This window comes from Rhizophagus irregularis, chromosome 2, assembly GCF_026210795.1.
Source record: "Rhizophagus irregularis chromosome 2, complete sequence".
Lineage (NCBI taxonomy): Eukaryota > Fungi > Glomeromycota > Glomeromycetes > Glomerales > Glomeraceae > Rhizophagus > Rhizophagus irregularis.
In genome coordinates, this window is record NC_089430.1 from 2754084 (window position 1) to 3264607 (window position 510524).

A 510524-nucleotide genomic window follows, 5' to 3' on the forward strand; every position below is an offset into this window, starting at 1 on the left:
ATATTAATTAAATCTCATGCGGATATGGATTATCTAAATATAAATATCATGATTCTAAATATAAATATAAATCACTTAATTTATTTTAATTTTTTTTAAAAAAAAAATCTTAGTTTGATTTCAATTAAAAATAATTAAAAATCATGTACATGTTTTGGTTATTTAAATATAAATATCAATATATTATATTTAAAAATAAACCAATTTATTATTAGCACATTCTATTGAATTTTAAAAAAATCAATTTTTTTTTTAAAAAAAAATCACATATTTAAAAATAAAACAATTATATTCTGATTAAATATTTTGCGTACATTTCTTAAAAAAAATCATAAAAAAAAATCTTGTACGTCGTACATGCAATTACTAAATATCATCCCCTTGTGATAAATAAAAAATTACGCAACACAAATTCAACACAAACTCAACACAAATTTATCAAATTTAACGAAATTTGGCTAAAATTAATAATTTTTTACCAGAATTATCAACACAAATTGAACACAAATTGAACACAAATTTCAGTCACGATTTATTTATGTCACACCCGCTATACGATGTACATGATTTCTGGCCAATCAAAATTAGGCTGATCCTTGCATCATTTAATCATTTAATCATGCACGCGTTTTTGTCTTATTTATTTTTGTTTCTTATTTCTTTATTCTTTTGTTCAATATTTTTAATTTTTTTGTCTCTTCTTTCTATTATTTCTTTAATTATATACAATATATTTACATATATTTCATAATTTATTGCTTTGCAGGTATAGAAATATTTGTTTATTAATACTAATTATTTTCATTTTTTTTTACCTCTTTGTTATTTTGTATCGTAATACTAACAATAATATCCATGTTTCCTTTATTCCTTTTTACTTGTACTTTAATACTAACGATACTAACAATACTAACAACATGTTTATTTTTTCCTTTCTCTTTATTTCTTTATTCTTTTGTTCAATTACTTTGCAGGTATAGAAATATTTATTTATTAATACTAATTATTTTAATATTAACGCGTTTTTTTTTACCTCTTTGTTACTTTATGTCGTAATACTAACAATACTATCTACGTTTCCTTTATTTCTTTTTACTTGTACTTTAATACTAACGATAATATCCATGTTTCTTTTACTCCTTTTACTGTTTCTTTAACTCTTTTTACCTTAATACTAACAATAATAACAATATTTCTTTTATCTTTATATCTAATACTAACGTTACTATAGCTGTTTCTCTTCTTTTTACGTCTAATAATATTGTTACTCTACTCTTTCTCTTTTTTACTTTTATGTATTCTGTATATATTAATAAATACTTGTAATTTTTTATGATTATATCTAATAAAACATACATTATATAAACTTATAGTACAGAAAATGAAGTATTATTTATCGAAATATTTTGAAATATTACGAAATATTAAGTTGTGTAAATCACAGAATATTACGAATCGTCAAATTATGGAACATTACGCATCATAGAATTTCGAAATATTTTAAAAAGTTGCGAAGTATTACGCAGTAAAATTACAGAATATTACGAATCGTAAAATTACGAAGCCTTGCATACAGTAATATTTCGAAATATTTTAAAAAGTTACAAAATATTACGCTTACGCAAACTTGCGGCGGGTCTGAAAACTTACGAAATATTATGTAAAATTACGAAATATTGCGAACCGCAAAATTACGGAATATTACAAATCGTAAAATTATGAAGCTTTGCATATCGTAATATTTCGAAATATTTTAAAAAGTTACGAAATATTACGCTTACGCAAACTTGCGGCAGGTCTGGAAGCTTACGAAATATTATGATGTGTAAACTTGCGCAACTTTTCGCACTATATAATTTCCTGATGTAAGTATCGCTAATCAATATTAATTTCTTCAAGGTTCTATTACTTTTTGTGTGATTTCTTAATTTCAATGGATCTTTCAGCTTCCACCACCGCTGTAGACTTTCTTTTATGGGTTATCTGTGAGGAATTAATTGATTATTGATTTTATTAGATTTTTTGGGTTTCATTGTTGCAGATTTTCTTTTACAAGTTGAGTTGCAAATAGTTGGTTTGTTAATTTTTTTTGCCAAAAGAATCGGATGCCTACAAAAAAAAGGATAAAATTTTTTAATAAAAAAACAAATTAAAAATATTATAAATATTATTAGATAAGTTTATAATAGAAACTTATCATATCAGCATGTCCAAGTTAGAGATTGGAATTGATTCTCAAAATGAGAATTGATTTAAGAATTGATTAATCGTGATTAATTAAATTTCAAGATTCGATTCTAAGATTTGATTTTCAATTTCAATTAAATTGATTCTAATCGATTTTATAAAAAAAAATTTGATTATTATTCGTAATTAAATTTGTGATGCAACAATTTTAATAGGCAAAAATCTATTTTTTTTACAGTAATTTTGCTTATTTTATATGGGCATTACTAAATCTCACCGCTGGCTTAATTTTGGCCAGAATTATAATTTGGCCAGAGTTAATTGTGTAACCTAATAAAAACTTTTTCACAAATGGGTCTGAAAGATGCCCGTTTATAAGCAAATATTCAGTTAAATCTTGTGTAACTTCACTGCATAAATCACTTATTTCGTAATGGTTAAAAGTGGTCTAAATAACCCCAAAAGTGGTAAGTTTAGTATACTTAATTGATGGATATTTGATCACTTTTAGGGTCATTTAGATCACTTTTAACCATTAATTAAAAAAACTTTTTTTTTAGGTTAAATGATTAACTCCGGCCAAATTATAATTCCGGCTGAAATTAAGCGGTGAATTAAAGTAATTTACTGTGCAATAATTAAATGAAAATAATTAATTTATATAAAATAATAAAAAATAAATAAATTAATTAAAACCTATTTCAATAAAATATTAAATGCTAAAAAAAAAAATCGAATTACTGCGCCACAATAATAAATTCAATTTTTTAATTTGATTTTCGATTAATCGATTTAGATTCGATTTTCAATTAATTCAATTTTGCTAGAATCGATTCCATTCTACTAAAGCCAAAGAACTGATACCTACAAAAAAAAGAGAGATTAAAAAAAATAAATTAAAAAACGTTTCAAATTTTCGAATTAAAACTTACCGGACTCAAGTCCCAAAGCCGACCCTCCAAAAAAAAATTAAAAAAAAATTTTTTAAGAAAAAATTTTGAACCATTGAGCCCATGTGTTGAAGAACTAGCAGCCTACAAAAAGAAGAAAACCGGAATGTAATATATTTCATTGAAAGTATTATTTACAAAAAGTCAAAAACTTCCTTATTGAATTTCCTTCCTTATAATCCAAGCTGGCATTTTACAAAAAAATATAAAAAGAGATGTTAGTTTGTTCTGATATTTAAATAAAAACCATCTTCCTCCTTCCCCCTTTCCCTATTTTTTACCTTAAAGTCCAGTTTGTATCCAAGCCAGTGTCCTATAAATAAAAACAACGAAAAAGAAATGTTAGTTCATTTCTTAAATTCAAAATAAAAAATTCCTCCTTCCTCTTTCCCATTTCTTACCTTAAAGTCCGGTTTCATATTCAAGCCAACGCCCTACAAAAAAAAATAATGAAAGAAATATTAAAACATTTCTTAAATTAAAAAAGATCAAAAAAGTCCAACTCTTTCTTACCTTAAAGTCCGGTCCATTCTGGCTGGCAATTCCTACAAAAAAAAAGAAATTTTAGTAAAACATTTTTACAAAGTTAAATTTTAAAAAAAGCCCTTGCCTTCAAAGCCAAAATGAAGCCAAAGGAGCTTATCTATGTACTTAAAGACTGAAGCAGAAACAAATAAAATGCCATTTGCGAAAATTTTTTTTTTAAAAAAAATAAAATCATATATTTATTTGTTTTTATTCAAGAGAAATCAAAGTCAAAAGGATCCTAAAAAAGTCTAAAAAAAGGGTTAAATATTAACTTTTTTGACTATTTTTGGATGAATGGCTGAATATTCCTTTTTTGACTAGTAAATAAAAAACTAACTTTATTTATTAATATTGCGTCAATAAAATTTCAGGTATAAATTAATACTGTAAATTAACTTTATTAATTCATATTGCAATTGCGTCATTACATATAAACAGATTAATAAGAATATTAAATAAAATCTTTGATCCCTATATTAGGAAATATTAACAATAGAGGAGGTGATTGAATGACGCAAGTCTTTTTTAGAAGAAATTTTAATTTAATTTATTTATTTATTTTTTGTATAAGCTTTTTATTTCATTTGTATTTACGTTAATATCAAATTCTATAAAATAGTAATAAAGATGTCTAAGCGAAAATTTGGTAAGTAAAAAAATCATAAAAAATTTCCATTCATTTGCTTTATATATTTTTATCGATAGAATTAGTTGTTCCAAAAGAATTATCCATCAAAAGTATGTTACATAAATTCACTAACATTTGGTTCTGCAAAAAATATTAAAATTTTAACCAGTTCTATTATTTTACTCATATTGTTTTTTTAGATTCTTCAAGCAATAAAATTACAACAAAAAAAAATCATTACTGGTGCGCAAACTATTAATGTGTTAAGGTATGAAACACTTGGAAAAAGTAAAGATGGGAAAATTAGTTGTATTAGTTGTATGAGCTAATCACCAGCAGATAAGTGAATGAATCATCATTATTTCGCAATGATGAACCTTAAAAGGAACCAACTTTTAAGGTTAAGTAATTCATTATCTTAATTGTGTGTGGCTATTCAGTTCATGAAAATATTTTATATACAGATACGAGACCCCAGACCCCATCTTAAATTTATAAAGATGAAGAATGGTCATATAAATAGTTGCATTATCAATTATTGTACAAATTGTGAAAATATGTCAGTTATTGTATAATTTTGTAGACAGAATGGTTTTTACTTTGCATGAAGTTTGCACAATATTAGTTATTGTTCACTTATTGTACATATAAATGATCAATTATCATACAATTTCAATTTTTATAACCAATAATATACAATCGCAAAAATTTGTTTATTTTATTGTACATTTTCTGAATATATTCAATATGATTTGCGTACAAACTGTTTTTATAGGGCATGTTTTATAGTAGAAAATCCAAACATTAAAGAAAACCCGATGTCAATTCATTATAAAACAAACTGTCATATATCTTATAGGCATGATTTTTATTAATAATGAAAGACATTAAAACTCATCTTAAAAATTTATCAAACAAATCATTTTTACAACTAGTTCAATCATTATTTTTTGCAATAGTATCGGATCACGCTTTGGACTTTTTTATTTAGGAGTTCTAGTAATTCTAACAAATCTTGATCACGTATTGCATCTATTCCTTGATCATACTAATAGCGCACGGTTATATAACGTTATGGCAGTTTTTATTCCTATTGATTGCATATTTCATAATTTAGGATTTAATAAATCTATAATGATGAAAAAACTTAATAAGTTAATGTATTATCACGTTATAAAAAGCATGATTTTTTAAGTATAATATATAAATAAACTTATTTAAATAAATAAAAATAAAAAAATAAGAAAAAAAAATATAAAACATTGCTTTAAAATCTTAACCAATTAGCTGAATTATCTATAAAATAACCACACAAATATTAAATCCGTATGAATTCAAGAAGTAGAAGATTTCTCCATTTAATGTATTTAATGGAGGACAATCTCTATTTCTCAATGGCGTCACGATATTTGATTTGAGTTTTCTTAAGAAAATAATACTTAAAATAATAAAACTAACGATTTTAAATTTAATGGTTCTATAACACACTAGTACTACTCATCCGTTGTATAACCTTAATAATGTTAGCTAGGGAAGCATCACAAAAAACCATATTCACGTGAATGTTGTCATAAATTAAATTATAAGAATTTACTTATCTAATTCTAATCTATTTAAAATCCTTAATAAGTTCCTCTTGGTCTTTAGGCGAATTAAGATCTATAATAAAAGATAATATTTATTAAGCATATCCATTATTAATATAAATAATATAATATTATTTTGAATATATACTTACTATTATTAGGTATCTCGAAATCGTAAGGTTTGCTATGAAATGCTATAAAGAAATTATTTAAAAGTTACTACCATACTATATGAGGAGACATAAAAATACAAATCATAATTATTATTTACCTTCTTGTTCTTCTGTTGATATTAATATAAAAATAATAACATAGTGATTTTTGAATAATTATTTATTTAAAAATAATAAAAAGGCTTTTTTATATTAATATCTTACCTTCAGTTGCATTTCTTGGTTCTGGTAAATTTTCAAATTGATGAAGTTTACTAGTTGATAATGAATGTAGCTTGGAACTTGAACTTAAATTCGAACTTGAACTTGAAATTTGAGATGAATTATTATATTCTAAAGTATTAAATTCATTTGCATTATCATTATTGTAAGAATCTTTTGTCATTTTTCGAATTTCTTTAACAATAGTACCTGCATCAGGTCTTTTTAATGGGTCAGCATCCCAACATTGTTTCATTAGTTCTTTATATTTTGATGGAATTTCTGTTCTAATTTTTGGTCTCATACCATTAACTATTCTCATTGCAAGATCATAATCATGTTCGTAATTATTAAAGGGGGTTTGCCCTGATGAAATTTCCCACATAAGTATACCAAAACTATAAATATCAGATGCGAAAGTATATTCTTTTCCAATTATAACATCAGGTGCTATATAAGGAAGATTTCCATATATACTTTTTGATGGTTTATCAGCGGGCCCACAAAATCCAAAATCACTTATATACCAACAATCCTTATATTGTGAATATAAAATATTTCCGGAATGTAAATCTCGATGTACCGCTCCATAAAAATGAATGCTATATAGTGCTCTAATAATCCCAAAAACTATATTTATTTTTCCTTTCCATGTATGTTGATGCTGCATATATTTTCTTAAATCTGTATCCATTAAATGCATTACAAGCATATAATCCCCATTTGTTGAATCTTGAGTTAAACCATAACATCTGGCAAGGCGATTATATTTATTACCTAATGTTAAATGTGATTTTGCCTAAAAAATTTTTAAAAACAATATTTGTTACATATTTTTAAAATTTATAAAATTAAAATTATATTTAAATTATTACTTCATCAAACCAACTTCTATTAGCATTTTCAACATTTTCTAATTTTTTAAGTATTACTTTAAAAGTTTTTGATCTTTTTAATTGTTGTTCCTTAGAATTCCATTCAATATAATATCCATCAATCCAATTTGCTGAATAAATCTCAGAACATCCACCTTTAGTTATATATTTAATATTTCGTAAATTATTGTATGGTATCCATTCAATTATTTTATCTGGGCGAAATGTATCTATTTGACATTCTTGTATTAAATAATCAACATTGTTATTTCCAGATGTCCAGTTTGAAAAATTATTTTTTAAATAGGTTCGAACACAATGTTCACAATATAGTGTAGCCAAACACTCTAAAGCACAATTTTCACATAGTCTTTTTGTTCCTTCATTATATAAAACTTTAAAATAATCATAGTCTTCTGTTATTATTTTTATTGCTTCCCATTTTTCATCCTTTGTAAGAGATTCATCGTCAAGAATTGTTTGTTTTATAAATTCATATTGTTTTGTTACGTCATTGTGAATGTAAGAATCTGTTAATGCTTCAGCTCTTTGAATTGCAGCATAAACAAGTTCATCATTTCTACTAATATTAGTATTAGCCATAATAAATTATATAAATTTGCAAAGAAAAATATATATTAACTTTGAAATTGCAAAGAGAAAAAATAATAAGATAACGGAATTTTTATATTATTAACCCTTAAAGTGTTTTGCAGCTAAATTTGGCTGCGATTTACCACTACTCATGTGCCGATCTAAACTGTAATACAATGAAATTCCATGGAATCCTCTGCAGAAATCCTGAAAATTCCGCGGAATTTAGAACAATAGCTATCATTTAAGGGATAGGAGTATAAACTCCGAGATTCTCCCACACCAATTGCCAATCAGTTTGTCATGTCTGTCGTACAAGTTATAACTTATTTCAGGCGAAGATTTTTTTTTTTAATTTTGACCGAAAATAAATTTAGGATCAGGAAAATAGTATTTTTTATAAAATTGACATACAAAAAAGGCTTGAATATAATATAACGTAATTAAAATTATTAATTTTACATCCAAGCAAGTAGCCTGCACCACAATTATTATTATTTATGTACTACTATGTATAAAATTATGAATATTTTTATTTATTTTTTTAAAAAATTGTTTAATAAGATCGGTTCAAATTTAAATGTTTGCATATAATGTACTGTACATGCTATTAAATCTGTCAAATTCAGTCAACATGCAAAACACGTTCGTAAAATATATTTGTTTAAAAATAAAAAAAAGAGACAACGTGGATTTAGAACGTGACTCGTGGCGTTAACAAATCACATTTGTAACATAAAAAACGCAACGAATTGCATCGTTTTCTTCACCTTTTCAAGAAACCAATAGAGCCCAACTTTGTTCTCTTATAGGGAATTTTAAATAATGAAATTAAAGTACACAATCTTACATATTTAAACGTCAATATTTTCCGGTGGGTCATAATAACGAAAAGTAAAATACCGATTGATGAATATATTGTATACTATATAATTATATAATTGGTAAAAAAAAAATGTAGATGGAATATTTGCCAAAAGTGAATTGGATAACAGATTAAAAAGTTTAATTAATTTAAACTATTTATATAACTGGTAAGTAAAAATCATACATAATTAACTGCACGAATAGGACAACCAAAAATTTTTTTATGGTTAGGTAATTTATTTTCATTATATTCAAATTTATATAATTAAATTTATAACGTAAATCTCTAAATTTCGGATTTGAACTGTAAATAGTAAATTTTTTAAAGAAAAATCTCAGATATTTAATAAAAACTATGAATCAACCTTTGCGGCTTTGCCTTTTTGATTATAATTGACGTTTGTTTATAAGCGATAAGCTGTTTTAATAGTAACTAATAATTATCAAAACGTATTGACAGTAATTTTGATTTTTGTAATTTAATGTTCATGAATCATGACGCGTTATAAAATAATTCACGTAAATGTGATGATTCATAGTAAAATGAAATTCACGTAAATGTGATGATTCATAGTAAAATGAATCAAATTAATTGTAATAAAATAGTTTTTACTGTATTTAATTATGATATAAAATATGATAACGATTTTCAAAATTTAAAGATATAATTCTATATATCATGTTTTATAGTAGAAAATCAAACATTAAAGAAAACCCGATGTCAATTTATTATAAAACAAGCAGTTATATACAGTATCTTACAGGAATGATTTTTATTAATAATGAAAGGTATTAAACTCATCTTATAAATTAATCAAACAAATCATTTTTACTACTAGTACAATCATTATTTTTTGCAATAGTATCGGATCACGCTTTGACCTTTTTATTTAGGGGTTCTAGTAATTTCAACAAATCTTGATCACGTATTGCATCTATTCCTTGATCATAGTATACTAATAGCGCACGGTTATATAACGTTATGGCAGTTTTTATTCGCTATTGATTGCATATTTCATAATTTAGGATTTAATAAATCTATAATGATGAAAAAAGCTTAATAAGTTAATGTATTATCACGTTATAAAAAGAATGATTTGTTAAGTATAATATATATAAATAAATTTATTTAAATAAATAAAAATAAAAAAAATAAGTTATTACACGCAAAAAAATATAAAAAAAAATATAAAACATTGCTTAAAATCTCGACCAATTAACTGAATTATCTATAAAATAACCTCACAAATATTAAATCCGTATGAATTCAAGAAGTAGAAGATTTCTCCATCAATCTCTATTTCTCAATGGCGTCACGATATTGATGAACTTAACAAATAAAATTCTCAAAAAATAATACACAAAATAATAAAACTAACGATTTTAAACATGATATTTAATGGTTCTATAACATACTAGTACTACTCATCCGTTGTATAACCTTAATAATGTTGCTAGGGAAGCATCACAAAAAACCATATTCACGTGAATGTTGTCATAAATTAAGAATTTACTTATCTAATTCTAATCTATTTAGATCCTTAATAAGTTCCTCTTGTTCTTTAGACGAATTGAGATCTTCAACTAATATAATAAAAGATAATAATTATTAAGCATATCCATTATTAATATAAATAATATAATGTTATTTTAAATATCATATACTTACTATTATTAGGTATCTCGAAATCGTAAGGTTGGCTATGAAATGCTATAAAGAAATTATTTAAAGTTACTACCATACTATGTGAGGAGACATAAAAATACAAATCATAATTATTATTTACCTTCTTGTTCTTCTGTTGATATTAATATAAAAATAATAAACATAGTAATTTTTGAATAATTATTTATTTAAAAATAATAAAAAGGCTTTTTTATATTAATATCTTACCTTCAGTTGCATTTCTTGGTTCTGGTAGATTTTCAAATTGATGCAGTTTACTAGTTGATAATGAATATAGTAGCTTGGAACTTGAACTTAAATTCGAACTTGAACTAGAAATTTGAGATGAATTATTATATTCTAAAGTATTAAATTCATTTGCATTATCATTACTGTAAATATCTTTCATCATTTTTTCAATTTCATCACAAAGAGTATCTGCATTAGGTCTTTTTAATGGGTCGGCATCCCAACATTGTTTCATTAGTTCTTTATATTTTGATGGAATTTCTGTTCTAATTTTTGGTCTCATACCATTAACAATTTTCATTGCAAGATCATAATCATGTTCATAATTATTAAAGGGTGTTTGTCCTGATGAAATTTCCCACATAAGTATACCTAAACTATAAATATCAGATGCGAAAGTATATTCTTTTCCAATTATAACTTCAGGTGCTATATAAGGAAGATTTCCATATATACTTTTTAATGGTTTATCTGCGGGTCCACAAAATCCAAAATCACTTATATACCAAGAATCATTAGACTTCGAATGTAAAATATTTCCAGAATGTAAATCTCGATGTACCGCTCCATAAAAATGAATGTTATAAAGTGCAAAAATAATCTTATCAACTATATTTATTTTTTCTTTCCATGTATGTTGTTGCTGCATATATTTTCTTAAATCTGTATCCATTAAACGCATTACAAGCATATAATCTCCGTTTATTGAATCTTGAGTTAAACCATAACATTTGGTAAAGATAGCTTGTTTATTACTTAATGTTAAATGTGATTTTGCCTACAAATATTTTTAAAAACAATATTTGTTACATATTTTAAAATTTATAAAATTAAAATTATATTTAAATTATTACCTCATCAAACCAACTTCTATTAGCATTTTCAACATTTTCCAATTTTTTAAGTATTACTTTAAAAGTTCCTGATGATCTTTTTAATTGTTGCTCCTTAGAATTCCATTCAATATAACGTCCATCAATCCAAATTGCTGAATAAATCTCAGAACATCCACCTTTAGTTATATATTTAATATCTTGTAAATTATTATATGGTATCCATTCAATTACACGATCTGGGCTAAATGTTTCCATTTGACATTCTTGTATTAAATTATCAATATTACTATTTCCAGACGTCCAGTTTGAAAAATTATTTTTTAAATAGGTTCGAACACAATGTTCACAATATAATGTAGCTAAACACTCTAAAGCACAATTTTCACATAGTCTTTTTGTTCCTTCATTAGTTTTAACTTTAATATAATCATAATCATTTGTTATTATTTTTATTGCTTCCCATTTTTCATTTTTTGTAAGAGATTCATCATCAAGAATTGTTTGTTTTACAAATTCAAAACGTTTTGTTACGTCATAATTGCGAATGTAAGGATCTGTTAATGCATCAGCTCTTTGAATTGCATCATTAACAAATTCTCGTCTAATAGTGGCCATAATAAATTATATAAATTTCCTCAAAGAAAAATATATTAACTTTGAAATTGCAAAAAGAGAAAATAATGAGATAACGGAATTTTTATATTATTACAGGAGTATAAACTCCGAAATTCTCCCACGCCAAATTGCCAATCAGTTTGTCATGTCTGTCGTACAAGTTATAACTTTATTTCAGACGAAGATTTTTTTTTAATTTTGGCCGAAAATAAATTTAAGATCAGGAAAATAATATTTTTTTAAATTGACATACAAAAAAGGCTTGAATACAACATAACGTAATTAAAATCATTAATTTTACATCCAAGCAAGTAGCCTGCACCACAATTATTATGTATGTATTTATGTATAAAATTATGAATATTTTTATTTATTTTTTTTTAAAAAAAAATTGTTTAATAAGATCGTTTCAAATTTAAATATATATTGCATATAATATGTTTGCATATAATGTACATACTATTATTAAATCTGTCAAATTCAGTCAACATGCAAAACACGTTCGTAAAATATATTTGTTTAAAAATAAAAAAAAAAAGAGTCAAACGTGGATTTAGAACGTGACTCGTGGCGTTAACAAATCACATTTGTGACACAAAAAACGCAACGAATGCATTGATTGCATCGTTTTCTTCACCTTTTCAAGAAACCAATAGAGGCTATATAGCCCAACTTTGTTCTCTTATAGGGAATTTTAAATAATAAAATTAAAGTACGCAATCTTACATATTTAAACGTCAATATTTTCCGGTGGGTCATAATAACGAAAAGTATAATACCGAATGATGAATATATTGTATACTGTATATATAATTATATAATTATATAATTATATAATTGGTAAAAAAAAAAATGCAGGTAGAATATTTGCCAAAAGTGAATTGGATAACAAGATTTAAAAAGTTTAATTAATTTAAACTATTTTTTTTATGTAGGTAGTAAATCATATAAAGTAAGTAATTTGATTGTCTCGGATGTACGAAATATTTGGTTAATTTGCCCAACCGAACCGAATTATTATTATTATTTTTCTTTTGGAAACTTGATAAATTAACTAAAAAAAAAAAAATTATATTTAAATTATTATTTTTAATTAGTATTTTATATCCGAATCTTTCAATCAATTAAATTTATCTTTAAAAAAAATTTCGGGATTGAACTGAAATAATTTTTTTTTTTTTTAATGGAAAATCTCGGAAATCATTATTACTAATATTGTTTGTATGCATCAAATTTAATTCGCGTTTTAAAAATTAATCACCTTATTGTAATAGAATGTTATTAAAATGTTAATATCTGAAACATATGAAACAAAAAACACTGAATATTCAAAAAACTAAACCAAAACATTTCAAAAATGTTTCGATCGATATATGAAACTGGGAATGAATATTACAACAAAACACATTATAAAAAAAAAAAGTTTTAAACCAAATAAAGAATTTAATATTTTTAAACGACATTTTTGTACTAGTTCCTTATTATTTTTACTAAAATATAAGCAAAAGAATATAAAAAAAAAAATATTTAATAAAACTTTCTAATTTAACCGTTTTAATTAAATAAATAATTAGGAATACAAAGAAAAAAAAACAAGAGTTAAAATGGGATATTCTTAGTTTACCAAATAAGTATAAATTATAATTCATCAATAAGTCGCATGTTTTTTTTTTATTTTCCCATCATCCCATGTGCTGGTAAATCATTAATCTTTTTTAGGAAAAACCCTTAAAAATTTTTTTTGTTATTTGATGAGTAAAATATCATGAGATAATTTTATAAATATTTTTGGGAAAATATGTAATAAACCTTTTTCATTTTCACAATGTAAATTAGAAAAAATATTTCCTTAAAAAGTAAAGATTATTGGTCAAGGTCCTTAAAAGAACCAATCAAAATGTCGAATAATATTAATGCAATGTTGCTGCGGTTGCGTAATATTTAAGTTCATGAAAACCAATCGTAACATTACCCTTCCCATAAGAAAAAAAGGTCTTTTTTTAACGTACAAATAAAAGAAATGCACTATATTTATATTTTTGACAAATCGAAGGTATTTTTCTCTTTAAAATCCTTATTCATTTGTACTATTACGTATTTTATTTATTTTATTATTTATGTTTTTCTTTATTATGTTTATAAGGAACTTACAATATTTATAGAAATTATTCATGTTTGCGTATTTGCGGTCGGTTGTGAGGATCTGGAAAATCATCCACATTTTTACGCTTATCTTGCATTGATGAGAGCATAACGATAATATTCTTTTTTTTTAGAGACTTTTGTGGATCCGTCATTCCGCCTGCAAAAAAAAGGATCAGCTTTAAAACCTTAACTGTAACGAATTTAAACTTCTGTGCGAAAAAAGATACTTTAAAAAAAGTTTTAAAAAATCGGAAGCCAATCGGTTAATTTTTAATGCGAGGTAAAAAAAAAATAAAAATGTATATATCGTTTTAATTTCTCTCTCAATTGGTGAATGACAAACTTAGTTAAAACATCTGCTTATACTGCGTATATCAGCTTACTTTACTAGTAACTTAGTGCATAAGATACATAATTAACCTAATTCGAATTTATTGAAAAATACAAAATTAAAATAAGTTACCGTTACATAAATTGTTAAGAAATATTAAGGTTCATCGGGGGTCAAGTTAAAAAAAGGTGGATTTACATACATAATATTTTTTTTCGAATTTTTATTATTTAATTCGAATCATGATTCTTTTATTCTTTTTTTTTAAAAAAAATTTAAAAAAAAAAATCTTTTTTTAGATGAAACAACATATTGAAACATGCATAATCTTTTTTCTTTCTGAAACTCCGAAAAGTTTAAAAAAAAATAACCTTCTTCATTTGAGAAAAACTATAAAATGTCTTACCTAAAAAAATTGGTAAATGAATTTCAAAGATAGAAATACATTATTATTATTAAGTAAACATTAGTAAACATTAAACACCTGATAATTTTGTAACAAGATTATGTATGTTTTTTTTCTTGAGAACAATAATTTTAATAATAGAATTGCATCAATAAAGAAAATTTTATCCTTGTATTTTTTGTATTTTTAATTGATGTAATCTCGAACAAAAATAATAAAAAAAAAAATAAGGGAAAAAATTTATAAAGAATAAATTGTAATGATTGGCGCGTAACTTGAACCGTAATTTGTAATTTGATGACGTTAGAAACTTTTTTAATAAATCTCCGAAAAATTGAACAAAGAAAAAAAATTTTACGTCACATTAAAAAAGAAGTACACAAAAAAAGTGACATGATTGAGTGACATTTAATGCCTAAATGAACCATCATATTGATACGTGGATTATAATTTCCAGTAAAATTAGATGAAATTTAATTCGTTCAATAATTTTATATCTAATTTATCTTAATCTAATAAGGAAATTCGTTTAGAATATGCTATCTATTAAAAAGGATAACATGTGAACATGTGACAAGAATAAATTTAAACGGTTCATTAAAAAAGTACAAATTAGAAAAGTAACAGTTTAACCCATTCTCATTGTTCTTTTCTTTTTTACTTATATGGTCGATTGTTATTTAACATTGTTCTAAATGATATGATGAATTAAGATATTCGTAATACTCTTTTTATAATTTTACTTTTTTTATATGATGTCGTAAAACCATAATAAATATTATAAACTCATGCAGGTTTTAATTTTTAAATATTTAATAACAAACTTTCTTTCTATTGAAAGTTCGATACTTATTATACAGGTAATTATGAATAATTTTAGAAATCCTAAATTACCCGGTGTCCTAATAAATAAAATATTACAGAATTGTTTTAAAATAAATATGCGTGATATTATGCGTATTGCAACTATTTGCTTAGAGACTGGCATAACTTTAATAAACAATATTTCCCATTTTGAAAAAATTATGCTATGTATTTTGTAATACCAAATGGTTCGCATAAACATTTGCACATATGCAAATTATGCAAACTATGCCCAAATTCTAAATATAGGTTTTTTTTTAGGTGTTTATCAAATTATAAATTATCGAAAAAATCTAAGTTAATTTTAAATGATTATAAAATGAAATAATACTATTGTTGCAAACTAATGGTTAAAGTTTCAGCCGTTTTTATATATATCCTTCAAAAGATTTTTAGTTTTGAATAACATATGATTATTCACAAATTACGCAAATTACGTAAATTACATGATTTTAATAAGAAATCACGATTATTCCGTATCTCCCCCCCATGTACCCCTGTACAATGAAATCTTTTTTTTTTTATTCAAAACTGTCAAATAATATTTATTCATGCATATTATTTCACGATCATTTAATCATTTCATCATATTCAACCACATAATTTTTTTTTTTAACTCTAAACTGATTCCGGTTAATTAATTCAACCAAAAAAATTAGGAAATCTTTCGTCATATTCAATGTATGCAGGGGTGTGGCTTAGCTTAGCTTGGCGTCAATGAATGATAGTTATTTTTTATTTACATAAAAATATACTAATTTCATTCGTTTATACAGTATAATGTTTTTCTTATTATCGTCTAGGACAAGGTTTTTTCAATTTGTTTTGACGATCAAAATAAACAAATTTTTTTTTTTTAAATCAAATTCATTTTTTTTTTCTTATCGTACCGAAATCGATAAAAATTGAGATCTGTGAAATTCAATTTTTAGTAATAATATTGTTACATGATAATAAATATAACAAATCCTTATTCAAATTTAAATATTAAAGTTCAGGAAAAAAAAAAAATTAAAAATTTAAAAAGAATCATCAAATCCAAAATAACAATCATATTTATTATAATACGAAAAAAAAAAAATTTATATTTTCTAGTATTGGTGCCACAAGAATGAGGGGGGTGGGATTTGATTATTCATCGGGATCAAAAATTCTTGATGGTGTTATCAAACGATTTCAATATAATGTAGTTTTGATTAATGTATTATTTATTGTTATTTATTGAACCCGGGAATTCTGCATCCCATGCACAAAAAAAAATTCAGCCCGTATTACATTACACAATGAAATATTCGAGAAATGACCCGAACGAATTGATGGATTTTTTGATCGGTTATGAAGATCTTTGTTTCTCAACAGTTGTTTGATGTTTTCCATCTTTGTCCCAATTCAAAAATACATAAAAAAAAAAATAATAATAATAAATAAAATCTGACCATAGGGAGAAGAGCGACTAGACTATTAATTTTTTTTAAACTAAATCGGGAATTTAATAATATTACCAAAAATTGCCTAAAATAAAATCTAATAAATTTTTATACGGTCTATAGCGACCAATCAGGAAATTTAATTATCTTCATGATTATATGAATAATTCCGAACGAAATTCCGATTTTTTCATCGAATAATATCAATCATCATCAAATAATCGAAGAAAGAAAAAAATAAAATAAATAAAATATTTTTCTTTTATATTTTTCAAACAATTAAGAATTTTTTTTGGAATTAAATAAGAATATTTAAAACTCTCATGTTTCCAAATTAAATAACTTGATTATTAACGGGTAATTTTTTTTTTCTTATTCAGGTAAATTTAGTAAATAATATTACAAAAAAAAAAATAATACCGAAGAAATTCCTTATTCGTTGATATAAAACGCGATATTGTGACATTAAAGATAAATATGTTTGTTACATTGTTACACTCCCAAAAGAATCAAAACTGGTGTAACTAAACTTCTCATAATACTAATTAGGTCCTTATTTTTGACATTTATTTACGTTAATTATTTAATTGTATAATAATAATAATTATTATTATTATTATTTTCTTTGAGATCACAATAAATAATAAATAAATAAAAAAAACACGCAAAAAAATATCCACGTATTTTATCCATCTGTTGATTTGGCTGATTCTACTTATGAATGAATGAACAAAGATTATTTCAAATCCAGGAATTAAACACTAGCCATAATCGTATTAAACAGTCACAAGTTGGCTAATTATGTTTCAAATTTTCATTTCGTCCAATTGAGCCAGTTGAGCCATTATGGCCTTACATTATTGTTACATTATAAAACGTTCATTAAATATGTCTCACATAATAAAAAAAAATAAAGAAAAGAAGAAAATTTTTTTTTCAATTAGGGGAAATACATGAATATACTAATTTTGTTATAATTATAATACGAAACAAGGTGAGGTTGAGATTTTTAAGTTATTTATAATTTCGGAGAATGCGGAGACAATATTTCTACCCAAATTTATTAAAAAAAATTTGGGGAAACAAAATGATTTCAACAAAGATAAGAAGGAAAGATTAAAGTTTTACAATGTTCTTATCTCAATTGTTGTGTTGATCACTTATTAAACAAGTTTTTTTTTTCTTTTTAATATAAAAAATTTTTTTTTTTTTTATTACATCTATTAATTATATAATATACAGTATTTATAATTGAGAATATATATATATATATAATGTTCAAAATAAGCTGTTTGTTTCACTTTCTTCAGGGGTATACAGTTTTAATTTCTTTTTTTATTATAAACTTATTGTTTCTATTTGCTTATCGCATGCGAGTAAAAAATTTTTTTTTTCGTGTAAAAAAAAAAAAAAAAATTTCACTACTCTTTTTCCATTGCAAAAAAAATATACGTAAAAAAAAAAAGTAAAAATTTATAGATGTACATATATATATATATATATATTTGAATACACTATAATATATTTATGATTAAATTAAAGTGACAAATGTGATATGGTGATCAACATATTTGGTTAGTATGAACTTAAAACGGTATTACAACATGTACAACATGAACAATTTTTTTTGTGATCTAATTTTAAAGGTATTTTATTTTTTTTGAAACATTTTATTTAGTCTCGAATTAGGCAATGATCAACCTATTAATTAAAGTTATTAAGTGCAAATTTTTTTTATATTTTTATAATTCAAATATTGATTCCAATCAAGGATCTACCGTATTCGTTGAATAAATGTTGTGCCAACATTTATAAAAAAACAAAGAATATTGTAATATAAAAAAAAAATTTTTTTTTTATTACCCACAAAAATATTTCAATTGGAAAATTTTTTCAATACCAATCATAATTGATACTAAAATGTTAATTTAAAAAAAAAACAGTATAAATTCATCGAGGATCAGGAAAAAAAAAAATTCTCTCGCTTTGACCTCTTTCTCTCTTTCATTATAATAAATTTTTTTTTTTTTGGTCTATTCTTTTTTTTATTATTATTATTATTAATATTTTTGAAATATATATATTATTTTGTTTTTTTAGAAATAAATATAAAACATATATATATATAATTTATATATATATATATATACTGTATACATTTTTTTTTAGAATTTTTATTATATTTAATTTATACAAATGTTGCGCGGCGCGAAACATTCGTTGAAAAAAAAGAATAGTACTTCTAAAAATGAAAAGAAACCAAGTTTACGTAAGACCATGTCCACAAAGAAAGAAGTTAGACGTGATGTGGCTCAAAACATCACTTTAGAAGAGGTTCATTTGATTATAAAAAGATGTTCTGATGAAATAAGATTACGAGGTTTACGTGAGGTTGATATTTTTAAACCTTTAAACATAGGTGATAGTATGGATGAAGTCAGAAAACTTTTAAAATATTTATTAAAAGATAGTCGTACGGAATATGAGGATATAATAAGATCTTATAATATTCATGCCGTAGTTTCAGCAATGAAATGGGCTTTAAGACGTAGTGATACCGTATTAGTACCATATCAATATTATGAAGAATTTGTTAAATATGAACAAGGTATTTATTTATTTTATTTTTATTAAAAAAATATTTTTTTTTCATTTTTTTTTGCGCAGCATTAGACCTTTTTTTCTCCCCCTCCTCCCCAAAATCCTTATTTTGTCAATAATTTTAATTTAATTTTTATTAAAAGTAAAAAAATCCCTTGTTTATTTTTTTACGTACGAAACAAATTCAAATAATACATGCAGTTAATTTTTTATTTGATATACAAATAATAATAATAATAATATACATGTAAATAATATTAGTCTTTATGCAGAAATTATTTTTAATCCTAGCATCACAAAAATGCTGGTAATTTTTTTAACTGCGCAATTTGATTGAGTCACGTGAAATCCTTTTTTTTTTAACAAAACAATTTATTTATTTATTTTTTTTCTTTTTTAATAGAATGGGATTATGATCCGAGTAAAGGTTCTTTCAAGAAATTTTTAGATTATTTACCAAAACAAAATAGAGATATTTTATGTGAATTATTCGATATTTGCGCTGATGTAACGGCTGAATCTCATATAAATAAAATGTCGGCTGAAAGAATCGTTAAAACAATAGCGCTTTGTATTCTTGGTAATAAAGATAGAGGTTATTCAAATTTTGATACTGCTTATGATGATTGGACAAAATATTCTGCTGCTTGTCATCACTTATTTTTGGCTTATTTACGTGAAAAATCTGTTTCAACTGAATTAAATCCTCGTTTAACAAAATTATTGGATAATTATGTTGAATATAGAAAGACTGTAACTTCTGCTTTCTTTCAATTCCCTGATTCAAATTCTGATTCTAAAAAACAAAATAGACCTCGTAAACAATCTATTGTTACTTTTGCTGAAACTACTGAAATTAAAACAACTGCAACTACAACTACTGCAACTACTTCTTCAAGTACAATAAGACCTGTTAGTATTTTAAGAGTAACAAGACAAGTTCCAACGACAAATTCTAATTCTAATAATAGACAAACGAAAACTTTAACAACTTTTTTACCTGATGTGATGGATAGTATGAAACGTAAAACAATAATTCGTCCAAGTACTATGATGACTGCTGATGAAAAAAAATCTGCTGAAGATATGTGGGATGAATTTCAAACAAATGGTGTTACTGCTATGTCTGATGATTTTTTGAAATTATTTTTCTCACTTGAAGATAGAGCTAAAAATGTAAAAATTAGTGATACTGTTAGTGAAAAACAATGGACTCAATTTTCAAGAAAAGGTTTTAAAAGTATTTATTTAGATCCTTTACCTGATAAATTAGATGATATTATAGAAACTTCTGAAAGTGGTATAACAAGTGAAGGAAATAATTCAAGTTTATCAGATTCTACTAGTAAAGAAAAAAGTTCTAATCAAGAAATTTCTTTATCAAGAAATGATTCCGGTGTTTCCGGTGTTACATTACGTCAAACTATGGTTTGGGATGATTTTTCAAAAAAAGGTTTTCGTAATTCCGTTGATAATGTATCAAATAGTTTAACTCTCACTTCAGCTGATTCAATAAGAAATTCAATAAGAGATGATGAGAATAGTAAAAATAATAGTAGTTTACAAAGTGAAGTAGAAGAGAAAGAAAGGTCAATGAGTCAAGTTATTTCTCTTATTAAAAAGAAATCAATAAGTGGTAGTAGAAAAATTGTTAAATTCAGTTCATTAAGAAAACCTCGAAGGGCTAGATCTTTTGAATCTACTCAATCTTCTCCAGATTTTTCTAATGATAAAGAAGAAGATTGGGAAGATTGGGATATTATTGACCGAGCTCAAGATTTACCTATTACAACTCATTTGGCTATTGAAACCGTTGATGAGATTTTCCCTTACGTATGGATGGAAACTACTGCCGCAGCTGATGGTGATAAATGGGGTGATTGGGTATTTATTGAACCAAAAAAAGGTTTAATAAATGAATGTGAATGGGTAATGATTGAAGAAGAATCTCAAGTATTTTCTGAATGGGATGTTGCTACTACAAAAACTATTACTCGAAGAAGAAAAATGAGCGCTTTTAGTACATTTAGTATACCTTGGGTTAGAGGAAATTCAAAATCAAGACCTGTTAGTAAAGTTACTTCAAGAATGTCAAGAGTATCAAAATATTCGATGGCTTCAAGTGTTATGCCAACTCTTCCAGCTGTTTGGGCAATGTTTGATCGTTCAAGACCTGATGATAATAGTGTTCCAACGAATTATAAATTCAAAAATAAGCCAAAAGATCCAAAAAGTTTTGCATATCAAGCAGCACAAGTTCGAGCATCAATCATGCAAACTGGTTTTGATGATGGTGCTGAAGCAACGTTACAATATGAAGAACAATATGTTGAAGGTGAATACGAATATGATGATGCAGATTATGATTATGAAACTGATCCAACAGGAGAAAATGGTTATTACGGTTATTCATCTGATCCAGGTTATTATGGTCATTATAATGAATATGATGAATATCAAGAAGAAGAAGAATATTATGGTGATGAATATTATGATCAAGATTATAACGAACAAGATTATAATGATCAACAATATAATGAACAACAATATAATGGTTATAATGAAGATGATTATTATTATCAAGATCAAGGAGAAGGATATTCTGAATATTCCGGATACGAATATGCTGAAGAAGTTGAAGAAGTAGTTGAAGAACAATATACAATTCCAACACCAGGAAGTTTTGTAGCGCAACGTCAAATGGTGTTACAAGGAGAATTACCAGCTTTAAAATCTTTACCAAAAAGGACTTTCCAAGGACTTTCTCATGAAAGCAAATACAACAATAGCAAATTATTCCCCATGCAATCATCCGAACGATTAACATATCAAAGACCCTCGATAAGTCCAAAAGTCACTCAAATCAAAGCATAATTTAATTATATTCTCCTATTTATATGTGACGATGCGACGTTATTATTATGTTATTATTCATGTATAAATAATTTTTTTTTTAAAAAAAAACCTTGTATTTACACTTTCACTATTTTATTTGGCATTCAATTATTATTATTATTATATTAATAAATTTATCATTATATATATTACATTTTATTCATAATTATTCTCTTTTCTTATTTCATAACGAAATTTATTATTTTTTTTTTCTTTTTAATATTGCATATTATATAAACCTCCTCTTTTATAATCATTTTATATTCGTCATATTGTATTATTTACATCAAAAATCCTATCTTTTAAAATTTTATTCCATTTTTTTATGCCCCCTTTTTTTTATATATCTTTACACATATGTTTAATTTTTTTAAGGTGTGGTTTTTTTTATAGCTGTGCTTTTTAAAAAACCAAAAGAAAAAAAAAAAATTTTTTTTTGAGACATGACAACCGATGAATTTGATGAATTTGAGAAATATTTCTTTTTTGCTTACTTAAAAAAAAACAAAAGAAATAATAAAAAAAAAAAAATCAAATTTATCTTTTATAACAAAAGTATCTTTAATTATTATTATATATTTTTTTATTAATTTGTTAGCAAAGATTTTTTTTTTATTTTTCTTTTTTCTTTTTTTTATAATATATATATATTTTTTTTAAAAAAATATATAATAATAATAAATAAAATAAAATTAAAATAAAAAAAATAAAGGGATTGTGAATTTTTCACAATTTTTAATATAAATATAAATAAATATCTTGTTTTTTTATAATTTTTATTTTTTAAAAAAATGTTGAGAAAATGAGAAAATAATCGAAAAATATTTTTTTTTTATTTTTTTATTTTTTTATATATTTTATACGTGGGTACGCGGGTACAAAAAATGTCAATTTTCTTTTTTGATCATTTTTATCAAGATCTCGATCGATCATAAGAAATCTTAAAATTTAAAATATTTAAAATTTAAACGAGTGCATTATCTTTAATTTAATACCGGGTATGAATTTTAATATTAAATGCTGATTATATTAAATAGATCATGTCAAACTTGTCAATTTTTTGTCAATTTATCATTACGAAAATAAAATATATTTTTAAAATATAATAAAACAAAATATTATTTATTCATAGATATCACCAAAAAAAAATCTGATATATATAATATATATACATACAAAATATATAAAATATAAAATATATATATATATAAATAAAACATAAAAATTATATATATATATAGTAAAATTCCTTACGTACGTGAAACTATCAAAATCTGTAAAAATCTGTAAACGAACATTTCAAAAAAAAAAAAACATTTACTTTTTGAAATTCAAAATGATTAAACGCTCCTAAATCTTTTCCTTCCAACTTGAGAATTATCAAAAATCATCTTTAAACTATAATTAAAAGAAAGTTGAATTGAAATAAATTGGTCATTATCATTCCTTTCACTTCTCCAAACAATATTTAATTCAGGAAAAGTTGAATATAAATGTTGAGCAATTTCATTTTCAACTTCTTTTAACATACGATAAGCCGTAGAATTAAATGCTCTTAAAATAATAGGGTCAATCTCAGGTTCACTTCTTGCTCTATTAACTGAAATTAATTCTTGACTCGCGTTAATAAAGATACTTTTTCCTAATTGAGATACATGCTTTAAAATTAATGATTCTAAAGCTCGAACAAATTTATCCAATATATTTGAAGCTGATGCCAAAGCAACATCAACCCTAGTATCTCTTGGCTTAATCTGAAAATAATCAAGCTCTTCTTCTAATTCCTTCCTGGTCACGTTGGTACCGTTTCTTGCTCCAAGAACAGTTCGAGTATCCCAAAGAATTTGACCTGTACGATAATATTCCATGATGTAATGAAATGCTTTACTATTCCTGTCAAAAAAATATTCCCCATTTTCATTGGGATTTCGGAGACTACGATTACGTTCTTGAAACATGGTTCCGAGTAAAGTATCGGGATGTGCAATCAATGTTGATCGATAAGTTTCATACTATGTACGTAAAAAAATACGTATACATATTTATTTATATACATTTTTATTAATTCTATATAATGAATATAATAAGCGCATCAAAAAGAAAAAAAAAATAATAATAATATGATAAACATAATACTTTTATACCGCCAACATTTAAAATTATACGCTCTTCGGGTAAAATTCGTGAAGACATTGTTATCTTTAGAAAAATCAAATGAATTAGAAAATATGTGGACTTAATATTTTTTATCCCTTATTTTTTTTATTTTTTTTGGTAATATTCTGGTGATAAATATCATGATTTATTGTAAAAATTGGATTCATTTCTCGTGAATTAAATCCAAAAATGAAATAGTCATACCCAAATTGAGTCGATAAGATAAGACCCCTAAATTATTAAAAGTATTTACAATGGAAACAATGAAAAAGATCAAAGATGATTTAATTGACTTGAAGTAATTTATATGATTTCAAAGTTTGTTTTCATATCATAACTTCATAATTATAGTTAATTATAGTTAATTATTAGGATTATTGATTTTGATTTTGAGATAATAAGTGTTTCTCTCGATTTAATTTTATAATAATATTTCCTTTATCACGTGATTTCGTCTCGAGAACTTTCCTTCATGATCACTAAAATAATTCAAGCGATATAAAAAGCTATAAAATTGATGATAAGATTTAAATCATTTTCTTTATTATACTGAAACATCCTTTTCACTTTATACAAGAATATTTCTTTTCAACTATCATTACGTAAAAAAAATGGTAATTCTTTCTCTTATTGATCTGAAGAAAATATTTAAAAGAACTCCAATATAAACAAGAGAAATTTTAACTAATTTCTTAATCTTTTCCTACTAATAAGAGAATTGTCTACATCTAATTTAATATTATATATAAATAACCACTTCACCCCTTAAATTTTTGCATAACTTACGGATAACATCCAAATCAAGGAAAATTGATTATTGGTTGAGCGACTTCACATATTGATTAGTTGAAATCATGAATGACCAACCAATATTTCCAAATCTTTGTAAATAAAATTCATCAATCAATGCTTCATCATGCTCGAAACAAACATTAATAGCTTCTAGAAGATGTAATAACAATAACATTCCGTCATTCCGTCCAAAAATTAGTAGATGCATTATGGTCAAACCTATCAAATTTTAACAAATTCGTTAATATCATGGTTGTTCAACGTTCTTCCAATCCAAAATACCCTTCACCAAATTACTTTTTACCTTTTATTTGTATCTGAAATAATCAATTTTTAATTCTAGTTCCTGCCTAGTTGCCGGAAGTTCTCCATCAAATTCTTGCAAATTATTAGGATCCTGACCTCACCATTACGATAAAGTCCATGATGCAATGAAATGCCCTTCCATTTTTATCTAAAAAAAGATTCCCTCTTGTCATTAGAAACTGTATAAGGGTTTATTATATCTTTCGTGAAACATCGTCCCAAGTAAAGTTTCAGGATAGACGATCAATATGGAACGAACCGTTTCGTATTTATTAACAAAGAGATTTAATCTTTATTTTTAATTCTCAAAAGGTCCTTGCTCATAAAAAGAAACTAAAAACTTACGTAACTTAATTTACTAACATTTAATATAATAAACAATTCAGAAAATAAAATTTATAAGCTTGAAGTTTCAATCATATTTTTTTTCTTATATATATGTTTACGAATAGAAGAGTCATCCCTGAAAGAAAAAAAAATATTATTTCCCACGATATTATTATTAAATTGCACGTGGTATTTATACTCGTGAAGTTTTTATTGTAGATCTTCATGTGACTTCTGGACAAATAAGATAATACCGTATTTTCAATTTCACTCGGACGGTAGCGTATGTCTCCTATTCCGCAGAATTTTTTTTTTCTGAAGGGTGGGTCGTGTTTTGGATAGGTATTATAGCTCAATTTTTAATAGTCAGTATAGTCGGACTTGTGCCGTTCCTGTATCTGTGAAATAGATTGACTAGAATAACCGCTCTTCTTAAAATAAAATAAAATAAAATAAATGTCAAATGAAACTTTTTCACTTGAACAACTGACTACCTTAAACCGGGCGGGCTTAAAGGTAACAGCTTCTACTGTTCAATATTGAGAAGATTCGTATGATTATGTAAAACATAAAAAGACTGGTCAATTGGAATCGTCAATTGGAATTTGATAAACTCAAATTAAATAATACATACTCAATAATGATTCTTTGTACTTGATAGAAGAATGTCTCAATGTCTCAACCAGGCAAAGATCGAGAAGGATATACATTGGAGCGTTATCCGGACAGCATCAAGAAACATACAAAACATAAAGAAAGCTATATTACTTGCCATCGGAATTAATTACGGCATATGAAGCCTATATCGTAATATATTAATTCGCCGTAATGTCGTAATTATTTAATGTCAAAAATACAAAAATTACACAAAGTAAATATTCTGGTTATGCCGTAGATAATTCGTAATTCGTAAATCTTATAATGCTGGTCTCGATGATTTGTTAAATATTTTTAAAATGGTAAAATCCATATTTTGTGATGCCGTAATTTCAATTCGGCAATTCCGACGGCACCTATACAGAAAGCTCTAAATAGAATTATAGAGAAAAAGTATTTAAAGTATTTGTGAAACTATATTTAATATTTGACAATTGTTAACGATGCTTTCGAGATTACGATGTTTGCCATTTTTCAAATGACCTTAGGAAATATCTTTTTTCTTTATAGCTATTTATCTCAGTGTCGTTATATAACAATGTCGACTTGTCAACGTATATTGCAATATAATTTCTATTGTAATTTAATTTCTATTGTGATGATTTTTTTTTTGTTTTTTTCAGTCTAAATTTGGATATTCAAAATGGTATCAGGACATTTTGCCGAAAGCCATTTTGCCGAAGCCATTTCGCCGAAAGGACGTTTTGCCGAAACCTTGGGAAATCTGCGTTTCTTACATAAGTAAATTTTTACTTATTTTATTCAAGTATTAATTGTAACATTTGTAAATCTTACAATTTCACAAATAATTCTTAAAAGTTGATAATTGGAAAAATTGGAAAAATTTTTATTTTTTTATATTATTTTTTTTTAAAAAAATCCATTATGTTAAAATGTATATAAATATAAATTTTGAGCCTTCTGATTCACACTTTATTAATAAAATTAACAATTATTTTTCCAGAATTATGAATATCCAGAAGTCCACTTGCAATTTGTTGTAATTTATCAATTTTTGAATAATAATCGATCTAATTTTTTATTCATATAGTAATTTCTCAAATTTCCATCTTCACAGAATTGTAAAACCATCATATAATCTTACATGAATTACGAATTAAGGTTCATGATGAGATTAATAAATAAATAAAAAAATTTTTTATTTTTATGATTACACGATTAATAATTTTATAAAATTGATATTTCTCATTTCGGAGAAATGGCTTCGGCGAAATGGGTTTCGGCGAAACGTCCTCGGCAAAATGGATGATTCGTCGAAACGGCTTCGGTGAAACATCCCTTCGGCGAAACGTCTCTTCGGCGAAACGTCTCTTCGGCGAAACATCTTTTCGGCAAAACATCCCTTCGGCGAAATGGCTTCGGCAAAACGTACCGTAACCATTCAAAATTAATATTTGTTATATCTAGATTGTACAGTCAACTCTTCATACCCTATAAAAACGAAATGTGCTAAATTTGTTTTATATTTGTGCTCATGTGTAATAAATGTCTAAAAAAGCACCATTTTGTTTAATTTTGTTTATTTGTAATAAGACATAAATCGGATAAAATGGTGCTTTTTTAGACATTTATTACACATGAACACGAATTTAAAATAAATTTAACACATTTCGTTTTTATAGGGGCATAAATGCACCCTCCATAAATGAACCTTCCATAAATGAATGATTAGCTCCACGTTTATACTTTAACTCTTCAAGTCTTTTTTTATTTTCAATAAGAAAAGACAATAAAGCTTTAGTAGTTTTTTCACCTTTTGCAGCATTTTTATTTTTATGAGTTTGTTCCATTTTTATTAAGAAAGAAGTTTACTGTATTTTGTTTAAAGGAAATGACAAAAAAGTTCGCGTCTAGTAAGTGTTTCGCGTTTAATAAATATGCCGGCATACATTTTATTGAAGATTGAAATATGCGGTATTTTTGTTAAAAAATGAAAAGTGCGGTAAGGAAGTTAAAACCTTATTCTAATCTTTAATCAATTAATCTCAATCACGTTTTTGTGAAACCAGATTAACCACTAATCTCAATCTCAATCTCAATCACGTTCTCTGTGAAGACGCCCATTATTAATATTTTCATTATGAAAGTCTTTATGAAACACTTTGATCTATGATGTGCATCTTAATCATGTAAAATTTGTTTTATCTTTCCATAAATAAAATTAATATTATTTGAAAAGACACCTCTTAGAAATTCTTTAATTTTTGGATCCTCATCATTTCATAAAACTTTAAAGAAGTCAGAATTGTTCGAATAAAGATCAAATGTACTTTATTACTCTTTATTAGTCTATTATTTAGTAAAGTAATTAATAAAATGATTTTAAATAGTGATAAATATTTATACATCTGTACCTCGCCCAAATAATCAGCTGATATATTTTGTGATCCATTTAACTTTTAAAGCAACCTTTGTAGGTTTGTTAACAGACAACTCCGCAGCAAAGGGAATTTACATACCAAGAAATCGAAATTATTAATTTAGTGAGCATGTATTACTAACTTTTCCTACCTTTAATCTAAAAGATAACAACCGTCTATCGAGTATTGGTTATAATAGGAGATCATATATAATATTTAGATTAATAGTATTCACTTTTGGAATGGTGAAGGATTTTAATAAATATTCATTATTATATTATTACTATTTTAATATCAAGATGTCGCCTCATATGGAAATTCCCTGTAGACTTCTATTCCTTGAGGTAAATTTCAAGTTTTGTGTTTTGTGTATGGTTTTATTATTAGCACTTTTCTTTAGTTTAGTATTATCGGATGAAACACAATATACAATAAGTTAACAATATTTTCATTATATGATGAAGTTAAAAACAGACTAATTGGAAACAATGTTATTAAAATGGAACGAAAGATAAAAATAACTGAAATTAAAACATGAAAAGACAAAAAAACTATAAATATTTCGGTCTTTTATGGCTATAAAGTTCGTCTTTTGAAATATAGGACCAAGAGAACCGCAACCTTTTAGGGCTGGTGGTTTTCAAATTCTTCTTATTGTCCTAAAGAAAATATTCTTATTGTCAAAATAGATTAAATGCGCTCCTCTGGCAACGGCGTAGAAATGATTCTATAGGATTCTTTTAAGTAATAATGTGTAGTTCATTCCTTTTTTGGCGTAATTTTGGGGCCTTGGTCGATCTCTTGTTACCTATTTCTGGCTACTCAGGTGAAACATACATTTAGGTATTCATATAATAAATGACAGAAATAATCATTTTAGGTAAACAAAAGTTATCATTGAATGAATGTTCATGAATATAAAGATTTGATCATTAAACATTATGTTATTCACTTTTTTATAAATAGTCCCTAAAATTTTGTAAAGAAATACTTATAAAAAATCGCAAATGATATGGGCGAAATTGTTTTTCCCATACAGAATAAATTATCCCTACGTTCGTGCAACATAATGTTTGTAAAAAAAAATATACAATTCTACAATTCTACCGTTAAAACCCTACGCTCGCTCGTGCAACATGATGTTTTCATCATTAACTGCTAAATAAAGATAATAATCAATAGTTTATTCGTGTACAATATTGAATATCGATAGTACAATGATAGTTTCGAAAATTTTGTCAAACATGCATATATCTAAATTTGCAGCGTAGCGATAAATTCGGTCGTTATACTACAAAAAGATTTAAGTTTTATGAAAATATGTTTTACACTTTACATTCTTTAATTTTCACTTGAATTAAAATTTTAATTACATGTCATTTTTTTTTCAAAATATTTATTATACAATACGCTTGAATGAATTTTTTCCCATCAGATATATTTTGTATTTTCAATCACGTTACCAAATTAGGTTGATTTATATAAATCACCATTACCCTTTTATTCTTTCAAACTTTTACCATATATCTTAAATATTGATGGGTTAACGTTAAATTATAGTACATATAACGTTAAGATTAGAAATCAAAAAAATACTGACGTCAATTGTATTTTTCATTTTTTAATTTAATAATTTAATCATTTACAAAAATAAATTATTTTTTAATTATTTAATTAATGGAGTGCTAGCGATATAAAATTTTTAATATGTGTTTTTTAGTGTTAATATTATGTATGTTTTTGAGCAATTTTGTAGTGTACAGTATGTTTCTCTAGTATGTAATAAAATAAAAATAAATGAATTAAATAATTTGGGTTTCAAAACATATTAATTTCAACCCTTGTCACATGTATATTAGGTTTCAAATTTTTGGTACGAGTTTAATGCCTGGATTGATCTTTCTTTTAAGGTTTGGTTTTGAGGAATGGACTCAAATTTCAAACCGTCCTGATGACTAGCAAAAAACAAAGTATCGCCTTATTTCCATCCCTCTCTTTAATAATCTTCCACGTCCTAACCTGTGAAAGACATCAACTTTAGTGAGATCATTAAAGCAGTTTGAACTTCGGGAGCTTTTGCTTGATATCTTTCTTATTAATTACAGGGATACCAATGGGTATAAAAATATCTCAAAGCTTATACGTTCAATTTATGAACGAAATCGTTAATTCTTCTCATACTCACTTACCTCGGAACCTACTATATATATCCTCCATAAAATGCACCCTTTAGTCCGGTCCCAAGCTTATACTGTATGTTTATAATTAATTGCTCTTTTTAATGCACACCCTTTTTAGCTAGGTGCATTATTTTGAAAATTATGTATACAGTTCCGGGGGCGCATTTATGTATATTTATTTATTTAGAATAAAATTATACTTATTTCTGTTTTTTATTGATTATAATTTACGGTACATTTCGTCGAAACCCCATTTGGCCGAAGGGATGTTTCGCCAAAAGGACATTTCACCGAAAATGGTAGCAATTAACATTTTATGAAAGATATTCATCGCGCAATGAAAATAAAAAAATAAATTATTTTTAGAGATCATTTTTTTTCCAGGATATTATCACTTTATTTAACATTCAAGTAACTGATATTAATTACTAAGCAATAAATAAATAACTTTATAATCCTGAAAACATTTATTCACGAAAAATAAGTAAAAAAAAGATTAATTGCCGATTCGTCTAAAATCGGCACATAAAATTCGTGGATAATAAAGATAATAAAAAAATGTGTTTTTCACATCTCACGCGCGGAATAGATTTTCACCCATTTCACAAACACTTGGTTCTAATAATAAAAATATTTCAAAAAAGTAACGCAATATAGCAAAATAAAATATTGAAATTTCCTATATTTTAAGGTGTAAATCTGACACGCGTACATAGTAAATTCATTATTTTGCATATGAACGTATAATTTTTTTTTGCAAATTATTTTTTTTTCAACAGTATATCATATGACTTTTACTTATAGTTAATACACTAGACAGTCTTTATTGAAGATAATCGCTAGAATAAAATATTTAGTTATTGTTTTTGGAAATATACGAAACAAGATTAGTCATTGAATAGTCCAAAAAATAATTTATTTTCTCGTTATAAAACAAGATTGTTAATTCGCTGCATACTGATGGGCTAGTAATTTGCCCCATATATAAAACGACTATATAAGGAAAGTATCGTCCATTTTTTAGTAGAAAATATTCCTTATTATATTGACAATCCCCTTAATTAATCACACTTATTATGAAGGATTAACCTAATAGAAAAGAGAGACAATATATAGTATGATACCTCACTAAGGAAAATACAATATTCTTAAGAACGGAAATCAACTGGCAATTTTTCTATATATATAAAGTCATTTTCCCCATATTTTTTAACTGTGTTAATATTCGAAACATATATTACTCTATAAAAAAGAAAAGTTATTATAACATACTCTTTCAAATTTTCTTTTTTACAATATTAAAATAATCATGAAATTTCTTTTGCTTACTGTTGTAATTTGCCTTATCTACGCTCTTGTTAGTGTGGCTGCTTCGCCATTAATTAATGAAGGTAATTATATCTTTAGAATTTTTTTTTTATTTCGTTTTCAATAATACCAAAACATTTAATAATTATTCTTTTCATTAATAGCTCGAAGGACAAGATGCGCTACAGTTGGTACAAGCTGTACCTACATACCATGCTGCCAGGGACTTAGATGTGCCAAAACTCCGCAATTATTATGTATTTCTGGGTAAATTGCTTTAAAAAGCATCTATTTTAAATGCTTGTTAATTAAGTTTCAACAGACCTCTTGTTTGATAAGCACTGTTATAGAAATACTTAGCCAATGTTACGCTTCAAATCAACACAATATAGGTCTTATTTATTGTGTTCTATTTTTTTTATTCTATTATTATTATTATTATTTTATTTTATATTTTTTTTTTAGTAAGTCTTGAAATGAAATAATAAATGTGATAAATACAAATTTGTATTTTACATACAATATATAAATTAATATGCGTAACATCTATTGTATTGCTTTATAGTTTATACTTTAAAATGTGTTGTACTGCATGTTTTTAATGGTGTTGGCATTGTTTTACACAAAAAGTGTTGTACCAATATGTTTTAAATGGTGTTAATTGTAAGGTTAATTGCTCGACACTTTTTGATGTTGAATATTTCAAAATTGTAATAAATTTTTGATTTAAAGATGAATTAGAAAGAAGACTATTTTTCGGGTTTACCACAAAATCCAGACAACCATAAAATTGACAGTCTACAATCCCGACACCAAGATCCCGACAAACCCAAATCCCGTTGAAATAAAATCCCGGTAGTCACAAATTCCGACAGTTAAAAATCTTGACAATCAAAATTCACTAAGTTTTTTTTTTAAATATAATTTTAAAAATGCAATGACGCAGTAACGGGTTAATATATTGTAAATTTTATTAATACCAATGTAAATTGTTTGCAAATTTTATTAATATTAATGCAAATTAACTAACGTTACCATATTATTAATGAAATTAAAAGAAAAAAAATTTTATCTTAGTTAAAAGGATTATGTACAGTATATTACTAGATTACTAAACTATTCCTTATCTTCTACAATTGAATTAAAAAAATTAACTAATCTCAAATTCATCTGATCGAATCTCAGCCAGGATTTTGGCTGTCAAAATTTTAGATCATCGGGATTCTGTGACTGTCAGGATTTTGATTCAATCGGGATTTGCGGATTATAGACTGTCGATATTATAGGTGTCAGGATTTTTGGGTGATCCCACTAATATGACTATATTATAATACCATTTTTTAAAGCGAACTTACTATTATCGGGTATGTCAAAATCATAAGGTGTGCTATGAAATGCCATTAAGAATTATATTTAATTATTAAAGTTATTATATTAATAAAAATAATTGTCATACTGTAATTATTATTTGCCTTCTTGTTCTTCTGTTTATTTAATTAACAAAGAAATGAACATTATTAAGTAGTCAATTTATTTATTTTTATATAAATAAACCGTTTTATATTTATAACTTACCTTCAATTGCCCAAAAAATAACTCCGAAAATTTGCAAGAAAGAAAAATAGCAAAAATAATTAATAATCATTATGACTATTAAGCAACTATTAAAAGTTTAATATAAATCCCAAGATTCTTCCACGCTTATTTTCCCAATGATCATTTAATATCTTATTTGCGCAGTAGATACGCAATTTGCGATATCACTACATTCAAAATATTGGATACTTTATTATAATTCATTAATTGTCGGTGCCTAAAAGTAAGTTTTTTTTTTACATTTATAAGAATAAATTTTTAATATCAAGATCTCTAACCATTTTGCACCATTTGTGATTTATTCGGAGTTACTGCTGACAGTATCTATAAATTTATAATTCTTAAAGAGAAATATAAGAAATAATATAATTAAAAGAATTTATATTCTTACAGTAATGTACAAAGTTAGGCTTATCTCGTGCAAAGGAACCGGCAGAAGAAAATGAAATTGAAGATAAATTTTAGAATATTATTACTAATATTGATTCAAATATCTAATAACCTTGTTCTAATTATAGTTGTAAAATAATGTTACATTAATGACCAGTAAGTATTCTTATTTTAGCAGCAGTAGAAGTAAGTACTGTAAGATAGTAGTAATATTCATAATTACTATACTATCCGTTCAGGTAACTCCAATTGATATTTTCGAAGTGACTTTACTGCAGAAACCTCAATAAATTTGCATCCAAAAGATTTTGTTACATACATAGTATCAATGTTGATTTAAAATGCTTAATTACTTTATAGATTAATTTTACTGATTCACCATGACTATGCTCACCAAAATTTTTACGTATTCATCTGAAAGTTTTTACGATAGTGGGTCATTCTTTATACTACACAGGTATCTTAAAAGAAAAATACAAATAAAATAAATTAATTCAAAGATAATAAAATGTAATATGGTAGCACTATTCCATTTCAATACACGACTCTCCACAATTTCTTCTGAAGGATCAAATTTCACACTTACGGATATAATATATAATATATATTATATATATTATTTAAGAATAATTTTTATTTTTTTTTGTATTGTATAAATAAAAAAAGATCCAAATTTAGGAAAACTTTAACTCATATCAATACAGTAAATAAAGATTAATATCGAAACCTAAAAAATATTTTTATCGTTAAATTGATCGAGATTAAAAAATTTCATTTACAGCAAATGAAATGCTGCAATCCTTAACCACGAAATGGATCTCGACCGTTATAATTCTATATGTAAGCGAGGAAGGATGGAAGAGATACTTTGATTACGAGACAATCAAACACATGTTTGGCTCGGTCGTTGAAAAACGACTCGACTGACTTTTGTTCTGTCATTCTGTCATGAAGTCCCACAGTAAATGTCCTACGAAGTTCCGATAATCAGAATACTTACAAAGAGAATTAAATGAATCACATCACGGATGACGGCTGTTATTCGTGACGCAGCAATCTACGAAGTAAGCTTTGCTCCTAAATTTCAATTTCGTTACAGTGACGGTATGCAATAATACAAATATTCGATCTTTGAAATGGATGCAGATAAACAATATTATCTTTAAACTTTTTTTTTCTTTTTTCTTTTAGATTTAATATATGCTATTTTGAAGTTAGCAGATTTACAATTGTTCAAATTTCAGTTTTGGATACATTTTCTTTTATTTATATACTGTACATATAAATTTATTCACTACGTGTCATTTGTGCAAAAACATTATCATCTCTAGTAATAATATTATTCATATACTTTTTCATTAGCCTCACTTGAAGCACTAATATATCGCGGAAATACTTTTGCAAGTGTATATATTTTTGCATCTGAAGAATTCAACTTAGTTCCAATGAGAGGAAAGTAGCATATATCTACGCGTAATTTATCAATTTCATCATCATTCCATGCTCCTTTCATCAAATTTGGATTAATCATATCATTTTCAAAAAATTCACATTCTAATTTTGGTTCTTGAACATTTATGCGAAACCACAACAATTTAAAAATATCTTGAATAAGTTTTGGTGCCATTGCATCAACTTGTTTTTTTCTATTAAGATCATTGATTTTACGATAATTATTCATCATTTTATTGAGTTCGTTGCTAACATGAGCTATAAAGTCATGCATTCGCATATTTCCATCATTATCGATTATATTGTTAAATCCACGATTACCAAGAATTCCATAAACTTGTTGACGTATTTTTATTATTGATGCACCAGTAACCTCATCAGTACCGGCACGAGTTGTTAAGAATAGCTTGATTAATTCTAATAATTCTGTTGCTTTTGATTCGACATCTGATTCAAGTTTAGAGTTTCCACATTGGAATTTAAAAAACTCATGAGAAAACTCGCATATTAAATCTAACACCTTACGTTGTAAAATAGCTTTAATAAAGATCTTATTTGAATTGTTTGCGGTAATTTCATTTAAACAACCATATTCTTGTGCAAGTTCTTGTACTTTTTTAATATTAATATTCATATTAGGTTTCAAATGAGTTACGTAATTTTCCAATATGTTCTGCAATTTTAAGATATCATTTTTTAATTTAACCGAATGATTTAGATCGCCATCACTAAGGAAAATATTTGTTGCAACACCAAGTGCTGATTGATATTTAGATGCCTCTTCTTTAAGTCTGGCATTTTCGTCTTCTAGATCGCGTGAACCATTTCCTTTCTCATCTAAATTTTGTCTTATATAGTTAATATTCTTCTTGTATTTTTCATGTGCTTGCTTAAATTCTTGCTGAAATTTTATTCTTTGATCTCTTAATTGCTGTTCTAAATTTTTGATACAACTTTCCATATATCTTTCCGTATTTTTTTTTGACGATTCTAACTCATTATAACGACCATTTAATTGATTTATATCTCGTTGATAATTTTCTTCTAAAATTTTTAATTTTGAGTCGAGTTCTTGTTTTTCTTTCTGATTTTTTTCAATTATAAAATTATTTTTTTTTCTTTCCTGCAACAAATCATCTTCAAGTTTTTGAACCTTTACTTCTAACTCATAATTGTTTTCTTTCATCCTATTAAATTTTACTGTTATTTCAGATAGTTCTTTTTCACATTTTGTTAGTTCTTGTTTGTAAACATCGCTATAATCATTCAAACTTGATTGAGAAGGATATTCGTCATCTTCAGCTTGATTATTTCGAACGTTATGTTTTATTTTTTGATGTTTGTTTCGGTAAAAATTCATTTTAATGAAAACTAGACTAATTATAATTTTTTTTTTTAACAGATAATGTTATTCATTTTACGGTGTGACAAAAAAAACCGGAAAATTTCTCACATGACATAAATTTGTTTGCATACTCACGTGCGTTTACGACGTCCCATAAATAGAATTTTTGTACGAAATATTGTCGATTAACAAGTAATTTTCTTTTTCTTCAAAATATTAATAGCAGAACTTCCTATTTTACCACAAATAAATTCAATAAACCCATTCGTTGAGTTATTTCACTTATTAATTTGTCGTTGTCTAATAATTCTCGCGTTTTTGGATCTACTGTGCCACCACTACATGAAAATAAAAAAATAAATTTTTTGATTACATATGAATATATGAATTGCAATATAAAAATCATATTAACTTCTCGAATTCAATCAATAATCTCTCCAGCTTCAGCTTTAAATTAAGTATTGGGAGCATTATTATTATCGACAATTTGATTCTGACCCGAAGTAAAATAGGTCGATTTGACTGGTTACTAACGTCCTTAAATTCTTAATATTTTCCCTTTCGATCAAATTTGCAATAATAACGCACTCACTCATTATTATCGTAATCTTATTATTATCGAATTTAGTAGGAACATTTAAAAGAAAAATAAAGAAAAATAAGAATTAAATTACTAAATAATTTTTTGTTAACTAATTTTTTTTTAAAAAAAAAGTATCTTTTTTTACCGTAATTACAATCATAACTGCTACACTACATCATACAAGTGACTATTTATTCCTTTTTAAATATCTTCACCTAATTCATCTTTTGATGCACCTTGTAAAACGTGGCTTACTTCCTAAGAAATGTAATTTAAACAATTCAATTGGGTTTGACAAAGGTCACAAAGATCTTCCTCTTAGTTTTGCTGCTAGTGCCGATAATTCCCATGATATTACTCTTGTGTAGGGAACTAGGAGACATTATAATGACAGTTGGTGTCTTTAAAGATGTTCAGCCGTTCTTCGTTCTTTCGGTCTTATTCGGTCTTTATAGAAAAATCTCTCTGAAATTTTTATGCCGCAGCGGGATTGGCAAAGTCCGATAACTGGCAAAATTGGCCTCTATTCTGCTTTTTTTAAAGCTAGCAGAGACCAAATTAGCTAAAGATCGAAAAAAAATAGATTTTGGTCATAAAAACTAATCTAGTCTTGAATTGGCTGATTGGATTAAACCCAAATTTTGCCACTTTTCAGTCCTTAACCAATTCTACTGCGCCCAAAAATTTAGAGGCGCAACTTCGTTACTTTTTCAAAAAAATTTCCAAAGACCGGCCAGGACCGTTTAAGACCGCAGGACCGAGTCATTTATCAGGCAATTAAAATATCTTGTTAAATAGTAAATATTATTACGGAATAACATAACGTAAGTGTGAATTTTTTTTTGCCACATTTTTTTGCACCAATGTCAACTTTAGAAACTTACTCATAGACAACACAATTAACAAAAAAAAAATTTTAGTTCCATTGATAAGCCATCACTTTATTATTTTGTTATTGTATAAATAAAAAATGAGCGTAAATTTACGTATTATCAACCATATCAATGAATTGATTATAAACCATTATGGGTAAAATTTTATGATTGTGACTAACTTAAAATATTCGTTATTGTTTCTATATACGATTGCCAAATCCAAAGTGGCAATTAATCAAATAATAATTTGTATAAAACAAGTTTATTCCTGTCAACTATGGTTTTTATCATAGATTGTACGATTTTTAATCATTTTAATCCTTTTAGCCCTTTAAATGAAGTTTCTCTTTTAATTTTTGAATGAAGGTTCAATGATGTATGAATGAATATGTGATATAATCAATTGACGAAAAAGTGTTGGTGATTATTGCAAAAGTTCTGCTTGATTATTTAAGGAAAAAACTCGATGATCATTATGGACAATAAATATATGGTTGAAGAATTTTTATCAAAACCAATTTACAAGAGACGATTCCACTAAAATGGCTCTTATATACAATACGTGATATGAGATGTTTGATCCGGTCGTAAAAGAAAAAAATATTACATGATTTGTGTTCAATTTGATAATTGTTATGAAAAAGGTCCTACAGTAAATGTCCTACAATGTTATTAATCGGAGATTTCAATGAATTTTTGATCATCACGAAGATCACTATGACAGCTGTTTTTCGTGACGCAAAGTAAAATTTGCTTGAGACCTGGAGATGCTTTTATTTTGTCAGAAGAGCAAAGAAAGAAACAGTTAAAATTGGCAAAGTATTTAAATTTTTCGAATATTTGAAATAGGTTTACGCCTTTTTAGACTGCATTTAGCAATAAATAAAGTTGTGAATCGATACAAATAAACATTATTATCTTTATTTCATTTTCATCTTAAATTCAATAGAATTTTATTTCATTTTACATACTGTACGTATATACTATATTTATTCATTACATAAAAATAAAATTTACCTTTTGCGCAAAAATGTTATCATCTCTAGTAACAATATTGTTCGTATGCTTATTCACCAGATCTCTCGCGGAAATACTTTTGCAGGTGTATATATTCTTGCGTCTGAAGAATCAAAATCTCGTCCAACCAGAGGAAAGTAGCATATGTCTACGCGTAATTTATTGATTTCATCATCATCATTCCACGTTCCTTTCATCATATTTGGATCAATTATACAGTTACTTTTAAAATATTCAATTTTTATTTCTGGCTCTTGAACATTTGTGCGAAACCAAAATAATTTGAAAATATCTTGAATAAGTTTTGGCGCCATTGCATCAATTTGTTTTTTTCTATTAATATCGTTGATTTCACGATATTGATTCATCATTTTATTGAGTTCGTTGCTAAAATGAGCTATAAAGTCATGCATTCGCATATTTCCATCATTATCGATTATATTGTTAAATCCACGATTACCAAGAATTCCATAAACTTGTTGACGTATTTTTACTATCGAAGCATCAATGACCCCATCAGTTCCTGCACGAGTTGTTGAGAATAACTTGATTAGATTCAATAATTCTTTTGCTTTTGAATCGATATCAGATTCGAGTTTATAGTTTCCATCTCGGAATTTAACAAATTCATTAGAAAACTCGCATACTAAGTCTAACACCTTACGTTGTAAAACAGCTTTAATGAAAAGCTTATTTGGATTTTTTGCAGTAATTTCATTTATACAACCATATTCTCGCGCAAGTTCTTGTACTTTTTTAATATTAATTTTCATATTAGGTTTCAAATGAGTTACGTAATTTTCCAATGTGGTTTGCAATTTTAAGATATCTTGTTTTAATTTAACCGAATGATTTTGATCACCATCGCCAAGACGAATATTTGTTGCAACACCAAGCGCCGATTGATATTTAGATGCTTCTTCTTTCAGTTTTAAATTTTTTTCTTCTAATTCACGCAAACCATTTCCCTTCTCATCTAATTTTTGTCTTATATCACTAATATTTTTCTTATGTTTTTCGTTCGCTTGCTTAAACTGTAGTTTAAAATTTTTTTCTTGATCTCTTAATTGTTGATCTAAATTAATGATATTACTTTCCATATTTGTTTCCATATTTTTTTTTGCTAGTTGTAACTCATCATAACGTTCCTTTAACTGATTGAAATTTTGTTGATACCATTTTTCTGTTTCTTCTACATTTTTTTTTAATTTTAAGTCGAATTTTCGCCTTTCTTCATCCAGTTGTCTTTCGTATTCTCTCTTAATTGTTCCTTTTGAGCTTTGAATATTTCGTTTCTCCTTAGATAATTCACCTTCAAGATTTTGGACTTTTGCTTCTAATGCTTTTATTTGTGAGTTGGATTTTCGCCTTTCTTCTTCCAATCGTCTTTCGTATTCTCTCTTAATTGTTTCTCTTGAATTTTGAATATTTCGTTTTTCCTTATTAGACAATTCACGTTCAAGATTTTTGACTTTTGATTCTAAGTTTTTTGATTTTAAGTCAAATTTTTGTTTTTCTTCTTTTAATTGTTCCTCGTATTCTTTAACTTTTTCTTCTAGCTTACGTTTCATTTTATTAAATTCTACTTTTGTTTCATTTAGTTCATTTTGACTTTTTGTTAATTCTTGTTTGTAAAATTTGCTATAATCTGATTGAGAATTATGTTCGTTGATTTTTTCTTTATGTTTTCCATAGCAACTCATTTTTAACGAAAAATATTCGTCTAATTAATTATAAATTTTCAACTTTTATTTTTTATGAAATTTTTTTTTTAAAAAAAAAGAATAATCATTCACTCATATATAAAGTAATGTGATAATTAAAATTATATCACTAATTCAACAGGTCAAATAACAGGTTTGATTTTTTTTTGATTTTGTCATTCATACATAATTCATATACCGTGTGAAAATGATCCTGAATTAACAGGTTTTGTTTCATTACACTTTTACTCCTCCCCTTATTCCATTTTAAATATAGCCTTATCCAATTTCATCAATCATAAAAAAAGTGTACAAAAAAAAAATTTCATTACGTGCATGTTATATAAACGCACTTTCCTTGATATCTATTGTTTTGTACAGTTTTCAAGAAGTAATATTTCAATAGGTTTTTAATTTCTATTTTAATTGATTATTTTACTGAATTTCTCGTTAAACGTATTGTCATTTCTATGGTTTAATAGATCAAATATTATTCGAAGAAAATTATATTGTACATCAAACGCTCAAATGGACGTTGACCTTTGCTTCGTTATGGACTGCACCGGTTCTATGGGAAGCTACATTGAAGGTGTCAAGAATTCTATCAAAAAAGTGGTAGATTACATGGCAAATATGGAACCAGCAATTAGAATTCGGATCGGTTTCTGTGGCTACCGTGATCATTGTGATGGCTCAAATCGCTTGCAGATTTTTGACTTCACCAATTCTCCCGAAAATTTCAAAAATAGCTTATCGGGTGTTTCAGCTTCAGGCGGTGGAGATACTCCAGAAGATGTCTTAGGCGGTCTTGACGCAGCCGTATCTAGAATGACATGGAGAAATGATATTCGCGTCCTTTTACATATCGGTGACTGTCCGCCACATGGCCGTCGTTTCACTTATACAGATGATAATTATCCGGATGGAGACCCAAATGGTCTAACTGCAGAAGGTGTACTAGGAGAAATGCAGTCGGCAAAAATTTCTTACTTTTTCGGGGAGATTACGGGATTAACCAAAACGATGATTAGTGAATTTAAAAACATAATTGGAGAGTTTAATGTGTTTGATTTCAGGAGCACTCCAGACACGGAGGGATTAGTAGAAAAATTTTTTGATGCTACTTGTTCGGCTATCAATACTGCTATCACATTAAGAGAATAATAGTGTTTGTTTTACCAATAATTCAAATTTTTTATACAAAGTTTAATTTTATTAAAATTATTATTTTATATGAAATGAGAGATTAATTGAGTATTGCTAAATATCACCACTGGTGATTGTCACCTTACCAGAATTAGAGTATAATTTCGGGTAGAATTAAAAATATCATGAAACTCCGCCCACTAATATTCGCTGGTGCGGTGATGATCATCTCGCGGTAATTTTTTGACATTTTCTAATTATATTAAAAAATTTTTTGACGAAATTTTTTTAATTCATCAAAATTAAATTTATCGCGGCATATGAAATGTCTATCCATAATTGCTTTATAAAATGAACTGATTTAGAATACTACACTTAAGACAGTTTAAAGAGTGAAATATATGAAATTTTAGGATTGAAGAAAAAAATGTTTCGCATAATAATCGCGCTTTCATAGTTTTTGCTGATCCCGACTATATAATAATAATAGCTAGAGATTCTGTATTAGATGCTATAATTATCATAAATAAATAAAAATTGAAAATATAATAACACAAAATTTTCACACACATAAATTATTCCATAAATAAAAAATATGAAAGAAATTAAAAAAAAATTACTAACATTTGCTAAGTAACATCACAAGGTTTATTTATCCAATTTTAATACTATTATCTTTAACTTCATTATTTTTATTTTCAGTTTCGTTACTTTTATCTCCTTAATATCTACAGAAAATCCAAGTTCAACTTGATCGCTTGACAACAAACTATCGACTAAATTAAAATATTAGAATAAATAACGTAACTTTTTTTTAAGAATATGAACATATTATAATACCATTTATATAGTAAGTATACTTACTATTATCGGGTATATTAAAATCATAAGGTTTGCTATGAAATGCTATTAAAAATAAATTAATTTTAAAGTTTAACTGCTAATTAAAAAAGTTATAAACAGTAATTATACTGTAATAATCATATATTTACCTTCTTGTTCTTCTATTTATTTAAATCGGTATTAATAATAAAGAATTAATATTTATTTTACAGCAAATAAGCTATCCTGAATTCATAACTTACCCTCAGTCGCATTTCTTGGTTCTGGTAAATTTCCGAACTGATAAAGTTTACTAGTTGATAATAAATGTAGATTAGAACTTGAATTTGAATTGACTTGAGAAATTTGAGAAGAATTATATTCTAAAGTATTAAATTCATTTGCATTATCATTATTGTATGAATCTTCCCGCATTTTTTGAATTTCATCGAAAAGAGTAGCCGCATCAGGTCTTTTTGATGGATTGGCGTCCCAGCATTGTTTCATTATTTCTTTATATTTTGATGGGACTCCTGATCCAATTTTTGGTCTCATACCATTAACTATTTTCATTGCAAGATCATAATTATGTTCGTAAGTATTAAAAGGTGATTGTCCTGATGAAATTTCCCACATAAGTATACCAAAACTATAAACATCAGATGCAAAAGTATATTCTTTTCCAAATATAACCTCGGGTGCTATATAAGGAAGATTTCCATATATACTTTTTAATGGTTTATCAGCAGGTCCACAAAATCCAAAATCACCTATATACCAAAAATCATTATATTGTGAACATAAAATATTTCCAGAATGTAAATCTCGATGAACCGCTCCATCATAATGAATTCTATAAAGTGCATAAATTATACCATAAGCTACATTTATTTTTTCTTTCCATGTACGTTGATACTCTAAATATTTTCTTAAATCTATATCCATTAAACGCATTACAAGCATATAAACTTTATTTATTGGATCTTGAGTTAAACCATAACATCTGACAAATTCTCCATATTTGTTACTTAATGTTAAATGTGATTTTGCCTATAAAAAATTTTAAAAACAATGAAAACAATGTATTACACATTTAAAATTTATAAATTAGAATTTTATTAAAGTTATTACCTCTTCAAACCAGCTTCTATTAGCATTTTCAATATTTTCCAATTTTTTAAGTATTACTTCAAATGTTCCTGTTCTTTTTAATTGTTGTTTTTTGGAGTTCCATTTAATGTATTTTCCATCGATCCAATTTGCTGAATAAATTTCTGAGCATCCACCTCTGGCCCTATATTTAATATTTTGTAAATTATTGTATGGTATCCATTCAATTATGTTATTTGGGCGAAATGATTCAATTTGACATTTTTGTATTAAATAATCAACATTATTATTTCCAGATGTCCAATTTGAAAAATTATTTTTTAAATAAGTTCGGACGCAATGTTCACAATATAATGTAGCCAAGCATTCCAAAGAACAATTTTCGCATAATCTTTTTGTTCCTTTATTACTTAAAACTTTAAAATAATCATAATCTTTTGTTATAAATTTTATTGCTTTTGCTTTTTCATCTATTGTAAGTGATTCATCATCAAGAATTGTTTGTTTTACAAATTCATATCGTTTTATTACGTCATTGCGAATGTAAGAATCTGTTAATGCATCAGCTCTTTGAATTGCAGCAAAAACAAATTCTTGTCTTATATTAGTCATGATAAAATTTAAATTTTAAAATTTTAAGGTAAGAAGTTTTTAATTTTAAAGTAAATAACGTATGGTTACGCTATTATAAATTTGTTATACAAAAGATAAAATAAAACATAACGTTAATCATAACGTATCTGAGTGATAGCCGATACCAAACAGTTACGCATCCATTAATTTTGTACATATAATAAATACTTGTTATTCCATAGATAACTAAATATTTACCGATACCTTAGAGACCCCCAAGGGGGGGGGCATCGGTATATATATAAGTATTTCTTCAGAGCTAGAATTATAATAATACTGGCTACTTTCTAAAAAGGAAATAAATTACTGGTATTATCTAAAAAAAAAACTGGTTTTTGAATTTTTAAATTTGGCTGAATTTGCTCTTTCTCTATTAGTAAAGTATAACTTGTTTTAGATGTGTCTGGGATACTTGTAAAATAGTATCTGACTAAGTAAGTTAAAAAAAGAGTAATGTCAGCTACCATGAAAAATGCATTATATGGTTTAGATGGTTAATTATAGTTAATATTATAAAAATTTTTGCATCTCTACAATTATCTCTCATATATTAAAGCAATAGTAACTAATAAAATATTATAAACATTATCCTATTGGTATATATTACACACAATGAGATAAGCCTAATAAAAGCTTTATATATATTATATATATATAATAGTTTATTATAAATTTACCATTTTATCTTCTTTTCTCTTGCTAAACTTAACAACTAATCAAATTATAATATTTATAACTCATGATTTTATTAATTATAATTTAAAATTTTATTTTTTTTGCTGTCTATTATTTAGAAAAAAAAAATAGAAAGAATAAATATACAAATAAAATTAATAACTTAATTTTAAAGAAATTAGAAGGAGTTATTTGAAACAAGTAATTTAATTGCTTTTTATTTTAGTTTTAAAATTAAAATAAATAAATAAAAAATTATTTATGCTATTTTAGTAATTTTCAGTAAATTTAAATTTATTTTTTATTTTAAATGAATAATACTATTTTTTGCCTTAAATTTTGATTGGTTAATTATTAATATTATATAAAAAATTTATTTATATTTATATTTCATTTTAATTAGAAAAAAAAAATCTTACTTAATATAGACATTTACTGATCAAGTGAAATGCCTTTTTATTGAATACAAACCTATTATAAAGAATATCACTTATATTGAAGGTAAATTTTTTTAAAAAAAACTTAATAAATAATTAAAAATTAATTTTTTTTATTTCTATTTATTTTACAATTAGTTATAGATTTCTAACAATGAAAACTTAATTTATAAAAATTATTAATTAAAATTAAGAAATATATTTTAATAACAAATAAAAGGAATAGAAAAAATAAGGAATATAAATATAATAAATAAACAAAATAAAATAATAATTGCCAAAAAAAATTATTAATATAACAAATAATAAAATATAAAAAAATAAATCTCACTTTTCAGTTAACTATCAAAGCATATCAGAACTCTAGAAAATTTTCAGATAAATAAAAAAAAATTATGTATCTTTTCTTTTTAGTTAGACTAATAATATATATTATATAATTATTAATTAAAATCTTATATTCCACTTAATAAAATCACATAATTTATAAATATTATATTATTAAATCCAATAAGCAGTTAACTTTATAATAAATCTACAATTATATAACATATATTACTTTTTTTAATTTTAGTTAGTAATTGTCCAGAACGAAACGAAGGAAGATCAGCATGCATTTTAGTAATCCGGGTCCAAATAAAATTAATCTTGTAGCCCAATGTAAGCGTTTCATAATTCCAGGTGTAAACGATAATTTATAAATTATCATGCTAATGTAGTAACATGTTGTATTTAGCTATCCCAAATTGATGTGATGTATGCAATCAACCATTTGCATCAAAGAAACCCTTTAGAACATAGTGTTCATACCAGAAGGCTAAATCGTGAAAGGAATGCTAAAAAAGCCATCTTCTAATCCCGGATCTGATTTCGAGGACTTATATGACTATGACGAAGGAAATAAAGTTAGCTCCAGCCATTAATTACAAACGATTTAAAAGCCCTTAGTGAGGGGTTTGAGAACTTGTGGCGATGAAGATGGTAGTGTGCGGGGGCTGATACTCCTTAGCATAAATAGAAATATTCTATCATGTAGCCGTGCGTTTTATGTGGTTATTGATCTAATCGCAAGAAATAACGCGATTGTAGCATGTCAAAGAGGGTTGCTAAAACAAACGATTCCGATTTGTACTTATTTTCATTAATAAAGCGAGGCTTTACATTTGCAAATATTTGAATAATTCCATTGTGTGAAACGTGCATACCAAAATGCTAATATATTTTTTCGATTTGATGGAACTTTAATAAATGTGCAGTATCAATCGCCATGTATCACGGGAACAAGTCAGCTTTTTGCATGTATTAATAATAAAAAAAACCCTTTGTTGATCCAGGGACACGATCCCATGATTTTAAGGAGTATCTGTTGATCTGATTTTTGTGATAAATCATATAAAACGTAATTTCCCCCAAAGATTTATTCTAAAAATCGATCCTTAAACGCACTACAAATCTTATAAAAAGGTGAGGACTTATTTGGTGAATCCTTTTATCCGCCTTGTGTAAGTAAAGCAAAAAAGGATCAAAAGAAATATTCAAACTTACCACTATTAACATCAACAATATCAACAATCAATCAAATGAGTATATTCCGCAAAGTAATAGCGAAGTTGGTTTGTTTGATTTCTTGACTTGATTCTAGAAAATCGCCATCACAATGCTAATCATTTTCCCGGTTCTATAGATGCTCAAAGATAAGTCGGTATTACCTTTCTTGATTCTTTCCGCACATTTGATATTCGCCGAGAAATTGGGATCATTGTCATGTGTTTAATCAGCGCAGTATTATTTCTATCATCAAATTTTCGTCACATGACATGCAGAGATACAGTGTGTAGTATATCGAATAAAAACTTCCCAGTATCACCGTAGAAAAATCCTTTCGCATCCATACAGATTATTGGTGTCGTTTACGAGATTATGGGTGTCATTTGTATCAGCCTATTTAATGAATTAGCTTTTATGAACGATAAGCACATTATATACACAAATTGAAACATACCCGTATATCTAATCTTTCGAAAAACGTGGCGATGTCTTTACGTTTGAATGTAGCCTTGGCGCTTTTAATCAACTTAGTAGCTTTGTTCCTTACTCTTTGGAGCTGCCCATGGACTTGAGCTTATCGAACGAAGTTGGACTTAATAATTTCATCAAGGTCTTCTGATCTTAGACGTTCACACACTTTTGCTAATTATTTTAAGCAATCAATGAAAGCCCAATTATCAAAATTCGCTCTATAAAAGTATGAAGAAAGTCCGTCTGGAATATTCATCTATAGAAAGTCAGAGTAATCGTTAACATAATGAAAAAATAAGGTAACGAATCACTGCTTAATTCTAATTAAACATGTTCTTGATTTAAAACATAACAAAAAACACAAAAATGGCATTGGCACCATGGGATTCTGGAAAGAGCATGTCATACGAATTTACTAGAAGGTTTACAGCGTAAGTCCTAGTAGGCGTGCAAGGCTCTCTTCCCAAGCATTGGTCGCGGGGTCTCACATAAGTGGACAGGTCCACACGAACATAGGAATCCCACAGTGCCCAATACACTGGAAAAAGTATGTCACACGGATTTAATAGAAGGTTTACAAGTAAGTCCTAGTAGGCGTGCAAGGCCCTCTTTCCAAACATCGGCTGTAGGGGTCCCACACAAACATACAGACGTAGGGTATTGTATAATGCCCAAAAACATGATCGAAAAGAAACGGTACTAAACTTTAATATCTTCAGCATCCTCAACTTTAATCCTTTACTAGGAGACTCTATATAATGGAAGCAAATGGTATAAGTCGCTATCAACGTTCGCAGTATATGTTTGGAAGGTGCTTACCCTCATTATCTTTGAGTTCATTAATCAAGTCTACAATGGCTAATTGCTTTCGGTCAACTTAAAAAAAGCGCGACCGGTGACTTTTTTATCGCGAATAATATTCAAGTCGTCATCGTCAAGTTCCAAGTTTTCTTTTAATAAGTCGACAAGATCGTTCGTGTTATGTTTTTAATCTCTTCAGTGAGTGAACGAGAATTATTTTGTTAAATTACAAACAGTCATGATTTTCTACGTCGAAATTAGAACTGACACGTGATTTGTGAAATGAGGGAGTTATGATTATCGAGCATCCTTAACCTATGTAGACCTTTAACCTAAACTGATAAGATTTGGTATATAATAAGATGATTATTATGTTTTTCGATTCATATGTTCTAGTTCTGTTTGCTCTGTAGCTTCGTTTAAAGGGCTTGCTAACTAAGGCATCACCTTTTTATATGATTTGCAGTGTGTCTAAGAATTGATTTTGGAACGTTAATATGACCGCATTACGAAAATCAGATCAACTCGGCTCATAACAAGATGCTACCTATCAACAAGAGAACATCAGTTTAATCCATGCAATAATCTCAAGCCAAACTTTTGATCGATTATTCAATACTGCATACTGCGATCGTCATCCAATAAAATCGGATTCGCAAATGTTTCCGTTTCTTAATATACGTATACTTGTTATGTATGAATCTTTTCTAGGATCACTAGGATCATTATAATCGCTTAAAGCAACAGTTTGTGATAAAAGACGAACGATAAAGATATAATAAAAGTAGCTGATTAATAAATAATTTATTAAAATAATTTTCTATATAAATAACGTAGCGAAGTCAAATTATCGTCAACTGTGACTTGTAAGTCCCACATTAACGAAAATGAATAAAATTATTTTTCTAAATAAATAATTTGCAAAATATATCATAACATATATACCGTCATGGATCTTTGTATAGATTAGCGATCAGATGAATGATTTGAAGAGAATAGTAAAAAAAAAAAAATGAATTATCGGTGTTATGCTATACAGGAAGAGGTTATAAATTCAAAAACAGAGGGACGGAGCGTATGTAAATGAATTGTTCTATTAGGTCATTAAAAGCTAAGGAGAATACATTATAAAGATTCTAAAAAAAAATTGCTATAATAATTATTAAATACAAGTTGTCATTAAAAAAAAAAGGAAAGGGGATTACGATGATTTATATGGAAGTTTTGCAATTATTGTATTAATCATTTGTTAGAATCGGCTTGCTTTGCACACTATAAAGTTGTGTCGTTTCCACGTGAACTAAAAAAAAATAATAATTAGATAAACCTTTTATTGATTAATTATTAAATAGGAATTTAAATACCTGTAACAGTCGAATTATTACTATGTCGTTTTGTAATTTCTCTATATGAATGAAACATAAATTAAGTTAAAGCATTTTTTTTTTAATATAAATCTTTTAATTTATCGTTATATTTTATACTCACAATAATATCATAACAATATGTAAAACGATCGTAAAAGTTGGAAATATTACATAAGTTAAAATACAAAGTATTAAATTCAAAGTGAACATTGTACGAGTTTTATCAGGAAAAAAGAAAAATACAATAGATATTGCAATTAATAAAAAATTGATTCCACAAAAAAAATTAAATAACATCATCTAAAAAAACAAGTATTCATTACGTTAGTAATAATAATAATAATAATAAATGAAGAAGACAAATCAAATTACCTTTCGAAGATATTTCTTAAGCTTTAATTTATTTTGTTGAAATACAAAAGAAAGATGATTTCTATCATTTTCGAAATTGTCTTCTTCAGATAAGATAAAACTATTTTTCGTTAAAGTAATTAAAATTACTCCATAATATAAAAATAAAAAGCTAATAAATAAACTGCTAACTAATAATGGAACTTCTAAAATTGGGTATGATTTTTTCTCCTGATTATAAAAATAACTTTTTAATAATGAAAAAATCAACATGATAAATACGGTAAATACTGAAACAGACCAAAAAGTAAGGTTTACGCTTTGATCTTCTGGAATCCAAATTTTTTTCGTGGGTTTTTTGTTATGTGAACAATTATTTGTAAATTGGTCAAATGTTAAACGCGGCATGAGATGAAACATTCCCTTAATGTATAATAAAATTGCAATTATACCAGGACTCCACGAAAGATCGTATATCATAATAACTATGAATATTTTATCAGTGAATAATCCTAATAATACGACAAGACTTGCAAAAGAACGTACTGAAAGAAGTTTATTTATCAGATTTTAATATATAAAGATAGATTAAATCAAGAGTATAAAATACTTACATAAATAATATAATATAAACCATAAAAAGAATAAGTTCATAGGAAGCCACGCTTCTTTAGACCAAAACTTTACATTTAAACGAAGTTTAAGTTTCCAACAAATTAATGATGCTGAGATCAGGATGAATATACAATTTAAACATGTGTTTAATATAAGAAGTATTTGATAAGTTTTTTCATCATTTTTACAATCAATGATATCATATCTCCATCTGTGATTTAAATACTATGTCATTAAACTTCAAAATTTTTTATAATGATAGCAGAATTTGAAGAACAATACTTACTCGCACCTATGTTCATCGGAGGTATCCATCTCAGTTCGTACGCTACGATATAAAATTAGGGAAATAAATTCAAAAAAAAAAAAATTTCTTTTTTCAAAAAAAATATTTTTATTATTTTACATATCATATTTATTATAAACAAAAACAATTTACAATTAATATAATTAATATATCAATTAAGGAACAATAATGATTCCTTTTTAACTTGTCTATATGTTAACTGTATTGGTTTATCCTTCTCAATTGATTTGCGTCGTTGAGATGTTCAAAATATTTGTTGGTTAATAAATTTTGTGATATGTCTGAATTTCTGGATTAAACCTTCCATCCATATACTCATTTTTAAAATTAGAAACTTATCTGCATATAATTTGTTTACAAATCTACAAATCCCAAATAGTAAAACAAAACAATCGTAAGTTTACATTATATTCGTGAAATCAAAATGCGTATTGGCTGTCTTTCGTTCTTAGAAACAAATTTGGTGTCACATTATCTAGCCCTAATTAACAAACTAGTTTATTTGTTAGTATAAACAAAATAATGATACTATGCAACATGATCTACCATATTTGTACTCGATAATGTTTCACCCAACAAATTAATCCTGGAATGAATTAAAAGAAATCGTAAAATCTTTGGAACATACCAATTTTTTATTGGTTCTATTTTTAATTGAAGATTCTATATCGGTTCTATACTGATTTATTACGATATGTTCGATATGTTGATATTCTTCTTTTTTTTTTGCGGGTTGTTTTTTAAATGCAAATACAAATTCTGAATGCTGATTGGTCTGAATTTTTTTCAAATTCTCTGTGACCTGAATGCTAAATGTGGAAATTATATCATATGGCAATATAGAATGTATTTTCGATGAACTTCTGTTGAAAATCGAATTTTTCATATTGACTAACATTACTTACATATCTCTTCAGGGAGTGAACTATATAATGTCGTTTGTATTTTCCAAAAAGAAGTTTTATTTTCATGTGTATAACCTTATGGCAATGAAATATGTAGATATTACAATTATGAAAGCCGTAGTGATGTACTTAAATGACCTAATAATACATACATGCCATGTGTAAAGCAAATTTCAATATTTAACGATTTGAATTTGGATGATTTTATCACCTTTTCTCTAAATCAAAGAAGTTTTTAATCGAATCAATTTTATAGGTGAATTTCGTTCAAATAAAGTCCGTGCATATGTACTAAATTGGTTCTCGGTTTTGAAATCATGGCTATGATCTACGAAGTCTGATTTGCGGACATAAGTATTTTTTAACTAAAATCTTATGCAGGTGTTTTACGTATTTTTAGTACAATTTTGGTGGATCATATATAATATTATTATATTATAAATATGTTACATATACTGGAAGAGTAACTCATTAACTTGTTTCTAGTATTTTTTTTATCATATTGGATCAACTAATGTATTATTGAAAAAAATACATATCGCTAGGTGATGGAAAGAAGTATTATTTTGACTATTTTGGCCGAAAGGATTATTTGAGATCATAATTGTTTAACTATAAAAATGCAAATAGTACGACGAAGTATTTAGTAATTTAAGAAAATCTTTCCACTGTCTTGGCAATATACAGTAAATAACCTAAGCCACAACGATATATGAATTAATCTACTAATACTATTATAAACATATTCCACTTTTCGAAGCCAGAGTAATAATAATTTGATGTGTCTATATCTTGACACAAAGGAAAATGTTTCGTTCAAATTTATGGTATAGCATGAGGTTTAAATATTGACATCAAAATAAAACCGCTGATAAATGTCAAACAATCTAGATGGATGAGAAGCGAGTGGCTGTAATTAAATATTGACGCTGTATGGATGCATACCAGGAACCACTGAAATTGTAAACGTTGATCAATCTGGTTATTGCCATTATATAGTAAGAGCCAAAAATCGTTACTTAATAGGTATTCATTCAATCATTCCCAACAGCTTGAATTAAAATTGCACTCTTAAAAAAAAAATAAATGCAACAAGTTTTTTCAGATTGGTAAAATCCATCATTATTATATTATAATATTGATAAATCCGAAAACTTTAATAAATCTTGGAGAAAAGATCCATGCAATTATCAAGAGGATCACTGCAATCCACCTCTTCTTTGTACGAAACTCGTTCATGCAAAGTTCATCGTAAGTATGAGAGATTTAATTAAATTTGGACTAAACAAGAAAAAAAAAATCGATGTGAATAATCCAGCTTGTGTCGTTAAACAGCTAAATACTTTCTCTAGTTATCTCATAAATCTCGTAATCCTCGTAAATCCCGTAAATACTGAAAATACCATATTTGCTGAATCTCATATAAATCGTTTTTATATATATAATAAAATAGCTTTGGATAACCTTATTGCAAAAGAATATAATTAAATAGATACCAACATGTGAAGAATAAATAAAAATTCATGACATGCAGCGAACTAAAAAAGAATAATTCGGCCCTCTAAAAGTATACATAAAGTTATCATTGAACTCATTATTGTAATTCCTATCTCTTATTTATCGGGTTATTGCTTATTTGTGTAACTATAATGGCCATTGCAACTTCAGGGGTTAAATCTCCTCAAAAATCATTAAATAGCTTGTAGTTTGTCATCATTATTTTCGCAAAAAAACAACGAGAAAACATTTTTGTGAAAAATGAGAGAACTTATTTGTCGTATAATTGTCATAGGCGGGCGGCCAATATTGTGCATTTGTGCTTCGCATCATATTATATGAAAATTATGCCTCGCATAAACTGAATTTGTAAATTTAAATAAAAAATATGCTCCACACAAACTCAATTTATCAATTTTAAATGAAAGTTGTGCTTCGCACATCAATTTAAGTGCTGGTCTTGATATAATCAGTTCAAATTATGCAGATCTGGGGGTGAATTAAAAAAGGAAACTTCAAATGAAGATAAACATTATAAAGTTTCTGATTCGTTCAATAAAACTAACCTTTTTATAATACAAAACGCACTTCTGGTTTGGTAGTTGATTTTACTATAAAAAGAATATTATCATATTTAAGTACATCCCCAAAATAAGCACTATGAAAATCCTTTGTATAAATTTTAATCAATAATTGTAGAAGTACAGTATTACTATCACTAATTACTTTTGTCATTAGTTTCACTTATTACCAATTTCTTTCTTATCTTATTTGTCCAGTTCACGCTTGCTTTAACCTAATGTCTGATCATAAAAACATTAAGATTAAAGTTCATCATCTCAAAATTAATAAAGCTGTACAACAATTCAGATGATCATCAGATAGTATTTGGCGCAGCTTGATAAAAAAAGACAAATATTTTACGCTCGAAAATAAGTAGTAAAGAAAGGTTGCTTATTTTCAATAAATATGGTATTAGTAAATTGCTATTTCTAAAATTTATTACAAACTCATTAATATTCTGTATTTCTTGAAAATTCTACTTCTTCTAAAGTACAAAGTAAAGCTTTAAAAGTTCTAGTGTAATTGCAATTCAATTTTAAATAGTATTAGCTTTGAAATTGAAATTTTTTTCAAAAAAAGTTTGTAAATAAAATAGATATATATCTGATCATTTGATGCAGAACATTTGTTATTTTTAAAAAAAATTTTTTGTCAATTTGGTCCTCTTTTTCCAGCATTCAGTCCAAATATTTCTTTTTTTTTTTTGTCAATATTTCCATTCAAAAGTATGATTTTTATTAGTTCTTTAATTTCTGGTTTTTATCCTTTTTATCATTTCTTGATAATTTATTGTTTGCTTTTCTTTTAATATGCCATTTACAAAAAAAAAATATTATTTCTATAAAAGAATAAATATAAATTAACAAATGACAAAAAGCTACAAAACAATATTATAAAATTTATATATATTATTGTATTTTATATATTTTAATTATATTCCAATTATTAAATTGATTAATATATTTATATTACAAATAAAGGAATTATTAAATTTATTATTTTTAATAGGAGTTTACTATTTATTACTATTGTAAACTATATTTTATTATATTTATTATTTTATAATAAAGTTATTAAATAATTAAAAATTATAAATTCTACCTTCAAATTTAACTAAAAATTTAAAATTTACTAAAAATTTATTCTTTATTTTATACCTATAAAATTCTATTAATCACTTTAAATCTTAATATTTTTTTTTTTTTTGCAAAGTAGTGCAATTTGTGAGTTTATTAATTATATAAAATACAGAAAATTCTGTTACATGTATAATTAATTTGCTTAAAACTCCAAACCAGTCCTTCATCTATAAGATTGCTCCTGTGCCCTACTATCACCTTATGAAATTCTCATAGTAGCTATCAGATTATATAGAATCATCATAATCATATGGTTTTAGTAAATGTTTTTACTACTCTCTAAACAAAAGGAAGTATTATGTTTGTATTTATACAATTTGATATTATTATATACCTTTCAAATTACTCTATTTCCTTCTTTAACAAATTAATTTATATATTGTTTTGTTTTTTCTAAAGCAACTGACACTGTTCATTACGCTTGAAAATTTTTCTTCCTTTCAGGTCATACACACCACCTTCTATTTGCTAAGTTGGAATTCTCTCATATACAATATATTGTTGTGCTGATATTTTTTTCTTTAGGTCTTGCTTTTTGATTCCTTTTGTATGTTCCTGGTTCAGGACAGGACCTGGAAATAGTTTGCTAATTTTATTTTTGACAACCATGTCTATTTGTGGAACTGCAAGGTCTGTGTCACTACGAGAGCTTCCGACAGAGTTAATACAGTTTATTCTAAAACATTTTGCGATACAGGATCTTAAAAAATGTCACAGTATAAATAATATATGGGGAGATGAAGTGATTCAAGAAATTCGCAGAAGATTGTACATTTATTGATTTTAAAGAAACTGTTAAAGCACAAACTGTTAAAGCACTGATCAATTCCCGATCTCTGTATAGCAGTATTAGCAAAGCACTTGCCAAAAAAATAGACTTATATATTTGTAGGGAATTTGGTTCAAGATATCCCACAGTAAAAGAACTTGCCATTGGCACACCAAATGCTGATAAGAAAGTGATGATAAGAGGATGGATTAAAAGAGAAAAAGTTGCCGTCACTTTGCCAAATATATTTGATGGGTTAAAACCACCTTCGTATTTGGGAATAGATACAAAAACTTTCGTAGTTGTTGACAAGCCTGAATATGATTTGGTTTAGGTAATAATTGGCTAGTAAGATTAGGATATAGGATTGATGAACGCGATGCAAGATATTGGGAAGATAATGAAGAGAAAAGACTTTATTATGTAATAAATAACATTGATATACTATCTCCTTCATTATATACATTCTACGAATAGTTGTTTTCTGATTTTACCGCATTCAATTCAAATGGGGAGGTCATAATAACCAAGTTTTTCAAACATTATACGGCTATGGACAACCTTGATCTAAGTGAGTATTATGATTTGGAATACTCTGAAACAGACTCTGAATATTGAAACAGACTCTGAATATTCTAGCTCTGGCTCCAAAACCGAATCAGAGGATGAAGATATCTATAGTAATAATGTGTCTCCTCCGATAATTATGGGTACAGCTGAATAATTATCTTAGACAAGCAGATAGTGCACAGAATATTATTTCTGCGTTTCTTAGTCGAGTTAACATTACCCTTACCTTTACTGGAACCGGTAAGCTTCTACCGACCTAACTAGCCCAGTGCGGTGATCACCAGCTCGGAAGAATTTTGCTGAGCGACAAATTGTACGACAGAATAAATGGAAGGTCCGTGCCGACCGTGCGACATCAGTATTAATTTTCGCAAATAAAATACAACCACAAACGCGAGAGGAATGTGAAAATGCTTTGTTGCAATACAGGGCTAACCTATAAGTTAATATTAACGTCAAAAGCATATGTTACGAAGGGCGGAAGACTTTGCAATTCTGAGATCGTCAGGCGCAAAGCTACTTAGAGTCTTGCGAGAAAGATAGCTAAATTAAAAGGAATCAAGATTCCGATTTCATGTACCTTCTTGGTTTTTTTGGCATCATACGACAATGTTAATCATATACCTGCTGGCTTTTTATTATTCCGCTGATAACAGTAAAGAGATATAAAGCGTGAAAGAACAGGCAGAAGTTCAACTAACCCTCCCGCGAAAAATTAAGGTGCGTATATGCAAGTGTTTTCATGCAAATAATCTCATTAAGGATCAGGAATCCAGTATGACTGATATTACTCTCAACTGCTGTATTGTTTCTAATGATCTTCTATGTGATAGAACAATTACAATTGATAGGGGACAAATAGTTAGCGCTCTTGAAACCGCAATTCAAAACAATCTAGGGGCATCTTTTAATAACATTCCTCTAAATTCATCCTAGCAGTGTTGATGAAAGACGTATGCAATCGCAGGCTTTAATTTAATGACCAACCTCATACAGACTACGTTCATATCAAAGCATATCCCGTATTACCAGAAAAAGAATAATTTTTTGTATTATGCAGTACGATATATTCACATTTTTATATACTGTTAGCCAGTTTCCGGCAATGATTTATTATTACATGTATAACGGGCTACGCCCTGACTCTTTTATTAATAAAATTTGATTACATTTGTCATGTAACATTGAATATTTTTGCCCTGCATGTAAAATTATTAACCATGACATGACAGTTAATGATACTGCAGTTAACCTATCTGAGCTTGATTTATTAAGACAGCGCAACGCTGAGCTGAAGGCCGAGCTTGAGGCAGAGCGTGAAGAAAAGAGAATAAGTGCTTTTTCATTTATGGAAGAAATTGACAAGCTTAAAAAGAAGAATGCTGACCTCTTTACTGAGAATTTCGATCTTAAGGTAGCGAATTTCAGGAAGTAAGGTTGCTTGCCGAAACCTAGGGGTTTAGGCAAGATGGCGTTTCGCCGAAAAGCGAAATTCTGCTAAAACTATATTAAAATTATATTAAAAAACTGGCGAAACTTTGGAGAATGGCGAAACTGCCGAAACTTATTATAAATGCTGAAACTGCTGAAACTCTGCCGAAACTATAATAAATCTATAGTAAAATTTTGACGAAACTAATCGTAGGATTTTGAAGAGGTTTAGACAAGCAACCTTATCAGGAAGGAACAAGAACTAAAAAATATGGAACTTGAGAATAGACTCGTGAAGGTAGAACAGAGCTCTTCGGTGGATGAACAACCACGGGACCAGTCCAACAATGCCAGCAGTTCTGCAGAGAATGAACAAGGTTCTCCAGTGGATGCTTGCTCCGCTTTCTTAATCGAGGAGCATAAGAAAGGTATTAGTGAAGAGATAAGGCAGAGGAATAGGGAGAAGAAACTCCAGCGTGAATCAGCTGGCCAGGATAGCTCTTCCTCAGAATTATCTCACGAAACAGAGATTATTGAAGGTATTGCGAATTCTGCTGTGGATTCGAACACCATTAGCGATCGGAGTGCTTCGGAAAAAATAGGGAAAACTGTATCCCAAGGATACGATCAGAGTGCTTCAGAAAATTTGGAAGAAATCGGGAAAACCGTATCCTTGGGATACGATCAGGTGGCTTCAGAAAGTTTGGAAGAAATTGAGAGCAAAGCTGACTATCAAGATAAATCGGTGGTAGGACCGAGCATAGTAACCGAATTCGTACAAGGTTTGTTGGAAGAGCTACTCTCATCTGACAATCAACTTCTGAAAGATGTAAAGTTTTCTTCTCCCAAAACTATAATTTCCGGATCGATAAGTATTAAGAGACTTGCCAATTCATTCTGCCAAGCAAATGGTGCAAGAAATAGATCGATCACAACAAAGCGATCAGAAATTACAACCTGGCGTTTATTCTCAGAAAGATTTGAAAACAAGGTCCTGGAACCTAGGGCTGAAAATAAGAAACTTGCGGATAGAACTGCAAAAACACAAATTTATTCTGAAATGAAACCATACCTTACAGATATTTCAGATGAATATTTATGTGTGAAGGCCTTTAAGGCGAGAAAATTAACAAGTTATTTGGGTTTGAATATGATCCTGTAACTCTGAAAAAGATTGATGGTATACCAGGGTATATGGTTAATCGGGTCACCTATAGTGCTGACAGAATTTCAAAACTCACTAATCCTCAAATCGAATACATCATAGAACAGGTCAAAGAAGACAACCACTAGTCCTGTAAACGAAATCTCTGAGAGTGTGGCGGTTACTTCAGCTTATGATTCTAACTCAGATGACTGCCTAGCTGGAATTACGGAGGAGGTCACTGGGGTGGTAAGGTGCCTCCGAATTCAGAATCTGACTCCAATTACGACAAATCTATGGAGCGAATCTATGATGAACTCACACACAAAGAAGTAGCGAGGTTAGAAGCACTAGAGGCAATTAAGTCACAGCCTAACATTGACTTCGTTCTCGATGATGAAAAAATGGACGATAAACCTGAAGATATTAATATATTCGATGACATAGACTTTGATCTCGACGAGGAAATAATGGACGATAAACCTGTCGACTCGAATTACCCGATCAACGCTCGAACAGAAGGAGTTTTGACAGGCATAATCTGGTCGAATACCTGCGGAATATCTTAGAATGTATTAGTTTTTTTATGTGTCTATTATGATTAAATAAAGTACCATTTTTGCATATAATCCATTGCTCGTTCATGTGACTAACCGCAGCTGCAGTGCTTGTTTTGTCCTCACGGTCATTTTTTGAATCATGTGAGAAAAGTCACAAAATCATACCGCAGTAAACGTCATCGATATCATATGTAAAATATGCCGCAGTATAGTGTTAAAAAACAAGTCATACCTGTAAAAAATACTGACCAATAAAATCGTTTTCCTGAAAGTTCTGGCATAAATTTTTGCGTATCGCAGCTAAAAAAATACGTATATAATTCTATCCCTAAAAGAGACCACAAGGACCAAGTGATGCCGTCGAGGTGATCAAAGTAACTCATCTACCGCATCGATCGGCTGCATTAACAATAAAAATGGGCATTATTTTTGCACATCCCATTAATAATCCACCATGAAATAATAGCTTGCGTATTTGTTTGCATTAATCAATCCAGATTACGCATATAGTTTACTACCAAATTAGGATAAGTTTGCGTAACTCAATTCATTATTTCATGAATAGCAATTTTTCGCGCAGTATAAATAGTCTTGCCTTCAGCAGATAAAGACCTTTAACTGTTACTATCTAAAAAGTTCCAAATAAACCTGCATACTGCTTTTTTGAAACAATTTACAAACTACAGATAACATGAACAGACGTAACATTTTTTTGATTTCACTCTTCATTTCCGTTGTTGCATTACATGAGATGCTTACCCGAGGCATCTTAACAATGGACATGATCCAGAATGTTTTTTCGGGGAACGTAATTATATATGCAGTTGTAGCAGTTACATTATCTTTTTTTCATCAGCCTGAGACAAATAATGAACTTGAAAGAACAGTCCTGGCACTAAATAATGAAATCCAAAGAAATACGCACTGAAAACGAATGGAAGAATGACGCAATATCACAAGGTAAGCCTATCATGCCGCAGTCTGCAGTCTGCATGTGATTCATGCCCGTGACGATACATAATATGCGTTTCATTTCTTTTAGTTGGATCAAATCGATTCTCTTCCATAAGTCGTTTATCCGCACGTACTGAATATGACGACGAAACAGAAATGTATTGGGTCAAATTCACTGCCATTTTCGATCAGAGAAGAAAAAAGGGGAATCGCTCTCCTACACAAATGTACAATATATTATCTGATGAGATCGGACTTAGTCCTGGCACATTAGCCAGCTTCTATCATTTATTTCATGAGGAGTTGGGAACATTAGGGTTTTTTTCCCAATCACAGAACGAATCCAAGAAAGACTACGATAGATAAAATAACTCCATGGATAGAAAGGGAGGGAAAAAGAGTAGTTAGTAAAGGATAGCTAGAAGGAACTGCCATTATTGCACTTAATGGCGGGTAGGTATATTTTATGCTTTATTCCTCCCTTGAAACATCCGCTATCTGTTTTATTTTTTTGTTTTGCATAGCAACCGGTTCTTTTCCTATATATTTATGAAAAATAAAATCCATTTCTTTGTCATAAAAACGTTGTGTGCGTGTTTCGTGTAATATTGGTAAAAGTAAATTTTTTAATAATACAATTAAAAAATAAATATAATGATGGCCTATTATACAGATGAAGGTAAATGTTCGGGGCTTTGCGACTAATTTTCTATGCTGACCTATCTACTGTATCTGATTTTTCCGTAAGATTACCTGATGACCTATGCTTTTTTATCTCCTTCGATTGCTTAACACTTTGTGAATTGTCCACAGGCTTCTGCGCAGCAACCATACAATATGACCGAGGACCTTTTCCACCTTGATTTGCATATTCTCATTATTATACTCAACATCACCAGTTCCGATAACTTAAACGAGGGCTTTCTCTCAGGTATACATTCCATAAGATACCATTTTTCTGCATCAGTTACGATCCCCATACTTTATCCATGTCATATTCGATCTCATCAACTTTACGTTTATGACATGTTATGGTTGATTCCATCTGCACAGTAGCTTGCAAAACCCTGTCTAAAGTCATCTCTTATGACCTCAACTAATCCCGCTATCCATCCTCCCCGTTGAACAACATTCTATCGCAAAATCGAGGTTTCCTTGCCCGTTATGCCCTACTACAAGCTTTTCAGGTATGATTTTGAAATCATTCTCGTATAATGATACACCGCTGCTAAGTAACAGTGTGAATAGATAGATTTCGTCGTCTCATATGCTAATGGCAATAAGGTCATCTTTTTACTAAAGTTCAGTTCGGCTATTAGAAGATTAACCACCACAGTTTTGGACTTATCGCTACTTAGGTCAGCAAAACCACATGAAAAAAATCAATGTCGGGATTAGGGTCATCGCTACTAAGACCGTAGAGTTGATACACTTTCAGAAAGGTTCAATTGTCAAATGATTTGAGGGAGTCCCAATAATTACAGTGAACTTAAGGGTCTGGTAGCAGGTCTTTTTTGTAACTAGTGATCGTAATATCTCTCAGAATGAAGCATTGTTCCTGGGTGAATATCTCCCTCCATTATCCATATGTTGAACACCGCTCCATCATTTTCAAGTTGGTTCATCGCACGTATGTATTATTTGAGGTCTCTTGCTCGATATTAACCACCCATTTGTACCTTTACAATGAAGAGCTTAGATAAGTGATGATTCGCGAATAAAGTGGAGAAGTTTCTTTACTTTCTGGAATCTGAATATTTTTCCACTACCCATGTTTGCGATCAGACCTTTTCAGAGCAAGAAAAAGTATTGATAAATAATATTTCCGAATCTAGAAAGATAGGAAACATATCTGTTTGGTATCGGGTGATGAAGGCACGGGTTTTCTAGTTCTCCATAATTTACACATGAATATACCTCTTAGGTAGTTTCCCAGCCCAGTAGTCTCCTATTCCTCTTGTTGCAAGGAGTCCTGAAGTGAGATAGTGCTCAAGAGATCGCGATCATCAGGGATTTCTTTCTCCTATAACTTGAGCTTGTCTGCAGGAAAATTATCGTACTTTTTTTCGTCTTAATAGCATTCTGACAAAGAACTACCCTAGCGTTCCTAAGAAAAAAAAGCAATTTGGTGGCCGGTATTATGCAGAATTATGCACTGTCACGTGAACAGTGCAGGGACTGATTTTACATGGTCACTTAATGCGAAAAAAGCCATATTGGTATAACTGTGAATGAGGAAACTTTTATATGAAAGTTGCGTAAATTCTCTTTAATAAGTTTAATTAGCCTAATCTATTTTTAGAAACGGGTAGACTAAGATCAGTCATCCTGCCCAGGGACGATGATTTTATGCGGTAATAAATCATGAATTATGTATGCAACAAAAGCCAAATATGCATTTTAAGGAATGCGTATTTTTTACAATTATGCATAAATTATGCGCCAAAATTTGTAATTATGTAAAATTATGCGCAGTTTTATTATAGTAAAAACTGAAAATAAATCGTGTAAATTAAGTTATTATAAATAAAAATATTAGTAAATTGAATTAAAATTTCATTTATTTTATTTAAAAGTGATATTGCATAAATCTAAATTCCCGTTCCCTAAGTCTTAATTCCTAAATTTTAACACCATTAAAATATATCATATTTAATCTTTTAAGAGAATCTTGAGACAAGTTTTGACGATCACTGTCTAATAGAGAATTATACATAGAAAAGCTTCGTTCAATGGTACAACTTGAAATCGGCAACCAGATGTAATCCATTGCGATATTAGAAAGGATTGGCAGTTGTGTTGCCTTATCTACCCAATATTGATCCAATTCCATTTCGCCCAAAAGTTCATTGTCTAATCCACAATAAATTCCCCATTCTCGTATTAATTCATCTGATGGATTATCAAATTCTTTAATTTTGTTATATTGCCGAATATTTTTTCGTAAAACATCTCCAGAATGAATAAATTTGGGGTCAAATACTTGGCATGCATGGAAAAGTGGCCGAGCTGGGTGATTAGGAATGTGTGCAGCAAACTTGGCATAAGCTGCCTCAAATGCTGCTCGAAAAATGGAATAGAATTCATGTGTATTAAATCGGAGACTATTAATCAAGTTTTCTAAAGAAAGACCAAAATCATCTGAATTCCTATATGTTTCAATATATGCAGTAAGCTGTTGAAGGCGTAATTCTACAAAAGGAAAAACTGGTTTTTTTAATTGTTGGAAAAAAATCAAGATCCTGAACAAATTCTTTAGCATAGGAAGTAATGAAATTAAGGTAGATTGTGATTATTCCTAATTCTTGTTCATTTTCCAAGCAAGAATTAATAGCAGCCAAAGTGTTGTGTTTTTTATCATTATTGAATTCTTCTTTAAAAAAAGAGGGCCAATAGACAATATGATCCTTTGCATATGAAACCATCCGAAACCAAGAGTTCCATCGTGTTTTGTTATACAAAGGAATTTTGCATGGTGAGAAAATTCCATGCATTTTCAAATAAGCCAAATATCTACCTCTTCGGGCAGGAGAATTAACGAAAACCTCTTTAATTTTATCCAAAAAAGACTTTAAAATATTAAACTGAGGTAATGTTCTCCACATATCCCTTTAATTTTTAATATATAGTAGAGGAAAACCAATTTGTTTTTATTAATTAAAACTTTTTCATATTAGATTATATAAATACTTGGAACATGAAAATTAAAATACAAAATAATTGAAAAAAGAAAAAAAAAATACAAAAATATTAAATGCTATGCCGTGAAATTTGCCCCCTCTTTATAAATAGAAATAAATTATACATACCCGATAAGATTTATAATATGTGCACAACATGGCACATGCGTTAATTGAGGCATTAGTGGAGATAGGACTTTACGATGGCATTTTTTCATGTATGCTGCTGAGTCCGTAAGAAATAGGCGAGGCAAGTTGAAGGATATATTAAAATGAGCAAGAATAGTAGTGAGAAGCTTTGCCCCATTGTGGTATTATTCGCACGTTCAAGAAAGTCAACCGAAACTAGTTTTGTTTCATTGCGATAACAAAAAATGGTGTTGACAACACTTCGAGCACAGTCATCAGTGGTTTCATCCATAATTATAGCCACTGGTTTTGAATCAAAAAGTAGTTTAAGTGACTGAAAGTGTTTGTCAAAAACGTTAGGCAAATAATTTTGTCTAAGGGTAGGAGCTTGAGGAATAGACCCTCCGTTTTTAATGTATTTTTTAAAAAATGAAAGTAAAGAATTGACCTTTTCAAGAGGAATGTCTGCTGTTGCAAATGCCTCTATAAGGTCTTCAATAAGTTGCTTTTTTGCTTCAGCAGCTGCCTGAGTAGATGAAAGAGTAAGTTGTGTATTATTTTGGGTTTTTTCTTGACTTTTTACGTTAGAAATGTGTTTCTGGCTTTTACAATGATTATCTACAGTAGATTTACGCTTCCAATCTACAGAAATGTTGCAATAATTGCAAAAAAGAATGCTGTCATCAACTCGGAAAATATCTTTATATTCATTACATCTGGTATGAACTGATGCAGTTTTTGGTTTTTTTGACATTGCGAAAGAAAAAAAAGATCGAATTATCGAAATGATAATCCGTAGTAAATTTTATACTGCGGATAACTGCGGATTATGCATTCTGATATGTGATAAATTAAATTATGTGATTTTATGACGCGATCAACTTAAATTATGCATTTATTGCATAATTATGCGTTTAATGTGATATTATGTGATAGCATAAAATCATCGTCCCTGATCCTGCCCCCGCTTTTAAAAATAGATTTTATTTGTCACCACCATCAACACCCTTCGCGTTTCCGTAATCTATAAGTATCTGGAGGACTTAGTTTTTTTCGTTATTAGTCAAAATCCTATTTGTCACACTCTTAGTCATCACTGTGTTGTTTCCACGGTCACGTGTTGAGACGTGTTAGGACGTGTTTAAATAGTAAAATCTATTTTTAGAAGCAGGGGCGGGATGACTGCTCGTAGACTAATAGTCTAATCAGACTTTGCTATACCTTATAAAGGATAATGCGGATATTCATATGATATTTAATGAGGTGGAAATCTGTGGAATGTAATAATAATGTAATTATTCCCATTATAAGAAGTATTTATTTGTCATGCTTTCATGCTTTTTTTAGTTATATTAAAAATATTAAAAATAGTTATGGAAGTACTTGAAACTCCTGTCGGAAAGAGGACAATTGTTAAGAATATTATACAAGACATTCCTAGAACCTTACAGGTATAGTTCATATAGTATGCCATTTTTAAGCAAATACGCATTTAAATTTTCTGGCACTCCAGATACCACAGGCAGACCTTTTTACAAAAGGCCAGAAAACCGAATTATTTGACGATAACTTTAGATGGAGCGAAAATTGCACTGAGCACAGTCTGGGATGCCCTCTGTCTGTATTACACGATCAATATCGAACCAATTATAAGAACTTTGAGATTCCTCGAGGAACAGATAAATTTTCTCTTTCAATACCAGAAACAATTAGCGAAATGGGTAGTACTCTTGGAGACAGAATCTCATCGAACGCCATATGTGATCAATGTGATGTGGAAGTCCAAGCAGCAGAAGATCATCAATTATTCATTTGGGGTGTCACTAATAGGTTACTTCAAATCCAAACAAGCTTTAGCAGAGATGCAACAAAACTTCGACCTAGAGCACAAACATCTTCTCCCACGGGACGAGGAAAAGAATGTGATTCAGAAAAAAGAGGGCTAGGACTTCGGCAATTGTGCCGAGAACAACCCATTGGCACATTTAGCACACTGAAAACAAAACTTACCAATCTGACTTCATTCGATTTCAACGAAAGAGCAGAAAGTCAAGCCACCTTGCGCAAATTGTCTTGTGACCTTGAAGCACAATACTCTCACGATGTTCCCTCACTTCTTAATATATTAAAAAGTTTTTATCCTTTTAATGAAACAAGCGGTGATGTCTTAGAGGATTATGAAATTAATGATTTCTTCAAGCTATATGATATTTCTAATGTTCGTCCCATCCTTGCAAGTAATGATAATTATGTCTTTTGGTTAGAAGATCCTGCTGGTATTATCTATATGTGGTCTCGTGTAGAATGGTCCATGTCATATTTAGGACGTGAATTAAGAGAAGCTTTAGTAAACTACCTTTTTCACCAAGATAATATTTGTTATGTCGTTGAGTTCACTCATGAAATTATACCAAAGAATGAAATCAAACAACAAGCTAAAGAATTAGCAGATTCATGCGAGCCTATCGATATTGACGATATTGAGTGGAAAGTAACTAGAGAGTCTCTTAATCCAATAAAAAGAAATGAAAAAAAGGAATAAAGAAGGGAAAGAATAAGGGAAAAAAGAAGAAAAAAAAGCACTAGCACTTTTGCTAGGCATCCGAATTTCATTCTATTCAATGAAAATTTTTTTCTTCGGGTCAAGCAGAATGTGTAAATAATTTCTTTTATGTAATTTCGCTTTTAACATCAATTATTCTATAATTGTACAATATCTATCTTTGTCATTTAATATCCAATTAGTTTATGCATATGTATATTTGTAATAACAAAATTTTATAATAATAAAAACATGAACATTTAACTGCAAATTTAATTTAACGATCAATGAACATGTCCTTTTTATTTCTTCGTCTATAAATTCTCCCATCCACTTTCCACTCGAGAGCCTTCTAATCCAGACCCTTCTACCCATTTTCCTATCTTTTAAAAATGCTATATTTTATGGTTCATGAGCAGGTGAGGGGAAATGAACACATTCTCTGATAAGGAAGACTGAAAACTTACAGTCGATTAATATATGACATGTTTATCGACCGTTAAAAATATTAGTGTAAATATTTACTCAGTTAATATATGTAAGGAATTGTTCAATGTTCAAAGAATTTTCAGAAGGAAAAATGCCGAGAAAATTTTTATTAATACAGGCAGGAGGGTAAAAAATAAATACAATGGTTCGGGACGCATCCCATTATATAGGTGATGGAAGTGAAACGAGTAAGAAATAAAATAAATACAAATTCTCAAGACTTTGCCCGTAATACATGATTAATTTTCTATCCTAAGACTTAACGACAGTATCTGATTTTTCCTTAAGGTTCCCCGATGACCTAAACTTTTTTATTGCCCTCTCTTCACTTTGTGAAGCTGAATCTGGCTTTTGTACCTCCATGCAATATGTTCGAGAACTCTTTCAACATTACCTCCCATGTTTTCACTATCATATACAACGGTTACCGGCTTCAATAGTTTGAATCTTAGCCTGTCCTGATCATCGAGCAAACATTTCATAAAATACCATTCTTTTGCGTCTGTGATCCCAAAAGTCCTACTCGTAAACACACTTTCCTCCTCCATCTCGTTTGCCTTACGTTTGCGGTTCGATAATGCGGACTCGAACTGTATAGCATTCTGGGCAATACCCTTGAAAATATCTTTGTCCTTTACTTTTGTTACGCCAAAGTTTTCGCAGCTTGGAGTAAGTTTATTGCGAAATCAGCTGATCTGTGTCTATTGGGTCCGGTGATGTTTTTTTCTGGTTGAAGCTCGAACTTTCCCTCGTATAGATTTATCCCAGAAACAAGGTATGAACAAACATATTGTGATTTTGATGCTTCATTCCCGCTGATTGGAATAGCCTTGAGACGGGCGTTCAACTTCGCAGTAAGATGTTTAAGTATTGCCTTGGAAGAATCCTCTTTCAGTTCTTTATACTCGCAAGTGAAAGGCGGGAACACTGATAACGAAGGATCATCTGACTCGCCAAGACTATAAAGCTGGCATACCTTCGGAAATGACTAATCTGAAAATGGTTTTGATGGCGTCTCAATAAATACGGTGAACTTGAGGTTGTTCTTTGACACGAATACGTGGAGCATCTCACAAAGACCCTGATCGTTTCAAGGAGAGAATTTTCCACCATCATTTAACATGCTAAGTTCTGCTCCACCATTATCAAGTGCTGGCGTCTTGCGCACTCCACGTATATGTTCTTTGAGGCCATCAAGGGTCACGTGTTTGATATTTACGGTCCACTTGAAGCACTTCATCCATTTCAGACTAACTAAGACATCGAACGCTGTAATGCGATAACCGGGTTAGTAAAATTTTCTGGGATGAGGCGTCTCAGAGATTTCTTGGCAGAATCTTACAGACTTGTTGAGTAGTGCATGTAATGCACTGAGTTCGTCGAGTAATTCCTGTTCGCAGCTCTCGAGGTAGGTAGTTTGACTAGGACGTAAATATGTTTCTTGGGTGGCTTTTTGGTCCAGTAGTCTCCAATTTCGTTTATTGCGGACAGCTCATCACTGCCATTGAGTTTGAGATTCTTCAACTGATTGTTAAGGTGATCACCACCAATTTCTACCTTCCATAGCTGAATGTCCTTGGCGTCAACGCTAGCAAAAGTTTGCGGGTTATCTGCCTTTATAGCCTTCTTAAGGTTCCCAACAAGCTGGTATGGACAGGGAAAGCGTTCACGAGTGTCTTTTCTTGGGTACGACGGAAACATGTCATGTATAGAAGCCTATGTATGTCTGTATAGTGATCAACGTATGGTATGTATGGTCATTTTTACCATACTGTAGAGTGGGGTGGTGTATACTGTAGGGTGATGTATACCGGACATTGCCATACATTGACCACTATACGTACATACATAGCTCACCGTACGCTACATGTTTTCTATATAATCTGTTTTCTTTGACGAGACAGAGTAACGTGACTGACATTTTTGAGTTTTATACTGTTTTTGCGAAATGTTATTGGTTAAACGGCCATATACGAGGATAAGTGTGAAAAAATTTTATTGTGAAAAAGTATGACGCATTATTATGAGATGATCTTACCACTCCACCTCGAATGCAGATCATTTTGATCGGCATTCTGAATTTCCTTTTATGTTATACTTTCCGAGCACTATTTCTAGATATTGAACAATATACATCAATTATACAGAAAAAAATATAACTGATAAAAAAAAAAAACTAGAAAAAAAAAAATAATAAAAATATTAATTTTATTACAATTTTTTTAAAGACTGCACTTTTTATTAACAAAAGCAATACAAGATTTTGACAAAGACTTAGTATATACAACTATTATTAAAATGTTTTGTTAGAATCTTTACGCTGCTGTTTTTTAAAAGGTGAAATTGGACATAAATCACCAGTATTTTCTATTTTCCTTTTATTTCTAGTTCCATTTTTTTCTTTCCAACCGTTAAAAGCAATATTCTTTTATTCAACTAAGTTTAGTTGGTTTAATAACGTAGTTATTTCTTCAGCTATATTCTCTGTATCAGAATCAACCTCAGTTGGTCTATTATGAGTAAGTCTATTCATGCTTTTTTCAACTGTAGCTAAGTCATTCAAAATTCAAATCAGCAAGAAGATTTGATATTGAAGTAATATATTCTTGCTTTCAAATAGATATTGAATGTTTTGTATTTAAATCAAGAGGAGTAAGAGGAGTAGTTTCAGTTGATAAAGGTGTAGTTTCAATAGAAGTAGCTGTTTTGTCTCTGTTATTAGAAGTTATATTATCTGTAAATTGATATTTTTAATTAATTAAATAAATGATTGATGAATTTATAATAAATAATAATTAAAACTAATTCACCTTCTAATGTATTATTATCATCTCTATGTACATCTTGTAATTTTTGTTCAAATAATAGTAATTCTTTTGTTTGATCTTTATCTTTATTTAAAAGTCTAAGGGCTTCTTCTTGTGATGGAAGTGTAATTAATGGTAGTTGGTTGTACTGTAAATTAGAATAATATGTATTTTGAGAAAGCTGTGATCTAAGCCAATTAATCCATATTGTAGCAGTATGAATAGCACCACTTCTAGATAAAAAATCAAGACATTAACAATAAATATTAGGTAATAAAGTTACTATATAAATTTGCTGTTCAATCTGATTTGATCCACTTGATTTAATCCATAATGCTGTAATGATAATAAATCTTTTGAATACTCAATATTAATTATTTTTTTTTCTTTTATAATAACTTGAGCTTTTTGATCATGTAATTTGTCTGGTATAAATAAGCTACTTGTTTAAATACTTGTAAATTTTGATCAGATTTTTTTGATTTGAAAGTGTAATAGGTAAATCTTGTATCTAGCGCTATATCTAATCTTTTATAAGATCTATATGTAATAAAAGATTTGGCGTAATACATTTGATAAGTAATACACTCAAAATATCCAGTCTTAGTAAATTCCTTCCATTTTTAAATCTATCTAACTGATGAGTTTTTAACTGATTATTAAAAGCTTCAAAATAATTATTTGGAATAGAATCAACAGTCATGTTTAAAATATTTGCAGCAATTAATTTATCATAATATGTTCAGCCAAGTTCTATATTACCAATCCAATGTTCTTTAAAATACTTGATAAATTCCAAAGCACCATTAATAATAGATATAATTTTAGAATTTGCATTATTATGGTATTATTGTTGTAAAGTGTTCTATTAAATAAATGGATAAATTATTATTATATATATGAAAAAAAAAATTAATTTTAAAAAATATATTCATACTAACAAGTACTGCTCCATATAAGAAAGAATATTAGTTATTTCATTATAATTTTGTGCAATTTTAATTTTAAGAGCAATTAATTAAATTATAATATAATTAGAAATTATAAAGTTGAATTTTCATTAATTACTACTGTAATTGCTAAATCTGTGATCCAAAAGTACATACCTTTTAATATTATTATATAAATATTCTTTCATGTCTTTTTGATAAGAAACAATATCATAACCACTATGACTACCTAAAACTTGTTTTATTTTATTTTCCCAGCATTGAATAATATGAAATTCACATAATAAAAAGTAAATATGTGGCCAAATTTCCAGTAATGCTAATCTTTTTTTATGGTCAGTATCAGTTATAACTATCTAATTAATATAAATTTAATTAATATTACAAATAAATAACAAAAAAATACAGCAAATAATACTTACTTTTGGAAGAAATTTTCAATAGATATTTTGTCTTTATATTGCTTTAATAATTCTTTTAAAATTGCATAATTATAAGAACTACTAGCTTTTTGTACTCCACTAGCTGCAGAAAATAACAAATATCTTATTGGAATTCCTTTATTATTTTGATTTACTACTAAAAGTACAAATAATAAAACTTTTTTATTAGAAAATCCAAAAGTTCTATCAAAGTGTATAATACCATTATAACCATATTTCCAAGTTAATTTTCTTTGTTCTGGAGTTGCTAAAACTAATATTAATCTGTCATTATTAGATTGTTTAGGTTTATAATAAACAGCATCAGGAAATTTGTTTAGGCGTAATTTAGTGTAATATTTCGGAGGTGGTGTAAAATTTCAAAATATTACACTAAAAACGTAATATTACAAAAGTTTACGCTTTTAAATTTGAATAATTATAGTAATTTAAGAATATCTTGCTATCTACTGATCCAATCAAGACGATCTATAGCTCATTAGAATCAGCTCATCAAAACGAATCGAATGGTAGTAAATTCGCATTTCTACAGTTGACAGAACGCTCTATAGTATGCAATAAAGTTTTAAATTAATAGACAGTCATCTATCAAATGTAAAAATACGATTTTACTACCATTCGATTCGTCTTAATGAGCTGATTCCAATGAGCTATAGATCGTCTTGATTGGATCAGTAGATAGCAAGATATTCTTAAATTACTATAATTATTCAAATTTAAGAACGTAAACTTTTGTAATATTACATTTTTAGTGTAATATTTTGAAATTTTACACTACCTCCGAAATATTACACTAAATTACACCTAAACAAATTTCCTGATGAGTAGAAGCTTTAATTACTTCATCATCATTAACTTCAAAAATTTGATGAATATTTTTCTCAACACTATTTCTAATATCTATATTCAAAACATCTTTTGTTATTGAATTCCTAAAGTTGATAATATCTTGATTAGTTAATAAAAATCTTTCATTATCTATTAAAACATTTTCCTCCTAAATTTAATTCTATAAACTTCATATTGTAATTAAAAAATGTTGGATTTGACATTTTTTCATTAAAAGAAATAAAAAAACATTTCTTTAATTAAAAAATGTCAGGTTCAGCATTTTTTCATTAAAAGAAATAAAAGAAACGTTTCTTTAATTAAAAAATGTTAGGTTTAGCATTTCTTTATTAAAAGAAATAAAAAAACATTTCTTTAATTAAAAAACGTTAAACCTAATGTTTTTTATTAAAAGAAATAAAAAAAAATCGTTTCTTTAATTTAAAAATGTTGAATCTGAGTACCTGACATTTTTCATTAAAAAAAATAAAAAAATGGTTTTTTTTAAAAAATCAACAAGTCAAATCAGATACCCGACCTGACCTAATATAAAAAACGGTTTGGCATAATAAAAAGTGCTGAAACATACTTTTTCATAAAATAATTGTAAAAAAAAAATGTTCAGCGTTTTTTTCTTATAATTTGATATATAAATAACACTGAAATGTTTTTTTAACCCAAAATATATCAGGTCAACAGATTAGATCAGATACCCGAACTGACCTGTAATATTTGGATCAGGTTACCAAATTCATGACTTGTCTCAGATCAGGTCAAGTCAATTATCTGACCCATTCAGAGCTCTAATTGTATACATGTTCCTAAATATAATTCATTTAGATTTTAGAGAAAGTATGAAATCTGAGTCTATTGGTAAAGTTCTAAAGCTAATAGCAAAATCATATTCTAATTTGAACTATCTCAATATATCCGCTTTATGTAGTAGTTTTGCAGAAAATAATAAAGGCCTATGTGCAATTGTAAATTCATACCATAAATTAGAATGTCTAAATATTTCTAAATGCATAGAGTTTTCTGAAACATCAATTTGTAATATTATTCACTTTTGCTTAAGGCTTCAGCATCTCAGCCTTAGCTTTTGTAAAATTACCAATATAACTATTAAAGAAATTGCTGGTTCATGTTTTAATTTAAAGTATTTCAATTTGGAAGGATGTAGTAATATCAGTAAAAAAGCCGTAGATCAGCTTATTTCTTTCAATTCAAATATCTATGTCAAAAATTTATGCTAATTCAGGTATCTTCCTAAATAATAGAGTTTTAAATATGATTCATGAACTCGCAAGACATCTGGAAATACCACATAAAGTCATATCATGAAAATATTTCATTCTAAACTTTGAAATCTGATAAAATCTCTAAGATAGATTCATTTTCTCCAGATAGGGGTATAGTAGCTATATTTGAAGATATATGTACTGATCCAAAGAAAGTGCAAGAGAAAATTATTTCTTATTTCGTTAAAGAACACCATTACAATACTATTACAATGTTAGTTTGATATATGTATCACAGAGTTACTTCAACTGTCCAAAAATAATATAAAAAAATCTCACACATGTCTGCCTATTTAATGGGTCTTGTACTACAGATGAGCTGAGCAGAATCATACATCAATATGCTAATAACTGGTATAGAGCTTGAATTCGAGTCAGGTTGAATCAACTCGAGTAAAACGAGTCAAGAATTTTTTTGACTCGAAGAGTACTCGAGTCCAAGACTCAAGTCAGGACTCAAGTTAACTAGAATTAATTTGAGTCAAAGTTAAAGTGCAGGCCAAAAAACTTATCCATAATTTTACCCGTTATAGTCATAGTGCTGGTAGGAATTACAAATAGGATTCAACCAGCACTATCAACCACATGATCCCGGTTGACTTGAGTCAAGAAATTTCTGACTCGAGTGCAAGTTCAACTCAAGTCAACTCAAGTTACATAAGTGCAAGTCTAAGCTCTAAACTGGTGTAGTATAGTTAAGATTATTAACAAGGTGTTATATGAGCAAAAATTTGATCAACAGATTAAGGGAGGATCATCAGAACTATTTTGAAAAATGGTATATATTTAGGGGATAGAAGCATGAATGTAAGATTTATAAGGAATGCGATCATCACTCACATCTGTATTGCAAAAGGTGTAAAAAAGTCACAGAAGAAATTTATAAGTGATGTGAAGGTTCTCAAGTAATTTGATCAATAAAGCAATAGTGCAAATTTATTAGACATTTTATATTTTTTTTCGCATGGAATGAGTGACGGGATTATGTAAAGCAAAGTGTGTACAGTCGCCACTGGATATAACGAACCAGCCGTTCTAAGAGATTTGGTTCAGTATATAACGAATTCAATATATAATATTTATGTTATATATCAAACTGTTCGGTATATAAATTTTATCCAATAGTTTTAGTTGCACATAACCATTATATTTAAATTAAAGTTAATAAAATGCGTGATGTACTACAATATTATTTTATTAATGACTATAAGTATTAACTAGCTATTTAAACATTATTATATACATGCTATCCAAATTATTTTGGGATGCCATAATTATAATTTGGGATGCCATAATTTATTTAGTTTATATATAATTTACTATGTAAAGTGCTAAAATAATTTGGGATGTCATAATTGAATTTGGGATTTTACTTATAATTACGGCAGTTCAAAATAATTTGGGTGGCATGTATACATTATTATTATATTGGAAGTAATGAAGATTAAGCTGTTTAAGATTATTTACAACTAAAAGTTTTACTTTTTTATATAATTTTCTTAAAACCTTTAACTCTTCATTTACATCACCAAATTCTGGTCCCTGTTCATACAAAAATTTTATAGTTTTATCTATAGCTTTTTCTGCATCTGTTGGACTCACTTTTTCTGATATAGGTGTAAATTCGGTCTCATCCATCATATCTTCCTCTTCCTTATCTGCATTTCGTATAGTATTAACTATTTCAAAATCTGTAAGCCCACCTTCCGGCATCTCATCCTCAACATGAAGGTATTCATATGCATTAAGATCACTATTTGGAAGCTGAAAAATTAACGCTTCAAGTTCATCAATATCTATATCAAATTAAGAAAAATAGAAATTAATGTTAATTTTAAAAAAATTATATTATATAATTTTGCATATCTATCATCAGAAAATGCTGAATAATTATCAGGAAATTCTCCAGTTTTGTTAATACTTGGTGGAAGAATACCTGTCTTCTTCTAACAGTTTGAAATTGTTTAAGAAGATACTATTGATCATGCTTAGGCATGTTAATGGTCCAGTCCAGTCTGTCCTGGTCCAGTTTTCATCGGTTTACAGTCTGGGATTAGATTAAGGACCAGGACTGATCAGTCTTATAGGACCGTGGTCTGGATCACAGTCCCATAAAAAAAATTTAGTATTAGTTTGTTACTTTGCATAATTTCTACCAGAATTAACAAAATTTCTTTTTTTAAAATTTTATGTAACCTTGTGCAACAACACACTTCAATTTTCGCGAAAAATAAAATTTTCCTTTTTTGGAATTGTGTAATGTTAAACTGCCATAATTTGGGCCAGCACTATGAATTTTGATTAAAAAAATTTCTTATATAGTACAGAACCTTTATACTCAACTACTTATGTTGTGACACGCCGCCCATAGGATATTAAATAAAATATCGTATATTGCCACCGATGTGTTGAGTTCAAATAATATCTATGCTTGGTTTAAAATAAAAATTAGTTACAAAAATTACAAAAACATTATTTTCTTACTTAAATATTAATTTTGCGATAATTTCTATTAAAGGCGAACTAAAATTTTTATTATTATTTTTTTTTAAAAATTGAACTTCCAAACTCGAACTGTGAAATTTCTAACGAAATCCACTTGTATTTATACATTTTAAGAAAATCATTTCTAATATGACTATCTTTTTTCTAATAAAAATTTAAGAAAATAAAAGATCTATTATCATATGACTATCTCATTACACTAAACTAAACTATAAATATAATTTTATCGGTTAATCATTTACCCATCGGCTAATTATTTACCCTTATTTTATTTTATTGTATTTTCGGTTATTACAATGTATAGTAACAATTAATTGATTATAAATTCCTAAAAAAAAATTTTTTTATATTAAAGTAAAAAATTTAACCGATAATTTTTATAGATATGACCATTAGCTTTAAAAATTATCAGTTATTTTTTTTTCTAAATTAAATTTTGGCTGAGTTTTAGCTGTTTAAAAATCTGTAATTTAAATATATTGATTAAATTTAGTCAAAATTGAGACTAGTTTAAATTTTTATATTACAGGTTTTTTTAGCCACATTTAATGTACAGATTTTTTTTTTAATATGCCAAGAAGAAAAAAAATTTTAAAACTGCAAAAAAAGATTTAATGAATAAGGTCAGTTGTTTAAATATAGGTCAATTTAATGTTATAGATGATAATTATATACCATCAAGTAAATATTTAAAAGACAGTTCAGATGAATTTATAAATGAAAGAATTCAAAAACTAAGTAATTTTACTTTAATTTGGTCAAAAAATACATATAATAAAATACAAATCTCATCATCGTATACCTGATTCATCAGTTTATAATGAAATACAATAAATAAATATATTACTATATAAATTTTATATTATATAACTTATAAAATCCTAATTTCTGATTGGTTAATATATGTATCATGTGACGCTTACATAATCTGAAAAATTGAAACTTTTTTTTTATTTTTATAAATCAATTCCTTTTAATAAATAGAGTTTAATTTTTTTTATAAAATTAAAATCCAATCATAAAATCAAATTTTATTTAAATTTTTTTAAGTTCCTATTATAGAGGTTTTGTACCGTAAGACCATCTATCATAGGACTAACGATCCTATCAGTCCAGTCCTAATGCAGTCTAGTCCAAAATCGGTCCTTAGGACTGGACCATGGTCTGGTCAGTCCAGATCAGACCGTTAACATCCCTAACCATGCTTCAGCCGCATTCTGTAAAGAATCATAAATGGTATAATCTGCAAGTTCTTTCACAATACCATCCTACACATTATCATATGCATCAATCCTATTCTGAATGAAAAGGCATTTATAATGACACTTAAATGAATGAATAATTCCCACATTACAAGGCTGAAGTTTAGTGGTAGTATTTGGTAAAAGAAATTTCACATCTATACTATCCAACTTTTCTTGAGTTTCATCTAAAATAAGATGTACTGGTGCATCCCTATAAAAAGTATTTATATTTAAAATATAATTAAAAACTTTTTAAAATATATTTAAAATATACTTAAAATATATTTAATTTAAAAATTGCGAAATACTTATAATATACTTAAAATGTATTTAAAATTATCTTAAAATATATTTCTAATATATTTAATTTTTGCCCAAATACTTAAAATATACTTAAATTATATTTAAATTAAAATTTAAGTATATTATAGATATATTTTTTACATATTTAAAATATACTTAAAATATATTATGTAATATATTTTAAGTATATTTTAAGTATGTAAAAAATATACTTATAATAATCTTATAATATACTTAAATTTTAATTTAAATATAATTTAAATATATTTTAAGTATATGGGCAAAAATTAAATATATTAAACATATATTTTAAGATAATTTTAAGTATATTTTAGATATATTAAAAATATATTATAAGTATTTTGCAATTTTTAAATTAAGTATATTTTAAATATATTTTAAGTATATTTTAAGTATAATACTTTTTATAGGGCATTATCAATTAAAAAAAATATTTTTCATCTTTTTCGTCTCATTATTTCATTGAGTTTAAAAGAATTTCATTAAAAATGCCAACTTGCATCCATGCTTTTTTATTTCAAAAGTAATAAACTGGAAGGTTTTTATAATTAATGTTTTTTATAACACAAGGAGTTTTGTATTTGTGAATAAATGTTAGCGTTATTTTCTCACTGCCAGTTGCATTTATTGCACAAAATATTGTAACACAGGATTTCTCTTTTTTATGCCCTGATAAAGAATTACATGCCAAAACTCTAGAAGGTTCCATCTTTCAGAATAGGCCAGTTTCATCACCATTCCAAATATCTTCAGGGTTGTAAGATGCAAGGAGCTGTTGTAAAGTAAAATGATCTTTTTCTATTGATTCAGCTAAAGGAGCACTTTCAGTTTCACCTTGCTTTTTAAATTGATGCAAACCATGCCATTTTTTAAAACCACCTAACCAACCCTCTGAATGATGAAAATCTTCTATTGAAAACTGTTCGGCAAAATAGCTTGCCTTTACCTTTAAGATATTACCATCAATATCTTGTTTAGTATTAAGTGCGTTATCAACCCATAAACCAAGTGCACCTTCCAGTTGTAGCCATTTTGATCTGTGAAATTTTTTAGTATTCTCTTGACTTTCTGTAATTGTAAGCCAATGGTCACTTTCTCTTAAAATGTCGGTAATTGTAGACTTCCTAACATTATATTTTTGCGCAAGTTCTACATTTTGGAGTGTTGGGACTTTCTCTTTTATTTCACAGATTTCGTACTTTTGTTTAGCAGAAAGACTAACTCTTTTTCTTTTTGTCAGCATTATCGGAACTTTTGAAGAAATTTATCTGATTCAAACTAACGGAAATTGGAAAAAGTATTTACGTGTAATGTCATCTTTTATATTAGCCATATAAATCACATGACAGTTCGGTATACTAAAAACTTCCAGCGTAATCATCAAAAAAAGCTCGGGCATGTGATTCATGTGATTTGACTGCGGCTAAGTGTGGCTATAGAAATTGCAATACGCAGTTATTGCTAAATTAATTTTCTAAAGTCAACACTAACTCCAAAAGTAAAAGTTTCAGCCTAAACTAATCTTTCTTACCTAACCCTAAGATACTCCAATGTTTACGTTATTTTCAAGGATAAGTATTTCTGTCTAAAACAACTTTCCTTACCCTAACCTAACTCTAAGAAACTCCAACATCTACGTTATCTTCAAGAATATGTATTTCCATCTAAAACAACTTTCCTTATTCTAACCCTAAGATACTTCAACGTCAATGTTATCTTCAAAGATAAGTATTTTAGCCTAAAGTAACTTTTCTTACTCTAAGATACTCTACTTCAAAGATGATTGCTTGAGAATATAATAAAATTTTATAGATGTTAATTCATAAGAGTAAAACAAATTCTTTTAAATTAATAAATTATTGTAATTATTTTATTTAATATTAATTTGACAATAAAATTTTTCAATTTTAATTTATTAAAATACATTAATTTAAAATAAATTATTTTAAATAATGAGTGCTATCAATATGCCTTCCATGTTAATGGCATAGTTCACTTATTTTGCCTTACTTATTTTTGATGCAGACTAGTTTTGCTTTTCTAGAAGAGAAGGTAGCATTAATTAGGCTGTCAAATAACAGTTGCAAATTAGTTTGTTGAACTGGTATTATTGCTTACTTGGTGATTTCCAAGATATTAGGTTTATTCTACAGGTTTCATATATTTCTGCAAGTAGCTATTGTAAATAAAATAAGCCAACTTTTTTTTTAAAAAATAAAAATTTGTATTCTTTGGTATTGGTAATGTAGACGCGAAAAGAAAAGAAAGCTTAAATAATAGCTTAAATAATACACGATAAATATTTAAATAGATCAGTTGCCACAAACTGCACCATATGTAACAAAATCACATGCTTAAAAATCACATGCCCAAGCTTTTTTTGATGGTGTTACTAGGAAGATGTATACTAAATATGCAGCTACTATATTTGGGCTAGCTATAATGAGTTCGGATGCAATATATAGCAATTTATTATGTGATTTCGTTATATCCTAAAACCCTAGTCATGGCGAAAAAAAAGTGGCAGACACGTGACTGCATTTTATTCATCACAACCATCATACCTACCGCGTTTCCACTTTTTATATTTATATTAGGGACTTAGTTTTTTTTGAGTAGGTAAAAACTTATGTTTATTTTCACGTGTTAGTGCATAACGCCGTAATGCGGGCCAAAAGTCACGTATCTGCCACTTTTTTTTCGCCATGACTAGGGTTTTAATCAATACACCTATGATGCAATATAGCTGATCACGTAGCAGGTCTCTTATGTGACAGTTAAATTTCTCACATATACTAGGCCTATATTTTTGATTATATAGAAAAAATGTTATGTATAGACACCTATGTACGTAGCGTACGGTGATATGCACTATACATGTGACGGTTTTATTCTATACATGTACGTTTAATCAGTAAATTGATATTCTGTATAGACGTACAGAAAAAAAAACTCAATATTTTTAATTCTTTAATTCTTTTAAACTTTTTGACGTACTTTATATATTGCAATAAAGTACATTAGAAACAAAAACAAATAAATACAAACTAATATTTTTGAAGAAAAGTACGGCAAAAAAAAATACCCAGATAAACAAAACAGATTAACTGAGCGCGTAAGGTTAACAATCTTGAAAAAAATTAACTGAAAACAGAAATCAAAAGGCTATTAGATGTTGCTAAGAAGTAGAAATTAAATAATTAAGTTTTGGTATCTATAAACAAACCTAACTGAAGGTATGCACGTAATTTTATAGATTTTTTTGTTATATGAAAATTTATTTTATGCGATGCATTTTTTTTTAATTTTTCTATTAATCATTTTAGCGTCTCATTGAGTTTATCCCATTATATACCTACTATCACGTATGTGAATACTAAATTTTTTCATATTTTCAAAAAGATTTTTTCTTTAATCAATTGACTACAACTCATACTTTTTAACACATTTTCCAGATATTATAATGAAAAAATAAAAACTAGTTATAGAATAAATATAATTTTTGTTTATAGAATTATAAATTAAGAAAATATATTGTAATTAAGATAATTAAAGACAATAATTTTTTTTACAAAAAATCGATATACGTTCTATTTTTTAATATGCTAAATCAAGTTAAATCAATTGATAATGTGATATATTGTACATCTGATTTTATATATTGTATAATATCACACCATATAAATAGCCGAAATTTCTAAAAAATTTGCAAAAAGATCGGGAAAAAGGTATTTTACAGTAATTTTCAAGTTGAATAGGAGTGTGAGAATTTATTATTTGATAGGTATTTCCTAAAGCAAATTTTATGCCATGGTTGGGAAGGTTATTAATTATTTATTTACCAAATTAAGTGAATGTGAATATTAATTTATAATTACATAATTTTTTAGATTACCGATCTATACTTAAATCACGAACAATTATATTGCTATAATATTGGAATTTTTTCCATGAATCACCGTAAAATATTGGAATTTATTTATTAGGGATTATTTTAAATAAAATCATAATTTTTAATGTCTAAAATGGTAAGAAGTAGCAATTTGATTTTATTTTTAAATCAAGATTTAATTACAATATTACCAAAATAATTAACAATTTTACATTCTTATATTCATATAAATCAATTATCCAGCTTGACTTTAAATTAATATAGTTAGGTAGTTGTTAACTTATTTTTGACCACAAATCAAAAACGTGTACTCAATAATGTAACGCGTAAAATTTTTTTTTTAAAAAATCAATTTTTCGAATTTTATATTTTTCAAAAATTAATTTTTAATTACAAATTATAATGTCCTCTATTATTGAACTTTCAGATATTAAAGAATATAATGCAAAAGATTTTACAGATCCTGTAGAAATAGTTGATAAAGATAAGGTAAATAATGTGTAGGATAGGATAATTTTTTATTATTTCTAATAAATAAACCAAATAGGATAAAGATGATACTAATGAAGATAAAAGTGGAGATGAAGAAAATGATAGAACATTTACTTTCTTTACTCCTAAACTACAAGTTCAAAAAGTAATCTACACAACTGTTCCTGTGGAGTATCCAGACATCTCACTAGAAGGAGTTGCGACGATATTTAATGTTACTGGTTGGAAGAACCATATGGATGCTTTTTCAGATGTAAGTATATGTTAAATTTAATTTAATGGCAAATATATATTAAACTAAAATTCTTTAATTATAAAAAATCCAATATTCAACAAATGGTTCAGGTGGTTCTTCAAATATTAAAGAATGTCCCTTTTTTGGTGGAATATCAGTTAAAAAGGATAAAAGAAAGTGCCAAGGCATTAAATTTTGTCAGTTTTCTGATCAAGAATTTGTCAACCAAGAGTATTGTAGTGTTGATTTTAATTCAAAAACTTTTAAAACATATACACAACAGTAAGATAATAACTCCAAAGAAGCTAAAACATACACGTAAGTTTTTTAACAATTATTCCTTTAATTTAATTATTATTTTAAACTAATAATTTGAAAATTTAATTAGTTTGTTTTTGGCAGTAAAAAAATCTTCTTGTCCTTTTAAAAAAGAGAATGTACCTTGTGATGGAGGAGCTCATATTGGAAAAATTACTAATTATAAGACTCAAATAGTTACATATTTTATTGAATGTGATAAATTTAAACAAAATGAAAAATGGCATCGATTTATTAAAATTAAACCAGAAGAAATAGATATTTCACTTCTTCAAAATCTATTTTCTGGTACTGTATCTGTAAGTAATACTTTTTAATTTAGATTTTTATATATTTATTTTTTGAAAACTAAATACTAAGTTAATTATTTAGACACAAGAAGTAGCACAATGTAACATGATAGTTCCTAGAAATTGTAGATGCAAAAAATGTGGTAATATATTTAATTTTTTGTTTTATATTGTATACCAGATATATGTATAATATGCAATATCTAATTTTTTTAAAATTTAAGATATTCCTCACTTAAATAATGGAACTGCTGTTTGTGGTGACATAATTGAAAAATCTTGTTCAGTACAATTTATTAAAATTATTCCTCATAACATTACTGAATATCCATTTGTTGCTCTTATTTGTATTGGTGTTCACAATCATCCTCCACCTCTACCAGAAAGAACACCTGCTGAAATTAAAAATAATTTGCAACTTCTAATTGAACAGGCAATTCATCAGGATGATACTATTACTTCAAGATCTTTATTATCAGGTAAATGTTAAATTTTAATGGAAATTTTACATTATTATATTATTAATAATATACTATATTAATTAATAGGGAATTTGATCAATGCATATTTTAACAAAGAAATCTTAGCAGAGGTGCATGTATCATTGAATAATATTGATAAATTGCGTTATTTAATAGGAAAAGCATATAAAAATTTGCATCCATTTGGGCAAGGAGTTATGGGTGTATATCATAATGCATTAACTGCAAATTCCAATTTGGCTAATTATATTCGTAAAATTGGTAAGTTTTTAAATCCAATTTACATCCATAATTAATTATATATTAATAATAATTATTTTTTAGATCTTTTTACAAATAATGGTCAAGTAATTATTATATGCATGCTTGCTGAACAAGCCAAAAAGTTGATTGCACTTGAGTGGTTTCAAATTGATGTTAGTTTCAAACGAGTGAAAGGAGAAATTAATAAATTTGAAATAAATACATATGATTCTAATCATCATTTAAGTAAGTGAATTTTTTTAAATTCAATTTAATATACATATAAAAGGAAATATGTATTAAATATATAACTTTTATTTTAGTATTATCATTTTGTAGAATTTTTACAAATGTTTTTACAGCTGAAAAATATCATAGATTATTTTTATCCTTATTTCAAGTAATTTATGAAGTAAGTGGACAACATATTAAGTTTTAACACATTCATAAAGATGGTATCAGATGCATTCTAGCTGATTTGGATAGCGCACAAGCCAAGGGCTTAGGATCAGCTTTACATGATCTGGATTGTGAAAGAGATTGGGAGACCCATTTGACCTTTATTTTTAAGTCTTGTCTTGTGCATTTTGAACGGTATTTATATATTTATTTTTCATTATTTATTACTTTTTATAAATCTTTAAATGTTTAATTTATTTTTTTTTCTTAAGAAATTTGCATCACAAAACATTTGAAAAAAATACAAAAAAGTTAATAAGACAGATTCCTAATGCATCTAGTAAAGAAGAAGTAAATATTCTATTACAACAAATAAAAGATACAAATGATGATGGAATAGAAGATATATATTAATTATTAATATTTTAAATTAAGTAATTATATTATTTTAACAAATTATTATTTTTTTTTTTTGTAGATTGGTTAAAATATTACTAACAACCATATGTATTGTCTTCTTTAAATCAATTTATTTCAAATATTAATCATGAAACTTAGCGCAAAAGTGGAACAAATACTAATAATGCAGAGGCAGCTCATTCTATGGTAAATAGAGAGGGAAAGCAATTAAAATTACTATCAGCCATTTTAAGGTTAGTTATTTATGTTTACTTGATATTTTTATTATACATAATTTTTAAAAATATTTTTTATTTTATAGAGGGAAAAAATATGATGAACGGTGTTACAAAACAATTGAAATTCATAACAATACAGGTGTTCCTTATACACATCGGGATAAAAGTGAAATTAAGCGAACAAGTGAATCAATAATACGCAAAGGTAGTAATAATATTTATGAAAATAATTATCAGTTATTAATTTCATGTAAAAGCTAACTTTTTTAATTAAATATAGGATTTTCGTAATCAAAAAAATAAAGAACCAGTTATTGATTTAACAAATGATCATTTATCCAATAAACCCTCTTTAAAAAGAAAACTTTCTCCCTCTACTAATAGAAAATCATCAAAAAAAAGTAAAGAGGAGCCATTGGAAAATGAGAAAACAGAGATACTTGAATTAGAAATTGAAGAGAAAAAAATAGCATTAAGAGAGCGTGCTATTAAAGCACGAATTGCTGAAGCTGAAGTTAGAAAACTAGAAGCTGAAGCTGAGGCATTAGAAATAGCTAATCAACAACAAAGACTGAAGATTTAGTCGTATTTCTAGATTGAAAAAAGTTTGGTTTTATGAAATTTCAATAAAGATTATAAAGATTATATGTTACTAGTATAAAAAATTTTTTAAAAAATAAAATTTAAATTGGTTTTTAAAGTAAAATTTGTGTTCGTAAAAAAAATATTTTTTTTTTAAAGTAAAATTTGTGTAAAAAAAAATAATGTATGGTCACGTGATTTTAGATATTGTATATACCGTACGTACGTACATTTTTATTGTATAAAGTAATAATCGGTAGTGGTAGTAGTGCAGGTCTTTTATTTTTCAAGAAGTTCGGGTTGGGCTCCAGCTTGTCTGGAATTCGATGGTAGGAATCGTTTAGGTCGTGCTAGTTATAGTCCATCCTTTGCTTACTTTCTCTACCGGCTTCACATAAAATAAATAAAATAAATAAATTGTATAAAGTAATAATATAATAAATACGTATGTACGTATAGTAAAAAAATACAACCATACGTACAAAGAAAAAGATCACCGTACGTGACATACAAAGGGTTGTATACATAACATGTTTTCTACATACCGAGTATTTTTTCGCAAATAAAATTCTTTGTCCTCACATACCGCACTTTGAGCCAATAACATTCCGCAAAAAAAATAATATAAAAGCTGTCATGTCTATCACGTTATTCTGATCTCGTTAAAGGAAATACAACCGCGAACGCCTTCGAAGTTGATATTGAGAAGGACAAGTTTATTAGCAAGCTCAAGGAGGCTATAAAGGCAAAAAAACAAAATGACTTTGCTGGTATAGACGCAGACAATCTCTGACGATCATGTCGATCCCTTAAGCAATCTTTCATTCGAGGACAGTTAGCTATAAGAAAGATTTCGAAATACTTCCCTGTCTCACCTCTCGAGGAACATATTTATGTCTTAGTCGAACCACCAGAGACCACCGCCACTTCGAGCCGTGAACAGGAATTGCTTGACCGCATCGCATCGTTGGAGAAATCGCTTAACAAGTCAACTCATGGTATGTATTTTTTTTCCTGAGCAGAGGTCAGTGAAAAATTACTAACTGGCTGTTATATTACAGCGTTTGATGTCGTCGTTAGGCCGAAACAGAAGGCAAATAAGTGGACTGTAAATATCGAGCAAGCAACCCTCAAAGACCTCACGTGAATTGTATAAGCCACCAGCGCTTGAAAATGATGGAGCAGTACTGAACTTCATGAACGATGGGGATAGATATTATCCTAGGAACGATGAATCATTTCGAGAGATGTTGCGGACGCTAGTATCAAAGAAAAATCTCAAGTTTACCGTGTTCATAGAGACTCCCTCAAAACCATTCAACTCCTGGACCTTCCCTAAAGTGTGTGAGCTCTATGAGCTTAGCGACGACCCGAATCCTAGTATTGATGTATATCCCGTTTTTCATTGTGGATCTGCTAACCTAAGTAGCAAAAAGTCTGAAGACGTGATTAAGCATCTAATGGCTGAATTAAAACTTCGCCAAGATGTTACTCCTCTCGACAAGGCATATGAGGCAACGAAGACAATTTATTCTTACTGCTATCTGGCTTCCGGGGTCTCGTTTTACAAAGATAATTTCAAGCTCATACCGGAAAAACTTATCGAGGGTCGAAACCTCGATTATGCAGTAGAGTGTCGTTCGACCGGTAGAGTCCTTGGTGTAATCGAAGTTAAGAAGGAAGATTTTATGAAGGGATTTGCCCAGGCGTCCGTGCAGATGGAGTCAACTTTGTCACGTAAACGCAAGGCAGATGAAATCGATAATGGACAGGATGTAGATAGGGTATTTGGGATTGTTACCGATGCATCTGAATGGTATTTTATGGAATGTTCGCTAGATAATGAGGGGAAACCATCGTTTAAGCTATCGGAACCAGTGACCGTTGTGTGCAAAGATGAGAATTTGCAAGCTAAAGTAGAAAAGATCCTCGGGCATATTGTATGGTTATTGGAAGAGGCACAGAAGCCGGTGGAAGCTTCGCAAAGTGGTGTAAAAAGGGTAAAGTCATTGAGCAACATCGCAGAAAAATCGAATTAGAATTTAGGAACAGATAGGGCTTAGCATAGAAAAAATAATATGTATCACGGGTACAGTCCCAGTCATTTGTATTTGTTTTCGCATGTATTAATAAAGCGGTTTTTCATTTGCCATGTAACATTGAATAATTCTTTCGTATATGAAATATTATCTATCATGTTATCTGAGCTTGAAGTATTGATCATTGAGCTTGAGGCTAAGGAGAAAGCTAGGCGTGCTGAGCTTGAGGCTAGAATTTTAAAACTAGAGCAGGATCAGGCAGAAAGAGAAACTAGGTAAGAAAAATCGCAAATTTCAGACTAGATGCATCCAGATAGCTAAGGAAATTCTTAATGAGGAACCTATTATCGAATATCGCCCTCCTTTCCTGGATGGATTAGAGCTTGATGCTTTCTTCCAAAAATATCGAATCGCATTAGAGGTGCAAGGGGCTCAGCATCGGTTTCATAGTACTAGCTGGTATAAAGATGTTAAGAAACTCGAAGATGTTGTTAATAGTGATCGGCAAAAAAGATGCATTTGTCTGGATAGTGGAATTTTCCTTATTGAAGTATGGTATGATCAAAACCCGAAAATTGTTATTCCAGAAAGGATACGAAAAATTAAGGAGTTTGTTTGTCTAGTATCCAAAAATTTTGATACAATAGTCTTATAATATATGTAACTCTACGTACGTTTAACCTAAGCGATGCAAAAATATCTATTTATTTTTTTTTTATCAGCTTATCGCTCGTATTAAACATCATCTGTTAATCTGTTATGTATATCTAGATCAGTGATCACGATCTCAAAACGCGTAAACGCGCACGTGGTTTAATAATCAATATAAATAATACCATAGGTTCTTAATCAGTAAGACTAAAACTCTTACTTGTTAGTTATTCCACCTATTCCACCATGAGTTCCATGAGTTTGAATACTGAAGACAGCAAAAACAGTGTAAACACTGTAAAAAAACTTGCAAAAATGTTTTCCTTAGGTGAGTATTAAATGATACAAATAAATGAAAAGTTCAGAAATTCATCTTAACAATCTTTTCATTACCATTTAGGTTTAAGAGATATTCCCGATGTTATAAAAGAGAACGCAGACAAGGTCCTCGAAGTTATTGAAAATATGTGTATTGATGATCCTATCGTCATCATTAAATGGACAGTTCCCTTTCCCAGAAATGTTAGAGGCCAAACGGAGGTATTTTTACATTGTTTGTTATTCATTGTTTGTTAATTTAAACTAATATGTACAAAATTGTTTAGCGTTCGTTAATTAACCACATTGTGACAAATGGAGGCACCAATGAATTTAATTCTAACGTAATTTTCTCCTTCAGAAGTGGACGACAGCTTACTAACTGTGTAAATGGTCTACCACTTTGGTTGGTGTTAAGTTTTATTATTATTATTTCTAGAAATATTTGCAATGTTTTTAACTTTTTCAAATATAGGTGCAGGCATGATCGAGTTAATCCAAATGTGCCCGATGTTGGGTATTGCTACCGTGCCACCAGAGTTAGTGAACGTTCAGCGGATCTAGAAGTATATTCTCTCGTTTTTAATATCTAGCTTCGTATACTATAAATATCTTTAAAAAAAATTACCTAATTATTTTATGCTAATATTTTTATGATATAACTCGAATTTTTAGCTTTATAAATGTATTATCATGAAACATATATTTTAATGCAAGAATAAAAAATTATTGCTTAAATATACTATTATATAATTTTTTGTGTATGTCCACGTTTTTCATAGAGATTAACCAAGGTGATTTATTACATGGATGAAGTCAGGGATAAAATCTAGTCAGCAGGAAATCTAAGATAGGTATAATACAAGATAACTTGCACAAGAAACTCTTAGAACTAGAAACATCTCGTGTTATTTGGGAAAAATAGGTTGAGATAGACAAAATCAAGCTGGTTTCATATAGCACAACTGAGATTTCGAAACTGACTAATGCACAAATCCGAAATGTAATAGATCAGGTAATCTTGAAAACTAATCAGACTAATTTAACGGATGCACAAGTGAATCCCTTGGTTTCAACTGAGGAGGACCTTTTGATGAAAGAGATCATGGAAGGTATTGAGAGGGTAGAGAAAGAGAAATGTCAATCAAAGGTAGTAACTGCAACTAAAATCCATATTGAATATGATGATGTCTACTTTGATGGGGAGGATTTAAAGGAGGAAGCGAACGAAGTTAAGTCAGATGATGAAAACGTTTCTAGTGATTCTGAAGAAGAGAGGCGTGATTTGGATGATGGATATAATGGATATGGTCATACAGTGGATATGATGAATATGGTGGATGCGATAGAGGTTATTATTATCGTGATGGAGATATGAAAGGAAAGTCTCACCAATGATGAGTCCTATTATCTCTCCGGTAACTGCCTAGAAGAATTATTGGACGAACAATTATTCGCATTGATTGAATTATGCAAAATCGTATTTCTTTTTTTCGAATCACGTGGGTGGCTAGATATTATGCACAGTAAGTACGTCATCATTAAACTTCTTTGCAGTAACTACGTCACTATATCCGCAGTCATTTATTCCATTTATTTTTCTTCAAAAATTTGAATTCACTCTTTTAGAGTCAAGAGTAGAGTTCCGAACAGGTTGACCAAATTCAGGTAACCTGACAGGTTGACCTGAATTTATCAGGTCAGGTTTAGCAATTACAATTCAGCATTATGACATCAATATAACCTGAATGACTGTTGACCTGAAAATATGATTTTATATAATATAAGTGATAGTATTATAACTCACTTTTTATATTGATTTTATATATAAAAAGTGAATCGCAGTATCGGAATTCACTTTTTTATATTGATTTTAAATAAAAAAAGTTGGTTGCGGTATTATGATTCACCTTTTTATACGATTTTAATATAAAAAAGTGAATCGCAATATTTTCAAAAAAAATGTTTTGCGCCATTTTTTTTGATATTTTAATAAAAATCCTGAAAATTTTCAGGTTTCAGTTCAGGTCAGGTCAAACAGATAACCTGACCTGACCTGACCTGAAAAAAAATTTCAGGTCAGATTTATCAATTAACCTGACCTGATCTGATCCATTCAGAACTCTAGTCAAGAGTAAGTATGGTTTGTAAAAAGAATAAAAGAATTTAAAGATGCTTCCTGAAACTATTTTTCAGTTTCCGAAACTGAAATTGAAACCAAAACTAAATCCGAAACTTGTCCGAAACTCTGAAACTAGCCCAAAACTCCCGAAACTAGCCCAAAACTCCCATAAAATTTGGCCGAAATTATGACATTTTATCCCGTGATGTTATACCAATTTCCTAAAAAGGAAATTATATTTCCCAGTAAAATTGGAAAAATTAGTTATACAATGGTTACACAAAATCCAAAAAAAGAAATTTTAATGTCAATCATTTCTTGGCCAGAATTACGTCCTAAAAATGGCTAAAATTATATCAATAATTTCAGTCAAATTTTGAACTTTCAGTAATAATTTTGGCATTATAAATTTTGGGATTAGTTTTACTAGTTTCAGATTAGTTTTACCAATTTCAGTTAGTTTTACCAGTTTCAGATTAATTTTACCAGTTTTGGATTAGTTTTACCAGTTTTACCAGTTTTGGAAAATAAGAAAATTTCAGAAATAGTTTTACCAAATTTCGGTTTTAACAGTTTCAGAAATTACTAAATTTCAGGCAGTATCTTTATAAAAGATGTATTCAATCCACACAATTCGCAACTCCAGTATCAGCTGAGGAGATCCAATCTGAAAGCCTTATAGTAATGGCTATAGAACTACAAGAATTTGTACATCAAGTATAGTTAATGAAGTTCATAAAGTACTAGAATATGATCGAAAAAATATGCCTTGGATTGATAATGTTACCAAAATTTTTGCTTAAGATAGAATTAATTAAAGATTATTGTTAGGGTTACCTATGAGAATAGTTGAAGATCGAACAAGTCACATGATGTAGTACGCAGAAATCCTATGATTATGGCTGAGTTATTACAATATGAAACATTTATATATTTTAGTTTTATTAGTTATTTACATTAATTAATCACTTTTAGTATTATTAGTACTTTTGACTCATAAGTATTCAATTATAAGTATCAGTTTAATTATTATAACCTTAAAAAATTGCTTTATTAGTTTAGCTAGAGAAGTTTCTTGAATTTTACATAGTTGATGAATCATATAGACACATAGAACTTATAGGAAATGGTAATGAAAAGGTTTTTGCAGATAATTGCAATGAAAAAGGACAATTGATTGATTAATCATATTAGTATAATAGGATAATATTGATAAGTTCAAACTGTCATGTGTGCAAATGTAAACATATATAGAGCAATATTTTCTTTTGAATAAAAATTGTTAACACCTGGGTAATCTAATAGTGAGTTTAGATTGTGTTATCTAAAGTATTGTGTTTTTGTATGATTTGTTTATTAGTTTTTCTTTGTAGTAAACTTTTTTGCATGTTTTATTTGTTTTACCTTTGTGTTTGTTATTATTTGTTTGATAGATTTCTATCTTTAAGAAACTCTTACATTGTTTACCGTCATTATTAATTTTCTATTGAGAATTATTAGTGATACTCTTATATTTCGTTACAATATTATCAAAACACTTATCATTTTATTACTTGACTTTTATCATGACTGTTCAATTTAACATCTCTGATGTTAGTTATCACTCCAAACCAAATCGGTGATAACAATAACTTTATTCGTGCTTTAATGGAGCTTGAAAATCAATGCAATGATCCATGAAAAAAAGCATATAACAGTCCACTTCAGTGAACAAATTCTTTGGTATGAAGGCATTTCGTGAAATATCCATTCAAACTAATCTTATTTCTAAGGTACAAGATTTTGGAAATAAAATAGTTAATCACATAACTGATTTCATAACTCAAGTGGAAAAAGGCAAAAAAGGATAGTTAAGCTGTGGATCAGTTGCAACATTATGTCAGATGATAATTATGGAAAGAGTGGTAGATCCACTTAATAATGCTGAAAATAAAGGTCTTAAAACTTGTGGATAAATAATCATTTTCTAAAAAGATATATTCTTTCAAAAACACATGAAAGAGACGTCTCTTAATTCCAATAATATATCACTGGATCATATAAATCCACAGAATATATTATGCACAGTAATACATCACTGACATCTGCAGTCATCATTTTTGCTGAAGGCACTAAGGCACAAGATCTATTAATAAACTTGGTCAAGAAAATTATTTTTGTGTTGCTATACTGATGAACTTTCCTAAGAGTTCTAGTATCATCAGGAAGTCACAGAAAAAATGTTTATCAAATGTATATCAACCACTTGATATACATTATAAAGAAATGTTAAACATCAGACCCTGTAATGTACTACTGATGTCACAATACCAAATCCATTAACAATATACATTATTTTTATTATAACAGTATTTTATTATTGATATTTAAATGTTATTGAATAATAAATTATTTTATTAAATTATTAAATTACATTATAACAATCTATATTAATCCAATTAATCCAAAATATTAGCTAAATGTTTCTATAAAAAAATGAAAATAAGTTTTGTAATAGGCGTTGCAAAACTTAACATCATATGGGCTGATTTGTCTACCTTTAATTAAAATATTGATTTTATTACATTTTTATTATACAAAATACTATATAATATACAGTAAATTGGAGATGAGTATTAAAAAATTTTTATTTAATGTTACTATAAATTGGTAAATATTTCTTTTAAATTAATATATTTACCATATATGTTAAAATTTTGTATCTTAACTTTAAACGTAAATATCTCCAGATCCAATGATCCAATCGGCAAGCTCTTTTTTCGTTCATATAGACCAGATCAAGGGCTTTCCAAAGAGCCTAAATTTATAAAAAATGGATCAGTGGATCCCAAAATATTTGCATTTAAGCATGTTAAAAAATTCATACCTCAACTTTAAACATAAATATCTCTGGATCTAATGAGTCAATTGACGAGCTCTTTTTTCGCCTATAAAGTCCAGAACAAGGGCTTTTCAATAAGCCTAAAATTATAGAAAACAGATCAGTGAATCTTGATATATTTGCGTTTAAAGATGGTAATACAAACTCTGACACAAAATAATTATTTTTATTGTTTGAAAATATCTATCATGATACCATCTTTTATATGATATTTTTATTATACTTTTATAAACATTTATAGCTACTAAGACTATATAAATTTTTATTTTACTTTATATTTTATTAAAATATACTTACTTTTTAATAATATATATTAAAAATTCCATATATATGAGAAATGGGTTTTTTATTAGTAAAATGGGTTTTTTCACAGCTTTTTACATTTAATAATTTAAGTTTCGCAATTGTAAATTTTTGCTCAACTTATTATTTAGTCAAGTGATCATCAATCAGATGATTTTTTGGTATTACAAAACAATTTTGAGTAACAAAAATTGTGAAGATCAATTCAATAACTCTTTTTAATGCAGAGCAAACAAATCAGCCCATATGGATGATAAAAGCTTTCTTTTCCAAAAATTTTAAAAACATAACAATTCCACAGTAAAATTTTATTTTGCTTAGTTTTTAAAAAAAAATGGAAGATAAACGAAATATACAAATAGCTGAAAATAAGTTTCCACTTATTGAAGGCACAGAACAACAAAATTTTTTACGAACCACATATATAAATTACTTAAATTTTAGTGAAGGTCTTGCCGCTCAGTTTTTTACCGGAAGAAATATAGAAGTTCAATGTAATATACTACGAAATAATTTCAGTTTAACAGACGAAGACATAAATAGTTGGAGATCAAGGGCCTCTCGTTATCAAATGACTCCAGAAAGTTTTGCTTTTTTTTTACACACTGCTATATATTCTGCCGTAGAGAGTTATGCCGCAGTAAAGCGTTTAACAGCTGATAGAAGAAATATGTTGGCAACATCAATAGCAGAACATGTGACTTCTATGGATTTGAAACAGCAAAAAATAGAAAAAGAGATCCAAAAAGCAAAAAAGCATTATTCAGAGCGATCTCCTAAAAAGGAAAAATCTAAGACGGGAATAAAGCACAGGTCTAAAAAAGATAAGAAAAAAAAGAAAAAAGCCCAACGCCATGATTCTGATTCAGATTTCACTTACCAATATGGGAGTGATTCTGATGATCTATTAGATTAAACAATTAATGAACTGATGGAGAAAGCCACTGATGAGATGATCTCAATTGACCAACCAATTGTAGATCCAATGAAGATGATCAAATCTGGAATTAATCTTGATAATAGCCCAAATGTTGATCAATCATCAAAAATGGAAATCATCACAGATACACCAGTTATAAAATAGATTGAAAATACGCCCTTGCTGCAAACAGTTCCTCAATCACAGAACATCATAACGGATTTGACAAAATCTTTGAATAAAAAGAAAAAGTTGAATAAACATTTAGTTCAACAAGCTATTACAGGTCATATACCAACTAATGAGGATACATTGCGAGTCAGAGACATTTTAGTATATGATATTCTGGTATCCTGGATGCCAGAGGAAATTCTAAAACAATTAACTCTATGGGGAAAAACTATTAGTATGCAAACGAAATGACAAAGAAAATACCAGACAGTTCATTTGTCAATAGAATTGAGTACCTTCCGTTTAGCCTAAGAATGATGCTGCAATTATTTTTTTAAATTTGCAGTATTGCGGATTTTTGAAGTGAATTGCATATAATAATTCGCAATTCTGCAATTATTACATAATTCCGCAATTCTTCCGCAATTCCGCAATTATTCTGCAATTCCACAATTATTCAGTAGTACCGCAATTCTTCTGCAATTCCACAATTATTCAGTAGTACTGCAATTCTTCCGCAATTTCGCAATTATTCGGTAGTACCGCAATTCTTCTGCAATTTCGCAATTATTCGGTAGTACTGCAATTCTTCCGCAATTCTGCAATTATTCGGTAGTACCGCAATTCTTCTGCAATTCCGCAATTATTCGGTAGTACCACAATTCTTTCGCAATTCCGCAATTATCCGGTAGTATCGCAATTCTTTTACAATTACGCAATTTTATCACAATTCTTTCGCAATTCTGTAATTGTAAATTCATTATTTATTGCATTCTTATTAATATTTCTAAAGCAAATAATAAATACCTTTCAATTTATTATTAGTACATTTCTTTTAAAAATTCTCATATATATACACTTCATACCAAAAAGTTTAAGACCATATGTGATTTCTTAAAAAATAAATTTTTTTTTATCATTAATTTTTATTGGACTCTAATAAATGTATATAATATTTTTATTCCTTAATGAATACTTTTCAGCGTTTTATATATAGAATTTAACCAGAAATTATAATATATTGCATTTTTTAAGTATCGTTTTAGAAAAGTATTTACGAACGTTATACTTAAAATGATATTAAAAGAATTTTTTAAAAACATGAAATAATTCTGAGATCACTATTAAGTCACAATTAGAAATTTGACGAAAATCTTATTTTTACAAAAAAAAAGAGAAAATTATTAATCGCGTAATTACTATGTAATTTAATCATTAAATTACCCGATGATCGCTATCTTTTACCTTGTTATTTTATAATTTAATTTCAGTCCCAAGTTGATATAATTTCGGCCCAATAAATAATCCTATCTATAGCTAGTATATAAATTATATAAGTAAAACTTTTCTTAAAAGAACTTAATTACCAAATCAATTTTTTATTTATATTTATCTATATAAAATTTTAATTAAAATTTTTGCTAATACTTAGTTGGAAAGCCACGTGCCTTTAAAACTGCTTTTACTCAGTTTTCCATACTGCTAACCGTTTACTATTGCTTCTCGAACTGGAAGACCTTAAAAATTAAATGAACGTGATAAGCGGCATCTAAAGCTTATTATCAATAAAGAAAGGTGTGAACCAGCAAAAAAAATTTGGGAAATTTTTGTAAAATCAACTGGTAAAAAAATGTGTATATAAATAACCCTTTATGAAATGGGTTATAGTTGAGTTGCTCTCAGAAAGCCCTATATAAGTGAAACAAACAGACGTTTTCGATTAAAATGGTCTTGAGAAAGGCGATTATACTTCTGATAACCTCACTAGAAAGTTGTGACCATAATTCTTGTAAAAATCTCTCTAATTTGATTATATTTTTGAATTTTCTTTTCTTGATCAGATGTTACGTTCGAGTTCATCCCACAAGTGTTCGATAGGATTAAGGTCGGACTTTGTCCCAGCCATAGTAAAAGAGTTATTGCATTTTCTTAGATGAAAATCTTCTATGTTTCTGTTATATCAATCTGACCATTGATCCTTACCAACAGATCTAATCCATACCATGAAAAACATCCCCACATCATAATACCCACTATGCTTTACCGTTGGAAGGCAATTAATATCATATTTTTCCTTTGGGAAGTGCCAAACGTGAATTTTTCCAATTTTGATATTGTACCATAGACAGCTGTTTTTGAACAACCTGTTTTTTGGATATGGTTCTTTCAGAGTCTCCTGATTGGTAAAAACCAATAATTACGTCACGTTCGAATTCTGTAAGCTGTTTTTTTTAGCCATAGATAAAGAAAGTGTAAAGAAAAATGTTGGAAAAGAAAATAAACGGAAATGAGTATAACGTGAATTATGTAGTAATTGTGGAGTAAGTAGAGAGAGTAACAAAATCAGGATTCGTGCGATGTGTGTTAGTAGAACATTTCCTTCAAAAGTAAAATTTCTTATTTCTTTCAAAATGTTGTGAGTTTTCTCCTATTATTCTTTATACAATTTGGCACGTGAGGACCAGATGTGATCTTTAATGTCATTCATAATGAGGTTCATAAAAGTTATAAAACTCTTGAAATGTAAAGCTTTCTTAAGGATATAATTGCAGAAAATGTCAGTAAGGGCACATGGTATCAAACCATGTATTAAAAAGTAAAATGAGTGAGTTTTTGGTAATGTATAATCAAAAGTAGCGTTAAAAAAAGAGGACGAGTCTATAGTGTCCTAAAGGTGTCTAGGAAAATTGAATATTAGCGGTAGGGTATAAGAAATTACTTTTTTTTATGCGTGAACTTTGTAATTTCGATAATTTAATGCTTGTAATCGTATCATAAGGATTATGATTCATTCATTCTTTAGTGAAAGTCCAATCTATGTCACCTTATTTGATGAGATCGTGAATAAGGAATAATGAAGAATTATTAATTAATGAATGTTATTGCTCCATCTTCTAATGTTGCGGTCTACTACCGCGATATTATTCCAATTAATGTATCCTAGACTTGTTTGTTGAAAAATGTATGATTAATAATAATAGGATTTCTGATTTCAGATCCTACGTTAGCTAAAGAATCTGCCAAATCATTTTCTGCATTGTTAGAGTGAGCTAAGGTATATAATGATCTCTAATTATCAAATCTTAATAAATGATATGTAAGTGTCACGTGATCACAAATGAACAAATCACTAAACCATGTTTTAAACGCGCAATACAATTTCTCAACTAAAGTTATTTATTTTATTAATAAAACTATATAATATTGTTATATATGAAATTATGCGAATTATTATGATTATTATAACAAACAAAATAAGAAAAAATTATATTTCATCAGGATTCCAATCCTCGTCATCTTCATCATTACTATTACATCTACGACGCGTAATAATAGGAAGTGTTGTATTATCAATAAGTACCTATGGGCCCAAATCTACTACATTTTCAATATTTAATATTTCATTAACGTCACTTGTTTCCACTTCATTACCTTCATTTGGAATTAATTCATCATCATCATCACTTTCATTAAACAAATCTCCTTCTTCAAACATATTATTTAACATTTGTTGAACATCATTATTTGATATTAAATCAGCATGATTTAAAGATTTTTGACCTTTTGTACTAAGGTTATAACGATAGATTTTTGCTATTGATTCAATTGTTTGGGCACTTAAATTCGTTCTTTTCTTTCCAAACATCCAACCAAGAGATGAAAAAAGACGCTCGCAACTAGCGGAATGAGGCGTAATTGAAAAAATAACTTTGCTAAGACGTGATAAAGAAGAGAATTTTCTATCAATAATTGAATTCCACCATAAATAAGGCACATCGTGTTCAGGCAAATATTATGCATCATAGGGTTTAGCATTATCAAAATATGAATGAATCTGAGAATGTAATTCTAAACCAAATGCTTTTTTATGCCCAAGAGCTTTCCAAAGCCTAAGTGCGGCTTTTTGAATACGATCAAAATGTTGATTACGAACACCTAATCCTTAATAAACAAGCAATAAATAAATGTTAAATAAATTTTTTATTATATGGATTACAAACCATCTTCCTTTAAATTTAAATTAATTATTAATTATTAATTACCTTTATAGTAAGGGTGAAGAAAAAATGCCAGAAGATAAATATCTTCATCGTATTCTGCAAATCTATTGAAAATATAATAAATATATTATTTGTTTCAATTTTTTATAATTAAATTATAACTTACCTTTTATTAAAAATTCTAATGCAAGAGTTTTTCAAAGTCTTATAATCATCAATAGGCATTGATTTAACGTTAGCAGCTATTTTAAGAAATTGCAGATAACAATCTGCTAAATTTGTCTTTGTACCCTCCAACACTAGAATCGATTCTTTTATTGGTTTTAAAATATCAGATAATACACGCATATCGTCAAAAAAACCTCGTTTTTTTAAGATAGACTTGATATTATCACTTGAAATTTCGTGATTATCTAAAACCTAATTAAAATTTAAAAAATTGTATTGTTAATGATTAAAATAATTTAACTATTCGAAACAATAATTATCTTAAAAAAAATACATGTTGTAGAGCATCTTTCAATCGCCATATGGAACTTGTACATTCAAATACCGTGGTTCATCTGGTTTTCACGTAAGTTTTTAGGCCGCCGCCTTGAATATTTTTTGTTTTAATGGCTTCTTCTAACCAGAATGCGGCAAGAGTTGAATATTTGAAAAATTTTGTAATAATGTTAGCGCGTCTAACAAGGTCTTTAACCTGTGGTATTTTTATGATATCAGAACTAATAAGATTAATGCAATGCGTGATGCACCAAACATTGATGATATTTGGATATTTTTTAGTGATGATTCAATAGGCCGAAGCAACGTTAGACCCATGATCAGAAACTATAGCGACAAAATTTTCATTTTCAACTTTTTTAATAACCTCATCGATGACGTTCGCTATGTGTTGACTAAGGTTGCTTGTCTAAAACTCTTCAAAATCCTACGATTAGTTTCGTCAAAATTTTACTATAGATTTATTATAGTTTTGGCAGAGTTTCAGCAGTTTCGGCATTTATAATAAGTTTCGGCAGTTTCGCCTTTCTCCAAAGTTTCGCCAGTTTTTTAATATAACTTTAATATAGTTTCAGCAGAATTTCGCTTTTTGGCGAAACGCCATCTTGCCTAAACCCCTAGGTTTCGGCAAGCAACTTTAGTGTTGACCTGTATGTTTAGTACTTGAAAGATCTTCAAGACTCCAAATAGTGTTCCAAAAAAAATCTGATCCGATTCATATCCGTGGATCTGATCTGAAATAGATCAGATCAGATCAGATTTTTTATGATCTGTGATCTGATCTGAATCAAAAAAATTTGATCTATTACGGATTGAATCATATCGGATCAGTTATTCGTTCAAATTGAATCAGATTGAATCAGATTTGAACGGATTCAGATCAGATTCGGATCGGATCTGAATAAAAAATGTTTCACGCAACGTTTTTATTAAGACAATTAAAAACCATTGCGAAACAGATTTTTTTATTAAATTAAAATAAAAAACGTTTTGCAACATTTTTTATTGTCTTAATAAAAAACATTGCACAAACCAGTTTTTTTTAGTTATATAAACCATTTCGCAACGGTTTATATTAAAATCGTTAAAAAACCGTTGCAAAACAGTTTTTTTAACGGTTTATATTAAAATCTTTAAAAAAACTGTTGCGAAACGGTTTTTTTAGTTAGATAAACTGTTTCGCAACGGTTTATATTAAAATCTTTAAAAACCCGTTGCAAAACAGTTTTTTAGTTAGATAAACCATTTCGCAACAGTTTATATTAAAATCTTTAAAAAAATCATTGCAAAACGGTTTTTTTTAGTTAGATAAACCATTTCGCAACGATTTATATTAAAATCTTTAAAAAAACCATTGCGAAACAGTTTTTTTTAGTTAGATAAACCATTTCGCAACGGTTTATATTAAAATCTTTAAAAAAACCGTTGCAAAACGGTTTTTTTTAGTTAGATAAACTATTTCGCAACAGTTTATATTAAAATCTTTAAAAAAACTGTTGTGAAATGGTCTTTTTTAGTTAGATAAACCGTTTTGCAACAGTTTATATTAAAATCTTTAAAAAAACCGTTGCAAAACGGTCTTTTTTTAGTTAGATAAACTGTTTCGCAACAGTTTATATTAATATCTTTAAAAAAACTGCTGCAAAATGGTCTTTTTTAGTTAGATAAACCATTTCGCAATGATTTATATTAATATCTTAAAAAAACTGTTGCGAAACGGTCTTTTTTAGTTAGATAAACCATTTCGCAACAGTTTTTTTTAGTTAGATAAACCGTTTTGCAATGGTTTTTTTTCATTTAAATTGAAATAAAATCTCTAAAAAAACGTTGCGAACCGTTTTTTTAATTTCTGATTTGGATTAGATTCGGATCAGATCGGTTTTATCTGAATTGGATTCAGACCGAATCAAGTTCATTTCTGATTCAAATTTGATCGGATCCAATTATTTTTGATCTGAATTCGGATCAGATCAAATCCAATTTTTTTTGATCCGAATTCGGATCGGATCGGATTCATCTCAAATCCGATCTGATTCGATCCGTTCAGAACACTAACTCTAAAGGTACTCTTTTCTTGAACCTGTCAACAACATGAACGCCCAAAGACTATTTCTGTGTGAGTCAGACCACCCGTCTAGCACTAGTAAATTGAATTTAATAAAAAATATAATTATTTAAACAATAATAATATAAAAAATCTTACCAATTGTAAGATTGGATTCATTATTTAACTCATTTACAATTCGTATATTCACGTGAGACAATACTGCCTTCAAATAGGTGCCACTTAAAGTTTGTTTTGAAGGAAGATCATACCCAGGTTGTAATGTTTTCATTAAATCGACGAACCACAGGTTTTCAATAGTACTGAATGGAATATTACACATAATAAACGCTTTGTTATTGAACGATCAATGCTATTAGAATATCTTTTTTCCAACTTTTTTGTTTTGTAAAAATTTGAGAGAGATGTTTAATTACTGTATTTTTGCTTTTTTTTAGGTACTTCTGAGTCGGAATTACTATCATTTTCGTCATCTTCATCTTCTTTCATTTTTTTACCAACAATCCTAGCAAAATATAGCGCAACATCTTGCGGGCAGTTTTTACAATGATTAGCAAGATGTTGTCGAAGAACACAAGGTTTTCCATATTTCCATGTACAGTTACAATATGTACAAGTTGCGGTATAATGTCCTCTTGATTGTTGCTGGCCTTTTATCATGTATTCCCACACATCTGAAAATGGACGACCTCTATCTGGATTAGACATAATTAAGGTAGCAAGAAACTGAAGAAATAATAAGTAAGAAACAAAAAAATAAATTTTGAAAGTCAAAAAAAAAATAACGAGAAAAGGGGAAAAGAAATGTTGAAGTTTATCAAAAATCTACAGCCTGTGTAATCGATCAGCTGAAATTCCGAATGTCACTATCCTATTTCTAATTACGTAGCAAATTTTTTTTATTTCGGTTTTTTAAATCAATTTTTAAAATATTTTTATCTTTTTTTCAAATTTTTCTAATCATTTTTTTGTTTTTTTTTTATTTTTATTTTTGTTTTTTTATATTTTTTGTTTAATAGCGCCTCCAGGAATTCATTTTATTAGGTTTGCTGCTAAAACTTATTTACTTGGACATTCTGGAGCAGTAATTATAAAAAAAGGGAATTGGAAATTTTTGATTTACTGATTTACTGATATCGATAATCTACATGTAGTGATGTAGGGTTCTTAATTGAGTCAATGTTCAGTAATTCAATTATGATCGATCACACGTAAGGTTGCTTGCCGAAACCTAAGGGTTTAGGCAAGATGGCGTTTTGCCAAAAAGCGAAATTCTGCCGAAACTATATTAAAGTTATATTAAAAAACTGGCGAAACTTTGGAGAAAGGCGAAACTGCCGAAACTTATTATAAATGCCGAAACTGCCGAAACTCTGCCGAAACTATAATAAATCTATAGTAAAATTTTGACGAAATTAATCGTAGGATTTTGAGGAGGTTTAGACAAGCAACCTTAATCACACGTGATCAATAATTCAATTTTTATATTTGTGAATAAATGGAATATTGCCATAATACAGTGATCGATTTGACTATTTTCAACTTTTTCTCCAATTAAAGACATCATTTAAAAGACAAAATAGATTGGACCTTCACCAAAGAATGGATTAATTATAATTCTCTTGACGTCATCACCAGCGAAAAACTATCGAAAATCCAGGGAACACGTATTAAAAAATGCAACTTTATCTACCCAACGGCGGACATACAACAGCGAAATTACCCTAAGTTATATCCTCCGAACATACTCCCGTATACACAATGTCAACTACTTCCCGACGATAATGAACACATAGGCCTCTGTAGAGTACACAGAGATTTTTGTCGTAATTTATTGATCAAATACAAACACATATTGTATGACACCATCAAAGATATTAATGACGCTCCTTTGCCTTCTATAATGGAAACAATCGATAACTCACCTATGTTTTCGACTAATTTGAATACTACTCTTTCCAAAAATCACCCACTTTATTTGTTAATACACCATTTAACTCCAAAAGACCTATCTTGTATATTTATAAATTTTGTGCGAAAGAAAAAGCTCGTTATCAGGCTTTTCACTCTTTCATGAACTGTATCACATCAGAGATAGATATTCATATATGGAATAATAGACGCCAACATTTCAAAGAATGGGAAAAACTATCGGGATCTCCATGAGAAAAAAGAAAACTTACTGCAAGCGATACTCCCAGCACGTCCCTATTCAAAGTGGATCTGATGGTTCTGCTTCTCAAGTAAAAACAAGAGCTGTTCATTACGCTAACGTTAACCACCATCCTCCATCTCTCCTGTACGACCATTTGGGGTACTACATAACCCTACGGCACACATCAGATGGACATCAAGTAACTTTTTACATTCGGGATCATGGGAATCCCATAGGGATAACTTTTTTTTCGATAATATAGATTTATTTTCTTTTTTTAATTATTCTATTTTAATCACGAGACCCATCATTTAGATAGTTTAATTTTTAAGTCACTCCTATTGTATAATCTTTCCCAGCTTTAGGCTGACTAGTTCCGCAGGCTGCTCCCATTTCTCTTCATCTTCAAGACCAGGTATAAAAATAAAAATAAAATATTTTTATTTGTAAAACTAGTTTTATTACTTTCGTAACGTGAAATATTAAGTTTTAATAATTAATAAATTATTTTTTTTAAGACAAAAGCTTAATTACTATTAAGCAAAAAAGCTGGAGAATTTAATGGTATGTTTTGAATTTAAATGAAATACTGTATATATTTATTATATTTTTAACTGACTATTATTTTATAGGTACGATTCCAGTTTTGGATTAAATTTCATTTTCGTGATCCTTGATCTCAAATTCCAATTTATGAAGAATTTTCTTATGACGTGGTTACTAAAAAATTATAACCGATCAGCGGCTCATAGCCAACGAACATTATTGTTCCATGATACAAAAATTAGTTGTAATCCTTAACGATTTATTGGAAATAGTAATTTTTGTTTATTTAGTTGTGGTATGTGTGGTATAATTAAGGTTGCTTGCCGAAACCTAGGGGTTTAGGCAAGATGGCGTTTCACCGAAAAGCGAAATTCTGCCGAAACTATATTAAAGTTATATTAAAAAACTGGCGAAACTTTGGAGAAAGGCGAAACTGCCAAAACTTATTATAAATGCCAAAACTCTGCCGAAACTATAATAAATCTATAGTAAAATTTTGACGAAACTAATCGTAGGATTTTGAAGAGGTTTAGACAAGCAACCTTAGGTATAATACAAAATGGTAATCAAGGAAAATATAGTAGATTTAACGGAAGTAAGTACTGATTTTTTTTAAATAGAGAGAGTGGAATTGAAAGTCTTTTTTAGAAAAAAATTAATTATTATTTATTATTTTTTATTTTAGAAATGTGGTTTGCTAATAATTCCGCCATATCATTGGGTTATTGTGGTTTATCAACTTCTAGAACTATATTTAATTGTACTCCTTTTTCTTCTAAAAATTCTTACTCATCTGTATATAGAATGATTTAGCCATAATTAGTAAGTCTTTTTAAGTATAAAATAAAATAATATAAATTATAAATCATATATTAAATAAAATCAAGATTAAAAACGTTCAACTATTGCACAATTGGTACAAACTTTAGAAGGAAAATGGTAAATTTGAAATTTTTTAATAGAAAGGTTAAAATTTAAATTTCTGGATTAGGAAGATTAGGAGGACTTGGAGGATTGCTCGAGTAATTCTTTATAGGAATTGCTTCAACTAACGCATTAAATTCATAACCATCTATTTTAAAATTTGTTTGTAGTGATAATAAGAGAATTTCCTAACAATAAAAATTTGTCTCAATTAGGGATGATATTTAATACATAAATCCATTTGTATAAATTACCGTATATAGCTTCGTTATGTTGTTATAATAATAAAAAAAATTTGCGAATATAAACTATATGGAGATATATTAATTAATTAACCAGTAAAATCTCAAATTTTAATGTCAACTACACGGTTTTATTAAATTTTAGCGAAAAAAATTTTTTGTGATAAAAAATTAAATTATTTAATTGATCGATAATTCTTTTCCAATTAATTGATCGATAAAAGATTAATTGACAAATCTACAAATTTAAATTCCCTATCTACATGTATCATATGATATAAATAGTGGAATATTTGCAGAAATTGTGAAATATTTGCGGAATTGCGAAATACTTGCGGAATTGCTGATAATTGCTAATTACAGAATTGCAGATAATTCAACTTCAAAATTCGCAATATTCCACAATACCGTAAATCGCAATTATTCTGCAATTACCTATTTGCGGCACCATCCTTAGTCTAGCCCAATTCGAAGTTAATGAAAACCCTGTGTGGACTACAGATTTAGGGGGGATACCTGTACAGTGATTTCCAGCTAAGTGGACTCTTAAAGAAAGAAAACAACGTGAGAAGTTCCAAGCTACGATTAGAAACATTTCAGATTCTATGACGTTAGCAGCTTTATGGAAAGATAGCCGCTCACATTCATTCCTTTCTGCCGTAAAAGGTTTGAAAAGTTTTAAAATTATACAAACAGCTAAGGGGGATCGTAAGTTTATTGGTTATTTTGAAAAGTGGGTTGATATGCGAACAGCATTAGATAATCAATATACTTGGGAACAAGTGAACCTGTCTTGAAATCGACACGTACCTCCAAAGCAACCAACAAGGTCATAAGGTAATAATACCAACAAGAATCAAAGAACTTCAGGAAGTCAACAGACCCAGAAAAAATAGCAGAATTCTTCGAAGAATTCTAAGAAGAAACCACAAGAGACAAAGTCTGATAAAAAATCCAAGAAGGATAAAAAAGACAAGTCCTGTAAAGCATCAAGATTAAAGATCTTAGTGGAAATTATAAATGTTTTGCGTAAATTAATTTAGTTTAGATTAATTTAGATTTCACAAATTTATTATTTTATTTTACTTAGTGCAATAAATAAAAAACTAATTTTATCCTAGTCAGGTTTTTAGGGCAAAGGAAATAGGTCATTTTCCCAAATTGAGGATTATGACACTATAGTGTAGGTATTAAATAGAACTTATATAGAAACTAGTTGGATAGTTTTCGTTTTAGTTCATCATATTGCCTGCTTTCATATGTATAAGTTATTAGACTTCTCATATGTATTGATCTTTAACATTTATCGCTAATAAAAAAATAAAAAAAATAAAAAAACAAATCAGCCCATATGTTTTCATTACCAGTAGTATCACTACTTTCACAACCGATGTTAATAAACATTTTCTTTAAAAATCTTCTCAAATTCATCTTAATAGAATTTGTGATTTAGGTTTACAGTCAGACCTCTATGTACCGATATTGTTATTTTAGGAAAAATATATCGGTATATCAAATTATCGTTATATAACCGTCATCAGTGAATCATAATGCGGGCTAAAATCCAATTCTTGCCAGCATTATTATGTAAACTCTGGATAGCTAATATATTAAAATGTCATGTAATTTGGATGGAACCTTTATGTTAACTTCGATTAAATTCATGATGTTGACGAATTAATACTTAAATTACTTTTAAAGTATTAGTACATCGTTACTTTTTATGTATTAATTATAAAGGGCAAAGAAAAGTATCAGTACATATTACATCGTGAAACTATATATAATATCGGTACAATGAGATTTTTTTATTAATTGTGAAACGGAACATAAAAAATTTATCAGTACAGGCAATTATCGGTACATAGGATATTGGTATATAGAGGTCTGACTGTATTTACCAACATCAATAACAATACGCATCAATCCTATACAAATAAACATTCAGCCACATGACAGGTTATCTTTAACTTCTTTATGTCTATCAAGATATATAGTCCTAATCCAACTCCTCACTCTGTAAGTGGAAAAGGTTTTGCAATATCGCTAAATAGAAGAAATACTATTATAAACATCGTCACCACTCTGCTAAACATAACCAATATCAACATAACAATATAACAGTTTCACATTCATCCTCATTATCATGTCCTCCTGTACCTTTTCCATCATTACTGAAGTTACCATTACCGACGTGCAGTCTGAACGCTTTACTGATCCTATTATAGAGCTGACACCTATATAAAAATATGAGAAAAATTAAAAAAAATAAATTAAAAAAAATAAATTAAAAAAATAAAATATGAAAAATCAAAAAAAAAATAAATTAAAAATATAAATTTCGAATTTTAAATCAAAACTTACCAGATCAAAGTTCTAAAGTTGAAGGAGGTAACACCTATAAAAAATATGAGAAATTAAAAAAAAAAATAAATTAAAAAAAATAAAAGTTTCAAATTTCAAATTGAAACTTACCAGATCAAAGTTTCAAAGCCAAAGGAGGTGACACCTATTAAGAAAAATTAAAAAAAAAATAAATTAAAAAATAATGTTTTGAATTTTCAAATTAAAACTTACCATATTAGTATATTCAAGTCCAAAGTCGAAAACTAATATCTACAAAAAAAAAAAAATTAAAAAAAATCAAAAAGAAAAAAAATATATATGTAAGTTTTGCTTCAAACTTACCAATTCGAAGAAGCTGATATTTAAAAAAAAAATAAAGTTAAATTGAATTTTTTTTCAAAAAAAAAATTTACTAAAAAAAATTTTAAAGGAAACTTACCAATTCAAAGCCCAGAGACAAGATGATATCTACAAAAATAAGTTTTGAAGGCGAAGAGCAAAGTCTAAGATTGCTGGAGAAACTAGGAGGTTTTGGCAAGTTGGTGAAATGCCGAAATAGCGAAACTTTGCCGAAACTATATGAAAGTCTTATTAAAAAGTTGGCAAAACTCTGGAGAAAAGTGAAACCTGACGAAACTTATTATAAATGCTGAAACTGCTGAAACCTTGCCAAACCTATAATAAAACTATAGTAAAATTTTGGAAAAACTAATTGTAGAATTTTGGAGAAGTTTAGGCAGGCGGACACGCAAAGTCAAAGCTGATATATACTAAAAAAAAGAAAAAAAAATTAGTTTAAAAAAAAAATAAAGTTTTAAAAGAAATAAAACTTATAAAACTTTACCAATTTAAAGTGTAATGTCAAAGCTAATAAATAAGGATCCCAAAATATACATAAAAGGGTCAAGTCAGAGTTTGCATATAATGAGTCAAAAAAATTATGTAGATCATTCCTTTTATGAATAATCCCAGCCAAAATAATATTTTCTAATTTAGATAATGGCTGAAATTATCATAATTCTGGTCCCGAAAGAATACGTATTTTGGACCACTTCTGGACCTCGACCTCTACATATATATTTCGGGTCCCGATAAATACCTAAAAAAAAAATTAGTTTTAAAAAAAAATAAAGTTCTGAAAGAAACTTTTAAAACTTTACCAATTCAATACCTAAAAAAAGAAAGAATAATTTTTTTAGAAAGAAAAAAAAAGTTTATTTTTTTTAAACTTTACAATAAAAAGATTATTTTTCAGTACACAAACCATAATTGGACTAGTCTGATCAGCCAGTTTCAATTTTTTATTTTAGTCATGGTCTAATTTTGATCGAAGTTTAACATTCGCCAGCCAAAATTAAGTCAAAATATAGTCATTTTATCACATAACCAAATTTTTTTAGCTTTTTTTTTAGTCTTTATAATTTGTACTATGACTTATATATGAAATAAAAATAAAAACTTTAATGTACATTGAATATTTATTATTAAATGCTGCACATCATGATAAAAATTGCATTGATGATGCTCATTAATATTAAATATTACTTGTACATTAAAAATAATGAATATTGCACGTATAAGATTTGCGTATAGTACATATAATGTACATTTTTTTCATAATTTCCTGATGATAAGTTGTGATTGTATAATACCTGTGCATCATATTTTAGGTAGATTTATACCAGTAAGTTACAAAACCTCAAATTGGCAAAATGCAAGAAAGTATTTAGCTGTAAATTCAATTAGTAGAAAATACCAATTATAAACTTATAAGTTTTAGACATAAATTTATAATAAATTGAGTAATTGACTATAAATTTAGTGTTGATTTTTTCTGAATTTCTGAATTTTAATGACAAATCATATTTTTCAAAAGTTAATTTTGATGACTTTTTTATATCAATTAACCATCAATCAAATATGATGATTTTTTGCTGAATTTTTATTGAATTTTTATTGAATTGTCAATTTTCTATAAATCTGAAATACATTTGAATATTGGTAAATTTTAGGTTGATTTGCCATTTGTCTATTTTTTTTTTTGATTTCAACTAGCATCAATTAGCTGTTAATCAAATATAATGATTTTTTGCTAAATTTTTATCGAATTGTCTGATTGGCATCAATTAGATATGCTGATTTGTAATGTTAGTCAATTTTGGTCTGATTTTTAGCCAATTTTCCATATGTCTAATTTTTTTGATTTTGATCAGTGATTTCATGGTAGTATCCCACTAATACTAAAAAACTTTAGATTTGAAATACATTAAATTAAATTAAGAAAATGAAATTACTGGTAAAATACTAACTAAAAAACAGATTATTACTATTTTTAAAGAAAATAATTTAATAAAAGTATTGAAAAATAAAATCTTATTATAAATAATATTTAAAAAAAACTCAAATTTTAAATATATTAAATTAAATTAAAAAAATGAAATTACTAGTAAAATACTAATTAAAAAACATATTATTACTATTTTTAAAGAAAATAATTTAATAAAAGTATTGAAAAATAAAATCTTATTATAAATAATATTAAAAAAAAACTCAAATTTTAAATATATTAAATTAAATTAAGAAAATGAAATTACTAGTAAAATACTAATTAAAAAACAGATTATTACTATTTTTAAAGAAAATAATTTAACAAAAGTATTGAAAAATAAAATCTTATTATAAATAATACTAAAAAAACTTTAGATCTGAAATACATTAAATTAAATTAAAAAAATAAAATTACTAGTAAAATACTAATTAAAAAACAGATTATTACTATTTTTAAATAAAATCTTATCATAAATAATACTAAAAACTCAGATTTGAAATACATTAGATTAAATTAAGAAAATGAAATTATTAGTAAAATACCAATTAAAAAACAGATTATTACTATTTTTAAAGAAAATAATTTAATAAAAGTATTGAAAAATAAAACTTTATCATAAATAATACTAAAAAAAAAAAACTCAGATCCTGATTTTATTAAATTTATCAAATTTATTAAACAATAAAAAAAATTTGAATAATTTTTTTATACATTTCTTTTTACATGTGTTGCTTCTATTATTAATGGAAGATGATGTTTAAAACTTATATAATCATATATATAACATCTGGAATGGTTCATTATATTTATAATGGTAAGTATATATATCAAACCACGTGACCTCATACATGTCACGGAGATAATTTCTTGGATGCTAGCCTGTTTTTCTGTATTTTGAATCATGACAAAATTTTCTTGAAACCGTTCATATTATTACTATTAATTTTTTTTTTTAAAAAAAAAAAATCAATACAACTATCACACAGCATAATACAATTTGGATTCATATGAATTCAGTTATATATTTTTTTACAATTAATTTGTATAGTAACCCTGCTGTACATAGGGGAATACATTTACGGAAATATATAAATAAATATATATATATTTTTTATTTACCATTTTAACAATTTTTATTGCATTCAGATCTTTTCCAACTATAACTTCAGGTTACTTAAATGCAAGGAAAATTTTCATATGTAATTTTAAGGACTGATCTATACATACATATATAATAATCTATACGTAAATTGGGTTAAATTGACACGATCTTTTCAGGCCAGAATTATGTAATGCTAGGACGATATTATCTAAAAAAAAATAAGGAATATATAATAAGGAAGATATTTTAGTCATTCTACATATTTTTATGCATTTACTTAACTTTTTTTATGCATATTTTTATCTATCAGTTAAGGGTCTGATAACAAATTTGTAACAATATATATATTTAAATATGATCACTTGATGGAGTCGTATGATTTTTGCCTTAAAAAAAAAAAAAAAACTATTAAGGAATGAATATAAAGAAATTTTATTAAATATTTCTGTAACACTCGATGCATTTCCCTTTTGTGTTTCGAATGTTTCGAATCAAACATAACCAATTTTGTTAAATAAATTATCAGAACATCCGATCTTTTTTTTTATTAATCAAATATCGATAAATATTTCTTTTTAGAAAAAAAAAAATTATTCTAATAAGGACGAAAATAGATCATTCCGATATATATATATATATATATATAAATTGTTTTATATTGTATATTCCATACTTAATAATAAGGACGAAAATAGATCAGTCCGAAAAAAAAATTTTGTTCGGATGCAAAAGAAAAAAAAATAAATAATTTTATTTTAGTCGATAATTCCGACTCCGTTTTTTCATTTATTGTAAGAAAAAAAAAACTTTAATCATCAAAAGAATTGTTTATTAAGTTCATATTGTTTGTTTTATCATTGTGAATATTTATTTAGTTCTCTATCTATTAAGGTCTCTATTAAGTACGGCATAAACTTGTACAAAAAAGGGGGTGTCGGGAGTTTATCTTCTTTAAAGTTACCGGCTTTAAACAGAAAATTTTCCTAAAAAGAATTCATTGTTTTAACATATATATGGATATTTAATGCAACCCTACAAGGTTACACCGCATAAATCTCCTTAGATTTCTGGACTTTGGATTCGAATATTTTTATTATGATCCTTCGGATTCCAATCCGGTTTCCCGATTCGGTATTTTATATATCCTGATTTAAAAGAAACCGGATTTATTTCTTGATTAAAAAAACCTGTATTATACCAACGCATTGGTGTGACAATTGATAAACAGATCCCCCTTGCGAATCACGCAATAAAGACCGACAAAATAATTATGTTTGATGATGAATGAAAATGCTACGAGTGATTTTTTTATTTAAAATTTTTGCCATGAAAGGAAAAAAACGTATGATAAGTAAAAAAAATAATAAAAAAAGAAGAAAAAATGCAAAAAAATATACAATTAATGAAAAAAATTATGAAGAGAGAAAAAAAAAATCTATATACATATTACATATAGAAAAAAGTCAGAATATGATTAAATAATAAGAATTTTTTTTTTTAAGAAAAATAATAATAATAATAATAATTATTATAATAATTGTTGTAATAAAATAAAAAAATTAATAGTTGTTATTATATGATTAAATAAATTAAGAAAAACATGACATTTTCTTAAATATTTTTGATATTTTTGATTTAAATTTTTTAATTCCTTTTGATTTTTCGATTTCTTTATTGATTTTTGCTAATGTTTTTGGTGATATTGGTTCACTATAAAATATATATACAAAAAAAAATTAGTACATTAAATTTTTTTTACAGATCGACCGTAAAAAGATTATTTGTATTTACCTTAAATTGGCATCTTGATATTTAGGTTCCGGAGGTACTAATGATAATGGTTTCTCATTGTCATTTTGACTGTGTGATGATTGTAATTGTGATGATGATAATGAAGGTGGGTGAAGGTTATCATGAGATTTCCTTGATTCTTCAGATGAAGCTCTTATGTCTAAAAAATAAATAAATAAATAAATAAATCAATCTTGAACAATTAGGTGTTATATATAAATTTGAATGATAATTACCAGCAATAACAATACTATTACTTAAAGATTTCCCAGTGATAACGGGTTCATCATATAAGAAACCTTCTATTTGTTCACAAACTTGTTCAATACTTGGTCTCATGTCTGGTTCATGATCCCAACATTGTTGATATAATTGAACATATTCTTCAGGAGTATTTGGTACAGGTTGTTCACGAGTTTTTCTAACCATTATAGCCATTGTAAGTAAAACTTGATTTCCATTACCAAACGGAGTATCATGAAATGGTGATTTACAACTTGATAATTCCCACATTAGTACACCAAAACTGTAAATATCTGAACGTTTATCAGGTTTATGTTTCATATCTCCCATAACTTGTGGGTCAACAAATGGTATCGTTGAAAGCACATCACTATTTAAAGTTGAAGAAGAAGATGTTTCGTCATCATCAAAACCAAATAATCTTGGATCCCTTATAAGTGCTTTACCATCTTCAATAAAAACATTTAATTCATGCTACAAGATAAAATTTAATTTGATTAGGGACATGGGACAAGCTATGCAATAAAAAATGAAACCTTCATGGGAAAGATACTAACCAAATCTCCATGAGCAATTCCTGCTTTATGTAAATGTCTTATTCCATATGCAATATCTTTAGCTAAATTAAATTTCTTTGGCCAATCCAAATCTTTATGTTGTGACAAATATTCTTTTAAAGTACCATCTTTAGGATGTTGTATTACAAGAACGGCATTTTTTTCTGATGAATCTATATAGATAATAATAATTAATTTATAATGTTTAAGGAATTACGCTTCGTTGAAGATAAAACTTTTGATTTGTACCTTCGGTTACTCCAAGTAATTGTATTATATTCTCACAATTCATGTTCGATTTAGAGCGACGAATCTAATATATTAGTTAACAATGGTCAATATATATGTATTTAATCATTAAGAAAGTTAATTAAGTTAGTTTAGTTACCTCTTCAGTTAATTTCTTATGATGGTCTTCAATACTATAACCAGGAACAGATCTTAAAATAACAGGTCTTGAATTTTTTTTCCAGGTAGCCTTTCTTACATTATCACCATATAAATCACTTCTAAATTCGTGAATATCACTAAATTCGTTGAAATTAACGAATTCTATATCCATTTTGTTTGCAATTTCTTCAATCGCTTTAGAATGTGATTGTTGTGATTTTAATAATAAATCGTTGTGTTTCATTAATAATAAACTTGAGATATTTGAGGATGCATTGATTACTTCCGTCATTTTTAATGAATCAAAAAAAAAAATTTTGGTTGTTTATAAAAAGGTTTTTTATTTTTTTCAGAAAATTTCAGGATTTCTTTTTTTAAATAGAATTTTTTCTTTTTTTTAAAAAAAAAATAAAAAATGAATAAATATTTTGGAAAAAAATTGAGGAATCAACAAAAAAAAAGGAGTATATTTTTTTTTTTTTTTTAGGAGGATTTATAAAATCTTTTCCAGTTTATATAAAAAAAATTTAATTAAAAAAAATGGCGATTAACAAGAAAAGATCCCCTTTTTATTAATATCAAAAGTAATACAAGAAATATTTACATCACACAATACAAGTTTTTATTGTAAATGATAATATATAACGAGTATACAACAAGATTATAAACTTGATGGTATTACATATTACATCAAATTATACATGTGACTCAAACTATTTTTAAAGTCACTTAAACAACTAATTTAATTCAATATCAATTAATTTAAATTACTCCGGGAATCTTCACTTTGTTTATGATGGTTTGTATAAATTATTTTTGATTTTCTAATATTAATGCATATAATGATGATGCATAACATGTACTGTATATAAACAGATAATTGACAGGTGAGATATATAAAAAGTTCTAACCAACTAAATTAATTACCTGATTGAAACAAGAAATTGGTAAGACTTACCGGATTTTACATTTTATTCCGCACTATCATTTGAAAATACCGTTTGTACTTACCCGAAGCTTCCATTATTTCATATTTCGATTGTTTTATTAAAGAAAAAACTTGATTTCAAAGAAACTTTAATGGATTCTTCACGGGATAATGATTATAATCTTTTGGGAATAATCAAGAGGAAGAAAATATATTATCCTTCAGCCTTCTTTAATAGAATTCTCTGATGCTAACTTTATTTTTATCCAAGTTGATCAAATTTCTTTAGTTACTGTATAATTTTCAATATTTTTTTTTTTTTTGATTTTCACTTGCATACATTTACATAATTATATGTTTAATTGTTTTGATTATGAAGTCTTATTATTTGTTTGTGAATAATTTTCTCCAGAATTTTTTATTTCTCCGCAAAATTATCATTTTTTATCTTTTTGGTAATTTTTTGTAATTCTCAATTTTTTTTTTTTAAATTACAAGTTTCCTTTTTTTTAAAAAAAACAAAATCAGGAGATTTTTTTTTTATAAAAAACATCTTAGAAAAGAAATTTCTCTTTTTTTTCAGTAGATCTTTCATTATAATAAATATTATAATATCGTTTTTTTTTTTTTGAATAAAAATCAATAAGGTAAATTAGATGATTTCATTTTTCTAAAACTTTCTTTAATTAATTAGAAAAAAAAAAAAAAAATTTTTTTTTTTTTTTTCTTGAATAATAAGTTTGATTGTTTCGATAATCCTGTTCTCACTTTTTTTTTTCACATTATTAAGACAAATATAGTGAAATTGATTGTCGCTCGAGGTTTAATACTATAAATTATTTTTTTTTAAGTAATCTAAAATGAATGAATTTAAATTTGTAAATCATCTCATGACAATGCATATTATAATAAGAAGAAACAAAGAATATCAAAAAAAAAAAGTTCGAAGATGTGTGAAACGTGAGATGGAGAAGAGGGACAATGTATTATGTGGGGAGTATTTTTGTTTGTGTGGAGTTCAAAGCACGTTCAGTATGCAAAAATAGAGTGGAGTCTGATGCCTATGCGTTTACAACATTAAAAAAAATAACATTAAAAAAAAAAATTTTTTTTTAAGGTTGGTGACTTATCACAATAATCACAATCTCTAAAAGATTTTTAAAAAAATGGTTTATATTGTTTAAAATCATAAACAAAGAAAAAAAAAATTAAAAAAAAAAACTTTAATTAAATAAATCCAAATTGAAACAAGTTAATGATAAAAAAGATTTTTTTTTGATTTTTTTTTTGATTTTGATTTTAATAGATTTTAATAGATTTTAATAGATTTTTGATTTAAAATGAAAATAATACTATTATTATTATTATTATTAAACTGATAATAAATGATAAAATGAATCATCCTCTCTAATTCATATATTTCCTCCGTACATTAAAAATAATGCAGGTTATTGTGTAACTAACTTACGTTATAGGTTTATCAAACCGTCCGTAAAGTAAAAAAATATGTTTATTCAAATACGTTCTGAATTTTGATTGGTTTTTGTTTTTCTTCAATTAATCAATCAACGGATAATTTTTTTTTCCTTTTTCCTTTTTTCTTATTTGAAGTACGGTTAATAAATTTCCGAAATCTGTTCATGAAATATATACATATATTTTTTACAATAAAATAAGTATTGATTTTTTTTTTTGAAACCATTTTTTTAATAATGAAATGAAATAATTAATTACAATACAAATATTTAATGTAACTTTTTAATACAAAATATATCAGAAATGTTTTTTTTCAATAAAAATAAAATGAAAATATGTCAAATGTTTTTTTTTAAAATAAAAATAAAATGAAAATATATCAGAAATGTTTTTTTAAAAAATAAAAATAAAATGAAATGAAATTTAATAATAATTACAAAATATTTTTTTAAAAAAAATGAATGTTCATACCACGCAACTAATGATATAAATTATTTATTCATAGAAAGAAGATCAAAAATATAAACGAACATTCTTTTATACCAAATTCCCAATCTCTCCATATAAAAATTTTAACCTTTAACCGTAAAAGTAATTCTCCTCCCATATGAAATCATCGACCCGCGATATATTTATTATAATGTAATAATCATACTATTTCCGATCATCGTCAAAACCTTTGGATCGTTATTAATTTCACCATTAAACGCTTCATTTCCTAAATCCCATAAACATCCTCCAACAAAATAAACAGTAACAACGGTTAAACAAAAAGCCCATAGGATATTAAAAATTAAAAATAAACCTGCCAAAAAGAAATTGAAATTTAAATGTTTGATTGATGTTGATAATACCAAAAACAAATTCATTTTAAAATGAAAATTTATATCGAATGGGTAAAAAAAAGTTATTCGTATAATATATATATAATTATTATATATATTATATATTATATATTATATTACATATATAATTATATATATTATTATATATATTATTATTATTATTATTTAAATAATAAATAATAAATTTTTTTGCGTTTTTAAATAAAATTTAAATTTGATTCTTTTTCTTTCTTTTCGTTCCTTTTTATTTCATTTCTAGAAATCAGAATATAAAAGGATCATTCTTATATTAAATTATTTTCATAATTATCTGAACATATTATATTAAAATTTTGGTTCATTGAAGACAAAAGTAGAATGAAAAATAAGAAGAAACCAAAAAAAATGAATTTTATCGGTTAAAACGGATAATACCCTTAAATAATAAATTTTAATTTAAATTTTAAATTTCTTTAAGAACCAAAAAATGTAACAAATAATAAAAACCTTATAAATCACAAGACCACTTTGGTAATTTATCACCGCATAATTCATATTCTTTCAATTTATTATAATTCATAATTTATATTATGCAAATATGTGACAAATAATATATGAGGTTTAATTTTTTTTCCTTATCGATTAAAGTGATAATAATAATAATAATTATTATTATTACGGAAATCACTTATTTTGATTGATTTTGATTGATTTTTAGTCAACAAAGGATTATTGAATGAATTGATTTATTATGTAAAAAAAATATGAACGAATAGAATCAATTTTATAATCAATAAATATTATGACAAATCCATTTTTTTTTTATCGGTATATATTTTTTTCGAACATCGAATAATCGGTTGAAATGAATAATTTGGTTGAAATTCATAAAAATAATATATATTTATTTAGTCAAAGTATACCACTTTTACTTTTTTTGAAACTGCAACACAGTGAGAAAAAATATTCCATTGTTTTTGAATGTGTTCCCAAAACATTCAAAATTTTATCTTAATATTTGGAAATTGTTATCCTTAATTTGGGTTTAAACTTTTGGTGCCCATTTTTTTCTTATTCGGAAATTGGTTCTAAATCTTAAAAATATTTTTGGATGTTGTTATCACTTTTAAGAAATATATCAAAATTTTTTGGTAATTTTCTCACCCATGAACATTTTTTTTTTAATCATCAGTTACCATCGGTTAAACGACGACCCTGTCCTGAAATCATTTATAATCACAATGAACCGGTAAAATATATTTACCTATGAAAATAAATAATGACTTAATGAATTAAATAATGACTTTCAAAGTATAATATAATACCCGATTTTTACGTTGTACTGCAACTGGCTCAATTTTGTTTAACGATGCAATTATTATAATAATTAAATAATACTGTATGCTGATACTTATCCAATCATTAATAATAACTCTATAAATACTTACCTTTTATATTATTACATACATTTCATGTAATAATGACTGATGTTATCTATCGAATAAAATTATTTGGAAAATATTTGCGTTATTTTTGCGTTATTTTTGAGTTATTTAGAATGGGGTTTTTTCATATTTTTTCATATTTTATTCGGGAATTACTATTTTAATATTTTAACAATGGAAATTTTTTAAGCTCAAATTTAGGTGCATATTTAGGTGAAGAAGAAATGGTACAACTGTGTCGCTTATGCTGAGATATCATTTATTGTCCCTCATACTTTGAAAAGGAGAACTCGACGGGCATTTGGTCTGTGATGTTATAGAGACTTTCCTTATGGCTTGTTTTAATAAGTGGGTACGTCATGAAATCACATGTCATTATTTATCATTTTCTCTTTACATTTCATTTTCGATGATACAATTGAGAAGCAATAGAAAATAATAACAAGAGAGGGTTTTCATTTTAAAATTTTAAATAATGAAGGAACAAAAAGACTAATTGAAAATTGTTTTTTTTTTAGAATGTTTGGCTACATTGACAATCGATGATTTAAGTCAAATGGAATCAATTCATCCAATTAAATATATACCATACAATAATTTACGAATATTAAATATATGACTAAAGGTGGATTTAGCAAAATTCTTAAGAAAGAACTACGATCATTTGATAAAAACAATAAAAGGATAAGGGGATCAAATTATGTGATACTTAAAAATTGGAAATGCTGTAAGTGATAGTAGAATTTGTTTCGAAGAGGTACACGTGTACATATTTTTAAATTCAATATACGGTATTAATTAATTAATAAATATAGTGTAAAATATTTGCGGGCAAAATCACACTAAACTTTGTCATTTAACTCAAAATAGTATTAGTTTAAGTTGTACAAAAAAAGTCTAGACACATTAAATTCAACTCTTTGAATATCTTTAACGCAAAAAGACAATCGATATGTCGGACGAACTGCTAGCTTTACGGCATTATACAAAGGTCAGACAATTTGAAGAGCGAACCATTTAGATTATACATAACTTTAGAACTAGTGTTATAGTAAGATAAAATGAGATGTCTTTGCATTGCCTATGCAAATAAAATTATAATAATGCAACCCTACCTCAAATATTTGTCACATGATTAATACGATTTGCCAACCTTGTTAAAAGAATGATTATTATATAGTTAAAAAATGGGTCTATAATAAAAGATAGTTTCAGCCTAAGATTCGTCACTAGTTTCGGACTGAGTTTCACATTCGGCCATATGGTTTCTGCTACTTTACTTTCGGACTTGGTTTCAGATTCGGCCACATGGTGGTTTCGGCTACAAGTATATTGCATACCTTTATAATTAGTATAATTTCCAATCGTACCATTAACCATTGATTACCAAATATTTGAAGGATTGTTAAGACGTGAACCTCTAATAACTCAACTAAACATACATTAGTTAACTTCTGCCAAGATGCTTGGACAATAAAATTACATTCGGCCGGTTCCAAGTCTGCAAATATGCATCAAATAGTATCTGACTTGCAGTGTAGTACCTTAACAAATAGGGATTTAGGATTGGCACTAACATTTCGGCTAAATTAAGTGGGTTAGCCATTATACCATTTCGGCTAATTAAAGTGGATTAGCCATTTCGGCTAAATTAAGTGGATTAACCATTATAACTTTTTAAAAATTTCAAAACTATTAATATTTGCAAATATGGTTTCGCCGACACTGAAACCAATTTCGCCGGGACATGGGACATTTTACCGAATCCTTTTCTCTGAATTATCCACTTCACCAAAATCTACTTTACCTAATTCCAATTTCGCCGAAGCCATTTTGCCGGGTACCTTGGAGACTTTGAGCAAATTACACGGGTAGATACTATATATAATAGTGATGTAAGAATTTATATAGCGTAATATATTTAACATTATAGTTTCTGGTATTATACTCACTCCAGTATTAATCAAAAATTTCCGTGTTACAGGTATTTTAAAATTCAGGAAAAATTTTTTGACTAGTAATCTCCTCAGATAATACATTATAACATTTGTGTAGAAGAATTTTGATCAAAAATGGCTGTGAACTACTGAACTTGGTAGTAGATCACTTTATACCAAAAATCACTTGATCGAAATGCCATTTTGCCGAAATCCAAGGGATATTTTACTGAGATACCATTTTGCTTCCTGTATAATATACAGTATACATAGATTTATTTAATTTATTATCATTATTTTTTTTTACACTTTGTAATCTTTTATTTAACTTGTTTATGAGGACAAAAATTAAGCCTTTAAATTTTATGGACACTTTGTAGTTCGTGTCACGCATAAATGCCAAAGGAAAACGACGATTAATTTTTTTGTTATATGAGCATGTCTTCGAGAAGACGCCCTGGACGAGAATCGTCTCCCAAGAACTTATCTAGTAATTTTAAATTATTTCACTTGTCTTTTAAGCTTAATAATAACTGTACCGAATATCATATCTGTTCCAGCATTAGAGTTGCAGTTTAGTGACGGGAATCAAAGCAACTTAAAATAGAAATGGGAGTAGTTCGGTTAACTATACTTTTGAGGAATTGTATATGTTGTCGCATTATATATTATATAAACATTCTGAAGAGCTACCATTAAACCCGCAATTCGAAGTTGGGGAACGTGAACTTTGCTCGTGGCAAACTGAGTTCACTTCCTCCAGACGTTCCATGTGCGGCCCGAATTGGCGGTGGAGAGCCTCGCCTTTTTATATGATTTGTAGTGGGTCTAATCGATTTTGGAAGGGAAAATTACGTTAACTTGATCTCATCCCGAAAAATCTGTCGCTCAAAATTATAACAAAAAAAAAACTTTACGAGTTATTTATTAATACATGAGTTCCTGTGATATAATGACGTATCACGAAATATTATTACTCATGCAAAATACACTGCCAAAAACGGAATAAAAGATTTGCTACTCAACAATGAGTAAATGACTTGATATTGATATTTATTTGATTTATAATTTTATATATGGTAATGACATTTTGACTAGAAAAGTCTCTTCACGAAAAAAATGGGACAGACACATCCAAAGCCAGAAACACATTCCAAACCCAATAGTGATAAATCTAAAAATTATTTGTTCACTGATCTGCCACCAGTTCCACGAACGTATACTGATGATTTTTGGAGAAATGGAAACGATGCTTTCAGGTTTAGTGAACATGATATTGAGGCACTTAACCAATTTCGTCAGCTTGACCTTGAATCACTAGAGTCAGATGATGAAAAGGAATCAAAAATTGAAAAACTTTGTGCGAAGTATCCTTATGCTTATATTCCATTAGATGTTGATAAAGATGGTTACGCGCGAGGATTTAATCTCTTTGAATCAATAACAACTGGTAATTATGGGGAAGTGTTTAAAGAATATGGGGAGACCTTAATTCTTTGCATTGGTATAGAAGACTCTAATGCAATGATATACTTGGGTGGTAGTGGTAAATTGTAGTTATGAACCGCTAAAATTTTTGTATAATTACAAAGATACAAGCGCAATAAGCTCTGATGTGCTTCAAAATTACTGAAATATGTTTTGAAACATATAATTTTGTTTCTTATCAATACTGTATAAATACAGAGTAGAATTAGATCAATTAGATCATAATTGTATCTCAAAAGTATAATCCAATTTTTAAAAGTAGAGACTAGTAAGACATAATGCTGATTTTTTTTCTTATTATCTTTCAAAAAGCATGATTCTTTTCTTTTTCATGAATTATTAATTGCTTCTGATTCTTTCATTTTAAATAAATACTAAGTTTCACTTGTTACAGTATTTTTATGTTTTGTGATGCTCTAACTATAAATACCATCTTTATTAAAAATTAATATTGCTATTATAACAATTGTAGTACGAAGTGAGTTGATTTCTTTTTCGTTTCGTTTTTTATCGCCGTTTTCAAAATGGTGCGATCTTCAAGTATGTGGCATCGTATAAAATATGCACTTTAATAAACTTTTTGAAATATGATTGATAAAAAAAAAAGTAATCCAATAATTTGAAAGAGAAGAACTCAAAAGTATAATTTTATTAGTTTTACATTTTCAATTATCATATAATTTTTAACAAATAAATTGGCTTTTCAATCATTATACATATATTCTTTGCTACATTATTTAATAAAATATAAACTTAATTTTACCTAGTGATGACGACTCAACTGAAATCAAATGTTAAATTGTTTTAACATTTTATTATTATAGTTTAGCTAGTCTTTACAATTGTTAAAAAAGCTTATGTAATAAAAGTTTAAACGACCTATGTTTAGTTAAACATTAAAAAATTTAACTTTTTGTATACAATACTCATTCGAATTTAATCAAAGGAAATCTCGATAAAATTTAAATAATTTTGGGATAATACATTTGCGAAAATTAAAAAATTGAATAATCAAAATATTAATTATAGACGAGAAATTAATAAAAGTTTTATTTTTAATTTAGTTATAAATATATTTAATAAAGTGAACAAATCGTTAATATTTGTTGCTGACTTAGCCAAGTTTTTTAAAAAACTTGTTGTCACCTGATCACGAGGGAAAAGGAAGAAAAAAAAGGGAAAGAGCGAGGGAAAGGGGAAAGGAAAAGGGAAGAATGAGAGAGGGAAAGAGAGTCTGATGGGAAAGGGAAAAGAGCGAGGGAATAAGGGAAAGGGAAAAGGGCGAGTGAGTAAGGAAAGGAAGGAAAGGGGAAAGGGAAGAGGGAGGGAAAGGGAAGGGAAAGAGGGGAAACGAGATAGGAAAGAGGGAAAACGAGAGAGAGCGACCACCACCCATACACAACACTCCTAACCTACATACCTAAAAGAAGATGTAAAAAGGGAACCGAAGAGATCTAAAGAAAAGAGAAAACCTATCGGGTGCGTGAAGGTATTCTTGGTTTATTAGCTTCATCTGATGAGTTACTTATCGAAGAATTATTCAACCATGTTCAAGATTATAATCGAAGACTAAAGAATTTATTGGCTTCATCTGATGAGTTACTTATCGAAGAATTATTCAACCATGTTCAAGATTATAATCGAAGACTAAAGAAAAAAAAGGAGACCTAAAAAAAAGAGAAGAGAAGAGAAGACAGAAGGCAGGCTCCAGAAAGACGCCTAAAAAAAAGAAGGAAAACAAACCCTTACAACCCTAACCTTTAAAATTGAAATTTTTTCTTTTTCAAATGAAATTTGAAAAAAAAAATTAAGGTATTGGGGCATATTTATATTATTTATATAATTATTTGCATGAGTAATTTTATTTCAACTTTTATTCATGACTGATATGAGTAATAATATATTTATCGCCGATAACTTATGACAACCTATATATCAAGTAATTTTTATTACTAATTTTGGAATAATCTTTATCGACTCAGGCAAAGAAACTTTCACATCCTAGTTTCTACTAAATATTTCACCAAGAATCTTTGAGAATTTACATGTTCCACCCATCTTGTTTTAAATTGATCCAATGATAATATAAAAAGTCAAAGTCTTCTAATATTAGGACCATTGATTAAAATCATTAAATATCTAATCAAATTTTTTAAAGAAAACTTATGTCAATTTTTGTTTTAATTAAATTTTGGTATGAACTTCCAAACCCATAATTTGAACATTTTATTTAAATATAGATGGAATTCAGTAGTCGATCCTTGTCTTCCGTACATCGCCACAGATTTCGTATGGTTGGCTTCGGCCTTCAAGTTACGTGCCTTTTAGGATTCTCTGGTGATTTACTGAAGTCACCATTTAATAGCGGGTTGGGAGTGACGAAAAAAAATATATTTTCGCTAATGTATTTAGTACATCTGATAATGTAGTTATCAATATGATAAATCTATATTAAAAATATACCTACAAATAAATTTTATCAAAATTATAAATTTTTTATTGGATAATTTCAAATTACACAAATAATTACATGGTGCACTTACATGGCAAAGTTTGCGAATATTGGTATAAAGCAAACTTCTCCGCTTATGAAGCAAAATTTGCGTCATATCATATATGCGACATACGCTGAGCGCACATCATCTTTCGAATAATATGCGCGGCAACGTTTCGTCTACTATGCCGATCAGGCATTTCAGATTACTAATAAAAATCAAAAAGATCTTTATTAACTCAGTTTTACAATATTATTTTTTAAGATTGACATTCAAATAATAATTATAAAATAGGTAAATTTTAAAAGTGATTACTGGTCCTACCTAACCTATTTCAATACAATAGATATTATAAATAATTGTCAAAAAAAAGCATACATAATGACCAACTTTCAAAAATGTACATCTTATCAAAATATATTCGGATATTCTCGTATCAAACTTATTGTATGTAAGCAATCGTTTTTTTATATTCTTTAAATTTATTATATGTACATGTATACTATCGTTTCTTTTACTATTAAAAACTTGTTATCATAGTATCATAGTAGGATATCAAAATATCAACACTCAATACTTAAAAAAATTGATCAATCTAAATCGGCAAAATAATTTTTGCTGAACCGTTTCGATTAAAGTTCTCAAAATTTCCCGGTCCTAGGATACACTTATGTATAATCATTTCTAACAATTGTAGAACCATAAGGTTTAAGAACAACAAAGCGATAAATATTTCATTCATATGATATTAATTATCCCCTGATTACACGATTATGCAAATGTAGTTACACCTACTGGGTAGCAAATTTTATATGTATTGTTTCTAGGAAATTTTGCGGTAAAAATTAACTATTGATTATACTATAATGGACTGATTTGAAAATTTGAGTAATTCGGAAAGATTTGCATTTTCCAAATGGGAAAATGTAAGCTCAATATTATTTTTCAAGTGTAATAGTAATAATTCCGAAGCTTTTTAAAATTTAAAAAATTTAATTATTTTTTTAAAATCTTTTAAATGGAAAAAAACCAAGCGAAAGAAAAATAAGATTCAACAATAAATATACTATATTATATTCACGATATACTATAAAACACTTACTATTGTGTAAATGGCAGGGGATAAATCAATTATCTCCTGGCTAATTGGAATAGTAAAATTTTACTTAGAATCGGAACATGATCGGGCCGATCGTTTATCCAATCCTAGTAAAATTTTACTTATTCCTAGATAAGTAATACTTACATAATAATGGTATTTCTTTAATGCATTATCAAAGATAAGATTATCTTTTATAAAATCATATAATAGCATTTAAAACTGTATTTATAATATTAAAAATTCAATTAAATATTTGAGAACCCATTCGTTAATCGGACTATATCCTACGAACTAATTAAAAAACGCCAATTAATCATTCTAACCATATTTGAAAGGTTGTAAACAAAAGAATGAAAAGAATTTAATTAAGAAACAAATATTCGCTTACGTTATACATAATTTTTCCTTATCGTACTCATAACATTCGAATCTGACTGCGACCAGAGTATTCTCAGATCATGCATAATTCTATTTTTGAATTGTGGGTTTTTTTTTTGATAACAACGATAAAAAAGATTTTTTACCTAAAAAAGGAATTTATAAAGGTAAATGTCGATCAAATGAGTCATATTGTCTAATAATTTATCTCCTTTTTTTTTTGTTTATTTATTTGAATCTTAAAAAAATATTGTGTAAAAAACATAATACTTAAAAACATAATACATAAAACATTAAACATTACTCATTTACTATTTTTTTTCTCTTTCTTAAAAAAGGACATACTAATTCCTTAATAACAATTCCGTAGTAAAGGTATTAATTAATAAATAATTTTTAATTAATTAATTTGTCTATAAATTAATTACTAATTAAAAGTGATTACTGTAATTCATATATAAAAATAAATTGTTTGCCGTTGTTATTAAATATTGATCTTGTAACGATCAATTTAAAAATTCCGATACTATCCTATAGAATAACCCGAGTTTATTTTTAAAGTTTAAAACTGTTCCCATAATAGTTTAATGCTCCAATCAATTTCAATTCGATCTTATTAATTTAATTTCACAAACGTGAAAACTTTTTTAAAATGTAACCAAACCGAAAAATATCATGAGTCAACGAATATTTACGAATATTTATTGAATCAATGGAATCTAAAAATCATTGTCTTTGATTCCCTTTTTCTTTTGATCTGAAAGATAAAAAAAAAACGAAAAAAATTATTTAAGAAACAAAAAAATTGATATCCTCAGTCGTTGCATTGATTAAAAAAACTTTTTTTTCTCTTTCACTGCTTAAAAAAGGTTCTTAATCATGACCGATAAAGAAAAGAATAATTCTTCAATATCAATAAATAATGACGATCAACAACAACAAAATGATAACCTTGAAGAGAATAAAAAAACGTTAGTTGTTGATATTGACGAAAATAATTCGATTAATTCAAAAAAGTTAACTCAAGAATTAACAACCACTAAAGAAAATGAAGATGATCCTTTCCTTTGGCCTAAAAAGAAAAAATGGATTATATTGTCTGTACTTTCTTGCGGTGCTATTATTGCTCCAATTTCAAGCACGTAAGTTTTAATTCGATAATTTGCTATAATTTGATTAATTCCTACTCATACTACTCATAAGCAAGAATCCTTTTTTTTTAAAAGAAACGCGCATTCATAAAAAGTGCATCGCGTTCTTATGTTGTTGAGACTTTTTAAAATGAGATTTTTTTTTTCATAATAGTATATTTTATCCCGCGTTTTTAACTGTTCAAGAGCAACTGCATACGAGTGACATACTAGTAACCACATCAGGTAAATAATATAGTACAATAATTAAAGAGATATTTAACTTCAAAAATAAAATTTAAAAAAGGGAATTAATTCTATACTTTTATTCATTTTAAAACAAAAGCCGCGGTCTTTCTTATTTTTCAAGGCATAGGAGTAAGTAATTCTCATTTCAATGGTCAAAACTTTTCAATTTTAATCATATACAATTATTAATGTTAACCAAATATATAAATTTAGCCATTAGGATGGGCAACTTATTCTGATTTAAAACATACTCGTAGAAATGTTTATCTCGCTTCATTAGTTCTTTTTATTATAGCATCAATTATATGTGCTGTATCAAATAACATTTGGTTATTGATTGTAGTTAGATGTTTACAAGCATGTGGTTCAAATGCTTTACATGCAATTGGACCTTGTACAATAAGTGATATGTTTGTTCCTGAAGGTAAATCTTTTTGCGAAAACTGCGTGCAATATGGACGTATATAACAACGTATACTGAACCATCTACTTTACTATATAAATATATAAAGTCATATCACATTCACTTACTTTGTGACGCAAAACTTAAAAAAAATTTTATCTTTAGAACGTGGAAATGCATTCGGAATTTTTTATTTATTCCCACTTATTGGACCTTTATTTGGTCCAACTTTTGGAGGTTATATCACACAATATCTTGGCTGGAGATGGTAAAATATTATATTTTTTTACGCGTATATTTTATAAACTTTAAAACCGTTTAAAAATTTTTTTTTTTTCCTTTAGGATATTTTGGTTAATAGCGATATTAGCATTTATAGTATTAATATTTATATTCCTTTTTGTTCCTGAAACGTATCGTAAACATAAAAATCTTTCTCCTCCTTCATCAGATTCATCTCCTCCTACTAAAAGAAAATTTATAAATCCTTTAGCTTCTTTGATTCTTTTTAGATATCCAAATTTATCTATAGTATTATCTTACATATCACTTTTTCTTTCATTGATTTATATTCAAGCGGCATTAATACCAAGAGAATTTAATAGGATTTATCATTTATCTTCTTCACACACTGGTTTGGTATTTTTATCTCCAGCTGCTGGTTATATGTTTGGTAGTGTTTTGGGAGGTAGATATTCTGATTATATTATTAGAGATGCCAAAAGAATTGCTTTAATTGCTCTACAAAAAAAGACTGAAAATCAAAAAGAGAATGATAATATGGAAGGAGTAGTAGTAATAAAAGATGAAATTATTGAAATTTCTAAGGAAGATGATATAATTAATTTATCATTGATTAAAATTGAACCTGAAAGAAGGATTCATGGAACTTGGTTAGGGGCAATTATCATACCTATATGTTACCTTGCGTATGGATGGTTATTAGAACATAAAGTTCCCGTAATATTTCCAATAATCGTCATGTTTTTTGGTAATATTTTTTTCGCGTATTTTTTTATTTTTTTATTTTTTTGAAAAAGTAATTGATTAATTCCTTTTTCTTTTTTAGGTGGATTCGGTCAATTACTTGCATTTAATCCAATATATACTTACTTGGTAGATTCATTTCCAACAAAATCAGTTTGGGTAAACGCAAATTTAACATTTTTAAGACAAATGATTGCTGGTATAATGTCAATATTATCAGTACCTATGGAAGATAGTTTGGGTACAGGTTGGACTTTTAGTGTGATTGTTTTCTTATATATTATAATAACTTTACCGGTTATTTCTGTTTTATTTAAAGGTAAACAATGGAGATCAAAATTTAGAAATGATTTTAATATTGAAGATGATAATATTTATATTTAAAAAGGAAGTGTATTAGCGTTAGTTATCGTTTAGTATCGATTAAGTTATATTTTACTGTTGTGTTGAAATAATATTTAAAAAAGTAAAATAAATTTAAATTTTTTATTGTATGTAATGACAATAAATTTTTGTTAAAGTAAAATAAAGTCGTATCATATTCACTTTATGAAAATTTACGTAAAAAACGCATTCGTTTTGACATTTATAATTATTAATGATTATATACCTTTTTGTTATAGAAAAGTATTATAAACATTTATAAATCCTTTAGCTTTAATTCTTTTCAATATCCAAATTTTATTTATAATATAAGTAATGGAGATGGGAGGATAAAGTATGCTAATCAATAATTACTTGATATAGTACAGCTAATATTAGAACTTAATAATTTCAAATTAATAAAGTAATGTTAGTTTTAACTTCTGAATTTTCTCTATTTTCTTTCAATCAAATTCATAAACCCATTAGAAGGCTCACTAATTTTTTTTTTTCTGAGGATTTATTCCACCATACGCAAAATATCCATACGCAAATTGTATAATCCTCACCTTGTAACAAATTTTTTTTATTTTTTCTAGGCGGATTCAATTACTTGCATTTATCCAATATATAACCCAATAGAGTTTGCGACTTTGTATAAAACAAATAATAACTTTTATCGGTTATTATTTTTACAATTGAAATTAAAATATTAAAAGGAGTTAATAGATTTTATGTTTAGTGTTATTTATATAGTTTATTTATTATACTTTTTATTAGTCTTTTTGATCGAAATTCAATTCACACATAATCAATCACCCAGAATTATTTCCTTTATTTAAAAAGGAAAATAATCTAAAAAAAAATTGTATATATTTTCTTTTCGTTATTTTTTTTTTTTTAATTTAATATGCTCGAAACGTTAGATTTCGTAAACTGCAAAAATTTGATAACAAGATTTGACCTGCAAATGTGCACATTAAATATAAATCTATCCATCTATCAAATAAATATCTAAACTAATACCTAAACTAAATAACCCATTAAATAACATAGTAAACAATTAAAAATCCTTCGTCCGGCACGTTTCCCCTCTCAATGATCTTCTACGAAATCCCTGTAGTCCTTCGTTCATTCGTTCATTAGGTTACTTGCGAATGTAGCTAACTTTTCTTTTCGTTAAATTTCTAAAATCTTAAAATAATCATAAATAATGGTACCCCATTGCAACCACCCGCGGTAGGCGGGTTATCTCTCACATAAATTATAAATCGGTCGAAGTAATCGGGGTCCCCTCCGTCGGATGGCAATTGCGCTTCACCATAATGATCCAGTAATGAGAAGAGATTAGGTTCCTCGTCACCCGACATCCGTCGTCCGGGCTTCCAATTTTCGTAAGGAAGCAATAAATTATAAGCTAAATAACAATACTAATTTTTCTTTCTAAAAAGAAAAAAAAACTTATGGATCGAAATAGTATTTAAGTGCTGAAATGTCATGTCAATGTCATGTCTTAATGTTCGATATAAATCATTTACTTTTTTATACCATCTGCTAGCAATCAAAAGATATATCAAAAATAGCCTTCTCTGAAATTCTTAATCCCCTAAAAAAAATGGCAGCAAATTAAAACACGTGAAATAATCCAAAGGCATGTACACATATATGATCTATCATTAAGAATAGCAAGGATTTACCTTCACGGATACCATATGTTACATGCCAAATTTCAAGAATATTTGAAAATCCAATATTTTTTTTAAGATCAATGCATTTATGATCATCGTTGCTTGATTCTAACAAATCATTGCTTAAATTGCAAAGATTCTATTAAAAACAAGTCAACAAATAAAACTTCAGTTTTAGCTGCCTGCACTTTGTGCAACTGTACACATATATATTGATTTTTAGCATCATGCATAGACCTATCTTGAATCTGTTGTTGTTAATAATGTAAGCAATTCTGGTGATAAAATTTATCAATACTTGGGAAGAATCTATGAATTGTTGATGCTAAAATATTATTAGAAGGAAACTGTAATCATGCCAATTGCTATAATCATCTTTAATTGTCTCCGCTTTAATTCTTTTTCCATTATCATGAAACAATCCACAAAGAGTATTATGATGATCCATTACACGCTATGTTGTTTGAATTCCAGCATTAAAACATGATTAATGTAACGCTTTTCCCATGTCGTATGCATTGGATATAAGTTATCAGTAAGATATTGCCTTGCAACATCATGTTTGTTAAGTAAATCTCCATTCAACTTGAAACTGTTGAATATTTAGTGTATTACATAAATTATCAAATGCAATAAGAAACTCTTGAAATTAATTACCAAGTTTACTACGTAGGTGTATCTTGATATTTTGTTTTAATGAACATGAACTATGTTTTCGAGAAAATTTCCCTTAATCACATTATGCATTGCAAACCAGCATCTGAAAATATAACAAGAGGAGTAATATTATTGTAGCTTTTTCAGACCATCCAAAACCCAACATAAGTGACATATCGTATTTATTGGCACCAAATGTAGTATCACAGATGATAACATCTGAATACAGCAATAAATTGATTTGCTTAGGTGTCATCCACATAATTCTTGTGAGATTATTATTAGCAGTAAATGAATCAATAAACCAAAGTGGATCATCATCTTGTTTTAAAGAGATTATTTTCTTTAATAAATTTGAAGCATCATTATCTGGTTCATTACCAGGTATTGATCATGCTATTATTTTGGCTTATTGAATGGCATTGGACAAATCTCGAAAAAAAAATTTATCTGGATATCTTGCTTCAAGTAATTGACGTTGTACAGCAGCATCAATATTCGCTACAATTGTATAAAATTGAACCTCATCAAACGTTTCCTTAAGCTGATGTGAACCGATCTGTATCTACATGGAGAACATGATTATGTTCTGTTACAAAAGTGAAAACATGTGGATGTTGACGCTTTGCTGGCCAATAAATAATAATATGTCATTAACAGTTGCACTTTTTGCTCCCTTTATTTCTCTGTTTAATATATCAGCAACCTTTTTAGGCTTATAAATTCCAGATCGATCACAGGCAAATGAAACACTAGTTGTACGATCTTTACTGATTACTTTTCGTATTTTGATCCACACAAACTCTATTTGTTGTGTACAATGGATTAATTCCATATCAACATTGTTCCAAGACTCAAATTCCAAACCAATTCTTAAACTAGTTGGTGAATGGGTATTATTCACTTCGTCCAAACTTTGAATTTCAGATTAAAGAAATTGATCCATGATTGTTTCAATTTTGTAATCAAGTGCAAGAGAATTACGAGGATTATAATGTTGTTCATTTTGATAACCTAGTACCTTCCCGTTCAATATAGTTGTGAAAAGCTGTTAAACAAAAAAGAAACATAAATTTGATTTAAACCGCAAAAAAAAAATAAAAGAAATAACAAAAACTTACCTGGAAAGTCATAAGAGTAACTCGTTTCCATTGTGAAATTCAACACGAAAACCATAGGAAAGAAAGAGATCGGAGCTATAGAGTATGTAAAAGTATCACGTTATTAAAAATTGTCTACAATAAATCTATGTACCGTATTTTTCCAAATTTAGTCCCCCCGAAATTGGGCACCCCTACCAACTTTGATCAAAAGATTAATATATAAAATACTAGTAAAAAAAACTTCCAAAATTAAGCACCTCCCCAAGTTTTTTAACCAAAATCCTTGTAAAAAAGGGGTGACTAATTTTGGAAAAATACGTTATATGGCGGCATATTACTTTATACTGTAGTAACTGTACTGTATATTCTTATTTATTTCTAATAATGAAGCGAAGAAAAATTTTTTTGACTTTTTTTTTAAAAATATCTTAAAAGAAAGTCTCGATCATAAAACAATTCGTAATTTTCACAAAAAATATGGTGATATTCATTTTTCTTTCCTAAGAAGGAAAATCAGTATGTTCCGTATCATCCTATGTTACAAATATTAATTTTATTTCAACGTTGAAAAATTATAATCACCATCGCTCTAAAAAAGAGTTACCGATTCACACGCGAAAAAGGTTTCTAAGCCATTTTTTATATTAAATGTTTTTTTTGGAACATACATAAAATGTTGGTTATTTATTTATTTTTTTATTTTTTTATGTTTGTAACATTATTATTTACTAATTGTTTACTAAATTTACCTGAATAAAAAAAAATTACTCATTATAATCGCTAAATTACAAAAAAAAAAAAAAAATCTTTTTTTCTTTCTTCGATTCTTTACTTCTTTCTCCATATGGTCAGATCATCAAATGCTGTAGATTTATTGTACTTTTTTTTATGCATGGGATCCAGATATGATAACATCATCAGGAATATTTGTAATCACTCATTCTTGTATATATATAAATTTTTTGTTTTATTTAAATCATCATGAAAAAAAGAAAAAAATTAATAATATAATTTGTTTTTCACATTGGATTTGATTCTTTTACTTTTTTTCATGAACTTTAATATTAAATTTGAAACGAGATTTGTTATGTACAGTACAGTATTATTATTTCGATTTTGGTAAATAAATGAGGTTAAAAAAAGTATATTTTGATCGTCAAAACAAATTGAATACCCATGATTGCATGATTTGTATCTCTTGACTGATCTACATTTAGCCAAAAATCATTTAGCCGAAAATCCGTGTATGCTGAGAACTCGTGTGATTTTTATGAATATAAAAGAATTCAACTTCAGTTCCCACAGAGTCTTAGTACATAATAACAGATACAACAGCAATCAGAACTTTTCCATAGAAATCAATTTATAAACTCTATTATAAATGGATAATAATTATAATAATTCAAACTTTATTGATGAAGATGATTTACGACTGTCAACAACTAATTCTCATCCAAATGTTAATTGCAGTGCTCCTTGCAATTACAATAATAATAATGACTGTCCCATGATGAATATCAATACATCTGGTAGCGTTACTACGTCTTCGCAATCTTACCCTACTACATCATCAGATCCCCCGCATCCCTTACCGCAATATATTCAACAAATTCAACCTGTTTATCAACAAAATATTGAAAATAACATTCAACAACACACTACTCAGCCTATTACCCAGAACGTACCGCAAAATAATTACAATACTTCTCGTTATACTCACTTCCCCTCCAATGATTAATTCCTCTCAAACGAATCATTCTGAAATCTTTACATTTGATATTCCCGGATCCAAAGTTATCATTATCCCACTTTCTTCTCAATGATTAATTCCTTTAAATGAACCTTTCTGAAATCTTTAACTTATTCATTTGATTTGAACTCTCTTACTCTCAAAATATATTGTACGCACTGTTATTTTCATAGTTTTATTCTTTATTATTCTTTTAATTTCATTTTTTATTATCTCCTATTTGTAAAATTATATCTAAATTTCAAATAAAGTATTTGTAAAATCACATTTAATATTAATAAGATACCCGTCAAAGCGTCAAATACTATTACACAGTTGTATGATAAGTACGTTTGATTGAACTATTCGCCATTCATTTGATTGTTTTTTGTAAAAGATTCAAAAGTCGATCATAGCAAAAGTATCACTTTGCTTTGAATTTCAGACTTGTCATGGGAAATTTCATGTCCATTATGCTCAAAGAAATTGATCCATGATTGTAATCAAGTGCAAGAGGATTACAGTAGGAAAGAAAGAGATCGGAGCTATAAAAGTATGTAAAGTTTTTATTCGTGCGACGTAAAAAAAATGTATCCCGGGAATCAATTTTATTGGTTTAAATAGATCATCACGTGTTCCGATGTTTTTGCAGGGGTTAGATAAATTAACGGGGGACACTCTAATAACCAGAACTGTCGCCACCATAAATTGGTTACACAATCGAAATCTACTATAAAATTGCGCAAATTTTTCGACGCGTACGCATAGAAAAGCAGCCGATCTCAGAAGTCAAGGTTATATATGCTAGCTCTATACAGGCGAAGTTTTTTTATTAAAATTAGATCACTGGTTGCTTTGTTCTTAATTTTATATGTTTTTTGCTCTTTTATGATAGAAAGTTAAAATTACATCCTTTTTTTTCGAGATTTCAATAAGTATATACTAAATATTTTTATGTAAAACGTTTTAAAATAGCCTTTTCTTCTTTTATTATGGATTATTTTCAAGTGTGTAATAAAATTTTATATGTTTTTGAGGTATTTCAAACAGCCGATCCAAAATTTTAAAAAATATAGACAGAATATTTCGAATATTTTCGTGTAGTTTCACATTTCGTCATCACCGATTTATCATTTTTTTTCATTGATTATCGGCAGATCTTTCACTTTAAATATGGGGTACCGTTGTATTTTACTATTAACTCATAGTAATTTACATATGGAGACAGTCAGACAGTTTTGGTGATCATTTGACCAGTCTGGTTAGCCTGTGTAATATATGTGTTGGCCCCCCGCCCCCCGTTAATTTATCAACTACCCATCAAAAAATTTTCGGTAACGTGACTTGACGAGTTTTATTGGTCAGATTTAGAACATTTGTCTTAAAAATACTTGTAAAAAAACGTTTAATTTAAATATTTCCTATCAGTTATAGTCCTTTTCACTTCATAAATTTACTGTTGGTTTTTTTTTATTAAAATAAGTTATTATTTTAGAATTTAACAGTAAATCTTCGTGTTATTTATATAATTTAATAATAGTAATAAAAAGATAACTTGATAGTTCACCTTCATACTCCTAAGGTTGTAAATAAATTTAAATTTTGTATTTAATATAAAAAAGCGCTTTTATTTTCACAACACAATAAGATTAAGAAAATAGAATAGAATAAACTATAATAAAAAAGAATAATATACATTTCAAGGTGAATTACTGGAAAAAACACGCAAATACAAAACAGTTGGGATAAGTAAACTGAATGTGAAAAATACTTTCATTGATATATCTACTATTTTTAGATTAGTAATACAAAGTCACGTTACCGAAATTTTTTTTGGTGGTGTTCTTGGGGTAGTTGATTTTGCGTTAAAATCTAATTTGGATATATTGGACAAGTTTAAAATCGTGACAAATATCATTGTAAATGTATTCTATAATATTTGCCTTTTACAAAAAATTCCGACAGTGCTATGTATTATGTAATTTGCGTTTTTTTACATATAACTGATTTGACGTGTTTCCTATTCTTAACTAGTATATGGCGACAATTATTACATATTACTATATACTGTATATTCTTATTTATTTCTAAAAAAAAAATCAAAATACTAATAAAAAAAAATTATTATAATGAGAAGCGAGATAAAATTTTTTTTTTTTTTTTGATTAACAATCAAAAAATCTAGAAAGTCCGATCATAAAAACAAACAACGTAATTGGCACAAAAAATACGGTGATATTCATTATAATTATTATTAGAAAATGTTCCATTTTTTCTAAGAAGGAAATTAGTCATCTATGTTCCACATAAAATGTTGTAATGTCCAAAGTGATTTAATTTGTTAAACGATATACAGTCAAAGCTCATTATAGTAAACCCTTGGTTCCAGTCATTTAGTCATTTTTATTTACTATAACGAATATTTACAATAGCGAAAAATCTCTTTATAGCAAACTTAATATAAAAATAAATAAAATTTCTTATTAGTCCGTGGTGGTACAAAATATCCCGTTGTCCGTCCGCTTGTTCTTTGAGTCGACGTTTAATTGGTTCATATATTACACGCGATCGGTTAATTGAGCATGTGGTTAGGGAGCTTACACATATTATGTAATTATCAAAGGGGGGGAGGGAAGTAACCAAAATCTTACGTTACACTTAATAAAATTATATGATTTATAAATATTATAATTTGATTGAATTTGATTGGTTATTAAATCTGACAAGGGGGGGAGCCGGGGAGGGGAGTAAGTTTATATTAAACTGAATATTACGTAATATGTGTAACTCCCCTTATCTTATAAGCTCCGGACTACGTAACGGTTTACCGTTTCCCTAGTAATGAATGTTTTTGATGTACTGTATATACACATGCAATTACATATTTTAAGTATTTAATCTAAAACAAATCTAATGTAATTTGTTTTGTATTATCTGGAGTTCACCTATTAATTTTTGATCTTAAAGTATTAAGGGTCTTTAATTCTGTATAATTTGTTGTAATATTATCAGGCAAATTTTTAAAATATTTAATCACCTTTTCTAAACTCTTCAACGCTTCTCTATTAGTAATAACGTCTATTTCTTCTGGTGTTTCATCATCTTCTGCATCATCATTTTCAGCAGTTGGAATTACCGCAGCTAAAATATCTTCATCTGATAATTGTTCAATTGGTATTTCATCATCAATATGAATAAAATCTTCTTTTTCTTTACCTTTTCTACTTGGCGGAACAACGAAAAAAAAAGTTGTATTATGATAAATGGCGTTTTATTGATTAAAAAAAAAGGAAATATATTACCAAAATGATTTACATTTTATTTATGATTTACATGTGTGAAATTTATTATTGATTGGATTGGGGGAATAAAAAAAGTTTAATATAAGCAAAATTTACTATAACGAACTTATAACGAGCAGTATAGTTTTTATCTATACAGTATAATTTTTTATCTATACAGTATATTTTTATCTATACAGTATAGTTTTTTTATACTATACTATACAACATCGGCCTTTTATTTATTTATTTATGTTTGTAATATTATTTACTAAATTTACCCGAATAAAAAAAATTACTCATTACAATCAAGTTACTTCATTGAAACAAGAGGCTTAAAACAATATTTCTTGCTAAATTTAAAAAAAAAAGAAAAAAAATATCTTTTTTTTCTTTCTTCGGTTATTTTGATGATGCATTGATATTATTAATGAAAAACGGAACTTCGTTCAAATAATCATAAATTTCCTGATAATATTATCAAATTCCCGATTCGAGTATAAAAAAAGTAGTTCTTTGACTTCTTTCTCCATACTTATTCAAACCGCTGTAGATACTTTTTTTTGTGCATGGGATGCGGAATTTCCGCTCATTCAACAGTACAAATATATATATATAAATTTTTTTTATTTAAATCATCATGAAAAAAAGAAAAAAATTAATAATATAATTTGGTTTCACACTGGATTTGATTCTTTTTACTTTTTTTTCCTGAACTTTAATATTAAATCTGAAACGAGGATTGTTATGTGCAGTATTTATATTTTATATTATGAAATAATAAAAGTTTATTTTGATCGTCAAAACAAAATTGATCAAATATACCAAATATACCCAATAGACCGAGAAGAAGAAATTTTTAACTGAAATTAGCCGATAATTCCATTTTATTATTTTTCACTAACCGATTGGTACCAATCAATGCAAAAAATAAATTAGTCACGTGATTTCATAACTAAACGTAAAATGTGAGTAAAGTGTAAAATGTGAGTAAAATGTAAAATATGTAACTATAAACAAAATAAAATGTGAGTAAAATGTAAAATGTGTAACTATAAACAAAAATTAATCCATAAATGCAAAATGTTAAATGTAACTAAACAAATCTATAACTTTTTAAATGTAATTCCCAAGAACTCGTTAAAAATAAGATGATACAAAATGAATATAAAAGAGTTCAACTTCTTCACTTCCCAGTTCCCACAGAGTCTTAATACATAAACGGAAACCGTTTAAGTCCTTAACTCGCAATTCATTTATTTATTTGGCATATTTCAGGGTCAAATAGGTAGTGTTACATAAATCGTGATACATATTCAAAACTAGTTCAGGATAAGTGAATAGTCCTCGCTAACTTCAACAATAACAGATACAACAGATACAACAGCAATCAGAACTTTTCCATAGAATTCAATTTATAAACTCTATTAATAATGGATAATAATTATAATAATCTAAACTTTAATGATGAAGGTGATTTACGATCGTCAACAACTGATTCTTATTCAAATGTTAATTGCAGTGCTCCTTGCAATTACAATAATAATAATGACTGTCCCATAATGAATACCAATACATCTGGTAGCGTTACTACATCTTCGCAATCTTACTCTACTACATCATCAGATCCCCCGCATCCCTTACCACAATATACTCAACAAATTCAACAAACTCAACAACCCGTTTATCAACAAAATCTTGAAAATAACATTCAACAATACACTACTCAGCCTATTACCCAGAACGTACCGCAAAATAATTACAATACTTCTCAAACTAATCATTTTGAAGTCTTTACGTTTGAAATTCCCGGGATCAAAATTATCGTTATACTCACCTCCCCTCCAATGATTAATTCCTCTCAAACGAATCAGTCTGAAATCTTTACATTTGATATTCCCGGATCCAAAGTTATCATTATCCCACTTTCTTTTCAATGATTAATTCCTTTAAATGAATCTTTCTGGAATCTTTAACTTATTCATTTGATTTGAACTCTCTTACTCTCAAAATATATTATACGCATTGTTATTTTCATAGTTTTATTCTTTATTATTCTTTTAATTTCATTGTTTTATTATCTCCTATTTGTAAAATTATATCTAAATTTCAAATAAAGTATTTGTAAAATCACATTTAATATTAATAAGATACCCGTCAAAGTGTCAAATACTATTACACGTTTGATTGAACTATTCACCATTCATTTTGATTGTTTTTTATGTAAAACATGTAAAACATACAATTCCATATCACTTTGCTTTTCAAAAATCAAATCTAAATTAGGCAACTAAGATTTCATAATGTTACACAAAAATTCGCGCCACGATTTTAGTTTAAAAAAGGCCTATAATAAAATAAAATAAAATAACATCTATTTTAAGTTTACTTCTCATAATGTTATTTATTTTGGTGCCATAAAAAAAAATGATGTCAATTATGCAGTGTCGTGTCGCACAATTTCAAATGCATATTATATTTTATTTTTATTCACTGTATGCAACAAGTCAAAAATTTTTATACCAATTCTTATGAATGGGTATTATTCACTTTGTCCAAACTTTGAATTTCAGATTTTTTATGAGAAATTCCATGTCCATTATACTCAAAGAAATTGATCCATGATTGTTTCGTTTTTGTAATCAAGTGCAAGAAGATTAAGAGGATTATAATGTTGTTTATTTTGATAACCTAGTATCTTCCCGTTCAATATAGTTGTGAAAAGCTGTTAAATGAAAAAAAAGAAACATAAATTTGATTTAACCCGCAAAAAACAAAAGAAAATAACTGGTAATACAAAAATTGTCCAAGTGGCCCAGGCACAGTTGCCTTATTTCGAACTGCGTATAACATGTAATGAAGTGACATAATAGAGATCAGGCTACATAATAAAAAACGTAAACATGTCAGCACGTAACCATGTGACAAAATCATCACAGGGTAGTGTCCTCTATAACATGTAGTACAAGAATGTAGTATAGTATAACTTATCCTCTGTGGTGGTGATGACACAAAAATCAAAAATCGAAAACGAATTTTTTATAAACGCATTAAATTTTGATATGTTCTACTCTCTGTTACTACGCAATCGGTGACAACAAAACTCAAAAGTAAGTCTTGTGTTGGCGGAGGAGATTAAGGAAAACAATACATTATCATGTTGAGTTTTCACGTAAAGAGACTTCAGGACCGAATTTCAAGGTGACATGGGAGGAGTGAGACTTGATTTAAAACCGTGAAATGAGTTTGAAGACTTAAATCCCCTGGTAATGAGATGGTTAGAACAGAGAGATTCCGACCAAAAAAATAATAATAATTTAGCCCGTGTGGCTCCCTTAGTATAGAAATTTTCTACATATCTATATGTTGCGACATGTGAGCTTTTCTCAGTATCCCTATTGAATTAAATTGTTCCACAAAATTAATTATTTTATTAGTGTGATTTCGCATCTTTTCATTCGGATCATATTTTTTTGGTAACTACGGAGAAGTTAATTGGAATAAAACATAATATTTCTCACGTTAATGGATCTGATCATGATTGGTAAGTTGTTACTGTATGTCAATAGATGGGCACGATGTATATTTAAAAATATGGTTTTAACGAGTTTCAATCAAATTTTGTTTTTGTAATACACTGAGTAGTTTTGATAACGATTGCTACGAGTTACCACGAGTTATACATACAAACTTTTATATAGTGTAGTAGACAGATCAAAAAAAAAATGTGCCAATCTTCACAACAGACAATACTATGTATAGTCGTTATTTTAATTAAAGATATTTGTATTTTGTTCTGGTTTGTGTTCCGATTGTATTTGATAAAAAAAACGTGTTGTTCATATTACATCACAACACCCTCAGGCATTTTTTTCATCTCCAAAAATTCTCCTATAGTATGGAATATTGTAGAGTTATTTAATGTAAACATTTCTCTTGATTAACGATGAAGATTTGGTAAATATGATCTGACCTATTCAGAGCGGTCATCACGTTTCTTTTTTTTCGAAGATTCCAGAAATCGAACGATTAATGTATCTTAGCAATTAGTATGAAATTAAGGATCATTCTTATGGCATATTCAGAGAAATGTGCATTCATCATGATCTCATCAATCATGATAATTACAATTTCTACTATATCTGAATGATACGTGATCACAAGGATCATATAAGATATTGTTTCCGAAAATTGATAACTAACGATAAAAGAAATTCTTTGATAAAATACGTATAACTGTGTTTTTGATTCCGAACGAAATCATTTAAAATACAAACACAAACAGCAAATGATATAATTATCTGCTTCCCAATTAATAATATTGGTCACACCGGAATCTCCGTTGCATTTCTTATTAAAAAAAATCACGAGTACTTCAGTTTTTGTCAGTTTGTTGGTCTAGAGTCCAACATCTTCGACTTTCTATAGGACGATCACAATTATCATATGAGCAAGAGCAAAAGCAAAAACTTCCGACTCTCTGCTAGGCATTGATCATCATGAATAAAGTTCTATATGTTACATCACTAAAATAAAACATACTTTAATAGTGGAAATAGTGGAACAAAATAGAATCAGAAATATTTATTCTTTTTTTTAGTGTTTACCTTTAGTCTCAAATCATCTATCATATTTTCAGTGAAGATTTGATTCTGCCGATTTTTATTAAGCATACTTTTACAATCATATGATTAAATTTTAATCAATAAAAATTAAATATTATATTAATCATGTGATTTCAAAATGATTTATCGCGTCCCCAATTATACAATGTTCTTTTTCTATTTGGGAACGACACTTTGTAATCTTTTATTTAACTTGTTTGTGAGGACAAAATTAAGCCTTTAATTTTATGGACACTTTGTAGTTCGTGTCACGCATAAATGCCAAAGGAAAACGACGATTAATTTTTTGTTATATGAACATGTCTTCGAGAAGACGCCCTGGACGAGAATCGTCTCCCAAGAACTTATCTAGTAATTTTAAATTATTCCACTTGTCTTTTAAACTTAATAATAACTGTACTGAATATCATATCTGTTCCAGCATTAGAGTTGCAGTTTAGTGACGGGAATCAAAGCAACTTTAAATAGAAATGGAAGTAGTTCGGTTGACTATACTTTTGAGGAATTGTATATGTTGTCGCATTATATATTATAGAAGCATGCTGAAGAGCTATCATTAAACCCGCAATTCGAAGTTGTTGGTGAAGAGAGTGGACTACACAAATTGGGGAACGTGAACTTTGCTCGTGGCAAACTGAGTTCACTTCCTCCAGACGTTCCATGTGCGGCCGAATTGGCGGTGGAGACCTCGCCTTTTTATATGGTTTGTAGTGGGTCTAATCGATTTTGGAAGGGAAAATTACGTTAACTTGATCTCATCCCGAAAAATCTGTCGCTCAAAATTATAACAAAAAAAAACTTTACGAGTTATTTATTAATACATGAGTTCCTGTGATATAATGATGTATCACGAAATATTATTACTCATGCAAAATACACTGCCAAAAACGGAATAAAAGATTTGCTACTCAACAATGAGTAAATGACTTGATATTGATATTTATTTGATTTATAATTTTATATATGGTAATGACATTTTGACTAGAAAAGTCTCTTCACGAAAAAAATGGGACAGACACATCCAAAGCCAGAAACACATTCCAAACCCAATAGTGATAAATCTAAAAATTATTTGTCACTGATCTGCCACCAGTTCGACGAACGTATACTGATGATTTTTGGAGAAAAGGAAACGATGCTTTCAGGTTTAGTGAACATGATATTGAGGCACTTAACCAATTTCGTCAGCTTGACCTTGAATCACTAGAGTCAGATGATGAAAAGGAATCAAAAATTGAAAAACTTTGTGTGAAGTATCCTTATGCTTATATTCCATTAGATGTTGATAAAGATGGTTACGCGCGAGGATTTAATCTCTTTGAATCAATAACAACTGGTAATTATGGGGAAGTGTTTAAAGAATATGGTGAGACCTTAATTCTTTGCATTGGTATAGAAGACTCTAATGCAATGATATACTTGGGTGGTAGTGGTAAATTGTAGTTATGAACCGCTAAAATTTTTGTATAATTACAAAGATACAGGCGCAATAAGCTCTGATGTGCTTCAAAATTACTGAAATATGTTTTTAAACATATAATTTTGCTTCTTATCAATACTGTATAAATACAGAGTAGAATTAGATCATAATTGTATCTCAAAAGTATAATCCACTTTTTAAAAGTAGAGACTAGTAAGACATAATGCTTATTGTTTTTTTCTTATTATCTTTCAAAAAGCATGATTCTTTTCTTTTTCATGAATTATTAATTGCTTCTGATTCTTTCATTTTAAATAAATACTAAGTTTCACTTGTTACAGTATTTTTATGTTTTGTGATGCTTTAACTATAAATACCATCTTTATTAAAAGTTAATATTGCTATTAATAACAATTGTAGTATAAGCGAAGTGGGTTGATTTCTTTTTCGTTTCTTTTTTATTGCTGTTTCAAAATGATGCGATCTTCAACCATGTGACATCATATAAAAAATTAAAAATATGCTAACTTTGAACTTTAATAACTTTTGAAATATGTAATAATTTTATTACTTTACATTCAATTATCATATAATTTTAACAAGTAGTTAGCTTTTCAAAATCATTAATATTATTTGATGAATATAGAAACCCTTTTTAGATGATTGATTAAAAAGAAAATTGGACAGATGTTCTAGTTATTCTAAATATTCTAGAAAAAATTGAGCTTTATTACTCCTTTTTTCTACTTTTTTTTTCTGGTAATATTGCTTTACTTGCATGATTGTAAACTGAGTTTGATAAGAAAAAGTTATTTTTTTCTTAGAATTTCTTAGAATTCTATTTAACTAGAACAATTAGAACAAATAATAAAAAAAATAGCTTAAAGTGGGTCAGCAAAAGCAAGAAACTATCCTAGTTCATGTTTAATTCATTTAAATCATCTTAAAATATACTTCAAACTAATTTAGTAAACAAGACTTTGGTAACTTTTAAATTACCAAATAGGAAATATTTGAATTTTTCAAATTTTATGTTAATAGCAAGCTGTAATATAAATATGAAAATAGCATAACTAAATATCACTTAAATTTTTAAATTCAGACTCTAGCAAGATAATGAATAATAATTACTAATATTGGAATTTATACTTGTTATTCCATGGATATCTGAAAATAATTAAATTATTCACTAATATATCCTTCCTTTTGGAAGGTCTCATATTTAATGGATATTGTACGATATTGTATTTATATTGGTTAACGTCACAAAGTGACGTTAACCAATATAAATACCACCGTACAATATCTATGTTATCGTACGGCTAATGCAGATCATGTTCGAATAAACTATTAATATTCGATATTGTACGCAAATAAACTATCGATATTTAATATTGTACGCAAATAAACTATTGATATCAATATTGTACGATAATAAAAATATCAGACAAATAAAATCAGCATGATCCTATAGGGCCGTGTGATAACAGTGAATACTAAGTTATTCTAAACTTTCATATAATAACAGGTTTATTTCATTATATATGATATATATATTAATATTTAATAGATTTTTTTTACTATATTTAAGTTTTTTTTTTGTTTTTTTTTTATTTTTTTACATTTTATTTTCTTACTCCCTTTTTATTTTTTCTTTTTTATATATATTTTTGCCACTTTTAAATAATCCTATGATGATATCTATTTTTACAAATATATCAAATTCAACAACTTTCAAAAGTAAAAAATACAGACAAATGTATTGCAAAATGGCTTCATATAGTTAATAGATTTAATTATATAATAAAAAAAATTGATCAATATATTATTTATATAGAATTTGAAGAAATTTTATGCAAGTTCATTATATGGTTTAAAAAACAAAATAATGAAAACTATAAAGCAGAATCTGTATATAATTGTTATGCATCATTAATAAAATATTTAAAAGAAAAGTCAGTTATTAAATCATATAAAATCTGGAATCAATATTCCATTTTTTTAGCAATTAAAAGTTAAAACCTTAAATAGTAAAATGAAATAGCTTCAACTTCAAGAACTTTACAAGCAGATTTATTAATTAAACAAAAAATTTAACAAATATTGGATTATTTATCAATAAATGATGAAAACAATAAGTTCTTAATAAGAAAAGTATTTTTTAAAATTTTTTATTATGTGGTTTGCAAAATAAAAATACTTACAAAATTAAAGATCAGTCAGTAATTAACATAAAGAAAAAATAGTGAAATTAAACTTAAAAATATTTATTAAAAAAAATAATCAAAGAGATATAAAAAATAAAAATAAATATAATAAATTTATATTATATAAAATTTTAATTTTACCAGATTTTAAAGGAAATAATTATTAGCTTAATATTAATAAATTGAAATATAAATTAATATAACTTTCAGATATACAGTCTCCTCTCGATATAACGAACCCTGTATTATATATAGCCAATCAGGCCTTCGTTAAAGCAACTTCATTAATACTACAATGAATTATTCAGTATAATATAGCGAATTCTTCATTGTAATATATAACTATGTTACACTGATAGTTTTTGGCATTATACAAATTTTGAAAATACTAATATGCCGTAATTTTAACCTGTCGAATTAATTATAGTTTTTTATTTTTATATTTTACTTAATTTCTTATCAAGTATTAATTTTAAAAATGTGATTTTACTACCATTAAATTTGTCTTATTAAAATGATTCCAATGAACTATATTTCATTCTTTTCTGATCACTGGATCAAAAGTTAACAAACTACCTGATTGGTAATGATATTTGGTGAAAATGCTAATCAGTCACCAATTAGTTACCAATCAGCTACCTGATTAGTGACCGATTAGTGACTAATTGATGCCTGATTTTTTACTTTTCGACCTGTGTTTGCTTGATCAAAAAATACTTTATATTTTATATAAATATTAAAGAATTATTTTTTAAAATTTTATTAGTTTGTTAAATAATTACGTCTAAATATAAAATTAATTAATTAATTACATCAAGCAAATTAATATAATTATAAATTTTTATTAATAGAATTATTTGATTATATTAATAAAATTATCAAGATTGATTTGCTTTGTAAAACAAAAACATTCTCTCAAAGCTTCTTTTTTAATTTTTTTATAAATTTAATATTCTCATTATTTGAACCATAATTTTTTTCCTGATATTGTAAATATAAGATCACTTTATCGTAACATTTAATAACTTCATTATGAGTTATTGTTAGTAAAGGTTTCTCCTCAAATTTTTCTTTTTCTTAATTGTTAGATTAAACTGCTTTTAAAATTTCATCATCAGAAATCATTTCGGTTGTTACCTCAAAATCATCATAAAGAACAAATTCTTCAGCTGTGAAAGAATCTTTAAAATCAAGTTTATTTATTAAGACTTGAACTTCTTTCAACTCCTTTAGGCATTTAAGTTCAAGTTGTATATCAATATTATTTTCATAAGCTTCACAGTTGACATTTTTATCATTACTTGGCTTATCATATTCAGGTATAATACCTGCTTTTAGCCAACAATTTTTGATTGTATTATTCGTAATATTATCTTACGCATATACAATATATTTAATACATTTTTTAATATCAATTTCACCAAGTTCGGTGCTATGTTCATTAAAATTATCAAAAGCTTTAACCTGATTATGCAAATACAACTTTCTATATTATATTTAAAATAAAAATTTTAACATTAAATTTGAAACAATTATAGTAAACAAATAAAGTTTACTTCTTACTTTGAAACTATTGATGATTTCTTGATCGCAGAATTGAAGGTGAGATGTAATATTTAGAGGAAAATATTTAATGACAATATTTGTAAGAGTTGTATTTTCAGATAAAGCATGTGTTGAAACATTGTCAACAAGTAGAATTATGTGCCTATTTTATACTTTCATATAAGAATCTAATTTTTTAAGATAATCGTTTCAGATAGACATTTGCATCCAACTTTTTTTATTCCAATAGTAATTGATCAGAAGGAATATTTTTAAGTACTCTGGAATTTTCATATTTATATATAAATAGGAAGCACAATTTTTCAATTCCGGTTAAATTGCAGATAAATAAAATAGTTACACGATCCTTTGATTGCTTAGTTCCAGTTATAGGACTATTAGATATTATATGATTCAATTTCATTTTTTAGAAGAGACCCGTCTCATCACAATTAAAAATATTTTTTGGATCATAATCTCTTAATATTTGACAAAATTTTTCTTTCATTGAATCAAAATCTTGAATTGATGTACTATCCCCTTTCAGCCTTCCTTATAAATATTATATTGCTTAAGATTATGTCTTTTTTTAAAATTATCAAGCCACCCATTTGATACTTTGAATTTTTTTTCATTACATAATAAGGCAAAATCTAATGTCTTTATTGCCAGAATACTTTCAGTAAGAATAAGTCCAGCTTAAAGTGCTTTATCTATCCAGACATTAAATGCTTCTTCAATAATAGGAAACTGAATTTTTTTTTCACATTTTAAATTGGCTTAATATGAATCATTATCTATTGTAAGCCATTGGTCTTTTTCTTTCAGAATATCACTCACCATTCCTTCATTAATATTATATTCTTTTGTTAAGTCCTTTTGTTTTAAAAAGGAGTGAATATTTTTTTTAAGCAAATCTCCTTTTTTTGGGCTAATATGAATAATTTACACTTTCTAGAAGTTTCTTTTGGCATATTATTAATATTAAAAAAAGGAATAATAAAAGTAATGATAAGTATCATCATGAAGTTTAAACAAATAGAAGTTTTATATTTATCAAATGGCAGTATTTGATAAGTATTAAAAATTTGCATTTATTAAGTAATAAAAAAATAAAATACTTAAATACTATAATATTTTATTATTTATTAATTATTTAATTTTTTAAGCATTTTTTTAATACTTTAATTTAACATTTATAGATACTTTTCAATGCATCTTATATTCAATAAGTGCTATTTATGAATATTTAGTAAATACTTTAATAAACATTATGATAATAGTGTAAAAATCTATTTTTATATAAATAATTACTATATTTAACAAAATAGCAAGGGGTAAATTATCTTATATAGAAAATTACAAAAAATTTACAGTATTACTACTAAAGAATGTTTAATTAAAAACTGCAAAAATTTTTTGTTATAATAAAAAAAATTTGTTGTAAAAAAATCTGTTATATCAAATGGCATATTTATATAAGTAATTTATACACTTTACTTCATACTACGTTATATAGTAAATAAATAGTAAACTTTGTTATACCAAGGTTTTTTTATATTTAAAATTGGTACTACATTAAATGATCTATTATATCATATTATTTGTTTATATCGAGGTTTGTTGTAGAGAGAAGTGATTTATATCCATCATTTTTTTTAAAAAAAACTACAAAATCAAAAGCAAGTAAATAAATATATTAATACTTTTAATTTATTAATAATAAATAACAATATTAAGAAAATATTTATTTTTTTTAAATTTTAATAAAGGAATATAGTATAAAAAAAAGAGAATGAAATAAAATAAATTAGAATAAATATTGCATCAAATTACTACTTTGCTAATAAGTATTAAATTATGTAGAACAGCAATACAAATGCTAAAAGATGAAGATATTCCAGAAGATGAAATTATGGAATTTCTGATCACAGCAGATCATGAGAAAAATATAAAGCAGAATTCTGCCTACTTCTAAAATAAGTCACCTTTAAACTTAATGTAAAGTTTATATATGAAACTGAAATTGGTTAATTTTGACCTCTGAAATGGTCAAAATAGTCAAAATGATTTCGACTTGAGCCCCTCCAAAAGTTGAAATAGTCAAAATTATGTCATAGTCATATGATTTTATAGTAAACAATAATATTAAAATTCAAAGTTAACGAACTCCGCATCCAGTAATTCGATTTTTATGATCTTTACACGGTTGGATTCAGCTCATCGAGAGGATTCCAATGATATGTAGTTCATATTTGTAGCATCAATATTGACGGAGTTATTCACATTTAAAATTTGGTATTATAATTTTTGTAGTAAACAATAATTTTAAAATTCAAAGTTAACGAACTCCGCATCCAGTAATTCGATTTTTATGATCTTTACACGGTTGGATTCAGCTCATCGAGAGGATTCCAATGATATGTAGTTCATATTTGTAGCATCAATATTGACGGAGTTATTCACATTTAAAATTTGGTATTATAATTTTTGTAGTAAACAATAATTTTAAAATTCAAAGTTAACGAACTCCACATCCAGTAATTTGATTTTTATAATCTTTACACGGTTGATGTTTGCTTTAGTACTAAATGTAACAGAATTTCTAACTGAATAAGTATTAAGAAATTTAAATTGTTTGGTCGATCTTTATAAATTATTAATTTCCATATGATACAAAAAAAAAGATATGATGATTTAAAAAAACTGTTGATTTATGTATAATAAATACTAAAAAATTGTTTATTGTAATTTACAATACAATAGTTGATTATTTTTTATAATTAAATAAATGTATTTCATATTTGTAGCATTAATATTGACAGAGTTATTTACGTTTAAAATTTGGTATTAAATAGTCTTATAATTTTTATAGTAAACAATAATTTTAAAATTCAAAGTTAATGATCTCTACATCCAGTGATTCAATTTTTATGATCTTTACGCAGTTGGATTCAGCTCATAGAGAAGATTCCAATGATATGTATTTTATATCTGTAGCATCAATATTGACGGAGTTATTTACGTTTAAAATTTTATATTAAATTATAATTATAAAAATCACATAACTATAATGTAATTTCAACCATTTTGACTTTAATTTCAACTTTTAACCTTTCTAAGTCGAAATATTTCTACTTTTGGGCTTTAATTTTGATTTCATGCATAGTAAGGTTTATATATAAAATTTATTAAAAATTCTACTATAAAAAGAAATTTATTATTATAATTTTTTTCCTTTTTAGCTAATTAATTAATAGAATTTAAGCAAATCCTAAAATAAGATTTCATATAAAAGTTAAAATTTTTTACAGTGATATTTATTAGTAGTAAACAAAATCCTATTAAAGTATAAATAAAGCAAAAAAAATTAAAAATGTTGTTAATTTGATATCATTATGGTCATAATATATATTAATTAATATTTTAGAAAATGAAAACTAGTTAAGCAAAATTTTATATAATATAAAATTAAATATTTTTATTGGTTAAAATTAGTATTATATATATATAATTGAATATTATTGGTTTAAAAAAAATCTTATTTAAAAGTAGGGGGATAAAACAGGACCCCGCTTACTTATAATAAAGGTCACTGTAGAAAATTAGCCCTTTACTAATAGTTTTTACCTTACTTTTTTCTTAAATTCTATTGGTTAATTAGCTAAAAAAGAAAAAAATCATAACAATATAACATAAAATTTCCTTTTATAGTAAGATCTGCAAAGAATTTTATATATGATTTTTACCTTAGACCTGGGGGTGACCTATCTTATAAGTAAGCGGGTCCTGATTAAAGTTGCTTGTCTAAATCTCTTCAAAATCCTACGATTAGTTTCGTCAAAATTTTACTATAGATTTATTATAGTTTCGGCAGAGTTTCGGCAGTTTCAGCATTTATAATAAGTTTCGGCAGTTTCACCTTTCTCCAAAGTTTCGCCAGTTTTTTAATATAACTTTAATATAGTTTCAGCAGAATTTCGCTTTTTAGCAAAACGCCATCTTGCCTAAACCCCTAGGTTTCAGCAAGCAACCTTAATCCTGATAAAACTTATAAAATCAATATTAATTAATATATATATGTTTACTACTCTAAACTTTAAGAATATTAAAGTAGAAGAATTTGAATATTTTTCACAAATGATAATAAGAGTAATTTGGAATTTTCAGATAATAGATTTTTTGATAATTCCAATAAATAATAGGTAATAATATTAATTATATATCAAACAAAGAATAAAAAAATTTATATAATGAAGAGAATTTAGGCAAAGTTGAGTATAATTTAAGTTTAAGCAAAGTAAATTCTAATAAAAATTCCAATGAAAATTGTGATTTGATACAAAAAAATAATAAAGGTATTATTTATTTATTATTTTAATTTTCATAGTATTTAATTTTAAGATTTTTTAAATTAGCTAAAAAATGATAAATATTAAAGAATATTAATACTATTATTTGTAATATTACATAAAAATAATAAAGGTGGTTAATTTAATTAATTATTGATTATTTTAATTCTCATATTTAATTTTAAGATTTTTTAAATAAATTAGCTAAAAAATGACAAATATTAAAAAATATTAATACTGATATTTGTAATATTATATAAAAAATAATAAAGGTAGTTAATTTAATTAATTATTTATTATTTTAACACAGGTCAAAAAGTGAAAAATCAGGCATCAATCAGTCACCAATCGGTCACCAATCAGGTAGTTGATTGGTGACTGATTGGTGACTGATTGGTGACTGATTGATGCTCGATTTTTTACTTTTCAACCTGTGTGATTTTTATATTTAATTTTAAGATTTTTAAATTAACTAAAAAACAACAAATATTAAAGAATACTAATACTGATGTTTATAATATTATATAAAGAAAAAGAAAATATAAATAAAATACAGTCAAAATTTTTAAAAATAATTATTTCTATAAATACAGTTAAAAATATGCATTTTTATATTTTAATATTATTAAATAATTTGAAGTATAAAAAAAGTTAAAAAAATATATTAAACACATATTTTATTATAAAAAATTAGTGTTTTACATGAAGTCTGATTTTTACAATCTTTTATTTATTTTAATTAGAGCAATAAGAACTATTGATTAAAAAAAGATTATTGAAATTAAATTATTAGATTCAGAAATATATTTTTTGAAGATTGAATTGAATTTGAATTAAATCTGAATTGAATTGAATTTTAAAGGAAAAATTGCATTTAAACATTTTGCATACACTTTAATAAGATTATATGACTAAAAATAAGATGTGCTATTTTAACTGTCACTGTTTATGTAATTGTTACATTTGTATTGTTTATATTTATCTTAATGACTTAGTTTTTTTTGAGTAATCTGATACTTATTTGTCACTCTCCTGTAAGTATATGTAAATTATTTGAATGCGAAAAAATTTGATTCATGCAAAATACTATAAAAAATATATTAAATTACATTATAAATAAATATTTTATTATTATTTAAAAATATTAGCCGTAATTCAAAAAAGTGCTGTAATATAAAATTTTTATATGCCATAATTAATTAAGGCTATAAAAATCTTATAACTGTAATTCAAAATTTTTAAAAAATAATTAAAGCTAATATAATAGAAAAAAATATTGATTCTGTAAATTTATTTTCTTTTATTTTAAAATTTATCAAAGCAATTATTAATGCACTAAAAAATCAATTTTTGGATTCAAAAATTTTTAATACATTAAGTTTTTGATTCCAAATTTTTATTTCAAAGAGAAAGTGATATTATATATTATAGCATTAGTACCATATTTTATGGTAAGTAAGCATCTCCAAAAATAAGCATCTCTAACCAAAATTATGGACATTTTGGGCAGAATTATGAGGATTTTGGCCAGCATCAAGTGCAAAAAAGGAGTGCTTATATACCACAAAATACAGTAATAGTAAAATTAATTAGCAGAATATTTTGAAATAATTGTTTTCAACTACTAGTAAAAAATTCTTTATATACTTTAATAAAACAAAATTATTAATGATTTTAAAGTTTCATTTTGTAATTTTATAAAATTCATATTAAAAATGAAACATATAGAAAAAAAATTTTATAACACTAATGAATTTTATATTTTTATATAATAATAGTTATTATTTATTAAATAATTAAATAAATTATAATAAGGAAATATCTATTTGTAACTATACAGTGATACTTAATAAGTATATAGATTCTATAGTAAAATTTAAGTTATATTAGATTAGTATTAGTATCAGGGTTATATTAGGGTTATATCAGGGTTATATCAGGATTAGATCAGGGTTAGAATTGGAGTTAGGATTATGGTATAATGGATTATTTATTAACTAAATAACTATAATTATTTATTACTATACAGTAATGAATAGCAGAATTTTTATTATAAAAGATAAATAATTAAATAGTAATTGATAAGCAATTAATATAATTAATATTATATTAAAATATATAAATATGAGTAGTTTTAGCCTTTAATTCAATTAGCTAATAGTTAATTAATTTAATAATTATTTTTTAATAGTTTATCATATATATTATTATTATATTGTTTTATAATATTTAACTATTTGAATCAAATATGAAATAAGATAAATTTTTTCTACTATAAAATTATGGTAAACTTAAAAATTGTATTTTAAAAGAACTTTGACTAATAGTTTGAAATTTGATTTGTAATGACTTATACAGTTATACTAATATTAGTTAAAATTGAAAGTTGCTAAATAATACAAATACAATAAAATAGAAATTATAATATTGGTAAAAATGATATTTAATATTTAAAATCTTGAAATTTTGGACAATTTGTTATTCTTTCAAATAAAGTAGCAGTATATCTTTTATCTTTTTATTATATAAAACTAATATTTTTTTAAAATTTATTTATACATAATGTGATCTAAATAAATCCTTATAGTAAAATATTTACTGATTGATATTTTCACATATAATAATAATTTAATATGAGGAATTTAAAATCAATTTAATGTTACTAATGTAATTCACGAAAAAAAAAGAGGCTGAATTTTTTTGGACCAACCAAAACTCTTTATCGCCTTACATTTATTGATTTTACTTGATTTACACAACATAACAACATAAGGAACTATTGGGAATAATGATATTTAAGCTATCAATATAAGCTATTAATATAACGTACATACATGTACTTGTTATATACTTTTTTTAACTTTCCGTAAGTGAACAATAAATTCGTCATGGACTCATAGTCAAATTTCCTTTTCGCGACGGGGAAAAAATTAGTTACACTACATTTATTTACATTCTCAAATTTGGTTAGATAAAAAAAAGAAGCTTTTTTGCGAGACCCACATTCTTGATTTTCAACGGGATAAATTTTAACAAATTTAGTCAAAAATAATTTAAATAATTATTGTACGATATAATAAGAAATTTTATAGGTATTTCAATTACCGGTTAAAAAAAATACAAGTAAGGTTACAGTTCTTCAAATCTCTAAATTGTATTTTTTTTTTAATAATATTACAAAATGTACATAATAATAATAATAATAACTTTAATATTATGACCTATATTAATGTCTTGCAAAAAGTTCCCTTGCATTCATTGCTTTTTCGCGTGTTACATAACTGTAAATAAGCTTATATTTTGAACAATACCTTTTTTTTTTCATTATTATATTAATTACATTTTTTGGTAAAATTCTTTAAAATACAAAAATGAATGATTTATAAACCATATTGAGTGAATCTCATGTTTTTGTTGTAACCCGATCAAAAAAATGTGGTCGATTACGTAACACGTAACATCATGATGTCATGTGATCTCATAGTTGAGCAACTTTGCACGAAAAAAATAATATTGTATCAAGTTAGTACCCCCGTATTTGGGTGGGCTTATTGGGCTATCATTTAATATGAGATTTACAAGATTACAAGATTTTTAGAATTTTCTCTCTTGTAATTCTTTTTTCCATAAATCTAAATTCACCGATTGGAACAGATGCTACTTGTCCTATCAAAGTAAAAACCAATAACCTGATTTTTTTTAGAAATAAATTTATTATTTATTAATTAGCCAATATTAGAGCTTGAATTTCATTTAATCTTTTTTTCATCTTGGGAACTTTCTTTTTTTTTTCGTGGGCATATTTGTTATTATAATGCAATATGATCATCAAATAAAAATATGTTACATTCAAAAAAAAAAAATATGGCTGAAAATTAATTTGTAACGCAAAAAAAAATTGATCTCGATTTTGGTTAGATTGTGTGTACTTTTTTTTTTTTTTAAAAAAAAAATTATTTTATTTTATTTATTTTATTTTTATTATTTACTTTACTTTCTTTAAATATTTCGATGTTTAATTTTATTGATCCACGAGATAGTGACGAACGATACTTGATTCGATTATATCATAAAGCAGGAAGCAGGTCTCATCAAGAATTTTTAAAGCAGGCTAAGAATTTAGTAAATATTTTTTGTTATAAATGATTACCTTTAATTGGCTAAAATTAAAAATCATTTTTTTTTTGGGGATTTTTTTTTTATTTTAATACTAATTTAGCGTTTTCATTAAAAAAGAGGGCTTATTATTATTATTATTATTTTTTTCGTTCATCGCGTTTTTAAAAATAAATAACAATCAGAATTACAACGTGTTGATGAAACAATAATAACGTATAAATGATATAAAATGATATAAATGATTTTATTTTTATTTTTATTTTTGGGCGTCAAAATTAGAGAAAAAATTTTTTTCCCATTTTTCCAAAAATTTACCAAATATGAAAATGATTTTATTTATGGTAATAATAATATAAGGTAAATTTTTTTTTTTTTTATTTATAAATAAAAATTTATTTTTTTTAGGGAAAAAAAAAAATCTTTTCCATTTACCAAAGAAACAAAGAAAAAAAAAATTTTTTTTTTTCGCAGAAAAAAAATTTTTTTGTGGGAAATAGGAAATTTAACTTTATTTTTAATTCCACATGCTTAAAATATACATTTTAAAAATACTAAATATACACTTACTTTATACTACTAATACTACTAAATATACTTTCAAAAATATACTATATACTACTAAATATACTTTTTCAATATATACTATATACTACTAAATATACTTTCAAAATATACTTTTATACCTTATATACTCTAAATATACTTTTATTTACTAACTATATATATTCTTACTAATAATTAACCTATTTTATGTATGATTTCACTTTAATGTGCAGTGATAAAATATCTATTTTGTAAGTATATCTATATCTATCTATCTATATCATAAAAAAAAAAACTTTAAATTTAAAATTTATTTTATTTATTTATTTTTAGACTTTTAAATAATTATAATAATAATTTTTTTTTTTCTAAACGATACCCCACTCGTCTTCTATTTTAATTAATTCAAAACTACATAGCCTCCTTTTTTTTTCTTCTCCTTGTCTCATTATAATTCATTAATAATTCGATTATAATTCGATTATAATTCAATTATAATTCAATTATATAATGACATCTAAAAATTCAAACGACATAGATCAAACAACATCAAATAATAACAATAACAATAATAACAATAATGATAATAATGATGATCAAGAACATCCAACTCTCGAACCATTCACATCTCCAGAAATTCCAGATAATCCGAATAAAAAACTTTTACCTTTAGCAGCTTTAGGAGGATTTTTTGTCGAAATTGGTAAAAAGATAATTAATATTACCAATCGAAAATGATGATAAGATATCATTGAACATTGAATTTAGCATAAATTAAATGTAATGTATTATTATACCATACTTACAGATACAACTGATACAAAACTAGGTTCAAATTTATTTGGTAAACCAAGCACTGATTTTTGTTAAAAAAAAGCACAAAAATAAAACATTATTTCTTTTTGGTGAAAAAATGAAAAAAAAAATTTTTTTTTTCTTTAAATAAAATATAGTTAACAAGAGGCGTCTCTTAAATGCATATTTAACACAATAGAAAGATTTTTAGGTTAAAATTGTTTCAAAAAAAAAAACTTGAAAGGTGGAAAACTGCGGTAAATCGAAGTTATTGATGTATTTTAAGTAAGTAATATGTATGATATGTATTGGTATGTTATGTTATGTTTATGTATGAATGTTATGTATGTTATGCATGCAACAAACAAATTGAATGGCCTCGAAATAGATAATAATAAATGATATCATAAAATATATTAAAATGTGTTTAGTGTCGGCTATTTCGGCTGTATAATATGCCTTTCATTACTTATCAATTAAATTTAAAGTTTTAATAATATTTTAATACTTTTTTAAATAATCGTTCAATTTTTACCAATAAAATATCATCGTTCTCATTATAATTAATATTATTGGTCAGTTTTAACCTTTCTTAATACATGAGCATACAGAATAAATGAATAGGGATGTTGGTTGTAGCGTGTTCATCCCAGTTTATCTTTATTATAATATAGTACACACTTCATTCTTATAGTTTTACCAGATTTATCAAGTGACAATAATCCTAAAACTTGACAATAATCCCAAAATTCCCGACTTTGATCATACGTGTAAACCTAAAATTTATTTTAGAAAATAATGATGTACCTTTCAATTTACCATTGCATAAAAAACTAACCACTTTTTATAAAAGAAAAAAAAAAATTCATGGTGGTAATACTTTCAAATGTTTGGGCTCATCATGTACATACATTCATTACAGCCTTATATCCTTATACAAGGCATACCCGCCGAAATGAAACCTACATTAGTACATTTAACAAATGATAATTCACAGCAATAATCTCTTTTTTAACGGAACACGATGTAAGATTTGTATCTTTACATCTTTACTTTTTCATGAAAAATTGAAAAAGGTAAATTAATTTAAAATGCCGAATCTAAGCATAATGATAACGTAAAATACGCAAGATTGTCATCAGACACGGGGGATAACGTTTCGAATAATATAAAAATATAATATATATTTATATATATATGATAGTTATATATATAGTTGTATATATAAATTATATAATTATGTACAATATATATAGTATATATAGTATATATATTCAGTTATATTATTCTGTACAGCATATACAAATATATATCCATATATAATATATTATAATAATATGACAATATTATAATATTATAATCTCCCCCCGTTTAAAAATTCATTATTTATGTTACACACACTAAACGAATAATTCGCATAGACCCTTACTAATTACCGCATTGTGATTTGATCAGACACTTGCATATGCGGGACTATCCCGCAATTTTCGAAACCGAAATATTTTTTTTTTTTTCAAAAAAAACTTTTTATGATTGACGTAAATAATTGCTTGTTATTTTTTAGTACATCCAATTTCTTTAATGATTCTGTGTATCCTCATATTTGAAAGCATGGTTGTACCGATCAAAACAAACATTATTTTTAACTGAGGAACATAAAAATTTGTATAAATATTTGTATGATATATAAAAATGTATAAATGTTCCCCAAATTTAACAATTAGAGAAACTGTCGCGAGAAAAAACTTGACCAAATTTAGATTATAACAAAATAAAACAATTATTCCTGTATTATTTCCTGTCAAAAAAATTTTTACATATTTACCAAATTTATCAATATTGTTTTAAAAAAATTTGTCATAAAAAAAAAACAATTTTTTTTTAATCGTTTTTTACGATCTTTTACGATCTAAAAAAAAAAAATATTATGATAATTGCTTTTTTGTGTTATCTTTTTTATTTTTAATTGATTAAACCAATCAGAATGTATAATTGTAAAACAACACATGTCATTTTTATTTATCTGCAAAATAATGCAAGGAAAAAAAAGATCATTATTTAAAGAGAGAGGACAAAAAAAAATTTTTTTTTTCTTTCTTTTCGTTTCTTTCTTTTTGAATGAGAAAATGGATATAAATTTGTCACTCTTATCAATTTCCATATGTACATATAAAATTTGAATATAGTATGAAATTAATCTGATAATATAGATAAATTTGATCATAACGCGTCTTTCATAAAAAAATTAAATTGTATGTTACGCAAAAAAAAAATGGCTGTTACACCGCGTGTGTTACCCTTTGATACCCTGGTATTGAAATCTGTTGTGTAATTGCATTAATATGTAAAATGTTGTCACTTTAATCTAATTAGGTATATCAATTATTCTTAAAACAGAAAAGAGAAATAAAGTTGACCAAAGACTACAATTTGAATTAAAATTTCCCGGAGAATCATACAAAAAAAAAACAAATACCTTGCTCACGACATGTGATAGAATTAAAGTAAAATGGAAATGATTACGGTTAATTAGAAACGCACGCAGCGTAATTTTTATTCATAATGCTTTTGCTTGCTGAATTTCAAAGGGGGTTGAAAACGAAACGGAATTTAAAAAAATTTAAACCAATATTTTCTTTCTTTTACGCCAAAATTTATTTGTGTTACATAACATGGGTTTAAATTGGAATTTTGGCTTAGTCCAGTCACATCATCGCGAAAAAAAACAAAAACTTGTTTGTTACTTGTTTTTCAATGTGTTTATAATATGTTGTTAATGTTTATTTGTGTATCATATCATACTACTTAAACAAATTATTGTATATTACAAGGGTAAACTTTGTTACTCTAACCTAATCAAGGATGCTCAACTTTTTTTAATAAGGGATCACAAATAACACTTTATCCTATCGTCATCTTTAACCTTAGCCTATTTCCATCCTCCATTGTTCTTACTCCGGTCCAGCTTCTTAATAGTAATGTTGTACGATTGCTACATACAGTCAAATTATTTATGTATAAATAGCAATCACCTGTTATGTTAGATGATATAAATAAATCGTTCATTATATATTATTTTTTTTTTTCATGCATGCAAATTCTTTATTATTTTTTTTTTTTTTTTTTATAGACATGCAAATCATTTTGAATTCTTCTTCTGATTTCTTCGCTTTTTTTTTCTCGTTCCACATTTTATTAATTTTAATAATCATTTCAATTCGTTCCTCTCGAGTTCATCAATTACTGAGTTTATTTTTGTATAATAAAATACTTGTATAATAATATTATTATTTATCCCATTATTAGATTATTATTTCATCCCTTCTTGCATAAAATACAATAAATATATACATAAATATATACATTTTAAAATTATTCTTTATTATTATATATATATATATATACTAATTAATAATGAATAAACTATCCCGAACGTCTCGAACCTTTTGAATAAATATATATTTAACTATTCGAAACAAACAAAAGAAATTTATTTAAACCGGAATATTTCATAAGCACACCGTTTGTATTTGTCCCTTTTGTCATCATTTACATGTATAAAAAAAACTATTTAAATAACACCATTAATATATAAAGAGCTTACAAAGAAAAAAAAATATTTTTTTTTAAAAAAAAATAAATTTCTTAAATTTCTCTTCCCTTTTAAATTATTTAATAAAATAAAAAATCCTTTCGTATAGTTAAGTTAGGTTTCTCACTTTTAAACTTCCTTGGCAAAAAGAAAACCCGGGAAAAGAACAAATTACGTGACCTCTATTTATTTATTAAATTATAACAATAATTAATACTAGAAGAAAAAAAAAAAAGATTCACAACGCGTGAATCGATACACAAATTTTTTTGTCATCAAGTAATTATATTACATTTATTTATTTTTTTTTTTTATTTTCATTCATTATAAATATTTATTTCATTCTAATCCTTTAATCCCTTTATCATTTATATATTATTCATAGAAATCTTTGTGCATTATTTATTTGAATATCTTTTAGACTTATTTTATACCACACATTAATCTATATAATCTGTCCCCGAAATACTTATTTGTTGTGGTTCGGTTTGGTTTCGTTATATTTTGTTCAAAATTTTAATTATCCGAACTATCAACAAAAAAAATTTCCCAAAATTATTTTCCCAAAAAAAAATTTTTTTTTCTTTTTTTTTTTTTATATTATATTACTTTAATCTTTTTAATCTAGATACTTTCACAAACTTAATTAAAAAATCTTTATTTAACCTTAAAAAAAAATAAGATTTTATTCTTCTTTTTTCGTTTCACAAAATTAAATTATTTAAATACTCAACTTTCGTTTTTTTTTAAAAAAAAAAACTTTGTCCCTTAAAAAAAAAAATTATTATTATTTTAAAAGAAAAAAACATAACTTATTTTATTTATTTATTTATTTATTTTTTTTTTTAAAAAAAAAATTATTTTAACGTGAAAAATAATCATTAATAATTTCTCTATTCTTAAACGATAAGCAAAAAAAAAATTTATTTTATTTTATTTTATTTATTTATTTTTTTTTTCCTTATCATAAATCTTAAATCTTTTAACCGAAAAAAAAAAAAGAATTCTATTATTTTTAAGAAAAGAAATTTCTTTTTTCGATCAAGAAAAATTTCTGCAAGCACTTAATTTTTTTTTTTTTTCGAAAGGAAAGAAAAAAAAAATTTTTTTCCTGCACAAATTTAATTTTCCTTCAATCCCAAACACGTAAGTAAAATCACGTTATTTTTTTCTATTAATAGAGACAAATAAAATTGTTTCTTTTAAATTTTTTAATCAAATATCTTAATAATAATATTTATTTATTTATTTTTTATTATTTTATTTATCCGAACAAATTTTTATTTTATTTTTTTTTTAATTGTCTTAAAAAAGAAATCTTTATATTTTTAATAATTCCCATCCCCGCTGCATGACCTGTTACTATAAACATCAATACGGTTATCGTTATTCAGCCTTTTTTGTCACGATACTTGTCATAAAACCTGTATACTTATAAATTTTATATATATTCCTCATCAGCCAGTCGTATTCAAAAAAAAAAAAAAAATTTATTAATCATTCCAACCTTTCAATTTGAAAGTTGGTTCATCATCATTACCCAAACATCTTTTTATCATTAGATAATTTTTTTTTTTTCGTTTTGTTTCTCGTACAAAAAAGAGAAACAAAACAAAAAAAAAATAACCTTCCTTTTAAATTTTTCATAAATCAAATATTCATTACTTGGAACGAAAAAAATGACGCGTTCTACTTACAAATTTGGTCCTCCTTGGTCAACTAAGGCTGTTTCATTTCCAAAACCGCGAAGAATATTTCAAAATTCTGGAGCAAGTCGACGTGGAAGTGTTGTTGTAGGAAATGTTTTTTCTCACCTTTTTACAAATAGTTTGTCAAGTAGAAATAGTAGAATAGAATTTCCTTTTACTGTAACTGATCAAGAAAATTTGAGAATAGCTGTTCAGGAACAGACAAAACAACAAACTAGTTCTATTCCTACTACTGCAACAACTGAAAGTACTGTTACTGTTACCTCAACAGATACAAGTCTCGTGTCACCTTCTCTACGAAAAAAGGAAAGCAAAAAATTTATACTAAGTTTTAGTAATATAAGTAACAGCAGTAAAAGTTCAAATCCAACTACACGTAAGAAGTCAAAATCTAATACTCCAACAGTAAGTATTGTATTATTATTATATCACACCAATAAAAGATTTATTATAATAAACTATAAACGACGAATAAGGGTTTATTTTTTTTTCCAATGTGGATTGATTGGGAAGTGAGGGGGTAACGCAACTGAACGTTACACTAATGTTTGTTGCTAATTATGTTATTATAATCGACTAGATTTTTTATCACGTGATTTCTCATTATCATAATAAAACAAAATTTATTATATGCATAATGATAATCTTTCGGGATATAATTTATTCGAGAACGAATCAAATTCTTTATTATTTATTTGTTAATTTTTAATCATATTTTTTAATGTGATAATTATTATATTATTATAGGTTTTCCTAATAACGATTGAAGATAAACATCAAATCTTGAGTATCACAAGACAAATAACTGATTTTATTGAATTCGATCAACAGGTTATTATATATTATTATTATTATTATTATTATTATTTTGGTTACAACTTTGGATTCTTACTTTTTTTTTTATAATGTTAGCTCCGACAAGAATTTCCTAAATTTCGTCCAACTTTACCTTCATTGAGTGATCGTCGACGAGCTTTTCTCTTACCCAAACAATTCTTTTTTCGTAAATCTACCGCGGAAAAACTTGAAAGTTATCTAAGAAAAGTCTTATCTGACATTAAATTAAAGTCTTCGGCCGTACTTAGAGATTTTCTAAGTGTAAAAAATGAAAAGGATAATTTAAAATGGAAGGATCCTTCAATGAAATCTGAAAATTCATTGGCATTGAGCAGATCAAAATCAAAAGTTTTACGAACAACACAATCATATCAACCTTATCATAAAGCGACAATCGAAGATTACGATTTAATAAAAGTTCTAGGTAAAGGATGTATGGGCAAGGTAAATAAATAAACCTACTTTAAGAAATTATGTGTAATGAAAATTGTAGACATTAATAACAAATCATCTTTTTTCTTTTCTTTTTTTTTTTAGGTATTTCTATCCCGAGAAAGGCATTCCAACAAATTATACGCACTCAAGGCTATTTCTAAGGAATGGGTTGTGTTTCGTCATGAAGTTGAACACACTAAAACAGAGAGAGATATTCTCGCTTCAATTTCAACCATATCACATCCGTTTTTGATCAGATTACGCGAAGCGTATCAGGATATTAATCAACTTTTCCTTGTATTGGATTATTATCCTGGAGGTGACATCGCAACTCAATTGGCAAAGTGGCACAAGTTTGATGATGCAAGATGTCTATTTTATGCCACTGAAATTATTTTAGGGATAGAAGAATTACATCGTTTAGGAATAGTATACCGGTATGTAAAAATTCATATGAATTTTTGTTTCGTTATATGTTATATCGTATGCTCACGTGATATGTGTTACCTTTATTAAAGTGATCTTAAACCTGAAAATATTCTTATCGGACGAGATGGACATATTGTTCTCACAGATTTTGGTCTATCAAAACAATTCAGACCAAATTGGCAAAAAACAAATACGTTCTGTGGAACAGCCGAATATTTGGTAAGTATTTAACTTTACAATATGGGGACATAAGGAAATATCTAAAGTTTTTTTTTTTAATATAGGCACCAGAAATAATACGAGGTGAAGAATATAGTTATCCAGTTGATTGGTGGAGCCTCGGAACTTTGCTTTATGAGATGATGACCGGAGTCGTAAGTGTTGATTCAATATGTCAATATGCTGATAAAAGTTATAAAGTTTTTTATATAATTAATTTTGAATGTTGAAAATTCTTATATAGACGCCATACTGGGATTCAGATCAAAACAAAATGTATCGACGTGTATTAGAAGATAAGCTTGCATTTCCAGAGGATATGATGTTTGAAGCCATGGATTTGTTACGTGGTGTGAGTAGAGTACAAAAATCATTGTCTAAAATTTAACTGACTAAAATTTAACCTATTATAAATAACTTTTATTAATTTATCTTCATTTTTATTTCATATAAAGTTATTACAACGTGATCCAACTCTTCGTCTTGGATGCGGACCTTCAGGAACTATGGAAATCAGAGGACATATGTATTTTGAATATGTTAATTGGGATGATGTTTATCATAAACGTACACGTCCTACTTATATCCCAACAATTGATCATGAAACGGATCTTCAAAATTTCGATGATACGTTCGTTAGCATGACACCAAAATTGTCAATACCAAAACAAGATTTAGATAGTGGCGTACAACAATATTTTATTGGTTATTCATTCTCAGAAAGATTACCTACAAGATCTCCATCATCGTCACAATTTAGATCCGAACTAAGTAGAAGAAGCATAACTAGTTCACTTGCTGGCATACCCTCTCATGGAAGTCGATCTTCTATAACTTTACCCGGTTTTGAACGGGAAGATTATGAATATAATGATGTTATATTTAGTGGAATTTCATGTTCAAACACAATACAAACTATTCCGTCTGATGATATTAGCGAATATGAATTAGATCAACATCACCATTATTCTAAGCGTCATACCATGATGTTGGGTGATAACAATATGAAATATCGAAATCATTATTATCAAAATTCAAGGTTATCATCACAATTCATGGATGAAGATCAATATGGTGGAAGTGGAAGCAATAATTCATCTTCATCCGTATTAGATCGTAGAGGAAATTATACATCCGTATTCCCTACTTAAGAACTTAAGAAATTAAGATTCTCATCCCTACACGATTTTCATTCATTCATTCAAAAAAAAAAGACTTTTTTTATATTAGGATAAAAAAAGGGTAGCAATAGGAATAAGTGAAATTCATGCAGGTCTTTGTTTCGTTTAATTCATTTTTTGCTACCTTTTTTTTAAAAAAAAAATTGTTGCATATTATTTTGTAATTTGTTTGGGTCTCTGTGTTTACATATTATAGTTTGGGTTGGTCTTAATTATGGGTCACAAAAGTGTAGTTTCTTTTTTGTAAATTTCACACTAAAAAAAATTTTTTTTTTTTTTTAAAAAAAATTTTTTTACATTTTAGAAATGCTTTCATAGAAAAAATTCCATTTCATTTTTTTTGTATAATAATTCTATTAATCACATTATTATTCCACACTCACAATTAAACATATTTTCTTTTGCACTAAAAAATTAAGTACTTTCGTTTTTTGTGAAATAAAATTCTTTGCGAAGAAAATGAAAGAAAAAAGAAAAAAGAAAGTATAATCTTTTTTTTTTCTTTGTAAATATATAGAAAAGAAAAATATTATAATAATAATTTCAATTCAACTTTTTTCACTATATTTTTTTTTCAACATTTTTATATTTATATTTATATATATATTATATATATAATTATTTATTTTTATGATTATTTTTATAACATATATTATTACTTTCATTTTTTTTTTTTAAGTATTTTTTTTATATATAATTTATGATATTGATATACAGTTATTAATTTATACCTAAGTTATTTATATCATTTATATCCATAAGCTTTTTTTTTCTTTCTCCCTTTAGAAGGAAAAATTAGTATTATTATTTTAACCTCATTATACTACCCTTATTATATATATCATTATTCATTTATTATTTTATGATTTATCTTTTTTAGAAAAATTTTAAAGAAAATTTTATATATACAACTTTTTTTTTTTAGATTAGATAAAAAGAAATAATTCTGGAAATTTCGATCAAAAAAAAATAAAATTAATAAAAGATCGAATATATTTACAATATACAGTATATAATTTTTTTTTTTCCCAAAGAATTTATTATTTTATTTTATTTTACCTTTTTTTTTCAAACATTTTAAACATAAGAATTAAATATAACAAAATTATTAAATATAACAAATATCAAAATAATAAATAAAATATATATATATATAAGACATATATAAAAAATCTATATCAGTTTTAATTGACCGACAAAAAGTTATTATATTGTATAAGAGTTTATTTTACGCGGTTTATGGTTTATACAATTTGAGAATAGATAATTTGCGTATAGATAATTCGTATGGACTGATAATGGATATCGGTATCGGGACATTTCACCGAAAGCCATTTCGCCGAAAAATAATCTCTTGCCTGAGTTATTTATAATTCTGCATAATGTTGGCCCTATTTTTCGGCGAAACGTCCTTTCGGCGAAATGGCTTTCGGCGAAATGTACCGTAACCTGGATGGATATCAGATATGGATAATTATTTTACCTTAATTTGAAGTAGCTATTAAATTGTCATATAAAATATATAATCTTCTGTCGCACTGTGCTCATGATCACCTTCATACTAATTTTAAAAATTGCGAGTGATTAGCTGAGTTTATAAATGACCGGGAATCTTTGTTTACTTATTTCCCGGCCTCATATAGATATCCGGAAAATTGCTAATTTAAGTTTAAAATAATTGTTAATATTTAATGAGTGACAGGCTCCAGGGATTACCCATTTACTTCATGGGAAGGGGAGAATTAAGGTTTTTTTTCCTTCGGGAAAAAACCCTATTATTCCCATTTCCCAACTCCTCATGAAATGAATAATACTTATTTTAGTAGTTTTTGTGGTGATAACAACGAATGTACAATATTAAATAATATTATTATGTTCATAGAAAATCAAAATCATATTGTAATTGATTTTCCGAATGTTATTACCGAAACAAATTTTGTGTGATTAGAAACTTAGAAATTAATAATTATTATTTCGGAATGAACTAAAATTTTTTTTTTAAAGAAAATCTCGGAAATCATTATTACTAATATTGTTTGTATGCATCTCGCGTTTCAAAAATTATTGTAATAATAAAAAGTTATATCTGAAACATCTGAAATAAAATAAATAAAATAAATCAAAAAAATGTTTCAAAAATGTGATCGTCCTTGATGATAATGCGGAAAATGATTTAACCCCTTTGAATCATATGCTCGCCGATGTCATTAAATAGCTCAGTACCACTTCTTTTTTTCTTCCGAAGTAAATCATCGTTAACTGAGTCGGGAACTGTTTTCGAACTTCTTTATCGACCAATTCCTGAGCCGTTCGCTTAGAATTGCTTTTTATGGAATAGCTCAAGCGCAGAGCCGCAGGCAAATCACGTGTCGCACAATTCAAGATTATTTTATACGGGCTATTTCAAAACGGTACAAATTTTTTAATTGGAGATTCAGTCGGACTGGAATGACATGAGCTAGTAATTGACCTGCTGTTCAGCCATGGTAATTAGAAGAGCACTCTATATTATTTTTTATTATTATATAAAATATCATCAATTATAACAAAAATAAAAGAATATATTTCCCGTCTACTAATTGATCACTCGTGAAACTACATGTCGAGGAGTTTAATTCACTAGGAAAATACCAATATTATGTAATACCAGGATATCATTTGAAATTCGTACCTCAAATTATTTACCAATTTACTTGGAATTTACATTATTGCAATTATAAGTATTAAGTATTTTTATACCAAATAAGCTATAAAAAGTAAATAAATAAATAAATAAATGTATATATATATTTTTTAATCATTAATCACGGGTGATGAATATATTAGTTATTTCACAGGGAACTGTGGATATCATGGCGCTATTAACTGTACTTACATCACTTCATTTATGCTGACAATTTAGGTATCATTGAGTGACCCTCTAGTTAAAGAATTAAAGAATAGATTATTTAATTACCATGAATTGGACCTTATCAGTTATTAAATTGTTTGTTTTAGCTTGCAAGAAAACAGAGTTGAAAATTTTTTTTTTAAAGCAAATAATATGAATACTTTATCAACTTTCCAACTAGATCATCTTATATCAGCTTTTAAACAACAACAGATTGCCTTTCGGAGAAGTACAGCAAGTGATTTTAACAATTTATCAAAAATACAAAAAAATGTTTTCTTAGCACTTCAAGGAATTGACAATTTCATAGTAACAGGACCTTCCACTATGACATTTAAAGAGTCTCAGCAAGTCTATGCTGAAATACTGTTTATATCGCAGTATTTAGGCATAAGACGTGTCATGGAAACCAATATAATTGGATTTGCTGATCGATGCAAAAGCCTTAATCTTGAATTTATGTTGAAAGATTTCATAGATGCTGGTTTATTAGAATTCCTTTATTCGCAATTTTCTTCCACTTCCAGATGTTTATTAAGTAAATTAATTCGATGGAAAATTTGTAATTCCATGATTGGAAAAGAAGTAAATTTATGTAAAATCATAAATTCCATAAAAGAGTCAATTGGCAGTTTTTTACCGTTAGAATGTCCTTTATGGCCAAAAGTGATCTGTATAATTTCTGATAATCAACAAAAATTATTAGATATTACAACTAGCCCAGGTGTATATTCTGAATACAGCCGATTTTTTAATATACAGAGAATTATCAAAGCACCTCAAATATATGTTGATCGTGAATTTTCATATTTTCCATTTCGTAATAAACAAAATTTAACTGATCAAGCTACGTTTCATCAATTTTCTGTATCTGCTAAAAAAATCAATTGTGTGGCTATTTCTTTAGAAAAATCATTAGTACAAACACAGAACTTCCATTCTAAAGTAAATATAGATAATAGTAATTACATCAGCTACCACTATTTGAGAATAGCAGACTCAGTAGATTTCACAGATAATTTTCAAAATATAACAGACCGGCAATCTATATTAATAATTGCTAAAATTAAACCTTGTAAATGATGTAAACATGTATATGATTTTAACTATGAAAAAATTAGTGATGAAACTAAACAAATGACCGATTATTATATCATGTGCAATTGTGCAGAAAGTGAAGGTAATATTCACTTAGTAGCTCCACAAATTAAAAGCAAATTTCAGAAATATACAGATCTAATTATAGATCTTTTTGAAAATAGAGAATATTTAATCTTTATTGGAATTAATTTATTCACTAATTTATTTCATAGATTAAGAGATTAGATATGGGAACAGGTAGAGAAAAGCAATAATTACTGCAGTTAACAAAGTTAACAAAAAAAATTGAATCTGATTTATTATATGATATTTTTAAAAATTAATATCATAATAATTAAAAATTTTATTGTGTAATACTCTTTCTCATAAAATATATAACAAATAATCATTAATATAATGACAAATAGTATATCAAGTATTTTTAATGTCAAAAATTGGATGATTATTTTATTCTATACTGGATCATCCTTATTACTTCAAATTATTTACATTTAGATGATCAGAATTATCATATAGATAGTCATTTTGATAAACAAAATTTTTATAATAAACATTTTTTTTTTTTTAACATAGATTTTTTTATTATATTATTCAATTCTTATTTTTATCCTTTATTTTTTCATTTTTCTATATTTTTTTGTGTTTTATTTTACATTTTAGTTTTTATAGTTATGTATTTATTATTATTTTCATATTTGTAGATATAGTTTACATTAAATAGTTTAATGGTATATTGGTTTTGTGAAGGATATCAGTGTCTGATTCTAATTTTATGTGCTGTATGTCAGGACATCTGATATTAGATTACATGACGAATACTACATTTTACTATACAACTGTAAATGGGCCTCCTATACGTTTTCTGAAGTTACTGTACTTAGTTTTCTTCCTTTACAGCTGGCCAATCTTAGCCTAAGTGTGCGTGCCTCAGATCCTATGACTTGATTAGAGAGGATGACTGGACTACGATTTCTTTGGATACTTGTAGGAGGAGCGATCTGGTTGGAATATTTCTTTTTTCAAATTCTTAACATATCATTTTTTTTTTTCTTTTCGTAATGTAGTGCGTCCTGCGAATGCCTTGTGAAGAAGAGGGGCATTTATGCTAAGAATGGCCATTTTTAAATGAACTATACCTTTTGAGCAAAAATTTTACCTAACAGTACATATGTAGGGTACTCTTTAGTATGACAAATAGTTTAGTAGTTAATAATATTAGATAGCTAGATTAGGTTATTTCACAATATGTGTATTTTAATTTTATCACTTGATTATTTAATAAACTATCAAATGCATTACAGAAAAAAAAAAAAATTCTTATTTTTATGGTTATGGTATAATTAGTATGTCATCTGATCATATCTAAAATTTAGAGTAAAATATTAGGTAGAATGACTTCTATTCAATTCTTAAAGGGTTGGATTAATTTACATTCACTTGGTGTAGAAATTTTATTGTGTAATAAAAAAATGGTTTCTATTGTTAAAATAAAGATGTGGCGCAGTAATTTTATGTAAGATCAATTTTGTAGATTATTTCATAGATCTCTTGATTTTCTTGATTTATTTGATAAATCTGATAAATCTAATAAATTTGATATATTTGATTTATTTATTTTATTAATTTTATTTGTTATATTTTATTTATTTGATATATTTATTTTATCTTATTTATTTATTTTAGTTATTTTATTTTATTTATTTATTATATTTGTTTTATTTATTTTATCAAATATTCTTAATTTTTATTTTATTATAAATAGTAATAGGATTTTACTAAGTAGAAGGAGTAGTCAGTTAGTGAGTTAAGAATTGTATTGTAGTTTTCGAGTTATATGAAAAGAGTATTATTTCCAGTAGTATAATTCAGGATAGTTAATTTCGCAACAAAGAGATTATCTATATTTTTTTTTATCGTATTTAATATTTTATATTATTTTAATAAAACCTATTTTCTTTAAAACTGAACATCCAACATTATTTTTACGTGATTATTTGTGATCAACTTAAGACTCTCCTATTAAGTTAAACTCCAGTTAACCTGTTAAAGCATTAAAGTTTTTCAGTCAGTTTTAATCATTGACAGGATAACACTATTTCAATATGGGCCGTTGCAAAAAGATTGATACCTCAGATATTGCATCGATAAAAAAAATTTTATTATGTAATTTTCTTTTTTTATTTAATAAATATTATCAGTATATATTGGGAAAGATTTGATATAAATATTACGTTAAATCACGTGATCATCATCGAAACTACTATAAGCATCAAATTCATCATCGGTAAATTGTATGTTTTCGTCAGACTCAAAATATTCCTTAGTATTTTTAATTGCTCTCCTCCAAAGTCCTACAATAACTTTTGAAGAAATTTTTTCTTTAAATGCATTTAGTAGTATTTATTTAACAGATAAAAGGTTTGGATGTGGACTGAACGTGCAACTTCACCCTTCACCAACGACCAAACAACTTCAATAGGTTGCAGTTCGCAATGGTAAGGAAGGGTAAAATTAACTTCCCCGTGTTAAATACTTGCTTCTGCAATTTTAACGCAAGCAAATGGGACCTTTTCTTTGTTCATTCGAACTAGCTCCAAAAGTTCTGGTTTTCTTAATTCATCAGAAAAAGCAATATCATGTGCATGTAACCAATCAATAATTTCTTGCTTTTTTGTATTCGAAGTTGGAGAGTTTTATGTGGTGTAAAAGTATTGTCACCACGACTCTTCCAGTCTGATACCACCCGCCCAACTGTACATTCCCCTATGCCCAACACCTCAGCAACATGCTTGCGTAGTGTGACCTTCTGATGATCCTCCTTTTTAGAGTTAGCCCCCGAAAAATAATTGTAAACCTTAATAACCATCAACTTTTTATTGTCGGTTAATGGTGCACCACTCCCTTTTGTAGAGGAAATATCCATGGTAAAGTAAAATAATGTTAGTAAAAAATGTTTATTCGAAGTCATTTTAATATATATTTTTTTTTCAGCCCACCTTGTTTTGGTCGCACAGTATTTATCTTAGTGTAGATTATTTCCTTTTTGGGTGAGGTATCAATCTTTTTGCAACGGCCCATACTAAGAAATTATCAAATTGGTATCTGTTTTATATACTTAACTAATTGAAATTTATTAACTACCATTGGTATACATATTGCTCAATATATTATTGTACAATATACTAATGATTATTAAAAAAATAAAAAATATTTTAAAAAAACTGAAATTAAAAGTATTTGAAATCCAGTCATATGATCACATAACATAAATCACTAAAGCTGCCAAAAAAGCATTAATTAACCTATCAGAAATAGAAATAAATATTTAAACTTATTTATTAAAATTAATCTAAGGTTTATATAATTTAATCTATTTTTATACTATAACTAATTTACTATTTCTACTTTTACCTTTACCTTTTTCATAAATAAAGTTATCCATCCTTTTCTTTTTTCATCTTAACATTATAATACTCTTAAGTTCTATTAGAATGACTATTTTAGTACTAGATTTCTTTGGCTGTTTTTTTTATTTTATTTTTATTGTCTTCTATTTTTTTTAACCATCTTTTGAAAAATATTTTCATTTTATTACTTTTTTTATTTCCAATTTGTAATGATGTTTAGTCTTTTTTCTTTTTTTGTTTTCAAAAATAATCAATTTTTATGACCGCCTATTCTGAAGGTTATCTAAAGCTGAATTCGATTATATGACTTGACATTTTATAAATAAGCCATTTTTTTATGAACTAAGATTAATGTAAATATGAAAGTTATAAAATAAGTGTATTTTGTCTTGCTTTACAAATTTACTTAATGATAAAAAAGCTGATTTTTAACACTATTTTTGACTTTACATATGAATGAATAATTTTTGCTGATTATATTTAAAAATGAATGACGAAAATGAAAAAATTCAAATAAGTCAAAAACAGTGTTTAAAATCCTATATTATGCATTAAGTAAACTTGTACAACAAGAGGATCCCGCTTACTTATAAGATAGGTCACCTTCAGATCTAAGGTAAAAATCATATATAAAATTTTTTGCAAATACTACTATAAAAGGAAATTTTATGTTACATTGTTATGATTTTTCCTTTTTAGCTAATTAACCAATAATTTAAGAAAAAGTAAGGTAAAAACTATTAGTAAAGGGCCAATTTTCTACTGAACCATAAGTAAGCGGGATCCTACAACGCTAAAATACACATACTATATTAGTATATATATATATAACTTGAAAGTTTTATATATTGGCAAAAGTTTTATTTATAAAAAATAAATTTTTACAAGTCACTCGCATCTGCGAAAATCATATATAAAATTTTTGAAATACTACTATAAATAAATTTTACGTTACATCATATGATTTTTCCTTTTTAGCTAATTAACCAATAGAATTTAAGAAAAAAGTAAGGTAAAAACTATTAGTAAAGGGCCAATTTTCTACGGTAACCTTTATTATAAGTAAGCGGGATCCTACAACAGGCTAAAATACACATACTATATTAGTATATATATATATAACTTGAAAGTTTTATATATTGGCAAAAAGTTTTATTTATAAAAAATAAATTTTTACAAGTCATGTGATTGAATCTAGCTTTAAATGACTTCCTGTAGAGCTTTGCACAAGTTGGATTAAATCAGATTATCTGGTTAATCTGAACCAAAATTTTTTCAGGTCAGGTCAGATCGGTTAAACCGTTCTGATCTGATCCAACCCATTTGATCTAAAAGTATTCACGCCACTTTGAATAATTTGGGTTACCTGAAATTTTATTATTAAATATTGTAAAAAAACAGTTTGTAACATTTTTTACTTTTTGTTTTTATATATAAAACACCAAAACTATTTATTTCGGCATTTTTCCTTTTGATTTTACATGTAAAAATACCAAAACTGATAGTTTCAGAATTTTTTTTTGATTTTACATGTAAAACCACTGGAATCATTAGTTCTAGCATTTTTCTTTTTGATTTTGCATATAAAAATGCTGGAATCATTAGTTCTGGCATTTTTCTTTATAATTTTACATGTAAAAACGTCAAAACTAATAGTTTCAGCATTTTTTTTGACTTTACATGTAAAAATGCCAAAACTAATAGTTTTGGCATTTTTTGATTTTACATGTAAAAACTCCAGAATCATTAATTCCAGCATTTTTCTTTTTTGATTTTACATGTAAAAATACCAAAACTGATAGTTTTAGCGTTTTTTTCAATTGTACATATAAAAATGCTAGAATTATTAGTTCTGGTATTTTTCTTTTTGATTTTACATGTAAAAATGCCAGAATCATTATTAGTTTCAGCATTTTTTAATTTATTTGACTTAAATATATGTCACATCAACAGGTTGGATCAGGTATCGACTAGCACTGACCTGACTCATGTCAGGTCATGAATAATATTGCTTGCCGAAACCTAGGGGTTTAGGCAAGATGGTGTTTACGTGCGAAATTCTGCTGAAACTATATTAAAGTTATATTAAAAAACTGGTGAAACTTTGGAGAAAGACGAAACTGCCAAAACTTAGGCTGTTCCAATTTAATAGTTTGTTTAACATTCTAACTTTATATAAAAATTGAGGGGGAGAAAGGAGTCAAATTAAGTAAATATTTAAAAATAAACATATAAATTAATAACCTTTAGTTTGGCAAAATAAATATATAGTAGTAAATTTTTCTTCAAGCTATCATCTGGCTCTAATAACTCATTTTTTTCCCCATGATAAAAACAAATAATTTCTGTTTTTAAATGATAACATGAATAATATACAGCTTCAATTGGACTACTACAATAGATTTTTTGTCTAACATAAACACTGGTAAAAAAATGGTCTATCCTACACATATCCTACACATATCTTACATATATCGGGTACTCAAAATGTAGAAAATCATACACAAATAATACACATATCATACACATATCGGGTACTTATATATATAGTATACCTATCAGTGCCTGATATATGTATGATATATATATTAAGTACCGATATGTGTATGATATGTGTATTATTTGTGTATGATTTTCTACATTTTGAGTACCCAATATGTGTAAGATATGTGTAGGATAAATCATTTTTTTACCAGTGAAACTTTTTCATAAAGATTGTATTTCAGGAGCTATAGGAGATCCACAAATATAAATCACATTATTTAATAAAATTTTTAAATTAGTTTTTTCTTTATCACTCTGCAATTTTACTAAAAATACATCTTGGTTTATTACAGATAGTGCAATTGATAAGTTTATGTATATTACTATTATTAATTATACCACTAGAAATAAGAAATTTTTTTTTATTTATTTTTATTATGAAGACATAGATCTGGAAGATTCAAAGAAATTCTTTTAAATATTGACAGATCGGTGATATTGTTATAAATCACGTGATATAATATATGTTTGTTTATTTTTAAAAAATTTTCAAAAATGAGGGGGGTGGGGTATGTTAAACAAACTATTAAATTGGAGTAGCCTTATTATAAATGCTGAAATTGCTAAAATTCTGCCGAAACTATAATAAATCTATACAGTAGTAAAATTTTAACGAAACTAATCGTAAGATTTTGAAGAGGTTTAGACAATTAACCTTAGTCATGAATATGATGACCTAACCTGAATATTTTGGGTCAACCTGTCAGATTACCTGATCTGTCAGTTCAGGTTGCAGAACTCTAACCCCCTGTTCTGGTAAAATGTATTATTTTAATAAAGCCAATAGATTTTATAATAGATCTTTATTTAATAAATTCTTTTTAAATTTTCATTTGTAGATAGTATAAATTAGAGTTCCAAATGATTCCAGTTTAAACTAGAAACTAATCTGAAACTGATCAAAAATTCAGTTCAGCTCTCAGTTCAGTTTTAGAACCAGAACTATCTGGTTTAATTCAGTTTTATTTAATTTTAAGAAAAAATGTGAAAAAATGAATACACACGCATCTAGTGATCATACAAAAACGAACTATAGCTCATTGGATTCCTCTCACTGAGATGCGTCGAATAGTGATAAAATCATATTTCTAGCATTGGTAGATTACTCAATAATACATGGTAAGTATTTCTTAAACAATTCATATTAGCAAATGATCCATTAATGCTAGAAACATAAATTTACCACCATTCAACTCATTTCAGTGAGATAAATTTAATGAGCTATAATTTGTCTTTTTATAATCATTGGATAGTAGATAAATTTACGTTTCGCATTTTTTAAATTTTTAAACGTTAAAAATTAAAATGCTGATATGAGCAATTAATAAGGATGGCCCTGAAATTGATTTGGTAAAAATCTGAAATCCAAAATTCTAAATCTGAAATCCGAAATTTTTCCAAAATTAATTCATAATTTCATAATTCCAGCCAAAAATCGTAATTCTGGTAAAAACGGATACATCAATCATTTCTATATTTGACGATAGCCATTCCACAAAAATCGATTTTGGCAGGAACAAATATGGAATCTTGTGTAACATCGATTTCCATTTTAGGAAATTCCATAATTCATGCCGGAATTAAGTGCATAATTCTGGCCAAATTTATATATTTAATTTCAGCATTTCAGCTGGAATTTCAGATTTCGGAATTTCAGATTTAGCTGGAATTACAGTTACAGTTTCAAAATATCGGCAAATCTGAAATATTTCGGATTTGGGGCCATCTTTAGCAATTAAATGCTATTTATTGATCACACAAGGACAAATTTTAGCTTATTAGATTTATCTTACTGAGACGAGTTAAATGGTAGTAAATTTATGCTTTTAGCATCAATAGATCATTTGCTAATACAAATTTTTTAAAAGATACTCACCATGGATTAGTGAGCGATCTATCACCACCATTTGATGCATTTCAGTGTGAGGATTCCAATGGGCTATAGCTCATCTTTATACAATCACTGAATTGCGTTTAATCACTTGTATCAGCATTTTGATTTTTAACGTTTAAAAATTTAGAAAAAAATGCAAAATGTTAATTTATTTACCATCAAGTGATCATAAAAAGACAAATTATAGTTCATTAGATTTATCTCGCTGAGACACATCAAATAATAGCAAATCTATGTCTCTAGCATCAATAGATCATTTGCTAATGCGAATTGTTTAAAATACACTTACTATAAATTATTGAACGATTTATCAATGCTAAAGACATGATTTTACCACCATTCAACACATCTCAGTGAGAGAATTCTAATAAGCTATAGCATAATCACTAAATGTGTGTGTATTCATTTTTTCACATTTTTTCTTAAAATTAAATAGAACTGAACTGAATCGGACAGTTTCGATTCAGTTCCACTTCAGTTTTTGGTTCTACCTAAACCACAAAAAAACTGAACTGAATTGACCTGTTCAGAACTTTAGTATAGATATCGCTATCATTAGACTAGAAAGTATAAATCTTCTTTTATTATCATCTATAGGTGTTCAATATTTTCAATTGAAAGATTTTTTTTCTTCTCATAAATAATCCAAGTTTAGTCTATGTTAGTAGTTATAACATTATCCTCTAATCCAATTGTTTTTTATCTTTAAGGTATAATCTTCTTTAGTTATGTTTTATATATAATTTATATATATTATTTTATAAGCTTTTCATTTACATTTTTTTTTATAGTTTTGACTGTATAAAAACCAAAAAACTAATGAATCTGTATAACTTTTTTTTATTTTCTATATTAATCTCTATTTTCCAAAAACTTTTAATATATTGATCATTATAACATGGTTAATAAATTTATATCAGTATATACTAATTGGTATTTGTAATGTTTTTTAATGGATATATAGTATTTTTTTATTAATTTAATATAAAAAATACATCATATGGGCTGATTTGTTTACCTTTAATTAAAATATTAATTTTATTACATTTTTATTATACAAAATACTATATAATATATAGTAAATTAGAAATGAGTATTAAAAAATTTTTATTTAATGTTATTATACTATAATTTGGTAAATATTTCTTTTAAATTATTGCTGTTTTCTAATTACTGTGATCTAGCATTATTTAATAAAAAAAAAAATTTTTGAAAAAATATGTAAAAATAAAAATTTTATTGTATTTTCAAATAAAGGAGGTATGATTATAAGCTGAAAATTACAATTTTAAGAAAAAATTTTCAATTTTTAAATAAGTTTACTTATAAGTAACTTTTTAAATTTTGTATAACAAATCATTTTTTAAAAAGTTATTTATAAGCAAACTTATTTAAAGATTGAAAATTTTTTCTTAAAATTATAATTTTAGCTTATAATCAAATTTCCTTTATTTGAAAATGCAATAAAATTTTTATTTTCACATATTTTCTCAAAAATTTTTTTTTTTTATTAAATAATGTTAGATCACAGTAATTAGAAAACAGCAATAATATAATTCTTAGCACTTACTATATATGTTAAAAATTTGTATCTCAACTTAAAACGTAAATATCTTCAGATCCAGTGATCCAATTGGCAAGCTCTTTTTTCATTCATATAGACCAGATCAAAGGCTTTTCAAAGAGCCTAAATTTATAAAAAATGGATCAGTGGATCTTAAGATATTTGCATTTAAGCATGTTAAAAAGTTCATACCTCAACTTTAAACGTAAATATCTCCAGATCTAATGATTCAATTGGTGAGCTCTTTTTTCGCCTATAAAGTCCAGAATAGGGGCTTTCCAACGAGCCTAAAATTATAGAAAACGGATCAGTGAATCTTGATATATTTGCATTTAAAGATGGTAATACAAACTCTGACATAAAATAATTATTTTTATTGTTTGAAAATATTTATTTTGATACCATCTTTTATATGATATTTTTATTATACATTTATAAACATTTATAGCTACTAAGGCTATATAAATTTTCGACGTTACTAAACCACACCACTGGTGCCCAACACCACTGGTGTCTGGCACCAGTTTTTTTTTTCAAAATTTATTTTAGTAAGTGCGAAATTTTTTTTTAAATTAAAGTTATGGTGTATTTTATATTTTGGTTAAAATTATTGTAATCATTACGAAAAGTTTTTTTTTTTAGAGAAAATTTTATTTGAAAAATATAAATTTATTAAAGTTTGCAAATAAAACTAAGAATTATAGATTATAATAAGCCGTAGACTTCAGAAATTTTAATTTTTTTTTGGGCAGGTTCGCATATTATGCCCTATTTGATTACAAGTCCCACATCGCCTTGACTTGCTTTTACTACTTTCACCATCTACATTCACGTTTAATTCCTCATCCACTAAACAAAAAAAAGGTTAATAGGATGTGAATTCACAAAATAAATATAAAGACCTAGTATATACCTGTATTAAGTGCTTTTCGAAGCTTTTTATGTGATAATTCTTCAGCAATATTGTTCTCTTTATTATTGGTAGATTCATGTATTTGCTTTCTTTTACCTTTATTCCCACTCATATTTTTAGGCTTTCGGCCTTTTGTTATAATTCTAACAGGATTGCTGATAGTTTGAGCAAATTCTGTATTATGATCACCTTGTACAATTTGAACCATTTCAGATTCCAGTTCCTTAGCAAGATTTTCATGCAATTCATAAAGTTCCTCTATTCTACCTGTTTCAATTGCTAAATCAAGTGTTTTTTTCATTATTCCAAAAGTTTTTCCCCATTGTTGTTTTCGTGTCATTTCTTGGCAAATTTCCTTGGTAAAAATATGGTGTCCACGAATGTTCTCTAAGTGGGAAAGATCCACTTCAACCATATATTCTACCGTACCAAATTCATTGTCTGATATTACTGAAATTGCTGGTGTGTGTAAAAATATCAAATCCATCTCCATAACTTTTGCATTTGTATACCAGCGCCGCGGTATAAGTCCAATATGAAATTTAGAAATTGAAGAAACAAGCATTACTGCAAAAAAATGGCGACATACAAGGCCATGGCTTATTAATGTCAGGCATGTGCACAGATGCATAGTATTGTCATAAAGTACAATAAAATGCTTGCTTTTTTTATTGATGGAAGAAACACGCCAAAGTTCATTTATTCTGGTTAGATCCAAATCTGCAATCAATTGTGCAAGTTCTATAACACATGCATCAAACATGTCTTCAGAAAACATGCCTGTTGGTGATTCAGCAGTTTCCTATAAAAAAACAAAATAATTAAATTTGTATGTCATGGTGAAAATAATAATGAGATAAACATTGATTCATACCTGTTTTTGAAGTTCATTTTCCAAGTTAGCTATATGACATCGGTAATGCATACTGCGGTTCATTTCATGTCTTTGAAGTTTAAGGACTGCTGGCGTTAAGAATTGCTGACACAATACATCAACTTCTTTAAAATAATGATTATGGTAATCTTCTTCTTGGCTTACAGGAAGTTTACCAATAGTTTCATTTAATCTAACATACCGGCTCTCTTTTTCTAATAACCTTTCAATTGTACGCTCAAGTTCTATAAGGGATGATGATCCACTAACATTATTTTTTATAATACCATTGTATGACTCCACACGTTGTGTACTCTGAATTCCAGCATTAAATGCACGATGGGTGAAGCATAATGCCCAGGCTTCTCTGCAAGGATAAAGCTGGCGTTGCAAATAATTTTTTGCATCAGGATATTCATTTAATAATGTAGTCCATCTCTCTTCAAAAATTGATTCAACCCGACTATTACGTGTAGAACAAAAGGTTGCAAAAAATTTCTTCCACTTTTCACCATGATATTTACTTAGAAAATGCTTCTCCAAGTTTTTTCTAATATGAAATAAACAAAAATGATGCTTTGTTGCTGGCCAAGAGCTTCTTGCTGCTGCAATCATCGCGGGATCTGCATCAGTATAAAGTAATGATGGTGCTAATCCTCCTGTTGCTTTGGAAATACTTGCAAATAACCATGAAAAAGTATCTTTTGTTTCATCTGAAACTATGGCAGTTGCAGCAAGACGGGAACGATTGTGATTATCTACCAATATTACAACACACAAAATCATAGAAAAACGGTTAGTTTTTGCTGTCGTATCAAGCAAAATAACATCATGAAAATGAGCCCATAGTTCTTGTTGATTTGGACTCATCCAACAGAGTCCAACAAGATGATTATCATGACCTTCAAAACGTGCATCAACATGAAATGTTGGATTTTCTTGTTGTTGGTTCATAAGTGCAAGATACATTGAACCGGCATCACTTGTAGTCTGATTTTGATGTCGAAGTGTTTGAACCAAATTGTAAATATTACGTGCATGAATATATTTTTCTGGATACTTGTGCTGTAATACTTCAATAATTGTACCAGCACGCACTCCACAGGCAGCAAAAAGTGCAACATCGTCATACATTTCTGGAGTAAGCTTGCGAAAGTGAGGTGTAACCATCCTAATATTATCCACTAAATCATGATTATGTTCGCCATCAATTTTTGTAATATGGATAAGATTGTCTTTTTTTCGGCGATAAGCATTAACATGAAATTTGCAGTCAGTTGTGTGATGTCCTCTATTACGATTTTCATCTGTATGTGCATTTTTTTGCTGATTGTATGATCGGCCTTTTGAACATGCATAAATACGACGCCGAGGAAAACCATCTTCTTTATCTTTATCACTATGAGTAATTGTGAATGCAAAACCCCGTTCCAACCCATGATTTTCAAGGAATCTTAAATGGTAAAATAAAAAAAAATTTTTTTAATATCATATTATTAAAAAGAATAAATGTGCAATGATAACAAAGTACGAAAAATAATTTCCAGTAAACTTACTCGTCAAGTTTTTTCCAGTTTGTGAACGTCATTTCAAGTGTAATAGGATAAAGTGGCTCAAGGTTTTCAATTTCTTCATAGTCATCCTCAAAAAACTCATTTAAAACTTCTTTTTCGCTTGAAATAATTGTTTGTGTATCATCAGAAGTATCTTTTAGAATTTCAAAGTCATTAGTATGGTCATGTACGTTTTCTTCAATATGAAATGGTGTGGAAATATTGTGGGAAGTCATATTAGTTATATTAGAATAACGGATAAAATAAAACCGATAGTCCGACACGGATATCAGGATAAAAAACTACCAAACAAATAAAAATGATGTAACACGATGTAACTGGTCGACAGGTCGTGTCTGATGTAACTGGTGTAACTGGTAAACAAATACTGAAATAAATCACGTGATAATACGATGTGGTGTTGAACACCGCGGTGTGGTTTATAATTTTTGTAAATTTTTATTTTACTTTATATTTTATTAAAATATACTTACTTTTTAATAATATATGTTAAAAATTCCATTTATATGTTGTGCCTTAGATTGATTCTTGCCTCAGATTAAAACTGATCACGTGCATTACATATATGGTAATTTTACTATGTAGATCATCACGTGTATATACATAATTCGTCACATCCTATTGGTAGTTTTAATCTGAGGTAAGAATCAATCTGAGGCACAACATATATGAGAAATGGGTTTTTTATTAGTGAAATAGGTTTTTTTATAGCTCTTTTACATTTAATAATTTAAGTTTTACAAATGTAAATTTTTGGTCAACTTATTATTTAGTCAAGTGATCATTAATCAGATGATTTTTTGGTATTACAAAACAATTTTAAGTAACAAAAATTGTGAAAATCAATCAATAACTCCTTTTAATACAGAGTAGACAAATCAGCCCATATGTTAATATTAATAGTTTATTTCTTTTTTGTATTTTTTGTAAAAATGCCAGCTAGACGAGGACCTGAATAATATTGATACAACTCATATTTGAATTTGCATAGAGTTTATATTAAAATTTTTCAAAAGTTGTATATTATAGGGATATTTTCAAAATTTCGTTATCCTACATACTCCTATTTTTAATATAACCAGTAATTCAATTTTAATATCATTGGATTCGTCTTGATAAGAAGATTCTAATGATAGTAAAATTGCATTTCTAGCTTTAATATTGACAGAGTTATGTCATAAAATATATTTTTATTTCAGTATTTAAAGTTTACTTGTAAGTTATATTAGTATTATTCAGGTCCTGCTAGATGAACTGGATTTTAAAAATGCAATGTCTATAAATACAGTTGTATCTTTAAATGAAATTGTAAATAAAGTATTATTAAAACTGAAAATTAAACAAGAACCAGCTAACAAAAATTTTCAAAATTATACATCTTCAGGTGATGCAATATATACTTATAAACACATATAATTCTTTATAAAAGTAACCACATATTAAACAAGAGCTGTTTAATGAAAATTCTCAGAATTGTGCTTCATTAAATGATGCAAAACCTATAGATGTATTTGTTCCTTCAAATAATATTAAAAATGTGGAACTAGAAATCAAATAAAAATCTGAATATTCTAAAAATTCTAAAGATTTTGAATTAAAAGAAATTTAAAAAGAAAAAAGCAAGTAGAAAAAAATAAAAAATAACTTAATTTCGGCATATTTTTATATGCAAAATTATGTCCAAATTGTAAAAAAAGTTAATTCTTCTTTGATTAAAAAAAAATCATGCATTTTAAATCCTGTTGTAATTTTAAAAAGTATTAGATAGAAGAACAAGAATTGACAATAATAATAAAGGTAGTGGACTATAAATGAAACATTTATTAATATTTATTTATTTTTTTTTATAAGTTTATATAATCATTTTTCATATTTCAAAGGTAAAAGTTCTTTGATTTTTTTTATTTTTTGAATGAAATATTAATAATTAACATTTTATTTTTCTTTTTTAGATTTCAGCCATAGGTTTTTTTGGGATATTTCAAAAGTAAAGTAAATGAGGATTTCAGGTAAGTTTTCTTTACATTTTTTAATGAAATATTTATTAATATTTTATTTTTATTTTGTAGGTTCTTGAATGGCTCTTTACATAAAATTTCATTAGATAACTTTTTTATTTTATTTTATTAATTTTATACATAATTTACATTAGATAGTTACAGTAATAGTGATAAATACAATTTGTAAATACAGTAATTAAATAATATTAATAAAACATAATGCTTTATATAAAATTATATTAATTTATGCATTTTTTTATACTTAAAATATGTTGTTAAATGGTGTTATTTTCATTGCTCAACACTTAAATTGAGTTGTACAACGTATTTTTAAATGGTGTCAATTGAGGTTTGTAATACTTTTTAACCTAATATTTGTTAACACATTCAATGCCCTAAAAAATTTCCTAATATAATCATTTTAAAGTGATATATTTTTAAAATTTAGTTTAAAAACCTGAACAAGTACATGAAAAACAAAAAAATACTTTACTATGTGGTAATCAAACAAATTTTATACTTTGTTTTTCATGTAATAGCCAAATTAACCAAGATGTTAAAATATTATTAATTATTGTAATTTCTCCTCCAGTAACAGGTGATACTTCTTTTCAACAATCACAAATAAATAAAATTTCAATTATGATTATCTATCAAAAAAATAATCAATTATTTCCTTTTATTCTACCAGTAAATGGATTTCTTACATATTCCCACTTTTTAAAAATTCTACAGATTTTGTTAACAGTAGCTTTACTAATATACATCTTTTAGCAAATTCTTTCTGTGTAAAACCTTCAGCCTGACAGTAAATAATTCACCATCTTAAATCTTCACTTAAACTTTTTTCCATTTCAATCTAAAATTATTTTAATAAGTTTTAATGTTAATATAATTTGATTTTGAAAGAATATTCATTATTACTTATTTGAAGGAAAAAACCAGTTTAAAAACTTATATGAAAATTCGCAAATTTTTTATATGGTGAAAATCGCACCATTTTGCAAAACAGCAATAAAAAGAAACCAACCCACTTCACTATACTACAATTGTTATAATAGCAATATCAATTTTTAATAATGATGGTATTTATAGTTAGAGCTTCATAGAAAAATGAAAGAATCAGAAGCAATTAATAATTCATGAAAAAGAAAAGAATCATGCTTTTTGAAAGATAATAAGAAAAAAAAAAATAAGCATTATGTCTTACTAGTCTCTACTTTTAAAAAGTGGATTATACTTTTGAGATACAATTATGATCTACTAATTCTACTTTGAGTATTGATAAGAAGCAAAATTATGTTTCAAAATATATTTCAGTAATTTTGAAACACATCAGAGCTTTTTACGCCTATATCTTTGTAATTATACAAAAATTTTAGCGGTTCATAACGATAAGACATGTACAATTTACCACTACCACCCAAGTATATCATTGCATTAGTGTCTTCTAAACCAATACAAACAATTAAGGTCTCCCCATATTCTTTTAATTCTTCTCCATAAATATAAGTTGATATTGATCCATAGAGATTAAATCCTCGCACATAACCATCTTTATCAACATCTAATGGAATATAAGCATAAGGATACTTCGCACAAAGTTCCTCAATTTTTGATTCCTTTTCATCATCCGACTCTAGTGATTCAAGTTCAAGCTGACGAAATTGGTTAAGTACCTCAATAGTACGTTTACAAAACCTGTCAGCATCGTTTTCTTTTCTCCAAAAATTATCAGTATACGCTCGTGGAGCTGGTGGCAGATCAGTGAACAAATCATTTTTAGATTTATCACTATTGGGCTTGGGATGTGTTTCTGGCTTTGGATGTGTCTGTCCCATTTTTTTCGTGAAGAGACTTTTCTAGTCAAAATGATATTACCGTATAAAATTATAAATATAGTCATTTACTCATTGTTGTCTAAAGTAAGTAGTAAATCTTTTATTCCGTTTTTGGCAGTGTATACTGCATAAGTAATAATATTTCGTGGTACGTCATTATATCACAGGAACAATTGCATATTCTTGTATTAATAACTAACTCGCGTAAAGTTCTTTAAAGATCAAGTTAACGTAATTTTCCCTTCCAAAATCGATTAGACCCACTACAAATCATATAAAAAGGCGAGGCTCTGGTTAGTGAATTCTTTATCTGTTTTGTACAATAAAATAAAAATATATTACATCCATTTTTTTTTACTTTTTTGTTTTTCTGGAAAAGCCAAACGTCCACCGCCAATTCGGTCGCACATGGAACGTCTGAAGGAAGTGAACTCAGTTTGCCACCGCCACTTGGTCTGTACATGAATAGATTTGACGTTCCCAGAAGTTTGCCGCACGAAGCCACCTTGGTGGAGAAAATGACGAAGAAACACGAAGAGACACTCGGGCGGAGCACCAAGGGAAAAAAAAGGAAAAAGGAAATATCACTTTGAAACGTAAAAGTGTAGAATATCAAAAAAGTAAGTCACGTGAGTTCACCGACAATCATAAATCACGAGGTTCAGCATATTCAGCATTAATTTTCTTGACGATCCTGCCAGCTTCACATAAAATAAAATCAGCATTAATTTTCATTAATTTTCATGCAACAAAAATAAACATTTTTATGTCATTTTTTTAATTAACAAGTTACTTCAAAAGTCATACTTTTTCAATATGAAACTCGCAGAAGATTGTGTAATAAATTCGGTTATGGTATACAGTTACTTAACTTCAGATTTATGGAGTTTAAGGCATTACATTGATTGGATTTTTAACGTGATTTTCCATTATGGGAGACATGTTTGACAGCCTTTGCTCACTAGGTTAGATAGTTAAGCAAAAATTGGTATTATAACCTATTTGTGTTATTGCTAACCAGATTGCCAAAAATAAGGAGGTGAATGTCAATAATAAGACACTGCTTTGTCATTTCACCATTTCAGTACAGAATTCCATATAATTCAGCTTTCTGAAACTAAGGTACTTATGGAATGATGTATGAACAAATATTCAATGGAAAATATGGCAAATCCATTTATGAGGTTGGTTGATGCTTATTAAAAAGGTTTAGTTTATATTGATTTATGATCTAGACTCACATATAGAAAAAAAATAGTCTATGTGCAAAAAGAAGAGGAATATTTGCTTTAGTTGCAAAAATACATTCTAAAAACAAAAGGTAATTTACCAGTCTTTATTTTTGACTAAGTAATATTATTCAAGAATACTGAAATTTTCTATTCCTATCCTGTGATCCAAAACAATGGTAATTTAAATAAAGGTAATGATCCATCACTCTTATCAACTTCTATCTATGCTAGCAAAACCAATGTTAAGCAGAAAAAGCAAAACTGCTTAACAATTATAGGAAAGTGAGTATAAATTCTTTTTGTTAGAAAAGTAGGCAGAAAATAATCTTTTGAGATTGTCTAATATTCAAAACTTTGATATTTAAGGTTTTGGATTGACCTAGCAGATAGGAGGTCAAACAAATTATTGCTGATGTATAAAATGTAAAAAATACTAATCAAAGGCATTCTTTATACTAGGGCAATAATTACAGAATTACACGAAAATAGAAAAAAAGGATGGTTTTGCAGACAGATTCATGTGAATTTTACAGAAATTGAAACATTCATAGTGTGATAATTAATGAAACTATTAATGGAACTATTGCAATAGTGATATTTTTGCAGTAAGGAAATTAGGTTATTCCAAATTAATTTTTAGTTTAATGTTCTCCCTCTCTCTCTATTTTTGAAAATTTTAAAATAATTTAAACACAATATGTTTACATGTTTAAAGCACCTTCTCTTTTTTCTGAAATTTGATACTGAATATTTCTAATTTTACTGAAAACTTCTGGAATTTTAATATGTTTAAATATCATGTTTGTTTAAATTAGCATAACAGAAGTCCCATTTTGATCTATTGTTACACAAACTATTTATACAGCGTATACAATAGTATATATATAAGATTTACAATGGTCATATTTGCAACACATGAAGGACGCGACCATATACTCTGAAATTTTATCAGTATATTCTTTAAATACTACTCTAACATAATAACTAATGAGATCTCTAAGATCTCTTAGTTTGCGAAAGTTTACTTAGACAGGACTTTTGCTTATTATTATACCATATGACATTATAGTTGTTTCATACAATTTCACAAAACACAAGCAATAAAATTTAGTAATATCGAACGTATTTGATAATTTACTTGGCAGTTGACATATGATAGGTTTGGTATTATAAATTGTCAATGATTTATTATTTATTATTATATAATACAAAAAGTTTAATTCTTACTACTATTATTACCAGTAATTTATATTATTAATTGCTGCTTCTAATGTAGCAGATACATCTATTTCTTCATCTGCTGTTTCCTCTGATTCTTCCTCTTCCTCTTCATTAATTTCGTCATCTAAATCATCCTGTGTAAGCGTATCTGTTCCTTTTTCAACTCTTTTTAAAAACGAATTTACATTTTCAAAAATACCTTTCTTATAAAAATTTTCACAATAAACACATCTTCTACCGTAACAAACTGGATGATAACCATGACCACAAGCAAAAACTACTCCATTATTGTTCAATGGTAGCCCACAATTATCACATAATCCTGACTTTGGTAAATAGGACGTACTGTATGCTGTTGGTAGGTGACGCAAGTCAACTTCCTTTCCTAAAGTAGCAAGTTTGTATCCTCTTAATTTTTTTTCTTTTTTTCTTGTATTATTGTACAAGGGAGTGCTATTATTTTGGTTATGAAATATATTACGGAAGTAATTAAGTAGGAAGAGACTGGTCTTATCAGACAGGAATTTAAGTGTAGATAGATTGTACGAATAATTGCGAGTTTTGCGAAATGTATCTTTAAAGATAGGATCATGATCCGCTATTTAAATTGTTAGGAATAAGTAACAAATAATATGTAATGAAAAATTAATATTATTATATTTATTATACCAATAACATAAGCCTGTTTTATAATGGTTTCAGCTGTAGCATTTGAAGATGTATTTGCTCTTATTCGGCTATGAGTGTTTTCAACGTAATAGTCATTAAAACATGGTAAATAATTTTTAATTGCATCAGCAAATGGGTGATGGTTATCTTGCCAATAAAATAAATCTGATAAAAATATAAGAGGCGCTTTATTATAATTTTTTCTTTTCCAACGTAAAGCAAATGTCCAAATACGAAACACAGTTTCCACATATTCTTCAAATGAACCTGAGCGAAATAAAACTGCATATACATCAAGTGTAGCTGGAATAAGATTGTCTAATAAGTCAATTACAGTTCGATATTCAACATCTTTGCATGTTGAACCAAATTTTTGCATAACCTCATTTTTAATTTTAACCCAACCACTTCGCGCAAGTTCCAAGAGAAGGTTAATTCTCCAAGGCTTTGGTTTTTTTGCCAGCTTTTTATTTTTGCCAAATACAAAATGAAACATTTGTTCAAAAAAAGAATGATGAATTATCATAACATGTTCTCTACTATTGAGTGAAAGGTGAAGTGGACCTAGCATCGGTATAAAAGATTCAATTTCTTTTGGAATAGCAGATTGTAATCCTAATGCATGCAGATGTGTTAATGCTTTTCTGATAAACAGCTGACCTGGCCAATCTGCAACAATAGGTGCAACATAATTATCCAAATATTCTGTTTTTCTACTTATAGTTAAAATCATTTGTAAAGCATTCAAGTAGTCCTGCATTGAATGTAAATGCTGTTCTTTAAAGCCAATTAATTGAAGATCTTTCATTGATCTTTCATCCTTTCGCTCTGCAATAGCATCATCATAACAATGAATAGTTAAAAGTTCAATACGATCAAAAGTATTAGCGTTTTGATATCCTTGTGAAATCCAATATATCTGACGTTCTGTATATGTGATATCAAAGTTTCCAGTATATTTGTTGCTAAATACCAACAAATTCTTGGTGCTTGAACATTATTTGGATTGTGAACAGATACTCCATTAAATACAATTGGTACTGCAAAGCATTCCATAACAGGTTTTGCTACGCAAGTAGAAAAATGCTTTGCCGTTGATGTTGTCACTGTATCTGGTCTACGCTTTTCATGAATGTCGCTGATAATCATCTATGTTATAAATATGCAGGCAATCTCCCTATTACAAATAAAAAAAATCAATTTTACAATACATAAAGCATAAACCACTTTTTTAATAATGTTTACCTTTTCCAAAAAGTGATCTTCAATCTTGGTTATGTGATTCAATTGAATCTTCTTCTGATAGTCCATAACTGTTTTAGCACAAGCTGAATATCCAATACTTGATAATGTATCAATAGCTTCCCATGTAGCACCTGATGCTACCAAATACAATCCAACTTCTGTCTTGAATTGGTTAACGAATTTGTTACGCAAACCAGCAATTATATAACATAGAGCAACAATTGATTTTTTGGCTTCCTGTTTATTATATTCTGATCGGTCTTTAGGAATAATAGCATTAACCATTGAAGGAAAGAATCCTTTTAATTCGGGATTAGCATCTTCAATCATAAGTTGAAATTGTACTGGATCCAATTCCAAACCAGCAGATTCTCGACGTTATTTGTTGAATAATACAGTTGTTAATATTTTGATATTTGATGCGAAAGTGGGATCTCTATACAAAGCTAAAGAGATATAAGTTAACCATTTAAAAAGAAGTCTTTCAGCTAGTAACAATTATTTTGAGATACCTTCTTCTTCATTTGTGACTTTCTTCCTACTGCATTCTTGGCTTTTTAACCTTCTTTTTTATTTCTATTTCTATTAGATTCCACTATTTTGCAATAATGTAAATGGCAAAGTTGTTTTCCTATTTCAAGATAAGGGTATGTTTCTAATGTATTTTCCTTTTGGCATTTCTGGTATGCAAGTTCTGTAATTAAACGAAAACTAACATTTCTATATGTACAATTATCTACTGAGCAAGGTCCAAAATTTTTTTTCGTTACCATGATTAATAGATTAATAATTAGTCCCGTGACAAGTTAGATAAAACAAGTAATAAAACCTGTTTATAAGTAAAACACGTGAGCACGCGTAAAGCACATTTTGGGATCTAGCCAATCACAGTCTTTACAAAACATTTAAATTGTGGCCAATCAGGGGGAAATTCCGTTATGCTGCTCAGTAGATAATTGTACATATAGAAATGTTAGTTTTCGTTTAATTACAGAACTTGCATACCAGAAATGCCAAAAGGAAAATACATTAGAAACATACCCTTATCTTGAAATAGGAAAACAACTTTGCCATTTACATTATTGCAAAATAGTGGAATCTAATAGAAATAGAAATAAAAAAAGAAGGTTAAAAAAGCCAGAATGCAGTAGGAAGAAAGTCGCAATGAAGAAGAAGGTATCTCAAAATAATTGTTACTAGCTGAAAGACTTCTTTTTAAATGGTTAACTTATATCTCTTTAGCTTTGTATAGAGATCCCACTTTCGCATCAAATATCAAAATATTAACAACTGTATTATTCAACAAATAACGTCGAGAATCTGCTGGTTTGGAATTGGATCCCAAGTACAATTTCAACTTATGATTGAAGATCGCTAATCCGAATTAAAAGGATTCTTTCCTTCAATGGTTAATGCTATTATTCCTAAAGACCGATCAGAATATAATAAACAGGAAGCCAAAAAATCAATTGTTGCCTACGTTATATAATTGCTGGTTTGCGTAACAAATTCGTTAACCAATTCAAGACAGAAGTTGGATTGTATTTGGTAGCATCAGGTGCTACATGGGAAGCTATTGATACGATTATCAAGTATTGGATATTCAGCTTGTGCTAAAACAGTTATGGACTATCAGAAGAAGATTCAATTGAATCACATAACCAAGATTGAAGATCACTTTTTAGAAAAGGTAAACATTATTAAAAAAGTGGTTTATGCTTTATGTATTGTAAAATTGATTTTTTTTATTTGTAATAGGGAGATTGCCTGCATATTTATAACATAGATGATTATCATGACATTCATGAAAAGCGTAGACCAGATACAGCGACAACATCAACGGCAAAGCATTTTTCTACTTGCGTAGCAAAACCTGTTATGGAATGCTTTGCAGTACCAATTGTATTTAATGGAGTATCTGTTCACAATCCAAATAATGTTGAAGCACCAAGAATTTGTTGGTATTTGCTTAACAAATATACTGGAAACTTTGATATCACATATACAGAACGTCAGATATATTGGATTTCACAAGGATATCAAAACGCTAATACTTTTGATCGTATTGAACTTTTAACTATTCATTGTTATGATGATGCTATTGCAGAGCGAAAGGATGAAAGATCAATGAAAGATCTTCAATTAATTGGCTTTAAAGAACAGCATTTACATTCAATGCAGGACTACTTGAATGCTTTACAAATGATTTTAACTATAAGTAGAAAAACAGAATATTTGGATAATTATGTTGCACCTATTTGCTGGTAACATTGGCTGGGTCAGCTGTTTATCAGAAAAGCATTAACACATCTGCATGCATTAGGATTACAATCTGCTATTCCAAAAGAAATTGAATCTTTTATACCGATGCAGGTCCACTTCACCTTTCACTCAATAGTAGAGAACATGTTATGATAATTCATCATTCTTTTTTTGAACAAATGTTTCATTTTGTATTTGGCAAAAATAAAAAGCTGGCAAAAAAACCAAAGCCTTGGAGAATTAACCTTCTCTGGAACTTGCGCGAAGTGGTTGGGTTAAAATTAAAAATGAGGTTATGCAAAAATTTGGTTCAACATGCAAAGATGTTGAATATCGAACTGTAATTGACTTATTAGACAATCTTATTCCAGCTACACTTAATGTATATGCAGTTTTATTTCGCTCAGGTTCATTTGAAAAATATGTGGAAACTGTGTTTCGTATTTGGACATTTGCTTTACGTTGGAAAAGAAAAAATTATAATAAAGCGCCTCTTATATTTTTATCAGATTTATTTTATTGGCAAGATAACCATCACCCATTTGCTGATGCAATTAAAAATTATTTACCATGTTTTAATGACTATTACGTTGAAAACACTCATAGCCGAATAAGAGCAAATACATCTTCAAATGCTACAGCTGAAACCATTATAAAACAGGCTTACGTTATTGGTATAATAAATATAATAATATTAATTTTTCATTACATATTATTTGTTACTTATTCCTAACAATTTAAATAGCGGATCATGATCCTATCTTTAAAGATACATTTCGCAAAACTCGCAATTATTCGTACAATCTATCTACACTTAAATTCCTGTCCGATAAGACCAGTCTCTTCCTACTTAATTACTTCCGTAATATATTTCATAACCAAAATAATAGCACTCCCTTGTACAATAATACAAGAAAAAAAGAAAAAAATTAAGAGGATACAAACTTGCTACTTTATAAAGGGTTAAGTTGACTTGCGTCACCTACCAACAGCATACAGTACGTCCTATTTACCAAAGCCAGGATTATGCGATAATTAAGTGGCTACCATCGAACAATAAATTGTTAGCTTCGCTGCTGGGCCATTTTCGTTATCATCCATTGCTACTTTAGGAAAGGAAGTTGACACGTCAGCCTACCAACGGCATGCAATACGTCACTATTTACCGAAGTCAGGATTATGTGATAATTGTGGGCTACCATTGAACAATAATGGAGTAGTTCTTGCTTGTGGTCATGGTTATCATCCAGTTTGTTACGGTAGAAGATGTGTTTATTGTGAAAATTTTTATAAGAAAGGTATTTTTGAAAATGTAAATTCGTTTTTAAAAAGAGTTGAAAAAGGAACAGATACGCTTACACAGGATGATTTAGATGACGAAATTAATGAAGAGGAAGAGGAAGAATCAGAGGAAACAGCAGATGAAGAAATAGATGTATCTGCTACATTAGAAGCAGCAATTAATAATATAAATTACTGGTAATAATAGTAGTAACAGGTAAGAATTAAACTTTTTGTATTATATAATAATAAATAATAAATCATTGACAATTTATAATACCAAACCTATCATATGTCAACTGCCAAGTAAATTATCAAATACGTTCGATATTACTAAATTTTATTGCTTGTGTTTTGTGAAATTGTATGTAAACAACTATAATGTCATATGGTATAATAATAAGCAAAAGTCCTGTCTAAGTAAACTTTCGCAAACTAAGAGATCTTAGAGATCTCATTAGTTATTATGTTAGAGTAGTATTTAAAGAATATACTGATAAAATTTCAGAGTATATGGTCGCGTCCTTCATGTGTTGCAAATATGACCATTGTAAATCTTATATATATACTATTGTATACGCTGTATAAATAGTTTGTGTAACAATAGATCAAAATGGGACTTCTGTTATGCTCTACTGAGCAAGGTCCAAAATTTTTTTTCGTTACCATGATTAATAGATTAATAATTAGTCCCGTGACAAGTTAGATAAAACAAGTAATAAAACCTGTTTATAAGTAAAACACGTGAGCACGCGTAAAGCACATTTTGGGATCTAGCCAATCACAGTCTTTACAAAACATTTAAATTGTGGCCAATCAGGGGGAAATTCCGTTATGCTGTTTAAATTATTCTCTCTCTCCTTCTCAATTTTTCAGCCAGAAAGTAAGAATGTTTGCCAAAACTATTTTTTTAAAATTTTAGTTTAGTCAAAATTTAATCTAAAACTATTTTTTTAAAATTTTAGTTTAGTCAAAATTTAATCTAAAACTATTTTTTATAATAAATTTAATTGTTAAAACTGTTTTTATGTTTTTCTGAAACTAATTATAATTTAGGAAAGTTTCAGATTTACCAATTTTTTCATTAAAAATAAAGTTTTTGAGTTCAGATTTTTGAATTTTATCGTTAAATAAATTTCAGCAGCAATATTAGTATACATATTGCTCAACACATTGTTATACAGTATACTAATGATTATTAAAAAAAATGGAAAATATTTTAAAAAACTGAAATCAAAAGTATTTAAAACACAGTCATATGATCATATAATATAAATCACAAAATTGCCAAAAAAGCATTAATTATTCTTAGAAATAAAATAGGTATCTAAATTTACTTATTAAAATTAATCTAAGGTTTATATAATTTAATATATTTTTGTACTATAACTAATATCTTTCCCTACAATCTCTATCTTTACCATTTTTAGTACTTCTATCTTTATTTTTTTTATGAAAGTTGTCTATCCTTTCCTTTTTCATCTTAATACTATGATACTTCTTAAGTTCTATTAAAATGACTGTTTTAGTACTAAGTTTCTTTAGCTGTTTTCTCATTTCATTTTGAAAAATATTTCCATCTTATTACTTCTTTCATCCTCAATCTGTAAAAATGTTTAGTCTTTTTTTTTTTTTTGCTTTCAAAAATAATTAATTTTTATAACTACCTATTCTGGTAAAGTGTATTATTTTAATGAAGTCAATAGATTTTGTAATAGATCTTTATTTAGTAAATTTTCTTTAAATTTTTGTCTGTAGATAACAGGACAAATATCTTTATATCATCTTACTAATCATTTGCTAATCTTATAGTAAATTAGGTAATATTAGACTTTAAAGTTTTAGTCGAAGTTACAGAAGTTTATTAGCTGAAGCTTGAAACTTTTATGGATCATAGTTTAACTGATTTAAAATCAATAGCCAAAGTAATTATTTCTAATTTTAGGTAATTAAGAAGTTATGGTTAAATTTATATTTGCAATTATATTTGTTATAATCTATATAATAAATAAAAATTTTCAAAATGCAATTTCTCAATCAATTTGACGTAAAAAATTTATGAAATTTTTATTAAAATATTTGTCTTGACAAGATGAATCTAAAAAGCTATAAAGCATTTAAAAATTTTAATCACTGGTTGTCACAATATCATTAAAATAATTTAATTTTTTAATTATTATTAAAATTCAGCCCATTTTTGGGTTTTAGTGATTTGAAAATATTAATTTTCAGGCTTTAGATAAATTTTAATAACAAATAAAATTTATATAATTAAATTTGCAAAAAAATGGTATTTTTTATAAAATAATATTAAAATAGATGATTGGCAAAATAATTGGCAATAATATAACAATATAAGGATGTCTATCCTGTTTCTGTAGATGGTATAGACTATAGATATTGCTATTATTAGGCCAGAAAGTATGGATCTCCTCTTATTATCATTTATGGATATCCAATATTCTTGATCAGAATATTTCTTTTCTTCCCATAAATAATCCAAGTTTAGTTTACGTTAATTATAGTATTGTCCTTTCTGATAGCTACATCTAATTGTTCTTTATCTTTAATATATTAAGACTATTTTTTTTTTTAAAATATACCATTTTTCATACTTAAAAATATAATCTTCTTTAATTATATTTTATATATAATTTATATGGATTCTTTGCAATAGAAAGGAAGAAAATTACCAAAAAAATTAAATTTATATTTATATATTAAAAATGTTTCAAATATTATAATTTATTCAGAATTAATATTAACTAAAAAAGTTTTTTTTTAGCAGTTTCCTTTCTTTCTATTGAAGAACCCATATATATTATTTTATAAGTCTTTTATTTACATTTTTTTTTTTATAGCTTTGGCTGTATAAAAACTAAAAAACCAATGAATTTGTATAACTTTTTTATTTTTTTCATTATTTCCTATATTAATGTCTATTTTTCAAGAACTTTTAATATATTGATCATTATAATATGATTAATAAATTTATATTAGTGTATACTAATTGGTATTTGTGATGTTTTTTAATGAACATATAGTTTTTTTTATTAATTTAATATAAAAAATACATTAATATTAATAGTTTATTTTTTTTGTATTTTTTGTAGAAATGCCGGTTAGATGAACTGTATTTTAAGAACGCAATGCCTATAGATACAGTTGTATTTTCAAATGAAATTGTAAATGAAGTATTATCAAAACTGGAGATTGAATAAAAACCAGTTGACAAAAATTTTCAAAATTATACATCTTCAGGTAATGCAATACTTATAAACACATATAACTTTTTATAAATAAATCAGATATTAAATAAGAGCTCTTTAATAAAGATTCTCAGAATTGTGCTTCATCAGATGATATAAAGCCCATAGATACATTTGTCCCTTCAAATGAAATTGAAAATGTGGAATTAAAAATCAAATATTAAGAATCTGAAAATTCTGAAAATTCTGAAGATTTGAAATTAAAAGAAATTTAAAAAGAAAAAAACAAGTAGAAAAAAATAAAAAATAACTTAATTTCAACATATTTTTATATGCAAAATTATGTTCAAATTGTAAAAAAAGTTAATTTTTCTTTGATCAAAAGAAAATCATGCATTTTAAGTCCTGTTGTAATTTTAAGAAATGTTAGATAGAAGAACGAGAATTGACAATAATGATAGAGGTAGTAAACTATAAATGAAACATTTATTAATATTTGTTTATTTTCTTTTATAAGTTTTGTATGGTCATTTTTCTTTTACATGGGTTTTCAGAAACATTTCAAAGGTAAAAGTCCTTTGATTTTTTTTATTTTTTGAATGAAATATTAATAATTAATATTTCATTCTTCTTTTTTTAGGTTCCAGGCATAGGTTTTTTTGGGACATTTCAAAAGTAAAGTAAATGAGGATTTCAGGCAAGTTTTCTTTGCATTTTTTAATGAAACATTATTTTATTAATATTTCATTTTTATTTTGTAGGTTCTTGGATGACTCTTTACGTAAAATTTCATTGGATAACTTTTTTATTTTATTTTATTAATTTTATACATAGTTTACATTAGATAGTTACAGTAATAGTGATAAATACAATTATACAATTTGTAAATACAGTAATTAAATAATATTAATAAAACGTAATGCTTTATATAAAATTATATTAATTTACACGTTTTTCTATACTTAAAATATGTTGTTAAATAGTGTTGTTGCTATATGCCATTGCTCAACACCTAAATTGAGTTGTACGACGTATTTTTAAATGCCATCAGTTGAGGTTTGTAACACTTTTTGGCCTGATGTCTGTCAACATATTCAACGCCCTAAAATTTCCTGATATAATCATTTTAAAGTGATATATTTTCGAAATTTAGTTTAAAAACCTGAACAAGTACATGAAAAACAAAAAAATACTTTACTATTTAGTAATCAAACAAATTTTACACTTTGTTTTGCATGATTAACTGAGATGTTAAAGCAGCTGAAAAAGAACAAAAAAATATTATTAATTATTGTAATTTCTCCTCTACTAACAGATGATACTTCTTTTCAACAATCACAAATAAATAGAATTTTAATTACGATTATCTATCAAAAAAAAATAATCAATCATTTCCTTTTATTCTACTAGCAAATGGATCTCCTACACATTCCCACTTTTTAAAAATTCTACAGACTTTGTTAACAGTAGCTTCACTAATATACATCTTTTAGCAAATTCTTTCTGTGTAAAACCTTCAGCCTGACAGTAAATAATTCGCCATCTTAATTAAACTTTTTTCCATTTCAATCTAAAATTATTTTAGTAAGTTTTAATGTTAATATAATTTGATTTGAAAGAATATTCGTTATTACTTATTTAAAGGAAAAAAACCAGTCTAAAAACTTATATGAAATTCGCAAATTTTTTATATAGTGAAGATCGCACCATTTTGCAAAACGGCGATAAAAAGAAACGAAAAGAAATCAACCCACTTCACTATACTACAATTGTTATAATAGCAATATTAATTTTTAATAAAGATGGTATTTATAGTTAGAGCTTTATAGAACATAAAAATACTGTCTGTAACAAGAATACTGAAGCTTAGTATTTATTTAAAATGAAAGAATCAGAAGCAATTAATAATTCATGGAAAAGAAAAGAATTATGCTTTAAGAAAAAAAATCAGCATTATGTCTTACTAGCCTCTACTTTTAAAAAGTGGATTATACTTTTGAGATACAATTATGATCTTCTAATTCTACTTTGAGTATTGATAAGAAGCAAAATTATGTTTCAAAATATATTTCAGTAATTTTGAAACACATCAGAGCTTTTTACGCCTATATCTTTGTAATTATACAAAAATTTTAGCGGTTCATAATGATAAGACATGTACAATTTACCACTACCACCCAAGTATATCATTGCATTAGTGTCTTCTAAACCAATACAAACAATTAAGGTCTCCCCATATTCTTTTAACTCTTCTCCATAAATATAAGTTGGTATTGATCCAAAGAGATTAAATCCTCGCACATAACCATCTTTATCAACATCTAATGGAATATAAGCACAAGGATACTTCGCACAAAGTTCCTCAATTTTTGATTCCTTTTCATCATCCGACTCTAGTGATTCAAGTTCAAGCTGACGAAATTGGTTAAGTACCTCAATAGTACGTTTACAAAACCTGTCAGCATCGTTTTCTTTTCTCCAAAAATTATCAGTATACGCTCGTGGAGCTGGTGGCAGATCAGTGAACAAATCATTTTTAGATTTATCACTATTGGGCTTGGGATGTGTTTCTGGCTTTGGATGTGTCTGTCCCATTTTTTTTGTGAAGAGACTTTTCTAGTCAAAATGATATTACCGTTTAAAATTATAAATATAGTCATTTACTCATTGTTGTCTAAAGTAAGTAGTAAATCTTTTATTCCGTTTTTGGCAGTGTATTTTGCATAAGTAATAATATTTCGTGGTACGTCATTATATCACAGGAACATTCTTGAACATAACGATTTTAGATCAAGTTAACGTAATTTTCCCTTCCAAAATCGATTTAGATCCGCTACAAATCATATAAAAAGGTGAGGCTCTGGTTGGTGAATTCTTTATCTATTTTATATAATAAAATAAAAATAGTATTACCTCCATTTTTTTTTTACTTTTTTTTACTTATTTTTTTCTGAAACTAGAGGAAGTAAACTCAATTTGTCACCACCACTTGGTCTGTACATGAATAGATTTGAGAAAAGTTCACTTTTTCAGAGATTAGCCACCACTTGGCTTGGCTGCACGAAGTCTGTCAGGAACTCTTGTAAAAAAATTTAAAGAATATCGATATTTACAGTATATGTCCTTACATATATCAGTATATTTTATTTTTTATTTTTATTTTTCAAAGTTAACAAAGTAACTGTGAAAATTACAAACTCAGTTTGAATGATATCAAAAAGATAAGTCATGTGAGTTCACTGACAATCATAAATCACGAAGTTCAGCTTATTTTTTGCGCATAATTTTCATGCAACAAAAATAAACATTTTCACGTCATTTTTTTAATCAAATAGTTACTCCAAAAGTTATACTTTTTTCAATATGGAACTTACAGACGGTTATACGATATTGAGTATGATATATACTTCTGGTGTTGTGTAGTATAATTGACAAAAATCTATACAGTGTTTTTATCTATACCTTATAATTTTTTATCTATACAGTATAATTTTTATTTATGCAGTATAGTTTTTATCTATACAGTACACTATATTATACAACATCGGAGGTATATTATCACCCAAAGTATGAAAGTTAAATATGGATAATCTTATCATTTTTTTTGCAGATCTAACACGTAACTTTTTGTCTTTCTGTTTTAAATAGATACATAAGTATTTCAAACAAAAATTATCTGAATGGAATATTACTGGGTTCCTCAATGAATGTGACATAAAAGAGTTTAGAAAAAAGATAAAACATTATTATTTCATCATTTGAGAGTATTGCAAATAACAATGAAGAGGAAGAATGAAGACACAACAACTGATTGATAGCTACAGACAGGCAAGTATAAAGTTTTTATGTGATTGGAATGCAGAAAATAAGTGTTGTGATAGGGACCTTTGAGCTCTCCTATCATTCAAGTCTTTGAACTGAGCACAAAGCTAGTATTATGGGCACAAATGACCTTCAAGTTTGCCTGTAATTAAGTTTGGTGGAATGGAAATCAGGCGGAATGAATGAAAATATTATATTTTTAAAGATAATATATATTAATGCTAAATCTTCTATTTAAGGGACCAGATACTGATGTAGCAAAGAATTGGGAGAAGGAGTATCCAACCAGACCTTTGATTTATATCAATCAACTGATATACAATGGAAGGTCTAACAATATGGGATTACTTAGAATTCACCTAAAAGGATTACATTCTACCTTTGATAGCCAAAAATTTGGATGTTGTTTTCTGATCAGAATATTGGTGACATTTATACAAAAAGATATCTAAAAACACAATTGTGGTCAAAAATAAAAAAAAATTAACTGCTATTGAAAAAGTTACATTATGATCTAGTATATTTAGGATAATTGATTTATTTGCACATATGATGAAAAAGTGGTTTTCTGTTGAAAATAGAAAGTTTATATAAGTCTATAATATAAATTTTTGAATTAACCAATAAAGAAAGCTTATTTATTATAATAATGTAAGTATTATTAATTTAAATTTAGCTTATACATATGCATATTAATTAATTAATCATTTTTTTTACAGATAGTAATATACAAATTTTGTATTAAAAAGCATATTGATTCTGATAAAAACAGTTACTTATACAAATATATTTTAAATTATTAGTGATTTATTTTGATTTATATATTAATGATTTTTTACTATAGAAGTAAAAACAGTAATATGTTGGACTTTATATACATACTATAGAAATTGATGTGATTTTAAAACCTGTTCATATATTATTGAAAGGTTAAGGAATAATTTTATAGTATAACAAAAATGGTAGGTATAATAAGATTTGCTTACTTTATAATTCCATTTTTATGAGTTATTCTAAAGTTCAAAAGTTTTATTTATAAAGAGAAATTATTAAATAATGATATATATAAAGGGGTGAATTATTCTATTCATTAAGCAAGAGTGCAGAATATAGAAGATGATGTATATTTTTTAATAATATCAAGAGTTGATATTGAAAAATAGGAGTTTTTTGCAAAACTTACAGAAGTAAAAGCAATTAAGTAGTAATCATTTCCATTTTGCTGAATTAACTAGTTTATTTTTAAATGATTTATTTAATTTTAATTTTACTAATAAATAGATTAAAGAAATCAATGTACCTTTTTTACAGTTTTTTGGTATATTTGATTAGATGTTAGTTGAAAATTTAGTTAAAAGTTTCTATATTATCTTCTCTGAATTAAAATTTGAGTTGCTTATAAAGTTTCAACATATCAAAAAACTGAAGTCTTCTATAATTATTATAAAGTTTATTATAGTAAATTTACAATTCTATTTATTCAACATTAGAAATATTTGATTAATTCATTTTTATATTTTATATAAAATATATACAAGAAAATAAATGAAATCATGAAAACCAAAAAAAGTATTAGTAATGCATTTAACAATATTTTTAATAGTAATGATCTTGATACAAATAAACTTACCAAAATGCATTACAATTTAAAAAAAAAAAAATAATAAATACAAATAAACTCATCTATTATAAATCTGAGCTTATTTATAAATTATAGTAATATTAAAAATTATGAGAGAAATAATCAGTAATATGGTGCAGATATCCTGGTATTTTAGATAGATAAAAAAAAATTATATTTTATTAATTAAGTATAAAAGAATTGTATTTTATAAAAAACATTTATTCTATAAAAAGAATTTTTTTATTATTTTATTTTATTTTTATTTATATTATTATATATTATTTTGATAGTTCTGTTAAAATTTTTATTTTTATTATATAATAGGTAGTATAGTAATATCATATAAAATTTTAAAAGTAAATTTAAAATATGTATATATATATTTCAGAAGGAAAGGATTTTAAGTAATAATTCCTATTAGGAGAATAATTATTTAAATAATTACTATCTATATAAATTAAAGCTCTACATAAGTCAGCTTACGAGTCAAAAGTACTTTAAAAATATATTAGCTTGCAAGCCAACTTGTGAGCCAATATATTTTTAAAGTACTTTCCCTATAAAAAATATTTTTGCTAAAATATACTTAAAATAAACTTAAAATTTTATTTTATACTTAAAATATACTGAAATAGGCAAAAATTAAATATCATTTAAGTATAATTTAAATATATAATAATATACTTAAAATATTCTTATTTTAAATATCCTTAAAATATACTGGAAATGGGTAAAATTTAAATGTAAATTAAATATATTTTAAGTATATATTAAATACAATTTAATTCAAATTTTGTGAAAATTCAATTTTCAGTATATTTTAAGTATAAAATAAAAAAATTAAGTATATTTTGAAGAAAATTAAATATTTTAAATATATTTTAAGTAAAATTTTTTTTTATAAAGTTTTGGCTCGCAAGCTGGCTTATATAAAATTTTAATATAAATGAATAAAAAAATTATTTTTATCTATTCCAATAAATATTTTAAATGTTTGAACTTTTTTTATAATGAAAAGATAAAATAATTATTAGTTTCATGAAATTTTCAAGATTTCTTGTTTGAAAAATAAATAATTTATATAAAGATAAGTAAATAATTTATTATTTCCTGAATGATGAAAGTTTGATGAATAAGTGTATTTTTGATGATTTGATAAAAAGTTTTATATTTATTTTTCCATTAATAGAAAAATATTAATGGAAATTTTAATTTAACTTTATGCAAAATAATATTTTTTTTTTTATAAAATTTATTTTTATTTTGATTTCATGAAATTTATTTAAGTTAAATTTATTGATATTTGAAATTTTACTATGAGTTATTATAGTAAATAAAATTTTCTTCTCTTTAAAAAATTATATACAATTGCTTCAGCTTATTAAGATATTTGCCAATGAGAAGTACTACAGTCAAAGCTCGTTATAGTGAACCCTTGCCTGGGCCTAGACTTTTTGTTTACTATAACGAATATTTACAAAATCGAAAGTTCTCTTTATAGTAAACTTTATATTAGCACAAAAAAAGTTTCTTTTAACAAAAGTTTTTTGAATTTTATTATCAACAATTATGTATTTACATATTTCAAGTATTTAACATAAGTTCATATAACTATCTAATGTAAACTGCTTTACATTATCTTGAATTTTTTTGTTAATTTTTGATTTTAAAATATTAAGAGATTTCAATTCTGTGTAATTAATTGTAATATCATCGGGTGGATTTTTAAAATAAAGAATTACTTTTTCTAAACTATTCAAAGCCTCTTTATTAGTAATAATATTTATTTCGGATTCTTCATCCTCTTCTGTATTATTATTTTCAGGATTTGAAATTACCGCATCTATAATTTCTTTATCTGATAATGATTCTATTGGAATCTCGTCATCAATACAAATAAACTCCTTAGCTGTAATAGGATCTTGTAAATTTAATTCATTAATAATGTCTTGTAATTCTAAAGTAATTTCCTTGATATCGTCATCAATAGTATTTTGGTCAAAATCGTCTTCTAAATTTGGTAAAATACACATTTTTCTCCAGCAATTTTTAATTGTACTTGATTTTACTATTTTCCATGCCTCACTTGCAAATGTTATAGCATCAAGAATATCAATTGGTGTTATATCCGAACTATTTTCTTGAGCCATATCATATGCCTCCACCCTATTTGCGACCAAAAGTTTTCTATACTGGGCCTAAAAAATATTTAGATAATAAGATATTAAATTATAACAAATAATATTAATAATTAGTGTATTTATTCTTACTTTAAAACTGTTGATAATACCAGCATCTAAAGGTTGCAAGTGAGAAGTTGTATTTGGAGGAAGAAAATGTACTTTAATATTCGATAATTGTATAGTTTCATCAATTAAATGTGTGGGTGCATTATCCGCTAATAATAAAATATTGCGATTTTGTCGTCTCATTAATTGATTAAGTTTATTAAGATAATCACGCCATACTGATACTTGCATCCAAGCTGTACGGTTCCAATAATACCAAACGGGTAAATCATCCTTTTTAATTCCCTTTAAAACACGCGAGTCTCGCCACTGCGTATTACTAATGCAGGTAACTTATGACTACCATCAGCATTACAGGTTAAAACAATTGTAATCCGATTTTTTGATTTTTTAGTGCCAGAAATATAATGATCTGAAAGTGTCTTGGATGGTTCTAAATTCCAAAATAAAGCTAAAAAATACAAAATTATTACAATTAATAATGATAATAATAATGATATTTTGTGTAACTCCAATTGTATTTACCTGTTTCATCAACATTATAGACGTTACGAAGATCATATTGTTCAATAATTTCTTGCAAAGCCACACGTTCTTCTTCTAATGTTTCTAATGGTGCACTGTTCGCTTCACCAGCTTTAATAAATTGTTTTATATTATAACGCTTTTTAAACTTTGATAACCACCCATCTGAAGCAGTAAAAGTTGTTGTTTGTAATTGAGTCGCAAAATTTAAAGCTTTAGCCTTTAATATGTCACCTGTAATTGTTAAATTTGAAGCTAATGCTTGCTGCATCCATAAATATAATACAGATTCAATTTCTGGAAATTTTGCACCTCTATCCCTTTTTTGATTACTTAATTCTTTATTTGCAATATCAATACACAGCCATTTTTCCTTTTCTTTTAGTATTCTAGAAACTTGCGGTTTTGATATATCATATTTTTTAGTAAGATCATTTTGATTATATGATGGATTATCCCTTTTCCACTCACATAATTCTTTTTTTTGCACAAACGACAAACTTTTTCTTTTACTAGCTTTTTTTACTTCTTTTCCTTTGCCTTTTCCAACGGGTGGCATTTTCAAGAACAACGAAAAAAAGTTGTATCACAATAATAGGCGTTTATCATTAAAAAAAAAGGAAATTAAACTAACTACATGTGTTTAAAAATGATTCGCAAATGCAAATCTAATGATTTCACGTGATATTTACTATAACGAGAATATATTTATAATATACGTTCTATAGTAAAATTCTAAAAAAGTTTACTATATCTAATATCGAGATTTTATTAGTAAGTTTACTATAACGAACAAGATTTATTAGTAAGTGAACCGGGGGAATAAAAAAAGTTTATTATAAGCCAAATTTACTATAACGAGCTTTACTATAATGAGTGTTGACTGTATATCACATAATATGTACCTATTATGATCCACTTTTATTTAATAAATTATTGAGATATTAAATTTTGTTCATGGAAATAATTATAGAAAAAGAATTTAAATTTATTTTTATTTAGTAAATTATTGAAAAATTAATTTTATTTATAAAGATATTTATTGAAAAGAATTATAGTTCAAAGATTAGATAAAAATTAACTGAAGTTTATAAATATCTATTGAAAGATCATGTTTAATATTAACTCAGTAATATTTAGTTTAGAAATTTATTTTTCAAAATAAGTAAAAATATGGCAGATTTTTATTATATTAAACCAAGCAAGAATTATTGAAGATGCATTAGATCTAAATTGTAAATATTTGTTGTGATTGCATAAGTATACTTTTTATTGCATATTGTGTAGCAAAATTTAAAAAAATTAATAGTTGCAGTTTCGTTTAACTAATTATTTAGCAGTTAGATTAGATAAATTATTATTAAAAATATATTATTAATAAATTAAAATATAATATTATTATTTACAATACATTCTACTTATATTGCAAGAAGCTTTGCAGTTAATTTTAAATTAACTTCATAAGTAACATTATGTGGTTTTGAATATTTTCTGAAATCTGCTGGCTAACTAATAACTTTCACTTTAGGTTTAATTTTAGAACAGATAACTGGTTATAGAATTTAATAATTTATTTGATGTAATATTTGGCCAAACTTTTATCCAATATTATAAAACTAATCGATATTAATTTATTTTTAAACAACTCATAAAGATACTTAATTTCACTGGTCAAAAACTAATATATTAGGTAGCAGATATGTACCTAATATGTGTAGTATTAATGCTGAAAATCGGGTACCTGATATGTGTAAGATATGTGTAAATATATATATCATATACATATCAGATACCGATATGTATATGATATGTAAATGATATGTAGACGATATATATATTTACACATATCTTACACATGTCGGGTATCCGATTTTCAGCATTAATACTACACATATCAGGTACATATCTGATACATATCTGCTACCCGATATATTAGTTTTTGACCAGTATTTCACTTTCAACTATTTTTATACACTTTAAAAGAAGAAGGATAGAAATAAAGTCATTTTTTTGTGAAGATAATTTTCTTTTATTTTTTTCCATTTTACATTTTTTATTTCTTTTTTTAGTATATTTATTAGATTTTATTATATTATGTATTTTTAGAACTTACTTAAGGAGTTTAGAAATTGCTTTTGATTTAAAAAAGCTATTAGTATCTAGTTTTTCTATTTATACATCTGGATATTTAATAGTAAATAATAAGTTTTATTTCAATATACAATCCTTTCACAATAAATAGGGTCTTTTCAATTACAACTTTAGAGATTATTTGTAAATATAAGATCTTCTTCTTTAATAGCTGATTGGTTTTAATTTAATTGTGTATTTATCAGATTTTATAACTTAATTAGAGAAAGTTGTCTGAAACCTGTTCTCTTTAGAAGTTTAGAGGAAAGACAATTTAGATTGATTACAATTTTCTTTTTTTTATCAATTATAAAAATCTTTTTTTTCTTTTTAATACTTTATGTAAAAAGATGGGTATTTGACATTAAAATAAACTATTACAAATGAACTTTACCCTTTTAGCAAAAACTCTATCTGACAATGATTATATGTAGTGCTTTTTGCATGACAAGTGGTTTTGAAGTTAATGGTATTAGATATTAGTTTGAAGTTTTATTTTATTTTTGTATTTTGGCTTTATCAATTTATTTAATAAACTTTCAAATACATTGCAATAAAAAAAAAATTAATATTTTTTGAATTTAGAAAATTTTTTTAATTTTTCTTATTAATATTTTTAAAATGCAAATTTTTCCTTTTAATTATTTTTGAATTTTCAAATCAAATTATTATTTTATATAAAAACTTTGTAAATATATTATATATATAATAAGTAATTTTAGTAAATCTGCTTTACAATTTTTTTAATATATTTTCAAACTTTAATTATAACTTTTATTTTTACTTTTTATAATTTTTATTCTAAACTTATATAAATAATATGGATATTTGAGATTCTTTTTTTTATCTAAATATAAAAGGTAAAAAATATTGTTGTATTTTTTATTTTATATTTAAAGATTCTTTATTATTAATAATAAATAGTAGATAAGTTAATTATTAATATAAAAAAAAATGAACTATATAACTTCAAAAAGTTTTTCATTTCTAATTAAAAGATATTTACTTTTTTTTGAAATATTATTTCAATATTTATTAAAAGTTTATGTTACTTCTTTTAGTATAACTGATATTATTCTACTAAAATACCTTATATTTCTATTTATTTCTATATTATTATTCTATATAGATAAAATCATAAAAATATTAAAAAACTAGATTATAAAAATAAGTATTAAAAATAAAAAATGATAATTTATTTTGAAATATTAGGTAATAATTAATAAAAAGAAATTATAACAGTAATAGATTTTAATAAAAATATAATTTTTAAAGTTTTATGTATTTTAGTTTTTAGGTTATACTTTTAATTATTCAAAAGAATTAATAGTATTTCATTTTTATCTTAAAAGATAATATCAATTAAAAATTAAATTTTCTATTAACCTAGTTATTGATAATTAATTACTAATAGTAAGGTACTACATATAGTAATTTTATTATTAATTAAATTACTAAAAATAATCTTTATTATTAGTTCTTAATTATAAACTTTTGATACAATATTTAGATTACTAATTCTGACTTTTAACAATTAAGATATAATATTTATATGAATAAATATGACTTATAATACTCTTATAATATTTTATTCTTTATTTTAAAATTGTTCTTATTACTAAAATCATATCACTATTCTTATTATTGGTACATTATTATATTACTAATTCTTGGCATTATATTATTAAATCTTTTATATTGTTTATAATGGATTTATTTTAAACAATACTAACTTATTAAATAATAAAAATTATTATTAATATAATTCCTATTATTTATATAATTTTTCATTTTTTCATAATATTTTTTTTTTCTTTTAACTAAAAGATTATTTCTATTATTTTAAATTATTTTAGTTTCTTTAAAAATTGTTTATATAAAAATATGCTATAATTACTAATATCTTTTTTTTTTAATAATAAACAATTAAAATTCCATAATTTTAAAGGAAAAACTCCTTTGATTAAATCTATAAATATTAATATTGCTTTATTTAATTATTAATTATTATTATTTTTTTTATTGAGTAAATGTTTATATCAAATTGTAAAAAAAAAAGACAAATAAAAAGTCATTGATTATAACTCTTTTATAAAAATTCCAATATACCTGTTACAACACATGTAAATCATTTCTTAATTTATAAAATTCTCACGGATTTTTACTATATTTGTCTTAATTACAACCGTTTTTTCGCACCACATACGTGTAAAACTTTCCATTACTAGAAATGTAGAAAATGATAAAAACCAATAGATATCATAAAATCATGCAACGTCATGCTATAAGTGATCACAAGGTATTAATATGGTTGTTACACAAGCTTAATTAGATTCGAGTATTTAAAGAACCGCTTGTTGATAAAATTTTCCCTACCAAAAAGTTGTTATCAATATTGTTAAGGTAAAATAATATTTCAACAATATTATTTGTGTTTTTGGTGTGGGTTTTATAGTTTCTTACTTATTTATTATCATTGGTTTAAACAGTTAGTTAATGGTCTGTAATTCTGAGAAGAGAATAATTTCATAGGGAAAAAGTTTTTTTTGCTATATAAACACGATACGGGTTAAATCAAACCATTGTAATGGCTAAGACTCCGACGCCCCGTCCAAAAAGCGGTAAAGGACTTGGAAAAAGTGCTAAAGTTAGTGCAATGCGGCATAGGGTAAATATTTAAAGTAAATACTAAGTTGATTGGATTGCCTATTCACTTTTTAACTGAAGAATAATTTATTTTATTTTTAGAAATTGCTGCGTGAGAACATCAAAGCGATCACACGACCTGCTATTCGAAGAATGGCACGTCGAGGTGGCGTTAAACGAATATCGGGCGAAATATATGAAATTGCAAGAACTTGTATAAAAGATTTCGTCACGGATGTTCTCAAAGACTGTGTTTCCTATGTAGAATATGAACGAAAAAAAACGGTGGGTGTTATGGAGATGTTGTTGGCCCTCAAAAGACAAGGACGAACTATATATGGGTTCGATCATGAAATCAGAGGACGACACACCCATGCACATTTTCATTATTAATAAGAATATCCGTCCCCAAAAATTTTTGGATTATTTCTTGTATAAAATTGTGACATTGAGAGTTTATCTATAGAGATATAAATAATTCATAAATTATCTGGTCGATACTTGATTCTCATTATTTTTTTCTACCGTTATCGATTTTCTCTCCAATTTAAACACTTGTTAAATATAAATTCTATTCTCTGCAAATAACTATCCGTCACCTCTTATTATAAAAAAAAAAATTAAAATGTATCATAAAAATGAATTTAAAAAAAAATTATGAAAAGATGAGATGTATTTAAATAAATACTTCTCAAACCTAAAAATCATAAATCTATATTTTAAAATATTTATTTTTTAAAGATGTTTAAATCTAGATCAAAATAAATTCGAATTATTAAAATTTATCATATATTCATGATTTCAAATGTAAATACGCAGCAGCTGAACGCAAAAAAATTGAGCATTACCGTTTTCACGAAAATCAAGATCTAAATTTGGTATCATAATATTTAGTCAACATCTCCGTAAAAGTTACACTGCTTTCTATTTGTCCAGTAATCTACTAATTATTTGAACATCTCATTTGAGCGTTTCTTTGATTTAATTCTTCGTATTATATGAGCTTTGGTATAACTAAAGGTATAAACCTTATTATATCACGCAGTTTAATTATAGAAAGAAGAAATATTACGCATATACTACGTCAAATGTCAAATTCGAACGGCAGGACTTTGGATAATTTAACAAAGTCTTTTATTTTTATTAAGCGTTTACCTGTTGATGAAGCAACTTCTTCACCTGAAACCATTCCGATTGAGTCGCAAAGGATCTCACGTACTGTTAAAAAGGCCGCCTTTACTTATGTTGTTCCTGAGCCAGTAAAAGAACCTAAATTACTCGCTATAGCAGAAAAAGTTGCTAAAGAAATATTGGACTTAGAAATAAATAATTGGTCTGAGGAACAAAAAGAGAAATTCTTGGAAATTGTCAGTGGAAATCGAATTGTTGAAGGAACTTTTCCCTGGTCTCACTGTTATGGTGGGCATCAATTTGGATTTTTTGTCGGGCAGTAAGTTTTATCTTGTATTTCAATAAAATATGATTTTTAACTAATCTAACACTATTTGCCTCAAAGACTCGGAGACGGACGCGTAATATCTCTATGTAAGATTAGATTTATTGTTTATCCGACAATATTGAAAATAATCTAATCGATTTATATTTTTTATGTTTGAATTTAGTTGAAACAATTAATTCCAAACAAGAAAGATGGGAATTGCAATTAAAAGGTATTTAATATATTGTCATTTACATTATTACGTTCCAAATTTTTCTAATACGATCTTCGTCACGTTGAAGGCGTTGGAAAGACTCCGTTTTCTAGAGCAGCTGATGGACTTGCTGTTTTGAGATCATCTGTTAGAGAATTTCTCTGCTCGGAAGGTTTGAATCATATGATTTGTTTTTTTTTCTTGTTTTCATTTACTCATAAAATTTAATTTAACAGCGATGGCTGCATTGGGTGTCCCCACATCAAGAGTTCTCTCAATCGTGCACACACCAAAACGCATGGTACAACGTGAAATTCTCGAAACTGGTTCTATTGTATGCAGATTAGCGCCATCGTGGATAAGATTTGGAAGTTTTGAGATATTTTTTTATCGAATGGAAAGAAAACAATCAAGAGCTTTAGCCGATTTTGTTGTTGAAGAAGTTTACGGCTATAAAGCCTTAGAAAATACAGATCAGAAATATGGAAATCGTTATGGTAGATTATTTAATGAAATTTCAAGACGAACGGCAAAGATGGTTGCTTATTGGCAGGCAGTTGGATTTTGTCATGGTGTCATGAATACGGATAACATGTCAATTTTAGGTAATCTTTATTTAATATATTTTATTGTTTTTTTAAATATTATAATTAACAATATGTATATTTTAGGGTTGACAATTGATTATGGACCTTTCGGATTTTTGGATATTTATGATCCAAATTGGATTTGTAACCATTCAGACTATGAGGGTAGATATTCATTCAGAAATCAGCCCACTGCCTGCATTTGGAATCTGCTAAAATTGAGTCATGCTTTTCAAGAATTAATTGGAGCTGAAAATGAAGTAGATAAACAGTGGTTCTTAGATGGGAATTATCCCTTTGACATTGATGAGGATAAACTTTTGAAGAAAAATGAAATTATCCAGAGAGGCAAAGAAGTAATTGATTTGATATTGGGAGAATTTCAAGAAGTATTCTTGGAAGAATATGTGAAGATAATGATAAAAGTAAGCAATGTTGAATTTGGTTTGTGACGTTATGTTTTACATCATGTATGTCGTATCAAATAATTGATATGTATGTGTTTGTTATAGAAATTAGGATTTAAAACATCACAATCAACAGATTTAGAAAATATTATTACTCCACTCCTTAATCTTCTTGCAAAGCATTTAGTTGATTATCATCATTTTTTCCGATCATTATGCTCATTCCGAACTACATCATCAAATTACCCATTAAATTCCATTCAAAATCTCTTTAAAAGATCACATAATTTAGATCAAGCATTGTCAGATTTTAATTCATGGTTCGGAATATATAAACAAAGATTATTATCCGAAGAATCAGATGACATTAGTAGATCAATTAAAATGAAACAAATTAATCCTAAATTTGTGTTGAGAAATTGGGTTGCTGAGGAAGTAATTGAAAGAGTTGAAAAAGGAGATAAAGAAGTATTGAAGAGAGTGTTAAGAATGTGTGAAAACCCTTACAAAGAATGGGGTGCAGATGCTGGTGAATTTCAGAAAGAAGAGGCATATTTTTGTGATGAAGTTCCAAATGTAAGTATTAGTATTTTTTGAATTATATAAAATCAACTTATTACTAATAATGTATATTTCCTTTTAATAGTGGGGTTTAGGAATTCAATGTTCTTGTAGTTCATGAGATTTGTTTTTTTTATGCATACACTCATTTATTATTCATTCATTTATTTATTTAAAACACACTTTAACAAACTAATGTTTTATACTGATAAAATGTATATTAGTATATAAAATAATTAATAATCGATATTATTTAGGCATTAAATTTTAATAAAGTATTAAAAGATGAAAATAATATAAGTAATATAATGTATTAAATGCAATAAATAAATATAAAGTAGACAAATAAAAAAATTTTTTTTTTTTACGTGAGATTTTAGAGTTATTTAAATAACTCCTATAATTAGATAAGAAATAAATTAACCCTTTTTGCTAAACATATTGTGTTTTTGTACTGTGATATTTTGTTTGTTACACTTTTTTTTTATGTGAAATGATATTATTGATAATTTAAATTTTTTCAGAAATAAAAGTTTGTAATATTTGACCATCCTCGAGTGAAATATCATGTAATTTCGTTCTATCATCAAACATACGACCTAAAAAGAAAAATCTAATATTGAACCTTTTAATATCAATATTTTGGTCCGTACATAATTTTACTTTTAAAGTAGCAATAGTATCCAATTTTGGATTATAATTAATTTTAACATCTCTTGTACTTGTTGATAATCTTATTGTAAAAGTGTGTCCTGGACCAACAATTTCTTGTTCAGCAAGTAATTTAGTATCAAGGTTTTCAACACGTTGTGATGTACCTTCATCATAATTATTGTCCGTAATAAGATTTGTCGGATCAACGATACAATATATGGGTATAACATATCTATTTCCAAGTTCATCATAACAACCATCAGATAAATTTCCCGTTGGTATAGTAATATTTGCAGAATCAATAATAGCTTGAGATAAAGTCAAATCTTCTGATTCACATGAACATCGAAGAGCTTGCCAAATTTCCAAACGACCCTTAAAATAAAAAAAAAAATTAAAACTTTTGTCCTAAATTCCATGATATTTCATTATCATTTATCATTCTTACTTCATAACTAGGTGCAGTATCCCAAAACGCGTCACGTTGTCGTTTTAAATTATATATAGTTATTGGAGAATCCGCTGTCCATGTTATGCCTTTTTTAATGAGTGGCCTATTACCTATAATTTAAAAATAAATATTACTCAATAATAAGAATTATAAACAATGTATCTAATCTATGGTTTTTTTGAAAAATAAATAATTTGGAATAATTATAGGTCATTGATAACAATTGAGATAGTATTGATAGGATTCCACAATCAACAAATTTGGGAAAATTTATTTACAAAACATTTATTATTTTAAAGAAGCATCGATTTCTATTCATTCAATTAATAATATCTGTTAAATTTTTTTCTATAAATATTTTTCCTAATATTCAAAACCGATTTTGAGTGGTCACCCCAATATCATCTGATTATTGAGTTGTCCAATTTATCTTTATAATCTCACCTCCTCTAGGAATAGGGTTACCATCGGCCCCTTCTTGCCTGAGAGAATCATCATCATTTCTTGAGGAACAACAACCCATAAGTTTCTAATGGAAATTTTTGATGACTTAATTTGACTAGAATGAAAAGAAAATATAATATATATATTAAATGTCAAAAGTCGCGTAAAAAAAGTATCCGTAACGCGTTCCAAAATGTAAAAATAGATTAAATGTGATAAAGTATTTGTTTATGCTTTGTTTTTTAAAGAAAAACAATTAATAATGGAAAGAACGGCTCTAAATGTGACGCTTTCAAGCAAAAGAACGAATCAAATGGTCAAAAGATAAATTATTCGAACTAAAAAAGAGTTAATAATTTTAAATAATGAAGTAAATTAGTATCAATAAAAGAATAAAATTATTTTTTGTGTTCAAGATTATTTAAAAAAAAAAAGAAAGTAAGAAAGAGAACATTTTCAGTTGAATTTCATAATGCGATACATGTGTCGTGTAACTAATATAATTATATCGATTGGCTAAAAATATAGGAGGTTATTTTTTTTGACGTTTGTCAAATGACGATTATCGATAATAGATCAATTCCCATGAATAGATTTTCGTTTAACCTTGAACTTTAAGTTAATTTTTGCTGATATCAGATATCTCGGTATGTATGTATATATTGCCTGATTTTCTTTTAAAAAAAAAAAATTTTTTCGCGGTAACAATCAACACCTTCGTTCTTCGGACCAAACAAAAAAATTATTGTATTTATTAATTTGTTTATTTTGCCTTTTCTATAAATATAATGGAATAAATTTTGTTTGTTAATTTTGGTTTAAATTCTTTTTTTTTAGCATTTGGTCTTTTCTTTTTTGAATTTAGTATTGTATAGGTAAGAAATGAAAGGGAAGACTATACTCCATATATACAAAGCATTACTTAATGATATTTTAATGAATAGACTTACTATTAGTGTAAAATATATGTTCCCTTTTGAGGCTCAAAATATCTTTTTTCACTCATCAGAAAATGTATAGACTTAATGCTATCACTCGACCAAGAACTTTCTTGAGTAATAATCGAATTGCGGTGCGTGCTGCTAAAATTAGTCCCCCTTTAACATATAAAGGTAAGACTATTTATTACTTAAATATAACAAAATTTTAAAAATTTTTTTTTTTTATAAAATTAACCTTTTTTTAACAATTAGGAGTTCGTCTTTATTCTGATGCTCATGAAAGTGAAACTTTTGAAGAATTTACTGAACGTTATGTTAAATTCTTTGAAGGAGTTGATGATCGTTTTGAATTATCGAGAGGTTTAAACAATTGTTTTGCTCATGATTTAGTACCAGCTCCATCTGTCATTGAAGCTTCACTTAGAGCTGCTAGACGTGTAAATGATTTTTCAACTGCTGTTAGAGTTTTTGAAGGTTTGAAACAAAAAGTTGAAAATGATGGTCAATATAAACAATATTTGGAAGAATTGAAGCCAATTAAAGAAGAATTGGGTATTTTGACCAAAGAAGAATTAGGTCTTTAAAAAAAATATATATATTATATATTTATTTGGTGAGTATTTGAATTCTCTCTCTTTTTTTTTATTTTTTTAATTGTACAAATAATGTGAGAATTTTAATTTAGGATTAAATCTTATGTATATAAAAAAGAAATAAATGATGATATTTATTTTATGATTTTTACAAGTGATTTTTTAATAATTATATTGATTTAACATCCTAAAAGTAGGTTATATCAGAGCATATAATTTTTCATATTAATAAATTATATGTTTCACCAATGATATTGGTTAGTAATAAGTTTGTATGATAAAAATAAAGTTCTTCTTAAGTAGGAAATTAAATTATTAATTATCATAACATAAATATTTTACAACCTATAAAAGGAAGTAGAATTAAATTAGTAAAAAGTTCTTATCGTCGAATTTTAAGAGTTAAGAAAAAAATTTTTTTTTTTCAAATTTCAACTATCTTTATTTTATTATAAATGAACAAAAATCATCATTTTTTTTTTTTGGCATATATGTGTGTTCTTTTCTTTTTAATATACATAATCAATAATTACAATATTATTTTTTTCTGGGCGTTAATGATTAAATAAAGATTGCAAGTTTAAAACAAAAATTAAAAAAAAACCAAAAAGTTCGTTCCTAAAGAAATGATAATAATAATTAAACATCTAATTTTTATTTTAGTCATCTAGTTCATCTTGATCTTTGTTATCAAGTTTACGTTGTTGAACTTTTTTCGCTTTAGTATTAGCTATGACACCAAAAACAAATCTAATATAAAAAATTAAAAATAAATGAATTATTAATTACTTGTGATAAAACAAAAAGCGTAAATGAGAAGACTTACCCAACAAGATTAAAAAATGGTACCCATAACTGTGGAGGCAAGAATCTTTGAGCGAAACCCATTGCCATTGGTGAAACGATCCAACTCATCTTCATAATAGGCCATAAAGACTTTCTAACCGTTTTTCTTATTTGAGCTGGATCATTTATACCTCCGATGACTGCCATGGCAATTAAATATACTGAATAAGAGGAAATTAAATTATCGTGAGTAAATACAAAAACCGATCAAAAGTTATCAATTTATCACATAATAAGAATTGACATAATCGCGAAAAAAAAACATACCTGTATTTTGAATCGGAGTGATGATTAATTGAGATGTAAGAATTTGCATCAATTTGGAACTATCACCGGTACGATTTTTAAATAATTTATTAAGCATCTCAAAAAGTAAATGGTTAAGAGGTCCACTTACCAAGAAACCTAGAATGTTTTTAAATGATCAATCAAAATAATAATAATAATAATAAAATAAAATAAAATAAAATAGTATTTTCTCAATTATATTTAATACTCAATTAAGCAAAAATACACACCATACAAGGCCATTTTTAAGATTTTTTCATCAATAAGATTACTTTGGTCTATTTCTTTGGCTTTTCCCTTTCTTCTCCTACTTGTTCCGCTTAACTCCTGAGCAACAAATTCTTGAAGACCCGATAACACCCCTGAAGTTATTGCTTTTGTTCTTAAAGGGTTTGTATGTAATTGTTGAAGGTAAAGTGCCAACAAATACGATGGAAAAGATTGAGACTTTTCTTTAATAGGAACAGGTTTCGACTGTGCAGTCATATTTATTATTATATATTAAAAAAAAGACGAAAATGAGAAAAAATGAAAGGAATGGCGTTATTATATGATGATGGTCATTTCATCGGCAGATCAACTGATTGTAACACAATTTATGGAGATCATAAACGTTTTTTCTTAAAGATTATTTTTATTATTAATAATGTAAAATAGTAAATAGTATGAATAGTATGAATTTATCGATATCTTTACATCCAATCGATTACGTAATCCTAAAACCAGTTTTAAGATTACTTGCTTTGGATTTTATATAGTACTATACTAAAAAAGTTAAAAAAATCAAATCTCCCATGGTATCATAACCGTAAGGTGTTAAATGAATACCATCAGGTTGATAATACGTTGAGTTATTAGGAATTTTACTTGCTATATCAAACGGTGTTACTTTAGGATCTGTATAGTTTCTATAAAAAAAAGTATATTATTTAAATTATAATAACGATATAAAAATGTAAAAATTTATACACATTGTGTCAATTCTAACCTTATCAAATCATTTATTTGAAGTCTTGTCGGTTCATGCTCATCCTAAACATAATAAATATATACATAAGAAAGTAAAAAGATTAAAGTGTTAAGATACGAACGTTTTTTAAAGATTTTCATAATAATAACTTACATTATTAAAATCTAGAATAGTTAAAGCTAATACATTTGCACCACTACTTTCACAAATAAGATAAAGATTTTTTAATGCAGCAAATATTTTATCAGATTTATAGCGGTTAAAACAATCATTTGTCCCTAAAAATAAGAGGAGAAATTAAAAAAATTTATTATAAAATAGAATTAAATATATTTCAACAAGGCCATAAATGTTATTGTTTTCAGCAAATGTTTGTTCTTTATGCAATGTATTCTAGAAGTGATCCAGTCATCCAGTTACAAAATATTAAATAATGCTGAGTATATAGAATTCAACAAGGCTAAACAAATAACAAAATGTGAAAAAAAAAATTTTCGCGAGAAAAAAAAATCTCGTTACCTCCTAATATGACAACCCAATCGAAAGATTTTCCCTTTGCAGCTTGTTGCTTTAAAGATTCACGAAGACGTCTTTCGAATCTTCCATCTACTACGCGATCTCCTGATTGTCCGTTTACAACTATCTATATTTTTTAGTTTAAGCCAAAGAAAGGTTTATTATGCGAAAAAAAAGACATTTAGACATTTAAAAATTTTTTTATTTTACGTCAGCTTGTATTGAAGCTTTCTCAAAATCTTTCTTCAGTTGAATCGCATAAGGATGATATGTTTGATTGCGCTGAGTATATCCTACTGTCAAAGAATCTCCTAATAAAAGGATTGAAACTTGAGAAACAACAATCGCAACGTTTAACAAAATGAATAATAAAATATACTTAAATGAATTCATTGTGATTTTCTAGATTCACTTTTTTTCTATACAGCATATGTTTATAAATAAAATAATAAAATTGGCTAACTTATGATACTCCCATTTTGGGTTTCTTTCACTTTATTATATCAGTCAACCATTAACTTAAATTCGCGTTTTTATTTTCACTTTATTCTATTAATATGGAAGAATCGGATTAAAAAACCATTAACTTAAATTCGCGTTTTTTTTTAATTTCTTTTCACTTTATTCCATTAATATGAAAAGCATCGGATTAAAAAGGTTCACCAACTATTAACTTAAATTCGCGTTTTTTTAATTCCTTTTCACCTTGCTCCGTTCATATGAAAAGAATAAGGTTCGCCAATCATTAACTTAAATTCGCGTTTTTTTTTTTAGTTAAAAAAAAAATTTTAGCCCCCGTAGCGCCCCGTATTTTTGTATTACATACATTAATCTCAGATTCTCGGATCGAAGATCACATAAAAGTAACTTTATCCGATATGTAAAAAAAAAAAAGTTATATATCCTTAATATTCTTATTTTAATTTTTAAAAGAACTTAAACTTATTTATGATGTCTACAAATATTACTTGGCATGAAGGACAAGTAACTCGTTCAGAACGAGAAAATTTACTTAAACAAAAAGGTTTAACGATTTGGTTTACCGGACTTTCCGCTTCTGGTAAATCAACTTTAGCAAGTGTTCTAGAACAACATTTATTACATTTAGGTATATCTAGTTATAGACTTGATGGTGATAATATTAGATTTGGATTGAATAAAAATTTAGGCTTTGGTCCGGATGATCGTACTGAGAATATTCGTAGAATTGCAGAAGTAAGTTAAATAATATTTTAAATTTCTTTTACAGTCAATGTTAATTACGTAAGTTTAACTAAAATCCAAATAATAAATAATTGGACTTATAAAAAATGCCAACACTGTTTATTAATTTACTTATAAATTCATTATTCTTAATATTGAATTAGGTTGCAAAACTTTTTGCGGATTCTACAACAATTGCGTTGACTTCTTTTATTTCACCATATAAAGCTGATCGTGATTCTGCAAGAAAATTGCATGAAGATAATGGTATCCCATTTATCGAGGTTTTTGTTGATGCACCTCTAGAAGTTGTTGAACAACGTGATCCAAAAGGTTTATATAAAAAAGCAAAAGCCGGGGAAATCAAGGGTATTTATTTTTTATTCATATTTTACATAAAATTCATAAAGTCATTGAATAGGATAAACAATTAAATTGTATTTATAGAATTTACCGGTATTTCTTCTCCATATGAACCACCAACATCTCCTGAGTTACATATTCAAACTGATAAAACTACAATAGAAGAAAGTGTAAAGGTATGGTTCTTTTATATATTTAATATATGCAAAATTAATTAATTAAATAATATTTTTTATTTTTTTATTTTTTTTTAATTTTTTATTAACAGATTTTAGTGAATTATCTAAAGGAAAAAAAATATATTTCTACATTATAAATAATTATGTAAAATGCTAAATCTCAATAAATCAAGTTTTTTTAATGATTTAAAAAGCGTATAACAAATGTTTATATAAAAAAAAGTTCAAAATTTTCAATTGTTAATTTAAAAAATAAATATGATATTTAACGTCTCCATCAAGGAGACGATAATCTTTTTTTACGTCTATATATGAATCTGTCAAATTATTGTAACGAATATTATTTTACATCTTAACTCCAGACATCTTCTTGATATCTTCCTTTGCTTCTTAAATCTTTAACATAATTTGTTGCACTAGTTTCATCCATTCCGCCACATGATTGAGCAAGTTGACCAAGGGCCGTATTAACGTCACGTGCCATATTTTTGGCATCACTGTAGTTAAAAATTAATTTGTATTTAGTAATCAAACTTTTTGATCGCACGAAAAAAAAATTATTATGATATATGATACCATACCCGCATACATAGAAATAACCACCAAGATTATGAATCAAATGCCAAATATGTGAACCATTCTCATGAAATTTATGTTGTACATATACTTTTTGTGACTAATAACAAAAACAAATATAATTTAGTAATCAAGAAGAAAAATTTTTTTAAATATAAATAAAATTCCTTTATTAAAAAATAGCATACCTGTTCTCTTGAGAATGCTGTTATTAATTTTCCACTTTCACCGAGAGTGGCAAATAATTCGGTAAATTCATTTTGATATAAAAAGTCCTCATCCCGTTTTCGACAACCGAAAAACAATACTGTTTCGCCGACTTCCTCTCCTTGAGCCTTAACAAGTGCTCTCTCGATAACGAATCCTCGAAAAGGTGCTACACCAGTGCCAGGGCCAACCATTACAACAGGAAGTTTTGAATTTTTGGGTAATTTGAAATTAGTATGCCTAACATGTAAAGGCATCTTAATCAAGTTGGTTCCCTCATCATAATATTTATTTCTTGGTCCAGAATATAAATAGGATGGTGATGTTTCTGGATGTTGAATATTTCTTAATTTACGATGAACTTGCAGTATATAATTTGTTGCAAGACCGTATACTTTCCTTTGAGGGGTTGTTTTGGGATTATAGGATAATATGGAGGCAGTAACATGAATTGTCTTTGGTGTAGATTTTGAAGAGCTTGAAATTGAATAATATCTGGGCTGTACTCTTGGGAGGATTTCAACAACAAATTCTAGAGGGATAGAATCTAAAGGTTTTCCATTTGGAGAAATAGACTCCAAAAGTTCACCTAAGGAAAGGTGAGCATCAGAGACTTCAATTCTATAAGATTCTTTGTCTGAACCCAAATTAGTGAGCCTAGCTTTGCCTTCTTCCGTTGACACAAAGGTAGCTAGGGTGGCAATAGATTGGCGAGAAATTGGAGCATGAATATCAAGATAATATCTGAAAATAGTAGCATAAGTTGCTGGAACTGGGAATGTATATTTCTTAGTTGTCGATGCTAAAAAGATTTTTTTTTAAAAAAAAAAATCATTATTTAATAAATATTGTAAATACATTAATAATTGCTTTTGAAAAATAACAAATTATAGTTATGTTCATACTTACGATCAATACTTTCAACCGAGACGATAGTGTCTCTCTTTTCCCAAATACCCAATATTTTAAGTAATCTCTCAACATCTTGTTCGGCATTCATGGGCCAAACAGCAACGTGATCACCAGTCTCATATTCAAGACCAGATCCGCTAATGTCAAATTCCATATGAACGCAGTTACGATCTGTCATATTAGTATTGAAGAGCTCATGAGTAGCAACAATTGGAGAGAAATAAGGATTTCTTGCATCATAAGTTGGACGACTAAATAAGGAAAACATTGAATTAGTAAGCAAAATAAATATATATTTACTTAATCAGTTTCATAAATACTTACATTCCATTAACCATCAAAGCTTGTCCACTATATTCACCGTGAAAAATTTTATTGCTGTCACAAGATTCCAATTCGGTAATTTTATAAGCAGCAACATGGTCTCTATAAATGTAATAGTAAAATAAATATGTTATAACAACAGTGAAATTAAATCAAAATTTTTTAAAATGGATTTCTGATTACGTACCCATCTTTAGCTTCACTTTGATCTACTTGCATAGCATCACAAACAGCTTTCCACATATCATCTTTCCAGCCGAGGAAATCTTCTTCTAAACTGCCATCATCATCACCTTCACCACGTTCACCAATTCTAGTAGCACCAAATTCAGTTAATTTATTATCAATCATTCTGCCGACCGCGTTAAAGTGTTCATATGTTTTATTTCCCAAAGCAAACACGACATAACGAAGAGAAGATAAAGGTTTTTCTTCTACTGGTATTCCTGCCGAAAATTCAGGTGATTCAGAAGTGATCAATTCCCAAAAATCAACAGCATCATCGGTAGGTTCACCTTCACCTATTTTATTAGTAAATTATTTCAATTAGTGATTTTTGATCGATAAATAAATCGTATAAAAATCCAATAAATTTGATGTATTACCATATGTAGCCATCAAGAAAAAGGCAACGCAGTCTAATGGAAATTTATCGAGAAGAGCCATGTTACAATCTTCAACGTCAACAGTCATAGTTTTGAGACCAAATTTTTGTTGACCTTCCTTTGCAAGACGAGAAGCATAATCTTCTGCAGTCCCAGTTTGAGATCCATAGAATAGAATGACGTTCTTATCCTAAATTTCAATAAGTATGAATTTAATATATATGTTACCGGTCAAAATCATTGCAAAAAATTAAATGAACTTACAGTTTCTTTCATCCTCTTGATGAAATCTTTATCTTTCTTTGGTGGACCAGTTATAGGTTTAGGTATAGTAGTCGATACTGGCTGCTGAGGAGTGGCAATTTTGCTATTATTTCCGAATATCGTATCTTTATAAAGATATAAAATAGCCATAACTCCAGCAGTAAGTAGAAAAACGAGATCAAAAGTATCAATCATTGGCTCATCAGCCTGTACGGTTAATGTCTCGGTTAATATGTTATCACTCATGTTGAGTTATTTAGATCTTACAAAAATTAGTAAAATTTATATATGTATAAATAGATTTTAATAATATTTTGTTCGGTATATAATTCTATGTTGACAAGTGTCAAGAGAAAAAATTAAGATTATAATATAAAAATTTTAAATTCAGTGTACTTTATTAGAAAAAAAATTTAAATTTGCATCCTTTTTATATATTTACAAACGGTCGATCTCCCGGGTCGAATTTCTCCGAACTTCCGAATTCCGAATGGATCATTCAAAAATGACGACATCTAATTTTAGTAACAACTTTCATTTAAAATGATTTAAACTATCATTATATTACCCCTAATGATAAATAAACAGTATAAACGCAAATCCACTCCAAGAAATTAGTTCTTTTGTCTTTTTCTTTTTGTTACACAAGTAATTATAGATTTAAAGAGTTCGAAACAACTTTAAAACTAAGGATTCCATAAATGGTTTTGGAGGCCACTATGAAAATCCAAAATTTGTTAAGAGATTTCTTTAAATGGAAAATATTTTGTGGCAAATACTCCGATTAACCAAATTTTGAACAATCCTCGGAATTTGTATTGGTTCTTGCAGACAAAACTTCCCATAGAAGGAAAAAAAGCCATTGTCGTTATCATACTTATTTATAGCAAAACAAACCAAAAAATTTCCTACAGTAACACCAGTTGCCATGCGAATACAGCATTAATTCGAATTCATATGAAAGATAAACAACTATTATTCCAGTTAAAGAAATGTTAGTACGACAAGTACGACAGAATTTTGACGACATTTTCTAAAGAAATAAATTTGTGTATTTGTTAAATTGTTAATTATCATAACATTAATTATAGATCATTCTTTGACAGCTTGGCTTAGTTTAATGGCTTATTAAGATACTTAAGAATCTTAAATTTGTAATAAAAAATAATTTATTAATAATTTTTAGAAAATAGAATTATCCAATTTTCTACATGGAATTCGGCAAATCAATATCTATATATGTCGTAATAGTGGTTAATAAATTATTAATTATTATTGATTATGATCATGCATATCATGCATAATGAAGTGATGAACCATAAAAGCCATGTCATGTTGTCGATCTGCCTATCATAATGGTCAAAAATCAATCCGTATACTAACCTCATGGATACTAGTTTTTGCATGTCATGTGATCGGAAATCTCTAAAAGCCACTGGCGCCACTAGAGTAAAAATACGGAAATGCGGGATAATCCGGTCCGAATAACGGATCGAAATCGAATATTTCCGTTATATTTCGTGGAATTTGTGCCGCAAAATATAAAATATAACAATTTCCATAATCTCGTCAAAGTTCGTTATGATTTCATATTTTCCTTTTTTTATCCCTTTAATTCCGGGAGTTTGAACAACAATTTGGAGTGAAATTAGAAAGAATTTTCCGATTAGGCCAGGAGTTAATGAATAAATCACCTCCTCTTAGGTTGTGACTCCTTATGTTGACAAAATTAATTTTACCTAATTTGTTATTATTGATCTACAAATTTGGAGATTAAGATCATCAACTTACCCGAGTTTTCTTCGTAAAAAATTACATATTCTTTGTCTTTTTTTTTGGTTCTTTATTGTGTTCTTAAATTTGGTAAGTCTACACATATTAAAACCGGTTCTCGGACATTTACGGTCATGACTGTAGTTTTTTCACATCGTATGATCATTATATACTCCTGTGACTTTCCTTCATAACGTCATACTTAAAGAAATTTCATATAACTTCAAATTCTCTTTTACTCACTTAAAATGGAAACGACGCAATATTAATAAGGATTCCTTTAAAAATTATACTCGCTCAACTAATAGACTTGAAACAAATAGTAATACCCGACAAAATTTTCATATAACAACCGAGGTTGATCTCATTTGAATCCACAATCCCGATTCCCGATACTCCTCATTTATGTTCTAATGACACCTCCTGGATAAGGTGGACATCAATAAATTCAACAAGGCGCGAGCGCATATTATACATAAAATCATGTGCGCAAATCTTAAAATCATGTGCGAATGTACCGCTTATTCAAATTTAAAAAAGGATATACGCAAAAACATTTTTTATCTGCTTTTTACAAAATTATAATAAGAGCGCAAAAAAATTTCATTTATTACTATAATATAAAATTTACATGTCCTGCCCGCTAAAAATGTTTATTTACAATTCATTAATAAAAATTACTTTTCACTCTTGAGAATTTATTGTATTTTGCATCCGCCTTGCTTTTAAATTAATCCAATTATCGTACAGTACAAAACGCCAAAACTTCTATAATATAAAATCTAAAATCTTTGAATAAAATCTAGTAAAAAGAATTGTACCCTACTTGTAAAAAGGAATCAATTTACAAAATAAAAAAAAGTCTCAATTTATTTGCTTATATAAGCATAATAAGCCAATCATAATTCAGAATCGAATGATCACGTGATTTTATTTACGTTTTGTCTTTTTTATAATAAAAAAACAATGCACAACTATTAATTATCAATTAATGCAATTAATGATAAAATACAAAATTTTATATACTGTAGTCTCAAATTTGTAATTTCATAATAAAATTATCACTACTTTAATATAACTTATTCATGCCTGTAATTTTTCTGATGGTTTATTTTTACACGGTTTTGGTAAACAAGACCGACAACAACTTAATCCTGACAAGTCAAAATCCTGACAAATCATTATACCGACAAGTTGATTATTCTGACAATTTTAGACCACGTTTAAACTAAATATTACATATTGCAACAAATTATTTTATTAGAACACTCACAAAATTGTCGATATAATGACTTATCAGGATTTTGGATTGTCGAGATTTTGTTATCTCTTATTGACATGTTAATACCAATAAACCGGAGTTCCAATTTCAATATATATATATACCAATGGTCATTTTTTACTAAATACGGTAGTTTTTTTTAGAGTATAACCTTTCACAATTGAGTCTACAGAGGATGCAGAGTATAATTTACTGGCTAATACTATATAATTATGCTAATTTTATGCAATACTACAAAACTCTATAGTATAGTAACATAATATAGTATTTTAATTATTTTATGATTTGCGCAGAGTTTACTTCATCATAATTGAATTTAAGTCATCCGAAATTTGACCACTAACATTACAGTATTAATGTGCTGATATGTGTTACATGAAAAAATTTAAAAAAATTTTCAAGTATTTCAAGAACAGTATTTTCGGATATATTCTTAGATATTTTAATATTTGTTATACTGTATAGTACGATGTAATATTTATCTGAGTATTCGAAAATTTGATATGTATACTCAGCAAAAAATACAGGTTTTTGCAGTTCATAATTTTGCGGAATCAAACCAAAATCACGCTATACTGAACTCAGCTAGGCAAGTAGACTCAATTGTAAAAGGAATTACCGTTTTTTTTAGTATAAAAATGTAATTTATCGCTATTATTAGAGATGCAAACTATGCTCAGCTCTGGCAGTCTGGTACGATCTTATGTTAGTCGTGCAAGTGACTGTCAACTGTCGAGATTTTTGATCAGATACCCTTTTATACTCTTTCTCATCACTGGACATGAGATAAAAGAGTTATTCACGTGTCGCATAAATATCATGATTTTCCGTGAAAATCGTTGATATTCATGACTCCCTGTGAATTAATTATTACTTATAAAAAATTAGCCGACAGTTAGAAAGTTCTCAATTTTTTATTATGAAATTTTGTCACACCTATTTTATTGTTGAGTGTAGAGGTTTTGCACTGTATGCTTTTTCAAAGTCAAAATCTTCTATATCAGGACCATTGATTAAAATCATTAAATGTTTATGTGCAAAGCTTTGTTTTAATTAAATTTTGGTGCGAAAAAATGATCTTAGAAAATTTTTGTAAAAATATGCACGTATAGAGTAAATTTCACATTCTAATGTTTTTATTATCCGCGAAGGACTACTAGATAAATTTGTAGTACCGGTTTAACCCATGTATTTTTCCTTTCATCTACGTCACTATAATTTAGCCCCTACTTATTTCCTTTTATGTTTTGTATCACATTTTTTGTAACGCTTTATTTTTAGACATTTTGTAATACTTTAAGCGTATTAAGCGACGGACCCTCAACGGTCCTAAACTCCTAATATAATGGACTTTGGTTAACACATTTAGATTTTCTTATTGTTATTCTTTTCCTTCTTTTCCATTTCTAAACTACTTAATAAACTGTGGATGCAATTGAATAGTTTTTTAGTAGATATAGTTACCCGGTGCAAACTTAACTCATTTTTAAATTACGTCCATACGTCTTTATATGACAACTAGTATCGTTCTTATACGATCACGTGCTATTTTCTTATACGATCAAATTATGCAACAATATGCACTCCTTTTTATGTATCTTCTTTTACAAGAGTATAGAGTATAAACACAAAAAGAATTTTTTTGCAAAGACATTATTAATAAATAGACTTATAATACTTTAAATATTTATGAATATATATATATATACACAATATATATATAAAATTAATTTTTTATTTTTAATATTTATATCAAAACATTATTATATATTGTAAAACTTGATAAAATATTGTAAAAAATAAATAAATATTAACAAATAAGAGAACAAAATTTGATTTTAACAAGTTGTTTATTTATATCAATTATCGCGCGGGACAAGAAGGTAATTTTTACATATATGATCGTACAAGAAAATAACATCTGATGGTCCACATATTGTTGCATAATTTGATCGTATAAGAAAATAGCGTATAAGAACGATACGACATATGACTTATCTAATTGCGTCACAGTTGCAAATGTATCGTTCTTATACGATCAGCTGCTATGTTCTTATACGACGTATATGTCACATAATATAGGTCGTATAAGATAGTATGTCGTACACGTATAAGAACAATACATTTGCGTCACAGTTACGTTTAATAATGTCATCGAACCATTATTGAATAAATTAAATGCCAAAGTCGATTTTAAAAAAGCAGTTTACCATCCATAATATAACCTTAGACCGTTTTAAAAATTGTTATGAGTGGTTGAAGTATTATGTCAGAGTAGTATTACATACTGAGGGAATTAGTAGCAGAGTTATAATTAGTTAATCATATGCCATGATGATTATCATAGGGAGAAATAAAAAGGAGGTTCCGGACACTTGAAGATTAGCGCTCCTAAATGAATATCCTACTAGTATGACGAAACCTACTCTTAATTTTTCACAAGATCAGTCCATATGCCCACTTTAAGGTTTCCCGAATCATGCATTTATTTGCCAGCCCAATAAGGAGTGCATCGATTAGTTGATGATCTTTATATATTATACATAATACGTATTTGTTTTGATTTTCAAATTCCTGGTAATATCATAAACTAAAAAAAGAAAAAAGTTGTTTACCTTTAATCCTTGCATACAAGTTATCTTTTTGATCTTACTACTAGGAATCAATGTGAACAAAGATTCTTTTCTGAATTATTATAGAAAACCTTTAATTTTTTCAATATATCACTTGCATGAGATCAACAGTTTATTTTTAGATAAAAGTATATCTTCACATTATCTTACTCTTCATTTTTTCATTTTTCATGATTTTCACTCACTTCTGTTGTGATAATTATATTATCCCAAAAGAAGAATGGAATTAATGCATAATTTAATTAACACATATTGTTTAAAAAGCCTTGGCAGGTATAAGATCAGCTATGAGTACACAAAGGGTAAAATAAAAAAGGTCGTTACTATTTTAATTTTTACTATTTTTGATTTTTTTTGATATTTTTAACTGATATGTATGTAAAATTAATTGATTAACGAAAAATTTTCCGATTTATTTTAATTTGTTTTCTTCCAATTACAGTCAGGTTCTGATCATACCATTTTTTTTTTATTTTTTTAGTAAATTTCTTGGTAAATCAAATTTAACATGACAAGGTTTTAATATTAATCTCAATTTTTACTTCAAATTACAAAGACAATATTTTTTTTACAAACAAAAAAAAAAGTTTCTTCTTGTTTAATTAAATTTAATAAGAATATAGGAACAAAAAAAATCCAGTAAATAATTAATGGTTGGTTACTTTGTTCTTTGTTTCGTTTGGGCACTAATCAAATTATATATAATATAAATAAATTCCATAATTCATAACTTGTGGCTTAGACACAACCCGAAAGTAAACCGTAGTTCGCCCGATGAATAAATTATAAATTATTCTAATTGGAGTATAGCTTTCCTCGGTGAAATCCAAATACAGATTTGGAATAATTAGCTGAATTAGAATTGTTAAAAAAGTCATACGAAATTAATTAAAATGTAAATAAAAAAAAAAAGATTTCTTGGCATTCCCTACATTTATGGTAATGTAGTTTAATGATCTTCCCCAAACAAAGTTGATCTACGTCACACTTAAGATATTCTCCTTTTAAATTTATTAGTATAAAATATCCATATTTGGCTAAATTTATTAATTATTAATAATTTTTGATCATGGTGCCAATTTATTTTTAGAAAGTCTTTTTTTTTTGAATGTAATTTACTCGTAATATAGATATCCTGTTTTCCTATATAAGTTAATAATACTTGGCATGCAGTTTGATTTACAAACAAATTTTTTTATATAAGAAGCTTCAAATTAAACAAACTAAACCCAACTTCCTCCAAAATTCTAAAAAGTCTAATAAAGGACTTTTAAAATAATTCATAATTCATATTCACTTTTCTTTCTGTTGCAAAATGGTGAAGGTATCTTCTCTTTTTTTCATTTTCGCGGCTATTGCATCCACAAATGCCGCCATTTTACGTCGCCAATCGCCTAAAAATGGTCTCAGCGTAACAATAGAGAGTATAGATCTCTACTGTTCGTTTCTTCCAAAAGAAGCCGGTGGAAATATTGGTGCAAGCGAAAGTGATGCTATCACATTCTGCACTCAAGAAAACCCTCCCAATGCACCGGGCGCCAAGCTTTTCCCTGCAGGATTCCTTAAGACAGCGCATTTTCTTAAAACAGAGAAGTACGTCCAAGTCACTGGCACCATTGACGGTTCTGCGTACGGATTGAGCTCAAGTGATGGAGGTGGCCAATATGATAATCAAGGCGATGGTTCCCCTCCTGGTGCATTATGCACAGGTTATGAGAAATTTGTGAATCTTGTCGAGCCTGATATTGGCTTATTCTGTATTCGTTGTTGTACTGATCCTTCCGATTGCAATACTGGAGAAAGTACTGAGGGATGTCAGAAAATCATCCCTGGTAATTACACTTGAACATTTTTTCTCTAATTTAATAGATATGATTTGTATAATTTACAATTTATTTATGACTCTTAAGAACTTTAAATTACATTGGTGCTTTTTATTTGTTTTTAAAGAATAGATTAATTTATTTCAAATTATAATTTAATAATTAAATTTGTATTATCTTTCATTATTGGAAATAAACTGGTTTTTTAGTCAATTTATATACCAACATAACTGCTTATTGGTAATATCTTCAACTGTTTAAATTCTGCCATTTTCCAGTCTTTTTTTTTTATACATGTATGTAGAATTTTTTTAAGCATAACATTGCCTGCAGCATACGTGTAGGTACAGATTTTTTGCACCTATTTTTTTGTGTGCCAGGTTGATGCGCAGCAATGACAAAATATGCACTCATACCACCCTAGCGTCTCAAAAAAAATGATGGCCGGATATGATATTTGGTAATCACATATGACATATCATCCATTTATGCACGTGATGCACGATGCGTAACATAATTTTTTCGGTTTGATCAAATTTTAAATCGGTTTTTTTTTTCTCTTCATTTTAATGAATTGATTATGTCAAGCCAACAAAAACAAAAGTCTGTAAAGGGTGTCATGTTTGAAGAGTTTTTGAATATAAAAGGTGTTGCTTTAAAAAAGTGTTTACGTTGCCGAAATAATATAAAGACTATTTGCAGGAAATACTAAATAAGATATACATGAATATTATATTATAAAAAATGTGATTTTTAATTTTTTTTATTGATGAAAATATCAATTAAGAATTGTTAGAAGAATCACATAATAAGCCAAAATGGTATTTTATGGTTAAAAAATGTTCAACTCGTTGGAAAAAATGAATAATGATATTATAGCACTTGAAAATCGTAGAACTATGCTTATGAGAACTTGGAAAGATTTAATAAGAATACAAGGTATTGGGAATAAGTAGTATTAAACTTTCAGAAACATGTTTAAATACTTATGTTGTGCTTTAATACAATTGAGATATGTATAAATTTTTATTTTATTACTAAAAGAGTAGTAGAATTGAGATATGTATAAATATTAAACATTGAAAATTATTACAATGGTCGTCCAAAATCACGTGTAACTCAGCCGGCTACCATTTTTTGGAGGCGACGCGCTAAGGGTAGATTTTATTTATTTTCACTATCACGTGACATAAGGATGCTTGCCAAAAATATTTTTTTAAAATTTATAGTTTAGTCAAAGTTTAATTGCCTAAACTGTTTTTATGCTTTTCCGAAACTAATTATAATTTAGGAAAGTTTCGGATTTACCAATTTTTTGAGTTTCGGATTTTTGAATTTTATCGTTAAATGAGTTTCGGGCAGCAACACTAACGTGACAGTGAAAAATATTCATCACAGGCGCTCCAGTTGTGATGATTAACCACCGGCCAACCTTACTGGTCCAGATGCATGACCTTGACCAGTCAAATTTGATTGGCTAATTTAATCAATAAAATCAATAAAATAAATTGTATACATAATAATATATATTAAAATATAAAAATATAAGAAATATAATAACTGCAACTATTTAAATATAAGAAAATATGAATATAAATAATAAAATTAATTGTATAAAACTCATTCTTTAATTTTTTTTTTCTTAGTAAACTATAAATATTGTTGAATCTGAACTACAACAATTTTTTGAAATGAAATTACACATTATTTTGCAATTTCAGATTATAAATCAGTGAATGCAACAAAATGAAAATATTATGTAGTATTTTATAGCAGAAAATTTACAGTTTTTGAATGCATTATTAATTTCCTTTCTGATAAAAATTAAAAAATGAACTTATCTTTATAATGGCAGCAGATTCTTATTATTTACAAATTTTCACTGATTAACATCTATCAAGATCACAAATTAAAATACTATAATACATATTTGTATAATTACTGATAAGAAGTTTACTATTTATAACTACTGTTATTTGTCACCAGTATCATATGATTAATATAATATTACCTGATTAGAATTATATGCATAGCAAATAATAAAAATATGTTAAATTTACAAGTTTTCAATTATATTTCTAATCTTACTCTAAGTCTAAGTAAACATTTTACCACATTTTAATTTTAAATAAACATACCTTATCTAATTTTACCTAAGCTTCTTAAATCTATGTAAATATTTTAGTCATGTTTTTAATCCTAAATAAATATTCCTAATTTTACTAAATATTCTCTTTATTTCTGACTATATTTGCTTTATATTTTGTATAATTTCAGATATTATGACTTTTAACAAAATAATATTTACAGGTAGTTTTTTGAATATTTCCAACAGACATATTCTTTGATTCTTCAATAAATATAAGCAAGAAGGGTATGAGTGATATGGCTAAGGACACATATTTCCCATCTTTAGGTGGAACTTTATTAGATGATACAGTAGAAAAAGATGAAATCTTCGATCCTATGACTCAAGTATATCGGGACTGTCTATTTGAAAATAATACCTTCTATACCAAGAATATGGGAATGCATACAAAAAATTATGTAATATTACTAATCGAGTCAGAGAAGAAGGCATTATCCCAATCGATACAAAACGCTGGATTTGGTCAGATGGTATATCCTCCTTACTATTCGGACACTGGCATATTCAAGTATATAAAAAACTTCTTGAGCGTGGTACAAGTCATGAGGCAGCAGAAAAATAGCTATAGGGATCAGATTACCAGAAATATTAGAATAATATAGAATAGTTTAGTGATACTTAGGCATATATTAATAATAAATTATATTTTTTCTCAGTAATTAAAATGGAAGACGATCCAATTTATGATATACATAGTGAAGAATATATCGATGACCTTATACATGTCACAATTCAAAGAGGTCTCTTTAAAGATGTAGAGGATGCAAAAAAAAGTATAAAGACATTAGCTAAAATGGTCATAAGTTCTAAGACTAGTATTGATGCATTTATGAAATGCCCTGTATTAAATATTCCAAATGCCTTTTATGACTTAGTAGAGGCATTTTATTATTCAATACTAAGAGAAAGACAATCATTAGCACATGATATCTAACAGATTTCTGGGAGGTGACGTGAACAAGATGTCATGGAATTCTTCAGAGTTCTTTGAAATTCCAAATTTTTTTTTTGTGATAAGAACTAATGTCTTTCAACCAGGCATACACTGAGCTATTAGTTATGTTACCAGCTTCTGTAATACATAAGGTATGGATTCGTCTCACAACACGGAAATGCAGTCCACTATCTGTATCTGATGCCAGTGAAGTAAATTCCATGGTAAAGTTATTTTTGAAACATGAAGTAGAAAGATACCAGAAAAAATTAGCACATCAGAGAATAACTGTTAAACAGACATATATGCCAAGAAACAGAATGACACAAGATATGATTAGTGAAGAGGTTGCCATACTTTAGAAGCGCTTGCTTGAATATAATAAGATTACTTTTGGCCGATTTATGCAGAATCTTACTAGGGAACATGAGAAATTGATCAAGACAAATCATCAGATATGACATGAAATTGATACCATGAAGAAGCAAGTACAAGAAATAGAAAAAAAACTTGCTTCTATGTCGTAGTTCCCATTATTCATCAAAAAATAGACTGAAATCTGCAGAATTGTCCCAACTTTTCCTTAGTCAAGAACAGGTTCTGTGCAGTATAGCTTAGTAAATAACATATAAATTTAACAAAAAATCAATATCCCTACTGTAAAAATCCAGAAAAAATCCATGGAATTGTCCCAACTTTTCCTTAGTTAAGAACAGATTCTGTACAAGCTGGTTTATCAAATAACATATTAATCATAAAAGTTTAACAAAAAAATATAAGAAGCAAGTCTAACAAAAATTTAGCAAATGCTCATCAGATATTGCACCCAAAATTCCGGCTAAGACTTAGGTATAGAATTAGCCAAAATAATTTTCCATTTATTCTGGCTGGCAATTATTACAATATTCCCTCTCATCCATTTTTATCAGAAGGAGGCATTCCTTGCAAAGAGTAATATTAAGAATTGCAAACGTATCTTTATGGGCAAGCATCATTTCTTCATAAGTTTTTTCTTGTGTCTCTGATCAAAGTTTTTCTCGTATTTTTGATCAAAGTCTTTCTTGTATCTCTAATCGAAGACTTTCTAATCGAAGCCTGGCATAAAACTAAATAACATAATAGCCTCTGATATGAACTGGGCATTGGCCACAAGTAGAAGCAGTTGGCTTACCACAATCAGGGCATTGTACTCGTTTCTTAGCTTTCCAATGAAAATGACACCCTTAGGGCGAATGCAAGCATTTCCATAAGCCTTTCCAGTATTGCAAAGATATGGCAGGAATATTCACCGATTATCCTATTTTTTATCATTAAATTCTGAAAGATTAATTAATAAATAGTTAATACTTCAGTTTCTCAATAGCCTAAAACCGTATTGGCAAGCCTGCAAATATTGGCAACTCTATAATCAAAAAGTGAAAGAATAGGAAATAATTAATTAAAGAAAAAATTTTGTAAGCAAGTAATAGCACACCAGTTAGATGTAAGCTCTGAATCTGGTCAATCTGGTCATCCTAGGATCAATCCATCTAATAGGCAGATTTGGATTGATTAGATAAGTCATTCAAATAAACCGAATAGATGACTGAATATCCGATCAATCCTATACAGAATCGACAAAAAAATTTCCTTTTTAGAAAATTTTATATTACATAACCGAAAACTAAATTTAGAAAAACTGGTTTTTTGTGGAATGGGCATCACCAAAAATGGAAATAATTGACATGCCCATGCATCACGTGACAACAATTAAATACCTAATCATAAATTCTGGCTAAAATCAAATGATCAGCAAAAAAATTCCTTTTTAGAATTCTTGTAAAACCCAAAATTTCATTTTTGCTAGGAAACAAAATTGCCTTTTCTAGATTTGTGTAATGTTACTCATACCCTAAAAGGATAATTCCATGCCGATTACTTAATTCTGGCTAGAATTATAATCAATCTGGTGCTCAAGAAGTTTTTGGGGCATTAAGCATTCATGACCACAACATTTACAGATTGTATCTTTTTTATCACTTCTTGTTTTTTTAACCATGGTGTTAGTTCTAACCAGCACTAGAGGTGCGCTCTGAATGAATCTGGTCAATCTGTCATCTGAATGATCACGTGACAGATCAATTTAGATTAAAAAAATCGAATCATCAGATTATCTGCGGATTGATTTTAAGCGAAAAAATCCATGCAAACCATTACAAAAGCAAAAGGAAGTAGCTTTTATTTAAACGCCAATTCAGGTGCCTATTCAAAAAGCTATTTAAGCTCCCAAAATCAAAGCACAGGTAGAAAGCTCTAGTGTAAATATGAGTAACAAGGAGAAGCCACATGTGGTAATCCCAACTCTAGTTCCTGAGCTAGAACTCGAAAAGGAAGTTTCAGTACTTGGTGTAGACTACATCACAAAAGAGGAGGCAAAGAACTGGATCAATCCAAATGCACGCAAACCCAAAGAGCGAATTAAGACATAAGGAGCAAGATTGCAAAAACGTTAGAAAGAATTAAATCTAGGTGTTGAGCCATATGAAGCAAATGATCTAGATGGTTGTAAAACCCTTTTCCATGATCTTGAACTAAATGATCCAGAGGTAGTTCATCTACCGATATTAAAAGAGTTAGAATCTGAAGGTGGTCCTGAACCTAAAACACAATTATTTAGAAAAGGTAATAATTCTAAGAATTTGATCAATAAAGAATTTGAGTGCTTAGGAGAAATTAAGGGGCATGAAAGGTCAGAGAAGAATTTAGAATTTAGGGAACAAGAAGAATTGGAACAGCAGTTAAAAGAAGAGCTATAGCCGTACATCGTGCAAAAGTTCTCAAATTCCATCCAGATAATAGTAGTGATATACGAAAAATGTTAAAGAGTAAAAGAAAGCAGCAGTTTAGAGAAATACTTGAAAAGGAATTTGATAAGCGTGAACAATTTAAGTTCGCTCTATGTTCTCTTACTAAATTTCTTATAGATGATAAACCTGGAAATGAAAAACAGGGAAAAAAGAATTTACGAACTGACTGGCTTAAAAATAAGCAAATTATAGTTTATAATAGAAATGAAATAGATGATTACTTAAGCAATGCTTTCGAACAAATTCTTTACCAAGTGGAAGAGAAAGGAGGTAAATCTAATACTTAAGTATCCATTGAGGGGGTAATTGCACATCTTTTACAATTTGGAGTTCTTCTCTTACAAATGAGCATCTAAGACCCTTGTAAAGCTTATAGAGAATAGGCTGATTTTCTTTTATCAAATAAGAATCAATTGTAAAAACTTCAGGAGACCAATTGCAATCAGTTGCCCTTCTTCTACCACCTTCTAATTCATCAGGTTCTAATAGATGTCAAACTTCAGTATAGCTAGGTAAAAGTGGTTCATTATAACCAACTGGTCTCCTATGTTCGACAGAAGGTCTAGCTATTATTTTTTTACCTTTTAATGCCTTTTTTACAGCCTCGTTAGGAGACATACCTATTAACCAAGTAGGAGTATTATTGTAAATATCATCATTTATACAAAGTCCCTTAACCCATGCTCTGGATCTATTAGTCAAAGGCAAATAAAAATCTTCAGCATTTTGCCAAAAATAAGTATGCTTTTCAAATTCTTGATGGTCACGTTCAGCAATAGCTACACTACGTTTAGAATTAGCGTACTGAATTTTTACACCATGAGAAAGTAATAAATCCCTACACTCATCCAAAAATTCAGCATATGGGCTGATCAGAACCCCGAACAATATATATAAAGGTAGGTTTTGAGTTTGCTTAACCAACATATAAAAATTTTTCCTATGTGAGATTTATTATTGCTTATTTGATAACATAATTTTTAAATAGTCAGATATAATTATGCATAGCAGAGTATTAAATTATTAATAGTCAGATATATATTTGCGTAGCAGGATAGAATTTTTTAATATATATATATAATATAATATATATTTATTTTCACATTAAAAAAATCTAATAAAAATATGTAAACAAAGTTATAAACATGTTTGTATAAAAAAAATTTACTATTTTTAATACAAAGAATAAGTTAATTGTATACGTAATACAGGGAACATTTTTAGACGTGATCGTGTAACGTGTTTTTGATAAAACAAATACGCGTCCGCGTAACATTAAAATTATAAATCATATACGCGTCTGTGTAACATTTAAAAAATATATATTGAAAATAAGAGCAAGAAAAATAAGTGTTTTTCTGTTTTTTTATAATTTTACACTATAATTTTTGTAATAATCAATAAAAGTTATTTCATTTTTACTTAGAAAATTTTTTAAAAATATTTTTTTTGACAAATTTTACAGTAAATTTTAAAAATAAAAATTCCGCGTATTGGTGGCGTTACAAAAAACATGAATAAATCCATAAATATCTATTCAATCATGATAAAAATTTATATGTAAGTAGATTCGAACCTGCTGAACTTTACTTAAGAAGGTTTTGGATGTTTCCTTTGACTAAAGTGCCCAAATTACACTCCGAAGTCACAGAACAGATATACGAAATATTAATAAGAAACATTTATAAGTTGTAATATTACAAAAAAATAATAATAGCTTTATCCATACATTATTTCAAAAATTTTTGTTTTTTTAGTTTTTTTTATATACATATTTTATAAAAAAAATTATATATAAATATATATATGTCATAAAATAAGTTGCTTAGCAGTGTAAAAAATTTATGGGTTAGATAAAAGTTTGCTTAGCAGACATGAAAAATATTTGCTTATTGACCTTAGTAAATTTTGAATTTTTTATCTGACCTATATATATATTGTTCGGGGTCCTGGCTGATCTGTCTACTCTGCATTAAAAAGAGTTATTGAATTGATTTTCACAATTTTTGTTACTCAAAATTGTTTTGTAATACCAAAAAATCATCTAATTGACGATTACTTGACTAAATAATAAGTTGAACAAAAATTTACATTTGCGAAACTTAAATTATTAAATGTAAAAGAGCTGTGAAAAAACCCATTTCACTAATAAAAAACCCATTTCTCATATATATGGAATTTTTAACATAGTATATTATTAAAAAGTAAGTATATTTTAATAAAATATAAAGTAAAATAAAAATTTATATAGCCTTAGTAGCTATAAATGTTTATAAAAGTATAATAAAAATATCATATAAAAGATGGTATCATAATAAATATTTTCAAACAATAAAAATAATTATTTTATGTTGGAGTTTGTATTACCATCTTTAAACGCAAATATATCAAGATTCACTGATCCGTTTTCTATAATTTTAGGCTCGTTGGAAAGCCCTTATTCTGGACTTTATAGGCGAAAAAAGAGCTCGCCGATTGAATCATTAGATCCAGAGATATTTACATTTTAATTTGAGGTATGAACTTTTTAACATGCTTAAATGCAAATAACTTGGGATCCACTGATCCATTTTTTATAAATTTAGGCTCTTTGGAAAGCCTTTGATCTGGTCTATATGAACGAAAAAAGAGCTTGCCAATTGGATCACTGGATCTGGAGATATTTACGTTTTAAGTTGAGATACAAATTTTTAACATATATAGTAAGTGATAAGAATTATATTAATTTAAAAGAAATATTTACCAAATTATAGTATAATAACATTAAATAAAAATTTTTTAATACTCATTTCCAATTTACTGTATATTATATAGTATTTTGTATAATAAAAATGTAATAAAATTAATATTTTAATTAAAGGTAGACAAATTAGCCCATATGGTATCTCTATTAACGATTAAAACATTTGGCAAAATAAGAGTGCAATTCAGGTCATCATAAATTCTCTGAAACGCTTTGGCCACTTGTGCAGATGATTTATTAGTTAAAGCAAAATTACGATGAAATCTAGTAGCCACATCTTTTATTACAAACCTATACTTATAAATTCGATTGCCTATTTTATAAAGAAAAAATAGTGTAGTATCAGATTGATGCATATTGTTTAGGTTTTGTATATCATTAAAAGAAGCGTATTGGATAAATTTTGGCTGAGGTTTATGAATCTGATGTAAGGCCTACTTGTTTAGCCAATTTTTTATAATGGCTAAAGTAAATCCATATCTGGCTTTCTCACAAACGGTTTACATTTTTTCAGCAGTCTGATAATAGCTTTCAGGTCGATAATAAAGCTCTTGCAAAGTAAGGTTCTGGTCTAGCTCCCATGCTTTCTGAGGATTGATATAAATTAAAAGTTCTCCCATTCCAATTTTTTTATAATTACAAAAAAAAGCTGGCATCTATTAAGTCAGATTCTATTCATTAGTTGAGGCACTTTTTTCTTTACGTTTCTACCTCACCATTATCTCTTTTTGCAAGTTTAGGGGAGTGTCAAACCTTAGGCGGATTGCAAGGGGATTATCTTCTGGCCTAATGAGATCAAATATGACAAACTTACCTTTTCAAAGGTAACTATTAATAACCATAGATGCATTTTTTACATCATCAGTATAGCGCCTAATGATCTTAGAAATAACTTCATGTAAGCTACCGAAGTTAAATACTACTAGATGTGTTGTGTTTTCACGGGTGAATGTATTGAATTTATGATATTTTTGCATTACATATACACATGAAATATTTTGATGACGCCCATTCCCAAAAAATTGGCCAATTCGATTTTGTATATTTTCTGAAGCTAAGCATATATCCTCAAAAATAATTAATGTATTTCTCTTAGGTGAGAATACTTTTGTACTAGGAATTATTTTAAACAGTATATAGCTGAAACTAATATCCTCATAGTAAGGTGCTCTTGGGTCTTTTAAAATCATATTATATATATATTTAACATATGCCTATTTTGGTTCATCTGGATGATAACCGCATATAATCAGGTCATCACAGCGGATATATCTAGACCCGCCTTTCTCCCCTTTGCACATATTCATCCTTATCACCAAGAACAAGGTTCGCAAGTAAATTAGTTTTATCTGTACCACTTTTCCTAGTAACAATTATACACAGGTAAAACGCTGACCAATCGGGTACCTACCTGATTGGTAACTTTTTTTTTGATCGGTCACCTGATTTATTTGATAGTTAGAAATTGGTGTATACTTCAATCGGGTATCAATAAGGTTATTACCCGATTGATAACTATCGTATAATTTAGATTTACCGATTGTTTTATATTTGATCAATTGGTATTTAAGTTTAACTTTTTTTTAACTATAATATTGGCTGATCAATAAGATTGCCCGAAATGACAACACGTGCTGTATTGAATATAACAGTTTTAGCTTCAGATTACCTTCTTTTAGATGAAGTTAAAGCCAATCTTTAAAAGTTAAACCAATCTTTAACTCATTTTTTCTTTATTTTACTTTTTAAACGAAACGGAAAGTTTTTTGACATTTCGTTTTTTTTATTTTGAATTTTTATTAAAATTTGTCGGAACGTTTGTTAACGTTCTGATTTATTAATTTTTTTATGGAAACATTTTTTCTTTAAAAAAAATCTACCAGAACATTAACTAACGTTCCGATTTATTAATTTTTTTATCGAAACATTTTTAACGTTTTGAACACTTTTTTTAAAAAAATCTATAGGAACGTTAACTAACGTTCCGATTTATTAATTTTTTTATTGAAACATTTTTAACGTTTAGAATACTTGTTTTTTTAAAAAAAATCTATAGGAACGTTAACTAACGTTTCTATTTATTAATTTTTTTATCGAAACGTTTTTAACATTTCAAATGTTCTTTTTTTTAAAAAAAAACCATCAGAACGTTACCTAATATTCCGATTTTTAAATTCTTTTATCGAAATATTTTTAACATTTCGAATACTTGTTTTTTAAAAAAAATCTATAGGAACGTTAACTAATGTTCCTATTTATTGATTTTTTTATTGAAACGTTTTAACGTTTCAAATGTTATTTTTTAAAAAAAAAACCCATCAGAACATTACCTATCATTCCGATTTTTAAATTCTTTTATCAAAACGTTTTTAACGTTTCAAATACTTGTTTTTTTTTAAAAAAAATCTATCAGAACGTTTGTTACATTCCGATTTTTTGATTTTTTCTCGCCCTGTAAAAAAAGTCAATCCGTTTTTATTTCCATCTTTTATAACTGATAACCTTATATCATGGAATTTATCGAATTGTTCATATTTTTCGTGATAGAAATAATGGTCGATTCCGTCATTCTGACACTATTTCGACTTGTATTGGATAGATCATTGGATCTGATGAATAACAGATTATCAGATCAATGATCTTTTTTTTTTATAAAAAAATAAAAAAAAAGTTTATTTTTTATTAACCTTCCCACAGAACTAACGGAACGTCAGGGAGGGAAGGGGGGGAGGGGGATTTTTTAAATAATGGACGTTAGTGTCATTTACTAACGTTCTATTTTCTTTTTTTTTATTGTAGGAATCTTCACGACGCTTTGAAACTGATGAAACGTCTTGGAAGGTAAATAAAGAAAGGGAGAATTTTTTTTTAAATAATAAACGTTAGTGTCATTTACTAACGTTCCATTTTCTTTTTTTTATTGTAAGACCCTCAAGACACTTCGAAACTGATGAAACGTCTTGGAAGGTAAATAAAGAAGAGAGGGGAATTTTTTTTAAATAATGAACGTTAGTGTCATTTACTAACGTTTCATTTTCTTTTTTTTTATTGTAGGACCCTCAAGACACTTCGAAACTGATGAAACGTCTCAGAAGGTACCGTATTTTGCGGGCCACAGTACCCTCCCTATGCACAGTACCCTACAAAAAAGAACTCCCATTTTCTACCGATTTTATTATTTAAAATAATTTAATAAATACCTAGGTATTACTCATGATAAATACCCAATTATTATATAAGTTTTATACATATCTACTAATAATAAAAACTCACACAATGGTGGGGGGTATAAGGTCAAAACCTCTGAAATCTGTATCATACCCGGGGTACTGTGGCCCCGTTATACGGTAAATAAAGAAGGGGAGGGGGAATTTTTTTTTAAATAATGGACGTTAGTGTCATTTACTAACGTTCCATTTTCTTTTTTTTATTGTAGAACCCTCAAGACGCTTCAAAACTGACGAAATGTCCCAGAAGGTAAATAAAGAAGGGGAAGGGGGGATTTTTAAATAATGGACGTTAGTGTCATTTACTAACGTTCCATTTTCAAATTTTTTTAGGAACGATCCCGGACTTCGATATGAATTTTGGATCGGTAAATTTCGAAAGTTTACTTAAACTTTCGAAACTTTTAATATTTTTTTTTAAAAAATAATAATTTAATTTTATTTTCTTTGTTTTTTAGGTACATCAGCTCCGATCATTGACTTGGACTTTAGATCGGTAATGGCAAGTTTCAAAGAGCTTAGCTTTGAAACTTTTTTTTTTTCTTTGTTTTTTAGGTACTACCAGTTCCCTTGGATTTGGATCAGTAACAGTAAATTTCGAAAAGTTTCGTTTTAAAACTTTTTTTAATATTTAAAAAAAATATTTAATTTTTTTTCTGTTTTTTTAGGCACTATCAGCTATTGGTTCTGATCTTTAGAATTGGATCGGTAACGGTAAGTTTTGAAAAGTTTCGTTTTGGAACCTTTTTTTAATTAAAAAAATATTTATTTTTTTTTCTGTTTTTTTTAGGTACCATTGTCTCCGATCTTAGACTTGAATTTGGATCAGTGAGTTTTGAAAAGTTTCATTTCGAAACTTTTTTTACCAGATCCTAAAAAAGTTTCGAAAGTATAAGAATATGATAATATTAGTATCATAATTTATATATGGAATTATTAAATAATGTACTGATTTTTGTAATTTAATATTTTAATGTAAATTCTAAATAATTTTAAATAAAAATGCATTGTTATAAATTAATCGAAAAGTAATCAATCAGTACACTGACATTTAATCAAAAAGTTATCAATCGGTATACTGATATGCCAAATAGTAAATATCTTATTGGTAACTATTAATACCTGATTGCTTTCTATTGAATATCACAATTGGTACCCGAGTATCCTCCTTTTGCGCCATCTTTTGGCAGCAATCGGGTTTACCGATTGATGAAAATTTTAAAAAAAATAGGGACCAATCAGGTGGAATTCGGTCACTTGATTGGTTCCCGATTTGACATCGTTCGACTAGTGATAGCGAATGTCCATGTCATTGCTAGATGACCTACATTTTGGGATGATTCATGCTTTGTGACTTCATCCATATTTAAAAGATGAAGTTTCATAGAAGGTAATCCTGTCTTTTGGTTCTTTTGCGTATCAGATTGGGAATATATAACCTTGATTTCTATTTAAGGGTATTTTATAATTCAGAATATTTTTTTCTTCATTGTAAGATGAATATAGATGAGAGAATACGCACCTTAAGATGTATATAATTAGTAATACTATTATAAAGACGATTGCATGCTAAAAAAATAAGGAATAAGGTGGCGTAAGGTTGCTTGCTGAAACCTAGAGGTTTAGGCAAGATGGCGTTTCACCGAAAAGCGAAATTCTGCCAAAACTATATTAAAGTTATATTAAAAAACTGGCCAAACTTTGGAAAAAGGTGAAACTGCTGAAACTTATTATAAATGCCGAAACTGCCGAAACTCTGCCGAAACTATAATAAATCTATATTAAAATTTTGACGAAACTAATCGTAGGATTTTGAAGAGGTTTAGACAAGCAACCTTAATAAGGCGATTCTGAGGTTATTTCAAGGCTAGTGATTTCGTTACCTTGCTCCAGTTCGCTAATACCTCCAATCACACCATTATGTAATTCCTTTAAGATCTGTTCAGGCTCACTAGATGTTTTTGGGATCTGCTCAGCTAAATGATAATTAACTTCTTGAAGGAGAGAGTCTTTTTCTATTAAGGCCTTTTGCGCTGTGACTAAATCATTTTTATCTGCGCCAACTCATCCTTTTTTTTAGTCAATGAATTTTCTAAGTCCTCTTTTGCCAAACTTAGACCAATATTTTCACTAGTTAGTTCCACATTTTTCAGTTCCAATTTACGTTTGATAGAATCCATTTCTGATAAATCATCCTGTACTAAAGAAACATACATCCTGCTCTAATTCTTTTACTTTTGATTGGAGAGCCTGTATCTCTTCCTTTATCTTGAACTGGAGGGCTTACATCTCCTCTGATTTTATAGTGAATCTGCTTTTAGCGTCTGCAAGAGAAATATCCTTGTGAGTAATCTGAAGTATAAGCTCATTTTTCTCTGAATGCAATTGTCTTATCTTTTCTCCAAATTGATGCATCTGATCAGAAAGTTTTTTATTTTCATTTTTGGATTTATCAAAGTCATCCTGTATGCGCTTTTTTTCTCTATCTAATATATCATAGTTATCCGCAAACTGGCTTCCTCAATATATAGCAACTTCACGGTCTTTTTTTGCACAAGAAAGTTGCTCTTCAAGCTCTGCTCAGCTGGAAGAATAATAATTAGCTGGAGTATCTCCAAGTTTATTACCATTATCCAGATCTTTTAAGATACAGATCTGGGAAATTTTATTGGTATTTTTTTTTTACTTTAGGCAAAAAAAAAATCAGTCAGGGTCTTAAATTTATAAGAAAATGGATTATTTTTGACAAATCTAATGCCTATTGATACTTATTGAAAAAAAAGATCGCTAATACCTACTGAATAGCACTGACACTTATTCATACTTATTGATACGCACTGAAAGAAAATACTGATATGCATTGAAGGTCACCAATATGTATTGAAGGCTACCGATATGTATTGAAAAGCACTGACTCTTATTAAAAGGCACTGGTATGTATTGAATCTCCAGAAATATTGATACTCATTGAATAGTATTGAAAAAATTATTGGTAGTTTTTTTGCATATATATTCTGACTAAAAAAATGGTCACCCACTTCCATGAAAAATTTTACCGATCCAATACAACTCAGTTGTTAGAATCTGATATTAAAGAGATTAGAGAGTCAAGAGGTAAGATACCTAATGCAGTGTTGGGCAATTGGACAATTGGACGTTTTGGACATTTGTTCAAAACCTGTCCAAAACTTGTCCAAAACCAAAACCTTTTTTTCATTGGACAGGTTTTGGACAGATCACATGACAAAAAATTTAATTTTGGCCAGAATTATGACTAATTTTGGCTAATTTTAATTTTAGTTCAATTATTAAATTACTTCAAAAATCTTTAAATGTTAAGTTTTAATATTATTTTGATTTTACATTAATTTTTATTATTTAATTATATTAAATATTTACTTTTTTAACATTTTAACATTATATTTTCATTTTATTTTTAGTTTCAGTTAATAAATATTAGGACTCTTGAGCAGTTTTAAACTGTCTAAAACTATGTCCAAAACTATGTCCAAAACTGGTTTTGGACAATCCAAAATTGTCCAATTAAAAAAACCAATTGGACAAGTCCAAAATCCAACACTGCCTAATGCACCAAAAAAAATGGCTGAAAAATTCCATATTAGTGTTCAGCATATTTATGAAATATGGAACAATAGTGAATGTCTCCAACAAGGGCTTATTTTATCTTCCTCCGATCAGCTTACTTTGGATAACTCTTAAAGCGGTATCAGAAGTATCATCTATATCCCTTCCAGCTACAGAGATTCCAAAAAAGAATGGTTGAAAAAAAAAAGTTAAAATAGATGAGAAGTCGGTTACTGAAGCAACCAATATGGTGGAAAAAAATAACAAAAATGATGTGATCTCTTCCTCTGATAATTTGTCTGATACATCCTGAAAAGCCAGGGTGGAATCTCTTCTTAAAAATCTAGTTAATTGTGGTGAAAAGCTTAAGGGTTTAACAGCTAATACCACTCTTATATAAAGATTCACATGTATCAGCAAGAAATTTACCAGTACTTAAGGCCAAATAGAACATTTTTTCAGTCTTTATGAGGTGTTTTTCAAGCTCTTTGCACTTTTTTTAAGTCCTTTTTACCAGTTAGACTAGAAGAATTGGTAGATACTTGGTCCTGCTCCTTTTTTGGCAGATCCTTGACTATTAGAAATTTGCTAAAAGTTGAGATAATATATGTCTTTTCATGATCCTCTATGCAAAACTGATTTTTAATTGGATCAGAAATACTTTTGACTTTTCGAATTTCTGTTATACCTAACTATAGGTCATAGCATTAGCTTGGGCTCACCATTATCAACACAAGCATAATTTCCAACAATAGTAATGATTGGATTCCCTTTCATGTTCTTTAGAGTGACTGCTACATTCGTATACCATCCTAGTGCTTCAGAGATATATTTAGAATTACCTTTTACAGCAAATTTAGAAGGCTTATTAACTTTCCATTCAAGCGCTTCAACAGTACGTAGCTAAATTAAATCCATCAAATTCACTTCCGTTATATAAAAAAGATTCAGAGATTGGTAAATCATTTATATTAGCATTCAAGTATTGTAGGGACGAAAACTACTCATCTTTTTTTGACTTCTTCTCCTGAACATTTTGAGATAGACACATTTTACGCATTGCTGGTAAAAGTTTTGGCAACAGCTCATCATATGTTTTGGGTTGACTAGATTTTGAGGGTGAAATTGCATTAGTATTACCAGCCAACTTATGTGAAATGCCTCTCAGTTCATTTACCTGTTTTGTTTACCAGTGGGTTATATCCAGTCTATCTATTATTGTCCTCATTATAACCATCCCCTTCATTATCTGAAGCAGGAGGCGTGTGTTAAAAATTTATAGGTATAATAGGCTTAAAATAACTCCTATTAAAATTAGACCGAACTACTGGTTTATATATATTTAGAATTGGTTGCTTAATTGATTTATAGAATCCTGGGTTTCACTTACAGCATCACGAGTTTCATTAAGCCCTTCCTCCATTCTATCAATTCTAGCAGAGTTATTGTTTCGCTGTTGACGAGGTCTTTGAAAAGGTTTTACAAGATAATCTGCGTCTAGTTTAGCCTTATTAAGTACACCTATTTCTTTTAAGTATTCTGATGCATAATAATTCTTGAGACCTTCTTCAGTCTGTAATGAAGATGGCGGGCCTCTTGGCTGTCTAACTGGTTCAACTGTTTGTAGAGCAGATACTTGTGCTTGTTGAGTCATTTGAGATTGTAATTCTGTAACTTTTTTTATTAATGTCTGGTTTTCAGTTTTTTGTTGCGCCAGTGCATTTTGGATTGCTTTTTGCATATCTTCTAAAAATATTCCATGCTGTTGCGGAGCTGAAACTGGTGAAAATTCATATATTTGCTGAGATGCTCGTTGAGATATTAGCAGATCAGATATTCTATCCCTTTTATGTCTAGCAATTTAGCGTAATTCTATCTCATAAAGTTTTTTAGATAATTTATCCAATGGCAAATGTTTGCCAATATCCTCAGCTTTTTCAAGCCATGGAAGTGGTAGGGCATCTAAGAATTTCCTACGTAATTCTTTAGATCTATAGTTGGCTTGTCTACCTATTCGTAATATTTTTCTATATAATTCATCTATAGTCATATCTCCTTTTCTGATTATTCCATACATCAAATTCTGAAGCTCCTCTTTCACTGTAAAAAAATGTGTTTTTAGCCACCATATAGCTTGACCAAATCGAATACCAGCTACAACTACTGTATTTCCAGCATTAGCATTTGATGCATTTACAGGAGCATTAGTAGGATGGCCACCTGCTATACGTTAGTCTTTATTTCAAGCATCTTCTACAACTCTTAATTTGACTATTGCATTTCCTGGTTGGCCAACAGCTTTATTTAATACATTAGCTCTTATCTGTACTGCAGTTCGCCCATTTACTGCAACTAAGTTAGCCTGTCCTGTATTATCAAGTAAGTTAGTTAGCTTCCAATTCTGCTTTGTAGTAATCTCATCATTGAACCATTCTAAAGTTCTTCTTCTCATACAACCTCTTAAATGTCCTATTGCATTATCTCTTCCTGTTGGAGGACCTGCTACATTATCATTTGGATCTATTTCCCGATTCTGCAAGTCTAATCTAAGTTGTGCAAGAAAGTCTGGGATACTATCATCCCAGTCAAAATATGGATGAGGTATTCCTGCCATGTTTATTTGATTTGGTGGATTATTCTGTAGCGCTAAAATTTGTACCTGCAAAATCAAAATATTTTGGCGTTCTGCTTGGGTCTTATTTTTCCATTTCTTATATCACTCATCATAGAGTCTGTTCTGATTAAATTCTAACAGACTTATATCCCCTCTACTTCGCTGTAAGTGGTGGGCATTTCGCTGATACAATAATTGTAAGGCAAATTTTTCTTGTATCAGTACACCTATATGAGCTTGTTTTCTTGCCATATTACCTATCATTTTATTTACCTGATTTTGAGTATTAGTTTGATATTGATGGAGATCACTAATAATATTAGCTATCCTACCTTTAGCAAGTTGCCTTCATATAATTTTATTATCATGCTCAGCTTTTGCATCACAACGCCTTCGTTGCTTACAGATTAAATCCTGATGCAAATTATTTTCTTTTTGACGTATCTGCCTTGTAGTTCTTTTTATTTGGTCTATAAGAATATCCCTAGTTGTTGCTCTATTATTTACATAACCATCTATAGCATTTGCTAGCTTTGTGATTGTGACCATATTATCATCAGAATTATACAAGTCTGGAGAATTCTCTCGTTCAGGCAAATTTTTTCGTGATGAAATGCTTCTGATTTGGCATCGCAATTTCTTAACTTGTTCCTCAGATTCTACTAACTGCTCTTCTAAACTAGAAATATATTTTCCCTTATCTTGTACATTTTTCCTAGCTTAATATCATAACTGACTTTTTAGGGTAGAGATTTCAGATTTTAACTCTACTATCTCTTCTTTCAAAGCATTTTCAAGGCGCTCTATCTCCCTATTGAGATTTTGAATTTCTTGCTCACATCAGGCATAATCCCGTTCTAGTTGATTAATTTGTCTTTCATTCTGGCGATTAGTATCAACTTCTATCTGCAATTCACTACAAAGATGAAAGTTCTCTTCTTCCAGCTCAGCTTTATGTTCTTCACATGTTCTTCTTTACCTTGGATAAGATCTGTGAAATGACATTCTTTTTTTGTGATTATAAAAGAAAATGGGAGAACTCCTTAGATCAATTTATATTGATTCTCAGAAAGCGCATAATCTTAACTGGGATCTGAGTTAAGAACTAATCTGGAAAATTTGGCAGATGATACATGAAATGTATAGCGCCTTCAACTGATTTTACTAAGCGATTATGTATGCAGATTATTTAGCATAAAAAATAAAGAATAAGTTATACATTGCACCTTTGGCTAAATAATATTAATTTTCAGTTAAAAGCAATAGTCTATAATAATTAAGATATTTCTCAGAATCAGTCAGTTAAGCCAGTTAAATAATCATGATTTTTGTTCCATCTTTCAATCTTAATGTGGGCTGATTAAGATGGTTTATAGATAGTAGTAAGTTATTTTGTTTTACATACCAAGATGAAATAAATATTTCACTTGTATCGCTTTTGCAATTCGATAACTGATAAGAAGTTAGTGGAATCATTTCTTGCCTGGCAGGTGAAATATAAGCTGGCTCAAAATTTGGAGCACTAGGCATGATATAGTTGCATTGTATTTTATTTCTTACTAACTAATCTATCAGATAATTGGCGCCTCTTATGCTTTAAATAGCTTATATAATCATAAAGTTGATCTTGCAGAATATGATAAGGTCTATACAATCCATCAATAGAATACCATATATCCAAGTTTACAGTGCAACGAATTCCTCTACTAGGCATATTAAGAAACTACTTTTTCTTAAGAGTATTATCATTTTTAACCGCCTCCTAAACTCATTTTGCAAAAGTTTCACGTCACTTCTTATAGTTTCTATAAGCTCTTTGGATAATCTGAGCACTTCCATCTGGCTTTTTTAGCTTTGGAGCATTCATTATCCCAATGGTATTTCATCAAGTTTTCAGATTTAATCTCATATCCATATCTGCGCCATCCACTGAAATATGTTTTTTTTGGTTTTATATCAGTAATCTTTACCAATTTACAACAATCATAACAAATATATAGCCATATTACTCTTATTGTTTCTGGGCTGATGATAGTCAGAATTAACTATCTTGCCATTCCCAAATCTTGCAAACAAGCAATGTCAGTGACTCTAAATCTCTGATTGGCTAATAATTCTTGTAATCGAATTCTAACACTTACAGCCCATGCAACTAGAGACTGATCTGGTTTTACAACTGATAATGTATTATACTTCCACTCTATTTTGATTATTTTTTTAAAAACAGTACCATAACAGTAATTTACAATATATGCGCTAACATATTTCATATCGTATCCAAGACGATTATTAATAGGTTTAGGCACAATCTTATTAAACCACTCATCTAAAATAATATTAGAAGATAATCTGGATATATTTCTTGTTCACTTAAGTGAACGAATTATAACAATTTATAGCAATTTATTGATTTATAGCGTTTTTAGCAATTTTTTAGTATCTTATATTAATGGATAACATGTTTCAAATTTGCCAGTTAAGCAGTTTTAATGATTTATAGCGGTTTTATCAATTTGTAGCTAATGTTTCAAAAAAAATCTGATCTGATTCGTATCTGCAAATTTGATTTGAGACAGATCGGATCAAATCATAGATTTTATGATCTGTGATCTGATCCAGATCAAAAAAATTTGATCCGATTCAGATCAAATCAAATCAAATCAACAATTCATTCAAATCGGATCAGATCGGATTTGATTTGAGCAGATTCAGATCAGATCTGGATCAGATTAGATCAAAGCGCCCTGTTACGTTGCGAAATGTTAAGTTAAAAAATGTTTCATAACATTTTTATTAAAATGATTAAAAACCATTGCGAACTGGTTTTTTATTTGTTAAATTGAAATAAAAAAACGGTTCGCAACATTTTTTTATTAAAATGATTAAAAACCGTTGCAAAATGGTTTTTATTTATTAAAATGAAATAAAAAAACATTTCACAACATTTTTTTATTAAATAATTAAAAACCATTGCGAAATGGTTTTTTTTCATAAAATAATACGAAAAGATGCCGAAATGGCATCTTTTTTGATAAAAAAAATGAAAAAGATACTGAAACAGCATCTTTTTTAATAAAATAATATGAAAGATGTTGTTTCAGCATTTTTTTTGATAAAATAATACAAAAAGATGCCGTTTTGGCATCTTTTTCTAATAAAATAATACGAAAAGATGTAAAAAAATGAGTAAGATGCCGAAACGGCATTTTTTTTCATAAAATAATACAAAAGATGCCAAACAGCATTTTTTTCATAAAATAATATTAAAAGATGTCGTTTCAGCATCTTTTTTGATAAAATAATATTAAAAGATGCGTTTCAGCATCTTTTTTTCATAAAATAATATGAAAAGATGCCGTTTCAGCATCTTTTTTAATAAAATAATATGAAAGATGCTTAAACACATCTTTTTTTCATAAAATAATACGAAAGATGCCGTTTCAGCATCTTTTTTGATAAAAAAATAAAAAAGATGCCGAAATGGCATTTTTTTTCATAAAATAATGCCGTTTAATATTTCTATTTATACATTTAACAAAAAAAACATCTTTCGCAACATTTTTTAATTGTATTAATGAGAAACATTGCGAAAACATTTTTTATTTAATAATTTTACCGATAAAAAATCATTTTTATAATTGTTTAATAAAAAAGTTGCGAAACATTTTTTTGTTTGATAATTTGCCATAAAAAGTCGTTTTGCAACATTTTTTAACAATATTAATAAAAAAACGTTGCGAAAAATGTTTTTAATTATAAAAACTGATTCAGATCCAGATTGGATCCTGTTCGAATCAGATCAAATCAGTTGGAATTCAGATCAGATCAGATCAAATCTAATTCAGATTCAGATCGGATCAGATCAAATCTAATTTGGATCTGAATTAGATCGGATCAAATCTGATTTGGATTTGAATTAGATCAGATCAAATCTGATTTAAATTCAGATCAGATCAGATTTAATTCAAATCTGGTCTGATCCGATCCATTCAGAATACTATTTGTAGCTGATTTAAAGAAACTACACACTACTAAACTCAAATTCGATTGGGATTATATAGGGTCATCTCTCGGGCTAAGCTAATTTTATATTTACATGCATCTTCAGCTAAATCAGTTTGTGACATGATGTATTATATCGTATCACATGTGATCTACATCAGTTCCCTGCCAGTTCCTCGATAGGTTCTAGGAGTTGGCGAGTTTTGATAAATTATGAGATGATCGGCCAATCAGATTCAGAAAAAATATTACAGGCATATCAAGGGAGGAATTTTTTATTCACATGCATTGTAGATTAATTTATACAGCGAACTCTCAGATGAAGTCAAAAAAGGACAAAGTTTAATATGTGAACAAACTATTACTTTTTATTTATGCTTAACTACACAAAAATGAAAATTACGTGTCTACTTTACGCAGTAATATGGTGCAGTAATATCCAACTTTCGTTCTGCTCTTGACTTCAGCAATGGCATGGTCAACATTACTATCAGACAAATTTTCTATTTCTTTCTTCATATTGCTCAAAAAAGATAAAATTAATTGTAATTTTGAAAGAAACAAATAGTTATTTTCTGGATTTTGTGAAACCTTTGATTAAGGTTAAGTAAAAAACAGCATACATGTTACACAAATTAATGTCAAACCTGATATTAGAGAACAAATACTTTATTATTTGATTTATGTAACGTTTAAGAATCACAAATCGTGATAAAAATAAATTATAAAATACATATTGCAATTACATCATAACAATATGTTCTAAAAATAATTTCAAGGAGATACAGAGAGCTTGTAAGATTATTCAGCTCTTTGTTGGGAATTATTTAGGTCATTGTTAGGAATCATTAGGGGAATTCGCATTTCTATTTATATAATAAAATTAATCTAATATAATAATAAGCAATGCAAAAATGAATTGACATACCTGTTTAGAACAGCCCGAAATGATTTAGCAGGTGAAATAGTAGGTTCAGATCCAGTGCCAGATCCAGTACTAGTGATGGAACTGAGAATGACTGAAAGAAGAGGAGTTCGAGTTTGGTTTGAAGAGTTACTATCACTTATTACTCAAGTACCAAGTGCCAATCCACCTCCGATTAATGCGCCAACTACTGCCTCCCTCCAGATTGATGAATAGTAAAGTACTTAAGAGAACTATCCAATGTTCCACCTTCAAGAAAAGCCCCTAATTTTGAGAAATTTGAACTTGATTGATTATCGTTTCTGGACATAATTGTTATGTATAAACATATATTTTAACTGAACCTTATTTTATATTGTTTTTTCCAATTAATGATTATATTAGGAATTAAGATTGATGATTGTAGTCTCATTCAGTGTTTTCCATTTATGGATCATTTGTGAGTCATGATCTATTTACTAATTGTGTCACGATTGTAATGTCGTTCTCTCAAATGAAGATATAAAACAGGAATCATTCAGTTTCATTTGTTTATATGCATAATGTATTTCTCTTAAATGAAAATATAAATCAGAAATCATTTAGTTTACTACTATAAGAGTTAATAATCACCTGAATAACACATGTATAGATTTATATTTACATTTGTAAAACGTACATCATGATGTTGGTTAAAGTAATTTATTAATATTTATTATTAGCACTTATAAAATATAAAGTATATTGGTAAAATGCATTTGAGTATTTACTTAAAATACTAATAAAATGCTTAATAAATTAAATGGTTAATAAATATTAAAATTTAGTATTTATTTAATATATTAAGCATTTATTGCTTAATAGATATAAAATTTTTATGCTTATTAAATATTGCTATTCAATAAACATAAGGTTTCAGTTGGTTTAACATCATGATACACACATTTTAAAAATCAATCAAACCATTCTTTATTGCAAAGTAATACATGAGAAAGGACCAGCCTGCTATGTAAAAAAAATGAAACTAATAAAAGATATTGGAATAGCAGGTTGTTTCAAGGGAGGAATAAAGCATAAATGCCTGCTGAGCCATAACCCATATATTGGCAGTTCCTTCACCACCACTCAGTAGATATATAAATGACTATTATCTATCCAAGCACCTATTTTTTCTAAGTTTTTGCTATTTAAATTTTTTCTACAACAAAAACCTTTTATCATATCTTTCCCAATTACTCCCATCCCAAGTCTAAGAATATCAACCGATACAACCCCACACATCTGATCTAAAGAGTAATCATTCGCACCCTTAATCTTATCAAAGATCTTCATAAATTGTTCCCAGATCACAGAAATAATATTTGTGAATTTTTGGCTCGAAGAGCTTGAAGATGAATTAGTTGAAGAGTCTCGCGAATTAGTTTCAGATTCATTGGTTGAATTAGCTTCAGATTCATTGGATACACTTTGTTGGTTAAAATTGGATCTTTGAACTACTGCGTAATGTTGATTTATTTTATTTTGAAGATCTTTGATAACAACATTAATTGACATGAATCTGGATGTAACAGATTCCTCTAAGGATCTAAAATTAGTGCTCCTAACAGATCAGTTCAGATCGGATTCAGCTTAAATCTGATCTGATCTGATTTTTATTTTAATAGATCTAATCTGGTCTGAATCTGATCAGATCTGGTTCAATTTAATCTGAATCTGGTTCAGATCTATTTGAATCTGATTTGAATCTGATCTGAATCTGGTTCAGATCTGGTCCTTATCCTAAAAAAAGGAAGGGAACGTTAATTAGTGCGTAAAAATAAAAAAAAATAAAAAAAGTAACGAACTTACCATAGTTCATTTTTTTTTAAATCCTGGTCATTCAGCTTCGTCTCACGTCCAGGTTTTCTAAAAAAAATAAAGAGAACGTAATTAGGGAACGTTAATTATGTTCCTTTAAGTAAAAATAAAAAAAATAAAAATAAAAGAAATGAACTTACCATAGTTCGTTCTTTTTTTTAAATCCTGGTCGTTCAGCTTCGTCTCACGTCCAGGTTTTCTAAAAAAAAAGAAAGGGAACGTTAATTACGTTCCCTTAAATAAAAAATAAAAAAAAACTTAAAAAAAAGGAACAAATTTACCATAGTTCGTTTATTTTTTTTAAATCCTGGTCATGTCGTTAGGCTTCGTTCGTCCAGGCTTCCTACTAAAAAAGAAGTGAACCATTAATTACGTTCCCTCAAGTAAAAATAACAAAAAAAAAATGAACTTACCTAGTTAATTCTTTTAAATCTTGGTCGTCCGGCTTCGTCCATTCGTCCAGAAAAAGGTTTTTTAAAAAAAAATTTTTTTTTTTATTTAAAAAAAAATTTGATCTGAATCTGTTCAAATCAGATCAGATTTTCTTGTATTATGATCTGATCCAATTCGAAATTGATCGGATCAGATTTTTTTAAATCTGATCTGATCTACAAATCAGAATTTTGAAAACTGAACCAGATCTGGCTCAGATTAAATCTGCGAATCCAGATCAGATCGGATTTTTTTCAGAGCACTATCTAAAATCATTATGGCAGGCTTCTTCAATGTTATTAAGTCTTTCCAATATTTTTTGCGCTTCTGTGGTGTAGCTAACATCACATCACGTGTCTTAAAATTTCCTATTTCTGCAGTGAGTTTATTATTAAGATCATTATTGATTCTGCCAAGCTCTACAGTGAAAGTAGTATTAATTTCAGAAAGATGTGCGGAAAGTTCATTGGCGATTTTAATGTCACGTGTAGAAAGTTCATTCCCGATTTTGGTATTAATTTCATTCTTAATTTTGGTGATTTCTGCAGTAATAGATGTATTAATTTTTATATCACGAGTGAAAAGTTTATCAGAAATTTTTTGTTTGAGAATCATCCACATGTTAACGATTCCCATAAATATGGTCAAAATAACGAGCAAAAAAATAGCAGGTAGTGCCAAGAATGACATGCTTCCCGAAAAGTTTAAAACTGTTAAACTGTACATGATGTAGATAAAATGATGCATAGCAAATATATAGAGAAGCTTATTGGTGGATCAGAATTTTTTAGATAATTTTTTTATATCAGTTATCTTGTGTAAATGCGCTAGAAAAAAGGTTTATTTTATACTATATGCCTACTACACACGAAAAGAGAATTTAACCTGATTTAAATAGATCAAATAAAAAATTATGTTGCTTCATTATGTGTACTTGTCATTATTACATTTTTTCATAATTATATTTTTTCCACCTAAAGCAATAAAATGACAGCCTGGATCCCGTCCAATAATAACAAATGTCTCTCTCCTGAATTGTAATAATAGTGCTTAAAAGAAAATCCGATGTTTTAGAGAAACTGATCAACATAATAATATTCATACCATCTTCGAAATACCCAATTTCATATTAGATGTTATTACCAAAAACGGAAAATGAGTACGCGTAATGTTAAGCTAATGCTAATAGAGAAAATAAATCTACCGTTTATTCTTGATTTGAGCGCTAATTTCCATTTTCATTCTAATATACGATACAAGGATACACGAGATGTATGACATGTAAACCCCTATCAGTGTGACAGTCGATTTTTCCAAAACTTTGAAAGTGTATTACTTTGCATTACATTTCTTTTTTCGAACTATATGAGAAAAAAAAAGGTCAAGATCTGTAAATCGGTAGATCAAGACGCTCAATTCCAATTCTTATCTCATTCTAACATCAGGGATGTCAGATTAATCCGCATAATACTAAATCAAAGATTCGTAATATGTGTATTATGCCAGAACTTTTCAGAAAAAAAGTCAACAGATTAATTATTTATTGATCTATCTCCACGATCTAACCCCATAAATTTGCAAAAATATGACAGGACTTTAGACCTGGTTTCATTATTACAAAAATAGCATACCCGAGTCTTATAAAGACAATCCTCCTAGCCATTATTACAAAAATAGCACATCTGGATCTAAAAATAAAAATACTGTGAAAATAGCACAAGGCATAGTTAAATCACAGGAGAAGTATAGAGATGACGTACTTACTGTGTATGATATATTTATTAATTCAGCATTTCAGGTGATCAGTTCACATGACGAAGTTTTCGCCCTCTATGCTTTTACAGATACTATTGGGGTTCCATGATTAAGAGGATTTTTGCATGTGATACGATAAGTTCATTCTCCACGATATTCACCAACATCTCATTCACCTCTTATATCATTCATAAACTTTCTTCTTTATGGTCCCCATTATATAATGGACAGAGCGTTGAACTAAGGTTGCTTGCCGAAATTAGGTAATTTAGGCCAAGGCCAAAACTTTTTGTAGCCGAAAGTTTAGGCAATTAAAAATAAATTTGCCAAAATTTATAATGCCAAAATTATTGCCGAAAGTCCAAAATTTGACCGAAATTATTGGTATAATTCTGGCCATTTTTAATACGTAATTCTGGCCAGAAAATGATCGACGTTATAAATTTCCTTTTTTGGACATTTGTGTAACCTTTGTGAAACTGATTTCACCAATTTTACTGGGAAACAAAATTTCCTTTTTTGGAGGTCATCTAAAGCAGGGGCAAATCACGTGACTTCGAAAAAAATTGTTTTCATAAAATAAAACTTTTTACCATATATTCAACCATTCTAAACACACATTCTAAATGCATTTTTGCCTGCTCTGCAAGTTTACTTAGAGTGCAGAGTAGGGTTTTGAATGCTGTTTTTGATTTATTTGACTTTTTCAATTTCGTTATCCATTTTTGGATATGATTGGTAAAGTTTTGTTCATTCATATGTAAAGTCAAAAACAATATTCATAATCCACTTTTTTTCCTTAAGTAAACTTGCAAAGCAGATAAAAATACACTTATATTATGATTTTAAAGTTTCTATTAATCTTTCTTTATAAAAAATTAATCTAATTAAAATTACACCGAATCACGTGATTTGCCCCCGCTTTAGATGACCTCCTTTTTTGGAAATTGGTGTAACGTCACGTGATACAATATTATAATTTCGGCCGAATTTTAATTTTGGCCAAAATTAAGACCGAGTTTCGGCCTAATTTTGGCATTTTCGGCATTTGATTTGATTGGCCGAAACCTTTCAGAATTTCATTTTTAGTTTCGGCAGGCAACCTTACGTTGAACTATTAAGTTTACCAGTCTTTTACCACTATCCCTCAAAGATAGATAAGAAACCCGCTCTAGCACCAACCTAATTATATATTTTCGCTTCTCTTCAGGATCTTTGGGTAAGTTAGAAATCGAATGTCTGGATTTGTTATATAGGTGTCATCAAAATTAATTACGGCATATGAAGCTTATACCATAATACCATTCTACCACAATTATGCCGTAATTATTTTATAAATTATTGAATGCCGACCTTTATATTTTAAGGCCAAATTCCCATTTTGCCGTAATGCCGTAATTATAAATATGGCATTTCGACGACACCTATAATTTGTTAGATTTACTTAAGGAAGATGTGGAGGCAAAATCATTTCTGAAGTCACATGATTCGAATTGTTACCAGTTTTTTTTGTCACATGATAATTTAGAATCTACTGAATTGTTGGTAAGAAGTAATTGATTTTTAGCTAACTCATGTGGAAGTTTCTTCTCCTTATTGTATCTCCTTATTTCATTACCAACACTTTTCTTATGTGCCTCATCCAAGAATTTGTCCATCTCTCCTTTTTGATACTACTGGTATCGCTTCCTTGCTGTCCATCCATTACCAAGGAACCATATCTCAGTCTGGCCTCAAGCTCTGTATTTTTTTTGCTCTAGTTCCTCGACTCTAGCATTGCGCCTGGAATTCTTGTCAATAATCTGCCTCAGCTTCGCGTTCTCACCCTTAAGCTTAGCATTTTCACCTTTTATTTCAGTGTTCTCTCAGCGATGCGTTGTTCCAATAATTCGAGCTTGGATGACGTGTTGTTAATATTTTTATACAAGATGAATTACTTAATACAAAAAAAAAATAAATACAAGCGCGATACACGCTGTAATTTCATTTTAAAAAGTGAAATGTTTCTATACTAATGCCTAAGGACGCAAGTTTCTTGTTTGTCTTTACTATCTATACTAATACATTATTCCAACGTTAGCTCTTATGATCTGGTTTCATTTGTCCCAATAACCAATATTCTGGATAAAGTAAAACGGTCAACAGTTATAATTACTCGAGATACATAGCGTCAGAAAACAAATCATTAACCTTGGTAAAACCACGCCAAAATTTTAATAAGCCGTCTTCAGAAATTTGTACGAGAAAAGTTCATTCGTTTAAATGACCATAATATCTCACGTGATGACGCCTCACGGCTATCTAAATTAGTAATGCACCATCTCACCATGAGGCCGGTATGAAATCTGTGCCAAGTTACGCTGAATATATTAGCTTTAGAGTAAGGGGTGATAGTAAAACCACTCCAAAACTTATTTGTCACCTGTTATTTGTCACCGATTTCAGCGTAACCTGGCACAGGTTTCAGACGTGCCACTATGAGTCACAGTGATGTCATAGAATTTATTTATATTGCAAAAGTATTTTATAATACTTCCTACATTACATTGTGTTACATCAAAACCATGCACATTACCCTTAATAATATAAATACTGAAGAACAGGTAAGTTACTGCCTTATTGGATGAATCTGTTTCTTTTTTTTTTTAAACCTGCAAAGTATTACTTTTAGTTATGAACTTATTTAGAGAAACTTGCGAATACGAGCGAAAATTCGAGAAATCTATACGAAGCGTTCCTAGTGCATTACAGGTATGATTTTAAAAATATTATGCCATATTTTAAGATGTCGCATTAAATGTTTGTATAATATTTCAGAAATCAGAGACAAATGTTTCGAAGAAGTCAGAACGAGATGCTGAAATATCTGGAAATGAACATAGATGGAGCAAAACGATCCCAGCCAAGCCACCGTGCGACGCTTCTTGCTCTCTATTACACGATCAACATTGGCGATCTTCTGATGGAGACTTCTCTCGAGACATGGCTGTTTCGACATTTGAATTAGTTGGCAGAGTGGATATCGATTTTAGCGGAAAACAAGGATGTAATGCCGTTAGTAATAAATGTGGCGTGGAAATCAGAGCATCAGAAAATCATAAAGATCTCGTTCAGAGCGTCTCTAATAGGAGACAGGTATATCAGAAAACAATTAATAGTGATACAACAGAGAATCAATTTAGTGAATTATCATATCTTTCCTTGGAACATGAATGGGAAATTGGAAAAAAGTCAAGAGCGCCTCTGGCAGTTTGGAAACTGTGCCGAAATAACCATATGGTTCCATCTAGCATCACAGAGACCCGAGCTACCAATCGAAACTTGTGCAATAATGACATCTATACGAGAAGTAAAACCCCTTTGCAAGAATTGCGAAATGAGCGTGAACCGCAGCACACACAGGATCTACCCTCGCTTCTTAAGCTATTAAATAATGAATATCCATATCGCAATGAGACAAACAAAAATGTCTTGACTGACCGTGAAATCCGACTCTTCGCCAAAATGTATGGCATTACTGATTTCCGCCTCATGTTTATAACATATAATAATTCGGTCTTTTGGCTAGAAGATCCTAAAGGTGTTTATTTTTGGTCTCGCATAGACGACAGCATGATACGCGGAGGTGATAATCTGACAGAAGCTTTAACAAATTACCTTTTTCATGATGAAAATCTTTGTTATGTTGACGAGTATACTTGCAAATTGGTACCAATAAATGCATATGATAAAGAAGCTGAAGAATGGGTAAAGTCACCTGAAAAATATTTTGCTAAGATTGATGTAACTGAGATATTACAAAAGCATAAATCAGAAATGGATGAAAAAAAGAATCAACAAAAAAAGCATTGACATGAAAATAGCTTGATTTTAATTAAAATTAAATCCAATATATTCATATGTCTTATCATTTGTAGAATACTTTATTTGCTAATTTGTATAAAAGTGCTGTACAAGAATTACTGTATCTAAAAAATAATAAAAGTACATGCAAAATTAACTGCAAATTTAAATGCAGAGATGCCTTTGCAATTAAGAAAGAATAAGCGAAATGTATGATGCTATCAAAGAGGGAGGGAGTACGCAGATCCTAGGCCATTTAATGCAAGTCCCAGCATCAAGTTATTTCTTTGCTCTCTCACGTTTACAAAAAGTATCTATAGCTAATTTAAGATTCTCATCCTTATACTCCTTTTCTACATTAGATTTTCAAAATAAATTATCCCACACATGTCTACAGGATTTTTGTCTATCTATATCTCTCCCAAACACGCAGATTATGTAAAATAATATTTCCCGTAATGAAACTTCTTGGAGATTAAGTAATTTCGAATCTATGGATAAATTCGAGAGATTAGCAACTGAGGTAAAAAAAAATATTTCCGATTCATACTTACCATTATTATTAATTTTCGCAACATTACATTCTGCCTGAAATTTATTACTTAATGCATTACAATAAATTTTTTTATTGCCGGTACGATACTGCACCAAATTTTATTGAGGAACGTGATGTTAAGACATGTGATGAGATTTAAGTAATTTCACTGCACCTAGTATACGCGTGATGATGTTCTCGGCAAAAATCAAACCGCGGATATATAGTAAGAAAAGTAATATGTCCGTTTTATTTTGGAACATCTATAGAGGAGGAAAAATAGATTAACATCGTTGTAAACGGTCGAATATCAAACATGAAAAGATGATAAAATTCAACTACCAAATGTAATTGCCAAATGTTAAAAACGAACAAATTAATTATGAATTGGCGTAGATGGATAAATAATTAGCCGAAAAGGATAAACATTTAGGAAGAGTAATGATCTACATGATGTAATATTTATCAAATAATTGACAAAGAACCAATAGGATAAATAGAGTCGATCAATTGCGGCTTAGCAATCTTTAACAATAAGAACGATAAGAAAGAATAATTATAAGCCACAAAAGATAGATTATAAGTAAAACACATAAAGCGGATTGAAAGAACATATAAAATAATATCAGAAAGATTAAAGAACATAAAATAATATAAAAGATAATATAAAAAGATAGTACAAGGATGGAATATGAAAGATAATATATTAAAAAGAACATATATAAAAGACGGCATATTAAAAGATAGCGTATTTAAAATATAGATAGCATATTAGAAAGATAGTTCAAAGATAATATGTAAAAGAACGTAAAAGATAGTATATAAATAGAATAGAAAGTAGCATAAAATTTGTATAAATAGAGAGCGGAATTCAAGGTAATTCCACAGTTCTCATCCACAGAACTCAATAAAAATATAAGTTTTATTTTTTTAATTATTTGTTAGTAAAGTTTAATGTTAATTAAAGGTAATAGGTTCGCCCTAAACTTTAATTAATGTTTGCTTAATTAATTTTAATTGAATAAATGGAAATTTTAAGATGAATTAAATATACACTTTTGGAAAGTAATAATTCGTAGCGAGAGCTATCGAAGTTTGAAATTAAAGGTAAAAGTGGATATAATTTGGGGAAAATTTAGAGAAGTTAATTTTATTTTATATCGTTTGATGTTTTATATTACTAACGCTATTTATGTTGTGAACCAAGAATGTTGTTGTTGTACGTTGTTGTATGTTGTTCGTTGATTATGTTGTTTGATAATTATGCTGTTCGTTTATTTGTTCGTTCGTTCGATCATTCGTTCGTTCGACCATGAGAATGCCCGTTCGATGTGGCAACTCTGTAAGTTGATGACAGAGGGAATAGGGGGATCTCATCGTGATGACATGTTTCAAGAAGCTAGCCGAGCAATAAAACCAACATACCTTATTATAACTTTGCGGAATATGCGAGTTCGTTTGATCAGGAATATTAACGGTGTAATTATTGGCAAGTTTTATTAGTTTTGCTTAATTATTTGCTTATATTACACAAGACAGTTAAAAGGATTCACTAACTGGGCCAGCTTCTTTTTATATATTTTTTCAGGATCGATTTAGAAGTATCTTTTTTGGGAAAATTACGTTAATATGGTCGCATCATAAAAATCTGATCAACGGATCCCCTTAATTTAACAACAAAGAATTTAACACTATCCATATATAAAGATCATCAAGAGGTTATACACAATTTGAGAATGTGCAATTACTTGTTCCTGTGATACATGTAATAATTACTATAATATTACTGCATATTTATTTATTAAGCTACAATAAAAAATAATAATACATGCTTTGCTTTACACAATCCCGTCACTATTTTATGCAAAAAAATTATAAAATGTCTAGTAAATTTGCACCATTGCTTTATTGATCAAATTACTTAAGGACATTCACATTGCTTATAAATTCCTTCCGCCACCTTCTTACACTTTTTGCAATACAGATGTAAGTGATGATCGCATTCCTCACAAACCTTACATCCATGCTTCCATCCCCTAAATATATGCCATTTTTTAAAGTAGTTCTGCCTTAGCAAAGTGCCTTCCAGCTCTTTATAAGCTGTACTATCCTGATTGTTTGTTAAGAGATTTGGCATGATATATAAATATTAATATAATAAAAAACAATTCTCATATAACCAAAATTTCATTTACCTTGGAATTTGCATAGTCCTATTATTTCAGCAGTGCATTTATCATGGCAATGAGTACATTTTTTCAGGTGATTGATTTCACATGATCTGTTTTTGTCCTATGCTACAGTACAATTGTGAACTTTAGTTTATTACTTGAAGTATTGCAGGTAAGACAATATTCCAACTTATCTTGAGAATAGAACTTCGCTAATTTAGGATCATAAGGGAGCTGATTCCCATTTTTGCAGTATCATGAGCCATGTAATCCATAATTCCCATGTTTTCCATCACAAATAGGACATGGTAAGCTCCACGGCTGAGGTGATGTAAAATTATAATTATCAATTTCTCTGAAACTATTTCCGAATTTCAAGTATGGGAAGTACTCTAAGACGGATTTGATAATTAATTCTGGATCAGGTCTGACTTCGAAAGTAATAGGCTTGAAATCAGAGGCTTGAGATTTTGTCAACATACTTGTCACAGCTCTTGATGCTTGCCATGGCTCATTTCCAGTTTCTTTTTTATATCTTTTGCATAAATTGAAATGAATCTTATCTGTCAAAACGCTTGGTAACTCACTTAATTTGGCATGCCAATCCAGATATTCAGAAGTTAATATTTTATCAGACTTGGTCATGTTGCTTTTTATATGAATCAATTTAAATTTAATTAGGTAGTAGTTGACCTGTAAAAAAATATCACATAATGAAATGTAGTATTATAAAATAATGAGACTATGCAGTTATCTCAATTTTGCGCTGTTTACATTTAATAAAGTAAGATCCTGCTTTATACCTACCTTCTATTTCTTCATCATCATGACCTAATTTGCATAATGGGCAGATATAGTCCCTGCATGTTGTCTCATCAGTAATCCCATAATAATCAAAATTTTCACTACTACATTCTTTATATAGATTAGGATATTTATCCAATATCTTGTTGCGAAAATAGGAATTATTGGGCTTAGATTGGGATGCAGATGATACACTTGTGATCACTACCTCACCACCATCGAAATCTTCCTCCTTAAGATCCATAAAATCATTATCATCTGCTTTAGCTGGAGTGATTTGAGATGTAGATGGTGCATTTACTTCAGGCAAGATTTTTTCAGGACAGGCTGTCTCAGAAATTTTGGACACATGACCAGCTTCTGAAGGCAACTTTTTCAAAGATATACCATAGTTTATAATTTCTTGAAATTGTGCATCAGTAAACTCTGAAATGAAATTCACGCTATATGAATTAATATACTTGATCTTATCTAGACCCACTTTTTCAAATAATTTATAGTTTTTTTCAGCTCGCTTTTTAATTTTCACATTTCTATATTTAACCAATTAAAATTCAGCTAATCACTGATCACATGCATTAATAACACGTTATTGTTTATTTTTTGTTTATTTTTTCAAAAATATTCTTTTTTCTTCTTTTTTTTTAGAAAAAAAAAGACAATAAAAATGAATACCAAAACTATTTTAACATATAATAATAAAAATTAAATAAAAAACTTATTTTAATAATATACAATATATATATTTGTATTTAACTACTATTATACAAAAAGTGATATACACGTATATCAATTACTTTCACTAATATTTCTCTGGAATTGTAATGGTGAATTTTAACAATATTAATTAAACAACTATATGTACACCTTTTTATGTTTTTATTTTTATATTAATATTATATATCAACATATATTAATTATATATTTTTTTTACTTTTATGTATTTTATTTAATTTTTTTAATATATTACTAACATTACTACTATCATTTTATTACTTTTTTATATTTAACTAATATATTAATAATATTACTAACTTTTTATTATTTCTTTTTTATATTTAAAATAATGATAATATTACTAATTAAATTTCTTTTTTTTACTAACCTTTTATTATTCCTTTTTTATATTTAAAATAATGATAATATTACTAATTAAATTTCTTTTTTTTTTGTTTATATTTTGCTAATATTATTTTTTTTACAAATAGTATATTATTTTATACTAGTTTTTTATTTATATTATTTATAAAAAATATTTGTATATTTAATATTATTTAATAAAAATTTTATTGATTATAAATGTATTTTAAATTCTGTTTGCAAATATAAAATATATGATTTAATTGAATAATATATACTATTTATCAGTACAAAATATGCAGTTTAAACTGGAAAAAAGTACTGTTTATCAGTATAAAATATACGTTTTATCCTGGAAAAGTATACTGTTCGCAATATAAAATATAAAACAATATACTGTTTATTAGTATAAAACATACGGTTTTTCTACTGTTTACAAGTATAAAATATACAGGTGAAATTGGAAAAATATACTGTACGCAAACCGTATATATGATACAGTGTGCAGAATACTGAATATATATAGTATATAAAAATACTGTAATTATATGGTAATAATACTATAAATATATTGTTCGCAAAATACGAAAATACAGTATACTAACTGTATATATATTTTTTATAGAGTTTAGAAGAACAATCATCTTTATACGCAAACTCTACCTTTCATGCCAATCTATCCATTGTCAATTTAAGACCAATTATATAGGCTTCTTGTCAAAATTCAGGTGCAATCCCTACTAGAAACACCTTTTTAATATTTTTATTTGCATTTTCTATAATTTCATCTAAGCTTTCCATATTATGCAAATTGCTAGTAAACTCCATACTTTGTTATAGGAGCCTATATCCTTAATTGAAAAAATAATATTAATATATGCATAGTGACTTTCCTACCGCTTGCTCATACACCAGAAAAAAATATATAATATTCATATTAATGCTGTAACTTGTCTTCTCTATATATTCACCATTTACTAGTCTAGCTTATAAAAAAGCTTTGTCAGAAGACAATTAGATTGACATTACTCTGAGCATTTGTTCTATTTTATTATCTGATCTTTCACGATTCTCCTCTTTAGCTATATGATAATAAAGTTCGTATAATTCCTCTAGGCTAGCATACAGATCATTATCTGCATATCTTTTGCGATAATTTTCTAGCTTTAGAGTGTATGCCTCTTCGTTAAGAAACATCATAGGTCAAAAAGTGAAAAATCAGGCATTAATCAGTCACCAATCGGTCATCAATCAGGTAGCTGATTAGTGACTGATTGGTGACTGATTGGCATTTTCGCCAAATACTGTCAACAACATATTGGCTAACTATCAAAATTGGGCCTAATTTTATATAGTAATTTTGATCAACGTTATACAGCTACAATTAGTAAAAAAAAAAATTTTCATGATCAAATTTAGCGAACGCACCCTTAAAAAAAAATAACATATTAAAAAACGCGTCTAACCGATGAGCGCAGTCTAAAACCGATGAGTTTGAGTAGTGGAAGACCAGTAGAAGGCAATTGGCATCTCGCAATTTCGAATGTTACCAGTTATTAGTTGTAAATAAAATTAGTTTTTGCAAAACTATTTTTTATTTTTATTAAAATATTTTATATTTTTTTCAGATTCAATTACTAATATGTCAACACTTACAACGTCTTTTACTACTTCTGCATCAGAATTTATCTGTCCTACTTGTCAAAAAAGATATAAGAAACAAGGTGGACTTTCACGGCATTTGAGTATTGTGAAAAGATATAATATTTCACATAGTGATTTGGATAAATTACCAGAAACAAATAATGAAAAATTCAAAAGTATTCTAGTTTATTTAATTCACCGCAAACTTCCACATGGATTTAAAAAGGGAGGTCGTCAATTAGTGTCGCTTGCATGTACTGAACATCAGTTTTTTGATATTTTCAAAGGGTATATCCATCATCATAGCAATAGAAATGTCTACAAGTGTATTTTCCGAGGATCTGCTGGATATCAAATATTAAGTGAAATCTTGAATAATCCATTGTGGGGTCGAAATTTTATGATGAAGAACAACAAACTTATGTTGTTTTATTTAATGATCCACCTGAACATTTGAAAAATAATCCACTGGCTATTGCAACTCGTTGTGCTACTGAAAGTATAGCCACTCATAGACACAAATCTAGATATAATCCTGGAGAAGTTATTATTGAATGGAAAATTAAAGGTGAAAAAGATGCAAAAGAGAATTATTGTGAAGCAGGATTTATATACATACATTTTTGGGTGAGACAAATCTAAAATTTTATTGTAATAGAAAAAAAAATTATATACATATGTTTAGAATTTTTTCTTTTGATTAAAGACAATTTTTTCAATGTATATAAAATGTATTAAAAGAAATTATAAAATGTGAATATATTGAGGTTTTGGATAGGAAAGAGAGATGTTATTTTGAATATAAAATAAAAGTCAGTTTTCATGTTCCAAAATTTCACAAATTGCTGATGTTTTATTTTGAAATTTTCCGCCATTCTTGAGAGTTTTCTTAAAAAAATAACAGACATGATCGTGATTCTTTTTTTCAACAGCACTACACGAAAATGCGTTTAATCCCCACTTTTTATGGATAAGCATAAATTCCCAAACATGTGATACTAAAACATGTATATAAGGGGTTATATCTGATGATCGATAAAGTCCTTGTTCTAAAATAGTATTAGTTTTGGAATCTATTACCGTTTTTTTCAAAAATAATTCACACCATACTTTTGCTTTTAAACGAAAATATTGTGGATCTGTTGTTTTTTCTCCTAAAAGATCATATAATTCAGCAAATTCATCCCACAAACTTTTAATTAATGCGGCTCGTTCTGGATCAAAAAGTTTTGTCAAATTAAAGTTTCGAAGAACACAAAGCTTATCATCACCCATTAAGGAAGTGTAATTCCAATTATTAGTACCATGAATATTCCAAAACTCAGACCTGATTTTTAAATTTTCCATCTCCTTAATTATAATATTCCGAGTTATGTCATTAAATAATCCCTCATTTTTGATTTCTTGTAAAACTAACTCCCATAAACGGTCATCAGTAATACGTAACATTATATGAAGTTTATCTGGAACATGATTTTTAAGTGAAATCATATTGAAAAGTGGAGGTAATTTATGACCAGGGTATGCTGTTGGATTTTCATTTAAACTACTCATTGATTTACTAATTGTCCAGTCATTTTGCCCATTTCCGCGTTGATTTTTTGTTATTTCACACCATGGGCAAAAATTATTGGAATTTGCAGCATTAAAACCTAAACAGGTAGCGAGAAATTTCCAATCTGAGCTAAAAAAAAACTCAAAATTCCAAAGAGTATTATTGATAACTATTCCTACATTACTCAGTTCTTGCAATTCCTGAGTAAGAGCATTTGCTGCAACTTTTAAAGTTGGATAATTTTCACTTCCCGGAAATAAGATAGTTGTATAATGGTAATTAGGCTTACAAATGTTTATTGAATCATCCAATAGTGCTACGGTAATCATCACATGCTTCACCTTTCGTCCTACGTTCCACCCATCACCAGATATTCGAAGATGAATAGTTGGTATTGCAGGATCTAATATTCCCTTTTCAACATATGATGGTATTATATACTCAAGAATTTTTTTAACACTTCGGTAAGCACCTTTTCCAGTTGCATTAATAACTTGTTCAATAATTAATGGATCAGTTATATCAGGTTCTTCCGAAAATCCTTCTTGCATAATGGTAGAATTTAAATCAATGAAATTAATGGGTATTAATTCTTCCATATATGCATTAATCTCTTGATGGGTTTGAGAAATAGCATATTCTCGTGGTAATATTGATTCTACAGCTGCAAGATGATGATATGCATCACGAGGTATATTTTCTACGTCTTGTACATATGCAATTGATTGCAATTTTTGTTTTTTTTTAACATAATTCTCATCACCAAATGTTACATGGTATTCTTTATTTTCTACAGTAAAATCTATAGCCTTTAAAACTACACGATCTTTGGGATTGTAAAAATCTTTAATTGTATTTTCAAAGTGCACCTGTTCTTTTTTTGCAAGACCTTTTGCATGCTTAATTTGTGTAGTTTTGCTTGATTCTTTATGAAGTTTCAATTCACGTGGTCTACCTTTGCAATTTCTATTAATGCATTTTAATTGAAGTCCAAAAAGATGAACTCCAGAAACAGCAGTTCTCCTATCCGGTGTTATAATCTAATAAAGTATGTATATATTAGAATACCTTCTTTTATGATTTTTTTTAAAATTTTCTAAATAATAAACATATAATAACTTACTTTGTGTAGTTCAACAGAAGCATCAAATGGTGATTGAGCTGAAAAAACTTGATATTGTAAATTATCTCCAAAACAAATTAAGTAATGAGGTTTTTTTTCTACATAGTAAATAGAACGTTGAATAGTACGGCTGTTATTAGCGCAAGACCCCAAGTAGTTTTAATAGTATAATTATCAGGTATAGGAAAATAATTAGGCGCTTCAGTATAATTCACAGCCGGTGGGTAGATACCTTCTTGAATGACAATATAAACAAATTTTCGGTCACCATAGTATATTATTTCAGGTGAAATAGGGTAATTTTCTTCTTCATAAGGTCTTTGCTGATTAGAATTTGACATTTAGAAAGTAACAGTTTTTTTGACGCGTTTAAAAAAATTAACATGATATAAAAAATTGTACAACGGATCTACAAAAATGTGATAAGTACGGTAATTAAAATTCAGTACGAGTCTAAATATCATATTTCTTTACTGCTATAAGAGAAAAATCGAAACAATATATAAAAAATTTTGCGTCATTGGTGTTACTATAATGTCAGGTGATTTGACTATCATTATGATTGGTTTACAAAATTTAGGGTTATCTCAAAAATTTAGGGTTACACTGGTAAAAAAATGATTTATCCTACACATATCTTACACATATTGGGTACTTAAAATGTAGAAAATCATACACAAATAATACACATATCATACACATATCGGGTACTAATATATATATAAATACATATATACAGTATCATACATATCGGGTATAATATATATATCATACATATATCAGATACCTGATAGGTATACTATATATATAAGTACCCAATATGTGTATGATATGTGTATTATTTGTGTATGATTTTCTACATTTTGAGTACCCGATATATGTAAGATATGTGTAGGATATGTGTAGGATAGACCATTTTTTTACCAGTGTTAGGGTATAGATTAGCGCATATGATCAGGCAGTTTGCTAACTTTAATCCAGTAATCAGAAAAAAATGAAATATAGTTCATTGGAATCGTCTTAACAAGACGAATCTAATGGTAGTAAAATCACATTTTTAGGATTAATAGTTATTATAATATTAAATAAAATATAAATGATACATTTTTATTTTTATATTTTACTTAATTTCTTATCAAGTATTAATCCTAGAAATGTGATTTTACTACCATTAGATTCGTCTTGTTGAGACGATTCCAATGAGCTATATTTCATTTTTTTCTCAAAAATTAGCAAACTGTCTGATTGGTGACGGTATTTGGCGAAAATGCCAATCAGTCATCAATCAGTCACCAATCAGCTAACTGATTGGTGACCGATTGGTGACTGATTAATGCCTAATTTTTCACTTTTTGACCTGTGCATCTTGACTGCGACTGTCTTAATATAGTCATTTAGATTCTTTTCAGCTCACAATTTCTTTAGATACTCTTCATAGTTTTTCGCAAAATTATCATATTTTTTGCCCTTTCGCAATGCAGTTTTTATGACTTTAACTTGTGCAAGTTCTATATCTTTATGATTGACCATTTTGTATTGTTTCTACTATAATGATAGAAAAACTTTAATTAATAAAATTATATTCTTTGATATTTTTTACCTGGAAAAAAATATTTGTTATAAAGCATCTATTCCTTGACTCAAAGTCTAACTTTCATAACCCTTTCTTCTGCTTCCTCAGGAGCTATTTCAGATGCCATCAGGCATTTATATAATCCAATTTGCCAATGTCCATATGGAAGAGTTCGAATTCCATCAAGTAAAATCTAGCGCTTGTTATCATATGGATTCAGCATTATCTTATTTACCCTCTCCAAATATATTTGATGATCATAACTTCAAAGGCCATACATATCATGATGGGTTAGTTTCTTGTTCCTAAGACATTCTAGAAACTTATCATATCGAAACTCTTTTTTGACCACATATTTCTTTACACCCTTTGCCTTCTGGATGCCATGCTTTTTCTCCCATTTCTTTTCACCCTGTGACTTTCTATATTCTTCCTCTTCTAACTCTTTTTTTGAAATCTGCATCCGTTTCAAAAGTTTTAGGATCATGACCTGCTAGTAAAGATGGGTCCTCAATTGATTTTTAAAATCTGCAATATTGCAAGTTTTGGAAATCAATTGCGCTTAATAATTCGCAAACCTGCAAATAATTTGCAAATCTGCAAATAATTCACAAATCTGCAAATAATCTGCAAACCCGCAAATAATTTATAGTATTGCAAATAACCTGCAAACCCGCAAACCCACAAATAATTTATAGTATTGCAAATAATCTGCAAATCCGTAAATAATTTACATTATCGCAAATTTGTGAATAAGTGGACAAAATTGTCCACTTTTAATATATAAATAAATTTGGTTATATTTAATTGCGAAGATTAAATTAACATGATTTATGAGTTTACAAAATAGACAAAATTGTCCACTTTTTAGTATATAAATAAATTTGGTTATATTTAATTGCGAAGATTAAATTAACATGATTCATGAGTTTACAAAATGGACAAAATTGTCCACTTTTTAATATATAAATAAATTTGGTTATATTTAAATTAACATGATTCAAAATGGACAAAATTATCTACTTTTTATTATTTATCGAGTAGAGGATCATCATTATTTTTATTGTTTATATTTTATTAGTAATTACAAAATAAAATTGTTTTTATTACAATTTATTATTACTAAACAATCTCTTCTGGATTCCAGTCATCATCATTTTCACTATCATATTTATTATTAAACATGAATGGAATCTCAGAAGATTCAATATACATCCATGGTCCCAAATCTATCACTTATTCGATATTTAACATCTTGTCAACACTTTCTTTTTGTATATTGGGTGGCTCTTCATATTCCTTCTCTTCATCTTTATTCTCATTTAATATGTCTCCCTCTTCAAATAGATTATCTATCATTTTTTGAACATCGTTAATTGATATGCTATTTCCAATGTGATTCAAGGATCTTTTACTATTTGAAAGTGAATGAATATTATGAGTATAAATTTTGGACATACATTCGATAGTTTGCACATTTAAATTTGTTCTCCTTTTACCAAACATCCATCTAAGGGCTGAAAAAAGGCGTTCACAGCTGGCTGAATGTGGCGTTATTGAAAAAACAATTTTTGCAAGACGAGATAATGAGCTGCGTCTATCAATTATTAAGTTTCGCCACTGAAAAGGCCCATCATTATTTGAATATGGTGCGCTATAAGGGTTATCTTGGTCCAAATATTTGCGAAGCTGTGCCTTAAGTTCTAAACCAGAAGTTTTCTTATGACCCAAATTCTTCCAAATATTAAGCGCAGTTTTTTGGATACGTTCAAATTAAGTATTGTGGATACCCACTCCTACAATATTTATAAAGAATAAATTATTTATCTTATTTAATTATTTTTTCTTATATTAGTAATACTTTTATATTGCGGATGGAAAAAGAAAGCCAATAAGTAAATATCTTTATCAAATTCTTTGTATCTATTAAAGAAATTTGATTACTTACTTCAGTTATTTAGTTTTTTATTAAACTAAAATTATTTTGAATATTACCTCTCATTGAAGGCTTTAATACAAGAATTCTTTAATGAGCGGTAATCATTCATTGGCATTTGTTTAAAAAAGGTTGCAATTCTAAGGAGATAAAGGTAACACAACAATCTGCCAATATAGTATACGTTCTTTCAAGCATAAGAATTGCCTCTTTTATCAGTTTAAGAATATCTGATATTACGCAAATATCATCAAAAAACCCTCATTTTTTCAAAATAGTTTTAATAGCTTAATTTGAAATTTCGTGTTCATGATTTTTCAGAACCTAATTTAAATAAAATTAAATTTTTTTTTTTTAAAAAAAAAAATAATTCATCTTATTAACATATGTGCTGTAAAGCATCTTTTAATCTCCACACAGAATGTTCACATTCATAGACAGTCATTCATCTTGTTTCTATGTAAGTCTTCAGCTCTCTGCCTTCAATATTTTTACTTTTAATTACTTCATTGAGCCATGATGATCCAAGGGTAGAATTTTTAAAATATTTTGTGAGAATGTTTGCACATTTCACTATATATTTAACTTTATTTATTTTTACAATAGACGTGCTTATCAGATTTACGCAATGCGTGATATATCGCACATTAATGATATTTGGGTAATTGTTGGCAATTATCTTACGTGCTGCTGCAACATTCAAGCCATTATCTGACACAATAGCAACAAACTTTTTAGCTTCCACTTTATTGATAACTTTCTCAATAACGTTAGATAAATGCTCTCCTGTATGGCGAATATTTGAAAAATCCTCAAGACTCAAAAGATATTCTTTCCTTGACCTAGTCATTAACATGAATGCCCAAAGGCTATTCCCGTGTGGATCAGTTCAACAATCTATCGTTAATGAATATAAATACATATCAAAACTGTCAATATTTTACAAAAATTTCTTCATTTTAATTTAAATTAAAAATCTTACCAATAGTCAGCACTTAATTCATTCATAATACGTATATTTACGCGAGATGTTTCAGATTCTAATAAAGTACCACTCAAAACTTGCCTTGAGAGAGGATTATATCCTGGTTGTAAAGTTTTGATCAAATCAATAAACCAAGGATTTTCAATTATACTAAAAGGAATATTGCACATTACGAATGCTTTCGTTATTGAACGATGTATTTCATCACTATGTCCTTTTTCTAACTCTTTATTCTTGTAAAAAAATCGGATGGATGTTTGGCCATCATTGAGCCTTTGTTTTTTAGTTGTTAATTCTGAGTCATTTTTATCATCTTCTTCGTTCTCTGCTATTTCATTACCTACAATTTTTGCGAACTGTAATGACACTTCTTGTGGACATTTTCAGCAATGATTTGCTAAGTGCTCACGTAAAACATGAGGTTTCTTATCCTTCCAATAAAAATTACAATAGCTACATGTCGCAGCATAGTGCCCTCTTGTTCTCTGTACTCCTTTTATCATATGTCCATTTTACACCTCCGTAAAATGAAGTCCTTTTCTTGGATTTTCTGAAGGTTCTGAACTTGTCATTTTATCAAAAAAAATTAGGAACCTAAAATATTAAAAATAAATGACTAACGAAAAATGAAATGATGAAAATAAGCGCAAAATATTTCGTTAACAACAATTCGGTTTTAAATTCAGAAGTATTCAGGGTTGTTGAGTCACGTACTTACATAGTTATATTTTGAGAATATTAATGAATTTTGGTTAACCAGAAAAAGTAAGTTAAAGTATTTTCAAAAAAAAAAAATAGATAAAGTTTGAACTTTGAAAATACATACGTTTTATATTAAGGGACAAATCGCCACTTAACCGGAGAATTTTAATAATGCCCGATTTATGCAAATTATCGCTAAAAATGGCTAATACTCCTTTTTTACCAGATTGTCATATCATCATGTGATATGATACACAAATTTTAAAGATGGTAATTTATAGTGACAATCCTAGCTAAGCCACTTGCAAAGTTTGAAATCGCTAGAGTTTCGCGTCTTTGACTTTTCTATGTAGGAACGCAAGATTCCGACGGTAAATTTCCTATTAACCCAAATATTGGATGAAAAATTTTTGAACATTTTTCACTGTAACTAAGCTATATTTGGTTTTTTATTTAGTTTTTAAATCTTTATTTAGCTTTATTTGAATCTTTTTAATATTCACATTCTTTGTTAAACTTGTACAGTTTCTACTAAAACTACATATGTATACCTATAGTGCAAGTTTATGAAATATTTTTTTTGGACATGAAAATTATTGTATACTGTTTTTTTTCACTTATTGGAAAAAAATTTATAGTAAAGAACAAGAAATTCCAAAAAATTTTTTTTTATTAATTACAAAGCCCATAAAATTAATTATAGAATGTCGATCATTTTCTCCTGTTGAATGACGATCTGTCTCTTAAATATTATAAAGTTGATCTATTTTTTTGGACAATTTTGTCCACTTATTTATTTCAACTCGCGTAAATATCAATTTTGTCCAACTTATTTATCTTAACTTGCGTAATATATCTTTTTGGACAATTTTGTCCACTTATTTCATAATATATCTTTTTGGACAATTTTGTCCACTTATTTCGTAATATATCTTTTTGGACAATTTTGTCCACTTATTTCGTAATATATCTTTTGGATAATTTTGTCCACTTATTTCGTAATATATCTTTTTGGATAATTTTGTCCACTTATTTCGTAATATATCTTTTTGGACAATTTTGTCCACTTATTTTGTAATATATCTTTTTGGACAATTTTGTCCACTTATTTCGTAATATACCTTTTTAGACACTTATTTATCCCAACTCGCGTAATATATCTTTTTATTTTTTAGAATTAAATCATTTGTTATATCTTATATGCTGCGTACAATTATTTATCCCAACTTACGTAATATATCTTTTGGACAATTTTGTCCACTTTACATAATATTAAAAAAAGAATTATAAATTCCAAAATAAAACCTTTTAATTGTAATAAAAATTTTGCAATTTGCATTTCATAATCTACTGCGTATACCTAATTTTACGTTCTGCAATTTAATCTAAATAATAAAAATAATAATCTGTATTATAACTAATAAAAATAATAATCTGTATTATGCCCATTCGATATACTCACTTCCTTTAAACTTCCCTCTTAAATCTCTGAATTCTTCGCTTAAACTCAATTTAAATATCAACATCACTTTTTCTTTCTGGCATGATGAAATCTTGATTCGACATAATTTCAGAAATACGTTCATCTGGTTGGCTTGAAGTAATTGATTGATAAGCGGGAATTTGAGACAAAAATATATCATAATATTTTTGCTTTACAAAAAAATCACACTTGTGACAACCTACTTGCGCAAGCTGCGCAGGTGTTATTCCATCATTAAATAACTTGCGCAATCTGTCGCACCCTAACCTATTTCTCTGTTCAGCTTTTTGATCGATATTAAGCTTACTTTGCATAAAAGAGATCACCCAGGATTTTGTATTTTTAATTTCTAATCTTTCAGTAAACATTGAAAGATTATTATAAATTTGAACTAATGATGCTAAATGTAGCAAATTGAAAGACTCCGCCGCTATCACAAGGCTTTCACAACATAACTCCTGTTTTTTTCATTGATTAATTCTGTCCATAGCGGACTTCTCGTCGACAACTGTAATTTTTCAGCCATTGATAATTCAGCCAAAGCATTGAATATCGCAAAAGTTTTTGATAGTTCTGAGGTAATGAGATGCTCATCATTTGATGCTAACAAAATATCACGTAGTTTTTTTCCCTTCTTAAACAAAAGCATTTGGGCAGAATTCAACTTTTCTTTTATAATAGTTTTATCATCATGGTCACTTTCATTAACATCCTCATCTGAGGAAATTTCAACACAGTTAAGTTTACATTTTTTTACTAATGATGTTGATATAAATGCTAGTTTTTGAGATTCTTCTGACACTTCTGAAACTAATGCTTGTGATTCCACCAGCGTTTTCATTTTTGAAGTTTGTGTTTCTACTACTACAAACACTTCTAGAACCCCGAACAATATATATATAGGTCAGATAAAAAATTCAAAATTTACTAAGGTCAATAAGCAAATATTTTTCATGTCTGCTAAGCAAACTTTTATCTAACCCATAAATTTTTTACACTGCTAAGCAACTTATTTTATGACATATATATATTTATATATAATTTTTTTTATAAAATATGTATATAAAAAAAACTAAAAAAACAAAAATTTTTGAAATAATGTATGGATAAAGCTATTATTATTTTTTTGTAATATTACAACTTATAAATGTTTCTTATTAATATTTCGTATATCTGTTCTGTGACTTCGGAGCGTAACTTGGGCACTTTAGTCAAAGGAAACATCCAAAACCTTCTTAAGTAAAGTTGTTCAGCAGGTTCGAATCTACTTACATATAAATTTTTATCATGATTGAATAGATATTTATGGATTTATTCATGTTTTTTGTAACGCCACCAATACGCGGAATTTTTATTTTTAAAATTTACTGTAAAATTTGTCAAAAAAAATATTTTTAAAAAATTTTCTAAGTAAAAATGAAATAACTTTTATTGATTATTACAAAAATTATAGTGTAAAATTATAAAAAAACAGAAAAACACTTATTTTTCTTGCTCTTATTTTCAATATATATTTTTTAAATGTTACACAGACGCGTATATGATTTATAATTTTAATGTTACGCGGACGCGTATTTGTTTTATCAAAAACACGTTACACGATCACGTCTAAAAATGTTCCCTGTATTACGTATACAATTAACTTATTCTTTGTATTAAAAATAGTAAATTTTTTTTATACAAACATGTTTATAACTTTGTTTACATATTTTTATTAGATTTTTTTAATGTGAAAATAAATATATATTATATTATATATATATATTAAAAAATTCTATCCTGCTACGCAAATATATATCTGACTATTAATAATTTAATACTCTGCTATGCATAATTATATCTGACTATTTAAAAATTATGTTATCAAATAAGCAATAATAAATCTTACATAGGAAAAATTTTTATATGTTGGTTAAGCAAACTCAAAACCTACCTTTATATATATTGTTCGGGGTCCTACATTTCTGCATCAGGTACTTTTTCTGCTAATTTCAATGTGAGTGATCTTGCTGGTGTCTTTGTTGACGGTGCTTCTACTGATACTTTTTTTCGGTACTGCTACCGGTGGAGCTTGTATAGATGAATTCAATTTGGTACTTTCATTATCAGCACTTTTATTAGTTATCGGTAACGCTTGTGGAGGTGAATTCAATTCATTATTTTAATTAGCTACTGGTGACGCATTCAGTTCATCACTTTTATTAGCTACAGGTGACGCTTGTAGAGGGAATTCGATTCAGTACTTTCATTATCTACTGGTAGCGATTGTGAAAGTGAATTCAATTTGGCACTTTTATTAGTTACTTGTGGCGCTTGTAGAGGTAAATTTAATTCAGTACTTTTATGGTAGCTTGATTCTTCTATTATAGAGTCTGAATTTAAAATATCAGCAGTCTGAGAATTATTATTACCTATAAAATTAAGATGTAAATTATTATAAAGTTTTGTAATCAAGAATAATTCTATGATTGACAAATATGACTTACAGAAATTATTAATTTTTGTCATCCAGTTATCAATATAATAAAATAATCTTTCATCGCATTTCAATTGTGATAAGCTGGCAATGTCATGCTGGCACACGTTATATTTGAAATAGTAATATTATTTTTTATGTGATTTTAGTTACCAAATTTTTCAATACATCGCAGATTTAAATTTGCCCAAATATTTTCTGCTGTATCAAAAGTTGTGAGATTGTTTATTGCCAAATCACAGTTTATAACGCAGGCAAGTTCCAAGTTATTAGACTCGTGATATAATGCTGAGCGAGAAGTTGATGTTGAAGATTCAAAGGGGAATGTTCGAGTGTTGAATAATTTAACAATTGTTTTAAGAATTCATCAACATTAGAATCAGTATCAGCTGTACCAGGTGTGTCACTTGAATGCGTATTTTCTGCCATTACTAGAGTAGAGTACTTTTGCAATTTGTTCTATTATTAGAAATTAATAAAGAAAGGTAAAATATAAATTTTATAAATTAAAAATTAATATCATTTTTATACTTTACCTCTAATCTAACATTATGATTCAAAACTAATTCGTATTTACTTTTATATAATTCATATAGAAATTTGTAATGCTGAAGTTCAGCCAGATTATCCTGAAAAAACAAAAAAAAAATAAAAATAAAATTACAGTTGTCCAGGAACAAAAAAAAAGACGAAAAAAAAAGGTGGACAAAATTGTCTGGAGACAAAAACACAGGTCGAAAAGTGAAAAATCAGGCACCAATCTGTCACCAATCAGGTAGCTGATTGGCGACTGGATCTTATTTTCGCCAAATAACGTCAATCAGGCAGTTTGCTAACTTTTGTTCCAGTGATCAGAAAAAGTTGAAATATAGCTCATTGGAATCATCTCAACAAAACGAATCTAATGGTAGTAAAATCGCATTTCTAGAATTAATACTTGATGAGAAATTAAGTAAAATATAAAAATAAAAATGTATCATTTATATTTTATTTAATTTTTTATTAACTATTAATCCTAGAGATGCGATTTTACTACCATTAGATTCGTCTTATTGAGACGATTCCAATGAGCTATATTTCATTTTTTTCTGATCACTGGATCAAAAGTTAGCAAACTGCCTGATTGGTGACGGTATTTGGCGAAAATGCCGATTGGTGACTGATTGATGCCTGATTTTTTACTTTTCGACCTGTGAAAAAAAAGTGAAAAAAAGTGGATAAAGTTGTCCAGGCAAAAAAAAGTGGACAAAGACGGGAAAAAAAAGTGGACAAAGTTGTCCAAACAAAAAAAAAAGTGAAGTAAAAATGGACAAAGTTATTCGAGACAAAAAAAAGGACAAAGTCGAAAAAAAAAGTGGATAAAGTTGTCCAGAGACGGAAAAAAGTGGACAAAGTTGTCCAAAACTGAAAAATAGACAGAAACAAAATAAAGGGGAAGGGGACAAAATTATCATATACCTTATCGATAAAATGTAAAATTTGACAACGATTCCTCCAGATCAAAATATATATGACCTTCATTTTTTTTATATGACATTCTTACTCTATCTTGCTCGAAAGTACATGAATCAATTTTTTTATCCGTCTTTGTCCAAACAAGAGAAAGTGCTGTTGAAATTAAGCTTTCATCATCGTCAGGTAAATAAACTTTTTTTCTGTGAATTTTTGAATTGAGAACTGAACGGGGTGTTTTTGACATTTCTAATATATTTATTTAATATTTTAAAAGCTGATACTTTGTTTTTTATTTTTAAAATGAAGAGGAAAAAAAGCAATTGTAGTACTAAAAACTGTAAAAACTGATATTTATTTAATTGATCAAATAATAACATTTGATAACGCGATTGTTTTGATATGTAATTGTATATTGTAATACGTTTGATAGAATGAGTTTTGATACAATGATATATATAATTGTTAAAATAATGTACTGATTATAGCTGAATAATCTGATATATTATTATTATTTTAATTGGATTTTGGAAATAATATTCCTGTATTCTGGCGAGAAATTTTTTTTTCGCTTCGGTGAGAATATTTTACAAAAAAAAATGATCATGTGAAGATGATCTATAGTCAATCATAATTTTTGAGATTATTTGCGGATTTGCAGATTATTTGCGGATTATTTGTAGATTTGCGGATTATTTGCATATTTGCAGATTATTTGCGATTGCGGATTTGTGAATAATTATTCTTTAAAATCCGCAATGTTCCACAATATCGCAAATCACAATTAATCCGCAATTAGGGTATTGCAGACACATCTTTACCTACTGAAAGAACTGAATACATTTTTGGCTTTAAGCATACTGATTCGCCTATTAGATCCCCTTTGTCTCATCCTTCATTAGAAACAAGTCTCCTGAATAGTTAACACACGTCAAATGATCAAAAATAGGCAAAAAAAATGGTGCAAATCGCATAAACTATTTGCAAATTTGTATAAACTATTCGCAAATTTGTATAAACTATTTACAAATAGTATAGGTTAATTCGTAAATAGCCAAAAACAGCCAAGAATAGCCAAGAATAGCCAAGAATAGCCACTGCTTTTCACGCCATTTTTTTTGCCGATTTTTAGCATTTCGACCTGTGTAAGATCGAAAATGTCTGGTCTTTCTGCTTGATCTTTATAGATATCCTCAGTTTCTATCCACATGATAAGCGAGTCTGTATCTGTATAAAGTAGACTGGCCTTTTCTTTATAGCGAAGCTTTATGTAACCGTACCAAAAGTTGAACATCATAGCCTTGCTAATGTCGAGAATTGCCTGCCTTACATAGATTGGTTTGTTTAGAGTTACTGTACTTTTTAACATATAGACTGCTGTAATTTCCTTCGAATGCTTTAAAGCCTACATACAATGGTAAACTTGCTAGGTGCCTAATTTTTTTTTCCTCTTCTGTTCAGAGTAATTCTACTTTCATATATTTACGAACATTTTCCATTTGTTTGCCAAAGACTGCATTGTTCTTTAGATTATAATACATGACTCTAAACTTGTCCTCATTAGCTTTAGCAATTTTACGCTTGCTAATATTTTCCTCAATATAGTCTTTCATCTATAAAGACTGCTTAAACTTAAGAGCACTATGAATCTTTGTAATCTTCATCCCAAACTTCATATTTGTCTGAAGCTCAATAGTGAACTGCATAATTCTTCTTAGTAAAGAGGGTCTGGACTAGCTTCTCTTCAGATACATATTTTCCATTTCCAACATTTTTATCTTGCACTAATTTTTTATTGTACAAGCTAAACCAGTCTTCTAGAACTATCTGCTTTTCTGGCGCTAATGGATAATCTGCAAAGTAATTGTGCAAGTGTACTGGGACTTCTAGATCAACTTCAAGTGTATAATCTATATCTGCATCAGGCGCGATACTTTGGATATCTGGTACTTTCTCTGGACTCACTTTATCCAAAATTTCTGTAAGCATGTATTGGGTCATTGCACCTGAATATAAAGCATTCATATCCTTATACATGATCCAGGAATTCAGCTTACTGAACTCATAATCTGAACATTGTGGATTATTTGCTTTAGCGTATCGATGACTTGTCATTATCATGCCTTCACGAATGCCATTTTCTACCATTAGATATTCATCCATATTTGTCATGAGTTTGAGTTCTGTCCCGCTATTTTTGTAAAGAGAATCATTAAACATTCTAGGTGCTGAAATATAATGAAAGAGATCTAAGCCGTCATTTTTCAAGCACATGATAGTGTAGTTCATGAAAACATCTGCAAGTAAAAGTACATCTGTCTCAAGATAAAGATCATGATATTCTCTAAAGTTCTTCATTTTGAATATTTGCCATACCTTTTGAGCATGTTCATAATCCTCTTTACTAATATTTTGCTGACTAAGAAGTGAATAGAAGTTCTTTCTAGATGGGAGGCTTGTTCTGTCAAATTTTTCCCATGCATTTATCCAGTCGTATGGGAAAATGCCCTTTCGAAAAAAAAGCTTAATCTTATCTATTGAATAGCCTTTTTCAGTAAAATACCTAACAGTTAAGGGAAATTTTTCAAACTTTTTTCTAGACATTCTACTAATTTATCTAATCCCATTCCCATATGCTGAAAGCTATCAAGAAATCGGAGCTGGCCAACATCCATGGCTTTGTACTTTCCTATCTATATTCTCCAAGATGCAATTTATCTTATCAGCTGTGAATTTGCTTACAACTTTCATAAGCAGATGAGAGTCATATCCCCAGAAATTATGACAGATAAGAGGCACTTTGGTTTCGAAAAAGCCTATCTGCAACTTTTTATTATAAGTATCATGGGCTGGACCTTGATAGTTTTCATTTATATGGTCATGATCTTTTACTTTTTGATTAAGTGTACTTAAAGCTTCTCAGTATGTTTTCTGTGCTTCTTTCTTTTCAGGATGTTCCTTTTTTATACATGATTCCCATTCTTTGATTTCTAATAAATTATACTTTGCTTCTTCAAGTTTTTGTACTACCTCTGGTGCTGGTTTTAAAAAAGGTTTCTTACAAATCCAGCATTCAGTCGCTTCATTATACGCCTTCAAATCTCCTGGTGCTATTATCATTTCAGCCGGTGCAGATAAATCTTCTTGAATAGCTAAAAGTTCCTCTTCGATTTTGAGGACAAATCTTTCTAGCGCATCAGATTCTCTATATAAATTATGACTTACGATTTTATAGTTAAGTGGACTATCCATACAAATAATCACATAGCAATAACCATATAGCTTATACATCTGTAGCCTTTCTGTATAGATTAACTTTGTTTTCTCTTCTGGGATCAGCTTTTCAGTTAGCATTTCAAGATCCCAGATTATTTGATATGGATTTGCTTGCATGCATTTATGATTATAGAAAGTTTTGATACTCCTATTCTTCACCGGTATTTGTGATCATTGGGGGGCATTATTTAAATCCTTGCATTTTGGTAAATGTTTATTATATCTTATCTCTAAAGAATATATATGAAGACAATATCGGCAGATGTATTTTCATCCTTTATACTTGCTATAATTATACACTAACTTGTGAAGATCTTTAATAATACAGTAGTGGCTTCTATCCTCTTTCATAATTACTAAAAAATTTATAAGCCTATATTCATCTTCCCTTCTCTCTGAAATATAACGAAAGTCTAGACATTTGTTTTAGTTATGCCACTCATAGACACATAGGCTGATATCAGGATTATTTTTCTCAAATTTGCGATATACTGGTATCGAAATAGGTACTGGTACTGGAATGTCTTCCATGTTGAGTTCCTTCACAAAACTGCCATATAGCTGATACAGATTTCTTTCTGGATGAACTTTAACCGGATGCAAAGCTTCTAGAACACACTATCCGAAATACCAGTCATCCTCATTTTGAATATTAATAATTCCGTTATTACGTTTTGGCAAAATTTCTGGCAAAGGTATATAGACAGTAGGACCAATTGGATTGAAATCAGCTATCTCTATACTAAATTCTTCTATATATTCTGGGTAAGCATTAGACATTTGGTATATAGTTAGCTTTAACCAGCACGCTATTACTTACTTATAAAATTTTTTCTTTAATTAATTATTTCCTATTCTTTCACTTTTCGATCATAGAATTGCCAGTATTTGCAGGCTTGCCAATACGGTTTTAGACTATTGAGAAACTGAAGTATTAACTATTTATTAATTAATCTTTCAGAATTTAATGATAAAAAATAGGATGATCAGTGAATATTCCTACTTATATTTTTACAATACTGGAAAGGCTTGTGGAAATGCTTGCATTTACCCTGAAGGGTGTCATTTCCATTGGAAAGCTAAAAAACGAGTACAATACCCTGATTGTGGTAAGCCAACTGCTTCTACTTGTAGCCAATGCCCAGATCATGTTAGAGACTATTATGTTATTCAGTTTTATGACAGGCTTCGATCAGAAAGTCTTCGATTGGAGATATAAGAAAGACTTCGATCAAAGATACGAGAAAGACTTCGATCAGAGATACAAAAAAAAACTTATGAAGAAATGATACTTGCCCATAGAGATGCGCTTGCAATTCTTAATATTACTCTCTGCAAGGAATGCCTTCTTTCGATAAAAATGGATGAGGGGGAATATTGTAATAATTGCCAGCCAGAATAAATGGAAAATTATTTTGGCTAACTCTATACCTAAGTCTTAGCCGGAATTTTGGGTGTAATATCTGATGAGTATTTGCTAAATTTTTGTTAGACTTGCTTCTTATATTTTTTTGTTAAACTTTTATGATTAATATGTTATTTGATAAACCAGCTTGTACAGAATCCATTTTTAATTAAGGAAAAGTTGAGACAATTCCATAGATTTTTTCTGGATTTTTACAGTAGGGATATTGATTTTTCGTTAAATTTATATTTTATTTATTAAGCTATCCTGCGCAGAACCTATTCTTGACTAAGGAAAAGTTGGGACAATTCCGCAGATTTTTACAGGGTTTTTTCATTAGACTTATATATAAAACATGCTAGTTAAGGAGCTAGCCTGCACAAAACCAGTTCTTTATTCACAATTTTCATTAGACTTATTAATGGGAAACTTAGAATAATCGTTTGACTTAAATTTTTTTTGTTAGACTTAAAGAATAATATATTTTTTCAAAGAGCTAGCCCGTACAGAAGCAGTTACTGATATAAATTTTTTGTTAGATTTATGCTGAGGGAGATAGGACAATCGTTATACTTAATTTTTTCGTTAGACTTATTTATGGGGGTAATAAGGACTGTTAGACTTATTTTTGTTAGATTTATCATTAAAATATGCTATTTAATGAAAAAAATCACGCAGAATCAATTCCTGATATACATTATTTTGTTAGACTTAAAAAATATAACCAAAAAGTTAATAAGGAAATTAAGAAGCTGGAAGTCTTAGAAAGTCTTCTAGTATAGTAGAAAAAAATTGATATTGATTTTATGAACCAAAGAGACACACAATGTCATTGTGGAGGATGGACCTTTGGTCCTTAAACTCTACAATGATATTGTGTATTGATATTAAACTAATCATAATTAGATGAAGTGTTAATATATAGTAAATTTATTAAAATTTGTATTTATTGAGGACCCCGCTTACTTATAATAAAGGTCACTGTAGAAAATTAGCCCTTTACTAATAGTTTTTACCTTACTTTTTTCTTAAATTCTATTGGTTAATTAGCTAAAAAGGAAAAAAATCATAATAATGTAACATAAAATTTTTTTTTATAATAGGATCTGCAAAGAATTTTATATATGATTTCTACCTTAAGCCTGGAGGTGACCTATCTTATAAATAAGCGAGGTCTTATTTATTGGTATAGTGAATCAAAATTTATAATGTTTAATTTAATAAATTATTTAGATAAATAAATTTTTATATTAAGAACACAGAGTTTTTTTTATACTTTATTACTATTATATAGAAAATGAATATATATTTAATTTGATTTATTTCTCTTTTAATTATAGTTTTCAAATTTATAAAAAAAAAAAGTTTCAGTAATATAATTTTAAGAATTATTTTTAAATATTTAAAAAATTACCTAATATTTAAAATTATTATTATTTTTACTTTATTTTAAAAAATTCTGAAGTAAAGATGCTTGTCAAAACTATTTTTTTAAAATTTTATTAGTTTAGTTAAAATTCAATCTGAAATTATTTTTTATAATATAATTAATTGTCTAACCTGTTTTTATATTTTTCTAATTATAATTAGAAAAGTTTCAGATTTACCAATTTTTTTATTAAAAATAAAATTTTTGAATTTCAAATTTTTGAATTTTATTGTTAAATAAATTTTAAGTAGCAATACTATGTTTGTTATAAAAATAGATTTGAAATAATTATAAAATATTACAATTTTTTTTCATATGATTCTAGTATTTTACCTTCCAAAATTAGCGTTAGACCATTTTCTTTAAAAAAAAATAAGAGGAATTATATAAAGAAATTATGTCTTATATTGATTTATTTTGCTGTGATATTATATATCCTAAATCAGTTGAATTTAATATTAATTAAATTAAAGGGTTTCGTGATTACCAGACATTGAAGATAGGGCCTTTATAGGACCCCGAACAATATATATAAAGGTAGGTTTTGAGTTTGCTTAACCAACATATAAAAATTTTTCCTATGTGAGATTTATTATTGCTTATTTGATAACATAATTTTTAAATAGTCAGATATAATTATGCATAGCAGAGTATTAAATTATTAATAGTCAGATATATATTTGCGTAGCAGGATAGAATTTTTTAATATATATATATAATATAATATATATTTATTTTCACATTAAAAAAATCTAATAAAAATATGTAAACAAAGTTATAAACATGTTTGTATAAAAAAAATTTACTATTTTTAATACAAAGAATAAGTTAATTGTATACGTAATATAGGGAACATTTTTAGACGTGATCGTGTAACGTGTTTTTGATAAAACAAATACGCATCCGCGTAACATTAAAATTATAAATCATATACGCGTCCGTGTAACATTTAAAAAATATATATTGAAAATAAGAGCAAGAAAAATAAGTGTTTTTCTGTTTTTTTATAATTTTACACTATAATTTTTGTAATAATCAATAAAAGTTATTTCATTTTTACTTAGAAAATTTTTTAAAAATATTTTTTTTGACAAATTTTACAGTAAATTTTAAAAATAAAAATTCCGCGTATTGGTGGCGTTACAAAAAACATGAATAAATCCATAAATATCTATTCAATCATGATAAAAATTTATATGTAAGTAGATTCGAACCTGCTGAACAACTTTACTTAAGAAGGTTTTGGATGTTTCCTTTGACTAAAGTGCCCAAATTACGCTCCGAAGTCACAGAACAGATATACGAAATATTATCGCCGTTTTTGAATTACTGTAAACTGCGGCTTGTCGATCATTTTATAAATAAATTATCAAAAACTGCGAAAACAGCAAATAGCCAATAAAATTGATTTTTAATTCGTATTACCTATAATCCTATATCACTATAAATGGCGCAGTATGCCATACGCGTGATAAATTAAATATTAAAATGAACAAATATCTTCCTGGTATTTGCTTCGCGTGTCAGAAATGTCTGTTTTGCTTTAATTTTTCACCTTGTAACTGTAATAAAAACATAAAACCAACAAGAGTAAGCAAACCAGAACGTGGACAGCAAATTTATTTTCGTGTATATACTCCAAACGAAAATTTACCAACAGCAAATTACTTTCTTTCTTCTGCCGAGACGAAATTTCAATATAATAATAATTTTAATGAGCCTTTTTCTTTTACTTTTTGTTCTACATGTAATAGCAAATATCAAAGGTTGAAAACTAAAGACAAAATTTCTAAAAAAAAATGAAAAGTAAAGCTGCAGTTGACGTTGAGTCTCTTGAATTATTTGAAGAATGTGGTATTGATGAAATCAAACTACATGTAAGCATTGAAAAAAAGGGTAAGAAAACCTCTACTTCTAAGGCTCTAATTATTAAACCAGTTGAATATATCAATGTTATGGAAAAGATCAATGCTTTTGTACAAAAAGCACTTCAAAATGAGAATATCAAACCAGCAGATTACAGTATATCATATAAAGCAATGAATTCACATGGTCTTTCAAGTGAATTAGAAGATGAACTTGATTTTAAAGAGTTTATTGAAGATTATAAGAAAGTTACTACAGCTAATAAAAAAATGGGAATGATGGTAGTGATTGATAATTCTACAGATAATGAAACAAAATCAAGTGAAAAGCGTTCAAAGGTAAGGAAATTGCAATTACTCTTATTATTTTACATATTCAATATTCTAACTTGACGTAATTTTTTAAAATTTTTAGAATTCTGATGATGTTGAAAGTGATGGCTCAGTTTCTGAGGAAGAAAAGGTAATAACACATACTAAAAAGAAGAAAAAAATCTCGTGTTATTAGAGATGATGATTTATCAAAAGAAGAAAGAACACGAGCAGAAATAATTTCTGTATTATGCGAAAAATACAAGTGTAATTTACATACAACACCATGTTATATTCAAGATAATCGTCATTTACAGCTTAATCCAGCAAGATTACAACTTTGAGCACGAGAAATTGTAAGTTATCTGCAATAAAATTGATTTTTATTTGGATATTCACAAAATTTAATTATTACTATAGATGAATAAAGGTACTACCGAAGACGTTCCACCAACTTATCCCACATTTAGTGCAACATTAGGCGTGTTAGTTAGCAATAATAATACTCAAATATCCACTACTGCACCTGCTACTGCATCCACTACTACATCTGCTACTGCAGTACCTGCTGCTGCATCAGCTGTCCCACCTGCTAATACACCTACACCTATTATTATTCAAATGCCACCATTTCAATATCCTTATCCTTCTTTTAATCAATTAGATACATCTACAAATCACAAATTACCTTCAATTCATGAATTTCTTTTTAGTTTAGATCAAAAATACAATTGTAATGGTGAATATTCTCAATTTGAAAATGCTTTTCTTGAAGAAGCAATAACTGTAAATGTTATAAAAGACTTATCTGATGAACAAATGAAAACATTAGGTATTGTAAAAATTGGGTGGCAAAAAAATATTAGACAAGAAGCACAAAAATATTGACGTGTATATTCAAAAATAAAGTATAATAAAATATGGTTATTGAGTTTACAAATAAATTGATGATGTAAAAAATGATTGTGCCATTTGAGGAGTAATTTGACTACATGCAACTAATAAAGCATATATTGAATCATCACAAACCTCCATAAAATCACGATTACGTTTAATCCATAATTTGATAGTTGAAAATGCTGTTTCAATTGGGTTATAATCAGGAGAATAAGGTGGAAGAAAAACTACACGGCATCCTAATCCTTCCATCAATGAAATAAGTTCAGCATCATGATGTATTCTAGCATTATCCATTATAATTACGCTATTATCACCAGGATATGGATTCATCACAGGCACCTATATTGACAATAAATTTTATAAATAATAAAATATAAATAATAAAATACAAAATAAAGTTCTATATAAACGTAATATTACATACTACTTGATTAAGCACAAAATCAACAAATCTTTTTCTATCACATGCTCCTTCAAATACATCAACAGCAATAAATCCATCTAATGTAAGAGCAGGTAAGATTGTATATCGTTTTCCTCGTACAAATACTACTTTCTTACATGCACGTGTATTGCGAGGAGAATACCCATATAATCTTGATAAGCTTCTCTCATCCTTAGCACATTTATCAAGAAAAATCAACTGATTTGAAGTATAATGTTCGCCAATTACACCTAAATAATGTGTACGCATAAGTTCACTTCTTTCATATGCTGCTTTTTGCAACTTTTGTAAAAAAAATAAATATAATTATTGAGTATTTCAATTTTCTAATTGATTTCATTATTAAAATTGATTATTTCAATACCTTTTTTCGAGTAATTCCTAAATAATAAAGTGATCTCCAAAGTGCTGAAACAGAAACTCTTTTACCTGTAAGATTTTCCATCTCATAAACTAACTCATCTAAATACCAGTCAACTTTGTCTTTTACAAGATTTTGGAATATACACATTTCGCTTCTACTAAATAGTTTTCTTCTGCCAGGAACTCCTTTAACTGGACTGGTAACACACGCCCATTTTACATATAAATTTATTATTTTGATCACAAAGCTCTTACTAACATACAATGTGTTAGCAATATCTGTGATAGAAAAATCATCATTATAAAGATACACAACACGCCAACGTAAATCTTCGCTAATTTCTGTAGGCATAGGGCTTTCTACTAATATTCCAGACACATATTTTAGTTGAATAAACTAATAATTACAATATATAGCATAAAACTTATTACCATACCTAATGTAGATTCAGTAGAAATCTGGAAAAACGAAATAGAGATCTGAGAAAAGAAAAAGAAAAATATAAATATTATGACTCTATTATTTGTATTACATAACATTTGCGTACAATATTTCTATTGAATAAACAATACAATTGCAGATTTCGCAATATATAATGTAAAATCGTTACTATACCTAGTGTTGAATCGTCAGAAATCTTCCAGTAAAACAGAACGAAAGACCGAAAAAACACTTGAAAGTGATACAAGAATAGCTAAGTGTTATGCAGATCAAAAAATATTTATATGTTTATATGTGAAACGTAAAGTTTTACTAGTACAGTTTTACAAAAATCACACATTTTCGGTTTATTTATAAAATGATCGACAAGCCGCAGTTTACAGTAATTCGAAAACGGCGATAATAAAACTGCAAATGCGCTGTGAAAAAAAAAAAAAAAATTAAATTAAAAGTTTTAAAGTAAATTTAAAACTTTATAATGCTATTAAATAATATAAATCTATTTTAAAGATTTTTGTATTTTAGATAATAAAAATTTTAAACAAATAAATTATTTTTTAATGAACAATTTTATTGTTTTTTTTAATAATAAATTTTATAGAATTATATGATTATATATTTTATGGTATAAATAAAAATAAAAAAAATAAAAAAGAGCTAATACTTTCAAAAAATTGTCTATAAAATTTCATTCTAGATTATAAAGATTATTTTTGAAAAATATTGAATGTTCCAGAAAATTGGTTATATAATTTAAATTGTGATTTTCTTAAAATTATATAATCAGCTAAGCTTACTTTTGCTGAATATGTCAAATATGATTTTTAGATTCAAATAAATCCAGATTTGGCATTAATTTATTTTTTATTTTTCTAGTAATTTTATTCTTTTCTATTGCAAAAGTTCCATATAATTTTAGATGATAATTTTTGGTACTCTCATAATAAATATTTTGTCTTTTTCAAATAAATTCATATTTTACACATTTCAATTGTATTAAAATATAATATAAGTATTTTATTTATTTTATTTAGATATGTTTCTGAAAGTTTATATTACTATTCTCAATACCTTATATAGTATTTTTATTAAATTTTTTCAAGTTCTCAGCATAGTTCTATAATTTTTAAGTACTATAATATCATTATTTATTTATTTTTTTCCAATAAGTTAAGATTAAAATGAATATATTTTTAATTATAAATGCCATTTTGACTTGTTACATGATTTTCTAATAGTAATTCTTAATTAATATTTACATTTTTTATATTATAATATTTATATATATCTTATTTAGTATTTCTGCAATTTTTTAAAGCAATACCTTTTATATTTAGAAACTCTTCAAACATAATGCCCTTTACAGACTTTGTTTTATTATCTTGATATAATTAAATAAAAAACAGTTTAAAACAGTTTATTAAAATAAAGAGAAAAAAAAACTGTTTAAATGCACTTTTTTTAAAATTTTTATTATGATCCTAAGAGGGGTGCATTAAAGAGAATTAACTGTAATTCTAAATTTCAGTTATATTGAAATGCTCTTTATAAATACAGATGGTGATCAAAAGTATACGGACATTTTAATTTGCCAAAATTATGCCGATCATCACGTGATGACGTAATATAAACAATACGTCATTTAACGCCTTATATCATAATAAAAACCTCCCCAATGTTTTTTTTTTAGTAAACATTCACCAAATATGAAGCCACTCACCCCAAAAACCCGATATGCGATTATTTATGGTTATAATTGTGGACAATCGGGCCGTTTAATTGCAGAACACTTGGGGTGTAGTAAAACTGCTGTTTATGATGTACTTAAACATTTTCGTGAAACTGGCTCTTTCACACCAAAAAAAAAATCAGGTCGCCCTCCACTCTTTGACTCACCAGCACGACAAGAACTCAAAGCTTTTGTTAAAGAAAATGGTGAAAATCGTCGACTTTGTTCAAAAAAGCTTGCAACTGTTTGGACAGCTCGTAAAAAGCAACCTATTTCTGTGCGTACCATACGCCGAAACCTCAAAAAGTGGACGGACTTAGTGCCTGTATTCCCCGTCATAAACCTGCAATGACAGAAGCACATCGTCAGGCTCGTCTTGAATGGGCTCTTTGCGCACAGAGATTGGACAACAAGAAAATGGAGAAGAGTGCTTTTTTCAGATGAAAGCACTTTTACACAATTTCAGAAAGGTCGTCAGGGAAGGGTTTGGCGTGAACCAGGAGAAGAATTGAATCCTGATTGTATTGCAGTTACCGTTAAACACAGTCCTAGCAGAATGTTTTGGGGTTGTTTGTTTCCGGCTGGCCAGGACCAATTGTTCCGTTAAAAGGCTCAGTTACAGGTCAAACTCATGCTAAAATTATTCAAAACTATGTTGTACCTACTTTGGATGAGCATTTTCCACAGGGTAATGGAATTTTTCAAGAAGACAATGCTCCACCACATCGTTCAAAAGTCGCTATGGCCACCCGTGAAGATGCCAAAATTGTGGTGCTTCAATGGCCAGCACAAAGCCCCGATTTGAACCCCATAGAGAACATGTGGGCAGAAATGAAAGCAATGGTGCATCGACGTGACCCACCACCATCTAATATCAAAGTACTTGAGAAATATGTTAAAGATGCGTGGGATGATATTCCTCCAGAATATTATAAAAAATTAATTGATAGCATGCCACAGAGAATTGAGGCAGTTATTGCTGCAAATGGATATAGTATTAATTATTAATATATAATTTTTTTTTACATAAAATTAATAAAGGACAATCAGATTAATATATTTACTTAATAAATTTTATTTTTATTATATTATTTTATATGAAATTTTTATTTTAAAAAATGTCCGCATACTTTTGATCACCATCTGTATATTTATATAAACAACTATTTAATTACTTTTAATTTTTTTAAAAAATAGATAAATTATTTAATTTAAATAAGTCATTTAAAGTTATTATATTTTATAAATATACTTATATTAAAAGTATTTTGAGTTTAAATAAACCTTTGGATTTAAATTTTGTTAGATTTTTAATTGTTTACTTTTATATTAATTGTTCTTTAGTGCATATTCTTTTTAGTAATATGTGCATTTATTATCACATGAGTAATTATATAATTTTAAAAATATTTTAACTACTGTATTAATAAGAACCGAATTATATAATACAAATTTTTAAAAGTATTAAATGTGATAACTTCAATGATTTTAATCTATTAATCTCTTAACTATTTGAAAGATCTAATATTTTAATTATAAATTACAAAAACCTTTAAATTAAATAGATTGAAAATATTTAATTTTGATAAATAATTTATTAATACAGTAGTAAGTAAAAAGTCTTTCATAAAAACTTATCCAAATATAACAAGTGAACTTTAGCAATTAAAACTATAAACAAGTACGGCTTGTAATTTTAAAAGTAGATTTAATGGTCTTGTAACCAAAAGGCATTACAGCAAATAAAACCTGCATGTAAATAAAGTTTTAAACCCAGGAAATCTTCATATTATTTGAAAATTATCTAAAAAAAATTAAAGGAGTCATAATTGAGAAAATATTTATTTATTTATTTGTAATGTGAAAAATGTGAAAAAAATATATAATCAAATGATTAATTTCCGACCGAATTTGTGACACATGAAAGACATGATTTTACATAACGGACAAACAGGGTTACCCATTTTGCTATTGCGTAAATAAATGGACAGGTGAACATTAACCCTGAAGATCAAGAAAGAAAGTAAATTATAAACGTGGTTACATATGATGTAATTCGCTTATAAATGAGATGTTAGAGTTCAATTTCAATTTCTATCTACGATAAATTTTCTTCGGGTAAATATTTAAAGAAATACGGTCCGTATTTTTCCAATAAAGTTATCGATATACAGACAAATTAATTATCAGCTAATCGAGGTGCTATCAATGTCATGTCATGCATGAGATTTAATATTTAACTAATAATTTTAATAATTTTCTGCATATACAGTAATTGTATACCTAATTTCTTAGCTGTAAAACTAACAGAACGACAGAACGTGGTAATTTCGAACCAACCAAGATAGGGAATTAATATATTTTAATATTGGATCTGTATGAATTCCTCCAATTTCAATTTATCTAGTACATTTCCCCAAAGTACAACCCCAAGTTAGAGGTTATGTAACATTTTTACATATTTGGTTAAATTTTAAAAGTTAAAACCCCCAAATAAATCGGCAATTGCTGCAATGGTTGTATAGAAACTATCAATCTAGAACTATCAACGATTTGCATATGATCTTTTTTTTTTCCGACCGATAAATAAATTAATGCCTATCGTCATTAACAAATTCTTAAATTTTTTTTTTGTTTTTTTTTCTTTATTCTGCTCTAAAGTTTTTTTCTTTCTATAATTCAAAATAAAAGAGGAAAAAACACTTTATTATTATTAAAGTGTTTTTTTCGCTTTTGTTTTTCGCTTATTAATTTATTAGAACAATTACAACACTCTTGTCATAATTTTCACTATTCATACGGGCGTTAATTTTCCGACAACTCCGAAATAATTTTCTTTAATTTATTTTATTTTTCATTGTAAATATTTTCTATTTATACATGTTACATTTCATTTTTCATATTTACATTTTCATATTTTCATAACAATAGCACGTGTTTAATAAAAAATCACTTCACAACCTTCAAAGCACAATCTAAACTTTCACGATATTTATTATTCCCATTTTACAAATTACAAAAGAAAAAGCTTTAAATGTTTGTTAGACCAAGTTTAGTTGGTGGTACCTTAGGGCGTTCAAATTGGAAATCAATAAAAGAATCTCCTTATTTCGTTTTACAACAGAGAGGTAATAACGCTCCTACTCAACAAAATAATAATAAAAGAAGACATTATACCGAATACAGAATTATAACTAAGGGTTTTCCACACTATAGAGGTAAATAAACTGGTTAAGGAAGTGAAAGTTGGTTTATATAACGGTTCCTTATTATTTTTGCTTTTTTATGCAGTTTCAGATAATGATGATTTAAATCAGATACAAGATGCTTTTGATATATTACATGATGAAGTGTTACCAGAGGTAGAAGGGAAAAAGACATCAAAAAAAATACTAAAACAACTAAAATCATGGTGTGCGAGTAATGAAAATGTGAGTTGACAAAAAATTTTTTTTAAAAAAAATTATAAATCATATTTAAATTTTTGACTCTTCACTTTAGTTGACATTGCCTTCTGATGAAGAAGGAGATGGATACGCCACAGATACGTCAATAACCCCAGAAGAAGGAAATTCTTCAAATGAAATGGAGGATCAAGATAATGATAATTATCCATTAGTGTCTCCTGAAGTTAATATAAGTAGCAATTCTTCATCATCTTCAACAAAATCCGAAAATGCTGCTATAATATCACTGACAACACCAATAACTAATAGTAAGGGGAAATCAACAATGATTACTGTGGGAGAAGATCATGATATACCGGAACAATTAGATTTCACCGTAAATAATTCAGATTCTTCAGATACACAATCATCTGATGGGTCAGACAACGAAGGAGGCGCAGGAGACGAGAATAATATAAATTCTAACGGTCCTGTGGTAGATGATTGGGTTTCTACAGGTGCCTCTATGTTAGATTCATTAATGGGCTGGTTAGAAGGTCCACCTTTGGAGAGCGCTATCGCTTCTTCATCATCTTCAAGACATGTTAATAATAATGCATCATCTAATAATAAAAATCAAACCATCTTGGATATCCCAATGCAATTTATTGATTTATTAACTTACCCAGAAATTGACCCAAAGGCTTCTAAAAAAGCTTCCTTTGCAGGTATTTAAGTTTGTACATTGGGTGGAGTGTGAATTTTTTTTCTATTTTTTTAAAAAATTTTTTTTTTAGTATTGCGGGAGATATCGTTTGTAAAACAAAGACGAAAAGTGTTATTTTTAATTACATCATATATGTTTATAATGCGGTTATGTTCGTTCGACTTATTTTTGGTGTTGGTGTTCGCCAGTAATTGTGCAATGTTATTCTTGATGAAAAATTCGGGAAAAGTTAATGTTACCATGGCAAAAAGGGCCGTTAGACAAAGAATTGGATGGGCTAAACAATGGGCCGGTTCTTTATTTAAGAATAAAACTAATAATATTGCGCATAATATTACTGGACAAAGTAGTAGTAGGAAAAACAATAACATTAATTCAAACGCTTATATTAATACTGTTAATACTGGAGCAATAAATAATGTTGGTGCGGTAGGAGTTAAAATTACTCCAACTTCACCAACACGAACTACAAATATGACGAAATCGGCATCACAGGATGCTATACAAAGTGGAAGTATAAGTGATACAACGCATGGTGGAAACGTATCAAACAAAATTATTATACCTAAACGTGGAGTGTTTTTTCGTAATAAAAATAACCAAACGGGTACGACATCGCAAACATATAATAAGGAGGACAAAGTCATCTCGTCAACTACGGAAACTTCACCTTTAACTGGATCTTCTCTATTACAAAAATCGTCATCAGATTATTCACTTCCATCAACAGTTGGAGTGAATCTTTCAGTACAATCTTCAAATCCTCAATTTTCATCACCTATTTCAGGAGGAGGAGGAGGAAGTGTTAATGAATCATCACAGTCAACCAATACATTTTCAAATACAGCCATAATACAAAGTCCTACGACGAAAAGGAGATTTTTTACTAAACGTAATAATCCTTCTAATAATAATCATAATTTTAATCATAATAATAATTATACGCTGCCACATATAGTTCCTTCTTCTCCGTTACAAAGTGGATTAATTACAAATACATCACCAGAGAATTTGAATGATTCTTCTTCCAACTATAAACTATCTCAATCAGTATCAACTTTTGCTATAGCAAGTGTTACAAATTCCACAGGAGGTATTATTGAAGCGGTAAATGGAAATGAAGGTAGTAATGAAGGATTACAGCAAATTAATAATAATGGTCCAACGTTTACCACTGATAGCGATTTAATAGCTAATGATTCTTATTGCGAAGGTGAGATATTAAAATTTTTAGCTGATTTAAAAGTAAAATAAATTATAGTTATATAGTCTCTGAATTATTACTTATTATTAGATTAAGTTTAAATTTAAATGACGGTTGTTATATTTTATTTTTTACCCTTCTCCCTTTTAGGTTGATCTGTTATATATTACATATACATTCAATGCATTTAGATAACGAACAAAATTCAACATCTTGTAAATTAACGGTCGTAGAATAGAGTTTGTCATTTAGTAATGATAATTTAGCGGGTTTCAAATTGGGGAGTAATTAACTGTAAATGATTTTTGTAAATTTTTTATTTGATTTTTTATTTTATTTATTTTATTTTATTTTTTTTGAGGAAAAAATAGAATAATATTAACATAAATAATAAATATGATCATTCAAAGGGAACTTCAACCCCAAATTTTTGAATAATACCTAATTCTTTATATTGTTCAATTACCTTCATAATTTCTTTATTTGCACTTAAAGGTAGATTCCAATAATCATCCTTAATGCTAATTAATGTAATTGGTATTCGATTTTTCCAGTTCATAAGAAAAGATTCTAAATCTTTAGGTTGTAAATTTGATGACATTTCATGGTATATCTTTAATTCATAAAAATTTTTTTGTGAATATTTTGTAATAATTTCCAACATTTCCTTGTCTTCTGAATTGTAATCATAAAACCAAACTTTAATACTTTCTAAATGTTGGCAACCTTTAAAAATAACTTTTAAGGTATCACAACCAGTATTATCCATAAATATTGAAGAAATCTTTTTAAGATTCGGACAAAATTGAACAATTAATGAACTTAATGAACAATCAATACCATCTATATTCAATTCTTCAAGATTCTTTCCATTATTTTCAAAGAATTTCACTAATATTTCATCTTTTGGACGTGAAAAATGAATTTTTAAAATTTTTAAATTTGAAAAAATTACATTCTGTAATTCTTTAAAAGAAGTTTGACCCATTAAGGTAAGTTCTTGTAAATTTGTATATGAAGTGATAAATGAAGTTGGTGCATTACTTTCACGTACATCTACTTTTAATTTAATTATAGTATTTGAAATTTTTATTAAAGCAGGAGTAATGTTTGTCCAATCTTTTTCATAAGATGATAAATTCAAACTTTTTAAATTATTTTGTAAAGAAATAAAATCTGCCAACCCATTTGAAATAAAATCTTGAAATTCTATAGTAAGTGATTGTAAATTACGACATATTTGAGAGAGCTGATAAAAAAATTCTGGATAAACATCTGAATTACAGCACAATTCTGAAAGGTTTTTCAAACAATCTTTCGCTCCAGGAAAACATGCGAAATGTATATTAAATGGAATAATTCTATAACTATTCAAGTAATATTCCAATCTTTTCAGAGATGATATTTGATTCATAAACATTTTGATAATTTCTTGTGCTATTAAATGTTTATTATAATCTAAGCTTAAAGAAGTAATAAAATTTTGGTTTTCAAGAACATGTTGAATAATGCTATCTAATTCACTAAATGAAAGTACTTTTATAAATGAAGCATAATTAAATAATGGCGGCTTCGAAATAGGAGGTGAAATGGTTATTTCATTTTTATTTAAAAAGTCTTTTGATTCATCGGGAAGGCAATTAATTAAGGTACTAATTATTGCGAATGGTGCATGAGTTCGACTATATCGAAAATTCCAAATATTCCTCCATAGAATTCTAACCGCACTTTCACACCAAAAACGATTAACTAATAAACATGAATATAAAGTGATTTTATCTTCATCTAAATATTCAAATATTTCATTTACACATTCAAAAGGAAGTTTAGACATCCTTTGTTTTATTTTTAATAGGAATACTTCAAGAGAGTTTTAAAAGTGTGAGAATTTTTTTTTTTTTTGTTGTTTGTTTCAGCGTAACTTCGAAAAAATGATAGCCGAATTTATTAGCCAGGTCACATACAATAAACAATTAAGGTATGACATTTAATTGATACAATTAGCATTTTTTTTCAAAAAAAAAAAATATATAATTAGGCATAATAAAGTGACGTATGCAACAAATTCACTAAGATGACGTAAATCACGTGCCCTTGTGCGAAACTTCGAAATTTTTTTTTCTCGATATTATCCTCTATATCCAATCGCCTACTAACAAATATTTTCAAAGTTGAATTATATATTTTCTTAATAAATTCTGACAATACCATCTATACTTAATTCTATCTTTTAGTCATTAAATAAATTTGACCACCTTATTTTTGTTATAGCAAGCGTGGCAATTGACTTTTTTAGATTCAATTATCCACTAATAAATCTTTTAAGATTTGGACAAATTTGAACTATAGATTCTCTTAATGAATTGTCAATACCATCTATATTTAATTCTCTAAGATTCTTTCCATTATTTTCAAGAAATTTTATTAATATTTCATCTTTTGGGCGTTCAGCAGGTATTTTTAAAATTTTTAATTTTGGTAAAATAACATATTGTAATTCTTCAAAAGAAATTTGACCAATTAAAGTAAGTTCTTGTAAATTTGAATAAGTAGTAATAAATAACATTGGTACATCATTTTCTCCTCCATGTACATTTAATTTAATTAAAGTATTGGAAAGTTTTCTTAAAGGAGGTATAATATCAGTCCAATCTTTTGTTCCGAAAGATAATAAATTTAAATCTTTTAGATTCTTTTGTACAGAAATAAAATCTGCCAAACCATTTGAAATAGAATCTCGAAATTCTATAGTAAGTGATTGTAAATTATGGCATATTTGAGATAATTGATAAAAAAATTCTGGATAAACATCTGAACTACAACATAATTCTGAAAGATCTATCAAACAATCTTTCGCTCCATGAAAGTAGGTAAAATGTATATTAAATGGAATATTTGTAAAATTATTCCAATAATATAATTTTTTCAAAGAAGGTATTTGATTCATAAACATTTTAATAATTTCTTGTGCTATTAAATGTTTATTGTAATCTAAACTTAATAAATTAATAGGTTGTTTATTTTCAAGAATATGTTGAACCATTTCATCAAATCTATTAATCGAAAGAACTTTTATAAATGAAGCATAATTAAACAACGGTGGCTTTGGAGTGGGTGTTGAAATAAATATTCCATTTTTATTTAAAAAATCTTTTGATTCATCGGGAAGACAAGAGATTAGAGTACTAATAATTGCGAATGGTACATGAGTTCGGTATGGCATATAATCTACGCTATATCGAAAATTCCAAATATCCCTCCATAAAATCCTAACCGCACTTTTACACCAAGGACGATTAACTAACAAACATGAACGCAAATTAATTTTATTATCATCTAAATATTCAAATACTTCATTAATACAATCAACAGGAAGTTGATGAGACATTTTTTCTTAAAAAAAAAAATGTTTTAAAGCAAAAGTAAAATGAGAAAAAAATTGAAAAAGGTTTACTTCATATAAAATAAATAATATTTTTTTTTGTGATTGATTGGTTCGATCAAGTTCTGAAAAGATTTTACCGTATCATTGCAAATCATGCACATGTGGAACATAATTTTTTTTTACATCAATGCAATATTCCGAATATGATATAATATAACGTCTTATGGCAATAAAAAATCGGAGTTGTTGACGTGATAAAAGAAGACTAATACTTTGTGTAACGATGATAATATATGCCTAAACGCTAGTAATTTACATCTAGGCATTTTAAGTTATATTCAATCACGCATTCTACTCTTATTATTTTTAGGTAACATCGTTTTTGTATTAGAATCGTTAAAATCGACTTTATCTCATAGTATTATACAATAATATTTATAAATTGATTAGATTTTATTTCATAGATTGAAGTGCATAATTATTTATCTCGTGACTAATAAATATCAATAAAAATTAGAATCGGGTTTACTATAATAAAAAAAATTATATGATATGTTACTAAAAAAGATCGTATGGAATTTTAATTCTAATAGTAGAATATTTTTTTTTATATAAATAACGATATGTGCATTATATGAGAATACCATCCCATGTATATACATGTACGATCTTAATGTAAATTATGCTCTGGCAACATTTCAGTAGGATGTACATTGATAACATACACACGGGAAGACTTTAATTCATTTAAATTTTAAAATCTGATCCATTAAAAACTATCCAGTGATCCCGAGTTCCAGAGGGCAAATGATTGGACAAAAAAATATCACGTAGTGACACACTGCTTTAAATTTATCAAAAGGTGTACGATATAAATATATAATTATGGATATATATTCATAACTATATATGGTCAAACTGAATGAGTAATTCCAAAAAACAAAAATATTACTATAATTAAGGAACAAACCAGTCCATTATTTTCGTAGTGCAGTGACCTTTATTATACTGTTTGTATGCTAATAATGAATACATCACATGACAAAATTTTTATAATCATCTTATGACCCATTTTTAAATTTGAATCGAAAAATAACTCTAAAGTTCACTATAACTTTATATGGTGTCGAAAGTCTGTACTAGACAATAATAATGTAACTTTCAACACTTTAAATAAAACAATTGTGAAAAATACTTTATTCTTCAAGTCAAATGCTATTAAATTTTCAAGATATTTTATTTTATTAAATTAGAGAAACATGAATGATTTTCAGCGGGCAAAATTTATAATGTTATGTACATAAAGCAAAAGGACAACTGCAGATTAATATCACACTTTTATGATATGATCTATAGCTGCATTGATTATTATTATATTGTCATTTTTCTCTATCTTATCTCATTGTTCATAATGTTAAATATTAAATAAAATATTAATACATATGTTATAAAGTTTTATATATGCCGATATAAAAATTTAGTAAACTTTGGATTTTTATTGGCTAATTTTAAGTTATATAATTTACTGGTTCAAGTCTGAAATAAAATTATATGATTGTCAAATACTAGAGAATATTTTTCAATTATTTTAGGTCCCTGTATAAAAAAAAATAATCATATTAATTGATCAGATAAATTTATTTTTAAAATAGTATTGTATATCATACATTGCATACTAAGATTAAAGATGTAGTATGTAATTGATAATTACTACCTTGTATTGTAATAGTAAGGGTTGCAACCTATTACTACTTTTAAAGTTAAAGTGTTGTAATATTACAATACTTATGATTATTCAAAAATTTTCTTTTTGAAAAATAAAAATTACAAAAATAAGTTTTTATAGAACAAATATCATCATAAAAAGAAATGATTAATATATTATAATATATATTTGTATAATTGAAAATAATTACAACACTATATAATAATTACAATACTAGTACTAATTATAATACTATATAATAATAATTATAATATTGTGTATTTGTGTTGTAATTAAAACAAAAGTGTTGTATGTATGTTGTAATAATTGCAACCTTACAACCTTTTAAAAATAATTACATATCACATCTTTAACTAAGATTTATTATTGACATTATTTATTTTACAGGATTCTTCTGAGTGTCTAAAGGAAATAACTAGAAATTATATCATTTCTGGCCATCCTTTAAGCTAAGGTTAATACCCCAACTGTTTTTTAAATAGTTGCAAAATTATGCCTATATAATAAAACTTATAGTTGCAGATTGTAGATTGTAAGTTGTAAATAGTAAGACTTAGTTGTGACATCAGGAAATTTGTTTAGGCGTAATTTAGTGTAATATTTCGAAGGTGGTGTAAAATTTCGAAATATTACACTAAAAACGTAATATTACAAAAGTTTACGCTCTTAAATTTGAATAATTATAGTAATTTAAGAATATCTCGCTATCTACTGATCCAATCAAGACGATCTATAGCTCATTGGAATCAGCTCATCAAGACGGATCGAATGGTAGTAAAATCGTATCTTTACGTTTGATAGATGATTTTCTATTAATTTAAAACTTTACTGCATACTATAGAGCGTTCTATCAACTGTAGAAATGCGATTTTACTACCATTCGATCCGTCTTGATGAGCTGATTCCAATGAGCTATAGATCGTCTTGATTGGATCAGTAGATAGCGAGATATTCTTAAATTACTATAATTATTCAAATTTAAGAGCGTAAACTTTTGTAATATTACGTTTTTAGTGTAATATTTCGAAATTTTACACCACCTTCGAAATATTACACTAAATTACGCCTAAAAAAATTTCCTGATGGACATTATCTCTACTTTTAAGCAGGGTTTTTATAATAATTAAATAATCTGAATCCAAAGCAATAAACATCACTATTGATTAATTAAATTAATTTGCATATTTTTTATTTTTTTATTTTTTTTTTTACCATTTTTATTCTTATAATATTTTAAAATTTAATAAATAAGAAAATTAAATATACTAGATTAATATATTTGTATATATTGTCAAAATTCAATATAATTTAGGATTTAAAATTGAAATTTGAGATTTGAACTATAATAAAATTAATAAAATTAATCTGGAACTTAGAATTAGTACTATATAAAATTAAAATTTGGAATTTAATTTAAATAGATCTAAAAAATCCTTTTCTGATTGTTATTTTAAGTATCCTTTCTAAGCACAGATATTACACTGGTAAAAAAATGGTCTATCCTACACATATCCTACACATATCTTACATATATCGGGTACTCAAAATGTAGAAAATCATACACAAATAATACACATATTATACACATATCGGGTACTTATATATATAGTATACCTATCAGGTACCTGATATATGTATGATATATATATTTAAGTCACCCGATATATGTATGATACGCGTATTATTTATGCATGATTTTCTACATTTTGAGTACCCAATATGTGTAAGATATGTGTAGGATAAATCATTTTTTTACCAGTGATTACCTAATATTCTAGGGGGAAGGGGGGTAATTAAAAATCTTAGGTTACATATATACTATATAAGGAAATTACATATATAATATATCTTACCTGGGAAAGGGGGGGTAAGCTCTTATAATAAACTGATATTAGGTAATATCTGTCATTGCCCTTTCTAAATTAACTATAACTTAAATTTTTTTTGCTCTTTTTTTCATCAATCTAAGATGGGTATATATGACATTATTACTTTATTAATAAAAAAAGCTAATAATACTTTTAAAATTTAAATATTAATATATTATATACTATATGCAAAAATTTTAATATTCTTTTATTTTATAGTAAAAATATTTCATTTTTTTTTTATAATACTAGTTGTTTTATCTTTTTAAATTTGTTTTCTTATATTTTAAGTTTAATTACTTTTTCCTTAATAATTTTATTGTTAAATTAATTTGATTATATAACAAATATTTATTATTTTATATAGAATTATTTACTTAAATTTCTCTAAAATTTTACAATTAATTTCACCAAGATTTTACTATAATTTTATTGTAATTTTAGCAAAATTTTAGCAATTTTAATATTTACATTTTTTTAAATATAAAAAAACTGGTAGTTAATTTTTATTAAGATTTTAAATAGTTCATTAGTTATATAATACTTTTTAGAATACTAATTTACTATAATATAGTTTTATATTGAAAAATATGATTACCAGAAGAATAGATAAGAAACTAATTAGTAATAGCTATAATATTTAACAAATTTCTGGTTTTATATAATATAATTGTAAATACAACTCCTATTTTATATAATAAATAAAAAAAAAAAGTGGTATATTATTTTTTTTAGTATTTAATTTAACTTCAAATTTATTCAGATTTAGAAAAATTGAATCTTATATTTAGGTAAAAAGTTATCTAACTTATTTTTTATTTTTTTTTTATTAATCTAAATATTTAAGAAATATTCTTTTAGTTTCAATTTTTTATAAAACCAATTACTTTATTATTAATTATATATAAGATTTTAAATTCAATTAAACATATATAAAGTATTATTATTATATTAACTAAAATATATATTATATCTATTTAATTTCCAGTCATACTATAAATAAAAAAAAAATATATCTATTTAATTTTACTTTAATTAATTTTAATGCAAATTTATCTAAATAATTAATACTTTTAACTTTATATTGTTAATAATATTCCTTTAAATTTTATTAGATATACAGATTATTTTTCAATTTATTGTAATAGAAATTGTTTTTTTTTTGAAATATTAAGATTTTACAATATTATTTAAAATTTATTACTTTTATTAAGATTATTCTGTATATATTAAATTAAATTTTAATACTTTTTTCTTGAAATATATTATTTAGGAATCTTATATAATGTAAATAATCAAATACATTTTTACAAATTTTTTGGCAACTAGTAATTAGATTTTAGTAATTTTGGTATTATTTGAATTATTTTATCAAATAAATTAAATGGTAATAAAATCATAACTTTAAAATTACTAATAAATAAAAATTTTTAGATTTTATAAGTTATCCTGTTACATAATATTTGTAGAAGGATAATTTTATTTCTATTAAATTCTTCTTATTAAGATGTATCAAATAGTAGTAATTTTATATTTCTAAAATTAATGAATAAAAAGATATTTAATTTAAAAAATTTAACTACTATTTATTATAATTTGTTAATCATTTACTTTTAAAAAATCATTAATCAAATTAAATTTTTTTTTAATTTTTACTTAGAAAATACTATAGAATTTATCACAAAAATATTGGTTTATATAATAAAATATTTTAAGATATTTAAAAAGAACAGAACCTGCTTACTTCTAATAAAGGTCTTTGGAAAAAATTTTAAATTTACTAGTAATTTTACTAGTGATCCTATTGGATAATTGATTTAAAAAGGAAAAAAATCATAATAACTTAATGTAATATTTCTTTTTTTAGATGTAATTTATCTATATATAGTAGAATTTTCAAAAATTCTCAATTATAAATTTTACTTCAAGTTTCTGAATTCTGATAACTTATTTTATAAATAAGTGAGATCCTAAAAGGATCTAGAGTCAAAAATTTTTTATTATAAGCTGTACGTATTTTTTCAGAACCAGAATTGTGATAATGTCAGTTAGTTACTATAATAGGAAATAAAATTCTGACTGGCATTATTAAAAATTATCTAAAAAAGGAAAGATTTTATGATTTTTTTAGTTTAAAATACATAAACTCAAACCTGACTCTTATATATATATTTCTGGATACTATTTAAAAGTATTTTTAACTAAAAAATAAAATTGCAGGTAAATTTAACTGCAAAATAGTTTAAGGGATATAATTAAAATTAAAATTAAAAATTATTACTACAGTTAATTCCCTTTATAGTTACATCTCTTGAAAGTTGAAACTGAAAAAAAAGGTGTAATTATAAAAAAAGTCATATATTATAATCAGGGTTGGGAAATGTACTGTACTGAGTTTTTTTAGTACAAGTACATTTTTTATATAAATTACAGAGGCATATATACCCTGGTTTTAAGTGGTCCAGTGATTAGATTTTGATAAAATTAAGCTCATTAAATTCAAGTTAGCATTTGAAGTAACTTTATATATAAATTATTAAATATATGGTATTTAAAATTTTAAGTACAATGTACTAATTGTACTGTATAGTACAGTACAGTACTATACTAAAATTTTGCCTTATACACCATATTTTTCCAATCCTGATTATAACTATAGAAGAGGTTTTTTAATATATTTATTAGTATATTAGATCATATAAAATTTTATATAATGTAATTTATATAGGAAGTAATTATGATAGAGGATTGATTATATATAGTTTAATTAATAACAAAATCAAAACTAATTAGAAATTTTTGGCAAAGAGTTTAGACAAGCATTACTAGTAAAAATTTTGATTATTATGAAATTGCTAATAAGAAATTATGCTTATTAGACAAGTTAGAGTATGATAATGAAGAAAGTTTAGAAGGTAGATATAAAGTTAGATCCTATTTTATTAAATATTAATAGCATAAAATTGAAATAGTTGTATAATAATCTTATCATTTTACAATATTCTATTTGTTCATACTTCATTATATAATATTTTTTAGGGCTAATTAATGTTAACTATAATCTAATTTAAATTGATTTGCTATAATATAAAAAGGCATTATATCCAAGTATGATAAAATATTAATCCCAAATATCTGGATTGGCATGCCAAATTAACTGGTTTACCAAGCATTTTGACAGATAAGATTTGTTTTAACTTATACAAAAATATAGAAAGCCTCAAGTTTCTGATTTCAAGCCTATTATTTACAAAGCCAAACCTGATCCAGAATTAATTATCAAATCCATCTTAGAGCATTTCACATACTTAAAATTCTGAAATAGCTTTAGGAAGATTGATAATTATAATTTTGCATTGGCTCATCCATGGGACTCATCATGCCCTATTTGTGATGGAGAACATGGGAATTATATATTATATGGTAAATGGTATAGAAATGGAACTGAGTATTGTCTTAGCTGTAACTCTTGAAGCAATAAATTTCAGTTTGCAGTCGTAGCATAGATGAGGCAGATTTGTCCCTGAAATGCGCAGGGTTTTTCCTAGCAAAATCACGTGAGACGTATGTAAAAATAAATTCATTCGTGGACATGTAGGCCATTGTATCATAATAACCGCAATCATTTATTTTCAGCGGAAAGTATTGAGTAGGCGTATTTATTTTTTTACATGTATCATATTAATAAAACTTCGATCATCACATCACTTACATATATTGTATACTGCAAAAGGTGTAAAAAGTATCAGAAGGAATATATAAGCGGTGTGAATGTCCTCGAGTACAATTCGTGTCAAAAAATTTGCATAATTAATGCTCTTGTGATTGATGGTATAGGTTTTATACACAGCAAATATTCGCATTAGGATTAGCATCAGATCTTGCAGACGTGGCTAGAGTTAGATTCTAGAACAATATTATTAATTTCGAAATTACAGAACTCCGAAAGGTATCATTAGTGGACTATCTTGTAAAGGAGAATAATAAACTGAATAAATTAGTTTAGGATAACGTCATCATGTAGCAGGTTACGACTCGTATTTTCTCGTACGATCAATAAAGCAAAGACGCAATTAGTGCAATTAATTTACCAGACATCATTTTTTTCGCATGATGTTGGTTGAGGGAGAGGGAATTGTGTATGCTAAAATTTCTAACAAGTTTTATTATAACAAAACTTAATCCAGAACTTGATAAATGCGCAGTAACATTAGAAACATTTTAGTATAGACATCATTTATCACGGGAATAAGTAATTTATTTTCGAACTTTCCCGCATATACTCAAAAGCTTTACGCATAACAAAAAAGACCTCCTTGTTGATCTTTGTATATGGGCAGTGCCAAAGTTTTTTATTATAATTTTAAGTGGATCCGTTGATCAGATTTTCGTGATGTAATATATTAACGTAATTTGCCCCAAAAGCGCATTCCAAAAATCGATCCTGGAAATTATATAAAAAGGTGATGCCTCTGTTAGTGAATCCTTTTTATCCGCGTAAGTAAAGCAAAAAAGTTCAAACCAATCAAGCTTACCGTTATTAAAATCATTGATATTAACAATCAAACGAACTCAAAGTAATAATAAAGTAAGTCGGTTTTATTGCTCAGCTAACTTCTTGAAACTTGTCATCACAATGTTAATCGATTTTCCGCCTTTACAGATGTTTCAAAATAAAGCGGTCTGCCGACTTCACGTGTCTCATCAGCGCAGGTGGCTTTTCTATCATCTGATTTCTAGCATCAAAAAAAACTCCCCCAGCGTAACCATCAAAAAAAGCTCGGGCACGTGATTCATGTGATTTGACTGTAGCTAAGTGTGGCTATTGAAATTGCACTACGCAGCTATTGCAACTTAACCCTAAATAACTCCAAAGGTAAAAGTTTCAGCCTGAACTAACCTTCCTTACCTAACCCTAAGAAACTCCACGTCTACGTTATCTTCAAGAATAGATCAACTTTCCTTACCCTAACCCTAAGAAACTCCAACATCTACGTCATCTTCAAGGATATGTATTTCCGCCTAAATCAACTTTCCTCACCCTAACCCTAAGATACTCCAACGTCAATGTTATCTTCAAAGATAAGTATTTCGGCCTAAACTAATTTTCTTTATCCTAAGATACTCCACTCCAAAGATGATTGCTTGAGAATATAATGAAATTTTATAGTTGTTAATTCATAAGAGTAAAACAAAATCTTTTAAATTAATGAAATTTGAGTAATTATTTTATTAAAATAGAATGTAATATTAATTTAACAATAAAATTTATTCAATTTCAATTTATTAAAATACATTAATTTAAAATAAATTATTGTAAATAATGAGTGCTATCAGTTTGCCCCTTCCATGTTAATGGCATGGTTCACTTATTTGATAATGTTCAACGTCTTCACCTAATTTATTAATAGGACTATATTCCTTACTACAGACTAGTTTTGCTCTTTTAGAAGAGAAGGTTGCATTAATTAGGCTGTCAAAATAACAGTCGCAATTTAGTTTGTTGAACTAGTATTATTGCTTACTTGGTATTTCTACAGGTTTCATATTTTCTGCGAGTTTTGTATTAAAAGATTTATAGATATTGTAAAGAAAATAAGCCAACTTTTTATTTTTTAAAAAAAATTGTATTCTTGGTATTTGGTAATGTAGACGCGAAAAGAAAGCTTAAATAATAGCTTAAATAATACGCGATAATAGATCAGTTGCCACAAACTGCGCCGTATGTAACAAAATCACATGCTCAAAAATCACATTCCCGAGCTTTTTTTGATGGTGTTACTGGGGAAGATCATCAAAAAATTTGGCGCAGTACAGTATATCTAAATTTTCCTCTAGAAATAGTCCAGGCTATATAGAAATTTTCAGCGTATGGCCTCTGTGGCCTCTGAGGATCCTATATAATTCACTTATACAGTTTCCTGCTGATTGTCCATCTAAACCTTTGGTCTTTGCAGGTGGAGTTCCCAGTATATAGCTGAATTTAAAGCAGGCGCTGACAGAAAAAGCGGCCTTGAAGAAAGCATGATTACTGAATGAAAAAGGGCAGCATTGTATTGAGATATACCGAAAGCCACCATTAACATATCTAATTGGCTACAAGTTGAGTAAGTAATCACTCGTTTGAGATCATTTTGGAAAAGACCAGTGGTAGCCGCCTCAAAGATCCGATCCAAAGAAGTAATAACAGAGCCGTTTCACTGTGCTTTAACAAAGGAGAAATTCGGAGTAATAAGAATATACTAGCTACAACCATGGTAGCTGCATGTAAAAGGGCTGATACAGGAGTGGGCAAATTGTGCTGATACACTTGATGTTTGGCGCAGCGATAAAAAATCTGTTATAACGCATTAAGCAACAAATTTCTTAAATATAAGTCGGATTGGAATGTTGTTAAAATAGGCAAGTATGAATAGGAAATATTGCATTGATTATTCTTTTACCTCAATTGCTAATCTACCAAATTTATGCTATAGGTCCGAAATTACTTAATCTCCGGAAGTTCTCTTATTGGGAATAATCTTTCACATAGTCTGTGCGAAAGGTAGTGATATAGATAGACAAAAATTTCGTAGATATGGGTTATCTCGAAAATCTAGTGTAGTAAAAGAGTATAGGGATGAGAATTTTATGAGAATTTTATATTTAGACAAACGTTTAAACACTTCAGTTTTGTGTAAATGAAATGCCACAGATTGGAATAGAGACTGAAATTGCGCAACATATCGGTATGCACTGAGCCACTGACTGACAAAAACGCGAGTTTGTATTATTACACTTGTGTCTGAAAAACAGATTCGTTTATTTTAATTGAAAAGTCTAAGTGGAATGTTAAATACTTCTTAGAGGGCTGTGAACTTGAAGACATAAGTGACAAAATAAGTATTTATCTTAAATCTCTTGAGGCCATCGCCGAGGACAAAAGTGCAAACGAGCAAAGGAATTGCTTGCAAGATATAGAGGTAAATTCATATTTTTTTTTGTCTTTAGTTAAAAACTAGAATTTGACGTGTGCGGGATCTCGGGGTCTTGTATCATTCAAGTCTCAAGGGCGAGCCACGAAGTTAGTGCTGGGGCGCGAACAATCTCGAGGGTTGTTTTACGTTCAAAGCTCAGGGTTGACCTGGTGGGATAAAAATAGGAGGATATTGATAAATACACTAATCAAGAATATTACTAATTTATCAAATTTTACGCGTTAGGGCTCTCACCAGATCGGAATCTTGCTTGAAATTAGGAAAAGGATAGAAAAATGGCTAGTGAGACTTCGATATCTATTAACTTTTACGGGAATTTACAGACAATAGGATCATATCATCAGAAGCTACTAAAATAATGTGGGATTTTTATTGACACATTAGATTAGTATTAGATGGAAAAAAAATATAGAAATTTGGGATATGTAATAGGAAAAGAACTAATACTGCCAAATTGTTAAGTTAGAATTAAAATATATTGAAGACAATTTTTTAATTGTCATTTATTTTATTATAAGCAGGACGTAATGAATACTTCAGCTGAAAGTAAGAAACTTTTATCAAAAGTCGAAGAAAAGGTAAGTCTAGTTAAGAATACAATCATTGATTTCAAATGATACTGATTTATAACTTTCCTTAGGATAAAGAACCTTCCTTTACTGGATTATTATTAAAACAAGTCCAAGAGGTAATTTTTAATTGGAAGTTGTAAGAATTGGCAGGATATTAGCTATTTGGTAAAAGCAATTTTAATTTTTTCTTTTTTGTTTAGTCTGATGATGATTTCCAACCCACCATTCCTATCCGAACTCAAAAACGTAAAAAACAATTATCACTTTCAAAAAAGGTTGATAAAGAATTGTCTTCTTCAAGGAAGGTCAGTATAAAATACTGTGATAAGGATTTTTCACAGAATTTCTTATAAATTTTTTCTACTACTTGTTATATGAATAGGTCAAAACTACCAGCAAGAATGTTGTCGATCCATTCATTGCATCATCTAGTAGAAGAGTTCGTGATAATTCTGAAGCCTCCTCCAACAGTTCATATAAAAACACTGAGCAAGAAGAACCAACCTCAATTTCAAAGCTGATATGGAATCCTTTCATGAAGCATATTCGAGTATGGATTCATATCAAATGTGGACATAATTAAGTCCCGGCCAAAACTTGAACAGCCTCAACCTGAACTTGAAAAAGTATACGCTTAATATTGACAATACCAAGGATCTGTGAAAGGCTTTTGCCAAACCATATGTATCAAATTTTGATCAGAGTATTCATTTTGATCTTGATTTTCATTAATTACGCTTATCGATTAATGCTGTCTTGTAGAGAGGGAAGAAAATCCATTTGTTGAATTACAATTGGAAAGTTAGTTCAAAATGAACGTGTGGGCACATTTTATTGATCCACTCTTTCATAATCTGGAAGTTGAGCTAAAGCGTGGAGAGGGATGAGATGAGCCTTGTGCCAAGCGACCGGAAAAATGATGAAAGATCAGTAGATGAACGGAAGAAGATACGAAAGATGATTGGCCGAAAAGGAGATGGCGTGTTCAGATCGTGTAAAACATAAGTGGAAAGGCAAGTGTGGAGATAAATACTTAACAGATTCGCTAAAATTATGTAAAATGTAAAATGACATTATGGTGCAGCTTTTCACTGAATGTGAAATGATAGAATACTATGTGAGGAAGTGGGGTACTTCAAGGAGATAATAGGATTCAGCTTATCATAATGGATTCTTTAAAAGGATATATTTATCGTATTCGACATGAAAATGTTTATGATCGATCAAATTCCAGCCATTAGCTTTTATTCCGAAAGAGATTCTATGTTATCATACAAATATTGAATGTGATAAGCGAGAAGAAGGAAGCTGACGTTGTAAATTTGTTTAATATTTCTGAACAAGATATACCCACTCACCTTCTAGAACAATCACTGCAACTGAAACCTTTAAGACTTTAACAACTAAGTGTATTAAGGATGTAATTAATAAAAAAAATAGTAAATAATAGAGGATATGTTCTATAAAATAGCAATGTTTTATTACGATAAATATAATAGATTAGAAAAGCAATTTTAAGAAATATTTTTTTAAAATGGATTGTATTCTTGATCTATTTGTTATATATAATAGATATTATAATAAATTGTAATAAAAAAGATGGTATACTGAAGGGTTAGTAGGAATTGAAATCAATTTTACCAAACCAAATTAATTAAAAATCAAATTAAAATTGATTTTGATTATTAAATAAAAAATTGATATAATTCTATATTATGTAACTGTTATATAAAATTTTGTTACAAATCTTTACATCTCACAAAATTTGAATGGTATTACTTAATTCTGGCTATAATTATAAACTTGGTTAGAATTACTACTGATTACTTAAACATTTATTTTGATGTAAAAACACAAAAATTAAATAAATGGAATGGTTTTTATATTAATTGTAATTATTGGAGTTGTTTTGCCACAAATTTAATGGTATATAATCAGTTAAAAATGATTAATCAGAATTAATTTTAAATGTAAAAATTGATTTTAATTTCTAGAGATTAGACTTAGTTAGTTCTTTTTAAAGATATACTTAATATGTTTTATAAATGCATTGCTTGGATACTTTAAAATACCTTTATAGGAGGAAAAAAATTACTATGAAACTTGTAGAACTAAGATGAATGGGTTACTACTGGCCTAATAATACAGAGGGTGATTAATATTATACAGACATTTAAAGATATTTAGGTATCTAATAATTGAAATTTCATAATTTTACATTCATTTGATTCGTCTTATTGAGAGGATTCGAATGATAGTAATATCATCTTTACATAATCAATATTCAGTGTACAATTATGTTTTAAACATTTAGATATTTCTATATGAATATTTAATCCAATGATTGGATTTTCATAATCTTTAGCTCATTGTATTCATCTTATTAAGACGTTTCAAATGATTGCAAATACATATTGATTGGATTAATAATGACTAAATTATACTCGTTATAGTGAATCTCGTTATAATGAATATTAAGTAAAATTGTGTTATAGTGACCTATTGATTTTTTTCTTTATAATTAATTTCTCCTGATATAGTGAATTTTCTTAATAAATCTTGTTATAGTGAAAAAAAGGGAAAAAATTATATAGTGGAACGGAAAGTTCACTATAATGAACTTTGACTGTAATTTTTTACAATTTTTAACTTATTATTATACTTGTTATATAAATTATAGAATTTTTGCAACGAGCATTTTCATATTTCCAAAAAATTCTGAAAAATATGAAGTATAAGAGTTGTTTATTATGACTGTAAGTACAGAATAATGTTTAATTTATATTACATTAATATGTAATGTTCAGCATAATTTGGTAAAATAAAAATGTCCGCATACTTTTGATTGCCTTCTGTATAAATCCAAAGGTTTTAATTACAATTTCAACAAAAAGTTAATAAGAAACTTGATTTTATTTTAAATATAAATATTTTTAATAATATTTTTATTAATTAAAGAACAATGATAAAGAATTAATTGAGACTAATAATAAATAAATTAATGATAAAATTAATGATAATATTTAGTAATGTGATTTCTATGAGAAAAAAAAATAACATTATTATTATTTTATCCTCCTCTTATTTATAGTTGTTAATGCTTTATTATTAATCCATTTGGTAAACATTTCTAAAGAATTTACAGGTTGATAAAAAGGAGCTTCATGACCTGCTTCATATATTCTAATAAATGTTAATTTATCAAAAGATTTTATTTCTCCAGCAATTGTATTACCAACTGTCCATTTTTTTACTGTTGCATTATTAAAATCAGATTGAAATTTCCATATTAATGCATCTACCAACTCTCTTCCACTAAACCTAAAAGAAAAAGAAGCAGATTAAAAGAATAATTTGAGTAAAATAAAACGAAATCTTTCATTTAATACTTACCAGTTACATCTAAAATCTGCATCACCATAATATAATAATACAGGAAATCCCCTATAAAGAAGATATTCAACATCTGCCTTATGACTTTGCTCTCTAATATAAAAATAAGATATAAAATGTTATATCTATTTTATCTTTTTCGATTTAAATCACAAAAAAAAAAATTGTTTTCTTAATTTACTTACAAATCACCTTGATAGACAAACCGATCAAAAGAATCCTTCGAACAATTAGCATAATTTTTTTGTGCACCAATAGCTGCCATTATTTCAGGTTTGGTCAAATAAATTTCATAATCTTTTGGTGGATAAGTATTTATCGTTGCTATGGAAGTTCTAATATCAAAAGGATTTAATCCAGAATTTATAAAATGAGAATAATATTTAGAAAAGAGACAAGTTTCTATTGCATTTATGCAATCAACTACATTTCCTGTTGTATAACAAAGGTCAACTGGTGAAGAAAAAATTGGTTAAGTTATTTTTCTTTATAAAAATCGCTTAAATCACTTAAATTATTACAGGAATTTATGAAGTTTACTTGATTGTAGGCATTCAGGCAATTCTGATCGCATTGCTGCGAGTTCACTTGAATTTAGTTTAGGACCATCTAAATAATAAACATTAGATAAAAGTCTGTCAATACGAATAAATTGTGTGATTGAATGTTTTAAGTTTCCACATAACTTACATGAATTAAATTCTAGGAAATCTGGATAAGATTTACTACATGTCGAGAACAAAATATATATGAATATATATGTAAATATATAGTGTATATACATACTTTAATAAATAAATATTAAAAAAATTTACTATGTAGTTTTGGGATCAATTTGTCCATTTCCGATTCCAATAGATTTAAGATTAATTGGTATTGCTTTTAAGTAATTCGATTTAATTAAAATATTATTCTCATCTATCAACTTTGCAACAGAAGGTACTATAGCACGTGCGTGACGCAGTAAAATTTACGTTACTATAAAGTACAATACAAATATCAATTGCGATGAAAAAACGTTGAAATAACCCAGACTTACTATAATGCCCCGCATAAGATTCACCAAAAATATGGAAATCCATTTTAGAATATTCTGGAAATTTTTCAAAGAATTTTTGTAAAAAAGTATATAAATTTAGAGAAGCGTGTTCTGTTGTTGCTACGATTTTTTTTCCAAATGAAAATCCTGTATCAACAGGCTGTAATAAAAGAATGAATTAATGTGTTTATGCTTTTATGGTAATATTTTTATTTTTATTTTTTTTCGAAAAAAAGAATTTTACCTGATCAATAAATAACAAATTAGAAACTTCATTCCAACTTTCGGGATGTACTTCAACATCTGCTCCTCCTACCATGGATCTACAAGGACCCATTTCTTGAAATAATCCTATCATTGAAGAACATCCCGGACCTCCATTTAACCATAATGTTAATGGAGAACCTTTAGGATTATTTCTCGATTCAAAAAACCAAAAAAATAGATTTGTAAATTGATCGACTCTTATATAGCCGGAATACTATATAAGGATGAAGAATTCATTAATATTTAAAGTATATTGAGATTAAATCCTTTTCTACTTCTTTTACCTGCTTCACATTTGGATCGCATAATTTACTTGATACAATACTATAGGTTGGGTCTTGGTAGATAAAACAATAAGATTAATCACGTGTATAATTATAATTGTAATTCACGTGGTACGTGGTATTCACACCTGCAGCTGCTGCGTCGGCAAATTCAATAGTTAGCATGTACCATACCATTAAGGTAACGAAAATGATGAATGAACATGATAATTTGCCAGCTGGTTTAATTATAAAATTCATCCTTTAAATTCATTAATTGCAATATATAAGATAAATTAATTTTAATAACATAAAAAAGGATAGAATTTTCTGAACGGAATAAAATTATTCATTCATCCTTTATATACTTTGCATAACTCTGATAAACAATTACACTCGCTGTTATAAAAATTCTAGAAAGTCACTATTTGTAATGTACTACATTATTCATGATTCGCTTATATAGAATTTAAAGTCCCTAGATGATGTCCAAAATAAATATGGATATTCCCTATCTGGTATATTGGGATATCGGATTCTCCATCCTTTGAACGATAATCCGGATCTATATCCTTTAATTTTTAACTACGTTTTTTAATTTTTAAAATAATACTATTCAGCGTTCACTCTATTTGAAAAAGGGACTGTTTAAACCAAAATTACGGAAAGTACCAGTATTGACCATAACGAAATATTAAATATTTTATGTAACAGTGCAAATAGATAAAATTATGTGTTAAACCCATTGGTCAATGCGCTTTGAAAAAAGGCGGAAAAAAGATTATCTCCTGATCTACGCGGATTCGAACTCCGATAAACAAACAATTAAGACGGAGGTTGAGAAGTTTTTCGAAAGGGATGATCATATTAAGGATATTTACAAAGGTACGACATCTCCTACATACCGAAAATGGAAATCCATTGGTTTCTATCTTCTATAAATAATGAACTTTTATAGTAAATAGTTTTCAGAAAAGAATTTTCCAAAAGCAATAATATACAGATTAAAACTTTTAAAGTCTATATAATAAAAGAATTCAAATTCATATATACATCATTGACCTATAAGTCTATAACTGGTCGCATCAATGCGTAAATTCTATTAAGGTAAGATTTATCCATTGATATCTATGATATCTATTCAATATTACAAGTAGTATTATTTGTTTATATAATTTTTTGATTTTAATAATTGAATCAATTATCACAATTGTAACTAAGCACTATATTGTATCCAAAGCTATTAATATAAGAAAGAATATTCTTTATTCAAATTCTTGCAGATTTTGTTACAATAAAAAAAGCATTTTTACCAAAAAGTGATTGTTTGGCAAATTGTAAAAATACTCGGTGCTACAGATGTGATGAATAAATTACTAGATTAATAAATTTATAATTGAGTAGGTGAGTAGTTCCTTGATTGGATACTTTAAGTCATGTGATTAGTGATTTAGATCTTCATGGTCGCCACTTGGTTTACATGTTACCAATTTTCAATAACTAGCGAGAAAATTAATTGTTACGCGATATCACATGTGAATAATACGTGATGTAACTTCTCAAAAAGAGTATCGATCGAAAGTTTTTAGATTTACACGTATTAAATTCCAAGTAATCTGTACAAAAATCCCAAAATTATGATGAATACTTAATTATGGAAACAATCCAATCATTTCCAATTTCAATAGGTTAATTGGCGATAAATTGTGATAAAAAGCTCACTGTAATGTCTTCCCTATAAAAAATTTTTATCCGAATATTTCCATTATTTCTCCATGTCTTTCGTAAAAATTCCGTGAAAATGATACATTCACGGATATCCGTGTTAGCGAGATGAAAATTTCCATGATTTAAGGCTATTAATTCCATGAAAATGATACATTCACGGAAAAAACATGGAAAGATAAAACACGGATCAGATTTTTTACAGGGCTTGCAAAAGATTCACCGGAAATCATAGTTCTACAAGGACTCATTTCTTGGAATAATCATATTTGAATCATTTGGATCGCATAATTTACTCGGTATAATATTATAGGTCTTGGCCCTTGGGTAAAAAAACAAAATTATCACATGTACAATTACAATTCACGTGGTATTTCGCAAAATCCGCTGTGTCAATGGTCAGAAACAAGATTGTTTTCCAGATGTTTAATAATAATATAATTCATCTTTCTTTCTGATTTATTGAATTTTGATTGTTTTAATTTGTTTTATTTTTTTTGATTCGGAGTCTATAATTTCATTTCAAGAGCATTAATGAATCGGGAATTCAAGAATATCGGAACAATCCGTTTCGCATGTGGTCAGTATTTAAATTTGATTTGGTAGTACTGTAACTTATCGATTACGGTACTAAGTTTCCTTCTTTCCTTGCAGTTTATATTTCATTAATTTACAATCGTTTTTATACTATTATAAAGAATTTTCTAGCTACGAAATTTTTTTTTTCGATCAAGTTATTTCAGTGGAAAGAATATATTGAATTATAATAAGCTCAAAATGTCAATTAAGTTAGTTTTTCTTTATTCTTTAATATAGAGTGAAAATGCAAACCCTCCAATTCAACGGCAACGTTTTACCGAATAAATTATGAAATGAATAATTAATTAATAACAATAAAGAATTCTTTTTTATGAAATAATCAAGAATAGTGATGGGTAATTAGTGATGAAAATTAATTAAAGACTAAAAAATTAAATAATAAAAAAATAGTGAGAAGTTTTAGAATTTATAAATAAAATTATAAAACATGTTATTAAAATTCATCTTACCTTTTCATGATAGCAGGTAAAAAAAAAAAATACATTAACTAATTCTTTTGTCATATTTTCCTTTTATTTATTCCCCTCTTTTTACTTTCTGATTCTGTAGTTAAAGCTTCATTATTAATCCACTTGGTAAACATATCTAAAGAATTTGTAGGTTGATATAAAGGAACTTCATGTCCTGCTTCATAAACTCTAACAAATGTTAATTTATCATAAGACATGGTTTCCCCGCCAAAATTATTACCAACTATCCATTTTTTCATTGAAGAATTATTAAATTCTGATTGATAAGTCCATATTAATGATTTTACTAATGTCATTCCGCTGAACCTAAAGAATAAGAACTAGGTTTGTTAATCGATAATGAGACAAAGTTCTCGTGAAAGCTTTATTTCCTTACCAGTTACAGATAAAATCAGCATCACCGTTATATATTAACACAGGGAATCCTCTATTAAGAAGATATTCAACATCTGTCTTATGACTTTGAATCCTAAAAAAAAAATTATCGATTTTAATAAAAATATATTATTATAATCACACGAAAAGATAACTTACATGTCGCCTTGTAAATAAAAACTTGCATAAACATTTAACGAACAATTAGTAAAAGATTTTTGCGCTCCAATAGCTGACATTACTTCAGGTTTGGCAAAATAAACCTGATAATCAAGTGGTAAGTCAGCTGTAGTTCTAACATCATAAACGCTTAATCCGGAATCTATATAGTGAGAAGAAATATTCATACAAGTTTCTTCTGCCGCAATGCAATCAAGTGCCTCTCCTGTTGCATAACAATTGTCAACTGGTAAGGAAAATTGAGGTTGATTTAATTTTTTTTATTATATACAAAGGCCGAGAAATTATTGTTCAAATAGAATTTAAGATGTGTTAAATTCTTACTTAATTGTTCACATCCGGGTAATTCTGATCGCATTACCGCAATTTCACTTGAATTTAGCGCAGGACCATCTAACAATTATCGCGACATCATTATGTAAATATTACGTAATGTAACTTTTTTCAAAAACAAGTATTGAATTAAGTTTTTTAGCTTACAAGTATTTGATTCTACGAAATCTGGATAAGATGCACTAAGTATCAAAAAAAACAGTTCAAAGTCAAAAAAAAAAGAGTACGTGAAAAAAATATATATATACAGTAAATTTGAATATAGTTACTATATAGTTTTGGGATCAATCCAATTATTTCCAATTCCAACAGATTGTAAGTTAATTGGGATTGCTTTCATATTTTTCGAATTAATTAAAAGATTATTTTCATTTATCAACTTCGCAAGGGAAGGTACTATAAAAACGCGAGTGGCGCAGTAAAATTATTTAGCGTATAGTGATAGGTTTTTTGATGAAAGAATAATCGATCTAAAACTTACTATAATGTCCTCCAAATGATTCACCGAAAATATGAAATTTCATTTTTGAATATTCTGGAAATTTTTCAAAGAATTTTTGCAAAAAATCATATAAATTCAATGAAGATTGTTCTGTTGTTGATACGATTCTATCTCCAAATGAAAATCCTGCATCAACTGGCTAACAATAAAATGAATGAATTAATTTAAAACATTTAAAAAATTTTTTTTTTTTCAGGATAAATTTTGATTCTACCTGATCAACAAATAACATATTAGAAACTTCAATCCAACTTTCAGGATGGATTTCAACATCTGTTCCTCCTGCTATAGTTCTACAAGGACCAACTTCTTGTATTAATCCCACCATTGAAGAACATCCTGGACCTCCATTTAACCATAATGTTAATGGAGAACCTTTAGGATTTTTTCTTGATTCAAAAAACCAAAAAAATATATTTGTAAATTGATTGATTTTAATATAACCGGAATACTACAAAAATGAGAAGAATTCTTTAATTAATAATATTTTATATATATTAAGAAATGAATAGTTTTTCGCTTCTTTACCTGCTTCACGTTTGGATCACATAATTTACTTGATACAATATTATAAGTGGGGTCTAGGTGGAAAAAATTAAAATTTAATCACGTGTATAATTAAATTCACGTGATATTTGTATAATCCCACCTTTTATTGCTGCTGCGTCAATTATTTCGATAGTCAGGAAGCAACATACTATCAGTATAACAAAAATGATGAATTGATAGGAAAATTTGCCAGATGATTTAATGATAAAACCCATACTTTCTTTTTAAATCTAAGAAATCGGGAAAAATATTAATTTAGAACAACTTTCTAAAGTCGTAAAAAAATGGATAAGAGATTATTTATCCTTTAAATACTTTTCTATGATCAACAAAAAAAATATTTGTCAATGAGCTAGTTACATTACAGTTTATGCCAAGCAATTAAACTCACGTGATATATGTAATATATTTATAAAGCAAATAGTAAAAGAATAATCAAAAATTGGACATTATTTTCTCAATGATTCTACGAAAAAAGGTAAATAAAATCAAAGTTAATTATAAACACATTCAAATATTTTTAAGAAAAAGTTTATATACATCAATAATAAATTCATTACAACCATTACAACCGATTTTACGACGACCGGATAATCCCGATGGTGGATTACATTTATACGAATATAGATAATTATTATTATAATAAACATCCCTGAAGTCCCCTGCATTTCAACCTTTTTTGGGTATTTGTCACATATATGTAACGCTTTAGGTTTAGATGTTCGAATATTCGGAGTTTTAGTAATTCATTGTACAACAATATTCACTTGATAATGAATTAGAAGGTAATAGTAGTTACGCCCATAAATGTATGTATATTATACACAATAATAAATATAAAAATACAATTGAGACAAGTAAACTTTACGATTTATTCAATCTTTAATAATTAAAAAATGATGATAAAAAGGAATTCCTAATTTCAGTACCAAATTTTTTAATTATACCTAAATTTTTATATTTTTCAATTATTTTCAAAATTTCTTTACTTATATCTAAAACATTATTATTTAAAATTTCATTTTTAATTCTAATTAAATTAATTGATTTTTTTGGTATACGATTTTTCCAACCAATAAGAAAAGATTCTAAATCTTCTGGTAATAATTCTGATGATAATTCATATAATTTTAATTCAAAAAAATTATTTTGTGAATGTTTTGCAACTACATCTAATATTTCTTTTTCACTTGATTGACTTGATAAAAAATCATACCAAATTTCAATACTTTCTAAATATTTACAATTATCAAAAATGATTTTTAAAGTTACTAAACCATCATCTGTTAATATAGAAGAAATTTTCCTAAGATTTGGACAAAATTTAGCTATAGATGATCTTAATGAACTATCAATACCATCAATATTTAATTCTTTAAGATTCCTTCCACTATTTTCAAGAAATTTTATTATTATATCATCATTTGGATGTATAAAACGAATTTTTAAAATTTGTAAATTTGGAAAAATTAAATTTTTTAATTCTTCAAAAGAAAGTTTATATTCTATTGATAAATCAAGTTCTTGTAAATTTGTGAAAAATGATTTTGTTATAAAATTTTCTTCTTTTAATTTATTAATTAAATTATTAAAAAGATTTGTTAAAGCAGGTAAAATATTTCTCCTCCTTCTATAAGATGAAAATTTTAAAATTTTTAAATTTTTTTGTATAGACATAAAATGTGCCAATCCATTTGAAACTGAATTTCGAAATTCTATTGTAAGTGATTTTAAATTATTACATATCGGAGATAATTGATAAAAAAAATGAGAATCAACATCCGATCCACAATTTAATTCTGAAAGTTTGTTTAAACAATCTTTTGTTCCAGGAAAGTAAATAAAATGTAAATTTGTTTGATAATATTTCAATTTTTTTAAAGAAGATATTTGAATCATAAACATTTTGATTATTTCTTTTTCAATTAAATGTTTTTTATAATTTAAACTTAATGAATCAATAATAACAAATTTTTGATTTTCAAAAATATGTTGAATCATTTCATCAAATTTATTTATTGAAAGAACTTTTATAAATGATGCGTAATTAAATAATGGTGGTTTTAAAGTAAGTTTTGAAATAAATATTCCATTCTTATTTAAAAGGTCTTTTGATTCATCAGGAAGACAATTAATTAAGGTATTAGTAATTGATAATGGTACGTGTATTCGATATGAATTATAACCTATACTATATTGTAATCCCCAAATATCCCTCCATAAAATTCTAACCACAATTTTACACCAAAGACGATTTACCAATAAACATGAATGTAAATTGATTTTATCATCTTCTAAATATTCAAATATTTCGTTAAGGCAATCGATGGGAAGTGGACAAGACATTTTAGACATTTTTTAAAAGAGAATATTCTTTTTTTTTTAAAAAAAAAAATTCATCCTTAAAAATAATTTTGTTCATTTATATATAGCTATTTGAAACTGTGTTACACTAGTGATATTTCGGGTTTTTTATGAAAAAAATGACGCCAAAAAATGATTATGGCGCAAGGCGCAGTATGGAACAGTTATCCGATACAATCGCGGATCTACTATATAATGTGATAAAAAATGGGTCAATTTCTTTTGAAAACGGAAGATCTGTAAAAATATGTATAGTTGTATACGACAAAGACTTCTTGTACGTCATATTATGTGCAGCCGCAGGTCGCTTTCACCCGTTCACCCCTGACCAGTATTTTATATGCGCCCGGCCGGCATTAAGAAATTTAATCATGTGTATGATTTTCAGGTTGATATTTATAGGAATTTCCAAAAAGTATTTTTGACGGAATGTACAGAAAATTCCTTTTGGAATCCGTTTTGTACGACTTCCTGGCTCCTGCATATTTTCAGGAGTCCTGGTGGAGCAAAGTATTATTTTAGGTAATGTTCATAAGAAATGCATAAAAATCATACGAAAGTCACGTGGATAAAGTAAAAAATACTCTTTCGCGTAAATAATAAAATCATTAAATTATAATAAATCTTACATTAAAGTTTTTTTATTATCATGAAAAAAAAAAAAATCTATTATCTATTTGATTCTATATTTACAATTTTTTTATGAATCAATCATTTATTCATTGAAATTTAAAAAAAATTATCGTTTATTATTATTTAAAAGAATGTTTTTTTATCTAAACAATAACTTTTTTTTTTTGGCTGAATTTTTTTTAAAGTAAATTTTGACAAAAAAACAAAAAATTTTTTTTTCAGCCTTTTTAGTTTTTCCTCATCAGTATATACTTTTATACTGTTTAAAAAAAAAACTTAATTCACTATGCATTAAAAAAGAACTTACTATCGGAATATAATAAATCTAAATTCGAAAAAATGTTGTATATATAATAATGAATGAATATATATAAATTATATATATATATATATATATACAGTATATAAGAAAGTTATTAAAATAACAAAAGGGTCCTGGAATTTTCTCAATTTCTCCCAAAATTGCGAAAAAAAAAAATAGTAATAATAATTAAGATTAAAGTAAAAGAAAATGCAAAATTAAAATCTATAAATGCAAAATAAATGAATGATGAAAGAAATGAATAGTGAATAAATGCAAAATATTACAAGTGAGAAAGAATGTTGTAAATGCGTGTATGCGTGTGTGTTATTATACATATCATGCTATACAATGTGAAAAAAAAAATAATTTTTTTTTTCGAAATATATATATATATATATTTTTTTTTTATATGAAAGTTGAAGCTTGAGACCATAATTTACTTGGATCTCTAATACTCGATTCATCAAAGAAAATATGATTTGTAGATGGTATAAAAGAATATTCAAGAACTTGATCGGGATTAGCGGTACTAAAAGCTTTTCTAACGGTAAAAGTTAACATAGTGTTGGTTGGCATATCTTTTGGGAAATCTGGTTCATTACTTAATTCCAATGAATTAAAGTTAGTTTTTAAATCGAATCCTCGTTTCAAAGGATCATCAAGAAGGAAAACCTGTCCACCAGGAAACGAACTGAAAGATAATGGAGTATTCGGAAATCCTCCAACTGCAACTGATTTAACACCATGTAATTCAGATAAAAGTAAGGAAGTTGAAGCACATGACGACCCACAAAATCCATTTGTTAACATTATCATATCACTTGATTTCCATGGAAGTGAAGATTGACTGGCAGTAAAAAATCCATTGATGTTACCTATATCATTTTCAATGAATTTTGAGGCAAGAAAGTCATTTACATTATCGAATTCTTTTGCATCTACTTTTAAATATTCACTAAAAGTAAAAATTGAATTTGTTCCATTGCTTGCTTTCAATATTGCCCCCTTCACAATATCATTAAGTCTAAAGTCAGTTGGAAGTGATGGATTTGCACCAGGAAATAAGAGAGAATTAACGAAATGAGAAAGAACAGTAAGTCCTCCTTCGTTATTTGACATATCCAAAACGAGCTAATAAAAATAATAATATATATATTAGATAAGAGAAATAATTACATTATAATTTCCTACGTATAGTTCCGAAATAATAATTTACCTTCTTGGCACCGCTATCCGCTAATTTCTTGAAACCGGCTTGTATATTGCTAAATGCACTTAAAATGGTATCAGAAGTAATTTCATTACCGACATCATATGTTGCAATTACGGCAACTCCAACATCATTATCCAACGTATAAAATTGAGCGATTTTGGCATCAAAAACGAGATTATCAATTTTAACAGTAGGGCTTAATGATTTCAAAAGATCCCGATTAACAGTTAATGGATCAATAGGATAAGCTACATTACAATATTTATCATGTGGTTTTTTATCTTTTTTTGTGTGATATTTTCGTTTATTTTTCCTAGTAGTCGAGGTCACATTTGGTTCCTTTCCAACATTTCGTACAGGTTGTACATCTGGAGGTGATTCTGGTTCTTTAGGAGGTTGATTTTTTTCATCAGAGGGAGGATTTGCACAAAAATTGTTCCAATAAGATTTAGCATCAGTGAATTTATTAAGGTCATCAGGATTATTTATAACAGCTTCCCAATTACGAGTAATGGTTTTAGTGTTTGTACCACATTTTAGATCATAAGTTGTGGTTTCTTTATCAGGTAAAACCATACGAAGAGTAAATTGTGAAGATCTAGGTTGAAGTAAATAAGTTCCATTTTGTAACGCAAGAGATGCTAATGCCAAATTGAATCTGACACCAAGATCTTTAGAAACAAAGATATTATCACGTGCAAACTGTGTGATGGCGTCGATGGCCGCGACACCATCAATACGGTCAACCTCACAATCATCGTTATGAGATTCAGTAGAGTCTTTGAAAATTTTAATCTTTTGCGTTCCATCTTGTGATACGGTAGCATATAATGCTAACCTTTGAGTGAAAGCAAACCTTGTATAACATATTGGAAAAAATAAGGTATGAGGATCTTTCAATTGAGATACTAAATTAGTAGCATCAGTCTAAAAAAAATTAAATAGATAAAAATTTACGTTAAATAAATTCAAAAAGTATAAAAAATATAAAAATATAATTTCAATTATTTAAAGATGTTAATTATATACATACCGTGAATTCAAAATCATTAGCGTACGATTTTTGACTCAAACCATCAATTTCACTTATGAGATCCATTGCTTTATAATCAAGGCCTTGAACCGGTTGTTCTTTTGCAAGATCAGCAAATGCATAAAATCCGGTATAAAGTTTTTTCATCGTATCAAGAGTCTATTAAAAAAGAAAGAAAATTTAATTTTAACATCATTTTATTATAATTTAAAAATAACATATAAATTATTTACATCAGTTCTTCTTTTATTATCAAAAGCAAAAGATTCATAACAAGCTTTTATATCCGAAAAAGGAAAAGACTCGGTTTCAGCTTTCTTAAAAGTATTATGTATATTAGCACAACCATCTTGACCACCAGTTATGGGTGCTGACGAAGAATCAGTTCTTGGAACATATAAAGATTCTCCTCGATGAAAAGTTGCCAGCAACATGAGAGAAGGAATTAATGCTTTAATGAATGTGAATGGTTTCATTTTTAAAATGCTTTTTTAAATGTACTGTATATGTTAAATGCCAGATTTATACAAATGAAAAAAAAATGAATTCTATATATATATATAATTCTATATGTAAAAAGTCTATTATATTGAAAAGAAAGAAGAATTAAAAGGGGGAAAGGAATTGTTTATATATTGATGATATGTATATTATGAAATGCATCTATTCACAGATTTCGGGAGAAAAGGAAAAAATTCTAGCTAAAGAATTTTTTTCACAAATAGAAAAATGAGTAATTGAAGGGATTTATATACATTCGAAATAAATTGTATATATAAATATATAATAAATATATTATATATAAATTATATGCATATATTCGTTGTTGACTTTTTTAATTGTTTAATTTCTTTGTGAGTAATGTGGAACATAACACAAAATAATTTAAAGAAAGAGAATATGATTTTCCTTGAGTTGTATACCAATTTCGGTGATTTCTCAAATTCTTTACAAAATTGAGTATAATATAATTGGTATGAATATTGAAAATCGGCGCATTTTCTTTTATCCCGCCAAAGAAACAATAAAATTATCTTTTGCCGCTACCGCCAAAAATTCCCCACAAGTTTTACATATTATTTTCATAACCTTTTATGATAAATATATTTTTTTTTAAATTTAATTTGAAGATATTTTCGATATTACCTTATTCGCATAACAAAGACTTAAAAAGGACATAAAACAACATAAATCACATATAATTACTAACCAAAATTTATAGTATATGACGATATTACCCCGATTGTCTGTATCACCAGCATGTTTAAACTTGTCCCAATCAACGTTTCAGAATTTTTGGAAAGATTTACAATCCCTATTCCTTTTTTTTCTGATTTAAACCAACAAATGTACGATCATACTATTAACCAAACAGGTCAATAGAAGAACCTTTTGGCTCTACCGCCAAAATTTAACAAAATTTTTTATGAATTTTTCTTAAATTCTTCTTCGATATGATAACTTTGAAACAACGATCAATTCGATTAATTGAATTAATGAAATTATTTTATTGTTTTTGACAATTTAACAATTTTACAAATTTAAATGATTATTGACGTTAGAACCAAAAGTTGGAAATGAACTCACTTACGATAATTCCTTTTCTTTATTGTTCTTTGACTTGGTGGTTATGTTTCGTCTTTAATAATAGTGTAACAATCATTACATGATGCTCTTTATTTATTTGTAGACACTACCTATGATTTTACAGACTAAAATTACTAAAATAGAAATGATCAATTATTTAGATCAATCACAGCGCATTTATTTATTATTCGCGTTCTTTGTAAATCTTTTGGTTTTTACAGGTGAAATAAAGAAATTAATAAAAAATGTGTTTTAATTAAAACGTTTTAAATAGTAAGACCATTTTTTTTTTTGTTTTTTTCAGCGGTAAGTTTCAAATTTTTTTTTGTTTTTCAGGCTTATTTTTTTTTTCCGTGGAACATTTTAAAATTTGTAGGTCATGACGATACTGACGATACCCGACGGATTATTTGTGAAATATTTCATGCGTATCCTAATGATACAATACACGAAAGAAGAATAGATTAACGATTGAACAATGAGTGTTAAAAAAAGCAACAAGTCCATTTGTTAAATTTGTTTTGAACTCATTATTTCTAAAAGTTGATCGTTTAATAATATTATTAGTCATTGTAATTTTATTGGTACAAAAATTTAAGTTCCAAAAAAAAAAATAAAATAAAATTAAAATTAAAAAATTTTCAAATTTCGATTTATTTATTTATTTTGAGAAAAAACAAAACTTTTACTTGGGTTAATTTTTCTAAATTCAGGATTTGGAATGTCATTAAATTTAGAAAATCCATTATCATTATTGAAACAAATTACAGATTTATTAATTATTATTATTATTATTTTAATTAATATAAATAAATGTGCATTTATCAAATAAAAGATTAGTATTGATGAAATTACATTATATATTGGAATCTAAACTATGAAAAATATATTACGGAAGTTTTTTTTTTGCGAGAAAATAATAATAATAATAATAGTAATAATTTTATTATTATTATTATTCTCAATTCTTAATAATACTTTTTGAAATTTTATTTGTTTGTAAAAAAGTGTCGGTCATAAATAATAATACATATTTAATTACGTTCATTTCATAATTCTATTTTTGTTTATTTTTTTCAGTTAGTAAATTGATTGGTGATAATCTTATTTAAATTATTACAATTCGTTCAATTCAATTGAATCTTAAATTAGATGAGATGTACGACTTTATTATTAATAAGTTGAATTTTATTAAATAGATTAATTAAGTAAGTTATTTATCTTATTTTATATCTTGAAAAAATTTCTCGCAATACTTAACGAAAAAATGGAGAGGAAAGGCAAAAAATTTATCGCGTTTAAATTTAGTACAACAAATCTTCAAAATATCAAATATTAAATTTTATAATATGTATTTATTTTATTGGTTCAAGATAAAAAAAAACAAGTTTCAAGTTTTTTTTTTAAAAAAAAACAAATAATATTTTCAATTACGTTATATTGTTTGTTTGGAATCTTTATTTTTTTTAAAAAAAAATTATTGTAAATAATTATGTATTAATCAAATTGAATATTATAAAATATTTTTCGCAAAAAATTAAATCCATATCTATTCTTGCTTTTTTAATATAATCTTTTGTAAAGATTTTATTTTTGTCTCTTCCGTTTGTTTCTTTACTTGGTAAATAACATTTTCCTATTATATACAAGTTAATAACGTTTTATATAATGAATTATTACAATTCGTTCATTTCTAATGAAATGTAAATTATATGAGGAGTAAAAATACGCCGAAATTTATTATTTATAAATAAAAATAGTTATTAATATTGTAAAAAAAAAAAAAAATTCCTCGCGATACTGAGAAAATAAAAAAAAAGGCGTTATTGTTTCAAGATAAGATGAAATGTTTCAATTTTTTTTAAAAAAATTTCAATTACGTTTTATTATTTGTTTGGAAGAAAAAAAATAACACAAGTGTTACATAATTCATTACTATTTTTAAACCTTTATTGCATTTAAGAACTTTTTCTATGATCAAGATATTATATTTAGAAATTCATTTTTTTTTTTCATTTTTTTTTTACCTAAATTAATTAATATATTTAATACTATAGAAGGATCGTCTACTATGTATTTTCGTCACCCAATTAATTGAATCTAATGAAGTACATAATAAGATTATTTTTCTCGAAAAATGAATATCAATTCCTAATAAATCTCCGTAGGAAAAAAAAAATGTATTTTTATTTTTTATTTTTTTAATTCGTTCCTTTCATGTTTCTTTACTAATCAATACCGGTCATAAATACTTTTATATTTTAATACGTATTTTATCGTATGATTTTTTTTTTTAAGATTTCTATTTTAATAAATAAAATAGTAATTATAATAAACAATTTCTACAAATTAAAATTTTTGTTAGTAAAGAGATTTGAAGATTGGTAATGACAAATTCGAAAGGTATACGAAATTTATTTGTGTAACATTTATCAAAGAATTCTTCAAATTATAGGCGAGGCAAAGAAAACGGTATGTAATATTATATACGGTACTAAAAGAACCATTTTTCTCCACGTGAATTCATATAATTTATCGGAAAATAAAAGTTTTTTTTACAATTCGCTAAAATAATTTACAGTATGTAAATTTCAAAAACTTAAAAAACTTACATTCCAGAGCCGCATTTTTGGACTAGCCGATTGACGTACCTCATTTGACTATATGAAGAACTTATGAAATTGACGCACCTATACCTAGGAAGTTGGGTATATCTTTCCAGCATATGCGTCTATTAAGTCACAACATGACCGTATCGCGTGATTATGTGATCATGTGAACTTAATATATATCCACGATCATCGCCTAAAAGGATGAAACATAGCTTGTTAGAAATTAGATTCGTCATAATAAGACAAGTCAAATAATGTTAATTTCATCTCTTAGGATTGATGATATTTAAGTTTTTAAAATGGAAGATGCTAATAGCATATATCCTCTCATTATAACAAACTGTCTTATTTTTCTTTGATTAACAGATGATGAAAAATTTGAAATTTGTCATTTTAACTTATCACAACTTGTTTTGAAAAATACTATACAGAGTAAAAATCATTAAATTTGACATCAAAATATTGAGACATTTCATTGTCTATTGATCATAGAAAGATTTTTTTTTTTATGTTAGTAACGCGCATTTCTTCTTTATTATTTAGTAAAAAATATAAAATACAATTTACGTGATAATCTAAAGAAATACATAGAAGCAATTTCTATCTACTAACTCCATATTAATATAATTGATCATGGAAAGATGTTATGAAGCTCATTAGATTTTGCCATAACAAGACATATTGAATGAAGTTTTACATTTTGGAAACTTCACTCAATATTTTGTTATCTATTGATTCAAAAGATGTGAAATTACCATCATTTGATGCATCTGGTTATGATAATTCTAACAGGCTATGTTTCATTTTTCCACAATCTTTAGATGATGGGTTAATATAATATTCTTGTATAAGTACCCTAGAGACTGTGACCCGTGGGTCACAATTTCTTTATTTCATTACAGTTCAAGAATGTATCTGTCAAATAAAAGGTGAACTTATTTCATCATTCTGGAAGCTGTCAGCTATCATTTGAACTATTTTTCCTGTGCCTTTCTTCTAATGAGTGTTTGGCATGGGCCCGGTCAAAAATTTAGTCATGTGACTCTGAACTGAATAACTCAATTTGTTTGTCCCATTCGTTCTTAACAAACATGGATGCATTTAAGAATGAGACAAACTCCACCATATATCATTCTCTTTGTGATATCTACTAAATCCAAAGTTCGCATGGGTAGCATTAATCAAATCCTTCTTTTTATCCCATTGCATAAGACAAACGCAGTATTAGATACAGTAGATCAGGATTTTTCTGAAAGGTTGTACTCTGACAATTCTCAGGATAATATCCATTAGCTCATAAAATAGCAAAACAGGGAAAATTGTTCACGATCAGATTCACATACTGTGAAATCATAATATTCTTAATTTCAACAGCAATGCATTTTCTTAGCATGGTCACTGTTCGGTATTGCATTATCAGTCGGTGAGTACTTGACTGGGCAAAGCCTACTGCTTGAAGAGCAAAAATATATACTATGTAACACCAGGACAGAAGTTGAACATGGCAGGTAACAGATATTATTCTCTCATAATACACAGGTCAAAATACTAAAAATCGGCAAAAAAAAATAGCGCAAAAAGCAGTGGCTATTCTTGGCTATTCTTGGCTATTCTTGGCTGTTTTTGGCTATTTGCGAATTAACCTATACTATTTGTAAATAGTTTATACAAATTTGCGAATAGTTTATGCAATTCGCGCCATTTTTTTTGCCTATTTTTGGTCATTTGACGTGTGTGGACAGTGAATATCAAATATGCAACCTTCAAAAGCCTTAAAAATTTCATATGTGGAACATGTCCAACACCTGCATTTGAGAATGATGGAGTGGTACTCAACATATTAAATGACGAGAAAAAATAACAGACGAAAAACCTGCTGAGATTTCATTTCTTTTATATTTCTCCAAAAACAATCACACTAGATGATTGCTGATTACTCAACTACTTCCTTATATGTTGTAATTATTGCCTGTATACATACTCTTTTATGTTATCACACGTCAAATGACCAAAAATAGGCAAAAAAAATGGCGCGAATTGCATAAACTATTCGCAAATTTGTATAAACTATTTACAAATAGTATAGGTTAATTCGCAAATAGCCAAAAACAGCCAAGAATAGCCAAGAATAGCCAAGAATAGCCACTGCTTTTTGCGCTATTTTTTTTTGCCGATTTTTAGTATTTTGACCTGTGCCACTTGAAGGTTTTAACCCGTTTTGGTTTAATAACAACATTGAATACTGTAATATAACAACAGGGTTAGTAAATGCTTTCCATGGCCTGTTGATTTAAGAAACTTATGAGCTAAAGATTTCTGAAACTGTGCAGTCCTGGAAATTTCTTGGCAAAATTTTCAACTGGGCCTCTGCCAAAATTATGCCAAGAAAAAATACATACTATGTATGGATTTGCTGAGCGATTTCTTTAACAATGCAATGCGGTCGAAGCAGTTCCTACTTACGGCTTGAAATGGCAGTTCGATGGGAATGAATAACTAGGACTACGAATATGTTCCTCAACTGGTAATTCAGTGAAATATTTCAAAATCTTTTTTATTGCGAACAGCTCGTTATTGTCATTGAGTGTGAGATTCTTCAATGGATCATTAAAGTGATCATCACCAATTTCTACCTTCTATAGCCTGAGCTTGTTTGCATCCACACCAGCAAAGTCATTCTGTTTTTTCACTTTTATACTAGCCTCCTTGAGGTGGCTGACAGCCTTTCCACTATCAATATCAACTGCAAAAGTATTTGCGGTGGTATTTCCTTTTACAAGAGATAGACATAATGACTTTTATAGTAACTTTTGTAAAATTTTATTGGTGGAAATTTACGTATGTGAGGACAAGAGTAAAAAAAAATTATTTGAGGAAAAAAAATACCAAGTGGTACTATATGTGAGAAATTCAGCTGTTGCATAAGCTTTATCATGTGACTCATTTATTTTGTCACACAGGAGTACATGCATGTGGTACGAAACCTCAAAGATAAGGATGATCATCAGTCCTACCGGTCCTACTTAGGTTCTGGACTGGTCAGTCCTCAGACTTGTAAGACCGGACTACGGTCTTGCATTTTTTGTTTTGGTACAGTAAGAGGACTGGTCCTCCCCAAGACCGACCAGTCCTCATATCGGTTTTCATATAATAAATGATTTTTATATTGAATAAATCTATTAATCTGATGAAGGTCTTTATAAAATAATATAAAGACTGACCAATTCTAAACCAATAAACAATAACAATCACTTCTCCCCACTTGTAGAGTTGCCTGTCAAAAGTAATATCCAAACCCATTTTTTTTGTAACATAAATCATCTGTGAGCTTCTCAAGTGGAAGTTTAGTATATTTTACAGGGTATAATAAATGCGCATGAAAAAGGTAATAATAGTAACATGTGAATATTTTTGTATATTTTGAAGAACTTTAATTAACCTATCTAGTTTCCTAATAATAATTATATTTATTGGTGCTCGATATTATCTTAAGAATTTAATATTATATATTGCGTCTGATATATCTGCATTATTCTATGATCATAGGATTATCTTTTCGATCAAAATTTTTGTCAAAGGTGATAGTAAATGAACAATTTTTTACTCGTTGATAAAGACATACTATGATTATTTGTATTCTTGATATGATAGATAAGGATCGATAAACTATCTTAATTTGGCTTTTCCAATGATAAGACCGTGACTCCTGAGTCACACTTGCTTCATTTCATTGTGCATATATCACGTAGAACATGATTTATTTTATTTTTGTTATGAAAAAAATAAAAAATAAAAGTGAACTAGTATCCTTCAAGAACTTTATATAAAACTGTTAAACGTATTTGAATTAATAATAAAGATCAATATTTTATTACAGTCAGACCTCCATAATTGCACACCCCTTAGGACCATATGCATAATTTTCAAAATAGTGCATTTAAAGAGGGTGTGCATTTATAGAAGTAAAATAATTAGAGATCATATAAGCACCAGAAGGTGCATTTAGAGAGGGTATACATAGTGGATGCAATTATGGAGAGAGCAATTATAGAGGTCTGACTGTATATCATATATGAAAATAAAATACAATCACAATGTAAAACATGAAGAAAATACCTGTTAAAAAATATTAATTATTAAGTATACGTTTTTGATGCAAAGCCTTACAAACTCCACTCATACTGGAACTAATTCGTTCAACTTCAGAAAGGAGACCAATGATCTTTGTGTTAATTGTTTTTATTGTTTCTTTTATTTTCTCTATTTCTTCCGTATTTCTTTCACAGAATTTTAAAAATTCTGAGCCGTCACTACTTCAACAGATGAGAAGGTGGAATCCACTAAAAAAAGTAATTTAAATTACAGTCAGTTCAGTGTAATGAAAGCCATTTTAATAAGTGCTAACCTTGTGTTTCTTTGAGTTTTTCCACTAATTTCATAATACCCGTTACATGTCCTACTTTTATTTTAGGCGATTCGCTAATAAGCTCCATTTTAGTTAACAAGAGAAAAGATTTTCCATCAATTTCTTGATCGTAAATTTTTTTATGTCCTCGTCGTTAAGGTTGCTTGTCTAAACCTCTTCAAAATCCTATGATTAGTTTCATCAAAATTTTACTATAGATTTATTATAGTTTCGGTAGAGTTTCGGCAGTTTCAGCATTTATAATAAGTTTCAGCAGTTTCGCCTTTCTCCAAAGTTTCGCCAGTTTTTTAATATAACTTTAATATAGTTTCAGCAGAATTTCGCTTTTTGGCGAAACGCCAACTTGCCTAAACCCCTAGGTTTTGGCAAGCAACCTTACTCGTCGTTATATTTTGAACTGTTAATGTGCTTCTCAAGATATTGTTTAACATGTTCAGGGGACCATAAAAATTCTAATGATGTTATAAATAATGTGCAATCTGAGGTTCAGAAAACTAGAAGAGGTACTACCTTTTATTTTAGTTGTCAGATAAAAATTAATAACGAGCATTCTACTTTTAACAGGACATTTATTAAACCGGTTATTCGATAGAATCAAAACTCCTAAAGGAAAATTTCAAATAAAAAATGGTGATAAAGTCTTTTATCAAGATGAAGAAGTCGGTGAAGCTGTGATTACAGATGAAAAAAAGATTCTAAGATGTAAAATTATATTAACTGATGAATTTCTTAATTGTACTAATGAAACTGACCTTCTAAGGGCATGTAATGGAGGGGTAAGTTCAAATTTCATTTTTTTACATATTTAGTTCTAATCCATTAACCTCACATCATCATTGTGATATAAATCTAGTCTCGGCCATCTTCGGGTGCCATTGATAATGTCCGCTTTCATATCCGCATTAATGAATGGAGTTTCTCTGATTTGAAGGATCTGGTGAAAAAATAGTGATAGAGATTTTATTAGAAAAAATTCAAGGACTGGCAGCTTCTTCATATGTCTATGTGAAATGATATTACCATGACTGATATTATCAGAGTCATGATTCGAAGATTGCAAATGAGAGTTTAAATGCCTCTGCAATAAGATTTGTATTTACCTTTTTTTTGTTAATAAATAACGTTTGCATCTTATCACATACGCCAGTCTTTGTTTTTGATCGTTTAAAATATTCTTATAACGTGATTTTTTGTCCAGTGGCGTGTTATACACACTCGTGTCAACAATGAGTACGTATGGAGAGTACCTTATTTGATGGAAAAATATATGCTAAATGATTGATGAAAAAGCGAGATGCGTATTAACCATATATGTATTGTAATAAATTCATTTCATGGTATGGTATAACAGTTACCTATTTCGTGATCCAACAACGAGACTGTGATATTTCATTTTGATATAGCTGCGCATGTATCACGTAGGACGAAATCTGTTATATTTTTTTTGCAGCCTATATAAGAATTTGTAACCGTGAACTAGAAGAGTGCTTTCTCTGGAATTGTGTAATACGCAGAAATAATTTTAAATAAGTACAGTAGATTGAAAGACCAACCGAGTTAGAAATTATGGCCTACACACAGCAATATTCGGTTAACGAGGTATGCGATTAAAAAAATATGTAAGTGTATTAATTATAATATCTGTCTTGCTTACATTATGAAATAATGCCCTTCAGGCATTCCTGTTATTTATCTGGTTGGACACTAGTATTCTTACTTGTGTACAATGGACTTTTCGAAGAAAAGGCAGTGTCAAAGGGGGCACTGTGAGGGACATGTTATAACAAGAAAGTTATTGTAACTCACTTTACAAACGGGGATTCGAAAATGTGTGTATCTTCTATTTATTTTAAGTATGCCAATAGGACTTACAACACAATAAGAAGGGGGTAGTTAATTACTGGAGAGAAATTGGTCATTAAAAATTGTGGGGATATAAGAAAGAGGATCTATTTTTTCACATATTGCCTTGGAATTTTAGAAAAAGAATTACCACTTCATAGTGTTCGACTGCAATCAATATCACAAATAGGTACGTGTTTTGGTAAACTTGCGGAGTTGGATTTACATTAATTGTTGATAGCTAATCGAAATCGGGTAGTAACGATCAAATAACAATGTCAACACTATTATCTTGGATTCATTTGTTGTCAATAGCTAGTAAGCATATAATCGACGAACTTCTCTGTCATTGTTCGAAATTCGAATTCTTATTCTTGATGATGCAAGTGATTCTGGAACAATATCGCTAGTTGTTACACAAGACATGCGCTATCATAGCATAGCAAGGAGTAGAGTAGTCTATAGAACATTTAGGTTACGAGGTAAATCCTTCTTAGAAATCATATCATTACCCAGATATAGTCCGATAACTAAGTGTAGCTCTCGTGTATAATCATTAGTTTGCAATCAGTAGGAGACTGCTCGAAGGGCGTAAATACTTATAACGAATTTTTAGATCAATGTAATAGGAAGCAAATTATCTTATTTGCGTTGTTCTATTACGATTGTGGTACGGTTAATAAAATATTGGATTATTAATGGATAACGATTTTTGTCTTGTGTGGTGTAGTAAAAAATTGGATCAACGACAGAGAGCGGTTTATTATATGTACGGAAACAATATATTATTGAAAGAATAGGAATAAGTAAAATAGGAACTATGATTGCATAAACGATTTTATTAGATGTGTTGCCTATGATCTCTGAGTGATTTATCCATCAAAAGTGTGTAACGGGGCACCGCAAAGTAATAATTAGAAAACAATGTTAACGAAGATTTACAGGGCAAAGATCACGCAATCGCATCGTTCTGATACATATATATGTTTTCATTAATATGTTAATTAGAATAAAAATTTGATGTACAGTACATCAAAACCTCTCAAAAATAAATTTTTCGAGTGAAAGTTTTCATTATTTCCTTGGTTCCAGGGAATTTTTCGCTAAAACAACTGGATTATCTCCCGCAGGAGCTAATGCTTCAAGGGAGGCATTGATTCGATTTCAAAACTTTAGCTATAACATAGTCAATATCCTCCACGCTTAACCTCGAAATAAACGATGCGGAAAAAACAATATGTAGAATATATGTTAATATTTTCACAGATAAAATGAATATTTCACAATGCATTTTATTTTTTTGTATTAAGTAACTAAGCAGTGTGCTTCAGAATCAAACTAATTATCAATCAGTTATCTCCATCAATTAACAATAAGAGTTTACTTTACTGAATAATTTCCACCTAATAGCAAGCATAAAACTAAATCAGTGAATTTACTTTCTTGAACGCTTCTTTCTTGAACTCTTCTTTTTTGAACTCTTCTTTTTTTTCTCTTAAGAATGCATGGGACCTGAGAGAAAATAAATAGTTATAAAAAATAATAATTTTTAAAATGAGCAATTTATTCATACCATAATCAGCTTCAACAGGTTCAGCAGCTACAACAATATTCCCTGTATCAGATTCTATGATCCATCGCATCCATTTAAGCTCAAATCCCTTTGTCACTCTTTCCACTCCTTCTAAGTAATCCCCATGAAACACTAATGTACTTGACATACCGTCCAAATTAAACACGCGGCCGAAGCAGTCCAGGAAAAGTATTCCGCAGTTTTGTTGCCCAATTATTATGATATGATCGAATCCATATTCCATAACTTCCTCAATGTAACAGTTAAGTTCTTCTTTTATATACTTGATATAATCTTCTTGATCTTTATCGTAGATCTTATAACCAAGTGAATTTGCAATATAGCAACGGTTAGGCTTCATAATTGTATCGATTGTAATTGGTAAATTGTTACGATACCCATGTCCATCATCGAACTCATCACTTGGGAACACTTGGCACAAGGAGGTATCACACTCATTGCTCCAAATTTTAGGTAGATCGTTCGGCAGTACAAGGTTGCAGGTCTTTTTCTTGTACCGTGCATTGCCCCCAGGGGTATTGACTCGGAGCAATGGCCCCAATTGTTCGTACAGAAACTGGATCTTCTTTGAGGATTCTGAGAGCACTGTTCGAGTGCCGGTATTGCCTTTACCCTTTCCGTCGCTATATCCAGGTTGGTGAGTGTTGTTATTGACGTTAGTTCCCCACTGCGAACCGACGCTCCGAACATGATTCGTATTATCTTCTCTTTTTCCACCGAAATCATCAAATTCACTGTTGATGGACGGTTTAGAACATTCAATTCCATCATAATGATTTTGTCGACCAGGAAATATTGCATTTTGGCAAGGTATAACAGCTTGTTTTGATAACTCATCTCTCGTGAACTCATCTTCTTCATTATATAGTGTGCCCACAATAGACACACTACGTCCCAAATCGTTATCATTAGAATTGGTCGACAAAAAGGTGTTCTTACCATAATTCCCTTGGTCCCGAATGGCGTTACAGTTTTTTGAGTCCTACATAAAAAAATTTGTTGAGTATATTTTCTTTGTCTTTTGAAAACTAATATAAAATCAGGCAGTTGTATTATATGAATACATATATATATATATATATATAAGATACTGTACATGAATGGTATCACAAAATAATCTATCAATCATGGCTCTTGTAATTTAAAACACCAAGAAAGAGCGTTTAAACTTGATTAATAGCGTGAGTCACATCTATTTTACTAATCTTAAAATTATACTCAACTGCCATTTAAAGTTAGATTAGTTAGATTATGTAAATATACCCCTTGGTATGGGACAATTAGACTTTTGTTTTAATTGTATACTGGCGCAGAATACTTAAATTATTGATAATCTCTTCACCGTGATCATATCTGGACAATCAACTAGAGATGTTTATACCTATGAAACTAATTCTTTTCGCAACAACTCTAAAGTGCAATTAACTTAGGATGACGATCAAGAAGGTGCACTGGGTTACACAATTCCCAATAATTCGATTAATCGTGGCGTATTACTATCTTTGTTATCGTTATTTACTGATGACATAGTAATTATTGCACTTCACCAATAAAGATTATGTCATGGTAGAGGCTATTTTCTTTACATTACGAAATAAACAAAGAACTTCCTTATCGATAACCTCTTCGACTGTGATCGTATATGCGATTATAGCGTCCAACCTCTACACTATTAATCTAGGACCCGGATAATTATAATAGAGGTCACATCCGCAGTACTAATTAAAAATCTAATGGAATATACATAAATTTTGCATACATTTTTATCATATGACCTTATTTTGTACTATAAATATCCTTTTTTATCATATGACTTCGATATAATTTTTTTACTAAAAAAAATAGGTCAAAATTTTTTATTTTATATTAAAATTATACAGCATTATCATCTGGTTTAAACATATAAGCAATTTCGCCAATATAATCTCTTTCTTTATTATATATAGTTAATTTTTAGCTGAATCCAAAGCCACATTGGAAAAATAATAATCTTCTTCAAAAATTTTTTGACCAAGATAAAAATCCGAAAATTTCATTGATTCTACAATCAAAATTGTAATTCTAAGGTTTGGTTTGCATTAAAGATTAAAGATATCGAATTTAGTAAACAATCCCCATTAGAAAAGACAGCTGCAGAAGTTAAGTGTGAATATTGCAAAGAAGGATTTTTCAGCAGTATTATCAATTCTGGCTAACGGAGCATAAGGAGTATCAAAAGTAATAGAAAAGATATCAGATATATTATTTGAAACATAAGCTTGAACAGAATGAATATTAGGAGGTGGAATTGTAGAAAGAAACCTATTAATGTCTAAAAGTTTCTTGATATATCATTTTGCATTGATGTTAAAGACAAAAATTAAAACACGAAAACGCGTGTCTTAACATTTTAAAAGTAATTAACGGTAAATCATGTTGAATTTTCGGTAAATTTATCTGACATGACAAGCAAATAAATTTAATAAATTTAGATAATTATTACATTGTGGTAAAAAAATAATAAAATTTATTATGGTAAAATTATCTCAAGTAATTCCCCCTAAAATATACGCAAATTACATGTGACCTAAAAATTTTACATAAAATTCTATACTTTTTTTACTGTGACCTAATTCAGGGGTACTCTATTTTTGCATATGACTTATGCTTTAAAATACCCGCTTTTGCATATGACCTTTTCATTAAAAATTCAAAAAAATATATTTTTTTGTATATGACCTTTATTATAATTGTTATAATTGTCCGGGGTCCTATTAATCCTATAAAAAATTATAATTATAATTACATGGGTATTCTTTCCGTGATCAGATAATACGTTCAATAATGATATGACCAAAAAATTTTTTCGAATAATCGCCTCCCATGCACTAATTATTCGTATGTTACCCATCAGATTTCAATTATCCGATGTCACCACTCACCAGTCCACTAACTAAATATAATAAAATACAATAATAGTACGGATGCATAAAATATAAATACCTTGTGACCAGATAGAATATATTCTTCCTGTACATCATCGCACTCGAGAGTGGAGATAGTTAGATATACTCCATATACGGTATTAGTCTCATTAATTACAAAAAATATCATTATATCCCCGTCTGAACCTTTTTTCATTCATGTGGATCACTATTCACTAGTGTAGTTAAATAGCAAGCGGAATACGTTTCTTATTTTTGTTAATAACGTTTGCTAAAAGAACAATATACAGATTATACAATAATAGGACCACATATTTGAAATACCAATAGCGCATGGTAGTTTATTATACGGTTGACATTTGAGCTAAGAGACTAGTATATTCAACACTTTTACAGAGTAAATTTCATATCTACTAAGTGATGTTCTATATGTTAGTGTACGAGATTAACAGAGAAAAAATAATGCTGACGGAATTAATTTACGTTTATCTGTTAGTAGTTTATTATTGGGTATGAATTATAGAAAAATCTTTTGCATCGCTACTTGCTAAAATAAAATTGACAGCCTCGTGTTATTGTCGGAAATTGCAAAGCTCCCCCCTGTTACATATTGTATTTACAGAGTCTGTTCTAGGTAATCGAAACTAAATGCAGTTCTACTTAAAGTTTTGACTATTGTTTGCGATTACTAAAACTAAAGAGGATGCAGAGCAAGTACTCAGTCCGCAACATTTTTATTTTTTTCTATATGGAACTCCTTATTACATCACATTCTTATCGTAATTGAATAAAACTATCCGGAAATAGAAATTTTAACGCAGTCGTAGCAGGATTGTGTAACGAAATGAAAATCTGAAAGGATTCGCTACACAAATCTAGCACTGATATCATTTCATACAAACCTATATAGAATAGATAAGTCGGTTCTAAGGCTCAGTATACTTGAGTAGTTACATCGTTGGTCACGAAACATCTAATGTGATAATTTTCCCAGAGAGTAGGGCAAGAGCCCCTTGGCTGGGCAAAGCCCACGATCAGTGTAAAGTATCATGTGTTTTCGCAGTAGGTAACAGTTGTCCACTAATATTCAACTCGCAGTAGTAACTCATAAAACACAGATCACATTCATCACAGCGGACAATATGTAGTTAAAATAGTTTGTCAGATAACAATGAGCATATTTTTTACATATTAGAAGTCCCATGGGCGTTTAGAAATCATGTGGTAATATTGTTTTTATTTCTTTGTTCGGAAAAAACGGTAATGAAGTTCAGTACCCTCGATCAGAGTTGTTATCATGCGAGACAGTAGATACTTGTGATATAATTGAAAGTTTTCGTCCCATAGCAGTATGGATCAGTTGCCATCAATAACCCGAAAGCTTTTCGTGCATGTTTTTTTTCCATTATGATTGTTTTGTCCATTTGTCTTTGACACCTTTAGGCGAATCTCTTCAGTGAAACTAAACAAAACAACAGCATGTCTAGGCGGGACTACAAAGTAGAAACCCGTAGAATTTTTTATCTATGGCAATGAACATAGCTCATATAGGGGATATGGAGAAACTATCGTAGGTGCAACACATAAAATGTAGAAACTTTTGGTAGGATAGTATATTAAAATCAAAAAAATTCAATTGTGATTTTTATTGTAAATAAAATTATGTTGAAAATTATGTTGAAAATAAAAACAAAATATAAATTACAAAAAAATGCACATTAACCCTTTGATTATTACCCTATATCAATCAACGATGTAACTATGGATAATTACATTACAAAAGTAATCATGATTTCATCAATTTGATATTTGCTGATCAGATCTATATTCATTTAGTAATAACATTGATGAAGTGAAAAATTAATGACATGGCACAGTAATTTCATAAAAAAAAATGCCACAACTTTCCCAATATTCAAGCCAGTTTAATGAAAATTTAATATTAAAACTATTCCATTCCTGCAGCACAACTTTCTTAGTCTTTTCAGACCTGTTTTATTTAAACAATATGTTGAAATTACGCTGTAAAGTGAAAAAAAAAAGATTATTACAAAAAAATATTTATATCTCTGTAAATATCCAATATAGCTTAATGAAAATTGACATCTGAATAGTTCCATACCTGTTAATTAGTTTTCAAATCCTGATTCGTTTAATCAAAGTGCTAAATTTACGATATAAAGTGAAAAATAAACGCGCGCGGAACAGTAATTCATGCGAAAATACCTGACATCTAAATAAAGATTTCATAGCTGTTGAGTATAAAATATGTTACCAATTTTGAAGGAAAATAGAAAAAAAGGAATGAGATACATTATTGATTTATCATGATTGATGAAACAATAAATAGCCAAAATTTGTGAGTCAAAATATGTAGCGTACATACAATAAATCAAAAGCCTCCAGTGACGTATTTAAAGATTTGACTAACGCATAATAAAAAATATCAAATTCATCGTATATTTAGGAAATTATTACATAATGCAAAACAAAGTAACAACATAAAAAGAAATAACTTACCCTTTTCAAAAGTTTACCAAGATCCTTTATAATTGATGGAAAATTGCGAAGAGACAATCTGCTTTGTGACGAACAATAGATAATCCTCTTTTATATCGACATTACAACTTCACCATATTTCAAATCTTAAAGTTGAAAAGATACAGTATTACTAAAAAGTGTCAAATGAATATCCAAATTCGACGAATTCGACGCAGCCGATTATCATAGGTAATTGTACTACTATCTTCCTATAATAGTATTATTATAATGGTTACTAAAATAATGAATAGATGATAGTTGACTAAATTTGCATAAATTAAATATTACAACCTTGAAAATTCGTTGAGTATTTTGAATATTTCGATTAATGATATTAAGACGGTCTTGAATATTGATTCATGATATTAAGTAAGTTTAGAATCAAGCAAATTCTTGTGCGACAATTTGAAGTCTTTGATTTAGGTTTATAAAAGTTCAGTCGTTACCTACAATAAAAGATAAAGATTTTAGAATATAGGGTTAAAAAGTTAAAACCATTATTTTTTTAAATTTACCTCTTAATCCATCTTCGTAAAAAGATTATACAGAATATACTTCAATAAACTCGTGATATTGAATTGATTTATAATTTATTACGCAGTTGAGAATTCCTCTGAAGTGTGTCTTATAATTTCATTATAAATTTTATCAGAACCTGGAAAACATTTTCCTAGAATAATTCATCTAAAAGAATATATTCCTGGTTTGTATATAATTATGAAAATCAAAGAATATCCTAAAGAATCATATAAAAATTCTGTGGTGAGTGATGGGGCATCAAAATTTTGACGTTAAAATTGTAAAATATTAAAAGTTAATGGATTTAATATACCAATATACCTAGTAGATGAATTTTTTGATTTTCGGGAACGTAAGATAAAATTATTTTACGAGAAACATATCCAAGAACAGGAATATTGCCAACGCTCAAGTCTCTAATCAAAAGTTAATCTTTCAAAGTATTAAAATCATCTGTTAATTCACAAATGTCTTTGAGTGTCCTTTTTGGAACAAATCATACGTAATCATGATGGAATACCTAAAAATTGATTCATTGATTATTAAATTGTTTGAATAAGGATTAGAATTTGGATTTCAACGCATTAAGGACTTATAGATACATATAATTTGTACATTTGAAACGAAAGAACCTACTTAAGTTTTGAGCAATAGTTATGGTCAGTTGATCTCGGGGTAATGTAGTTCAAAAAAAAAATAACGCCCACAGTCCCTTAGCCCATTCCTTGAGCATTCGACCTTGTTCAATGACATACGGAACTTACAGCAACAACTCAATCAACTACAAATCTGGTTATTTGGCTTTATAAGACTTTTTTTTTTCGGAGACTATCTCGTGCAACTGGCGGTAATCCTTTCCAGTTTTAAAGTTTGATATGCAGATGATTATGAAATTATGTAAAAATGCGCAGGACCGAAAATTTTAATTTTAAAAAAAATAAGAGGGGGAAGGTATGTTTATTTTATTTATATTATTTTAAAAGGTTGAATTAACCTTAATTTGTTTAACGCCCATGATTTTTTAGATTTATTTTCAGGTTGATATACAGCCAAACGTGATTTGATCTACATGCCTAATTCGTAAACAATAACTTTCAAAACAGATGTTCATAAAGAAAAATAAAAGACTATAGATGTTTAGATTTATACTATGATAAGATTCTATTTTTGGAATATTACTTTTCCGTAAATTACTTTCTCCGTATAAATATTTTATGCACTTACGTAAAAAAAAAAAGACTAATAATAGTAAAAAAGAAACCACTTATCGGAGAAAGTATGAATGAAAAAACTACCATTGAACTGGTAAATAGCGTAATGATATTTAGATTAGATAACGCATATGATATCAAAATAGTTGATAATCACGGAAATTGGACAAATTAATAATTAAGTTATATTATTTATGTTTAGCGTCTAATATTCTATACAATGAAATCCCTCAAAGATAAGGTGGTACAAATATGGTTATTATGATACAAATTAGGTCCAAAGGTTTTTGTCTCTTCATTTTAGAAATATTTTAAGATTTTGAGAACCTTCTTTTTTTTTTTGATAAAATAATTTACATTTCATCCCCCCTTTTTTTATTTATTTAAAAGTTTCGTTAACCCATTTTTAAAAGGGAACCAAATTAAATTTATTTATATTTCCTCTGAATAATTTTCTTTCGCGTTCATTTTATAAGAAAACTTGTTTAAAATCCTGTTATTGTATGCAAGCACAATCAAATTAATAATTATTGTCACAAAAATTTCGTAAGCACTCCTAAGTGTGAGAATTTCCATTAAAATGAGGAAAGAATGGGAAAACCTGTATTAAAACTTGATTTAATAAAAAACTGCGAAATTTTTTTTGGGAAAAATGGTTATAAAATCACCCAAAATTTTTCTTCGTTTAAAGATTATTTTATTTTCTTGTCAATTATAATTAATTATTCAAACAAATTATCAAAACAATATATTCCTTTAAAAATTATAAATTTCTCAATAAATACTATAATATATATTTTCTATTCCGATTATAAAGAAACAAGGTTCTACTTTCTTAATTATTGAATATTCAAATAAAGGTAATTTTTCAAACTAAATTTCTATTAATATATATATGCTTAAAAAAAATAAAAAAAAAAATAATAAATTAATAATATATTTTAAATTTATTCTAGTTTATAGTGAATTCTCTTTCATTATTAATGAAGAAGGAACTGTTATTAATTAATTGTTACAATTGTAAAATTTGTAAATTGTTAATTCAATTTTACAATTTTACAATTGTACAATTTTATAATTGTAAATTGTTAATTCAATTTTACAATTTTACAATTTTACAATTTTATAATTGTAAATTGTTAATTCAATTTTACAATTTTACAATTATACAATTTTATCGTATAGATTTTAAAGTATTTATAATAGACTTAATAGATATAAGAAATTATTGTAATTATATATAGATTTAATTAGTTATTGAGGAGTATAGATGTAGAAATTCTTAATTTTTAATTTGTTGTTGGAAAACAGGTTTTCGTCGGTCAGTCAGGTTTCTCGATTGTCGATTTCCACACAACCTGAATATGGTAAAAAGGCATTGTTAAGAATTTCTATCTTTTCATATCTTTCACCGGATCAATGCCGCCGGCGAAAAATTATCATTCATTCATATCATCCTTTCATTTATATTCTTTCTTTAGTTAAAACATATTTACTTAAATAAAATTACAGAAAACTTTTTTTTTTTAAAAAAAATAAATGCTAATATTAAATTTTTTCTCGAGTATATATACAATTATAAACTATAAAAAGAAACAGGTTTTTGAGCAATTCGATGTTAACAAATAGAATGACGTTACTGTTAGAAAAATCGGTTGATTTCGTTCCGAAGTCTATACTAATTTTGGCCATGATTTACTGTATGCGGTCATGTGTTCGGTATGAATTATGGGGGTGTACATATGGGCGGATTTGACTCACTTGATGTCGATCATCAAGTGAGCCATATGACGATATTAACGTTACGAACGGGCCGGAGTTAACGTCAACGCTATCACGTGCAAGTGCATAACTCCGTAGGATGTAACGTACACCCCCCACTGTACGTTAAGGACGCCCTGAATTATGACTTCTACTGTATTTAAGATTCCAAACATTTCTCTAACCGTTATTTCACACCAAAGACGATTCACAAATAAGCATGAATGTAAAGTGAGATAATCTTCTTCAAAATATTCATATATTGCATCGATACAATTGATAAGTGTCGTAAATGGGATTAAAATGTGAATACAAAAAATTTTATATAAATGCTACTGTAGCTACTCATATACCATTGGCAATTATTATTACTTTGTTTTCTTGATCAAGACCTTTTTAAATAAGAATGGAATATTTATTTCAACGCCTACTTTGAATCACCATTGTTTAATAATTTTTCACATAGATAGTATTCATAATTCATTAGATTTATCGATATCTAAACTTTGTCCAAAATCTTAAAAAGATTTCTTCAATATTAACGAATGATGATTTAATAATATTAAAATTTTAATAATTTGTTAATATTTAGATTAAAATTTGTTATCTTTCAAGTCAATCAATTGAGGAAATTATCTTTAGGGATTGTGAAAATAATTAAAAAATATAAAAAATTGAGTATTTAATATTAAAAAATTTGATATCTTGATATGTGTATTATTATAATTATCTCTATTATGTTGGCGAGTTATATAGCATACATTATGACGTATAAAACTTGACCGGGATTAAACTTAGATCTGACTAAATTAATTTTTTTAATATACCAACTAGAACGGACTTCTTGTGTTCTTGCACACAATCGTAATTATAATAAATACACTAATAAAAATTATTACATCAAATAACCAATTCTTTAGCCATTTGGATAAAATGCGCAACAAGGATTGACCCGGTAAAAAATAGAGATTGTGTTTTGTTTGTAAGAATTACATTAATTATTTGAATCGATCAGACCAACATAAAACCGGTTCGATATTTTCTATAAATATTCCACGAATCTACTAACATTTACGGAAAAATCATGGAACCAATAAAAATAATTCAGGAATTTACCATGGAAACATTCCATGCAATCATTCCGTTCACCTGACTCTAGCGGACTAAGCCGAAAGAAAAAAGAAAAAAAAATTCTGAGATTATAAAATAAGAATTCCAAGATTTGATTCATTGTGTTAAAACCAAATTTAGTCGTATTGTGCCATGTTTGTGGCGCAGCGGGTGACACAAATTTGATGAATATAGTAATCTCACGTGTTGCTCGTTTTACTCTTATGATTGATCTACAAAGCCAGACATCTATAAATATTGTCAGTCGTAGTTTTCAAAAAAAAAATATAGCATAATTATAATGGAACTTATAGAAAAAAAATACGGCGAATACACAATAAAATCTATAACAAAATATGATAATTCTTTTGATCCAACGCCAAAATTAAAATCTAGTCCTATTCCAATTAAATTTATTTCTTTTAATGAAAACGATGATAATTGTTTTTATTGTAAAAATCCGTATACTGAAACACTTTTATTTAAACAAAAATACTGTGAAACATGCTTATTCCAATATATTAATTATGTTGATAATGATCATAAATACTTGGACGTACTAATAACTAATAATAATACTGATCATTATGCTTCATGTCTTTGTACAGAATGCGTTCTTTACTTTAAAATCACATGTTTTAAACAAGTAATCGCAACTAATTCTCATCATAATGTAAAGTTTGATATTAAAAAAAACTGCGGATTATGTGGGAAATTAAATTATCAGGATTTAGAATTTATCGAGTTTGAGTCTTGTTCAAATTGTTATATAGTTTCTTCTGAATTGATAGAATCAACCTTGACTAAATCGTCCATTCAAATTCTTCATTTACCGTGGTGGAATACTCATAGTCGGTGTATAGTTTGTTTGAAAAACCTTACGTTTATATTTGATTGTCAAAAATGGTGTTCATTTTGCAATATAATATATACTGGATGTAGACATTGTTTGACAACAAATATTATTTTTGGATTTACGCAAAAATCTCAATGTAAGAAATGCAATAGAATAATATTTATTACTATTGATATCACAAATATCATCAGTGGCAATAATGATTTAGATAGTGAGCTTCTTATTAATCTAAAGCCTAATATTACTGTTTCGTTAAATTCGGTATCTTTGTACCGTTATTATCTTAATGATCCTGTTTCTTCGCTAAAATGGATTTCATACTCGAACATTAAAATTATCAAGGAAATAGCGCAAGGTGGTTTTGGTATCATTTATCAAGCAACTTTATTGGAATATGAAGATGCAAAAATAACAGTTGCCGTAAAAAAATTCCTAAGCTCAAAAAGTATTACTAAATCTTTTTTAAGTGAGGTAAATACATTAACATAATTATAACTCGTTTTTTTTTTGTTGTTAATCTTTTAAATTTCAAAAATTTTTTAGTTAAAATCATATTATCAATTATGCAAAGATTATCGTTTTATTATTAAATGTCATGGTATTACGAAAGATCCTATAACAAATGAATACATGTTAGTGATGGATTATGCTAATGAGGGAGATTTACATAACTACTTACAAAATAATTTTCAATATATCACATGGAAACGAAAATTAACTATTTTATGTCAAATCTCAGAAGGGTATAACACAATATTATGTTTATTATTCATTGTTATAGTTATAGTAATAATATTTTTTTTTTTTCATCAGACTTAAAGTTATTCATAAAATCAACTTTATACATCGAGATCTTCATAGTGGAAATATATTACTCTTTCGAAATATTAATACTATTTATGATTTCAGGTACTTAATAACTTTGCATAAATTTCTAAATGAATTTTATAAAAGACTTGTGGAAGTAAAGGGATCATCATTTTTGAACTTTTCTCAGACTTAAACATAATGCTGTTCATAATTTTTGGAAAATTGGAGATTTTGGATTATCACAATCTGAAAACGATCCTTCAAAAAATAATGAAATATATGGAGTAATACCTTATATTGCACCTGAAATATTCAATGGTGCAAAATTTTCAAAAGCATCTGATATTTATAGTCTTGGCATGATTATGTGGGAACTTACAACAGGATGCAAACCTTTTGCTAATGTTGAACACGACATTTCTCTTATTTTTAAGATTATTGATGGAAAACGACCCGAAATTACAAATGATACACCTGAATGTTTTGCAAACTTAATGAAAAGGTGTTGGGATCCCGATCCATCAAAAAGACCTTACATATCGGATATATCAGATACTATAAGTAAATTTAAATCCTCTTGTAGAGAATATGAACCTGTAGAATTCAGTGAACAATTCCATCAAGCTGAAGAAAACCGATTGAAATTAATAAAATCTAAGAAACTAGGACCAAAATTTACTGAAAAACCTCATTCAAAAGCAATTTATATAAGTAGGCCATTAAAAATTTCTAAATCTTTATCTATTAATAAACTTTCGATTAATGTTAATCCAGGTATGTACCAATTTTCATTGAAATTATTTATCAAACGTCAGAGTTTTTTGGTTAGGTTAGGATTAAGATGTTAATTATTATAATGCGTCACGTCCTTCCGTCATTTTCTATTACTTGTCACCATTACTATATATACATACGCCCTATTTATTATAGGCATTTATTAACAGTTTATGATCTTAAATCTTAATAGAATACACTTCAAAAGAATATGATCTTGATATAAATGATATTCAAAGGTATAAAGTATTAATTATAATGCTGTATGGAAAATATTTAAAATATTTAATATTAATGTATTTTTGTTTAAAATAATACTCTAGTTCATCTTCACACGGTAAAAATTTCGCAATCCAGAATTCTTCAAATACTCAACATCCGGGTGCTAGTAGACCACTAAGATCCTTAATTATTAAATCATCAAGTATATAATTATTTATTTAATCTATTCTAAATTTTTTTTTTAAAAAAAAAAGAATATAACTATAATATTTTGTTTAAACAGAAAAATTGGACGAGAAATTGAATAATGAAGATAATGAAGGTGAACTTAAATAAATATCAAAGAAATTATTGCTTTATATTAATTTATTTTTATTTCAGAATACGCTTCAAAAGAATACGATTTTGATATAAATGATGTTCAAAGGTATATTATATAAATAATTATATTATAGATCAATTATAATAATTTTTTATTAATTTACATTTAATTTTTATATTATAGACCTTCTTCATCAAATGTAATTTTTGTGAGAAAGAGCTCTAGTAGTCTAGCTATAAGAAAACGTAATATTGAAGAATTAAATATTATTCCTCAAAACAATGGTAAATTTTGTCTGGATAACAGAAAACTTTAATTATTTATGCTAAAATTTTTATTTGAATATAGGAAAGCGTATCAAAACAAATGAAAATTCCAAGAATGAGAAATGAAAATCAATTTTTTCGAATTAAACCTTAGAAAGCTTTTTTTGTCTTACTATATACGATTATTTTATTTGCTTAATTCGAACCCATTGCTATTAGACATTCTGAATTATCATTTCGGCATTTAGATACATGTCACAAAAAATCCTGGCGCCGTATTATTGGCGATCACGTAATCTAAAATCGCATATAATTTATATTTTTGCCTAAGGAAGCAGTTTATAAATAAATACTATTAGCGCATAATTATTATATTTATATATATTATTTGACAATATATTCAATTATTTTATTATAAATTTTCAATTTTACCGATATAAAAAGATTTTGGAGTGTGGCATCCGCTAAAATTGATCATAACAAGATTTAACTGTGAACTTATACTTTTTCCGCAGACATCACGTTATATCATTAAATTTAGGAGCGGGAGCGCCGTGGTGATGAGAAACAATTTTTCATAATTCATTGCTGATTTCAAATTGGTTATATCTTTAATAACTTCTTTATCATACCCATGAAAAATATTAACGAACTGTATGAAAATCCCAATTTGATGCTCTAGAGAAATTAAATCAAATACTATATAAAGGATAAATACAATCAATAACTAGCTAAAAAAAAATACTAATGTTACACGAACGATTTTCATCCAATTAAATTCTTGACTCGCGGGTCATCAAATTATCAATATAAGTTAGTTCATTGAAGTTTCAAGTTGTACCAAAATTGGTGAAATTAAATTCAATATAAAAAGCTATTTAACCGGAATTGGACTCCCGATTAAACATAAAACCTTTTTTTTCTTATAAAATTTTTTTAAAAAAAAATTACGATTTAAAATGGGATCAAATGATGAAAGAATTATTTTAAATGTTGGAGGAATTAAGGTATTTTATTATTAAATAAATTTTTTTTTTCAAGTTTTTATTATTTTTTAATTTAATTTAATTTTTATTAGTACGAGACTAATAGATCGACGCTTACTAAATATCCTGAAACATATCTTGGAACAATATTTGGCGAAAATTTTAAACGACAAAAAAAAGATAATGAATATTTCTTTGATCGTAATGGGTATGCATTTCGGTATATATTAGAGTATCATCGTACAGGACAAATTTTATGGGCACCTTCAAATGATTCGGGACTTTGTAATGGAGTTAGTCTTAAAGAAATGGTTTTAGAATTTGAATTCTTTAAAATTCCAAATGAATTGAATGAAGATCATGATGATAAAGAATATGATTTAAATGAAATTAGAGATTTATTTAAAGAACTATCAGTCACATCTTTTCCTTCCAAGACATTAAATGATTCAAAAAACGAATCATTATCAATTAATAATCCTCCTAGTACAATTGGTGATGACCGTAGAAATCTTGTCACAACTGGTACTCAATCTCATTACCCTAATACTCAATATCCTCAACATTCTAATACTTCTCAACATTCTAATATTTCTCAAAATTCTCAATATCATAACCCCGTCTCTCAAACTTATTCATCTACACCGAATATCAACAATACTAATAATAATGTTGAAATGGGTAGATTACGTAGATGGGCAACAGTTGAAGAACATGTACAACTTTTAGATTCATTTGTAATGGCTTTAAGTAGTATAGTTTTTGAAATATATCATAATTTAAGAAGACAAATTAATATTTATTTTCATTCTAGATTAATATTAAATCAGGGAAAAGATAATCAACATTCATCGTCAATTGAGTTTGATTTAGATCTCGATAGAATAAAAGAAATTATGAAACCATTTAAAGCATGTGGAGTTAAATTATTGGAATGGTATGGAAATGAGATTGTAAAAAAATTGATGGTAGATTTTAACGAAGCGGTCGAAATTAAAATAAGCCGATCGGGTAGCATTTTCATTGTTACTATTACAATTCTTATTCAATTTAATAATCAATATATTTATTCTAAATCTTCTTTAATGAGAAGATAGTTAATTAAATTTGTATATTTATATGAACATTGAATGTATTTTAAAAGTCCTTGTAAAATAAATATATTATAAAAATATATCACATTATGCTGGACTCAATTCAATTTCGCCTGCTAAATTTTACATGGATAGAAAGAATTTACAGAGAAAATTCAATTATAGAGTAGAGATTTACATTCTGGAAATATATTATATTCAAATTTAATAATACTTGGGTTATTAGTGATCTTGGATTTTGTGGCCCTGCTAATAGACTGTCAACAAGTATATATGGAAATTTTCCTTACACTAGATATACGAAATAAAAAATGTATTATATAAATCATATAACAATGTATGTACAAAAAATGGAATTTATTCAAGAAAGTTAAAAGAAAATTATCAAGAAAATTACAAATAAAGAAATAATAAAACTACTAATTTAATTCTTTTGAGTGTTTAAGAACATTTTCAGTATCAAAGAAACTAGCATCTAGATAGATATGTAAGACTTTTACTTTACCATGAGCAGGGGAAGGAACATTACAATCAATTAAGCTAATATATAAGTCATCTCTAGAATTAAATTTATCAGTAATCTTATCTCCATATAGGTCTAATATGCTATAAGCACAAGCTGAATAAGGTTTTAATAATTTAATTATAGTATTATTACCGGGAGCTGTGTAATAATTTATTACTTCCATTGAAATATTAATGCATGGTACTTCATAAAAAACTATAACAAATTGATATAAACCTTTAACAAACTCCCTTTTTAAATGATGAATGCATTTTTTTAATGTTTGAATAAATCCATCTAATATTTTGGCCAATTCCTCATTAGAAGGAAAATCTTCCAAATTATCTTCAATTGGGATCTGAAAATAATCAACTTCTTGTAACAATTCCTTGTATGAAACATTAGTTAATCCATGTCCTGAAATGTCATTATCTTTAAAATCTGGCAACAAGAGTTTTCCATTTCGATAAAATTCGAGAATGTAACGGAATGCATAACCGTTACGATCAAAGAAATATTCATTTCCATTTGTTGGATGACGTAACTGCTGATTCCTTTCTTGAAACATCGCTCCAAGAAACGTATTGGGATAAGCCGCTAATGTTGATTTGTATGTTTCATACTAATGAAGAATTATTTAAATTGTTTAATATTACACACAAACGTATGTAATTATTATATACATAGTGAAATATTCTTTCTTTTTTTTTTACCTTGATACCACCAACGTTTAATATAATGCGTTCGTCCTCATTTGATGAACTCATTCTTGAAACATTAAAGCGTGAAAATTTTTAATTTTCGAAGAAAGTTTTGATATAAAAAAGTATGTAGTCTTTAATGGTTCTCCGACTTCTTCGACGAAATTTTTCCGTTAGGGATAAAAAATTTACCACACGAGACATATTAGGCAACTTAGCATGATTTATTACACGTTAATAAAATGTTAATTTAGCCATATTTATAAAGATTTTCCAAAAACACTATAACGATAAACATGAAGTAAATATCAAATTGATACCTAATAAGAAGAAAGAGGATTGACGCGTAATGACTTTCTTAATATTCAGCATGCTAATTTATTAAGTTGTAATGAATTTAACGGTACGTTTATTGTAGGTTTGGATCACAAGTTCTTTCTGATGAAATTCACTCGTTATAAGAAACCAAATAAAAAATTTATTTTTATGTCACTTATTATATACTTTTTATTTTTTTTTTATTTTTGTACTTTTGAGGAAAACTATCATGATATACCCCTATTCATTTGCTACTGGGCTTTCTTTTTCAAGAATCAAATGCTTCTTGCTGATTTTCTAAACAGATGCTCATAAAAGGAGATGAAATTTACATTAAACATTTCGTTGTTGATAAATGCTATTTAGTGACTCATTTTCTTTTCTTTTTTTTTATTTTTCATATATTAAATGCAACATCAAAATCTGAGCTATCTTTATAATAATGGCAGCGATCATGATTAACGAAAAACGATACTAAACGTTGCATTAAATTTCTTAATTCTTTTCAGTATTAGTAAACGCTATTATTGTTTCAATCAATTATATTTCAGACCGGCAGATGCTAAAGGAATTACTGTATAACATATGTAAATGATATTCGCGAGTATTTCTCATTTCTCAGCAATCCAAGTCTTCATAATCACAAGCATACAGAGACTATTTTTAAATTATTTTATTGTAACAACTCTAGAGCTTTGAATTCCTAATTATATACTGATATCTTATTTTCATGAAGAGGACGTCAGTATCAAAGCATGACTACAATGTACAAAATTAAATTCATATTTAATTAAAAAAATTTTAATTTTATCGTAGAGTAAACTCGTACAGGTTAATGCCTATTTAGGTTTACACTTTATTATTGACTTTGTTATCAATAGAACTTGTAAAGAAAACCTAACGCAACAGTTTCACGATAATTTCGACAAATATAAAAAGCATATAAAGCTTTCATCAACTCACCACTATGACAAAATTCTGTATTCGCAAAACAAACACAGATTAGATGTGCATCACGTACTCTTCATATTATCTAACAATTTTTTGCGAATTGTTTGGTATTTGAAATAATTAAATTAATTAGATTCTGCAATTAATTCTTGTTGAGCGATTGCAGCCAATAAATTTTCTCAGATAAACGATATACTATACATCTTATCTGTACATGTATGCGTGTAAATTACGATATTTGGTTTTATTGTTAAACGAACTGAAGTTCTTTTGCATTCCTAAACTTTATTCTATCGGGGAAAGTAATAAGTATCAACCTGATCATCTTATTAGAAATTTGGGTGGCTTGGATGATGATCAATTTTACGTAAACGTGATTGGTGGTATGCAAATTGAACGACGATAACTTGCGGCTAATATTTTTCAGTTAAAACTATTTTTTACTTAAAAAAAAAAAAATCTATTTAAAAATAATTCAAGTATGTCAACAGGTATTAACTTGGGCTTAGAAAGAATATTTTCTCTCTTAGAATTAATAAATAATCCACATAAACGACTTTCAGTAATTCATATAGCTGGTACTAATGGTAAAGGTTCAACATCAGCGTATATAGATTCAATTCTTTTACAATCAGGTTATAAAACTGGAAGGTTTAATTCGCCACATTTGCTTGAACCTCGCGATTCAATTAGAATAAATGGGTTGCCGATATCAAAAGAAGATTTCTTAAAAACAAGTGAAATTATAACGAATGTAAATTCCACTAATAATTTAGAGTCAAGTCCATTTGAAATATTAACAGCTATATCTTTATATTGGTTTGATAAACAACAAGTAGATGTTTCTATAGTCGAAGTTGGATTGGGTGGAAGATTAGACGCGACAAATGTTTTTGATAATGTTTTATCAAGTATTATTACTTCTTTAGGAATGGATCATACAAATTTTTTGGGCGATAATATTGAATCTATTGCAAAAGAAAAAGCTGGAATTATGAAAAAAAATGGAAATGTTATTATTGCCCCACAGATTGAAGAAAAAGCTTTAGATACATTAAAGAGATGTGCTGAAGAAGTTGGTTGTGCAAAAATTTTACTTGTTGATGGTGCAAAATGGGAACAAGAACGATCAGGATTAGCTTCAACTAAATTTTTAGATAATACATATATTAAAATTAATATTCCACTACCTGGGGATATTCAATTAGAAAATTCTGCTACTGCTATTTTTGCTATAGATCTCTTAAGAAAGACCGAAAAGAAATTTGCAAATATAACTAATAAAGATATCATTGTTGGAATAGAATCAACTAAGTGGCCAGGAAGATTACAGTGGATAGATGCTTCTATATTATCGAATGTTCTTGAATTTTCTGTAACTTCTAATCTTTTGATTGATGGTGCTCATAATCCACAAGCTGTAAAATCATTAAGAACATTTATCGACAAACAATATGAGAATAAATTAATTAAAATTCATTGGATATTTGCTGCTACAAAAGGAAAGAATATTACAGAAATTTTTGAAATTTTATTAAATGATAATGATTTGTTAACAGCTGTCGATTTTTCACAGGTGGAAGGTATGCCATGGATAAGTTGTTATGACCCTAAAGAAATCATAAAAGTTGCAAGGGATGTGAAAGAAAATATTGACACTTTTGTTGCTGAAAATTTAAGAGAAGCACTTTATCATGCTTATACAAAGTGTAACAAAGAAGGTGGATTAGTTGTATTATGTGGGAGTTTATATTTTATTTCAGATTTATTCAGACTCCTTCAAATTGATGTTTACAACTGAAAATTTAAAAAAAAAATAAATAAATTTCTTTTAAAAAATCTATATTATTGATTCAAATCTTTTTTAAAAATTTTTAATTATTCACATTTTTTGATATCACGAATAAAAAGAATTTTTAACAAACGTTCTAAGAAATTCAATATTAAAGCCACCATAACTATGATCATGAGAAGGAAATATATGTTCGACATTATCTAGTTGAGAAATTTGATTTATAGCTAGTTTAATATTATTTAGTTGAGTTGTGGTTAAAGTTAATGGTAACATAATTGATGGATTCGATGAAAGAGGAATATGTGAAACGTTTGTAATCATATCTCCAATGAAAATTGAATTCGTGGGAATATGCAAAAATGAAAGTGAGCCTATTATTTCAAAAAAAAAAAAAAAAATTATTAAGAACGATTAGCATTGAACCTTCTTTCAAATATATATATATATATATAATTTTCTTATTACCTGATGGATTTCCAAGTGTAAAGATCGGTTTAAGAATATTATAATATTCGAATTCATCCTCATTACCTTGTTTAATTATTTGATACTTATCCAAAACTTCTTCTTTTACATTTTTAAACAAATAATCATAACTCTTGATATCTCCGGATTCTCCAAGTAACACTTTAACTTCGTTATATTCTTCTAGTAATTTGGATACAGAACCCGTATGATCATAATTATTATCGGTTAACCCGATGTATTTTAAATTAAAATCTGAATATGAAGAGAAATGATCGGAAAGAGCGATCAAAAGTTGATTAGTGTTAGTTGGATCTGATGTATCAAGCAGGATACAATCTCCAGTCATAGGAACGTGAATGAGGAATACATTAATCGGATATGAAAGTTTTGCATAATTTTGACTAAAGGTTGCTCGATATATATTTGGTAAAATCTCTGTGAATTTTTGAAAATCGGGTAGTCTAGCTAAAGAATTGTTCATTTTTTCTTTTTTATGTGAAAAAAAACTTTGAATTTTGGAATAGTTAACTTTTCTGTCTAAAAAAAATTTTTTTACAAAAAAATCAATCAATCGAATTAAATATAAAAAAATTGTGAAACAAACAAAGCGGAATCAAAATTACCAAATTCCGGTAGAAAAAAAAAATCTTATTATGCGCAGTATTAGTGTAATAATTAGTCACTCTCGAAAGAAAACAATACTAGAGAGTAGAGAGTAATAATTCTGTAAAACATTAATTCATTATAATTTAAGGCAGATACTATTGTAGACTAGATAAAAGTGACGCGATTTTTATTTATGATTAATTTGATTAATTAATACCCATAAATATCGTAGTAAGAACTCGTAGTACTGATAAATGATAATACGCGGGCTTCGTCAATTTTTTTTTTGCTGCGTCATATATGATATATTGAAACATAATAAGGTACAACGTAAATTATATGCAAGATTACATCATCAGCTATGAAATATATTAGAAGTAATGACTCATTTTGATATACTCTGGTTCATCGCGTTCTGATGTAGCTAATTCAATCACCGATCAATTTTTATTTTACATAATAAAATTTTATTCAATTAATTGTATTATTTTTTTGAAATTATAAGTTTAAAAATAAACAAAAATATCTATATATTTTTATTGTTACAGTAAATCTTTTGCTAATCAGATTGAAAATGAAATACTTGCGTTGTTTCTACTTAAAATTTTGTGTCGCTCGACGCAAGTTTCATTAAAATATTACGGCTTTAATGGTCCATCTTATGGTCAAGTGTTATTTTCGTCTCAGGATCTATTTCCAATAATTTCATTTTACCTATAGCATCAATGATCGGTTTTGCAGGGCAACCATCGGGAGCATAATGTACAACGAAATCACCATGTATATATCGAGATGGGAAAGTATTAAAAGTACGATCATCTTGGTCTAGCCATAAAGTCTGCGATTTAAAAATTTAAAAAAATTATATATAAGTTACACATTTGTTATCTTCGACCTAAAAACAAAATTTATAATTTCAACTTACTCCAGGTGCCCAATCTGGTTCTCTTATAAGGTCCCACATGGCATGTTGTTCATACATATGGCCCAAATAAAGATCTCTTCTATTTTGTGCAATTCTCAAAAAATCTCGACTCCATTGAGAATTTCTCATCATAAACACTCCAGCATTAATCATCACATCGTGAACTGGTCTCGCAACAATTAAGTGCTTCTTTTCAAATTCTTCCCACCCACCAACTATTTCAGCAAATTTTTCAAAAAGACCTTCTACAGTTACATTATAATTCATTATTACGGTATCCATATCGAGCCAGAATACCCAGTCATAATGCGGAAGAACTTTTTCAATAGCATCAAACTTGCCCCACACAGTTTTACGTTTTTTACTAACTTGTTGAGTAAATTCAGCGGATCTTCCTACAAAAGAGTATCCATTTCTTTGAGCATAACCACGTTTGTTATCACCTGTTATACGAGCTGCGGGGAGCATACAAAGATTATCATAAACGAAACTGCTAGTGATAACAGCAATATTTAATTTATTTGGGTCATTTCGAGGATGACAAATCAAAGTTTTGGGAATTGAAAGATGTTCAACTAAATCCCTCATATCATCTTCTAGGTATACACGACCAACAGCTATAGTTTTTTCAATGGAAACATTCTCTACGGCATTTGGAAATTCGACAATTCCGATTTCATCATTCACAAGATATAAATCGGCCTCATTAGGATATTCTTGGTAATATTGGAAAGCTCGTGTAATCGGATTTGTGAAGTTTGAGTTAACGATTTTAATGCTATTTTTTGAATTGAGAATGGGAGCAATAGCATCACGGCCAAGAATGATGGCCATATCATCAGCATCTTCCGTCATGAATGAACCCCACACAAGTCTACGTTTTTGAGTTTGCGTCAATACATTTCCGTTAATGGACTCTTCCAAAACTTGTTGAAGTTTTTTAAGATTAACAAGAGCCTTGTCATTAATAATTACAAGATAATTATAATTAATATCTTTATTAGCTCCGAGATCTTGTGCCTAGAAAATAATGAAATTTGGTTTGCTAAATATACGTATAAAAATATATTTATAAAACAATAAAAATTTTGATTAATTTACCCATTGGAGAATGTTTTCTTGAAATTTTTGATCGCTGAGATTTGGAAATTCCTTAATATCATCGTATTCAACAACTTCTGCAGTAAAGTCTCTTAACTTGCCTCTTTCTACACTTTTATATGGTTCAATTAAGAACTTATAATAAACGTTACCATCTTGGAACATACATGGTTCCAAGTTATTCTTTATACCAAAAAGTGCTTCCCTTAATAAACTCCTTTGACGTATAGCGCCAACTGTAGAGGTAATCGCAAATAATATATTATAATTTCCTGGTTCTCCTGTTGTTTTGTCTGCTTCATTATCTATGATTTCATTACCTAGTATTTGGTCATAAGGATTGGAAATATAGGATAGAATAAGAAGAAAAGTTATAAGAAATATTGCCACATAAATGTTTATTCTACGAAAAGGGCCTTGCACGGACACTTTGCCGTCTTTCTTTCCCATCTTATTATTTTATTGAAAGAAAGAACTGGACGGATAAAAAGACAGAGACACAACCGAAGTTATTAAATGGAAAATCATTTTAACCATTTCAGTCATTTTTTCATTTATAAATGAGTGGTTGCACATACACCAATTGGCTGATATACTTTTAAGTTCAAACTTTAAGAGTAGATAAAAATAGGAATTCAAATATTAATTTAGGTACACCTTTTATGGAAATAATTATTTTTGGCATCAGAATTTAGTTACACCGATTGATTAGAACATGAAATTTTCCTTGGGATTAAATAAAATTTATTTAGTAATATCGTCATTCATTAAATTTTAAGAACAAGAAACCAAATATAAACAAACTACTTATAATTGTTAAATTAATCAAAGGAAAGTACGTGTTGTATCAGTAACTCCTTTCATTCTTTAAATTATAAATAAATAATATACAAATTTAGATACAATGCTTGGATATTCTGAATTAACTTCTAAAATTCGTAAAATATTTTTATTCATTGATTCTGAGGTTTTAATTTAAGCTTTTCGAAATGTTTTAATTATTCACGGAAAGTGGCACGGATCGAAACAAGAAATATACGGTATTATCGAAATTTTTATTAATGTAGATAAAGTTCATATTGGTTCATACTTCATATTTATCAGTTTATACATTTCCAGCATCTTGTTATATACCATGATCATAACCTAAGCTTCTGATTTCCTAATATAAAAAAGGCCACATTTCTGAGTGAGGAACAGTCACTAAATCGAGTCAGATCTTGTCATTATTATTATTAATCGCTATGTATTTCTATAAAAATAAACTTAATAAATATAACAGAGTTGTACAAGAAAAATTGGAACTTACAAGACTCTCAGATATTCTCTTCGGGTCTGAAAACATAAAACTACGAATTATTAAAAGTTGTCTGTTTAACGCACTCGGAATATCCTGTTTTGTACCCCTTGACGAGCATTCTCCAGTTAATGGTGTTATGACATACGTCTTTCCCTAATAGAAATTGCATTGGTGTATCCTTTAAGTAATAAACACAGGAAGGGATGGATGTATTACACCCATGAAGCGTATATCAAAGAATATAAAGAGTCTTGGATGGCAATCGTAGAATTGGGTTTCGAATGGTCGAATTACTGGCTAATGTTTAACAGTTAGAGGCAGTAGATGTCTACATAATAATATACACATAGCTAGCTCTCACAATCCATCATTCAAAGAATTACTTCAACATAAACCCGTGTATCCGCTAATATTCTCGCATCTTTTTAGAATAGAAATCGGAATTACGAGCATGATATTATAAATGAACTAGAGGATATATTTGTGCGGAAGATTGGAGAGAGCCAAATTATATATTGTATATTCTTATGCCAAATTCAACGTTCTTTCCCTGTATATAGAAATGTAGGCTGAAATAAAAATAGGTTCAACAAGGGTCAATAATATTGTTCTTTTAATATTAATATTTGCCTTCTTGAAAATATAGTACAAGTCATGAAATCGCTGGTGAAGATTTTCGAGGTTCTTTGTTATTTTATTTATTCCGATGATTTTGCTCATTTGCGCCTTAAATTCATTTGAGATCTTATAAGATCACTGCTAAAACTGTTATAAATTTTGTTACCGGTCAGCTTTCATTAGCTCTATTTATTACCAATGAGGAAAAACAAAAGGGTAAAATTTTAAGCGTTAGAAGATCTAAGCATTCGAGATATACTCAAGTAATGGATCTCGTGTCTTTGACATTATTGTTGGAGAACTATACTCAAAACGGGTTTCAAGCTCAATGTTGTAAAATCAATCAGATTACCATCAAACTTATTACCTATTAATTTCATGTGTATAATATACTATTCATCGAGAATTAAAGCTTTTTGCTACTTGCGATTCACTAATATTAAGCAATACATTAATTATCGAACATGCTTTCGCAACGTTGTCACGGCTAAATATATATCTAATCAATATTTTTTTTTTTATTCGAATTTCTAACTACGTATTGATAAAAAAGCTTAAAGAATTGATATCAAGGATCAATTTATCAAAATGATTGGTTCAATCACTTGCCATCACTATTAGTATATATAATGTGATGTAATTTATAAATATAAAAAAAAAGGATCAATCGAAAATATCATAATTATGTACGAGTTTAAAAGTAAAGAATTTAAAAACTCAATTAAATTTTCTTCAAATCAACTGATGTTAAATTATTTTGACTCTCTCAAAATCAAATCTCTTCTTCTATATATTTGGCTGATTGCCATATTTAAAAAAATGTTCTGTGATAACTCAGGTAATGAGAATAAATAAATTATAAATATACGTCGTTTTTCAATACCAGATTTTTTTTTTTACGTTAAAAATTTCTTTGATCATAATCTGGATTAAAATTTTCTTTTTACATTATAATGTCAACTTTAAAAGTCCTGGCATCAACATTAGAAATTTCGGAACCATCATCAACACTTTCACTTTATCAAACATCAGCTCCTTCACCTTTTCAATCATCCGTCTATGAAAAAGATGAAAAAGAATCGACAATCAAAATTACATCAGTCCCATTAACTATTGTATTAAAAATCTTTACTCGTCGCCTTGAAAAAGTGTATCGTAATATTCATGAAACCAATATCACTTCTGAGGGTGGTAAACAACGTAAGGTTGTTAAACTACCTGATTTCATCAGAAAAGCCAATTCGGCTTGTGACATGTATCAAGATTTATTTCAGGATGACATTAAAAATAGTCAAGGTAATATTGGATTGGTCTCGAACTTGGTTGAAGTTTTTGAAGTTTTCGAATATGAATGGAAAAATGAATGGAAGAATGAATTAAGTGAAACGAAACAAAAAGAAAATTATAAAGGTATTGTATCCGATGCAACTTTAAGAAATGCTAAAAATAAAAAATTGCAAATCAAGCAGCAAATGCATGGTCCTTTACTCGAAAAATCAGTTGGTAAAAAGAAAGAAACGAAAGGTAAAGAAAAGGAGCATCTAATAGGAGAATCACGAATGAAACCAGAACAAATTCTATCAAAGGATGAAAAAGATGACTTTATGAATGATATCTACAAAGAAAAACCAATTTCCTGGGCTGACGATGTTGAAGAAAAGTTCAAGAGTATAAATGAACTTAGGGATGACGAAATAAAATATCAGGATGAATACAGTAACGATGAGAAAGACTTAAATGATAGTGAAACTAGTGATATTGAACATGTTAAAGATGAGTCCGGTCAAGACAATGTAACTGTAGAAAAAATTTCCCCTTATCTTTTAAAAGAACATGCTAAACTCATTTATGAGGAACTTGAGAAAGAATTTGACACAAGGAGTAAATTGTATGAAATGGATAAAGTACCGCATGTTTCTGCGAAACCTACTGGCAAAATGAAGAAAACTGGGCAAAAGAGGCGCCGCTATGAGCATAAACTGGTAATAATTATTTTTTTTTCTTGTTTAATTTTTATCATCATTATTTACCTGTTTTATAAATTATCCAAAAAAAAATGTAGAAGAGACATGAACGTTCATTGTGCGATGGTGGTTTAATGAACAGGAAAAGAAACGTAAATAAAACGCTCAAAGTTATGAATCGTTGGAAAATAGTTCTTAAGGGTATTGAAAATGGCACTTGGTCACATTAATTTGTTCACATATTACTACTCTTCTCAGGGATTTTGCTGATTAAATTGTTTTATTCAAAAAAAATTTACTTTTTCTTTTGCTTACAGATTTCATTGCTTATTAGGAATAATAATATTTTTTTGTATGATATGATCATAAATAAACTTTGAATTATAAACATGCTCTAATCTTTTTTATTAACAAATAAAATATATTACATGTTATTTACGGCATTTGCTACAAAATCTAGATCTATTTTTACTGATTTTATTTCAGACCTGACTTCAATTCACAAGTGAAAAATTAGGAACTCCGGGATAATAATATCTTAATTAATTTTAAGACACTATATTAAAAATTATTTATAAGCTAAAATACTAAAATTCAAAATTAATTAAAAGAATAAATCCTAATATACTTAATTAACTTAATTCTTTTAATGTTTCTTTTAACTTGTCGTGCATTGGTGTGCCTTCAAAAGAATTTTTTGTTTTTCCTATCAAACTCTTTAATAAACTTTTAGCTTGATATTTCCAATCTTTACAAACAATAATCTCTTCCTCTTCTATTATATCAGTATTAGAATCTTTTTTGCGTAAAACCTTTTTATCACCAAAATTCTGGTATGCTTCTACGACATCTAATGCAACATTGGCTACTTTTTCAAACACAATCTCTGAAGATTCTAACATTGGATCATGTAATACGCTTCGATATGCTTTCAAGTGTGCTTCAAGAACTTTATCATAATCCTTCTTCCAAAACCAAAATTGAGCACAGAGTTTCCATATATGATGATTTGAGGTAATTCGCGAGGTAATAGTTTCGGTCAATAAATTTTCAAGTCTCGGTGCTAATTTAGATGCATCTTGAATATTTTTCGTAACGGCATTTATTAATAGTTCTAACACTTCCACATCAACACATGATTCTTTTTCTTTTTCCCATCGTAAGTCAACAACACGTTGCATAGCTCTCATAGTTTCAGCAAATTCACCAATATCAATAGCTATATACATATAGTTTGTCCATATTTTCCAACTATCATGTTTTAATTTCAATCCTTGTTGGAATGCATTGAAAGCGTCTGTTTTACGATTTTGTCTCAAAAACACTGATGCTAAATTATTCCAAGCTTCAGGATTTTCAGGATCAATAGCTATAACTCGAGAAAAAGCTTGTATAGCAATTTCCCATTCTTCCAAATGCATTGCAGCACATCCCTGAATAAACCAGGAATTTTCAAAAAGAGGATTTATTTTGAGGGCATTCGCATAACAATCAACGGATTTTCGATATTCTTCATGTTTATACCAATATCCACCAAGAGATCGCATTGCACGAGCGAATCGATTTCCCGAAATTTCCCATGCATGTTCCCAATGTTTTGGATTCTTTTCAACGTCACCTAAAAGACAATAAAGTTTGGGTGAATTTGGTGTTATTTGAAGTTGTTCATGTATAATTTGTTTAGCCTTTTCTTCCTTTTCAAGCATAATATAACAGTTGATCACATCTTCCCACATTTCTAGTCGTTCAAATATTTCTAAAGATGAACGAACAACGCCTAATGACAAATATTGCACAGCAAGTTCCTTTTCCATTTCCCATTTTGGTGGTAATAAAATTTGATAAAAATATGATATTCGTTCTTGCGCACTAGAAAGTTCAAGAGGAAATTGATCAACGAGCGCTTGAAGTTGAAGAACAGAACGTTCAACTGTTCGAACCTTTGCTTTTTCAAGGCGTGATCTTAATAATAATGCCATAGTGTAAACCATCCAATTGTTTGGATTTTCTAATACACGAGATACGTAAGGTACCATTTGTTCTATAGTTATACCATGAGACGGATTAGTATTTTTTATATCTAAACAAAAAGCGAGCAAAAGACATTGATCGATAACTTTAAGATTCTTTTGATTATGAGGATCTAAATCTGTATTATCTTTGTCATCTTTTTGGCCATCTTGTTTAGAAAATTCGATTTTTTCCAGAAGAGTGTCATCGTTTAATATTAAATTATCTGGAAGATTTTTCTTTGTAGTGTTTTCATCTTGAGATTCTTTAGAATCAGCACTATTAGCAACAATTAACAATTGTGATACATCAAATGTTTGAAATTTTGTTCTTTTGCCTAATGCTCCAGTTATTTTCCATTGAAATCCACTTGATTTTTGTGCTTTTAAAAAACAATCAACCCCTAAAGAATCTTGGCCATAATAATGATATAAAAGACCGAGTTCAATATAATATCTAGTATAAATATCTAAATTTGTTGAAGGAAGTTTACTTTCAAGTGTTTTAAAATATTGAAACATTAAGTCGTGCAAAGAACCGGCAACATTATCTAGAATACGTTGTTGAATGAATAGAACTCTTTGCGCCCACCATAAAGATGTTTTCAAATCAGTAAAAATTTGTTCATTTTCCACCAAGATAATTCTTGAAATTAGAAGATATAAAGCTTGAGGTGTCAAATGGTAAGTTTCTTCACCATCAACAGACAATATTTCAAGAGCTTTCTTATTTAATTCGTCAGTATTGCATTTTTCTCTTATAATTGTTGGTAAAAGATCATGTGATTCAAGATCCAAATTTGGTCCCGTCCAAGAAATTTGTACAAAGGCATTTAAACAAGCGATTGCAATACAGAGTAAATTAAGTTGTCTAAATAATTGATGATGTTGTTGTTGTTGTGATTCTAATTCTGGTAAATCACTTGAAATATACTCCTTGGTCCTCTTAGAAATATAAGCGTTTACATCCAAATTTTCTACAAATTTTTTGATACAATCATCCTCTGCAGATAATTCTGTTCCAAAAATCTGTTTTGCTATATTACATGTCAAACATTCCTTATATAGCCCATTGATAATATTCGATACTAAAGTTTCTGTTGAATTTGATGAATTCTCTTGTTCCTCTTGTATAGAATTTCCTAAAATTAGTGACCATTCTAATTTTTCAATATAATTTGCAGTATTGTTTGAAGAATCCATTCTCCTTTTTTTTTATTAAAAAAAAAAATATAAAAATAAAAGCGTTTAAAATAATTTTTTAATTTGTAAGCATTTTTTATATGCCTTAAAAAAGATGATTTTCAATCTGATAACGATCCTTCCAATCTACCAATCAATTCAGGTGATTAATCAATTAGCTCCACGTTTTGTTGTACAAATAACTTTGAAAAATTTATATAATGAGAGTAATAATCGAAATTTTTTTTTCTTATCAAATGCATAGAATTTGACGAGTTAATTTCTTTTTAAAGTTTCATATAACATAAAAATTAATAAATTGTTTTTTTAATATTACCCTAATTTATTATTTACTTAATTTAATTAATTTAAATAAACTCATAACATTGTTAAATTTGATTTATTTAATTTGAGGATTTTTTTAATTTAGCATAATGTGGTTCGAATGGAAAATTGTAAGAATATCTTTTATTATTATTGACTATTACCATTTTATTATACTATAACGGTTTTTTTTATATATATTTTTTAGGATTTTGAAGGTCAAAAACAGGCTGAATTAATTTCTCAAGTGGGAATCATATTATTTGCGGTATATATTGTATATGATAATCTTTTAATATGTTCTTTATTTACAAAGAAAATATGTATTTAGTTAAAAAGTTTTTTTTTTAAAAAAAAAAATTTAGGCTATTGGATTTATTGCGGGATTCTTACTACAAAATCTTATCTTGGCTTTTCAAATCTTTGGCGGTGGAATTTTTCTTACATCCTTAGTATGTATTTTGATCCATATTATTTTATTAAAATCAATTTTTAATTTTTCATTCATTTTCTTATATAATTTTTTTTTAAAAAAAAAAAGTTTGTGCTTCCACCTTGGTCATTTTATAATCAACATCCAGTTCAATGGCTTCCTCCAATTCAAATTGAAAAGGATAAACCTGAACAAGAAGAAGTTGATGAATTAAAAGAAAAATCTACTTAATAAGATAATGAAAGATTATTGGTTAATTTATTTCTTCATTTAAAATATGAGATAGACTTAAATCAAAAAAGGTTTTTGATATATTCTATTTTTTTTGATTCGAGATTATTTTAGAAGATCGTAATATAATTTTTTAAAAAATAAAATAAAATAAAATAAAATAATGCTTTTGATTATTATCATTATTACTTGTAATTGTTTTTATTCTTGGATCCTTTGTGAAAAAATTACATTATTAAAACTATTCATTAATTTTTTACCATTGTTCCTAGATAAGATAGACACGACTTTCATACTTCACGTCGAATCTGGCTATTCTGGTATATATATTTTTAGAAATTCTTTTTAAAAAAAAGAAAATATTCAAATTAAATATTTTAACAAATATTTACTTATATTATAAAAATGAAATTTGAAATACCTCCACTACAGTATATAACAAAAGTTCTGATGAAGGTCAATCATCAAAATACATGGTTATTATTAGTTAATTTTATCTTTAGACGAGAATTATTTCTTTATATGTGACATTTGAACGTAAATTGTGATTCTGCTGACATGCAAAGAATTACCGGTAAATTTTATATTATTTCATTTTTAGTATTTAATCATTATCTAAGTTTTCAGATGTTTTATGAAATTCTCTTATTAGAGTCGTACCTTTATTTCGTAGTCCATCCAGTGTATTTAAATTATGTCCGGTATATATAATTGGTCATTGGACATCTGATTGATGTATGTCCAATTAGGTTTTCATTACTCATTTCAACTAAATTTTCTAGGATATGGTAAAAAATGTTGCACAATTAATAATATTTATCCTACGAAAGAAGAATCACGTGGGCCGTTGAACATATTTATAAATTCTCGGAAGTTGGTCGGCGTTTAATAACGCGAAGATTCATGAACTTACGATCGTAATCAAGTAATTAATATGATCATTAAATGCTAGGCAATTGTGTAAAAATGCTTCGGTTAGCATCAAAGATTATATTAATAAAGAATGATTATGTTGATCTTGAGTGTTCGAGAGGTATTGATCAAGGTGAGTTGCACACTCTTGCACAAATTCTTCAAAACTGAATTTTGTTACATTAGGATCCAGTTCTTGTATAATTCTGCTAAATATATATATTATAATAACATAGTTATTCAGAGTTTTGAGTCCTCCTAACCTACATGCTAGAGGAACATTTGGAACCCTCACGAATACCGGAGCCGGAACGAAGGAGCTCATTCTTTTAGTTGTCATTCCTTATTGTATTTACAATGGTATTTGCAATTCACTGATTATGTAAATTTTTGTTTGTGGTGATGGTAATGGTGATGGTGATGATGGTGATAGACCAGACGTTTATACATTGGTCAGACGCTTTTTATATTGACCATTCAATGGGGCAAGAAACTGTGTTGCTTTAATGAAGGAAATCTCAACTCTATTACTTAGAACAAAACAAGATAGACATTTCGTTGCTTTCAATTGTGCCAATTGTGCCAGTTTTGAGAACATATGGCTATACCTTAGTTTACTTTTACGCAAGTAAAATAATTTTGTTTTTGAACATACCACTTCTTTCTTTCTAAAATATAGTATAATCGAAAAATTACTCATAGGTTCAGGTATAAAGGGAGGTAATTCTTGTTGAATAATTGAATAATTAAAATTTCTATTAAATTTTTTACGCGTTTTATAGTCATGTGATCTCGAAACTAATTTAATTTTTTGAAAGGAAAAATTGAAAGAAATTATTTTTTTTTATAAAAAAAAAAAATTTCGTGATTAAAACCTTTAATAGATTAAAGTTTTTCGAAGAAGTGGTACGAACTATAATTGGTCGTTAAATGAACTTTATCGTTTGACGCGTGAGAAAATTAGGACGTGTTAAGAATTAGATGATGTCATCGATTGGTTGTATAACTTTTTAAACTTTGTGATTTCGTGATTAAAAGTTTAAATAGTTTATAGTTTAATAGTTTAATAAAGTTAGTTTATTACATAAATAATTCTAAGTTTAATACTCTAAATTATACATTCGTCAAGTTATCATTGTTAAATTAAAAATTATTCTTTTTTTGCAATATAAATATATATTGAAATATTGAAAATACTTTTTTTATACTCTAATAAATAATAATAATAATAATAATAATAATAATAATATGTATATATATAAATCTAAAATAAATAATAATAAATGTTCAAAAATTATACTAAAAGAAAATATATATATATATATTATATATATATATATATAAAAATTAATGATATATCTAAAATTAAAAAAAAAATAATAAAAAAAGTAAAAAAAAAAAGATTATTTTATTATTTTTTTTTATAAATTAAAGTTAAGAGAAGAATATTTAAGGATTTCATTTTTATCAAAAACATTACCAACAATCTTTAAATCAAAATAATTTGGTTCAGGTTCATATTTAAATCTCTTATCTAAACTCCATCTTATATCAGGTATATATTTTTTAATATAATGTTCAATTGGTTTAGGAAACATTTCTAACATAAAATAACCACTAGAAACGTAAGGTTTTAATAATTTATCAATATTAGGTTGAGAATGAATTGATTTTGGTACATCTTTTGTTGGTAATCTATCATAAAATTTTACATGTAAAATATTTTGATAATCTTGTCTTGCTAAACATATAGATTCCAATAATGCTTTAACAAATCCATCCAATTTTATTGCTAATAATTTATATTCTTCTTCAGCGCTCATATTATGTTTATCAGGTGACATCTCTTTCATTGGAATTTGAAAATAATCCAATTCTTTCAAAAGTTCTTTTCGAGTTACAAATGTATAACAACAAAAATTTGTTGTTTTGGTATCAGTATCTTCTTGACTTGGCCAAATAATTTCTCCTGTACGATAAAATTCTAATATATAATGGAATGCTTTCCCATTACGATCAATAAAATATTCATTATCATTAGTTGGATGTAATAATGCATGATTACGTTCTTGAAACATCGTTCCGAGTAACGTTTCTGGATATGCTGTTAAAGTAGATCGATACGTTTCATACTAACAAACGAATTATAAGAGTTCGAAGATCAGTATATTTCAAATAATAAGGTAATAAACCATGACGTAAACAAATTTTACCTTAACTCCACCAACATTTAATATAATTCGTTCTTTACTCAAATTGTAATCCCCCATTATCTTTTTCTTTGAATTTTTTAAATTAACAAATTATTTAATAAGAATATGAACCGATGAAGGATGAACCGATGAAGAAAAAGTCAAATCAGATCATATAAAAAAAAAATCTTTTTATTTTTTTTTTCCAAATTAAAAAAAAAAATTGAAAGAAAAAAAAAATTAATAAACATATTACTTACCTATTTATGTTAGTTATAGGCTGAATTATCGTATATTTTAGGCAAATCTTCCCACTCCGATTGTTCCACGTATTTTGTACGACTTTTCGATTACACAATACGCAGTAATAAATATCACTTTAGTCTTTAGTTCATAAATACAGATGGATAACGCGAAGATCAGGGACTCTTCTCTAGGAAAGATATGGTAGAATAATTTTAATTATTTTGTTTTACACATAAATAATTTGTTATGACTAAAAAAAATCATTTACAGTTTTACAATGCAAAGAATCAAAAAGTTGTGATGATAATTCTGCGCCATCAAAAATAAGTATCTTTGTATCCTCCTTTATTTCAAATTGAATAATTGAAAAAAGTACAATACAAAAATATTTAAATAAAATAACGAAATTCAAAATTAATTTAAATAAATAAATAATTGGAGACAAAATCAAAATTTCAAATCAAATTATTTAACGAAAGATTACAACATCCTGTCTCATAACAACCAAAAATCTACCATCACCTTCACCAAAACTAATACTTTTCAATCCACGAATTTCAGCTTGACGATGTAATTGTTTTCTTTGATAAGCACTTAATTCTTTTGGAAATTTCAGGACTCTTTCATCACTTACATCAAATCTTTTCAACATCTTAATCATTACAGTGGTTAAATCATCATGAGAATAACCCTCAAAATTCACGCCTGAATTAAAATTTTTAGGAGTAACATAATTTGTCAAGATTGTACGATTAAAGTCTTCTTCCCCTTTACCTATATTAGGTCTTCTTGGTTTAGGTTGATTACGTATTTCATGCGAAAATTTCCACTTATTATTATCAGAATTTTTAGATTGATTCATTTTATTTTCTAAATCTTTACGTCTTGGGGCCTTTGGTGGCTTTTGATTTACCGATTGCGACTTCATTTGATGACGTTGATGATGTTTTGATGGTTGTTTTTGTGAATGATTAGACTTACTTTCTTTTTCTTCTGGAGGTAATTCATTATTATCATCAGTTGAAGTTTTGTCTTGACGTTTCTTTTTCCATTCTCTATTCTCAGCATGACTGAGATTTAATAAAAATATATATAATATATTATATATTTTATAGTTATATATATATATATATATAAATATATAAGTTTTTACCTAAATGGAAAAAATTTTCCAGCAACAGCCCAACATTTTGCTAATTCTCGTCTGTAAAATTTTTTCTTATTTTCAACATTCTTTTCCCATTCAATATAAGATTTATTTTTAGCTTTACCTTTTTTACCAACACTTTTACTAAAATCTTCTTGATTTTTCCAATCATCTAATAATTGATTATAACCATCCCATTCATACATATTATCAGTCCATTTTGAAGGTTCAACTCCACTTTCTTCAATTACAACTTTATCAATATATTTATGCATTTTAAATGTAATATCATTTTGATTGGTAAATTCTGGATGTAAATTTTTGGTAAAAAGGTACAATTTATTTAATGAAGGAATTGTTACCATTTGAGATAATAATTGTTGTTTGGTTAATACTCTTAAAGTTGAACATGTTAAAGATAAAGAAGTTAAAGTTGGAATATCTTCAAGGTAAGAAATTATTTGTGTCCAAGTTTCAACAGGACAAATTTCTAAAGCAAGTTTCTTTGGTTCTTTTAAAGATTCAAGGAATTCTTCCTTATCAGAAATATCTAAATCATCTAAATCAATTTCATTCTCACTCATTTCTTTAAAGAAAGATTTTTTGGGGGAGTTTTTTTTTTTTCAAGAAAAATACGAAAAATTCGGGTTCGAAAGAAATAAAAAGGGGAAGACCTTTTTTTTATTAAAAAAATGAATAATTATTAATTTATATATAATAAATTATTTTTGATAAACAAGATAACAAGAACTAAACGGGTGTTACCCAATGATTTTCCCATGCTATACTTAATTACTTTTTAAAATACGTAATTATACGTAATCTAGCTTTTGTGGTAACTGACCACTGACCATAAACAAAACCCTTATTTAGATGAAAAATTAACCGAAGACTTTGAAATAAAAATTTAAAAAATTTTATTAACTGGAATTTTTTTTTAAAAAAAAAAATAATAATCGATTAATTTTATTAAATCTTTTAGTCAATTTTGAAAACATTAAAAAAATTCACTTAAAAAATAAATACACATCCTATACTTGGATTGATTTTATTGAAACCGGTTCGATAGAATATGTTCATTTGTTTCTTTTTAGAGTAATCTTTTAGTCAATTCTGAAAACATTTTTAAAAATTCACTTAAAAATAATTACTATACTTGGATTGATTTTATTGAAACCGGTTCGTTAGAATATGTTCATTTGTTTCTTATTAGAGTAATCTTTTAGTCAATTTTGAAAACATTTTTTAAAAATTCACTTAAAAATAAATACACATCCTATACTTGGATTGGTTTTATTGAAACCGGTTCGTTAAAAAATAATAAACTAAACTCTTTTTAGATAATTGAAATTGAAATACTAAACTTTTTAACACGCATATATTAAAATATATATTAAAATATGGTTCATAGAAATCTCATACATATTATGATGTGATTGGTGGATGAATCTATTGAATCATTCATGTGTGACAAATAGGAATTTAGGATTTACTGAACTGCGGAGTTTATGTGATACAAAGTGACCCGAGTTAACAAAAAGTATTCACGGTCACATGTCATTGATGTATGCAACATCGGAGAGGCTCATCACAAATATAAAAGAACCCTTTCTAAAAGTAAAAATAAAAATAAGATAAAAATCACAAATATAAGGAACCCGAATATACCTTTATAAATGAAAACTTTGTTTTTTTAAACAATGGTTTTATTTTTTAATAATATTAATCAGTTTTTTTTTTTCAACGATTTTTATATCGTTCTTGATGTCATCACGAGCTAATTTTCTCGATTCCCGATTAAATTTATAATAATAATTTATTGGCCATAAGTTTACTATTTGTCAAAGAAATTCTTTTTGCGAAAAAAGTCATATATTTTTTTATTTAATACTTAAAAGTAATATTTTATAATAAAATACGGAAAAATAAAACGCGTTACGAATAAATGCTATTATTACATAACTAACTTGATCAAGAACGATCCATTTGCACTCATGTCATAATATTTTTACTAATAAGGCACAGCCCAATGATCGCAGTATAATATTCAATAAAAAAAGACATGGGCCAAGTACAGGATTCGAACCCGAACCTTTAAATAATCGAGTCTTCATTTGGTTCATTATAACAAATTACAAAAACTTTAATAATTGAGCAAAGCCTTTAACTGTCACGTGATTTATGACAGAATAAATTTGAAAGCGCCAGGATATTAATTTAGGGTACCTACCAAAAATACATTAATACCAAAAATGATAACAGATAATATTTATTATTCAGATCAAAATTAAAATTTTTTAAATCATAAAATTCTCTTATAATTAAATCATTACAACTTGTTAAACATGTATTTTATTAAAAATTCAAACTCAGTTACAACTTAATTTGGATATGCATATATATATATGAATTTTTTTTGTTTATTTGTTTGTTTTATTATTATACGGATTAACTCGAACTGGTAATTTATAATTTTTAGTATCTGAAAAAATTGTGACGACTCGTATAATGATTTCTACTCGTAAATTCATTGATCATTGTTCTTTTTTTAAAAATTTTTAGGGAAGACATTATTAAATCTATCTTTTTTGTTTTTTTGTTTTTTCTTTTTAATTTTGACAGAATTTAATTTTTGACGGAATAATATAATATTTTACGGAATTCAATTTTAACGGAATATTGTACATTATATCGGAAAAATGTAAATTCAAAATTCTTGAATTCTTGAATTCTTGGTTAATAAATAGTATACAAATAAAAAAACCATTTTTTTTTTTCGGAAATTTTATCAAAATAAAACCATTGTTTTTTTTTTCTCGGAAATTTTATCAAAATAAAACCATTGTTTTTTTTCCCGGAAATTTTATCGTTTTTATCGTTTGCGATGATAATATTAATTATTTTTAAAAAAAAACATTTTTTTTTTCATTTTTTTTTCGGAAATTTTTTAATATCAATGATTCAAATAATAATGTTTTTTAAATAAATAATTAAATAATTAATTAAATAAATAAATAAATAAAAAATGAAATAAATCTACGTTCAATAATTAATCATTATTACTCAATAATTATATATAAAATTTTGATCATTTTTATTTTGATTACTTTATCATATAATAAAATATAAAAATCATAAAAAAAAAATCTATCAACAAATGATGATACATATTAACGGTTCTTAAATTATTTTATTTTTAAATTTATATATATATATATATATATATATAATTTATATATACATATATATATTTTTTTTTATAAAGGTGTTTTTTTTTTAAAAAAGTTATTTTAAATATTTCATAATTTTTTTTAAAAAAATCTTGTATAAAAGGTGGTAAGATAACATATAAATAAATTAAAAGATTAATTTAAAAAGCTTAGCATATATATACAATTTGTAGGGAATTTTTTTTTTACATGTATGAAATTGGATAAATTAAATGTTCTATAAATAAATAGTCGTAATATGACAAAGATACAATATATGTATGTAATTGTACAAGAAAGGATAGAAGAAGGAATTTAAAAAGGAAGTTAATTTAGGAAATATTTAAAAAAGAGGAGAAAATCTAAAGGGAATTGGAATTAGAGAATTTAAAAAGAAAATCTAAAGGGATTTGGAATGAAAATCTAAAGGGAATTTAGAGATTCTAAAGAAAACCTAAAGGGAATTTAGAGATTTTAAAGGAAATCTAAAGGAAATTAGAGAATTTAAAGAAATCTAAAGGGAATTTAGAGATTTAAAAGAATTTAAAGGGTAAAAAGAATCTAAAGGTAATAAGGTAATTTAATAATACATGAAAAAAAGAATGTATAAATAATATGCGGGAATAATGTAAAGTTGTATAAATGACATACGGAATTACGTGTAATGTAAAAAAAAGGAGTATTTTTTTTTCTTCAAACGAATAATGAATTAATAAATGCGACGAATTTTTAGTATAATCCTTTTTTTTATTAAAAAAAAAAGGAAGTGTGCGGGAAATGTTTTTTTTTAAAAAAAAAATAATGTAAAAAAAAATTAATTACTTAATTTTTTTTCTTACAAAATGCGACGAAACGCGTTAAAATTTTTCTTTCACCTTCAATTAAAGGAAATGAAGAAAAATTTGATTAAAAAATTAACTTTTTTTCATCCTTTTTTTTCTCGAATATTGTAAGTATCATCTAAATAAAATTCAAGAAAAAAAATTTTAATTATTCTTTTAAAAAAAATCAAGTGAATAGATTAGATAGACTTTTACTTACTGCAAATAAGGACTTCGAGACATGGATGTTAATTTGTTTCAATTCATTAATTCATTTGAATGATAAAATTAATATTTATCGGAAAAAAAAAAAAGATGCAATTTTTTTTTATATTGGGATTCAGCTCTTTATGTATTTTTTGACATTCAAAAAACAAACCTGTCGAATTTCATTACTTACTTTAGGTTTAAACTTCCGAAAAATAACAAAACAATTATAGTGATGCACAAAATAACCTGAAATTTAATCTATATAATTAAATAATGAAAACGTATTTGTACATATTACTTTAATTACGAAAAAAAAAACAAATTTCATATTCATATGATTATTAAACAACGATATCATAATTTAATTATCCAATAATAATGGATTTTCTTCAACAAATTTCGTGGCTTTTTGTTTACTAAATTTAGAAAAATTTCTTTCAATACACAGCCACAAATACAAATTATTATCAAGTTTTTTCTCGATTATTTCTCTAAGCCTTCACTTGTTTCTTGATTTTTTTTTTATTATTTTATGATCGGGCCGCGCATCTTTCATGATCGATACAATCGATCGATTTACACCGCCACATGCAGGTTTTTTATAATTGTCGAATTTTTTTTTTTTAAAAAAAAAAAAAAGGAACAAAGTTATTTTTTTTAAAAAAAAGATTTATTTTCGCTATATCTTAACAGTTTATTCCCTGGAAAAATAGGCTCATGTACCTTGTATGTACCTTGGATTGTATTAAAAGAAAAGAAATAATAATATATAAGTATGATGTAAATAGATAAAATAATAATTTTTTTTTTTTTTTGAAAAAAGTTCTAAGCCACAATTCTTTTATAATAATAAAAGATTTAATTACACTCATTTTCGATCCTTTCATCCTTTTTTTAATTTCCTACTAAAGTAATGGGGTGTCATTATTTCTTAAACATTCTTTCTTGTTTTACACATTTGGATGAATTTGTGAAGCCACGTAATTAACAAAAAAATTAATTTGCTCATGTCCATTAACCTTTAATAATACATTCATTCCCCACAATTGTTAATTACCAAAAAATAAATTTCGAGTATATAAACGCCAAAAATCTGTGGCGTATCAGTATGTGAATTTTGTGAATTTAAATGAATTGATCAATGATGCCATTTTATAAATTTTATACATTTTATACACATTACATTATCAACATTATCTTTTATACACTTTATGCATTATATACTTTATAATAAATTATACCTGTGCGTTATACTGTATTATAGTATGAACTTTCACGTGTAACTTTAGTTGGTTAAGTTTTTCTTTGAATTCATATTTTACCGTTCTTTTTTTTACTCTATAATTAATTAATATTACACAAAAAGTTTTCTCGAATATACATGCGAAATAACATTTCAAGTATTATTGGCAGAATCTAAGGCTCATTAATGTCATTAATGCTGACCCCTGAACCTTATAGATAAAACGCGTAGTATATGCAAATATAAACGCATATATTTCATATTTCTGAGCGACGAATACTGATCTTTCGACTGATATAATACGGACATATCCGGATAACCTTCATGAAATTTAGTCATTATAACAACGCGATAATTTATTTTTTTTAATAAGAAAAACAATTACTTAATAAGTTTTAATTTGTGTTACCTTTATCTATTGAACTTACCGTAAGTTTAAATATTTGTAAAAATTACCAAAATTGTCTTTTTTTACGGTAAAATTTTGTAAAAAAGTCCCGAGTTATTTACGTAATTTTATGAAAGGATTCCCAGGTAATTTTAGTCAGCGTTTTTATTGAGAGTTTCACATACACAGCATGCATTGTACGTACATTACAGATGATAACTTTAATAATATGCAGGCAATTCCGACATATATCCTATCTTTAAAAATTCTCTCATCCTGATCTATTTTATTATTATTTTTTTTTAAAAAATAAAAAAGATTACAAGGTTTAAAAAAAAAATTCATTATCAAAATCTAATCTATATATTATTAATCTTGATACTATTTTACTAATTTTAAATCATTAAGGCTAAACGGAATTTTATTATTAAATAAGTTGATTAGTAAAGTAAATTTTCTATTGGATAATTTTTTAACGCCAAAGAATATCACAATGAGAAGTCATATCATGAAGATCAATTTTTTCGGTATAACCGATTAATACAGGAAAAATGTTAAGGAAGAATAGGTTGGTTTCGGAGTAATTCATAAATAGAAAAAAAATAATATAATATAATTTATAAAATAAGCAAATTTTTTTTTGAATTCAATATTGTAATATCGGAATATCGGGGTTTTAAGTGTTATCTGTTATGGTTGTATCACCATCAACTATTTGTTGCACTTTTGTTTATTGGTGTAAAACCTTGTCTCTTTTACAATCATTTACTTTTTGCGATACTTTTTTTGGTCAAATTTGAATTTCCATAAATGCATTGGAATAACGAAAGGTTATAATTTTCCCAATTTTCCCCTTACTCTTCTTCCTTCTCACACTCTCAAACAAAAATCTTTTTGATAGTTTACAAAAGGTTTAGATTCGCAAATCATACCTTTCGGTTATACACTTTACCAATTATTATTAGATACACCGAATAATTTGCTGTATCAAAAACATTACGTAAAAATCAATATTATTTTATATAAAGGAGATGTTTTAAGAAGAAAAGATTTTTTTTTTTCAAAAAAAAACCAAAAAAACAAAAAAAAAATGTGAATTATGGAATTTAATGAATTTAACCATTCTTTTCATTCTTTGAGGTTCAGTTCATTTTGCGAGTAAGTTATCATAATAGAATATATATATGTAATTCTTTAGAAATATTAGATATTCATAATACAGTATATGCTATACATATCATTATAATATATAATATATAATCATATAATATTGATTTTTTATTTTAGTTGGCGACATAATTTAAGAAATTGTGATGATGCTCCAACACTTAAAACTTTGTTATTAATCGCAACAATAATTACTTTCATAATTTCTTTATTAACATTAACAATTTTATGCTGGAAATTAAATTATCGTTCATCTACTTGTAACAAATCATGGAAAATATATGAATGGTCATCTATAGAATTAATATTATTTTGGATTACAATATATTGTTTATTTAGAGGTTTACACACTTTTACTATTGCTTTAGACCTTTTTACAAATCATGTGATTTTAAGAGCTTCATTTTATGAAATTTCATTCATTCCAGGATTTTATTTGGTTCTAATTTATTTGACTAATATATTTCGTTTAATACCAAAATTAAGTTTTAATCAAACATCAAATCGTAAATCAAATATAAAAACTATTTGTATACCAAAAGATAAACAATCAACAATAATATTTTGGTTCTCATGTATATTTACGACATTAAGTTTAACTTGTTCATCTATAATTAGAGGTTATTCAATTATTTATCCAAAAAAATCTTTTTTTATAATAACAACTTTATTGGATACTATTAATCTTATCATTCGTTTATTTCTTGGTTTTTGTTTGATATATTATGGAAGAATATCTGTTAATTTAACAAATCAAAGTATGATATTAGCAGGTATTGATGATATAAAAGATATTAATAATTGTGATTCGAATTCGAATTTAAATATGAATCATACTAATATTTTGAATAAATTACACGTTCATAAGGTAATAAATAAATTTATATTAATATTTTTTCTTATTAATAAATTATATTAATATAATCTTTTTTTTTTTTAGATGCAAATATTTAACATAATTTGTGGAATAACTTTTATATTTTATTCATTTATAAATATTGTTCAAATGATATTCTTCAAAGATCTTATACATAATCCTTATTTTGAAATGTTTGATTTTTCTACACTTATATTTGGAACCCCTTTATTTACTTTGATTTTAGTCATTGCAATATTATTACCGTAAGTCTTTTATATTTATAATAACAAAAGAAAATAATAATAAAAATAATAATAATAATAATTAACATTATATAATTTATTTATATATAGGGAATGTATTAAAAAAAAAAAGGATGCTGTATTATTTATTTAAAAAGGTTAATTACGGAAAAATTCTCTAATATGGTTTCGATTATGTAAAAATATGTTTATCTATAAGATTTTTAGATCGATTTTTTATTTTATTCTTTAAAAGGGTAAAATCATGTTTGTACTACAAACAAAATTTGTGATGCTTATCATTTAATAGTATAGTTTTATGATAAATGTATACTTTTGATGAATATGAATGTATATACTTGATTACTATTTGTTCTGCTCCATTCTCTATAACCTCTTTAACCTCTATAACTTCAACCACAGTTTAGAAATTTCCTAATTTCATACATTCAGGAGTTTCCGTAGCATGGGAATAACAAATTATAAAATTATCCGTTAAAAATAATTACATGAATTTTTTATTGCATATTGTCACGTGAATAGGATCTATTATAACAGGTTTGCATTCAAGAATGGGATTTAAAGAAATAAATAACTTATTTTTGTCTTTATATGATTTCCCAACCGTTGAATAATAACTTTTTTATTTGTTGATCTGCGCCAAAAAATATTGATTAGTTATTAAACGATGAATTCATTTTAAAATTCGTCCGAATTATACTGGCGCTGAGTTAACAACACAAACTTACCGCCTGAATTTCCTTGTTAATTGATATATTAGTTGAATTTTTTTTTTCTTATACTTTTTATAAAAAATAATTTATCACTTTATTCTGGCGGCAAAGATATTAATGATTTTAATTAACAGTTAAGAATATAATACATTTATTAATTATATCTGATATATTAATAATTTCATATCATGATTTGTTGCGATCAGATATTGATAATATGTTGGTCAAAAGTTAAGTATTACGAATGTAAACCTTTTTTTTTAATCCTATTTTCACCTCCTTATTCCTTCTTTTTCATCTCCTTTACCCTTTTTTTTCTATATATCATTGAAGCTTCACAATGAACAATATACTACTATTCTCTAATATATAATGATAATTATAAAATACAACTTGTATTTAAAATATCCCTACTTTCAAATTTGTTCTTGTAAAGATCCTACTTATTTTTTAAAGCTGTCACCCTAGCAGAAGCTAGTAGTTCAACGATAATAAAAATTATGCTCGTACAGACAGTCGTATTCCTTCCACTCTCTTACATAGGGGTTCGAATTGGATGAGCCGGTTCCGGTTCCATAATGGTTCCATAATATGACTCGGTCAGTTTGGTCCAGAACTGAGTCACTTCATATCAAAATTTATGGAACCGAAAGTACCAAAATGAATTAATATTGCAAGCTTTTGTGGGGAAATGTTAAATTGTAATAGGTGATTTAGACAAATGTAAATATAAAGTCAATTGACAAAATGATTAAGGGATAACTATGCGTTTCTATAGATAAAATTAACCTCTGTAATTTTATTTTTAATTATGCAAATTATGGGAGTGTATATCTTTTTACTTGATATTAGTAAAGGAATAATTAAAAAAAAAAAAATTGGATAAACGATATAAATAATTATAAATATTCTACAGTAAAGGTAACAAAGAAATATTAATCACTTTTTAGTATTACACCCTACATCTTAGATTGTATTACATTTTAGATTGTTTGCTTACTCCTAACCACACTTTGCCCAGAAGTTGTAGAGAATTAGCAAGGAGGTAACTTGTATCCTTATCATCCTCATCATTATTCAGGATTTTATCACAGGTTTCACGTGTGATGGAGGATATTTCTGATCGTGAAAGTCGCCAAATTACTTTATTCATCTAAGATTTTTTTTAGAATAAATTTAATTAGTCATCCTATGCAATAGTTTTAGCTTTTGTTAGTCCCAGCAGGGAAGATTAGATGGGTTTTACCTCTTCCTGTTTCATCATTGGTCCACCCTTAGTTTTGGCTGCCAAGTATCCAGAGATTAAGTCCACCGTAAATTCAACGCCGTTAAAAATATTAGAACATTTATTTGAAATGGATGATAAAAAAGATTTATTTAGGTGAGCTTGGGCCTTGGAAACGTAAATTCCACCCAGAGAGGATAGCAACTCTTTTCCATTTGGTTCCGATAAAAGCTTTTGAGCTTCTTGGCGAAGACTTTCCTCAAACGATTCAAACTCCGAAGAATCTTGCTTCGGAAATCGAGAAAGTTTGTCTTTTAGGTAACGGACAATATTGGATACACGAATGGTGTGACGTTGTACTCTCCGCTCATTAGAAGTTAACTCATTTATTTCAGGTGAGCTACCGTCATTCATAATTGAAAACATCCAAAGGCCAATTTCCAGGTCTCCAATATATGGTTGCCAAGTGTCTCCTCCTACATATGGATTGAATGATGCTTTACCTTCTAAGGCTAAAATCAAATTAAACATTGAGTCAATTGATGCAAGAAATTAATTTAATACACGAGAAGTTTTGAATCCTACAATCATTTATTGTTCCGTAATTATCGTAAAGAGAACGACTGTTCTTATCCGAGAGAATTTTGTATGCGTTTGAGAGCTTGTTCCACTGTTTAGTTGTATTAAGGACATTCAGTTAATATTTATTATTTAATATACAATAAATCTGATGCAGTACCTCTTCGGTTTCAATGCCACCATTTTTATCCGGATGATGCTTTAATGCGAGTTTCTTATAGCTTAATTTAATTTCAGCCTCAGTCGCTTCAGGCTTTAATTGGAGGATATCATATAATTCAGTTTCCCTTGGTTTATTTGCATCTATTATATTTTGAATCGTAAACGAAAATGAGCGTATGGTCAAAAATAACAACTCAACAACTTTTTTTTCGGCAACTTACCATGAGAATGTTCAGTTTTCTTATCTTCCTTTGAATTACCCGAAAATTGTCTTAATAATGTCTTTTTTTGTTTTTCGAATTCATTTTTATCAATTTCGCCATTATCTAATCTACGTTGGTTCTCTTTTAATTCTTCTAGGAGATTCATTTTCTAATAACTCAACACAAACTTTTTGAGCGTTCTTTTCTTGATGCAAGGGGTAACTTTTGTGGTGTTCTATAAATAAAAAAACCAAATGTTTTGTTTGTGCGTACAAACAACTAAACCTTGCGGTAAAAACTCCTACTAAATAAAGTAATATAAGAAAGAGATAAACACGTAAACATAAACACATTACACTGAATTGGTACAATATTGTTTTTTTTTAAAAAAAAAATCTTATTCTTTACCTATATATATCTTTTTTGATTTTCCATATTGAAAGACAAAATAAATGCTAATGCATCGGGATAATCTACATCAGGAAAGTTTTTAAAAAGAAAAAATGTAAAAATAAATTTGTGTTACAAATAAAATTATTGTAAACAAAATTTGATCAATGACTTATAAAACTGGCTTTTTTGAACTTTCAGATCAGATTTGAAGCATTTTCAATATTTCATATATTTCCTTGGTGAATATATGAAATAAAATAATTATAATTATATAACTTTTATCGTTTTTGGTTGTAAAGCAATAACTATGAGTTTTTTTTATTATAGTACAAATCAATATCAACCACCACTACAATATTACCCTTATACTTCTCCACAATATTACTCTTCACCCCCTTCACCACAATATTACCCTTCACCACAATATTATCCTTCACCACAATATTACCCTACGCCAACACAATATTATATTCAATATGTTTACCCTACGCCCCCTACGCCCCCTACGCAAACTCAAAGTATAACTGTCCCTCGGGAATATAAAGAAAAGAAACAAAGTCGTCAAAGAAGTTCACCAGCTTCCAGATCTACCGGTGAACAAAGTTTACTACAAGAACTCAATACTCTGGACGAAGCTTATTTTGTTCATAATTATATAAGCAAAAAAGAATACGAAGAATATCGTCAGAAAGTTATAAATAAATGGAGGGGTAAGTTAAAAAAGAAAGTTTTTATTATTCAATGTTACAAGTATTTAACCTCTGTTTATCTCATAGGACAAGAAAAAAAATCTTTCTGGAACAGAATGTGGGATACCGCATGCCGTTATGGCAATTCCATCTTCAAGAATTTGCTTACACCCATAATTTCCAATTTGGGTAGTTCATTGATTGGAGGTTTTGCAGGTCATTCAGGTTTTATCGGCCAATGAAGTGAAATACAATCAATTACTCGGTGATCATTGCAGGGTCAGGGTCCCAATGAGTTTATGAGTCTGTATTTTACGTAAATTTTATTTGTGGCGCATGTAAACTCCAAATTTTTGTTAAATAAATCGACATTCGTTCTTAAGTTATTATTAAATTAAATTTTGAATTGATCGTGTTATTAAAATACGCATTTGATCTGGCTGTTGTTTAGTTTAAACTAATGGTGGCTGTTATTTGGTGAATGGCCAAACGGCCATTACTGTATAAATTTAAAAATAATAAATAAAACAATGTTAATCTCTAACATTTTACTAACAATTTTTTTGGCTCCCTTAAATAATATGTTATATAGATATTTGGATAATGAGATGCTTAAATTTTATATCCGGTATCATGATGCCAATAATTTTGCTCGCATATCCGGCATGTTACGTCATTTATTGCCGATATTCAGCAATAAATGATGTAGCATGCCAAATATGGACAAAATTGATTAATTTATCTGATCACGTAAGACTACCAAGGATATGATCGTTATTAGGCAATATTACGGTGGATATTGAATGATTGTTCCACTGCGTGGCACAATGACAGCCAATCATTACCTCCATATTGAATACTTCGTGACTAATAACTCTATAATATAGGGATTTGAGACTTCATTCTTTTTGTTCGATATTAAGAATTAAACTATATTAATTTCTAGGAGTACATTTTAAATTCTGCAAGTTACATAAGATGAATGGATTGATTTGCTTGTTATGATATCATGGAATGATACAATGAAATTGAAATTGTGGTAAAATTATAAAGGACCAAATAATGCATATATAATATGTATTAATACTCTATTTTAAATAATTTTCTATTGATTTTCTTTGATATTATAAGTCTTCTTTGACATGCGTACTACTTGTAGTACTACTTGTAGTACTTGTGGCTGTATGTTTGAATAGATCCTTTAGCCCTGATTTTTTTAAAAAAAAATAAAAATTAGAATTAATTGTAAAATCAAAAAGGTTTCTTAGTTAGACGTTAAGTTATCCTTACCTTGTTTGGTAGAATCATCTATTATGGAAGGGAATACAACAGTGTACTGTATATATAAGTCACCATTGGTTGTCGATCTAAAATGTGGCATACCTTCATTCTTAATAGTTTGAACAAATCCTGGTTGCGTTACCTCGTCTCTTTTTAGCAAAACGTTTCTACCATCAAGATGCGTAATATTCTTTTCGAATCCAGTAAGTGCCTAAAAATTTAACATTTCAATTAACATACAATCCTTTAAATTAAACTAAAATTAATTCTCAATGCTTACATCTATTAATGATATTGTTTGTTCTGCGTATAAATTATTTCCTTTTCTTTCAAATACTGAATGTGGTATTGTCACTACTTTAAATATGATATCACCAGGAATTATTTCGGGTGATTCATCACCTTCTTTCTCAAATACCTAAACAGTTTAAATTTAGTTATATTTGCAAAAAAAGAAACAATTTATATAATAATTTTAGTTACTCACAATTGTCCCATCATCAACTTGTCCTTTCTCAACTATTATTGTTAATTGTTCATTTCCACGTAGAACTTTCTTTCCATTACAAACCGGACATTTCGATTTTATAATTTTACCTTTACCACCACATGAATCACATCTGTGAACCATAAACACATAAATTAAGTTAAATTTTAATAATACTTTCTTTAAAAGAAAGAATGAGTTTTTTACTTACGTAGAATGAAATTGTTGAAAAATTCCAGGTCCAAGTTGTTGTTTGACTACTTTCACTCCACGCCCACCACAAGCATTACATGTTATAACGTCTTCCGCTCTCTTTGCACCTGTTCCTCTACAATTTCCACAAATAACTTGTTTCGAGACATCAACTTCAACTTGAGTTCCTAAATATAATTCTTTTAGTTCCACTTCCAATTCTATAACAGTACTTGGACCTTGTCTTTCAGATTGTGATTGATGACCTAAGTTGAATCAAACCGTAATTAATTAAAATGAACTTTAAGAAAAAAATAAATAAATATACATTTTTTCTCACCAAAATGGTTTCCACCAAAGAAAGAAGCAAATATATCAAATGGATTGTGAAAACCTCCTTGACTCTGTTGTTTTAATCCTTCTTCCCCATACTTGTCATAAATCTGTCGTTTTTTATCATCTGATAAAACTTCATAAGCTATTATGATGAATCAAATAAAATTAACCAATAAATCAATAAATTCGATTTTATTAAAAAAAATTCATTTATAGTAAAAAATTTAGTTTATTATACCTTCGGCTAATTGGACAAATTTTTGTTCAGCATCTTTATCACCGGGATTTTTATCCGGATGATATTTTTTTGATAATAGTTTGTATTTTTTCTTAATTTCTCTTGAACTTGCTGACTGCGAAACTCCCAAAATTGAATAATAATCAGCCCCACCATATATATAATCTACCGATAATAATAATAATAACCACCAAAATGAAAGTGATGATAATTGCATTTTTTATGATAGATATGATAGATATTAAAGAAGAAGTTATTCTGATGCGGAAAGGAACTTCGAGTTTTTAAATGGAAATTCAATGTGTTGTTCAGATTTAATTGGTCAGATTGTTATGGTTACACAAAGTCGCCCAATAGAAAAACGTGGCAATTAACAACGCGACAACGCATGATCTAAGAATGATCGGCGATCATTTGTATAAATTATTCAAATTTATCGATTTATTTATTCGTTAAACTCTTTTCTTTATGATATGCCATATGCCAAATATGCCAACTTGTGTTGAATGTGGAGCTCCTGTAACGAATTTATATACCGAATATAGTAAAGGAAATATAAGACTCACACCTTGTGTAAATTTTTTTTTTTATTTTTTATCTTCGCAACCTTTTTCTCTAAGTTTTCAATTTGGATTAATCATATAGGAGAAATGCAAAAAATTTGCGGATAAATATGTTGAACATGATTTTGTTATAATTTTTATAGATATGTTACTACATAAACCTCAAGTATATCGACATTTATTATTTAATCGATTAGAATATCGAGATCATGGCATAGATGTCAGTAAAAAAAAATTTTTTTCTCAATTTCTTTTTATAATAAAGTAATAAAAAAGATCATTCATTCATTCTTTTTTTTTAGCCCAATGTATTTAAACTAGGCATTCTTCTTATACTTTTTGACGTTTGTATCCTTTGAAATTTATCTAAAACTAGATGTTTTATTGTTTTGTTTATATAATCAATCATTTATTATTATTATATTACATATTTTTTTTAAAAGATATAAAATGGTTTAGATTAGAAAAATATTATACAGCTTCAAACATCCCATTTATTGAGCAACCAGTTTTTCTACAATACTTATATATTTTATTTTTGTGTGTTATAGGTAGGTAAAAAAAAATTATTTATAATTGTTAGCATTAAATATTTTTAACTTTTTACTTCATTTTATAGAATTTGTTGTTTTTCAGTTTGGTGTAAGATTGGCCGTAAGTTTTTATATCGGAGATAAATATGCTATTATAAAGTAAGTTGTTAAATAATACAACAGATACGGGAGAGCATGAAATAATAATATATATTAATTACATTTTAGATATAATTATATTGCAATAGCATTAATAATATCAAGTTTTGGAAAAATTTTATTGATATTAATGGTGATTTGGGATTATAATGGATTGGAATATTCTTGGCTTATAAATATCGTAGTATTAACTTCTAATGTGGAAGCACTTGCAGGTAATTAATTATTTTCTTAAATTTTTTTTTTTGAAATTTAATATATTTTTTATTCTAAAAAAGAAAAAATTATAGTATTTTTGAATGTTGGATATTTCAAAACTTTGTTGATATTAATTTTTGGATTAGGATTGAAAGTGTTGGCTCAAATATTTTTTATTCAAATTACAAATAATCCTTTGTTATTAACTTTATTAAGTATTTAATAAAGAAGGAATTAGAACAAGTACTATAGTCAAGTAAAACAAAAAATTTTTTTCTTGAAATGGAAATGGATTCCTAATCAAAAGAAAACTTTTTTTCTCGTTTATCAAAATATTCTGACGGCTTTTATGAAGCCATATATCGAAATGCTTACAATCAAATTGGTCGTTAACGATATACCAGTACAGTCAGATTTTCTATAATTGCACTCTCCATAATTACACTCTACTCACTATGTATACCCTCTCTAAAATGCACCTTCCTGAAGCTTATATGATCTCTAATTATTTTACCTCTATAAATGCACACCCTCTCTAAATACACTATTTTGAAAATTATGCATATGGTCCCAAGAGGTGTAGGTCTGACTGTAATTGGTTTAACTTTTCAGACCACTCATCTTACCAATAAGTGATATTATGATAATATACCTGTAATTGTTAAAAAAAAAGTTATCTTAATATAATAAAAACTATTTATTAAATTATATTTATTTTTTTTAAATATTTACGGTAAATAAAATAATTTTATTAGGCTTTAAATTAATTTATTTCTTTAAAAAAAAATAAAATTAAATTTGTGTATAGCAAAAATTAAATATAAAAGGAAAAAAAAAAAAAATAGTCGAAAAATAATTGGGGCTCCAGCGGGAATTGAACCCACGACCTCTCGCACCCAAAGCGAGAATCATACTACTAGACCATGGAGCCTTGGATGTTGAAGAAATAGGAGAAATATATTTATTTAAACATTAAATTTTGGTTGGATTGTTTATATATTGAATCCAAATCTACCCTCATCGAGATTAGTTTCCAAGATTTAGGGAGTATGAGATCGAAATAAGGTTAGTTTTATCTATAGCCAGGAAATAAAAAACTAAATTGAGAAACTTACGTTTAATTTGTGAAAATGTCATAAATAAGATCTACGGTATACATTTTTTTGCCATATGGAAAAATATTTATTAATTAATTATTCGTATAACATCATTTTTCAAAATTTTAGTTGATCTTGATTATATACTTTTTCCGATAGTTAAAAATTATAATAATCCAATAAATAATTCTTTGTAATTAGCGAAAAATTGCATTTATTTATTAATTCTACTAAATGATTTGATTTCTATTTTACAAAGTCAAATAATGTCTTAATAAATTGTGAATTTTTTTTTTTATACAGATAAGAAAAAAATATTTATATATTACATTCTACGTTAAATTAAATTACTACTTTTAATTACTATTTATGTCTATCAAATGATGTGTATGATTAGTGGATTTGTGTGCTACTGTGCAATATTCAACATTTTTAAACCATTCATCTTCAAGAATATCTTTTAATGTGGCACGTTTCTCCGGAGTAACTTCAAGTATCTTTCTCATAATAGAACGAGACTCTGGAGGAAGTTTTTTAATTAATCGATCAGGATAACGTAAATATGCTTTATATGAAGTGTCTTCGCTTACTCTAGCAATCAACCAAGGAAATCTCCCTATAACCATACATACAAAGATAATTCCTATTGCCCATATATCTGCTGATCTTACATCGTAAGAAGAGTGAGTGTATGATTCTGGACAAATATATGGATCAGAACCACAAGGACCTAAACAATACAAATAAGAAGAATTTTTATCAGTAAAAAATTAATAATTAATCGAAATAATGATGATTACATTTATTGATACTTTACCTGAAGAGAGCATGATTTTATTATCAAATGGATATTTAAAGACGGTAGAACAACCAAAATCAATTAATTTTACAATGCCGAATTCATTTAAAACACAATTATCTAATTTTAAATCTCTGTGGGCGATTCCCATACTATGTAAATAATTTACACCCATTACGATTTGTTTAAAACAACAAAAAATTTCATTTTGAGACATTTTTTTAGACATCACAATTTCAAATAAATCATAAGGAGCAAATTCCATTATTTCATATAATTGTCCATTTTCTTGAATAATATCTATGGTTTCAATAATATTTTCATGATGTAAAACCGACCCTATACAAAATTCTGCGGTAATAGTTTTTAGCCAAGATTTTTCCGATTCATACGGAAAACGTTTACGAAATTGTTTTACAGCAAAAGGTTTATTATCAGATTTTCGATTTATTAATCGTACAGTCCCCCCTACACCTGATCCAAGTTCTCTGCTCCATTTACCATATTTATTAAATTCTACATGTTTGTAATTATAATATGAAAGATTAGACGTGGACCTCGATTTTTTATGTGATGGGGATTTAAATGCCATTTTTAATTCACGAAAGAAATTTGATTTTTTCTTTGATGATTTATAAGAAGGTTTTTCGAAAATAAATTGTGGTGGCGGTGTAGGAGATGATGATGTAGAAGATTCCGTGGTGGTTGTAAGTGAAATTCCTGAGCTAAGTTGTGGAGTTAGAGGGTAAGACTGATCCGAAACATTTAATTGTGACATTGTATCATTGTAATTTTCATAAATAATTTGCATTGATAAAGCTCTGTTGGGCGACGATTTTATTGTTGAATTATTATCTTTGATTAAATTTGGCATGGAAGATGAAAGTGCTTTATAGGATGATGTTCCCATCCAACTTAACCTACTTTCTTTTTCATGCCGATTTAAAGGGTTATTGTGTAATAAAGGTGAAGGTGGTGTTGAATATTGGTCATTTTCTATCCATTTTTTTGATAAATTATTTTCATCGGTACCTATTATCACTTCAGTCGATAATTTTGTTGGTTCTTGATATTCATCTTGGGGATTAAAACTGATAGTATCGAAAGCCATTTTTTTATAATGCTAATTTATTTAAAAAAAAAAAAAATATTTTATCTAAAAACAAAAAAAAGGGTAAAAATTCTGCTGAAATATTTAATCCACATCTGACATATATATTCTTTTTTTATTTATATTATGGTATGTAAAAATTAAAATAAATAATCAAAAAACTCCGTAATTGATTGACCCAGGTATTATTATATTATAATTAATAATGAATCTTTTGTTTATTCCGGCAGTGAATTCAACCGACCCACTTACGCAGTAATTTATCCAAAGCGAATGCACTTAATTTCCGAATTTTTTTCCATGGAAAATCAGAAAATCCTCGGAGTTATTATTTCCCATATAAAAAATTTAAAAATTTAACCGATTTCCGTTATCTTTTGGCTAAATTTTCCTTTTTACAAATGACGTATTCCGAATCTTTCCGAATAACAATTAGAAATTGCGCTTCAAAAATAAACTACGCAATCTGCGGCCTGCGGCGTGATCGGAAACTCCGATAACTCATTAAGTTACAACGAAAAGTACTACGCCATTGTAACAGGTATCAATTTTATAAATTAATAATATTAAATGTTCAATAAAAAACACAAAAAAAAATATTTGTGTGAAAGATAATTTCTTCTGAAACTCAATGCAGGAAGATAATTGTAAGGCTTTAAATATATCGTTATGTCTAAATAATTAATTCCCTTATTAAATACTGTATATCAAACTTATTATTGCAGATAAAGGATCACTTAATAAAGTAGGTAATAGATTCCAATAATTAATGTAGATAAAACAATTGCTACCTCTAACACGTCTCATTCGATTTTATATTATGCGATCCTTTGATAGAAACTTTTCATGGTTTTGTGGAAAAGAAATATCGATGAAAAATCATGCAGTTTTAGTAAAAGTTATGCAAAATAAAATGGGTAAAATAAGAAACGTGTCACTTTTTTATTCTGATAAAATTACTTTCAAACAATCATTTCAAAAATACATGAAACAGAATTAAACGAAATGGTTGAAATAATCAAAATGATCGAAAAGGTCAAAATTTATCACGACCAAAAAGTCATGTGAAAGTCAAATCTGATGGGATTGTAAAATTACCGTAACAAAAAAATTTTACCGGTGCATAAGTTACTTGTAATGGTAGCACCACTTTAAAAACGTAAATTTAATAGATAATTTAAATAAGATTTAGAAAATGATAATAAAGAATATAATAAAATATAAATATAACAAATAATATCAAAAAAATTTTACATATCACTGTTTTTAGCTAACCAATAGTCTAATATAAAAAAACATATAATTTTGTATTAGCAATAATTAAACAAATTTCTATATTTCAATTATTTCTGCTATTTGAATCATCTTAAGGAAATGCTAATAAGCTAAAAATTATGACCAAATAAAAGATATTATTAAAGAATATCTAAACTTAATATCTAAACAATTTCAACATTATTATTATTTAATTCCTTTTAATGAGATGAATACAATAAGAAAAAAATCTCCATTTTCTTTTGATTTCACTGTTTAAATAATTTAATTTTATATAAAAATATTTTTTAAATATATTACAAGTTTTTAAAAAATTTTGTATACCTTCAAGTTACCTGTTAAAATTAAATTAATTTCAGCAAATTATAAAAATATAGAAATAGAAATTATATTAAAATTATATTCAAAAATTTGTAAAATGTAGAAATTATAGAAATTAATTTCAATATTTTCACTATATAATTCTAATATAGTAGTTTTAGAATTCTTACAGAATTTTATATATAATTTAATATAATTTCTACAATTTTATATATATTAAAATATTAAAATTAATTTTAGTAGACAACTTTAAATATAGTATTAACTGATTCCTAATACTTGGAATATTGTAGTCTATAATATACAGTAAATCCCAAAATATATAATAAGTATTTGAATAATTTTGGTTTTCTTTATATACCATTAAAATTTATCTTAATGATAATAATTTTATTTTTTTAACTTTTAATCTATAATATAAAATAATTTTTTATTTAATATAAAAGAATCTAAACAATATAAATAATTTAAAATATAATAAAATTTTAAAATAAGAATTTTGCTAACTTTCTCTCTAGAAGATATCACCTAGGTAATGTCAACTGTACTAAAAATTAAATTTTATAACTTTTATAATTTAAAATTAAGGTTAGTTATGGTTAGGATTAGGGTTAGGATTAAGGTTAGTTAGATTAGGGTAAGGGTTAGGGTAAGAGAATAAGTTAAAAAATGGTTTAGAAAAAAAGAGTATCAGAAAGATCGAGAACTTTTTTGGAAATGAACTCTACATGACGTCATTTTTATATATTAAACTGTAAATTTCACTTTTTAAATGATATTATCAAATTTAACAATTTCAGCGAACTTTAACCTTACCTTAATTCTAATTCTCTAACCATAATCCTAATCCTAACCTTAATTCTAATCCTAATCTTCTAACCCTAAATTCCTAAATCCCTAATTCTAATCCTAACCCTAACTAATCTAATAAATCTTTCTACTATTTTTTTATGAGTGATGTAATTGTCCAGAACGAAGCGAAGGACTATATATGTTTTCGAAAAACTATGTCAAATAGTATAACATGATGATATCCGGTTGTCTGTATACGTCACGTGACTCACGTCATTGTGATACATCAGATAAACAAAATAAAGGTTTATTTATAACCTTTTTTTTCACTTTAGACTTACAACAGTTTCTGTTTTCTAGTACTATATATACGTACCAGGTTCACATGATTTAATTTTATATAGGTGATGTCACCTAGATTAAATCACATGGGAAGAAAATTAGTCTTATACTTAAAATAAATTATTTTAAATAATATTTTATTTACAAAATAAAGTAAATATCAAAATATTTATTTAATAATACAAATTTAATAAGTCTAAAATTATTAAAATTTAATTATTAGTTTTTAAAATAATAATATTTAAAGAAGACCCTACCCTACTTACTAATAAAAGTTACCATAGAAAATTGACTTTTTACTAATAATTTTTACCTTACTTTTTTTTTAAATTCTATTAGTTAATTAGTTTTTTTAAAAAAATTATAATAATATAACATAAAATTTCCTTTTATAATAAGATTTGCAAAGAATTTTATATATAATTTTTACTTTAAATTTGAAGGTAATCTATATTATAAATAAGTGGAGTTTTATTTGAAACTAAAAAAGTAATATAATTTTATATAAATTAATTATAAATTTATAATATTATTTAAGTTTTAATAAAAAGAAATTAAATAATATAAAAATTATTAAAATATACAGTTAACCTCCTTTATATTAAAATTATTTAATAGTGTAATTATAATAAGATATATCTATTAATAAAAATATTAATTCAATATTCTTATATTTAAATAAATATAATTAAATAATATACAGTATATAAAAAATTTGTAAAAATATTTTATAATATAAAATATACTTAAATTTATTTATTTATCTGTTAAAGATATTATAAAAATTTTTGAAAAGTAAAAACTTTTCTTACCATTAAATTTAAAGTGCAAACTATATACCATATATTTTATTAATTATTTCATAAAATTATGTAATTTATATATTTATATAAAAAGAATTTTATACAGTCAGCAGGACTGGAAAAACCTATAATAGAGGTCACTGTAGTACCCAGCTAGGGATGGGGGTTAATTAACCATGGTTAATTAACTGCGGTTAATTAACGGTTAATTTGGTTAATTATAAATTAGCCAATTAAAAGAAGTGATCACAGTCATGTGACCAATTTTCTGATTTTTATCGATCTTTTTTTCAATAATTTTTTTTTATTTTTCAATTTAACAATGACTAAAAAAAAAGGTGCTGTTTGGAAACATTGGACTATTATTACACAAAACCAAACAGAAAGTAATAAAAACAACTCCCATCCTACTGTACAATGTAATTATTGTTCTAAAGTTTTGAATAGAGCTGTTCCTGCACGAATGCAAAATCATCTTGATAAAGAATGTCTAGGAGCACCGGATAATGCAAAGTCTAAAAAAAATATTAATTTACAAGGTTCCACAACTAGCACTATTCACACTCCAACTATTACTCCAAATACTACTCATACAAATATACCTGTAAAACGAATTAAAATAACTAAAACATCGCACAGGTCGAAATTAGTTAAATAGGGTATCAATAGGTTATCAATAGGTTATCAATCGGCTATCAATGGAGCTCCCATTGGAGCCTATTGAACTTGCGCCATAATTCGTCACCAATCGGGCAGGTCGATTGTTAGCCAATTAATAACTTATTGATAACCTATTAGTATCCTATTGGTATTTTTATCAAATTGGTTATCAATAAGGTATTAATAGGTTATCAATAGGTTATCAATCAGCCTGCCCGATTGGTGACGGATTATGGCGCAAGTTCAATAGGCTACCAATAGGGTAGCCTATTGATAGCCGATTGATAACCTATTGATAACCTATTGATACCCTATTTAACTAATTTCGACCTGTGATCTAAAATTAAGAATTTCGTTGATCGTATAAGCGAAGAAGAACAAGACGACCTTGAATTTCAACTAGCACAAGCATTATTTTCAGCTGGAGTACCATTTGCCTTTGTTGAAAATCTGCTTGTCATTCAATTTTTTAAATGTCTTCGGCCATCCTTCAAGTTGCCAAATAGGAGAAAACTTGCTGGAGATTTATTAAATGATGTTTACAATGAAGTAAAATTACAAACTGATGAACAAATTTCCAAAGCAAAGACTCTTTGTATGGTTTCTGATGGTTGGTCTAATATTAATCAAGAATCAGTACAAAATTTTATCATTTGTACTCCTAAACCAGTTTTTTTTAATGCTACATTTTCAGGTGAAGAATCCCATACAGGAGAATGAATTTCAAATGAAATTATTCAACAAATGGAAGCTATTGGTATTCAAAAATTTTCAGCTGTTATTACGGATACAGCTAGTGTAATGAAATCAGCATGGAGACGAATTGAGGAAAAATATTCCAATGTTGTTTGTCTTGAGTGTAACTCTCATATTATTAATCTTTTAATTGGGGATGTTTTAAAGATTGATGAAATTAAAACCATAGTTGAAAATTCTAAAATGATAGTAAATTATTTTAAGTCTCATGTACAAGCAGCAGCAAAATTAAAACGTATTCAAGGTGAAAATTATAATAAAGAGATTGCGTTGGTTTTACCAGTACTTACACGATGGGGATCACATCTTAGCTGCTTTCAGTCACTTCAAAAATCAAAAACTGCTCTTGAACAAACATTAATGGATCCTGATATCCGTAAAAAAATAAATAATACAGTAAGAAATTTTGTATTATCGGAAAATTTTTGGGATATGTTGGACACAATTATAAAATTTTTAGAGCCAATGGTTATAGCGTTAAAATTGTTTGAATCAGACACATCTACTCTTTCAACTGTTTATTTTCACTTCAAAAAATTAATGCATCGAGTTAGTGAAATCTCTTGTAATTTTTCTAACAATATTCAACAACTTGTTCAAAAACGGTGGGATTATACATACCATCCTGTTATGATGGCTGCTTATATGTTAGATCCATGTTTTTTAGAAGAAAGCAAAAATACTGATATAGAGGCAACGGGATATAGAGAATTCACAGAATTCGCAAGTAAAAGGTTCGGTCAAGAGGAATCTGTGATTATGTTTACAGAATTAGTAAAATTTCGTCAAAAAAATTCACCATATGATAATAAAACGATTTGGTTATCATCTACTAACCTTAGTCTGTCTGTATGGTGGCAATCTTGGCCAAATAGTAGCCTTCAACAACTAGCTATTAAGATTCTTTCAATTCCAACGTCATCCGCCGCCACTGAAAGAAATTTTTCTACGTTTGGGTTTATTCATAATAAAATCCGTAATCGATTGCAAAATGAACACAGGTCGAAATTAGTTAAATAGGGTATTAATAGGTTATCAATAGGTTATCAATCGGCTATCAATAGCTACCCTTATTGTAGCTTTATTAACTTGCGCCATGAATCCAAGTCACCAATCGGGCAGGCTGATTGATAACCTATTGATAACCTATTAATACCTTATTGATAACCAATTTAATAAAAATACCAATAGGATACTAATAGGTTATCAATAAGTTATTAATTGGCTAACAATCAGCCTGCCCGATTGGTGACGGATATTGGCGCAAGTTCAATAGGCTACCAATAGGGTAGCCTATTGATAGCCGATTGATAACCTATTGATAACCTATTGATACCCTATTTAACTAATTTTGACCTGTGGAACGTGTTAAGAAGTTGGTTTATATTTACGGAAATCTTCAGTTGTACGAAAAGGGGTTAAAAAGAAAATTAATACATGATCGGCGTAATGATAATAACAATAATGATATAAATAATAATAATAATACTGGTAACGATAACAATAATGAAGATGATGATAGGATATTCGGGTTAGAATTAAATATTACGGATTTAGCAACTGAATAATAAATAAATTTTGATAAATATAAAATAAAAATATAAGTTTAATTAAATAAATTATAAAAATTATAAAAATTTGTTATAATAGACCGGAAATTATAATTGGGTTAATTAACCCAAATTATAATTAACCGTTAATTTACCATCCCTATATATACCCAGCACACTAGTAAAGTCCATTGAACTTTTTGTATATACAATTTTTAATGAAGCCAAAATGTGTGAATTAAACTTATCTATTTAAGTTTAGAGTTAAATGCATGATTTATACACTCAATTTAGATTTTTATATATTCTATGTAATGCAAAAAGATGGTTTGCATTATTAATAAATTTTTTTAAAAGTAGTTCGCGTTATTATAAATTTTTTTTTGGAAAATTTAATGATCTCAGTTAATATTGATATTAAAAGAATAATTTATGACTCATTTTATTTTTCAGACATTTCTGTATAAGATTTGTTAGATTTTTATTTTAATTACTTAAAAAAATTTTTTATTAATTTGAGCAAACCTATCATTTTACTATTGTCCAGTGACCTTTATTATAAGTTTTTCTGGTCCTCAGTCAGCTCACCTTATAACGAATTTTGTATCCAGGCAAATTATCCTTTATTATAAGAAAATTTGTTAACTATATTGGAAAAATATGGTATAATATAGGAAATTTGTGATAATACGGTATATTGATTATTGATGACATTTATTACATTATGTTACAACATGAACGTCTAAAAGGATTTCTATCGCATAGAATATCTTCATTATAATAAAAAAAAATTTGGTATAAAGAAAATTCGTTATGGGAAAAATCATTTTTATATTGTTATTTATATGCAGTATAACAAGATTTTTTTTATATATTAAAATTGGAGATTTGCTATAATAAAAAATTCATTATATTAAAATTTGTTATAATGTGAGTTGACTGTATATATTTATTATAATACAAATTGACAATTAATATGATTATACTTATAACTAATAAAGTGATTATAAAAGAAATATTTTATATATAGAAAAATTGAAACTAAAAAATATGTGTCTTAAAAAGAAAAGTTCTTATATAGAATAATTATAAAAAAAAATTAATTGTAATTACTAAATAAATTTTATAATTATTAATTAAGATTTTATAAAAAATCGCCATAGCGATGTGTCGCAAATGTCACGTGACTTTACATGTGTGAATAATTTGTCCCCCTGCGTCACATCCTCTAGTTTTTCATTTTTATTATTTATTCTGAGGACTTGAATTTTTTCAGTGCAAAAAATACTATTTGTCATTCCCTATACAAATCAGCATCTTGTCTCGGTTTACATAATGCTGGCCAAAATATCCTTTTTTGGAGCTGTAGGTAACATTACACAATCCAAAAAAGTCAAATTTATTTTTCAGCAAAATTCAAGTTTTGTTACACAAAACTTCCAAAAAAGGAAATTTATTTGACGATCTTTTAATTCCAGCCGGAATTATAAAATTATGTGGCACTGGCGATGCATCGCCATGGCGATAAAAAATAAAATCCTATTAATTATTATATAATTAAAAATAAAATATTAAATAATTTTACCAATATCTGATATTTAATTTATTTTAATTAAGGAATTAAATAGTATAAAAATCATTAAAATACAAAGATTTTATAATTATAATTTTTAAATATTTATTAATTATAATTTTATTAAATTATGAATTCAATTAAATTATATAATTTAAACATTGAATCTATGCATATATATTACCGTATATCACGAGCCATAGTACCCCCCTATGCATAGTACCCCCCTTGAAAAATTTCATAGAATTATATAGTACCCAGGGGATATTTTACAATTATCTCACAATCCAGTGATCAGATTTGAGCCATCTTTTTTTATTTGATAGCTCTCATTGAACTCTTCAAAATAAAAAAAATATTGTTCAAATTGGACTGGTAGATCGTGAGATATTCGCAAAAAATGGAATTTTTAGGCTTTGTTTATTTAGTACCCAGGGGTACAGGGTCAAACCCCCGATTCTTGCAAGATACCCGGGGTACTATGGCCCGCTATATACGATACTAATCACGTGCAAGTGCACATGACCGAACTACAGTAATAACAGTATATATATAATGCATATCTAGTCAGAAAAAATTATATCTAATTTAATATTTATACTAGTAAAAATCTTTCACAATGAATTTTAATTTTAATTTTATGATTAACATCAACATTCAACATGTCTTTTATCATTGATAGTCCAACAATAATTTTGATTCTTATTTTATTCAAATAATTCTATTTTAATTTGAGTATTTACTTCACTATTAGAATTTAATAGAATTTCATCCTTTTTAATTTGTTTTTCTCTTATATAAAATGATAATTAATATTTATATTAAAAATATAAATTTATACTATTAAATTTAAAAAATTAATTTACCAATATTTGATTTATCTTAATAAAAAAAATCAAGTAATATAAAATCATTAAAATATAATTACTAAATAAGATTTTATAATTAATAGTTTTTAAATATTTATTTTTTTTTTGTTTAACTGCAGTATATTTAATAATTTATTAAAGTTTTATAAAGAAATATACAAATATATACAAAAAATTATAAAAAAACCTAAAATTCTAATATAATTAACTATCAAATTACTTTTTATATAATATTGTATATCTTATATGTACACTATCAGGCAGAATTAAGATTCAGTAGATAAGAAACATATAGGCTAATATTTTATCTTAAAGTAGTATTCTTTATAATAAAGTCATTTCAAACTATTCAAATTTTGCTTAAAAAGATCCAAACTTTGCAAGCCTCATCAAACCTTATTGATTAATTAATTATAATTTTAGCTAATAGAATTTAATAAAAGCTTGTAAAAGCTTACTCTTTTGGATAAAACTTGCTTAGAAAACACTATTTTAGAATAATGCTTACATTTTTTATATCCATTTAAATTTCATAAAAGTATCTGCTATATTATTATAAAAAATCTTTTCATTATGTTTTATATTACTATAATAATATTATATATCTATAAAATTAAAATAATTCCTCTATAATTCTATATTTAAATTAGCAAAATGATAAACTAGTTAGCTAAACTAATATAAAATTACATCTAAATATTATGAAGATTTATTTAGATTTTTTAAAATATTTTACAAACTAAATACAGATCATAAGTAATATTTCATTAGTATATTAAAAATACTTCTATTTATCTATTCCCATCAGAACTTTGCTTACTTATAAAATAGGTCATTCTTAAACCTAAGAAAAAATCATATAAAATTCTTTACAGATCCTACTTCAAAAGGAAATTTTATGTTATATTATTATGATTTTTTTCTTTTTAGCTAATTAACCAATAGAATTTAAGAAAAAAGTAAGATAAAAATTATTAGTAAAGAGCCAATTTTCTACAGTGACCTTTATTATAAGTAAGCAGGATTCTTTCCCACTTTATTATACAATGAAAATGCATTGATATATCTAATACAAAAGTACTTACAAACCAAAAAAAAAGTATACAAAAAAAAGTAGTGTGTACAAAAATGAAAACAAAAAAAATAAAATGTAAAAATAAAAAAATAGTTAGTAACAAAATTACTATAAGTACTTATCTATTATAGCTTCGAATGGTTAGGCCAGGTCAGGTATTAATTGATAAACCCCGACTGAAATTTTTTTTCAGGTGCGATCGATTATATCAGATTATCCGTTCGAACGACTGTACTCCGAAACCTGAAAATTTTCAGGATTTATATTAAAATATCAAAAAAAAATAGTGCAAAACATTTTTTTTGAAATATTGCAATTCAGTTTTTTATATTAAAATTGTATAAAAAGGTGAATCGCAATACTGCAACTAACTTTTCAATATAAAAAAAATGAATTCTGATATTGCAATTCACTTTTTATATATAAAATTGATATAAAAAAGTGAATTCTGAATTTCTGATACTGCAATTCACTTTTTATATATAAAATTGATATAAAAAGGTGAATTTCAATAGGACTCCGAAAAATACATATAAAAGTTAGAGATGATCGGCAAAATTTTGCCTTAAAATAAGCAAATATTTTTACTAAAATCAATACGTAAAGTTGACTTCTGACTTTATAATTTATATTAGAATAAGCAAATTTTTTTTATGACATTTGTATATTAAAAAAATGAAATCATAGTTTTTTTTTAATTTAATTAGTTGTATTTAGAATATACTTCCAGTATAATTGATTTTCAATTGCTAGCATAATGCCAAATTGCATAAATTAATTTGTACTGACGTATTTATTTATACTACTATATTTAATTATTTGATAATTCAAGTATTAACATTAAAACAAAAAGATTCTTTATTATTTTTTTATAAATTATAACAAAAACTTAGAATATTGATAACATTTTAAAGTTAAAGAAAAGTCAATATAATTTATAAAATCATTTCTAAAAGAAAATCCTATTTCTAAAGAAAAAAAATATTAATACTACTTTCACATATAAAATAAAAAAAATTCCACCCTATTTTCAATTTACTAAAAATTTCAGTTTAGTTTTTAATCTAGAAACCATTTCTAATAAAAAAAACAATAGAAATGTTAATAATACTTCTAAAATAAACAAAATAAAGCTAAAAAATTCTTTACTTACAGTGAGCATTGGAGTTCCAGTCTGAATTTCAAATTTCCTAAGAAAAAAGTAAAAGGAATATTATTATGGTAACATTCCCAAAAAAATTGACTATACTTTTCTCTTAACTCATATTTTTCCAAGATATTGGTATCTAAAATAATAAATTTTAGATTTAAAAAGTTGCTTTTAAAGAAAAATAATAAAAAGGAATATTAATATCATTCTAAACCAAATATTTTTTTTTAATAAAATGGCCTGTTGTTAAAAAAATATAACAGTAAAGGCCAAAAAAAAATTTTTATTGAATAAAACAGTTTGTTATAGACCAAAAAAAATTATTTTATTTTTTTCTTTCAATAAAATGGTTTGTTAAAAGTCAAAAAATTGAAAAAAAATTATCTATTATCAATCAGATTAGCCGTCAATTACGTATTTTCAAAAATTTATGTATTATACTATGCATAATGCTGCTTATTAAGGAATTCCAAGGCATTATGCTGCTAATTAATAGAAAATCGCTGGAATTCCAAGGCGTTATGCTGCTAATTAGTAGAAAATCGCTAGAATTCTAAGCGTTATGCTACTAATTAGTAGAAAATCGCTGGAATTCCAAGGCGTTATGCTGCTAATTAGTAGAAAATCGCTGAAATTCCAAGGCGTTATACTGCTAATTAGTAAAAAATTGCTGGAATTCTAAGGCGTTATGCTGCTAATTAGTAGAAGACCGCTGAAATTATATATATATATATATTTTATTAAAAAATACCATTGACTATGCAAATTAAAATATATGACATATATAAAAATGATTGTTATTATGCAAACTATATATATAACCTTTTAAAAAATCTCAAAATCTATGCAAATAAAATTTTATGACTTTTGGAAATTTTACTAATATGGTTAAGCAAACTTACATGTGACCTTTATATGTATTTTTTGGGGTTTTATTTTAATACTGCAATTCACTTTTTATATATAAAATCGATATAAAAAAGTGAATTTCAATACCACTATTCACTTTTTATATATAAAATCAATATAAAAAAGCGAATTCCAATATTGCAATTCACTTTTATTATATAAAATCAATATAAAAGTGAATTATAATCACTACTCTTTATTATATAAAATCGTAGTTTCGAATTCGACAGGGTCGTTCGAGTTATATTAATGTTACGAAGGCGATGCTGAATTGCAATTGCTAAACCTGATCTGAAAAATTCAGGTCAACTTGTCAGGTTACCTGAATTTGGTCGGTCAACCTGTTCAGAACTCTAATCAATTATATTTAATTACAATATTTTTTAAATAGTGTTTAAAATTATTATTAGCTTTATATAGAATTTATACTAAATTATCTTAATTAAAAAATTTATAAAAATAAATTAAGAAATTTTTTTTACAGTTATTATACATAAAATAAATATTTTTTTTTTTTTATTGCAATACATTTAATATTTTATTAATCAAAATTTTTATATTAATATCACAGGTCGAAAAGTGAAAAATCAGGCATCAATCAGTCACCAATCAGGCAGTTTGCTAACTTTTGATCCAGTGATCAGAAAAAAATGAAATATAGCTCATTGGAATCGTCTCAACAAGACGAATCTAATGGTAGTAAGATCATATTTTTAGGATTAATAGTTAATAAAATATTAAATAAAATATAAATGATACATTTTTATTTTTATATTTTACTTAATTTCTCATCAAGTATTAATCCTAGAAATGCGGTTTTACTACCATTAGATTCGTCTTGTTGAGAGATGATTCCAATGAGCTATATTTCATTTTTTTCTGATCACTGGATCAAAAGTTAGCAAACTGCCTGATTGGTGACGGTATTTGGCGAAAATGCCAATCAGTCACCAATCGGTCACCAATCAGCTACCTGATTGGTGACCAATTGGTGACTGATTGATGCCTAATTTTTCACTTTTCGACCTGCGTATATTGTACAATGATCAAATACAAAAAAAAAAAAGAAAAATATAATTAAGTACTAAACTACTTATCATTTAATAAATAGACTCCACATATGCACTATTACATCAGTAAGATGAATACCAGTGGTGTAGGGTCAACCACCTGTGTGGTGTATGGTGATATTTAGCGGTGTGTAACAGTGTGTAAAATAAGGAATGTGAACTATACACAGGTGATTAATAGCATTTCGACCCACTCCAAATCACGTGTTTGGCCCGTCGTGTTATTTATCACCTGTATAAACTGTCACATAGGAGACCATACACTACACATCTTCTTGATCCTACACCACTTATCTCCGTAGCATTCCTGTTACATATGCGCTAATTTATACCATAACCCTAAATTTTTGAGATAACCCCAAATTTTTATAGCCAATAATAATGATGGTCAATCATCTGACACATTTAGTGTCAATGCTAATCACCAAAAGTTACTATGCAGTATTTTTCAAATTTTCTGTTATTTATAATACTAAAGCGATCTGTTGCACAATTTTTTAACGCCAACTTTTTTATTTTACGCGTTTTACTGTATTTCAATGTCAAATTCTAAGCAAAGACCTTATGAGCAGGAAAACTATCCTGCTTCACCTGAAATAATATATTATGGTGACCAGAAATTTAGCTATACCGTTATTCAAGAAGGTGTTTACCCACTAATTGCATAATTGAAGTTTACAGAAGCGCCCAATTATTTTTCTGTACCTGACAATTATATTATTAAAACTACCTGGGGCCGGTCTAATAACTGTCAAACTATTTAATGTTTCATATATTATATAGAAGGTAATCCACATTACTTAATTTGTTTTGGAAATAATTTTCAGCATCAAATTGTTTTAGTTCAATCTATATTTGATGCTTTCATTGAATTACATAATGTAAGTTTTAATTCAATTATATTTTTATTTTTTATATAAGCTCGCAAAGAAAATAATTTAATATGTAATTATTTTATCAGATAATAATTTCAAATAAGAAAACTGCAGTTTCTGGAGTTCATCTCTATAGACTTCAATTAAAATGTATTGATAGAAATCGCAAAAGTAAACTATGGGCATTAAAACTTCATGATGAATCAAGTAAAACTACACAAATCAGATATGCTAAAGGCCTTGCAAAATGTGTACAAATAAACTTTAAAAATTCAATTCAAGATTACTACAATCCTAAAGACCGCGTTGTTTTAAAGACATTGGAATTTACTGTACAAAATAAGGATTATTATATAACATTTGGAGAAAAAAACCCTAATAAACAAAACCAAAAATTGCAATCAGTGGTTTGTATACAAAAATATTCTATGTGATGTATATTGCTATTTTGCAGTTATGGAATTAAAATTACCTCAGGAGTATGCTGTTTCTCAAACTCACCAAAAGATTGATGTACATATAGAACAATTAATACCAATTAATTTTGTTGACTTAACTCCAACTATTATATCTAATTTTTCAGAAGAATCTGACATAACTGATCTGATAATTGTTGAGCAAGTTAACAGTGCAATTAGTAAAGATGCATATCAGAGTATTAAAAAAATTCTTAAATATATAATACCAGCATATATTCAAAATGAAAAATTAGATCCAACATCGCCAATTATTCATCTTCATATATCTGGTGATGGTCGTAACGTTAAACGAAAGGTAAAACACATTATGATCACTATAGCATTATTAGATGATTCAGCAAAACTTTTTGAGCCAAATTACCATTATACAGTTATTCTTTTCCAGAAACTGAAAATTATTCAACCTTAAAAATTGCAGCAGATACTTTTATTTGAGAATTGCAAGAGCTGAGCAGTATTAGAATGGTCATTAATAATATAGTTTGGAACTTTAAGCTTTATTTTAGCTTTGATTGGAAGTTTTTTGCCACCTACTTAGGTTTTAACGCTGCAAACTCCAATTATTTTTATCCATAGTGTGAGATAACTAAGAATCAATGTGAAGATAGGCAAACTGAATGGATAATTAGTAAAAAGATGAGTATTTTGAATGAAAATCCAAAAGCATATCCAAGTCATCACTCGCCTCCACTTTTTAATATGATTCTACTTGACCATTATGTATTAAATAAACTCCATATTATGTTACGTATTACTGATTGTTTATAGGAATTAGTGCAAGAAATCAAAAATAAGGAATTATTTAATGATATACAGTCAACTCTTGTTATAACGAACCCTAAGTTCTAGACCTCAACTTTGCTATAGGGCTATAATGAAGATTTTAAGAGATTTAATTAGTTAATTTGTTATAGTAAGGGGAAATTTATTATAGTTGTTTGAAAAATTCACTATATCAAGAGTTTGCTATATCAAGGTTTAACTGTAACTTAAAATATTATAATTAAAGAGATGAAACCCTTATAAATCTGATTTGAATTTTGGAAAATTCGTAATACTACATCAGGAAATTTGTTTAGGCGTAATTTAGTGTAATATTTCGAAGGTGGTGTAAAATTTCGAAATATTACACTAAAAACGTAATATTACAAAAGTTTACGCTCTTAAATTTGAATAATTATAGTAATTTAAGAATATCTCACTATCTACTGATCCAATCAAGACGATCTATAGCTCATTGGAATCAGCTCATCAAGACGAATCGAATGGTAGTAAAATCGTATCTTTACGTTCGATAGATGATTTTCTATTAATTTAAAACTTTACTGCATACTATAGAGCGTTCTATCAACTGTAGAAATGCGATTTTACTACCATTCGATCCGTCTTGATGAGCTGATTCCAATGAGTTATAGATTGTCTTGATTGGATCAGTAGATAGCAAGATATTCTTAAATTACTATAATTATTCAAATTTAAGAGCGTAAACTTTTGTAATATTACGTTTTTAGTGTAATATTTCGAAATTTTACACCACCTTCAAAATATTACACTAAATTACGCCTAAACAAATTTCCTGATGTAATAATTAGTATTATACTTCCCTTAAGCTTTGTGTTTTTCAAAAATTTAATTTGGCTAAGCTTTTTGATCCAGAATGTGCTGCATTAATTAAAAGCTTATGAAATGGATTTGCTGAATTGTATGACTTTTTGGGAGAAAAAGAAACAAATCCACACTATTTTCGCTTAAAAGCAAAAGAATGGTATGAGTTATTTTTAAAAAAAACTGTGGTGAATCCTGAAACTAATCATATTATTTTAGTACAAGGACTTTACCGATCTTCAGATTTAACTCCTTATATTTATGTCTTAGTGTCGCATATTTGGAAATTTATACTTAAATTCTTTTTCGTGCAGTGCTGTTGAAAAAAAAAATCATAATCATGTTTCTTACTTTTTTCGTAAAACTCTTAAGAATGGTAGAAAGTTTCAAAATAAAACTTCAGCTATTTGAGAGATTATGGAACATGAAAATTAGCTTTTTTTTTATACTCAAAATAATATTTTTCTTTTATATCCTAAACCTCAATATATTCATATTTTATAGATTTTAATATTTTATATAGAATATTTTTGTAAATATATTAATATTTTTTGGCAATTATTGTGATAAAAAAAAAAATATTGTGTATTTATTTATAAATCAGTGTGACAAAATTTGCATCACTCTATAATAAGTTTAAATTTATTTTTGTCATTGTACTTAGAGATTTTGTTCAGATCACCCCTGATGATTTCATTAAACGTCATCTTAATAATGTAATCACATGATTTGCATAAACTTTTATTAGACTTTCATAATTTTTTCCCACGATTGGTTTTCCTTTTCCCTTTTGTTTCAAATATTTTTTTTAATAACTCTTTTCGTCTTTAATAACATTAAAATAAGTAAGTAAAGCTGATTTGTTTCTTTAATTTTTTTTTTCATTATTTTATAAATATTAATGTTTCTAACATTTCTGATAAATTTTTTAGTCTAAATGTTTAATTATTTTTATATGAAAAATGTGTGATTTTAATAATGAATATGAAACCAACATTGAATACAATTATCTTAATAACCAGAATGAGACTTCTGAAGAGTCATCTGTCCAACAAACTCTCCCTCCTCGTGTTGGAATTTCTAAGGGACGATCACTTGAAAAATTGATTATACCTGATAGTGCTTTTGACCAGGCTTCTAAATTAAGTGTTGGAATGCAATTTGAAAACTGGAACCATGCTAATTTAGTATTATTGGCTTATGGACAACAGATTGGCTTTGTATGGAGGATTCAAGATAAATACTTAGATAAAAATGGAGGTGTATATAAGTATGTATTTGAATGTAGACACGCGGAAATATTCAAATCAAAAAAAACAGCAACAGATCCTTCAAAACAACGCAATAGGGAATCAATCAAAACTGGCTGTACTTGTTTTATAAATATGTGCTGGCCACTTAAGTCACAATGTCCTTCGATTACCAAGATGAATCTCACACATGATGGACATTCACTTAATCCAGAAATGATTCAATTTGCTAATGTTTATCGACAAATTCCTCAAGATATAATGAATAAAATTGAATTTTATGTGAATACAATTCATGGGATTAATCAACACACGTTAAGGCAACTTCTTCAAGGTGAATTTAAGGATCACCTTTTTCTTGATAGAGATTTGGCCAATGCTATTCAACAATTCTGAAGAAATCATATAAATTCTGAACAGGATCCTGAGAATGATGCTTCTAATCTTTTTAAAGAGTTACAAAAAATGAAGGAAGATGATCCTACATGGTTCATAACTTATCAATGTGTTAAGAATCGTCTTTTTCATCTATTCTGGATGAGCCCTCATCAACAAACTCTTTATCTAAGGCATCATGACGTTATTTTGACAGATAATACAGCACGAACCAATAAGTATCATTTATTATTGTGTTTGTTTGTAGGTGTTGATGAACATCGCCATTCAAGAGTAATAGCTCAGGCATTAATGTCTGATGAAACTACTTCATCATATATGTGGGTTCTTAATAATTTTTTAGCAGCAACAAATTATTTAGCACCAAGAACAATTTTTTCCGATTGTGATACTGGATTAGAACCAGCTATAGAATCTGTTTTTCCAACAACATGATATTTACATTGTATCTTTCATATAGCTTTGAATATTAAAAAGAATCTAATGCGCTTACTTGGTTCCCAATTCACTGCATTTAAAAATGATTTTTTTATTTGCCGCAATACATTATTTGAAGAAATTTTCGAAACATGATTTATTTCTTTATGTACGAACTTTCCAGAAGCTGCACCATATTTGAAAAATGTTTTATATCCAATTAAGAAACGCTGGGCTAAATGTTTTACTTTTAAGGTAAATATTTATCATAAAATCTGAGTTGCGTTAGAATTAGGGTTAGGGTTATGGTTAGGGTTAGATTAGGGTTAGGGTTAGATTAGGGTTAGGGTTAGATTAGGGTTAGGATTAAGATGGGTTAGATTAGGTTCAGATTAGGGTTAGGGTTAGGTTAGGGTTGGTTAGTTTAGGTCAAAAAATAGTATTAATTGAATTTTTTATCAATATTTGTAGGAGTTTAATGCTGGAATGTTTTCTACTCAACGCGTAGAATCTATCAATGCTATTATTCATAAATTTATGAATTCACATTCAACTTTATTAAAATGCTTCAATGGATTACAGGAAATGTTAGCTTCAGAACTTCAAAAAGCTGAATATCGAGATTATTTAGCCAATTTGCCTTTTATTATTGCTTCTTCTTCAGCAATTCGTGTCTTTCCAAAATTGGTTGAGAATTTAAGAAGTGTTTTAACTGATGAAGTTTTTTCTATCCAAAAGACTCAAATTGATGTTTGTTTTGAATACTATTCAAAATTAATTCCTTCTGATCAATACCATATGTATAATAATGTAAGTTTATATATTTTTTTGTTTAGTAAAATATTTTTATTATCCATTTGGTATTAATATTGAATTTTTTTTTAATTAAAGATTAATGATTTTGATACTTCTGTTTGTCTTGAAGATTGCACAGATAAATGTCAAATTGCACTTAAGTCTCTAATTAGTGACGTAAATCTTACTAATGTTATAGAAATTTGGGAAGTTAAACACATGGCAGTTAATACAACGTCAGTAAATTACGTGGCATTATTTCAAGATCATTCTCATATTTGTACATGTTTACTTTTGACTAGTGAAGGTTTGGTTTGCCACCACTTTTTTCAAGTGATGTTACGAACACAAAAAGCACAGTTTACATTTAATTTGTTAAAGAGTCGGTGGTATAAAAAAGGTGTTGATCTACAGAAAATCAATGCTTTAGATAAATCCGCTAACTTTGTGATTGATACTGGGAGTGAAAGTTCATTAACTTTTATATGTGAAATTCATATTAATGAAGAAGATCTCTTAAGCAATAATTCTGAAGTTGAACATTTTATCAATAAACGTCAGATTTATGGAGAATGTGCAGCATTAGGACGAAAGTTAGCATCCTTAGCATCTGAATTCAACTTAGCACATATTGCAGCTACATTACGAGGTTTAATTCAAGAAGTGAAACTATCTAATAATCCTGTTAATAAGCAAGATCAAGAAATGATTCGTAATCCATTGCAAGTTAATGCAAAAGGAAGGCCTGCTAAAAGATTGAAATCTTCTGGGGAAAATTCTATGGGCAATAGATCTATTAATCGTTCTGGTGATGGATATACACTACCCTCCCAAAAGTATCCGGTCAAATAATAAAGATTATATTTTTATTAATAATAATTAGTATTTAGTTGGCCATCCATTGTTTTTAATGCATGCTTCAATTCGACGTAGCATGCTCTCAATTAAATTAATATAAGTTTCGGATGGAATTCTTTCCCACTCTTCTTTTAGCTGTTAATCCAGTCGTGTCCTAAAATTTCCAAAAAGTACTATTACAGACACGATTGTTCGATACAAGAATTTTAATTCTGATAGCTTCATGTTCTTTCTAAAGGCCAATAATTTGCTCAAAACTCACTCAACTCACGAGTTTTTCCCATTTTAAAATAGCCAAGTGGCGTAGTGAACAAAAAAAGTAAAGATCGTCATTGGCAAAATTAAGGCGTTATTATTTGTTTTAATCGCCAAATCTGGTACATGCATCATAACACAATAAAAATACATCCATTTTAATCTTGAGAATTAGGGGAATTGGTTTTTTTTAAAAAAAATGATAATTTATATATTCAATTTTGAGAAAATCGAAAAGAGCTTGACCGGATACTTTTTGGAGGGTAGTGTACATGTCGCAATTGTCTTAAAGATGGCCATAATTCACGAAGCTGCAGTGCACCATGTAAAATTTGTAAGGAATCTGGACATAATTATTTACGTTGTCCAAACAAGGAGAATGTATAATTAACTTGTATTATTACTGCAAAAATTCTTTATTAATTAGTTACATTGTTAATCATATCTTTATTAATCATGTACAAATTTCTTGTAAATTAATATTAATTAATTGATTGTAATAATTATTTGCGATATTTTAATAAAAATATATATGAATACATGATTTATATACTGCGCCAAACGAGGATGGTATTTTAAGAAATCATCGGGGATGGTGGATAAAATTACTCTTGTACTTAAAATATATTTAGAAATCAATTTTTATTTATTATATATATATACGTGTGATAAAAAATTTTAATAAATTTTTCTACTAATAAAACAAAACAATTAAATATCTATTTAAATTTGTTTTACCCAAAAATGCATATATATAAAACCCGCTTCACAATAATTTTCTTTTGCATTCTTTTTAGCTTTAATCTTTCATTCAATAGTGATTTCTCCAGGATTATATTTTGATTTGCACCTTTTAGTAGTTATACCTTCAGCACAATTGGCCACAATATCTAATGGATTATTTTTTAAATGTTGAAGTGGATTATTAAACAAGACAATATAGGTTTGATCATAAGATCTTTGATCTCATAATGGATTATTTAAGATTTCACTTAATGTTTGATATCCAATAGTGCCTTGGAAAATACATTTGTAAATATTTTTATTGCTATGATGGTGAATATATCTTTTGAAAATATCAAAAAACTGATGCTCAATACAAGCAAGAGATACTAATTGACAACCTCCCCTTTTAAACCTATTTGGAAGTTTGCAATGAATTAAATAAACCAGGATATTTTTAAAATTTTTATTATTTATTTCTGACAAATTATCTGAATTATTTTGCAGAATGTTATATTTTTTCACAATAGTCAAATATCGTGAAAATCTGCTTTGCTTCTTGAATATTTTTTGACAAGCAGAACAGGAAAATTCTGATGTAGTTATGAATATACATGAAGTCGAAATTAAAGTCCAAAAGTAGAAATATTTCGACTTGGGAAGGTCAAAAGTCGAAATTAAAGTCAAAATAGTTGAAATTACATTATAGTCATGTGATTTTTATAATTATAATTTAATATAAAATTTTAACTGTAAATAACTCCGTCAATATTGATGCTACAAATATAAAATATATATCATTAGAATCCTCTCAATGAGCTGAATCCAACCGTATAAAGATCATAAAAATTGAATCACTGGATGCGGAGTTCATTCATTAACTTTGAATTTTAATATCATTGTTTACTATAAAATCATATGACTATGATGTAATTTTGACTATTTCAATTTTTGGAGGGGTTCAAGTCAAAATCATTTTGACCATTTTGACCATTTCAGAGGTCAAAATTAACCAATTTTGGTTTCATGTATATAGATGATCGCCATCATAGTACAATTGGAAAGTATTATCTGTTATCGCACATATATATGTTCTTACAGTCATATCTATAAATCAAATTCTACTAAAGATACTGTTACAAAAAAAATTAGTTGTCCATTTATTGTTAATGCATCAAGCCCAACGTTAAAAAATCCTAAGGAATATATGTTTATTAATAAGATAGTTGAACAACATAACTATTCTTTAAATATATCAATAGTTAAATTTGAAAATTCTAGAAAATTTACTGATTCAATGATTGAAGATATTAAATTTATGACAGTTTCTTGTAAGTTTAATACTACAGTGCAAAGAAAATTCCTTGCAAAACAGCAAATTAGTACTCATTCAAAACACTATTTTTACTAAAGATATTTATTAATTGTTTATTAAGATTAGAGACAATAGCTTTTTAAGTAATTTTAAAAAGCATTATAAGTCTTATATTTGACAAATTATTATTGTAAATTTAGGTTTAGGGATAAGGTAGATAGTAATATATCTTTAACCTTTAGGAATAATATTTAATTTAATATAACAATTAACAATTAATAAGATCAAGCAATTGATATGAAATTTATCGCTAAAATGGTTTAATATTTTATTAGAAATGTTAAAAGATCCAAATATCTTATTAGTAGAAAGCAAATAAACTGTTTCTTTTCATTTATTTATTGTAATATAATCCATCAAATTATTGTAAATATTATCATTAACATTAATTTTTTAATAATAACAGTTCTATTTCTTATTACCTTTCACAAGTCAAAAAGTGAAAAATCAGATATCAATTAGTCACGAATCAGGCAGTTTGCTAACTTTTGATTCAGTGATTGGAAAAGGATAAAATATAGCTTATTGGAATCGTCTCAATAAGACGAATCTAATAGTAGTAAAATTGCATTTTTAAGATTAATAGTTAATAAAAAATTAAATAAAATATAAATGATATATTTTTATTTTTATATTTTACTTAATTTCTCATCATCAAGTATTAATCCTAGAAATGCAATTTTACTACTATTAGATTCGTCTATTCCAATAAGCTATATTTTATCCTTTTCTGATTACTGAATCAAAAGTTAATAAACTGCCTGATTGGTGACGATATTTGGTGAAAATGCCAATCAGTCATCAATTAGTCACCAATTAGTTACCAATCAGCTACCTGATTAGTGACCGATTGGTGACTGATTGGTAACCAATTGGTGACTAATTGATACCCGATTTTTCACTTTTTGACTTGTGTTTAAGAACAGAAGATTTATTAGTATTGATTACTATTTAAAAGTATTTGTTAACTTTTTTTTTTGTTTAATAATATATCATTACTATTGTTATCTTTTTTATACATTTTGTTAATAATAACAGAATCCTAGATATTATATATATAACTTAGAGGTAAACTTTTCGCAAATTGGCCTTAAATTTCAAAAAAAATCAGTATTTTGTGATTATCTCAGTATTCAGTAGTCTAATTTATGTGAATATTTTTTTGTTTTGTAGTTCTCATCAAGTTTTACAAAATAAAAAAATCTGTATAAATCAGATTACTGAATGCTGAGATAATTGCAAAAAACTGAAAATAAAAAAAAAAACAAATTAGATTTTTTTTGGCAAAAAATCAGTTATGAGTTTTATAAAAGATGTTTAAGATTCTATAATAACAATACATTATTCTTTTTCAGTAATCAAATTGATCATTTTTTTCTTATTTGATTTATAATCATCATATTAATTATTAATAAATTCTTTGATTTGTTTAACTTTTTTCTAAATAACAAGTTCTATATATTTAACTAACAAGATAGTTTGAATAAATTGTAAACCTTAATAAATAAACCTTAATAAACATTAGTTAAATTGGAAATATCTAACTTATTGTTAATAATAGATAATACTTTTATATTATCTTTACAATATTTTGCAAAATTTGAATTTTATGATAATATATAAATGGTTCTAAAATTTAAATAAATTTAAATCATTGGGATGATAATATATATGTATATATTATGACTAAAGTTGCTGGAGAAACTAGAGGGTTTTGGCAAGTTGGTGAAATGCCGAAATGGCAAAACTTTACTGAAACTATATGAAAGTCTTATTAAAAAGTTGGCAAAACTCTGGAGAAAAGCGAAACCTGACGAAACTTATTATAAATGCTGAAACTGCCGAAATCTTGCCGAAACTATAGTAAAATTTTGGAGAAACTAATCATAGAATTTTGGAGAGGTTTAGGCAGGCAACCTTAATTATAACTATATAATAGATCTGAGATTTATTGTAAATGAATATATATTTTAATAATAAGATTTGTTAATATTCTTAAATCTGCATATATTCTTGAATTTACAATCATTAAAATCATCAAAATATAATCTAGCAGTCTTATTTTTAATATATTTTTTTATAAAATTAAAAATATTTAATTGTAAATATTTTTAAATACTATATAATATATGTTGATCATAAATGACATTTAAAGAAAAATGACAATTATTGGCTATCATAATTGACTTATTTTTGTATATCTCTCATACTTTTTAATCCATTTCATTATATAAAAAATATAGTTTTTTATTAATCTTAAAATTTCTTGGTTGTTCATCGTAATTGAAAATAGCTGTTTTATCAATAACTGATATGACTAACTTGTGATCTAACTTGTTATTGAATAATATCATATATATTAACTTAAAATATTCCAAATGGTTGATAATATTTCTAGAAAATAATTCTAAAAAGAAATACTTTTTATATTTGTATGCAACACCAGTAATAATATAGTGATAAGCAATATTATAATCTTTTAGTATTTGTTTAATGTTAACTTAATCTATTTTTTGCAATATATATTGTATAATATCATATTTTTTATTAATTCATCTGGCTGCATATTAAGATAAACACTAAAAATGCAAATTCTAAGGGATTGCATAGGATCCCAAATAATATTAATACAACTCATAAATAAACTTTAAATACCAAAGTAAAAATACATTTTATGATATAATTCCATCAATATTAAAATTAGAAATGCGATTTTACTATCATTAGAATCCTTTTATTGAGATTTGAGATGATCTAATGATATAAATTTTATTAAAATCAAATCACTAGTTATGTTAAAAAACAGGAGTATGTAAGATGATGAAATTTTGAAAATACCTTTATAATACACAACTTTTGAAAAATTTTAATATCAAATTCAAATATGAGTTGTATTAGTATTGTTAATAATTTTATTGATAATCACAAATTTTCAGAATTATTTAATTTTAAATATGAAACATTAATAATAACCAATCTTTTTCACAATAGCAGATAGTATTTTTTAGTGAAAACACAATAACAGACAACTCCTCCATCACAATTTACATAATCTTTAATGATTCAAAACTCTTATTATTTAGCCCAATCATTTATAAAAACTTTGCAATCTTCACATAATTCCATAATTGAAATTTCTTTTTTGAATATAATAGTACATACCCATCCTTATTAGATAAGATTGCTTCATCATAAATATCATTATAATTATCTACAAAAAAACTGTAATAAAATAAAAAGAAGGGTTATAAATAATTGCATTTATTCTAATCCTTAACTCTAAGATTCAAAGTATATTTGCAGGTAGATAGGATGTTTATTTAAAATAGATTTAATTTTTGTAATTTTTCCTTTAAATAAGGAACCTTTGAGTATAATAAAAAAAGAATAATAATTAACTCTAAACCTACTCTTACGCTAATCCTAAGCTACTCCAAACTAACACTAATATAAAATAACACATTTAACCTAAACCAATTCTTCTTACTTTAACCTTAAGCTACTCCTAAGTCCTAATACTCTAAAGATAACACGTTTAATCCAAACTAATTCTCTTTACCTTAACCTTAAACTACTTCAAACCAATATTCTAAAGACAACACACCTAACCTAAACTCACTCCTCTTACAACCTTAAGCTGATCTAAAGCCAAATACCACTTTAAAGCTAATACTACTTTGAAGCCAACATTATTTTACCTAATTACATACCTTGAACAAATTCAAATTTTGAAAGATGAATATTTTTGAATTCTTCTTTTTTCCATAAAGTAGGTTTATATGAAAGGAAAAAATAAAATAAAATTATTTATGGATTTTACATTCAATATTAAAAAAATAAAAAAATAAAAAATTCAAATGAAACGTGAAAAATACTGATTGATGATAATCAAAATTTTAATGAAGTATATATTATATGTTTACCATGTTAAATTACATAGTAAATTGCATCAGAGATAAATAATAATTTTCTTAAAAATACCTGATTTTAATTTTATATATGGTGCACACAATCTAAAGCTACCACTTTTTATTATGTAATTTCAAATGAATAGAAAAAAAAATTTAATTAATATTTTTTTAAAAAACTTTCTGTAATATTGTAGTTTAAACAGTATACTTTTATGTAACAGAGAGTTTTTTCAAATTGAATTACTGTAGCATAAGATATATAAGTTTTAATTTTGGTTATTTTACTATGTTTTGAATAAATTTGGAGGAATTTGGCCAGTTTAATACTAATATAATGCAGGCCAAAATTAAGAATTAATATAAAAATATTTTTGTTTAAAATAACTGAATGAGAATTATTTATCTATAAACTTTATTTTTTTTTTGAAACAAATTAAATATATACAGTCAACTCCTTCTATAGTCACTCCCGTTATAGTCACATTCTACTATATAGTCACACCAGTTGAATGTTCAAAACACTTTATTATTAAAAACTATCCTATATAGTCACAATCTATCTATAGTCACTATCACACCTATCCTCAAAAATCTTATATTAAAAAGAACCGTTTATAATTACAGTTATACAGTATAAAGAATATATTAAATAACTTGGCATCTAATAATCGTACAAAGATGTATCATAGCTTGTTAGAATCGTCTCACTGAGATGAATCGAATGGATGTAGTTTTATCCTTTTGCGATCACTGGCTGATGAGTTATTCAACAAAATGTTAAGCATCGGCATTATTATATTTCTTGATTTACGTTTACTGCGCCATTTAACATTTTGCTAAATTTCTCGGTACCTAGTGATTGTAAAAAGACGATTAATAGCTCGTTGGAATCGCCTCATCGAGACGAATCGAATGGTGGTAAGCTCATCTCTCTGTGATCAATATTGACGGAGTTATTAATTAAAAACCATTTAATATTTTTTAATTTCGGAAATTGATCTAGTGATTGGATTTCGATGTATCTTATACCATTAGATTCGTCTCATCAAGACGAATCGAATGGTAGTAAGATCGTCTTTCTAGGATCAATATTAGCAGAGTTATTACACAAAAACCATTAATATTTTTTTAATTTCGGAAATTAATATAGTGATTGGATTTCGATGTATTTTATACCATTAGAACCGTCTCATCAAGACGAATCGAATGGCGGTAAGAACGTCTCTCTAAGATCAATATTGGCGGAGTTATTACACAAAAACCATTAATATTTTTTTTAATTTCGGAAATTAATCTAGTGATTGGATTTCGATGTATTTTATACCATTAGAACCGTCTCATCAAGACGAATCGAATGGCAGTAAGATCATCTCTCTATGATTAATATTGGCGGAGTTAAGATACAATAAAGTTTTGAGTATAATTTTGGCTAAAATTATGTTAATTTTTGGCCAGAATTATGATATACTAATATAAGAAATTTTTTATATAGTCACATCTCTTTATAATCACCAAATATGGACTGTCCCAAATGTGTGACTATAAAGAGAGTTGACTGTATTTATTATTTTTAATGAATATAGAAAAAATTTAATGGGTATCCCAATTTTATATATAATAAAATAACAGATTCTTTCTAATAATATGAATTTATAAATTATTTTAGCTAGAATTAATATTAATTCTGGCTAAACAATTGGTATTCTATTCTACAAACCCACCTATATATATATGATAAGTAAATATTGACCAATGAAATTTGCTCACGTGATTTTATAAAAATTTGGCCAAAAAATAAAAAAGTGGTGGCTTTAGACTGTGCGCACCATATTTAATATTAATGATTACTTAACCAGAAAAGGGCTCTACCATATAAAAGATAATGACCTGATCTATCATTTAACAGAGAGTTTATTTAAAATAATTGATTTTTTGGTTACTTCTATTCTTTTAAAGTTATGATAAAATGTGGTTGGCTTTAGACTGTGCGCATCATATTTAAAGGGTCAAATAATTCTGATAGATCATATGATATAATTCTGTCCGAAATTACATAACGACATGTGACATGTCTTTTTAAATCCTTGGCCTACCAAGGATTAGTACAAGTTCATATCATCTGATTATAATAATCTTATGATTAATAATATGGTGATTATCTCTAGACAATATTTGTCCTAATTTTCAAACTTCGAAAACACTTATAAATATATTTATCCTCCATCCCGCTGGTATAACTGTATAACTGTTTAATAACCGCTATTTACACAATTTACAATTTTTATACGAATATGCATATACTCACTGTCCGGACTGCACTGCCCGGTAAGTATAGTTATGATTTCGTAATTGTGTAAATGGCGTAATAACGAAATCAAAAGACAAAATTTTCACCTTTTAACTAATAGTTTTTTTCTGTTCGCTATATTGGATCCCTCATATTAAAACTAAAAATTAACGAACTCATTAATTAAATTCTTCTTCGCATATGACATTATAACCAAAACCAAAAATTATCAATTCTTACCATAATAAGCATAAAAAAGGCCATTGAACGTTCGTTAAATCTTCTCGCCATGAATGGAAACAACATTGTTAGCACTAGATGGAATAATTGCCGGACTTTATGCTTGGAAACCTTAAAGGGCAATTCTATTCTTGGTTAGACAAAAGTGGAATTAGAGCTGATAATTGTCCAAAAGAATTGGTTGATTAGTTAAAAAAAGTGATTGCTTTATTCTTGGGCATGAGCGGCTTTATTTTTTATCAAATATAATGAAAATAGCGATTTTTATCTAATAATTGAGAGTTCACTAATTAAAATTCTTCACTCACGTTATTATAAATAGATCACGTCTGCTCCCAACATGATAAACATAATAAGAAGTCACCTTTCTTTTTTGAACGTACGGATAAACTCCTAAATCGCCTACCAATCCATTTTTTGTCCAATATGATTAATAATAAATTTTTTGATATGAATCACGTTATAATTTGATAATAGGTTTTACCTTAATAAATTACGGGAATAAAGATCAGCGAATTTGTTTTCATATGAAATTGCAACTAAATTAAGACAAAAATATCAACCCTCACCATAAAAAGCATAATTGTTCGGATTCTTGAGTAACTCCTCGTATCATACGAGTTATTTTATCCAATAAGACATAAACAATGATATCATCATTCCTTTTAAGTATTTCACTTACGACCCAGATCACTTGATAAAGAATATTAAAAATATTATATAAACTCCCACCAAATAAACATAAATAAAGGCATCTTTTTCACTTGAGAGTTCGTTAATCTGATAGTCGTGAACCAAATTTCACCTTTAACTAAACGACATGGAGTATTTTAACAGTGAGTCCTCCTCACTCACTAAATCAAGTTAGAAAGATCAACTCCCACCCTGATAAATATATCACTTTTTTTGAACGGTCGATAAATCTGATCGTCATAAATTGCCTACAATTTAATTTTTGTATGTGAACGATAAATTATTTTTAAAAATATAAGTATATTTTTAAAATGTTCTACACAGATCCCTTGATATTAAACGAATATTAAAAGATATTATAAATAACATCCAAGACAAAAATATAAACTCTCACCAAATAAACATAAATAAGAGGCATCTTTTCTCTTGAGAGTTCGTTAAATCTGATCGTCATAAACCAATTTCACCTTTAACTAAACGACATTGAGCATTTTAACAGTGAGTCCTCTTCACTCACTAAATTAAGTTAGAAAGACCATGATAAATATCACTTTTTTTTGAACGTTCGATAAATTTGATCGTCATGAAAAAAATTCTCACCTCTAAATTGCCCACAATTTAATATTTGTATGTGAACGATAATCCCTTATAAATTATTGTTAAGAATATAAATATACTTAAATGTTCTACGTTCTACACAGATCTCTTGATATTAAACGAATATTAAAAGATATTATAAATAACACCCAAGACAAAAATATAAACTCTCACCAAATAAACATAAATAAGAGGCATCTTTTCTCTTGAGAGTTCGTTAAATCTGATCGTCATGAACCAATTTCACCTTTAACTAAACGACATTGAGCATTTTAACAGTGAGTCCTCTTCACTCACTAAATTAAGTTAGAAAGATCAACTCCCACCATGATAAATATCACTTTTTTTTGAACGTTCGATAAATTTGATCGTCATGAAAAAAAATTCTCACCTCTAAATTGCTGAATTATGATTTTTTGATGTGAATGATCATCCCATTTTTAAAAATATAAATAAATATTAGCGAATCCTACTAAAATTGATCGTCAACAAGCCTTTAACTAAAAGAGACAGTTTCAAATATGAAGAAGTGATATAATTTCCCTTAATAAAAACGTATTAAAAATATAAAGGATTAGTTAATTCATTAATTAAATTATTCGCATATGACATTAAATTAAATCAAGACAAAAATGTCAACTCTTACCATAAGAAGCATAATAAAGGTCCTTTGAACTCTGTTACTCATGAACCAAATTTCATCCTTGTTTTTGTCCAACCCCACCCATAATATTTATGATGCAATAAGACGTAATTAATGATCCTTTATAAAAATAGGATAAATTTGATCACCTTTAACTAAAAATGACTGAGATTATGTTTTGTTTGATATAATGAAATATTATAATGATCCTATACGATTACCTTGATAAAGATAAAAAGGATCAACTAATAAAAATCCGCCATTTCTTTTGAAATTTGATCATCAAAGAACAAAATTCACCTTTAATTAATGACTTACATTTTATTTTTGGTCAAATATGATGAGAATATATAAAAAATTATAATTTTTTCGGTATGAGAACCCTTGAAAAAGTATACTAAAAAAAAGATGATTGAATTCATTAGCCAATATTCCTCATTTAAGACGTTGTAACTAAAAAAAATATTAACTCATCATAATAATAAAATAAAGGATCATCTTACTGAAAACAAAAAATTTTTAAAAAAAGTAATGCCTGACATGAATCCCTTTTATAGATTATTGTAAAAAATATAAAATTTTTCATTTACGACATCATAACAAAAACACATTGTAAATTTGAACATCATAAATTTTCTCTTTTTTACCTTTAACTAAATTGCTTACAGTTTATTTTTTTTTGTCCAATATGATAAGATAAGACAGAAAATTATAAATTCTTGATACAAATCCCTTGATAAAATATTTTAAAATCTAAAGATCAATAAATTCATTAGTTAAAAATTCCTCGCTTTTGACATTTATGATAAAAATATCGATTCCTTACCATGTTAATCATAATAAAAGGTTTGAAAGTTGATCGTCATAAACAAACTTTCACCTTTAACTAAATAGTTCCTATACAATATGACGAAAAATAATACGAATACCTTGATAAAATATATTAAAATCAAAAGATCAATTAAATTCATTAGTTAAAGATTCTTCGCTTTTTGACAATTATATATTATAACGACAAAATGATCACAAAGATCAACTCCTACTCCAAATTGAACGTTTCATTGAACTTTGATCACCATAGAGTAATCTTTCATGCAGCAAATCTATATGCAATGATCTGCGACACTTTATTTTTTTAAAAAACAAACGCTTTCTCTTCTTTTTTAAAAAATTGATCGCTCACAAATTCTTTTTACAACCAACTTACTTCTTTTAATAAGATAAAATTAAACGTATTCTTAATAAAACACTTGAAGTATAATAGCATCAATATAACCGTCTTGTCACTAACTAAAAGCTTTGCTTATATTGAACTAATTAAACCTAATTAAACCTTCATTTTTAGGTTAAATTCTTGTTACCTACAACTTGGATATTAACAGACATAAATCGTTTTTTGTTTTAGCATGATGAACATTTTCGGTATTGATATATAGATATTGATATAAATCGATTCTTAATAAAGAATATGAGCCCAAAACGTAGCACTGAATAAAATCTTCTTTGATAATCGAAAAATCAACTTTCTTTAATATAATCGAATAAGAAAATCATAAAAAAGAAATCAATTAAAGTCCGATTAATGTAAATGCCATAAATACGAAAATGAATACTGAAAAAAATTAAAAGATTTTTACCTAATACGAAATCGAGTACTTTTTATATCGATCATGACAAAATTTTTTAAAATCTAACTTAAACAACTCAACAGCTCATGCGAGGGCGTGTAAATCAATTGTCCATTACTAATCAATATAAAAAAAAAAATTTTTTTTTTTCTCTTCCTTCTTCTTTACAATTCTCGAAGATTTATAAGAATTGATGATAACCTAAATAAATATCGTTCAAATAAAAAAAAAAGTAAAAAAAAATTAATCAGTTAAAAAGTTTTCAAAGCAATTTATCTATCATTATGAATCCTAATCTTTTAAATCATACCCCTTAAAATAGCCTTTAACCTGTTTAATTTTGATATTTTTTAAATCAAAAAAATTAAGTGTTGAACTTTTTTCTTAAAAGAAGGAAATTTTATATGATCGTATGACATTATTATTTGTATTACTTTCCTTTTTTGTTGGCTGTAATGTGTACGACGTTACACTGGGTAGGTTATCATAGAGACTTTTCCGTTAGTACAATCAAACTCTCTATAAATGCACCACGTATAAGTGCATTCCTTCCTAAATGCACATTTCGACTCAATCTCAAGTACATTCCCTTCCTAAATGTACGCTTTGATTCAGTCCCAAGTATTTATGACCTCTAATTATTTACTCTCTAGAAATGCACACCTTTTGTAATTGCATGCTTTTTTTTTCAGTTCAAATGGGGGTGCATTTATAAAGAGTCGACTGTGTGAAATTCGAATTCCCGTTTTCAAAAAAAAAAAAAATATAAATATTATATATATACGTATATACTTTCATTTATAAAAAATAAGAAATCCCTGTTATTTTTATTGCGTTTATTTTATTTTATTTATTCTTATTTCTTTTTTTCTAAAAATAAAAAATAAAATAAAAATAAAATAAAAAAAAATATAAAAAAATTAAAAAAATATATTTAAAAAATATATTAAATATATGGATTCAAATATTTTTTTTTTTTTTTTTCGCATATGAGATATATCGTTCCCCCCTTTTGGCAAATTTTTATATATTAATCCGTCGATCTTTGCCAAATTTTCCAATTCCCCAATTTTTTTTTTGATTTATTTTATACATCTTTGGCGTAAACCTTTATGTACCTAATGTAACACTTTCAAAATCATAAAGTATGCGTATATTCGCCCGCTTTCCAATTTTATTTAGTATATCAAAAAGGGTTCAGAATAATGGTTTTGACATTTATATAAGGATGCGATATTTCGCGGTTTGTTATAAAAAAACAAACACTAAATATATATACAATATATATATCTAGTAAAATAATTTTTTTTTAAATAATAAACAATTTAAGCCATCTTTAAATAAAATGAATACCGATACGCATAAAAAAAGTTTAGAATTTTCCGAAAGGAAAATAGGAGAAATGGAGGAAAAATGGAAAAATAGATTAATGTCCGATAGTTTAAATAGAAAAAAATAAAAAGCCTCTTTTAAAATGACTAATTGTATTACAAGTTTGGAGATCGGTAATATAACACGTAATGATACATGAATCGTTTAGATTTGTAACAAAGATATAACGGCAATGGATTTCCTTATTCACATAGCATATAAATAAAAATTTTTTTTATTTTACTTTGTTTGAACGTTTGATTGTAATGTAATACTACATAATAAAATAAATGTCACACTTCAAAAATATATATTCGTGATAATTGCGAATAAGATAATCCATTCTTTTAATCGATTCAAATTGTTTACTCAAATGGTTTGGCGTTTCGCGTGTCTGTTATTTGCATAAAAAATAAATAAAGATTTTCGTAATTAAAACTTAACCATAATTATTTATCAAATGTCTTTTTTAATGCCAGATTTCGCATTATATTACATATATCTATATTAAGAAAAAAGCCAATTTTAAAAGATTTGGACCTTTGATTTTTTAGGGGAAGGTTCTAATGATCGACATATAAATTTCCATATTAGGATATAATATTTTTATTATATTAAATGTTTTTTAATAAACAAATTTTAAGTTGCATAATGAACGATAGTGGTTAGCACGTGACCATAATACTTTGTCAGCATTATGATAATTGTAACTTTACAAGAAGGCATAAAGCATAATAAATATTTCCCACTTAGTATTGAAATCTCTCTTTTAATATAAAAATTCTTTGATATCCTTAGATAAAATTGTTTGAAAAATGTACGATAATAATAAATAAGAATATTTCCAATCTGAATAATGCGGATAGTATATTAATTGTTGAAACAAATTCACAATTGATTCTGTAAAGCACAAACGATCATCAGGAAAAAATTAGTGCGTATATGAATATTATATCCTTGCCAGAATTATTATTAATTTTGGCCCGAATTAAATATTAATTGAACACTTAAAAAAAATTATGGCCTAATCCTAATTAAACTAAATTATATGTTGAAAAAACCCTCCCAAAAGTTGAAAAAAAAGAAGGGGGTTATGTTAAAAGTATTGGATTTTTAATCTTGTATTTTTTACGATTCACATAATCATAGATTTTCCCCCAATAGGAATTGACTTGTGTATTGATTAATTAAATTAGTTACTAACTAAATTTAATTTCAAATAAAAATAAGATTTACTCGTGGGAATTGATAGTGAAACGTATAATGAAAAATGAATTAATTACTTTACCAACCACGAGAGACAAAGATAAATAATTCATACCTGCCTATATGCTAATATTAATAATTAACAGATTATTTAAAGTTTAAAAATTTAGGAATATTACAAATTAAAGTTAAGTAAGTATTTCAAAAATTTTGAGCATCCTAATTACTTTCGGCCTCATATCTTAAATTCAATATCTTTAGGAATTTCACAAATGCTATGATCCTTTATATTACATGCTCAAAAGGATTTATTATCCTTCAATACCATTAAAAGAAAGTGCCTCCTTTTGAAAACTTTTTGGACATGTATTGTTTTAATTCGATTGATAATATATTATTTTTAAAGAAAAAATTAACAATTTATTAGCCTTTAATGGCATATATTTTAGTTGTAGGCTTGAATTTAATTAAAATTCAATTATTTTCAGCGTCGGCGTATTTAGTGATACATTACACAATCAATCAATTATACTTTTTCTCATCATCACATGTGTCAAAAACGAAGTATTTGTAATCGTAAATCGGAAAAGTCCCATCAGATGTATTTACAAAATAATAAATCAAAGAATTATAAACCCGAAATTTTTGTTAGTTTAAAACAAGAAATAAAAGAACATCGTAAGTTTAATCTTAAAGATGGCGCAATTGGCGCATGATTATATCGAATGATTTGTAATTTATTTATTTTTATATTTTTGCTTTTCATCTATAGGGATGGATTCTATTTATAGAAAGAGATAAAAAAAAACGCGCTTTTTTATGGGATGGGATTATGCACTTTCACGTGACTAAAATACTGGAATTTTATTGGAAACCGTTAAAAAATATTTAGCCGTTATCATAATCTTCCCACCTTAAAAATTTATCTTAATAATTTTAAAGGTTGGGTTCGTCTGTCTGGGTAGTTTACTATGATAGATAGAGGAACCAGGAGTTCTTTTTAATTTGTAATTTTTGTATCAATAGTTTTGTACTGTTTACTTTATTACTTTGATAAATCGACTTACAATCTTATCATAAAAAAAAAAAAAATTATCTAAATATCGTTATAATTTTATATTTTTAAAAAAATTACATAATGGGAATCCCGTACCGAAATTTGATTATTTTTGATCAATGTATATATCGACCCCGTACCGAAATTTGATTATTTTTGATCAATGTACTGAGTTTTATATATCGACCTTCGATAACTATCGTTCAATAACTATTTAAATATTTTAAATACGGTAATTTAAAATCCTTTAGAAATACTGTAAAATTCTTTATAAATTATGAGATATCTTTGTGATACAGTAACAACTCCTTAAATGCTTCACTATAAAATACATACACTCTCTATAAGCTAAGCGTGATTAAAATGGTATGAGGTTGCAAAATACAATATTTAATTAGAAAATACCATAACTTGGTTCAGTTTATAAGAATTTTATATATTTTGCTCTCTCATAAATGCATACCTTATTTATTATGGTTCAAATAAGTGTGCATTTAAGGAAGTGTTGTATCATGTCTTGGTTTATTTAAAAGAAAGGAAATATTCAGAGGGGCAGTATAATATCAAAATATTTATGTAATTTGAACAGTTTTATTTACGTATAATATTTTTATTAACATAAAGAAAAATGTGTATGTATGAAAAGCCAAACGATCGATGAAATATTAAAATCTTAAATAATATAGAGAGAAAAATCGAGCAGAATTCCTTTTCACTCCCTTGTGAAAAATCGAATGTAGTTGGTATTAATCGGAATTAGATTATATGCTTTAAAGGAAATACAAGTGATAAAATTTTAAGAAATGCATAAAAAAAAAGAACGATAAAAGAAAAGTAGTACAAGTATGTAGGATGTGCACATCCTACACACAAAAAAATACGAATAAAGTTGACATAAAATCGTAATGTTACATAAGTGGAAGGGGGAAATTATTCAATATCATGAATTTAATCATGAATTTTAAGCGAAAAAAATATAATATCTTAAAAAAAAATCTTATTGTATATTAATATATTAAAAAGTCTAAATATTCTAAATTTGATACCCTCTCTTATCTAGAATTAAAAATAAACATATATTGTTCAAATATAGGAAAAAAAAATCGAAAAAAAAGAATACGAGAAAGAAAAAATTTTTTTAAAATAGTTTAATAAGAATGTGTATAGAGATACACATTCGGTTTTTCGAAATAGGGAGGGGAGGAGGAGTTTTCAGGGGTTGTAACACATGATTCATCCGTTACGCTTGTCCCCGTTGGGGACATGGTGGGACTTTGATTTTTTATGGTTGTGACCTGTGGCACTATGGTAGGAACAGCAGTTATATGATTCATTGATCTTAACAAGTGCAAACTTTGCCCTTGTGTATTATGCTGAGCTGGTGTAGGTGGTGCCGTACGTGGAGGAGTCAATATATCGTTACTTTCATCATCAGTTGAAATTGTTGTCTCTGTAGTAACTTTGGCCGCAATAGCGTCACGTTCGATTTTGGCCTGTTTGTTTTTTATCTGTACCCAACGTGTTCTACATTGTCTCTATTTTATATAGAAAGATAGAAATATATATTTGAATTATTAAGAAATTATCAAATAGTCAATGAATAAGTAATAATTATTTACTTGAGTTCTTCCTTCGATTAATTCCGCGATACGAATCCAGCATCTACCATATCTTCTTACACCTTCTTTCAATACTTCATCTTCTTCAGGTGACCACTTTCCCTTTCTTACACTTGGATCTAAAGCTTCAGACCAACGAGCTTGACATTGAATACCAGTTCTATGAGGAATACGTGAGGCAATTTTATTCCAAGGTATAGGTTGTGGATGACCATCCGAATCGAGAAGATCTACATATTCGCTAACTGCCTCTTTTAAAGCCGCATCTTCTTCAGGGGTCCAACGTCCTTTATGAATAGTTGGATTTAAAGCACCTAACCACCTAGTTGAACATTGCATTGGGGTCCTATTTGGTACGTGAGCGGCTATGAGAGACCATTTATGTGGACCATAAATACTTATAGCGGCTCTTAAAAGTTCATCTTCTTCTTCGGTCCATTTAGTGTATACAGGTGGTTTTTGACTTAGTGTGTTAGCTGAGCCAGCAGATGTAATTCGAGACTGATAGTCAGTTTCATATATAGGAAAAGGTTGGGATCGTCTCTGTTTACAAAAAAAAAAAAATATTATTAGATTACTGTTAGTGGAATATCTTGTTTGGTATACAGGAAATGAACATACCGGATTAAATTGGTAATTAAAAGTTTGTGGATCACTGAAAGAGATCAGAGAATATGAAGGAGTAGACACTGGTAACGTTGACATCGTTAAAAGATCTGGAGATGGAAATGGACTTTCTAAAACCATTTGTGAAAGCCCCATGTTATGATGGGGATACATTTCATTGACTGATGATAATTGTGGTATATGAGACTAAATAAAATAAAAATAATATATAAATTTCTTTGAAATTATCATTCTTCTTTTAAGATAAAAAAAATATGATAAATTACAGATATAACAGGCCATTCATTTTGATTGTACTGATTATGAGAATTATCAGTCTACTTAACAATAAAATGTGAAATAAATTAATATGAATAAAAAATTTTGAATTGAAAAAAATTGAAAAAAAATTGATTACCGAAACGGAGAATCTTGTATTTTGAGTACGTTGATGATCAAAAGTAATTCCCGAATTATTTTGTAATAACTAAAAATAATTTACGTGACTAAGTATGAAAATTCTTTTTTTTTTTAAAAAAAAAAAAAACCCCGTAATTGAAATAATTACCATATTTTTATTTTGTAATTCCTGCTAAAAAAAAAAAAAAATAAAAAAAAATGAATTGAGTTTTTTTAATATTAAAAATATTCTAAATAAAAAAAAATTATATAAACGAACTTGGTCGTAATGATTTAACAAAGTGTTGTCTCGAGAATAGACCTAGATAATAATAATATGTTTTTGTTCAGGAAATCAGGTGATTTGATAAAAATTCAAATTATATTTAAATTACAAACAGTGTTATTTTCAAAATAATACGGGATGTGTATAATAGAATTCCCTATTTCCGCAAGATCTTGATGGTGATGATATGACTGCAAACCGGAATTCCCAATAGATTCTTTATTACTGTCGTTATTTGCGTTATTATTCATGTCTGAGAAATATTTCGCCAATATTTCGTCATCAAACATGTGAGTATCATCAGATTGTTGGGCAGGCTGCACGTGATCTAAAAATATAAATTTGACGTAATTATTAATAACAAAAAAAAAAAAAAACAAAAAAACAAAAAGGAAAAGGAAAAGGAGAAAAAGAGAAAAAGGAAGAAATGAAAAATAAAATAAAATAAAATTAGATAAAATAAAATAAAAAATAAATATTTGGTTACGGCGGGATTCCGGAAACAATTTTTTAGAAATTGGAGAATGAATTTTAATTTTTTAAAAGAAGGAAAAAAAGAAAAAGAAAAAGAAAAAGAAAAAGAAAAAAATTAACAAATTTTTTATTCAATTATGTTACCTAAAAGAAATTGCTCTTCAATAAGAAGATTCTTTGGTAAATTCTCCATGATAAAAAAAGGAAAGCAAAGAATTTATAATGTAATTAAGAGGTAAGAAAAGTTTTATAAAGGGGGGGGGGGGGAAAAAAAGAAACGAATTAATTACTTATATAAATGTAAAAAACGAACAATGAATAAGATCACGTTATATGAATAATAAACAATAGAGATTAAAAAGGGATTTCGAGGGAAGAGGCAAATTCGGAGTGCGTCCGTTAAAAATGAAAGGGATTTGATTTATAAAAATCTCAAATTGTTTAAGTTTTTTCCGAAGATGAAAAAAAAAACAAGGAGATCAAAATAAAAAAATCAAATCGAATTATTTTAATCTGAAATTAAATTTTAAATCGTTAGACACACAAAGAATAGTAAATTATCTTCAATAATTTAACTTGCGGAATAGTCGAAAATGACGAAAGGGAATCAAGGATTCACGAATGAGGTTAAGTTCATTAAACCAAAATCGTAACCACTAGAGATGATTTTTTATTGAAAATAGAGGAGGTTTTATATTATTATAAATCCAGGATATAAATATGTACCTATTGTAAAAATAATTTTAAATTAATTGAAATAATTGTGCAGATTTTTTTTGATTTATAATAATTAAAATAAAAAAAGAAAGAAAAAAATGGAAAGATAATTATTTATTTATTGATTTCGCATGTACAGCGTTTAGCATTTCTTAATTTTTTTTTTTCCTGCAAGGCACCGATACTTAAGTGCTAACCTGTTTTTTATCTGAAAGCTTCTTTCTGATATGACCAACGTTCAAATATCAAATAAAAATAATCATCCTATTTTATGCATAAATAAAATATATATATGTATATATATATAAATATATATATATATATATACACATAAGTATATATATATGTATTATATATATATATATATATATATTTATGTGTATATATATATATATAATATATGAAAATATAAAAAAGGTGACAAGAAAAAAAACATTTTATAAATAGTTAGTTAATAAAGTAAAATTAATTGAATGAAAATATTTAGGGGAGGAAAAAAAAAAGTAAAAAAAAAGAGGTAAATAAGTTTGGTATATAAAACACAATTTTGTTTAGTGCTTAGATGATATCATTTTTGCCAACTATAATCATAAAAATAAAAATTCTTGTACATCGGTAAACAAACAATTATTTTATTTTATTTATTTTATTATATAAATTATTAGTATTATAAATACTGAGTTATTATAAATACTGAGTTATTATAAATACTGAGTATTATAAATACTGAGTTATAATATAAAAAAAAAATCTCATAATATCACACTATTTTTAAGTGATGATCAAAAGATATGTTCGATCACGTAATCTTAAGAATAATAAAATTAAGTTATGAAAAAAAAAAAAACCAGGTAAAGACGAATTGTTCGCTTTCGCAATTTTAAATCTGAGATTTAATATTCTTTATCTGATAACTCGTCATACATGCATTTAAAAAATAACGAATCAATAATAATATTTTCGGCTTAACAAAAAATTTAACGGAGAAATAACGTTAATATAAAACATGTTAAAAAAAAATTAAAATAAATAAAAACACGTTTACATTCCTTAAAACACAATGTACTGTACGTCTTATTTATTATTATTTACATTACAATGTGTTAATATCCGATTTGTCAAATGATTATATAATGTTATAATATTTAAATTTTCAATTCTTTTTATTGGTTTTACTTTTTGATTTTCTCCTTAAATTATTACTGCTTTTTATTTTTTTATTTTTTTATCCCATCCCATTTTTAATTAATAAACCAAAGGGGGGATCTTTTGATGATGTCAAAATCGAATTATTTATTAATTAGTACAAACAAGGTAAACAAATCATAATAGAAATAACACAATAGGTTTTTCATTATTTCTAAATAATAATCGAATGATGATTTTTTTTTTAAAATACTTCAATGGTTTTTATTAAAAATTAATAATCGTTATTATTAATTTATAATTATAGTTTTTATTATGGCACAAAAAAAAATTTTTCAATTGCTTTCCTGTAAATGGATAACTGAGAAACCGCGATTTTTTTGAGAGATTCTAGAAATCTAAAAATTTCTCATTAAAAAAATAAGATGCAGATTATAAATAATAAGTATATTACAAACAAAAAACCAAATCAAGAACTAACTTTGGATTACATATTATATTCAATTAGTGGTACCGTGTCCTTCTCCATGGACCCAAAATTATTATTTATTTATTTATTTATTTATTTATTATTATTATTATTATTATTATTATTTATTTTTGGCGTTTGTCAGATCATTACCTTAATGACATAATTTCATAATTTTTGGATATTCAAAAAAAAAAAAATACTTTTTATTGATAATCTCCTTGTTCAAAATTGTGTACAATTTTCAAATGGAATCGCGTGTTATATAAAATCCCGTATTCTTGGGATGTTCATAATCAAATTATATGAATCTTATTTATTTGCCTAACTACCATATTAATTTATATGAATTATTTATGTTTCATATTTCAAACAAAAGGATTTTATGCATGTGTCACATTTTTTTTTTTTAAAAAAAAAATCAATGTTTTTTTTTTTGTTTTTTTTTTTATACAGCAAAAAAAAAAACCAATACAAATTAGTTATGTTAGTTAAATTAAAAAAGAAGGGACGCGAGCGTGGCTATTCATCATGTGTTACAGGAAAAATTTTTTGTTCACGTGTCATAAATTTTTATTTTTAATTTAGGCCGTAAATCTGTTTGTAAATCTATGAAATCATCAGATTTTGGAAAACGTTGTCACCCTATTAAATTTATTATACACAATGTGAAATGTTTTCCCATTGTAATTAAATTCTCGATTTTTTGGTTTCACATATATAAACTTAATTCCCAATGTTAATATTAAAAAAAAAAATTTTTATTGGTTAATAATAATGTTTGGCTGAGGGACAATATCCCCCCCCCTTTTTATAGAGATCTCACATTTTATTTATATAAAATTATAATGTATATGTATAAAAAAAAAAGAAGGTAATTAAAATAAGGGGCTCATTTTTTTGTGATTTTTACGAAAATCTCATGTGAAGAAAAAAAATATATATATAAATAGGTTGATTTATGCATTATCGGAACTAATGGTTATTATTGGTTAATCAATTGTCATTATGATCATTATATCGTCCACTTCCGTGCTTTCCCATTTATTTCTACATTGTTTTTTTTACCGGAAAATTTTTTTTTTTTTTTTATAATCACGTGAACTTTATAACAAAAATTAATGAACTCAAAACTCAATAATCCCCGGTTTATTTATTTATTTATTTTTATTTTTTTTTTGATGAGAAAATTTAAATAAAAAAGAATTAAATATTTTATCCGTATTCCTTTTCTCAAATCTAACCATCTTATAACAAAGTTACAAACCTATTTTCTTGTTCCCTTTTGATTCTTCTTATATTACTTATGTAAGATATTACATGTGATCTTAAATTTTATTTCTTTTTAAAACTAAAAATTCATAGAACGATTTAAATATCCCTTTGAGAAGTTTATCTTTTCGAATGAAAACGGTTTCATATATTTTGGATGGGTAACTGTTTATATATACATTTCCAATGACACTTAATAACGGAATTTTGTAACATTTATTTTGTTTTATTTTATTTTCCATGAAACTCTTAAATAAATCTATGGCGTTTTTTCCTGTAAACCTAATCAAGAATTTCAATATCATCGAAACTTAAATTATTATAAATTCTCATGTTCACGTGATCCGTTTAAAAATACTGTTTTAGTCCTCATTGGATATATTCATAATCATAATTTTCATATTTCGTAATGCATTGACATGAGATTAAGTTTCAAAATATTGGCGAGAAAAACTAGAAATCCGCCAGTATCGTTTATCATCACTATTTTAATAACAATGTTTCCTTTGTTTCTTTTGTGGATAATTTCATCAATTTTACCATTGTTCGAGAAGTTTCGAACAATTAAATTATTTAATAGTTGCGCACGAACCATTCTTGTACCACTATTTATAATGCAAGTGATCAAAATATGATATTTTTATCATGTGAAATGAACAATGACATTTGGGAATTACAGATTCCCGACAATATAATATATAAAAAATATATTTGGGTCAACTTTTTTAACTGTTAAAGTTAAATTTAATCCTGTTTGAGAACATCAAATTGAACTAATCTATCCTCTTCATGAAACATTCAGTGAAACTCGTAATTAAACATGAAATTAAATAATGTATCAAATCTTTTGTTTTAACTTTAATGTTTAAAATTTTTAAAAAAAAGTAAATCTCGTGTTTAGTTGGTTTAAATTTGACAATGTATTTAGTATACAGCATGTTTCATATATATTCCGCATCAAACTGTACGTTTTTATGCTAATGTGATTTTTTATATATTTATTTTTTACCTATTTTAATTTCAATCCAAAAATTTTTCCTCCCAATTAATAATAGTACAAAATGTATGAGAAAATTTAATAATTTTAGTCATAATTCTAATAAATTCTGGTATTTTCTCCTTCTAAATTATTGATGTATCAAGTATAAAACTGGTTTTGATTTGTTTCATATACTTTTTTATACTTTTTATAGACATATCGGCTGATTGGAAAAATCAAGCCAATTAATATTTAAGCTCAGTTGATGGGTTCATTATATAACTGATGGGTTACTTATTGTCATTTAGCATATAAAATTATGGGAGGCTTTTCTGATCAGCCGATATGATTAATAAATTAATAATTTGAACCTGTTGTATTATATAAATTTGTCAAATATAAAGTAACACATATATATGACATGATTTTTACATCAAAAACTAAACCAATTTAATTATTTGTTTTACATTTAATACTTTATATAATAAATTATATTTCAATAATAATTTTGGCCAAAATTATTAAATCTAATGACTTTTTTACCTTCTTTTAAAATATAATATTGTTAATTAAATTAATTTAATTTAAATAAATTATTTAATCATTATTTATATTAAAATTATATATTAAAATTATATATTATATAAATAATTTTTTTTTTTATAAAATATGCAGTATTAAGAAATTTCATGCAATCTAAAATTCTAAATTAGTAAAATTCTAAATTAGTAAAATTCTAAATTAGTAAAATTAAAATTAAACTATTTAATTTAAAAATTAAAATAATTTGATTTAATTAATTTTAATTTAATTTTAATTAAACTTATACTAATTTATAAATAGTAAAATTAAAAAAAATAAGTACTAATATATAAGAAATTAATATATTTTTTATTTTTATTTTTTTTTCATTAAAATTAATTAAATTTTTGGAAATTTATATTTAAAATATTTATATACAAAATATACAAATTATTTTTTTATCTATTATTTTTTTTTTTATAAAAAATAAACAAAAATGATTTTTTTAATAAAATTTAAATAGTATATACATTACTTGGACAAAAGTAGGCAGAATTCTATTATGTTAATTTCTCAACAATTGCACATAATAACAATGCTTGAAATTTTAATATGTAATAACATAGATTTTGAAGAACATAATATCAAAATTTTAGATTTCTAGCCTTCATACAACTTTCTTAATTAGAAAGAACTTAAAACAAAAATTTGATAATTAACTATATATAAAAGTGAGTAAAGTGAGAAAATAGTCCAATACTGTCAGTTTATTTAGAATTGTACATAGAAATGATATCTGAAATTTTAATTTGTGGCTGTATAGAGTTTTGGTTAATGTATATACACGAAATTTCTTTTTTTTAGTTTTTATTTTTATACGAATTATGAAAAAATCAAAGAAAATTAATTTTAAAAACAACAGTGCTATACTTTCACATTTTCTTAAAATTATGCATAATAAAATATTTATATTTTTTTTTGTATTGTAAAAAATATAGTTTAGAAAATAAATATATGAATTTTTATATTTTTGTCTTTTCTAAAAAATAACAAATTAACAATATCATTAAAAATCCACATTTTTTTTAATTTAACGATCAATCAGAAATTTTTAAATTTTTTTCATCAATACAGCTGTATGAAAGTTAGAAGTATAAAATTTAATATTATGTCATTTAAAATCTATGTTATTACATATTAAAATTTTAAGCATTATTAATATGTGCAATTTTGAGCAATTAACAAACATAAAGAGACTGCTACTTTCATTCAACTAATATAACAATTATCAAAGTTCTTTTTTTAATTAATACAGTTGTATGAAAGTTAGAAACATGAAAATTTGGTATTATATTCTTAAAAACCTATATTAATACATATTAAAATTTCAAGTATTATTAATATGTGCAATTTTGAGTAATTAACAAAAATAGGCTTTCGCCTACTTTTGTCCAAGTAGTGTATTATATACAATTAAAATGTGATCTGTAAAATTTAAATAAAAAAAAATTAAATATGATCCAGTAATTAGATTTTAATAATTATTTTATAATTATTAATAATAGCTTTTTCAAAATAAAAAAAAAAATTCAAAATTAAATTAATAAACTATAAAATAATCACAAATAAATAAATTTTAAATTTCAAATTTAATTATATTCTAAAAAAAAGTTTTTTACTATTTATTAGGGTACTGTTAGATATTACCTAATATTTTAGGGAGAGGAGGGTAAATAAAGATCTTAGATTACATATAATACTATATAAGGAATTATATATAACATATCTTACCTAGGGGAGGGGAGGTAAGCTCTTATATTAAAGTGATATTAGGTAATATTTGACAGTGCCCTTAAATATTTTATAATTTTATACTAGTTTAATTTCAAATATATTTTCTTATTTTAAATAAAATATCAAATACTATAAAATAACTAGATTATAAAATAATATATTTAATTATTTATTTAATTTTTTTTAAAATTTATATAGTAAATTATATTAATTTTTGGTAAATCATATTTAAACTAATAAGAAGTATATTAGAAATTAGCTGATTTAAAAGAAAGTGAAGAAGTTAAACTTCAAATTAGATATATATATTACATAACATTTATATATATTAAATATTTTTTAAATATTATACTTAAAGAAAATAATAATCTTTATTTAAGAAGAATTTACATGAAATTATATTATATGGGCGGATTTGATTCATCTGCAATATCACATGTTATTGCTAAGCCACCTTAATTAAAAATCATTCAAAATAATTCTTCACTATAACAGAATAAAGATAAAAACTAAAAAGTATTGAAAAAGCAAATTTTAACTTCCTTCAATATATATCTCTAAAAATATCTTTATAAACAGAAAACTACAAAAAAAAAGAAGTTAAAACAAAATTTTTTTAAGAAAAAAATAGAAACAGAAAAAACAGCAAAAAAAAAAAAAACTATTTATTATAACTATTCATACAACTTAAAAAATGACTTACTATAAGTTGGATGGATTGATAATTATGTTAAATGGGTTTAATGTTATGATCCAGATGGATTCATCATCCATTTAATCTGATCCATAAATAAATGGATGATCTGGATGACCATTCGAATGAATTTCAATATAAAAATCTGGATAACCAATCCATGAATAACGAATGATCTGGATAATCATTTAAATAGATCCGTTACTATAAAATAGTACTAATTAAACAGATGGATCTGGATTTATATACAGAAATAGCAGATGATGAATTATTCGTATTTTCATCTGGATTATACTTCTCCGCTAATTAATTACGTCGTATTTTGACGAACAGACCAATTCACTATTTATTATAAAATTACTATGAATTAATTACGTCTGTCAAAATACATTACATCTATCAAAATAAATTTAATTAGTATTTTATCATTTTAACAAAAAGTATAATCTGGATCTAATCCAGATAATTTCAAATCAGATAAATTTGCGGATTGGTGAATTGATAGATCAACTGATTGCAACACTAAATGGGTTGAATCAGGTTTTTATACTAAGTTGTTTTTTGTTTTAATGTAAAGTAAAATCAAAAAAATTTTTAATTGATCTGCAAATTTACCTAATATTTAACCCTGTGTATACTAATCAATTTGATATTATATAATAAATGGGCGGACTTATAGCAAAAGGTGGGGCTCAGACAATCACGTGATTTTGAAAAAAATTAAACTTTAATATTATTGGTTAATTTAATAAATTATAATTTATTTCATTATTTTTAAAGATTTTTAAAATCAATTTTTTGCAAACTAGAGTAAATTTTTGCAAGGAATTCATTAAAAGCATTAGTTTTTTTCTAAAGCATCTATATTATTTGTTAAATGCAATAATAGAAAAATACAAAATTTGCAAATTCTTAAATAAAAAATTTTTTTATTAATATATTTATAAACAAAATTTTTTTTTTTCTGAAAGGTTAAATAAAGTAATATATAATTAAAATAAAATTTCAAAAAAAAAATTTTGGCCAAGCTCCCCTTTTGCTACAAGTCCGCCCAAATATTTTATTAAGTAAAATCAAAATATTTTTTATATAATAATTCATGGATATTGTACGGTGTTATATTTATATTATCATACAGCTAATGCAGTAAACTATCAATATTTAATATTATACGTAAATAAACTATTGATATTTAATATTGTATGCAAATTAAAGTTCTAAATGATCCAGATTGATATCCGGGTTGGAGAGTAACCTGGGATTGGACTGAAAAATTAGTTCATTTTGGTCCAGTTCGGTTTATATTAAAAGGAGAATCTGGGACCAGACTGAACCGAACCAGTTATTTTAATCCAGTCTAGTCTGGTCCTATAATAAAAAATGTTGCGAAAACGTTTTTTTAATTATAATTACTTAGAAAAAATGTTTTGCAAACATTTTTTTATAATAATATATTAAAAAAATGTTATGCAACATTTTTTTGTTAAGTTAATTAAAAAATGGTGCGCAAACGTTTTTTTTAATTAAATATACCAAGAAAAAACGTTTTACAACGTTTTTTTAATTAAATATATTAAGAAAAAACGTTTTGCAACGTTTTTTTCGTTAAGTTAATTAAAAAAATATTGCACAAACATTTTTTTAATTAAATATACTAAGAAAAAACGTTTCGCAACATTTTTTCTTTAAATTAATTAAAAAAACATTGCGCAAACATTTTTTTATAATAATATATTAAAAAAACATTACGCAACGTTTTTTCGTTAAGTTAATTAAAAAAATGTTGCGCAAACGTTTTTTATAATAATATATTAAAAAAATGTTACGCAACATTTTTTTGTTAAGTTAATTAAAAAAATGTTGCGCAAATATTTTTTTATAATAATATATTAAAAAAACATTACGCAACGTTTTTTCGTTAAGTTAATTAACAAAATGTTGCACAAACGTTTTTTTTAATTAAATATACTAAGAAAAAACATTTCGCAACATTTTTCTTTAAATTAATTAAAAAAACGTTGCACAAACATTTTTTTATAATAATATATTAAAAAACATTACGCAACATTTTTTCGTTAAGTTAATTAAAAAAACATTGCGCAAACGTTTTTTTTAATTAAATATACTAAGAAAAAATGTTTCACAACGTTTTTTCTTTAAATTAATTAAAAAAATGTTGTGCAAACGTTTTTTTTATAATAATATGTTAAAAAAAACATTATACAACGTTTTTTATTTAATAATTAAATAATCGCAATGGTTTTAATATAAACTATTGCGAAAATATTTATCAGTTCAGTCTGGTCCCAACCCGTTTAATTCAGTCCAGGTTAGATTTATAATCTGAAACTGGACTGGACCGGACCGAATATTTTGGTCCAGATTGAAGCATCAACTCAGACTGGACCAATCCGAATTTCAGTCCAGGTTGTCAGATTAGGACCAACCCGATTAGAGCTTTAACGTAAATAAACTATTGATATCAATATTATACAATAATAAAAATATCGGTCAAATAAAATCAGCATGATCCTATAGGGCCATATGATAAAATATTTTAAAAAATGTTTTTACAATATTTTTTATTGGGTATTACTACTTGATAATTTATCATCATAATAATCCTATTATATGATTTAATAAAATTTTTTGATTGACTAATTTTATGAAAATTTTTATTATTTTTTTTTTTAAAAAAAAAAAATTTAAAACTTAACCAAATTGACTTTTTTTTATAAGATATAACCATTTTATGATTATAATTTGATAATCCAACTTTTATTATTTTTTTTCAAAAATTTTATATAAATTTTTTCAATTTTTAAAAAATTCTCATCCCAATATAGTAATAATAAAAAAATTTTTTTTTTAAAACTTAATAAAAATTGATTCAACTGGAATATAAAAACTATTTTTATCACTTTATGTTGCTCAATCTAATTTTATTTGAATTTTTTAAATAAAAAAAACAAATAAATGAAATAAGAAAAAGAAAAAAGAAAAAAGAAGCAAAAGAAGAAGAAATAAAAGAAAAGGAAAAAAAAAATAAAGAAAAATAAAAAACAAAAGTATAAAAAATAAGAAATATAAAGTAAACAAAATAAAATAAAAAATGAAATATAAAATAGGATAGTAAATTACAAAATGGAATGGAAAAACAAAATAGAATATAAAGTAAAGAACAAAATGAAGCATAAAGTAAAGAACAAAATGAAATGTAAAGTAAAAAATGAAATAAAATATAAAATAAAAAACAAAATGGAATGTGAAGTAAAGGATGTAAAGTAAAAAACAGAAGAATGAAAAATAAAAGAAGGAAAAAAGGAAATAAAATAAAAAACAAAATAAGAATAAAGAATAAAAGAAAGAATTAAGATTATTAGTATAGTGAAATAAAGAGTAAAAAAATAAAAATTAAAACTAATCTCTAAAAAACATCTTTATTTTGTTTTTAAAATCAAAAAAATAATAAAATATTAGTATAAACTCTAGTGAAAAAAATGGCAGTTAATTTTTCTGATATCATAAATGTAATTTATAGTAAAATGTGAATTTTTTTTTTCTAAAAGAGAAATAGAAAATACATATATTTCATTATTTAAATAATATTTGATATGATCATCTTCCTATATCTTTTTTTTTTTTTTTTAATGATTTATATATACTTTATTGATATGTAGTTTATATACCATACAAACAAATTATCATAAGCTATATCCACCCAGTAAAATGCAATTATCAAAATATAGATAAGAATAAATATAAAATAAAAATAATTAGTATTATGTCTATTAACTATAGAATAAAAATAATTAATATTATGTCTGTTAATTATATTATAGTAATTATTATTATTATTATTATTATTATTTTTATTTTTTCACTTTTTCTCTTCAAATTTGGTAAATTTATATAAACCCAAATTAAAATTAATTATACTGTTGCTAAATCAATTATAACATTGTTAACAACCTTTTTTGTTTTTTTATAAGCCCAACTAAACTACCAGTTATACATACCACCCAAATTATTTTGGACTGCCGTAATTATAAGTAAAATCCCAAATTCAATTATGGCATCCCAAATTATTTTGGCACTTTACATAGTAAATTATATATAAACCGAATGAATTATGGCATCACAAATTATAATTATGGTATCCCAAAATAATTTGGGCAGCATGTATACTACCAGTTGTTATTAATTAGTACACATATTTGATCTTGAGCCTTTTTTTCCATTCTGTAACATTTTGATAATATGAGATTTTCATCTTTTAAGTTTTCAGGTTGTATTGAATCCAATTCAAATGAAGTATCACCAAGCTATACATGAAGTTAAAATTAAAGCCCAAAAGTAGAAATATTTCGACTTGGGAAGGTCAAAAGTCGAAATTAAAGTTAAAATGGTTGAAATTACATCATAGTCATGTGATTTTTATAGTTATAATTTAATATAAAATTTTAAACATGAATAACTTCGTTAAATTTTAAAAAATAAAAATAAAAATAACTTCGTTAAATAAACACTTGATTAACAGATGTCTTTTTATTGTCTGAGCCTTTATCAGTAGCGTAGTTTTACTGTTAGAGTAGTGTAGCCCAGAGAGTGAGGTCCTTTAAACATGATGTTAGATTTAGTTTACGGGGTTTTTAACCACAGCACTCTTAATTGTATAGTTATTCACTAGTAATAGTTGTTTACTTCTTTTATATACTTGTCATTGGTTACTCCTTTCTAAAATAAAATAAATAAGAATAACTCTGTTAATATTGATGCTACAGATACAAAATATATCATTAGAATCCTCTCGATGAGTTGAATCTAACTGCATAAAGATCATAAAAATCGAATCACTGGATGTGAAGTTCGATAACTTTGAATTTTAATATTATTGTTTACTATAAAATCATATAACTATAATATAACACAGGTCGAAAAGTGAAAAATCAGGCATCAGTCACCAATCAGTCACCAATCAGTCACCAATCAGTTACCGATTGGTGCCGTATTTTTCACTTTTTGACCTGTGTAATTTTGACCATTTTGACTTTTAGAGAGGCCCAAGTCAAAATCATTTCAACCATTTTGACCATTTTGAAGGTCAAAATTAACCAATTTCAGTTTCATGTATACACTAAGCTTTACTATTTGATCTACCTGTGAATTTAATATATTATTCTTCTTTGATTGTTGTTTATTCTATTTTGATTGCTTAATCTGTTAATGAGGGGATTTGATGAAATAATGATCCATATTTTCAGATTCATTTAATTTGTCTTTTTTTCCAATATTTTTAGCCCTTTTCCATGCATTAGTAGCATTACATCTAGGCAATCAAATTAGTGAATAATAAAGGAATCCAGAAGTAAGACCAAAAATAAATTGTTTTTTGCCTTTAAAAATCCAAATATTTGTTTTGATATTTTGGAAAAATTAGTATTAACCTTAGCTTCTAAGGCCAATGAACAAAAATCAATAAATTTGTTGTTATTATGCTGTATTTCTAGTATCTGGTTTAATTTCTTATTTATGATCTTAGGTGTATTCTCTGTTGAGTTACTCCATTTTTGAATTATGGGAATCACATTGTTTTGTATTCTCCTTTTAATTATAGACCATAAGTCCTTATTGGCCTTACGTACATTCAATAAAATGATGTCTGTTTTCTTTTTTGTTAGCATTGCACCTTGGACAGACAAACTCTTTGTATAAATTTGGTTTTCGCTGTATTACAATTGTACCTATAGGAAGAAGTTTAGCAAATAGTTTAATAATAAATATTAAATGCCAATGTTTTTTAATTAAAATACAATTAAACCCTTTATATCTATGATAAGGTTGCGTGCTGTAAGTATTGATTATTATATTTCGAATTACAATCTAAGCGGGTTGTAATATTATAAACATAAATTGTAATTTGGTTATAAATACTATGCTATTGTGGTTAACTAAAAGATGATAATTCTGATTTACAATTATTATAATTACTTGATTTTTAGACTTACAACTATTTACGGCAGGCAACACTAATCTATGAATTAAGTTCCAGTTTACATTCCAGTCAATTGGAATTTCATGTTCATTTGATTTTAGTATTGATTATTCTGCTACCATTCTAGTATTCATTAAAGTTTTGATAAATTTCCTTAAGTTGTATTTAATAGGGATCTGTTTGAAAATTGGAAAAAATTTGACTTTCCTATTACTATAGTTAAATCTGTTGTTAAAGTAACATCTGTTGTTACTTGTGTTCTTAGTTAATTTGTCTACCATTTCATTCATAACATCTCTCCTGTGTCCCTTAACTTTCACTAATACTAGCTTCATCTTTTTTTCTTGTAAAAGAATATTTATCTTAAGTAAGATTAAAGAATTAGACTGCTTCAGTAGTTTTCTACCTGATTTGTTATGTTTATTATTAATCATGTAGATGGCGCTTTGACTGTCTGTATATATCTTAATTTTTACATTCATAGGATTTGTGAGTAATGCCAGAAAAATAGCCACTAATTCTGAATGTGTAGATGAAGACCATAATGATAAATTTGCTTGGGCAGATAAGGCAGGTTTGTCATTGACACAGAACGTCGCACCCATTTTTATATACACTAAATTGGGATATTGTTTATCTCTTGATGTAGGGATGCTTGGCCTGAGTGAACCATCTGTGTAATATTCTACCATTGTTCTCTCTGCTAATACATTTTTAATATCCATGAGTTTTGATTTCAAGTTATCATCATCTATCCATTTATAAATCCATATGTTCTGAACTAGTGGTAGGCTAATTATGAGACTTGGAGCTGATGTTAGTAACCTATCTCTGGGTAATAAAATGTTAAGATGATGAGTTGAAGATAATCATTCACCAGGAAAATTCCAACCACGCGAATTAGAGTCTCTATCTAAAATTGCCCTCTTACAGCAGAGAGTCAGTATGGTTTGTCCAGTGTTCTGCCATCCAATTGTTCCATTTTCATTGTATCCTGGATGGTAATTCACAGAAATCCTATGTGTGTGATGATGTATTTTGTTAACTTTGCCAATTAACCATTCATTTGAATTAGCCAAAAACTCTTGAATAAAAATGACTTGTTTGTGGCGTACATTTGGTATAATATCTAGTAGAAAGGTCTAATGGTTAACTTTCACAAGCTCCAGATTATTCCTTACTGTTAAATTGTCTGTTTTTGATGTGCACAAATGGGTCACATCACGATACTATCTAGCTACCCTTCTTTATACCAGGAATAGTGCTAAGCTACAGTATTGTTTCCATATCATTATATATGTATCCCTAATAAATAATTGATCAATATAAAATATTGGGTAATGTGAGCTTTGGTTAATCCTATATATATATTTCGTAAGCTGATATTGTTTAAAAAACTTTAATATCAGCTCTTTTCCTCCTGATACACTTCAAGTTGATCTATCAATTGGGTCTTTCGTCATTGATATGTTAAGAGATTTAGCTATTACCAATGTGTTGAATGAGACATTTTTCTGGGCTTAAAGTTTTATCCAAGATATTGCGTAAAGATTACAGTCAAAAATTGAATCAACAATGAGTGATTTAAGCTGTGCATCTCTAAATCTAATCTGTGTAGCTACCACTGTACATGAGTCACTATTTAATCTAATCATTAAATCTGTTATAATATTGATATGATGGATTTTTCATAGGTAATCTATACCTAAACACCCTTATGAAATAATAGAGACAAAGGTGTATTTTTGAATAATTTTATCCAGTTTTTAACCAATTTCATTATGGGAGTGAACACTTGATTCCAGTTATGTTCTGACAATGTCATGATTTGGGCTATATATATCAGTCTAGGAATCAATACTCTATTGATTAGGTAAATACATTGTCCAGCTGGAACAAATTTCCTACGAACTGTATCACAAAAGCTTTTGACTGTTTTGGACAAATGTTGTATTCATTATCGTTTACTCAGTTTGTTGGAAAACCATACTTCAAGGTATCTTATTTTATCATTTGTGGCTTGAATTATAGAATAGGAATTGCAACGGTCACGGTCATTAACCGGTTATGACCGGTTATAACCAGTTATGACTGTGACTGATATCAGTCAGTCAAAGGCCTCTGACCAACCGTTTGACTGACCGGTCTGACTGACCGTTTAACTGATTCTGAAAACATTTGTAAAACGTTTTTTAATATGAAATTTAATAAAAAAATGTTTTGCAAACATTTTTTTAATTATTTTAATAGAAAACGTTGCGAAAATGTTTTTTATTAAGTATTTCATAAAAAAAAAAGGTTTTGTAAACGTTTTTAATTGATTTAACAAAAAAACGTTGCAAAAATGTAATCTAATAAAAAAAATGTTTCACAACATTTTTAAATAGAAATAAAAATTAAATTTAATAAAAAGTTTTCGCAAACTTTTTTTTAACCAAAAATATTGCGAAAGTGGTCAGTGGTCAAATCGGTCAAATGGTCAATCAAACAGTCAGTCGGTCGGTCAAAAGTTCTTGACCGGTTATGATCGACCGATGACCGACTATGACCGACCGTTGCCATCCCTAATCATGAACTAGTCTGATAGTTTGTTCATGCCTTTCCACTAATGGGTTGATAATTATCAATTCTGACTTTTTAGTGTTGATATCAATATTATTAATCAAATAGAATTAATTTGCTATATCTACTATCTTTTGCATCCTGGATTTTGATGATTCTAAAAATACCATATCATCCATATATGCATATACCAGAACCTGAAGCCTGTATTATGTTTATGTGGTAGGGTCATTAATATTGTTTGGCCAGGTAACTTTCATTTCATATTCACTGTCTTTAGATTGTTGTATTCCTACTAGAAGTGGATCATAGAAAATTCGCCATAGCAATGGAGAGAGTGCATTACTCTGATCTATTCTGTCATTTCCAATAAACCCATTACTTAACCCATACGCTGTGGATATTTCAAGGGATCTGTGTTTGAAAAGGGCTATTATTCATTCAACAGAACGTCAATATGAAACAAGGCTCGATTTAGAACCTCTAATTCAACTGGGACGCATTTATTTCACCAAAAATTGTTTCACCGATAATCAACTTACCGACAGTCATTTTACTGACAGGGTCGTTTTACCTACAGTTGTTTTACCAACGATCATTTCACCGATAAGATTATTTTACCGACAGAATCATTTCACTGATAACTAAAAATATCAGTAAAAAATACAAAAAAAAATAGCATTATAAAACAATTTATTTATTTATTTTATTTTATTTTATGGATACTAGTAACTTCAGTTTGTTCAAACCAATATGGAGCGGACTCTTACTAGAAAAAAGAAAAAAGAAAAAAACTATTCAGGGCTCCGACCAAGCCTGAATAGATAAGGTTCAGAATAATCTAGTAGTAGGTTGTGACAACGATTTGTAAAAAACTACTATACATAAAACAATCACATAAATGATCCGTATTTTTCTTTCAATCCTAATGGTTGCCATCTGTAAATACTGTCAGAAGTGGAGTGGTTCACTCTATTCTAAATTGTTAAAAGGTTTAATGTAATCTACTATAAAAAGTATAAAATGACTCCTATGGATGAAATATAAAAAATATTACGTTAATAATGAAATATCTAAAAAAAAAATAAACATGATTAACCATTATTAATCCTTATTGCTAGAACCAGACTCCCCATTTTTTACAATAAAAAACTATTGAATATTAAATTAATAATTGTGGTTATGTTATCAGTTATTAAATTACGGTAAAAGATTAAAATTCAGTAAAATGATTTTCGGTGATATGATTTTTGGTGAAATAACCCTGTCAGTGAAATGATTTTATCGGTGAAATAATTTTCAGTGAAATGACTGTCGGTAAGTTGATTGTCGGTGAAATAATTTTTGGTGAAATATACCGAACTCAATTCAACTGAATCAAATGCCTTCTTCATATCCTGTGTGAGGACCTATAGTTCTTTTTTATTTTCTCTGGCATTCTCAATAAAATTATTAACCAGATGTATTAGTTCGTTTGTACGTTTTCTAGGTAAACCGCAACAATTGTATCCCTGTAGTATATTATATTTTTTTAAAACTAAACTCAACCTGTACGTAATTATCTTTGTGAAGGTTTTCTGAAAGCAGTCCAGTAATGCAATAGGTCGAGTATTTAAAATATTATATTCAAAGTTAGTGGGCTTAGGGATGGAAAGAATAATCGATGTTTTCCATGCCATAGGTATTAGTCCAGTTTGTAATGTTAGATTCCCGAACTTGACTAAAAAGTGGACTAATTCTTCAGATAATTATAGGATGATTTGTAGTTAATACCAGATAACCCTGCAGCTGACTTTTTATTTAAATCTTTAACAGTATTGTTCTATTTTTTCATAGTAATCTTTTCTATTGTGGCTTCTATTACTTCTTTAAATTAACCTGCAGGTTTGTAAATTTGTTGCCAGAGCGACGTCAAAGAATTCTGAAGTGTATTTCTTTTCCTAAATATGCTCGCAAAATCATTGTCTACTGCTTTCTTAATCTCTCCTAAATCTGTAACCAGTCTCTTAGTCGAACTTCCTAATTTTTTGTTTACTAACACCTTATCTATAACTATATTAGTGTAAGTGTTTTTATCTAATATACTAAACAGCTATGTTGTTTGATCTTTTTGTGTAATTTCAACTCTTTTATTTATTTTATTTTTAATGGATTTTGTTTCTGTTGCTTTGTATTTTTTATAATCTGCTCTTAGGCGATAATTCACTTTTTTTTTAAGATTGTCAAACCAATTTTCTGAAAACATATTATATATGACTATATTACACTTGTTATAATCATCGGTCGATGTAACATAGTCTTGATTATATTTGGCAATTTTTCTAGTCCATCTGGATTTGGCATCCGCAGTAGCGGTCATTTGTTAATTGCCATAATAATAATTATGTAATAATTTAAGCAACTCATTTGTATGTTGTTCTGGTCTCATCTTTTTCTTGTTATAATGTCGAGGGGTGAGGGGAATCCAACTGAATGTTACACAATATGATTTTAGGTTAACGCAACTGTCCATTTAAGGTTACACTGATCACATTTATTATTACAGTCAACTCCCTCTATAGTCACTCCCGTTATAGTCACATTCTACTATATAGTCACACCAGTTGAATGTTCAAAACACTTTATTATTAAAATCTATCCTATATAGTCACAATCTATCTATAGTCACTATCACACCTATCCTCAAAAATCTTATATTAAAAAGAACCATTTATAATCACAGTTATATAAAGAATATATTAAATAACTTGGTATCTAATAATCGTACAAAGATGTGTCATAGCTTGTTAGAATCGTCTCACTGAGACGAATCGAATGGTGGTAGTTTTATCCTTTTCCTTTGCTAATGTTTACGGCCAGACCACCCATTGCCTCTTATGAGACTAATCTTGGGTCTGTGTCCTATCATCTTCAATGGGCAACCATTATACCGAGTACTTAATTCCTCAGGTAACAGCACCACTATAGAAGACATACATCCCCCATCGGGCCATTATAGGCTGATCTGAAGCTAGGTACACGCCGCCTACTCATCCTATACCCATTGCATGATACTGATACTCAATTTATTTAACGACCTTTAGAGAGCATCTACTTTCATGGAGGACTTTCGACAGGTAACATCAACCATCTAGTACCCTTCCATACCACCATTTTAGGTACTAAGCCTCACTCAAAGGCCACTACAGCCCGCGATTACCTAGCACCGATAGTACAGTTGTTTACCCCAAGTGGTATACTTTGTAGTGACCACTCGGACAGGAAGTAGCAGGCTTCTGTCCAGGATCACCCCTTATGGTGGGTATCAACCACCAGGGATCACCAACCAGGACCCAAGAAGTGCGGGAATCGAACCCCATAACCATGCTACCTGTTCTGCGCACGAACACCTTGGTTGGTCTAAGACCTAACAGAAGGTCAAACTACCACTAAGACATTGCACCCTCAGCTTTACCATCTAGGACAACCATCTAGCTATTACTGACCCCAAGTGGTATCGTGGAGTGACCACCTGAACAGGAAGTCCCCCAAGGTATAGTAGTGACCTCAAGGACAGGACTGCGCACATACCAATGGCCTCATAGGGAACGTTAGAAGGACACCATGACCCTTAGTTGAAATGAGTTTTATCCTTTTCCGATCACTGGCTGACGAGTTATTCGACAAAATGTTAAACATCGGCATTATAATATTTCTTAATTTATGTTTACTGCGCCATTTAACATTTTGCTAGATTTCTCAGTACCTAGTGATTGTAAAAAGACGATTAATAGCTCTTTGGAATCGCCTCATCGAGACGAATCGAATGGTGGTAAGCTCATCTCTCTGTGATCAATATTGACGGAGTTATTACTTAAAAACCATTTAATATTTTTTAATTTCGGAAATTGATCTAGTGATTGGATTTCGATGTATCTTATACCATTAGATTCGTCTCATCAAGAAGAATCGAATGGTAGTAAGATCGTCTTTCTAGGATCAATATTGACAGAGTTATTACACAAAAACTATTAATATTTTTTTAATTTCGGAAATTAATCTAGTGATTGGATTTCGACGTATTTTATACCATTAGAACCGTCTCATCAAGACGAATCGAATGGCGGTAAGATCATCTCTCTACGATTAATATTGGCGAAGTTACGATACAATAAAGTTTTAAGTATAATTCTGGCTAAAATTATGTTAATTTTTGGCCGGAATTATGATATACAAATATAAGAAATTTTTTATATAGTCACATCTCTTTATAATCACCAAATATGGAGGATCATCGCAACTCTTTCCTGAATTTTTGAAAATACTAATAAAATTTATTTTTGAAATTTTCGTTCGAAAATTTCTAAGTGCTCGTTCTAAATACTATATTTCTTCAGTTGCTTTCCTCTTTACTGAGCTTCTACTATGTCTACACCTCCAGCTCCTTCTGTTATTAACCTGGATATTCCGCCGCCACCGCGTCTTATTACTTCTACTCCCTCAGGAGACCGCCCTTTGTCTCCCACGACTACCGCTGGCGCGCTTAATAAACGTTCACGAATTGTCACTGATGATGCTATGAATGTTGATATAACTTCGCCTTCTGCTCCTGCTCCCACCCTTACTTCTACCGTTCCTTCTGGTCTTCCTGTCAACAAAGTCCACGTGATTACATCTCCTCAAAATATTTCCACTCCTGTTGAAACTGTTGACGCTTTTATCCATGCTCCCTCTAACACCAGTGGTAAAGGCAAAGCTGTCGCTTTTGATATCCCAGAACGACGACCATCCCCCGATGGTAATGCTGCCGCTATAAAATCCGCTCTATCTCGTTATTATGCTGCGGCATATTTACGCGATGCGCCTGACGCGTTCAAGACTAAATTCACCACCAATCGCTCCATGTGTGACGAAGTGGATTGCTCGCTCTCCAGATATTCCTCATATGGCACCCGCGCACGCTGCGATGGATCAGGCGATAACAAAAAAATCCTTGTCTTCTTCTTTGATCAACATGATTTTACCGATTGTGTCAGCTCCCCACGTGCCGATCTCCTCGATTTGGCCTTCAGTCATTATTCCTCTGCAGACGCCAAGCTCAGTGACGAAATGAAGTCTTTGTTCGTCACTGATATCCCACTTTTCCTTACTGAGACTCAAGTCCGTCAGGCATTTTCCCGATATGGTACTGTGATTAAATGCAAACTCACCCCCAAAAAACATTACTATAATGGACATATCCAGTTCTCCTCCGCGGATGCAATTACCCAATTTAATGATATCTGGGCAATCATTTGCCTTGGTAATTCTTTACGTGTCTGCCCCGCATCTTTTTCGAAATCCCAACGTGATAGCCGCAGAGAACATGTTGCTATCCTTGCCGGCATTCCTAAGAATATTAAAGAAGCTGATCTACTAGAAATTGCCACTCAAGTCAATGCCAAGGCCCTTAACGTTCCATTATCTATCAATTCCTACAAGCCTAAACCATATGTATATTTGAATTTCTCCTCATTTGAATCTCTTGAAGCTGCCAAAGAAATGACCGTGGCTTTCCGCGGCAAATGTTTAACATGGCACTCTCCTAACGAAGCACAAACTCTATGTCATGTTTGTGGGCGTCCTGGTTGTTCTCCCTCTGTATGCAATCCCCATACCACACGGAAAGTGGACGATCGCCTTAACAAACTTTATTCTCGTTTCAATGCTGGCCCTAGACGAGGCCGTCAGGATTCACGACAATCACGTGACAATTCTAATTCTCGTTCGAGATCGCGTTCCAATTCTCGATCTCGCAATAATAATTCTTCTTCATCCCGCTCTAACAACAACAATAAGAATTCCAACTCTTCTTGTCCCAATACTTCTCGAAGTAGCAACCGGACCAATAATAATCATAATAATCCTAGGAACAATGATAATTCTTCTGGACCTACTCAACCTCTGCACAAACCTCATCCTATCATTTCTACAACGCCTACTTCTTCATCCAACAATCCTGCCCCTACGCTTCCTCAACATGTTATTGATGAACTAAAGGCACAGATCAAAGAGATCGCTAACACTCTCCATACTTTGGAAGAAACTGTCTCTTGGATGAATGATACTATTACGTCCCATGAGTATAGGCTATCCGAACTTGAATCAATGATGAACTATGACAACCCTGGTGATTCTGATTTGTATCCACCTCGTGATGATTATGAACGTCACAATCATTCCTATGACAATGGATGGGATGACGCTCCAACCCAAGACACGAATTCTGGTTTCAATTTTCCTCCCCATACTTCCTCTTCTCTTATGGACGTTTCTCCTGATGCTTCCTTCTCAGCCCTAGATCCTAACTCCATCCTATCAAGACGACATGTCCCCTTACCTGTCTCCCGACCTACTACTATTGCCCCCGATGCTAACACTTCCCGTTTGCAATCAGAAATTTTTAATGTTACTAATACACAAAAGAATCTCTCTGCCCAACTTGGTTCGATTATGGACAAATTGGACTCTTTCTCCCCCTCAAAACTCTCCCCTTCCAATGATTGAACACCAATTTATATCGGGTGCATCACAGGGATTTTACCCCCCTAATAGTGCGATACCTAATAATAATATTCTTAATAATTCTTCCTCTCCTTTCTCTTCCCCTCTTATTTCCTTTGGACAAATCAATGTTAATGATTTGTGTTCCCCTGTTCGACAATTGCATTTGTTAAATTATTTTCTCCATTCTTCTTTTGGCGTTTTATCTTTAAATAATACTCGTCTTACTTCTTCCGGTGCTAAATTTATTTATCAAAATGAACATTCCCACCATAATTTTAAGTCCTATTGGGCCCCTTCTTCTTCTAATTCACGACCTCATGATGGTGTTAGTCTTTTACTCCGTCATCCTTTACACAAACATGTTCAGAAGATTGATTCCTGGAAAGGTCGTCTTTTAAAATTAGATCTTTTTTTTCATCAGACGAAAATTTCTATTATTTCTGTTTATATTCCTCCTTATCATTCTATTCATTATAAAGAACGTGATGCTATTTTTGCCCAACTTAATTTATGGCTTGATAAAGCCCGCTCTAATAACTATCACGTAGTCATCCTTGGTGATTTTAATGCAGATGAAATTTCACATTCACATCTTCTTCAACATCATTTGAAAATTTTGCGATCACTTTCTTCTCGATATTTTACGGATCATCAATCCCATACCTCTTCAATTTCAGGTCCAAGTCCCACCTTTTATCATCAGAATGGTTCTTCAAGACTTGATTATATTTGGTCATCCCCTGGATTTCCTGCTCCTGGTCTTTTCTCTCAAACTGAAACTTGTCCTAAGCTGAACGATAATCAATTTACTGATCACTGTGTACTTTTAACGGCCTTCGATTTTAGCTCATGTTTCGCTAATTTATCCAAAGCTCGATTAAAACAGAAAAGCGAACAACGCACCATCTTTCTTTATAAAAATTTGAAAGATGACACTTGGGACAAATTTTCCAATGAAGTAAACTCACGTCTTGAGTTATACTTGACCACACACCACCCTTCAGTATCTTCACTTTCAGCTCTTTCATTGGACAAACTTTGGCACGCTCTTAAACGTTCTATTCTTGGTGATGCCATTGATTCTCTACCATTCCAACATGTATCCAATACTCATCACCATAAATATCCTCCTGAACTTACCATGCTTATTGCTGTCAACAAATTCTTGGATAGATTATTGTTTAAATTGACCACATCTAGGCCTGGTCATCCTGCTCAAATTTTACAAATGATTAATTCTTTACCAACCCAATTCATCCTCCTTAAGTCTCTTTTAACAGATTATACTATACCTTCTTATAGTACAACACCGCTTCCTACTTTTGTCAAATTTTTACGTTCACAAAAAGCTTTGGTCTCAGCTTATCTTTCCACACAATTTCATCAGCATCGTGTAGATTCCATTGAATATTATACTGCTCTTAGAGATGAACATTTCTCTACATCCCCGGGCTCTTTTATTTCTTCAGCCCTATCAGTGGAACATCGTTCTATTGTCCTTGATAGAGTTTTGGTTGTTATTGACTCCAAACCCACATTACTTACTGATCCTTCAGATATCAAACAAGCTGCTATTAAACACTTCCAATCGGTTGTCACTCCTCCTTTGGTCCAGTATTCTTCTACGGATTCATTTCCTCCTCGATGGCAACGAGCTTATACTCCTCTTCCAGATATTGATTCGTCCTTATATAACTTGGTTATGTCTCCTATTCTGGCCGATGAATGGAAAAACACTCTCAATTCTATGCCTAATAATAAAGCCTCTGGTCCTTCCAAGATCTCTTATGAGATGCTCAAACATTTAACTGGAGAAACTTTCAATTTGTCCCTTGTATTAGCCAATGCTTGTCTCATTCATGGAGATATTCCTGCCGATTGGCGTGAAGCACTTGTTTATCCCATTCCAAAGCCTCATGAATTTGACGCCCAATTGAAGAATACGCGACCTATCACTCTATTGGAAACAGTACGTAAATGTGTGGTTAAGGTCGTTACAACTCGACTATCAAAAATCCTAGCCGACAATCAAGTGCTCCAAGGTGGTAATTTTGCCGGATTACCAGGCGGCTCCACCGACATTCCTATTAAGATGCTTGATGCTATTATTCATCAACGACGCTTTGATAAAAGCGATGACCAAGAACTATGGGTTGTTTCTCAGGACATTTCTAAGGCCTTTGACTCAATTGATTTGAACATGCTTAGACTGGCTTTAATCCGTCTGCATATTCCGTCTTTATTGATCAAATTTATCATTAACCTTTTTTACAAGGCGTAATAATAAAATTATTACACATCATGGTGATACTTCTGGATATAGAGTTAGAATTGGTATTGACCAAGGTGAAATCATCTCTCCACTATTATGGGTTATATATTTGGATCCATTACTTACCACACTTAATCGAGAAGCTTGTGATCCCTTTATTTTGAAATCTTCTGCATTATTGGATTATTTTCCAATTGAATATGAACAACATAATCTTCCTGTTTCACATATTACATTTATGGATGACTCTACTTTGATTGCTTCATCTAAACAAGGAATTGAAGATCGCCTTTCTATTACTGCGGAATTTTACACTTTAAATAATACTCAAGCAAATTCAGCAAAATATATCCTTCTTTCTTCTGAACAATTTTCTCAAACTATTGTATTTGATCTATTCCCATCTTCTTTAAATACGATTCATACCCTTACTTTAAAGGCGTTAGCCTTATCTACATCCTTTCGGTTTTTAGGTGTTTGGTTTAACCTTTCAGCTTCTTCTCGTTTCGTTTATAACCAAACTGTTTCCATGGTCAAAGACATGGCTGCTCTACTCAGTCCTAAAAAACTTTTAGTACAACATATAGCTTATCTTTATAACGTTGTCCTACTTCCGAGGCTTGAATTTCGCCTACAAACCACATTATTTGCAGAATCCACCATTAATCGCATGATTTCTCCAATGCTTTCTCTTATTCGGCAGAAGGCTGGTTTGGCCTCAGTCACTCCTCTTTCCACACTCTTCACACTATTGCCTTTCTCTATTCAACAAGCGTTTGGTCGATTTCTATCATCTCATGTGGCTTCGTGGCAGAAAATTTTTTCTCACCCTTCATATAAGCTCTTTGCTAATTATATGATTACTTATCTCCAAGGTTTTTTGGACTGTGATGTCTGCCCTTTTACTATTGACCTGGAACCATGGTCCCACACCTTTTCTTTGCGATCACATTCTTTATTTAATTCTTTATTGTTCTCTTCTCGTTTAAATATCACGTGGTCTTTACTGTTCTGACCTCCGAGGAAAGATTTACGTCCGGCGATTCCACTCCGGTCTATTTTACCAAAAGATTTATTTACTTCCATGAAAAATGTTCGGAAAAATTTCTGCACTCATTTTCTTGCTCAATTGATTACACCGTGTGGCTCTCGACTTCTCTCATGGAAAGATTTACGCTTTCTTAAACGAGTATCGAACAAAGGATCTGTGCCTGCTTGGTTTAATTATTTGTTCAATCTTATTGTTATTCTTAATTCACTTTCTTTTTTTATTTTACAACAATTTAGAATTCCTAGTTCTCATACCGTAGCTTCTATTTCTTTTATAGATATTAGTCGAAATTATTGGTTTAACCCTCAATGGGCTATTTCTTTTAATCGCAATACTAACTCTTTCCTCGTTGGCCGTGTGATTACTACCTATCCTGCTCCACGTAATGAAGCTCTTATTTCACATTGGATTGCGTCATCGGTTGATGATTTACTTTCTGAATTTACTGCATGCCAAGGTTGTGCCTCTGCTATTCCGCGATCCTCTACCTCTAAGACTTTAATTAAACGATGTCCCTCTGAAGGATGTTTCTCTTATGTTCTGTTATTAAGTTTGATCCGTTATCCTACGAAACCTCGTACTTATATACATGCGGATACTCGTTCGGTTTCACTTTCTGCCTCGCTAGGCTATGCCAAATCTCTTTTACTATTTCATCTTTTTGCTCCGGTTCGCTTACCTCCTACGAATGAACTAGTGCTTAGGATTTCTGATATCCAACTTCCTTCTTCGGTGTTTACCCTTTATATTGATGGTTCCTTTCTTTCTCCTCCTAGTCGTCCGGCATCCTCGATGGCTTATGCATGGACTGCTATAGATCCTGATGGATTTATTTTGGAATCCCATTATAATATCATCTCTTCCATTTTTCCTTCTGCTTTACGTTCAGAAGTTTTTGCTTTGTTGCACGGATTGGACTCCCTTCCTCGGAATTCAAAGATTACTGTCGCCACTGATTGTGCTCAATTACTTTCTTTATGGTCTTTATATGTGGATGCTCCTTTTATTTTCAGAATGCTTAAAGAATTCAACCACCTTTTGTGGTCCTCCATACGCACTATTATGTTGCAAAAGAATCTGGATGTTACCTTGATCAAGGTTCCTGCTCATGCTGACGACCCTTTGAATAATCATGTAGATGCATTAGCCAAAGCCGCTCATACTGACTCACATCTTTCTCCTTGTCCACCATCGGAATTGATGGCTCCTTGCATTTTACAATATAATTCCTTACCTGTGGATATGAATATCCGGAAATTTATTAGAGATATTTTTGACGCCAAAAGTCTTTTAACTCTTGCTGTATTACCAAGATTTAATTCCTATTCTTCAATTTCTGATATTGATTGGGCTTGCACCAAATTTTGTCTCAATAACAATAAGCATTTTATCTCTCATCGGAATGGCCGTTCCGAGTTTTGTGGTTTCCGTATTAAGCTACTTTTAGATATGCTTCCAACGCTTACAACTCTTCAGAGACAAAAGCCTCATCTTTATAATCCTAGTTGGCTTTGTCCTCAATGTAACTCCTTTCCTGAGACTTTAGACCACTTGTGGACTTGTCCTTATATTTTACCGGAATTTAGCCCTTTACAAACTTTTAAAACGTTACTATTGGCTCTTCGGACTACTTATCTTGATCATTTCCTTTCCGCGTCATCTTTAATGCCTTTACCGGACTCTTTTGCTGCTGAATTTATGGCTCTTAATTGTTGGGATTGTGACCCTCCTTCAATTTCCTGCCTGCGACTCACAAGAGGACTTATACCGATATCTTTGACAGAATTTCTTGGAGTTTATTTTTCTTCACCTACCATATGGTCTATCTTAGATACACCTTTGCACGACTTTCATTTTGACCTTTATGTTCAAATCTGGTTGTGCCGATCCATTTTCTTTCATCACTGGGAATTAGCTCAAGGCATTACAAAAAAAATGAAATCGTCAGCTCTTGGGCCTTCTTCTATTCTTCGACCTTCCTCTAACATTCCTCTTGACTCTTCGACACCTTCCTTGGCGACAGCTTCCTTGGATTCCTGGGTTTCTTGGGTTTCCTCTACTATAATCCGTGGGGGATCTTGGATTTCGCATTTGGATTTTTGGCACCGCTTAACAGTTCAGCCTCTACTTAAGACTTCTTTTTGGTAACGGATTGGATCTTAGGACATGCTGGATAGTTGACTCACACTGGCCTTCGGGTAAAGATGGGGTATGCGTTTCTGTAATAGTTTAGTTTTTCTTTACTTAATTTTATTTTGTTTAGATTTCTTTACTTGTATGAATCGTGAAGCTAGTTCTTTTTATTTTTTATGTTTATTTTCTATATTTGATATTAGTAATATTGTTCGATCTGTTTATTGTACTTTTCGTTTAAATTTAATAATAAAAGATAAAGTCATAAGACTGTTTGCTCATAATCACCAAATATAAGCCTGAGTATGGTGAGGTCGCAGGTTCGATTCCCATGACCACGGAAATAAAAAGAATTTTACTGCGGACGCTACAACCAATAGCGTGAAGGTACGGGGGAGTTAGTGTAGTTGGACTGCATCATGGTGAATTAGTGTGTACGGTTAGGCCGCACATTTCAACTAAGGGTCATGGTGTCCTTCTAACGTTCCCTATGAGGCCATTGGCATGTGCGCAGTCCTGTCCTTGAGGTCACTACTATACCTTGGGAGGACTTCCTGTCCAGGTGGTCACTCTACGATACCACTTGGGGTCAGTAATGGCTAGATGGTCGTTCTAGATGGTAAAGCTGAGGGTGCAATGTCTTAGTGGTAGTTTGACCTTCTGTTAGGTCATAGACCAACCACGGTGTTCGTGCGCAGAACAGATAGCTTGGTGATTGGGTTCGATTCCCTTACTCTGATGGGGCGCCTGGTTGGTGATTCCTGGTGGTTGATACCCACCATAAGGGATGATCCTGGGTAACACCTACAAGCTTACTGTTTAGGTGGTCACTACAAAGTATACCACTTGGGGATTACAACTGTACTATCGGTGGTGGGTAATCGCAGGCTGTAGTGGCCTTTGAGTGAGACTTGTTACCTAATATGGTGGTATGGAAGGGGTCTAGATGTTTGAAGGTTATCTGACGAAAGTCCTCCGTGAAAGTAGTAGTGGTGAGGGGTTATAATAGTAGCCATTACAGTATCATGCACGGATTAAAGGACGAGTAGGGTGGTGTTCAGCAGATTCGAAGGCCTTCGGGTCCCTGGGATATGTCCTTGCGTTTCGGTTGTGGTGTTGAATTGTCCCTGTTAAAAGGTGGCGGGGATGGTTACATCATGGCTTAGTGAGGATGATGCAATGAACGACCTACCTCCATAGCCTTCAATAGAGGGTGCGGAAAGTAGTGGCCACTAAACTTACAAAACACTTGTAAAATAATCACCAAATATATAAAAGATAAAGTCATAAGACTGTTTGCTTATAATCACCAAATATGGACTGTCCCAAATGTGTGATTATAAAGAGAGTTGACTGTATATCAAAAATTTATATTGAAGTTCAAAATTTTTAATTTTTATGTTTAGCATTTTCAAAGAGCCGATGTTTAACAGTTAATTACTGCAAGTGAGAACTATATACTGTAAAAGTTTCGTGGCTTTTAGTGTAATATTGGCTTTCTGAGCTAGCTCTCTAATTAAGTTTAATGAATAGCTTCTTTGAAAAATATCACTTTTTATTAATTTTATATAATTTTTATATACTTATTACATCATCTGTTTAGAAACTACAAATTTATAAAGTAACAGATGTTTTACTTCATAAAAATAGCATTTTTTTCAAGTGCTTTTTCAATGAAAAGTATCTTGTTTTTTAAGTTAAATATGATGATAGATACCAATTTTTGTTTTCTTTTATAAGCTGTTAATACTCCAAATGCCCGAACTAACCACAATAATTCTGATACTGTGAATATTTTTGCAAATGATTCCTCTGCTCCCTCAAGCTGCGTCCATATACGGAGTTGTTCCAGAGCATGAATAGGGTTGGTTGGCAAGTTCACTTTCTTTATAATCATAGGTTTTTTATTTTCATTTAAAGCTGTAGTAGAATGATTATGATTCATCACCTTTAGACTTTTTCATAAACTTGCTGTTCCTTTTTTTGGAATATAGTTATTAACACTCCTCCAAGTTTTTTGACGGCTTTTCATATAAATTAAAACACATCTTTCATAAATAAATTTGCAGTCCTCATTTTCTAATTCAGAATTATTTTCTCCATTTGAAGATTTCAAAATTTGAATAAATGTTTGATTCAAATGTAGGTTGGTTAGAAAACTGTTTTCCACATAACGCAAAATATTTGATCCTAATTCGTTATGTTTTTCAAATAATTCGATCACTAAAGATTCTAAACGATACATAAACTGAACAAATTCAGATCTGGATATAATAATAGTAGTTTGTAATTTTGTTTCTAATACATCATACTCAACTTTTTCAGTGCAGAGAGATCTAAGTAAAATGCATATAACTGAAAATTTTGGATGTGAATTCATTAAATAATCTCTTTTAATCAACTTAAAGAGCATCCAACCGACGATATAAGAAAATTTAGAAGCTTCTACCTGATTCAAGGTAATAATAGTTTTAGGAATCAAGGTAGGATCTGCTTGCTCTTGTATATTTTTGTTTTTACAATAATCTCCTCTAATTGTTTCTTCTAAAACTTTATTAATAAGAAAATAAGCAACTAGTCTTTTTGTCATAAGTGAACTTTGAGAATGAGGAATTATGATCTTCTGAAACTGCTGAAACCAAATTCCAGAATAGAGATAATTATTCAAGCAAGTTTCTAGATAAGAAATCCACATAGTTGTCCAAAGATTTCCCTTTTGTTTAGGCATTGATTTTAAAATAATGTTTTTAATATCATTCTTCCATCTTTCCAGCAAGAAAATAATTTCATTATTATAGATCAACAAATTAAATAGCTGCTGATGTTCTACTTGAAAAAGTAAAATTCTTTGATTTTACTGATTAATTTCAGTATTAAAAAATAACGTTAGAATTTCAATTTTTCCCATAAATAAATCATCCATTAAAAGACCTTTGAATATACGTTGTATAAAGGAAGACATATTGGATAAATGCTTAGCATGGTCTAATAGGTTAGAATAAATATCATTATTCTTTGTTGATTTTTTCCTATAATCACTATTTTTTTAAAAAAAATTTTATTATACATTTTCAGGTACAAATTAATTAACATAATAAGTTAATAACTTATTATCAAGAAAGATAATCCAAATCCATTTTGGTATGATTTGATGTTCTATAATTTACGCTTTTCATTTTGGCAGTTACTAGAGAAGTAATCTGAAATTTATTTAATGCATACCCATATCCCTTTAGTGTTTGAATGGAAGAATCTCCACCAAGTTGTCAAATTGTGCCAAATAATCCTTTCAACATATCTTGTGATACTCTGCGAGGTTCAATAGTTACATCTGGATATAAAGTAAAAATATTTTTTACCATATCAAGAAAACCTTGAATAGACAAGAGTAAATCAAATTGATACTGTGGTGAGATCCAGTTCATTGTGCTGGTTTTTTGATTATCCCTAATTACAAACTAATCCTGAATTTCTTTTAAAATTTGAAGACGAGAATCAGCAAGATTTTCCAAAGATTTCTTGCTATGAAATATTTGCCGATAAAGGTATGAATAATTTATAAATTCCTTAATAAATAAAATTTGTTAATATTTATAATTTTATTTACTAACATTTTCACAATTAATTACCCTTGTTCCTGCAGAGATTTCCTTTAACTCATCAATCATTTCCATGGCATTCTCAACATCTTTTGACAAAGTTTGCTCAGCAAGATCAACACGCATTTTACTTTATGATGTAAGCCATATGTGACATTTAGTAAGTCTTAAAATTTTTGCTGTTTTATTTTGGCAACTATAATCATAGACATCCTGAACATGACGCCAACTAACTTCTTTTCCATCTATCATAATTTCTTTAATATTTCGGCCTTTACCTTCTCCAATGTGACTTTTTGAAAGATTATTTCAAAGCTTCTTAAAAACATGTGTAAGATCACTAATAAAATATTATGGTGTGCTAGTAATTGGATTAATCGTTTTGTGATTCATCCAGTGTATTTGAGAATTATAAGGTAATCTAATATACAAATTTAGAGATGTGATAGCTACCTTCCACTCCTTTTTAATGGATAAAATTGTAACAAAAAATGTCTGTGATTTATCAATATTTGTAATGATTGCCAAATGCCATTTATTATCTTCTGGATTCTTAAATTCACAAGAATCATTAATTTTCCAATCCAATTTATTAGGCATTGGTTGTCTTAATAAGTTATGATTAACTTAAAATTTATCAGGAAAAAATGGATCCAGTAAACGTACTGTAAATTTGCTATGATCAAGGTTCGTTGCCATAATTTTTGCTTTTTCATAATTGTTTTTTCCAATATTAACTTTAACAATATCTTCTAAACACCAGAAAGAAGTCCATCAGTCAAAACTTTTAATGTGATTCCTATTTCTTCAGCTCCATCACAAATAGATTCACAAGTATGTATACCAAGACATTCAAGATTAGCCGCAAGTTGAAAAAGTATTTTATTGATTTCATGGGCAGTAAGAGTATTAATTCCATAATATGCTACAGGATATGCAAATTTACAAGTAGCTGAATGCACAGGTCAAGAAACGATCTATCTCACACATATCAGGTACCTATATATCGGTGACTAATTAGGTACATATCGGGTATTTTTACATATTAACAACATATCGGGTACCCGATTTGTCACATAATGCGCAAATTTCAAATATGGTTAAAAAAAAAATGTAAATTACCATGTGTCCGATATCCAAACTATTAGTTACCGATCCGTTATCTAATATATATCGGTCACCGATATTTGTACGATCTTTAAAAAAATTTGTGTGTTTATTTAATATTATTATAGTATAGAAAACAACTACTGATTTCTGCCTATTTGGTATTGGCTTTGTATGCTTTGTACTTTGTAAAAATGTAATACAGTGTACGAAAAAAGATAATTGCTATGGAATGCTTGATTCAACTTCATATGGAGTTTTTCCAAATTATGAATACTTATAAATAGATGATGTTTATTTACTTTTTTAGGAAATATTGAATGATAAAATTATTATATAAGCAAGCCAACTCTCAGTGATCATAGTAATACAAGAGTGCGGCCAGAGAATATCTAAACTTCAAACCCGTTATTAAAAGCATATACAAATTATTCAAATTACCACGATTTTCTGAAATCCACTTATTGTAATTAAATTTCTCATGGCAAAAAAATAAATACGTTTCCTTTTTTTTCTTTGTAAACTATTACACTGAATTTGCAAAATGGCGTATAAGGTGTATTGTACTATTACCATATTAGGAATCTTTCCATATAGCCAGGATACCTGAAAAAAAATAAATTTTAAGGAGATATTTTTTTTACCCAAATCGTAATAAAATTGTAATACAAACTAATTCCATATAAATGACAGATTTTATTTCTCCAACATCTTTAGTTCGATCGTTACTGATAAGGGTGATTATTGGTATCTTTGATTCTAGCGATCACTTCTGATGGAAGTTTGATAACCGGAGGCGATCGATTCAGTCATATTGAATTTGGATCCTATCTTTCAATTTAATTAATCTTTAAAGAAATACGTAAGCCAAAATGCCTGCGCTGATCCCTGTCCTTTTGGAGTTTATAGGGTGACGATGAAGATTGGCTATTGCCCAAGTATACTTTTTATTGATTAATTTCTTTGAGAGACGTTTTCGTCGATGTGCTTTGTATGATAACAATGTTGCCTCTATAATTCCGGGCTGGATTAGAGGAAAAAATCCTGATTGCACCTCACCTATTTTGTCGTCAGGCACAGTCTGAAACTTACATTTGTAAACTTTTATTTCTATACCAACTGCATGGGTTTAGGGTATATTTTATTCCCTAACCCTTAGACCTACTTGTTAGGTTAGATAGGTTGCATTGCACTCTGTAGCCTACCTTTTTAATGAGTTTTATGGCCATGTTTGCTCATTTAAAAATGAATTAAACAGGTTGCCATATCATTAAACACATCGCAGCCATTTGGTAATGAAGCTATAATTGTCTAATAAGGGTTCGCCCTGTCTGGCAATTTATGGTGGATTCAAATGGATCAAATTACAAACAATAATAATTTAGTCAAATGAAGAATTCCAGGAAGGAACGAGGATGCTTTGTCTAATTGAAAATATTTTTTTATTTTATTTTATTTTTTATATTTTTATTTTTATTTTATTTTATTTTTTTATTTTTTATTTTTCTATTTGTGATTATTCATCGTATCCTATGTTCATTCATAAATGGTATTTTCGAATATACTTATCCTTATTATCATAGCGAGTTTTCTTAAAGCGTACCTGTGGCACCTCATCTGACTTGGGAAGTGTCGCTGAATCTAAAGCAAGGTCCGGTTAATCCTCAACTTTGGGTTATGAGTTATGATTTAAGCATATAGTAATTTAATTTGACTTACATACCAAAAACAAAAATTTGTGTATATTTTCATTTTAATTTTTTTGAAAAAATAATATTATCGTATTTAGCTCATTAATCTAATTTATCATATGTTAATATAGAAAATTTTATTAATCAGTTTTTGATATCTTATTAAATACCTTATCCGTAATTAAATTGTTACTGTAATAAAGTAATCAGTACCGTAACTTGTTTATTAATAAAAAATAAACTGTAATCTATAGCTTTATCAAACCATGATATTTTTAATTTAATCAATCAATTTTTAAAAAAATTAAATGAAAATGTTTGAATTCTGATTTTTATTAAAGTCTGATTAGTATTTTTTACGATAAACCTATTTAGGCAAAAGTGTAATAATTGTAAAATTTATTTTTTTGATTTTTTATTTTTTGATTTAGATTTATTTTTCTTTTTTTTCCTTTGGTTTGTTATTTTTGTTATTTACGACATTATTATCAACATCATCATCGGCACCATTGTTGTCTTGAATAATGCTTTCATCAGTATCATAATCATAAACCGGAATATTTTTGGTTAAACGGTTGAATTTTTCAAGTGCTTCTCTATTCAAACACCAGCTTGGTGCACCGGCAGGTGGCACACTAGCTGTTTCTATTTTGTCTAGAACTCTTTTACATTTTAAGTTTGGTGGTTTTTTCCTTAATAACTCTACCGTTGGATCAATACAATCATGTAATAAACGTTGAAGCTTAAATAAAGAAATTAAACTATAAATTAGTGTTTATACTTTAATAAAATATACATACAGCAGAAGATCTCCATCATCTTTCATAAATATATATCGAATTTTTTTTTGTGACTACTTCTTCTTCATCATTTTCATCATCTTTATCATCTTCGTCGGTTTCCTCCCATTCTTCGGAATGGTAGCCTGAATCTTTTAAAATTTAAACTAGATCCTTTTCAGGATATCGGCGAATGTACTTATCTTTGTTTTGTATTAGGTAATTGGCCGCGTTTGTTCTTCTTTTTTTTTTCTAACAATGTTAATTATAAAGCACAATATAATTAATTTAAAAAAAAAACTAAATTTAATAGCTTCTGTTAATTAAATAATTTACATCCTGCATCCTTGAATTCTTCATTGCTCTTCTTTTGTTACGTTTTATTTGGGCTTCCCCTTGCTTTCTAATATTACTAACGTGATGGCGAGATCGCCAACGTCCATATAACATCTTAAATAAATCACTATTTGAGACTTTATATTTTTTATTTACAAGTTTGTAAAGTGGTGGAAGCAACTTGGTGACTATGTTATCTTTTTACTCAGCCCATGTGAGCTCATAGTTAATACTGTATACGTCTTTTAGCTCAGAGTCACTCCAAATAAACACTTCTTTCTGTAAAATAATAGATAAATGTAAATAGAATAAAAGCAGAAATAATATATAAAATAATCAAATACTTGCTTTTATCGTGTTATAAGAACTTTTAGAAAAGGAAGAAGAAGAAGAAGAGGAGGAGGAGGAGGAGGAGGAGGATGATGATGATGATTCATCACTAGATGATACATTATCACCATTCATTGTTACGAAGTATAAAATCTTTTTGTTATTTTGTAAAATAAAAAAATCCCATATAAAGTAGAGATTTCAGAACGCGAGAAAAGTTGATTGTGTGCAAATTTATAATGATTTTGGAGATTTCAGGATGCAGATCAAGGCTCAGAGGTAGCAACGCGTTTGCGCAATTCTCACCAGGTGAAAGTAACGTGCTCATAAAATTCTTGTGCAATTCTTTTGTATGATAAGGATTATTAAAAGCTCATTTCTGAACGTCTTGATTACTAACTATTAAAAGTGATAGAATAAAAAATATATTTTATACATTTTAATAAAAATGAGTAATAAAAAATGTAACTCTGTATCTGAATTAATAAAGAGTAATAAAAAACGTAAAGTTGAAACCTCTGAAACCTTTGTGGCTGATTTAATAAAGCCCAAAAAAAAGTATTTGTATATTTGCAATTGTGCTCGTTGCAAAGGTGCAGAAGTTGATTCTCGCACTCAAGAGAAACATACGTATAATGATAGTTTGTGGGAATCGAGATCAAAAGATTCTAGAAAAAATCAGGAAAATACCATCATGATAAGAAAGAAAAAAACATCATCTGTTAATAATACATATATAAATACAGAAATAAAATTGAACATATCAAAAAAGCGAGAAAGAAATAATTACTCCGGTACATCTAGTCCAGATCAGGACTCTTCCCATCCTGGTCCCTCTTTCCAATATATTGAAGAAAATATAACATTATTTTCATCAAAACCTTCATGTTTTCATATTCCAGCACCTACAATTGATGAAAATAATGATGAAATCAATTATTTTGGTGAGAATTATAATGTAGATAATATAAATGAGGGGGAAGAGAATGATGATGTAAATAATATGGATGAGGAAGAGAATGATGATGTGGATGAGGGAGAGGAGAATAATGATGCAAATAATATGGATGGGGAAGAGAATGATGATGTGAATGAAGGAGAGGAGAATGATGATGTAGATAATATATATGGATGAGGAAGAGAATGATGATGTGGATAGCATAGCAGACATCCTCATTTTATCACAATTTTGACGATCATTTGTCGATCACTTATTCAATCTTATCATATAGAATAATACCGTTATTTATAAATTTTGCGTATGCGTAATAATACATGCTCAAATTTTGCAAATAAACTTACTTTTAATACACAAATTTGTGTATTATTATTTAACATTTTTTAGATTTAAATTTATATTAAATTAATGTAAATTTGAGATAAATTTAAATTTAAGCAAAAAAATAATTAGTAGCGTATATTTATTAAAATTTATGCATTTATAATATTGATTTAATTTTGTGACTCAAGCTTTGTGGCATTTATTTAATTACGTAAATAAATTTTGTGGCATTAAATCATTAAAGTTCATGATATTTATTTATTAAATTTTATAATATTATACACTAAATTCTCTACTGATAAAACTTCTGCATTATGGGTTATATAATTGCATTATTTTTGTCATAAATTATACATAATATAAGAAGTAATTTTACAAAGTTTTAAGTTTCTGCCATGAATATTCGGCTTTTGCCATCAATTTTAAGTTGATGATTCCAAATAATCACATATCAATAATCTATAATGTAAAAATTAAAAAATCATGCAAATCGTCATATAATTCAAAGCTGTATAACAACATGACGCTTTTCATTTTGTCTAGTTATTTATTTCATCATATTTTTTTCAAAAATTAGTTTTTTTAATAAAATACAAATATATGATCGGCAAATGATTGGCAAGGTGATATAAGGATGTCCGCTATGCTGATATGGATGAAGGAGAGAAGAATGATGATGTAGAAGATTTTTTCGCATCTCCTAAGATTGACAATGACAATGAAGAAGCATTTATAGTGGAAAGCTTAAGTAATTCTATTAATACTGAGATTATAATATGGCTATTTAAATTTCAACAAAGATTTCGATTGCCTAATATTGCACTTGAATCCTTAATAAAATTTTTTCATATAATTCTTATGCGCTTTGATAAGTTGCAATTTGAAAATTTTCCTACCTCATTATATATGGCAAAAATATGGTTAAACATTTTTCAACTGAAAATACAATTAGCTGCATGTACCAATTGCCATAAATTGCATAATGTTAAAGATATTATTGCATATAAGGAAGAAGGAAAAGTTGCTATAATGAATTGCCCGTATAAAGAGTATCCAAATAATCCAATATCAAGTCGTAATCACCAATGCAATAATTCACTTTCCATTCTCAAAAAAAATAAAAATGCAACAATTGCGGTACCTCGCATGCTTTATCCTAAGCCAAACATTCATCAGCAATTGAGTATTTTATATCAACGACCAGATTTTGAGAACATGTTAAAATTATCAGGGATTCAAAAAAATGAAAATAATATCTATTCAGATATTTACAATGGTAAGGTATGGAAAAATTTTCCATTTGATGGTAGTACCTTTTTTACAACAGAGACTGCCACAACTCATCTAGGTCTTCTCCTTAATCTTGATTGGTTCCAACCATTCTCCTACACGCAGCATAGTACTAGCGCTATTTATGTGTCTATTTGCAATCTTCCAAGGTCAGAAAGGAATAAGCCCGAAAATATTATATATTTGGGTTTCTTACCAGGACCAAAAGAGGCAGGGTTGGAACGCATTAATCATTATCTAACTCCTATTGTAGATGAGTTATTAGAACTTTGGAAGGGGTGGAAAGTACCAAAAACTCACCAATTTTCCAATGGTTTAGAAATAAAAGTTGCGTTAATTGTTGGATCGTCTGATATTCCAGCTACACGAAAGTTATTTGGTCATAGATCTGCAGTAATGAAATGCTATAGGTGTGATAAACGTACCACTTATAGCGAGGAATTTAGAAAAACTCATTACGGAGGAATGCAAGACTATAATGAATGGGTAACAAAGCCTGCAGATCTTTTATTACATAGGCAATATGCTCATGAATGGTTGCAATGTAACTCAAAGTCCTCCAGAGAAGCACATTTTAAAGTACATGGTATAAGATGGACTGAAGTGCTTTGCCTACCATACATGGATCCTATACGATTTGCTGTAGTGGATCCTATGCATTGTCTTTTCCTCGATGTTGCAAAATGGATAATCAAATCCATTTTTGTAAACCAAAAAAAATTAACTATGGAACAACTTCGTGTAGCATAAAACAGAATGGATAATATTGATTTACCTTCTGACATTGGTAGAATTCCTCCAAAGATTGCAATCGGAAATGATGGGTTTTCTAACTTAACTGCTAATCAATGGAAGACCTTTATTATGATTTATTCTACATCTATATTATGGGATATGCTAGATGATAATGATAGAAAAATCTTAGGGCATTTTGTTCGAACTTGTAATCTTTTAGTAGCAAGATTTATTACAGATGATGATTTGAAGGAGGCGCAAGAGAGGTTAAAAGATATGGCCTACCATATAGAATATACATATGGACCAGAATTTATAACAAGCAATATACATCTCGCACTTCATATCCCTGATTGCTGTCGTGATTATGGTCCTATATATAGTTTTTAGCTTTTCCCGTTTGAAAGACTTAATGGATATATAGGTAAATTTGCTTCAGTGTCTTTCAATTGTCTTTAGTACCTTTATTAAAAAAATTCCTGTTATTTAGGATCATATCCTAATAGTAACCGACAAATAGAACCTGAATTAATAAAAATTGTTCTTAAAAACACTTTGGTGGATTATCACTTATCATGTAAATGGACATCTGGCCTTCTAGATGAATCTCTCCATCTTCTTGTACCAAAAAAAGCTGTAGGAAGTTTAGCAATCACAGCAGAAAGGAAGGAACTGCAGCATTTTCTATTCATGAGACATAATACGTCTATGATTTCCAAAATATATGGCACTGAACCATTACCTGGACAAATGCTTAACTCATCATATATCAATGTCGTTATGCCTTTGGAGTTGTGAGGATTTCTATATGAATGGTATGCAATATTATATGAAAGGGAAAAAGAAGATGTGTTAGGATTTATGGATTTGCATATGAATCAGCATGCAAGACTACAAATTGGCGCCAAAATATTTGGATCTATGATTTCTGGTCGCCATAAAAAAAATGCGAATATATTTGCAAAATGGAAAGCAGCTAATGATGATTCAGTTGACACTTATCCGGGTGAAGTCCAATATTATTTCGAGCATGCCCTTAGATTTCCAGAAGGAACGAAAACTCACCTCCTAGCATATGTCAAGTGGTATAAACCTGCACTTTCTTCTAGTATTCGGTTTAAACATAGTTTTATGGAGCCAGAAATATCAAATACTGAATTATGGAAAGCCGAATACTTTCAAGAAGGTTGTGATTCCCTGTTAGCAGTTCATAGGATATTATGTCGAGCTACAAAATTTAGAAATATTACGGTAGGAAAACAAAAATATTTGTCGATTATACATTTGAATAGAAGATTTAACTTGTAGTATACCACACCAAATAAAGAAAATAATAACACATTTGATATCCATTTCAAGCTTAGTGATAATCGTGTATAATATAAGCAAGAAGATAGTATGTCTCGTGACTTTCATCAAATGAAAAATTATTAATCACGTATTATATAAGCATAATTTTTGCTCAACGAATTCGTTTAACGTGCTCAACATTAATTCAACATTTGAAAATTAACATTAAATCAATCTGAGATGTAAAATTAATGAAATTAATTAATTTTTTTTCACATTAGTAAGTCGTAATAAATAAATGTTAATTTTTACGTAAGAATAATACCGGGCCTAATTTACAAAATTTTTAATCACTTTTAATGGCTAATTTTTTTTTGTACAATGGAAAACAATGGAAGATCGACATTTTAATCACTTTTAATGGACAAGAGACGGAATTTTACGAATTCTATATTTTGTGAATTTTATAATATAATATCATGAATCAACGAAATCATTTTGAAATGGTGTTACATTAAAAATTGTACTAATAATTAAAAAATGAAATGATGTAATATCATGATAATTGAATGGCATAATTAGAATTATTACAAGAACTTTCTCGCATTTTTTTGATAATCAATACTAATTAATAATCAATACATATTTTTTTTTATAATCAATACATATTTTTTTATCAAATATGTTTTCAAATATTCTAAACAATTTTTTAACAAAATTTCAAACAATGTCCTCATCTTCAACTGATTCAACCACCGTCAATGATACCAATACCATCAATGTCAATACTACCTCCATTTTCGACACTATAACTTATTCTTCTGGCCGGGTGGAGTGGTCGGATGACCAAATCGCTGCTTTGATTGAGCAGCAGAGGTCAAGAAACTTCGAGTACCATTATCAAATTGCAGGAAGAAGTAGAAAAAATTTCTGGAATTCCGTTGCGAATAAAGTAAATGAGAGGTGTGGGAGCAATTATTCGGGCAAACAGTGCCAAACAAAATTCAATGGATTAGTGACCGGTTATCACGTGAGTTAAATATCAATAAAAATTTGTTGTAATAGTAATTTTAATACTTATTAATACTTATTTAACACTTAATACTTTAGGATCAATTATTAGTGATTGCAAACGATCCGAGAGGGGTAGAGCTCCAAACAGGTCAGCCAAATTCAGGTAACCTGACTTGACCTGACCTGAAATTCAGGTCAGGTATGAGATTTTTAAAAAAAATTCAGGTCAGGTATGAAGATTGACCTGACCTGATTGACCTGTTGACCTGAAACTATTGATTCTACTATATAATAAAAGTGAGTTGCAGTATTGCGATTCACTTTTTTATATTGATTTTATATAATAAAAGTGAGTTGCAGTATTGCGATTCACTTTTTTATATAGATTCTATATAAAAAAAGTGAGTTGCGGTATTGCGATTCACTTTTTTATATTGATTTTATATAATAAAAGTGAGTTGAAATATTGCGATTCACTTTTTTATATTGATTTTATATAATAAAAGTGAGTTGCGATATCGCAACTCACTTTTTTATATTAATTCTATATAAAAAAAAGTGAATTGCAGTATTAGGATTCACTTTTTTATATGATTTTAATATGAAAATGTTGAATCGCAATATTTTGAGAAAAAACGTTGCGAAAACATTTTTTTCATAATATTATATTAAAAAAAATGTTTCGTAATGTTTTTTTTTTTGATATTTTAATAATAACGTTGCAAAAACATTTTTTTCATAATGTTATATTTAAAAAAATGTTTTGCAATATTTTTTTTCAATATTTTAATAAAAAACGTTGCAAAAAACGTTTTTTTTCATAATATTATATTAAAAAAAAAAGTTTTGTACCATTTTTTTTCAATACTTTAATAAAAATAGTCCTGAAATTTTTCAGGTTTCAGGTCAGGTCAGGTCAAACAGACAACCTGATATAACCTGACCTGACCTGACCTGACCTGAAAAAAAATTTCAGGTCAGGTTTATCAATTAACCTGACCTGACCTGACCCATTCGGAGCTCTAGAGAGGGCAAGAAGCCGTGCTGGTGCCATTTTTTTTGAAGTCATGAATACACGGTTTTGGGAGAAACCAGGTAAGAACTTTTAAATCTAACAACATTATATAATCAACAAAATGATTATATTAAAGAGGTAAATTGTTTTATTTAATATGATTTAATATGTTTCTAGATGATCAGTTTGTACAGGCTTCAATTGGTGTTAATATAACTCAACGCAGACGAAACAGAAGGAATGGTATGTAAAGTATAAAAGTTTAATCAAATTATAAATTTTTATTGATTTTCTTAATTATTTTATAGCACGTGGAAGCCAGAATACTCAAAATACGAATACTCTAAATACAGAAGATCGAAATGGTAAGTACAAAATTTATTAATTTTTTTTTTCTTTTTTAGTCGTAAATACAAAATTTATTAATTTCTTTTCCTTTTTTAGTCGATAATGATGAATGAGTTTTTTATTTTCATTCATGGAATAATAATTCACATTCTGATATCCTTCAAAGCTATAATAAATACATAAAATAATAGCATGTTTGTAATTATTATATTAAATAAAAAAGTCTTCAAATAATGCTAAACTTAATGATTTGATGCAAGAATCAAATAATACTTAATAATTGATACATGACTATCATCAAAATTTTCAGCGCCACTAAAAATTAAAGCCTTTTCTATAAGATCCTTAAATGATATCCAATGCTCTTAAAAATTGTTTTCGTTATGCTAATTAATTTATTGGTCCCTTTCAATTACTGATCATCTGGCAGACTGCCATACACCAATTTTTTTTCACACGTGGTTTATCCATAGTGCACAAATAATAGTGCACATTTTCGTGCACAAAAAATTTTATTCTGTGCACAAAAAAATTTGATATGCATTGTATATATATTCGTATTAGATAAACGATATGATAATCTAATTTTCTTTTTTTTAAGCGTAATAAGAATGGAAGATATCACAAAATATCTAAAATAATTATACTTCTCAAGAGAAAAAAACTGACAAACCAACAAAAAAAAGAAGTCGAAATGATAAAAATACAGAGGTTATTCAAATTAGTGATGTTGAAGATAATGAAATTAATAGTGAAGGAGAATTAAATGAGATTATTTAAGGTGAAAAATAAAAATAAAAAAAAATAAATATTCACGTTTAGAAAAAGATAACCTTAAATGGAATCCATCTTGGCCTTTCAAATATCCATGGTTATATTGTGAAAAAAGAAATGGAAAAGAAGTTATGTTTTGTAAAATATGCAAAAATGCAAATAGTTCTAGTGTGTGGACAACTACTGGTTTGGAGTGGTTAAAGGAAGATTGTATTGAAAGGCATATAAAAGCAATTAATGCAAAAAATTCAGATCAGTTGACAATTAAAGAAGGCTTTATGCAACAAATGAACCATAATCAAGCATTAATTATTTGTTGTATGCGTAATGTATATTATTTAACACAACGTAATATAGCACTTAATAATTATGGATCTCTTTGTGATTTAATTACATATCAAATTAATTATCAATATCAAACTGGGGATGAAAATTTTATCCAAAATCTTCGTCCACCTCTTCTTCAAAATCATTCTGAAATTACAACTTCATCATCTTCAACTAATAATTATGCACTTTATAAAAATGCAGTTGCAGAAAGAGAATTACTTTTTTCTATAATTACTATTGTTGAAGAAAGCGTTGTTGCTGAGGTTAAAGAATCACCATGTTAGAGTTTACTTATTGATGAAAGCAATACAAATGTTATATCTGAAAAAACTATTGCATTAGTTTCGAAACATTTAGTAAATGGTGGACCTATTTTCGTTTTCTTGGATTGACACAAATAACAGATGCATCGGCTGATAGATTATGAATGTAATAAACCTTTTTATAACTCAAAAAGAACTGGATATAACGAAATTAAGACATTTTGGTAGTGACGGAGCTGCAACTATGACAGGTAATTATTAAATAATAATTAATTAATCAAAAATATATAATTTAATAATATATATATATATATATATTTTATCATTTTACTTAGGCATTCGTAATGGTGTTGCAACTCAACTAAAAAAACTTAATAATTTTATTTCAACACATTGTGTTGCACATCACTTACACTTAGCTTCAGAAGAAGCTGCAAATGAAACACCATATTTCGCACATTATAAAACTATAATTAAAGGAATTTATTCTTATTTTTCTAATTTATATAAGCGAATGTATGAATTAAAAAAAATCAAAGAAGATATGGAAGTTTCTGATTTAACAATTCTTAATGTATGTGATACGCGATGGCTATCATGGTCTAATGTAATTAACAATTTTCACCAAATAATTGAACCCATTCAAAAAGCATTACAACGTGATGTTAATTCATCTAATACGGCTAAATTCTTATTTAACGCAATGTGGATACCGAATTTCTTATTATTACAAAATTTTTTGCTGATATTTTTTTTTATTTTAAAAAAAATTATATTGGTTTTTCAATTTGATTATATTTCTTTATGATCACAACTCGAAATGGCATATGAATCTATAACCGCAAATTTTATTAGATCTGCAGATGTCTTACCGAAGTATGGTACCCATTTGCGAAAGTTAATAGATGAGTTAGAATTACACCCTGAAGATTTGCCAGGCTAGTTTATTTTTAACTTATTTATTAAATTAATTACTAATAAATTTTTGCTCAATTATGTTTGTTAATTAGATTTTATTAAACATTATGCTGAAAAAGTTATTACAAATTTGTGAAAAAGATTTCCTAATGAAAATTTATATTATTCTTTACGAATTTTTGATCTTCATGAAGTGCCGCTTGATAAAAATGCATAAAAATGCTTTACAAAACTATGTGAAGAAGATCTTTCGGATCTTATACATTTTTATGGAAAGAAAAAAAGAATTAATAATGATGAGCATTTATTAATTGATGACGAAGAAGTTAAGAAAGAATGGGATTTGGCTAAAAATCTAATTGCGTCATATAGATTTGCCAAAGGATGTAAATTTACTGAATGTTGGTATAAAATCTTTAATACTACTCATTTCCGAAACCAATTCCCTAATCTTATTATTCTTATTGATTTGTCATTAATTATACCTTTTTCTAACACTGTGGTGGAGCGTGTATTTTCTAGGCAAAATTTAATCAAAACAAACTGACATTCGAAACAGAGTGCATATTGATACTATTAATATGCATTTACATGTTTCTTTAAATGGCCCTCAAAAATTTGAAAATTTCAATTATTTAGCAGCTTACAATCATTGGGTTTCTAAAGATCGGGCAATTTAATAATTATAGTGATTTATTTTTCATTTTTTTGGAACATTTTAGTGTAATTAATTATATTTTATAAATAAAATCTATAATATAATTAGGAATTTAGGATTTAAAAGTTAGGACGTTTTATATTATAAATTAATATAGTGCACATTTTTGTGCACAAAAATTTTTAAAAATTGAGTTCGTGACGTGCACAAAAAAAAAAATTCTTATGTGCACGTGTGCACATTTTTTTTCCAGATTTTATACACTGGTTGGAAAGTTGGAAACATATTTTTTGTAAAATAATTTTTATCTTTTGTATAGGTCACTAAAATCACATGACATTTATGCATGTATATTATCGCCATTTTCGATTTGGTTGAATCTGCACTATGTCGATCAATTATAATAAAATTGGCGAAAACTCGTGATTTTGTAAAGTAGTACATATAAAACTTTATGCTTTGCTTATCAACATGCAAATTTTTTGTATTACGCATGATGATTGAGTTATAACGCGTATGTTTTTGTACTTTCTTTGAATTTTTTTTCTATTTATTAGAAGATTACTAGCGATTCAACATTCGGTTCACATTATATATTGCAATCACTACAATTATAACGCTTGTTCAACTAAAGTTTTGAACTGAAATATTTATTTCTTGATAGAAAAGACCTTGTGTATGTATTTTTTAGATTTATTTCGCTTCCATTTGTTAGATTTACTTCAACATTAGGTTCTATACTATATTTATGATTATTTCTGCTTATTCAACTAAAATTTTATCTTATTTATAAATAGAAATACCTCATGCCTAAAGAATTTAGTGAGGATTTACGATGGAGAGTAGTATATTTATATACCGATGGTTTCTCTATTATAGATATTGCTAATACATTATATATGAGCAAGTCTTCTGTAACTAGAATAATAAATATTTATGAAAAATGGGCGTGTGTTACCAATCCATATAAAGGGATTTCTGGAAGAAGAAAGCTTTTCAGTAGAAATGATATGTATATACTCCAAAATCTCATTAGAGATAAAGTTAACTGGTATTTAGACGAGTTGGTGAGTGAGATGGAAAATCTTACAGGAAAAAGAGCTTCTATTGCAACACTCTGGAGATCACTTCATTATTTAGGAATTACCAGAAAAAAGGTATTGAAAATTTTAATTTTCAGAAAAAAATTAGTAACTGCATATTCTAATTATAGTTTTTTTTTTTATAAAGTTACAAAAAGAAGCATATGAGAGAAGTGAAATTATGCGTGCACATTATTTAGGAATTATTGGTGAGCATTATACTCCAAATCAATTAATCTTTATTGATGAAAGTGCTAAGGATGAGAGAAGTTTGTCAAGATTATATGGATATTCTCCTAGAAATATACGTGCATGCAAAAAAGTGGTATTTGTACGAGGAAAAAGATATACAATCTTGCCTGCTCTTACTTTAGATGGATTTGTTGCAGTTGATGTGTTTGAAGGGGCATGTGATAAAAATAAATTCGTTAAATTTGTACTTGATCAAGTGGTATGTAAAATTATAATATTATTTTAAAATTATAACTTATATAAATTCTCAATATTTCAATATAGGTTCCTGTAATGAATCCCTATCCTGGTAATAATAGCGTTATTATAATGGATAATGCCAGAATACATTATGATGATGATCTTATTTCGCTATTAGAAGGATTGGGATGTCACGTAATTTTTCTTCCACCTTATTCTCCTGATTATAACCCTATAGAAACAGCATTTTCAATAATTAAATCATGGATTAAACGTAATTATGATTTTATGGATGCTTGTAATGATCCAATATATGCTTTATTAATTGCATGCAGTCAAATTACACCTCAAATGGCACAATCATTTTTTAAGTCATCAATTTATTTGTAAAAAATTTATTATAAAAAATAAAATAAAATTAGAATATCAATTTTATTAGTAAACAATTTTTTATTATATTTTATAATGAAATACAAAAATATACTAATCAATCAATATCTTTGTGCTGCTTGCCTAATGTTTTTTTGCCACCCAATTTTAACAATTCCTAACTTTACCATTTGTTCATCAGTCAAATCTTTAATTGCATTTACCGTAATTTCTTCTTCTAAAAAAGCATTTTCAAATTTGGAATATACATTATTACAATTATATTTTTGATCTAAGTTAAGAAAAAATTCAGTAACTGAAGGTAATTCATGATTTGTAGTAGGTGATGATATTGGATGAATAGATGTTGGATGAATAGATGTATTTGAAGGAGAATGAGAATAAGGATATGGCATTTGAATCACAATAGGATTAACAGGTGTAGTAGATGTAGTAGACGCTATAGTTGGTATTTGTGTATCATTATTTTTGTTTACCAACGTGCCCAATGCTGCATTGAATGTTGGAAATGTTGGAGGAACGTCATAAGTAGTATTTTTATTATGCTATAATTTTTATTGAGGTTAGAATTGAAATAAATGCAAAATCAATTTGCTAATAATTAAAATTACTTACAATTTCACGTGCCCAAAGCTGTAATCTAGCTGGATTTAGTTGTAAATGGTGATTTTCTTGAATAAAGCATGGTGTATTATGCATATCACACTTGTATTTTTCACATAAAGCAGCTATGATTCCCGCTCTTGTTTGTTCTTCTTTAGATAAATCATTTTCTTGAGTAGCACGCGACTTTCTTTTCTTTTTAGAATTTGATAATATTCTTTGATTTCTTTCTTCATCAGAAGCTGAGGAATCACTTTTGTCAGAAGCCTGAAATTTTTAATATGAAATTAGATATTGAAAAAACTAAAAAAACAGTTGAACTTCAGAACTTTCTTACCTTTGAACGCTTTGATTTTGTTTTTTCATTTGTAGAATCATCACCAATTACAATTATTATTGACACTTTCTTGCCTGCAGCAATGATTTTCTTATAATCTTCAATAAATTCATTAAAATCCAATTTATCTTCTAATGTACTTGAAGGGCCACGCACATTTACTGCTTTATATGATATACTGTAATCTGCTGGCTTGATATTTCTATTCTTAAGTGCTTTTTGAACAGCATTATTAATTCCTTCTATAACAGTAATATATTCAACTGGTTTGATGGTTATAGTTTTAGAAGTAGAAGTTTTCTTACCCTTCTTTTCAATAGCTATTTGTAACTTGATTTGATCAATTCCATAGTCTTCAACTTCAGAAAATTCAGAAATATCATCCTCATCTTCTCCATCAACAAGATCACTAGATTTAGTATCTTCAACATCAATAGATATACTATTCATTTTGTTAGTAGATTTTTCTAATATCTTCTCCTCTTTTTCAGCAAGTATTTTTTTTTTTAGTATATATGTTTTTTCTTTTAGCTAACTTATCATTACCTTTCAATCTTTGAAATTTACTATTGCAAGTAGAACAAAAGGTGAAAGAAAATGGAATGTTAAAATTGCTATTGTATTGAAATTTTTCGTTAGCAGAAAAAAGAAATTGGTTTGCCGTTTGCAGTTCTTCGTTGGGAGTAAAAACGCGAGAATAAATTTGTTGACCACGTTGTGGGTTGCCTACTCTTGTTGGTTTCACACTTTTATCACACTTGCAAGTGTCTAAAGTAAAACAAATTAAACACTTTTTACAAGTGTAGCAATTATCAGGTAGATATTCACGCGTCATTTTTTGGATTTTATTGTACAAACTGCGCCAGGTACTATCCTTTTATATCATATTTTAATTGAAAATCATTTAAGAGTCACGCTTTTATTAACAAATCAAATAACTCGGGTGTTTTTGGTGTTTTCGGTAAATTTATTATAATTGATCGACATAGTACAGATTCAACCAAATCGAAAATAGCGATAATAACCAATTAAAATCACTGAGATTACATACATGTGATATCTAAAATTAATGCGCGATTTTTTTTGTTTATTTTCAAAAATACACTTTTCTCTCCTTACTTATCTTTTATTAACGCTTTACGGTTCGTCTCTTCTTTTCTCTTTTATCCAAGTATACTTTACTTATCTTTTACAATATTAACAATACTTTAGCACTTTAGTTTATATATTTAATATAGTAAGACGTACTCATCTACCATATACAAAAGAAAAGAATAAAAAAAAGGAAAAAATGTACCCCTACCCACATACAAAAAAGAGAAAAGTCTCTTTTAAATAAATAGTGAAACTGTTAAGCAAGGTATGAAAATAGGATATACGCGTATTTTTCATATTTTTCTTTACAATAGTGGTTTGAGTCTTTCTTTGTGGTATAAGTGTGAATATATTTTTCAACTGCCATGTATCTATTGCTTGTTAAATATATTTGCTTTCTTTGTTAGACTGTGGTATTACAATATGAAGTGTGAATATATTTTTCAACTGCCATGTATCTATTGCTTGTTAAATATATTTGCTTTCTTTGTTAGACTGTGGTATTACAATATGAAGTGTGAATATATTTTTCAACTGCCATGTATCTATTGCTTGTTAAATATATTTGCAATTTCTTTTGTAATATTTGCTTTAGCCTAAAGGAAAATGTTATGAAATAGGGCTGGATATTTTATGACATTTTCTGCCTTCCAATTACTTTGTCCGGGAGTAGCCTAACAATTTGTCATTGTCTGTCAGTTGTAGCAACCAGCATTTTTTTACGATTTTAAGAAACAAAACTTTTTCAAAAATTTAATAAAGAAAGAAATAACTTAAAAATATTATTTTATTATTCTTTACAAAACGCTGGCGCTGGAGTTATTTTTTCTCTCACTTATCAAATCCCAACATGTCCAAAGACTAATCATATAGTACGCTGTGGTCTGGAACCACCCGAGATTTTTGACTACCTAGGGATGAAGTTGTAGGGTACTTGTACCCGATAGGCTAGCCTTCTCTGACTTAGGGTCTCATTAATTGGGAGACGAGGTGGTTCCTAAGTACCTTTCACATCAAGGGCGGACATTTTTTGATACTGTGCGTCAAGATGGTAATCCTATATCTGCGAATTCAAGAAAAAAAACTCTAAATCAAAAGAATTTGGAAGCAACACATATCAAGGTAATCTAAGCATTCTTTTTAAAAAAATTTAATCAAAAATTAATTTGGTTTATATATAGTAAACTCAAAAAAAAGAAGATCTAATCATATATCTTCAGAAGAATATGAGAGTAACGCACATCAAGGTAATTTAAATATTTATTTTTTTTATTTATTAAAGAAAAATAATTAACAAGATCTATTTTCTCTTTAAACAGCAAACTTCAAAAAAGAGGTGAAATAAATACAAAGGTATATTTTTTACTAATTTTTATTTATATTATACACTTCTTTTCTTTTTTTCTAACCTACTAACGTTTGTTTTTACTAATATATTTTACTACTAAACATACTAATAACATTTTCTATTACTAACCATTTTTTACTAACATTTTTTTAATACTATTCTTTTTCTTTTACGAATACATTATTCATACTAATATCTTTATTACTAAAATACTATTTCTTTCTTTTAAATATTAAACAGATAAAAATAAGCGCTATTTGTAGATAACAGATATCTAATTATTTATATAGCTATATAGAATAATATATTTTTTTGTAATCTTTTTTATTATTAATTAAAAAACAATAAAACTTTTAGTTTAATTGAAAATAATAAAATTTGTGTAATAAAATTTTACTTTAGCCCGAATTAAAATTAAAAATTAATCTGAAATTATAATTTTGCCCAGATTAAATTATAATATTATATGAAAAAATTATCTATCGTATTGTCAGATAAATGTACGATATGTATCCTATATTTACCCGATATCTATATAACATGTGTCCGATATTATACTGACCAATATCTATATGATATTTATACGACATGTATAAGATATGTGCCCGATATTATACTACCCGATATATGTGTAATATGTGCACGATATCTATAATATATATCACCGAACTTCTGCATAAACATTACAGATATCAGGTACCCGATATGTGTGTAATTGTTGCATATCGTATACATATCATATACATATTCTACATATATCTGGTACCCGATATGCAATTGATAGCCTCGATTTTGACCTGTGATGCCAAATTATTTGATGTACTTGGGTTGCTATACCTTGTTCACAGTCTGAATATATTGAATTAGGTAAGTTTTCTACCTGCAATTCTTCTTGCAATTCTTTTTCACATTTCATCATAAATGATTGCAATTCTTTTTTTTCATCTTCAAAATCCAAATAGCCAATATAACGATTATCACATTGACTCCAGAGTAAACCTATTACAGATGAATTTATTAAAAAATATATATTATTTTTTTTAATAAACAATTTAACGAAACAAACCTTTTTGTATTTTAAAAGAATCATGTGAAAGAAAGCCAGTACGTCCATAAATACTGATATTTTCAACAGTCATTTTTTGCAGAATTTGGTAAGCTGTTTTATTTTGCCAACCTGACTGTTGTTGATTTTCATTTATATAGCTTTTTAAAGTGGATATTAAGGGTAATCACATAACGCTTTTTATAGATTCATAAGCAGTTTTACCTCCTTGACTATAAACTGAAATAACCCATTGTAAAAATCTAGAATAATAAAAAATAATAAAATTAAGGTTCTATAGTATTGTTTTATTAATAAATATAATATTTACATGGGATGATATCTTATTCCTTTCATGGCTTGATTACATTGAATTCTAATTAATTCTTGAAAAATTGGACTAAAAGAAGAAATGTCAATTTTGTTTTTGGTAACTCTATTGGCAATCTTTTGTGCTATTTGACCCAAGTCATCTGATATTGCTTCCTTTTCATCTTCCACTTTTTGTTGAAATCGATCTTGTAAAATATTTATAATTTAATTCTGTTTTGATATTTTCTTTAAAAAATTCCAATGATTAATTTATTTTACATTTTAATTTATTAACTAGTATATTTAATTATAAACATTACCTTTCGTTGCAATTGAACTTTATTTGCTAAAATTTCTTGAGAAGCATGACTTATTTTTGTAGATAAGATACCAGCAAGATTTTGATTTCTTATTTTTGTTAACGTATCCTTTAATTTCTGACAATTTTGGCAAATATTTATTTTATTTATTAATAAATCACAGTCTATCCTTCTGTAAGCTTCGTTAGATTGACCTTGATTTTCCAAAGTTGCGAAAACTTTATGAATATTATTTGAATTTTTTTGATTATTTACAAGATTAATGCCCCGAAGTTTAACCACTTGTTCAAAATCTAAATAAAGTAAATGATTAATTCATATTTTGTAAATTAGAAAAGTATATACATCAGGAAATTTTATAGCGCAAAAAATTGTGTAAGTTTACAATTTTGTAAGTTTACGAAAGTTTATGGCATAATATTTTGAAAAATTTCAAAATATTACGTAAGTTTACAATTTCGTAAGATTTATGTGATATTATGGTTAAAATATTACACAAGTTTTTAATATCATAAGATTTACACAATATTACGGTCAAAATATTTTGAAAATTTACGAAACTGTAAATCTGCGTAATATTATGGTTAAAATATTTTGAAAATTTACGAAACTGTAAACCTGCGTAATATTACGGTTAAAATATTTTGAAAATTTACGAGACTGTAAACTTGCGTAATATTACAGTTAAAATATTTTGAAAATTTACGAGACTGTAAACCTGCATAATATTACAGTTAAAATATTTTGAAAATTTACGAGACTGTAAACCTGCGTAATATTATGGTTAAAATATTTTGAAAATTTACGAGACTGTAAACATGCGTAATATTACGGTTAAAATATTTTGAAAATTTACGAGACTGTAAACCTGCGTAATATTACGGTTAAAATATTTTGAAAATTTACGAGACTGTAAACTTGCGTGATATTACGATTAAAATATTTTAAAAATTTACAAGATTGTAAACTTGCGTAATATTACTATTCGATCGTTAAAGCTGCGTATGCAGTAGAACGTATACAAGGGCATGTGATACTATTGAATAATCAAAAATAATATAAACACCTTTTTTTTTATATAAACACCTTTTTTTAAAGTTTGGGAAAGCAAATTTATTTTTATTTACGAATTTTTATTATTTACAATTTTTATGTTAAAAATTAAAGTAAATTCTAATTTTTATTATAACTTAATAAAAAAATACACATTTGATACTTGTTCGCTACTATTTTATAAAATAGTACCCAGGCTGTACAGCGTGAACGTCAGTATCAATCACAGCCCAAAAAAAATGTGAGTTTCCAGCCGATATTTAGTACGGACTGGGCCTAGCTACTCACTTAATAAATAATAAAAAAATAAAAATAATTATCTTCTTCTATGATACGTAGGTAAGTTTCTCCTTGCTTTACGATCATCACTCGTGACTAAAATTAATCAAATTTATCAAATTTAAAACATAAACGTAAATATTAATTATAAATTTTATTATAATATAATTAGGCCAGACCAATTAAAAAGTGTATTTAACATAATATATAAGCTTACAATCAAGAGGGGGGGAGGGGGTATTGAACAACAAAATGTGAGTTGAACAAACATAATTTTAGCCAGAATTATCTTTAATTCCAGCCAAAATTTTATATTTAATAACTTCTAAAAGAAATTCAAATAATGAGAAATATACTTTTTAATATGTAACGAAATTGTATATTTTTATTGCAATTACATGTTTGTTTATTACAAAATATTAACAATCTCTCTTTCTTTTTTGACTATTAGTTTTGATTTTAATTCTTCCAAAGAAATTTTTTCCCGAAGTTTGACATATACTACATAAAGGAAACACAAATTTATATTTTGATGTCATATGCATCAGAATATCTACCAATCCTTGATCATACCTACACCAATAACATACGGGTATAAGATTTTTTCGTGATGAATAATATGCTAGTTCTATTGGTGATTCACATGTAATTTTTTCGCAATAAAATGTTATATAATGCATGATCTTCAGGTACTAAAGATAATCCACAACTATAATTTCACTCATCAATAACTAGTTGAAATTGAGATTTTTGTATTACTGTTAAAGCCTTTTCACTATAAAGACACTGGAATTTTCCACATTGAAAGCATTGAATAATATCACGAACTTTTGTATTTGTTAAAACAGCTGCTGGTGCTCTTTCTGTACTTTCCATAGCTGCCATTAAAGTAGAACGAAATTGTTCAGTTGTATCAGTACGGTATACAGTTTCAAATTTTTTATAACAATCTGTATTAGCTAAATTTGTAAAAAAAAAAATTTCAATAATTATAATTAAAAACAAAATTTATCAAATAATTGATTAAATGTATTTACAATTTGATAGAACAGGATCTGGTAAAAATTCTATATTTTCAAAAGTGTGCAAAGGAAGTCGAATTGGCTTACAAATATTACAATTCGTGTCATTGCATTTTTTAATCTATAAGTTAAAAAAACTTAGTTAATAAGTTAATATATAAAAAATGTAAAAAATTACATTTAAACCATTTAATTGACGATCCGGATAAGATCGGCACTAATTTACTATATAAATTCGGGGCAAAAATTTCCTGATTTATTAAGATAATATGAATATTACAAAAAAAGACCCTTTGTGCCAATGCATAAAAAATCCTGGTAACCCATATTTTTTTTTGTGTAATCTACTGCATGAATACGTAAGGAAAATGATGATATCGAAAATAAATATTTTTTATCAACTAAAAAATTGTCTTTATTTGCACGCACGTCAGATTCCTACCTTCCTATACTATATTTGAATCTCTCAATTTACGGTTTATTCCAAATATTATTAGATAATAAGTTTATTTATATGTTTTTAGCATAATTTTTATTGAAATATTGTAACACATATACAGTTATTATAATAAAAATACGCCTCAATATATTAGATTTATCGTAAAAAATTTGAAATAACAGTTTATTTTTCTTGGACCTGCTGTAATATTCTGTAAGAAATTCTAATTTTTAGGTGTTTTCTGCTTCTTCCATATTTCTAAGAGCCATAGATTGTTTCCATTTGCGTAAAAAAGTTGTAATCCAGTTGGCAATAGTTGACTCCTTTGGAATATCATCCAGACTAATTTCTCCTTCATGTTCACGACATAATAATTCATTTCGCATCTCTTGAGCTGACATTTTTTGTCTGGGGTTAACCGTTCCTGTATGAAACATGCATTCAAGTAACTCTTTTACTTCGGGTACAATTCTTTTCACTGGCGACCTAATCTTTTGATTCTCTTTTAGAGCCCATCCTTTATAAAATAATTCATGGCTAAAAGAATAATTTGAACATTTTGGTAATATTTGCAGCTTAGAAAACATTTACAAAGAGTAATACCTCTTTGAAATAGTATCTGATGGTGGATCGGTTGGATCAATAGTCTCTGCGCTCTATTTATTGGTTATTATTATCAATTATATTACCTACCCTATCCCAAATGAAGCTATCTCATACGATTAGAAACTACTCACTGATTCATCATTTTCTACGATTTCAGTATCATCTAATGAACGCTGGATTAGCATTTTTCTTATTTCAAAGATACAATTTAGAAACTGTACCTTTTTTTTTGATGCTTGATGTTATCCAAGGTTGGTTTGGTCTTGTATGTTGGGTAATCACCGGGTTTGGCTTGACAAAAATTCGTTCTTTAGCAATTTTTTGTATTTTACTAGGCGAAAATTTGTTCCATGAACCAAACCCAGGAAGAGCTCTCCCATAAATATATCCTAAATCATCAGTTTCATTCGGCCAAACCCATTCTGACCAATTTGTAATTCCTTGTATAGTACCCAATGTACTTTTACGATCTATATATAAATAAAGTGAGTAATTTTCTTTGAATTTTTGATTATAATAATCAAATCAATCACAAACCTTGAGAACGGTTAGGTTGAATATGTACTACATGAGTACCTGCTAGATCTTTGATTGCATCTTCAATATTTTCACCAGAAGTAATATCATACCCCAGTTTTACGTATCTTTTGATTGCATGAGTGATCTTATAAATAAACAAAATAATTTGGTAAATACATAGTAATTCTTTCAAAAATTTGAAAAATTATATATCTATTACCTGTGCATGGTGAGAATCTATTGATGTTTTCGCCTCTCCTGCTTCTAAAAATATCCAATTTTTTATGCTAACATTATACCATTCCTTCCAGTATGATAAAATAATCATCAGTTCAGTATTGTGGTAATGGGGTCCGTTATCAGAAATTATAGTAATCCATGATGGCTTCTTTTCAAGAGTTTCTATTACGCTATGTAATGACGAAGCAGTGAACCAGGCGTCCTGTTTTGTGTCATTTGACCAATGATCAAATGCTTGAATGTTGAAATTATGTGTTTCAGAATTTTTAGTATAAACAAGTATGCTATGAAGACTCCAACCACGTTTGCCAAAAAATTCAGATTTTGTTTCTCTTGAACTTTTTGGCAGAATTCTCATTTTATAGTCTACAATTAATAATGCACCATCCAAATCTAGTTGAAGTAAATTGGAATTTAACTGAGCATTTAGATATGTCTTTCGGGCATGGTGAGACATAAATGATATTAGCTGCTTTTGATATTCTTCAAGAGTTTGATAATGCGTTATATCTAGATTGTTTTTCAATTTCTCAAAAAATTCAAATAGTCCTTCACAATTTTGGCAGACTTTTGGATGATCTCGATCACAATCACCAAACGCATGTCGAAGACAATGACTCACACAAGAAACGTGAATAGCATTGCCCATATCATCAATTTGTAATTTTTTGTCAAAATCCTTGCGAAGGTATCGTCTTAAACTTTGTGATTCATTTACTAATTCCTTCTGATTTTATTATTTATTATATACATTAGTAAGATGCTGAATTAAATTTTTATACAATAGAAATAAAATAATAAACTTACCCGAATACCTGGATCTATAACATACTTTTCGATAATTTTTTCAATTTCAGCAAATACTAAATAACCACATTCATTACACGTCATACATAATCCTCCAAGATCTTCTTTATATTGGAAGCGCCCTCCTTCTAAACGTGTCATAAATGATGTACGTTGCATACCATCAGGATATTGTTCATGAAAGTTTTTCCATAATGCCCGTTTATGATCTTGAAGATATAATACAGGTAATCCACTTTTATTATCAGTCTTGTACGAACTCATATTTACATTTTTTTTATCCGCAAAAAATAATTCAAATTGACTTAGCATTTCTTCTTTTAGCTTGACACGATGAATAACTGGTTTTAATAATGGAGGTGCGCCATAACCATTAACTCGTGCATGTTTTCTGGATTCAGAAATAGTATGTCTTCCAACCTTTCAATACACAAAGTAATAATTAATTATTATTTATGCAATATTAAGTTAGGAATTTTTATTGTATAAAATTTTTGTACCTACATTCAAATTTGTTTCCAATTCTGAATAAGAAAATTCGTCTGCAATAATTGATAAAACCCTACGTTTACCATCACAGTTTTGCTTATTATCATCCAATGCACGTCTAAAAGAATTCCAAAAAGTCTTGGTTTTGTTTGGCATGTGAATGGGGGTGCTGACAAGAAAACCTATTTTGCTAAGTTGTTGAAGTGTTACACGATCTTGTTCAGGTTGGGATGATCTAGACCAAAATTGATACTAATAAAAATTGTTCATCAATATAATTTTATCAATATTATTTCGTATAGAATTTAGATTGTAAAATACATTACCTCTGATTCTTTATTTGACCAAGGAGTTACGTTATAGCTACCAACATCCCGAAGCATAGATTGCCATGCTCTTAATTCTCGATCACTAAATTTATGATTATTTGGATATAAAATTCGTAATTGTGAATATAATTCAATAATTGGACTTTCTTGTTCAAGCCAACCAAGAAATAATTGATGCCAATTGAGATTTGCAATTGTTCTTCGTTTTAAATGGTAATTATAAATTTGTTTCATAATAGAATAATCATTCCAATTTTTTGGAAAACATATGGGTAATTTTACTTTATGCTGATGAATGAGAGTTTGGACGAAAGAATTTTCAAGGCCAAATAGTAGGTTTCCATTATATTTTTTCATTAGCTCTGATTTTTTCCATACAGCAATTGGTGTTTCCCCTTCAAATTTCTTTTTCATTTGGTTATCCTGATAAATTTCAAGAATACATTTATCTTCTTCAATTTTAGATACGTAAATTGCCTGTTTATTGCCATTAAATTTGTATATCAAAGATGATTTGTATCCGGAACCAGCATTTAGCCAATCTACTTGAGAAGAAATTCCTATTCCATATATAAATATTTTCAGTGATTCAATAATAATTGAAATAGGAACAAATAAAACATCTCCTAAAAGTTTATGAATAATATCTTCGTCTTGCCATCCTAATACCAAAGGGCCAGAAAATCGCGTTCCATTTTCAAAAATTTGTAAATATACCGAAGATATAGCATTAGAAGGATCGCTTTCTATTTGACTAATATATGCGTCACTTTGACACAAATACCCAGGTAAAAAGGCATGATTTTTATTACCAACAACAATAGTTACAAAAAAATCGTGACTATTAAGACAGGTTTTGGTTTTTTGACCAATACGAAGAGGAAAAAAAGTCACGTTTTCTTTATCTGTTGACATTTTCCACCAAAAACGAGAATATGGCCCATAGTGAAATTCTTCAACTATAGAACCAAGATCCACTAGACTAACTGCAATTGAGCGGTGTTTTGGCATAAATATTAGAGTGATATTAGTCGCGCGCGTCAGATTCAGAAAAGCTATGTATGTTATAATGCTACTTATCCCCGAATTTCATTATGACGTACATAGTCACATGGTGCCGATCTTATCCAGATCATCAATTAAAATCTTACTTGAAACGAATAATGACAAATTCTACAATGTGTTTTGAGAAACTCTTGAAGATCCTTTTTCTTTGATAAAATGTTCGCAGTTGTTTCAGAAATATTTAATGATTTATCAATCTCAAGGATAATCTGTTTAATAATTCAAATATTAAATAAATAAAATTTAAAATTAATATTTTTTTAAAAAAAATTAATACCTTAAAAAAATTGTCAATATCTTGATCATTTGCTGGTTCATAATGTTGAAAAGGATTTTCATGCAACACTAATCTCTCAGTTCGTGAATGCAGCATTTGTTGAATATTAAGTATACAATCGTATAACCCATTTTTCAAATTTGTATTTTTATTTGCGGCAGCACGAATTTCATCTAATGTATCAGCTTTTTTAAAAATCCCTTTCAAATCTACGCTCATTGATTCTCTCATAATTGCAACTCCCTGAAGTTCCAGATTAATAATAGACATAATTCGCTCTGCAGGGTTTGCCCAGCTGTGATATAGTGCAGTACGTAATGCAATAAGAAGATCAAAATTGCCACGAAGAAATAAGCAAATAAGGGAAATTTGAACTGAACCAAATGTAGTTCGATGATCAGGACCACTGTCAGTATAAAGACAAAGAATAGGTGGAATAAAAGTATAATGCAATTGAATTGTATTAAAAAATTCAGTTGAATGTCTAATTGCATTGCTAGGTTGAAAAACAATATCTTTATATGAAACAAATACATTTCCATGATAGAAAGAATCTTCGATGGTTATTAGAACATCAATAAAAAAAATAACTAAAGGGGTAAAAGATAGTTTCGTAAAGTCATGGTCACTTGCTGCCAATGTTGAATTTACACCAACTAGGCTCTTCTTATTACGAACACCAGTAGATGTAGCTACACCTTTTCCAATTTGAATTTTATGTTTGTCATCTGCTGCAATAAAGCAAACATAATCACGATAAAGAATTGAAAATTCACGCAGATAACGAAAAAGACAAGCACAATAATGTGCATTTGGATAGTTTTTACGTAATTGTCGAGCTTGAATTTGATACTTAATATTGAACCGACCAGTATAATGCATTGCTCTAATAGCAGTAAGATTAGTAGGCCAAAATTGGAGGCGAATCTATTCATTAGACAGAATATTAACATTAGGTGGTAATGGTACGCTATACTTGACCTCTAATCAATTTATAATAATTTCACAAAGATCCCTAATTGAAATTGCTATTGGCATATATAAAACTTCTTGTTGTCGCCTGTCATCATCAACTGCAGGTGTATTCTTTAATTAATAATAAATATTTAGCAATTTATCTGAATAAAATATTGATGATAAACAAATTGAAGTACACATACTTCGTTAAAATATGCTTCCATTTTATCCCAGAAAGCATCAAATTTCCTCCCTTTAAATCCATTATTAGTGCGTAAGTCAACAACAATTGATAGATCTTCGAGTTGCATCATTATTCGTAAACGTTCTTCAATCTCCTTGCTAATAGTATTTGTCATTGAGGCATCACCAGTTAAATCAAAATATAAAGTTCAAAGCACAGCTGGAGTAATCTTTTTAAAAAGAGAATACTTGAAAAAACTCTGTTAATATTTTGTTTATTATAAATTTAATAATGTGATAAAAAAAAAACTTACTCTTTTTAAAGCATTCTTGTGCATCTGCCGCGTATAATATTTTGGTAATTCTTCATTAATTCTTGCTATTATGTGAGCGTTTTCTGTCTCTGATCGGTGATTATTCCTTAATGGAATCTTCCAAATATAATTGATAGTACCAAGGTAATTACCCTGATGATACTGATATATTGTCACAGGAACATTGAGCTGCAAATTTTTGATGTAATTATATTTTTGTATTATGTCATGTGGCGTAAATTCTTCAAGATCAAAGAATTTATAATTATCTTTTTCAAACAAAAAATCTGAAAGTTCTTGATATTTGTAATGAATATTATCAGATGCTTCAATTGTGTATACTTTCAAATCACAACCAGGATTGCACGCTGAAAAATCACTATTATGCAGTACATTCATATTTTTGTTAACCTCTCGCAAATAATTGGCATATTTTTTAATTTTTTCAATTAATAAAATAACTTGATTAATAAAATCCATCCATTTATCTTTGCTTGCCCAAGGTTGTTCAACTGATAATTCCAATGATTTTACCAGCTGTTCAAGTTTCTCATGTGAAAGTTGCTCCTTTTTATGATGACCGGTATGATAGAAATTATTATAACATCCATTACATTGATATTGTTCTAACTCATCAAATATTTCTGGTAATTTTAATGACCGAGAAATAAAATTTTCTCTATGTGGATCAATGTACCAGAAAAGAGCAACTAATCTTTCCACAAATTTTTTAGCAAATGATTCTGATTCTGTGCCTCTCCAACCATTTCTTTGTTCTTTTTTTAATAGTGCAATAACATCATTGTATAAAAGATCATATCGAGTATCTACTCTCTTTAACATAGGAAAGTAAGGTTGATGAACTCTTTCCATCATTCTATTAAAAATATTTAGTTCATTCCATTGAATACTTTGATCTGTAAAACCAGTTTCACCAATGTGTTCTTTCGGTTGAACGATAAATTTTATATATTTTAATTCTAGCTCCAACATTAAAGAAAGTTCATCACGTAACCCTTCTTCAACAAAGACCCATTTGTTATCAATTTTTCCTATATAAACTTGAATATTTCGTCTATAAAACATATCCTTTGCAATTGCTTCATATATTTCATTGAAGGTAGTTGTATCTGAATCAACTTTAACAATTTTTTGTTCGATAATATTTTTTTGATCTTCGTTAATATTAACAAAAAAATGCGGTATATTAGAAAAATTGGTAACGCGTTAAAAAATCCAGTTGCACAAATATTCATTTGATTCATTTTGTATTTTACAGTAAATTTCTGTATACATATGGTAAATTGTTGAATTATTACTATTTCTAATCTCTTGTACGTCTTACTTCCAATCTCTTGTATATACGAGCTTAAAAAGAATAAATTAAAAAGGGTGTGAGAAATTTATATTTTATACAAAAATTGAGGTGACACTACATACATTAATTTTCCTTTTATATACAATAATCAATGAATCACATGATAAAATTTATGTTGTTTAAGGGGCCATTGCGCAATTCAGGGGAGGGGGATTATGTTAAACACACTATTTGCTTGGTCCGGCTTACCCAGCCTCTCCCAAAATCTCGTTCTAAATTCGCGATAATATCTTTGGCCGGTACGCGTTCACAGCCACCGCCCAGGGTTACCATTACGATAAAGAACATAGTTCTAAATATCAAAATCAGTTTGAATATTCGATAAATACATTTAATTTATATGAATGTAATTTTATTTATTTACTTACATGGTAATCCCTGACGAGGTTCCTCCACTTTTAGCTGCACTGTTGCCCAGAAACTTTTGTTCAAAATATTCTATTTATTCTGATTTAATTAAATGAATTGGTTAATTTGAATTTAAATTCTTTCTTAAAGAAATTATAGATATTAGTCATATGAACCTATTGGCAACAGAGTCCCAAAAAGCATGGCGGCTTCTACCATTAATATTGTGGTAGGTGCGGTTTCTGTCTATCATAGCCCAGTTCCAATGGACGTTATAATGGGAACGACATGAACGTGTGTGGCAAGGCATTATTAGATTAGATTTGATTTTTATAATTTGATTTTGGGATGAGTAAAAATTTGAAAGAAAGTCATAAAATGTCACTTTAAATAAAATTTGAACTATTTCTCGTTTCAATTAAAATTTAATTTATTAGACTTTTCATCATTAAACATATTAATTAAATCTATATTTAAAAATAAAACAATTGATTATTAGCACATTCTATTGAATTTTAAATATTTTGCATACATTTCTTAAAAAAATTAATTTTTTTTTAATCAATTTAATTTAATTAAAAATAATTGAAAATCATGAATTATTTTAAATATAAATATCAATATATCACATTTAAAAATAAAACAATTTATTATTAGCACATTCTATTGAATTTTAAAAAAATCAATTTTTTTTTTAAAAAAAAAATCATCAATATATCATATTTAAAAATAAAACAATTATATTCTGATTAAATATTTTGTGTATATTTCTTAAAAAAATCATAAAAAAAATCTTGTACATCGTACATGCAATTACTAAATATCATCCCCTTGTGATAAATAAAAAATTACGCAATACAAATTCAACACAAATTCAACACAAATTTAACGAAATTTGGCCAAAATTAATAATTTTTTATTAGAATTATCAACACAAATTGAACACAAATTGAACACAAATTTCAGTCACGATTTATTTATATCACACCCGCTGTATGATGTACATGATTTTTTAAAATACAGATTTTCATAATTTTACGATATCGTATTTTCTGGCCAATCAAAATTAGGCTGATCCTTGCATGTGATTTAATTATTTAATCATGCACGCGTTTTTTGTCTTATTTATTTTTGTCTCTTATTTCTTTATTCTTTTGTTCAATATTTTTAATTTTTTGTCTCTTCTTTCTATTATTTCTTAATATATTTACATATATTTCATAATTTATTGCTTTGCAGGTATAGAAATATTTGTTTATTAATACTAATTATTTTAATATTAACGCATTTTTTTACCTTTTTGTTATTTTGTATCGTAATACTAACAATAATATCCATTTTTCCTTTATTCCTTTTTACTTGTACTTTAATACTAACGATACTAACGATACTAACAACATGTTTATTTTTTCCTTTCTTTATTCTTTTGTTCAATTACTTTGCAGGTATAGAAATATTTATTTATTAATACTAATTATTTTAATATTAACGTGTTTTTTTACCTCTTTGTTACTTTATGTCGTAATACTAACAATACTATCTACATTTCCTTTATTCCTTTTTACTTGTATTTTAATACTAACGATAATATCCATATTTCTTTTACTCCTTTTACTGTTTCTTTAACTCTTTTTACCTTAATACTAATAATAATAACAATATTTCTTTTATTTTTATATCTAATATTAACATTACTATAGCTATTTCTCTTCTTTTTACGTCTAATAATATTGTTACTCTTTACTCTTTCTTTTTTTTACTTTTATGTATTCTGTATATATTAATAAATACTTGTAATTTTTTATGGTTCAATAAAATTATATCTAATAAAACATACATTATATAAACTTATAGTACAGAAAATGAAGTATTATTTATTGAAATATTTTAAAATATTACGAAATATTAAGTTGTGTAAAATCACAGAATATTACGAATCATCAAATTATGGAGCATTACGCATCATAGAATTTTGAAATATTTTAAAAAGTTGCGAAGTATTACGCAGTAAAATTACAGAATATTACAAATCGTAAAATTATGAAGCCTTGCATATAGTAATATTTCAAAATATTTTAAAAAGTTACAAAATATTACGCTTATGCAAACTTGCGGCAGGTCCGAAAACTTACGAAATATTATGTAAAATTACGAAATATTGTGAACCACAAAATTACGGAATATTACAAATCGTAAAATTATGAAGCTTTGCATATCGTAATATTTCAAAATATTTTAAAAAGTTACAAAATATTACGCTTACGCAAACTTGCGGCAGGTCTGGAATAAGGTTGCTTGCCAAAACCTAGGGGTTTAGGCAAGATGGCGTTTCGCCAAAAAGCGAAATTCTGCCGAAACTATATTAAAGTTATATTAAAAAACTGGTGAAACTTTGGAGAAAGGTGAAACTGCTGAAACTTATTATAAATGCCGAAACTGCTGAAACTCTGCCGAAACTATAATAAATCTATAGTAAAATTTTGACGAAACTAATTGTAGGATTTTGAAGAGGTTTAGACAAGCAACCTTAGTCTGGAAGCTTACGAAATATTATGATGTGTAAATTTGCGCAACTTTTCGCACTATATAATTTCCTGATGTAATTATTAAACCTACCTTTAGTTATTTGTCCAGACATAATTTTACTTTAGATACAAATTCAACCGTTTTATTTATTTCAAAAAGATTTCTTTCAATTGCAATTCCTGTTTCAATTCCATCTATTTTTTTAACGCTCTTCTCAAAAACATTCATATCATAAGAAATTAAATTATTATGCCATCTTATAGTTAAATTCTTTTCTACTTTACATTCTTTTCCAAAAAATGTTATTCCTATTCCATTAACAATTTCTCTTATCTCTACACCAAAAAATTCTTTCTTAGACGTAATATTTGTCTTAACTAATGATGTAACCTTTACTATACTTGCTGAATTGTTTACTTTCCAATACAGGATTTGTTCTGTTGTTCTTAATATTGAAACTAAGCTAGAACTAGAAGAATTTAGCTCAAAAAAGACTGTAGCAATTAAGGATGGTCACCGGTCCTAGAAGATTGCGGTCTTACCGGTCCTACATCCCAAAAAGACAGACTGGTCTGTCTCACGCCCAGTAAGAAAAATCGCATACTGAAAATATACTGAAAATATACTGAATTTTAAGAATATTTAACTATATAATCATGTATATTATAAGTATAAATTAAATATAATTTTAGTATATTTTATGTAAGATATTTATATCCATAAATAATGCTAAAATTATGTTTAAATATACTGTATTTAATATATAAAAAGCTCATAAAACACCCTTAAATTTTGCCTCTTTAAGTATATTTTAAGTGCAAATTTTATGTCATTAATTTCTACTTAATTTCAGGATAATTTTATTTCGTGTTATTATATATATTTAAGTATATTTAAAGCCCATTTTCAGTGTATTATAAATATAATTCAATTGTATTTTGCATATATTTTAATAATATTTCAATTAGAAATATCATATATTTTTAGTAGTTTTAAAGGTCAATTTAGTTCAAATAAAATAATATTTTATGTATCTTTTAATTAAAAATAGCATACATTTTTACTTGCATTAAAGATTATTTTAATTACATTTTTACATTTGATAATAATGATATTTTTAGTATATAAATACAATATCGATATGGTTTGATTATATTTCAATAATAATTCGCGTACATTTTAAAGGCTATGCTAATAACCAATGATACAAATAATTTCTATAGTAAAGTAAAATGTTTAATTTCATATTTCTGAAACTATATAAAACGAAAATAAATAAAGAATAAAATAAATAAAGAAAAGAAGATACAGTTAGGAAAACTTATTTTTCATACCCATTACACAATAACTCGAGCCCATTTAATTTAATGTACTTATTAAAGAGGGGAAAAAGTTATATTAGTAATTTAGTTATTTAATTTTAAATCCAATACAATAAAGTTTGATGCATACCTGTTTAATAAACATAATTTTTAAGTAAACAATACTTATACACGTCTACAATTAACACCTCGACACGGACCTATTTAATTTAATATACTTGTTAAAGAGGGAAAAAGGTACAGTCAGACCTCTATAATTGCACTCTCCATAATTGCACCCACTATGTATACCCTCCCTAAATGCACCCTCTAGTTCGGTCCCAAGCTTATATGATCTCGCTCTAATTATTTTACCTCTATAAATGCACACCCTCTTTAAATGCACTATTTTGAAAATTATGCATATGGTCCCAAGGGGTGTGCAATTATGGAGGTCTGACTGTATATTAGTAATTTAATTATTTAATTTTAAATCCAATACAATAAAGTTTGATGCATACCTGTTAATAAACATAAAAAAATACTTATACACGTCTACACTCTACAGTTAACACCTAACACAGCTACATTAAAATAGAAAAAATAAAAGAATCAGTTAATATTAATTTCGACAGTAACTAACTATTGGATAATTGATATTGTGATGGAAAATTTATGTATTCATACCGTCTCTCCCTGTAATATAGTCAGCTTCTCTTCTAAGTAGGGTTAATTAAAACTTTCTAATTCCAGAAATTCAAGGTTTTGTATCTTGTATCCTTTATTCCTGGTAAAATATTTTTCGTCAGTAAGTTTATAAATAATATAGACTTACACTGGTCAAAAACCAATATATCGGGTAGCAGATATGTATCAGATATGTACCCGATATGTGTAGTATTAATGCAGAAAATCGGGTACCCGATATGTATTTGATATGTAAATGATATGTAGACAATATATATATTTACACATATCTTACACATATCGGGTACGATTTTCTGCATTAATACTACACATATCGAGTACATATCTGATACATATATGCTACCCGATTATATTTTGACTAGATTCTATTCTCGAAATGAAGCTGCTGCTATTTATGCAGTCTTAACTATTTCTCCACGCGACTCAGAAGTTACTATTTATACTGACTCGCAAACTGCCATTGATGGCCTTCGAAGTTATTCTTCTTCTGTCTACTCGAATAGTCGCCTATACTATAAAACTACAAATTTTGAACTTTGGGCTATTATTGAACGAACCATCTTTTCCAAAAATTTGACCGTTCTTTCTGTCAAAGTTAAAGCTCACTCTGGCAACTATTTAAACGATTTTGCTGACTCTTTAGCCAATACTGCTCATACCGCGTCATCCAGTATTTTGATCTCTGGAATGGACCTGGCCTCTGCCCATGATTTCGTCTTAATCTATGACAATGAAGTTGTTTGTGAATCTAATCCGCGACACCTTCTCAAACAATATTATCAAACGCAGTTAATGCGCGATTTGTTAAACTTAACGCGATTTCACTTTATTTCTTTACTATCAACTAATATAGATTATATTGTTGACTGGGAACTTACTTGGTTCACTTTAAATTTCAAGCCCTCCCATGATGCATCCTTTACCCTTGAACATGCTTCAAGACACCTAACCTTTAAATTCAAACTTTTCTTGGATGATTTGCCTACATTGGAAAAGCTTAAACGGACCCGACCAGACTTATACTTAGACGAGTTAACTTGCCGTTCTTGTATCGACCGCATGGAAGACCTGATGCACCTTTTTATGTGCAAAAGACGTCGCCTACCCATGCAGCAAATTCTTCGATCTTATCAAAATCATTTGATCTCTAAAATTCTGGAAGCCGGTAAATTGGCTGACATTGATCCCACTCCTTTTATTGCTAAACTCACTTCTCTTTCATGCTGGTCCTTTTCTTCTACGAATTGGTCCTCCTATGCCCTGGTCCGTGGTTGTTTACCCAAACTCTTTATTGACTTATTTGTCGATTTATCCATTCCGAGGAGTTCTGCGATTAAAATTATCGCGGCTATTCATAATAATTTTGTCCAAAAATTCAGAAGACGAATTTGGAATCCGCGTTCTTATGAGAAATGCAGATGGAAACACGTGATGAATATTACCTATAAGTTGAAAACTACTCCGAAGCCATCTAATTTGCCATTGTCAACGTACATACCTTACTCATCTTTACCACCTCCGACCCTATACGATTCACGTGACTCCGGAACCGATTAGTTGAAGAACTCGATGAAATATGGTTTGCCTTGGTTTAATCACTTTTCGGGTTTTATGGGTCATCTAACGGTGCTACTTAATAACAGCTTTTGCAGGATGGAGTGTCGATTTTTATAGTGGGCGCGCTATTTGTTATTTTGTTAGCATAGTTGCTTCTACTTTGGTTGGAATATATCAAGGGGGAAGATCTGGGGAAATTTAGTGTAATGCGATTTTTCTTTACTTAGATTAATTTTTTTTTTACTTTATTTTTTCTTAGGAGACTATATAGTTTTGTTTTTAGTTAGTTTTATTTTTATATCTTTCTTTTTATTTTTGTAAATTGTAAAGTTCGAATAATTTTAATAAAGATAAAGGCTACTATGCCATGTTTGCCTGGTTTTTGACTAGTAGTGACTAGTAGTAACTCTCTCCTGAATTTTTCAAAAACGAAAATTTCCGACGAAAATAATTTTTTATTATTTTAAAAATAATACAAGCTACTAATAAAATTTTATATTTTATATATTCCCAACTCAAAGCCCTCTACTATGTCTGGTAACTATGCCAAGAGAGGCCGTGGAAGTCATAACCCTAACAGTAGGAAAGCTTCCCATCAAGAACGAAAAAATAATAACTCTGATAACTCAAGCTCCGATGGTGAAAACACTGTCCAGCAGAAACGTAATCGTACATTTACCGAAAATTCTATGGAAGAAGACTACGTTGCCGATGACTATCCGGCTGACGTTGGAGTAGATGGACCTTCCTCTTCTCTTCAACAAAATATCTCTGGCGAAAATACTTTGACCTCCTCCCTGAAAAATTCTGCTGCGCCAACTGCGCCCAGTCACGTCGCGTCTTCTGGATATGTGGACGCGTCCATGCATGCACCTTCAAACAAAGACTTGCAACAACCCCTAACGCGTTGCCAAATTTGGATACCAATGGTGCTCCAGATGGCGATCAAACTCCATATCCAGTGGTGACCCTTGCCTTAACCAGAAATGATTTTCAGGCTGCGGCTGCGCCGAATGCTGCCCCTGAATCTCTTAAGAAATTCCCTACCAATAAAGCCCTTATTGAGGCTGTCAATAACCTTTTTTTAGAAACTTACGAGTCGTTTACTGGAAAAGCGCGTATGACTGGTTCTGGTGAAGCCAAACGCCTCGTTATCCACTTCCACACCGCTGAAGCACGCGATTTGTGCATTGGTTCCACTCATTTTGAGTTCCCCGACTTAATCTTTCACGCACATGACTCTCGCCAACTCCGATCTAATGAAGATCTCTGGGCTATCCAAGTTACCGATATTCCTTTCTTCATTAAAAAGGACAACCTCATGGCTTATTTTAAAAAATTTGGCAATATCACCTCTTGTCGCCTCTTCTCCAGGCCTAATGCCAAAGTCCAGCAGGCCCGTATTGTGTATGATTATGCCAATTCAATTGCTCGTTTTACCGACCAATGGGCTGCGTACTGTTTCTCCACCTGCCTCCGAATCACTCCATGTTTTTACACGTGATCAAAAGGCTGCGCGTCGTCAATATGTCACCACTCTTACTCAACTTCCCCCTAATGTTAAAGATATCAACTTGGCTCCTCTTACTCGTGACCTTGGCGCCAAAGCTGTTAATATTCCACTTTCACTAAATTCTTACAAACCCAAAAGATGGGCTTACGTCACCTTCAACTCCCAAGAAACCATGGATGCTGCTATGGAACAAACTATCAGCTTCCAAGGCCATGTACTTTTTTGGTCTTCCCCTGATAATACTAATAAACTTTGTCACAGATGTGGCAAATTAGGTTGCGCCCCAAATTTCTGCCCACTTAAACAGACCAGAGGTAGAAGTCGCATTCGTGACCCTGTTGCAAAACTCAAAGAACGATTTAATGTCAATCAACCTCACCGCTCCAATCTAAGATCTGCTAATGCATGTTCTCGCTCCCGATCTCGCTCCAAATCTAAAGATCAATCTGCTTCCAATTCTAGACGCGACAATAACATTTTGCATGATCGCACCAATAATGATAATAATCGTAACAAATCAAATCCCAGTATTTCTCAACGTGCCCGCCATAATAGCAAAGAACGATCGGTCTTTTTTTCTTCCTCCTCTCGTTCTACAACACGTCCCTTACCCCGACAAACTCCTAACTCTGCGTTATCCCCTGATGATGCTAATAACATTTTAAACCTTTTGCGTGAATTACAATGTGAAGTAGCTAACTTTCACAAACGCATCTCCGCTCTTGAACTTGCTGACCAACGGATGACTCGTATTAAATCACACCTTGGCCTTGATCCACTTCCTATGCCCAATGAGCCTGAACCGGATCTCATGCAAGAAGATGCCCCTGTTACTCATGTTCCGCTTAATATTCAGTCTTCCGTTAAATTTTCTTCACCTCCCAAAAGCATTTTAACGCGACCTTCGCCTACAATTACTATTGTTCCTAACATGTCGCTTCCTCCTTCTCACCTTTCCCCAAATGCTCCTCCTTTTACACCTATCTCCTCCACGCAAGAAGAAATAAACGATCTCAAAAATAGTAGAGTCGTTATTGAAAGTAAATTGGACCAACTCACTGGTCATATCAAACAATTTATTAGCTCCATTAGTGGTGCTCCCCTGGAACAAGCTGATTCAGCTTCTTCCGTTTAACTTTCTTCTTTAACTTCTGACTCCCCGACTGTTTTTATCATTGTGCCTTAATGTCGAACAATAATTTTAATTATGACACCTTTGTACGAAACCCTCCCAACCCCGATAATGTTACGGAAATTCTTTCACATGAATCGTTATTTTCTTCCTCTAGTAACACTTCTCCTATCCCCAACTCATTTAATATTTCCTCCTTTAATGTTAATGGCCTTAAAATGCATGGTCAAACTAAATTAGAAGAAATTTCTACTTTCTTTTCATTAAAACATATTTCTTTTGATGGTATTGTTGATACTCATCTCCACCCTAAACAAATGAAGTTTTTATCCAAGCGTACTTCTAATTATACTGGTTCTCTTCTAATTTGGATACTTCTAAACAAATTCTTTCTTCTGGTGGTGTTTCTCTTTTTATAGAAAACTTCCTTGCTTCACATGTACAAGATTTTAAATCCCATTCTTCACGTTTGCTTTCTGTTAATTTATATTTTAAAGGTAACGTTAAATTGCGCATATTTGTTATTTATATTCCTCCCCCTGCTGAAAGTGTTTTGCGCTCCGACACTATTGATTTGCTTATTCAACAACTTACCCTTACTAAACAAGCTGGTTTTTACCATGCTGTTTGTGGCGATTTTAATATGCATTTAGATAAATATTATCCTATTTATTTTAATCAACCCCAAATTGCTTCGAAACATATTCACCGATTATTTTTTCATCTCCTTTCTTATGGATATGAAGACTATACTCCTATTAATCTTTCCAACTCCTTAGGTACCTTTCATCGCAATGACCACATTACTCGTGTTGATTATGTATGGTCCTGCCCTCTTCTCAAAGGATTTGCCCTTACTGCTTGCATTTTTAATGCTCAAGACATTTGCACATCTGATCATAACCCTGTCATAACATACTATAATATGTCTTTACTTTTTGCCTCTACCAAATTGGCTCGCGCTCGACAACTTAAGCGCCAGACCCGCCGCGTCTTCAAATTTGATTCTGTAACCGATATTCAATGGACGGAATTTGCTGACAAAACTGATGCCTTATGTGATGTTTCACCATCAACCTTTTCCTCCTGGCATATCAATCAGATGTGCGAATATCTTCAATCACGAATCCTTAAATCCACTAACGCTACTCTACTTTCTTCTACTGTTGGCAATAATTATACTCCTAAGGTTTCTAAAGATCTGGAAATTTTAACTCAAAATTATCGGTTTTTAAATCGCCTAATGCATTCAATACGTCTGTTGCGCAAATATCCTTCAACTTATTCTGCTGTCCAGAAACATAAGTGGTCCATTCATTTGATCAGACTTCAAAGCATTCTACAATTATATAAGAATGTATTTACTTTCATTCCTACTCTGCCCTCTTCTCTTTCATCATGTCGACAAGATAATTTCAAATTACTTCTTGATGATCTATCTAATATTTCAAAATCCTTACGGGAATTTCACTTGCTCCAAGAAAAAGAATTTCAAGACTCCTCCATCCGTGCTCATTTGGACGATAGATCTAATAATTTCGAGACTGACCTTTCCTCTTTTATCAATTCAGCGCTCTCTCGCACCCGTCGCCGTATCACTTTGGATCGTGTCTTTATCGATCATCCCACTCACCCTCAGTTACTAACTGATCCTAAGGACATAGATGATGCTGTTGTTAACCATTTTCAAAACTTTGTACCTATAAAGTCTACTCCTCCGATATCCATCGATACATTACCGGATCGATGGTTCTCTGCCTATCAACCTATGGATGATGTGTCCTCCTCCATCTATGATTCTTTAATGAATCCCCCTACCCTTGACGAATGGTTATCCACCGTTTCTTCTACTAACGGTAAAGCCTCTGGTCCTTCCATGATTACCTATGAAATGCTTAAACATCTTGGAACCCGTACCTCGGCTCTGCTCCTCATATTAATTCAAGCATGCCTCTCCAAAGCTGATATTCCCAACTTATGGCGACAAGCAATGGTTTTTCCCATTCCCAAACCTCACGAATGGAAATGTCAATTAAAAAATACTCGTCCTATTACTTTACTTGAAGTGATTAGGAAATCTCTTGTCAAACTTTTTTATAATCGTCTCTCTATTATTATTATGGCTTCACATGATGTCTTAAAAGGTGGTAACTTCGCTGGTCTTCCTGGTGGTTCTTGCCGCGACCCTATCATTACTCTAGAATCTATCATCCATGATGCTGATATCAACAAAAACCCGCTTTGGATTCTTTCCCAAGATATCTCTAAAGCTTTTGACTCAGTCGATTTAACAATGTTACGTTTTGCTTTGGAGCGTATCCGTCTTCCAGCTTCCGCTGTCAAGTTTATCCTTTCACTTTTCATGAAACGCACTAATCGCGTTTTCACAGCTCATGGATCTACGCCTGCTTATAGGGTTCGCATTGGTATTGACCAAGGCGAAGTTATCTCTCCTCTTTTATGGGTTATTTATATTGATCCCTTACTTACTGTTTTGAAGAATGAGATTATGGACCCTTATGTTCTTTCCACATCGTCTTTAATTGACTCTTCAAATCCTTCTTCTGATTTGAAGATTAATAATTTAGTATTTATGGATGACTCTACTCTTATTTCCTCGTCAAAAGCTGGCATGGAATTTATGTTATCCATTACTGAGGAATTTTACCAAATCAATAACACTTCTGCCAATCATAACAAATATGTGTTAATTACTAATTCGTTGCCTTTGACTTCAAATTCCACTTTACCCCCTATTACTTTTAATTTGGATTTATCCTCTTTAAATAGTGTTCCTTCCATTACTATTACTCCAATCTCCATGACAACTTCTTTTCGATTTTTAGGTGTTTGGTTTAACATTAAGAGCTCCCGTGATTTTGTCAAGAAGCAACTCAAACGCGAATGCTGC

At 27.5% G+C, this 510524-nt stretch overlaps 119 protein-coding genes across 123 annotated transcripts; 48 read left to right on the forward strand and 71 right to left on the reverse strand.

The window, feature by feature from the left end:
- Positions 1 to 3010: 3010 nt before the first annotated feature.
- Positions 3011 to 4480, reverse strand: OCT59_011958 (uncharacterized protein; the record flags this gene model as incomplete). The annotated part of the gene is made up of 8 exons (XM_066134133.1): positions 3011 to 3051; positions 3120 to 3143; positions 3276 to 3322; positions 3419 to 3450; positions 3539 to 3571; positions 3651 to 3682; positions 3748 to 3787; positions 4427 to 4480. The coding sequence occupies 8 exons, from the start codon at positions 4478 to 4480 to the stop codon at positions 3011 to 3013; spliced, it is 303 nt and encodes a 100-aa protein (XP_065989427.1).
- A 1422-nt stretch (positions 4481 to 5902) lies between these two features.
- OCT59_011959 (uncharacterized protein) lies at positions 5903 to 6437 on the reverse strand (the record flags this gene model as incomplete). The annotated part of the gene is made up of 4 exons (XM_025324007.2): positions 5903 to 5952; positions 6032 to 6073; positions 6151 to 6162; positions 6257 to 6437. The coding sequence occupies 4 exons, from the start codon at positions 6435 to 6437 to the stop codon at positions 5903 to 5905; spliced, it is 285 nt and encodes a 94-aa protein (XP_025188432.2).
- Positions 6438 to 19324: 12887 nt separating this feature from the next.
- Positions 19325 to 22986, forward strand: OCT59_011960 (uncharacterized protein; the record flags this gene model as incomplete). Its single annotated transcript, XM_025312973.2, has 2 exons — positions 19325 to 19736; positions 20133 to 22986. 2 exons carry the CDS (start codon positions 19325 to 19327, stop codon positions 22601 to 22603), a joined length of 2883 nt encoding a protein of 960 aa, XP_025188434.1. The 3' UTR covers positions 22604 to 22986.
- Positions 22987 to 23721: 735 nt separating this feature from the next.
- OCT59_011961 (uncharacterized protein) lies at positions 23722 to 24821 on the reverse strand. The gene is made up of 2 exons (XM_025324009.2): positions 24761 to 24821; positions 23722 to 24636 (listed from the first exon to the last, which is right to left on the reverse strand). Exons 1-2 carry the CDS (start codon positions 24815 to 24817, stop codon positions 23965 to 23967), a joined length of 729 nt encoding a protein of 242 aa, XP_025188435.1. The 5' UTR covers positions 24818 to 24821; the 3' UTR covers positions 23722 to 23964.
- A 774-nt stretch (positions 24822 to 25595) lies between these two features.
- Positions 25596 to 25998, reverse strand: OCT59_011962 (uncharacterized protein; the record flags this gene model as incomplete). The annotated part of the gene is made up of 3 exons (XM_066134134.1): positions 25596 to 25792; positions 25878 to 25890; positions 25981 to 25998. The coding sequence occupies 3 exons, from the start codon at positions 25996 to 25998 to the stop codon at positions 25596 to 25598; spliced, it is 228 nt and encodes a 75-aa protein (XP_065989428.1).
- Positions 25999 to 35943: 9945 nt separating this feature from the next.
- Positions 35944 to 37530, reverse strand: OCT59_011963 (uncharacterized protein; the record flags this gene model as incomplete). Its single annotated transcript, XM_025309893.2, has 1 exon — positions 35944 to 37530. One exon carries the CDS (start codon positions 37528 to 37530, stop codon positions 36058 to 36060), a length of 1473 nt encoding a protein of 490 aa, XP_025188437.1. The 3' UTR covers positions 35944 to 36057.
- A 2513-nt stretch (positions 37531 to 40043) lies between these two features.
- OCT59_011964 (uncharacterized protein) lies at positions 40044 to 41760 on the reverse strand (the record flags this gene model as incomplete). The annotated part of the gene is made up of 1 exon (XM_025309894.2): positions 40044 to 41760. The coding sequence occupies exon 1, from the start codon at positions 41691 to 41693 to the stop codon at positions 40044 to 40046; it is 1650 nt and encodes a 549-aa protein (XP_025188438.1). The 5' UTR covers positions 41694 to 41760.
- A 263-nt stretch (positions 41761 to 42023) lies between these two features.
- Positions 42024 to 42933, forward strand: OCT59_011965 (uncharacterized protein). Its single transcript, XM_025312975.2, has 2 exons — positions 42024 to 42084; positions 42176 to 42933. The coding sequence occupies exon 2, from the start codon at positions 42222 to 42224 to the stop codon at positions 42855 to 42857; it is 636 nt and encodes a 211-aa protein (XP_025188439.1). The 5' UTR covers positions 42024 to 42084; positions 42176 to 42221; the 3' UTR covers positions 42858 to 42933.
- Positions 42934 to 43487: 554 nt separating this feature from the next.
- Positions 43488 to 44096, reverse strand: OCT59_011966 (uncharacterized protein; the record flags this gene model as incomplete). Its single annotated transcript, XM_066134136.1, has 4 exons — positions 43488 to 43615; positions 43704 to 43745; positions 43832 to 43843; positions 43925 to 44096. The coding sequence occupies 4 exons, from the start codon at positions 44094 to 44096 to the stop codon at positions 43488 to 43490; spliced, it is 354 nt and encodes a 117-aa protein (XP_065989429.1).
- Positions 44097 to 50574: 6478 nt separating this feature from the next.
- OCT59_011967 (uncharacterized protein) lies at positions 50575 to 51984 on the reverse strand (the record flags this gene model as incomplete). The annotated part of the gene is made up of 6 exons (XM_066134137.1): positions 50575 to 50636; positions 50701 to 50741; positions 50825 to 51003; positions 51076 to 51599; positions 51669 to 51880; positions 51956 to 51984. 6 exons carry the CDS (start codon positions 51982 to 51984, stop codon positions 50575 to 50577), a joined length of 1047 nt encoding a protein of 348 aa, XP_065989430.1.
- Positions 51985 to 56688: 4704 nt separating this feature from the next.
- OCT59_011968 (uncharacterized protein) lies at positions 56689 to 57184 on the forward strand (the record flags this gene model as incomplete). Its single annotated transcript, XM_066134138.1, has 2 exons — positions 56689 to 56849; positions 56926 to 57184. 2 exons carry the CDS (start codon positions 56689 to 56691, stop codon positions 57182 to 57184), a joined length of 420 nt encoding a protein of 139 aa, XP_065989431.1.
- A 1461-nt stretch (positions 57185 to 58645) lies between these two features.
- OCT59_011969 (uncharacterized protein) lies at positions 58646 to 60564 on the forward strand (the record flags this gene model as incomplete). Its single annotated transcript, XM_066134139.1, has 3 exons — positions 58646 to 58834; positions 59084 to 60009; positions 60216 to 60564. 3 exons carry the CDS (start codon positions 58646 to 58648, stop codon positions 60562 to 60564), a joined length of 1464 nt encoding a protein of 487 aa, XP_065989432.1.
- An 893-nt stretch (positions 60565 to 61457) lies between these two features.
- Positions 61458 to 61875, forward strand: OCT59_011970 (uncharacterized protein; the record flags this gene model as incomplete). The annotated part of the gene is made up of 2 exons (XM_025324012.1): positions 61458 to 61515; positions 61598 to 61875. 2 exons carry the CDS (start codon positions 61458 to 61460, stop codon positions 61873 to 61875), a joined length of 336 nt encoding a protein of 111 aa, XP_025188444.1.
- A 4816-nt stretch (positions 61876 to 66691) lies between these two features.
- Positions 66692 to 67860, forward strand: OCT59_011971 (uncharacterized protein; the record flags this gene model as incomplete). The annotated part of the gene is made up of 2 exons (XM_025312977.2): positions 66692 to 66769; positions 66832 to 67860. The coding sequence occupies 2 exons, from the start codon at positions 66692 to 66694 to the stop codon at positions 67858 to 67860; spliced, it is 1107 nt and encodes a 368-aa protein (XP_025188445.2).
- An 800-nt stretch (positions 67861 to 68660) lies between these two features.
- Positions 68661 to 68897, reverse strand: OCT59_011972 (uncharacterized protein; the record flags this gene model as incomplete). Its single annotated transcript, XM_066134140.1, has 1 exon — positions 68661 to 68897. The coding sequence occupies one exon, from the start codon at positions 68895 to 68897 to the stop codon at positions 68661 to 68663; it is 237 nt and encodes a 78-aa protein (XP_065989433.1).
- A 2064-nt stretch (positions 68898 to 70961) lies between these two features.
- On the reverse strand, positions 70962 to 71859 carry OCT59_011973 (uncharacterized protein; the record flags this gene model as incomplete). The annotated part of the gene is made up of 3 exons (XM_066134142.1): positions 70962 to 71083; positions 71160 to 71389; positions 71795 to 71859. The coding sequence occupies 3 exons, from the start codon at positions 71857 to 71859 to the stop codon at positions 70962 to 70964; spliced, it is 417 nt and encodes a 138-aa protein (XP_065989434.1).
- Positions 71860 to 76064: 4205 nt separating this feature from the next.
- On the reverse strand, positions 76065 to 76661 carry OCT59_011974 (uncharacterized protein; the record flags this gene model as incomplete). Its single annotated transcript, XM_066134143.1, has 2 exons — positions 76065 to 76471; positions 76652 to 76661. 2 exons carry the CDS (start codon positions 76659 to 76661, stop codon positions 76065 to 76067), a joined length of 417 nt encoding a protein of 138 aa, XP_065989435.1.
- A 2799-nt stretch (positions 76662 to 79460) lies between these two features.
- Positions 79461 to 79991, reverse strand: OCT59_011975 (uncharacterized protein; the record flags this gene model as incomplete). The annotated part of the gene is made up of 1 exon (XM_066134144.1): positions 79461 to 79991. One exon carries the CDS (start codon positions 79989 to 79991, stop codon positions 79461 to 79463), a length of 531 nt encoding a protein of 176 aa, XP_065989436.1.
- Positions 79992 to 83468: 3477 nt separating this feature from the next.
- On the forward strand, positions 83469 to 86320 carry OCT59_011976 (uncharacterized protein; the record flags this gene model as incomplete). Its single annotated transcript, XM_066134145.1, has 9 exons — positions 83469 to 83685; positions 83770 to 83984; positions 84058 to 84118; positions 84200 to 84454; positions 84524 to 84718; positions 84782 to 84946; positions 85153 to 85294; positions 85372 to 85450; positions 86018 to 86320. 9 exons carry the CDS (start codon positions 83469 to 83471, stop codon positions 86318 to 86320), a joined length of 1632 nt encoding a protein of 543 aa, XP_065989437.1.
- A 654-nt stretch (positions 86321 to 86974) lies between these two features.
- On the forward strand, positions 86975 to 88483 carry OCT59_011977 (uncharacterized protein). The gene is made up of 2 exons (XM_066134146.1): positions 86975 to 87317; positions 87381 to 88483. The coding sequence occupies exon 2, from the start codon at positions 87516 to 87518 to the stop codon at positions 88356 to 88358; it is 843 nt and encodes a 280-aa protein (XP_065989438.1). The 5' UTR covers positions 86975 to 87317; positions 87381 to 87515; the 3' UTR covers positions 88359 to 88483.
- A 772-nt stretch (positions 88484 to 89255) lies between these two features.
- OCT59_011978 (uncharacterized protein) lies at positions 89256 to 90705 on the forward strand (the record flags this gene model as incomplete). The annotated part of the gene is made up of 5 exons (XM_025312978.2): positions 89256 to 89337; positions 89410 to 89549; positions 89615 to 89733; positions 89803 to 89893; positions 90253 to 90705. The coding sequence occupies 5 exons, from the start codon at positions 89256 to 89258 to the stop codon at positions 90703 to 90705; spliced, it is 885 nt and encodes a 294-aa protein (XP_025188446.2).
- A 4262-nt stretch (positions 90706 to 94967) lies between these two features.
- OCT59_011979 (uncharacterized protein) lies at positions 94968 to 95549 on the forward strand (the record flags this gene model as incomplete). The annotated part of the gene is made up of 1 exon (XM_025324013.2): positions 94968 to 95549. The coding sequence occupies one exon, from the start codon at positions 94968 to 94970 to the stop codon at positions 95547 to 95549; it is 582 nt and encodes a 193-aa protein (XP_025188447.2).
- A 3535-nt stretch (positions 95550 to 99084) lies between these two features.
- OCT59_011980 (uncharacterized protein) lies at positions 99085 to 99369 on the reverse strand (the record flags this gene model as incomplete). The annotated part of the gene is made up of 1 exon (XM_066134147.1): positions 99085 to 99369. One exon carries the CDS (start codon positions 99367 to 99369, stop codon positions 99085 to 99087), a length of 285 nt encoding a protein of 94 aa, XP_065989439.1.
- A 14157-nt stretch (positions 99370 to 113526) lies between these two features.
- OCT59_011981 (uncharacterized protein) lies at positions 113527 to 115210 on the reverse strand (the record flags this gene model as incomplete). Its single annotated transcript, XM_025312979.2, has 6 exons — positions 113527 to 113647; positions 113729 to 113888; positions 113965 to 114445; positions 114529 to 114701; positions 114778 to 114841; positions 114917 to 115210. 6 exons carry the CDS (start codon positions 115208 to 115210, stop codon positions 113527 to 113529), a joined length of 1293 nt encoding a protein of 430 aa, XP_025188449.2.
- Positions 115211 to 122647: 7437 nt separating this feature from the next.
- Positions 122648 to 123085, forward strand: OCT59_011982 (uncharacterized protein; the record flags this gene model as incomplete). Its single annotated transcript, XM_025331394.2, has 1 exon — positions 122648 to 123085. The coding sequence occupies one exon, from the start codon at positions 122648 to 122650 to the stop codon at positions 123083 to 123085; it is 438 nt and encodes a 145-aa protein (XP_025188450.2).
- A 4785-nt stretch (positions 123086 to 127870) lies between these two features.
- Positions 127871 to 130144, forward strand: OCT59_011983 (uncharacterized protein; the record flags this gene model as incomplete). Its single annotated transcript, XM_066134149.1, has 8 exons — positions 127871 to 128133; positions 128297 to 128367; positions 128468 to 128499; positions 128584 to 128794; positions 128939 to 129041; positions 129118 to 129764; positions 129843 to 130007; positions 130080 to 130144. 8 exons carry the CDS (start codon positions 127871 to 127873, stop codon positions 130142 to 130144), a joined length of 1557 nt encoding a protein of 518 aa, XP_065989440.1.
- Positions 130145 to 131721: 1577 nt separating this feature from the next.
- On the reverse strand, positions 131722 to 132730 carry OCT59_011984 (uncharacterized protein; the record flags this gene model as incomplete). The annotated part of the gene is made up of 3 exons (XM_066134150.1): positions 131722 to 131729; positions 131821 to 131950; positions 132566 to 132730. The coding sequence occupies 3 exons, from the start codon at positions 132728 to 132730 to the stop codon at positions 131722 to 131724; spliced, it is 303 nt and encodes a 100-aa protein (XP_065989441.1).
- Positions 132731 to 132877: 147 nt separating this feature from the next.
- On the reverse strand, positions 132878 to 133620 carry OCT59_011985 (uncharacterized protein; the record flags this gene model as incomplete). The annotated part of the gene is made up of 4 exons (XM_066134151.1): positions 132878 to 133033; positions 133175 to 133371; positions 133490 to 133516; positions 133590 to 133620. 4 exons carry the CDS (start codon positions 133618 to 133620, stop codon positions 132878 to 132880), a joined length of 411 nt encoding a protein of 136 aa, XP_065989442.1.
- Positions 133621 to 134952: 1332 nt separating this feature from the next.
- OCT59_011986 (uncharacterized protein) lies at positions 134953 to 135832 on the forward strand (the record flags this gene model as incomplete). The annotated part of the gene is made up of 1 exon (XM_025324015.2): positions 134953 to 135832. The coding sequence occupies one exon, from the start codon at positions 134953 to 134955 to the stop codon at positions 135307 to 135309; it is 357 nt and encodes a 118-aa protein (XP_025188453.1). The 3' UTR covers positions 135310 to 135832.
- Positions 135833 to 138241: 2409 nt separating this feature from the next.
- Positions 138242 to 138903, reverse strand: OCT59_011987 (uncharacterized protein; the record flags this gene model as incomplete). Its single annotated transcript, XM_025331395.2, has 2 exons — positions 138242 to 138524; positions 138899 to 138903. 2 exons carry the CDS (start codon positions 138901 to 138903, stop codon positions 138242 to 138244), a joined length of 288 nt encoding a protein of 95 aa, XP_025188454.2.
- Positions 138904 to 140014: 1111 nt separating this feature from the next.
- OCT59_011988 (uncharacterized protein) lies at positions 140015 to 140521 on the forward strand (the record flags this gene model as incomplete). The annotated part of the gene is made up of 1 exon (XM_025322962.2): positions 140015 to 140521. The coding sequence occupies one exon, from the start codon at positions 140015 to 140017 to the stop codon at positions 140519 to 140521; it is 507 nt and encodes a 168-aa protein (XP_025188455.1).
- A 3691-nt stretch (positions 140522 to 144212) lies between these two features.
- On the forward strand, positions 144213 to 144649 carry OCT59_011989 (uncharacterized protein; the record flags this gene model as incomplete). The annotated part of the gene is made up of 2 exons (XM_066134152.1): positions 144213 to 144258; positions 144336 to 144649. The coding sequence occupies 2 exons, from the start codon at positions 144213 to 144215 to the stop codon at positions 144647 to 144649; spliced, it is 360 nt and encodes a 119-aa protein (XP_065989443.1).
- A 3273-nt stretch (positions 144650 to 147922) lies between these two features.
- On the reverse strand, positions 147923 to 148672 carry OCT59_011990 (uncharacterized protein; the record flags this gene model as incomplete). The annotated part of the gene is made up of 3 exons (XM_066134153.1): positions 147923 to 148164; positions 148234 to 148319; positions 148659 to 148672. 3 exons carry the CDS (start codon positions 148670 to 148672, stop codon positions 147923 to 147925), a joined length of 342 nt encoding a protein of 113 aa, XP_065989444.1.
- Positions 148673 to 157902: 9230 nt separating this feature from the next.
- OCT59_011991 (uncharacterized protein) lies at positions 157903 to 158130 on the forward strand (the record flags this gene model as incomplete). The annotated part of the gene is made up of 1 exon (XM_066134154.1): positions 157903 to 158130. One exon carries the CDS (start codon positions 157903 to 157905, stop codon positions 158128 to 158130), a length of 228 nt encoding a protein of 75 aa, XP_065989445.1.
- Positions 158131 to 163458: 5328 nt separating this feature from the next.
- OCT59_011992 (uncharacterized protein) lies at positions 163459 to 166559 on the forward strand (the record flags this gene model as incomplete). Its single annotated transcript, XM_025323366.2, has 8 exons — positions 163459 to 163893; positions 164236 to 164319; positions 164401 to 164769; positions 164863 to 165197; positions 165279 to 165408; positions 165474 to 165563; positions 165653 to 165760; positions 165864 to 166559. The coding sequence occupies 8 exons, from the start codon at positions 163459 to 163461 to the stop codon at positions 166557 to 166559; spliced, it is 2247 nt and encodes a 748-aa protein (XP_025188457.1).
- Positions 166560 to 169632: 3073 nt separating this feature from the next.
- On the forward strand, positions 169633 to 170562 carry OCT59_011993 (uncharacterized protein; the record flags this gene model as incomplete). Its single annotated transcript, XM_025324016.1, has 1 exon — positions 169633 to 170562. The coding sequence occupies one exon, from the start codon at positions 169633 to 169635 to the stop codon at positions 170560 to 170562; it is 930 nt and encodes a 309-aa protein (XP_025188458.1).
- A 2250-nt stretch (positions 170563 to 172812) lies between these two features.
- On the reverse strand, positions 172813 to 173503 carry OCT59_011994 (uncharacterized protein; the record flags this gene model as incomplete). The annotated part of the gene is made up of 3 exons (XM_066134156.1): positions 172813 to 172940; positions 173114 to 173246; positions 173357 to 173503. The coding sequence occupies 3 exons, from the start codon at positions 173501 to 173503 to the stop codon at positions 172813 to 172815; spliced, it is 408 nt and encodes a 135-aa protein (XP_065989446.1).
- Positions 173504 to 185998: 12495 nt separating this feature from the next.
- On the reverse strand, positions 185999 to 187776 carry OCT59_011995 (uncharacterized protein). The gene is made up of 2 exons (XM_066134157.1): positions 187550 to 187776; positions 185999 to 187454 (listed from the first exon to the last, which is right to left on the reverse strand). Exon 2 carries the CDS (start codon positions 187189 to 187191, stop codon positions 186667 to 186669), a length of 525 nt encoding a protein of 174 aa, XP_065989447.1. The 5' UTR covers positions 187192 to 187454; positions 187550 to 187776; the 3' UTR covers positions 185999 to 186666.
- Positions 187777 to 188355: 579 nt separating this feature from the next.
- On the forward strand, positions 188356 to 188979 carry OCT59_011996 (uncharacterized protein; the record flags this gene model as incomplete). Its single annotated transcript, XM_066134158.1, has 4 exons — positions 188356 to 188375; positions 188450 to 188512; positions 188655 to 188705; positions 188883 to 188979. 4 exons carry the CDS (start codon positions 188356 to 188358, stop codon positions 188977 to 188979), a joined length of 231 nt encoding a protein of 76 aa, XP_065989448.1.
- Positions 188980 to 189658: 679 nt separating this feature from the next.
- On the reverse strand, positions 189659 to 190809 carry OCT59_011997 (uncharacterized protein; the record flags this gene model as incomplete). The annotated part of the gene is made up of 2 exons (XM_066134159.1): positions 189659 to 190242; positions 190314 to 190809. The coding sequence occupies 2 exons, from the start codon at positions 190807 to 190809 to the stop codon at positions 189659 to 189661; spliced, it is 1080 nt and encodes a 359-aa protein (XP_065989449.1).
- A 3306-nt stretch (positions 190810 to 194115) lies between these two features.
- On the forward strand, positions 194116 to 195303 carry OCT59_011998 (uncharacterized protein; the record flags this gene model as incomplete). Its single annotated transcript, XM_066134160.1, has 3 exons — positions 194116 to 194494; positions 194566 to 194644; positions 194889 to 195303. 3 exons carry the CDS (start codon positions 194116 to 194118, stop codon positions 195301 to 195303), a joined length of 873 nt encoding a protein of 290 aa, XP_065989450.1.
- Positions 195304 to 200079: 4776 nt separating this feature from the next.
- OCT59_011999 (uncharacterized protein) lies at positions 200080 to 200954 on the reverse strand. The gene has a single exon (XM_066134161.1). The coding sequence runs from the start codon at positions 200903 to 200905 to the stop codon at positions 200381 to 200383; it is 525 nt and encodes a 174-aa protein (XP_065989451.1). The 5' UTR covers positions 200906 to 200954; the 3' UTR covers positions 200080 to 200380.
- A 1053-nt stretch (positions 200955 to 202007) lies between these two features.
- Positions 202008 to 203129, forward strand: OCT59_012000 (uncharacterized protein; the record flags this gene model as incomplete). 2 transcript variants are annotated; one of them, XM_066134162.1, is made up of 2 exons in its annotated part: positions 202008 to 202783; positions 202852 to 203129. In XM_066134162.1, one exon carries the CDS (start codon positions 202351 to 202353, stop codon positions 202582 to 202584), a length of 234 nt encoding a protein of 77 aa, XP_065989452.1. In that variant the 3' UTR covers positions 202585 to 202783; positions 202852 to 203129. The 2 variants fall into 2 exon arrangements, with proteins under 2 accessions (XP_065989452.1, XP_065989453.1); XM_066134163.1 differs by having other exon boundaries at positions 202103 to 202138; positions 202372 to 203129.
- Positions 203130 to 211034: 7905 nt separating this feature from the next.
- Positions 211035 to 212089, forward strand: OCT59_012001 (Histone H4). The gene is made up of 3 exons (XM_025312982.2): positions 211035 to 211063; positions 211150 to 211328; positions 211409 to 212089. Exons 2-3 carry the CDS (start codon positions 211248 to 211250, stop codon positions 211697 to 211699), a joined length of 372 nt encoding a protein of 123 aa, XP_025188463.1. The 5' UTR covers positions 211035 to 211063; positions 211150 to 211247; the 3' UTR covers positions 211700 to 212089.
- A 305-nt stretch (positions 212090 to 212394) lies between these two features.
- OCT59_012002 (uncharacterized protein) lies at positions 212395 to 214801 on the forward strand (the record flags this gene model as incomplete). Its single annotated transcript, XM_025312983.2, has 8 exons — positions 212395 to 212756; positions 212823 to 212851; positions 212929 to 212976; positions 213047 to 213130; positions 213195 to 213563; positions 213630 to 213970; positions 214058 to 214528; positions 214599 to 214801. 8 exons carry the CDS (start codon positions 212395 to 212397, stop codon positions 214632 to 214634), a joined length of 1740 nt encoding a protein of 579 aa, XP_025188464.2. The 3' UTR covers positions 214635 to 214801.
- Positions 214649 to 216524, reverse strand: OCT59_012003 (uncharacterized protein). Its single transcript, XM_025312984.2, has 3 exons — positions 216063 to 216524; positions 215616 to 215728; positions 214649 to 215542 (listed from the first exon to the last, which is right to left on the reverse strand). Exons 1-3 carry the CDS (start codon positions 216139 to 216141, stop codon positions 215024 to 215026), a joined length of 711 nt encoding a protein of 236 aa, XP_025188465.1. The 5' UTR covers positions 216142 to 216524; the 3' UTR covers positions 214649 to 215023.
- A 166-nt stretch (positions 216525 to 216690) lies between these two features.
- OCT59_012004 (uncharacterized protein) lies at positions 216691 to 217746 on the forward strand. Its single transcript, XM_025312985.2, has 4 exons — positions 216691 to 216809; positions 216900 to 216937; positions 217072 to 217174; positions 217256 to 217746. Exons 3-4 carry the CDS (start codon positions 217075 to 217077, stop codon positions 217585 to 217587), a joined length of 432 nt encoding a protein of 143 aa, XP_025188466.1. The 5' UTR covers positions 216691 to 216809; positions 216900 to 216937; positions 217072 to 217074; the 3' UTR covers positions 217588 to 217746.
- A 272-nt stretch (positions 217747 to 218018) lies between these two features.
- On the reverse strand, positions 218019 to 219248 carry OCT59_012005 (uncharacterized protein). The gene is made up of 4 exons (XM_025312986.2): positions 218961 to 219248; positions 218710 to 218847; positions 218423 to 218603; positions 218019 to 218346 (listed from the first exon to the last, which is right to left on the reverse strand). The coding sequence occupies exons 1-4, from the start codon at positions 219214 to 219216 to the stop codon at positions 218256 to 218258; spliced, it is 666 nt and encodes a 221-aa protein (XP_025188467.1). The 5' UTR covers positions 219217 to 219248; the 3' UTR covers positions 218019 to 218255.
- Positions 219249 to 219490: 242 nt separating this feature from the next.
- Positions 219491 to 220609, reverse strand: OCT59_012006 (uncharacterized protein; the record flags this gene model as incomplete). Its single annotated transcript, XM_025329942.2, has 5 exons — positions 219491 to 219638; positions 219719 to 219762; positions 219854 to 219978; positions 220220 to 220343; positions 220427 to 220609. The coding sequence occupies 5 exons, from the start codon at positions 220607 to 220609 to the stop codon at positions 219491 to 219493; spliced, it is 624 nt and encodes a 207-aa protein (XP_025188468.1).
- Positions 220610 to 221067: 458 nt separating this feature from the next.
- OCT59_012007 (uncharacterized protein) lies at positions 221068 to 222159 on the forward strand. The gene is made up of 4 exons (XM_025329847.2): positions 221068 to 221431; positions 221584 to 221788; positions 221867 to 221958; positions 222051 to 222159. Exons 1-4 carry the CDS (start codon positions 221165 to 221167, stop codon positions 222096 to 222098), a joined length of 612 nt encoding a protein of 203 aa, XP_025188469.1. The 5' UTR covers positions 221068 to 221164; the 3' UTR covers positions 222099 to 222159.
- Positions 221996 to 225095, reverse strand: OCT59_012008 (uncharacterized protein; the record flags this gene model as incomplete). The annotated part of the gene is made up of 8 exons (XM_025312987.2): positions 221996 to 222458; positions 222543 to 222637; positions 222726 to 223546; positions 223654 to 223907; positions 223981 to 224082; positions 224168 to 224501; positions 224586 to 224775; positions 224850 to 225095. 8 exons carry the CDS (start codon positions 225093 to 225095, stop codon positions 222314 to 222316), a joined length of 2187 nt encoding a protein of 728 aa, XP_025188470.1. The 3' UTR covers positions 221996 to 222313.
- Positions 225096 to 231718: 6623 nt separating this feature from the next.
- Positions 231719 to 232620, forward strand: OCT59_012009 (uncharacterized protein). The gene has a single exon (XM_025308977.2). It carries the CDS (start codon positions 231853 to 231855, stop codon positions 232381 to 232383), a length of 531 nt encoding a protein of 176 aa, XP_025188471.1. The 5' UTR covers positions 231719 to 231852; the 3' UTR covers positions 232384 to 232620.
- Positions 232621 to 235173: 2553 nt separating this feature from the next.
- OCT59_012010 (uncharacterized protein) lies at positions 235174 to 235443 on the forward strand (the record flags this gene model as incomplete). Its single annotated transcript, XM_066134165.1, has 1 exon — positions 235174 to 235443. The coding sequence occupies one exon, from the start codon at positions 235174 to 235176 to the stop codon at positions 235441 to 235443; it is 270 nt and encodes an 89-aa protein (XP_065989454.1).
- Positions 235444 to 237746: 2303 nt separating this feature from the next.
- Positions 237747 to 238238, forward strand: OCT59_012011 (uncharacterized protein; the record flags this gene model as incomplete). Its single annotated transcript, XM_066134166.1, has 2 exons — positions 237747 to 237828; positions 237952 to 238238. 2 exons carry the CDS (start codon positions 237747 to 237749, stop codon positions 238236 to 238238), a joined length of 369 nt encoding a protein of 122 aa, XP_065989455.1.
- A 59-nt stretch (positions 238239 to 238297) lies between these two features.
- On the forward strand, positions 238298 to 238576 carry OCT59_012012 (uncharacterized protein; the record flags this gene model as incomplete). Its single annotated transcript, XM_066134167.1, has 1 exon — positions 238298 to 238576. The coding sequence occupies one exon, from the start codon at positions 238298 to 238300 to the stop codon at positions 238574 to 238576; it is 279 nt and encodes a 92-aa protein (XP_065989456.1).
- A 6936-nt stretch (positions 238577 to 245512) lies between these two features.
- On the reverse strand, positions 245513 to 246475 carry OCT59_012013 (uncharacterized protein; the record flags this gene model as incomplete). Its single annotated transcript, XM_066134168.1, has 3 exons — positions 245513 to 245706; positions 246143 to 246298; positions 246373 to 246475. 3 exons carry the CDS (start codon positions 246473 to 246475, stop codon positions 245513 to 245515), a joined length of 453 nt encoding a protein of 150 aa, XP_065989457.1.
- A 1230-nt stretch (positions 246476 to 247705) lies between these two features.
- On the reverse strand, positions 247706 to 249585 carry OCT59_012014 (uncharacterized protein; the record flags this gene model as incomplete). Its single annotated transcript, XM_066134169.1, has 6 exons — positions 247706 to 247863; positions 247964 to 248278; positions 248359 to 248418; positions 248567 to 248747; positions 248878 to 249021; positions 249235 to 249585. 6 exons carry the CDS (start codon positions 249583 to 249585, stop codon positions 247706 to 247708), a joined length of 1209 nt encoding a protein of 402 aa, XP_065989458.1.
- A 120-nt stretch (positions 249586 to 249705) lies between these two features.
- Positions 249706 to 249921, reverse strand: OCT59_012015 (uncharacterized protein; the record flags this gene model as incomplete). The annotated part of the gene is made up of 1 exon (XM_066134170.1): positions 249706 to 249921. One exon carries the CDS (start codon positions 249919 to 249921, stop codon positions 249706 to 249708), a length of 216 nt encoding a protein of 71 aa, XP_065989459.1.
- Positions 249922 to 250086: 165 nt separating this feature from the next.
- Positions 250087 to 250458, reverse strand: OCT59_012016 (uncharacterized protein; the record flags this gene model as incomplete). Its single annotated transcript, XM_066134171.1, has 1 exon — positions 250087 to 250458. One exon carries the CDS (start codon positions 250456 to 250458, stop codon positions 250087 to 250089), a length of 372 nt encoding a protein of 123 aa, XP_065989460.1.
- A 2045-nt stretch (positions 250459 to 252503) lies between these two features.
- OCT59_012017 (uncharacterized protein) lies at positions 252504 to 252728 on the reverse strand (the record flags this gene model as incomplete). The annotated part of the gene is made up of 1 exon (XM_066134172.1): positions 252504 to 252728. One exon carries the CDS (start codon positions 252726 to 252728, stop codon positions 252504 to 252506), a length of 225 nt encoding a protein of 74 aa, XP_065989461.1.
- Positions 252729 to 256489: 3761 nt separating this feature from the next.
- Positions 256490 to 256918, reverse strand: OCT59_012018 (uncharacterized protein; the record flags this gene model as incomplete). The annotated part of the gene is made up of 1 exon (XM_025324019.1): positions 256490 to 256918. One exon carries the CDS (start codon positions 256916 to 256918, stop codon positions 256490 to 256492), a length of 429 nt encoding a protein of 142 aa, XP_025188474.1.
- Positions 256919 to 262081: 5163 nt separating this feature from the next.
- OCT59_012019 (uncharacterized protein) lies at positions 262082 to 263260 on the forward strand (the record flags this gene model as incomplete). The annotated part of the gene is made up of 2 exons (XM_025309897.2): positions 262082 to 262159; positions 262226 to 263260. The coding sequence occupies 2 exons, from the start codon at positions 262082 to 262084 to the stop codon at positions 263258 to 263260; spliced, it is 1113 nt and encodes a 370-aa protein (XP_025188476.2).
- A 2952-nt stretch (positions 263261 to 266212) lies between these two features.
- On the reverse strand, positions 266213 to 266602 carry OCT59_012020 (uncharacterized protein; the record flags this gene model as incomplete). The annotated part of the gene is made up of 1 exon (XM_066134173.1): positions 266213 to 266602. One exon carries the CDS (start codon positions 266600 to 266602, stop codon positions 266213 to 266215), a length of 390 nt encoding a protein of 129 aa, XP_065989462.1.
- A 97-nt stretch (positions 266603 to 266699) lies between these two features.
- OCT59_012021 (uncharacterized protein) lies at positions 266700 to 267749 on the reverse strand (the record flags this gene model as incomplete). The annotated part of the gene is made up of 2 exons (XM_066134174.1): positions 266700 to 267294; positions 267736 to 267749. The coding sequence occupies 2 exons, from the start codon at positions 267747 to 267749 to the stop codon at positions 266700 to 266702; spliced, it is 609 nt and encodes a 202-aa protein (XP_065989463.1).
- Positions 267750 to 270298: 2549 nt separating this feature from the next.
- On the reverse strand, positions 270299 to 272504 carry OCT59_012022 (uncharacterized protein; the record flags this gene model as incomplete). Its single annotated transcript, XM_066134175.1, has 3 exons — positions 270299 to 272080; positions 272164 to 272261; positions 272396 to 272504. 3 exons carry the CDS (start codon positions 272502 to 272504, stop codon positions 270299 to 270301), a joined length of 1989 nt encoding a protein of 662 aa, XP_065989464.1.
- A 6367-nt stretch (positions 272505 to 278871) lies between these two features.
- Positions 278872 to 279210, reverse strand: OCT59_012023 (uncharacterized protein; the record flags this gene model as incomplete). The annotated part of the gene is made up of 1 exon (XM_066134176.1): positions 278872 to 279210. The coding sequence occupies one exon, from the start codon at positions 279208 to 279210 to the stop codon at positions 278872 to 278874; it is 339 nt and encodes a 112-aa protein (XP_065989465.1).
- Positions 279211 to 279275: 65 nt separating this feature from the next.
- On the reverse strand, positions 279276 to 279683 carry OCT59_012024 (uncharacterized protein; the record flags this gene model as incomplete). Its single annotated transcript, XM_025329944.2, has 1 exon — positions 279276 to 279683. The coding sequence occupies one exon, from the start codon at positions 279681 to 279683 to the stop codon at positions 279276 to 279278; it is 408 nt and encodes a 135-aa protein (XP_025188480.1).
- Positions 279684 to 281047: 1364 nt separating this feature from the next.
- Positions 281048 to 281350, reverse strand: OCT59_012025 (uncharacterized protein; the record flags this gene model as incomplete). Its single annotated transcript, XM_066134177.1, has 2 exons — positions 281048 to 281253; positions 281329 to 281350. 2 exons carry the CDS (start codon positions 281348 to 281350, stop codon positions 281048 to 281050), a joined length of 228 nt encoding a protein of 75 aa, XP_065989466.1.
- A 211-nt stretch (positions 281351 to 281561) lies between these two features.
- OCT59_012026 (uncharacterized protein) lies at positions 281562 to 283017 on the reverse strand (the record flags this gene model as incomplete). Its single annotated transcript, XM_025309898.2, has 3 exons — positions 281562 to 281777; positions 281855 to 281947; positions 282862 to 283017. The coding sequence occupies 3 exons, from the start codon at positions 283015 to 283017 to the stop codon at positions 281562 to 281564; spliced, it is 465 nt and encodes a 154-aa protein (XP_025188481.2).
- Positions 283018 to 285689: 2672 nt separating this feature from the next.
- OCT59_012027 (uncharacterized protein) lies at positions 285690 to 286163 on the reverse strand (the record flags this gene model as incomplete). Its single annotated transcript, XM_066134178.1, has 1 exon — positions 285690 to 286163. One exon carries the CDS (start codon positions 286161 to 286163, stop codon positions 285690 to 285692), a length of 474 nt encoding a protein of 157 aa, XP_065989467.1.
- A 309-nt stretch (positions 286164 to 286472) lies between these two features.
- Positions 286473 to 286826, reverse strand: OCT59_012028 (uncharacterized protein; the record flags this gene model as incomplete). Its single annotated transcript, XM_066134179.1, has 2 exons — positions 286473 to 286596; positions 286678 to 286826. 2 exons carry the CDS (start codon positions 286824 to 286826, stop codon positions 286473 to 286475), a joined length of 273 nt encoding a protein of 90 aa, XP_065989468.1.
- Positions 286827 to 290679: 3853 nt separating this feature from the next.
- On the forward strand, positions 290680 to 291945 carry OCT59_012029 (uncharacterized protein; the record flags this gene model as incomplete). The annotated part of the gene is made up of 3 exons (XM_025329118.2): positions 290680 to 291084; positions 291161 to 291208; positions 291478 to 291945. The coding sequence occupies 3 exons, from the start codon at positions 290680 to 290682 to the stop codon at positions 291943 to 291945; spliced, it is 921 nt and encodes a 306-aa protein (XP_025188482.2).
- Positions 291946 to 292357: 412 nt separating this feature from the next.
- OCT59_012030 (uncharacterized protein) lies at positions 292358 to 293117 on the reverse strand (the record flags this gene model as incomplete). The annotated part of the gene is made up of 2 exons (XM_066134181.1): positions 292358 to 292684; positions 292767 to 293117. 2 exons carry the CDS (start codon positions 293115 to 293117, stop codon positions 292358 to 292360), a joined length of 678 nt encoding a protein of 225 aa, XP_065989469.1.
- A 4853-nt stretch (positions 293118 to 297970) lies between these two features.
- On the forward strand, positions 297971 to 300677 carry OCT59_012031 (uncharacterized protein; the record flags this gene model as incomplete). The annotated part of the gene is made up of 5 exons (XM_066134182.1): positions 297971 to 298154; positions 298228 to 298367; positions 298438 to 299050; positions 299120 to 300262; positions 300404 to 300677. 5 exons carry the CDS (start codon positions 297971 to 297973, stop codon positions 300406 to 300408), a joined length of 2085 nt encoding a protein of 694 aa, XP_065989470.1. The 3' UTR covers positions 300409 to 300677.
- On the reverse strand, positions 300576 to 302250 carry OCT59_012032 (uncharacterized protein). Its single transcript, XM_066134183.1, has one exon. It carries the CDS (start codon positions 302085 to 302087, stop codon positions 300654 to 300656), a length of 1434 nt encoding a protein of 477 aa, XP_065989471.1. The 5' UTR covers positions 302088 to 302250; the 3' UTR covers positions 300576 to 300653.
- Positions 302251 to 302555: 305 nt separating this feature from the next.
- Positions 302556 to 303641, reverse strand: OCT59_012033 (uncharacterized protein; the record flags this gene model as incomplete). The annotated part of the gene is made up of 1 exon (XM_066134184.1): positions 302556 to 303641. The coding sequence occupies one exon, from the start codon at positions 303639 to 303641 to the stop codon at positions 302556 to 302558; it is 1086 nt and encodes a 361-aa protein (XP_065989472.1).
- Positions 303642 to 313917: 10276 nt separating this feature from the next.
- OCT59_012034 (uncharacterized protein) lies at positions 313918 to 315364 on the forward strand (the record flags this gene model as incomplete). The annotated part of the gene is made up of 7 exons (XM_066134185.1): positions 313918 to 313960; positions 314028 to 314194; positions 314435 to 314491; positions 314731 to 314787; positions 314850 to 314897; positions 314982 to 315086; positions 315164 to 315364. The coding sequence occupies 7 exons, from the start codon at positions 313918 to 313920 to the stop codon at positions 315362 to 315364; spliced, it is 678 nt and encodes a 225-aa protein (XP_065989473.1).
- Positions 315365 to 317694: 2330 nt separating this feature from the next.
- Positions 317695 to 319941, reverse strand: OCT59_012035 (uncharacterized protein; the record flags this gene model as incomplete). Its single annotated transcript, XM_025331039.2, has 10 exons — positions 317695 to 318102; positions 318175 to 318267; positions 318360 to 318627; positions 318715 to 318783; positions 318865 to 318899; positions 318990 to 319116; positions 319214 to 319373; positions 319458 to 319694; positions 319765 to 319817; positions 319893 to 319941. The coding sequence occupies 10 exons, from the start codon at positions 319939 to 319941 to the stop codon at positions 317847 to 317849; spliced, it is 1347 nt and encodes a 448-aa protein (XP_025188485.2). The 3' UTR covers positions 317695 to 317846.
- Positions 319942 to 322567: 2626 nt separating this feature from the next.
- Positions 322568 to 324692, reverse strand: OCT59_012036 (uncharacterized protein; the record flags this gene model as incomplete). Its single annotated transcript, XM_066134186.1, has 10 exons — positions 322568 to 322844; positions 322915 to 323007; positions 323073 to 323319; positions 323418 to 323486; positions 323574 to 323608; positions 323696 to 323822; positions 323908 to 324067; positions 324143 to 324379; positions 324457 to 324509; positions 324578 to 324692. The coding sequence occupies 10 exons, from the start codon at positions 324690 to 324692 to the stop codon at positions 322568 to 322570; spliced, it is 1413 nt and encodes a 470-aa protein (XP_065989474.1).
- A 667-nt stretch (positions 324693 to 325359) lies between these two features.
- On the reverse strand, positions 325360 to 326832 carry OCT59_012037 (uncharacterized protein; the record flags this gene model as incomplete). Of its 2 annotated transcripts, none has more annotated exons than XM_066134188.1 (1): positions 325360 to 326832. In XM_066134188.1, the coding sequence occupies one exon, from the start codon at positions 326830 to 326832 to the stop codon at positions 325360 to 325362; it is 1473 nt and encodes a 490-aa protein (XP_065989476.1). The 2 variants fall into 2 exon arrangements, with proteins under 2 accessions (XP_065989476.1, XP_065989475.1); XM_066134187.1 differs by having other exon boundaries at positions 325360 to 326382.
- Positions 326833 to 327520: 688 nt separating this feature from the next.
- OCT59_012038 (uncharacterized protein) lies at positions 327521 to 330743 on the reverse strand. The gene is made up of 4 exons (XM_025312989.2): positions 330258 to 330743; positions 330025 to 330183; positions 328995 to 329918; positions 327521 to 328909 (listed from the first exon to the last, which is right to left on the reverse strand). The coding sequence occupies exons 1-4, from the start codon at positions 330498 to 330500 to the stop codon at positions 328184 to 328186; spliced, it is 2052 nt and encodes a 683-aa protein (XP_025188487.1). The 5' UTR covers positions 330501 to 330743; the 3' UTR covers positions 327521 to 328183.
- Positions 330744 to 339052: 8309 nt separating this feature from the next.
- On the forward strand, positions 339053 to 339598 carry OCT59_012039 (uncharacterized protein; the record flags this gene model as incomplete). The annotated part of the gene is made up of 3 exons (XM_066134189.1): positions 339053 to 339152; positions 339214 to 339425; positions 339503 to 339598. The coding sequence occupies 3 exons, from the start codon at positions 339053 to 339055 to the stop codon at positions 339596 to 339598; spliced, it is 408 nt and encodes a 135-aa protein (XP_065989477.1).
- A 2167-nt stretch (positions 339599 to 341765) lies between these two features.
- Positions 341766 to 343497, reverse strand: OCT59_012040 (uncharacterized protein). Its single transcript, XM_025312990.2, has 4 exons — positions 343309 to 343497; positions 343182 to 343218; positions 342065 to 343067; positions 341766 to 342003 (listed from the first exon to the last, which is right to left on the reverse strand). The coding sequence occupies exons 2-4, from the start codon at positions 343212 to 343214 to the stop codon at positions 341987 to 341989; spliced, it is 1053 nt and encodes a 350-aa protein (XP_025188488.1). The 5' UTR covers positions 343215 to 343218; positions 343309 to 343497; the 3' UTR covers positions 341766 to 341986.
- A 4193-nt stretch (positions 343498 to 347690) lies between these two features.
- OCT59_012041 (uncharacterized protein) lies at positions 347691 to 348579 on the reverse strand (the record flags this gene model as incomplete). The annotated part of the gene is made up of 5 exons (XM_066134190.1): positions 347691 to 347759; positions 347842 to 347894; positions 348066 to 348077; positions 348391 to 348485; positions 348572 to 348579. 5 exons carry the CDS (start codon positions 348577 to 348579, stop codon positions 347691 to 347693), a joined length of 237 nt encoding a protein of 78 aa, XP_065989478.1.
- Positions 348580 to 352452: 3873 nt separating this feature from the next.
- OCT59_012042 (uncharacterized protein) lies at positions 352453 to 355527 on the forward strand (the record flags this gene model as incomplete). Its single annotated transcript, XM_066134191.1, has 10 exons — positions 352453 to 353478; positions 353551 to 353750; positions 353821 to 353916; positions 354320 to 354591; positions 354785 to 354830; positions 354915 to 355015; positions 355097 to 355135; positions 355195 to 355240; positions 355319 to 355419; positions 355484 to 355527. The coding sequence occupies 10 exons, from the start codon at positions 352453 to 352455 to the stop codon at positions 355525 to 355527; spliced, it is 1971 nt and encodes a 656-aa protein (XP_065989479.1).
- Positions 355528 to 356360: 833 nt separating this feature from the next.
- Positions 356361 to 357484, forward strand: OCT59_012043 (uncharacterized protein; the record flags this gene model as incomplete). The annotated part of the gene is made up of 2 exons (XM_025312991.2): positions 356361 to 356408; positions 356480 to 357484. 2 exons carry the CDS (start codon positions 356361 to 356363, stop codon positions 357482 to 357484), a joined length of 1053 nt encoding a protein of 350 aa, XP_025188490.2.
- A 416-nt stretch (positions 357485 to 357900) lies between these two features.
- Positions 357901 to 358753, reverse strand: OCT59_012044 (uncharacterized protein; the record flags this gene model as incomplete). Its single annotated transcript, XM_025332839.2, has 2 exons — positions 357901 to 358608; positions 358700 to 358753. 2 exons carry the CDS (start codon positions 358751 to 358753, stop codon positions 357901 to 357903), a joined length of 762 nt encoding a protein of 253 aa, XP_025188492.1.
- Positions 358754 to 360394: 1641 nt separating this feature from the next.
- On the forward strand, positions 360395 to 361803 carry OCT59_012045 (uncharacterized protein). Its single transcript, XM_025312993.2, has one exon. The coding sequence runs from the start codon at positions 360438 to 360440 to the stop codon at positions 361755 to 361757; it is 1320 nt and encodes a 439-aa protein (XP_025188493.2). The 5' UTR covers positions 360395 to 360437; the 3' UTR covers positions 361758 to 361803.
- OCT59_012046 (uncharacterized protein) lies at positions 361786 to 362759 on the reverse strand. Its single transcript, XM_025312994.2, has 2 exons — positions 362217 to 362759; positions 361786 to 362122 (listed from the first exon to the last, which is right to left on the reverse strand). Exons 1-2 carry the CDS (start codon positions 362698 to 362700, stop codon positions 361854 to 361856), a joined length of 753 nt encoding a protein of 250 aa, XP_025188494.1. The 5' UTR covers positions 362701 to 362759; the 3' UTR covers positions 361786 to 361853.
- Positions 362760 to 363242: 483 nt separating this feature from the next.
- OCT59_012047 (uncharacterized protein) lies at positions 363243 to 365314 on the reverse strand. The gene is made up of 3 exons (XM_025333035.2): positions 364852 to 365314; positions 363751 to 364770; positions 363243 to 363663 (listed from the first exon to the last, which is right to left on the reverse strand). The coding sequence occupies exons 1-3, from the start codon at positions 365299 to 365301 to the stop codon at positions 363472 to 363474; spliced, it is 1662 nt and encodes a 553-aa protein (XP_025188495.1). The 5' UTR covers positions 365302 to 365314; the 3' UTR covers positions 363243 to 363471.
- A 2198-nt stretch (positions 365315 to 367512) lies between these two features.
- On the forward strand, positions 367513 to 369131 carry OCT59_012048 (uncharacterized protein). Its single transcript, XM_025312995.2, has 3 exons — positions 367513 to 367607; positions 367739 to 368751; positions 368832 to 369131. Exons 1-3 carry the CDS (start codon positions 367514 to 367516, stop codon positions 368961 to 368963), a joined length of 1239 nt encoding a protein of 412 aa, XP_025188496.2. The 5' UTR covers position 367513; the 3' UTR covers positions 368964 to 369131.
- Positions 369112 to 371945, reverse strand: OCT59_012049 (uncharacterized protein; the record flags this gene model as incomplete). Its single annotated transcript, XM_025309899.2, has 1 exon — positions 369112 to 371945. The coding sequence occupies one exon, from the start codon at positions 371943 to 371945 to the stop codon at positions 369366 to 369368; it is 2580 nt and encodes an 859-aa protein (XP_025188497.1). The 3' UTR covers positions 369112 to 369365.
- Positions 371946 to 372176: 231 nt separating this feature from the next.
- Positions 372177 to 373105, forward strand: OCT59_012050 (uncharacterized protein). Its single transcript, XM_025312996.2, has 4 exons — positions 372177 to 372379; positions 372457 to 372516; positions 372614 to 372700; positions 372790 to 373105. Exons 1-4 carry the CDS (start codon positions 372359 to 372361, stop codon positions 372910 to 372912), a joined length of 291 nt encoding a protein of 96 aa, XP_025188498.2. The 5' UTR covers positions 372177 to 372358; the 3' UTR covers positions 372913 to 373105.
- A 501-nt stretch (positions 373106 to 373606) lies between these two features.
- Positions 373607 to 374210, forward strand: OCT59_012051 (uncharacterized protein; the record flags this gene model as incomplete). The annotated part of the gene is made up of 4 exons (XM_066134192.1): positions 373607 to 373613; positions 373695 to 373785; positions 373865 to 373886; positions 374061 to 374210. 4 exons carry the CDS (start codon positions 373607 to 373609, stop codon positions 374208 to 374210), a joined length of 270 nt encoding a protein of 89 aa, XP_065989480.1.
- Positions 374211 to 375245: 1035 nt separating this feature from the next.
- OCT59_012052 (uncharacterized protein) lies at positions 375246 to 376094 on the reverse strand (the record flags this gene model as incomplete). Its single annotated transcript, XM_066134193.1, has 2 exons — positions 375246 to 375956; positions 376038 to 376094. The coding sequence occupies 2 exons, from the start codon at positions 376092 to 376094 to the stop codon at positions 375246 to 375248; spliced, it is 768 nt and encodes a 255-aa protein (XP_065989481.1).
- Positions 376095 to 376407: 313 nt separating this feature from the next.
- On the reverse strand, positions 376408 to 377993 carry OCT59_012053 (uncharacterized protein; the record flags this gene model as incomplete). The annotated part of the gene is made up of 5 exons (XM_066134194.1): positions 376408 to 376449; positions 376531 to 376605; positions 376747 to 376967; positions 377037 to 377332; positions 377416 to 377993. The coding sequence occupies 5 exons, from the start codon at positions 377991 to 377993 to the stop codon at positions 376408 to 376410; spliced, it is 1212 nt and encodes a 403-aa protein (XP_065989482.1).
- A 6386-nt stretch (positions 377994 to 384379) lies between these two features.
- On the forward strand, positions 384380 to 385573 carry OCT59_012054 (uncharacterized protein; the record flags this gene model as incomplete). Its single annotated transcript, XM_025331399.2, has 3 exons — positions 384380 to 384438; positions 384568 to 385315; positions 385388 to 385573. The coding sequence occupies 3 exons, from the start codon at positions 384380 to 384382 to the stop codon at positions 385571 to 385573; spliced, it is 993 nt and encodes a 330-aa protein (XP_025188503.2).
- Positions 385574 to 387120: 1547 nt separating this feature from the next.
- Positions 387121 to 388659, reverse strand: OCT59_012055 (uncharacterized protein; the record flags this gene model as incomplete). Its single annotated transcript, XM_066134195.1, has 6 exons — positions 388470 to 388659; positions 388247 to 388389; positions 388093 to 388177; positions 387529 to 388019; positions 387283 to 387435; positions 387121 to 387192 (listed from the first exon to the last, which is right to left on the reverse strand). The coding sequence occupies exons 1-6, from the start codon at positions 388615 to 388617 to the stop codon at positions 387121 to 387123; spliced, it is 1092 nt and encodes a 363-aa protein (XP_065989483.1). The 5' UTR covers positions 388618 to 388659.
- A 387-nt stretch (positions 388660 to 389046) lies between these two features.
- On the forward strand, positions 389047 to 390091 carry OCT59_012056 (uncharacterized protein). Its single transcript, XM_066134196.1, has 2 exons — positions 389047 to 389554; positions 389621 to 390091. The coding sequence occupies exons 1-2, from the start codon at positions 389152 to 389154 to the stop codon at positions 389773 to 389775; spliced, it is 558 nt and encodes a 185-aa protein (XP_065989484.1). The 5' UTR covers positions 389047 to 389151; the 3' UTR covers positions 389776 to 390091.
- Positions 390092 to 390649: 558 nt separating this feature from the next.
- OCT59_012057 (uncharacterized protein) lies at positions 390650 to 392284 on the reverse strand (the record flags this gene model as incomplete). The annotated part of the gene is made up of 7 exons (XM_025313002.2): positions 390650 to 390740; positions 390824 to 391025; positions 391095 to 391232; positions 391302 to 391434; positions 391513 to 391759; positions 391834 to 391971; positions 392068 to 392284. 7 exons carry the CDS (start codon positions 392282 to 392284, stop codon positions 390658 to 390660), a joined length of 1158 nt encoding a protein of 385 aa, XP_025188506.1. The 3' UTR covers positions 390650 to 390657.
- A 234-nt stretch (positions 392285 to 392518) lies between these two features.
- Positions 392519 to 393783, forward strand: OCT59_012058 (uncharacterized protein). Of its 2 annotated transcripts, XM_025313003.2 has the most exons (7): positions 392519 to 392640; positions 392713 to 392850; positions 392933 to 392978; positions 393074 to 393181; positions 393250 to 393322; positions 393392 to 393537; positions 393613 to 393783. In XM_025313003.2, the coding sequence occupies exons 1-7, from the start codon at positions 392536 to 392538 to the stop codon at positions 393741 to 393743; spliced, it is 747 nt and encodes a 248-aa protein (XP_025188507.2). In that variant the 5' UTR covers positions 392519 to 392535; the 3' UTR covers positions 393744 to 393783. The 2 variants fall into 2 exon arrangements, with proteins under 2 accessions (XP_025188507.2, XP_065989485.1); XM_066134197.1 differs by having other exon boundaries at positions 392933 to 393181.
- Positions 393784 to 394810: 1027 nt separating this feature from the next.
- OCT59_012059 (uncharacterized protein) lies at positions 394811 to 396527 on the reverse strand (the record flags this gene model as incomplete). The annotated part of the gene is made up of 2 exons (XM_025308978.2): positions 394811 to 395347; positions 395435 to 396527. 2 exons carry the CDS (start codon positions 396525 to 396527, stop codon positions 394974 to 394976), a joined length of 1467 nt encoding a protein of 488 aa, XP_025188508.2. The 3' UTR covers positions 394811 to 394973.
- A 3996-nt stretch (positions 396528 to 400523) lies between these two features.
- Positions 400524 to 401440, forward strand: OCT59_012060 (uncharacterized protein; the record flags this gene model as incomplete). Its single annotated transcript, XM_066134198.1, has 2 exons — positions 400524 to 400664; positions 401069 to 401440. 2 exons carry the CDS (start codon positions 400524 to 400526, stop codon positions 401438 to 401440), a joined length of 513 nt encoding a protein of 170 aa, XP_065989486.1.
- Positions 401441 to 410211: 8771 nt separating this feature from the next.
- Positions 410212 to 411794, forward strand: OCT59_012061 (uncharacterized protein; the record flags this gene model as incomplete). The annotated part of the gene is made up of 5 exons (XM_025324023.1): positions 410212 to 410317; positions 410456 to 410553; positions 410634 to 410954; positions 411025 to 411321; positions 411603 to 411794. 5 exons carry the CDS (start codon positions 410212 to 410214, stop codon positions 411792 to 411794), a joined length of 1014 nt encoding a protein of 337 aa, XP_025188509.1.
- Positions 411795 to 413593: 1799 nt separating this feature from the next.
- OCT59_012062 (uncharacterized protein) lies at positions 413594 to 414277 on the forward strand (the record flags this gene model as incomplete). Its single annotated transcript, XM_066134199.1, has 1 exon — positions 413594 to 414277. One exon carries the CDS (start codon positions 413594 to 413596, stop codon positions 414275 to 414277), a length of 684 nt encoding a protein of 227 aa, XP_065989487.1.
- Positions 414278 to 415279: 1002 nt separating this feature from the next.
- On the forward strand, positions 415280 to 416341 carry OCT59_012063 (uncharacterized protein; the record flags this gene model as incomplete). The annotated part of the gene is made up of 2 exons (XM_025309900.2): positions 415280 to 415504; positions 415586 to 416341. The coding sequence occupies 2 exons, from the start codon at positions 415280 to 415282 to the stop codon at positions 416339 to 416341; spliced, it is 981 nt and encodes a 326-aa protein (XP_025188510.2).
- A 9036-nt stretch (positions 416342 to 425377) lies between these two features.
- On the reverse strand, positions 425378 to 426249 carry OCT59_012064 (uncharacterized protein; the record flags this gene model as incomplete). Of its 2 annotated transcripts, XM_066134201.1 has the most annotated exons (6): positions 425378 to 425406; positions 425503 to 425540; positions 425708 to 425831; positions 425934 to 425949; positions 426023 to 426079; positions 426226 to 426249. In XM_066134201.1, 6 exons carry the CDS (start codon positions 426247 to 426249, stop codon positions 425378 to 425380), a joined length of 288 nt encoding a protein of 95 aa, XP_065989489.1. The 2 variants fall into 2 exon arrangements, with proteins under 2 accessions (XP_065989489.1, XP_065989488.1); XM_066134200.1 differs by lacking the exons at positions 425378 to 425406; positions 425503 to 425540 and adding an exon at positions 425619 to 425622.
- Positions 426250 to 433481: 7232 nt separating this feature from the next.
- On the reverse strand, positions 433482 to 435910 carry OCT59_012065 (uncharacterized protein; the record flags this gene model as incomplete). Its single annotated transcript, XM_066134202.1, has 9 exons — positions 433482 to 433868; positions 433953 to 434495; positions 434574 to 434765; positions 434846 to 434896; positions 434977 to 435045; positions 435127 to 435150; positions 435238 to 435279; positions 435357 to 435571; positions 435862 to 435910. 9 exons carry the CDS (start codon positions 435908 to 435910, stop codon positions 433482 to 433484), a joined length of 1572 nt encoding a protein of 523 aa, XP_065989490.1.
- A 29571-nt stretch (positions 435911 to 465481) lies between these two features.
- Positions 465482 to 465745, reverse strand: OCT59_012066 (uncharacterized protein; the record flags this gene model as incomplete). Its single annotated transcript, XM_066134203.1, has 1 exon — positions 465482 to 465745. One exon carries the CDS (start codon positions 465743 to 465745, stop codon positions 465482 to 465484), a length of 264 nt encoding a protein of 87 aa, XP_065989491.1.
- Positions 465746 to 465808: 63 nt separating this feature from the next.
- OCT59_012067 (uncharacterized protein) lies at positions 465809 to 466576 on the reverse strand (the record flags this gene model as incomplete). Its single annotated transcript, XM_025309901.2, has 1 exon — positions 465809 to 466576. The coding sequence occupies one exon, from the start codon at positions 466574 to 466576 to the stop codon at positions 465809 to 465811; it is 768 nt and encodes a 255-aa protein (XP_025188512.2).
- Positions 466577 to 467306: 730 nt separating this feature from the next.
- OCT59_012068 (uncharacterized protein) lies at positions 467307 to 467573 on the reverse strand (the record flags this gene model as incomplete). The annotated part of the gene is made up of 2 exons (XM_066134204.1): positions 467307 to 467414; positions 467478 to 467573. 2 exons carry the CDS (start codon positions 467571 to 467573, stop codon positions 467307 to 467309), a joined length of 204 nt encoding a protein of 67 aa, XP_065989492.1.
- Positions 467574 to 467798: 225 nt separating this feature from the next.
- On the reverse strand, positions 467799 to 468047 carry OCT59_012069 (uncharacterized protein; the record flags this gene model as incomplete). Its single annotated transcript, XM_025331400.2, has 1 exon — positions 467799 to 468047. The coding sequence occupies one exon, from the start codon at positions 468045 to 468047 to the stop codon at positions 467799 to 467801; it is 249 nt and encodes an 82-aa protein (XP_025188513.2).
- A 14366-nt stretch (positions 468048 to 482413) lies between these two features.
- OCT59_012070 (uncharacterized protein) lies at positions 482414 to 483167 on the forward strand (the record flags this gene model as incomplete). Its single annotated transcript, XM_066134205.1, has 2 exons — positions 482414 to 482764; positions 482838 to 483167. The coding sequence occupies 2 exons, from the start codon at positions 482414 to 482416 to the stop codon at positions 483165 to 483167; spliced, it is 681 nt and encodes a 226-aa protein (XP_065989493.1).
- Positions 483168 to 483612: 445 nt separating this feature from the next.
- OCT59_012071 (uncharacterized protein) lies at positions 483613 to 484901 on the reverse strand (the record flags this gene model as incomplete). The annotated part of the gene is made up of 3 exons (XM_066134206.1): positions 483613 to 484056; positions 484127 to 484381; positions 484452 to 484901. 3 exons carry the CDS (start codon positions 484899 to 484901, stop codon positions 483613 to 483615), a joined length of 1149 nt encoding a protein of 382 aa, XP_065989494.1.
- Positions 484902 to 490620: 5719 nt separating this feature from the next.
- OCT59_012072 (uncharacterized protein) lies at positions 490621 to 491114 on the reverse strand (the record flags this gene model as incomplete). Its single annotated transcript, XM_066134207.1, has 3 exons — positions 490621 to 490862; positions 490941 to 491046; positions 491112 to 491114. The coding sequence occupies 3 exons, from the start codon at positions 491112 to 491114 to the stop codon at positions 490621 to 490623; spliced, it is 351 nt and encodes a 116-aa protein (XP_065989495.1).
- A 480-nt stretch (positions 491115 to 491594) lies between these two features.
- OCT59_012073 (uncharacterized protein) lies at positions 491595 to 495365 on the reverse strand (the record flags this gene model as incomplete). Its single annotated transcript, XM_066134208.1, has 9 exons — positions 491595 to 491901; positions 491968 to 492020; positions 492102 to 492133; positions 492192 to 492440; positions 492508 to 492634; positions 492710 to 493456; positions 493537 to 493956; positions 494041 to 494277; positions 494352 to 495365. The coding sequence occupies 9 exons, from the start codon at positions 495363 to 495365 to the stop codon at positions 491595 to 491597; spliced, it is 3186 nt and encodes a 1061-aa protein (XP_065989496.1).
- A 128-nt stretch (positions 495366 to 495493) lies between these two features.
- OCT59_012074 (uncharacterized protein) lies at positions 495494 to 495792 on the reverse strand (the record flags this gene model as incomplete). The annotated part of the gene is made up of 2 exons (XM_066134209.1): positions 495494 to 495628; positions 495697 to 495792. 2 exons carry the CDS (start codon positions 495790 to 495792, stop codon positions 495494 to 495496), a joined length of 231 nt encoding a protein of 76 aa, XP_065989497.1.
- A 1702-nt stretch (positions 495793 to 497494) lies between these two features.
- OCT59_012075 (uncharacterized protein) lies at positions 497495 to 498236 on the reverse strand (the record flags this gene model as incomplete). Its single annotated transcript, XM_066134210.1, has 2 exons — positions 497495 to 497529; positions 497765 to 498236. The coding sequence occupies 2 exons, from the start codon at positions 498234 to 498236 to the stop codon at positions 497495 to 497497; spliced, it is 507 nt and encodes a 168-aa protein (XP_065989498.1).
- A 3262-nt stretch (positions 498237 to 501498) lies between these two features.
- OCT59_012076 (uncharacterized protein) lies at positions 501499 to 502004 on the reverse strand (the record flags this gene model as incomplete). The annotated part of the gene is made up of 2 exons (XM_066134211.1): positions 501499 to 501896; positions 501971 to 502004. The coding sequence occupies 2 exons, from the start codon at positions 502002 to 502004 to the stop codon at positions 501499 to 501501; spliced, it is 432 nt and encodes a 143-aa protein (XP_065989499.1).
- Positions 502005 to 510524: the final 8520 nt, after the last annotated feature.

Bases quoted from the DNA above. Each gene is read 5' to 3' on its own strand.
- OCT59_011961 (XM_025324009.2), bottom strand. From the start codon at position 24,817: ATGTCTTCACGAATTTTACCCGAAGAGCGTATAATTTTAAATGTTGGC. The intron at 24,637-24,760 runs GTATTATGTTTA...TTACGTACATAG, and splicing joins TAAATGTTGGCGGTATAAAA to TATGAAACTTATCGATCAAC.
- OCT59_011965 (XM_025312975.2), top strand. From the start codon at position 42,222: ATGGACGTTGACCTTTGCTTCGTTATGGACTGCACCGGTTCTATGGGA.
- OCT59_011977 (XM_066134146.1), top strand. From the start codon at position 87,516: ATGAACGATGGGGATAGATATTATCCTAGGAACGATGAATCATTTCGA.
- OCT59_011995 (XM_066134157.1), bottom strand. From the start codon at position 187,191: ATGGGACAGACACATCCAAAGCCAGAAACACATCCCAAGCCCAATAGT.
- OCT59_011999 (XM_066134161.1), bottom strand. From the start codon at position 200,905: ATGGGACAGACACATCCAAAGCCAGAAACACATCCCAAGCCCAATAGT.
- OCT59_012001 (XM_025312982.2), top strand. From the start codon at position 211,248: ATGGCTAAGACTCCGACGCCCCGTCCAAAAAGCGGTAAAGGACTTGGA. The intron at 211,329-211,408 runs GTAAATATTTAA...TTTTATTTTTAG, and splicing joins TTAGTGCAATGCGGCATAGG to AAATTGCTGCGTGAGAACAT.
- OCT59_012003 (XM_025312984.2), bottom strand. From the start codon at position 216,141: ATGGGTTGTTGTTCCTCAAGAAATGATGATGATTCTCTCAGGCAAGAA. The intron at 215,729-216,062 runs GTGAGATTATAA...TTTAAATTATAG, and splicing joins TAACCCTATTCCTAGAGGAG to GTAATAGGCCACTCATTAAA. The intron at 215,543-215,615 runs GTAAGAATGATA...TTTTATTTTAAG, and splicing joins ATACTGCACCTAGTTATGAA to GGTCGTTTGGAAATTTGGCA.
- OCT59_012004 (XM_025312985.2), top strand. From the start codon at position 217,075: ATGTATAGACTTAATGCTATCACTCGACCAAGAACTTTCTTGAGTAAT. The intron at 217,175-217,255 runs GTAAGACTATTT...TTTAACAATTAG, and splicing joins TCCCCCTTTAACATATAAAG to GAGTTCGTCTTTATTCTGAT.
- OCT59_012005 (XM_025312986.2), bottom strand. From the start codon at position 219,216: ATGACTGCACAGTCGAAACCTGTTCCTATTAAAGAAAAGTCTCAATCT. The intron at 218,604-218,709 runs GTATGTTTTTTT...CCTCTTATTCAG, and splicing joins CACTCCGATTCAAAATACAG to TATATTTAATTGCCATGGCA. The intron at 218,347-218,422 runs GTAAGTCTTCTC...TTTTTATATTAG, and splicing joins CCATTTTTTAATCTTGTTGG to ATTTGTTTTTGGTGTCATAG.
- OCT59_012007 (XM_025329847.2), top strand. From the start codon at position 221,165: ATGATGTCTACAAATATTACTTGGCATGAAGGACAAGTAACTCGTTCA. The intron at 221,789-221,866 runs GTATTTATTTTT...TTGTATTTATAG, and splicing joins AAAAGCCGGGGAAATCAAGG to AATTTACCGGTATTTCTTCT. The intron at 221,959-222,050 runs GTATGGTTCTTT...TTTTATTAACAG, and splicing joins CAATAGAAGAAAGTGTAAAG to ATTTTAGTGAATTATCTAAA.
- OCT59_012009 (XM_025308977.2), top strand. From the start codon at position 231,853: ATGGTGAAGGTATCTTCTCTTTTTTTCATTTTCGCGGCTATTGCATCC.
- OCT59_012032 (XM_066134183.1), bottom strand. From the start codon at position 302,087: ATGTCTAAACTTCCTTTTGAATGTGTAAATGAAATATTTGAATATTTA.
- OCT59_012038 (XM_025312989.2), bottom strand. From the start codon at position 330,500: ATGAAACCATTCACATTCATTAAAGCATTAATTCCTTCTCTCATGTTG. The intron at 329,919-330,024 runs GTATGTATATAA...AATTTTTTTTAG, and splicing joins CTAATGATTTTGAATTCACG to ACTGATGCTACTAATTTAGT. The intron at 328,910-328,994 runs GTAAATTATTAT...TATTTTTATTAG, and splicing joins CGGATAGCGGTGCCAAGAAG to CTCGTTTTGGATATGTCAAA.
- OCT59_012040 (XM_025312990.2), bottom strand. From the start codon at position 343,214: ATGATTGATAGATTATTTTGTGATACCATTCAT. The intron at 343,068-343,181 runs GTACAGTATCTT...TTTTTTATGTAG, and splicing joins TATTTTGTGATACCATTCAT to GACTCAAAAAACTGTAACGC.
- OCT59_012045 (XM_025312993.2), top strand. From the start codon at position 360,438: ATGTCAACAGGTATTAACTTGGGCTTAGAAAGAATATTTTCTCTCTTA.
- OCT59_012046 (XM_025312994.2), bottom strand. From the start codon at position 362,700: ATGAACAATTCTTTAGCTAGACTACCCGATTTTCAAAAATTCACAGAG. The intron at 362,123-362,216 runs GTAATAAGAAAA...TTGAAATAATAG, and splicing joins TACACTTGGAAATCCATCAG to GCTCACTTTCATTTTTGCAT.
- OCT59_012047 (XM_025333035.2), bottom strand. From the start codon at position 365,301: ATGGGAAAGAAAGACGGCAAAGTGTCCGTGCAAGGCCCTTTTCGTAGA. The intron at 364,771-364,851 runs GTAAATTAATCA...ATTATTTTCTAG, and splicing joins AAGAAAACATTCTCCAATGG to GCACAAGATCTCGGAGCTAA. The intron at 363,664-363,750 runs GTAAGTTGAAAT...TTTAAATCGCAG, and splicing joins AACCAGATTGGGCACCTGGA to ACTTTATGGCTAGACCAAGA.
- OCT59_012048 (XM_025312995.2), top strand. From the start codon at position 367,514: ATGTTAAATTATTTTGACTCTCTCAAAATCAAATCTCTTCTTCTATAT. The intron at 367,608-367,738 runs GTAATGAGAATA...CAACTTTAAAAG, and splicing joins AATGTTCTGTGATAACTCAG to TCCTGGCATCAACATTAGAA. The intron at 368,752-368,831 runs GTAATAATTATT...AAAAAAATGTAG, and splicing joins GCCGCTATGAGCATAAACTG to AAGAGACATGAACGTTCATT.
- OCT59_012050 (XM_025312996.2), top strand. From the start codon at position 372,359: ATGTGGTTCGAATGGAAAATT. The intron at 372,517-372,613 runs GTATATATTGTA...AAAAAAATTTAG, and splicing joins TGGGAATCATATTATTTGCG to GCTATTGGATTTATTGCGGG. The intron at 372,701-372,789 runs GTATGTATTTTG...AAAAAAAAAAAG, and splicing joins GAATTTTTCTTACATCCTTA to TTTGTGCTTCCACCTTGGTC.
- OCT59_012056 (XM_066134196.1), top strand. From the start codon at position 389,152: ATGAGTTTTTTTTATTATAGTACAAATCAATATCAACCACCACTACAA. The intron at 389,555-389,620 runs GTAAGTTAAAAA...TTTATCTCATAG, and splicing joins AGTTATAAATAAATGGAGGG to GACAAGAAAAAAAATCTTTC.
- OCT59_012058 (XM_025313003.2), top strand. From the start codon at position 392,536: ATGATATGCCATATGCCAAATATGCCAACTTGTGTTGAATGTGGAGCT. The intron at 392,641-392,712 runs GTAAATTTTTTT...TTAATCATATAG, and splicing joins ATATAAGACTCACACCTTGT to GAGAAATGCAAAAAATTTGC. The intron at 393,323-393,391 runs GTAAGTTGTTAA...ATTACATTTTAG, and splicing joins GATAAATATGCTATTATAAA to ATATAATTATATTGCAATAG.